We start from the raw sequence: 487,587 nt of genomic DNA on the forward strand, positions 1-487,587 counted from the left end.
ATAAACTCCTGACTGGGGATGCTGCCTTTGTTTTAGAGATGCCCTGCCCAGAGAGGAGGAAGCTAGACAGGCAGTCTGGCTACAGAGGCTTTGCCAAGCTGCAATGTGCTCTGCCCAGTTTGAACTTTCTGGAAGCTTTGTTTATACTGTGAAGGGAAAAACTCATACTCTAGCCTCAGTAATGGCAGATGCCCTTCCCCCCACCAAGCCTGACCATCCCAGTTCAACTTCAAACTGCTGTGCCGGCAGTAAGAATTTCAAGCCAGCGGATCTTAGCTTGCTGGGCTCCTTGGGGGTGGGACCCACTGAGCTAGACCACTTGGCTTCCTGGCTTCAGCCCCCTTTCCAGGGGAGTGAACAGTTCTGTCTTGCTGGTCCTCCAGGCACCACTGGGGGGGAAAAAAAAAAAAAAAACTCCTGCAGCTAGCTCAGTGTCTGCCCAAATGGGTGCCCAGTTTTATGCTTGGATGCCAAGGCCCTGGTGGCATAGGCACCAAAGGGAATCTCCTGGTCTGTGGGCTGTAGAGACCATGGGAAAAGCTTAGCATCTGGGCCGGAGTGCACCGTTCCTCACAGCACAGTTCCTCACAGCTTCCCTGGCTAGGGGAGGGAGTTCCCCAACTCCTTGTGCTTCCCAGGTGAGGTGACACCCAACCCTGCTTTGGCTCACCTCCGTGGCAGCACCCAGTGTATAACCAGTCCCAGTGAAATGAGCGGGTACCTCAGTCAGAAATGCAGAAATCACTCAACCTTCTGCATTGATCTCACTGGGAGCTACAGACTGGAGCTGTTCCTATTTGGCCATCTTGCCCAGAAGTCCCAACAAATTAACTTTTATATTGATAAAGAAATTCAAAGAAACTTGAATACCCAAGATAATATTGAAAACATTGGAAAATTACTCTATTGGAAATGAAAACATTATAAAATTATGAAAATTAAGAGTGTGATCCTGACAAATAGACTAATGGAACAGAACAGAGTCCATAGACATACCTACATACATACAGGAACTTGATTTATGAGAAAAGTGACATTGCAGATTTGAAGAAAAAGACTTGTGCCAAATGTATATCCATATAGGAAAAAGAAAACCTTCGGCTTTACCTCATAACACACTCAAAAACCAATCCAGGTATGTTGTAAATTTAAGTGTGGAAGTTAAAATAATAAGAGTTCTAGAAGATAACATTGGAGAGTTTGCAAGGATGTGTTCAACAGGACCCAAAGAGCATTAGCCATAAAATATAATAAATTGTAGTACATTAAAATTAAAAACCACTATTTATCAAAAGATACCATTAAGAGGGGGAAAAAAGGAAAAACATATAGTGGGATATGATATTTGTAATTAATAAAACTAAGAAAGTATTCAGAATATATAAAGAACAATAAATCCATTAAAAATTAGAGACCCCAATTTTTCAAATGGGCAAAAGATTTGACTTTTCACAAAAGAAGATGTATCCAAATGGTGCTGTGCAATGAAAAGGTGCTAAATCTTATTAGGGATAAGAAAGCAAATTAAAACCATCATACCAAACTGGTTTTACTCAACCACTAGAATTACTAAACAAAAACCAGAAAGACCCCAGCATAATAAGTGACATCACAAAGAGTTGGCAAGAATGTGAAGCGGCAGGAACAGTTAGTGCAAACTGACACAACTATTTGAAAACTTGTTTGGCAGTATGCTGATTGTGTGCAGTGTTATGTATAGCTGCATAACAAATTGTCTGAAAACTTAGGAACTGGATGCAACAAGCATCCATCATCTTAGTTTCTGTGGATCAGATATATATAGCTATCTAGCCAGGCATTTCTGGTTTTTGGTTTCTCAACGTATTGACAGGGCCTACAGTCATCTCAAGGCTCAATCTGGGGAGGATCCACTTCACTCCCGTGGTTATTGGTGCCTTCACAAGATGCACTTTCAAGAGTGTCTCCACAGGGCTTCCTCTGTACATGGCAGCCTGCTTCCCCCAGAATGAACAATCCAAGAGACAGTGAGAGAGACCATCCAAGAGAGAAAGCATAATCTTTTTATAACTTCATCTTGAAAATGGCATCCCATCACCTCTGCCATATTCTGTTTGTTAAAAGTGATTTGTTAAGCCCAGTCTAGCCTCAACTGAGAGGATTACATAATGGTATGAATACCATGAGGCAGTGATCATTGAGGGTCATCTTAGAAACTACGTATCAGAAATGGAATCTACTGAAGCTGAACAAATAGCCCAAAAGCAACTTCACTTCTAGGTATATGCCCAACAGAATGAATATATATGTACACCAAAAATATGGACCAAATGTTTACAGTAGCCTGACTTGTAACGGACAAAAACCTACTAACAACTTGAACATCCATTAGAATGAATAAATAAATCATGATATATTCTTGCAATTACGTACTACACATTTTTCAAAATGAAGGAACTATTGTTATATGCAACAACAAAGATGAATCTCACAAATACAATGTTGAGTGAATTTCAAGTCCTAGCATGTAAGAGTGCATACTGCATATAAAAGAGAAAACTAAACTGTGGTGATAAAAGGTGATTACCTTTGAAGAGAAGGTGGATAGTGACTAGCAGCTGGTATGAGGGGGGCCTTCGGGAGTGCAGGTGAGATTCAATTTCTTAATCTGCGTTGTGTTATATGGGTGAGTTCAATTTGTAAAAGTTTGTACATTTATATTTCATGCACTTTACTGTATATATTTTCTCTCTAATTAAAAAGTATATTAATATATGAAAAAAGGAAGAACATCAAAACGTGACACTTACATAGTAGGACAGATGTAAATTGGGATAAAATTATCAGAAAAACAATTTAAATGGTATAAAAGCTGTAATAGGTAAAATACAATATATCATTAGTAAAACAAACCAAGGAATCAACAAAAAGACAGTTAGGAGGTAGAAATGCTCTTAACAAAGTTCTAAGAGTTAGAAGTGCCACCTCGGTGTTGAGTCCCTTATAATTAAAGGGTGTAGAACCTTTATACTTCCACATTCCCACCACTATCCTGTCCTCCCCTTATGCCTAGGAATCTATTTTCCCTAAGGTATCTAAAACCACAGTGGTGAGAAATTTGCAGAGCAAATTGCCACAGAGCTTCAAGGCAGCAAAAGCAGCGGTTTGGTCATAGCAAATTTTCCAAGTCATCATTATCTCAGTATGTTCACGAACTTGAATTATGCTTGATTTGAGCTTCAGACTGGAAAATGCCTTGAGATCATTTGATCAGAGTTCTAGGAATATGGAAAATTTAAAGATCATTAGATCATAATGGGAAAATTTTTATCTACGAAAATGTTTGCCAAATATTAAAGAAAGGGAATGACAGACAACATGACTGAATAAAGAGGCAAATTGTAAAAATAAGTGTAAGTGGCTAGCCATTCAAAAAACTTATTTTGTTTTATAGTTTGGAAATTAAAAAATGATGTGCACATACTTGAAGTAATATGTAACATTACAAAGAACTTCAAGATTTTGTTTCCTAATATGGGTGTAAGAAGGGTCACAAGAGAAGCTGGAATGTAAAAATGGCCTTTAGTTGAGTAAGAATTTTCTGTCACTTTTGCATTTAAAGCAAACGATGGAAGGGACAAGTAAAATGAATACCTGTATAATTTAATATCAAGATTCAAATATAAAAGGTATGTGCTGATTGACTTTTGACGTTTACAATTTTACAATTTTAACTTTTCAATTTTACTATTTAAAACCAACAGCTTCTGAGCAACTTTTGAAATTATACTACCATTTGAGACTGCAGGAGGAATTTTTTTTTTCAGTCTTCAGAAACAATTCTTCAGTTTAGGGAAAGAAACTGGGGGTAGTCCATTATCTTATGTGTTTTCTTTTGAGATACACCCTGTGTTACATTTATCCTCTCTAAAAAGCTTTGAATGTGAACAATCATAGCGTGAGGCCTTGTCTTGGCAACTCTTACCTGTTTCTTACAAACTCACTTCAGAAGGAGATGGTAGAGAAAGAAGAGACACATGAGAAAAACTGGTTGATTCCTTCAAAACTTAAAGAATAGAAATGCCCATTTCTGAAAGAAACAAAAAAGAATAGATTCATTACAAAATGTTTGTTCTTATGCTTTGTTACATTAAAGTAATTCTTACATAAAACAGACAAATTTAAAGAGACTGTGACTGTGTGTGCACATATAAATATAAACACTTGTAAATTATATAGTTTTAAAATAATTCAACACCAAAAGAAGGGAATACCCTTCTTTCCTCTATTGATTAACACTGTTTCCTTTCTCAAGAATCATTTGACCATATATGAGTGAGTCCATTTGAGACTTTCTATATTTTCTGTTACATGTTCTATTCTTACACCAATACCATACTGTCTTGATTACTGTCACTTTATGTAAGTCTTTACATTATAATGTAAGACTTCCAACCTTGTTTTCCTTGTTCAAAATTGTTTTGGCTCTCCTGGGTCCTTTGGTTTTTATATATGTTTAGTATCACCTTGTTAATTTATACAGAAAAAAAAAATCCAGGGATTTTGGTTGGTATTACTTTGAATCTGTAGATCAATTTGAAGAGAATTGAGATGTAAACAATATTGAGACTTCCAACCCATGAACATAGTACATCTCTCCATTTATTTAGGTCTCCTTTAATATATTTTAGATATTTTTTTAGTATTTAGTAATGAGATCTTACATATGTTAAATTTACTTATAAATATTTCATGTTTTGATGCTATCATAAATGGTATTTTTAGAGATCTCAATTTCTAATTGTTGCCATTTTATAGAACTGTAAATAATTTTTGCATATTAGCCTTGTTTCCTGTGATTTTACTAAATTTAGTTATTCATTCTAGTAACATTTCTAAAGATTCCATAGGATTTTCTACATATATAATCATGTCACCAATGAAGAAAGATAGCTTTCTTTCTTTTCCTAACTGTATGGCTTTCACTCCTCCCTCCCTCCCTCCTTCCCTCCCTCTCTCTTTCTTTCTTTCTTTCTCTCTTTTTTTGTTGCACTAGCTAGGATTCTCAGTACAATGTTGAAGAGAAGTGGTGAAAATGAATAAACTTGCCTTGTTCCAAATCTTAAAAGGAAAGCATTCAGCCTTTCACCATTAAAAATAACCTTACCTCACAGTTAGGAGAAATCCTGTTTTTCATAAGTGCGCTTTATCAGATTAAGGAAGTTCCCTTCTATTGCTTGTTTACTGAGAGTTTTTATGATGAAAAAATGTTTAATTTTGTTAAGTGCTTTTTCTTTATTTAAATGATCTTTTTTGATACAGGATATTCAGGTATTCTTCTTTTCTGAGTCAGTTTTGGTTATTTGAATCATTCAAAGATTTTGTGCCATTTATCTAAGTTAGGATTAGAAAACTCTTGCCTAGGTCAAAGCTTGCCCATTTCAGGCCAAATTAGTCACACTCATTTGTTTACGTATTGTCTGTGTTTCTTTTGTGCTATAATAACAGAGTTGAGTAGCTGCAACAAAAACCATAGAGCCCACGAGCTGAAAATCTTTACTAGATAATAGTTACCTTTATCCATATTTTGGCCTTCTGCAGCTTCAGTTACCCAAGGTCAACTGTGGTCTGCAATATTAAATGGAAAACTCCAGAAGTAAACAATTGATAAGTTTTATATTACACATTTTTCTGAGTAGCACAATAAAATCTCATGCCATCCATTTGTGTGAATCATTCCTTTGACCAGCATATTCATGTTTTGTATTCTGTTGCAGGATTTAAGAGACTAAAGAGACTTTTGAGGTTGCAGAAAGATTTATTTTTAGGTGCACACTGGCCCATGTTGGATTCAAATCCAAAATGGCTGAGCATTTGACATGGGAGGCAGGAGTCCTTTTATTCTCATAAGGGCATGAAAACACAAAGCAGGAAGTGAACTCACAGGAGCAGACACAAAGACAGTTAATCATCTCATGACATGTCTCGTGACGTGTCTTACATCTTGGAAAAACATGTTTGCCCCTTGAGCTTATCTGCACTGTGACCTTGGAGCTGCTGGGCAAGAAAACAGGAATTTACAGAACATACAAAGAATGTGGAGAATAGGTAAGGTTAATAGTTTGCAGAGAGAGGCAGTTAATAATTCTCCTAAACTTGGGCCCCAGTGAGGGGGGCTTCCTTGCAACCAAGACTCTACCTAAAGGTATTACAATCTCTTATGACATTGATTTTATTAATTTTTATTCTCTTCCCTCTTCATTCCTCCCCTCAGTGCATTTTATATAAGTAATACGTATAATAGGACACGACACTACTTATAAGTGACCTTTAATTAGAAAGTATTACTAGTAGCATGTTAGATGCAACCTAGATTAGTAATTTTGATCTTGGTTTGTGTCTTTGCCAACTTGTGATCATGTGCCTATTATGATCCTTTTATTTACTTGTAAAAGAGGGAATGCCTGGGTAGAATGAATATCTAACTGTTCTTGGTTGAGGTGCTATTATACGTCTGGTTGAGGTGCTACTATACGTCTTTAGGTTGAGGTGCTACTATACGTCTTTAGGTTGAGGTGCTACTATACGTCTGGTCTAAGGTGGCTAATAGCGGGTAGATATGCTCCTGGGGTGGTTGTGTTTCAACATATCTAATCAGGTTCGGAACTGGGAGCTTTTTGCTCATCTCAGCTCCTGATGGCCCCTTTGCAACTGTGCCTGTCTTAGGTTGTTCCTCCCTTGAGGAATCTTACCTGTCTTTGGCTAACCAGTCATCAACTGGGGGCCAAACCAGACGACGTGATGACCATGATGTTGAGAAGGGCTAGGTGGCCCTTCCGTAGACCTGATCAGCACGTCGTGGAGAGTTTTGCATTAGCACACCTCTAAGTCATCTTGGTTGGTGGTCCACACCATTTGTCCTTTGCTCCTCCATGTTCATAAGCTTAATAGCTGTAGAACAGTTTAATCCAATTTAACCAGTCATTCTAGTTCTTGATCTAATTTTAAGCTTAAGGAAAGATTTACATAAGCCTAATGAAATCACTGCTCTCGGGTAGTTCATCATAGAGTGCGATTTTTCTTCTTGAGGCACAGGTTAATATTGCAGTCAAGGCCATCATTTGGTGGTAGTATGTTTGGCCACCACTCTTTCTATGGATGACTGTATGCTTCTAAACAGAAGAGGCAGGAGACATGGAAGTACTATGCAAAGACCTAGAATGAGCACAAATCCTCCAATTAAAGTTTTCAACCTGCCAAAGGAGGTTAACCAACCTCTGAAGAGCGGAGACTCCAGAGACCATCCAGATTTCCAAGTTTGAACTGGGACATGAGCTAACTTTCACAGTTAGACAGATCTCCATGATATCTTTTCCATTATTATCAATTTCCAGGTAGCAGTTAGCTAAGTTGAACAGTCCACATACTCCTCCTTCCTGGGCAGGGAGATAGTTTAAAGCTAGCCTATTCTGGTAAATAGCATTTCTAATTTTTGTGGATTGCTGGACCAACAGATCTAGAGCATTTGCTGTTTCATTAGTAATAATTTCAAGTACCGCTTGCAGCCTTATGATGTGGTTAAGCATGCAAATAGGGACACAGTAACTCCATGGCCCATCTTGTGCCCAAGTAGCTGGCCCATAATATTGAATAATTCTTTCAGGGTGCCAATCAGTGTCTTTCCAATCCCCTATTCTTATGTTCCCTCTGATGTTTGCATTCCTTTTGTTTCTTTCTTTGATTTCATCATAAACAGGATATCCTAAAGTTTTCCCTAGTTGCAGTGGGAGTAAAAAGAAGGATGATCTGATTGTCCCCAGTACACAGGCCCCCAACCAATAGGTAGGTAACGGCCGATGGGCTTGTGGCCCACAAATCTAGTAGAGAACAGAGGGTGCTTGCCAGCTGTTGGTAACCACACGTTGGTACCAGGAATGGTTTAAAGAAGGGAAGCAAAAAAATGGGTTGTAGCATGGCAACCTGGTGGTATATTTATCTTGTTTATTTTTCCCTGCCATAGAGTTTTTCCTGCTGTTTCATATACAATATTGCTGTCCTAGACAAATCAATTATCCTACTGGGTTAGTGAAGTTTCTTCCCCAGTGGGCAGTGCAGTGCCTCCCAGTGATAGAAGGTCTTAAGAGCCAAATGCTCAAGCGTTTGAGCAGTGGCTTGGAGGAGGTGAGGGTTAGCGTAAAGTTATCTTCTGGCATTAACTCCTTTGCTTTACATGACCATTGATCTCCCATATTAGTTCCTCCACAAACATAACAGGAGGAGATGCCTGGATTGCTGGCTGTATTTTCAGCCCATTGAGCAAACAGGTTACTGGCTACAGGAGGGGGTTCAGCTATTTCCTGGTTATTATTTTTATAAAGTGATTTGAAAACTCGGAACTGTTGCTGAGGCGGTTGGAACCAAGTTTCTCTTTTGATAATATGTAAATAGACTCATGGGTCCTTTACTTCACTGCTAATTTGTACTCCTAGTGGTGCTTTCAGACCTGTAGCAATCCACATGGGCAGATCTGGCTTTAAGATAGTGAGATTTGGAAGATTGCAGGTGCTTACCTTACAATCTGGATCTACCAGTATATTGGCAAGCATGACTGGCCCCCATAATTGCTGGTTGGTGGAGCAGTCGTGCAGTTCCAGCGAGTTCTTACCAGAGCATTGGTGAAGCAAGCAGGGGATGCACAGCCGTCTTTGTGAAAGCCATTATAGTATTCTGCAGAACTGTTGATTATGGGAAAGATGGAGCTCACTGGTGTTAACTGACAAACATTAAAGTATAAGTATATGACTCCCCAATGGGAGGGAGAGACCTTGGCTTGGTTTAGGAGATACCATTCTTTTGACCCAATACGAACCTCAAACCAGGTCCCAGGTGTGGACTTGGGGTCATAACATATATGAAGTTGGTTATTCCCTGGGTCACAAACTGAATAGGCTGCCTGGTTTTAAGTACAAGTCCCTAGGTGGGTTCTAGTGCATTCATAATATGTCTGGTACAACAGAGTCTTAATGACTGCATTTCCTATCCAAGTAGTATACATGCAGTGTGGACATCCTTCTATGGAATGTTCTTCCTTCTGTACAGATACAGGAATTAGCATCAGCAAAGCAAGATAGCATCCTTATATCCAGCAAGGGCAGGATAAATCTCTTCTTAGACAGAGGAACTGGCAAAAATGGCAGCATAGCGATAGAACAGTTAACAGTACTAAGACATCAATTAACCTCAAAATTTTTATCCACATTTACTGTTGGTGACTCCTCAAGCTTCAGCCCTGCGTAGACTACTCAGCTTCCAGTTGTGTGACTAGAGCAGGGCTGTCGTCTCTGCTGGCAACTTGGTCTTGTGGCAGGAGCAGCGTAGTTGGGTGCTCGGGATCCTGCTTACTGGTCCACCTCTCCTGGGCTGCTGATTTCAAGTAGCTGTGATGGAGCCATGGTTCGATGCTTGCAACCTTAACAGCAGTTGGAGTGGACAAAATTACGGTATGGGGCCCATCCCTAGGAGGCCCTAAAGTGGCTGGGTTCCATTTCTTAACCCAGACTGAATCTCCAGGCTTAAAGGGGAGCATAGGGTCTGTTAGACTTAGGTATTCTTTCCCGCACCCAGTTTTCTACTTCTTGCATAGTCACGCCTAAGACTTGCATTTGCTTCCTTAAGACTAATTCTCCTAACTCTCTTAGGTCTCCTTCGTTTGAGTTATGATTGGGGGTGGCTGGCCAAACAAAATTTTACACGGTGAATATCCAGTCTGTTTTGTGGGAGTATACCTGACTCGGAAGAGGATCGTGGGCAAAACCTGATCCCTCTGTACATGGTCTCTTAACGAAATTTCTTTAACAGCTGCTTGAGTGTTTGATTCATGCGTTCTGCTTTCCCTGAGCTCTGCGGGCGGTAGGCGGTATGCAATTTCCACTTTAATTTTAGCAGCCATGTTTGGTCTTGGGCAATCTCAGCTCCAAATGCTGGGCCATTTCCTGATCCTAGAGTTGAAGGTAACCCAAATCTGGCAATAATGTCTTTCAGTAATATTCTAGTTATGTCTCGTACCTTTTCTGTCCAGGTGGGGAATGCCTCAACCCATCCTGAGTAGGTACAGACAAACACTAGCATATACCAGTAGCCTCCTGCCCAGGGCAGCTCTGTAAAGTCTACAAGTAAATTCTCACAAGGCACAGCTCCCACTTCTTGATTTCCTGGGGGCCAAGTTGGCCTCTGCTGCGGGTTGTTTTGGGCACAAGTTGTGTTGTTCACAAATGGCTCGAGTAACAGCAGTGGGGTGTGGCACATAGAAGTGCTGACCTGGCAAGGTTTCTGGCACTGTCTTTCCCGTGTGTGTTCCTTGGTGGAACTGTTTTACAAACTTGGGGCCCATTATTTTGGGAATAGCTAATCTCCCATCTAAAAATTTCCACCATCCTTCCTTAGTATAGTTTCCAGTTTCTTGAGCAAACCAGGCCTTCTCATTTGGGGAATAATTTGGTGCTTCTGAACACAGTGCCTCTGGGAGGAGGGTCATGGCACAGGCTGCCTTTCTAGCTTCTGTGTGGGATGGTGGGGCAGTCATCGCTGCCTCTTGGCCTCTCTGTCTGCTTTCCTATTCCCTTTAGCTTCTGGTATTCCTGCTTTTTGGTGGCCCTTACAGTACCTAACAGCTGCTTCTCTTGGTGCGCATACTGTATCTCGGAGTTGTAAAATTTCTTCAGGATACTTTATGTTTGTTTCTTGGGGTGTTGAGAGCCCCCTTTATATATAGATCCATGTACATGTATGGCGACAAATGCATATTTGGAATCGGTGTATATGTTGGCTCTTTTGTCTTTAGCCAGTAATAATGCTCTTGTTAAGCCTCCTCGTTCTGCTTTCAGGGCTTATGTCCCCATTGGCAAGCAGTGGGCTTCTACCACTAAGTCTAGGGTTACCGCTGCATAGCCAGCTTGTCGGGGCCCTCCTGATATGAAACTGCTTCCATCAGTGAAGTGTTCTATGTCTGGTTCCTGGAGGGGGCAATCCGTGAGGTCCCTCTGGCTCAAGAATACTTCACCTACTGTTTCTATGCAGTCATGGAGTGGGGCTCCTGGTTCTGTGGTGAGCAGAGTGGCTGGGTTAAGGGTATTCACAGTTTCTAAAATTATGTGAGGGTTTTCACATAAGAGTTCTTGGTATCGAGTAATTCTCGGATTTGACAACCAATGATGTCCTTCTGATCCATCAGAGTTAGGACAGTGTGTGGCACCCACACAATGAAATGTTGCCCTAAAGTTAATTTATCTGCTTCCTATACCAACATGGCTGTGGCAATTAACGCCTTAAGGCAAGGGGGCCATCCTTATGCTACTACATATAATTGTTTGGATAATTAGGCCACCAGGCGGTGCCATGATCCTAGTACCTGGGTTAAGACCCCAAGAGCCATTCCTTTTCATTCGTGAATGTACGGGAAGAAAGACTTGGCTATGTCTGGTAGTCCTAGAGCTGGGGCCTCCATTAGGGCTTTCTTAACCTGTTTAAATGCCTTTTCCTGTTCAGTTCCCCAAAGAAAAGGTTCCTTTCCCTCCCCTTCTGTAGCCTCATATAAGGCTTTGCTCTGAGTGAGAAATTTGGGATCCAGATGCGGCAGAAGCCTGCTGCCCCCAAGAACCCTCTTATGTGAGGCCTGCAGGTCAGGGTTGGAAGGTTGCTAACAGCCTTTTTTCAGGCTGAACCTAGACTTCAGTTCCCTTGGCTTATGGCAAAACCTAGGTATCCCACACGTCTCAGGAAAGCTAGAGCTTTCTTTCTTGATACTTTGTATCCTGCTTCCACAACAGGTGGAGCAAACTGTGTCTCTTGGTGACCATCTTCTAGCTTCAGGGCTGCTGAAAGAGTATCATCAACATACTGCAGTAGGGCACAGTCTGTTGTGGGGGAGAGGAAGCTTTAAGGTCTGTTGCTAATGCCTCTCCAAAGATTGTGGGAGAGTTCTTAAACCCCTGTGGAAGTCTGGTCCAAGTGAACTGAGAACTGCCCCATTGGAAGGGAAATAGTGGTTGGCTTATTGGTGCTAGGAAGAGGCAGAAGAAGGCGTCTTTTAGATCTAGAACAGTAAACCAGGCCACACTTGCTGGAATAAGTGTATAGGGGTTTGGCACTACTGGATGAATAGTGACTGTAGCCCCATTTATGGCTTGCAAGTCCTGCACTGGTCTGTAGTCATATACTCCTGTGATGTGAGGCTTTTCTGCTGGCTTTCACACCAGCTGGAGCAGAGTATCCCAGGGTAATTGGCATGGCACTAAGATACCATGGTTCTGAAGTCGTTTCCATACACCAGTAACAGCTTCCCGAGGCAGGGGTATTGGCTAAGCTGGACAGGGGTGGCACCTGGTTTTCATTCTACTACAATTGGAGCATGGTTTACAGCTAATCCAGGCGGGTTATCCTCAGCCCAGACCTCGGCGATTTCTTTTACTTGTCTAGCCAATATGGTTTCTTCCTCTGAGGACAAGGGGCAGTTTGGTACCTGCAGCATTTTTGTGTGCAGCCTCCACTCTTCAGCCTGTGCCACAGTTAGGGCTAGCACCATTGCTTTTGGCCAAAGGAAGTCTAAAGTTATATTCCTTTCTTGTCTGAAGGAAATTTGCACCTGCAGTTTTTGGAGTAAATCTCTCCCTAGTAATGGGAATGAGCAATGCGGGAGGTGTAAAAACTCATGTTAGACTTCTCATCCTGTGATAACCTACCTCCTTGACTGACAGAAGGATCTTTTTTTCTGACACACCAATAGCTCCAACTACAGTTGCATATGTTTTAGATAATGGTCCAATTGGTTGAGTTACTACTGAATGCTCAGCACCTGTATCTACCATAAAATCTATCTCTAAGCCCCCTACCTCCATTCTGACCATAGGTTCCTGGGGACCTAAAGAAATGGAGTCTGGTCTGTCTCAGTCTTCACAGCCCTCAGCTCCTGCCAGACTGATTAGGTCGGTGTTCTGATCATCTGGGGCATGGTGGCTCACCCCTTGATTCTGTGTCTCTGAGCTTCATAGCTGTTACCCACATCCCTTTCTGGACACTCAGATTACCAATGTCCTTTCTTTTTGCACCATGCACACTAATCCTTTTCTAGCCTTGGCTGAGTCTCAAAATCCTCCCGAGCCAAACCTCTCCCTTGTCCATGACCATGCCTACATCCATGTCCCCTCAGAGTTTCTGGCTCTCTCTTAACTAAGGCAGCTGCTGATAGATCGGCCTTCTCTCTCCTGACTTGCCCTGCTTCCTTCTTAGCCCCTTCCTCTCGGTTAATGATCACTTTGTGGGCCACATGTATGAGTTGAGTGGCATTCATGCCTTCAAAGACTTCCAATTTCTGAAGCCCCCATCTCATGTCACCCTGCACTTGCCAAAAGCTGCATTTGCCATGCACTGATTTTCAGGGGCCTCTGGGTCAAATGGGGTGTAAAGTCGATATGCCTCACAGAGTTTCTCATAAAACTCACTTGGGCTTTCATTAGCCTTCTGGCGAATCTCTGAAATCTTCCCCGTATTCATTGCCTTTTTTCGTCCTGCCTTTATTCCGTTTACAAGTGCCTCTGGATATTCTTATAGGTGTTGTATCCCTTCTGCCCCACTGAGGTTCCATCAGGGGTCTGTCACTGGATATTGGGTCTCTGCATATCATTGGACATCATTCATGCCTGCTGGGGCATTTCCCTCTAGCCGCCAGAGGGCTGCTTGGGTCACCCTCTGCCACTCCTCTGTGTTAAGCAATGTTAACGAAAGTTGCTAGCAGTCTGTCCATATGGGGTTGTGGGTTAAAAAGACTGCATTAAGTCAGTGAAGGCCTGGGGCTTCTTCATGTAAGAGGGAGCGTGTTATTTCCAATTCAGGATGTTGGTGGTGGGGAAATCCTGATAGGCAAAGAGCCTTTCTCCCCTCTGACCTGGCGGCCTTTGGCATCCTGTTAAATTTGTGACCTAGTCTCACAGAGAGGCATCCATAAGGCTTGGGTGTGGCCGGAACAGAGTCAGCTGGGGAAGTCATCCCTTTCCCCCTCCCCCCTTGACTTTACGGGTGTGTATTTCTGTTCTCCACCAAGGGGTGACACTGGAGTCTCACTTCTGTCTGAGCCTGACTCTCTTGCTGCTTGTCCTTCACCTTGCCTTAGGCTACATAGGGATGGATATATTGGTACATAAGGGGGTGGGCATTCTCTTTCCTCCGGAAGGGCCTGTAGAACTGGTTTTTCTTGGTTTTCCTGCTCTTCCTTTTCCACTATCTGGGTGGTAGGCACTGTGGTCTCCCTTGCTGCTCTTAGTTCCGCTCTAGCTACTAGAGTCTCACAATGTATTGCCAGACAGGGCTGTAGCCACTTGGTGCACCTTAGAACCACATTCAACCAAGAGTTAATATATGGAAATTGATCAGGACACCCAGGTTGTCTTCCAATCCTGGTTACTACTTTATGCACATGACCAGTCACCTCACGATCTACTGTCCCTTCAGCGGGCCACCTGACACTGAAAGAAGGCCATTCTAATTTACAAAGGGTCTTAACTTTTGAGGGGTCAGTTTAACACCATAATCTCCCCCAAAACCTTTCTTAAAATTCTTTAACATGCATTCCAAAGGTGTGGGTTTCAGCACCTTTCCTCCCATCTCCTCCCTTGCAACGCACAGTCACCCTCACTTTGACTTCAGACCAGTTAAACCATCCCCCTTACTGAGTAGGAGGGGGTGTTTTGGGTGCCACTTGGCATTGAAGAGGCATTGGCATTCACTAACCCCCCCCTCACACACACACATACAATACCTAGATTGTGGGTGCACTTCCTTAAGCCATATGCCGATCACCTCTGGTCACAGCCAGACCCACACATTGCTCAGAGCGTACAGTCCACACTAAAAGACCTGCAGCTCCCACATGTCACTCCCCATGTTGGCTCCTCCTGAACTGTCTCTTTCATGCACTTTTGAGGGAGTATGTTAACTTCTCTTCCTGGGTCCACAAAGGGCATGGTTTCAAAGGCAAGAACTTCCCAGTGCCATACCTCCACTCACCTCCCCATCCAGAAGACTAGAGTTCTTTGTCTAACTTTCACACGGGAAAGGTAGGCTGCCCAGGTGAGCTTCCTTTGTTTAGAAAAGTCCTCGTAAAGCCCTAGAAGGAGGAGCTCTGTTATGGGCCAGACAGTCTATCCGACATCAGAGTCAAAGATCAGTCACTCCAGCAGAAGTTTGAGGGAACTCCTCTCATGTGACAAGAACTTGAATGGGGCAGGAGCAACTCCCAGATTAAAAGTCCCCTGCCACTTAACTGTGCAGACTCCATCTCTGGATCCCCTCCCACGATAGTGTGGGAGCTCCCTCTCTCTCTCTGCCTAATACATGGCTTTTCTGCAAAGCTCTTTGGGTCCAATACTTACTTGAACAATATCACTGCGCTGCCAGGGTCTCCTATCCATTCTTGGGTGAGTGAGAGCCTAGAAAAAACATATCCAATCAGGCAACAGTGAGCGCCTTTTGGGACGCTCCTGCAGCCTGCTCCCATCCCCCAGTTACACTTTAACACACTCCACTTTCCAGTTCCCACTCCTGCTAGGCTTTCTTTCTAAGTTGGCTTAGCGAGCCACTCCTGCTCCTGGTGCCGATGGGTAGGTGAGTTTCATCTGTATTGGTGAGCCACTCTCGCCTCCCCAGACCTTCTGGATGGGACTAACACCTTACTAAGTAGGCTTAGTGAGCCCCTCTTTCTCCTTGTGCTGATGGGTATGTGATTTTTGTCCAAATCGGCAAACCACTCTTGCCTCCCCAGGCTCCTCTGGGTCAGACTAATGGTCACTCCCCGGGAGTTGATCAGACTGCCCCATCCACCCTCTCGGGATGGGCTTCTCTTTCCCTTTTTCCCTTTCTTGTTCTTTTTGGGCCCTTAATGCCTTACCATGGTTCCTAACACATGTTGGTCCTAGGATCATTCTGCAGCCTCTTCCCAGTTCCATTGTGCTGTCAGGGTGTTGGGGTTTCGGGGTTCAGGGGAGACCTCAGCTCCCCTGAGAGGACGTTTCTCCAAGGCTCTTGGTCTCCTGCTTTCTCAAGAATGAGAGAGGGGACCAGGTGCACTTGCAAAGTAAATATCAGACCCCAAACAGAGTTTTTGCAGAAAGTCAATTTATTTAGGTAGAGAAAGAGGAAAAAAGGAGAAGAAGAGAGAAAACTTCCACGAAGAGTGTGGAAGGGGACTCCAGAGGAGAAATCCAGGAGAGAGAAAGACAGCTTCCATGAAAGAGTTCGTGGAATGGGATTCAAACATGGAATCCAAAGGGGTGTGGAAGAAGGGGACTTTTAACCTGGGAGGAATTCCCTCCTTCTCCAAGCTCCCTGGCCAGTGAAAGGAGTTCCTTAGAACTTCCACTAGAGTGATGGACTTTTGGATTCTTCCCGCAACCGCAAAAATTAAAACAGAGACCGTTAAATCTCCCAGATGGAGAGAAATGAGGGCGGGGGCATGGCGCTGGGAAGTTCTTGACCTTAAAACTACGCCCCCTTGTGGACCTGGAAAGAGAGCACCTTCCCTCAAGGGGAGGGCACCAGGACTCTCGAGATCCAGTCTCCCTCTCGGGCAGAAATCTTCCTGTTGGCATCTAGGGTCTCGGGTCTCCCTCAGCCTGGTGTCCTGGCCCCACAGGCAAAGGAGACAGCCAGCTTGTCTTCTCTGATCCCAGACAAGCTCACAGAAATGTTGCAGGATTTGAGTGACCAAAGAGACTGTTAAGGTTGCGGAAGGATAATTTTTAGGTACACACCGGCTTAGCTCAGATTCGGATCCAAAATGGCTAAGCACCTGACATGGGAGACAGGGGTCCTTTTATTCTCATAAGCACATGAAAACACAAAGCAGGAAGTGGGCTTACAGAAGCAGACACAAAGGCAGTTAATCAACTCATGACATGTCTCGTGACGTGTCTTACGTCTTGGAAAAACATGTTTGCCACTTGAGCTTATCTGCATTGTGACCTTGGAGCTGCTGGGCAAGAAAACAGGAATTTACAGAACATACGAAGAATTGGAGAATAGATAAGGTTAATAGGTTGCAGAGAGAGGAAGTTAATACTTCTTAACTTGGGCCCCAGTGGGGGGACTTTGTTGCAACCAACACTAAAGATATTACAATCATCTCTTATTGATTTTATTAATTTTTATTCTCTTCCCTTTTCATGCTACCTGCCCTTTAGTCACTTAGTGGCCATGTTTGATATCAGATAACAAATATGTAATATGTAGAGTTTGGCACTGTTTGTAATTTCAAGCATCCACTGGGTGTCTTGGAACTTACCCCCGTGGATAAGTGGGGACCACTGTATTGGGTTAGAGATTGGATTAGGACACCTGTAAAGTGTCTGCTGTTAGGCTGAAAAGGAGGGACTACACAGTGGATTTGCGTGGGCTGTATTCTCCCAGTTTAAGTGGAAGGAATCTGCAGAGAGCCTTTTTCAAGTTTTCTTCCTAAACAATGGACAATACCTTCACAAACGGGCTTTTTTCCTCAGTAAGGATAAAGTCACCCAGAGGCATACTGTATTCCCTCTGCCTTGGTGCATTTTATAGCCTGTAATTTGAGTATGGATAGAAGTTGTATATATTACCCTAGTGCTTATCTTATTTTCACGTGCAGTTCCGGTTACTAAGAAAGATGTGTTTGGATCTAAGTGTTGTTTGTATTTTAAGAATTTGCACCAAAGCTTCTAGCTTCTTGACAGGACTACTAATAGGAGACATCCACCACAATAGCACCAGGTGCTGGGTGGGACACCAGAAAAGAAATATCTAAACCCAGATCACTTCTTATAGGAGATAAATTGTTGTATTTCAGGAAGGGGTATTAAATTGAGATGATAGGGAAGTTTCCATGGTGTAGACGAGGGAATAAAAGTGTACTCCTCTAACCAAGTCAGGAGATGATGTTAATTATTCTTGAGAGACTGGTAGGCAAGACACATAAAATTTCCCATGACTTCGTATGACAGTTCTGGTTCGACTTTTTATAGATTATTTTATAATCCCAAGAAAAACACGGTTAGGAGAAATTCTGGTAGTAGACAATCGTTATGATTCTGAGGATCTGTAATTTATTTTTTTATCTGAAGGGCTAAGGGTTTTAGAATTTGTATTCTATAGAATTAAATGAAAATGGAATTTGATCCACAAAATAGTCTACATATTAAAGTTTCCAAATTTTATTTGGATAACCCTTATTTCAAATAAAATTTACTAGAAATCTTGTATAATATTAGCTAACAATTATTTAGAGCTTACCACGTGTCAGACTGTGCACAAAGCATTTGACACTGGCTATCTCATTTCATCTCATACCAATTCTATGATGTAGGTAAGGCTATTATCCCAGTTTTACAGATAGAGAAACTGAAGCAAAAGGATTAATTAACTTGCCAGATCATAGAAATGAGTTGGTTTAGTTGTGGCCTGCAGTTTGGGCTGCTCAACCGTGGAGGCTGGTCTTAAGCCTTGGTGAGAAAACCAGTGATGAAGAAAAAAGTGCATAGGCCAAGAAGTCATTGTGCCTGATTTGATCAGAGAATCTATCAAGCCAGCTCAGGGAATTTAATTTCTCTCCTTCTCCTCTAGAGACAGGGTCTCACTCTGTCACCTAGGCTGGAACACAGTGGTTGGATCATAGCTCACTGCAGCCTTGAACTCCTGGGTTCAAGCAAGCCTCCTGCCCCAGCCTCTTGAGTAGCTGAGTCTATAGGTGAATGCGACCATGCTTGGCTAGTTATTTTCTTTTTGTAGAGACAGTCTTAACTATGTGGCCCAGGCTAATCTCAAACTCTTGACCTCACGTGATCTTCTCACCTTGATCTCCTGAAGTGATGAGATTACCTGTGTGAGTCACCAGGCCAGGCCTCTGAGTCATTTTTAGGAAAAATAAGATGGTTACTATTTGTATCCACGTCTAGAAGTGCCACGATGGCACCTGATTTGATCTACCTAAAAGTATTTTCTGAAGTGCTTGGAGACTAGGTACGACATAGGTATCACTTTCATTGGGAGTCATATATAAACCCACTGACATTTCTATATTCCAAAGCTCAAGTCGCCTCAGTTTTTTCTTTTTAAGAACAAGCTGTACTCTGTGACACCATGTGAGGAACTCTTCATACCACAGTATGTGCCATACATAGGAAATCCTCCAGTTTCATAGTTAGCAATACCCCGTCTATCCTGCCCGGGTACAGAGGTATCAAAGGTGTGGCAGTCGCAGATCCACTGACATGAGTGCTTTTTCCTAAAACCTTGATTGGTGGGTTCCCCCAGTGCCCACAATCTACCACAGTATAGTCCACAGAAGAGGATTACTCCAGGTAAGGGATAGTCAGAATCAATGCCCCTGAAATAGGGAGAACTCATATAGCAGTATAACATTTGTTGGAAGGGTTAATTATCAGATAACACAAGTGTTTCCATGTGACAGACAGGGTTCTGACTGTTGTAGATGTAACAGCAGCTAACAGAATCATCTTGAAGTAGGTGTAATTATTATCCCCATGTCATATATGAAGCATGGAAAATTAAAGAGCTTGCCCAAGTTTAGATTGTAAGTGATGGCTCCAGTCTGGGGCCCAAAATCCATTCCACCCTTGTTTGTAGGTTTTAAAAACTGAATTTGAGATTCTGGTGGAATAATAAGCAAGTAACCATTCATGTCCTCCACCCATGTTTACTGAATATACAAGAATGTCATGCATGTTGCTAAGAACTAGAGAAAATGCTAATTATTAGGGGTCCAAATATGAAAGTCATTTCTGTCCTCGAGGACTTTACAGTGTAATGAAGGGAAACGTAAGTAAATGGATGATTATAAGTACTGCCATATAGGTAAAAGTATGATGACATCCATGGCATATGCCAGATGAATTGAAAGGAACAGAGTCTATACTGGGGTCAACAGAGAAGGCTGAAAGAATGTACCTAACCTGAGCATTAGGGAGAAACAGTTGATAGCATGGTAGGGAATGGAAGGGCATTCCAGGCAGGTAGGTAACATGAGGAAAGAGAGAGTGTGTAGTCGAATGTGCAGGGAAAGTTTGTGCAAAATGGCTAAATCACTGGACTGGGTTCTAGAGTAGGGAGCCGATGGCAATAGATGGAACTGGAGAGGTAGGCAGAATCAGGTCACGGAGGGCCTCACACACAAAATAATAGGTGGCTGGACTTCCTCATGGAGGTAATGGAGAGCCGTGTTCGAGACACATACCTAGTGGGGAAAAGTATTTGGGTTAGATTTTGAAGAAGGATATGGGATGGGGTTCAGGGTGAGCAAATGGAGACTAGGCTAGTAAGTTGAGAGCACTTGGCTTAGAATGATGAGAGGGCAATCTAATGTAGTACAAGGAAGGAAGGGAGGAAGAGAAACCGTTTAGAGCAGGGTTTCTGCACATTTTGGGCGACAAACTTCTTTGTTGTGAAGGGCTGTCCTGTGCACTGCAGGTTGTTTAGTAGCATCCTCAGCCTCCATCCACCAGATGCCAAGAACAGGCCCTCCTCCAGTTGTAATCACCAAAAACGTCTCCTGCTCAGCAAAATTGCCCCCATTTGCGCTCTACTGTTTTAGATACACTGGTATTAAACCAGAATCAATTGGATTTGGATGTATGGAGAAGGTGGAAAATAACAGGGTTACCTTTAGGGTTTCTACAATGACAAAATAGGTGAGAAACAGATGTTGGAAGAAACAGGTTTGATTTCTGAACAGATTAAATTTGAGATACTTGTGGGATATCATAAAAAGAAATCCAAGAGATAGTTGGATGGATGGATCTCTGCTCAGAGTATCCTCAGCTGGAGATACAGATTTGGGGATTATTTGCATATGGATGGAAAAAAACACCATGGGGTGAATGAGCTCATTCAGGTAGACTCATGAAATAAGAAGACGACCAGGCAGGAACTCTGTGGACAACTAAGAGTTAAGGGTGGTAGAGCACTGTTTAAATCACAGTTTAATTCTTGCCAATAAAAGGGAAAAGAGAAATATGTATCACTATGTCATTTTTAATCAGTAATGAAGACCTTGGTATCCTATGACCCAAGTAGAACGTAAGATCTCTAAAAAGTGATGTATGGGGGGAATTGGGAAAATGTGCACAAGATGGTCAGTATTAAATTAAATGCAGTATTTGTTGAATTTATTTTCTCTCTGTGCTTACAGCGCAAAACTAAACAAAACCTTAAAGAGTCTCATAGTTCTCTTGCGGCAAATGGATACCCAGAAATGCAAGGTTACATTGCAAACCTCATCATACATTTATTAGCAGTGTTGTTTCACTCTCTTGCCATCAATGTTCAAAAACAGTACTGTAATTGAAAGCTCAAGGGAAATGCAGGAGCTTTATATAAAGACATATTCTTTAGCCTTTGATAAGGTTCTACAGTGGTAATCCTGGAAAAAGTAAAATGTCATGAAGCAATGGCCAAAAAGAGCTTACAGGATAGAAAGCAAATCCAATAACAAGAAATAGTATCGTTTGTGGCAGGCAGGTCAGTGAAGTAGGATGATAATTTCCTACTGGTGACATGATTTCCACAGAGTCACGAAGCTAATTGCCTACAATGCCAATTATGGTGAGAAGCCTTAGACTAGGGCAGTCGCTACCTGTGAAAAAGAAACTCAATACTGAAAAGACCAGATGCTTTGGGTAAATAAGTGATTATACCTGAATATAACTTAGATACCCTTGTGAGAAACGTTAACTCTTCAGGCCGACAATGTATCACCAAGGTTCCACTCCTAAATAACACTGTGTGTCTTCCAAAGGGCCTTACAACCAAACCAGCACACTTATCCAAAATGCAGCTTCCACACACCACGGCTCTGTGTGTTGAAAGGAAGACAAACTGAATAAAGTTCTTAAGATAATTTCCCCATCTCACTCATTTGTCAGAAGGAGTATCTGCCAGTATTCTCTGCAATACAGGACCTGTGCTTGCCCAATTTCTATAGGGAGCTCTGGACTGCCTTCCCGATTCCAGCCTCTGTCAACCTTTTCTCTCCCTCCCTTTGCCAACATTAGAAAAGAAGTTAACAAATGGATCTAATTACCACAGTGGTTTGAGGCTTCTCAACACTTTTTTCCCTTCCAGCTGTAAAGATGTCCTCAGACTGAGCTTCACATTCAGAACTGCTGTCAAACTCTCACTTTAATGGGCACTTAAATTTAATGTCAAGCTGATGCCTGTGGAAGACCTTGATTAAATTTGCAAAGAGTAGGCTCTAACTGAAACAGAACTTTAGAGTTGTCTCATTTCGCCTTTCAAGCTTAAATCCCAGAAGTTTTCTTTTCTTCTTTGTAAAGAATTACAGAATTTTGCTTGCAAAGACCCTGAGTATCAGTAAGACAGCAAAGTGTAACAAGCAAAACACCCTGCATGCTTTTAGAGAGAAGAAATCCCTTAGCTTATTAAAATTCTATGTGAATTAAAGATCTTTCCCATTGCTTTATTCCATTCTCAGCTCATTCGAAATCTGTAACTATTCACTTTTATGACTCTATAATATTATAAGCAGTCCTAAAAAGTTTACTTAAAACCTTCCTAATGTTCTTTTATGCACATGGCAATTAAGTTTTGTACTGTATGGGCAGAGTGAAAAACATTATGGAGAAATAACATGAAAGAAATATGACAGAATCTCTCCTAACAATGTCATTGCATCAACCAGCTACAAATTCCCAACCTAGTTTCTTTCTTCTGCTGTTTCTTCTTTTGTCTTTGATAATCATACAGCCTCTCTTTCTTGAAGAGATAATAAAAGACTAAAAGTTAAAAGATCTGGAAGACTCATATTCTTTTTCACTGGCTACTGTTTTGAAAAGAGGCTGTTGGCTTTTGATTTTTCTTTTGTGTTCTTTTCTATATCACCCAATTCAAACAGGTCTGCTCTCAAAGAAAACAAATCAAAATTGTCAAGACCTGTGAAGCATGAAAAATAAATTGCTTTTTCCAGCTCCAAAAGCACCAGAAAAGCATTAATTTAGATCTTCTTTATAAATCTCTATCCCCTATCCTCTAATCTATAGACTTCACAGAATGTTTATATATTCTTCTGTATAATACATGACAGGAGATCAAACCTTATTATGAATAAATTGAACCTGTAAAACAACTAATATTTAAACTAGTGTTATTTTGGAGTTGGGCTAGACACATACACAACATTCAAGTGGGACGACACAAATTCCTGGGGCTGCCAGTATAAACAGTCCTCTAAGCTACCTACCCAGGTCCGTTAAGGACCCTGTCCTTTTAGCTGGTGGGAGCACAGGCTTCATAAAAGAAGGAGAACATGAAGCAGTAGAAAAAGCCTTGCTAAACGTTGCCAGATACAAAACATGCTATCATAAAATTTCTCATTGAACTACAGTGGCGAGAGTGCTTCTAATATCTCCCTTTCAATACAACGAAGACCTGTATTTCTATGCTTGGCTTTCTAAAGCTAACTTAATTCTGTGGTTAAAACAGCTCCAGGTAGCATTTGTTCTGTTTTTTTAAGGACTTGTGGTTTTGCAGTCCATGAATAAAGTGGTAGGCAATTATCAGAATCCTGTTGAGAACTACAAATGATGAAGGGAGTAGCAGATGGTTTCAGAAGGCAGAGATTTATAGGGGTAATTTGTAGTAGAATAATACTATTTTCTGAACTAGGTAATAATAATTCACGAAGACAAGTGAAAGTTTAGATAGTATCTCATTTAAATATATGTTGCTAAATATACTGAGAAATTTTTGACTCAGATTAGTCAAAAATTTTAATCCTTTTGTTTAATCCTTTTCATCTTGATGGTTTATCACATGATTGAAAACATGGTGCTTCTAACAGTCTAGTTTTCTGATACAGTGTCCTCTTTTCAATTTAGTTAGTATCTGATTCAAAAGGATAAAATAAGTATCCCTCTTTACAGGAAAAGACAGAAATAAACTAATATTTTTCACATATTCCAAGGTAACAGATGAGGAAGAACTATGCTTCAAACCAGATTTCCTGAGCACCCCAAATCCTCTTTGTGAGTGAGGAGTCCCGGGAGGAAATCATTAGTTAGACAAGGGCATCCATGATGGTGCTGCCCCACAAGGCATACGTGCCAGGGACCATCAACCTCAACTTACCTCCTTGGCAGCGAGAACAGGGCACTGATCTCATATGTCTGTAATCATCCACATTTGTTAAATTCTATTGCTGGCACTGAAAGGAGGCGGTTACTATAAGTATCAGAATATTCATTATTGAAGTTAATTAATTTACTGAATCTATTTGGTAGTTCACAACAACTACAGAAGGTATAAGGTATGGAAGTTGGAGGGTAAAATAAACACTTTAGATGTACAACCTTCTTGCTTGGTAATTGTCTATTCTTCAGGAACCTGCCCCCAGAGTAATGGCAGCAGAAAAGATGTGCCATTATTTTACATAATAAAATATTCCTATTATTCCTTAATAAATATAAGCTACATAAACTCTATTTCTTTTAATTCCCAAGTCACAGTTCACTCAGGAGAGCTTGCTGCCACTCAAAGGTGCCTGATGTACAATAACCACACGTAGGTCAAAAAAAAAGAAAAACGTTTAAAATCTTCATTGGTGATTAGCAGTGTGTTGGATATTCCAAATTACTACTTTAAAAGCTGAGGTAATGTCTAATCTGTTATGACATAATAAGCTCTCCCAATTAAACACAAACACTGTCATGTACACTTTGATATTTATTAACAAAAATGGTCCAGAAAAGGATTGAGTCAAAATTACAAAGTGATAAGACTTAAAATCAAAGTTGTTCTTAACTGTATTACAGCTTCTGGGGGACTTTAACCAGTCCCCAGAGCTATTTTTATCTCCTAGAACAGGACTTAAATGGCACCATTCAAGTGATTGATAGATTTTAATAGAAACTCTTCCTCTTTTCTTTTGTCAAAGCAAAATACAGTGAAGGTCTTTGTTTTTAACTCAAACCTGCTTTCCTAATAAGTGTGTGCGTACATGTAGATGGACTGGAATGCAGTGAAGAGAGAAGTTAAACCAAAAGGTTAAAAAAAAGAAAAAGGCCAGGCACAGTGGCTCACACCTGTATTACCAGCACTTTGGGAGGCTGAGGTGTGAGGATCGCTTGAGCTCACAAGGTTGAGATCTGCCTGGGTAACATAGGGAGCCCTCCATCTCTACAAAATTTTTTTTAATTAGCTGGGTATGGGGTACACACCTGTGTGGTCCCAACTGTTCAGGAGGCTGAGGCAGGAGGACCACTTGAGCCGGGAAGGTTGAGGCTGCAATCAGCTGTGATTGTGTCACTGCACTCCAGCCTGGGTGACAGAGTGAAACCCTTTTTCAATTACAACAAAGGTGAAATCTTACAAACAGGAAATGAAAGATATTGAGGAAAAAGGGTTACTAAATTGCCTAAGAATCATTCATTAAAGTAATCTTCTAGTTCTTTCATATCCATTTCCATAGAGGAATTTAAAGAGGCCAGAGCAGATGATGCATCCTTGGTTTTCTGGATACTTGGTTTGGGTTGAGAAGTTTCTGGTTGGATGGGTTCCTTCTTTATGTCTTTACCACCATTTAGAATACGTTGGCTCTCACAAAAGAACTGATTAGGATGATTCAAAGAAAAGCCGCAATCATCCACCTGTACAAGGAAGGAAATTTATATTGCATTAATACATAGCAAAACTATGAATACATGAGTTTCAAAAACTGTTCTAGTCCTTGTTCAAAACTTAATACCTGAATCATGGATTCTAGCTGTTCACATTCTAACACTTAATCCACTACTTACACCATTTCATTCAAAGAGAGCGTTAACCACTACCCAAACATTAAAGGTTCCTGCGTTTATATTTCTAGCCTGAGCCTCTGTGTTTGGATCCAGTTCCCTATCTAGTTTCAGTCCCATATCCAACACCTACTCAATAACTAAGATGGCTCAAAGGCAGCTCAAACCCAATAGGAAACATGTCCTTGCCCCTCTGCCCATCCTTTGCTCTCAGTGACTGGAATCACCATTCATCCTTGGGGAATACTAGACACCTTTCTCTCACCCCCACCCCCGCCAGCCCCCACCTCCCATCTACATTATGCCCTCAATTCTGGCAATACCCAAACCCTTACCAATTCTGGTTGACAATTACCTCCAAATAAAAAATTAGAAAACTATAAACATGTATTTGAAACACAAACCTATGTGTATGTATGTGTGTGTGTGTATGACATTGTTAGTGAGGCACAGATTAGGGACCTATATGATTCATTATTATATCCCCATTTCCAAGCAAAAGGCCTACCACACTGTAGGCCAATAAATATTTGTGGGGTTTTAAGTGATCGTAAAATCACTTCTGATCATTTTGATACGAGTCCCTGATACCACTTGTGTTTTAGAGCTTACTTGTAAGTCTGGCATATGCAATCTCATTTAGCATGATATAAACTGAAAAAGCAATCTAAGTCAGTGTAATTCTTCATTCTAATCTTGGCCTTTCCTTGGTCTCTTTATAGAAAATCTCTTCTTTTAATTTTCACTGTGACCGAACACAAACATGCCTAGTTCATAATTTATTTTTTATCAAAGACTATCATTAAACTTTAATTTTGAGTATCATTTCAAATTATCACTATAGTCATTTCTCCTTACATGCAGTTTTGCTTTCTACAGTCTCAAATCCCTGCCTTCCTGCCTTCGGCAGTTGGAGTTGACAAAAAAAATATCATTTTGCTTGAGTGAGTGACTGGTTGGATGGGTTTCTTTGATGGTATTTTCATTTATCAACTTTTTGGAGACTGAGAAGTCATTCCCTTTCTTTTGTTCATCTGTCTTGTATTAACTAATCTTTTTACATGTCACCTTTGTACTGTAATGACTTGCACACTGTAGGTATCTAGTAAATATCTGGTGAGGTGAACCCAGAAATAGTGTATACCAGTGATAATTCTGCATATTTAATTAAAGACTTACTATATTAAAGACTGCGTTATAAGCTATTTGCTTTTCAGCATACAGGCATGCATTTGACTAACTCAAATTTCCAGCTCAGTAAGTCATATACTTAAAAACCTCTACCAAGAATGGAGAAGTGATAAGGGTCACAGAGAAAGGCCTATTACACTCTGCGGTAGAGAGAAATTTCAGCTGGGGAGATCAAGGAAGGCTTTGAAAGGGAAGTGCTATTTGAGTTGGGTCTGGAAAGATGGAGAGAGTGAAAAGCTGGGATGATGAGAGGAAGGGCAATATTTGCAGCAGGACCACATGAGCAAGGTAAAGAGGTAATGTCCTGGGAAAGCAAATAATAAATAGTTCACATAGCTTGGTATGAAAGGCACATGCAAAAAAACAATAAGGAATGAGGTTGGAAAGACAGGCGGGGCCAGCATGAGACAGCCTTGAAAACCAGGATAAGTGGTCAAGACCTAATTCTCTATGCAACAGAGAGCCACTAAAAACCCTGAAACAGAGATGCAGTATGATTAAACCTATGTATAATTTTATAGTAGATTAAAATCAATTGGCCAGGGAAAAGGGGGTTGCTGTTATGATCCAGAATGAACCCTACTGGTGGACAGACGAACAGACAGAGACATAAGTCTTTTCTGGTAATACTTATTTAAGCATCCCAGGAATCTCTGATTCTTTTTTGCCAGTTGTTAATACACGTTAGGCTGATAATTTTACAGTAATTCCAGTGTGTAACAGATGGATAGTACACAGACTGATTTTACGAGTTATAGATCATTAAGAATAAATTTTTATTTTTGCTTTTTTTTTTAACTTAGCTGCTTGATTTCAAAATGTTTCCTGAATGTTGTATATTATTAAAAATGGGATCATTTATGAACTTCTTTATTATATTCTATTTTCACCCCATTCATTAAAAACTGGGAAATCCAATATAAATTTTGCATTTTGCAATGTGTTTCATAAAAAGTAAGTTTATTGTCTAATACATTTTAATCAGAAGGCTTTATAGTTTGTAAACAGAAAATTAGAGATTAGAAAGACCTTGGGGAATCCATTAAATTGAATCTCCTCCATGTACAGAGGCCTAAGGAATTTATTCAGTCATGGAATTAATTTTGTCTGAATTAATATTCAGCCTTTTTGACTAGATCATTAGTTGCTCCGAAATCTGTTTTAAGAGATTGTATGCAAAATCAAACTGATAATGATATTCCCACTATAAATTTTATTTCTAGAGATAAACTTGGCTATAAAGATTATAAAAACATAATTGTATTATCTTACGAAAAATAACAAAATCTTATGCTATAATAATATGTTGGGGATTTTCTACACCTTGCTTCAAGTTGTCAGTTTTCAATACATTTATTAGACTTCAATGTGGACAAAATGAAATAGGATAATCTTTTTAAAGTCTGAGTTTCTTCATCTATGAAATGGAGATAATTATAGTGTTAGGTCATAGGGTTGCCATGGGAAAAGCAAAGAAATATGAATGTAAAATAGAATTGTTCGTTCTATGAAACCCAAATTAAATGTTTTTAAAGACTCAAGAAAGGCAAGTCATTTTTTAAAAAAAGAAGTTGAATTCATAGGAGGATAGGGAGAAAGATCCTATTGCTTTGTATATATCGAGTTCCTTTTCTACTTTAAGGAATCCAAGTTGGAAATTGCTGATGCTGTATTATGGGTACAGTTTATGACAGAAAGATAAAATCAAATTCCAAGCACTATACTATACTCAAAATACCTTGCCCTAACAAATAAATGCCATTTAAATGTCTTAATTTTAAGATATCATATTTAAGGTATGTGCATATGTTTAATGAATCCCCATTTTAATTAATATTTTTAATTAACTATTAAAACAGTGCCAAGGGCCATTTGTGCCATGGCTTTGTGATGCTCTTTCTCCTTTTTCTTGATCTGCAATTGTCCTTAACTAATTTTTTTAAGCTCACTGTGATCTATTAAGTTGCTTGATGATAGCAAAATGAGATTATGAAGCTTCCTTTTTATAGAGTTCTGTTTTCTTCTCGGATGGGTTATTTGTGTTCTGAGCGTTTCTTTCACTTAGATTTTTAAAAGAAGTCTACATGGCTGTCATTCAGTTTCCTTTTGTCTTGTTTAGAAAAATAAACTTAGGGGTTTTCTGTGTGTGGGGGAAGGGGAAGAGCATAAACTAAATGGAATTAGATAAAGGAAGAGTTAAAAAGAGGCATCCACATCTAAATCCTCCATTTCCCTTATTTCTGCTCAAGTCAGCAGCTATTTCCTTTACTTCTTGTTTGGAAATACTAAGTGAGCATTTTCATGACTCTGTCTACTACGACTCTTGTGTTTCTTGTCTTGCCCCTTTTCTTTTTTGGTTGCTATCAATTTTGTTTTTCTTTGTGGTTGTTGATTTTTAAAATTATGTTTTGTGCATTATTTTAGGTATTGAGACAGGAAAATTCTGTGAAGCATTTGCATTCTACCACACTAGCTTGGTCCTAGTGTTTCAGATCCAAAGTCCTGTAAAGGATCTGAAACAAGTTCGGGAGTCTAGAGGAAGGTGGGTGGAATGGATACATTATAAATTTTAGATTTCATCTTAAGAGAAATAGGAAACCATTAAAGGTTTTTAAAAAGCAGGTTACTGAAATGATCAGAGTCCTCTATTTTAAAGATCACTCCAGCAGCTGTGTGGAGGAGAAAGAATTGGAATGGGGCATGTGTAGATGCTGGGAAATGAGTCAGGAAGCTATTGCAGCGATCCAAGCGAGATGATGGTGTGGCTTCTAGCCCAACATTCTAACTGATATCCATAATGATGACCCTGAGTTATTATAAAAAGGCTTAATTGTATCGCATATATCCTGTTTAAGATTGCAGGAAACTGTGATAGGTTTTAATAAGATTTCTCTAGAGATTTATATGGTGGGGAAAAATTATGCTCAGCCATTTGGAAAGTAAGTACCCACAGTTTCTCAGTGTCCAAAGGGGTCTACCTCTGAAAACATTATTTTCTATTAAAATTGAGTGGTTAGCCTAATGTTTTCATTTATACGTGGAACAAGCAGAAAGTAAAGAATATACTATTAGCATAAAATTATCTTAAACATTGACCCTAAAAATACAGAGGAAAACAGATTTCAAGCAGGCCAGCTTTTGAAATCTACTAAATGAATCTCTCTCAAACATTTGGTTGGAATCAGCACATTCTGCACACAATGACCTTCACACAAACGTGGGTCTCATATTTCTGCCACTGCAAATGTAGATTTTGAAGGAATGAAAGCAATATTGTTTTACCTATAGGATATTTGGGTTTTAATCAAGAGGTTTTGCAATGACAGCTTATAATGAGGCAGCTGGTATTACCAAAAAAGCCATATGGAACTATCATAGTGCTGCTGCAAATGGTATCAATTAACTGGTTCATTTTCAAAACTTTCATTTAAGTGAGTTTGATCACAGAGGCCTTGGGAAAATAAACACAGAGTTTTATTTGGGGGAGGGGGTAGGATGGCAGAAACCTGACAATTAAAACAGATTCCATTTTTAAATTAAATTAGAAAAAATAGTAAGGAGGATATTCACATCTAAAAATCCATAGTGAGAGAGCTAGTGAATATAAATAGCCTTTTTATTTTGTTGATTTATATATGGTTCAAGTTAGACTATTTCTATATGTGAGGGGATTTAGATATAGAACTTTCCAGTATCTTCATTAATCGAAGACAAGTTTTAAAAATTGGCAACAGCAGCAATACATGTGGGAATAATCAATAGGAGAGATAATACAAAAGCAGATTTGAAAACTAAAAGAAAAAACACACCTTACTTTTTGGTAATTATGCCACAAACTCAATGTTTAAATCTAATTTTCATATTTTATTCTTATAAAAAGGAAAGAGGTTGGATAACAGACCTTATTTGTGAAAGTTCTGAGGCCTCTTAATTAAAAGGGTCCCAAATGACTGAAGAACACATATGAAATTACAACTCCCAAGCTGAGCAAGCAAATTAAGAAATGCAGTCTTCGAGAGAGTGAGTCATACAAACCTGGTGTTGGGAATACCAAACATGGCTTATCTGGAGAGACTCCTATTGTGATAAAAATAATGAGGTTTTTTGTTGCTTACTATTTTCTTGATATTTACTCCTTGAAATTTTGTTTTAAAAAAGTTCTTAAATAACAGTTTCAAAAGTTAGGTGTAGAAGAAAGAGGACAAGAACCCACAACAGACTGGGGTTCTAGCTGTAGATCGTAGATCTTCCATTAAACCAATTACAGCATGTAAGGCAAGTTAGGCATCTGTTTTTGGTATGGTTGGATCAGAAGATCTGTAAAGTCCCTCCATGTTTACCATGCTATGAAGATAAATAGGAAAATGCCAATTACCTCTACTGTCATTATAACAAATTTAGTTCCAAATACCACAGGGTAGCACAGTCATGGTTAGGCGCACAAGCTTTAGGTGAGTTAGACAGCTGGAATTTAAATCTAAGTTCTATTCACTATAAGTAATATGACCCTACACAGGTTGTTTAACAAGTTTTATTCACAGATAGGGATATATACATATAGTATCTTGCTGTAGTGCCAATCAAAAGAGCTAATTAATGCATTCAAAAATTTTAGTGCTGTGCTTGGTACATGTTAAGGCAGGGGTTCCTGACCCCTTTGGCCACGGACTAGTACCAGTCCGAGGCCTGTTAGGAATTGGGCAGCACAGCAGAAGATGGTGCAGTTGGTGAGTGGAGCTTCATCTCTATTTACAACCACTCCCCATCATTTGCATCACTGCCTAAGTTCCACCTCCTGTCAGATCAGCGGGTCTCATATTTCATATTTCTTAGATTGTCATGGGGGTACGAACCCTATTGTGAACCACGCATGCAAGGGATCTAGGTTGTGTGCTTATCATGATAATCATCTCATGCAGCCTCCCACCAGCCCCTGTCTGTCCATGAAAAAATTGTCTTCCCTGAAACTGGTTCATGGTGTCAAAAAGGTTGGGGATCACCGCATTAAGGGTTCTGCAGATATTGGCTGGTATTACTTTTATTATTTTAATTATTATTGCTAATATAATACAGTTTTTTCCTATGGGATATATTTTATCAAGTAAGAAATTTTAAAATTATATAACCATAACAGAAAAACTACTTTGTAACAACTAAACAGAAAACATAAAAATAATTGTAAAACTTGAGCATGGTAGCTGATGATGATTTCAAGAAATGCAGCTTCTTTTTTGAGGAGGGTCATGGATCTGTAATAAGCATATGGACCCCAGAAAAATGCGGATACATACTTAGAGATAAAATGTTTCAAGAAGTACAAAGATCTTCAAAGTCCATTCTTGGATATCTTTCCAAGGTTAGAAATCCAGGCTCAAGATCGGTGGATGCAAACTTAGGGGCCAGAGAGGGCAGAAGTGGACTTGTAGATATGTTTTGTTGGCCTGCAGAGGGCATCACAATTTGTCAATGTGAATGCCTCTAATAGGGCATAACGTCTTCTGAGCACCATAATTCTACCATACTCTGTGATATTAATCTCAGGCAGCTTCACTTACTGGGGTTATTTGCCCCATCTCTGTAGGCCTCTGAGTTTGTGACACTGGCTTTACACACTTCAAAATCTATTCTGTGCCAGACTGGGTCATTCCACACTTACTCCAATAACCAAGCAGGCTTTTTTGCACTAAGGAAACTGCCAAGATAAAAACGAAACACATTTCCCTGACTCCTTTATAGTTAGGGGTCCACAAGCAATCTAGGTTTTGCCATGCAGATAAATATGAGACTTGGGAAGTAGATTACAGTAACATCAGGTGGTGGGCTGGGTGCAGTGGCTCACAGCTGTAATCCTAGCACTATGGGAGGCTGAGAGGGGCGGATCGCAAGGTCAGGAGATCGAGACCATCCTGGTTAACATTGTGAAACCCCATCTCTACTAAAAATACAAAAAATTAGCTGGACATGGTGGCACGTGCCTGTAATCCTAGCTACTCGGGAGACTGAGGCAGGAGAATTGCTTAAACCCAGGAGGCGGAGGTTGCAGTAAGCTGAGATTGCGCCACGGCACTCCAGCCTGGGCGACAGAGCGAGACTCCATCTTTAAATGAATGAATGAATGAATGAATGAATGATCAGATTTTCTGCATGGAAGATGGCAAAAGCCTTTGGTTCTTCTAGGCACCTATGGCAAAGGTTCCAGATCTAGTCTAGAGGTTGGCAAATCAAGGGCCATGGGTCAGGCTGGGTCTACTACCTAATTTTATAAATAAAGTTCTAGTGGATCAACAGTCATGCCTTTTCATTTGCATGTTTCTACAGCTGCTTTTGCACTACAACAGTAGAGTTGAGTAGCTGTGACACAGACCATATGGGCTATGAAGCCTAAAATTTTTACACTCTGCTCTTTACAGAAAAACTTTATTGACCCTTGGTCTCATACCTAGATATGGAGTGGTGGGTGACAGCTGCAGCCAAGATTTTCTCATGATGTAGCTTCTCCTAGTTACAAAATATTCCTGGTTCTCAGCATCCAAGCTTAGTTGTCTGGTCCTTCGATAAATGCTATGTTACCTAACACCATGCAATTTCCCTTTCTGCTGAAAATAGCTAGAGTGGTTTCCATTGCTGCCACTAAAAACCCTGAATGTGACACAGTAACAAAAGACAAAGAATTAGGATATAAAGTCAAAAATATATATATATATATACTTACATTATGTATCATCTCAAAGTATTTCTGACAGGCTACCTGGTAATGTGTCCCCTTTACTAAATCCAAAATCTAAAATGAATGAGGAAAAAGAGAAATAAAAATTAGAAATTAAATTTTTTTCTAAACCACTGTAGCTCACAGTTGTGGGTCTTTTCATAATCTTCATTGCAGACAGGAAATGCAATAAATCATGTAGCATGTTGTAGTTCTGCAGTCTGGACACTGTGATAATTCTGACATTACACAGTAGTGGTTTAGGTCAGCATTAAACCACAGATGACAAGAGATAGTCTGTGATCTTTCTGACCTACCAACTGTGCATTTTAATAACTACCTCAACAACAAGATGAAAACAGATCCTGGTACGATGACTTTGACAGTTATTGTCAGAACATCATATTCCAACATCTCTCCCAAAACTGTAGATATAAATCTAGTAATCTAATGGTTGGTGCATGAAGCAATCAAGTAGACTATTTAGATTTTATTTTCCACATTAATAGTTTATACAGATACAGCAGAAAATACTGCTGTGTGCCCATCAGGAAAATTTCATGTAAACCCTTTTGGACAAGTATCTGTGAAGAGGGAATGCTTTTACCTTCAGTCAAATTTGTCCTTTTTGAAATGAAGTTATTTCTAGTAAAGCTCAGCAGAATATGAGAGTAAATAGTCTATTCTGAACACCTATTAGGAACATCATCCTATCTTTTGTAAATACAATTTGCTTTCCAATTCTGCTTCATGTAATCTCTTCAGAGCGGTGCAAACTCCCATCCTTATCAGCAGAGTGCAGTGTCAGTTGAAATTTGTAAAGTTTCATTGCCTCCCCAAACCCCCCAAATAAATAAAACACATATTTGGCCTATTTATCAAACACAGTAAAATGCTGGAATTAAGAGATAACCTAAAATGAAGGGAAACATAATTCTGGAGAAATGTTAATTTCCATTTCTCTCTCTCTCTCTCTCTCTCTCTCTCTCTCTCTCTCTCTGTGTGTGTGTGTGTGTGTGTGTGTGTGTGTGTGTATGTGTGTGTGTGTGTTTTAAAAGGCTGACCTTCCTGTCACAAAAAGAAAGGAAGATGGGGTCTCAAATTCCTACTATCCTCATTATTGAATATAGCTTTACATCATCTGACAGATACACAAAAAAAATTACAGTTACAGAACAGGCATTATACAATACTGACAAGAATGTGTTTCAAAAATTGTTTTTCTCTGATTGTCTTATAGATTACATTTCTGAATTTTGTATCACCTTTTATTAAATCATATATGAAAGACATGTGTAAATTCCAGCCAACTACAGAGCCCAGGATTCTACCGGTCTGCCTATCTGGCCTGTCTACTTTTCTTTAATTATTGGAGCAAAAATGAAAATTCCATCAATTGAAAATGAGACTTTCTTCATTTTTAAATTTATTCTGAAAGTTTTCCAAGTAATGCTAACACTCTGAGTCCATATTGTCTGATGTTCTTACACATAGATTTTCAAATTGTGATGAGATAAACTTGCCAATAATTATTAGCAAACATCTATAGTACATTAATATCTGAATTAGAATTTTGGAAAAGTGAAGACTTAACATAAATTTAAGCTTTAGATAATGCCATAAATTACCTGAGGTGGAAATGAATTCACAGAAATAAGAAAGCTAAACCATGTAAAAAGTGAATATGATATATGATATACATACATACAAACTAGTATATATATGTTTGGAAAACATGCTATGAAGAAATACTTATAAATCATCATACTAAAAAATGTAGCTGGGTAACCCACATATGTAAAAAACTTATTAAAGTAAATAGACATAAAAGCCACAGAATGTGAGAAAAATAGATGTATTGCAAATTTTAGGTTCAATTTTTAGGTTCCATATAAAAATTAAGTTTAGATTAATCACACTACAGTCTTCCCCTGACCTGACCCCAACACAGAGAGGGCTCTTCCTTAACAAAAATAATTTACTATTATTTTTGTTTTATCTTATTAGGATGAATTTTTATTTGAAATCTGCTTGCAAATCTATAAACAAACCATTCAACCACCATCAGAACAGCTTAAACAATTTTAATCATGTCCCAGCATATTTGAGATAAACGACGGTTTCTGTAAATATGTAAAGGTGTGATGAGAAAAAAAGGCAATAGAGGTTTTGAGGTAAGCAGATATCACTGGTAGATACTTTTATCTTCATTTCAGAAATGAGGAAACATTAAAATTGGAGTATCTGTCTCCTGAGGGTGAGGGCAATTAAATGCAGAAAGAATTTTTAAAATCACATGCAAATTAATAATCTTTCTTTTAAAGGAAGACAACTTACATGCTTTTAAAATTAGGATAGAAAACATGAAACATTACTCAAAAAATCCAAGTAAGGAATATACAGTTTCATTTCAGATTATGATCTATATCACAGAGATACAGGAAAAGAAAAGGTGGGCCAATGAATGAAGTTTGACTTTTTCTCTAAGTAAAATGGGGAGCTACTCCAATATTCGATGTGCAGGACTAAAGTGAACTGACATTTACAGAGGGTTCATTTCTGCCTGCTGTGCTGGGAACAGAATGGAAAGGACAGAGGTAGAAACAGGAAGCTTATTACAGGAATTCAGCGAACAGACGGTAGATCCATGGACCAAGGTAGTGTTATCAGTGGTGATGATAAGTGGTCAGATGTGGAGACAGGAGGATTTCCTACTTAATGGCCATAAAGTATTTCTAAAATCAGATGTTCTGCATGAAAATACTCAAGAGGAACCTGTCCTCCAATGTCTTAAAATAATGCATGACGTACCACTCAACCCTTTGCCCTGCCAGTTGATTTCCTAAATAACTAGTTCTAAAACTCAGGAAAATGCCAATATATTAAAAAAAAACCTTTCATATTAAAAAAAAAGTAAAATACCAAAAATAGTACTTAGTAGCCACTAAACAATATGATTAACAGATTTTTGTGTGTGTAGAAAAAGGAGTGTGATACCTCATGTCTCAGCGTTAGCAACATCTTAGATGCACACTTTGCTGATATCAAAATTTTCCCAAGTGATTCTGATGTTCTAGCATTTGTATATGCCGTGCAACTTGAGACTTTTTCTGCACTTTGTTTTGTTAAATTTTTCCAATATGAACATCACTACTAAGCACCGTATTAAGATATTCTGCAGGTAACTCTATTTTGATGTTGATACTAATACAACTTGCTGATGGTTTGGATGACTCCAAGGGAGGAAATACAAGCTAAAAATCAGGTGAAGAAAGTGAAGAATTAAGAACTAAGGTATGACCAAGAAGATACTAAAAATCACTTTATGATATAGGATCAAAATTACCTGGCAAACACCAAAATCTAAGAACAGATGCCAAAGGTGGACTGCGTGAAACAGAATTTAGGATCAAATTTCCACAAGATTCGTATACACCATGGAATACTATGCAACCTTTAAAAAGAGAAAAACTGTGTCCTTTATGGCAACATGGATGCAACTGAAGGCCATTATTCAAAGCAAATTAATGCAGAAAATAAATCAAATACCACATGTTCTCACTTATAAGTGGGAGCTAAACTTTGGTGATAAACGAACACAAACAAGGCAACAATAAACACTAGGAATTCCAAAAGTCGGGGGAGGGAGGCAAGGGTTGAAAAACTACCTGTCAGGTGCTATGTGCACTTCTTGGGCAATGGGATCATTAGAAGCCCAAGCCCCAGCATCATGCAATATACCCATGTAATAACCCTGCACATGTGTCCCCTGAAGTCTAAAATAAAAAATTTAATAAACTTATTAAGAAAAAACTAAAATACCCCACAAAGTAATGAAGATGTTGTTAGGCAAGAGTACCTTTTGCCTGTATCTGCTTCAGTGGCATAGCTTCTTGAGGGCCCAGACCTCCATCCTCACAAACTTGGTGTGGATCTTAAAAACACAGCTTCCCAAGATGGCAGGCCAGCACTGGCCCGGAGTGAGGGTCAAAAATAGAATAGTTCAGGAGAACAAATACTACATAGAGGTGGAAACCCATCAAGAGAAAGAAATATAATGAAGAGACTAAAGAAAACAACAACAACAGGAGGAAGAATATGGAAAGCCAGAGAAATGGAATAAGTGAAATGGAGTCCATGGCTTTTTTTTCTCTTTTTGAGATGGAGTTTTGCTTTGTTGCCCTGGCTGGAGTGCTGTGGCATGATCTCGGCTCACTGTAACCTCCACCTCCTGGGTTCAAGCAATTCTCCTGCCTCAGCCTCCTGAGTAGCTGAGATTACAGACACGTGCCACCACACCCAGCTAATTTTTGTATTTTTAGTAGAGATGGGGTTTCACAACCATGTTGCCATAAAGGAAATGATTTTGTTCTTTTTTATGGCTACATAGAATTCCATAGTGCATATTATGGAAATTTGACCCTAAATTCTGTTTCACACAGTCCACCTTAGGCATCTGTTCTTGGATTTTGGTGTTTGCCAGGATTGTAATTTTGATCCTGTATCATAAACTGAATTTTAGTGTCTTATTCAAAACTTAATTCTTAATTCTTCATTTCCTTCATTTATGTGGCTTGTAAACATCAAAATGTAACTCACAGCTCACAAAAGACATTCCACTGATATTGACACTAACTCTCCAGTGTTCATGCTCCATTCTGAAAGAACCAGAGCATAAGGTGCTCTTGCATATAGCATTAATACCAAATAACAGTTTTCCAAAGGTCAGAGGAAACGAAATCAAGGGTCCATTCTGATGCTGGGGCCAGAAGTTTCCTAATTCTGTTTTAGAAAAATAGCAAACATTTTTAACAATCATATCAAATAAAGACATTTAAAAACACAGAATTTTTATTTGAAGAAAAAACTCCTATAAAGATCTAAGAATATTATGCAAATGGCAATATGACTTCATTTTTAATGCCAATATTTCCAGATAAAGTACAAAATTTCAAGTGTAACAATCCACTTACTGTTCTAATCCAGTTCATCAGTAATCAAAAGGCTAAGAAAAAGTGAATAGTGGCCGGGCACAGTGGCTCACGCCTGTAATCCCAGCACTTTGGGAGGCCAAGGCAGGCAGATCACAAGGTCAGGAGTTGAAGATCAGCCTGACCAACATAGTGAAATCCTGTCTCTACTAAAAATACAAAAATTAGCCGGGCATGGTGGCACACATCTGTAATCGCAGCTACTCGGGAGGCTGAGGCAGGAAAATCGCTTGAACCCGGGAGGTGGAAGTTACAGAGAGCTGAGATTGCGCCACTGCACTCCAGTCTGGGCAACAGAGCAAGACTCCGTCTCAAAAAAAAAAAAAAGAAAAAAGAAAAAAGAAAAATTGAGTAGTAGTGACAGCAAACTACAATATTTTGGTAATTCGTATTTTTAAACTTCTTTTTGTTTTTGAGACAGCATCTCACTCTCACCCAGGATGGAGGGCAGTGGCACAATCTTGGCTCATCACAACCTCCATCTCCGAGGTCCAAGTGATTCTTCTGCCTCAGCTCTCAAGTAGCTGGGATTTCAGATGTGCACCATGACACCCAGCTAATACTTGTATTTTTAGTAGATATGGGGTTTTGCCATGTTGGCCAGGCTGGTCTCAAACTCCTGGCCTCAAGCAATTCGCCAGCCTCGGCCTCCAAAAGTGCTGGGATTACAGGTGTGAGCTACCATGCCTGGCCTCTCTTTAACTATTCTCTATCAGTTGAATAAAGTGCACCAGTAAGATTATTGAGTTTTTAAAAATAGGCTGGATGTGGTGGCTCACACCTGTAGTCCCAGCACTTTGAGAGGCCAGGGCAGGTGAAAAGCTTAAGTCCAGGAGTTCAAGACCAGCCCAGGCAACATGGCAAAACCCTGTCTCTAATAAAAAATACAAAAAATTAGCCAGGTGTGGTGGCACATGCCTGTAGTCCCAGCTACTTGGGGGGCTGAGATGGGTGGTTTGCTTGAGTCAGGGAGGTCGAGGCTGCAGTGAGCTCTGATCATGCCACTGCACTCCAGCCTGGATAACAGAGTGAGACTGTCCTGACCAAAAAAAAAAAAAAAAAAAGAAGTAATGCAGTTTTTCATCTTCACAAAAAAAGTTCATATTAGTATTTGCTAAGTTTGCAAGAAGTATTAATTATACTTCATCTTCTATTTTGTCCTCAAGGTGAATTACTGATTTGGTTTTTTTCTGTAAGAGAATTCTAATAAAGTGCCTAACCAAAGACATCCTTGCTGTTCAGAAGTAAAAAGCAAATAAAGTTATATTTTTCTGATTTAAGCAGTGATAGATCATAGCCAGCTGATAGAGCATACATAACACAGAACACTGGTGGGAAATGCTATGGGTATGTATACTTACAACACATACATACACAAAAATAGAACTCTCTTTTTATAAACACACAACATTTTATACTTTGAGCTACACTTCCTTCCCTCTTAATACTCTCTAATATTTCCAGCCAGCTGCAAATTCCTCTCTCTCTTTTGCTTCAATGCCTGCCAATGAGGTTCAGATGATTACCTGGCAGCAGAATGCAGCCACCTGCCTATCTTTGGCTTTGGTGAGCAGAGTGCGGTATAGCTAGGTATGCTGCACGCACCAATTAGGTATGTGATCTCATTCAAGGTCATGTTTTGTCTTATTTAAAAGTGATAACAAGCTTGCTTCTTCCTAAAAAGCTGAACCTTTTAAAACTAGACCAGATTGGTATTTTCCACTCCATTTCTAACCTTCCCATATTTCAAAGGTGAAAGAAAATGTGGTGGAGATGCCAAGTCATGCACATTTTTGAACATATGACTTTGCTCCCATTTCTCATAGACTCAGCACCTTTTAACCTGCTGCTGCATTATACCTCTGCTGTGATCTTCACTTACTGGCAGATCAGGGCCAAGTTTCCCTCTCTTGAAGATGTGCTTTCATTTGTTTAAAACTTTTTATGTCAAGAATTTTTCTTACTCTTTATTGTCTATAAACAAAGTTATGAGTCAATTCTATCTCCAAATATCATTAAAATCTACTTTTTTCTCTATTTTCAAGCCTTCATCATTTTCTTTTTTATTGCAAAGCTTCTTGTTTATACCTTCATTCATGATAGCTTCCACACTGCCACCAGAGTACCTCTTCTAAAAGCCAAATCTAATCCTGGCATGGCTGGGCACAAACTCTGCATGATGATTCACAGGCTCCTACCCTGTCCTACCTGGCCACTGGCTCCTCCTCTAGTCTAGCTTCTCCTACAATGTGCTCTTTGGAACTTTAGCTCACAAAATTCTAGCAATGATTGGGGGTTTTCTTGTCTAATACCTTGTTTAACTGTCATTAATCCACAATTACCTACATTTCTTTAATGGTAGAACTTAATAGGGAAACATTTCTCAAACTAATTTCTCCTCAGAATCCATTTTTCGTAGATCTCTCAAGACTAGGGTTCCTCAAAACACACCAAACAACCTTATCTAAATTAATAGGGTTGCCTCTACAAGTCTCATTTTTCTCCCTTATCCTGCCATAGTTATCTCTGACTACACTGACTTGTTTGTCTGTGATACCGTTTGGCTCTATCCCCAACCAAATCTCATCTTGAATTATAGCTCCCATAATTCCCACGTGTCATGGGAGGGATGACCCGCTGGGAGATAACTGAATCATGTGGGAGGTTTCCCCTACACAGTTCTTGTAGTGAATAAGTGTCACAAGATCTGAGGATGGTTTTATAAGAGGAAACCCCTTTCACTTGAATCTCATTCTCTCTCTTGTCTGCTGCCATGTAAGATGTGCCTTTCACCTTCCACCATGATTGTGAGGCCTCCCAAGCCACGTGGAACTGTGAGTCCATTAAACCTTTTTTTCTTTATAATGTACCAAGTCTTGAGTATGTCTTTATCAGCAGCATGAAAACAGACAATACAGTCTGTCTCCCCCAAGGGAATATCAGCTCCATCAAGGCAGAAGTCTCACAAGTTTTAGTCATCATTATATTCCCAATGTCTACAGTCATCACCCAATTATTATTTGTTGATGTTGAATGAATGCTGCTCCTCTGGCCTGATCTGCCTTACATCCCTCCACAGGAGAAAGTCCTACTCAGCTTTCAAACCCAGTTAAAATGATGCTTCCTATATGAGGCATTCCCTTTTGCTCCCTCTTCAACATAAGATCTTTCCCCTCTGATTCTATAACTGGCACTTTGAATCTATTTTTATAAAAGCATGTAGCATACTTTATTATAGTTAATTATGAAAGCACTTATCATACTCTATTGTAGTCAGGTACCAATAAAAGGATTGTTGAGAAGCAATTTAAACTGCTACCCAAAATACTGATTTTCTCAATGCACATTAATACCAACATTTTGGATTAAAGGATTTAAGCTCTTAGGAAACATTAACAACTAAGTAAACTTAGCAAGCAAGGAGGGAAGGAAAGAGAAGGAAGAAGAGAGGAAAGATAATGAGAGGGAAGGGAGGACAAATGAGAAGACACATGTAAAGCCTGCTTAGAGACATGGAGAAATGTATTGTCAAACCTCCGTTCCATGGTTCGGTTACTAATTATTACTGTGCTTTAGTATTTTGTTTTTTGGCCTAATATAAAAGCAAGCCACTTCAGAATCACTGTGCCCTATGATGTTTTTGAAAATAATGAAAGATATTTATACTGATTTAATACACTACTTTAGAAGATTATACTTATTAAAAGATGCATCGTATCTCCTAGATATGCTATTGAAAACAGAAGCTAATATTAAAATCTGTCACTTAAGAATTAAGAAGTAAAAATAATATAAATTCAGAGACAGAAACTTTATCTAACAAGAAATACATTGCAAATTGACAGTAAACACCACCAAGAAGTCTGAAATGACTTAAAGCTACACAGGCTAAAAATCTAAACTACTTATTTTCTGAAATTAACTTAACTTTCTGGGTACCTTAAGTTTGCTTCTTGAAAAGAAGGAGGGATTCCCCTTGGAGTATACTCTATAAAACTGATCAAGAAATAGAACTAAGTTAGAATAGTTGCATGATTATAGGTAGCTAGGTTGGACTTTACAAAAGTATCAGTATCATATGTGACTAAATAAAATTCTTCCACAAGTATCAGTAGTTTTTCATGTAATTAATAAAAATACTTAAAGAAAGATGTATAACTACATAAACAGAGTATTAAATGATAAGGATGCTTTCCATTTGAATGCAATTTTAATGAATATAAGTTTTAATTAATAGGCTTAGTTAACAATGACATATGTTACTTGACTTTCAAAGTGATTTTTCTTTGAACCACCTTGAACATTAAATAATCTTCAAGGGCATTTATCTTCAGTCTATAAGAAAGGAAGGATATAAACAGAAATCAAGTTAGATGTTCAGTGTTTTTTTTTAAAGTCAAAAGTACAATCATGGCCTGCTGACACCAATTCTAATGCTCAACTTCACATCTTTTCCTTAATGCAATTCTGAGTTTACCAAGAACATTACACATCTTCAACTACAACCCTAAGAAAAGCAAAGCTAAGTGCAACAATCAAACTACTGTTCTCATAAACCAGAAGAGATGCTCCTGGAGATGAAATAGATACAAAAGCTGCCCTTAAAAGCAGATACTTTTCATAAAGTAATAGACAGACTGAATACTATCATCCATTGATAAGTCCCCTTACTCAAGAAAATCATAGGAGTTTTTAGGTAGTTCAGATTTATATGAACATTAAGTAAAGAGTCATTGAGATTTATCTGTCATAAAATCTTCTTGACAAAGAGTTACTTTTGAGTCTTTTAAACTGTCCCTTCTGAAAGAAAGATTTCTTCATTAAAAGGCATTTGCCAGTTTTAGATTTAATATGGTCACTAACTTCTTGAGAATTTTTGACTGTGAAAAACAGAGGTTAGCCAACGTCTCAAGAAGTAATAAAAGCATATTTTTTTCATATTTCATGCTTTTAATATCACTATTAAGTTTCTTAGAAGCACCAATTAGATTTGTTTTAAAAAATCATTAGTAGTTATGTTGAGGGAAAATTCTTAAACACATTCCCTTTCTCTATTAAAAAAACTAAAATGAGAAATAGACAGTTTTAAAAACATCAGTACGGAAATACATTTGTAAATAACATATCATTTCCATCAAAACCTTGAAAAATGAATACCCTATTTACACTCCCTTATGGGCTAACATGTAAAACTAAGTATTGGTTGTAATAGGTCTAACACACTTGTACAGCAGAAGCAAACACTAAAATACACTGTAGAAACAGAACCTAATCACTCAAACACTCAACATTCTCAAGTGCTTGATACTTCAAGCAGTTCTCTCCAACAGAAATATGGCATATCTGTAATTTTAGATTTTCTATAGCCACAATTAAAACACTACAAATAAACAATTGCTTTCAGTAATATATTTTATTCAAAGCAATGTATCTAAAATATTGTCATTTTGAAACATAATCAATGTAAAAATATTACTGAGATATTTTGTAATGCTTCTTTTCAATACCATTATAACTCTGTGAAACATGGTGTACATTTTACTACAGCCAGTGGATACTGAAGCTAACTAAAACTGGCTTGGGAGAGTTGATTGTGCCCATTTACAGTCAACTCTATTCCCATCAAACTTTAGTATTACCACATTGTTAGTTTGACAGTAGCTATAGTAGGAATATTTACACCACAGAAATCAGCAAATGACATAAATCATGGCTTTCCCCTGCACCCATAGAGGGTTGGTTTATCAATATACCACTGCTTTTAATACATCTCAATTTAGACCAGCCACATTTCAATTGCTAAACAGTCATAGGTAACAAGTGACTATTACATTGGACAGAGCAGACAGGTCATACATTGGACAGGTCATACAAGAAGAATCAGACTTCTGGGTTAGCAATGTATATTTGAAATGTCCAGTTTAATAGAAAATGTTATAAAGCATGCAAAGAAACAAAGTATGGCCCAATCACAAGAGACATTACACATAATGTCCCAGATAAAGTACAGACATACACTTACTAAAAAAAGACTTTAAACCAACTGGCTTTAATATGTTTAAAAGGAGAAAATAAACTACAAATAAAAGCTAAAGAAAATCAAGAGAATGATATCTTAACAAACAGAAAACAGCAATGAAGAGAATTAAACTATAAAAAGGAACCAGAAAGAATTCTGGAGCTGAAAACTAGGATAACTAAAATGAAAAATTCACTAGAGGGTTTCAACAGCAGTTTCAGCAGGCAGGAAAAAGGATCGGCAAACTTGAAAATAGGTCAATTGAGATTATCCAGTCTGAAGAGCAGAGAGAATGAAGAAAAATTAACAGCACTGATGAGACAAGCAAAACACCTTTTTTTTTTGGTGTCCTTTATGTGTACTGAACATAGGCATAATGGAACACTCAAAAGGAATAGAAAAAGGATCAGAGAGAATACTTGAAGATAAATGGCTGAGAACTTTTCAAACTTGAAAAAATATGAATCTATGCATCCGAGAAGGTTGATAAACTGCAGGAAGAATTAACACAGAGATCCATATGGAAAAATATTATAAACTGTCAAAAGCCAAAAAGAATCTTGAAAGTGGCAAGAGAGAAATGACCCATCAAGTATAAGAGATACTCAACAAGATTAACAATTTCTCAGCAGAAACTATAAAGGCCAGAAAGCAGCGAAATAACCTATCTTGCCGTAAGAATAAAACTGTCGCTAGGCATAGTGGCTCATGCCTGTAATCCCAGAACTTTGAGAGGCCGAGGCGGGTGGATCACTTGAGGGCAGGAGTTTGAGACCAGTCTGGACAACATGGTGAAACACTGTCTCTACTAAAAATACAAAAATTGGCCAGGCATGGTGGCACATGACTGTAATTCTAGCTACTCAGAGGCTGAAGCAGGAGAATCCCTTGAACCCGGGAGGCAGAGGTTGCAGTGAGCCAAGATTTGGCCCCTGGACTCCAGCCTGGGCAACAGAGTAAGACTCCATCTCAAACAAAACAAAAACAAAACTGTCAACTGAGATTCCTATATATGACACAACTATCCTTCAAAAATAAGGAAAAAGAAAGAAATTCCCAGATAAACACATGCTGAAAAAGTCTGTTGTTAGTAGACCTGTCCAACAAGAAATGCTAGAGGAAATCCTTCAGGCAAAAAGGGAAGATGACTACAAAGTAGCTCAAAGCCATTCAAAAAGAACACAAGCTAAGGTAGCTATATAGGTATTAAAAATCTAGTATTATTGTGTTTTTGAGTTGTAACTTTTTAAAATATGATTTAAAAGACAGATGCATAAAACAGTAATTGTAAATTAATGGGCACACAATGTATGAAGATGTAATTCATGACAACATACACGGGAGGGACAGAGCTACATAGAAGTGGGGGGTTGTATATAATAGATGCTAAGTTGATATTAAAAACTATTATACATTTAAAAGGTTAGTTACAGCCCCTGGTTTAACCACTAAGAAAATAATGGGAAAAAATAAATCAAAGAAAATGACAGGAATAAAAATGGTACTATTGTACTATAGTCTGAATGCATCCCTTCCAAAGCTCAGGTGCTGCAAATCTAGTAGTATTAAGAGACTGGACCTTTAAGACTTGATTAGGCCATGAGGGCTTAGTCCTCATTAATGGAATTAGGGCCCTTATAAAGGTAAAAAAAAAAAACAGCAACAGCTTCAGGTGTCATTGGCTAGCCTGTTCTCTTGTCCTTCCACAATGTGAAGACTGAAGAAGAAAGTCTTCACCAGATCAGAGGTGGGGTCTTCAACCTTGGACTTCTCAGCCTCTATAACTGTTAGATATAAATTTCTTTTATTTATAAATTAGCTGGTCTGTGGTATTCTGCTATAGCATCACAAAACAGACTAAGTTAATATATTACCAAAAAATAATTTAATGTAAAACAAGGTACTAATGGAGAACCTGAGGGACAAAAAGACATGACATCATTAAAAGCAATGAGCAAAATGCCTGGCATGGCAGCTCATGCTTGTAATCTCAGCTACTCAGGAGTCTTAGGCAGGAGGATAACTTGAGTGTAGGACTTCAAGGTTACAGTGAGCTATGATCACGCCACTGCACTCCAGCCTAGGTTAAGAATAAGATTCTGCATCCAAAAAATAAAATGAGCAAAATGGCCAAAATGAATCCTTCTTACCAGTAATTATTTTAATGATAAATATGTTAAGCTCCAATCAAAAGAAAAAAATTGAAGAATGTTTAAAAACACATAATCAACTTACAGCTCTAAGAAACTGACTTTGCATCCAAAAACACATAATAGGTTAAAAGTTAAAGGATGCAAAAAGATATTTCATGAAGAGTAACCAAATTAGAGCTGGAAAGTCAATATCAATATCAGGAAAAATACTTTAAGTAAAAAATTGTTATGAGACAATAAAGGACATGTCCTTAATGGTTATAGATGAGTTTTGGTAGTTTATGTGTTTCTACGAATTTACTTACTTTGTCTGTGTTATTTACCTCATTGGTGTATAGTTGTTTATAGTATTATTTTATTACCCTTTTCATTTCTATAATGTTAGTAGTAATGTCCCCACTTTCTTTTATGAATTGAATCTTCTTTATGAGTCTAGATAAAGGTTTTTTAAAAACTGATTCAATTTCTTTACATGCTATGGTTTTATTTGGACTGGTTTTTTTTTTTTATTGTACTTTAGGTTCTGGGGTACATGTGCAGATCATGCAGCGTTGTTGCATAGGTACATACAAGGCAATGTGGTTTGCTGCCTCCATCCCCTCATCATCTATATCTGGCATTTCTCCCCATGTTATCCCTCCCTAACCTCCGCTGTCCCTCCCCTACCCCCACCTACTGATCCCAGTGTATGATGCTCCCTCCCTGTGTCCATGTGTTCTCATTGTTCGACACTTGCCTATGAATGAGAACATGCAGTGTTTGATTTTGTTCTTGTGTCAGTTTGCTGAGAATGATGGTTTCCAGATTCATCCATGTCCCTACGAAGGACACGAACTCATTGTTTTTTATGGCTGTGTAGCATTCCACAGTGATATGTGCCACATTTTCTTTGTCCAGTCTGTCATTAATGGGCATGTGGGTTGGTTTCAGGTCTTTACTATTGTAAATAGTGCCGCGATGAACATACGTGTGCATGTCTTTATAATAGAATGATTTATAATCCTTTGGGTATATATCCAGTAATGGGATTGCTGGGTTAAATGGAATTTCTATATGTAAATCCTTGAGGATCACCACACTGTCTTCCACAATGGTTGAACTAATTTACACTCCCACCAACAATGTAAAAGTGTTCCTATTTTTCCACAACCTCTCCAGCATCTGTTGTCTCCATATTTTTTAATGATCGCCATTCTAACTGGTGTGGGATGGTATTTCAATGTGGTTTTGATTTGCATTTCTCTAATGACCAGTGATGATGAGCATTTTTTCATATGTATGTCAGCCTCACATAAGTCTTCCTTTGAAAAGTGTCTGTTCACATCCTTTGCCCACTTTTGAATGGGTTTGTTTGTTTTTTTCTGGTAAATCTGTTTTAGTTCTTCGTAGATTCTGGATGGGTAGACTGCAAAAATTTTTTCCCCATTCTGTTGGTTGCCTGTTCGCTCTAATGAATGTTTCTTTTGCTGTACAGAAGCTCTTAAGTTTAATTAGATCCGATTTGTCTATTTTGGCTTTTGTTGCCAATGCTTTTGGTGTTTTAGTCATGAAGCCCTTGCCTATGCCGATGTCCTGAATGGTTTTTATGGTGTTAGGACTTATGTTTAGATCTTTAATCTATCTGGAGTAATTGTAGTGTAAGGTGTCAGGAAGGGGTCCAGTTTCTGCTTTCTACACATGGGTAGCCACTTTTCCCAACACCACTTATTAAACAGAAAATCCTTTCCCCATTGCTGGTTTTTGTCAGGTTTGTCAAAGATCAGATGATTGTAGATGTGTGGTGCTGCTTCCAAGGCCTCTGTTCTGTTCCACTGGTCTATATCTCTGTTTTAGTACCAGTACCATGCTGTTTTGGTTACTGTGGACTTATAGTATATTTTGAAGTCAGGCAACGTGATGCCTCCAGCTTTGTTCTTTTTGCTTAGGATTGTTTTGGCTATGCAGGCTCTCTTTTGGTTCCATATGAAGTTTGAAGTGGTTTTTTCCAGTTCAGTGAAGAAGGTCATTGGTAGCTTGATGGGGACAGCGTTGAATCTATAAATTACTTTGGGCAGTATGGCTATTTTCACGATATTGATTCTTCCCAACCATGAGCATGGAATGTTTTTCTATTTGTTTGTGTCCTCTCTTATTTCCTAGAGCAGTGGTGCCTAGTTTTCCTTGAAGAGGTCCTTTACATCCTTTGTTAGTTGTCTTCCTAGGTTTTTTACTCTCTTTGTAGCAATTGTGAATGGGAGTTCCCTTTTGATTTGGCTGTTTGTCTGTTGTTGGTGTATACAAATGCTTGTGATTTCTGTACATTGATTTTGTATCCTAAGACTTTGCTGAAGTTGCTTATCAGTTTCAGGAGATTTTGGGCTGAGACAATGGGGTCTTCTAAATATACAATCATGTCATCTACAAATAGAGACAATTTTACTTCCTCCTTTCCTAACTGAATATCCTTTATTTCTTTTTCTTGCCTGATTGCTCTGGCTAGAACTTCCAATACTATATTGAATAGGAGTGGTGAGAGAGGGCATCCTTGTCTAGTGCCAAATTTCAAAGGGAATGCTTCCAGTTTTTGTCCACTCAGTATGATATTGGCTCTGGCTTTGTCATAAATAGCTTTTATTATTTTGTGATATGTTCCATCAATACCTAGTTTATTGAGGGTTTTTTAGCATAAAGGGCTACTGAATTTTGTTGAAGGCCTTCTCTGCATCTATTGAGACAATTATGTGGTTTTTGTCTTTGGTTCTGGTTCTGTGATGGCATATGTTTATGGACTTGTATATGTTGAACGAGCCTTGCATCCCTGGAATGAAGCCCACTTCGTCGTGATGAATAAGCTTTTTGATTTGCTCTTGCAATTGGTTTGCCCATATTTTATTGAAGATTTTTGCATCGATATTCATCATGGATATTGGCCTGAAGGTTTCTTTTTTTTGTTGAGTCCCTGCCTGGTTTTGGCATCAGGATGATGTTGGTCTCATAAAATGAGTTAGGGAGGATTCCCTCTATTTGTATTGTTTGGAACAGTTTCAGAAGGAATTGTACTAGCTACTCTTTGTACGTCTGGTAGAATTCAGCTGTAAACCCGTCTTGACCTGGACTTTTTTTAGTTAGGCTATTAATTGCTGCTTCAACTTCAGCGCCTATTATTGGTCTATTCAGCGTTTCAACTTCTTCCTGGTTTAGGCTTGGGAGGGTGAAAGTGTCCAGGAATTTTTCCATTTATTCCTGATTTACTGGTTTGTGTGCATAGAGTTGTTTGTAGTAATCTCTGACAGTAGTTTGTATTTCTGTGGAATCAGTGGTGATGTCCCCTTTATCGTTTTTTATTGCATCTATTTGATTCTTCTCTCTTTTCTTTTTTATTAGTCTGGCTAGCCAGCTATCTATTTTGTTGATCTTTTCAAAAAACCAGCTCCTGGATTTGTTGATTTTTTGAAGGGTTTTTTATGTCTCTATCTCCTTCAGTTCTGCTCTGATCTTAGTTATTTCTTGTCTTCTGCTAGCTTTTGAGTTTTTTGGATCTTGCTCCTCTAGCTCTTTAAATTTTGATGATAGGGTGTCGATTTCAGATTTTTCCTCACTTCTCATGTGGGAATTTATTGCTATAAATTTCCCTCTATACACTGCTTTAAATGTGTCCTAGAGATTCTGGTTATGTTGTGTCTTCGTTCTCGATGGTTTTGATGAACATCTTTATTTCCACCTTCCTTTCATTTTTAATCCAGTTGACATTCAGGAGCCAGTTGTTCAGTTTCCATGAAGTTGTGTGGTTCTGAGTTAGTTTCTTAATCCTGAGTTCTAGTTTGATTGCACTGTGGTCTGAGAGACTGTGATGATTTCCATTCTTTTGCATTTGCTGAGGAGTGATTTACTTCCAATTATGTGGTTGACTTTAAAGTATGATGTGGTGCTAAGAAGAATGTATATTCAATGGATTTGGGGTGGAGAGTTCTGTAAATATCTATTAGGTTTGCTTGGTCCAGAGTGTTCGAGTCCTGGATTTCCTTGTTGATTTTCTGTCTTGTTGATCTAATATTGACAGTGGAGTGTTAAAGTCTCCCAATATTATTGTGTGGGAGTCTAAGTCTCTTTATAGGTCATTAAAAACTTGATTTATGTATCTGGGTGCTCCTGTATTAGGTGCATATATATTTAGGATGGTTAGCTCTTCTTGTTGTATTGATCTTTTTACCATTATGTAATGCCCTTGTTTGTCTCTTTTGATCTTTGTTGGTTTGAAGTCCGTTTTATCAGAGACTAGGATTGCCACTCCTGCTTTTTTTTGTTCTCCATTTGCTTGGTAAATCTTCTTCCATCCCTTTGAGTCTGTGTGTGCCTTGCACATAATATGTGTCTCCTGAATACAACACACCCATGGGTTTTGGCTTTTTATGCAATTTACCAGTCTTTGTCTTTAGATTGGGGCATTTAGTCCATTTACATTTTATGTTAATATTGTTATGTGTGAATTTGATCCTGCCATTTTGTTACTGGTTGGTTGTTTAGCCCTTTGATTGGCATAATTTCTTCATTGTGTCATTGGTCTTTACCATTTTGTTCTTTTTTGCAGTGGCTGGTACTGGTTGTTCTTTTCTGTGTTTAGTGCTTCCTTGAGGAGCTCTTGTAGGACAGGTCTGGTAGTGATGAAATCTCTCAGCAATTGCTTGTCTGTAAAGGATTTTATTTCTCCTTCACTTATGAAGCTTAGTTTGCCTGGATATGAAATGCTAGGTGGAAAGTTCTTTTCTTTAAGGATGTTGAATATTGACCCCCACTCTCTTCTGGCTTGTAGGGTTTCTGCTGAGAGATCTCTGGCTGCCCTTTGCATTTTTTTCCTTCATTTCAATCCTGGTGAATCTGATGATTATGTGCCTTGGGGTTGCTCTTCTTAAGGAATATCTTTGTGGGGTTCTCTGTATTTCCTGTATTTGAATGTTGGCCTGCCTTGCTAGGTTGGGGAAGTTCTCCTGGATAATATCCTGAAGAGTGTTTTCCAGCTTGGATTCATTCTCCCCATCATGTTCCAGTAAACTGATCAAGCAGAGGCTGGGTCTTTTCATATAATCCCGTATTTCTTGGAGGCTTTGTTCATTTCTTTTTACTCTTTTTTCTCTTTTCTTGCCTTCTCATTTTATTTCATTTCTAATATCCTTTCTGCTGCTTGATTGATTTGGCTATTGAAACTTGTGTATGCTTCACGAAGTTCTTGTGCTGTATTTTTCAACTCCGTCAAGTCATTTATGTTCGTCTCTAAGCTGGTTATTCTAGTTAGCATTTCAGCTAACCTTTTTTCAAGGTTCTTAATTCCTTTGCATTGGGTTAGAACATGTTCCTTTAGCTCAGAGAAGTTTGTTATTACCCACCTTCTGAAGCCTGCTTCTGTTAATTCATCAAATTCGTTCTCCATCGTGCTTTGTTCTCTCGCTGGTGAGGAGTAGTGGTCTCATGGCGGGGAAGAGGCATTCTGGTTTTTGATGGTTTCATCCTTTTAAACTGTTTTTTTCCCATCTTGTTGGATTTACCTAACTTTGATCTCAGGTAGCTGCTTAGGGAGGTGGCTTTTCCTATGTCTGCCTGCAGAGGCGCTGCTGGGCTGCCACAGATTCAGTGGAGCTGCTGTGTATTTTTCCTGGGTCTTTTATCAGGAAAATTAGGCTGGCTTCTGCAATGGCAGTTGCTCTTCCCCCTCCAAGCTCTATAGTTCCTGGTGTCTCTCTAACTGGTGTTCTGACTGCGAAACTCTGAAGTGAGAGTTTTTTCTGGGGTGCGAGTAGCTCCATCCTGCCACTTTCTGGCTTTCTTGGCATCAGCCAGTGCTTCTGCCTAGATCTGTGCTGACAGCCCCGGCACCAGGCAAAGTTGCTGTTCAGCCCTGTTCAGGCAGGTCACAGAGGCTTTTTAGCCTGGCAAAGATCTCCTATTTGGTGGGTTGTAGAGGGTTTGGGTGAAGCACTGTAATCAAACCCAAGTCCTAGAGTGGGAGATCCCCCAGTCCTCCAGTCAGTTGCACGCACCTCCTGGGTGGGGCAGTGTCCCTTCTTGCCTCAACTTGCCCTATTTGGTTTATATCCACTGTCCAACCAGCCCCACAAAATGAACCTGGTACCTCGTTTGGAATTGTGGAGACCACTCAGCTTCTGCATCTCTCTCACTGGGAGCTGTGTTCCAGAGCTGCCTCTTATTCAGCCATCTTGGGATCCCCCTCAACAACCAATCTTCTTTCTTCTTTTCTAATCTTGTTTGTTTTTCTTGCTTTATTGCACTGCTTTAAATCCTACTTTATAGGATTTCAAATCATTTACATTTGTAATGGATTTTAAAGACCCTGACTATGATCTGCCTGGGTTACTGTTTCATGTCTCCTGTTGTTGGGTAAAATGTTTTTACAGATGTCAATTAGGTAAAGCTAGTTGATAGTATTGTTCAAGGCTTCTATATCCTTACTGACTTTCTGCCTGCTTGTTCTGTTAATTACTAAGAGGAGTGCTGAAGTCTTGTCTCCAAATGTAACTGTGGATTTGTCTAGTTCTCTTTTTAGATCTCTGTTATTAATTCATGCATTTTGAAGCTATGTTCTTGGGGCATAAATATTTATAATTTTTATATCTTTTTTTTTTTTTTTTTTTTTTTGAGACGGAGTTTCGCTCTTGTTACCCAGGCTGGAGCGCAATGGTGCGATCTCGGCTCACCGCAATCTCCGCCTCCTGGGTTCAGGCAATTCTCCTGCCTCAGCCTCCTGAGTAGCTGGGATTACAGGCACGCGCCACCGTGCCCAGCTAATTTTTTGTATTAGTAGAGACGGGGTTTCACCATGTTGACCAGGATGGTCTCGATCTCTTGACCTCGTGATCCACCCGCCTCGGCCTCCCAAAGTGCTGGGATTACAGGCTTGAGCCACCGCGCCCGGCCAATTTTTATATCTTGATGGTAAATTGACTGCTGTGTATTTCTCTTTTCAGGGAGGAGAGGGGAATAAATGCAGGGGTGCCCATTTTCTTTGGCCGTATTCTGTTGTTTAATTGCTGTTTCTTAATCTGGATACCAAGCTCATTAATTTTCAGTGATTTTTATAACACTAGTAAGGTAAATTAAAAAGGAAAGAGAAATGTGATCCTATAAGTATGCTTTTTAAAAAAAGTCAGCAATGCCAACTGAGTCACAATGATCTCTTTTCTGATCACCAACATTTTGATTACTTAAAACATCTATTTCTTGGCCAGGAGTGGTGGCTCACATCTGTAATCCCTTTGAGAGGCCAAGGCAGGCAGATCACCCAAAGTCAGGAGTTCAAGACTCCTGGACTTTGGACAGCATGGTGAAACCCCGTCTCTACAAAAATACAAAAATTAGCCAGGCATGATGGAGCCTGCCTGTGATCCCAGCTACTCAAGAGGCTGAAGCGGGAGACTCGCTTGAACCCAGGAGGCAGAAGCTGCAGTGAGTCAAGTTGCTGCCATTGTACTCCAGCCTGGAAAACAGAGTGATGAGACTCTGTCTTGGAAAAAAAAAAAAAAATCTATTTCCTATATTTGAAGGTATCTTTCTCAAGTAGTTTTCTCTGAGATTAAAAATAACCGCATTGAGTTCTACCTTACGTGCATTTTAATGATGTTTTCCTTAACTCTCATTCAACATTTTAATGTACATTTGGAGTTTTCAAGATCTAATCTGCACTTAGGCCAACCTGCAAAATGCAACCTTAACAAAATGTTTTACATGGAATTTTCATTCATTAACTCTCTGCCCTTTAAAATACAGTCCACCAGCTGCTTCACTCTACTGAGAACCACTCAATGAAGACATCATATAAAAGGAAAATATTATTTACAGCTTGCCCACATGCACTGTACAACTGTGTTCATCTCAGATAAAAGGTTACAATGCAGGTCTAAAGGGTAATGTGAAAATTACTAACCAGCTTCAACTAAGTAAGGAATATACTTATGGATCAAGGGCAAATGGAGAAATACAGTGGAGTCAAAAGCAAAGAGTATATGAACATAGTCATTACTATTAACTATAAACATTAATTTTCTTGAGATGTTACCATATTGACTATTTTTTTAAAAGGTGATTTTTTTATGACTGCTAAAAAAACCTCTCATTTCTTCTAGATGTCCTATCACATTTGTTGGTGGTAGTTTGTAACCTTTTCTATAACTAGAATATCATTCATAACCCGCTTACTCTCCAGCTGATGACCTTACTTTATTTACAAGGAAGAATAAGACCAGTTTATACATTCCGTCAACTTTCCTTTGCTGTATCTTAACTATTTCCTCTGTATCCCACACTGCTGAGGGGTATGACTTTCTCTGTCACCATCCTTTGGTTCAAATATATATCTTCTTTCTGCCAATAAGTTACTTTTTCAATTGTGTCTTTGAGTTCCTATTTGCCTCTCTCTGTAAACCACCATGCAAACTCTAGGATCCACGTCATTTAAACATTTTTAAAGCACCAACTCATTGGATTACTATGAGACAGAAATTTAAGTAAAAATCCAGTCCTCCTTTCAGGAAACTCACAAACTGTTGGGAAACATAAACAGGTAAACAAATAATTACAATCAAGTGTAACAAAGTTAAGAGCAAAGGCATGTACAATACAGTCATGGTATAAATGAAAGAGAGCTTGATTCTGCTTGGTTAGAGAGATATTTCCTTTCTTTTATATCTTCATCAAGCCCACACTATCTGACAGTTCTTTTCTCCTCTTCCTACAGATAGGCTTAGGTCTTTAACCCAGAAATCAATAACCTCCTGATGCTTAAGCTAATACCACTCTAACATCCTCTTTACTGGTACTATTATTTTTTTTTTCTTGAGACAGGGTCTCACTCCACTGCCAGCACTGGAGGGCAGTGGCACGATCACGGCTCACTGCAGCCTCAGCTTCCCAGGCTCAGGTGATTCTCCCCCTCAGCCTCCTGAGTAGCTGGGGCTAGATGTGCACACCACCACACCCTGCTAATTTTTTGTATTTTTTGTAGAGACTGATTTTTGCCATGATGCTCAGGCTGGTCTTGAATGCCTGGGCTCAAGCAATCTGCCTGCCTCAGCCTTCCTAAGTGCTAGCATTACAGGCACAAGCCACTGCACCTGGCCTGGCACATTTTTGAAAAGGTTATTTACTGTCTTTCATTCACTAATTTTTTAAGCAACTATAATCTTGGTTTTGGTTTCCACCATTTTACCTCACTGAAGTCAATGTCAAATAATCCCCTCAGCATATCTAACCACCTTTTCTCAGTTCTCTTCATTAAAATAAAAAAAAATAAATAAATAAAAATAAAAATCTGTGCTACAAGGGACTTTGTGGAACTTATTCTCTTCTCAAAATTTTCTCCTTGACTTTTGTGATACTTCCTTCTCTAAAGTATTTTCTCCCTCTCTCCCCATTTCTGTTCAGTCTTCATTGATCTCACCTCCTGTCAATGCTTGACAAAGAGAAGGATTAGCCAAGATTCCATTTCGAAACACAGCTTTTGACTCCCTACTTTTTCTCTCCCCCAGCAAACTCATGATAATAAGCTCTAAAGTAGAGTGGAGTTGAGAAGGTCTGGCTTCAATTTTTGGTTCTATCAGTCACTGACTTCCTACCTATGCACCATGGCATGTTACATCCTAGGACTCCATAAAAGAGAATGGCTTTCTAATATTCTAACCTATGCTACAATTCTAACTGAAAAGACCATCAGATTTCTAGTCCTAAATTCTCTAATGCCCCAAATCCACATTAATGCCATTTACAGGAAGGCATAATATGTTAACACAGATAGGTTAAAAGCTTGAAATTTTTTTAAAAAGGTGATTCTTTATGATTTCTAAAAAAAAGCCACTAATTATCTCTATCAAATTTGTTAGCAGCAGTTTCTGATCACTAAAATTAAGTCTCCCAAACCAAAACCAACTATACTTTCTTTAAGTTACCTATTAGTATTTATGTATTGGTGCCACTATCCTAAGCTTGATAGTCTTTCATTTGCACATTCTCTCTCCCTAATTCCCAACCTTCGTGCTAGGCCTAATTCAAAGGGCATCTCTTCCATAAAGGGTTCCTTCGCCTCTTCTGCTGGTTATATAGTCTTTCTCTCATCAGAAGACCCAAGACAATCTTGGTTTATGTTCTGTTTTTTTTTTTTTGTTTTTTCCCCAGACACTGGTTTTGTGGGAACAGGATTTATATCTGATTCTTCCTTGCATAACCCATAGCACCTTAACACTGTTTTGCTCAAAGCACTAAAAAAATTCTGTAAGATTTGTTATCTGAACTTTGGACACAGAAGCAGCAGTAAAGTTGTCGAGAGTAGCAATCTTCTTTAAATAAAAATAACTATTTAAAGATGTATGATGATTTAGATGTTCTAACTCTAAAATATATAATGTTCTTCTTAAGCTAAGGAAGCAGAAATTCTTTCCCAGTTCCTTCAAAATTCCAGTCAACTTGTAAGCACACTATAGAAAATAGTCTTTGCTATGTCACAATATTAATTTTTTAAAGGCAGACTTACTAAAAAAAGTACTCTTAAACATTTGGTTTTACAATTTGAGCATTTCTTTCTTATTTCCTTTGTTCATAAGACAAAGTATTTTGACAAACTATTAGGCCTACCATCAGAAGTGTAGATTAAACATAGCAGTAACTGATGCCTATCAGAACATTCAGCCAGTACGTACTACATTATCATCTGCTCAGAAAACAATTTCCCAAAATTAAATATGCTGTCATTAATTTTAAGCTTCATTAATAAGCTTCCATGCATTCCTCAAATATTTTATTTTTAAAGATGTAGTCCTCAATTGAGATAGCAAAACAAATTAAGGTGGGGAAAAAGGTTTCCAGCTTCCTTTATGACTAGGAAAAATTAAAATGCAGTTTAGCAGAAAGAAGAACTAAAATTTCTTAAGAGTCTAAACTAGTAAAGTCAAGGTTTTAGCTTAATTCATCTTGACAATAAGATGTGTCTGGTGTGAGGCCTGACAAGCAGTACACAGCATCATTGCAAGAACATTAAATAAAACTGAGACATCTGTCCGAGGCCTCATTACTGCAGAGGCAAAGAACAGAGTCTAACCTACCTGGCTTATCCCTCCAGGAGAGATCTTGTATGACTGCAACTTTTGCTTCAGCAGCTCCGGATCACTGTGACGGAATGGGCACCCTGACAACAAAAAATAAGCCAGCATACAAACAAGGTTATTTACCCACAACTGAGCACAATACCACATGAGAGACCATCTAAGCTTCCCCCAGTTGTGTAACAGCTTATTAATAAAAAAGCTAATTGCCCATGGGTACATCTGCTTTCCTCTTTTTTATCTAAATGATGACTTAGCTGTATGGTTATCAGGGCACTACAGGCTCAAGAGTTACATAAAACATTGCAGCATTCTCAGGTTAAGACGTCCATTCAACAGGAAAAAGGGAAACAGCTTTAATTAAGTTCCTTGCTAACAAGCTCAAAGAATCACAAAATAGCTGTATAATAGTTTATTTTAAAACTTTATACAATCTTATTATGTTCTAGTCTAAAAAATACATAAAATGTATATGAGAGAAGGAAGATAATGTAAACAAGAAAAACGTGCAAACTCTGAGAAATATAAAAATTTAACATCATTTTCAAATGTAAACTATATGTCTATTTCCTAAAGCATAGAATCTATAAAAATTTTTAAAGAATCATGGATGGAAATGAGATAAACAAATAAAAGGCTACTAGAAATATTCATATAAATAAGAATACAGAAGAATTGAAATCTAAAAATTGTTTTAGGATAAAATCTAGAAAATTTTACATATTTTAATAAGAAACTGCAATGGTAAGTTCAAAATACTTACTTGAAAATTTAATATAGAAAAGTCTTATTTTTTTGAGTCATATAGACAGATCTGTAAGTTAATTAGAAATAATTCTGCATTTTTCACAGATTAGAAAATCTAGAGGAAATGAGTAAGTTCCAGGAAACATACAACCCTCTGAGACTGAACCAGAAAGTGAAAATCTGAGCAGACCAATAATGAGGTCTGAAATTAAATCAGTAACAAAAAGCCTATCAACCAGAAAAAGCCCTGGAACAGGCAGATTCACAGCCAAATTCTACCAGATGTACAAAGAAGAACTGGTACCAACCCTACCAAAACTATTCCAAAAAACTGAGAAGGAGAGACTCCCCATTAACTCAATTTATGAAGCCAGCATCACCCTGATACCAAAATCTGGCAGAGACACAATGAAAAAAGAAAACTTCTGGCCATTATCTCTGATGATTATAGAATCAAAAATCCTCAACAAAATACTAGCAAACTGAATCCAGCAGCACATCAAAAAGCTAATTCACCATTATCAAATAGTCTTTATTTCTGGGATGCGAGTCTGACTCAACACATGCAAATCAATAAAAGTGATTCACCACATCAACAGAATTAAAAACAAAAACCATATTATCATTTCAATAGACAGAAAAAGCTTTCAGTAAAATCCAGTATCCCTTCATGATAAAAACTCTCAGAAAACCAGGTACCAAAGGAATATATCTCAAAATTATAAGAACTAACATCATACTGGATGGGCAAAAGCTCAAATTATTCCCCTTGAGAACTGGAACAAGACAAGGATGCCCACTCTTACCATTCTTTTTCAAACTACTACTAGAAGTCCTAGCCAGAGCAATCAGGCTAAAGAAAGAAAGAAAAGGCCAGCACGGTGGTTCACGCCTGTAATCCCAGCACTTTGGGAGGCCAAGGCAGGCAGATCACCTGAGGTTAGGAGTTTGAGACCAGCCTGGCCAACAGAGTGAAACCCTGTCTCTCCTAAAAATATAAAAAATTAGCCTGGCATGGTGGTGCACAGCTGTAATCTCAGCTACTCAGGAGGCTGAAGCAGGAAAATCACTTGAACCCAGGAGGTGGAGGTTGCAGTGAGCCGAGATCATGCTATTGCACTCCAGCCTGGACAACAAGAACAAAACTTCATCTCAAAAAAGAAATAAAAAATACCCAAATAGGAAAAGAAGTCAAACTATCTTTCTTTGCTGATATGATTCTATACCTAGAACCCCCTAAAGAATCTGTCAAAAAGCTCCTAGAACTAATAAATGACTTCAGCGAAGTTTCAAGATACAATATTAATGTAAAAAAATTAGTAGCATTTCTTTTTTCTTTGTTAGACAGAGTCTTAATCTGTCACCGGTGCAGTGGTGCGATCTCGGCCTCTGCCTCCCGGGTTTTGTAGTTCATGCAATTCTTGTATCTCAGCCTCCTGACTAGCTGGAATTATAGGCACATGCTAGCATGCCTGGCTAATTTTTGTTTTTTAATTTCAGTAGAGATGAGGTTGCACCCTTTTGGCCAGGCTGGTCTTGAATTCCTGACCTCAAGTGATCTCCCCGCATTGGCCTCCCAAATAACTGGTATTACTGGCATGATCTACCATGCCCAGCCTTAAAAATCAGTATCATTTCTATATACCAACAGTGTTCAAGCTGAGAGCCAAATCAAAAACGCAATGCCGTTTACAGTAGCCACACACACACAAAAATATCTGGGAATACATCTAAGCAATGAAGTAAAGATCTCTACAAGGAGAACTACAAATGCTGCTGAAAGAAATCAGAGACAACACAAACAGAAAAACATTCCATGCTCATGGACTGGAAGAATCAATAGCATTAAAATGGCCATACCACCGTTAAGGAATGTACAGAATGCTGATCAAAGAAATCAGAGGCAACACTAACAGAAAAACATTCCAGGTTCATGGATTGGAAGAATCAACATACCATCCTAAGTAATGTACAGATGCAGTGCTATTCCTATCAAACTACCAATGTTATTTTTCACAGAATAAGAAAATAACTATTCTAAAATTCATATGGAACTTAAAAAGAGCCTAAATAACCAAAGCAGTCCTGAGCAAAAGGAACGAAGCCAGAGACATCACTCTGCCTAACTCCAAACTATACTATAAAGCTATCATAACTAAAACAGCATGGTACTGGTACAAAAACAGACACATAAACCAATGAAACAGAATACAGAATCAGAAATAAGACAGCATACCTACAACTATGTGATCTTCAACAAAGTCAATAAAAACACGCAATGGAGAAAGGACGTCCTATTCAATAAATGGTGCTGGAATAACCAGTTAGCACAGAGATGAAAATTCTAAGAAAGAATAAAAAAGAAATGCTAGAGATCAAAAACACTAAAACAGAAATGAAGAATGTCTTCAATGGGTTCATCAGCAGACTGGGCATGACTGGGGAAAATTCTTGGATCTTGTGGATATGACAAATAGAAACTTCTGAAACTAAAAAGAAAAAAGAAAAAAAGACTGGGTTAAAAAAAAAAAAAAACTAGAACACAATACCCAAGAACTGTGGGACAACTATAAAAGGTATAACATATGTGTAACTGAAATACCAAAAGGGAAAAAAAAGAAAGAACAGAAGCACAGATGGGGAAAAAACATTTGCAAAAAAGAAAACTGATAAAGTACTGTTATGCAAAATACACAATGAACTCTTGAAATTCAACATAAGAAAATGACCTGATTTTAAAATGGGCAAAAGACCCTTCACCAAAGAAGATATACAGATGGCAAGTATGCTTATGAGAAGACTTCAACATAATGCCAGTAGGGTATTGTAAATAAAAACATGGATTGGAAGAATCAACATATCATCCTAAGTAATGTACAGATTACAAAGAAATACCCCTACACATCTATTAGAATGGCCAAAATACAAAACATGACAACACCAAATGCTTTAAGAATTTGTAGTGACATGAACTCTCATTTATTGCTGGTGGGAATGAAAAATGGTACAGCCACTTTGTCACTTTATGATCCAGTAATCCTGTTCCGTGGTATTAACCCAAACAAAATGAAAACTTCTATCTACACAGCAACCTCAACACAGGTATTTACAGCACCTTAAACACAACTGCCAAAACTTGGAAGCAACTAAGATGTCCCTCAGAAGGTCAACGAATAAATAATCTGTGGTACATCTAGACAATGGGATATTATTCAGGACAAAAAAGAAATCCATTAACAAGCCACGAAAAGACATAAAGGAAACTTAAATGCATATTAGCAAGTTCAGAAGTCAATCTGAAAAGACTATATGATTCTAACTATATGACATTCCTTAAAAAGGTAGAACTATAGAGACAGTTAAAGGATAAATGGTTGCCAGAGATTAGGGGAAGAAAAGGATGAACAGGTAAAACACAGAATTTTTAGGGCAATGAAACTATTCTTTAGAATACTACAATGGTAGATACCTGTCATTAAAAATATGCCCAAACCCATATAATATACAACACCAAGAATTCACCCTAATGTAAACTATGGGCTTTGGATGATAAGGATGTGTCAATTTAGGTTCATCGATTGTGGTGTGGGATACTGATAGGCAGGTTGTACGTGTGTCAGGGTGTGAAGGTATATGGGAACTCTGAACTTCCCACACGATTGTGCTGTGAACCTAAAACAGCTCTAAAAAATTGTTTATTAATTTTTTATAAAGGAGTAAGTAAATTTTTCCAACAAATAATGAGTTTACTAAGTGCTAAGGATAATATTTCTTGAATGACAGAGTTTAACCTAAATACAAAATAGTAACAGAATGCACTGGGATAAACAAGATACAATTTAACAGAAATAAAGTTTTGCATTTAAACTAATAAAAACCAACTGATTAAGAGACAAATGCTAAAACCTGGACATTTACAGACAAATTCCTGGGAGTTTTACTTGGCCACAAACTTAATCATAGGTTAACTGCCTGGTATGGCTGCTAGGTTAAGAAAAACTTCAGCTTTTCTCAACAGAAGTATCTGGATCTATGGTTTTCAAACTTTAGAAGACAAAAAACTCACCCAGTGTACTTGCAAATAAAGTCTGATTTTATATGACAGAGGGTGGGCCCTGAGAATCTGCATTTCTAAAAAAGCACCTCAAGGGAGGATGAGGCAGGAAAATTGCTTGAACCCAGGAGGCGGAGACTGCAGTGAGCTAAGATCATGCCTTTGCACTCCAACCTGGGAAACAAGAGCAAAATTCCATCTCAAAAAAAAAAAAAAAAAAAAAAATACATAGATAGATAGATATCTGTCTGTCTGTCTGTCTACCTACCTACCTATCTATCTAACTATCTGCCTATCTACCTGTCTAAAACTAGTGCTGGCCACCTCTTCATCTATTAACTAATGAATGTATAGGTATTTTTTACTGCTTTGGACACATGGAATGTCTTTCTAAAAATATTTTTTATGATTATCTTTAACAGCCCGAAATTGTGCAGTCTTTTGAAAAGTGTTTCATTTAGTATTCTAAAACAAAAGAACTTTTGACACATACTATAGTAATCTTTGGTAATCCAGAAAATTTACTGATATGAACTATTAAATCATTCTTGGACATACCAAACAAATGAGATGTTCTGTTTTTCTTTTTAACTAACTCAGGAAAATTGATAGTTATGGCTGATACCATGGCGTGTTAAATTGCCCATTTAATCTTTTTGGTTAATCAGATGATGATGATGATAAGAAAAAAAAAACCCACACTTTTCCTTAGTAGTTAGCCTTTGGAATATTAATCTACTATTCCAAAATTAGAATATTCTAATTTCAAAAAGCTCTGTAAAACTTATATCAACCCTCTAAGACACTTGCAGAACAAACTGCAGAAGAGAGAGACAGAACAGCAGAAAGGAGGAAATTGAGAACTGAAAAGCCTAATCCAGCACAAACTGAAGTGTAGCTGAATGAATTTCTCTGGCCTGACCTAGTTCAGTAATAAGACAAATTGCTGTAAGAGTAATGGAGCTCTAGCTTGACAGTGATGACTGACATAAGCTACAAACTAGGTCCTGACAGTAATGCAAAAAGTCATTACATTGTTTCAGTGTTTCCAAAGGAGCTCTTAGATTTCTGTATTTGGCCAGCATATCCACTGGAAGCACTTACCATGATAATCCCCGTGGCTTGGTGGATTGGATAGGATGATCTTCAAGCAACTGAAAGGTGTATAGTCTGTCCTCCTGCCTTCCTTTCCAAAGCTATGACGGATGTTATAAGAGTAACCTTTATCAAACTGATTGGGAGAAAAAGAAAAAAGAGAAAGTCAGCCAATAATTATACTAGTGAGGTCAGCAACGCAAGCTAGAATCAAAGAGTGCAAAGTGATTATTTTATAGAATAAATTCAGCATTCTTGGGCAGATGTATATTCATGCCATATATATTATTTGGGTCCTTTATGATACAAATAATTTTTTTAAAAAAAGGTACAAAACTTATAGAAAACAAATTTCTCGGGGGAAGACAGCAAATATTACCTGCATGTTTAAAGATACAGAAAATTTTTTCCTGAGAAGAATAACCAATTTGCCCTTCTTAGTTTGATTCCAAAGATCATATTAGAAGAACATCAGGTTAGCCTCTTTTCTGTCCACCTTCCCCTAATTCTCCGTGAATTCCCATATCTACCCATTGTACTTCTGAAATGTCTACTAACACAGTTAATCCTAGGCCAGGTGCAATGGCTCATGCCTGTAATCCCAGCACTTTAGGAGGCTAAGACAAGAGGATCGCTTGAGCCCAGGAGTTCAAGACAAGCCTGGGCAACATAGTGAGACCCCATCTCCACAAAAAAAATTAAAAACTAGCTGGGCATGGTTGCGTGCACCTGTGGTCCGAGCTACTCAGGAGCCTGAGGCAGAATCATTGCTTGAGCCCGAGAGGTTGAGGCTGCAGTGAGCCATGATTGTGCCACTGCACTTCAGCCTGGGCAATATAGTGAGACCCTGTCTCAAAATATAATAACAATCATCATCATCAACATCATCCCTTCCTCTGGATTTCCACTACACAAAGTAATCAACAAATGCTTAAGGAATGAAATGCTACAACTGCGTCCTACCCAGAATCCTTGCCTCCATGTTCATAAAACAAGCTAATGAGACAGAAGGGACTTTGAAATGGGTCAGACAGGAGAACAAAACGAACCAGCATATAATGAATAGTGACCAGGTGCCAGGCATTTTGCTAGGTGCTTTTAAAAATATAATCCCATTTAATAATTTAGATCATCACACATCTTCTATGACGCTAAACTTAAGAAAACTGAAGTTCAAAGAATGAAGCAATGTGATGTGTGACAGTTATTAATAATGGCAGACATGTACAGACAAGTCTGATTCCAAAGCCCATGTTCTGTCCATAATACCACACTTTCTTAGTAATAAGAAAAAATGATATATTTTTAAATAATAGCTTCCAGTTAAATTTTTTTAAGATATAACTTCTCTCTTTCAGACTCCATTATACATGACACTTCCTTTTAAAGTCTGAAATCAGAAGTAATCTCTTCTTCCTACATATTTCAATAGCATTTTACCTATACTCATATCTATACCTCCTTAATAACATATTTGATTTTTTTTTTTGAGACAGAGTTTTGCTCTTGTTACCCAGGCTGGAGTGCAATGGCGCGATCTCGGCTCACTGCAACCTCTGCCTCCCGGGTTCAGGCAATTCTCCTGCCTCAGCCTCCTGAGTAGCTGGGATTACAAGCACGCACCACCATGCCCAGCTAATTTTTCGTATTTTTAGTAGAGACGGGGTTTCACCATGTTGACCAGGATGGTCTCGATCTCTTGACCTCGTGATCCACCCGCCTCGGCCTCCCAAAGTGCTGGGATTACAGGCGTGAGCCACTGCGCCTGGCCACATATTTGATTTTTATGGCACTTAACTATACTTCTTTTATGACAGGTTATCATGCTATTTTCTATTAATCACATATTCACAAAGGTGATTAGTTCTTCCACGACCATAAACTCCTTTAGGTAACATCTGTCTGTTAGATCTTTGCACCCTCTTCAGTACCAGCATGTATGAAGGAAGAAAAAAAATGAACTATGTGAATGTGAAGTACTCCTTGTTCTACTATAGCATTAGGAAGGCTACCATCCCATTATTCTGCTTCCATTAAATGTTTTCCAATGCCTGATGGCTGATGACTTTTTAAATTTATTTTTTAACTTTTTTAGAGACCAAATATTGCTGTGCTGCCCTGAGTGGAGTACAATGCCATGATCATAGCTCACTATAACCTCAAATTACTGAGCTCAAGTGATCTTCCCACCTCAGCCTCCTGAGTGCTGTGGCTACATTAGGTGTGTGCCACCAGGCAGGGACTTGCTATGTTGTCCAGTCTGGTCTCATACTTCTGGCCTCAAGCAATCCTCCCACCTTAACCTCCTAAAGCTCTGGGATTGCAGATGTGAGCCACTATGCTGGGCCCTTGGTTGATGATTTTCTGATTCCACTATTAGGTGACACCCACCTGGCATAACAACCCATACCCCATTGGTCAACCAAAAGCAGACAATGTACCTCTGACAAGGTATCTGGCAAGAGGAAATAATCAATACTGGTGGAATCTTGGACAAAAACCCAACTTTCCTGGGAAAGAGGGAGGGATTAGGGTAGGTGTCCTATGTTAAGCAGTCATTTGGGCAAAAATTATAAATCTAAAACCAAGTTTCTAAAATGAATTTTAGAGTATGGCAAATGACAGATTTAGACAAAAATGTATCTTCTACCCTGACAAAAAATACATGTTTGTTTAAAAGACAAACTTTGCCACTTTTATACTGGAGCACAATCTTAAACTACCACTCAGGGATCTATCAAGGCTTTCACAAACAAAATTATCAGAAGCTGTGAGTGGCTGTGGAGCACATCAAATGTTCCTACAGGATACTTGAAGCAACACTTGTTAAATAGTGAGAAGCCAGATTGCTCAAATAACAAGTCATTTTCAAAGGGCAAATTCTTCAAGGTTCTCAGTCTAATAATTAGAGTAAAATGGCTATAAAGAGCTTATAGTTTTTGCTGCCATGATCCTTTAACTTATAAAATGAATACTCTAGAAAGCTTAGAGAATGATTCTTTGGCAATTTTTCATACATGAAATTACTAAGCATAATACCAAAAAAGTATCATGTAGATAGGAATAAAAATAAAAAGATTATTTTGAATTTATAAATAATTATACATACTGGCAATGAACTGAAACTTTAAAAAAATACAAAAGGCCTGTAATTCCAGCACTTTGGGAGGCCGAGGCGGGTGGATCACGAGGTCAAGAGATCGAGACCATCCTGGTCAACATGGTGAAACCCTGTCTCTACTAATACAAAAAATTAGCTGGGCATGGTGGCACATGCCTGTAATCCCAGCTACCCAGGAGGCTGAGGCAGGAGAATTGCCTGAACCCAGGAGGCGGAGGTTGCGGTGAGCCAAGATCGCGCCATCATTGCACTCCAGTCTGGGTAACGAGAGCGAAACTCCGTCTCAAAAAAAAAAATAAATAAATACAAAAGGTGGGCAGGCCATATTTTGGAAAGCAGGTAAATCCCCGCTCTTTTATGTGACCCCAAGACACTTTGGAGCTGCCCTTGGCTTTCTTTCTCTAGGCTCATACTAAGAGCAACACACAAATAGTAGGCTTTTTGAAGATCCCAGGCTTTGGAGGCAAAGAAACCTAGGAGAGAATTCTCAGCCTGTCCATTTATAAAGGGTGTTATTTCAATCCTAAATTTTGCTAATCCATAGGGACAGTAATATTAATGCATTAAATTACTATGAAGATTAAATTAAAATATTAAGCAGAGTACCTGTCACATCCTTTGTTCTCAATAAACATTAGCTGCTATTGGTGAGGGAAAAAAAGAAAAATATGTTGGTGTCCAAGTTTAAACACTGACTATGCTACTGCAAAAGACTTTTGCAGAACCTTTACCTAAAGGTTTAGGAGGATAAAAGACTCACTGAACTATTCAACTAAATTTCTAGTCACCTTCTTAATAGGTCCTCCTTCTTCCAACTCCTATCCACAACTCTAACTATTCATACAAACTGGCTCAAATGCCACTTCCTCTGTGGAATCTTCCCAAGCACCCAAGGCAGAAGACGTTGCTTTCTCAAAAGAACGCACAGCAGCAGTTTGTACAGTGCTGTACCTTTCTTGTTGCAATAGAATTTATTTTTGTATTTATCACTTCTAAACTAGGAATGCCCTAAGGGCAGGGACTTGGTTGTAGACTCACCCTAGCATGCCCACTTAGTATTGGATAGAACATCTACTCATAGGAGGTGCTCAGTAACCTTCACTTGAATGAAAGAGCAAATAATCAGTAGCTGGCCGCAAGGATGAATGCATAAATGTGCTTCAAGGGATTTTAACTTATCAGGATTAAATAACTTCAAAAACTTGCCAAATCATTCCAACTTTACACTGCTGTTCTGTTTTTGTCCTTGATAGCTTTTATTCTTCGCTATAACAACAACAACAAAGACTGAAAAAGAGTTTAAATGATGCCCTCTAAAGAGTATAGTGGACACATTAAAAAATAATAAAATAAATTTTACTTTCCTTTCAAAAATTGGCTCAGTATAGTGGGACTGGGTTGTCCAATACTTTAAGGGAATGAGAGAGTCAAAATAAGAGATGGGAAAATACTTTGCTATTTTTTGTGTGAGATTTTTAAATTTGAGATTATAATTTAAATATAGCAAAATGCACATAACTTAAGTCTATAGTTTGATTGGTTTGGGCAAGTGACTATACCCATATAACCTATGCCCCTATCAGAATGTAGAACATTTCCATCAACCTATAGAATTACCTCTTGCTTCTTCTCAACATTCTATCTTCCCTTCCCTCCACAACCAGAAGCAATTACTGATCTGATTTTTTCACCACAGATTAGTTTTAGTTATTCTGTAACTTTATATCTATGGAATCATACAGTATAAAGTGTTTTGTGTCTGGCTTCTTTCATGTCCTTTAATGCTTTTGAGATTTATCCATGCCATTACATGTATCAGCAGTTTGTTCCTTTTTATTGCTGAGCTGTGTTCTACTGAATGGATATAACAGACTGCTTATCTAGGTTCTTGCTGATGGATACCTGGATGTGATACTGTGATATAATAAGAAATGTGTATATTTGTTCCCTACCCCTGGTTCCTCGCATAGAGTTCCCAAAACTCTAGTAATTTCCTGAGCAAGAAGGATGCTAGGTGCATCTTTTGTTCTAATATTTGGTCTGTGGCCCCAGTTTCTGACAGAGCTGCTAATCCCTTGGAACTTCCTGGGCATTGATAAGAGTGTCTTTGGTTCTAATGAGGGGACTCTTGGTGGGATCCTGGATGGGGACTGGTCACCAGAAAGACAAGGCCATGATTAGAAGCCTGGAACTTTCAGCTGCACTATCCCATCCTCCAGGAAAAGGAGGGGGCTGGAAAATGAGTTACTAAATGCTCAGCCTACGTGATGAAGCCTCCATAAAAATCCCTAAATTGGCCAGGCGCGGTGGCTCACGCCTGTAATCCTAGCACTTTGGGAGGCTGAGGTGGGTGTGTCACGAGGTCAGGAGTTCAAGACCAGCCTGCCCAAAATGGTGAAACCCTGTCTCTACTAAAAATACAAAAATTAGCCGGGTGTGATGGCAGGCGCCTGTAATCCCAGTTATTTGGAAGGCTGAGGCAGGAGAATCACTTGAACCCAGGAGACGGAGGTTGCAGTGAGCCAAGATGCCGTCATTGAACTCTAGCCTGTGGACAGAGCAAGATTCCATCTCCGAAAAAAAAAAATCCCTAAACTACAGGGTTTGGAGAGCTTCTGGGGTGCTAAACACATGGAGGTGATGGGAGGATGCAACACCCAGAGAGGGCATGGAAGGTCCATGTCACTTCCCACATAACTTACCCAGAGTACTTCTTTGGTTGTTCACCTGTATCCTTTAAAATATCCTTTATAATAAACTGATAAATGTAAGTGTTCCCCAGAGTTCTGTGACATGCTCTTGCACATTCCTAAGCCTGAGAAGGGGGTTGTGGTAACCTCCCACTTGTAGCCAAACTGGTCAGAAGTTGTGGATAATCTGGGAACCTACTGCTGGCAATTGGTATATCAAGTAGGGCACACTCTTGTAAGACTAAGCCCTTAATCCATGAGAGAGCTGCCCTAACTCTGGTTACTGTCAGAAGTAAATTGAACATAGGCTATCCAGCTACTGTCAGAGAACTGGTCAGTGTGGGAAAAATCCACACATCTGGTCACTATATTCTCCGTGTTGAGGAAAAGGAGGGGGCTGGAAAATGAGTTAATAAATGCTCAGCCTATGTGATGTAAAACTCTGTGTTGAGAGTACAGTAGGAGAAAACTGTTTTTTTTCTACCATACACACTGGGCTTTTACAGTTTTTGGCTATTTTCAATAAAGTGGCCATGAACATTCCTTTTTTTTTTGTTTCCTGAGACAGAGTTTCACTCTTGTTGTCCAGGCTGGAGTGCAATGATGCGATCTCGGCTCATTGCAACCTCCACCTCCTCGGTTCAAGTGATTCTCCTGCCTCAGCCTCCCATGTAGCTGGGATTACAGGCACATGCCATCATGCCCAGCTGATTTTTGTATTTTTAGTAGAGATGGGGTTTCACTATATTGGCCAAGCTGGTCTCAAACTCCTGACCTCAGGTGATCCACCCGCCTTGGCCTCTCAATGGGATTATAGCCATCAGCTATGCGCCTGGCTGAACATTCTTACATATAACTTCCATAGGTATATACTTTCATTTCTCTGGGATAGATACATAGAAGTGTAATTCCTGCCAAAAATTCTTCAGAGTACTTGTACTATTTTACATCCGCACCAGCAATCACTGAGAGTTCCACATTCTCCCCAACATTTGGTATTATCAATTTTGTTAATCTTAGCCATGCTAGTGGGTAGGCAACAGTATCTTACTTTGCATTTCCCTGATGACTAATGATGATGAGCACTTTTTCATGTGCTTTTTGACCAGTGATATTCCCTATTTTATGGAATATCTGTTCAAATCTTTTGCCATTTAAAAATTTTGATTGCCTTCTCTTAATCATTCTATAATTGAATAATTCTTTATATATTCTGGACATAAGCCTTTTGTCAAATACAGGTGTAACAAATACTTATATACTTGATGTTATCTTCTGCTGAGCAGGTAGGTGTTTTTATTTTTGATGAAGTCCAATTTATGAACTTTTTAATGGTAGTGCTCTCTGTGTCATAAGGTAAATGGCAAATATATTTTTATGTTGTCCTTTAGAAGCTATAATGCTTTAGCTTTTAAGTTTAGGTCCCAATTCATCTCAAGTTAATTTTTGTCTGTGGTCTAAGGTAGGAATCAAAGTTCCTTTTTATTCTGCACGTGGAGAAACACCTTTCCCAACACCATATGTTGAAGACACTTTCTTTTTCCCATTAAATCACTTTGGCATCCTCATCAAATTTGACCACATATGTGTAGCTCTATTTTTGGACTCTGACTGGATCAGATCCAATTGGATCCCATTGATCTATATGTCTATCCTTTTGCCAATAACCCACTGTCTTGATTACAATAGCTTTAAAGTAACTTTCAAAGATAAGTAAGTCCTAGTTGTGCATTTTCAAGCTTATTTTGGCTATTCTACATCCTTGCATTTACATATAAATTTTAGAATCAGCTTGCCAATTTCTATTAAAAAGAGAATGCTTAAACTTTTAGTTTATGTGGTCACAACTGCTAGCAGTCCATAAGTAATCAACAACCAGGGAAACAGCATTTCAGCTAAAAGAAAACTTTCGAAAAAGAAGAAAAACTTTCAGGTCATCATTAATTTCACTGGTGAAAACAAGAACATTGAAATCTAAACAACTTCTATTTGTTTCTGTAGTCATAAACCATGAACTATAATCAATCTTTTTGTGAAAACTTTTATGTAGGAATTGAATTTAGATACCAGATTTCTGTATGTTCATCACAAAACAGGGAAAGACCATTTTGGTAAGCTATTCTGTTAAAATAATGGAAAGCTAATCTCTCTAAAAGAGAAAAGTCAGAAGTATTAACTTCCCTCTTCTTTCCAAAGTATTTACTGCCTTTGTATACATATGTCTAAAATTTAGATCTTTCCAACCCTACTGGAAACAAGAAAAAAATAAAAATAAATGAAACCTGGATCTTACTTAGCTTTCAAACTATCCATGTATTTATCACACAAATTGTCATCTCTGGTTTTCCGATTTTCAAATTTGAGAAATATTGTACAGAAACTGTACTTACTGGGAGATATTTTTTAGCAAATACTTTCTAGGTCTTCATATCCATGACTCAAAGGAAAATCTCAAAGCATTCGATATAAAAAGAGGTAGGAAGGCCGGGCACAGTGGCTCATGCCTGTAATCCTAGCACTTTGGGATGCCAAAGTGGGTGGATCACCTGAGGTCAGGAGTTCGAGACCAGCCTTGCCAACATGGTGAAACCCTATCTCTTCTAACACAAAAACTAGCTGGGTATGGTGGCACACACCTGTAATCCCAGCTACACGGGAGGCTGAAGCAGGAGAATTGCTTGAACCCGGGAGACAGAGGTTGCAGTGAGCTGAGATGGCCCCATTGCACTACAGCCTGGGTGACAAGCGTGAAATTCTGTCTCAAAAAAAAAAAAAAAAGGAGAAAGAAGTAAAAGGAAAACATACATTTCTGTCTAGGCTCTTCCCACCTACTCTATTCAGTGTGGGGAAAGGACAGAAAGTCAAGACAGGTCTGAAGGTGGGTAAGTGGCAGTTTGCAACCTTCCAAATTAGTCCAGACATCCTGGCTGTGGCATTGGCAATACACCAATACACGTTTCTACCAAAGACAGCCCTTTCAGAGGCATTATGTTAATGATCGATCTCAAGAAAAATTATAAAGCAGGCACATCTTTATCCTGTTCCAACCCTGTTCTCAGAGCCTCTTTCACAACTTTGTCTTCTGTTGTGACAGAAGGGCCCAACCAGGGTCTAGTGACCTTATTACATTTAAAGTATTTATGCCCAAATCTATTCAGACACTATGATGTAAACATCTCTTTGCTGAGATGGACAGTGAATGAATGGTCTTCCTTAAAATAAAGTCTTTCTTACAAGGAAAAAAAATACAAGACTAAATATTACTCCTATTTTCTTTTCTTTTTGAGATAGAGTCTTGCTCTGTCACCCAAGCTGGAGTACAGTGGTGTGATCTTGGTTCACTGCAACCCCACCTCCCAGGTTCAAGTCATTCTCCTGCCTCTGCCTCCCGAGTAGCTGGGATTACAAGCACCCTCCACCACGTCTGGCTAGTTTTTGTATTTTTAGTAGAGACGGGGTTTCACATGTTGCATGTTGGCCAGAAAGGTCTCAAACTCCTGACCTCAGGTGATCCACCTTCCTCAGCATCCCAAAGTGCTTGGATTACAAGGTGCAGGCCACCATCCCTGGTCTGCTACTCCTATTTTCAAAGCAACAAAAACTTCATTATGCAAGGTCGCCTTAAACAATAAAGTGAGAATGGTTAGAAAGTATCCTTTAGAGAGAGATTTATATTCAAAAAGGAACATCATCTTGACCGAAATGAGGCAAAGGAGCCATATATATGTGTGTGTAGAAATCCCCATAAGGATATGGCATTTAAAATTTTTTAATTTTAAAATTTATTTTCTTACACATGCAGGTTTGTTACACAGTTATAGTGCCTGAAGCTATTAGGGCTTTTAGTGATCCCATCACCCAAGTAGTGAACAAAGTACCCAGTAGGTAGTTTTTCAACCCTTCTTCTCCCTCTCTCCCAGCTCTAGGTCCCCAGTGTCTTTTATTCCCATATTTATGTGTACCCAGTGTTTAGCTCCCACTTATAAGTGAGAACATGCAGTATTTGATTTTCTGTTCCTGTGTTAATTCACTTAGGATAATGACCTCCAGCTGCATCCATGCTGCTGTAAATGACATGATTTTGTTCTTTTTATGTCTATGTAGTATTCCTTGATATATATGTGCCACTTTTTCTTGATCTAATCCACTTTTGATGGGTACCTGGGTTGATTTCATGTCTTTGCTATTGTGTAGTGCTGTGATAAACATAAAAGAGCAGGTGTCTTTTTGGTAGAACAATTTATTTTCCTTTGGGTATATACCCAGTAATGAGATTCTTGGGCAGAATGGTAACTCTACTTTAGTTTGAGAAATCTCCAAACTGGGGATTTCCTCAGGGGCTGAACTAATTTGCATTCTCACCAGCAGTGTTTAAGAGGGTTCCCTTTTCTCTACAATCTAGCCATCACCTATTAACTTTTGGCTTTTTAATAAAAGCCAGATACAACATTTCTTAAGGAAGACATTTTAACCTTTTTTAGTGACAGGTGTTTCTTACCTGCAAGAATTTGGAACTCTAATTTACATATTAAAAGAAAGAAAGGGAGAGTCTGCTAAACTACAAAGTGACCTCATTATTACTCACCAGTGCCCAGAATTTAGCATACCAAAATCATTAGAAGCAGGTCCCGTGAAGATTAGTTACAATAAGTACTAAAAGAAACTCAAGCTCAGCATCAGGGTCACACATATAAATGAACCTGCCAGAGGAAAAGGGCATGAAACCATCCTATGGGCTTTTCTTAGCACACATTCTTGCTATAATTTTTTGACCTATTGATTATATTGTCTTGAGTCACTACCTTGAAGTCTTATGTATAATTTTAATAGCCAGAATGATTTTACAGGCATTTAATATACAGTGCCCCCTTTTAAATTCTTATGTAACTAAATTGCTCAATTACTATGTATAAGACTAAAGTTGTAATCAGTCACCTATAGATTCCAAATACTTCCCTTTAACTCTTAACTTAAAACACAGTTTAACTCTTAGAGATCACTGGAACATCACACATATTCTAACCAAACAACACACTGAAGGAGATGTGGAGGCCCCAGGGAGTCCAGGAGGCAGTAAATACTACTGGTTAAACCAAGGGCTTTGAAGTCTGATACTCAAGTTTAAATATTGTCTCTACTACATGCTAGCTGTGTGACCTTCAACAGGTTACTAAACTTCTCTGCAACACTTCTCTTTTATGTAAAAAAGGAGTTATATCTAACACATACGGTTGGCTTGGGGATTAGCTCATTTTCATAAAGTACTTGGTATAGGGTCCTGTACACAGTGATGAAATGCTCTCCTTGACCAAACTTTGGTCAGGCTCTTCTAAATCCTCATCTCAACTAAGCCTTGACCTTTGGACTTGTGTGTTCCTCTTTACATCCCCCAGTTGTAACAGGAATCTTACAAAGTCAGTTTAGTAAGAACTCCCCCGATATTGAGATCACCCTCAATATCTGATCAAATTCCTCACTGCCACCACTGGTATCTTATCACCTGGCCAACCTGCAGCAAGAATCCTGTTAGTTCTGTTTAACCAGAATCCCCTTACTTGTGATGTTTCTTTCCTCTTAATTTTCCATTCACTGACCCCCCAACCCTACCCTGCTCTCTATTTAGAATTAAGAATCCCCACTTGTCCATGATCTCTATATGGAATTAAGCCCAGTTCTATACTGTGATCCCTTCCCCTATTGCAGCTTTTCCTGAATAAAATCTGTTTTTACCATTTTAACCACTATCTCTGATTTTTCTTTAACAGTTTTTGGTCCATAATTCAGATCTGGATCTGAATCACCATTGGACCCCTGGACACAATAACCAATCTCTCAGCACACACTAAGACTTTGCCTTCAGTCTGCTTGCTTTCTGGGTATCTGGTGGTGAGTGACACCAGTATCCAGTGCTCCAGTTAAATGTTCATTGAAGCACAGTGAGGACAGATTTTGATTAAGGTTCAGATTACATTGTCTGAAGCTGGGTCAGAGGCTCAGACTTTTTGGTTTGAAAGGCATCTACTCAGCTAGAAGTCTTTCTTTCTGGGGTTCACTGTGTCAAGTAGACATTCACTCCCTGACTCCTGAGCTTGGCTCTTGGCTGGAAAATTTTTCCTGGAGTTTTGTCTCCTGGGATGAGGACTTTCCCTAGCTGTTTTTCCCAGTGGGGATCCACCCCCCAACTCCTGGGCTGGAATTTTTTCCCTGCTGTTTATGAGGCCTCTCTGTTCTGTGTGTGTAATCCTGCTTCTCCTATGGCAACTTCTCAGTTGAAACCTCACCTTCTCAAACTCCTGCTTTGCCACAGTAATTCTAATACTGTCTGCTTGCTTTCTCACTGGCAAAACCTTACCAAAAACTCTCCTCAACTATGGTGGCCCTTCTGGGGCTGCTGGTATATCCCCAAATTAGTTCATCTAAAAAGAGCCCTAGAGCAAAAAAGAACAAAACTTTTGGATGCACAGTGGTCTGCTTATTTCACTTGGTATTAGGAAGCCAAAACAGCTAAATAATTGAAGTCTCATTCAAACTATTGAGGCTTTTTAACACAGTCTTTAGAAAACTTTTTCTGACTCAGTAAAGTTCCTAGAGCTCTCAACAGCACCTCTAAATTCTCCTCCCAGCTCTCTTTTATAGCCTTCTCTCCCAGAGTCTCTTCCACCACCTGCCCCCTCCTCCACCACTCACTTCCCTGTAACCATAAGGTTCACTGGCCTCCATCTCCTTCAGATGAAGCCCAGGATCAGCCAGTACCTGTTCTCAAATAGAAGAGAGAACATTTAAACCTTGGTCTAGATTGGAATTACATCCTATCACTACATACTTTCCTAACCATAGAAAAGAAACAGAAAGGTTTGTTGAAAAATTTAGAATCATTCTAGGTGTGTACTCTCTGGGATTCCCTGACTTAAATCAACTTATATGCCTGTTAGTTGGCCTTAGAAAGGCCTCCCTTTGCTTTGAAAAAGCGAAATGGACCACTATTTCTGACAATCTTCAAGGGTCTGAGGCTACCCTGATACCCTGAGAGAAGTAAGAAATTACTAGGAGCCATCTGTCAAATCTATCCCATTAAAATTGATTGGTCACATATCTAACACTGAAAATAACAAACTAATGAAACTGTGGCTTTAATTGTCACCATCAATTAAAGACAACATGGAAAGACCATTCGGGGGTGGAACTGACTTTCCAAACAGCCTCTGGTCAAGCTATGCAATCTTTGTAAATGGTTTCAGGCCAGAGCTCCATGACACTTTACAGAAAAATATTAACAAAATGTATACATATCTAGGCTCCAGACATTAGCCCAATAATATGATAATAGTATTTCAAAAACATTGGAAAATACACAATGCAAGCTTATGGCACTGCAGTTAAGACAACTGGAATAACCTGAAAAATTTAACTCACAGCACGATCCACAATGAAGGCTCCCAGTGATTTGAACAATGTGCCGATATCATGAGGAAAAAGACACTGGTCCTGGAAATGCCCCATGCTCAAGAGGAGGGAAAAACCCTAGTTCCCCCTCACCAGAGGATTGTGTATTTTCCTCCAAAGAAGTAAATGTCCCAATGCCCTCAACTACTACTAAACTTGATTGAAGAAAAAAAATGTTACAAGTTAAAGGGCATCCTACCATGTCTCTCATCAATACCAGAGCAACACATTCTATCCTCAATACCTCGTTTCCTGTCCCATTCCCCAGAGTCACCAAACTTTACCAGTGGTGGGTTTTGATGCTTTACCCCGAGCTCATCCTCATATTTCTATGGGACCTCCCTCTAAAGGTCAAGATAATTTTCTACTCAGCCACTACCCCAGTAAACCTGTGTGGAAAGTATCTTCTCATGGATGGAGGTACAAAAATTCCTGCCAGACTCTTTCTACAGGCCCCTGAGTTCCCCTCTTCATGTCTATGTCCCCTAATGGTTTTGTCTGACTTCCCCCAAGCAGACAGTTCCTTTGCCCACTTCAACCTATCTACTTAAAATGAAGATGTAAGCAAACTATTAAAATTCTCTAAGGTATATGGGATACAGAACCCATATAAGATACAAACAGATCCTTCCCTGCCTCTCCCCATGATGCCCCAGTATCATTTAAAACCATAAGGACTAAAGGTTGCTTCCCTGATAATGAAAGGCCTGTTAAACATAAGTCCCCACTTCTTTTTTTTTTTTTTGAGACGGAGTCTTGCTCTGTCGCCAGGCTGGAGTGCAGTGGCACAATCTCAGCTCACTGCAACCTCCGCCTCCTGGGTTCAAGAGATTCTTCCGCCTCAGCCTCCCTAGTAGCTGAGACCACAGGTGCGTGCCACCATGCCCAGCTAATTTTTTTGTATTTTTAGTAGAGATGGGGTTTCACCATGTTGGCCAGGATGGTCTTGATCTCTTGACCTCGTGATCTGCCCGCCTCAGCTTCCCAAAGTGCTAGGATTACAGGCGGGAGCCACGACGCCCGGCCTAAGTCTCCACTTCTAATCTATGCATTACTCCCACTTGGCTATTAAAAAGTCAAGTAGGAAAGGATATCAGTTCTTTTCCAAGATTTATCAATAACATCGTCAAATCAAGATTTCCCTTGGTGCCTAATCCTAACACTATCCTGTCTGTCATCTCTTCCAACAAGTAATATTTCATGGTCATCAATTTGTGTTCTGTCTTTCATAACATTCCCCTTCATAAAGAATCTCACTACTTCTTTGCCTTCACCTGGGAAAATAAACAATACACCTGGACTGTTATGCCCCAATAATTTACTAAGGCCCTACATATTTCTCATGCACCTATTTGATGGACTTAAAATTCCCAGGAGACTCCACTTTAATCCGCTATGTAAATGACCTCCTCCTAAGCACTTTCAGTTATGATAACTCCCTTTAGGACACTGAATACTTTCTTAAGGCAACAGCAAGAAAGGACCACACAGTTTCTAGAGGAAAAGTTTAATTATTCTGTGTGTTCAATATCTGGGTCATGGTATTTCAGCTGCAGGTAAAATTATCTTCACAGGCAGAGCTTCTACTATTCATCATTTTCCTCTTTCTGAAACAAAATAACTGAGAGGCTTATGGATCTTGTGGGCTATTAAAGGAAGTGGATACCTAATTTCTCATAGAGGGGTGATTGCCTCACTCCTCTATGCCATGATTAGGGAGTCATCCCCAGACCCAGTAGTCTGAGACCCTTTATCCAAAGATGCTTTTGAACCTTTAAGGTTCACAGCCTGCACTATGACTTTTCCTCATCTGAGATTAGTCTTCTCTTACATTTTTCTGTCCCTAAATTTAGCAGTGCCTTCTTCTCCCCCAGCTCTGCCTTTTCCTTATCTCTTAGCAAGACTATTTCATCCACAGAAACGTTGTCAAGCCTGGGGTGGACTAGTCACCACTTCCTATAACGCCACAAACTGAGGGTACTGTCCTCCCTTTACTGTGGGCACATCTGGCATTTCCAAGATTCTTGTGAGCAATCAAAATTCCTGTTTTGCTATAACCTTCCCTCTCTTTTCTTCCATTTTAAACCAGATAAATACTCATTATGAGAAAAAACCCTGAATATACTCCAGTTTATCCTTGCAAGGGTCATGTCCACTCCCATCATAATCTTACCATTAGTTCTTTTCTGGGAACAAGCATTTGTCATTACATTTCTCCAGCCATCATTAAATCCAACATAAAGCCTCCAAGCCACTACAGGTTCCCAGGCATCCCTCACGTGAATAGAAATGTCCCCATTTCCCCTCTCGATTTATCTGACCCAAGCCAACTACATACAGTCCACCTCCAATAAATCCTTTGTCAATCATCAAAATGTTTATTCTTTGGTCACCTTCAGCCATCAGATAATTATCTTATGACTCATGACTCCTGGCTAGCTCCCAGTGATTCTTATGTTGTCCGTGGAACTCAAACCTATTAGCTGCTACCAGACAACAAGAATGGATCTTGCTAACTCTCTCATGTTACTAATCTCTTCATCTACTTGATTCCTCACAATTTGTTTCCTTTTTTAAAGTTATCTTTAAAACCATCACCCACTCCTTCCAGTTCACCTCACTCTCAGAGAGCAAAAGAGGCATCCAGAACATCATAGGTTCTGTTGTAGGTGATCTCGGTTACTCAGGTGGTGACTTAGAACAGCTAAAGGAACTGGGCATAAGTTCTATCCATGATCTCAAGACCATTACCAAGTCTCAACAGATGGCTCAGCTAGTCCTTACTGAAAAGGAACTGAATACAAGATGGACTTAGATTCCTGAGAGAAAAGAATAATGCTTTATTTCCTTAAACAAAAGGAGCAACTGACAAGATGCCCTCCTTGACCAAGCTTTAGTCGGAATCCTCTTCTCAACTAGGCCTTGACCTTTGGTTTCAATTTTGCACAGCACAGTTGTAGTAAGAATCTTGTAGTCAGTTTAGAGAGAACCCCCTACCCTCAGTAACTGCTCACTCTCAATATTTCATCACCCTCAGTATCTAACCAGATTCCTCATCCCTGCACTCTCCAATACCCCTGTTGGTATCTCATCACTCAGCCTGTCTTCAGCAAGAATCGTTTTAGGTTGGCTTAACCAGAATCCCCACACTCCTTAAGTTTCTTTCCTCTCCGTAATTTTTCATCCACTAATGCCATCTTGCTCTTTGGTTACAAATCCCCACTGGTCTATGCTGTATTCAGAATCAAGCCCAGTTGTCTACTGAGGTCTCTCTTCCTCTATTGCAATAGTTCCTGAATAAAATCTGTTTTTATCACTTTAGCTGCTGTACTGTCCAGCTCTACTTTTCTTTAAAAAATAGTAAGCATTCAATACTTTAAAGTTACTAACATTATCAAGGTTGTCAGTTTTACTATTAGCTAGGAAAAGCCATCTGAGTAGGTCAGACCTGGTGTGTTGTTTAATATTACTTAAATTACTTATATTTTGCCTCCAGCTTCCTCATTAGAAAAACCTGCATCTAGTTACTCCCTCTAACTCCTCATAGGACCTTAAAAAAATCAGTTAAGCAATTTGAAGTCTGTAACACAACTGGAAAACATTGCTTCTGTTACTCTAATTCAGCAAATTACCTCCTATGGTGTATTAAATATTCCTTCTTCTACTCTGTAAGAGTTAATTCACTTCTCATTGGTGAGAATGTTTCACAGGCTTATGAAGCAGCAAGGTGTTACAGAGATAACACAGATTTTGGTTCTAACTCTGCCACCTACTAGCTAAATTATGTTAGGCAATTATAAGTTACCTCAGTCTCTTTGTAAACTATAAGTATATACTATAATCGTATGCTACAATGATTTGTATAAAATTTGTACAGACTAGTTAGTGCCATTTTTGAAAGGTGAAATTTATAAATAGTGTATATTTTGCAATCAAATATATCTTTGAAGACTCCTAGGAGTGCCCTTGAAAAAGTGTTAAAAATTATAAAATTTCACAGATTACGAAGGCTCCATCCAAAAATGCAGGACATATGTTCTTCATCTCCATGTCTTAATCTCTTCCCCTGAAGCCATGGAGAACATTTTCAGTTCTGGACTCCAGAGGATACAGAGTTTCTTTCCCAAATTTCTCCTGGGGCAAGGTCGAGATACAGTTTTAACATTTTCATTGACCACATTGTTGTCAGAAAATGGAAAAGAAATAGTGAAATGCCAAAAATCCACAGAGTAAATATTAAACAGAATAACCCTATATAAACTGATGTGGCCATTCATTAGGCAGATCATGTTCAGTGAGGTCAGTAGATCAAAAGAAAGGTCGGCTGTGTATCAAAAGCTCTGCCATAATCATCAGAGGAAAATGAAGAGCTATCTGTTCAGGAATACTAGAGGTAGGCTGGGTAGTGGTAGTGGGTTTGTTTCATCTTATTCACTATTCCCAAATAGACTCAGAAAACAAGATTTGAGGGCAATTTGTCACCTGCGGCTGTGTGATTTGCATCATTCTAACTATATTCAGTCAGAAATTTATTAAAGAGTATCATTTCTAAATTTCTAATGGGGAATTTAGTACAAATGCATTACTGTTATTAGAAAAAAAAAACAGGGTAACACAGTGATGTTTCAACAACAGTAGCTTACATTTCTACAGATCTTTAGTGTTTAATAAGATGATTCCAAGATGATTCTTCCTGAACTCTTCACTAACTGTAAGGTGTGCAAATTAGATATTTATATTTTATAAATGAGGAAACTACGGTTTCGAGAAGTCAGGTGTATAGTTATTTCAGTTACTTAATGAGAAAGCTGAAATTAAAATCTTAGTCTTCTACATTCTAGAAAATATTATAAAACTATAAATGGAGAAAAGAAATGAACACATATAACCAACTATCAGTTATGCATCCAACTACAGGCTGCTTCCCCACTTTCATTCAGTTGCTTCAAGGGTCATCTGCAAGTGGCACTGAACCACAGTTAAACAAAATGTTTCTGATTCCAACAATTTCCAATGAAAACCAGAGAAAAGTATCTACTATCTAAAGAAATGGTAACTCTAACAAGTCACTCATATTATTTATCTGGTTTCTAATTTAACAGAACTTTAGAATAATAAAATATGGCCAACTTGAAGTCAAAAATATGAACCAAAAAACACTAAACAGTGTTTCAGTATGCTTTCAAATGGCAAGTTTTCCTCACATTCCAATCCCCTATAATTATCAAGTTGAGGACACGACAAGGAACTTAAGTACAAAATGAGAGAAAAGGATGTATGTAAATGGAAAGGAAATGATGCAGAACATGCCATTGCTTATTAAACTAGCAACTGGATCTGGAGCCTTAGGAAATTTAGTTTTCTTATCAGTTAGAATTAGGATTTAAAAGCTGGACCAGGCTTCAGATCTTACCTGGTGCCGCCATTATTTTATAGTAAAACAAGGAACAGAGGGTCTAACCCTAAGTTGCAGGGTGAGGTAGAAAAAGAACCTTAGGGCGAGGCATGGTGGCTCATGCCTGTGATCCCAGCACTTTGGGAGGCTCAGGCAGGAGAACTGTTTGAGTCCAGAAGTTTGAGACCAGCCTGGGCAACATAGTGAGACAAAAAATTTTAAATATTAGCTAGGCATGTTGCCCCATGCCTGTAGTCCCAGGGAGGCCTTAGACCCTGCATTGCCCAGTTCATGCATCTCTTGTTCATGTCTTTAAACCCTGCGAATAGCACAAAGCCTAGCCAATTGCAGCTGCTCAATAAATGGTTACTTGGCTGAACTGTTCGCAGTCCTTTTTGTACTGTATGTTCATAGGGTCATTCCTACCAGAGGACTAAAAGCTAATCTTATGATTTCTCTGTTCACTTTCAGTGCCAAAAAAGATTTAGCAAGTGACTTCCTGCCTCTAAATATTATAACTTAACATACTATTTAAACAGAGGCCTTCAACAATTCAACCTGGAGGAAATGGTCAGGGTGAGTTCTACAGTAGATAATTTTAATCAGCTATCTGTTCAGACAGGTATGCCCACTAGTAAGGATATATTAATGATAAAATTTGCACCCTTACTTTAGAAAAATCTGCTTTATTCATTGATATGAATGCCACTGACATAACACTTCCAAATATAATTTGCCAAAATTTGAGACAGAAACCACAGACAACCCTTCACTTATAAAGTAAAACATTTACTAATCACATGCTTCCAGCCTGAAAGACTAGATTTAGTAATCCTCAAAAGGTGATGAATTTAGTCTCTATCTCAGTAGTAAAGAGCCAACATAAAACAAGTATCACCATAAAAACACAGGAGCAGGCTGAGTGATGTAGAATTTGCTAGTCCAAGATAGTTGGCTCAGCTTGAATAAATGGTCTTTTCACTCCGTGGAAACAAGAAAACTGAAACATCATCCAAGTCTGCAATCAGAGACCGCACAAAAGTTAGATGATCAGAGCCAATCTAGAGAGAAACTGCCTTTTCTTCACAGAAACAGGAATTATGATTTTTAAAAATGTTTTTAAGAATAAATGCAAATTTATTTCATTTCTGCTGGATTAGTTTCACCCTATTTACTTATTTTCCCAGATTTATTTTCTTCACTCCATTGTTTTTTTTTTAATATATTGTTGTTTTTCTAGAATTCCTTATCTGGCTACTTTAATCCACAGTGAATGTTTTCAAGTGTTGACTACTTTGATAGAATTTTAAAAATCTAATGTGATCATCAAAAAGATGTCTAAAGATATTACAAATGAGGTTCAAGACATGCTATCCCAAAATATGGCACTTTGGCATTTCAGGAAGTAGCAAAGGAAGAAAAATCAGTCTCATGATTGACTCTCCTCCCCTAAAGCAGGTTATAAAACCTAGAAAGAATTCTTTGACCTCCCTCTGAGTAAGAACTTCATTCCAGAGATGCCCCAGAGGAAAGAAATATCCTTATCTTTGAAGACACAGGGATACAGAGAAGAATATGAACAAATAGGCCTTGCAAGGTGGTCCCCAATTTATTAGATTATATCCCTTTTATCTTATAATACTTCCCCATGACCAGTTGTCATCAAACCAAGCATAAAAATAGTTTTTCCTGTTTATTCAGGTTTCCATTTCCTTATGAAGGTTCCCATGTCATGTAAAACCTATATTAAATAAATGTGTATGCATTTTTCTTATTAATCTGTCTTTTGTTATAGGGCCTCGGCCATGAACCTAAATATCTTTTCTCCCCTACACTACTTGTAACCTAGTAAAAATATTATCTGCAATGAGTCTAAGGTTTTTAAACTTTTAATTAATTAATCAATTTTATTTTTTGTAGACAGGTGATGTTGCTACGACGCGCAGGCGGGTCTCAAACTCTTGGCCTTAAGCAATCCTCTGTTCTGGGCCTCTCAAACTATTGAAATTAGAGGCATGAGCCATTACACCCAGCAAAGTCTAGGGTTTTGAAGAGCTACCAAGAAGACTACAAGATATAACTCCTTAATCCTATAAATGTTAAGAAATACTTAGCATTTTTATATAAATATTTAAATATTTTTATATATTGATATATTTCAGAACATTCCTGGGTGTATAAAGGTTTAGAATTGTCTTATATTACTAGACTATACCTTTTATCACTTATAAAACTATAACTTTGTCCATTTTAATACTTTTCTCCTTGTACTGCACTTTGTATAATATTGTCATTTAAAAGGTTCTTTTAAATTCCACTTGCTGTTATCTGCACCCTCCCTCTCCATGCCCACCTTTAGTTTCAATCTTTCTGTGTCAGGACAACTTAAGCAAGCAGTAAATGAGTAATTGGTTACCCACGGCTACCCTCTAGTGGTTACTCATAGCATATTAAAATACATTTTTTTCTATCAATGTCAAAAATGAATCAAACTGTACAAAAAGAGACAAGATCTTTAGCACACTTTTACTTAGTCTGTCAATTATCAAATTAGCTCCAGAATAACTCTTAAACTAAATTGCTAAAGGATTAAATGATTCTCACAAAGTCACAACAATATCTTGAGATATTTCACTTATTAATTAGATTACATGTTCTTTTCTAGTCATCTAAGCATTACTACAAAACAGACAATCAAAAGAACAAAATTACATAAAAATTTTAAAGGTAGCCATAAATAATAGAAGACTATACCATGCATTGAAATGACAAATGTGATGAGCTGAAGTTTCAATTTACTGTGACAAGCCAGGTTGTTCCTGTACAATTTCAAGGACGAAAAAAATATGGATCTATATCCTCCTGTTGTAAGCAAGGGTTTGTTTCTTTTCTAAAGGTCAGGAACCAATAGTTCACACTTGTTGAGACTAAATTCCCTAAGGGCTGCTTCTGAAGGCGATCAAGAGAGAAATGTATCCAAAAAAAAGCTACATCAAGAATTAGAAAAAATGTATGTTAGGTGACAGACGGCTAATTTATTTTTTTAAGCAAATTTACAAGGCCTTTTGGAGATGTGGTTGATTTCAGGACTGAGGAAGGGAAAATACAAGATGAGTCGGAAGCATCTTGTGGTGCCAGAGAGGATGTGCTCAAAAGGAGGATGCAAGTGTGTCAAAAAAGCACAGGAACCAACGTGAAAGAGCTCCTAGTGGCCAAAGCTGGAACATTTTGGACAACAAAATCAACAACAAAGACTGGATTATAATCCATAGAATAAAATATATATCCATGAATGTGCACCAACATAAGTAACTGAAAAACAAATGGAGGGGGGGGGAAAGGACAGCTTTTCCTCACAGAAAAATTCCAGTAATAAACATAGATGGAATGAGGGAAACAGAAAATAACCTTCAGAGCACCTTAGTGATAATACTTGCAGGCAAGATCCATGGAGGGATGCCAAAAATCAGTGGGGGAACAGGACATTTACATAGTCTAAAAGTATGTCCCCCAAGATGTTCTGAGGAGAACATAGTAACTCTACAGCGGAGAAACCCAGCAGATAACACTTTAACCACGTGATCAAGGTTAATATCACCAGTAATAAGTTATCATTATAAATAAGTGTTGGTATCACATGCCCTTAGAGGGATACGATCAGAAGTGAATATCATGCCTGTCCTGCCAAAAATGCATAACCTCAATCTAATCTAATCATGAGAAAACTTCAGACAAACCCAAAGTAACCAGTATCCTTCCAAAGTATCAAGGTCATGAAAAGAGAAGAAACGACTGAGAAATTGTCACAGACTAGAAAAGGTTAAGGAGACATGACAGCTAAATGCAATGTGGAGTCTTGGATTGGATCTCGGAACAGCAGAAGGACATTAGTGAGAATAATGGTAAAATGTGAATAAAGTCTCTAGTTAACAGTATTGTACCAATGTTAATTAGTTGATTCTGACAGGTGAATAATGTTTGTGCAAGATGCTAATATTAGGAGAAGCTTGGTGAAGAGTGTATGTAACTCTTTGTACTATTTTTCTAACTTTTCCATTAGTCTAAACTTTTTTCACAAATAAAAAGTTTCTATCTGGGCATGGTGGCTCATGCCTGTAATCTTAGCACTTTGGGAGGCCAAGGCAGGTGGATCACTTGAGGTCACGAGTTTGAGACCAGCCTGGTCAACATGGTAAAACCCGTCTCTACTAAAAACACAAAAATTAGCTGGGCCTATGCAGTGGTGGGCACCTGTAATTCCAGCTACTTGGAGGCTGAGGCAGGAGAATCACTTGAACCCGGGAGGCAGAGGTTGTAGTGAGCCAAAACCGAGCCACTGCACTCCAGCCTGGGCCACAGAGCAAGACTCTGTCTCAAAAAAAAAAAAAAGTTTATGTACCAGGCAATGACCAAGTACAACACAGATTACCTAATTTGATTCTCCTAACAACTCGGCAAAGGTAGTATGAATATCCCTATTTTACAGCCTAGGAAATTGAGACTTCAAAAGATTAAGTGAAACGTTCAAATGCGCACAGTAAGATGTTGTGTCAGGACTGAAACCTTGTTATGACTTGTTCAGTTCTTTTAACCATGTTACCATGAGGATGCACACAGGCATGTATTCACCCAAGAAACAGAAGTAATCTCTTCTAAAACTAGAGTAAAATTTTAAAGTGGCAGCAATGCTAAAAAACAGCAGAGGCTATATTTAGAATCTAGTGGCAATTTTCAATTTGCTTAAAATATGCAGTTTTGGGGAAACATGCTTTTCCATCAAAAAGGCAAATTTCTGTATATTTAAATAAAGCCATTTAAATTTACTGTGACATCCAGCAAGTCTTATAAAACTATACAAATTACAATATACTGCTATGCTACCCAATATGAAGTATGAAAAAGATGAATTTGTAACAAAGGTCATTTAACTTCAATAGGCATAGTTGTTTTATTACATAATTCAAAGATACCTAATACAGATAAGAGGGGAATTTTCAGATGTCTTAGTGTTTTTTTCCTTGCAACTTGCAACATTAAACCATTTACCTACATAAACACCATATAAATATTTAATACAAAGAAGGTGCATATCAAGCCCTATAGAAATATCTGAGAAATAAAATGTTCATGACGGAAAAGAAATGCTTCCCCCTTTTCCCTTTTAGTAATACGTTACAGGCATCACAGTAATGACAGGTTACTTCACTTTGTGAATTATGATAAAGAATCAGAATTAAGCCTCTAAACAAAGTGGTTCCTTTCTTATAACCAAATGTAACTGAATTAAATTATTGATGGACTGTGTTCTCTGCAGTGCAGGAAGACGGCTCTACCAAGGGAGAGCTATGTAAACTTCATTGTCAGGCTTCAGGTTATCTGTTTACTTCTGAACTTTAATGTGATTTATCATTAAGAAACTGAATTTGTTTTGCCACACTATCCCCCCTTTGAATGAACTATACACTGGAAACATGCTAATAGAAAAAGTAGATAAAACAAATTGCATTTTTCCCCAATTCTACAACCTAAAATTTTTTTTTAAAGCACATAATTTTAAATGTTAGAAGATGATTTAAATATCCTAACAAATCTCTCACATATTTATTTATAGGAATTTAACTTAAAAATTAAAATATCGGCCTGGCTCAGTGGCTCATGCCTATAATCCCAGCACCTTAGGAGACTGTGGTGGGAGGATAACGAGGTCAGGAGATCGAGACAATCCTGGCTAACATCGTGAAACCCCATCTCTATTAAAAACACAAAAAGTCTGTAGCGAGTTAAGCCGACTGGGTTCCTTTCCTCATGGGGGCCCAGTGTGCAATGGCTGCAAACAGCAGCTTCCTTGATAGTGTATGCAGCCTGTTTCTTGTATGGGTTGCTCTAGGGGACCTTGGAGACAGGCCTTCCAGATGTATGTTCATGTGTCTCACCTTGCACTACCCCAATGTAGGCTCCAGACAGGCATGCGAGGTGCCTTTGGAAAGCCCCAGGGCACTGTGGCCAGGGTTCAAATTGGCCAAGTGATCATGTCCATCCGCACCAAGCTGCAGAACAAGGAGCATGTGATTGAGGCCCTGTGCAGGGCCAAGTTCAAGTTCCCTGACCACCAGAAGATCCACATCTCAAAGAAGTGGGACTTCACCAAGTTCAGTGCCGATGAATTTGAAGACATGGTGGCTGAGAAGTGGCTCATCCCAGATGGCTGTGGGGTTAAGTACATCCCCAATCGTGGCCCTCTGGACAAGTGGCGGGCCCTGCACTCATGAGGGTTTCCACTGTGCTGCCCCCTTGTAATATGAACCAATAAATTTACTTCCTGCCCAAAAAGAAAATAAACACACACAAAAAAAATTAGCCGGGCGTGGTGGCACGCACCTGCAGTCCCAGCTACTTGGGAGGCTGAGACAGGAGAATCGCTTGAGATGGGAGACAGAGGTTGCAGTGAGTCAAGATCCTGCCACTGCACTCCAGCCTGGCTGACAGATTGAAACTCCGTCTCAAGAAAAAAAAAAAATTAAAATATCAATGGTATATTATCATAAGCATGGCTAAAAGAACAGTTGGGAAAAATAAACTGAGTGCAGACTAAATCAGACAATTTAGGCTGGGTGTGGTGGCTCACGCCTGTAATCCCAGCATTTGGGAGGCTAAGGCGGGTGAATCACCTGAACTCAGGAGTTTGAGACCAGTCTCGTCAACATGGTGAAACCCTATCTCTACTAAAAATACAAAATTAGCCAAGTGTGGTGTTGTGTGCCTGTAATCCCAGCTATTTGGGAGGCTGAGGCAGGAAAATCGCTTGAACCCAGGAGGCGGAGGTTGCAGTGAGCCTAGATCATGCCACTGTACTCCAGGCTGGGCAACAAGAGCAACACTCCATCTCAAAAAAAAAAAAAAAAAAAATCAGACAATTTAATACACTTTAAAATGTATCAAAAGTTTTGAAGTCTGTAATATCTTAATCAAAAAAATACAGATTGAATTAAAATGAATATTAAAACTACCTATATTTTATATATCAATTCTCACTCCTCAAGAGTAAATTTTCCACCCACTTGGTCATTACCTTATTTCTTTTCACAATATCATTTAAGTATGTAGGAATAGTTAACTTATTTATATTTGGTGATGGCCAGCTGAATAACAGAGTCTCTCCACAGCAAATCTAAAACTCCAGTCTAGGTCTGTTGATTCCCTATCCAGAGCTCATTTACCGAATCATAACACCTCTCAGCTATTTACTATGTGTAGTGAAGGATACAGAATGGCTTGTCGCAATGCATTAGAAAAAGCAAATACAACATAGTTGTGTTCAGCAGTCTAACAGCCTCCGTTTTCATGTCTGGGTACATTTTACAATTCAACAGATAAAAATCACTATTTAGTGTGATAGAAATTACTACCTTATTTATTGACTATTAACTTGACAATGAGAAAGAAATGAAAAGATGGATCTTGGGCTAGGTCATACATTCATGGCCCTTCTAAGCCCTGATTTCAATCTACAAGGCAGGAAGAAAATGTAAGCGTATTGTTTATCTACCAGGAGACTGGTCTGGTCCACGTTATGTTTGAGGAACGTAGAGAGCAGGTAGTTGGGTATACCTGACTCTAGGGGAAAGAGAGCAGTCTGGCTGGAGGCTCTATGAGAATGCAAACTCTGGGAAAACAGGGATTTGGCCTATTTTGTTAAGTTCTATACTTTTAAGCACCCACAGCAATGCCCAGGACATACCAATAGCTCTATAAATATTAGATGGAGCTATGTGATACTGCCATGACATTGTACTATTTTTGATCTACATTAACAGCAACTTCATATGATTCCACCTAATACCTACTGAATAAACGATACACTGTAATTTTTCATTTCACAGTCTCTCCTCTGGGCCTGAGCTAAAAAAAAAATTTTCTGCTTTACTGGAAAAAGTAGAGCAGAGTGGGTAGGGGATCCTGAAGTTGGTCCTTGCTCCTTTTCAGACCCCTAAGGTCTCAATCTCCCTCTTTCCTGGCTAGTACATTACACACACACCAAATATTCATTGTTGGTGGTAATGATGACAGAAATTACCTTTTCCTAATATTTCCTATAAGTAATTATTAGAAAATTAAAATTAGCCACTTGCAAACTAGTTGACTTTAAATAAATTTACAATACTTTTCTCAGTACTGTTACTGGGTACAAGGTTCTGATCGTGAGTTGTCCAGGTCCGTGGCACATTGAACAAAGAAATGAATAGCATGCACGAACAAGCAAATAAAGTGTAGATTTATTGAAGCAGGAGGCAATAAAACTGAAAGTACACTCCACAGAATGGCAGTGGCCCAAGCAAGTGGCTCAAAAGCCCTGGTAGCAAAGTCTTCTGGGGTTTAAGTACCCTCTAGAGGTCTCCCATTGGTTACACCCTATGTAAATGAAGGGCTGGCTCATGCCAATTAGAGGCCAAAGTGAACTGGTCCATGGCCAATCAAAGACTGGCTAGATTGGCACCTTACACAAAAGAAGGTCTTAGAATGGACCAGTCATATGCCGGAGTGCAGGTTTGCCTCATGGCCAATCAGAGGCTTGCAAGAATAGGCACCTTATGCAAATGAAGTCCTAGAATTTAGTTACAAGAAGTTTGCGTGAATTGGCCTTAGGTTCCCTGCCTTAATAGCTCATTCTCCTGCCTCACTACTAGAGTTATCATTTTATTGCTAAACATTCTGAGTAATAGGAAGATTATTTCTCCAATGCCATAGCAGAAGAGTAGATCTCTGCTACATAACTATGCAGAAACACTATGTATGTGTGTAAGGATGTTACTATGCTATTTAATTACATTAAGGGATATTTCTGCCCATATTTGTCTTTCTATGTTATATCACATTTAGAATCTTCCAAAGAAAAATCCAACTGCTTATAATTTTACTTGAATAGATTATCACATGAAACAACTTTTCTCCTGAAACACACACATACATGCATATATAATCCTTAAAACCTTTTATGAATGATCTTTAAATTACCATACTGCTATATAAAATTTCCATAGTAGTTCTCTTTTTTGGTTTATCATGTCACAAACTGAATATAAAATAAGAATTATTTTCTATTCTGTTTTATAAAGAAATGCTGTTCCTGAAGAACTTTAATATATATTAATTCAAACTTAATCATTTAAATGGAATGGCTATGCAAATCTGAGCTCTGACAGGATAACTTTCAGGATCACAACTCCACTAGCCAGCTCACATGTAGATGAATTTTCTTTAAAATTCAAAAGCTACCTCTGATGTCCTATAATAATAAAACAATAATGGGAAACACAACACACGTTTCTCATTATTGTTCTATCATTATAGGACATCAGAGGAATAATAATATTTTGATATGCAGCTTTAAAGAGTAATTTGTTGAATAACAATAATCCCCAAGTCAAGTTGATGTATTAATTTGCTTCTAAATAAATCAAAGTATAGGCCAGGTGCAGTGGCTCATGCCTGTAATCCCAGCAACTTGGGAGGCCAAGGGAGAAGGATCACCTGAGCTCAAGAGTTTGAGGTTAACCTCACATACAGTGATGTTACTCTATGACTGTGCCACTGCATTCTATCCTGAGGGACAGAGTAAAACCCTGTCTCTAACCAAAGTAAATAAATAGGTAACTAAAGAAAAGCACAACATCACTTTTGAAACTTAAGTAGCAGCAGATAATGAGAGCCCTTTCCCAAGCAGCTACAACATTAGGTGATTTGTAAAAAGGCTAGAATTTGTTTTACCTTATACTACCAAACAATTCACATTTCACAAAACGTGCGGCTCTGGCTTGTTTAAACAATGGATGTACCCCCATCACATGATCTGGTCTCTCTTTCTTAGTTATATTCATCCAATCTGGACAGTGAACTGTGATGGCAGGGATACCTCTCTATTCCCTTAAATCTCTCTGCTTTATGCCCACTGTGCTTGATAGTGAGGATCTTCAAAAACTATAAATTAAATTCCACAAGTTTGCACACAAAATTGCATATAAATGTGTAATGTACTATTAAATCTCAATTCCTTAAAGGTTCAGAGGATTATTATCTACTCTTCCCTTCTGTTATGAAAACATCATGTCCCACAAACCTGCAAAATTAAGCTACCCAACCAACAAGCGCAAGCTGTTTAGCTCTTAAATTGAGGTGACACAATGTGCAAAGGAAAGTCACCTTAATTCCACTAAGGGAAAAAAATGCACTAAAACCCATCTCTCTGAGCTGAGCCTTCATTCAATATTGAAACAAGTAATCTCAAATTCCATGGTTTTGGCTGCTGCTCAACACTATTCTATTCAACTGAGGATTGAACAAAGCAAAATAAAAAGGAGCTTTAATCTGCCTTTTCTTCTTTTTTTGCTATACTACATTGACAGCACCTTGTTCATTAATTAAACTTTTTCTTCCCTTATAGAAATAGACTTTAGAGTACTATACTGGACACTGAGGAAGCAGGTAAGAAATAAAAAGCATACATTTAAAAATAAATCTAGGATTTAAAAATTGTAGTTGGAGATACAAAATATTCATAAACAATAAAACAAATACAGAGAAACATTTCAGCAAATACAAAGTAAGATGTTAAGTATTTAACACATACAGGGGTTGACACAGAGGCAGAACTAGGAGTGACTAGGGGTTCCTCTCACAGATTTTACATCAATCAAGACAGCTTCATCTTGATGACTGAAACAGTTCAGGCGTCTTGCACATTTTCTCTCATCCACTAGAGGTAGGGTTATAAATTTAAGTCTTTGGAGACTATGAACCCAGTTAATAATGACTAATTTGCCAAATTTGCTGGAACCCTCAAAAATAATTTTTGGTTTTGTGAGCCTGACTTGTGCTTCTTACATAAGAAGAGAACGCAATCACTGTTGGTTTTTTGTTTGTCTGTTTGTGACAGAGTCTCGCTCTGTCACCCAGGCTGGAAGTACAGTGGCACTGTCTCAGCTCACTGCAACCTACACCTCCTGGATTGAAGCAATTCTCCCACTTCATCCTCCCGAGTAGCTAAGATTACAGGCGTACACCACCACGCCTAGCTAAGTTTTTGTATTTTTAGTAGAGACGGGGTCTTACCATGTTAGCCAGGCTTGTCTGGAAATCCACCCACCTTGGCCTCCCAAAGTGCTGGGATTACAGGTGTGAGCCACTACACCTAGCCTTCACTGTTTTTTTTTTTGTTCTGTATAATAATAGGTATGGTAGGGAGGTCATGAATTAAAAAACATAATTCTTATTCATTACCTTACTGATATGAAGAAACTTTTGCTTTGATAATAATTTAAAGAAGATATGCCATTTCTAATTTGCCATCTTAAAGCTCAAAATAATAATGTAATAAAATTCTAAGTTAATGCAAAATCTTTTGAAAGAAATGACAGGTGCTCTAAAGGGAAATTATTAAAAGGTAAAAATGATGAGAAAATGCTTTTCATGTATTTTCTATTTGGGTTTTAGATACCTCAATATGAGGGAATGAGAGGAACACAAGCATTCTTTACTGTTTTATCATTATGTAAATCAAATAGATTTTCTTTTCCAATAAAACGCTATGTGTAAATTGCCCCTGTGCATATCTTGCTGGCAAAAAAAATTATAGGAATGACACCAATTTCATGTAACTTTAATTTTAAAAAATGTGCCTCAGCTTTACAACCTGAAGATAAAGAAAGTTTACACACTTTCTTGAAGTCTCTCACTAAAAACTGATAACCAGTGGAAACTTATCTTCTCATCAGTCATAGAATAGTGATTGCAAAATTCAAATTAAACAATAATCTTGAATGCAGAGTTCAAAATATGTGATTTACTGTTTGCCAAAGAAAATTTATTTCCTAACCATAATAATAGTTATCACTTATTGAGGGCTTACTCCTTTCTAGGTGCTGTTTTACATATATTATGGCTGCTTTACATCATGGAAAGCCACTTCATATATTTTTATTAGAATCCCCAGAAAAGAATCCATCCTTTCAATGTTCATTTCCTGAATATTTGATAACACAATCAGAAAAATTATCTTAATGTTAGAAAAACAGTACTGTTTACATATATGAAGAGAAAGCCAGCAGCATATAGAGAATTGGGATAGCCAAGATTATTATTGATAATGAATAGGAAAATATAATCAAGTTAACGAATTCTAAAAGGAAATTAAAGACATTTGCTAATTAGGTGATCATAAAACAAATGATAAAATTCATTTCCTGCTCTGTGATACTGACAAGGCATCAAATTAAAAAGACGAAACAAAGGCATTTGGCTTTCATTATAAACCTATATAAAACAGCACAATAAAGAGACCTATACGCAGCTCTTTCACGTCAGTTAACTTAGATTTCTACCACTTTTTTAGACAAGTGTTTCTATTACCTTTCTTAAAGATATCACCATGGCTCAGCAGCTGCCATGATAAGTTAACAAACTAAAAATATGGTTTCTCATGCACATACAATTCATTTCCACATCCACAAAGAAATAATGGGCAAGAATAACTAATAAAGTTAAACCGCAAAGGGTAAGAACTAAAATAAAAACTGAAGGTTGATGAATTCACCTTAGAATTCATAGGCAGAATATAAACCTCAATATGTGTTTTCCTCATTCAGTTATACTTCTACAACTTTATGTTCAAATTCTATTTTCAAAAAAGTCTGAGTAATGAGCATAGATGATGGTATTCAAGGAGAAAAGAAAGATCGTAAGTAAATCTAGACTTAGAATTGCCTTTTTGTAGTTATCAGTGTTTTGGTTTCAAGAAAAATCAGTATTGTTTACTTAATTTTGTAACAATTAATTTTTAACCAATCCCATTACCTAAAAAAAATTAGAAAATTATGCTCTCCACAAATGTCACTTACTGTTAATATCTTTTCCTACTATCAAAAGAGTTCATTTATTGTGCTCGCTATGGCAGCACATATACAATAGGGCTCATTTACTTCCTTTTACATTAACATGCATAAAATAGTATCTGTTTTAACTATCAATAAATTCTTTAAGTAAATTAACAACAGCTACCACGCAAAGAGTGCCTATATGTGCTTAGTAGTATGTCAGCACTTGACAGACATTATCCCTGCTCCTTAAAAGAACCCATAAAAAAACAGAGATTATTATTCCCATATACAAATGAGAGCACAAGACAGGCCTTAGGGAAGGTATCTGGACCAGAATGATAAAATGAACATGTTAAATCTTAACAGACTCAAATAATCATCACTGTACTCCTTCATAACCAGTATAGCTCACCCTAACTTTGGTGCAATAGCAGTCTGAATTTTAGAAAGAACTTCCACTTATAAAAAACTTAACTTAAGTCTTGATCCTCATCAAAAAGCAGTCATTCTTTCTTTCCCTTAGTTGGGGCGAACACAAGAGGCCCAGAGAAGGTAAAAAGCTTTCAGAGCTCCCAAGGAGGGTGCAAGGGCCTGGCCTGTGGCCTTTAGCCTTTAGATTCAATTTTTTCTTTCTAATGCTCAGGCTTCAACCGGCATAGCTGAAAGCACATGCATTTGTAGCAAACTACCTGGTGAGGCACACCCCCTTTAAGTCTTAGATAGCGCTCCAATCTTTACATTTAACCACATGGTTGCTCACCATTTTTATTATTCCCTTAATATCGTCGTATGAATAGAATTTTCTATACAGTTTCCTTTATTTGACAATCAAAACTGTTAAAATAGAAAAGTCATGATTACTGCTTCTACTTTTATTCTGTTCTATCAGAATATTCTGCAACAGTGTTTCATTCTCAAATACAGAAATGCTGGGGCATGTAGTGAACAAGTAATACTGAAAAGCTGTTTCAAAGAATAAATAATAAATAGTGGGGGGTTTCCCCATAAAATATTGACACTAAGAAGCCTGCAAACCTGCAATTCTTCAGATGGCAGCTCCTCCTACCTCAGATTAGGTGATGTAATCTCATGTAAACAATGAGGGGAAAAGACCAATAAAAGAAGGTTTAGCATCTTCACAGTAACAAAACCAAGTTACTCATTGCATTTGGTGACATAATAACAAATGACAATATTGGTCATGGAAAAATGTATTTGCCTACCTGTCCATCTAGAAAATTGAACTGGGCATACCCACTCTGATTTATGTGGTCAAATACAAAGCGTTTTCAAATACTTGGAAAATTTTTAAATAATATAGACCATATATTTATAACGCAACTGTCCTTTTGAAGTATTTTTTTGAGTCATACTCAAAAAGTCAGATACTTTTTGACAGCTCAGGAAATATATAGCAAAAAGCTTTTCATAATGTTGTACAACAAATCAGACGAGAAATGCCTATAAACAAACAGAAACAGTCTAAAACCAAATGCAGACACACACCTTCACTCACATTTTAAGATGTCAACTATGAAAAAATAATGCAAAATTATAGTTATAGGCAGACTTCACTCCAGTACTTCTGGAAAAATACAATTTCCCTTGCTCTTTAAATGATGAAAAATAGCCTGCTAAAAGGATCTTTTAAAATATGTCTATAAAAAATCTCCTCAAACATGACTAAGATGTGATTATAAACACAATTTCAATCAAGTGATACTATCTATAACTCTAGCAAGTAGCTAATGAAAAACAGGGAGAAAAGGCAAAGGGCATTTTGCTTTTTCACGTACTCCACAGTAACGTATTTTATGTCCTAGTGAATATATGGCAGTACATTTGACAGCTTTTCCTTCTGCACTTGGGGAAAAGCTTTAAGACTCCAAAGAAAAGTAGAAATCCTCCCCAACTTATGATGGGGTTATGTCCTGATAAACCCATCGTTAACTTAAAAATATCATACATCAAAAAATGAATTTTAATACACTCAGCCTACAGAAAATCACAGCTTACTTTAAACATGCTCAGAACAATTACATTCGCCTACAGTTGGGCAAACTAATCCCACACAAAGCTTATCTTACAAATGCATTAAATATCTCATGTACTATATTGAACACTGTAGTCAAAGTGAAAAACAGAATGGTTTTATATCATAAAATCAAAAAATGTTAAGTCATCAAGAAATTCAAACATAAAAAAATCTAAAACACATTCACATTTCATACATCTTCTCAACCACTCTCTACAAGTTTATGATTATTACAGTATTTCTTTTTTTTCTAATCCCCATGTTGATTAAAATTACAATATTTGGTTTGGATGGCTGGTAGAAGTAAAGGTATAGCCATGAGATAGTTTTATTTCTGAAAGGCAAAATGGTATTGAGTACTTATTATGTACAAGGCATTGTACTAAGCACTTTCTTTGTGTTAACTTTATTTAGTCCTCATGGCAACCCTTTAAGACAGATACTATTAGGATCTTCTTTTCACAGATGAAGAAACTGGAGCACAGAAAGGTTAAGGAAACTGCCAACAATCTGGTTACAGTTGCTAAGTTGCAGAGCAAGTATTTGAATCCAAGCAATTGTATTTCCAAGCACTTAATTGCTCTGAAAACTGTATCTGCAGTTTGTCAGATGAAATTACCTATTCTTTCCTGAATTTATACAGAAAATAAAACAGAAAAGGGGCTTATCCTACATCATCCTATTTCTCATCCCTTAACTTCTAAAGCTATACATGAAACAACAAAGAACCTGTTACGATGTCAATTCACTGAGTCCTATTGGCACTGCATCAGAAATAATTAGAATTGGTATCAAAAACTTATGTTTGATTCTGAGCTATATAGGGTACAAAGTTTATACGTTTGGGCAATTCATTTAACGTTTTTGGACTCAATACTAAGCTATAGAATGGAATAAAAATATTATCTCCCTTATTAATTGTATTTCTGAGGAAACCAAACCCTTAAGAAAATTTGGAAATGTTCTTTACAGAAGAGTGCCAGCCAATAACTTTAGCAATAAAAATAGTGTAAGTGATTTTGGAAAGATCATTCAAGAGACAAACCATTACATTAAAAGTTGATGAACTTTACAATGGAGGGTTCAAACTACTGCTACCCACTACGCTTCCTATGTGACACAATATGAAAAAGTATCACTTATAAAAGATCCTCACCAAAAAGCTCGTGCCTGAATCTACGTAAGTCTTTAGAGCTAATTTCATTTACAAATAGGATATACTGTAATGAATCAAACGACACCACAAAAAAGCAAACAAATAAATCCAAATGTGAAACATCTTATAGAACTGGCTCATTTCTTCAAGTTAATGGGCTGAAAAATCAAAAACAAAAAAGGATGGCAAGAGGAAAGGAGAGCTAAGTAAGGGATTACTAAAACATGTATGAGACAACAGCCAAATCTAACATGTGACCTCACATAAATCCTAGTTCAAACAAACCAGAAGTAAAAAAAAAAAAAAGAAAGCAAAATTTTTGTTAAGCAATTGGAGAAATCTGAACATGACCTGGATATCTGATGTCACCAAAAATTATTGCTAATTTTGCCAAGTCATAAGACAATAATACTGCAATTATGTTAGGAAGTGTCTATTTTTTTTTTAGAGGTACATACTGCCTATACAGGCATCTGTGATGGTTAATTTTACATGCCAACTTGACTAAATCAGAGTACCCAGATATTTAGCTAAACATTATTTTGGAGTGTGTCTGGGTGTCTCCAGATGAGACTGGCATTCGAATCAGTAGATTCTGTAAAAAAGACTGCTCTCCCCAATGTGGGAGGGCAGCACCCAATTTGTTAACAGCCTGAATAGAACAAAAGGTGAAGGGAGAATTCTCTTGTCTGCCTGACCGCATGAGCTGAGACACTGGTTTTCTCCGACGCTTGGACTTGGACTTACTGGCTCCCACAGTTCTCAGGCCTTTGGACTGAGATTGAACTACACCACTGGCTTTCCTGAGTCTACAGCTTGCCGACAGCAGATTAGAACTTCTCAGCCTTCATAATCATGTGAGCCAATCTCTCATAATAAATCTCTTTATACAGAGAAAGCAGCATATGACTTAGTCAGAAACTTGCTTCCAAAACAGTTAAAACACAAAGAATAAAAAGGGATACATAAATAAATAAATAAAATACAGAAAATACAGGTAACTGTTTAGTATGATGACAGAAATGTGAGAATTTGTGTTTGTATACATTTGGAATTTTTCATAATGTTAAATTTTTTTAAAGTATTTTCTCTCGCTTGTTTCATAAACTATATGATGATCATTAAGAAAAAGTATATAAAAGTAGCTAAAACACATGTCAGGTATTAACGTCAGTTTGAAAAAAGAATAAAGAAAAAAATTTAAGGAATCCACATTCTAAATCAGGAGATGGCCAGTTCACAGGCCAAATCCAGACAGCTGCCTGTTTTTGTGATAGTAACGCAGGTACGTCTATTTGTTGAAATACTGATGGTTGCTTTCATGCTACAACAGCAGAGTAAATGCAATAGAAACCACATGGTTCATGAAGCAAAACTTATTTACAATCTGGCCCTTCAAAGAAAGTTTACTGATTCCTATTATAAATTCCACATTTTTACTATTATTTAAGAGAAAATTTAGCCTCAAAACATTTTCAGATCCTTTCTTTTTAAAATTTACCAAGGATTTTTCCTATCTAGCTTCTCACAAATAAAAACAAAGCTACCTACAAAATAGGGGCTGGTAGCCTTATAAGTTTTGACCTAAAGTGAATAAATCATTTCATAGCTTCAGGGTAGCTACTTTTCTATTAAAAAGCCTATAATAAAAGTAAACAAACCAAAAAAGCGAAAAGGTAAAAGAAGAAAAATTGTAATTTCATATTACTATTATTATTTTACTTCAAGTTCCCTGAGTTTAATAAAATAGCCAAAGGGAAACAATATATTACATGTTTCAATGCATTCCAATCAAAGGATGTTTTTTATTTGGAGAGAGAAAGACAAAGGAACACAGACACACACAAGGCTGGAATTTCCTCCATGTCAATCCAGTGAAAAACACTGTAAACCTATGGGCCATTTTTTTCTAACTATAAACTGTATATTTTGGATTAATAGTTTAAACACATTATTTGGCAACCTTCAACTTAACGTACATAACCTTCAGGTACACCCATGAGCTGATTAGTAATTTAGGGCTTGAGAAAAGCAATGTTTCAGAGGGAAATGGAGACATGAATGAGTTTAATATGTAAGTACACTAGCTAAAGGGCATAATTAAAACTACATCACTCCTTTAAATCTACATAATTATATCCCAAAGACATTCTCATTAGTATCTTTTATTTTGCCACTAAACCAGAAAGGACTTCATGTCTACATGGTTGGGAAATACATATAAAATTTAAAAAGCTAAGGCTGGCTAGATGCGGCAGCGCACACCTATAATCCCAGCACTTTGGGAGGCTGAGGTGGGTGGATCACTTGAGATCAGGAGTTCGAGAAAAGCCTGACCAATACGGTAAAACCATGTCTCTACCAAAAATACAAAAATTAGCAGGCGTGCTGGTATATGCCTGTAGTCCCAGCTACTCGAGAGGCTGAGACAAGAGAAGTGCTTGGAGACAGAAGAATTGCTTGAACCCAGGAGGCGGAGGTTGCAGTGAGCTGAGATCACACCACTAGACTCCAGTCTGGGTAACAAAGCGAGACTCTGTCTCCAAATATATACATACATACATACATACATACATACATACATAGCAAAGGCATATACAAGTCAGATAAAGTGCTCGCAACATTCAATGACTGGACTTCCCTTTTTAAACTAATATATAAAATCTGCCATTAAGTAATATATAAATCTAGTCAACCATCATTGCCACCACAATATCAGTTAGGTGACCTTATGCCCCAAGTTTCAGAGGGGAAAATAACCAGAAAGAATTAACAAACTATTTTTAATTTTAGAAGACAGAATGTGGCTTTTTCTGACAGTAACTCAACTGAAAATCTCTACTAACCAGCACTTCCTTTACTATGCAATGATAATTGATGTTCCTAATGATCAGCCTGAAGCATGTTCCAAATCCTGAAGTCCATTCTAAATGATTAAAAAGATTATGTTCCGTATACTTCCAATAGTGAGTACACTTCATTATATTCTCATTACTTTAAGATTAGCAACATATTTAGGATATGTAAGTCCATCAAGAGGCTGTTCTCAAAATTAGATATTCACAGGGGCTATACTGAAAAGCTCTTAATATTATGGTCACTTTACTATACATAGGGGAGAAAATCACCTCTCTCAAGACATGAGACATGAAACTCTACAGGGTATTAAAAGAGTCTGTCCTAGGACTTGAAGAAATTTTAAATCCCCTTTTTGGGGAAAAAAAAAAAAAAAAGGCCCAAACAGTGGCCATTATACTCTCTGCTTATAATGACACTGATCAAATCTTCTGAGACAGAAGCTGGAGGAGGAATTAGGAAGCTATTGCAATAATTAGGTAAGAGATAGTGATAGTGTGGACCAATACTGTGAAAGTACAAACTGGATGATGATATACTTTCAAGATTGAGCCAAAAAACTTGCCGACAGCATAGGTATGAGAGAAAGGAGTCAAAGCCTATATACATCAAGGTTTTTAACCTCAGCAACTAAAGCTATGGGCCTGCCATTGTCTGAGATGGGAAAGACTACAGAAGGAGTTGATTTGGGGCAGAATGGTAGTCAAAGAGCTTAGTTTTAAGTACTTTAAGCCTGAGATACCTCCTAAGTATTACATTGTATACTGTAATATAGTCTAGAACATAGATCATCTATAGAGGCACTTGGATATCTGGGTCTAGAGCTCAGGGAGAAGACTAGACTGAAAATATGCTATTAGGAGTCATCGGCATATAGATCTATGTGAAGCCACAAAAAAGGATGAGATTACCTAAGGAGTGTAAATATAAAGAACGAAGATGTTTCCTGGAGCGCTAAACTATCTAAGAAGAATATAATACCAGCATTCCTCATGTTACTGTGCCACATTTTACTGTGCTTCATAGAGAGTGCATTTTCTACATATTGAAGGTTTGTGGAACCCTGCGTCACACATGTCTATCCATGCCATTTTTCCAACAGGATGCTCACTTCGTATCTGTGTGTCACATTTTGGTAATTCTCGTAATATTTCAAACTTTTTCATTATATCTCATTATATATATTTTATTATTATATCTGTTTTGGTGATCTGTGATCAGTGATCTTTGATGTTACTAATGAAACTGTTTTGGGGTGTCACAAACCACACCCATGTAAGAGAGCAAACATAGTCGATAAACGTTGTATGGGTTCCGCTGCTCCACCAACTGGCCATAACCTTGTCTCTCCCTCTCTCCTCAGGCCTGTCTATTCCCTGAGACACAAAAATACTGAAATCAGGCCACTTAATAACCCTCAGGCCAATTAATAAGGACTCTAAGTGACCAAGTGAAAAAAAGACTTGCACATCTCTCACTTTAAATAAAAAGCTAGAAATGATTAGGCTAGTGAGGAAGTCATGTGCAAAGCAAAGATGGGCTGAAAGGTAGTCTCTTTGAGTCAGTTAGCTAAGTGAGATAGGCCGAAAGTTAAGCTTCTTGTGCCAAACAGCCAAGCTGTGAATGCAAAGAAAAAGTTATTAAAGGAAATCAAAAGTGATACTCCAGTGAACACATGAATGATAAAAAAGCAATACAGGCTTCCTGCTGATGTGGAGAAAGTTTGAGTGGTCTAGATAGAAGATTAAACCAGCCACAACATTCCCCTAAGCAAAAGTCTAATCCTGAGGAAGGCTCTAACTCTCTTCAGCGAAGGCTGAGAGAGGTGAGGTAACTGTAGAAGTAAAGTTTGAAGCTAGCACAGGTGGGTTCAGGAGGTTTAAGGAAAGAAGCAGTCTCCATGACATAAAAGTACAAGGTGAAGCATCAAGTACTGATGGAGAGGCTGGCGCAAGTCAACCAGGAGAACTAGCTAAGATAACTGATAAAGGTGGCTATACTAAACAACAGATTTCAATTTACATAAAACAGCCTTATATTGGAAGAAGACTTCATCTAAAACTTTCATAGCTAGAAAGGAGAAGTTAATGCCTGGAGTCAAATGACAGGCTAACTTTCTTGTTAGGGGCTAATGTAACTGGTGGCTTTAAGTGGAAGCCAGTTTACCATCCTGAAAATCCTAGGGCCCTTAACAATTATGCTAAATGTACTCTGCCTGTGACCTCTAAATGGAACAAACAAAATGTGGGTAACAGCATATCTGTTTATAGCAGAGTTTACTGAATAATTAAGTCCACTATTGAGATCTAGTGCTCAGAAAAAAAGAATTTCTCACAAAATATTACTGCTTCATGACAGCGTACCTAGACACCTAATGCTTTGATGACATGTATGATCAGATTAATGTTTTCATGCTTGTTAATGCGACATCCATTCTGCTGCCCATAGATCAAGGAATAATATTGACTTTCAAGTCTTATTATTTAAAAAATATATTTCATTAGGATATCATTCCCATAGATGGTGATTCCTCTGATGGATCTAGGCAAAGTAAATGGAAAACCTGGAGAGAATTCACCATTCTAGAGGTCATGAAAAGTATTTGTGACTCATGGGAAGAGATCAGTGTATCAACATTAACAGGAGTTTGGAAGAAGTTAATTTCCAGCCTTCATGGATGACTTTGAGGGGTTCAAGACTTCAGTAAAGGAAGTCACTGCAGATGCGGTAGAAATATCAAGAGAACTAGAATTAGAAGTGGAGCCTAAAGATGTGACGAAGCTGATTCCTGCAACATCATAAAACTTTTTAATGGATAAAGAGTTGCTTCTCATGGATGAGCAAAGAAGGTGGTTTCTTGAGATGGAAGCTATTCCTGGTGAAGATGCTGTGAACACTGCTGAAATGACAACAAAGGATTTTGATTATTACATAAACTTAATTAAACTTAATTTATAAACAGCATCAGGGTTTGAGAGGATAGACTCCAATTTTGAAAGAAATTATGTTATAGGTAAAATGCTATCAAACAGCATTGTATGCCACAGATAAATCTTTTGTGAAAGGAAAAGTCAATCGATGCAGCAAACTTCTTGGTTGTCTTATTTTAAGAAATTGTCAGAGCCACTCCAGCCTTCAGCAACCACCACCCTGATCAGTCAGCAGCCATCAACACCAAGGCAAGGCTCACCAAAGGCTCAGATGATCATTACTATTTTTAGTAATAAAAAATGTATTTTTAAATTAGTTATCTACATTGTTTTTCTAGACATAATACTACTGCACACTTAACAGACTGCGGTATAGTATACAGATAACTTTTATATGCATTGGGAAAGCAAACTGTGTGACTTGCTTTATTTAAGTTTTATTGTGGTGGTCTGGAACAAACCCCACAATATCTTCTAGGTACTGCCTTAGGGAAGTTGAATACCTATATCTATGTTGTCTAGGATCTATCCTGTCAAGCATCCTATGTACGCTTCTAAACCAATTCTTCAATTATTTTAAATCAGCAAGTAAATTTATCTTTGCTGAAAATGAGGAAAGATGGTTATTGTGAAATCAATCAAATGTAACCTTGACCTGAGTAGGTCCTTAAATACAATTTTGAGAAAGGCATAACTAGCTGTAGATAAGAAGTGCAAGGTAAAACCAAAAGGAAGACTGCACAAATTTACTAGGATAGGTAAGCACTGAAGTCAAGGAAGTCAACAGTTCTGCTTGGATGATGACACAGTACTGAAGGGTGACCCAAATGATTTCTGCAATAATAACTTCCACAGATTCAACTTAGACAACTGAAGCATGCTACCAAAAATTCAAATATTCAAAAATGTGTGATAAACATAAAAAGTTTGAGAGGCCTTGATCTTAAATCTTTGTATCACCCCAAAGCCCAAACTTTTTTTTTTTTCTTTAAGAGACAGGGTGTCACTCTGTCTCCCAGGATTGAGTGAAGTGGCATGCTCATAGCTCACTGTAACCTTGAACTCTTGAGCTCAAACCCATCTCAGCCTCCCAAGTAGCTGAGACTACAGGTGTGTGTCACCACACTCAGCTAATTTTTTTATTTTTTGGAGACAGGGAGTCTTGCTATGTTGCCTAGGCTGGTCTTGAGCTCCTAGGCTCAAGTGATCTTCCCACCTCGGCCTCCCAAAGCGCTGAGATTACAGGTGTGAGCCACCATGCTCAGTCCCAAAATGTATCTCTTTAATGACTACCTAAAAGTTAGCATCTTGGCAATGATTAGAAAACTGAACCCTGAAGACGGCTCAGCACTCTCAACCGACTTGCTTTGGATACCTGACATTTTAAAATAAATACAAACACACGTATAAAGGAACCATCCATTTATATTTTCTAACTTTTCTCTATGTATTAAGAAAGATAAAGATCACTAGACAGCAATGAAATCAACCTGTAATTTCTCAGCATCCAGCAGGAATACTTCCACTGAAATTTAATAACATGCTCTCAGCTTTTACAAAGGTTCAATATAAGACTCTCCACTTGAGTAATGGTTCTACGTCTTCAGCCAACCCATGGTTTAAAAGGTCCTTTATTACGTTACCAATAACCTTTATATAAACACTTCACAGATCATAAAATACTCGTGCATCCAAATTCTGTATATCCAAATCCTACCATCCTTCAGGGTTCAATTCAAATATCAATTTCTCCATGAAGCCCTGAGTCTTCTAGGTAGATACAATATCTTACTCTTGAGCTTGTTCTTCTACTATACTTACTACTTTCTATGTCATATTAAATAAGAACTTAGGGGAGGGCATTTTATTGACCATTTGCTATGTATCAGACACTGTGCTAATAAGCGCAATACTACAAGTTATTAACATATGTAATCTTCATATCAATCTCATCATTATCCTTATTTGAAGGATAAGAAAACTGAAGTCCAGAGAGGCGAATTTAATCAAAGTCATATGGCAAATAATTGGCAAATGAGGTCAGGGCTCTGGTTTGATTCCAAAGTCTACATTCTCCCCACCACACCACTGTGCCTTCCAAAATAAGTTGAACTGCCCTCTGAGGAGACTAATGTCTATTTATTTATTAAGTTTTGTGAAATAACTCTAAATATCCAATACTTACTTGAATTTAAACCTAACAAAATGTAGTATATGTCCCGAAAGAGGTTATTACTAATTACAAGGGCAATTCAATAGATATAGTAAAACACAAGTTGTAACAGTCTAGTATAGACTATGTTCCTTGAGGTCAAGAATTGTATCTTTTTTTAAGTTTGGGGTTACATGTGCAGGTTTGTTATATAGGTAAACTAGTGTCATGGAGGTTTACTGTACAGATATTTCATCACCCATGTACTATGCTTAGTACCCAATACTTTTTTCTGCTTCTCTCCTTCCTCCCACCCTCCAACCTCAAGGAGGCTCCAGTGTCTGTTGTTCCCTTCTCTATGCTCATGAGTTCTCATCATTTAGCTCCCACTCATAAATAAGGACATGCAGCATTTGGTTTTCTGTTCCTCCATTAGTTTGCTAAGGATAATGGCCTCCAGCTCCATCCATGTTCCTACAAAAGACATGATGTTGTTCTTTTTATGGCTGAATAGTATTCTATGGTGTATATGTACCACATTTTCTTTACCCAATCTGTCACTGATGGGCACTTAGGGTGATTCTATGTGTTTGCTATTGTGAATATGAACATTCGCGTGCATATATCTTTATGGCAGAATGATTTATATTCCTCTGGGTATATACTCAGTAATAGCATTGCTGGGTCGAATGGTAGTTCTGTTTTTAGCTCTTTAAGGAATTGCCATACTGCTTTCCACAATGGTTGAACTAACTTACACTCCCATCAATAGTGTGTAAGTGTTTCCTTTGCTCCACAACCTCATCAGCATCTATTATTTTTTGACTTTTTGATAATAGCCATGCTGACTGGTATGAGATGGTATCTCACTGTGGTTTTGATTTGCATTTCTCTAATGATCACTGATATTAAGCTTTTTTCCTATGTTTGTTGGACACATGTATGTCTTCTCTGGAAAAGTACCTGCTCATGTCCTTAGCCTACTTTTTAATGGATTTTTTTTTCTTTTAAATTTAAGTTCCTTATAGTTGCTGGATATTAGACCTTTGTCAGATGCACAGGTGGCAAATATTTTCTCCTACTCAGTAGCCTGTCTGTTTACTCTGTTGACAGTTCCTTCTGCTGTGCAGAAGATCTTAAGTTTAATTAGATCCTATTTGCCAGTTTTTGCTGTTTTTGCAATTGCTTCTGGTATCTTTGTCATGAAATCTTTGCCCATTTCTAATGACTAGGATGGTACTGCCTAGGTTGTCTTCCAGGGTTTGTAGTGTTTTGGGCTTTACATTTAAGTCTTTAATACATCTTGAGTTGATTTTTCTGTATGATGTAAGGAAAGGGTCCAGTTTCAATCTTCTGCATATGGCTGACCAGTTATCCCAGCACTATTTGTTGAATAGGTAGTCCTTTCCCCATTGCTTGTTTTTGTCAGCTTTGTTGAAGATCAGATGGTCATAGGTAGGTGGCCTTATTTCTGGGCTTTCTATTCTGTTCCATTGGTCTATGTGTCTGTTTTTGTACCAGTACCATGTTGTTTTGGTTACTGTAGCCCTGTAGTATAGTTTGAAGTCAGACAACATGGTATCTCCAGCTTTGTTCTTTTTGCTTAGGATTGCCTTGGCTACTTGGGCTTTTTTGGTTCCATATGAATTTTAAAATAGTTTTTCTAGTTCCGTGAAGAATGTCATTGGTAGTTGGATAGGAATAGCATTGAATCTATAAATCACTTTGGGCAGAATGGCCATTTTAATAATACTGATTTTTCCTATTTTTGAGTATGAGATGTTTTTCCATTTGTTTGTATCATCTCTGATTTCTTTGAGCAGTATTTTATAATTCTCAATGTAGAGCTCATTCACCTCTCTTGTTAGCTGTATTCCTAGGTATTTTATTCTTATTGTGGCAACCATGAATGGTGGCATTGTGTTCCTGATTACTGACAGTCCTTAAAACACTGGTATACAGACAGTTTAATTAATCTGAAAATGAAAGTTCTTCTTGTCTAATAAAATTATATTTCTTTCCAAAAATGAGGATCATGGGCTTTTTCCATCCCCTTTAGCTAGACTTAGGGCTCAAGTAGAATAATTAAGTTAGCTATGTGTTCAGCAATGTCAATTTCTCTGTTTCTTTCAATATTTTGTTTTTATTTTTCATCTTTCTAAAGGAAAAAGACTTAGGCTTATCTAGTGTTTGTGGCATGGCCTATCCAATGGACAGAAAAATCATGTGAATCCCAGAGCTTCTACCTAGCAGTAAACTCGCTGATCTTCAGGGTGTTTCTTTGCAAAATCCCAGTAATTATACCTATTCTTGTATGGTGATTTTCTAAAGCTTACATAAGAATAGTTATACAAAGTAGGCCAGGCATGGTGGCTCAAGCCTATAATCCCAGCACTTCGGGAGGCTGAGGCAGGTGGATCACTTGAGGTCAGGAGTTCCAGACAAGCATGGCCAACATAGTAAAACTTCGTCTCTACTAAAAATACAAAAATTAACCGGATGTGGTGGTGCACACCTGGAGTTCCAGGTACGCGGGAAGCGGGATCCCAAGATCATGCCACTGCACTCCAGCCTGGGTAACAGAGCGAGACTCTGTAAGTAAGTAAGTAAGTAAGTAAATAAATAAATAATTTACACAAAGTGCCAGACATACTGCAGGATTCAATAAAGGTTCGCATTCCGCACTTTAACAAATTATTTTAAATGGCTCAACCATGCCAAAGAATAGCAAGTTTACTTTAATTCCACCATATTTTCTAAAAGCCACTTAAAATATTAAATATATTTCTAAGAAAAATAACATTATTTTTAGTCCATTTGCCTCTATCAAGAAAATATATCCCCTTTTGATACACATTCTTTCCCTAAAAATAATGCAGAAAATATGCTCTTTTAAAACTTTGGTTTATCTTTGTAAAGAGAAATTAATACAAGGCATTTACTGTGGTACTCAGAGTCTGCTTTCTCTAAGGATAAGCCAATCTATAATCAACAGTCAGAAAAGCAAATGATATGGCTAGACGGTTCCGTGAAAGAACAAAAACATATTCGTTAGCAATTCCACTTTTTAAATGAAAAGTCTGTCTTTACTACAACAGGAAGATTTAAATATGAAGGAAAAAAATCATGAAGTAGCATATCCTGTAATTTTTAAAAGAAAAAACTAACGGCTTAACCTACTTTAGGTCTATTTTCAGCCAACAAATACATATTAAGAAAAGACTAGGTGCAGAGCATTCTTTCCTACGCAAGAGGTGGGTGGGGAGAATGTAACAACTTTAAGATAGAATCCCTGCTATTCAGACACTTAAAATTTAGTTGAGACTGAAAGAGGTGCTGGGGGGAAGTCACTGCTGGCTAGGGTGCTCAGGAAAGGATTAACACAGGGCTGGGCCTTCTGTGATAAACAGAAAGGATTCTATAGCTCTTAAACTAAATCTAGTTCATCCCCAGTGTACTAAAATAAATTCCAACTAGTTGCCCCTTGATTATTCAGAGTTCTCTCCCTTATCAGACAGTGTGATTTCTTCCTTTAAGGTAATAAATTTATACATACTATAGATAGATTAAAATTATCTTTTAAAAAAATCACATAAAGCTTTATGATCTTGAATGTGAAAATCTAACAAAATATACCTTTTAAAACAACATATAAATGTAAACAATATGTGCCAAGTTATCCATAGAAAGGAGTCATCAGTACTGTTTGGAATGAAACCTAATACAGTTGTAAACAGAGATTAAATGGCTTACCACGGCATTATTCAAATTGCATTCTTTATGTAAGAGGCCTCAAGGCACAATCAATAAGTTAATGATTAAAATACATAAAACTGTAGCAGATAATCATCATCATAAAATTGTGTTAAAATAATGTTTAAGTGTTGATTTGTCAGGAAGGACCTATTAATAAAGACAGATTTTTATGGTACTATTCCTAGAAGGCCCATACATGGGATAGGGATGATTTTTGGAAATCATCTTGTCTCTAGTTCTTTACAGTAGGAATCTGGAAACTGTGGAAACATACTACCTGAACTCACATGTGGCCAAGGCAAAGCTTTCCAAGGAATAAGGAAGCAAAAAAGGAGGACAAAAAGTAGCCTTAAGTGCTATGACACCCTTGAAACTCTAAAGATCACACTACAGTGTTTCTGTAGTCTCAATACCACTAAAGACGAGGACACCAAACCTCAAGCCAAGTAATGGAGCATCGATGTTTTCACAGTGAGTTAAGCAAGCATACCACGAGGCAAGAAGGGTAATCAAAATACATGCAACATTGGCAAAAAAAGAGAAACAAGTTCACCTTTAAAGACAGAACAAAACAGGAAATTTCCTAGAAATACAAGAAGACTTCATGATGTCTTCTTGAATTACCCTTGAGATCATTCTCATTGGTGAATATTATATTCAAATATACTAATTAATATGACTATGTCCTGGATTCATGTTTTTCTAAATATAGATTTTCAAGGGGCAATTTTAAGTATTTTTAAAACTAAAGGTAGAAATAAAAGCATTATTGTGATAAAAAAACATATCCAAGAGAATTAATGTATATATGTATAGTTTTCCTTTGTTGCTAAAGAGACATCACATTATAATATAGCCTAAAAATATTAACATAAAAAGCACACCTTGTCTTCAAATTCGTTTAACAGTATTATTATAACTAAATTACAAAGTGACTATATTTAAACAAATAAAATTCCCTTTAATCCACACATTTCCTGTGGAATGTCAAGCTTTTACCATTCTGACTTTATCCTTACATATGGATTTACTAAACAGTATCACTTAACCACTACTTAAGCTAGTGACAGTGGTATTGTTTCACATTTACTCATTCTGGCAAATGTTTTGTTTTCAACTACACTGTCTAAATAAACCTAACAGAATAAAATATAATTTATATACAATTTTTTTTAAATTACAATGGAGACAATCTGAGATGAATGTTCATCACAGTGTTCATTTTGAAAGACTATGGAAAACAAGGGGTTTCTTCATACAAAAAATGTCTGACTAAAAACTGCTGAAGGAAGGGGCAGAAAAGACAGGTGAAGAGAAACTATGTAGAAATACCTGGTTTTTGGAGCCTTATATAAAATTCAGAGGGCAAGGATGGCATACAGGAATGGAACTGAAGAGTTAAGAAAATGCCTCAACCAATGCAAAGGAAAAGGAAACGAAAGGCTGAAATAAAAGGCCTTGAGGTCCAAAGATGTGGAGACAAACTAAAGCATATAGTAGGTAAAAAGATTAATTGTGCCCAAAACCCATACATCTTATTGTAGACATCATTCATTTCCCTCTGGATTATCTTTCCAGTGGGGGATTTAAAAAAATAGGGATTTTGTTGAAATTTAGCAGAAAATCCTTTTCCCCTCTCTAACTTAAAGAACTTGACTAAATCACAGGATCCTTGAGCCTAGGCATGATTAAGACAGTGTTGCTTTACTCAATTCTAGTAGGTAGGATACAGGGATCAAAGACTTGAAAGCAAGAAAGTCTGCCATTATCAGTCCGAGAGGCACAGATAAAGCCTGGCACCTCATTTTAAATGACAGTCCTTCCAAAATGAAGGGTCTGTGCCACCTTCCTCACTGAGAGTGGAGACACAGTGAGCTTAGTGTAGGCTCTGTGTAAGCCCAGGCCACCAAGCCTCGGCTTCTCACCTGACTTGAGCTACGTTTGCCCAAGCCTCACCACTGGGAGTTTGCCTCAGCTTGTGCTGGCATTCCACTGCCTCCTGCTGGCCTTCCCTGCACCCAGTGACTTTTTAGCTAAATCTGGCTACACTGCAGCTCAAACCTCCACAGACCGAAATCATATCGAAAGGTTCTAAGATCCAGTGTCTGTTCATTCTGAGTACACTTGGGTGGTGCCCTTTGTCTTGAGTTTTTTGATTGTAAAATGGAGAACACTCAGACCTGCTATTCATATCCCACTAAGATATGACAACAACAATTGCAAGCCTAGAGCTCTTGTGTAAAACTCAAGTTGTGGCAAAACATCACGTTTTCATTTAAGCCTTTCATGACCGCCCTATTTAAAACCACACCCAGGTACTAAACAGCACTCCCTATCTTCTCCATAAAAAAAAAATTTTTTCATAGCACTAATCACCAACTAATATATCATAAATATATTATAAATATATCATAAATCACCAACTAATATATCATAAATTCACTTACTTTTTTACTGTCTCTTCTCAACCAGAATGTAAGCTCCAGAGTTTTGCTAGTTTTTTCTGTATTGTTTACTGCTGCTATACCTCTAGTAGCTAGAATACTGGCTGGGACAGAGTAGATACTCAATATGTGTTGAATGGATGAACAAAATACATTCTTTAAACAGTCCCCTAGGAAAAGGCAGGTTATGTCTGAGATAGTACAAAAGAAAATGGCAAGCTTATTTGGGATCAAAGTCGAAAAGCAATCTGCTTCTTAGGGTGCCTAATCAGTATCATCCTTACCACTCGAATTTTTTAAATCTGAGTTTTTGTGTCTCCTTCTCTGAACTTATTCTCAATTAAAAGGCTGGCTTCACTAAGCAGATGACATTCTTACCAATTCAAAACAGTAACCATCTAGATTTCCCCTTGAATAAACATCCCTCTAGCCCTTTCCTGATTAGATTTGTGCTTTTCTGACTAAGCTGCATACAACAACATCCGCACTATTAAAGCACAACCATTCTCTGGGTCCCCACAACTATGAAAATTTATATATTCTCTTATCATAAAGAGCAGTGCATACAGGCAGGTACAAAATAACTGTTTGGTTATTTTTTAAATAAAATAAAATCCTACAGAAATAAACAAACTAGAAATATGGTTCAAAGTAATTTTTTTAAGTAAAAACAAAACAATAACAAAGATTTATAGTCAAACAATAGGTAACACACATACAATGGGTTGTGAAAGAAAGCCAAGAATATACTTTGCCTACACTTCAAGTCCCTGAGATTCATAACATTAATAAATCTTCCAAAGAAAAATCCTTCAGTATCAAAAGTCTGACCCATTTTGGAACCTATACATATCCAATTTGTCCAGAGACATGGCCAATTAAAACACACTCTTGGTACCGTAAACTGGCATCTTCTTAAGAAGATACATATTCTATTGTCATTTCCCCCTAAGAGTACCACATATATTAGCAACAAAAATTTGATCCACCTTTTAAAATGTTGAATGTCATTTTATTTTTAAATGTCATTTTAATATATTAGCATAATCCATAAGATATCACTGGCAAAATGACATTTATAAATGAATGACAGAGTTGAAGTCTTCTACTTTTTATCTTATTTCCATAATTTAAGAATTTAAAAGTATTTGGAATACAACATCAAGAGCAATGAAATTTACTAAAGCTAATTTTTGCCAGAATACTGTTAGGAGAGGGAAATAACACCTGTTTTATTCTAATAATAGACTTAACCCAATACATAATTTAATTAAAAATCTGACTAGCTAGCCTCCTGACAATTCATGAAAGCAAGTCCAACCTGTTCAAGTCAATGTTTAAATATTAATTCTTATAATGTAAAATCTAGAATTAGTATTCCACATGCTATGGAAAGCATCAAGAAAAGAAATAAACCCTTAATGTACACATATCTTTATTATACACCAAAATATTTAGAAGAGAGAATATAACACATTTCACTGCAATAAAGCTTTGAAAATACATTTTAGATGACTTGGTAGCTGTTAAGGGTACCTTTAAACTTGCTGCCCAAAAATAATGACAAAGAGTAGACTCTTTTTGCAAGAAACTTTTTTTTTTAAAGATGGAGTTTCACTGTTCTTGCCCAGCCTGGAGTACAATGGCACCATCTTGGCTCACCACAACCTCCGCCTCCTAGGTTCAAGCGATTCTCCTGCCTCAGCCTCCCAAGTAGCTGGGATTATAGGCATGCACCACCACATCTGGCTATTTTTGTATTTTTCGTAGAGACAGTTTCTCCATGTTGGTCAGGCTAGTCTGGAACTCCTGACCTCAGGTGATCCACCCGCCTTGGCCTCCCAAAGTGCTGCGATTACAGGCGTGAGCCACCACGCCTGGAGATAAGAAACTTTTTTTTTATTAAATTCCAATTACTTTCCTAGGATATCACCAACATGAACATTCAAACAAAACAAACTTTTCTTTGAAAGAAAAACCAAAACATAGACAATTAGAAAACTAATATTTGTGTCTAGAAGTTAATAGGTTTACAAATATATTGAAAAAACATGTGAATTATATAGAATAACTCCTTTATCAATATTTTAAAATTATTAAATATTTGTCTAGTACATTATAGATTACATAGTATTTCACATATATACTTTATTCTTTGCAACATTTTAGCAGACATTACTATTGTCCTCAAGAACTGAAAAATCTCTATTGTTAATTGTGTTCTCTTAAGTGTACATAGTTGTCATATCAGTGCCAACCTATACACTAAGTCTAGTCTTACTTCTGAGAGTACTGGGGGAAGTTCAGGGTTTGGAATAAAATAGACCTGGGTCTCACCCAGGTTTGATCATGTACCACCTTTGCTGCCTGGAGAAAATGCATTAAATTCCCAATCGAAGGAAGATAATATTTACTTCATGGTAGTGTTGTGAGATTAAATTAAATAAAAAACATGGGAAGAATTTAAAGCAGCATGCCTGCCTTGCTAACTCGTAAACCTAAATAAACTTTACCTTACGCCCTCTCTGCTTTTGCTCTAAGGCCATAAGACAATGCAACATAATAGTGCTAACTTAACCAATTAAGAATTTATGGCCTAGTACTGTTTTCTCATTAGTAAACTAGACATAAATAATACTTATCTCCTAAGATTGTTTTAAGGATTTCATAAAATTCTGTATGTAGAATATTAATTATAGTGCCTAGCATATGCTAGGAACTCAAACTATCACCATTCTGTAGCTTAGCAATCTTTTTATTATTAGTTAATGCCTTAGCACACTTCTGGAAGGTGTTATTCTTACTCTTCAACTTTCTTTAAGCCCTAAATACACCAAATCATTCTGGTAAGTGATTCCCATGCCTACTTTACTGGAAAGATGAGCAGTGAGTGTGAGCTTCCACAGCTCTTCTTTCTACTTTTAAACACTCCTTTACCAATTTATACTTTTTCATATATCCATCAGGTGTGAGACAAACAGCAACGCTCACTAAACTCCTAATACAATTCTTTCAGTCATTCACAATTTTTTTATAGGAATATATCTTTATTTTTTTTTATTGCATTTTAGGTTTTGGGGTACATGTGAAGAATATGCAAGACTGTTGCATAGGTACACACATGGCAGTGTGATTTGCTGCCTTCCTCCCCATCACCTATATCAGGCATTTCTCCCCATGCTATCTCTCCCCAACTCCCCACCCCCGGCTGTCCCTCCCCTATTTCCCTCCCAACAGACCCCAGTGTGTGATGCTCCCCTCCCTGTGTCCATGTGTTCTCATTGTTCAACACCCACCTATGAGTGAGAACATGCGGTGTTTTTCTGTTCTTGTGTCAGTCTGCTGAGAATGATGGTTTCCAGGTTCATCCATGTCCCTACAAAGGACACAAACTCATCGTTTTTTATGGCTGCATAGTATTCCATGGTGTATATGTACCACGTTTTCCCTGTCCAGTCTATCATCGATGGGCATCTGGGTTGGTTCCAGGTCTTTGCTATTGTAAACAGTGCTGCAATGAACATTCGTGTGCATGTTTCCTTATAGTAGAACGATTTTGAGCATATATAATCTGCCAGTACCATCTCAAGTGCTGGGTGTATGAAGGTAAGAAAGAAACAAATTCTACTCTCAGGGAGCACCATATAGGAAAGGAGATTCACATTATAATAATCACATTATAAATAAATGTTTTAAATTCTCTTTCCATCTCCTCAGGCCTTGTTTCCTCAGCTATTCTTAGCACATCCTCCATTTCCATGAGTTTCAGTGCTCCGGCCACCCCAGCTTGAAAACCTTGCTTGGCACAGTCGTCCTTCTATACCTAGTATGCTCTATTTCTTTCCTTCCTGAATTTTTAAACTTTAGAAACACACATTCTATTCCCATCACCTCCATTTCCTTGTGTGCAAAGACTAGGAAATCTGGTTTCTGCTCTGACCTTTTCTAAAAAACAACTTCTTAAAAACAATATCCATGCCTTTTTCAGTTCCGAAAGCAGCAAGTACCTCTTACTTCCAAAATTCTCCTCTTTCTTAGTGCCTAGAACTAAACTGTTGTTTTCCTCTCTTCTACTTCAATTTTTCTCATAATTCTGTTTTCACTCTCGGTTCCTCCATCTCTGCTCCAAACAGTGGGTATTCCTCAAAGTTGGAAACAAAGAGGAACCAAATCCATGATTCATTTCACCTCCACTCTTATTCCAGACAATTTAGTTCCCTGTCCATTACCTGCGCTAATGGAGCTTTCTAAATAACTTAGGCTGACCACCTGAGTTAAATTTAATTCTTTCTCCATGCTGTCCTATAAACTGTCCCCAAAATGTTTCTTGAATCTACACTTACCCCTTTGTTCTTACCACTATCACAAGACCTAACTTGATTAACTTTATCTCATTTCTAGTCTCTCTGCATTTCAATTCTTCATACTATTTCCATATTAATCTTCTGAAGATATAATTCTCTCCTGGTTTAAAATTCACTAATGGGTCTACTGTGACTGTAAGACAAAGTTCATTTAAAGCAATCATATTCTGGCACTAGTATCTTTCTCCTCTCTACTCATCTCATACTACCTTCCTAAATTCCACACTACAAATAAACCAGAATTGTGTTTTTAAACATTTTTAAATAGCAAAAGCCTCCTTTTAAGTGAAATCTTACACAGAACCCCAAACCATAAAAGTAGATAAAGATACAATTACACTTGCTAAAAGAAGGCCAGAAACCAGACAACTTAATCTCTCCTGTCAATTTCTCTCCCTTTACTGTGAAACCCAAGAGCTCCCAAGAACAACCTCAAATTCATTCCATCATACCACATCCCTTGAACATTTCTTAAGACAAACTATCTCTGCTGAAATTTAGTCCCTATTTCCTTTCTTTGCCCTTAATCTTCTTGTCCATTCTAGGTTATATAAAACCCCTAATAAGCCAGCACAATCTGTATTCTACTTGTGGAAACTTTGCTGATTATATCATACCAATCTAACCACTCTTTCCTTTGAAAACCTAGAGTAAGAATAGCTGGCACTTACTATATATCAGAATCTGTATTAAGCCCTTACTGAATCTTCCCTACATCAATGAAGAACAGATAGACAACAGTTAGAGACATATATACATATGTATATATAATTATTGTCCACATTCTGTAGATGAGGACACATGTCAGGTAACTTGCCTGAAATCACACAACTTGTATATAATGGAATTCAGTCATCTGAAATCTGAACTCAATCATCTGCAAGCCTGTACTCTATCAGTTCTTTCCAATCTTTTTCATGTCACTGAGTACATAAAAAGACATATGTAAAGCACTCTAGGGCAAAATGAAAGAAGCTGCTCACAGTTGAAGGCAATTAGTTTTAATACCCCAGGTCCAGCCTAGCTTCTCCAAGCATTCATGGGATCAATATTGGAGTATTTTGGAAATTCATTAGCAGTACATCAGCTGAAAAAGTGCTATACATATTCATTTCATATTTACTGTTACCTGGTATGTAGCAGGGATGTGTGTGGGTTATTGACAAGGGACAACATGTATGTTCAAATTGCGAAGAGAAGCAGACAGAAGAACAAAACAAGAGCTGAAGAATTTACTAATAAATGCCTATAACTTGAACAAGTCAATAACCAGCTTAGATATTCATAAGGTTGCTATGGTTTGAATATCTGCCCCCTCCAAAACTCACATTAAAGCGTAATCCCCAATGTGGCAATAGTGAGAGGTAGGGCCTTTAAGACGTGACTGGATCATGGAAGCTCTGCCTATTGTGGACTGATCCATTCATGGATGAATGGATCAAAGGGTTAATAGATTAATGGGTTGTCATAGGAGGGAAACTGGTGGCTTTATAAGAAGAGGAAGAAAGACCTGAGATAGTGCACTAGCACACTCAGCCCCTGTGCCATGTGACGCCCTGTGCCACCTTGGCACTCCTCAGAGTCCCCACAAGTAAGGAGGCTCTCATCAGATGCAGCCCCACGACCTGGGACTTCTCAACCATAAGTAGAAGAAATAAATTTCTTTTCTGTATAAATTACACAGTTCCAGATATTCTGTGATAAGCACTAGAAAATGGACTATGACAGGGTAGTATTTAAAACAGTGTGGTTCTGAATCTTTAGTGTTCATCAATTTCATCTGGATGGTTTGTTAAACCACAAACTGTGGGCCCCGACCCCAGAATTTGATTCTGAGAATCCACATTTCTAAGAAATTCCCAAATGATGTTGATGCTGAGATCTACTGGTCTTTGAAATAAAAAAAATCCTAACAATAAATATGGTTCATATACTCACACCCTGCCAGCCAAATATTTAATCCTTCAGTAGTAATTTTTTACAACACAAGTTTGTTGTAAGTCATGATGCAAGCTAGATTCTAGAAGGAAAGATAAGCTTTTTAAACAGTGCTAAATGTTCCTTGACCCAATTATAACAACATATAATAGACCTTAAGCATGCTGTCATCAAGGACAGAAACCACAGCTATATAAAATGTACATTATCAATGTTGTACTTAATATCCAATAAAACCAGCTTAAAGCAATTAAGAACAACACTATAAGCAATCTGATTGACAGGACACATTGCTTTGAACTTATTAGAAGAATTATCCAGTTAAATTCAATACTTAACAAAGCTAGTGGCCAAAGTGACTTAACGTCCAAGTGCCAAGTAAAAGAATATTTTTGTGGTATTCATACTTTAAACAGAGGTTTGTGCGTGCTCTCACTTATAAGTGGGAGCTAAATATTGAGCATGCACAGACATAGAGATACAAGAAACAGACACAAAGGGCTACTAGAGGCAGGAGGGAGGGTGGTTGAAAAACTACCTATTGGGTACTATGCTCACAACCTGGGTGATGAGATATATAACTCAAACCTCACAGCCCAAAATATACTCAGGTAACAAACCTGTACATGCACCCCCTATATCTAAAATAAAAGTTGAAATTTAAAAAATAAAAAATAAATTAAATAAAGGTTTGATTTTATATCTCTTGCACCAAAGGTGATGCTTTTTCTCAGGTAGACAGGCATGTAAATTATAATTACAACTAAGAAAAACATGAAAAAACTTTACTCTGATTAATTAAATACATTTTATTTGCATAAAGCATAGGTAACTTTATTTCAGAAATATGGGAAATTATTTAAAGAATAAGACATCCAAAACTTTAAATACTTCTTGTGAATCATTCACAAATCCAAAAAAATCGATTCAACAACCTAAGTTCAATTTTTAAGTGCCCCCATCCTTCAATGACAAGGATTAACTCAAAGAAATCTATTTTAACATTTTAAATGTATCAAGACTAACATTCAACAATTAAATCTGGCTGCACTGCCTATGCAGTAGCCATTCTTTATTCCTTTACTTTCTTAATAAACTTGCTTTCACTTAAAAAAAAAAAACTAAGAATAAAAACCCTACATTATGAAACCAATATTTTTAGAGTAAGGCATATTGTGAAAAGCAATTGGTTTGCTATAAGATCATGTAACAATGGAATGTTCTCTTGGAAATAACTGATGTTTTAATACTAAAATCTCTATCGTCAAGTATAATATGCATCTAAATAATAAAACAGTATTCAAATATACTGAGAAGGTAAAATACAAAAAGTCTGTAAACAGAGAATTTTAAATCACAACAGTCAAAACCACAACAATCCCAAAAACAACTAATAAAAAAGCCTAAGCGAACAAGTAATAAATGAAATAATTATTAATATAAAATTATTTTATAAAAAGTATTATAAAAATAAAGAAAATGAAGGAAGAGTTAACAATGTTTTACCTACTTTCCCCTCATTCCTTGTTTACTGTGTATTCTTGCTCTTAGTTCTTTCTCTACTAATCCATGTCATTCACTTTCTCCAAATCTTAATTCAAGATTGATCTCCAACATGATGCACCCTAATAACTTTCTTACTACACATCACCTCAACAATACTTTCCTTTTTACCATCATGTTTGGAACTGTTTTCCAATTCCTTTACCTTTCTCAATTAAACTCTTATCAAGTAGATTAAAATCTTACAGCACAAGAGTTGTTGTTTTTTTTTTAAATCAATGTTAGCCTATATAATCAGAAATACATAGTTAGGCCAAATTAATTTGAACCAGGTGGAAACTTTACTCATACTATTTTCCTTTCTTCAGTAAACCTTCAAAACATCCCACATTCATTATATTATTTTAGTAATAATATATTCAAAGTTGTAAAACTACACATATTTGACTAAATTACAGTTACCAATTGACCCTATCCAGGCTGACAGGATCCTGATTGGCAGCTACCTACCCAACAAGACCAGTTCCTACTGGCCTATTAATTCAATCTCTCTTAGGTAATTTGGTAAAAAATCTAAGTCTCCAGACTCCCCTCTTGCCATGATTACACTGGTACCATTCAGTTTCCTAACACCTACAGGATGGCCTACATTTTAAGGTCCTTTAAAATGTTGCCCCTTTAACATGAAATTTCCTTACTTCTCTGTCTGTATATTTGTATTTATCTGGTTTTTCCAAATAAATCTCTTGGAAGATTCTCCATAAATAAGGTCCTGGAAAGTCTCCATAGATAAAGGATGTTTCTTTTATTGCAGTATGTTCAGAATGGTACATGTTCATGATAAATATACAATAAAAATCTGCTGAATGATGTATGCCAAGTAGATGGAATATGTACATATATATGTGTTTGTGTATATACACAAGTATATTTCTCTGTACTTTTTGTAAGAATCATAATATGATACTGTATTAAGTATTAGTATAGCTGTATATTCTACCAATCCATATTTTGATTTAGAAAAATACATGGATGACAACGAATTTGATTCAAAGCATCTGTATTTCTAACAAATTCCTAAATGATACTGATGCTGAGCTCTACTGGTCTTAGAAATAAAAAAGCAACTAAAATGACTTAGTATTCTACAACTTGCTAGAAACAGCCCTATCTAAAAAGAACAAAACAGATAAAGATTATTTTTTCTCATATTGAAAGCCAAACTTTAAAGATTTGGTAGAATTTACCATGTATTCAGCAAAATATAAATAAAATCTATGAACACATATGAAAATTTATTTCTATGTAAATAATAAGGAAATGTCCATGTATTAGTTTATTCAATAAACATTTATTGAGTGCCTGCTATGAGTAAGGCACTGTTCTAGGTGCCTGAACATGCAGCAGTCAACAAGAAAGATGAGATACCTGCTTTTATATAGTCTACATTCTAATTGTAGGATACACTTAATAAATAAATAAATAAATAAGCAATAAATATAAGGTAGTCATAAGCGCCCAAAATTATAAGAACATAATCTGGTAGCAAGTAACCAATATCATTTATTGCTAGTCTGAAAATATTTTTAAATGGAAAGAAAAATAATCCAAACCAACAACTCTGAATAAGCATTTTACAGACAGATGGCTAATTTTTACATATATAGGACTGACTTAACACATATGACAGAGCAGGAATACTGCCATCTTGGACAAGCATCATCGTTTTAAAATTTACCTTGATCAAAAACTGCCTCAATCCAAAGGGCATCAGCCTAATGTCTAAGATCAGCATGACCATAAACCACAAGTAACATCTCTGACCAGAAACACTCTAAACTCCTCCCCAACCAGAGACATGACAGCCCCGAGATAACCTCCTCTCCATTTGGAGAGATAACAGCCCCAAATAACCTCCCATCAGACCAGAGACATTCCAACCCCGCCATAAATTTCTCCCCAATACAGAAACATTCCAAGCTCTCTCACCAGTAAATATTCTTAGTCTGTAAGGGAGAGCACTCCTGACTGAAATTGGCCAGAAGCCCCTCTCTGGTTTGTTCTCCAAAATAAACCTGTCTCTGACTGTTGAGCTGCTTTTCGTGTTTCTTTCCTCCTCCTTTAACTATTACAACATCAAATTCCTAATAAAAAACAACAGTGAGCATCAGAACCTTAAGCTGCTTCCATAGTCACATCATTCCTAGGCAAAAATGTTTGTAACAGAAATTATGTGCATTATAACACAAAAACTGCTTAACCTTAATAAAAGGTATCTCGAGACACAATAGTTTAATATTTATATTCTGGATGACAGTTACAAACACTAACACATACAGGTGTAAATTATTTTAGAAATCAGACAACATATTCCCCTCCAACATTAAGTATAACATTAGTTTTAAAAGCGAAGTGTTCAAAAAATGCCTGCAACAAGCACGAGCGAGTGAAGATGGGAGGAAGAGACAGACACTGATCATGCAGTCAATTCAAGAATAGAGCTACATTAGAAGAAATTAGGGTAAAGAAATATTTGGTTCTAGGCAGTGTATCTAGGTAAGGCAGTTGCGGCAGCAGAGTTAGAGCTCAAAATTGGTGGAGATATTATACCCATCTCTGCTGACTCAAAAGTACTGGTTAAGTACTCAGAATATTTGCTCAGACACACTAGCAATGTATCTCAAATAAGTCACAATGAGGACACAAATATTAAGAGAAAGAAATCAGAAATTACGATCATTTGGGAAACAACAGTACAGAAAAATTCCAGTTGAAATTGACTGTTACCACATCATTTTTCTTACACTGTTAGGAAATAAGCTATCCAGCAGAAGTTGTTATTTCAAATCATTCAAGCCAGGTTCAACACCTAAGTCCTTTAACTAGCACTATAAAAAATGTTTAACATCGTCTATAATCATCCTAAAAAAATCCTATAAGTAGTATTTTAAGACAACTATTTTTATACCTCTTATGAATATTTTTTAATTGTATGTATCACTTAACAAATAGATACAATTGTTCAATTAGAGAATATTGTAATTTAGTATGCCTTAGTTTATTACATGTGATTGAAAAAGAATGTAAAAGACACAGTGCAGGCTGGGCGCAGTGGCTCACACCTGTAATCTCAGAACTTCGGGAAGCCGAGGCGGGTGGATCACGAGGTCAAGAGATCGAGACCATCCAGGCCAATGTGGTGAAACCCCATCTCTACTAAAAAATATACAAAAAATTAGCTGGGCGTGGTGGCGCATGCCTGTAGTTCCAGCTACTTGGGAGGCTGAGGCAGGAGAATTGCTTGAACCCAGGAGGCAGAGGTTGCAGTGAGCTGAGATTGTGCCCCTGCACTCCAGCCTGGTGCCTAGAGACAGAGTGAGACTCTGTCTCAAATAAAAAAAAAAAAAAAGACTCAGTTCAGAAAAACATGAACATTTACAAATACAAACTATGTAACAACAGAACACCAAATAGTCATGGAAAGTCACAAATGTGTCTTCTAATCCTACAGTCAAAACAGTATTTGCTAAAATCAATAGCTAATAAAAATGTAGACTACTATATGTTATCTAGAAAACTAAAAAATTTTCTTTTATAAGAATTTTTGAAAAAAGTTCACATTGCAAAATAAAAATCCATAATAACAAAATTTAAACACACAAGTTTTAAAAAAAGACTAAATATTGATGATAGTGCTCCACAGGCTATTCTAGATGTACATAAAAGAAGGCAGGTCAGTGAACAGGTGTCCAAGACAAAGACCTAGTATTCAGGGTAAGTGTCCAGATAGGATGGTGCAGCTGGTTTTCTCTCTCCTTTTCTTCTTCCTCTCTCAGTTTACAGCACAAACCAAGCAAAATGCTAGCTCAACTCCTCGCTTTTAACTTCAAAACAACCCAGCTTGCCAGCCAGGCTTGGTGGCAGTGGCTCACACTTGTAATCCCAGCACTTTGGGAGGCCGAGGCAGGTGGATCACCTGAGGTCAGGAGTTTGAGAACAGCCTGAGCAACATGGCGCAACCCCGCCTCTACTAAAAAAAAAAAAATACATAAATTAGCTGGGCATGGTGGTGCACGCCTGTAATCCCAGCTACTCAGGAGGCTGAGGCAGGAGAATCCCTGGGAGGCAGAGGTTGCATTGAGCTGAGATCGCGCCACTATACTCCAGCCTGGGTGACAGAGCAAGACTCCATCTCAAAAAAGCAACCCAGCTCTTGACTGGGCCACGAGATGCCCAGACATGTGGTCAAACATTATAGTAGTTGTTTCTGAGGGGTGTTTCTGGATATGATTAACATTTGAATTTGTAGTTAGAGTAAAGCAGATTGCCCTACCTAATGGGGATAATTCTCATCCAATCAGTTGAAAGCCTCAATAGAACAAAAAGCCTGACCTCCTGTGAGTAAGAGGGAATTTCCTTCTGCCTGACTTCCTGAAACTGGGACCTCATTTTTTCCCCTGCCTTTAAACTCAAACTGAAACACTGACTCTTCCTGGGTCTCGAGGCTGTTGGCATTTGAACTGGAACTAAAGCTAACCCTTGAACAACACAGGGATTATAGGCAACAACCTCCATCCCTCACCCCATACAGTTAAAAATAACTTTTTATTCCCCAAACACTTAATTACTGAAAGCCTACTGTTGACCGTAAGCCTTACCAATAACATAAACAGTTGATTAATACACATTTGGAATATTATATATATTGTAACCTCATAATAAAGTAATTAATACATATTTTGAATATTATATATATTGTAACCTCATAATAAAGTAAGCTAGAGAAAAAAATATTAAGAAAGTCATAATAGGCCAGGCACAGTGGCTCATGCCTGTAATCCCAGCACTTTGGGAGGCAGAGGCAGGCAGATCACCTGAGGTCAAGAGTTCAAGACCAGCCTGGCCAAAATGGTGAAACCCCGTCTCAATTAAAAATACAAAAAGAAAAAGAAGGTCATAAGAAAATACATTTATGAGCCAAAGGTGTTATTCAAGGTTTACAATACTGCACTGAACATGATGAAAATATCCAAGAACTGTGAGAGATGACTTTACGGTAATACATAATTTACTGTACAGACAAACTGCTCACGCTGAGATGATTAGCATCACACACCATTTTAAGCAGATACTTGTAACACTTTTAGGCTCACCACAATAGCAACAGGGTGGGGCTATGAGATTACAATAGTAGTACAGAATGTGCTACAGTTAATTTTATGCAGTTTATAATTTAATTCTGCCTCTTTACATTTGTTTACATTTCTCTCTACTGGGAATGGCACCACGTACAATCTGTACATTTGTGTGCATGTGTTTTCATAAATTTTAACTTTTTGCAATAGATTTCTGTATATCTCATGTTAGTAATTAGGACTAGTATATATTTTATGCATTCATATATGCTTAATTTTTTCCTACTTTTTTGATACTTCTAGGCTATGTGGTTCATGTGCAAGGTTTTTCAAATTTTGTTACAGATCTCCAAAAAATTTCCAATATACTTATTGAAAAAAATCCACATATAACTGCACCCATGCAGGTCAAACCTGTGTATTTCAAGGATCAACTATACACCAGTACTATTCTGGTTTTCAGACTTTTGGAATCAGACTAGAACTGCAACATTTGGCTCTCCTGGGTCTCCAACTTGCCAACTGCAGATCTTGAGACTTGTCAACCTCCATAACCCCCATCTCTCCAGCTCTCTTTTGGAGAGAGAGGGGGCGGGGTAAGAGAGAGAGAGTGTGTGTGTATGTGTGTGTGTGTATGTATGTGTAAATGACAGAGAGAGGGAGAGAGACAAATACACACAGTTCTGTTTCTCTGGAGAACCCTAATACATCTACCTACTTAACACATCAAATTCCTAATAAGATTAAAAACTCTTTTTAAATTAATAATACATAATGATGTCAATGGCACAGCAAAATTCTCACTTTGCTTGAAGAGGGTCTAATTTAAAACCTTTCTGAACAGTCATTTCAAAGCATACATTTAAACTTTTAAAACTGTGTGTAGTTTTGTTTTGTTTTGTTTTTGTTTTTTTTTTGAGATGGAGTCTCCCTCTGATGCCTAGGCTGGAGTGCTGTGGCACTACCTCAGCTCACTGAAACCTCCACCTCCCAGGTTCAAAGGATTCTCCTGACTCAGCCTCCCAAGTAGCTGGGATTACAGGCGCCTGCCATGACACCTGGCTAATTTTTATATTTTTAGTTGAGACAGCGTTTCACCATGTTGGCCAGGCTGGTCTCTTAACTCCTGACCTCAGGTGATCCACCCACCTTGACCTTCCAAAGTGCTAGGATTACAGGCATGAACCAACCCACACAACTGGGTGTAGTTTCTTATCAGATAATTTTATTTTCTGGTGAATGTATACACACAAACACACACACACACACACACACAGAGAACATAATCAGAACTATAATCAATGATCTATGTCCTCCAGATACCAGCTATTTGACTCTGTTACACATGCCAGTAACATATATAATAGAGTCAAATTAGACACAACCAAATGTCCAACAATAGGAAAATCATTAAACAAATTACATCACTTTCAAAGGATATAATACTATACAACTAATTAAGATATTTTCAAAGATTGGTCAAAAACATGGAAAAACCACCATAATATAATGACAAATTTTAGAATGGGGAAAATCAGTGGTGTTCAGTTGTCTAGATTAGAGTAAAAGGCTATAATGTTGACAGTAATTATTTCAAACTAGGGGATAACGAGTGAATTTTTCTTTATTTTTCATATTTATAATTAGACTAAATTACCTTTAAAAGAAAGATAATGGAGGTCTAAAAAACATTATCCAGAACTGTTCAAAGAAAATCCTATTAAATGACTTCGTTAAGATTCTATGAATAATTGTCAATGAAGACAGTTTTTAAAACAAATCTATAAAAACTGTAAGGCTTTTTATAACATGTTATTTTAAAAACCTGAGCTTTTCAATACAGCTAGAGACATGAACTGAATTGTGATCTCCTAAAATTCATCTGTTGAAGCCCTAACTCCAAATCCAACTGTAAGTGGAGATAGGGCCTCTCAAGGGATAATTAAGGTTAAACAAGACCATATGAGTGGGGCCCTAATCCAGTAAGACTAGCATATTTATAAGGAAAATGAAGAAACACCAGGGATGCACATGTACAGAGAAAAGGCCATGTGAGCACAAAGTGAGAAGGCAGCCACCTGTAAGCCAAGGAGGCAGGCCTTGGGAGAAACCAAATCTGTCAGTGCTTTGTGATCTTGGACTTCCAGCCACCTGAAGTGTGAGGAAATAAACTTCTGTTTTTTAAACCAAGCAGTCTGTGATATTTTATTATGGCAACCCTTGCAAACTAATGTAAAACATAATAAAGTACCTGGTAAATATTCTTTCTTCTATAATTTACTTTTAGGAGGGAGTAAATCAAGAAATAAACAGTAAAAATGTTCTTCATACCACAGTGTCAAGGCATAGAAGGGGCAAGAAATCATATTTCCAAATAAAATGTTATTAGCTGGCACTATTAAAGAGAAATAAGGAGTAGGATTGGGAACATAAGCACTGTGGATAGGTTTTTTGAAAAGTTGTTCAGGTTTACAGTGATTACTGTCTATCTAAAAACGTTCTATAGGCTGGGTACAATGACTCAGGCTCACATGTGTAATCCCAATGCTTTAGAATGCCAAGGCAGGAGAATGACTTGAGCCCAACAGTTTGAGACCAGCCTGGGCAACATAGTGAGACCCCATCTCTACAAAAAATTTTTAAAAAAAAATTACCCAGGCATAATGGCATGCACCTGTGGCCCTAGTTACTGGGAAGGATGAAGTGGGAGGATCACTTGAGCCCAAATGTCCAGGCTGCAGTGAGCCGGGATTGCACCACTGCAATCCAGCCCAGCCTGAGCCACAGAGGAAGACCATGTCTCAAAAATGAACCCCAATGTTTATAAAAGTTTCTGCATAACATAATAGAAAAGATTTTAAATGTTTTCATTTTATTTGTTCACGGTATCTCCCAGTGCTCAAAACATTATATGTGTGTGTATATATATATGGAAATGTATAGATACATATACATTACTACAAAAATATAACTCTGAAAGCAATTTCAGTCTTATGATTACTACTGGCAGTATACCTACAAAGGAAAACATTCCTTTACCAATCTTTTGCATTAGATTAACATGCAAGTTTCTTTTTATTTAAACTGAATTGTCAACACATTCATCTTTTTAGAATTTTCAACTACATTGCAGGGAGCATATTTAAAAAAAAAAACAGACCTTTTCATTTTCAAACCAAATTAAAATATCAGTTACCACTCTGATTTTTTTCAAATTTACCTTGTCTGGATCCATCTTTCCTTTGATAAATTCTTGCTTCCAGAACTGCAATGCCTGTTCCAAAGTTAAACCAATGCCCTTCAGAAATAGGCCATACTGCATTCGGCCTCCATGACGAAGATGGTGATTTTCCCGCAAGGCTTTATGTAACTGGCGCATGCATGGTGGGAAGGATTTGGTAGAAAGCTACAAGAAAAAAACAGTTTTAAGTTATGTGGAAGACTTATTAGGTCCCCAGTAATATTTGTTATGGTTGCAAACTCAATTTAATTGGAACAAAAAACAAATGCCATAAGAAAGTATCACTTTATTACTGTGGTTACAGATGACTTATCTGTATCAGATGTTCCTTAACTTTTTTTATTGGTTACAAGTTAATGTAATATTTTAGATACTTTGGGTTAAATAATATACTATTAAAATTTTACCTGTTTCTTTTATAAATTTAATTAAACTATTTTTTGAAGTTACCTATAAACGCCCATACAGTTTAAAAGAAATAATGCAAAGAGATAGCAAATACCTAAATTCCCCCCAAAGATAAAATCATGTAAAACTACAGTAGATTATCACAAACAGGATACTGACATTGATAAAATCCACTAGTCTTTTTTTTTTACTTTTTTTTTTTTAATCCACTAGTCTTATTCAGGTTTCCTCGGTTGTACTCATGCACTTATTTCTGTATTAACTTTCATGCAATTTTGTCACATGTAGGATCATACATCCTCCCCCACAGTCAAGATGCAGAACAGTTCTGTCACCACAAGGTTCCCTCATTTTCCTTGTATAACCACCCCCATCTATCCTTTGCACCCTGTTCCCCCTCCCCCAGTTCCGTAATCCTTGGCAACCACTGATCTGTTCTCCATCTCTATAATTTTGTCATTTCAAGAGTATTTAATAGAATTATATAATATGTATTGTTTCGAGATTGTCATTTTTAACTCAGCAGAATTCCCTCAAGATTCATCTAAGTTGTATATAAGCTCATTTCTTTATTACTGAGTAGTTTTCCATGATATGAATGTATCATAATGTATTTAACTATTCACTCATTGAAGAACACTTGGGTTGTTTCCAGTTTGGGCTATTTCAAATGAAGCTATTATGAGCATTCTTGAAGAGGTTTTTATGTGAACGTAAGATTTCATTTCCCTGAGATAAAAGTACAATTGCCAAATAGCAGATGAACTTTGAAGGTAACTCAAATATGAAGTAGAACACAAAAACAAGACACATTGTTCTCATAAGGAAAATTCAAATAAATGTGTTAAAGAAATCAAGTTAAAAGGAACAAAGTGTAGGTCTTTCCCTTAGTGTCAAAAATGAAATATCACTGCCCATTTTACTTTTTCACTTATGGTTTCAATTGCATTTTCTACAACTTCCTTAAATATCCTCCTCCCAAGACTTAAATTCTCACTCCTTCACATATGCCTTAGCAAGTTCACTTCATCTTTAAGAAAGGGCAGGTCTCACTTTGCTTGACTTTGCTGCTCCCTCTAGTGACCATCCAGTTTTTCACTCTTTCACAGTAACAACTTCTGAATTTTTCCAGCCCCAGTCTAGTTCATTCAGACCTATATCCTTCCTTAGTAGAACTAACTAGAAAGTCTTTCAGCTCATTTTCATGTGACCATTTTTATTCCTTCATATTAATATCTGACTTTTTTCCCTAAACATTGTTCCAATCCATACAATCAACATTCAACATCCTTAGTATGAACATGCAAGGTTTTCTCAGTAGCTAACTCCTTTTGTTTTGAGATGGACTCTCAAAATGTATTATAATATATTATTATATTACTCTGTTGCCCAGGCTGGAGTGCAACAGCATCATCTCAGCTCACTGTAACCGCTACCTCTCAGGTTCAAGCAATTCTCCTGCCTCAGCCTCCCAAGTAGCTGGGATTACAGGTGCCTGCAAAAATGCCCAGCTAATTTTTATATTTTTAGTAAAGACAGGGTTTCATCATGTTGGCCAGGCTGGTCTCAAACTCCTGACCTCAGGTGATCCTCCTGCCTCGGCCTCCCAAAGTGCTGGATTACAGCACCTGGCTGATAACTACTTTTCAATTATACAAAACTGAACAAATATTTATTAAGTGTTTTGGAAAATAAGAAGGTAAGACATAATTTTCCCCTTTAATTCAGTTAATGAAAAAGACACAACAATTATCATGTTCACTAGTTTGTAAGTTAACACAGGAAATAAAATGATAAAATGAGGCCTCTAACAAGGGCAAAACATGAGCACCACAGAAGTACTGTGACAGGAAGACTGGGAAAGCCCACTGTATTATTACTACACCAAAATGAGTCCCCGGCTCCAGTCCGCTGGGTTATTCACTATCCCGTGACCATGCAGTCATGCTCTGTAGCTTCTCATCTTTCTCACTCTGCTAGCCGTACCTGGTGCACCCTTCCCATCCACATGCCATCCAGCCAAAGCCAAGTCATCATTCAAGACCCAACTCAATTTCTATTTCTTTTGGCACATTCCTTAATTTTTATTCATTCAATCAATAAATATTTATTGAACACTTACTGTGTGTACAGCCATGGGGAACCAGCAGTGAACAAAGAAGTAAAAAACCCTGTCCTCCACAGGGAGGGTAGCATCACACACTGAGGTCTGTGGCGGGGGACTAGGGGAGGGACAGTGGGGGGCAGGGATAACATGGGGATAATGCCAGATATAGGTGACGGGGATGGAGGCAGCAAATCACATTGCCATATATGTACCTATGCAACTATCCTGCGTGTTCTTCACATGTACCCTAGAACCTAAAGTGCAATTTTATATATATATATATATATATATATATATATATATATATATATATATATATATATATAACCATGTCCTCAAAGAGCTTACATTCTAATTGGAGGAGGTGAACAATGAATACAGACATTAAAAAGATAACATCTGATGCCAAAGCACTGGAAATGACATAGAGGAATGAAATCAAGCGTGATTAGGAGAGAGATACTTCAATTTGGGTGGCCAGGGAAGCTTTTTCGAGGAGATGGCATTTAAACTAAGACATATATTTTAAGTTGGATTCCAGTGAAATGAAGATCCTGAGAAGGAACGAAAGTGGTGTGCTAAAAGATAGCATGAGGTCCATGTGGCCAGAGCAAGTGAGTGAGCCAGAATGGAGCAGAAGACAAAATAGAAATGATGAGCACATATGGCTTCAGAAGCCATAAAATGAGTTTGGATTTTAGTCTATATATGATGAAAACCCACAAGACGTTTCTGACTGGAAGACTGATATGATCCACTGAACAAAGAGAACTCTGGCTGTTAGGTAGTGAAAAGACTACATAAGAGTAAGAACGGAAGCAAGAGGGATACTTAAGAGATGTGGGCAGTAGTCCAAATAATAAAAATTTTAAAAAAGATAGCGTCTGGCTACATACAGATGGAAAAATGATTATGACGAATGAGCAAACAGAAGAATCGTAAGTCCAGGATAGGGGATGAATTATCAACTTGGATTTTGCAGAGGCCAATAACAAGAATACCACCAGTACACAAGACCATTAGCTGGATGTTCAAATTATCAATGAATACAGGTGTCGGGGGAGGGGTGGAGTAGCAACAAAGGAGATATCAGATGATATAATAAGATCACAAGGGCTTCAAACAAGTGAGAGCTATAACAATGGAAGGCAGAGAAATGTGGATCAAGAAAGGTACTCACTGCACACATATGTACGAACTCATGGAGAAAGGTGTCTCTACTTGAAAGGGCCACAGGGGAAATAGCATTGAGAAAGCCAGATTTTTTTAGAAGAAAAATCTAAAACAAAACATTTGGAGAAGAGTTGCAAATATCAAAGGACATGCAAAAGGACATGCAAATTGTTGTTAAGATCAAACAATTTACATACAGAGTTAGGAGGCAGTCCAAAAAAAGACACATCTGTATTACTTACCACAGGGTCTCAGGCACAGACCGATGATAGGATCATCATCATAGCACTTAACATTAAATTGATCATTTATTATTGACTACGTTGTCCCTCTCCCTCATGTAAGGTCCATGAAGGTAGGAATATTTTCTGTTTTCCTCATTTCTGTATCCATAGCACAATGGCTGGTACGTAACTGATAGGCTCAATGTATATTCATTAAATGAATTAATATTTCTATGAACTCCAACGGCATCCAACCAAATTCACATTTGCTTGTGAATGGGGAAACATCTAGCTAGAAGTAGGAACAGAATTAACCTCCAACAACTCGCATTATATAATCACAAATAACGAGTGGAAGTGAGAAGAGGGACTATTAGAAATAAGTGTTTAATAAAAAATTAAAAGATGGGACATCTTTGAGAACAAATTTCAAATCAACAAATAAACTGTGTAAAGTGGGCAACCCTTTTATTATTTCTAGACATATTAACTGCAAGTACTTTTTAATCATTTTTCAAACGGAAGATGACCTATTCATTCTGATCCAAATTCATGGTCTCTCTCTACTAGTCTTATTACAGTTCCTGCTTCCAAGCATTAAAATCCCGGTGTATTTTTAATTTATTTTGAATAATTTGGTAGTTGTCTAACCTAAGATTATTTATGGCTGGCTTATTTTCCCTTTTGTGTATGGAGTGCAGATTCTGTTATGCATTTAAGAGAAATTCTACAAGAATGGCAAAGAATTCTACAAAGAATGGCAAATTCTACAAGAATGACAAATTCTACAAGAATGGCAAAGTTCCATATACTATGGAACCACAAAGTGAAATGATGCTAAAATAAGTCATCTATTAATCTCATAGTCTACACTAGACGATGAATTGTCTTCTCCCCCTGAAATTCATACATCAAGGTCCTGACCTCTAGTAGCTCCAAATGTAACTATATTTAGAGATGGGGCCTTTAAAGAAGTCATTAAGATTAAAGGAAGCTATGGGGATGGGGCCTGGTCCCAGGTACCCAGTGTCCTTACAAGAAGAAGAGACACCACGGATGCATGCAAGCAGTGGGAAAACCACAGGAGAACACAAGGCAGCAGCAATGTGAGAGATAAGAAAGGCCCTGGAAGAAATCAAACCTACTGTTACCTTGATCTTGGATTTTGAGCCTCTACACGGTGAGAAAATAAATTTCCGTTGTCATGACAGGCCTAACAAACTAATACACTTAGTGTTTTCCATGTCTCCTTTATTAAATATATAAAGTATTTAAATGTAAACACAAAGCCCATTTAGCTGTTTTTTAAAATTCCTGTTTGGAATAATTGATTAAATTCTGTTTTTATAAAAGTACAGATAATTTTCTGGTTAAATGATTTTCCTATCATGTTTTTTTTAAATCATATGTATAGTACATGGGATTTTCTTTAAAATTAATCAGCCAGCAGTGAAATAACATTCTCTCCGTCTCCTCACCCAAAAGTCTTCCATTTCAGAAAATCTATGTTCCCTCCATTGACAAAGTTCTAAGTTTAAAAGAATGTGCTACTTACCGAATCAATCTGATCTAAAGAAATCTTCCCAACATTTCCCTGGGTACTGTAATCTTGGCCAGTGTAGGAATGACTTTAAAAAAAAAAAAAAAAAAAAGTTAAGACACAGTCATAAAATACTTTTTATCCCTTCAAAGGAATTTTTTTTTAATTCTGAAAATGATTAAAATAAGAAGAAGAAGGTATTTTACATATAAACCTTAACAGAAACATAGCCAAGTGTTTTAAATGTATTTAATAAAATTACTTTAAATAATTTACCCCAAAATAATATAAAAATACAGTGACAGTCTGAACATCCTGACTCCTGTTCTAGAGCACCACTTCGATTCCTCAGAAGCATAATCCAAGTTGTTTTTAAAGTTCAAACCTCTACAATTTATCCTTTATTACTAGCATGACAATACAGCAAAAAAGCAGCTGGAACTTAAATTAGGAACCATCACTTAAAAGTAGTTGGTGAGCAAGTTACTTAATTATGTACTTTTTGTATGCCAGGTTCCTTACTGTCTAATGCAGGTAATAATGCCTGCTTTGCAGTATTGACAAGAGGTCTGAATTGTAATAATTTTTGTTAAAGAGCCTGACATAATCAGTGTTTATTAAAATAAATAATATCTGAATAGCACTTTACAGTGTGCAAAGAATCTTCTATAGCCTCTAATTAGATCCTCACGACTGCTCTGAGAGAGTGTTTCTATATAACATCTGATGAATGAGAAAATGGAGGCTTGGAGGAGTTAGAAACTTGTTAGGATCAGAAAGCAAGTCAGCAGTGCAGTGGGAACTCAAACCTTTTGATTCCTAATTCCCCGTTTCCTCACTGTACCATATCATCCTCTTCCCTATAATAAATTTCCTACAGGATTATCTTCAAATTAGGAAATATAACTTGGTATACAGTACCTCAAGCCACCCACCTCTGTCATGCTTCACCTCCTTGACACAACAAGACCCATGCCCAACTCTAAGAACATAGACTCAGGTGCATGAGGGTGTGACACAGCAAAAAACAGCCGCTAGGTCAGATAGAGACCCACAATCAAACCAAGGCTTCTACAAATCACAATTAAAGAGAAATCCTGGAGTAAAATGTCATTATGATCATAAAGAATTCCACCTGGGCAGCAGAGTAAGACTCTGTCTCTACAAATAATAAAACTAAAAAAAAATCTGGGCATGGTGGCATGCCTGTAGTCCTAGCTACTCTGAAGGCTGAGGTGAGAGGACTGCTTGAACCAGGGAGATCAAGGCTGCAGTAAGCCATGATCATGCCTGGATACCTGAGCCTGGGCTACAGAGCGAGACTCTGTCAAAAAAAAAAAAAAAAAAAAAAAATCCAGACACTACTTTCTATCTGCTCAGTTACAGATTCTTCCTGCTGAACCACATATATGCTCAAGATGCTCTGTAGACAAGCTGTTGTTTCCATAATCAATTTTACTGATTAAACAATGAGTATGGATTATGAAGCAAAACCACAGTATAGCTGGCTCACACGTGTAATGCCAGCACTTTGGGAGGCTGAGGCAGGCAGATGGCTTGAGCCCAGGAGTTTGAGACTAGCGTAAGCAACATGGCAAAACCTTGTCTCTACAAAAAATATAAAAATTGGCCAGGCATGGTGGTGTGTGCCTATAGTCCCAGCTACTCAGGAGGCTGAAGTAGTAGGATGGCTTGAGCCCAGCAGGTGTAGGATACAGTGAGCTGAGATTGTGCCTCACCATGGGTGACAGAATGAGACCCTGTATGGGGAAAAAAAAAGGTACAGATTTTCCCTCCCTGCAAGTCCTACTTCCACAGGCTACAGGGACCTGAGAATTACTCTGAGAGCAGAATGAGTAGAATGATACTGATGGAGACCAGAAGATGCCACCCCCAAAATATGAAGGATTATTGAGCAAAGGCAATTTAAGAAGAAGCAGATTCAGGAAAGCTCTCTGCGCTCCATATTCCTAAAAGCAAAACAGATTTACAAAGACAAAAGGCATCCTGCCAACCTTCTACCAATGAGAACCAAGGTTAATCAATGAAGGTAACTTCAGATTCTTATTATGTGGAGATGATACCAGAGAAATCTATATGAACAAGCTTTATTAACTGGTCTTTATCTGCTATTTATTTGCCTTCTCACAAGTTGCTGCCACCAGAGACTCAAAGTCCTTTTCCTTTGCCATGTGATCTGTGGTTTGAATATTTGTCCCTTCCAAAACTCATGTTGAAATTTAATCCCCAATGTGGCAGTATTGAGAGGTGGAGCCTTTAAGAAGTGATTGGATCATGAGGACTCTGCCTTCATGAATGGATTAATCCATAACGGATTAATGGATAAAGCATTAATAGATTAATGGGGTGCCATGGGAGGGAAACTTGTGGCTTTACAAAATGAGGTAGAGAGACTTTTTTAAGCTGGCATGTTAACACACTTAGCCCCCTCGCCATGTGATATACCACCTCAAGACTCTTCAGAGTCCCTACCAGCAAGAAAGCTCTCACCAGATGCACCCTCTCGACCTTGGACTTCCCATCCTCCATAACTGTAAGAAATAAATTTCTTTCTTTTATAAATTACCCCATTTCAGATATTCTGTTATAAGCAGAGAAAACTGATACAAAATGTTAATGAACTTTGTTTTTCTCCTATTAATCTGTCTTTTGTTACATGGGTCCATTGCAACCTATAGGAGTTGAAGAAAAAATTCTTCTTCTTCCCCTAAAAGACCATATTCTAAAACACATCTCCTCTTGTATTATTTTCCCTTGCCTTGTATTATCTTTCCCTTGAGTAACACATTTCTGACAATGTGTTATTGGATTCTATGCATTCCATTAACTGCAGCAGCACTATGGCATATAAAACCTATGCAAAGTTAAACTGATAGCTGCCATTTAACTTTCATGTTTTAGACTTTAGTACACAGCATAACCATAGAGTTGTTTCAGTGGAATCTCAGGAATAAAAACATTATTTCATTTTCCAACATGTCTTACAGTAGAGTGAAGAGGCAGCATGGGGAATTGGGAACGGTAGAAGGCTAGGAGTATGAAGACCCATTCTTGGTTTCCGTTTTTTAAATACCACTTCTGCAAACTGGGACAAGTCACTTAACCATTTTGATTTGCACCATCCTTATTTGTAAAACGGCACTAATAATTCCAGCCCTGCCTAATTAACAGAAATACTGGGGAAATCAAATGAAATAATGTATCCAAAGTGGTAATTAAATCAGTAAAGCATACTCCAGTATACAGAGCAATTCAGTCTTGACCAGTTAAGTACAGAAATAACAGGATTGTAAGGGAGACAGCATGATCCTGTAGAGGAGCCATCACCCAGATGGGAAGTACTAGGCCATGCCATTGACCCTTATAAGCCTCAGCCTCTTAGTCTATCAGCTAAAGTGGTGACTACAATGATCTAACAGGATTATACACATCAAATAGACAAATATGAAAGGCCTTTATAAATGGTAAAATGATGTACAAACAGAATTACAGTTATTGAGTAAATGAAGCCAAATAATTACTATGCCACAAGGAAGTTGTTCTCAGCCCAGATTAATGCATACTATATTAAGTACAAAGAGAAGACATAGAAACAAGACATAAACATTTGCCTGAATGACAGTATAAAGTGCTTGTTCTTCTACACCTCCCTAGAATATACAAAAGAGCTAAGTTTCAAGGAAAAAAGTAAAAAGGCAAGAGAATGCTAGCAATGATGAATGCAAAGACTTTATTGGTATAAATGCCTACAGAGAGAATATAAGTAAACTTAAAGTGTGTAGACATGAAACTTCTAAAAATATTTATGACCGGGCCTAGTGGCTCATGCCTCTCTATTCCCAGCACTTTCGGAAGCCAAGGCAGGAGGATTGCTTGAGCCCAGGAGTTAGAGATCAGCCTTTGCAACACAGCAAGACATGATCTCTACAAAAAAAACAAAACAAACAAAAAAAAATTAGCTGGGTGTGGTGGCACACATCTGTAGTCTTAGCTACTCAGGAGGCTGAGGTGGGAGGATTGTTAAGCCTAGGAGTTTGAGGTTGCAGTGATTTCTGATCACATCACTGCACTGCAGCCTGGATGAGGGAGTGAGACCCTGTCTCACAAATAAAAAAATAAACTATAAAAAAAGACATATATATATAATTAATAGAAAGAAGGCCACCAGCCCAGTGTGGGCAAGTATGGAGGCCATAGGGGTGGGGATGAATATGACAGAAATGAGTATGTTAAGTATCAGAATTAGGAATGGCATTTCTCCACTACTCATCTGTACTCAGAAAGGCTTACTTATGTCTGCATTAGAGGAGATGACAATAAACATCACAGTTACTTAACACATATTTGAACTAGTTATGGACAGATATGGCTGGGGGCAGGGAGACTGTTAGATACAACACAAAAAAGGCAGATCATGAGAAGCCTTATATTCCATGCTCTGTGGGCAGTGATAAATGATGAAAAGATCTGAAGCAAGAACTGACATAATCAAGTTTACACTTGAGAAACAAAGCAGTGTGGGGAAATGATTAAAAAGGCGTGGAACCGACTATGGAGAACTAACTGGAAGAAAACTGTAGGCAATGTTATATCCAGGTGAGGGAAGATGAGAACGAGTAAAGTAGTGGTAATGGATAAAGAAAGGAAGGCAATAGATGGGTTCAGGAAATTTTCTGGAAAAGAATGGATACACTTTGATGAAGTAGGTGGAAAAGTCAGAATAACAGATCAGTTTCTAGCCTTAGTGAAACTGAGTGCTTCCAAGACAGGATTTCACTTTCTACATGATAAAAACTAGCCTAAAAAATCAAACTGCAATTCAGGAACAAACTTTCACATTTTTCTTCACTCGTCATCACATGTTTCCAGGTAATTTTTTTTCCTCATAATAATGAAACATTGATAGAAGCTCAAAAATCAAGGTAGAAGAAAAACAAATAATGTTGTCATAAAATAATAAAAACCCTTAAAAACAATTCACACTGGCTCATGAAACTGAGCCTTTGGCTTCTACTTCAAAGTGCCAAGAGAGGGTTCTAAAGGAGAGTCCTAACAGGTAGCCAGGAAAAGAGAAGCACCCTTTTCCCACATTCAGAGCTCAGTGCCAGCGTTCTATCACACTACTGCGAAACAAATGAAGCTGCTACATTAATGAATTGTCAAAATATATTCTTATTTTCATGATTTGAAAAAGATCACTTTTATGAGGGAACATGTCTTATGCTTATTACATTGGGAAAACACAGAAATAGTCATTTTTAACAGTAAAAACAATTTCTAAATGCTTCGACATCTATAAACACATGCAAACCCAGCAGAAAATAGTTTTCTGTCCATTTAAAATAATCACAGCCCTATTTTGAGAAATACTCACTGTCACCAACATGGTTTTTATAATGAGAGATTCAGTAAGCATAAAAGCTTTTCTATTCCTGTTTCATAAAAGAATAAAGATGTAACACGAATAACATTTTTTTCAATATAGAAGACCAAAGAACATTTTAGTAGGTCACAAAATTCAAATTATGTCATTAATGACTATTTTGCCAAATATAAAGAGCAATGTTTGATTAACTAATCAGAGAATCTTTAAAAATCTGAATTTAGTTTCCTTAATTCTCAGCCACTAATTTTTCACAAGTTTAAAAGAAAAAAGACAAGACAAACTATGCATCCATTTTTTTCAACCATAAATATGTGTGATAAAGGATAAGGAATTGCAGTGATTTACTTACATTCCTGATGCATAATTTATTTGCTACAGTATCGGGTGAAAGGCCATTAAGGGTGAAATACCAGTTTTCTCAAGTTATAGAAAAGTAGTGAAAACAATAAAGATGTGGTTCAGTTGAGTATTCAATTACATTTGAAAAATATCTGAAGACACTGGGTTGTAAAAGGATATAGTGCACTTTTGCCAAAATGTAACAATTACCGCACTGTACCAGCAAAATAAACACCTTCACTACCGAAACAGAACCATATAGATGCATAAAACCCAGGACAAACTATTTTTTTTAATATCACTGGATTGTCAGATTCTCCCTCTATAAGACTCTTTTTTTCCACATCCCAGTTGTTGTCCTTATCTGAATGTAACAGATTCTAATCATTAAAACAAGCAAACAAACAAAAAAAACCACACACACACACACTTTCAAGAGTCCCTGTACAACCCCTCTTTCTCTCAGCATACACTTATTAAGCACCTCTGTGACCAAGGAAGGGTCCAAGCAGTGAAGGATCCAAACATAATCCAAGGAGGATAATGTGATGAGTGCCACAACAATGCTCAAAACAATTGTTCCTCAGGCCCGCAGAGAAGAGGTCTCTTCTAAATGAAGGGTGAGAGGAGACGGTATGCAATGTGGAGCATTAAAGATTTTTTGAGCAATAAAATGACACTGAATAGAGAGTGTTACGCTTTAGAAACACAGACTACAGGATTCTAGAACGTTATTAGTATGTTGTTGAAATGACTGACTACGGGTCTAGGTTGAATAGAGAAGCCTGCTGAGTCACAGGGGGAGGTGACCTTGGGGGACAGAAATGGGAGGCTGGGATGAAGGGAAGATGACAGTCAGTAGGCATGAGCAACTGAATGGTAAAGTGGAAGAATTAGAGAGTGTAGTCAGAAAATAATTTAAGGTTGGAGGTTTAGAAGTAGGACGTGAAAATCACAAAAAAGTCAAAGGCCTGGTTGTTTTAATATTTTTATCATTTGTAATTTAACAATTTTGAATATATTAAAACATTCTGGCATTTTGTCCAGGTTCATAAGAGTATGTGATTTAAGTTGATTAAGGTTATTGACGGGGTTTTAAAGTAAGAGTGTGATACAGGCGTGGCATTTTGGAATAATAAAGTCTTCTTATTGGGATCTGAAGGGTTATCACATAACAGATGGATGGGTAGAAAAGACAAACAAAGCCAAAAAAATTTCTAAAAAGTGGTTTACAGATGAAGAGGTTAGATTAGACAAAAACACAAGCAAAGGCAACTGGGCGAGGTGAGGAAGAGAACAGAAATTAGACAGGCAGGAAATTAGGCAGGTCCTGAGATAGGTCTTTAATCAAAGACAGTTAAAACAAAATTTTAAAAAACACTTTAAGTCTTATTTCCTTTGCAATAGTGCTAACTTTCTGTTTTAATGAATATTTGAGGTTTTCTCTGGGTTTCTTAACACCTAAATATACATATAATAGTGCCTTCTAAGAAAACAGAGTTTTGCAATTGTGTATAATAAACTGCTTACACAAAAGTAATCTGTTGTTTCTCCCTATGTTTTTGTTCTGTTTTGAGGTGATGGTCTTAAATTATACAATCTGCTATAAGAGAAGAATTAATGATATGCAAAATATATAAAAGCAGCTTTTAATGGTTGCATTTGTTCAATAAACTTAAATAAAAATTAAAATGCAGTCGCACCTGAGGAACTTCTCCCTCCCACATTATCTTGCTCATTAAACATAAGAGGGCAGCATGGCTAGTTTTCCATTATAGCTTAAAATTGCAGTAAACAGAAAATGATAAAGCTAACAGAATTTCAATAATTTATAGGCTGAAAAGAAAAAGGTAAGACTTTCAAAATATGCAAAACACATATTTATGCAACCAAATTTAAATGATCCCATTTTAAATCCAATTAAATCAATCTAATACTGGAGAATGAAGGGGCTGAGGAGTTACCAAGACAGCAAGGCATAATTAATCACATTCACACTAAACTAGAGTTTCCCCCAAATACTATCTCACAAATATCTAATGTAAAGAACAAAAATACCATGGATATATAAAAGGATAAATCTGAAACAGATACATCTGCACACATCTGACCTGTGAACTGTCGTGAAAGGCAGGCCTACTCCTGGACTTTGTAGAAACAACAGAATTTAAGTCCTGGTTCAATGTACCACAAATATCAATATGAGCACTTACATGCTCAATGGGGAACTATTTTTGAGTGTTGAAACTCAGAGTTGACAAGAAAAAGCAGAAATAACATAAAAGTGGATTTATGGGTCTCATGGCAAGATTAGCTGGTTAAGAAAAAAAATAATAATCTTTTCATGCTGTGGCACTGATTGTTAGCAGAAGATGGATCATCACACCTCAGCACCAAGAGTGGTATTCACCAGCTCCACTACTGTGACATAAATGCCACCAGGCATTACTGACAAAATGGGAGGGCAAAAGTCAGCTTTTCAAGGGTGATTACAACTCCAGTCATTTTTCTCTTTTTCAGACTACTGATGAAAATTTGACGGAATAAACAGGAAGTAGTGGAATAGCTGCAACACTTTAGGAATTGGCTGCAACTCCTCTTCATTTGTATAATTTCTCCAAGTCCAGTTTGCCCATGGCAATCATGGAGACATAAAAGGACCAAATAGAGAAGAGTGATTAAGAAGGTAACTTTCAGTTTGGGAGGCCGAGGCGGGTGGATCACGAGGTCAAGAGATCGAGACCATCCTGGTCAACATGGTGAAACCCCGTCTCTACTAATACAAAAAATTAGCTGGGCACGGTGGCGCGTGCCTGTAATCCCAGCTACTCAGGAGGCTGAGGCAGGAGAATTGCCTGAACCCAGGAGGCGGAGATTGCGGTGAGCCGAGATCGCGCCATTGCGCTCCAGCCTGGGTATCAAGAGCGAAACTCCGTCTCAAAAAAAAAAAAAAAAAAAAAAAAGAAGGTAACTTTCAGAATCCAAGAGACATGTGTTTGCATACAGTCACTGTCTGTGTGATTTTGCAAAGATCTCTTAATTACTTTCATCTTAATCACTGGGATTATAAAACAGCGATTCCAAAAACGGATCATGAAAGTACTGCCCTCAAAAAGTTGTGAGGACAAATAAAATGTCTGTAGTGTTTATCACAGTATTTTTCATTCAAATTGTAATAAACATCATTATCATCGCAGCCTAAATTTATTATTCTTAAACATTTTACATGTTTTCTCTCTGTTCTTGATGTTCATCAATTTCTTCCTATGAATACTAGAAAAAAAAATTTCTTTCCCAACTTTCTTCATATTATCACATAAAATGTTTAACCTCAAAGTATTAACAGGAGAATTTAAATGTCCTTGAATAATCTGATACCTGGAAGATTTTGGGTCTATCATTACAGTCTATATTTACACTTTTAGGAAGTTTCCAAAGTACAAATATTCAAGTTAAACAGTACAGATTTAAATGAAATCCAATTTTATAAAGCTTTACTGTTCAATATAGTATCCATTAGCCACTATTGAACACTTAAAATGTAGCTTAGACTAAATTGAGATGTTCAGTAAGTATAAAGTACACACTGGATTTCAACGACGTAGTACATAAAATGTAAATATTTCATTCATAATTTTTCATATTGATTACATGAAAAATGATATTTTGAGCTGGGTGTGGTGTGGTGGTACGGATCTGTAGTCCCAGCTATTCAGGAAACTAAGGAAGAAAGATTACTTGAGCCCAGGAGTTCAAATAGCGGACCCTGGGCAAAAGAGCAAGACCCATCTCTTCAAAACAAACAAATAACAACAACAAAAGATATTTTGAGTATGAGTTAAGTAAGGTATGTTATTAAAATTACTTCATTTGAGTAATTTAAAATTATATATGTGGCTTACATTTGTTGCTCTCATTATGATTCTACTGGACAGCATTTCTGTGCAATGAGAATACAATGACATAAAACAATCAAATGATTCTCTGGAGGACTACATATACCTGTAGAATAGACAGCTGACTTACCCTGACTTCTATTTGCTACATTAAGATCAAACTCTGCCAGTCATAAGCAAAATACAGGCTATAACTGGGCTGACTAAAGAAAGTGCTTCGAGTCTACTGTAAATGTGCTTGTTTTTACAACATTTTACCTGGGAATCTAGTTTTTATATTTAAGCCATAGTTTGCCATTTATACTTTTAGGGAAGCAATCTTGAATTCTGATTAACTTAGTGGTAACCTGAATTGTTTCTTTGGGGACAAAGAAAGTTGTGACACGTTTCTTTAGGAGGCTTTGGGGCTGCTTGGCCAACCTCAACCTCAATACCTAATTGGAACTGTCCATTCTTCTCTCATTTGTAAGAAGCCTTAATAGACAATGCAAATGTGGCTTACAGCAAAATCTTAAACCACAGTGGAAAGAATCCCTCCCTCATCCTCAGGGAGTATCTCTCTGCCTTCCCTCCCCAACAGCAGATCTTCTGAGGTTCATAAAACAATAACATATAAAACATATTTCCTTTCTTTGTCAAGCATTTCCCAGTATTCTTAAGCCTTAAAAGGTTAATACTATTTACTCCTTTCTATCTGGCAGGCTATAGTTTATCATATTTTAAAAACTGGTATAAAATAAAAAAGCAGTGAAGAAAGCATCACAAATAATCAAAACTGATCTCTGCATCAAGGAAACGTATTTATTTGGACCATTAAAAAGTAAGCTAATACATCTTTCAAAATGAACTGTAATCTCCTACATCATTCTATAAAAGTATACCAAGTTCCAATACAACCTTTTCACATAAAGCCAGGTGTAATCATAGCACAAATGGAAAAACAATTTCAGGAAGAAGAAATAAATGTTTCTGTACATTACCCATATATCTATTTTTTCAATCACAATTTTACCTACTTTGAGTGTTAAAAACAACAAACACTCTATCCACATAAACTAGGCCACTCAGACACTTGCAAAGCACAGTCCCTGCACTTTGAATTTGTTAGGTAGGTAGGAAATCAAGGGAGCCAAAGCTACAATGTATCATTTCCTGCAGTGAAGGATATCACAGGAAAATTCAGTCAACAGCTGTCACCACTGAAATTGAAATGAGTTTGGGTTTTTTTCTCCAGCTAAATCCCTGGTAAATGGTATCCAACTTGTATTACCCCAGTTGATTCTTCCCTGCAGTTATTCCAAATGAGAACACAATCAATAATATTCTGTTTTTAAATTGGTTGAATGTATTTTTCCACAAGCATAAATTTTATTCAACTTTGTTTAAAAAAGAAATCTCCACAGAAAACTACCATCAGACAACATGCAGTATAATGATCTATTTTTCTTTATAACTGGGAGAAACTGTGTAATTCCAAGAGGCTAAAATATCTAAGAAAAATCAGGACCATATGGGTTTCCATATCAGGTAGGAACTATACATGGTACAACTGCTACTTTATTTTATGTTTGCCTCATGTTCCCCATGTGGTCCATATTTTCTATTTATTTCAAGTTATAACCAAAATCCAATGAACTCCAAGACAAGTAAAAGTTGCATCTCATTTTTCTATAAAAATATCTGTACATTTGTCAAAAGACATTGAACTATATACCCTTTAAATGAGTGGATGTTTTGTATATAAATTGTACCTCAGTAAAATTGATTTTAAAAGTAAAATACACACAAACACCCCTATAATATATATTCAAACTACAGCCTTACATAGGTATTTTCACCATGTAACTTTAAGATCCCCCAAAATATATCTATTTTCATGAGTAAAAATTTTATGTTCCTTTACTCCGTATATCCTTAGTGCATATTCTGGTAATATAATGAACCCTAATAGAGGTGGTTTTGGTTTGGGGTTGCTTCTGCGGTAGTCAAATGACTACAGTAAAGAAAGGATTCATAATAGGGTAGACATGAAAAAGTGAGAGGCCGAGGGAATAAAGTTCCAACATTCAGCAAAATTAATAAATGAAAATGATGGACAATGTCTTCCTGTTACCCCATAAGTAATTTACAGAATGTAGAATGCTTCTGAGATGAGCTATTACACATTTAAGGCATTCTAGGATTGTCCCCTCACATTTGTTCCCCAATAACAGCCACAATGTTTTAGGAGTTTTGGTGGGGGGGGGTGCCGGGACAGTTAATGAGGATTATTACTAAAAGTCACAGTCCAATTGTCACATTACATCCTTTCCTTACATACCCCTTTAGTCTCACATAGCCATTGACAAAGCCTCATAACGTTTAAGGGTTTCATTTCAAATATCAAAAGAGCAAGGTATGCATAGTTTTGTTTGGGTTTTGTTTTTAAATACAAGTAGTCAACATCTGAAGAAGTCATTGGTAAGAGAAAAAGAGAAGCACTTTACTGAGATCGCATAGAGGAATAGAAAGTACTCTCCGTCCTCCATGATTAGTTCCTGATTCCATGAAGAAGAGTAGCATGTCCCAAAACAAAAGACAAAAACAGCTGTACATTTCTACAAAGGTAAAAAGCATTTCTTTATCAGAGTTATCCCATGGAAACAACAGAAAATCCATCCGCTTTTTGTCCAAATTACCCTCTCATTCAGTCTCAACATTAGGCAGCTTAGAAAATGGAATTAAAGGTAAAATTTTTAAACCTGAAAGTTTCTATAATTCACTCATCCATTTCTTCATTTATTCATTCGAGTGTTTACTGAGGTCCTATTATGCCATTCATATAACTAATGGGGCAATAATGGTAAACAAGACAGCCAAATTCCTTGCTCTCATGGAACTTATACCCTAGGCAAAAAAATACTGAACAAACAAATAAAATGATCACTCCAACTAGTGATGTTGCTGTGAAGAAAACATAACATAGTCAGATAATATTACAAGGCACTTGTGAGGGTGACTTTACATTGGATGATTAAGAACAGACCTCAATAAGACCTGAGAGGATGCACTGCTATACATATTTTTGTTCGTTTCCACGGCTGTACACATTTGATGACTATTTCTGGTAGATTGTATGTATGTAGTAAGTTAAGAACCAAGGTAGTACTATCAAAAGTGGGCATTTAAAATTCACCTTGTATTATCCTTTCTAGCACTACTTTCTAAACAGTAATTAGAAACAATTGAGAGTGCATTAAACTTTTGGTGAGTCTTGGTAGTCTGCCTTTCCTCAACTCAATTTATTGAATTTTGTTTTGTTTTTACTCTTAGTGAATAAAGGCTAATTGGTTCTGGAATGCCAGGGGGTGTTCTTAGGTTAACTAAACATTTAGACTTACAAGACTACCAGACACTTGTGGTATCATTTTACTTGGAAAGATCCAGGACAGGAATGACAGCTTGCTAGCTGGGCAGCTTCAAGTATTCCTCTTGTATGGAATCCTTACCACAGTCCTACACAGGCGGACAGCTCTTTCAGGTGCAGAGGCAAAATCCCCACTCCCAGGTGTGAGAGCTGCCATGACTTAGGAGCCTCGTGACCCTCAGTAGCCACAATTTCTTGTAACAGCTCCATAGGTACAGCTTTTCCAGCGCTACCTCAGATTTGAAACTCTAAGCCCCACTACTATGATTTTTTTAAGTACGTAATTATTTAAATATATTTCAAATACGATATAAACTACACTATCAAATACAGTAAACATTAATTAAAACCAGTTATTGAAATTGAAATTTCAATTAATTAAAATTAAATAAAATTAAAAATTCAGTTCTTTAGTAGCACTAGCCATGTCTCAAATACTCAATAGCTACAAATGACTACTGGATTAAACAGTACAGGTATAGAACACTTCCATCATCACAGAAAGCTCTATTACATAGCATTCAATAAGTTACTTTTTGCTGTTAATATAGCACAAATAATGCCACAGTGCTTTCTCAGGCCTTTACGAAGGTTATTTCCCCTAACATTATTATTATTTTATACTTTATTAGTACTTTATGACTAATACAGGGTAAAATCACTAATTTTCTTTATTACTTAACTAGAGAGGAATCAGTGTTCTTAAAAAAAACCCAATGAGTGAAGAACACGAAATTTAACAACTACAGATATTAAAACTATTAAAAAAGCATAAGAAATTAGAAATTTTTCTTTCCACAAAGGCTCCCAGTATCCACAATGCAGAAATTCCTGAGAAACTTTGGAGTCAGAGGACTAAGGGAAATCTAAAATGTCTGGCTGAAGATAAGCTACAAGACCACTGTGACAGGCGAAGTTTCACTATTTCCATGATGGTATGTGCTCTCATATAATCATATATCTCCACTACGCCAAGAGTCATGATTTATTATAATTACTTTAGTTAAAATTCTCTTTTTACTGATAACTATTCAGTCCTACAAAGACAGAAATAAAGGTATCCCTAGAACCTAATACCACGTGAGGCAACCAGTAAAAGTTCCTTTAATATGTGTTCAATAAACAATAAATTAAACAAATTCTTAGAACGCTAAAAGGGTGCGAGCACGTGTTACTGAACAGCTCTCACACAAAGTACCTCCATACGTCTCAGCCACTATATATAATCTCATTATGACATCCATTATTTATAGCACTATTTATTTGCCTTGTCCTACATAGGTGGTTGATAAGACAGGATTTTTCTATCTTCTTATATCATTAAAAAGAAAATCAGCAACTTTTTATATTTCTGTAAGAAATAATTTCTTATGCCTTTTTTCACCTTTAAGTAACAAAGTGAATTAACTACAAAACTCCAGGAAACGTCAGTATTCTATATAAATTAAGAGTAGTGACTTAACATGTAAAACTGATGAAAAGTGATACAAAAAGCTCTTTTCACTCCATACTCCCACCTCAAAAGAAAACCTTCACTAGAAGAGGCTGAATCAGTGATCCTCCAAATATGCTCTAATTCCTGGATCCTTTGAATGTATTAGGTTACACGGCAAAGGGGCTCTGCAGATGTAATTAAGGTAAAAGGATCTTAGATGAAAAGATTATCCTGGAGATCCCCGTGGTCTGATTTGATCACATGGGCCCATAAAAGCAGAAAACTTTCTCAGGTTGGAGGCAGTATGACATAGCAGCCTAAGTTAGAGAGATCTGAAGCATGGGAGGGCTCTGAGATGGGACTCACAGGCAAGGACTACAGAGGCCTCCAGGAAATCATGGAAACCATGAGAAGGAATGTGGGGAGCCTCAGGAGGAAAGAACAGGCTTCAACTGACAGCCAGCATAAAAACAGGCTCTCTAACAACTTAAATAACTTGGAAGCAAATTCTTCCCGATAGCCTCCAGTAAGGAACATAAGCCTCGCTGACACCTTGATTTTAGCCTGGCAAGACCCATGTCCGATTTCTAACCTACAGACTATGAGATAATAAATGGGCACTGTTTTAATCCACTAAATGTGTGGTAATTTGTTAAGGCTGGAATAGAAAACTAAACTGGTCACTTTTTATTTTCTTTCTGTAAAAAATGCTAGCGTCATTTCTAAATATCAGGGAAATTTATATATACATGTATTTGTTAAGCATATAGACCTACGACACGTGTGATTTTTAAAATATACTAAAGGAGTGTTTGACAAAATGGCTATAAAGGCTCTAATCTACACATACTCATAAAGTTTAAAATTTGGCTTCCTCAATTCCATCTTTTTCAAGTCACTCATTCAATTGTTAAGAACCCTGCCACTTTCTCACCTGAGTGCAACATGGCACTGTTAGACTAATGAACTTCCCTGTATTTTTTTTTTTTTTTTTTGAGACGGAGTTTCGTTCTTGTTACCCAGGCTGGAGTGCAATGGTATGATCTCGGCTCACCGCAACCTCCGCCTCCTGGGTTCAAGCAATTCTCCCTGCCTCAGTCTCCCAAGTAGCTGGGACTACAGGCATGTGCCACCATGCCCAGCTAATTTTTGTATTTTTAGTAGAGACGAGGTTTCACCATGTTGACCAGGATGGTCTCGATCTCTTGACCTCGTGATCCACCCACCTCGTCCTCCCAAAGTGCTGGGATTACAGGCGTGAGCCACCATGCCCGGCCCCTGTATTTTCAAAGTTATACACCACCTAGGTTACTGCTGTTCTTTGTTCTTATTTCCATCTGATCTGCTGGAAAATATCTATGCTGCAATTCCTTCTGCATAAAGTTATTACAGCATTTCTTCTCCCCAGTTACTTTGTCTGAACACAGAGAAACTGTTCACATTCTACAATTTTCTTCACAGGTTTATTCAACCCCAAAAGCTACACATATCTAATTAAATGGCAATGGTTAAGTAAAAGTAGATAAATCTATTCTTGATTGAATATTATACAGATACTTAAAGTTAGAGTCATGAAAATCAACTTCCTATTTTATTACATAGTTATATCTTTATTAAGTGAAAATTTTAAAAGTTAACCAGTTTAATTATAATTACATTTAAGTATGCATCACATTCACAACACAAGCTTATTGATGGTTGTATTTGGGAGGGAGGTAATTTTATATATTTTGACTATATATTTTACCAAAAACATTAAATTTGTAACATAATCCACATGCAAACACTGCCTCTCATAAGCCTTCCCACCACTCTCTTTACTATCTACTTGATTAATTGCAGCAAGTATTCTGGTGCAGCCTTGGGTGTGTGTGTCGGTGGGAGGAGGGGGAACTGTTTATAAATTTTGGTCCTCTTTCCCCTTAAAAATATAAACATCTTGAGTAAGGGACCACATCTATTAGTTCCTTTGTACCCAATCAGAGTACCAATTATAGTGTCCTTAACACAATAAGCTGATTCTAACCAAATGCTGACTACTCACAAGTATATCTCTAAGAAGACATTAACATTTTCCACAGAGATGTCAAAAAAATTTTAATTCAAAGGTGACAAGGGAAAACAATATATTCTCATTTATTAATATCTTACACAGCACCTGGAAAACCACCTCTGTAATCACTAAACTAAAAGCTTGTGCTGCTGCATGTAGAAAAGGAAATAAATGTTCAAGGTACTGCCAGAGACTGGAAACAGGTGAGGAGAAAGAGCTAACAAACAAGGAAGCATGTGGACCACGCTAATGAGGCTTTCATTTCAGCCCTCAATTGAGGAAGCCCCAATCTACTAAACCATTTTCTGGCATTTATTTTCGTATTTATCACAATAGATACATGAATGCCCACACAATTTTCTGACTTCAAAATGAGAACTAATTCAAAAAGAAAACAATGATAACTGTACCACTGTGGATAGTAGGAAAAGCTTTCTTACAGAGATTACACGTCTGATGAAAAACTTGTGACAGCATATTCTTTAGAAGAGTAAATAGAGATGTGTGCATATTAACCAAATGTACTGCCTTAAAAAAAGGATTTTACAAAAGTAGTCTGTAATAATACCAACTGAAGGAAGATACTTTATTTTACATGATTTTAAAATAAAGATCAGTATAAATATCTGCCTGCAAAATCAATATGCATTAAAAGTTAATCCATATGATGCAGTCCAAGTACTTACTGTAAGTAATACTTGTCTTTCTTAGCTTGTTTTATCTTTATTTGATTTCTAATTCATTCTTGGGCTGAAACATGCTCATAAAATTATGGTGCAACAAATACACATTTTATTTTTTGTTTTTTTTTTTTTGAGACGGAATTTCGCTCTTGTTACCCAGGCTAGAGTGCAATGGCACGATCTCGGCTCACTGCAACCTCCGCCTCCTGGGTTCGGGCAATTCTCCTGCCCCAGCCTCCTGAGTAGCTGGGATTACAGGCACGCGCCACCATGCCCAGCTAATTTTTTGTATTTTTAGTAGAGACGGGGTTTCACCATGTTGACCAGGATGGTCTCGATCTCTTGACCTCGTGATCCACCCACCTAGGCCTCCCAAAGTGCTGGGATTACAGGCGTGAGCCACCGCACCCAGCAACAAATACACATTTTAAAAATGAGTTATTCTTTAATGACAAAACATTAAATAGCAACTTTTTTTTTTTTTTTTGAGACAGGGTCTCATTCTGTTGCCCAGCCTGGAGTGCGGTGGTGCAATCCTGGCTCACTGCAGCCTCCGCCTCCCAGATTCAAGCGATTCTCCTGCCTCAGCCTCCAGAGTAGTTGAGATTACAGGCACATGCCACCACGCCCAGCTAATTTTTGTATTTATAGTAGAGACCAGGTCTCACCATGTCAGCTAAGCTGGTCTCGAACTCCTAGCTGGATTACAGGTGTGAGCCACTGCGTCCAGCCAATAACAACTATTACAGTGACATATAATATGCTGTCCCCCAATGCACTTCTTGTCTTGAAGTAGAGGGATGAAGGAGGAAGATACATACACTGTAGGCATTATTTTCAAGGGGGAAAAAATTCTCAATCACACAGCTAAAAGTTACCACATGTAGAATATGGGCTGCAAGTTTTCCTCTCTAGTTGCCCCTGTTTATACTTCATATTTATAAGTGAGATAATAAATAAAAATAACCATCTTTAACATATACCCTTGCTAGCCTAATACCATTTATAAATACTATCCGATGGTACCATCATTAGGATAGCAAAGATACTTATTTACAATAAACTTTTACATTCAAGGGAACATCTCCCAAGACCTTTATATTCTCCAAACTACAAAACCAGTGAATGATATAATTCACCCTAGAAAATGCAGTGACATATAACCATGAGAATGACAGTAAAGTCACAATGAGATACAGGCTCCTTGGATTACATATCTAATAATGTGCAATTTGGTGAAAGCAGAAATAATGATATATACAAATTCTCTCTGAACTTTACATTCTTATAAATCTAAGTAAGTTTATTTCTTCCAACAGAAAAGTTCCTGGTATCAATTTTGAAAAAATGGTAAAGTCTTATGAAATAATTCATCTAAGTAGAGGGAAGAGCAGTATTTTTCATTAGAAAAACTAGGTTTCCTTGGCCGGGCACAGTGGCTCACATCTGTAATCCCAGCACTTTGGGAGGCTGAGGCAGGCAGAATACCTGAGGTCAGGAGTTTGAGACCAGCCTGGCCAACACAGTGAAACCCATCTCTACTAAAAATAAAAAATTAGCTGGGTGTGGTGGCACACACTGTAGTCCCAGCTACTCGGGAGGATGAGACAGAATAGCTTGAATCCAGGAGGAGGAGGAGGTTGCAGTGAGCGGAGATTGTGCCACTGCACTCCAGCCTGGCAACAGAGCAAGAAGACTTTGTCTCAAAAAGAAAAAAAGAAGAAAAATTAGGTTTTCTTAATGAGAACGTCATAAGGCTTCATCACCAACCTGTAAAATAGGGATTATGATAAATAACCATCTACCACCCACTCTAGGTTGTTCTTAGTATGCACCAAAAAGCTAGGTTGGAAAGTACTTTTAAAACTTCAGTCAGTTTGATTTCCTGGCCCATTCCCTTCTCCCTTTCTGAAACACTGTCCATTCAATTATCCCCTCTTACACCCACAGTACTCATTTCTGCCTTAACCTGTAGATATGCTCGTCTTACCAATCTTAAGGAAAAAGTAAAAAACTTTCTTCAACCATGAAGCTCACAGATGCAGTCCTTTCTCCTTACATATCCTCAGAATTAAGCTCAACCAGGAATAGCCTACTCCCTGTATCTCCACAGCCTCATTTCTTATTCATTCCTCGAATCCTCACAAGACTTGTATCTGTATCCACGCCATTACAATGTTGTGGGTAAGCCTCCAGGGGTGCCCAGATGCCTAATCCAACTGGCACTGGCAGTTCTGATCTGACTTCCCTAGGGCATTTGACAGGGTTACCAACTCTTCTTGAAAATTTTGCCTTAGCACCCGTGATACCACTATCCTTTTTTGTGTTACTGTTTTGTTCTAGACTCCTCTCTGGTATTTTTACTGGTTTCTCATATCCTATCTCCCGCACTGCCCATCACAAGTTATTTAAACACTAATATTCGGTGTGTCCGACTGAGAACACTTCAGCCTTTTCTTGTCTCTCTATACTCTCTTCCTGAGTAATCTTAACCCTTCCCTTTATTTTAACCATGACCTACACAGAGATGATAAGCAAATGTCTCCCTGATGTAAACCTCGCTCTTCAACTGCGGGTCTGTATTCAACTACGTACTAAACACTCCCCACATACATCCCCACAGGTAGTTCAAGCTTAAAATGTCTAAAACTACTGAAATTACCATCTAAGCAATCATATTCATTCCCTAATTGCCTTGTCTTCCTTTGTTAATTCTCCTTCTTCGTTAATGACAACATTATCCCTCAAGTGAGATTCTAGTTCAGTCCATTCAGCCTGAGAAAGCTGACTGATAAAAATAATAAAACAACAAAAAATAAGAATAAATTTCAGTCCAATCTGAGCTTCCACTGAGAGCCACTACTGTGCTAGAATGTACAGAAACCAAAACAATTGGTCATGGCCCGATTACTTAAGAAAATAATTCCACAAGGGAGACAGTTCAATTAATAAAATTATGTACCCCGCATTTAATTCTGAAGGAAAATGTTGCAAATTTTATAACTTGTTCCAGTGCCTATCTCTCAGATCAAACCTAACTCCCTGAAAACAGAGATTGTCTCTTTTTTTAAAAATTCTAAGCACATAATGGGCACCAAGTAACTAATGAGTGAATGGATGATACTAATGAATAAAAACACAGTTGTACTGCCATAAGATACTGAAGCAGGATGTTTTGCTATGCTTGAGAACTGGATTCAACTAAAAAAGTTTGGACACATCACTTCTGCATTCTCAAAATAATATATATGGTTAAGCAATATTCTAGATTATTAGATTGGCAAAGTGTTACCCTAATTCTCTTTGAGTCTCTAAATCCTGTAAAATGATTTGAGAATTTCTCTGTATTGCTACTTCAATTTTTACAGGTATTTGTATTATCTCCCAAATTAGTTTTATTGACAAATTTAATTAAAATGCTACTCGTCATTCCTCTTTCATCATTAGAGGCAATAAACAAAATTGGACCTAATAATGATCTCGGTATCAACCTCATAATGTCCATCCTCCTCTAGATAACGTTTAAATTACACAATTCAGGCAAATCGGTAATTTTTTTCTTGAAAAATATTATTAGAATCTCTCAAACCAAATAATATTAGTTCCTATTTAGAACTAAGCAAAACGAAGATAAAAGAAAAATATTACATTTGGACAAGCAAAAGCAACCATTCAATATTCTTGAAAGGCATATCACAAGGTTACTTTGTAGAACAGGAAGTGTCAAACTACGCACATCAGCTGCCACCCGACATATAGATGTCTCTGACATGGTAATAAAATGAGAAACTGTTTGGTTTAATAATAATAAAAAAGCAACATCAGTGGGTGGATATTACATGTAGCATCTAGTCCTGGTTGCCTAGCAACCAGTTATGAGTGAACTCCACAGAGAATAAAAGCCCTAAACGAATGTACAGTTTGTGCAACTTTCAAGGACTCAAAGAGATGCGTCAGTAGTAAATCTAAATTCTAGCTGGCAATTACCATACTGAGATGGAGGAAGGAGAATCCATCATTATCTCTCAGAATCAACTGCGAGATTAACTAGAAGTGAGATTCAACCCTTTAAGTTTTTGCCTTGGAACCAGTGGTTTTCTAGGAAAGAAAAATTTTGACAGTATGACTTATAAATTATAAAAACTTTACACAGAAAAAAAACAAAATTTCACTAACATATAACTTGCATTAATTCATTCTTTCATTCAACAAAACATATGATAAATACCTATCATGTACCAGATACTGTCTCAGCTGCTGAAAATACAAATATGAACATCACTTTGCAAGCTCTCAAATATACTATAATGCAGAAATCAAACAGTACACAAACAATAACGATATCACAAATTCTGTAATACAGAGGAGGGCATGTGATATTATAAAAATATCTATAAAAGACTCCCAATTCAGACTAGGGAAGGTAACTAATGGTTAAGGAAAACTTATCAGAAGAGGTAACACTTCAGAGGAGTCTTAAAAGACAAGCAAAAGTTGTAATAAAAGCAGGGCATGGGGAGAATATAAACCTATTTGCGTATTAATATACATCTATAATATACTTTAAATACATATTTCTAAAATATATATTTATATTAATACATTTAAAATATTTTTAAATTATATTAAATATATTTGAAATGTTTTAAATTATATATATTATGTATATATAACTTTACATAAATAGAAGTGGCAGAAGGAAAAACATTTGTAAAACCGTAGGTGAGTGAGCAAAAAGCATGTTGTATTAAAGGAACTTCACAGCATTTGGTGAAGTTAGGATCTCCGTGTTAAAACAGCGGTCCAAAGAGACAAACAGGCCAGGCGTCTTCCAGAAGGACCTCTTAATGCCAGGCTAAGAAGTTCGGGCTTCATCCAGAATGAAATTGGAGAGGCAGAGATGGGTCTTAAGCCAACAAATAATATAAACACATAAGGCAATGATGTGAAATATATTAGAAAGGGCAAAGCAAACAGACGAGAGGCTATGATAGCAAGAGAGATACTCAAGAAATAAAATTGCCAGCAGAGTTGAATGCGGAAGGTGAGCATTGAGCAAGAGACTCAAAAATAATTTCTGGAATTCTTAACTAACTAACATAGAGCTCTAGGGAATTTAACAACTATGTATAAATGTTGTTATACATAAAATGTATGCTACTCAGTCCCTGATGAAAGTCTTAACCCCCTCCCTTCTTCTTAACCCAACAAAACAATTATACAAAGGTTAAAAAGTAGCTGTCTGGGAAGAAATAGATATCAGAGAGCAGAAAGAAGAGGCAAGGAAAGGGGAGGGGGAGGAAGAAAAAAAGGAAAAATAAAGAAAACTAAAAGATACCAGAAAGTAAAATCTATCCATACTTCTGAAAGAGATGTTTAAAAAGAATTTTTCAAAACCATAAAGGAAAACACTATTGGTGCTTGACTACATAAAACATTAAAATGTAGGTATGTTGACTAGCACAATTTTAGAATTTTAGAAAATAAGTCTGTAACAAATACAACAAAGAGTTACCATCCCTTAAAGTATCTAAGAGCAAATAAGATCAGGAGATGCTATCAATAAGTGAGCAAATAATACATGTAGTTAATCCCACTTCAAAATAAGAATAATGAATTATTAATAATAAACAAAATGCATAGGATCACGATAATATCTCTTTGTCTAACCTATCATTAACTGTTTTGGCTGCCCTATCTCGTTCAGAGTATAGCTACATGGCAGTCTTATACAAATATGAGCATATAGGTAGAATAAGATTTTGAAAAAGAAATATACATATACACTTAAATCTTTAAAATGGTTCACACCCTTTGGCAAAGTAATTCCAATTCTGAACAAATGATCTAAAACACAGATAGAGGTTAATATTCAGCATTATTTTACAGTCAGAGAAAAAAAAAAAAACTGGAAATGGTCCAAAGCTTTCCAAAGGGAAATAAATATGCTATAGTACAGGCATACAAGAAAATATAATGTAGTCACTAACAATAATGTTTTTAGAAAGATTTTAATACTAGGGGGAACATATTACAATGTTTAAAAAATGGAAAAAATAGTCATATAAACTATAATTTCAATTCTTGGTTAAAAAATAAAGGGCCGGGTACGGTGGTTATGCCTGTAATACCAGCACTTTGGGAGGCCGAGGCAGGTGGATCACCTAAGGTCACGAGTTCAAGACCAGTCTAGCCAATATTGTAAAATCCTGTCTCTACTAAAAATACAAACATTAGCCAGGCAAGGTGATGCATGCCTGAAATCCCAGCTACTCGGGAAGTTGAGGCATGAGAATTGCTTGAATTCGGGAGGCAGAGGTTGCATTGAGCCAATATTGCACCACTGCACTCCAGCCTGGGCAACAAAGCGAGATTCCATCTCAAAAAATAAAAAATTAAAAAAACATAGAAAGGATAAATATTACTTCTGAGTAGTGATAATAGGTTTTTCCTTTTCCTTTCCTGTATTTTCTAAGTTTAAGTTTATTTTTTAAATAATGAGATTATATTATTTTTGTATTTAGTAATGAACTCCATCCATCTCATCTATCTTCAATAAACATATGCCTTAATCTTGTATTTACATAAATATCTCATTCATTTGAGATCTTTCTATGAAGTTAGTCATCTCTACTCATTTAACTTAAACTTATCAAATAGCTCTACACACTGTTGTTGAATTAAAAGAGCTTTCTACAGTGCCCAAAAGTCAAGGGTAACAAGTACATGGTATTAAGAACTTCAATTTGAATAATGGAATAAAAGCAAGAACAAAAACAAGCTTTTAGTAATTGAAATGGCTTACTGGGAGGCTGAGGCGGGTGGATCACGAGGTCAAGAAATCGAGACCATCCTGGTCAACATGGTGAAACCCCGTCTCTACTAAAAATACAAAAAATTAGCTGGGCATGGTGGCGCGCACCTGTAATCCCAGCTACTCAGGAGGCTGAGGGAGGAGAATTGCCTGAACCCAGGAGGCGGAGGTTGCCGTGAGCCGAGATCGCGTCATTGCACTGCAGCCTGGGTAACAATAGCGAAACTCCGTCTCAAAAAAACAAAAAAAAAAGAAAGGGTTTAACCACTTTAATATACTTTATTCACTCTAATGCATATGGATATAATAAGCATAACAAGGCTGTGCCTTTATATTACCTGAGGTGGTTTAGCAGAGGCTGAAGTCTTTCATCAGACTGCACAGCAGGCAAGGACCTGGCTGTTAACTAAAAGTAGGGAAGAAAGTTAGTAAAAACAGCAAAGGCTGAACACTGAACATATTTGGATACTAAATGTAAAATGGGTTGAAGAGCAGATAGGGAGGCAATATTTTAAAATATAAGGAAATATTTCTATTTTTTCAAATCAAGAAATTATATAAAAAGCAGGTACATTATGTGATCAAAGCTGGCTACATGGTTCTAAGGACATAGAGTATGTCACTAAGATTAAAAGTAATGGTAAGCAAAACAGAGAGTGAAAGGGAGTGCCCTGAGTTCATGAAAAAGCATTCATTCATTCATTCACAAGAATATTATCTTTGTAAATAAAAATGGAAAAACTTCTAAATGTAAAAATGTATAACAACCAAACTTATAGCACTAAGGCCTAAGATGATGAAGAAATTGAGAAGAGAAATTCTGATTCATAGCTAAGCCACTTTGTAACTAGTTACATACAGAAGTGTATGTACTTCATTCTGTCAGCCACATGAATATAAGGAACCAAGAATATTTTTTAAGTATGCAGAAGCAACTCCAAAGTATTTAATATTAAAATCTGACCTCTAATTGATCTAGGAAATAAGAAGTCAGAGCCAATACTGTGCACCAACTTGACAGTATATCATGAAAATGTGAATTTCGGATATATTTTATTACAACAGAATTAATTATATACCTATGTATCTCTATTTTTCTTCTCTGTTCTTAAGAGAATGCCCTTTTTTAAAATCTGACACAAGGAAATTAAAGACATTCATTCAATATAATCAGATAGCATGAGGTAAACTTAATAAAACATCAAAACAAAAATAAAAGATAAATCTCTTCAGGATTCAATTATGATCAAAATAATTCTCATATTCTACCAATCAATCATTTAACAATTCACGGCCGGGCGCGGTGGCTCAAGCCTGTAATCCCAGCACTTTGGGAGGCCGAGGCGGGTGGATCACGAGGTCAAGAGATCGAGACCATCCTGGTCAACATGGTGAAACCCCGTCTCTACTAATACAAAAAATTAGCTGGGCACGGTGGCGCGTGTCTGTAATCCCAGCTACTCAGGAGGCTGAGGCAGGAGAATTGCCTGAACCCAGGAGGCGGAGATTGCGGTGAGCCGAGATCGCGCCACTGCGCTCCAGCCTGGGTATCAAGAGCGAAACTCCGTCTCAAAAAAAAAAAAAAAAAAAAAAAAAAAAAAAAAACAATTCACAAAATAGAACTTTAAGACAAGCAACAAACTGAAAGATATCTTTTGGGTTTACATAGTGTATCCTCTCTAATTTTTTTCATACATTAATTAAAATTTCCTAAAAATGGAACACAGACATTTAATTCATCAAATCTAATTTTTATAGTATGCAAATAAAAATAAAACTATCATCTAAAAATATATTTTATTTGTGAAAAATATAAAGTACCATATATGAAGTCATTTTTATTTAATAATTTCTAATAAAAATGGAAAAGCTTTCCCAATTTTGCAAGAGTCAACACATTGACAAGACAAAGTTACTAATTTAAAATAAAATAAAGTGAGACAATTAATCTGCTGCAATTTTAGCACAATCAACAGACTTTCAGTACCCCTGAGAAATACTAGGTCTTATATTTTGTAACATATAAAATGTTATCAAGGTTATCAAATTCTATAAACTAAACACTTTAATACATCCTTTATCTGTTAATGTCAAATCCTGTTACAAAATGCCATTTTCATTGTTCAAGAGATTTCATGTCTCAGAACCAAAGCTGTTATAAAAGATTTAAATGATTTATCTAGACATTTCAAAAATCAATTCTCTGAAAACAGGGCAGAGTGGGCTTTTTAAGTTACTTCTGTCAATCTATATACTATGCTTTCTAATCAAACTATCTTTTCTAAATAGAAGCAAATAAAAAACACCTCAGTAACAGCAAAATATTTCTAGACATTTGTTCAGTCTATATAGAAAAGATTTTCAAATCTACCCCTTCATCTTAATTTCAGCCTTCATTTCCTTTTCCCTAAACTATTAACACATCTCCACTGTTGTTTCTGCTGCCATTCTTGCCCATTCCCTAATTTACACCAAGGTCAGAGTGAAATTTTCAAAATAAAAGTCAACCACATCCCTAATTAAAATCATCTAGTAATTCCCTCAGGCGCTTAGGCGAAAGTTATTTTATCAATCTTTCATCAGACATTTACTTAAAATTTTCCTTTTAGGCTTGCATTACTGAAACAATACGCAAGGAGTGAGTGACTGACTATACAGCTTCTGCCAATTCCACAAAACACAATGAGAGCACATCAGGTAGAAATTTTCCATAGCTCTAGTTTCTGCAACACATATGCTCGATGATTTGAGTTCTCCCATCCTCCCCTTCCTCCCTCCAACCTACTTTCAAGATTGAATCTCTGGCAAGAATGATTCCTAAACCAGGGAGAGGCCAATGCTCTGAGTAAAATTATTTCAAAGGAGATTTTTGAGTTTTGCAAAGGTTTTCTTTTCTACTTTTAAAACAATCAGGATTTACTAAAAGACCATGCATCTCTTCATGTTAAGTTGATATGAAGTAATAAAGCTATTCCAAATCTCTTTAAAATGACAAACTCATCTGCTAACCTTTGCTGACAGAATGCAAACTTCATTTTAGGAACTGTTGGCTCCATCATTTCTTGAGATTTTTCTCTGACCTAATGTACATATACCCGCTGGACTGTGAGTGCTAACTGCATCCCTAGCACTTGCAACACAAGAGATGTTTAGTTTAGTAAGTATTTATTGAATATGTAATAAATTCAACAAATTGCAACTATGCAATTTCATTAATTGATAAAAATCAAAGTATATGTCTGTTTCATAAAGCTTTTCAAATTCCTGCTTTGAGCAAAACTAAATAGAAATCAAAACTAAACTAAGTAACAATTATCAAGCCTTCCAAGAAAGCAATATACTATCACAATAAGATTTTTAGCATTTCCTTTACAACCCGAAAGCTGTATCTACCCAGGTTAAATAGACTTTGGCTTCCAAATATATTTTAATTTTTTTCTTTTTATAGAAAACACAGCAATGTACCTGACACATAAATCACTAAGAATGAAAGAGAAGGAAGATCTCTCACAGTTTGCATCTGTGAAGCCTAAACGAGTTGTCTAAGTTAGGGCAATTTCACGGAAACCATCACAGAAGTTGACATAACTTATAGCTTATTTCTCATTATTGTTGAAAGGTTAGTGGTGAGTTAAGATGTCCTTTCATTATTAAAACTATATTAGCACAATGAATTAAGCAGTACAGTTTCCACTGTTTTTAGACAAATATATCAGATTATGAACTCATATAAATCTCATTTTAAAAATTAGTATCCCTGAGTAAATTTTGCCTTTTGACATATATTTGGTTACAAAAATAATGCATTTTACCAACTAATAATCCTCCATTAAATGCCAATAAATCAGGTGGTTACTCTAGACTTCACTACTATACAATATACACATGTAACAAAACTACACTTGTACCCTCCTAAATCTATAAAAATAAAGAAAAATGCCAATAAATATCAAATACATTCAAAATACAAGAGACAAAAGAGAGTTTGGAGGGGCCTGGTCCAAACTTTGTCATTTTATGCATGAGGAAAGCAGGTTCCTCAGGCCATAAGCAACTAGTTGCCAGCATGGCCAGAAGCCGTCGCCTAATCCCAGAGCGCTTCTGTCTCCTTTGATTCCCTCACCTCTCAAAACAGGACAGCACTCTTCAAGATTCACTTCCCTCACAGATTTTTAGTCTTCAAGATTCCCAAATTTTTTCACAAAAGTTTCTTCACATCATTTGAGATTTGGCTCAAACATCAACTCCTCACAGAGGCCTTCCTTAACCTTGCTTTACCAAGGGTTTAGAATTTTACTTCTCAATATATAATATACCAGGCACTACCAAAGGATTGACCACAACATAGTACACAGTTCCTTCTTTTTTTTTTTAAGACAGACCCTTGCTTTGTCGCCCAGGCTGGAGTGCAGTGGTGTGATCTCGGCTCACTGCAACCTCCAAACCCTGAGTTCAAGTGATTCTCCTGCCTCAGTCTCCCGAGTAGTTGAGATTACAGGTATGCCACCATGCCCAGCTAATTTTTGTATTTTTAGTAGAGACAGGGTTTCACCATGTTGGCCAGGCTAGTCTCGAACTTCTGACCTCAGGTGAACCACCCGCCTCGGCCTCCCAAAGTGCTAGGATTATAGACGTGAGCCACTGGGCCAACCATAGTTCCTTCCTTCTAATCTATGTCTCTCTGATTTTTGGTGGAGGGCATTGGGTCACTACATAATTGGTAGAAATATTGACTGAATACATACTTTCTCAACAAGGGTTTGGTAAAGCAGCAGGTATTCCCTAATCCTTCGTAAAGCAGCAGGGTATTCTGACTATTACTAGGTATCTCATAACACTTATCTCTATCTGAAATTATCTGATTAATTTTCTTATGGTGTCTTTCTCTAATCATAAGAATCTAAGCTCTGCCGGGGCAGGAACCTCTGCTGTCTTGTCATCACTTTCCTCCCACTGCTTAGAACAGCACATGGTATGGCCTGCAGTAAGTATTTACTAAGTTTCGTAGAGTGAAAGTAACAGTTACCCCTCTCAAGTATTTCCAACAGAGGCACAAGTTTTAAAAAGTCTGCCCTAGACACTGATCCTTTTGGTCTTGCATTTCTAATTGTTTTCGTTAGTAAATATGTTCCATCAAGTAGAGGAGCCACACACGTTTCTCTTATTTCCAGCTAAATGGAATATCCAAGTCCTTCTGTTAAAAGGAGGGCTAGTGCACTACCCTGTAATGTAGTTGAAACTGTAACCTCCTGGTTCAAAAGAAACAAGCAGCCCAAAACTAGCAGTCCAAAACTCAAATTATGTCAACTGAAAAATGATGAGGTTTATAAATCTAGAAAGAGAAGCTTTATTTCTCATAAAGGGTTGCAGCCTGCAGGATGGCCATTCTGATAGGCTAGGAGGTGCAGCCTCTGCCCAGAAGCCAGAAACAAGACACTTCGAGGAAGGAGGAAAGGAAACAGGAATTTATGCTGAGCAGGGTAGCCAAATACACATATTCAATAAGCTAGAGGAGGAGTCATGAATATTTACAAAAGGAGAAGCATGCACTCACGCAATGAGTCATGTGTAAAAAAAAATGGCGGCATTAGCATGATCCAAAGGTAGAGCTTTCAGGCATCAGATGTGAAAAGGTAAAACAGAGAATAAGAAAACCCTAAGTGTGCGTCCTTCATAGACTGACCTGAACCACTCTGTGGTTAGTAGTCTGTCAGGAGGGATTGTTGGTTAGTTGTTGTGTGGAAACTGCAAAAGGGAGGGTAAGCATCAGGTGGTTGGTTGATACCAGAGATGGAATGAGTCTTTCCTAAGGGCTTGTTTCTGTTTAGCCTAATGGCAGTTAGTAAGGGATGGAGCATAATGAGGCATGTCCAACCTCCCATTATATCATGGCTGGGAACTCAACTTCCAAGGTTTCTCTAGGGCTCCTTTGGCTGAGGGGCTTAAAATTTTATTTTTATTTCTCAAGATATGCTATAACAGTCACTACCAAAAGATTGACCATGACATTGTTCCTTCCTTCTAATCTATTCCTCTGGTTTTTGGTAAAGAGGGTTGAGTCACCAATTGATGATTAAAAATAAAGCAGAAATATTAACTGAATATATATTTTCCCAACATTATTAAAAATGTCAAACACACAAAGTTCAAAGTCTTCTACAGTGAACACCCATTTAAAAGAACAAAAAAACCTAACCAGCCAAGACTGAGACTGCTTCAAGAATTTATATAAAGTAATTAAGCAACAGACAGTGTAAATATGATGCTATTCAAATAAGACTCAGACCAATGTAAAAAAATAGGCTTTGCTATTTAAATCACAATGCTAAAATAAAAGTGTGTGTTTAAACACCTTTCAAGATACTACTGCTAAATAAATAAACTGCAGCTTCTGGTAGGTTATTTTTAATGAGAGTCCAAAATATTTGTCTCAAAACACCCCACCTAAAAAGGTCATAAAGTTTTAAGAACACTGAAATCCGGTCGGGCATGGTGGCTCATGCCTGTAATCCTAGCACTCTGGGAGACTGAAGTGGGTGGACCACCTAAGCTCAGGAGTTCAAGACCAGCCTGGCCAACATGGTGAAACACCGTCTCTACTAAAAATACAAAAAATTAGCTGGGCATGGTGGTGGGTGCCTATAATCCCAGCTACTCAGGAGGCTGAGGCAGAAGAATCACTTGAACCTGGGAGGTGGAGGTTGCAGTGAGCCGAGATAGCACCACTGCACTCCAGCCTGGGCAACAAGAACAAAATTCTGTCTTAAAAAAAATAATAAAAATAAAAATAAAAAAAAACACTGAAATCCAAATAGTAATTATAAGATTAATCTGCTCAAGGATAGAAAAATCTGGATATAAAGCATGCTTGATTGTTGTATCTTTTCAAGAGTAAAGCATACAGAAAATATTTTTTTTAGACTTCCCACTTAAATTAGATCTCTTTAATATAGCTAAAAGTAACTTTGATCAGAACTGAGAAAGTAATTGTTAGAATTACATTCTGTATGCAAAAACACTTTTTAACAAGTGGAGTAGGAAGTAATTTTGGTTGCACCTAGGAAAAGCAAGAGGAAAGGGGATGAGGGACAGTGGCAGCTTCAGTTTCATCAGAGATATTCTCATCCTTTCCTTAGATTCAAATCAAGAAAATTCTTAAGCAAACAGAACCCTCTAAATTTATGCCAAGGAAGAAATAAAGCTCTGGAGACTGGATCACGTAACATGTTTGCAATTCTGTTTCTTAGATTTTAGCTTAACTCTCTTTTCATTGTGTTGGTTCTATAAGTAACTAGGCGAGACCAGACCTCCCTGCTTCCAATCTCTGACCTTTGTTATAGATTAACCGGCCTCCTTTATTGTCCTTACCTAACTCAGACTAGATAGCACTCAAGATCCCATGACATGTAATGTCCCATAACATGTAATGTTAATTACACTTTTCCAGAAAGAAAAAGACCACCTCAACTAATCAAATCATGTAAGTATGCATTAAGCCTAACATTGAAAGAGGTTGAAATTGTATTAAACTTCCCTGTGTTTTGTCTATATAAGTGATCCCAAGCTTCTACACTTTGGAACACTGCCTTCCATTCTTTGGAGTCCGTTTCCTGTGTGGCTAGTCGAAATTTTGTGCTTGAATAAACCCCCTTTAAACTAGACTCAGACCCTTTTGATTATTTTAGGTTGACAATATGTTAACATTGGTTAATTCCTAGAAGTAAATACATGAATGTTCTACTATTTTGCATACATTTGTGTTTGCAATAGTTCAGGAGAGGAAGAGAGGGAAGACTGACTTATTCTCTAGCAGTGGGAGGAATTGCTTGGAGGAGGGCAAGCTAAAGTAGAGGCAAAGAGATCAAGAGGGTGGCACATGCAGGGATCTAGGGCTCCAAGATAAAGAGCCAAATTATGGCAGAGGCTGTAGCGTCAGAAAGACATGAGCGTAAGAAATATGTAAAGGTATGCTCCACAGAATGAACCAAATTATGGCAGAGGCCGTAGCGACAGAAAGGAAGACATATGCTTAAGAAATATGTACAGGTATGCTCCATTAGAGAAGGGGAAGATAGAGGGGACATGCAGGTAGGTAGATAGTTGTATCAACTGGAAGACATTGGCTACAGAAGAGGAAGGTGGGAAATGAAGGAACATTTTAAGTTTCATTCTAGGCACGCTGAATTTGCAGTGCTTTCAACTAACTAAGATGTAACTAAATATATATGAATGTAGAGACCAGGAGAGATTTGGATTTCGATTTAAGTGTTATCACAAATAAGTAGCAGATAAAGCCATGAACTGGCTAAACCCTCCCATATTATATGCATAAAACAGGGATGTCCAAGTGTCATTGACCAGTAGTAGCTTATTAGAGCACTATGTTGAGGGTTCATTCTGTAGAGAAGAAAAGGTATTATCTTTCTTTGCCATCACTAGGTCCATGACCGAGACTCCTGTAACAAAAGACAGATTAACAAGAGAAAAGCATACAAATTTACGTTTTATGTGATACCAGAGCCTTCAAAAATGAAAACCCAAAGAAACAAGAAAACATGTGTTTTTTATGGACAGTTGTGCAGAAGGATGATTGAAGGACAAAAGGGATACTAATCTAATGGTGACAAACTGGGGGGAACTTAGCAAGGCCTGTTTGTTCGGAATCTCCTCCCTGTCCCTGTGTCTTCAGTGATAAGACAGGTTTAGGAAGGGCACACCTCCAATGAAGGTTTTATAACCTACCTCAGGAGGAGGTCGGCTAGGGTTTATGGCCTGCTTCAGGAGAGAAGGAGCCAGGAGAAGGTGAGAGTGACCTTCTTGTTTCTGTTGTTCCCTCAAATGCCAGGTACCATATGTTGTGGGATAGCATGTCCTAAATCCCATCAATTACAAGTCACATCCCGGAAACAGTACAGACTGAAATGTCTACTCTGGATAAGGAAAGGCAATTCAAGATATCTGTCAGGCATGTGCCATTCTTAGTTGGAACAAGAAATTTTGCTGATAGACTTGAAGTTTTGTAACACTGATTTTACACAATTATAGATCAGTTAGAGAGCATAACCAGTAGCACCTTTAACTCTTGTTGTACACGTAGAATAAATGAATTTCACTTTGTGAAAAAATGTTCCTCTGCCTTCAGCTATGAAGCTGGCTATTGTTGCTCTTAAAACCCCCTAAAGGAGATTCTGCTGTTAGCCAATTGCTATTTTGCAGTAGAACTGTTCAAAGGGATTGATAAGGGCCTGTAGGAAGAATATATTTTTCATGACTTTCTTTTTCAAATGATGAGCTCAAAGGAAGAGAACAAGAATGCACAAGGCGGTAAATACGTAAGCAAATACTGTGGATCGTTCTTAAAGCGTCAATAGACATTTTAAAAGCAAAGGTGGCCCAATCTGTTGAAAATGAAGAACAAGAGGGTGGCTTCATTTTAAAATAATAAATCCCTTCCCTGAACTGCTCACCCAACGTTGGCGAAATTAAAACACATAAAAATGACAGGAAAACAATGCTCACTTGGAAAATATTGCTCAATTTTGTTCTCTGCTGTTTTTACCCTCTACCACTCACTTCAGCTTCCTTACAAAACTCGAGAGGAATGACAATATCAAGAAATCCAAGATAGGTAATCAGTACAAGTTAGGTCCCTTCTTTTCATATAATGTTGTCTATTCAAAGAAGCAGAATAGTACTCTCTTACAGTGATATTAGGGCAGTAGCATTTATTATCTACAAAAGACAAAGAGATAAATATTTTTTATTATGTAAAATGACAAAGAACCAAATTTAGGTTTATTGTAATGGAAAACAAATAGGGAGTATTTTTCAAAATGTCTTTGCATTCTCCTCATTTCATACAAGATTTGAGATGGCTCCTAATGCATTTTATAACTCACAAGACTGTCAACTCAAAATCTAGAATGCCAACACTTTTCTAGTAAATTAAAGATGCATAGGTTATGCTTATATACATATTCTAAGAGATAATTTATAGATCAGAAAAATAATTTTGTTTTAAATCAAAAGACAACAATTTATTCAAACAGACCTCACAGCAACAAAAAGATATAGCTTTAGAGAGAACAGGTTGTTGAACAGAACTATCACTTTTATTACTGGGACCAAGGCAGATGTCAAATAAAATTAACTTTTACAAGCAGCTGCTCCTTTAACTTCGTTGATTTTAACAACAGAAAATCCTGTGTCTTTTTGAACTACATTTTCTTATAATAGCAACAGATCCCAATTACAAACCCCAAACTGTGAGATTCCATATTACATTTCCCCTTGCTCCTGGAACCAAATTTGTTCTCCAGTTTCATGTTCTCCCTTGGCAGGCTGAGATGCTATTCATCACTAATCATAACAGTCTAGTGTTCAGATGCCCACAGCACTTTTTGGTTTCCACAGAGCTCTAACACATATTATTTCAGTTGATCTTAACAACAGAGGTGGTTTCATCAGTACAATGCTTTGATACATGGAAATTTCTCTATCAGCTGGCTGCAAACATGATTTTCAATATGTAAGCTCTAAAAAGCAACCAACGACCTTGTCAAGCAAAACGCATAGATTCCATTTGAGCTCTAAACATGCCCAAGTAGTTTAATTTCCAAAGAATATTAAACAGTGCAGAGTTAACAAGATATTTCCAGTTCAGGGGTCTGGATGATATGAAGAACCAAGGAAGCAAACCTGAGAATAGTGCAAGCAGATATCCCAGTGCTGATTTTTGATCATGAAACCTATGGTGTGAAAAGAAGCTTGTTATTCAAAGGCTAACCTAAGCACCTTACTGATGCTTTACATCATTTAGAAATGTAAAACAATCACTTGAGCAAGGTGAAAAGAGGTATTAAGAGATACGCAGTGATACATGTACATGGATCACTGACTGTTCTCCCTTAGAGTAAAATACCCATAAAATTATTTTGCTCCAGAATATCCTGATAATTTGGGTTCAAAATTCTTAAGCTACTACAGCAAGCAGTTTCACAATTACATTTCTCATAACCCAAACAAAGATCTGGCAAGTAGAATTCAACATATTTTATTTTTTGAATTGGTACCGAAGAGCTTGAACTGTGAACCTTATGATTAGCCTTTTTAGGAACTGCTCTTATGGAATAAGAATGCAGCAATGCAGTTAGCATTCCTCATGTTTTTACTATGTGCAGGAGTTCTACATAAACTCTAATCCTCACAATATCACTAGCAGGGATATTATCTCTGAGGCTCCTCAAGGCCTCTCAAACTGTTCAGCCAAAGGTATCTAGAATATCCAAAGAGGGTGAACAACAGGTGACCTTTATGCCCTAACCATCAACTTTCTTTAATCTCATAGAGTTATCTTAAAAATGTATACAAAATTTTCATCTGGCTCTAGAACGTGTTCTTGCTTTTTCTATAAATATGTTTAATTATTTTACCTAGAGTAATACAGTGCCATTGTTATCCTATGGTTTTATCTATTCCTTAGTCTATTTAGCCCCATACATTCGACCATTTTATTACTTTAGAAAACATAGTACTACATTTTTATTCCTTACAGACCACCTGAGAGAAGTCTTTGGTGGTACAATTGAGGCTGGGAGTTGGCTGAGATGATTCTGAATCTTTTCACTGTGTCATTTCATGTGACTATCACCAATCAGAGAGACAAGGAGGACATTTTCTTCAGCCAAAAATCTTTTCATGCAAAGACTCTAAAAACCATTTAAATTCCTAGATTTTTCATTCATTTAATAAATTTGTGAGGCAGTAACTGAAGTTGTAAAATTCCTTATTATTATATTTTCATTCATCATTTTTGTCTCCTAAATATCTATACCATATTTACCTAAACATATGTTTGCCAATTTCTTATTTAATGGAAGAAAATAAACGCCTATCTGGGTTTTCCAGAACCAAAACTGTTCCTTTACTCTTTATTGTAAGCATGAATCTTGTGAAAAATCTTATTATGTGGAAGTTTCTCATAAAAATTCCTAAATATGCACATAAATTCTACTGTGTACACTGGAGTTGCCAACTGTATCTACAGGCTTCTAGTAAATGTTTAAAAGATGACCCAGACAGAATAGTGGGTTTCATAGTGTATGTTGTTTATCTTCTGTAAGCATGATTCCTTTAACTTCCTACTGAGTCCATTTCCAGACATATAACCTGTCCAATACACTGGCGATCTTACCATTTTCCCTAAATATTACTGAAGAGTGTACCACTTGTTGCAAACATTAAAGGTAATCTATTCTGCACTATACTTAAATACATTATTTATTAAGTAATCTAAAATCAATGTCAAAGGATCCACAATCATATTAATTACCAAAGTGAAGAGACACAGAAAAGACATGTATATGTAAATATACACTATCATTTTCTGCAGGAACTCTTTTTTTTTAATAAAAGTCCCAATTTGGACTTTTATTAAAACAATTGAGAGTGGGCTGGGGGCAGTGGCTCAAGCCTGCAATCCCAGCACTTAGGGAGGCCCAAGCAGGAGGACTGCTTGAGCTCAACAGTTCAAGACCAGCATGGGCAATACAGCAGGACTTCGTCTCCACTAAAAATTTAAAAAAATAATAATAATAATCAGCCAGGTGTGGTGGCATATTCTTATAGTCCCAGTTACTCAAGAGGCTGAGGCAGAAGATTGAGCTCAGGAGATCGAGGCTGCAGTTAGCTTTGACTTTACCACCACTACACTCCAGCCTAGGCGACAAAGCAAGACCCTGTCTCAAAAACCAAAAACAAAACAGCAAGGCAATGGGGAGTGGAGTGTAGGAGGTGAACAAGATTATTACTAAAGCCTCAGTGACAGTAATCTATTGTGTAACAAAAACAGTCTTTGGAAATGCACTTGAAGAACTGAAGGGCAAGTAATCAACAAAAATACATAGAGATTTCCATTTCCCCCACAGCTGAACCTCAAACCACTGATCCAAATGTGTAATTCAAGGATGGTAGCCCCAGATGGCTAACAACATACCTCTAATGTTTATGTTAACAGATGATGCAGAAAGTATTCATTTGCTTAGTACTTCAGCTACTTTTCCTCGTCTCTGTGACTTAATTTTCCCTGCTCTCTTAGAGCACAATGATGCCTTCCTTGATAGAGATCTTGTCTTTGTAGACGTTGAAAATGTTTTTAGTTAAGTATAGAACAGCCCAGTGTGCCTCTACATCTCACTCACAGTTTATTTATCTAACTGAAATAATCAGATATTCCACTATTTTTGGGTTTATTCAGTGTAGTTGAAATTTAAGCTATTTTCTTTATTCATGAACTAGTCCTACAGTTTTTCTTTAAAAATAAATAAGACTATTGCATGATTTTGTTCCTCTACTAAAGGATTTCTATTTTTAAGCCCTTCTAAAAGGAGCTTCTTAAAATATGTGACTAACTTCAATTACACATAAAGAAACATGTTTTGTCTATTAAAACTAGAGCCTTGTGATTAATTATAAAATTTTCCTAATTATATTTATAACAAAACAGAACAAGAAAAGTAAATAATTTCCATTGCTAAAACACAAAAATCAATAGAAACCACTGATTATGAAATGAAAATAGAAAATTTTAATATCTTTACTGTGATAAGCACATTTATGCCAACTGGAATTTTCACCTCAGCCATCTGATCCAACATTACATACGATGCATTTCACAAATGTTTAATTCATCACAAATTTAGACACAAAACTCATTTATTATTATTGAGGAAGTTGGAAGGAAAATGAAATAGACATATTTTGAAATGTTGCAACAAATACATCAGGGTTGTTCCAAATCCTTTTTCCATCTCCTTTTTTTTTTTCTTACAAAATTAGGAATTATCAGAAGTAGCAACCTAGATCACTGATGTCTTCTCATTTCTAAATTCACACAAGTTTCAAATAACACAGAATTCCTTTAACAATGAAGAAGCCCCTGCATTTATTGTATTAACATCAGTAAAAATATAAATCAGTTCCCTGTTAATTTAGGTCATCTAGTAAATCAAAATTACATGCAAAATTCCATTATTTTAAGGAAAGTAGGTATTCTTCTTATTCCTTATTTCTTTTAGGTTATGACCTTTTGCTATCTTTTTCAGATTAGAGACAATAATTAGATTCCATGGTAAATAAAAGATGATGATCTATAAAGTGAAAAAACCCTTACCTGCTTGCATAACTTTTTAAAAAACAATGTAGCTATTATTACAACTGCCTATTGGTCTGACTGCCTGAAATGATGAGCTGCCACTTTTGTGATGGAAGGGTGTAGATTCTAGACCACTGTGACATATCTGTACCTAGCCTATCCTATTCAAAGTACCAAGGCATAAAATCAAGAGTGCAGGTAACATAAGCATGTTTGAGAATACACTTCCTAAGAGTAATCATTTTAATCTATCATATTTATAAAACATTCTTTGATATCAGGACAGCTGGCTGAAACTTTTAAATGACCTTGACATACAGTTGACTGATTACTTTCCAATGACATTATTTCATACTTTCTGGCACAATCATGCTGATAGTGTTTGATGGATAACTAGACAAGCAAAGGACAAGTCTGAGCAATTGCCAATCTTTATACCTGATGTCTTCATATTTTATTACATATCTTAGGAAAAGGGAAAGGGAACAAAAACCCACAGGCAAAACCCATAGGCACTGTTAGTTCCAAAAGGTCTCAATACACACAGGAAGCCCCAAATAGTATTATTTTGAAGTAGCCACAATCTTCAACTAAAAACATACTTTGCTGCAACTAAAGAACCATCAACAGTTATAAAACTAGGAGAAGGGAGAAATTTTCATCTTACATGTTCTAACTAAATTTTGCTTTCTTTAGTAAAATGTTTTGAATGAATGATTACAAGATCCTCTGGACAAAACACAGAGCACCAAATGTAAATCTTGATTTCCTATTCTGCTATTTGTGCCTGATTTATTTTCCCCTCAGTTTATTTTAACACAATGTAAATTAATGCCAGCATGAACTAAAATCTGTCCTACTAAGATGCTTCAACAGTGCTCTCATGTGAACTATCAAAGAGTTCACATAATTTTTAAGTCAACTACCAAAAAACACATGTATGCCAGGTATGGTGGCTCATGCCTGTAATCCCAGCACTTTGGGAGGCCAAGGCGGACAGATCACGAGGTCAGGAGTTCGAAACCAGCCTGACCAACATGGTAAAACCCCGTCTTTACTAAAAACTCAAAAATTAGCCGGGTATGGTGGCACCTGTAATCTCAGCTACTCGGGAGGCTGAGGCAGGAGAATCGCTTGAACCTGGGAGGCAGAGGTTGCAGTGAGCCAAAATCACACCACTGTACTCCAGCCTGGGCAACACAGCAAGACTCCATCTCAAAGAAAAGCAAAAATAAAACCAAAAAACAAACAAACAAAAAACACATGTATTTGTCATAAGTTGCCACTGATTTTTAAAATTACATTAATGTTACCTAAAAGTTCAGTAAATATTTTTGATTAAAGACATATAGTAAACATATGGGCAACAAAAGACTTAAGGAAACTGGACATTTGTAACAGTAAGCTGTAACTTTTCACCAGTATTCTAGCTGTAAGTCAAAGACAGATGGTTTTTTGGCCCCTATGCAAAGCAAGAATGAAGATGCTACTCACTAATATGAGCAAGAACAAATCTGGAAGAAAAACTAAAAGAGATTCAGTTTTGTCCATGTTAAGTCTGAACTGTCTGTTAGACATCCAGGCAAAACTATCCGGACTTAAGAAAATAAATCTGTAGAAATCAATCCATCAATCTCAGAATGTTTTGTAGATTAATGAGCTTTAACAAAATGTCTATCCTTAAAACTAGAGCAAACAAATAATGTATTGCCATATTAATGCTCCTTTTTATTACAAACTATAGTTAACAGATACAAGTTTCACTTGCTACAGAGCTATCCAGTTCTACAAATTCTTAATAAAATGGAAGTCTTAAAGGCAGTTCTTAAGTTGCTCAACAATTCTCAGAATACTGAACAAACATTTGCTTTAAGGATGTACTGACAATACAGTAGCTACTAGCCACATGTGGCTACTCAGTTCCTGAAATATGGCTAGTCCAATTTGAGATAGGTCATAAAATATACACAAAATTTCAAAGACTTAATATAAAGAATGTAAAATATCTCAATAATTTTGTATACTGATTATGTATTTATGAGTTAAATCAAATAAATTAAAATGAACTTCATCTTTTTGTGATTTTTTTTTTTTTTTTTTGAGACAGAGTCTCGTTCTGTCACCCAGCCTGAAGTAAGGTAGTGTGATTTCGGTTCACTGCAACCCCCACCTCCCGGTTTCAAGCAATCCTCCTGCCTCAGCCTCCCAAGTAGCTGGAATTACAGGCACTCATGACCACGCCTGGCTAATTTGTGTATTTTTAGTAGAGACGGGGTTTCACCATGTTGGCCAGGCTGGTCTTGAACTCCTCACCTCAGGTGATCCACCCACCTCGGCCTCCCAAAGTGCTGGGATTACAGGCTTGAGACTGGAAATTTTTCAATTACATTATGTGGTTCACATTATATTTCTATTGGACAGAGGATTTCTGAACCAAAGGTGACTATGACTTCTGTCTGGTACACAGGCAATAATAACATGATATTTAAATGAATTAAAATCTAGGAGCATGAAGAAATGTTGAAGGAATTAGCCATCTTGCTTTAGGCAGACAGTAAGAGAAGGGTCCCCCTAGAGAACCTACCTGCCCCACAAGTGTTTATACCAGATGTTTTGTGCAGATAAGGGAACTTGCATAGGCACCTTGCCTAAACATGCCCACAGTGGAAAATTCCATTCCTTAACACATGTGCAGTAAGGGAAATAAATCAATATGGAGCAGCTCAAACTAAGGGCCCACACGTACAGTGGAAGGACGGGGTGGTGCTGCCAGGAATTGGCATCTTAAACAAATCAGGACCCCAGCCTCATTAGCTTTTAAATAAAAGCCGTGGTATTCAACTGTGAGGGGGCATCCAGTAACCTGCTTTTAGGACCCCTCTCTTTGCTGAGATCTTTCCTTTTGCTTAATAAATTCTACTCCACTCACTCTCTGGTGTCCGTGAGCCTAATTTTTCCTGGTGGTGAGACAAGAACCCAGACCTAGCTGAGCTAAAGGAGCAGAAAGCCTGCAACAATGTGATTAAAAATAATTTATGTCATATGTTATTGTTAGAAAATCATCCATTTCATTGTATCTATGGCTGCAAAAACACATTTCTAAAAAATACTCCAATATGAGATCAAAGAGAACAGCACACATACAGTTCCAAAAGTAAAAAGAGATGTATCATCTTTAATGAAAATGCTAGTAACTTCTCCCAAACAGTTATATAAACTTACAAAATTATGTATCATGACCTGTCACCCTGTATCTTTTTCAATCAGGAAGGTTATATAGAAAATGCATCCCTTATTGCATTGATAAATATTTTATCAAATGCAATATGAATTTACAAATTCATTTTACAAGTTTTGAATTATATATTATATAGATGATTTCCCTCACCTCAAATATGGAGAGTAACTGAGAACCTAGATGCTGAAAAGATAATCTAGTCTGACTTATGCTCCATGTGGATAATCTATTCTATCATTCCAAAATATTAGATTTCTTTGGTTTTGATATTCCTAAATTTCACCGCAGTCTACGAAGATATGGGTTTTTCTTATCTTTCTTTCACGGTATTCTTTTAGCCCTTTCAATTTGAGGTCTTTGTTCTTTCTTAATTCTGAACAATTTACCATCATTTATTTGAACACTTTTCTCTCCTTCAATTTCTTTTCTCCCTTCTGGGAATTCTATTATTTGAATGCTAGCATTATTATCTCTCTCCCTCCATGTTTCTTGGCTTTCTTCAATATTTTCTAACTCTTCTGGGCCAGGTGCAGTGACTCACACCTGTAATCCCAACACTTTGGGAGGCCAAGGTGAAAGGATCATTTGAGCCCATGAGTTTGAGACCAACCTGGGCAACATAGTGAGTCTGGAGAAAAATTAAAAATACGTATTTTCTATCTCTACTTTTCCTTCCGCCTTCAGAGGTCCTCAACATGATATTCAAGTTCAAAATTCACTTTTATCTATATCCATCCTATTTATCTGTTTAGGCTCTTTACTTCAGCTCCTATCCTATATTTGTCATATCTAATATTCCTACTCTATTCTTTTTATGACTTCTTGTTCATTAATACTGCTACTATTGTCCTTTTTCATTGAATACATTTATTATGTTTATTTTAAATTACTGATCCCTCGGTTCGATCATTCTGCTTCATGAGGTGTATACTATTCCATTTATCTTCTCATATTTTCAATAGTGGCTGTACTCTCCACATACTTATTTTGGCTTCTGGGATCACATTCAACACAAGCGATGAGCGACTAGGTCTAGAAACATACATGAAAAAAATGGCCAAAACGCCAGTCCTAGTACTGTCCCTCTTGGTGAATTTGAGAATGATGGAGGGGATGAGCCACTGGCAACAAAAAATCCCTCTTGACCACTCTAGTTTGCTGCTTACCACCAGGAAATTCCTTTAAAATGTAAATCTTTTAAAGGGTAACAACTCTTTTAACGGGATTAGCCTTTAAAGTCGCAGAAAGCAGCACCACTGGAAGATGGCAATCTCAGCAGGGTAAAATCTGCAAGTTCCAGGAGGAGTGAGTGTCCTAGGGCAGCTGGTTGGCTCCTACCTGTTTTCATCAGCTCCTCACCCCCACCAGCCTCTCGTGCTACCCTGACATGCATTACCCAACGGACACCAATTTCTGTGGCAAGGGGCAGGCAATCGTTGTCTCAAAGCAATTGAAGAAAATCACATCAAGCCTCAAACAGAAAAAAAAAAAAACACAACTTCAAAACAATGTTGCTTCTCCTGATGCCTCATGCCACCCTGCACCCTATACGAAACCACATAAACAAACACACCAATTTCCAACAGCCTCAGTCACCCCCAGAATTTTTAATAGTATTTTAGGTATTTCCTCAGATCTCTGCTTTCCTCTTATTTCTGTAGATTCTCCATGGTTAGTTTTGGGAGAAAGAGCCAACAGCCTGTATTAACTCTCCATCTTGACAGAATTCCAAATAACAAAAGAATAGCTCCCTGTGCTACAGTGTTGGAAACTAGTAAAGTATTAGAAAATAGAATTACCTGTAAGGATTAGTTGATGACACCGAGTATAAATAATCTAACACTTTTAAAACACCACATACACTTTTAACAATGCAAACAAATCTCAAATCCAGTTGCCAGACTAATAACTAATAATTAAGAATAATTCTTAAGAGTAAAACTCTGTTACACAACTCCTAAGCATGAGATGTTTCTGAAACAGCTTAAGGACCCTTGGGAAGCCAGCTCCTGTGCAGCCTGTGGCCTCTTGCACAGCCACATAAGGATGTGCCTGGGCCTACAACATTTCCTTATAAAGAGATAAAAAGTTCTCATAAGCTGAGCTGGGCATATCTCTTAGGGACTATCTTTCCCTGTTCTGGGCTGGAGGTTTATTTTATTGTTCTGCTTAAGCATGTGCATCATATGGTACCTAGCCGACCTGACTGCTATACCCGGCAATGAGAGAACAGGGTTGTTCATCTGCAGCCCGAGGGGGCCGGGGCACACCACCTCCTTGCCTCGGCTGCAGGGTGAGACCCGCTGGCCATGGGGACCTACTCAACTGCAGTAAAGTGTTGTTCCATCCACAGCCTGTGTGAGTCATGTATCTCCTCAGGAACCCAGCAATTGTAAGCCCTATGGTAGGCTGACATTCTGGGACTGCTGCTCCTGATGGTAGGTGGTGTTATGCTCCTTATTGTCCTCCACAAAGTGGGACTCCTCCCCCAAAGGTGGTAACAGGCCCCACTTGCTTGGTTAAGTCCAAAAACATTCTCAGAATAATTTCTCAGTAAAATTCCAAGTGATTGTTTAATCTAGATTCTACTTTTAAACTAAACGTAGTTTCTACTACCAAGAAGTAGTAGTGTATAAACTAAAGTTTTCCCGAGGACACTGCTCCTGGTGCACACTACTTTGCAGATTAAAGATGGGGCAAGCGAGATGTTGCTAAGGCAAAAATCCTGGGAAATGTGGTTTGCTGGGATTCCAACCAATACCATCAGAAAACATATTAACTATTGATTCTAGTGGGGTTCTCCTTTTCCAGCCTCTTCCAATATAAAATCAGTATTATGCATGCTCTGATTATAGTCAGAGATCACATACTAGGGATTTTAATATACACAAAATTGAAATGGGAAGTCAGAAATCAGAAGTCAGAAGAACATAGTAACCAATGATGTAAGCCTGAGTTGAAAGTCAGACATGCCTGAGTTCAAATCCTAGCTCTTACTAGCTATATGACCTTTAATTATTTAATTCCTTAGTGCCTCAATTTCCTCATCTGTAAATGAGGGTATTAGCCCCAATTTTACACAGCTACTGTAAACTAAACTTTACTGTATTAACTAAAATTAATAAATGAAGGGAACATATAAACATGCCTTCAACTATATATTCAACAAATATGCATTATATAAAATAATGGCCACTGTGCTAAAAACTAGTGGCTGCTTCTAGTAATAAACACTACTAAAACTACCACCATCACCACTACCATCACCTCTACTATTTCAAATTAATTGACTGAGCTTCACTCAGAATGAATCTGCTTACCCTAGAAACAATTATTTTAAGAGTATATTTATAGAATTCTCAAATTATTTCAATTCTCAATGTGTTCAATTTGCTTCTTTAAAAAAAATCAAATTACTTATTGCCATATGGTTTTTAGCAAAATGTTTCTTCTACAAGTTAAATGTGTTTGCATCTAATTATTTCTAAATATAGTGCTTGTAGTACCATAAAAATAATTTCAGGATCAAAATTTCATTGATCGGGCCAGGGGTAGTAGCTCACACATGTAATCCCAGCACTTGGAGAGGTCGAGGCAGAAGGATCACTTGAGGAGAAGAGTTCCAGACCAACCTGGCCAACATGGTGAGACCCCCACCTCTACTAAAAATACAAAAACTAGCCAGGCACGGTGGCATGCACCTGTAGTCCCAGCTACTCAGGAGGCTGAGGCAGGAGAATAGCTTGAACCTGGGAGGCGGAGGTTGCAATGAGCCAAGATCACCCCACTGCACACCACCCTGGGCAGACACAGAGGTTTCCATCTTCTTGTCCATTTTTAACAATATGAGTATTTCATAGAAGACGGTAAACTTGAAGACATGGATTCAAAATCAAGTGTGTATTCCAATTAAATATAATATTAAACAAGATTATTAGAAGTCATTTTTGTTGTAACTTTCTAGGGGAATTGTTAGAACTTGACTGGTGATCTTTTAAATTGTTTTCCTGATTTAACAATAACCATAAAAATTTAAGGGCTACATACAAGTCACCAAAAATAAACATTAAATGCATTTGCCATTCAGCACACAATTTTCTAAATTGCTTTATTTTCTGAATATTAAAAAAAACCTTATGCTTCACACTAGAAGAACTCAAATGTACATTCTATATAAGGGGGAAAAGGATTAAGGCTTTTATATAAATAACCAACCACAGAAATATTTATTGAGCATCTACTCAGTTTTTATCCATTTTCCCTAGACATCCATCTCACCAAGCCAAGCTGTTAACACAATAATTTCTGTCAATACTAGTTATCTAGCTGTTTTCCAAGATCTCATTTCTGATGCCTAGGTATGTCATTTAATGTGAAGTATGACTGGCTGAGTTACAAAGATAATTTAACTGTTGGGGGAGTTGAACATGCCATATATACTGGATACATCAGGAATGTGTCCACTGTGCTGAGCATCCTCATGAAGTTGAATTCACTCATCTAGAGTCTCTGCTCAGGCAAGGCCTCACTTTCCCAAGGATGAATCAGTGACTAAGAACACAGGCTTCAGATTATCTGCCTTCTGTGGTCTTCCTGCCTCCAGCCCATTCTTCAGGTTATCATGGCAGGGAACTTGCCAAAATACAAATACGTTCCACTATTTCCTTGAATAAATCTCTTAACCCATTCATGCCGGAAGTTGCAAATTGTTTTGTGAAAAATCAGACCTTGGTGATGACCTTGAGCAGTAGGATATAAATAAGCACCACAAGCTTAGCATTCCAATAATGGAACACTAGGCATAAATGGGTTAAATGACTCCTTACTACCTTCCATATACAGTCCGAACTCTCTAGCCTGTCTCCTCTTTCAGCCTCCTCCTGGTCCCATTCCTCACCTGATACTTCCTCCCTTTAAGCTATACTCTTCAGCCATTCTGAACCACAGCTCCTGCAATGGTCCAGCACTTTCACACCTTTACTCTTTGGAATTCCTGTTCTTCTTCCATAAACACTCAATACCCCTCTCTGCCAAACACCTATTTAATTTTTCCATCTCTTAAGAACCTTCCAAGAAACTCCTCCTATTTGCATTACTGAAAAATACTAGCTTCTGGATTATCCAAGACTCATAAATTTTGGTTTGGGTGGGTTTTTTTAAAACTATATATGTTATATGACTAGCATGTTTTCATATTCACCAAAATATTTTTTAAGATAAGTTCCTTCTGGCAAGACATATGGGTAGATATGTGCACGTCCCTGTTGTAACAACCACTGGTAGGACTATGAGACAACTGTTTATGCTGTTGGCATTCCTTTCTTGCTGCTGCTGCTGTTTAAACATTTTAATGAAAGACTGTATTGTGCTCATATCTTGAGGCTTTAATCAAAGCAATAATTTTAGAAATACATCATCTACAATCATCCAAAGTGTCTTATAAAAAAAATCGGCCAGGCACAGTAGCTTACACCTGTAATTCCAGCACTTTGGGAGGCTAAGACGGGTGGATCATAAGTTCAGGAGATTGAGACCATCCTGGCCAACATGGTGATATCCTGTCTCTACTAAAAATACACAAATGAGCTGGGCATGGTGGTGTGTGGCTATAGTCCCAGCTACTCGGGAGGCTGAGAAAAACAGAATCACTTGAACCCGGGAGGTAGAGGTTGTAGTGAGCCGAGACCGCGCCACTGCACTCCAGCCTGGGCAACAGAGCGAGACCCCAACTCAAAAATAAATTTTAAAAAGTAGGAAATAAAAGAAAAGGAGAATAAGTTAGTCTCTGACAGGCGTAGGAGGTGGGGAGGTGGAGAAAGTGAGTATAGATAAAGGGAAGTCTTGTGGTGATGGTTACATGAATCCACAAATATGATCAAATTCCATACTCACATACACAAGCACACACAAGTGCATGTGGAACTGATAAAAACTAAATAGCTCTGTGTACCAATGTTAATTTCCTAGTTTTTTTTTAATTGTACTAAAGCTATGCAAGATGTTTTCACTGGGGGAAACTGGGTGAAGGATACACTGGACTCCTCTATACATGTCTTTTTCAACTTGCTGTGTATGTAAAACTGTTTCAAGATACAGTTTTAAAATAAAAAGGAAGAAGAAAAACTAAATTTAAAAAGTCATAGTTTTCTACTGCTTACTAAATTAAGTGCACATGTACTCAGATTTCAAGCTCCTCACACTGCTTCATACTCTTCACTTCTCCTCACTTCCAAGTCAATCTTTGCCATACTCTAAATACATGTCATGCATTTATGACTCCATCTCTCAGCCCACAAGATTCTCTCTACCTACAGCATTTGCCTAACTACCTCTTTACACTTCATCCCCATCTCTTGAGAAATCCTCCTCATTCCTCAGGTGCATTTCAAATTGCCTTCTTTGCTTCTTTCATCCAGACATTCTCTCTCCCTTCCTCCGTAATGGAAATTACCATATTCTGCCTGATACTATAGTTACTTGTTTTAGCTTCCCTTCAGATCATCTTGCCTACCACCTGGCTGCTGACCTTGCAATATATATTAGTTGGATTTTCAACAGGCAAAGTATTTTACAGATAAACAAACAACCAAAACACACACACACAACACAAACACACTCTTAAAAATGTTGCCAGGTCTTTCTCCACTATTTCCTCAGCCATCTAAGGAAATAATGAGGACAGTGGTGTACTTGAATGTTCTTTAAAGGCCACATATATATAGGACAATATATACAGCTGTGAAAGAGAGAGCGAACCTTTTTCCTCTGTGAGACAGTAATAAGAACATTAAATTACGCTTGAAAATTTATCTTTTAAAAATCTGCAAGGAACAGCTGCAAACTATCCCCTACTCAGACAAAAAATAATTAGTTCTCTCTCGATTCAGTTAAGACCTGAGAAACAAGATGAATCATAAAAAGGCTATGAATAAAAGCAGTGTACCTGTAACTTTTCCTATTCCTGTTATTCTTGAAAGAATTATTTTAAATTTTGATGCTTTTTAAGTAGTCTACAACATATTAACCAACTAATTATGGCCAATCAACCAATTTCAAATGTATTACTATACAAGGAAGACAATCAGTTAATGCTCAGAATTATCAACCAACATGCAAATCAGTTCCTACTATTTATTCTTAATTTATGGGGTTTCTTTCTGTTTTTAGTGACTCAAAATTATATGGAATGACTGTAATAAATCTTTAACCAAGACTATCATTTAATCTAATCTCTTTCATCTTTTTTTTTTTTTTTTTTCTGAGACAGTGTCTCACACTGTCACCCAGGCTGGAGTGCATTGGTGAGATCTCAGCTGACTGCAACCTCCACCTCTTGGGTTCAAGGGATTCTCCTGCCTCAGCCTCCTAAGTAGCTGGGATCACAGGCATGTGCCACCATGCCCAGCTAATTTTGTATTTTTGGTAGAGACAGGGTTTCTCCATGTTGGTCAGGCTGGTCTCAAACTCCCAACCTCAGGTGATCAACCCACCTTGGCCTCCCAAGGTGCTGGGATTACAAGCGTGAGCCACCACACCTGATGATTCTCTTTCATCTTTAAGACAAGAACAGAACCCTGGAAACAATGATAAATACTTCACAGAGGAGGAAACAGGCTTAGAGATGTTAAGGAGCTTGTCTAAGGGAACACAATAAGTTGGCAGGTCAGAACTCAAACCCAGGTTTGTCTAATTCCAAAGTCAATATAAATTCTAGTGCACCTGCCAACCTAAAATCACTTGCAAATTTCCAACTAAGAAAAAGGTACTTTCATACAAAGTCAAGGTCAAATAATTTTAGTAGAGTATGTTAATTTCTAATTAACTCATATGTGTTTGTCTATGTATCAAAAAATATACATGCAGCCAGGCACTATGGCTCTTGCCTGTGGTCTAAGCTAGTCAGGAGGCAGAGGCAGGAGGAAGACTTGAGCCCAGGAGTTTGAGGCTGCAGTGAGCTATGATCATGCTACCATGCCCAAGCACCCCAGTGTAGATCAGAGAACAAGACTCTCTCTTTAAAAAAAAAAAAAAAAAAAAAACTAATAAAATAAAAAGAAATGTACAGGTAAGTGGCAACATACCTCTTTCTTGTTCAACTTGTTACAAAAATTATACAGTATTTCATATTTAAGAAAAGGAATACAGAGTAACATTTTAAAAGGCAGTATAGCAGGTCAAGAACACAGATAATGGGATTAGTCAAATTTAAGTGATCATTAACAAGCTGCTTTGCCTTTCTGTGCCTCAGTTTCTTCATTTGTAAAGTGAGAAATCTCTACACCTCATAGGATTACGAGTGTTCAACATACACATTATCGAGCTTATAGAAAACAATCAACAATAGCTATTACTGTTGTTGGTTTATCATTTATTTTTATTTATATTTTAGTGCAGTGCATGATTGTGCAAGATCACTGAGACAGATGATCCATTATGAGAGGAAATCTGATGCTATAAAAGTTGCAAACAGCTTACAACACAAATTGGGGTCATAATACTTTTTTAAAATACCACTTACAATCACATAGACAAACTTTGCTTTATCGTTCACAGAGGTTATTAGCCAGTTTTAAACAAATATGTCCTTCCTCACTAGGGTCTCCAATACTCCTACTACTATAACCTTCTGTCTACTAGTCTAAAAAAGACTATAGTCTTTAAATAAAATATCAATGTAACTAAAATATCTATTACTAGTAGTGCTGTTAATAGTAGTAGTATGTACCTAGGACATATGTGAATATAAAAAAATTATGTATGGACAAGGCATAAAAATAAATGCTCACTTAAAAATTTTAAACAACAAATGTTATACAAATGGAAAGCATTCTGGTTTCCTTTGAAGAGTGGTAGAAAGGCTGTCTTCTTTGGATTTTAATTTTGCTAAGTAATATTATATGACATTTGATGGTATTAATGCTAAAAATACCTTTATACTATTTTGAAATAAATACATATGCCCCACTGTAACCGTTAAGTAGTATTTGTAAGCAATATCTAACTTATCTTCTACAAAAATTAGGAATTCAATTTCTTTTTTATTCTTTTTTTTTTTGGAGACAGAGTTTCACTCTTGTTGCCCAGGTAGAATGCAGTGGCACAATCTCGGCTCACTGCAACCTCCCACCTTCCAGTTCCAACTGGTTCTCCTGCCTCAGCCTACCAAGTAGCTGGGATTCGCCTGCCACCACGTCTGGCTAATTTTTGTATTTTTAGTATAGATGGGGTTTCACCATGTTGGCCAGGCTGGTCTGGAACTCCTGACCTAGTGGTCCACCTGCCTCAGCCTCCCAAAGTGCTGGGATTACAAGTGTGAGCCACCACACCCAGCCAGGAATTAAATTTCATAAAACTGGGCCAGGCGTAGTAGTAGGTCATGCCTATAATCCCAAAACTTTAGGAGGCTGAGGCAGGAGGACTGCCTGAGCCCAAGAGTTCAAGACCAGCCTGGGCAACATAGGAGATTCTGTTTCTGCAAAGCACAAAATAAAAATCAGCTGAGCATGATGGCAAGCACCTGGGGTCCCAGCTACTCAGGAGGCTACAGTCAGAGAATCAGTTAAGCCTAGGAGGTTGAAGCTGCAGTGAGCTGTCATCATATCACTGTACTCCAGCCTTGGTGACAGAGTAAGGCCCAATAAATAAATCTGTTAAAATCCAACTCATTCACAAAATTCATGAGTAAAACATTTTGTTGGTTTCTTACAGTTTATTATACAGTTTTAAATCACATAATGAGGCTGAGCATGGTGGCTCATGCCTGTAATCCCAGTACTTTGGGAGGCTGAGGTGGGCAGATCACGTGAGGTAAGGAGTTCAAGAGTAGCCTGATCAACATGGTGAAACCCTGTCTCTACTAAAAATACAAAATTAGCTGGGCATGGCCTGTAATCCCAACTACTTAGGAGGCTGAGTCAGGAGAATCGCTTGAACCGGGGAGCTAGAGGTTGCAGTGAGCCAAGATCACATCATTGCACTTGAGCCTGGTCAACAAGCAAAACTCCATTTCAAAAAAAAAAAAAAAAATTCACATAATGAAATTACTTATACTACACAATATTATAACCAATGAGTCAGGGTGGCCTACGGAATTTTTAGCAAAGAGTACTATAAGTATACATCTGAAAATTCATCTTTCGCAGCTGCTTATGCTACAATGCAAATACACTGATGGTTACATTAATGCTTTTTATATGGTATAATATTATATAACATTAACAAACAGAAAAGAATGGCATGATACCTAAAATATCTAACTGAAGCAGATGAATGGTATTTCAAAATATCCTAAAGAGAATTTCTCTTGTGGGACTGTAGTTCACTCAAGTAGTTGCAACTGGTATTTATGCAAAGCTTATCAGGGTCTGCAGAAGCTACCAAGTGTCCCATATATTAAATATGCCATTAACTTAAATTCCAGCTGAATTAAACAGGTTGATATCACTGTGCAATTTTGGTGGCTGAATGTATTTTACCAATTCTAACCATTTCTGGATAACTGGATACTGACACTAAAATTTTTAAATCCATTATGACCCATGACCTTCAAGATTCCAATAAAATTTTTACTATTAGTTTTAAACTCCAATAATTCCAAAAATGACTCTTGTTTAATATTTAAGTTCATGAGGGGGTAGCGGGGTGGGAATAAACTTGTGGAATATAGACTGTATCTAGGAGACCCAAAGCCACATTAGACAGGTAAGGTAATGTTTAAAAAAAAAAAAATCCCAACACTGACCTAGGAGTCAGGAAAACCGGCAGACACAAATTACAAGCAGAAACAATTATCTCTTTCCTCTGAACCTGACTTTGCTCAAGACACAGTTAAGGGCACAGACACAGATTGTTTCATATTTCAACACCCCTAGAGTATCCTAAGTTCTATAAGGAAACATTCCGTGTATTTTATGTTTATATATATCATAAAATCTAGCATAGTGTTTTGCACATATTAGGCACTCAATAAAAATGTGGTATATGTGTAAAAGAATAAATGGTTCCATTTTACCCATAGCTAGCTGTCCAACTTTGAAAAATCCTTGACATGCTCTGGGCCTATTATGTCCTGTATTAGTGAGAGGCAAGGCATTGGTTGTAGCAGTCAAAACAGTGCTGGGAGTTAGAGAAGTGAAATGTACAAGCTAGAAAACAGTCATTATTCTGGTATATGCACACAATGAAATATCATTCAGCAGTAAAAAAAGAATGGAGTACTGACATATACTACAAAATGGATGAACCTCAAAAACATGCTGCCTGAAAGAAACCAGTCACAACAGACCACATATGATTCCATTTATATGAAATGTCCAAAATAGGCAAATCTATGGAGTGGCAAAGGAGATTAGTGTTTGTCTCGGTCTGGGAGGATGGGTAGATGGGTGATGAAAGCTAATAGTTACAGGGTTTCTTCTGGGGGTGATGAAAATGTTTTGAAATTGAAGTGATAGTTGCACAACTCTGAATATGTAAAGCCATTGAATTGTACACTTTAAATGAGTGAACTGTATGGTATGTGAGTTATACCTCGAAGCTGATTACAAAAAGGAAAAAGAGGAAGAGAGGAGGTTAAAAGAAGATAAAGTCACCAATCAAACTGTATTTACATCTGTGAGGAAAAACATATTAATTGCTCTCCATTGGCCCTTCTGGCTCTCCCTTCACCGCCAAGCCTCAAAGCACGCCTGCATTCCTCAGTGCCTAGTCCACTGCATGTAAACAAAGGATGCCCAGAGCAGCCAGTTGCCTAATGCTCAGTTTTGGGAAGAAAGAAACAAAGAACCTGAAGCAAGTCAATGTGATCCCCTGGAAAAAAAAGAGTATGCTAGCAGGAGTTCTATGCTAGTGTCAGCACTGAAGTGCACAGAGGTAGGAGAAAAGGCTGAACAGCATGGGTTAAAAGCTTGGCTCTGGTGTCTGGCAAACCTGGGCTCTTTCACATACTAGCGTCCGCTTTCTTCTCACCTATTTAATAGCGATCATAAACTGGATACACCTCTTTAATCACCTCTTAAAGGCCTCACCTCTTCATAGTCTCACACTGGCAACACCTGGATTTTGGAGAGGCCACATTCAAACAGCAGCAGCAGCAGCATTCTCCCTTCTTAACTTCTTGCAACATCATTTAGGAATACCCGCCACAAGTAGGGTACTATTTCCAAATATATTCAAATTAAAAATGGCATATATACACCTACTTTGTACACATAAAAATGAAAGTTTTTACATGCTTTTAAAGATAGCAAAGTAACAGAAGAAGTAGACAGCAAACACAAAACATTTTTCAAATGGACAACTTGTCTATGCTTAATATGCTTCTTTTCCTTAAAAAATGGATGGATAATATCTACAAATTCTTCAAGCATGTGAAGTCTAAACAAAATGAAGTTTAATGACTAATTTGCACAAGAAAAGATGTAATGAAAAACACTACTATCCTAATTTCAAAATTTTTCTAAGTCAACATGTGATTTTAAATATTCACAGAGAAAAAAAAAAACAGCAGAGCCCCATTGAAAAGCAGGTCTCTGGCAGTTACTCAAGTTTAGCAAAGACACCTGAGACTAGATATTCTTCAGATGGGGCGTGGGGGCGGTGGAAGGTGAAGGTACAAAACTTAAGAGAGTTGCCAGGGAAATATTTGTCCCCCAAATATAGAACGAAAATATCACAGAAGCTCAGGAAAAAATAATGCAACCTTTGTTCGTTTCTTTTGGTTGGTCATCCTAAGTATTCGAGTAAAAAGCCACCATGAAGGACTGAATAGGCTTGTGTTTTCAGCTTTAGCTGCACATTAGAGTCAACAAGAAGCCCTTTAAAAACATCCATGCCTAGTATTTAATTCTGGGGTGGAAACAGAGCACTTAAAAAAAAAAAGTTTTCCAGGTGAATCCAAAGAACAGCTGGGGCTGAGAACACTGAGCTAGCTGGAAAGTATGTATATCAGATACAGTGCAAAGTCTGGCAGGGTGCTCTAAGGATGATAAACATCTGGTACATAAATACTTTTTGATTAATGCTTTGAGTCATGTTGTATGCCACGTCCTCATCACAAGACCAGAATCTCTTCCAGTTATCTCGTCACCCTACAATGTTAAACAGCTTCAGCAAAGCCCATTTAAAGCCAACTGAGAAGCTCTTGCTGTATCAAGTACCTTTGATGAGATTCTAAAAGACAGGATTCACTAGTTAGCATAAGACCTAATGTAAGCAATTCTTCTTCAAAGGGAGAATTTAGGTTTACTGAAGCAGAAAACTAAGAGCCTTTAATAGAAAGCTGTAATTAATGGGTATTATAAATCATAGCAGTCCATCTCTGATTTCAGGTTTGTGGGATGCACCACATGCCACACACAGTAATTCAACAAAAAGTGGCCTCCTGCATATAATTGCCTTTCATGAAGAAAACCAATTTGGTCCAAAGAGGTTGGAAAGGAATGCAGATAATTACACATACTTACAAAATTGCTTCCTGCTCTCCAAAGCAAACTTTTAAAAAAATGTTTTTATTGTAAGCAAAATAATTTTTCTTCAGCTATCCCTTTTTATATTCAATCTAATAGACCAGTAGAGCTAATTTTCACAATGACCTATTATAAGTTTAATTAGTTATTCTGAGGTATGAACATTCCAAGATTTCATGCTGATTAAATTCTTCTATTCTCTGAATGGAATAATATATTACATAAAATTGCCTCATCGCAAAAATACAATCAAGAAAAATTTGAAACAAGTATGGAGCGTAGCTGGCTAGGAATCCATCGAATGATAACTGGAGTGCTCCACACCAGACCTTTACTTACACAGGAAGGACCAATCGTAGGCAGAATTTCACACATAGAAAGGGCCTCCTTAGGGACTCAGTTTGTCCATTTTGACAAAGTGCATACCTACAGTTTCAGGTATATCCTTGAGGTCTCTCTCTCTCTACCCCACATCAAAGTAATCTAAATGGTAGCTGACTTCTGAAAACTCCAATTTAATGCAGGCCCTGTTTCCAGTTTTAAAATATTACCTGGTCAACAACAACACCTCTCCAAAAAACAAATGAACAAACAAAAACCACATATCTCAAAACAAGGGCTCCACAATAAATGTTACCAAAATCTGCTTTATAATACCTTGCATCTTTTAAGTTTAGCTTTTCTTTTTTCTACTATCGTGAATGAAATACGTAAAAGTCAACTTTTCATGTATGTAATAAACTATTATTGTTACACAAAGAAATCTCTTACCAAAGAATATACTTAATTTTTTTCAAAGGAAAACAAGGAGATTTGATGATTCACTTAATTCTGTTTAACTTCATGACTCTTTAGAAAAGTAAAAAAATGCAAATCATTTATTGTTTATCCATTCACCTTCAGGAACCGTGAAGCATTAAACAGCCACTTGATCTGCCCTATATTGCTGTGATTTCACCTTCAACATAAACAGACCATGTAGCTATCAGCAGTGACTACCACCTATGTGGTAGATCCCTTCCCTCCTTACCATCTTTCTAACCTTGCTTTCCTCACCCTCCTCTACTCTCTACCTCCTACTCTCCTTTAACTTCTCTTTTATTACTAATTTTTCTGCCTTTGAGCCCATTCTCCCTCTATCCTTTTATCACCATTTATTTTTCTCTACATTCTCTCTCCTCAACCTCTTCCTTTCCAGCACACTACCTTCTTCATCAACCACCCCTTTTTATTTTTCTTGCCTTATTAACTTTCTCCCCTTGGCTCTCCTGCTGTTTCTGCCTTAGCCATTGCTCTCCTCTGTTTAGTGCCTTGCCCTAGTTTCTCTTCTACAAACCCATACCACAGCTCACGGTCTTTGTACCTTTCCCAACCAGGTGGTCCTTGGAGAAAGGCAAGATCTAAAATTCCAAGGGACTAGAAAAATTAGACTTTGGATGGGGAAAAAAAAGTATCCCTAGTATCTAACATTATAAATCTGTTTCACAAGGCACAAACTAAATTACTGCTATAGTTATAATTTCCCACCATCGCTCTTTCAAAAATGGAGCAGAGATTAATGAGATTTCAATACTGTAATTGGGCCTTAGAATCTACTACTGGGACTCATTCTAATTTCCTTTTAACCGCTGAAGTGTGTATGTAGAAAGGGTCATCAGCAGAGAGGGACAACTAAAGTGCCAAACACTGAGAAGAAAGCATCGTTTTCATGCAAATCTAGAATTCAGGCACTATTTTAACCATGAAAATAAAAACACAAGATGTAGGCTGTAACTAAAGCTAGCTATAACTTGAATCTAGTAAGCTTTAATAGGATAATATGTTTTAATCCTACCAAATTAGAGTATCTACCAATAAAAGGCTACATATAATTATTTAATAAATACTTTCGATATAAAAATCTCAATGTCATTTAAAGATTAAGCAATTTTGGGATTTGGGGTTTCCCAAAGTCATTCTGAAACATGATAGTTCTCTCTACACATTATTCTACCTAAGCAGCAATACTCTAGTCTTAAGCTTTGGGAGAAGGTAAGACTGACTGAAGATTACTCTTTGTCAAAAAAAAAGAGAGAGAGAAATAGAGAGAGAGAGAAAGAAATTCCCCTCGTTTTACTTAAAGCAGCACACTAAACTCAAGTCAACTAATTTGTGGTGGAATTTAAATGAAGAGCCACTGCAGAACATAGCACCAAGGAGAAAAGAAGGTTGCACGACAAGAGGCTACAAGTACAATAGAGTTATCCAGAGTTAGGAAATAAGTGTTTTCAGGTACTTGTAAGATGTGATTGAAGAGATTAAGGGAAAATTTAAATCGTTCTGATAAAATGCCACTAATCTACTTATTACTTATTATTGTTTTAAGAAGCAGAATTCATCCAACACTATTTGTCCAAAGATAATCTATGTTTCTTAAGGCGAACTTAAGTTAAAATGGAAAGCCTGCTTTTACAGGTCAGGGTAACTCAGCCAACTGTATTATTAGCCTCCAAAGTACTAGAAATTGGAGATAAAGCACTAAATGAGTAGTTTTTTAAAACAGCATAGTTTAGAGAGATGAGACTGCAGAAAAGAAGTATGTTCAAATGTAGGCAGCAGAAGTTTACAATTCTGTGTGGCCAAGATCTTTTAAATATTTAGAATATTATACTTGGTTCTTAATAACATTACATGTTTATTAATAAATTAATATAAGCTGAAAACAGAAATTAAAATATAAACGCAAATAATATTGTGTTTTAAAATGTAGTTAGATGTATGAGAAAACTGATGATCCCTTCTGTTAAAATATTAAAAGTATATACTTCTTAACATAACTTCAGATTTACTGCATAAGACCTTGACTCGTTGCTTATTCTGAATCAAGGGCAAAAACTTCTACTATTTTCATATCTTGCATACAAAATAGCTTGTTTCTCTAAAAATCAATATGTCAAATATTTGACTGATCTGTATACTCTGATTAGAGAATTCACATCGTAAGGTCACAGTGTTCTACCTGCTTCTTAAGTTTTCCACATTAACAGTCAATATCAAGGGTTGAATTTTCTGAGATTTAAATGTCACTATCTGTTCTCATTGTAATGGTTACAAAACCATAAATGTGATTCAATAGTGTTTTTATACTGAGGGTAGTAAGAATTTGCCTGCTGTGAAAATACCAATAGTTCACCTTGCATGACATTTTCCCATTTGAAAGTTATCTGCTTTCACAGACTGAAAGCTAATGTGCCAGGAGGCACTGTGCTTCTCAGCAACATAAAGAGAGTTCCAGATGGAAACTAAGGGTCTGGATGGCCCTTCACTTGGGATGAGAAGTGAGTTAAACAGGCTCTTCATGCAGAATATCAATTATCAGCAATATATGTATGCCAAGATAATCACAACAGTGATGATAAGGAAATCAGGAAATCACTGCCTGACACCAGCCACTACATCCTAACGTGAGAAGCTCTCTTCATAACCATTTCACCCTCAGGGACAACAGAACCTCTGTTTCAAGGCTTACAAACAAAAATTACAACAAGTCTGGAGTCAAAGCCTAAGCTCTTCAATGAAATAAATCAACTTGAAAGAAACTAGAGAGCTAATGAGTTGGGCATTTAATAAAAATAACATTAGCCCTGGCCCTGAACATACTGAAGAAATGGTTCTATAAATCCCCTCCTAAAAGGAAACCCATGATTATACTATATGCTACACATAGTTAGTTAACAAGTATGTGCTGTATATATTAGTGTTCTAAGTTGTCAGTGACATACATCAACTAATAAATTTAATTAGACAAAACTAAAAATAGTAAGTACTTAGAGCAGGGGCCTCTAACGCCAGCTAGGAACTCAGCCACCCAGCAGGCGGTGAGCTGGTGGGGGGCAGTGAGGGGGTAAGCATTACCATCTGAGCTCTGCCTCCTGTCAGATCAGCGGCAGCATTAGATTCTCATAGGAACCTGATCCCTAGCCAGACACAGTGGCTCACGCCTGTAATCCCAGCACTTTGGGAGGCCGAGGCAGGCAGATTACAAGGTCAGGCGTTCAAGACCAGCCTGGCTAACAAAGTGAAACCTTGTCGCTACTAAAAAACACAAAAATTAGCAGGTCATGGTAGCTCATGCCTGTATGTAATCCCAGCAACTTGGGAGGCTTAGGCAGAAGAATCAATAGAACCCCAGAGGTGGAGGTTGTGGTGAGTCAAGATCACACCACTGTGCTTCAGCCTAAGTGAGACTCCGTCTCAAAAAAAAAAAAAAAAAAAAGGAATGTGAACCCTACTGTGAACTGTGCATCTGATGGATCTAGGTTGAGTGCTTCTAATGAGAATCTAATGCCTGATGATCTGAGGTGGAACAGTCTTATCCCAAAACCATCCCACCCCACTACATGATCCAAAGAAAAATTGTCTTCCACGAAACCAATACTTGATGCCAAAATGGTTGGGGACCACTGACTTAGAGAATATCCAGAGGGTAAAAGAATAATAATAGAGGTGGCTGGCAAGATGGCCAAATAGGAACAGCTCCAGTCTGCAGCTCCCAGCAAGATCAACACAGAAGATGGGTGATTTCTGCATTTCCAACTGAGGTACCTGGCCCACCTCAATGGGACTGGCACTGCCTCACCCAGGAAGCACAAGGGGGCAGAGAATGCCCTCCCCTAGGCAAGGGAAGCCGTGAGGGACTGTGCCATGAGAAACAGTGCACTCCGACCCAGATACTATGCTTTTCCCATGGTCTTTACAACTCACAGACCAGAAGATTCCTTCAGGTGCCTACAAAATCAGGGCCCTGGGTTTCAAGCACAAAACTGGGTGGCCGTTGGCACAGACACCAAGCTAGCTGCAGGACATTTTTTTTCATACCCCAGTGGTGCCTGGAATGCCAGTGAGACAAAACCATTCACTCCCTCAGAAAGGGGGCTCAAGTCAGGGAGCCAAGTGATCTAGCACAGCAGATCATCCCCTCCTGACGGAGCCCAGCAAGCTAAGATCCACTGGCTTGAAATTCTTGCTGACAGCACAGCAGTCTAAAGTTGACCTGGAACACTCAAGGTTGGTGGGGGGAGGGGCATCCGCCATTGCTGAGACTTGAGTAGGTGATTTTCCCGTGACAGTGTAAACAAAGCCGCCCAGAAGTTCAAACTAGGATGAGACCACCACAGCTCGACAAAACCACTGTAGCGAGACTACCTTTCCAGATTCCTCCACTCTGGGCAGAGCACCTCTGAAATAAAGGAAGCAACCCCAGTCAGAGGCTTATAGACCAAATTCCCAGCTCCCTGGGACAGAGCACCAGGGGGAAGGGCCGGCTGTGAGTGCAGCCTCAGCAGACTTAAATGTTCCTGTCTAGAGGTGCTGAAGAGAGCAGAGGATATCCCAGCAAAGCGCTTCAGCTCTGCTAAGAAACAGACTGCCTCCTCAAGTGGGTCCCTGACCCCCATGCCTCCTGACTGGGAAACACCTCCCAGCAGGGGTTGACAGACACCTCCTACAGGAGAGCTCTGGCTGCCATCTGGCAGGGGCCCCTCAGGGACGAAGCTTCCACAGTAAAGAACAGGCAGCAATCTTTGCTGTTATACAGTCTCTGCTGGTGATACCCAGGAAAACAGGGTCTGGAGTGGATCCCCAGCAAACTCCAGCAGACCTGCAGCAGAGGGGCCTGACTGTTAGAAGGAAAACTAACAAACAGAGAGCAATAGCATCAACATAAAAAGAACATCCACACAAAAACTCCATCCAAAGGTCACCAACATTAGAGACCAAAGGTAGACAAATCCACAAAGATGAGGAAAAACCAGCGTAAAAAGGCTGAAAATTCCAAAAACCAGAATGACTCTTTTCCTCCAAAGGATCACAACTCCTTGAAAGCAAGGGAACAAAACTGGACGGAGAATGAGTTTGATGAATTGACAGAAGTAGGCTTCAGAAGGTAGGTAATAACAAACTCCTCCAAGCTAAAGGAGCATGATCTAACCCAAAGCAAGAAAGCTAAGAACCTTGATAAAAGATTAGAGGAACTGCTAACTAGAATAACCAGTTTCTAGAAGATCCAGAACATAAATAATCTGATGAAGCTAAAAAACACAGCACAAGAACTTCATGAAGCATACATAAGTATCAACAGCAGAATCGATCAAGAAAAAAAAAAAATCAGAGATTAAAGATCAACTTGATGACATAAGGTATGAAGATAATATTAGAGAAAAAAAAATGAAAAAGAATGAACAAAGCCTCCAACAAATCTAGGACAATGTGAAAAGACCAAAACTACATTTGATTGGTGTACCTGAAAGTGACAGGGAGAATGGAACCAAGTTGGAAAACACTCTTCAGGATATTATCGAGGAGAACGTCCCCAACCTAGCAAAACAGGACAACATTCAAATTCAGGAAACACAGAGAACACCATAAAGATGCTACTCAAGAAGAGCAACCCCAAGACACATAATCGTCAGATTTACCAAGGTTGAAATGAAGAAAAAAATGTTAAGGGCAGACAAAGAAAAGGGTCAGGATACCCACAAAGCGAAGACCATCAGACTAACAGTAGATCTCTCAGCAGAAACCCTGCAAGCCAGAAAAGAGTAGGGGTCAATATTCAGCACTTTTAAAATAAAAGAATTTTCAACCCAGAACTTAATATCCAGCCAAACTAAGCTTCATAAGCAAAAAATAAATAAAATCCTTTATGGACAAGCAAATGCTGAGAGATTTTGTCACCACCAGCCCCACCTTACAAGAGCTCCTGAAAGAAGAACTAAAAATGGAAAGAAACAACTGGTACCAGCCACTGCAAAAAACATACCAAATCATAAAGGCCACCGACGCTATGAGGAAACTTCATCAACTAACAGGCAAAATAACCCGCTAGCATCACAATGGCAGGATCAAAGTCACACATAACAATATTAACCTTAAAGGTAAATGGTCTACATGTCCCAATTAAAAGACACACTCTAGCAAATTGGATAAAGTGTCAAGACTCATTGGTGTGCTGTATTCGGGAGACCTATGTCACCTGCAAAGACACAAAAAGGCTCAAAATAAAGAGACTGAGGAAGATTTACCAACTAGATGGAAAGCAAAAAATGTAGGGGTTGCAATCCTAGTCTCTGAAAAAACAGACTATAAACCTACAAAGATCAAAAGAGACAAAGAAGGGCATTACATAATGATAAAGGGATGAATGAAACAAGAAGAACTAACTATCCTAAATATATATGCACCCAATACAGGAGCACCCAGATACATAAAGCAAGGTTTTAGAGACCTACAAATAGACTTAGACTCCCACACAATAATAGTGGGAGACTTTAACACCCCACTGTCAGTATTAGACAGACCAATGAGACAGAAACTTAACAAAGATACACAGGACTTGAACTCAGCTCTGGACCAAGCAAACCTAATAGACATCCACAGAACCCGCCACCCCAAATCTACAGAATATACATTCTTCTCAGCACATTGCACTTATTTTAAAATTGATTACATAATTAGAAGTAAAACACTCCTCAGCAAATGCAAAAGAATGGAAATCATAACATAGAGTCTCTCAGACAACAGTGCAATCAAATTAGAACTCAGGATTAAGAACTCACTTAACACTGCACAACTACATGGACACTGAACAACCTGCTCCTCAATGACTACTGGATAAATAACAAAATTAACGCAGACATAAACAAGTACTGTGAAACTAATGAGAACAAAGACGCAACGTACTAGAATCTCTGAAACACAGCTAACACAGGGTTCATAGGGAAATTTACAGCACTAAATGCCCACAAGAGAAAGCGGGAAAGCTCTAAAATTGACACCCTAACATCACAATTAAAAGAACTAGAGAAGCAAGAGCAAACAAATTCAAAAGTTAGCAGAAGACAAGAAATAACTAAGATCAGAGCAGAACTGAAGGAGACAGAGACACAAAAAAAACCACTTCAAAAAAAAATCAATGAATCCAGAAGCTGGATTTTTGAAAACATTAGCAAAATAGATAGACAGATAGGCAGACTGATTAAAGAAGAAAAGAGAGAAGAATCAAAAAGACACAATAAAAAATGATAAACAGGATATCACCACTGATCCCACAGAAATACAAACTACCATCAGAGAATACTATATACACCTCTACGCAAATAAACTAGAAAATTTAGGAAAAAAAATGGATAAATTCCTCGAAACATATACCCTCCCAAAACCAAACAAGGAAGAAGTGGAAACCCTAAATACACCAATAACAAGTTCTGAAATTCAGGCAGTAATTAATAGCCTACCAACCAAAAAGAGCCCAGGACCAGACAGATTCACAGCCAATTCTAACAGAGTTACAAAGAGGAGCTGGTACCATTCCTTCTGAAACTGTTCCAAACAATAGAAAAAGAGGGACTCCTCCTTAACTCATTTTATGAAGCCAGCATCATCCTGATACCAAGACCTGGCAGAAACACAACAAAAAAAGGAAATTTCAGGCCAGTATCTCTGATGACCATCGATGCGAAAATCCTCAATAAAATACTGGCAAACTGAATCCAGCAGCACATCAAAAAGCTTATCCAACACGATCAAGTTGGCTTCATCCCTGGGATGCAGGGTTCAACATACACAAATCAATAAAGGTAACCATTGCATAAACAGAACCAATGACAAAAACCACATCATTATCTCAATAGATGCAGAAAAGGCCTTTGATAAAATTCAACACCTAGGTTCATCCATGCTCTCAACATCCTACAAACTCCCAATAAACTAGCTATTGATGAAACGTATCTCAAAATAATAAGAGCTACTTATGACAAACCCACTGCCAATATCAAACTGAATGGGCAAAAGGTAGAAGCAGTCCCTTTGAAAACCAGCACAAGAGAAGGATGCCTTCTCTCACCAATCCTATTCAACATAGTATTGGAAGTTCTAGCTAACGCAATCAGGCAACAGAAAGAAAGAAACGGTGTTCAAAAAAGAAGAGAGGAAGTCAAATTGTCTCTGTTTGCAGATGACATGATTGAATATTTTAAAAACCCCATCGAGACATCCCAAAATCTCAAGCTGATAAGCAACTTTAGCAAAGTCTCAGGATACAAAATCAATATGCAAAAATCATGAGCATTCCTATACACCAATAACAGATAAACAGAGAGCTAAATCATGAGTGAACTCCCATTCATAATTGCTACAAAGAAAATTAAATATCTAGTAATATAACTTACAAGGGATGTGAAGAACTCTTCAAGGAGAACTACAAAATACTGCTCAAGAAAATAAAAGACACAAACAAATGGAAAAACATTCCATACTCGTGAATAGGAAGAATCAATATCATGAAAATGGCCATACTGCCCAAAGTAATTTATAGATTCAGTGTTATCCCCATCAAGCTACCAATGGCTTTCTTCACAGAACTAGAAAAAACTACTTTAAATTTCATATGGAACCAAAAAAGAGCTCGTATAGCCAAGACAATTCTAAGCAAAAAGAACAAAGCTGGAGGCATCACACTACTTGACTGCAAACTATACTACAAGTCTACAGTAAGCAAAACAGCATGGTACTGGTACCGAAACAGATATATAGACCAATGGAACAGAACAGAGGCATCGGAGGCAACACCACTCATCTACAACCATCTGATCTTTGACAAACCTGACAAAAACAAGGAATGGGGAAAGGATTCCCTGTTTAATAAGTGGTGTTGGGAAAACTGGCTAGCCATGTGCAGAAAGTAGAAACTGGACCCCTTCCTGACACCTTACACTAAAATTGACTCCAGATGTTTTAAAGACTTAAACATAAGACCTAACACCATAAAAACCCTAGAAGAAAACCTAGGCAAAACCATTCAGGACATAGGCATAGGCAAGGACTTCATGACTAAAACACCAAAAGCATTGGCAACAGAAGCCAAAATAGACAAATGGGATCTATTAAACTCCAGAGCTTCTGTACAGCAAAAGAAACAATCATTAGAGTGAACCGGCAACCACAGAATGGGAAAAAATTTTTGCAATCTACCCATCTGACAAAGGGCTAATATCTAGAATCTACAAAGAACTAAAACAGATTTACAAGAAAAAAAAAGCCCATTCAAAATTGGGCAAAAATATGAACAGATATTTTTCTAAAGAAGACATATATGAGGCCAACAAACATATGAAAAAATGCTCATCATCATTGGTCATTCAAGAAATGCAAATCAAAACCACATTGAGATACCATCTCATGCCAGTTAGAACGGCGATCATTAAAAAATCTGGAGACAACAGATGCTGGCTAGAGAGGACGTGGAGAAATAGGAACACTTTTACACTGTTGGTGGGGGGTGTAAATTAGTTCAACCATTTTAGAAGACAGTGTGGCAATTCCTCAAGGACCTAGAAATAGAAATTCCATTTGACTCAGCAATACCATTACTGGGTATATATCCAAAGGATTATAAAGCATTCTATTATAAAGACACATGCACACGTATGTTCATTGTGGCACTGTTTACAATAGCAAAGACCTGGAACCAATCCAAATGCCCATCGATGATAGACTTGACAAGGAAAATGTGGCAAATATACACCATGGAATACTATGCAGCCATAAAAAACGACGAGTTTGTGTCCTTTGTAGGGACATGGATGAACCTGGAAACCATCATTCTCAGTAAACTGACACGAGAACAGAAAATCAAACACCACGTGTTCTCACTCATAGGCGGATGTAGAACAAAGAGAACACATGGACACAGGGAGTGGAGCATCACACACCGGGGTCTGTTGGAGGGGACTGGGGGAGGGACACCGGCGGGTAGGGAGTTCCGGAGAGATAACATGGGGAGAAATGCCAGATATAGGTGACGGGGATGGAGGCAGCAAATCACATTGCCATGTATGTACCTATGCAACAATCCTGCATGTTCTACACACGTACCCCAGAACCTAAAGTGCAATAAAATACATTTTTTAAAAAATGTGGCACATAAACATCACGGAATACTATAGAGCCATAAAAAAGGATGAGTTCATGTCCTTTTCAGGGACATAAATGACGCCCGAAACCATTATTCTCAGCAAACTAATACAGGAACAGAAAACCGAACACTGCATATTCTCACTCATAAGTGGGTGTTGAACAATGAGAACACCCATGTTGAACAATGAGACACAGGGAGGGGAACATCACACACTGGGGCCTGTCAGGGGATGGGGGGCTGGGAGAGGGATAGCATTAGGACAAATACCTAATTTAGATCACGGGTTGATGGGTGCAGCAAACCACCATGGCATGTGTATATCTATGTAACAAACCTGCACATTCTGCACAGTCTGCACATGTATCCTAGAACTTAAAGTATAATTAAAAAAAATCATTATCAAGAAAAGAATAATGACAGAAAACACCAATGTACATTACAGTAAATATGCCAGACACTGTCCTAAGAGTTTTAATTATCTCATCTAATCCTCAGAAGAAGCCTATGAGGTACATGCTATTAATTTCTCTTCCTTACATTTGAGGGACCTCAGGCACACGGAGGTTAACTAACCACCTCAAGCAGGTTTACAAGGCTGGTAAGTGGCAGAACTGAGACGAAAGCTGGGATATGAACCCAGTCAGTCTAGCACCAGATTGCATGCTTTATACTGCCTTTCAGACATCCAGATCAGGGACAAAGTCCAAAGTCATGCCTTAAGAGAGGTTCTGTGCAGAAACCACAACCCTACCACTAACTCTGGGCCCTGGGTGCTAGCTCTAGATAGGCTGACGGTGCTGTCTGGAAACACAGTATAGCTGCTGCTCTTGCCTAATCTTCAGCAGAAGGGATTCTCTCCCAGGTAACTTCTTTGTGTCACTAGCTTCTGATTCAGAAACTGGGACGAATATGTCATATGCCCATATCCTAGCTACAAGAAAAGCTGAGAAAGCAACTATCTGACATTTTCAGGTTAATACTAGGTAGGCTCTGTCTTTATGGGAGGGAGAAGGGATTTCTACACAGGAATTTCCCAGGAAATTAGATGCCTGGTATCATCTAAAAAGTGACAAGATATCTACCACACTCTTGCAGTAGAGGTAGACCTACGTGATATTACATCGTGTTACAATGATCTGAGTAGCAAATGTTACAGAAAGCTCCTGACTTTTTTCTATAATAATCCCAACTTTTTTCTATAACATAAACCCATAATTGCCAAGGATGTGAATTCTAAGGACCTAGAATTCCCGAGTTAATAGGCCATTTATTAAATTTCTATGAGTCTCAACTTCCTTATCGGAAAAGCAAAAAGATACTAACAGTATCTACTTTAAAGTATACTGTTCAGATTAAATGGAATAACACATGAAGTACTTTGTACAGTTAACTACTCAAAAAGTGGTGGTAATGATTTTAAAAACAATGATGATGTGGGCAGAGATAGGAGAATAGTGCCTGGAACACTGGAAATACATAATAAATATCTGCTGTTACTGTGGTGGTTCTTATCATTATTTTCATAATTTATTCCAAGTCAAGAGGCTTTGGTAGCTTTGGCTCATTTATTCATTCAAAACATATCCGCTAAATTCCTACTATGTTCCAGTCACTAAGTTAGGTACTAGAAATACAAAAGACAGACCAAGTGTGGTGGCTCACACCTGTAATCCCAGCACTTTGGGAGTCCCAGGCAGGTGGATCAAAAGGTTAAGATTTCGAGACCAGCCTGGCCAAAATGGTGAAACACTGTCTCTATTAAAAATACAAAAAGTAGCCAGGTGTGGTGGCAGGCACTGGTAATCCCAGCTACTCAGGAGGCTGAGGCAGGAGAATCACTTGAACCTGGGAGACGGAGGTTGCAGCAAGCTGAGATCACGCCACTGCACTCAAGCCTGGGCAACAGAGTGAGACTCCATCTCAAAAAAAAAGAAGAGATACAAAAGACAGCAAAGCATGTGATCTGCATTCTCGGAGCTTACAGAATATTGGGGAAGGAATGGATTAATCAAGTAATCACATAAACAAATGTGACTTTACATGGCACTGAGAGTGTGCATAATAAGGATAAGTGATCAAGTCAGGCAGATCAGGGGAATGGACCTTTTCAGGGAAGACTCGGAGAGTGAGTAGGAGTTAGCTAACTGAGAGAGGTGACAAAGCAAAGAGCATTCGACTGAGGGAGGCGCAACAGCAAAGAGCATTCTTGGCAAAGAGTAGCAGGAGGAAGCAATCTATACTGCAGGAACTAAAAGAAGGCCAGCGCGACTGCAGAGGAAGAGGCAGGGACTCAGTCATAAAAAGACTTCCAAACCACGTAAGGAATGCTGATTCAATCCCAAGACCAGGCCAGGCCACATTTCTTTAACCAGCCAGCTAACCCCGACCGGGATGACAGCACTACCCCCTGAAGATGGGAACCTCTGTTATAGCTTGCATGGCTTTGAGATATTGCTAATGCCTGTTACTCCCAGTTTCAGTCCCCTGATGTGAAGAAGGCCTGAACAGGTTTGAAATCTCTGAAGATGCTTTAAAAGGCATTTGGTGGCACTTCTCCTGCCCTCCATTCTCCTAAAAAAGGTGTTTTGAATCACAGAACCAAATCAGGATAAATAATTTAAAGAGAGAGACAACCAGGGATATTATCTAGCCAATCTCCTTTACTTTCTTTGTTATGTTTTATTTTGTTACAGAGACAGGGGCTCACTCTGTCACCTGGGCTGGAGTGCAGTAGTATGATCACAGCTCACTGCATCCTTGAACTCCTAACCTCAAGTGATCCTCCCACCTCAACCTTCTTAGTAGCTTGGACTATGGTTGCATGCCACCACAACTGGCTAATTTTTTATTTTTTGTATAGTCAGGGTCTCACCATGTTGCCCAAACTAGTATCAAACTCCTGGCCTCAAGTGATCCTCCTGCCTTGGCCTCCCAAAGCACTAGGATTATTGGCATGAGTCACCATGCCCAGCCTCTCTCTCATTTTCTAGTTGTGGATATCACATGCTAGTACCAGAACTAGAACTCAGTTCTAGATTTCTGAGCCAGTGCTTTTCCCACTACCCCTCTGCCACTCAGAAGATCCCATTTATTTAATCTGCCCGAAAGCCAAAACTCTTAACACCCTGAAACAGCTAGCTCACTTCTCACTGTTGAACACAAGCCTGCTCTGATATCAACAATACTAACATGCAACATAATGAACCAGAAACTAAAGAGTAGCACGTAGCAGGGGATGTCTGACTACATTTGTTTAACAACTGTCAGCTTCTCTACAAAGCAGTTAAATCTTGATTAACTGGAAGCTTCCTTTTTTTTTTATATTTGTTAAAGACTCTGCTTTCAAGAGGAATCAGATAGTAAGTGAAGAACTAACATCAGCGTTTTGTTAAAAATAATACAGGGAATAAAAACTTCTACAGCAACTGGGTGACTCGCACATTAACCACACCATAAAAAGACGACACTGAGGAGACAGCGGCTCCAGGCAAGTGGAGTTCTCTTAAGTAACAAAGAAAATACTCCCTGCAGCATAGAGCCCTTCTGTGGCAGCCTAAGACTAAGGTTACGGCCAGATCACAGAGAACCAAACTGAAAAAACAACCTCCTACATATCCCCTGACCAAATCCAACATCAGGGTTAGGCCAGACATGTGAAAGGATTATTTATAGTTCTGACTACCGGTAACAAAGAGGCTAATTAATCTCATTTATCTAATGTCCATGAAGGTCTTTGGACTTCTGTAAACTAGTACACAATTATAACATTAATTCAAAAGTTTCAGGACAACAGTTTTGCAAATCCAAAACCATATTCAAATGCATAAAACTGAAAATGCTAACAAATAAATGATTTTGAAACTACACAAATTATTTTTTCTCCATTTCCTTGATTTTTGTAGAGACAGCATTTCTAATATATTCATCTTTTTATATCTCCTTAGGTTTTATTTTAATCTTTTACCACACTCTCCTCTGATTATTATTATTTTTTTGCCAAAATGGTTACAAACAATCTATGTTTTTCCAACTTTCTGTACTAGTTTTGACTTATTTGGGCATGGAGAATGAAGTCTCATCTTCAACACCATCATAAAGATAACCAACATGCAGTGGATAGATACACATCAGTCATCTTTTAACCTAGTATCTCATTTAATCCTTTTGCCTGTAAATTACTAACCTTGGGTTGCAGAAAAAGAAATAGTAGTTTGGAGAGCTTACATAACAAAGGAGAAGTTATCTGAATCCACATAATCTGGTCCCAGAGCCAGGGCTTTTAACCACTGCTCTACAGCTGCCTTTCATGTTAGAACAACATTTTTAAATCCATAATGTTTTAATTTCTCAGTGATCGTTTCTTGATTACAATTATTCATATGCTGCTCCAGAACTAGCTAATTCAATTCTGTGAAGAAGACTCTGAGGTATACCAGCATCTGAGGTACAGCAACAATTATATATAAAAACCCTCTCTGCCAGGTGCGGTGCCTCACGCCTGTAATCCCAGCACTTTGGAAGGCCGAGGCAGGTGGATCACCTGAGGTCGGGAGTTCAAGACCAGCCTGACCAACATGGAGAAACTACGTCTCTACTAAAAATACAAAAATTACCAGGCATGGTAGCGCATGCCTGTAATCCCAGCTACTCAGGAGGCTGAGGCAGGAGAATCACTTGAATTTGGGAGGCGGAGGTTGCAGTGAGCCAAGATTGCACCACTGCACTCCAGCCTGAGCAACAAGAGCAAAACTCCATCTCCCCCCCAAAAAAGAAAATAAAACCCTTTCTAAAGTTTCAAGATGAAACAGAAATCCCCTATTATATTCTCTTATTAAAGATACATATTCTCAAAATTAACCAAAGTTCATCATGACTGTCAAAAGACAACAGCCCATCTTGATTTCTAATATTTCTTGTCTTCTAAACTTGCATTGAATTCACTATCGAATTAAGCTGCACACTGTGTGGAGAGCTCTTCTATGCCTTCAGACACTTAAAAAACACTGAAAATGCACTTATGCATCTGCCAGAAGCTTCTGTTGCCAGAACTTGTCAGAACAAGAATGATTTAGTACTAATTGCAGTGCCCTTGACAGTCCTGAACTACAAGGTTTATCCATCTCAGTAAGATGGAGCAGGTAAAGGAACATGAGAGCAGATGTAGGAAGCAGCGCAATCTTCTCTGACAGCCAAACAACAAGACAACCAGTAACAGTACTCATCTTTCTACTATGTCAGCAAAGCCACTTACTTACCAAGGGTTTATGGAATAGGTTTTGCTGGCTGCCCAGATGACTGCCCCTTTCTTCCCCACAAGTTATCTCCCAAACAGTATCTCTGCATGAGCTTTCTCTTTCCTTATCACTCCTCTCCTCTCCACATCGCTTAACTAAACCCTGACTTTTCCTTCTCTTTCATGGATCATATCATCCTTAAATACAGACTTTCATCTGTCTTGAGATGAGATGAGGGACTTCCAGTTTCCTTGATTCTAATCCTCCTGTGACAAGGTACATCTTTCTTATCTGTGTCATTAATCAATAAAGAGCTGACAAGAGAGTCACTCAATATTATGAGCCATTCAGTTAAGCTGGAACACTGCTCAGGTAAAATTTAGAATAAGAAGTCGTCAGGCTTCATAAAATTGATCTTATCCCAATAAAACCTGGTTAAGAGTCCTTCTTCATTGTCACAGGAAAAATCCAAAAGCAAGGAAAACACAGCTTAGAAGTAGTCTTATAAAATTAATGATATTACTTCTGTAGTAAATCAAATCCACACAGATTTTAGAAGTTATAACTAGTAATCAACCTGAAAGTTAAATTTAAAAGCTTTTTTTTTTTTTTGGTAGTAAAATCAAGATGACAGCATAAGCCAGGCCTATCAAAAGACTTAAATCAGTAAACTCTTAAAAGATATTCTTTAAAATAGTGGTAGTTTAAAATCCAGTAGGTATCATATTTAACCTGCTAAAGACAGAACTTAGCAAGCATTACAGAATAATATCTTTTGGATGGTTTTCAGAAGTGCCTTCTGTGGAACTGTAGAGACGATTCAATTCTCCAAGGAGAAGCTTACTGAGACTCGGGCATATTCCTAAATTCCTAGTAAAGCTCTCCAAAGCCCATGAAAAACTATCACTAAATTAACCACTCCATCAAGTTAAACATGTTCCTAACTTTTCTGTTGGTAGCAACTGGCCAACGGTAGAACATTTTTTTCTAATTCAGTCCATTCTCTGATATCTAACAAGCCACTTGTAGTGCTAAGCAAAATATTCTACTCTTCTTTCAAGTTTGAAAAAAAACAGACCCCTGGTCTGCATGGAGACTTCAACAAAAACCATTCACACTGGATTATGTGCTCCTGCCCCCACCATACAACATCAAATGTACTGAAAAAGCATGGAGAACAAGGCTGCCACAACCTTCAAGGCTTCATGACTAGGAGGAGTCTCTGTGCCCTTCACACTCTCTTCTGCTGCAGGAAGTGCCTTTTCACCTAGGGGTGGTTAATTTTATATGTCAGTTTGGCTATATGATAGTGCCTAGTTAGTTGGTCAAATACTTAATCTAGCCAGGTGTGGTGGCTCATGCCTGTAATCCCAGCACTTTAGGAGACCGAGGCAAGCGGATGACCTGAGGTCAGGAGTTAGAGACCAGCCTGGCCAACATGGCGAAACCCCGTCTCTATAAGTATAAAAATTAGCCAAGCATGGTGGCAGGCTCCTGTAATCCCAGCTAATCAGGAGGCTGAGGCAGGAGAATCGCTTGAACCTAGGAGGCAGAGGTTGCAGTGAGCCAGATTGCTCCTCTGCACTCCAGCCTGGGCAACAAGAAGGAAACTCCATATCAAAAAATAAAATAAAATAAAATACTAATCTAGGTGGCACTATGAAGGTGTTTCGTAGAGATGATTCACATTTTACAATCAGTTGACTTTAAGTAAAGGGAAAGTACCCTGGATGATATGGCTGGCTCTCATCTAATCAGCCGAAGGCCTTAAAAGCAAAAACGTGTTTTTGAAGAAGGAATACTGCCTCAATATTATAATATGGAAATCCTGCCCAAGTTTCCTGCATGGAGGCCTTCCCTATGAATTTCAGACTCAAGATTACAACTTCAACTCTTACTTGAGTTTCCAGGCAGCCCTATAGACTTCAGCCCTCCCATCTCATGAGCCAGGTAAGTTATAGTGGGGTCTAGTTAGCTCAGTTTAAAAACCCAGTTTATCACTGTACAGGAACCTATCATTTATGAAAAAGATCAGTTATAAGAGCATCTTAGATTCTCTTCAAAAATAAGTTCTTAAATTTGGGCTAAAAATGTCTACCTAAGAAGATCATTTTATTCAATTTCTAATCTCACAACTGATTCCTTACTTTGAAATTTTTAACAAGTAATCATGCACTTGAATAACTCTATCAACAGGGACAGCAAGGTGGAAAGGAAATGGCATTTATTGAATTCTTCTCATGCGTTGAGTGCTATCCTAATCACTGTAGTCCCAGCTACTCAGCTACTTATATACAAAAGTCATCCAGTTTAATCCTCACATAGTAACTGTGAGATAGGCATTATTAACATCATATTACAGATAAAGAAACCCAGCCTCAGAGAACTTAAACAAGTGATGCAAAACCACACAACTAGCAGACTTAACACTCAGCTCAGGTGGTCTTACTCCAAAACTCATTAAGTCAGCTTTTGCTAGTAATAACAATCCCAAAATCTCAGTGACTTACCACACCAAATAGTTATTTTTTTGTTCATACTAAATGAAAGTTAAGGGCTGAGTAAAGCGCTGCTCATTGCTGCAGGTCTTCACGTGTCTTTTCATTCTGGGATGCAAGCTAAAGGAGCAGTACATATCTGGGATGTGTTGTTCTCCCGGCACGCAGCAGAAATCCAAGAATTTAAGCCAAACCACACAATCTGTGTTTAAAATTTCTGTACAAAGTTGGCATACAACATGTCTACCCATGTTCCATTAGACACAGCAAGTCACATGACCAAGCCTTACCTTGCGGGGAAACATACTCAACCTATTAGAAGTTACGAGATGTCATCTGGCTAAGAGTATTAATACATAATTCCCCCCATACAATTTTTAAAATTGTCTCTTATGAAGACACAGTGTGTATTCTGGGTAGGGTGAAAAAATGAAGTGAATGTACAGTAGTTAGGGGGGCTAACTGTAAAAGTCATTAATGTTTCCATCAAATAACCATAGGTTTTTTGTTTGGTTTTTTTTTTGAGACGGAGTTTCACTCTTGTTGCCCAGGCTGGAGTGCAAAGGTGAGACCTCAGTTCAATGTAATCTCTGCCTCCCCGGTTCAAGCAATTCTCCTTCCTCAGCCTCCAGAGTAGCTGGGATTATAGTTGCCCACTACCACACCTGGCTAATTTTTTGTAATTTTAGTAGAGATGGGGTTTCACCACATTGGCCAGGCTGGTCTCGAACTTCTAACCTCAGGTGATCTGCTCACCTTGGCCTCCCAAAGTGCTGGGATTATAGCTGTGAGCCACCATGCCCAGCCTATATTCACAGTTCTTTTCCAGGGCATATCGAGGAATTATATTTCCTTACCCCACTAATGTCCTCCGTAGCCAGATAACTTGCTTTGATCAATGAAATATAAGCCAAGGTGATACGTAACTTTTGACTGAAAGCTGTATACATGCATGCTGTATTTGTCCTGCAATGCTTCAAATGATGACTACAGTCTGATTCCTGAATGAAGACAATATGGAACAGAGTCCCAAATCAACCCATTATGCACATGTAGCATGAATGAGAAATAATAATTTTAGTCATTTCTATTATTTCAGCATAAGTTAGCTTATTTTGACCAATACGCAAGTCAAACAGATTCTTTCAAGAATATAAACTAAGAAAGGGAAAGAACTGCATAACTGCAAAGTCGAATGAATCTAAGACACTTTATGATAAGCCAAAAACTAAACATGAGTAAGCAGAAGCTATGAGACAGAAAAAGAGAGAGGCAAAGTAAGAAAATGAACAAGGCAGTATGTAGTTAGAAAAAAGCAGACACACATACACCCCGCCCCCCCAAAAAAAACCAGATACATCAAAAGAGCTCATGTGGCCCATGAGTAAGCTGATGACAGTTTTCATACTCTAGTGTTGCCTGCACTGCTACAGCTTTCTGGACCTAATAAGAATCTTTACAACTCCTTTCTTTTCTTTTTATTTTGAGATGCAGTTTCTTGTTGCCCAGGCTGGAGTGCAGTGGTGCAATCTCGGCTAACTGCAACCTCCACCTACTGGGTTCAAGCGATTCTCCTGCCTCAGCCTCCCCAGTAGCTGGGATAATAGGCATGTATAGCCACCATGCCTGGCTAATTCTGTATTTTTAGTAGAGATGGGGTTTCTCCACGTTGGTCAGGCTGGTCTCGAACTCCCGACCTCAGGTGATCTGCCCACCTCGCCCTTGCAAAGTGCTGGGATTACAGGCATAAGTTACCACACCCAGCCCTTCCTTCTCTTAAATGCTAGAATGAGCCTTAAAAATGAAAAACGTGGGACAAAATGAGACCTGTGAAATGTTCTAGGTCAATTCTTTAGAAAAATTCTATGCTTAGTCCAATTACAGCATAAAGATTTACTTCTTAACGTAAAGATTATAATGTTACTATATCAGGCTGGATGTGGTGGCTCATGCCTGCAATTCCAGCACTTTGGGAGACTGAGGTGGGTGGATCACTTGAGGTCAGGAGTTTAAGACCAACCTGGCCAACATGGTGAAATTTCATCTCTACTAAAAATATAAAAACTAGCCAGGCATGGTGGCAGGTGCCTGTAATACCAGCTACTCAGGAAGCTAAGGCAGGAGAATTGCTTGAACCCAGGAGGAGAAGGTTGCAGTGAGCGGAGGTCATGCCACCGCATTTCAGCCTGGGCAACAGACTGAGACTCCGTCTCAAAAAAAAAATACAAATAGGCCAGGCACAGTGGCTCACGCCTGTAATCCCAGCACTTTGGGAGCCCAAGGCGGCCAGATCACCAGGTCAAAAGACAGAGACACTCCTGGCCAACATGGTGAAACCCCGTTTCAACTAAAAATACAAAAATTAGCTGGGCGTGGTGGCACACACCTGTAGTTCCAGCTACTCAGGAGGCTGAGACAGGAGAATCACTTGAACCTAGAAGGCGGAGGTGGTAGTGAGCCGAGATCGTGCCACTGCACTCCAGCCTGGTGACAGAGGAAGATTCCGTCTCAAAAAAAAAAAGAAAAGAAAAAAAAAGTACAAATAAAAAAATATATTTTTCTATATCAAATTGAGTAGAGGTAACATTCATTTATGATCTAAAACATTAAATATACATAAACTCATTAAATAGCTCCTACTAATTAACATCAATATAAATTTCAGGAAAAAATAGAAATAAGGCAAGGATAAGAAAAGATTTCCCAGAATCAAGAGGCTAAAACAAAAGAGGAAGACAATCTTACCTTCCTAAAAAGTTTTCTTATTTGTAAAGCCAAGGAAAGAAATGGATTCTTTTATAAACATATGCAGAGTCTGTAACAACCTGAAGTATAAAGTAGAGTATACTAAAGTATAATATATACAAGCCTTAAGTGTCTACTACAATACTGGACTCAGAACTAGAATTCAATAAATACTTATTTGACTGATTGATCATATAAATCATTAGGGAAGCATGTGCTTTATATATCACTCACTACATACACTCATGCTTCATATCGCAAACAAAAAGCTACCAATGATGGCTAGACATAGTAATTCTAGATCTAAAACCCAAATAGATAGTAATATGTTAACTTAGCTATATGACAGAGTAAACTGAGAAGCTCAAGAGCATACTGAACTTAGTATTTGGTTAAACACATGCCAAGCCTTTTAGCTAGAAACAGGAAGTACTTACTGGAAAGTTACTATGGTTGGCACTATGTTGGTACTATGCTAAGATTCTTCACAGGAAAGAAAGCACACTCAAAAAATTCTTTATAAACTATGGTACAGTAGTGAAGCAATGAATTCTTTAGTAAATTCAATGGTAATTTGGCCAGTAGATATCAAAATACACAAAATTAGTTTCCAACAGGTTTCCAAGTATCAGATACCAAAAAGAACTATTAAGTTGAACTGGTCATTTCAACTTCATTTTTACAAATCTAGAAAGTTGCCAGCTTTATGAATGTTGGGTTATAAAATCTGTATACTTTAATATTACTTATTTTACTATTACTTAAATCTTGTTTTGGTATTTAATTCATCTGGGATGATAGATAGGAAAGTAACAAAATTTATCTTTAGTTGGTTTTTTTAAAGATTGCATAAATTTTCACCTTTAAGTGACAGGCTCTCTAGAATGACAAGTAATGTGACATGGAAAAGTAAATGACACAAAACTGAATTACCTTTGTCATTAATCTTGTTCCTTTGTGTAGTCAATCCAGGTTGAGAGCGACACAGTCTCAATTTTACTATTCAAGCACTAAATGAATCTGTCTCCTCCACAATGGCAGTTCCACCACAAGAGTGATACATATCCTCATTTTAATTAACCTAATAGTCTATTCACCGATCATACTTGGAGGTCTATTTCATTACTCTAAATTAACATTTTCTTTCCATTAAAGTTACAGATAATAAAAAAGACATTGCTTTCATGTGTAGTTTACAACACATTTAATCTATAGTACTCCTTTGCTTAGTGATTACAAGCACTTAAATGCTTGAAAAGCACTTAGAGCTACTAGCGGTGAAATGATTTATTTATTCATACACAGAGAAGGCCATTAATAAGAAGAATAAAAATGCAATATTTCAAGAATAAAAATACCCATTCATTAGCTCAATGAAAACAATTCTAAGAAAGGTGTTGATTGATCTCATTTTAAAAGGTATGATGAGTCTCCTCAAAGTAAATGGGTTTGTATTTACATAAAATAATTGAATAATCCTGACACATCTTGCCATTTATTCTCCTTACAAGGAGAAGATTTAGTTTCTTAAGTTTAGAGTCAGGCATAAGAACAACAATAAAGTAATTATAATTGTTCAAGAAAACTGTTTAAAGACTTTTCCTAGCAAATGTTTGCCAATTTAATGAGAAATTGTTTGATCATAATTCTTTGATTCAAATTCTGCACCTAGGGCTAAAGAGTCGTCTTTTAGATAGAAATTTACATGTATAGCAACTCATTATATTTACTTTCCAAATTAATCCCTGATCAAAATGAAACATAAACCTCAATTTGATTTAAAGATTGTTTTAAAAAAAACTTTTCACACAATTCCAAGGCCATATTCTCACAAGTGTTGCTAGACAAAGTTCTGTAAGCTAAAAATCCTAAGCTCCCCATCTGACTGAACGGATCCCACCTCTTGACTAAGAGGACCCCAGAGAAACCTAAAAAACTGAGTTCTTGGACATGATGAGAAGGGAGGTCAGACACACCTTGTTACATCCCCTTCCTTGGAGGTTTAGGCACAACTAACCAGTACTAGAGATAAAATAGAGATCATAAGACTAACAAAACAGACTGTTCGTGGCAATGAGATACCAAATTACAAACAGGACCTAAGGTCACACCAGACAAGGGTTAAGTCATGCACCCCCATATGTCATGCTGACTGAGTGTAATAGCTAATAGACTTCTTTATCTCAACTCAAACATTCCTTTCTGTCAACTCCAATTTTTTAGACAAAGCTTTACTCTTTAACTGATTACAAATTTTAAAATCTCTGAAGCCACCTATGACCTGTTAAGTCCCTGCTTCCCCTTTTTGGGCCAAACCAATGTATAACTCCCATGTATCGATTTATGAATTTGCTTATTAACTCCTGTCTCCCTAAAATGTACAATCCAACTATAATCTGACTGCCTTCGATGCATTTTCTTAGGACCTCTTGAGATTGTGCTTCCCTGTGCCATGGTCACTCATACTGGCTCCAAATAAACCTTTTTACAGAGTTTAGTTATTCCATTAACAGTGCATTCCTTTGAACTCCCTCCCATGTCAACCCTACTCCGACCCTCAAAAACTACACTGAAGCCTGAAAAACCAATCTACAAACTTTGAAGGAATATTCCATTTTCATTACATGACTATGAAATCCTTGCTGATTTAAAAATTAAGGTATCTCATAAAAAACAACTGCATTTTAATCTATTTTGATTAAAATCACTGGTCAGAGAACGCAAAATCAAACAACGCATGTTCTCACTCATAGGCGGGTGTTGAACAATGAGAACACATGGACACAGGGAGGGAAGCACTACACACTGGGGTCTGTTGGGAGGAAATATGGGAGGGACAGCGGGGGGTGGGGAGTTGGGGAGAGATAGCATGGGGAGAAATGCCACATATAGGTGAAGGGGAGGAAGGCAGCAAATCACACTGCCACGTATGCACCTATGTGACAATCTTGCATGTTCTTCACATGTACCCCAAAACCTAAAATGCAATTTAAAAAAATCACTTGTCAGGAACAGGCCTTAATAACTTTTTTCTGGAAAATTTCCTATATAACATTGTCTTAATAAATAGAGATCGGCACTCAAGAAAGTTCATGCTACACATTTGAAGGAAGTATTTTTATATTCTTTCAAATTCACTTTCAAAAACGGAGTGATGATTTGGTTATTTCATTTCCAGAAGTAAATAAAGCAAATACTCATAAACACTCCAAAATGAATTACCCTCAAATTTACTCTTGGAAGTCTGGGAATAATTTTCTCTCTATTATGATAACACCAAAAACAAAAGGTTATGCATTCCAACTACAGCATTTTCCTTCAACTAGTTATCAAAATATATATACATGGTTTTGTGGCTTTGGTCATTTTAACGGCAAAGTAGAAGGTTTGCTCAATTCTCTAACATTTCTTCAATTTGGAATGAATCATGTGAATCATAATTTCTTTCTATACTTAAAGAACCTATTGCTGACAAGCTTGATTTTAATAGTTTCACAAATACCATATTCTCAATATACAACTTCACTCTGCCTCACTTCTACAGCCTTCTACTACAATATTTTACCCTAGTCAACTTTTATTTCTATGCTCCTAAAAGATTCTGCTTCAATTAAATCAATGTGGTCATATCGCCCACTGTTTATTTCATTCATCACACCTTCCTACCCATTACCCCATGCCCATTCTCTCAGGAATTCCTCCCTTCCTTTTCCTCTCCCACTATCCATATTCAGCCCATCTGCAGGACTAGCTTAATACCCATCTCCTAGTTTTGCACCAGGATCTCATCTCTGAATCTCTAGGAACTTATTGCCACATAGGTGTTACTTTGTTCTTCAACTGTTTCATATGTGTGTCACTTTGGTAATCATCTCCTCAGTTTAGCATCTCATACTAAATCCAGAACCAATATCTCCATAAATCTGCAATCATACATCTAAAAATAGCATGTGTTAGTCTCCAGAGCTTAATAAAGGTAAATAGGTCCAGACTTACAGCAAAACCAAAGCTGCTCTCAATTTTCATGTCTCATATACTTTCAAACATTATAGAATTTGGCAGAAAGATGATTTTAAGCCATTGTCTGGTGGCATAGTCACTAGCCTGGGCCACGGCAGTAGAAGCTCTTCCCTGACCAGCATCTCATGAAAGTGCTGTGAAGTGAGTCTTCAGGTGAGGTGGGCCTCCAAGAGTTGTCAGTGGAAGGCTCTAGGGCCTGGATCTTCTTGTTCCCAAGAGGTACCAAAAGGGTAAATGTACCCAGATGGGGACCAACATCTCCTTCTGGCCCAACGTCTAACTTCCCTTCCAACATGGAACAGTAGGTGCAGCCTGGTGCACAAGCAGATGGTAGACTGGAAGGTACATCAAGATAATGCATGGGTGATGGAGATGACCAGCTAATTTGCAATTCACCTTTAGGGAGGAGTTAGCAGGTTCCATTCCCATATCCTTACACAGGGACCTCCCTTCCTGTGTAGAATTTAAAGTTTAAGGGTTCCTTAAACAAAAGCCTGAACCTAATCTCCACTAATAACTGAATGGATATTTCTGGTGGTTCTCACCCATCCACCTTGTTTTCTGTGTATCTAGGAAAGCGGCCCCCTCATAAATTCTAATGAGAGACTGCATTCTATTTTTTACGTCTCTAGGAACTGACACAATCCACCATTTACTTAACATGTTCTACTGTTTAACTTTCAAACACATTTTCATTAAAGTATTATATATTAAGGTAATAGGTAAAATCTCTATCTGATCTTAGCCTCCATTTTGTCAATCCTGCAGCTTAAATGGTTACCACCTATTTTATACGAGTTACAATTATTACACAAAAGTAGAATAGGTCCAGGCGCAGTGGCTCACGTCTACAATCCCAGCACATTGGGAGACAGAGGCAGGCAGATCACCTGAGGTCAAGAGTTTGAGACCAGCCTGGCCAACACAATAAACCCCCTATCTACTAAAAATACAAAAAAAAATTAGCCAGGTATGGTATTGCACACCTGTAGCCCCAGCTACTTGGGAGGCTGAGGCAGAAGAATCACTTGAACCCGGGAGGCGGAGGTTGCAGTGAGCCAAGAACACACCACTGCACACCAGCCTGGGAGATAGGGTGAGACTCTGTCTCAAAAGAAAAAGGACAAATCAACAGAAAAAAGTAAAATTGACTCTGCAACTGAATATTAAGAATACTGGCAGGCCAGGTGCAGTGGCTCACGCCTGTAATCTCAGCACTTTGGGAGGCTGAGGGGGGCAGATCATAAAGTCAGGAGTTCAAGATCAGCCTGGCCAATATGGTGAAACTCCATCTCTACTAAAAATACAAAAAATTAGCTGGGCGTGGTGGCACACATCTGTAATCCTGGCTACTCTGGAAGCTGAGGCAGGAGAATCACTTGAACCCAGGAGGTAGAGGTTGTGGTGAGCAGAGATCACTCCACTGCACTCCAGCATGGGAGACAAAGCAAGATTCTGTCTCAAGGAAAAAAAAAAAAAAAAAAAGAATACTGGCAAAGAAAGAAGACTAAGATGTACATAAGTCAACATTTTTTAAGTATTAAAAAAATTCTTACAGGCCTTTTTAATGAATAAACATATAATCCTAAATGCTGTAAAAGCATTCTCTATAATCACTATTTCATGAGTTTTACTTTATTTTATAGCACTTCTGCTGTTCTGGACAAAATAAACTTTACCTTCAGCTCTAAGTGAGTCCAAATTGGGCTGAACCAGCATAATCTCATTCCCCTTACAAGAATATTTGAGTCAGGACTAAACATATGCCTTGAGATGGTTTTATCAACACAAAACCAAAACTTCAATTATCCTTCCCTCTAGACCACCTGGTATGTGGATGTGAAGCCTGGAACTGTCACAGCCATTTTGCTACCATAAGGAAAGATACCCAAGCCAAAGCCGACAAAAAGAAAACAGAGCTAACAGAATTGGGGAAAAAAAACGAAGTGGAGGGTGCCAGGCCTAAGCCCACACCATCAGTGAATTCTGCCAGTTATCTGAGTACATTCATTTCCTTTCCTATTTAAGCTATTCTGAGGCAAGTTTTCTACTCCTTGTAACAACAACAAAAAAGTTACTCATCATCCTGAGGCAGAAAAAAGGCTGAAGACAATGGATTTGAGAACAGAAAGGACTCTTCTATGATAAAGGGCCAGAATGCCCAAGTTTTACAAGAGGTCTTTTCTGAAACAATGCTGTCTAGACCTGCAAATTTCTCCCAACCAATCCCCTGGTTCTAAGGAAGTATATACTCCTCAGAGTGAATTACCAAGAAATGGCTTTGTGTGTCTGTGTATTCTGAAGCAGTAACTACAGAACTGGAAAGATCATGGCTGAGCCTCACTCCACCACCAGAAATAAATGCTGAACCAGCCATGACAGCACACACATACACTGCTGTGGTGTTTCAGGCTGCTGGGAGAACAATATTCTTCCCTCTAGTGGACAAAGACTACATTGAGCTGCGGGAAGCACAACCCCTTTAGTAATCAGATTTTCATGTTTCTCTTCTGTATTTTAGGAATGAGTAACCACCTAGAGATTCTCAGCTACTATCAAGAGTGGAATCTTAAAATAAATTCTCGCTTTCCAAAATGGCAGCCTCCAGTCGCGCACAAGTGTTAGATCTGTACCAGGCTATGCTGAGAGAAAGGCTACGCCTACAATTACAGAACATATGCTGTCAGGAGGATAAGAGATGCCTTCAGAGAAAATAAAAATGTAAAGGATCCTGTAGAAATTCAAACCCTGGTGAATAAAGCCAAGAGAGACCTTGGAATAATTCGTCGACAGGTCCATATTGGCCAACTGTATTCAACTGACAAGCTGATTATTGAGAATTGAGACATATCCAGGACCTAGCGAGCCGGGACCAGTCACCAGCAGCAGCCAGGGACCACCTTCAGCATCCACTCTGTGTTTGAGATGGGGGCTCCCAAAGTCAACTTACAATAGTCTCTTGCGCTGCCTGCCCTGTGGGAGCTGATAAACTGAGTCACGTTTGCATTCTGCTGCAGACTTACTGAAAAAGGACAGCTGTCTATCCTTGGTTCAAGTGTTAGAATGAAGAGCTGGAGCTCGTTCAGAATAATGCCGTGTGTTACCACGTCTCCCCTCCACCCCACTCCTATCTTGTAGCTCATGACCCCTGTGTATACACTTGTTTCTTGGTCCTTGACAATAAAAAGAATTGTCTCCCTGAGCATTTCACACCAGAAAAAAATAAAAATAAAAATAAAAATAAAATAAATTCTCATGAAAATATGTCAGCCAGAGCCAAGGGTAATCTATGTGAATTATTAAAGAAGTATGACCTGCCCTTCCCTTTTCATCTTGCCTTCCCTTTTGTCTCCAGTATGCAGGAATCAGCATAGTGGCTGAGGCAGCTAAGGACATAAGGCAGTGAGAAAGGGTAGTGGGTGTATGCAGAGGCCCAGGGCAACAGGGGCAGTGGCAGAGGAACGAAGATGGCCTAGAGATGATGAGTGGCAAAGACAGCAGTGTAACTGGGACGTCTACATACAGCAAATTATTTTTGATTGTGCAAATAAGCAAATATATTGGGGATAATGGGTACTGTGTTACTGCCAAAGGAGATATTTACAAACAACTCCAAGATGCAGGGTTAGAACTGAAGATACCAGTAGGAACCCACGATTTTGTTACATACACATAAACACACACACATCCCTCTCCTAACTCTGTCTCATGACAGGGTCTCAGTTTCTTCAACTATGAAAATGAAGAGATATCCTAGACTCATTCTGAATCCCTTCCACTTCTCGCAATCCATGATTATATGAGAATGTTGTCAAACACAAAGATACCCACCTTTCTGCAATCTGCCTGAACCTACCTAAAATAATAATTCAGAAAGACATGTATCATGACAGTTAGAAATTAGTCAACAGGAAAAAGCAGAATTATCAATTATATCTATCACACAACATAAAGCAGCACGTTATAAATGTTCACTCGCTAGATGTTAGTGCTTAAGAAATTGTCACTTCAGCAAATAATTTTTCTTAATGTTAGAAAGATACAAGAACATTACTCGCTTTTAAAAAAAAAATGAGACTATCACTGACAAAATCTATCACCCCAAATTATTTCATTTCCACTTTATACCAGAAGAGATGAAATTTTAAGTATTTAAAATCCAGAATATATACCATGCAGAGAAGAGCCAGGCAAAGGCAATTAGAATTGTGAAATATTAATTTTAGCTTTTGCTTCTTATAACATTGGTAAATATATCAATCAAAATGTTAACCTTTCTGCTAAAACTAACACATAAAACGCCTTTGTAAAATAAGCATGTATCTATGATCTCTTCTCCTTTTTCACAACTTCGCCACTCCTACAAGTAACAGAAACAAATTTAACATAGACATTATATTACCATAATTTTTACTCTAGTCAATGATTCTTTTAGGAGATATATATTTAAGTAGCTACCTAGCATATGACTAGAGAGGACTTATGTCTAGCCACCAACAAATATACTTTGAGAGAGTGTCTGGATCACGCAAAGTTTTTAAATATATAAAGAATTATGGCCAATGCAAATTGGCCAAATACAGAGCCCAGAAATAAACCCACACATGTACAGCCGTATAAATCAGTTGATTTATACAATGGGAAAAGGATAATCTATTCAACAAATAGTGCTGGGAAAACTGGATTGCCACATGCAGAAGAATGAACTTGGACCTTTATCTCACACCATAATATAAGAATCAACTCAAAATGAATTAAAGACTTAAACAGAAGACTAGAAACTCTAAAACTACTAGAAGAAGACATATGGGAAAAACCACATGACACTGATCTAGGCGATGATTTTTTTTTTAATTTCACCCCAAAAGGTACAGGCAACAAATGCAAAACAGACAAGTGGGATTACATCAAACTAAAAAGCTCCTAAACAGCCAAGTAAACAATTAATGATATGCAGAGACAACTTATGAATTGGGAGAAAATATTTCTAAGTGTTGAGCCTAATAAGAGGTTAACATCCAAAATGCCTAAGGAGCTCAAACAACTCAATAGCAAGAAAGCAAAGCAAAAAAAAAACCCAGTTTAAAAACGGTGGAGGCACCGGAATAGACATTTCTCATGCAAATGGCCAAAAGATCAATTTTTTTAACAGTTCAACTTCACTAATTATCAGGAAAATGAAAATCAAAACCACAATGAGACATCAACTCTCACCTGCCCAGAATGGCTTTTATCAAAAAGATGAAAGATATGTAGTGGCAAGGACATGGAGAAAAGGGAACCCTTGTAAACTGTTGGCAGCAATGTAAATTAATACAGCAAATATGGAAAACATTATGAAGGTCCCTCAAAAACCTAAAAATAGAATTACCGTAAGATCCAGCAATCCTACTTCTGGGTACTCACCCAAAAGATTTGAAATCAGTATGTTAAAGAGATATCTGTACTCCCATGTCCACTGAAGCACTATTCACAATAGCCAAGTTATGGAATCAACCTAAGTATCTTATCAACAGATGAAAGGATAAAGAAAATGTGGTATGTATACACAAAAGAGTACTATTCAGCCTTACAAAAAGAAGGATGTTCTGTCATCTCCAACAACATGGATGGAATTATCAAACATTATGATAAGTGAAAAAAAGTCATCTGTTCTCACATGTGGAATCTAAAATAATCCAACTCAGAAGCAGAAAATAGAAGGTGATTATAGAGGCTGAGGGAGTTGGAGTTATGAGATGATGGTCAAAGGGTACAACATATCAGCTAAGAGAAATGTTTTTTTTTTTTCTTTTTTTGAGTCCTCTTGCACAGCATGATGAATATAGTTAATAACAGAGTATTGCACATTTCAAAAATTGCTAAGAGTAAATTCTAGTGAGGTAACAGACATGTTAACTAGCTTGATTTCATTATTCCACATTGTGTTCATAAATTATAACATAACTTTGTGCCCCATAAATTTTTGTAATTATAAACTGCCAATTTACAATAAAAATTCCATTTAAATTACCATTTAATGGCACCACCAAGTAAAATAACTATGACAATGACAGAACCAAAAAAATACCACCAGGATTAAAATAGGTGACAAAAGGGGGATTGGTGCTACAGCAAGTTTGCCTCCCTGGAGAAAACAAATGCTTCCTGACCATGATTCTCTAGCCCTTTGGGCCCTTACCCATCTGCTGTTTTGCATAATTATTTACATATTTAGCATCTTCATCTCAGTCCCCTTCCTCCTGTAAATTCCTATAGCACATATTCCCATTAATTATTCATTGAATACTCTGTATATCCTTCCCTGTGTCATGAGTTGTGTCTCAAAAATGAACCAATATAGAAAATGACTCAATAAGTCATCTGCTACAATGTTAACTAACTAGATCAAAGTTCTACTAAGAGTTTATTCCACTCAGTTGTGGGACAAACATAGGCCCTAAGACATGAATTTAATCAAGTTAATCTTTTCCACTGGTTTTTGGAGAAGCACCTTGTTACCAACCAGGAGAAAAAGGAAGAAGTTGTTTATTATAGAAATAATATGAAATGTATTTAGTTTTTTACATGAAACATTACCAAAGTAAAAATTTCTTGTTGAATCTATCCTTCTTTTTCCTAATCTGTTTCTCTTCATTTTCTTGTTTCTAGTTTGCAAAGGCAAACATTATGTCCTAATTGTTTTCTTTTTCTGCTTATATCAGAAAATATTCCTAAAACTTAAAAATATGAAAAACTGGGTACATCTTCCTAATATTATATGGGGAGGCAAAAGGCACTCCAAGCAAAAGTACTAAATGCACCACACTGTTTACCCTTGATTAAAGTCCCAGACCAGACTTAGTGAATTACCTGTGAACTTGTAGATTTCCATCTAATTGAGATGCAAATAATTTGTTTGGTAGAATAGATAACTACAAAGATTGATGGCTGAGTTGAGCATTAACCAATTTTCCTTCCAATCCAGAAACACTTATTTGATAAATTGCTTGTGTATGCCTAACTTTTCAAATGTTCTTTGAGGCAGTCATAACATCTTACTGATTTCTTCATTAATTTCCCAACTTAAGTGATTTTGCCTTTTTGAAAATTACCATGTAACACTTGTAAAAGCAGAAACCACTGTACAAAATGGTAGGTGTATTTATGTGACCACTGTTCCTTAACTGCTTAGTTCAAAGAAAAGATATATGAAAACCAAAACCATTTACATACTATCATATGCAATTGCCTCCCTTAGAAAAATCATTTTCAGTATGAAAACGAAAAAACAAAATTAAAAATTTTAATGTACTGGCTCATTTCCTCCCACTGAATTTATTACAATTTCCCTGGTAAGTTTAGAAAAGCTAGGGAGGAAAAAAGGTCTGGGCCATTAAGTCTGGCAGAATGAACAAGTCATGGACAAGAGAGCTACAGCTCTGGAAGCCAGCAAGGGGGTTTTCTTCTTGCTTGGGCTTCTCTTTAAATTATGCTTGACAATAAAAGAATACACAGAGATGTGAAAAACCTACACATATTCATAGGTTGATGAGCAATGCGACCTATCTAGCTACAATCAGCACATCATCACTGACTCATATTAAATGACAAACAATGCATTTGGCTTCAGCAAGCAATAAATAGTAACCTATAATTCAATAGCTTTCACAGTTGCTAAGCCAGAGACATTCATGATGGCTCAATGAGAGGTTCTGATATTGTTCATGCCAAATCAGCATAACTTCTGTTCTGCCATACTTATTTTGCACCAGGGCATTGTTTGAATTTTGCTGCTTAAATGGCAAACATAAAGGTCTTACTTGAAGATTCAGACAGTAAGCTTCATAGAGAACAAAGACTACTGGGAAGCAATTTAATTTGGTCAACAGTTACTGTAAAACTTCGTTAGTCGATGGAATGGTTCACAGTGCTGCCAGTCAAAAGTCAAAGGTATTCCCTCAATGTCAAAAGATTTCATGAACACTGGATTAGTCAGAATACTGGACAGCTTGAAACCCAGAGAAAACTCTTAAGTCATGGGCACAGAGGAATATATGTATACGCTTCGAAGTTAATCAGCTGTCTGCAAACAACTACAATTACTTTCTCAAAAGACGAAATTAAAGAAGAAGATGATCCTAAACCAAGTACTAACTTCTAATCCTTTTTCTTACATTTCTCTCTTGCTATCAACATATAATCAAGACTGTTCATAGGGTTCTTGGTTGAAAATGTGGATGTATGCTTCAGCCCAATAATTTAAGGTTACAGTGAGCTACGATCACACTATAGCACTGCAGCCTAAGCGACAGGGCTAGATTTTGTTTTAAAAAGAAATAAGAAAGAAAAATAAATTAATAAAACAGAAAGAATATGTGGACTTAAAAGGTCCATTGTTGGCAGTTAACACTGGTGTCTTGGGGCGGGGTGGGGGGTGGAAAGGAAAAGAAAAAATGAAAGCTTCTCCTAAAAGTAAAATATAATACAATTTGAACTAAAAAACATAATAAACAGCTTATTTGTCAAAATGTAAATGGTGGTTACTTCTACAAAATGGGATTCTGAATTGTTTTAATTTTCTTATTGGTGCTTTTCTGTATCTTCTGAAATTTCAGAAGATACAGAAAAGCACCAATATTACTCTAGTCAATGGAAAAAAGCAAATAAATATCTATTTATTTATATACATGCAATTTAACAGATTTTTAAATGAGGAGTACTCACTCCAAAGTCTTCCACTTTAAATTAATTCAGGAAATAAGCCTGAATGTTGAATTGATAATCTAGTTATTAGCTTTATGAAAATGCTTCAAAAAATTCTGGATGTCAATTCCAGTGTTTCTGATGCATGAAAATTAGAATTTGGGCTTGTGCTTTAAGCATATTTTACATAATCTGAAATAACATCTTTTACCTAAGTTTAAGATTAAAAAAGAGCCCCTCGACCAGGCGCAGTGGCTCACACCTGTAATCCCAGCACTTTGGGAGGCCGAGGCGGGTGAATCACTTGAGGTCAGGAGTTTGAGACCAGCCTGACCAACATGGCGAAACCCCATCTCTACTAAAATATAAAAAGTAACTGGGCATGGTGGCGGGTGCCCGTAATCCTAGCTACTTGGGAGGCTGAGGTAGGAGAACTGCTTGAACCTGAAAGCAGAGGTTGCAATGAGTTGACATGGTGCCACTGCACTCCAGCTTGGGTGACAGAGCAAGTCTGTGTCTCAAACAAAAAAAAAAAAAAAAAGGACCTCTACTGAAAGCTCATGGCAGTCCAACCCTCTCAATACAGAGCATAGGTAGTAAAATAATTCAAACTACTGGCCAGAATACAGAGAACTCTCAGAAATAGAAAGGTTTGCTACAGTTAGAGTCAATTAAATAAAAAAAGTTAAAATGCATATTTAAGTTTTCCCATACAATACTGTCAATTCCACTAAAAAGACAAAATATCTAAAGTCTTTAACCACAAACCCAAAGCCAAGGTGACCATAACTAAAATGTTTTTAAATAATAAAAGGAGTTTGATCTAAACAACATAATAAATCAAAGTTATGACTGCTAAACTCTCTCAAAAATCCAATAGTGACCAAGTGATTTCTATTCTAAGATGCAACATTTCCTTAAAAAGCTCAAAAATTAGGCCAGGCATGGTGGCTCACGCCTGTAATCCTAGCACTTTGGGAGGCTGAGGTTGGATCATTTGACATCAGGAGTTCGACACCAGCCTGGCCAATATGGCAAAACCCTGACTCTACCAAAATTACAAAAATCAGCTAGGCCTGGTGGTGGGTGTCTGTAGTCCCAGCTACTTGGGAGGCTGAGGCAGAAGAATCACTTGAACCTGGGAGGCGGAGGTTGCAGTAAGCAGAGATCATGCCACTGTACTCCAGCCTGGGCGACAGAGTGAGACTCCGTCTTTTAAAAAAAAAAAAAGTGGGGGGCTAAACACTAGATGCACAGTTCATTAACTTGGGGAATAAACCTACAGAGACAGGGACCACCCTCCCCTTGAGACAGTATGGTTTTCTGCCCAGATTAATGAACACTACCTTTATATAGACTCCATAAAATTCTCCAAGTTTTAGAAACTGATCTTTTTAAACTAAGGCTTTCCAAAAGCATTTAAATGTATTCCATTTCCCTTAATGCTTGAGGTAACATAACTTCTTATGTACAATATTCAGATTTGGGATGATTTCTAAAATACCTTAATTCTAAAGTATAATCACATTCATCAAAGCTGGTCATTTCAGAGGCAATCACCTCTTTATTGAAGTTGTAAGAGCCAGTAAAGTACTTCCTATATGTTATTTTTAGCAACAACTTTCCATCTCTTCATTTCCTTTCATAACAGTCCCTCAGATGAGTATTTGAACCCAGCCACAGATAGTAACAATTCCTTGAAATATGTTTTGTTTTAAAGTAGCAAATTTGTAAAGCTGAATACTGTTGCAGAGTAAACTCATCACAGATACAATATTAAAAAGTGAATTTTACATTCATTAGGTTTTGAAAAAATCTTTAAAAAAATTATATATTTGAGAAGCACATCTAATGGATTTTAAGTTGATTCTTTTTAACAAAAGACTATACATAAAATGTTTCAAAGTTGAAAACTCATTTTTTTAAACCAAAATTTTTAAATGTTGTTGGGAAAAATTTAACTTTCTCTTTCACTGACCAATAATAATAACCATGTAAATGTGGAGTGAGGTTCAGGGAAAGAATGTATTTAAAAATCCTTCCTATCCAGGAAAGGTGGCCCATGTCTGTAATCCCAGCATTTTGGGAACTGAGGTAGGCAGATCACTTGAGCTCAAAACCAGTCTGGGCAACATGGTGAAACCCCATCCCTCCCAAATACACAAATATTAGCCAGGCGTGGTGCCATCTGCTTTTAGTCCCAGCTACTCAAGAGGCTGAGGTGGGAGGAATGCTTGAGCCCAAGAGTTCGAGGGTGCAGTGAGCCAAGATTGCACCATTGCACTCCAGCCTGAACGACAGAGTAAGACCCTATCTAAAAAAAACAAAAAACAGGGCCGGGCGCGGTGGCTCAAGCCTGTAATCCCAGCACTTTGGGAGGCGGAGGCGGGTGGATCACAAGGTCAAGAGATCGAGACCATCCTGGTCAACATGGTGAAACCCCGTCTCTACTAACACAAAAAATTAGCTGGGCATGGTGGCGCGTGCCTGTAATCCCAGCTACTCAGGAGGCTGAGGCAGGAGAATTGCCTGAACCCAGGAGGCGGAGGTTGCGGTGAGCCGAGATCGCGCCATTGCACTCCAGCCTGGGTAACAAGAGCGAAACTCCATCTCAAAAAAAAAAAAAAAAAAACAAAAAACAAAAAACAAACAAAAAAAAAAAACAAAAAACAAAAAACAAAAAAAGAATCCTTCCCAAGGATCTTTGTCAGTTGTTAATGTGCAGATAATTTCTCTTTCAATCACTTTATCTCATAAAATTCTATACTGAAAATGAAATCTAGGTCTTACCCACTCCTCAAAAAACTTTCTGCTCCTCTGTCACTATAATTTTACCTCTGTCACCTCATCTCTGTGCTAACCAAAGTGTTGGAAAGAAAGTTTGAGCAGGAACACAAAGAACCCACCAGGTGAAAACAGAGTAATGGAAGATGATGAATAATGAGTGAAGAAAGGTAGGGAGAAATCAAGATAGTCTCTAAGCAAAATAAAATAGAATGCCTCATGATACGGTTTGGATCTGTGTCCCCACCAAATTTCATGCCAAACTGTAGTCCCTGTTGTCGGAGGTGGGATCTGGTAAGAGGTCACTGGATCATGGGGGTGGATTTCTTATGAATGGTTTACCACAATGCCCTTGGTGCTGTTCTTCAAACAGTGACTGAGTTTTCACAAGAACCGGTTGTTTAAAAGTGTCCAGCTCCTGCCCACATCCTTGTCCCTGCTCCTGCCAAGTAAGACACCTACTCCTGTTTTGCCTTCTACCATCAGTAAAAGTTCCCTGAGGCCTCCCAAGAAATGGATGCCGCCATGGTTCCTGTACAGCCTGCAGCACATGAGCCAATTAAACCTCTTTTCTTTACAAATTACCCAGTCTCAGGTATTTCCTTATAGCAATGCAAGAATGGACTAATACACCAAGTTTTTATATAAGGTATGTAATTATGTTCTATTAACACTGCAGTGACAAGAAAGAATCTTAAAGTAGTAAGCACTTTGTTCCGATTTCAAAACCAAACCACAAAATAATATTTATTAAGTGTATATATACCCATGAGACTCCAAGGGCGTATGCAATTTAATCAAATGAAAGAAAATAGAGAAAATGTCCGTTTGGGGGAAAATAAATTTATTTATCACAACAATAAAAAAGGGTTAAATACTTACATGAAATGCACCAACCAGAAATATATTTCTTTACAAGTCCTTTGCATATCAACATTCCTGCCTAATGTGCAACTGTTAAAGCCTTAAGACCTAGGTAAGCAGCATCCAATCTAAGATAAGTCAGTCTGTATTTCACTCACGAACAATCTCCAGTGTTCTGGACTACCAATGGGAATCCAACTCATTATTGCTTATAGGGTTTGTGACTCTAATATAGTTGAAAATCACATTTTCTGAAAACAAACGATCAAACATTTAAATAGGAATTTCTCTCTGTCTCTTGATTAATGGCCTCTGCAGCTCACGAAGTGTGACAACTGACAAATCACATTATGTTCTGAAAGAGACTTAGCGACTTTATGAGGATTTATAAGATATGGCGTGGTTTGTTCATACCTTTACTCACTCAAATCCTCTTCATCTAAAATCAACCTGTCCCAATGGTCTTTAAAAATTACAACCCAGTCAATACCACTGTTGGCAAACTAAGCAAAATCCCTAAAATCTAATATTAGCCTCCTCATTCTAAAACACAAGAGGAGGGAGTGAATCCAAGGAAGACAGAAATAGGAAAAGAGAAGATGGTAACAGAACAAAAAGAGGAGATGGGAGAAGAAATTATTTACAACTTGCAAGCTAAACACAGAAGTAATTTTATCAATGAAAAGAGGATGGTATAATTTTCCTAGACTTTGAATGTAATTTGCCAAATGCTGACAAGGCAAATCAAGCATCAGCTCTAGAGAATTCCAAATTAAAAATGATCAGTAACTACACTAAAAAAACATAATATACCCCATTGGTGCATTAAAAGAATAAACACCCTTTAAAATGCCCAAACCACCTGTGCCCATTGGAATGCGCTCAGCTCCTTCCCCTATTATCAGTACTTACTCAAAAAAATCTGTTTTTACCACTTTAACAAATGTCTGGTTAAGTTTATCTTTGACAAGAGATGGACTCAATGTGGCTATAAATAAGAAGGTACCCATGAGATGAAGACTGGAGGCAAAGTTCAGGTAGGCAAGTTATACTAGCTCATCAGTTACTAGCAGAAAGAGAACCGAGGCTCAATAAATTCTTCAGTCCTTTCAACAGGATCTTAGGAGCAGAAGCCCGTATTTCAGAATTCCATACTTTTACAATGTTTTTCTTTTAAGTATGTGTTTCTCCTCAGTTTCAAAAGTTCCTTTGGAATGATCAGCCTTTTCTAACAGGTTGGTTCACCGTAAGCACAGTTTTGGCTAGGGGTTAAAAGGAGAAGGAATAATTAAGGTGAAAGAAGAGTCTTGGTGAGAGGACAGCAAAAAGGACAGCACTGGTCACCCAGTTCAGACATCCTGTCCTTCCCTAATGTTCTTCCTCCACAGTCCCTATTAAACCTCACCAAATTCTGTGATGCTGACAGAAATCCATTTTTGGTCAAGTTTTCATCTCCTCCATAGTCCAGCCTCTTAACCAAATGCAACAAAAGAGTCAGAAAATTCAGTGGTTTGCATTTCAGATCATTTTACTTCCTGTACCTGGTTCTGAGATTTCAGTGTGCCTATGAATCACCTAGGGTCCATTCCCAGAGACTTTTTATTCAGAACAATCAGAGCAGAGGGGCCAGGCACGCTGGCTCATGCCTATAATCCCAGCACTTTGGGAGGCTTAGGTGGGTGGATCACTTGAGGCCAGGATTTCAAGAACAGCCTGGGCAACATGACAAGACGCCATCTCTACAACAAAATACAAAAATCAGCCGAGTTTGGTGGCATGTGCCTGTAGTCCCAGCTACTCGGAAGCTGAGGTGGGAGGATCGCTTGAGCCCAGGAGGCAGAGGTTGCAGTGAGCCAAGATTGTGCCACTGCACTCAAGCCTGGGTGACAGAGCAAGACCTTGTCTCAAAAAAAAAAAAAAAAAAAAGAGAGAGAGAGAGCAGAGACCCAGGAATCTGATACTAAAAAATACACCACACTTTCAGAAATCCAAGCTGGTGAAGGAAGATAGTTAAATGGCAGAAGGCAGTCAAGAGAAAGAAAAAATAAATAAATCAAGAGCTAAAAAGAAACATATGCTTCAATTAATTTTTACTCAATAATTAAAACTGATTGTACTATATGGATAACTTCCACATTATTTCAAAAACATAACTTCCTTGATTGGTTTTCAATTGTGATACTTCATGAATGGCATCACTTGTCAATTATTGGCGTTACAGAAAATAACGGGGGCTTTTAAGGGCAAATTCTTGCGATTTTTTTTTTTTAAAGGCTTTATTCAATCACGTGGCTTTCAACAAAAGCTGCCACCTTGTGATTGGAGGAACTTCAATAAAGCCTTATAAAAGCAAAACATACTGATAACATGGTTATCAGCATAACCTTGCAAGGCACTGTTCTAAGTGCTTTACACTTAACGCAACCACCCTATGAAGTAGACCTTGTATGTTTTACAGATCAAAAACCCAGGGAACAAAGAAGTTGCTTGTCCACACAACTATTAAGTAGAGAAAGCAGGATTCAAACACAAGTCTCTCTAGATATGCCACATAATGGTCTCACTTAAGCTTTAGGAAATTTGAATGACTTTTATATCATAAAACAAGTTGTTATAGACTATAAAGCAAATAAAATAAAATAAAATATGTAGAGAAATGGTTCTAAATGTCTGTTTTGAGTGGCCTGAATAATTTAACTGCTAACTTCTCTAAAGACACTAGTTTTTCACCTTTATTCAACCATTATAACTCTGACCATCTTTATTCAACTATTGAAACTTCTGGCAGCTATTTAAAGTTATAATCTAACTGCAGTTAAAGTAAAGTTCATTTAGTAACTTCTGCTTCATACTCAAGGGAACAAATTGCTCCCCTAAGGATTCCAAAAGAGGACAACATATGTGCTCTGCTTCCTTTCAGTAAGAGCAATAGTTTGATTTAAAAAAAAAAAAAAAAAAAAAAAAAGAGTTCTAGTCTTTCAACACTCTTTAAAACAGATCAAAGGTTTATATACATTTTTTTCATGCCATCATTTAGCACTGGGGTTGGCAATGTGGTAGTAAATGTTTTAGCTGTGAAGGCCAGAGGATCTCTGTCACAACTATTTAACTCTGCCACTGAAATGAACAGGCATGACAGTGTTACAATAAAATTTTATTTACAAAATAAGCATCTGGTTATATTTGGCTTGAATGGATTCAGAGTGTCAACTACTGCAGGTACCTGCAAGTACTAATGGCAGAATCTAGAAAAAGCTGTATTACTTGTATTGTCAACTAAAAGTCCTAACTACTTCTAGTAAATGTCCCTGTTTAGATTATGATATGGCATTAGACTAGCTTTGGGGCATTCTGCTATTCAACTGAACTATAGCAAAATTTAGTTTTCAAATCAGAGAAACAAATATTTGACTGCCTGCTATGTAGGTGACAAAGGACTACTCAGTACTTCAATGTTCTACAGGAATTTTTTTAAAAGCTTAACATCCTGTGAGGTATATAAGATCTTAAAAAGAAAAAATCTGGAAAAAAAAAAAGGAAAAAATCTGAAAATGTGATCATGTAAACCTGTGAATTATAGAAATTCTTCTCAAAACTATTTTTAACTGTCATATTCTTAACATTAAAATGGAAAATACAAAAATTTTACCTTAATGCCATTGTAATACTATTTAAGGACTTTTTTAAAGTACAAACATTTCACTTGCTAATTAGCTATAATCAAGGCAAACATATTTCCGTTTTGTTCATTTTCTAAGACGCTATTAAGTGTCCACTCTTTTTAGGTTTTATAGTGCCCATCACAGAACAAGTAGAACAGAACTCTTGCCTCCCAGATTCTCATTCGATGCCTTTTGGTCTTCTGACTTCACAAAAAAATATGAATACAATTCTTAGTATTTCCACATACATATCCTAAGTTTTGAAATTTCCTACTTTGCCGTTTTCAGTAGAATCTAAACAATTCCTTTCATGAAAGCAATTATATAACTTACCCCCCAAAAATAGAAGCTTTTCTCACTTTACTTCCAACTTCATTTAGTCCAATTGTTGGCAAACTTATAATCTTACTTCTTCCTCTCCTTGTCACAAACAAAAAGAAATCTCAAATGCCAATACTTCTTTCATCTCATTTGTACAAAGCCTAAATTGGCAATAACATATTACTTGGCCTAGAATACATCTATATTAAGGAAGAAAATTAACGATTTGAATATCTTACAATACCTTTGTTAAACCCAAATGCTGCAGTGATCTAAGAAGACTGTTTCAGACTCACTCACGGCCTTTCAGCCACAACTACCCATGCAATTCTATTAAGTCCAAAATATATATAGAAATAAAACATACAAACACACACACACACACACACACACACACAGAGCGAGCGAGAGAGAGAGAGAGAGAGAGAGAGAGAGAGAGAGAGAAATCTTATAAGTGAAACAATGTTATGTTCATTAGTGAAGGAAGAAAGATAAGGTAAATACAGTGAAGTTATGAAAACTAGATCAAGGCCACAATACCAGCATACATTTAGCAGCTTTTCTCTGAAAGTATCATTAGGTGCATGACGACTTACAATCCCTAGGTTTGTCTCTCAAAAATGAACTGCTCGAATAAAACAAATCACTTTTTTTTTTTCGAAACAGGGTCTTGCTCTGTTGCCCAGACAGGCACGCAGTGACATTATCATTGCTCACTGAAGCCTCGAATAATGGGCTAAGGCAATCCTCCCACCTCAGCCCCCAGAGTAGCTGAATGCACCTCCAGGCTTGGCTAATGGTTTAATTTTTTGTAGCAGAGATGGAGATCTCAGTTTGTTGCCCCAGCTGGTCTCAAAACCTGGGCTCAAGCAATCCTCTCACTGTGGCCTCCCAAAGTGTTGGGATTACAGGTGTGAACCACCATGCCCAGACTCCTGTTTTTTTTTTTTTTTTGAGACAGAGTTTAGCTCGTTGCCCAGGCTGGAGTGCAGTGGACAATCTCAACTCACCGCAACCTCCACCTCCAGGATTCAAGCGATTCTCCTGCCTCAGGCTCCCGAGTAGCTGGGATTACAGGCATATGCCACCATGCCCAGCTAATTTTGTATTTTTAGTAGAGACTGGGTCTCGCCATCTTGGTCAGGCTGGTCTGGTAACTCCCAACCTCAGGTGATCCACCCACCTTGGCCTCCCAAAGTACTGGGAGCCAAGCGTGAGCTACCACGTCCAGCCCCAAATTTTCTTTAAAAGCATGTCAGGGGCCGGGCGCAGTGGCTCACGCCTGTAATCCCAGCACTTTGGGACGCTGGGGTGGGTGGATCACGAGGTCAAGAGATCGAGACCATCCTGGTCAACATGGTGAAACCCCGTCTCTACTAAAAATACAAAAAATTAGCTGGGCATGGTGGCGCGTGCCTGTAATCCCAGCTACTCAGGAGGCTGAGGCAGGAGAATTGCCTGAACCCAGGAGGCGGAGGTTGCGGTGAGCCGAGATCGCGCCATTGCACTCCAGCCTGGGTAACAAGAGCCAAACTTCGTCTCAAAAAACAAAAAAATAAAAATAAAAAAAAGCATGTCAGGACACTGAAATCTGAAACACAGGCAAGTATCATCTGATATTCAGGAAGCATATTTTACAGAACTGAGGTAGTTCACAATTGTTATCTTAATTGGAGAAAGATGGTTAGGTATGCAAACACCTGAGAAATGGCAATGTTTCTCTGAGTGTGCTTTCCATTGTGCTGAGGTAAGAGAAACTTAAGAATAGTATAAATTTCTGTTTGGACACATTAAAAAACAATAAAACAGATGAGGAGAAATGTTAAACCCAAACAAAAAATAAAAAAGAAAAGAAAAAGGGACACAACAAAGATTGTGTGTGTGTGTGTGTGAATAGATGTTCACTCTTAAACTCTTCCTAAAATTATATAACCTAAAATCCACATAGTGATGAACGCTATATGAAAAATCAATTTGATATAAAAGGATGATAGATCTTCAAAAACATGCAAAAACTTTTGTTTTGATGTTCTGCAATCAGTCCTATTAAAGCTAGGATAAGACTATTTGAAGTAAATGCCTAAAGTCAACAGAGGATACACTCAAAAATTATCCAAAGAATCTACAAAACCTACATCAAGAGATTTATTTACTTGGTTTTTCGCCTCATTTGCTTCTATCAATAGTAGCTTTTCAAGATTTAAAAACTCCTACCCAGGCACAGTGGCTCACGCCTATAATCCCAGCACTTTGGGAGGCCAAGGCAGGCAGACCACCTGAGCCCAGGAGTTCAAGACCAGCCAATATAGTGAAATCTTGTCTCTTTTAAAAATACAAAAATATTTTAAAAGCTGGGCATGGTAGTGGGTGCCTACAGTTCCAGCTACTAAGGAGGCTAAGGCAGGAGAATCGCTTGAACCCAGGAGGTAGAGGTAGCAGTGATCTGAGACTGAGCCACTGCATTCCAGCCTGGGTGACAGAATGAGAGTCTGTGTCAAAAAACTCCTATACAAAGCTAACATTTCATATAAAATTGCTTCATTTTCCATATCTTATTTATAGACTCAGCCTTTAATCCAGTGTCTTCTGGATTCTGGTTTTTTACTAGCTACTTAATGCTATGAGCAAGTATGTAAAAGGGTAGCAATTAGTTCACCTATTCCCTTCATGAATAACATTCATGCATTTTAACAGTCTCTAGTAAAATGTGTATCTCACTCAAGCACTGATTTTTCTTAACACAACAAAAAGCATAACCCCAAGGACAGAACCCAATTACCGAACTGACTTCAAACAGCTACTTGACTGTGACTGAACTAACAATTCACCAGTCCCTAAAGTATCCCACCTCTCTGCTAATGCCAAATGACCTTTATCCCCCATCCCCGATTTCAATTTCCTAGCCTTGACTCTAGGCTGGCAATGTTCTACATCTTAACGAAAATAAGAAATAATTATTTAACTAGTGAGAATACAGGGATGGAAAATAAGCAAATGAAAAGATGTTTAACAGCATTAGCCATTGGGGAATTACAAATTAAAGCCATAATGAGATACCAACATTATTAGATGTGCTTATTAAAATAGCCAGGATTAAGCCACTCAAGTTTACGGCATTTTTGTAATAGCAGCCCAACCAGCAAAAGGCAGCTGGTTTCTCACTACAACCTCACAGCGTCTTCTCTTTTCACAGCCCTCTTGTCTCTGTATCTCGATTGCCCCTTTGGGACAATAAACTGTATTAGGGCCCACCCTAAGGGCCTCAATTTAACTTGATTGTCTCTTTAAAGGCCCCATCTCCAAATGCAGTCACATTCTGAAGTACAGGAGGTTAGGGCTTCAACATATAAATTCTGGGGGGACACAATTCAGTCCATAACAGTGATAAAGACTCTCTCCTTTACCAAACTTGAGTCAGGCTCCTCTGGGTCCTCTTTCTGACTGGGCCTCGACCTTGGGTTCTGTCCTTGGTCCACTTAGTCCAATGTCAGCAAGAATCCTGCTAATAAGTCAGTTTACTGAAAATCCCCCATTCTCAATAATTTATCACCCTGGTCTGTCTTCAGCGAGAATCCTGTTGAGTTGGTCTAGCAAGAGTCCCTTCAGCCTTGATGTTTTCTCTTAGTAATTTTCCATCCACTGACTCCCACTCTGCTCCTTGGCTAAGAATATCCACTGTCCTTTTTATATTCTGAGTTGAGACCAATCTCCCTCTCCTACTGCAAAACCTCAATGGAGCAGTGAATTAAGTCTGGTCTTACTGTCTTTAACAAGAGTTTAAGTAAGTTGTTTCTTTAACAGTATGATTCCATTTATATAACATTTTCAATATGACAAAATTATAGTGATGAAGAACAGATTATGGTTTCCAGGGTTGCAGAGATGGTATAAAGGAGTAGCAGGAGAAAGCTTCTCCTGGATGATGAAAAAGTTCTATATCCTAATTGTGGTGGTGACTAGAGGAATCAATGCATGTGGTAAAGGTTCATAGAATACATACACCCACACAAAGAATGTGTGTTAAAACTGCTGAAATCTGAATAAGGTCTGTAGTTTTGAAGGAGACCCAGACATCTGAGATCAACTTCCCCTTTGACTATCACATTGCATTTCAATAGAAGAAAAGGCTGACCGACTGGTGCCTCCTGTTTCACCTTCCTGTAGGTGGCAGGCATGGTCTTGGGGAAACTCTCTGGAAGGTACTATTTTTACTTAAAACAAGATCAAACCAGAAACCTTTTCACACGTGAGTCCTAAAACTGTAAACCGGAACCCTTTCATATGTGATTCCTGAAACTGTAAACTGAAACCTTTTCACATGTGAATCCTAAAACTATGAACTGAAACCCTTTCATATGTGATTCCTGAAGCTGTAAACCAAAGCCCTTTTCATATGTGATTTCTAAAGCTATAAACCTAAGATTCCTCCATGTGTAATATCTAAAGTATAAGCCTATATAAAGGCAGAACCTTCGTTTGTTAGATGAGCTGAATTTGGACAGATCATTTCCTCAGCTCCCAGCTGTAATAATAAACCCTTTCCTTTCCCATTCGGTGTTCGGGAGCTCTGTTTCTCCCGGCCAATTCTGCTACAGTTTAACACTAATACTATAGATAAGTAAGATATTACTGAGGAAAGCTGAATGGAAGGTACAACTGAAACACTCTACTATTTTTGTAACTTCTTTTCTATTTTTGTAAATGTGAGTCTAAAATCATTTCCAAATAAAATGTTTTTAAAAATCTCTTTATAATTCATAGAATCTCTAGGGAAGTCTAGAGAACCATATTTAGAGGTTACACGAGAAGCACAACGCCCTCCCTTCATAGCCACCCTCTAAAGAAACAAATTACATTATCAGGTTGTCCCCCACCCCAAACACTCATGTCCCACACCACAATACTTGTGAGTATGCTGTCAAAGGTTTGAGAAAACATGAATAGGGAGCCCTACTGAAAAATGTATGTGAATCAGTGTTTTAGGCAAAGATTATCAAAAGTTTTATTACTTCTTTCTTCAAGTATATTTACATGAGGATTTGAATAATTTACCTTGAAATACATAGTCCTGGAACTTAACAGCAATTTCACACTAATACCTGTTTATTAGTTTTAATCTCCCCTGATTTACTTTTGGAAACAATGAAGTAAGATGGTGAAGTAAAAGCAAACAACTTTATAACTTGATACTGATTCATAATCAATTTACTGCTCAGTTGCTTCAAAAATGATTATACTTCAGCAATAAGACAATGATGGGTTTAACACATTTCTTGTATGTATAAACTTAAACAAAAACAATTTTCCAGAGTGAAAATAAACCTTGGGTATTTAAATTAAAATATGTCAATTTTAAATGTTTAAAATTAAGCCTGCTATAATTCTACTTTAATCCTTTTTTTTTAAGTCAGTTTTTAGTCTAGCTTCTCTCCTGTCTAAATGTAGTCATAGGATTTCCAGAGTCCCCTTAGGAAACAATCACCATCGGAGCTTTCCATACAAATTTAAATTAATTTGAAACAGCCTGAAATCTACAGTTAATCCTCCAAGTTTCATGTATAAGATTAAGGTTCAAATTTATAGTATTCTTATTTCAAGGAAAAGCAGCATTACAATACACAAACTATACATAAAGAATTCAAGAATTCTGACTTCTAATCTCATCAACTTTCTGCCATCTCAAAAAGTATTCCTGATAGGTCCTTTAATTCATCATCCTTAACATATTCATATAGTTTAATCTCATTTATAAATAAACAACAATCCTCCCAAAATTATGATTATAATACAAATGACATTGATAAAAATTCACTATGTGATGCTTTTACGAACTGAAGAACTGGGTTGGGCATGGTGGCTCACGTCTGTAATCCCAGCACTTTGGGAAGCTGAGATGGGTGGATTGCTTGAGGTCAGGAGTTCGAGACCAGCCTGGCCAACATGGTGTAACCCATCTCTACTAAAATACAAAAATTAGTTGGGCATGGTGGCATACGCCTGTAACCCCAGCTACTAGGGAGGCTGAGGCAGAAGAATTGCTTGAACCCAGGAGGCGGAGGTTTCAGTGAGCCAAGACCACACCACTGCATTCCAGCCTGGGCGACAGAGTGGGACTAAGTCTCAAAAAAACAAAAAAAGAATTGAATAACACAGTTAAAATACAATTCCAAAAAAGTTTTTTTGTTTGAATTACAATTTGACTAATAGTTTTTAACAAGTCCATTCCCAAAATCTCATCAAATACTTATGAAAGGGCTGGGCGCAGTGGCTCACGCCTGTAATCCCAGCACTTTGGGAGGCCGAGGCGGGTGGATCACGAGGTCAAGAGATCGAGACCATCCTGGTCAACATGGTGAAACCCCGTCTCTACTAAAAATACAAAAAATTAGCTGGGCATGGTGGCGCGTGCCTGTAATCCCAGCTACTCAGGAGGCTGAGGCAGGAGAATTGCCTGAACCCAGGAGGTGGAGGTTGCGGTGAGCCGAGATCGCGCCATTGCACTCCAGCTGGGTAACAAGAGCGAAACTCCGTCTTAAAAAAAAAAAAAAAACTTATGAAATCTGGAAAATAATAAAACCTGTAACACAAAAACTGAGACTGAAAAAATACAGGAAGAATTAAAACAAACTGCTTTATAGTTTTTGTTAATTTCTGCCAGGGTAATACAGAAGTTCATTCCATTTTCTAGATAATTCAGTTCTAAAAAAGAAGAGTTGAAATTTCAGTTGGCAGCCATTTTCAGACAAGCTGAAAAGATAGCTAGACAACATTTTCAATCTAGCTTTCTTTAGATCATAAACACAATGCAGAAATTTCCTGCTTTTTAATGTATCAAAGATAAAATGAAATAGGATTCTATCATAACTTTGGCTTAACAAAGATCTGGCTATTCATTTCCATATACTTCCATATCAAAATTTCTGAAAATTTTACACATTTCTACTTTAACCAAGGATAAATCTCAGGTAGAAGAACAAAATCAAAACGATACTGAAATGCATTTATCTAGTCATCTGTTGAGAAACATTTGTTTTGATTCTAATTTGCAGCTATTATGAATAAAGCTGCTATAAAAATAATCGTGAACCAGTCTTACATAAAGCCCTCAAGAGCAATGCATGAGAATACAACTTGGTCCCCAACACCTAGTTTTTAAATTTTAGCCATTCTAGTGGATGTATTGCTGTATCTCACTGTGGTTTTAACTTGCATTTCCTCAATGACTAGTGATATTGAGTATCCCTTTTCACACACTTAAGGGTATTAGTATATAGGCCTTTCTAAAAAGTCTGTTCAAATCTTTTCCTCACTTTGGATTCTTTCATAATTGAACACTACTCCAAAATAAAATGTAACAAATGATGAAACATACAAAAATCCGGCTTAGCAAAAGAAACCAGACCACTAAAAAGTACATACTGTGTGAGCCTGCTTACATAAAACTCCAAAATAGGCAAAACTAATCTATAATATTCAACATCACTCAGTGGTTGCTTCTGGTAGAAAGTTTGAGAAGAATGATTACAAAGAGCAGAAGATTCTGTTTGGGAAGGTGGGAATGTTCCTTATCTTGTTTGGCATAATACTTACATGATGAGTGTATACTTTTGCAAATACTGGCGACTTGTGTATTTAAAATCTGTAAAGTTTATTATACGTAAAGTGTATCTGAGTAGACAGTACATGAGCTACTTTACATCTTCAATTATCATATTTGAACTATAACATTTATGTGAAAAGAAATGCTGAGTTATTAGCTGTCCATATATACTTAACTTTTGAAATAGAAATTTATAATGTTTCTGAAGTCTATGCTCAGGGTCTCTTCTAGACATAAACAGACTTACAGTTAAAAGATCCTGAAATTCTGAATTTCCATCTATTTATACCATACTTCAACTGATCACTGAGAAAAAAATGAATTAATAAAAAAGTACACTGTATCTGAGAGGTGTGATTACTGCTGTCTCCACCACTCTCTCGCTCAGATCTCTGGCCTCCTGAAAGTACCTTGTAATTCTATTCCTAGAATGATTCTCATCATTACTCAGACTATTAATAATTTCTGGCTTCTGAGGATTATTACTACAGTCTTTAAATAGGCCATTAAAATTATGTTCACCAAATGTTTCCTATGCATGGTGGAGATTTCTAATCTTTCAGTAACATTTCAAATATCAAATGTTGTTATAAATTAGACCATACTATTAATAATTTAAAATAATTCCATTGGCCAAGTGTGGTGGCTCACGCCTGTAATCCCAGCACTTTGGGAGGCCGAGGCAGGCAGATCATAAGGTCAAGAGATCGAGACCATCCTGGCCAACACGGCCAAACTCCGTCTCTACTAAAAATACAAAAATTAGCTGGGCATAGTGGTGCGTGCCTGTAATCCCAGCTACTCGGGATGCTGAGGCAAGAGAATCACTTGAACCCAGGAGGCAGAGGTTGCAGTGAGCTATCATGCCAGTGCACTACAGTCTGGTGACAGAGCAAGACTCCATCTCAAAACAATAATAATAATAATAATAATAATTATATGAAAAATGTTTAGAATCCAAATCAAATAAATCGTAATTCTTTGTTCAAAAAGGAAAGGAAATGAAAATATAATTTAAATACACATTACATAATAAAAACTAGATCGACATAGAACATATTTTAAGTGAGAAAAACTTTAAAAGTCAAAGCTATTCCTAAGTATAATATTCCAGTTATCTACTTAACCAAGATAAAATACACGTGTATATATGCTTATTTATTCATTCATTCATTTGGTATTCCTCTCTCCTACACTTAAGGGAACACTAGAAATGTTCTTTTTGAGTCATTTTATTTGAACAGTATTTATCTGCAAATATATAAAAGCTCTAAAGTGATAGGGCCAGGCACAGTGGCTCATGACTGTAATCCCAGCACTTTGGGAGGCCAAGGCAGGCGGATCATGAGGTCAAGAGACTGATACTATCCTGGCCAACATCATGGAACATTGTCTCTACTAAAAATACAAAAATTAGCTGGGCATGGTGGTGCACCCCTGTAGTCCCAGCTACTCAGGAGGCTCTGAGGCAGGAGAATCGCTTGAACCCAGGAGGCAGAGGTTGCAATGAGCCAAGATCGTGCCACTGCACTCCAGCCTGGTGACAGAGAGAGACTCCGTCTCAAAAAATAATAAAATAATTAATAAACAATAAAATGATAGCTCATATAGTTGTCTCAAATTATGCAAATTATATTAAGACTAATAAAACTTTTTTGTGATGACTGCAGATCAACAAAATATTTCCAGCTTCAGGTGGAATAAATGAAGTCAAAAATGCACATTCCAATCTCTTCCATTTAAATTAACTCAATGTCTTTTTAATGTATTCTTCTAATATAAATAAGATCCTCCTTAAATTACAAAACTGTATTGTTTTTAAGGCATTTCTTCGATTTAATGGTAATCTCCTTAATATAAGAGTTTTCCAAATTTGATAAAGCCTTTTTATGAAGCTGTTGCAAAGGTCTCCATGCTTGATATGCTGTTTACCAATTACTAGACAAGTTTAAATACCTTGATTTTAGCACTTACTCATGATATCTTGTGGAGTCAGGCATTTGCTCATACCTTTTGCATCTGTTCTTATATAATTAACTAAATATTTTTAATCTGGTTGTTTTTCTTTGCCCAGGCTCTCAATTTTGTTTAATCTCTCCCTGGATACAACTTAAAGGAACTGTTCCCTAAATATTCTACTTTGGCTAGAAATTTACTATCTTTATGTTAATAAAGTATGTTGCTTCAAGTACTATAAGATGTGGTTGTGACAAAAAAAAGTTGAACTCATCTTGGTCTCTTAATTAAGCTCCAGACAGCTAACAGTGAATAAAGAGAAAAAGAATCCCTACTTTCTGGGACTGCCTGATGTTTAAATTAAGTACCTGTTTTGTTTTTCTTTTAATTTACTGAAATAAATGTACTTTTTCACAATCCATGCTGGCTAAACTGTGCCCATCCTTACCTTATCTACCCACCACTGGCATCATAGACAAAAATTTCTAGTCAGCCCAAAATTAAAAGCAAGAAATAGGGTACATGCACTCACAGATATGTACCCACTACACCCATGTGCAGGCACCAAAGAAGGAGCTTCAAACCGAGGTAAAAGACGCAACTCCACCTTTAGACCTGGCCCCTTAAAGCTCCTGCACTGACTGGGTGATTCCCTGCTTCATGGGATCAGTTACTGAACTAACACATACCCTTAATCACAGTGAGTACTACTCTAGGGGACATACCCACAAGGCAGCAATGGATCCTTCAGTATTAAATTAGTCAGAGATATTTATTAAGGCAAGATGAAGCTTCCCTTGGCTTTGCACATGCCAAGTTTAGTTGGCTACTTTACCACAAATTCCTAAAAAGGATTTCACAATGACCATGTCTTAAGCCCTGAATCTTTAACATAAACCCTACTATCTAGCAACTACTAACATTTCACTAATTCTGCTGCTCCCAAGCTTCCTGACTTTGCCACAGCCTCATCCATTGCACTCACATCACTCTAACTAGCAAGATCCCCATCCCTCCAATCCATTCAGAGCAATAGGGTCTAATGTGAAGTTTATGTTGTCTTATATTTTGCACTGGGTTCTTCTAGATTTCTTTTGTGTTAACCTTCAACTGCTTGACTCTGATTAATTTTATACCTTGTCAGCCACAGTATACTGACCCCAAATGAAAATTATATACATGCTTATATGAAAAACTATGGAAAATTAAAGGAACTATCTGAAAGCATGCAAACGTCTACAAAAACATGTTCTGGAACTTCTCAGATTAAAGAAAAAAAATCCCATAAGTTGTTAGAAAAACACCAAGGTATAATATTAATGAAGAAATGAAAACAGGCTTTCCAGTAGGCCACGAAGTTAACTCCAAAGTGAAAAAAGGCAAAGGATGCTAGGTTTTTGTTGTGTTATTATCATACCATACTTAGCTTGTGTGTACATATTACAAAAAGCCATTTGTGTTATAAGAAATTACTTTGCATTAATAATGAAAATATAGTACCTGATAAACTCCTTATTAATCATCATTCTGAAACATTCATACTTCAATTGAAGTCTTTTACCTCACTGTTTAAAATTTCAAGTAAATGAGGCATCTCAAAGATTCACCTGCAAAATACTACGTTTTTTTCCATCTCTTCTTAGCTCTTGGTATCTCACATGCTTGCCAATTTATTCTGAAAGGTCACAGTGTAAGCAGAGTTCTGCTGCATGTGGGGGGAAAAAAACCTGTTTAGCATAAAACTCTATCATTTGTATGTTAGCCACACTACACGGGGGCAGTTGGAGAGGGGAAAGAATTCCATCAAAGAAATGTAAACAGTATTGCTGCCACTGAAATTCTGATACATCCGTTTTAATAAAATTAGTCTAAAGAAGTTTTTGGTATAGTAACTTGGTATCTAAGTTCTGTGATATGTAATAATACTCAGGTCTTCATATTTCACAAATTGAAAGTTAATTGCAATTAATTTTAAAGCGCTGCATAAAATAATGACAGAAAAAAATAAATCTTTAAGAAATACTCTCGGCTGGGCATTGTGGCTCATGCCTGTAATCCCAGCACTTTGGGAGTCCAAGGCAGGCGAATCACCCGAAGTCAGGAGTTCAAGACTAGCCTGGCCAACATGGTGAAACCCCATCTATAAAAAAACACAAAAAGTAGCTGAGCATGACAGCAGGTGCCTGTAATCCCAGCTATTCAGAAGGCTGAGGCAAGAGAATCACTTGGTCCCAGGAGGCAGAGGTTGCAGTGAGTTGAGATTGCGCCACTGCACTCCAGCCTGGGCAACTGAGCGAGACTCCATCTCATAAAAACTAAAATAAAAAGAAATACTTCCAAATTTAATGTCTTCTATTTGACTACGAAAATTAATGCAAAAAAAGAGTTCTATAAATTTAAACTATATGATGAAATGTCATAGCTCAAATTATAATGCAAGATATATTTTTAAGACTGGCACAGTAAAGATCCAGTCTTGTAGATAATAAACTTATAAATTAAGACTGGCATCTTTGCATCTTTCATCTTGTTCTAGTATCTAATATCTATTCTAGATGATTAGTTTCAAGCCAGAATTCAAGGAGCATAGACTTTCATTTTCAGCAGATAAATTCTATCAGAATATCAAATGTAAAGAGACCGCTCTCTGAATAGAGAAAATAAAAATGTACAAAGACAATATTTCATAATATAGAAAAATGAAAATCTTGAGTAGCAGAGACTCTAACTACCAGCAGTCAAGCTTCTCAGTTGGCAAAATAAAAGGAGGAAGTGGGAAGGAAAGCTAGAATAAAAGGAAAGACAGAATGCAAATAGCTGTCATTGAATAGTCTGGCAAAAATGTAAAGCAAGGTCAAACTGTTAACAATGATCATTATAATACTTACAAAAGAAAACTTCTCACATTCACAATGAAAACACAGATGTCACAAACATTTAAATTCTCTAGCATGTGCTTACAGCTTACATAATAATGCTTAATGAACACTAAAATTGTAAACCAAAATATTTTCCCAAGTTTTGCATACTAGAGAGCTGCTGCTTCATTAAAACAAAAGAATTTGATATATCAGTGTCATTACTCAAATAGACAAACTTAACAACTAGCCTGATAAAAAGCTGTTAAGGAAAAAGATAGGGGTTGTGTCTCCGGTTTCAAACTTTATTTTGTGATTTGGGCTCCAAATATGTCTAATAAAATTTGACTCAGATTTTATTTAATCTCTTTTGTTCCAGGTATTACATGAGTCCTTTGTTCACCACTGTAAGGTTTTGTTCTATTTTCTATGACTTTCCTGAAAGCCACTAAAATACAATGGTGTCTTTTCAGTCTTCATACTCCTGACTATCTGCTCCTTGGAATGCTCTACCACCTTTGAGCTTCTCTGAGTGCTCTTTCATCTTTCTAGAACATTCCTTTTCAGATTTCTTCACTCTCTCCTTCCACCATCTGCCTTGTAATTGTGAACAGCCTCGCCTCTCTCTCCATTTCATGCTGCTACCTTTAGCACTCTCATCCAATTTCAATGCAATCTTAAATAATTGTCACTGCTATCCCTGGTCTCTTTTCTGAATGCTAGAATTGCATTTCCAATTACATTGCAGACATATCCACAAATGAATATTTCTATGGCATCTCAAACTAAGCATGTCCAAAAGTAAAATCACTGTTCCATACCCTCCAACATCCAAACAGACCTATCATCAACACAGTTATTTTCCTTCTTCCTCCAATTAACCCCAAAATACAACCTGATACCAAGTCCTCATGGATTTTGGATGAATTCTTAGCCATCCTGGCAGGTATCAAAAAGCCTCTGTCTTCATTTAGCTGTCTTATCTTCTAATCAACCCAGAACCAGCTACGATTATTAGTTGAACATGGAAGAAGGTGACTGGCAGAAAAGGAGTTTATTAAAAAGCTACTAGGCAGCTCACAGAATTGCTGGGAAGATAAAAAACTATTCTTAAAGTTAAGCTTCCAGGATCAAACCAGGAACTAATTAGTCCTAAAACAGGACTAAGTATTAACAGAAAATAGCCATAACTGCTGTTTAGCATCCCACAGAGTACTGAAGAAAACCATCCCTGCTGTGAGAAATCAATCTTGCAACCACCAAAAAGACACTGCTGCCATCAAAGGCAGAAAGTCTCTGCTCACTACCACCACCAAACACAAAAGCTCTATGGAGATTCTGTTTCCGCAGTTCCAGATCAAAGTCCTGTGAGAGGTGAGTCCAATCAGTGAAGTATAAGCCATATGCTTATGATCTGGTTACAAAAGAGAATCAGAATTTGAGTACCACCTTCTATATTGTTGGGAGTGACACTTGCAGACATTTTATTCATTTAAAAAAAAAAATTCCAAATATAAGACTGTGGGTTAAATTTGAATGCAACCACACTACATACCACCCCTCCTTCCTGCTCTCATCTCCAATCCTATAATAAATTCATCCAAAATAATACCAGAGTTTGGTAAATATATATTAATGAACTTGCTGGAACTGGACCAAGCCTATAGCTCAGAGCATGTGGCTGGAGCCCAAATTCCCTGCCTGCGCGATGCCAGCCACTGTGCCCCAGGAAACAACATCCTGATCCTAAAACCAATAAATACTCCCTCCCTTTGTCATAGCTGGTTCCTCCTCCACATAGTACAGACCACCAAAAATCACCTCAATGCCATTATAGGCTTTACAAACTGGCAATAACAAGACACTCTTGTCATTGTATCACATACAGCAAACTGAACGCTAATGGATACCAAAACCAACCTAGAATAAGCCTAAGTTCAACATCCCCTTTGCATACTAGGAAATGGATGGCAACTCCCAATAGTCTAACCACCCCACTTAAAGGTGACTTTAAGTGGAAGACAAAGCTCATTTACCATTCTGAATATACTAGGGCTGTTAAGAATTAGGCTAATTCCACTCTGCTTGTGCTCTAGAAATGGAACAATAATGCCTGGATGATAGCACATCTGTTTACAGCATAGTTTACTGAGTATTTTAAGCCCGCTGTTGAGACCCACACCTCAGAACAAGTTTCCTTTCAAAATATTACTGCTTATTGGCAATGCACCTGGTCAGGCAAGAGCTCTCATGGAGGTGTACAAGGAAATTAATGTCTTCATACCTGCTAACACACATCCATTCTGCTGCCTATGGATCAGGAGTATTTTAACTTTCATGTCTTATTATTTAAGAAATACATTTTGTAACACTAGAGCTACTACAAATAGTGATTCTTCTGATGGATCTGAGCAAAGTAAGTGGAAAACTTTCTCAAACACTTCACCAATCTAGATGCCATCAAGAACATTTGTGATTCATGGGAGAGGAAATATCAATATTAACAGCGATTTAGAGTAAGTTGATTCCAACTCTCATGGTTGACTTTGAGGGGTTCAAGACTTCAGTGGAAGAAGTTACCGCAAATGTGGTGGAAATCACAAGAGAACTAGTATTAGAAGTGGAGCCTGAAGATGGGAATAAACTGCTGCAATCTGGTGATAAAACTTTAAAGGCTGAGGAATTGCTTCCCATGAATGAGCAAAGAAAGTGGATTCTTGAGATAGATTCTACTCCTGGTGAAGATGCTATGAACATTGTGGAAAAGACAACAAAGAAGTTAGATTATTATATAAACTTAGTTGATCAAGCAGTGGAATGCTTTGAGAGGACAGACTCTCATTCTTTTGAAAGAATGCAGCACATTCAATGGTTGTCTTATTTTAAGAAACTGCCAAAGACACTGCAACCTTCAGCAATCACCACTCTGATTAGTCAGTGAACATCAACATTGAGGCAAGACCCTCTACCAGCAAAAAGATTACAATTCAATGAAGATTCAAATGATCATTAGCAATTTTTAGCAATAAAGTACTTTAAATTAAGGTATGTAAATTGTTTTTTAAGAGATGCTACTACATTCTTAATAGACCACAGTATAGAGTAAACCTAAGTTTTATATGCACTGGGAAACAAAAGTTTATATGACTTGCCATATTGCAATATTCACTCTATTGGTCTCAAACAGAACCTGTAATACTTTCAATGTATGCCTGTAATTTTTTTAAAATAAATTTTTAAATCTTTTTATTGTGTTGTCTATAAATCATTTTCTTACTTTAACAAGTAGAAAGTAACTGGGTAAATAAGTGAAACATTTATCTTTAAAGATTAATTAGCATTGCTTTTACAGTATTTAACAAATTAGAAATCCCATCCTTCTCTGAACTGGCATAGCCCTTGGATATTGAGTGATTTTTTTTTAATGCTATACAACTTATCTGTTCATTTCTTCATGTCAACTAGAAGAGTATCTAAGTCACTCATATCAAGAATCCCACCTTAAACCACTTTTAGTCTACACTTCATATGTAGAATGTACTTCAGAAACATTTGTTTACATATTCCACAAACCACAAGTTGGTTTTAATTTCCATTTCTTGAATTACTTGTAAAATATTTTCTCGGTCTCTTGAAGACTTTCAGACAAATTACCCAGAATAGTTATGCAATATAAGTGTCAAGGGGAAATAAATATATGGAAAAACAAGTTCCTGAAGTAACAGAAATAAAAGAATAAAGGCATAAAGGCTACAGAATTTATATATCATAAAGAAAGGCAAAGTAATTCTAGCTGTGTCAGAAATACCCAATACATAACAGTCCAGCAGGCTGATAGGCAAAAAACAAGGCAATCAAAGAACTTTGATAATTAAGAAGCAATGTTTCATCAGCTACTACCATCCAGCTATTCAAAATTGGTGCTTCTTTACCAGATTAGTAACAAAAGATTCATATATGGAATTATTTTGTAAGTACATACAACTTCCTATAAATTCATACTGTTTCACCTAAATACTAAAGATTAAAAAGATTCCAGTGAAAACAATACTAACAAGTTTTCACCATAATTACATTAGAAAAATAAATAACTCTCATCACTAAGTCCTTTCTTTACAAATTATTTAAAGGTTTCTATTTTATACTTAACATTTTTCCTTACAAATTGAGAACACCTCTCTCCCATTTTCTCTTTTAAGTTGTTCATTCAATAAACGATTACAGAACCAATATAATATGTGAAACAGTATGGTAAGCCTTAGGGATTAAGATGGATCTATGTTTCTCAACTGTCATAAAAATATTCATGTTCTTTAAAGAGGTATCATTTGTGCATCCTTTGTAGAAGATATGAAAAGTGACCTGCTAACATTCTGTATTCCGATAATATTTGGGCTCTGAACTGAATTTAAAAGATGAAGCTCAGAAGCATCTCAATCCTTGCCACAGCACATCTCAACAGAACTTCCTACACCACAACTTATTCACCACTTAACCAAATGCTTATTTCTCACTTAACTAAATGAAGTATTTTGCCTAATCCACATCAATGTATTCATAGCAAGTACCTCTAGCTTTACATTTAAGAATTTCCTACTGTTCATTTGCCTTCTTGTCTATCACTTAAACTTTAATGTGGGAAGATTTAAAGCATCTGTACTCTTCAAAGCCCTGGTAACAATGCTAAGTGTATAGTAGCTTCTCACTGAATATTGCATAGATGAGACAAATACATAAATCCCAGGATATACATTGAGAGTTCAAATCACATGACCACTATAATGTTTAACAAGTGTATTAATATTTTGGAATATTTGACCACTTTGATGATTTTTAAGTATTAATTCACATAGCCTTCAACAGTAAAAATTTTTACTTAACTAGTACAGCACAATCCTTAAGTCTCATCATGTCAGAATTTGGTACAGCCCCTCTATGTAAATAACTGGCTTCCTTTTTGCCTTTTCTCCCTGGATGTTTATGATCAAATGCGAAGCCCAAGCACAGCACCCATGCTGACACTCAAGAGTTATAAGTTGTTCATTAGTTCTAATTTTCTATTTCTTTTACTATTAAATTGGTGCAAACATAATTGCAGTTTTTGTATTGTTGAAATTAACCATTTGATTTTGGAATACCTATTTTGGTCAATGGATTTTATTTTAAGCTACCTTAGATGTTTTATGGAAACAAATAGATTGTAAATAAACTTACCTACTATGGAAAAGTGATATATCAAGTTTATATTTTAAAATTCACATTTTCTTTTATCCACCGAAACATACTTCTACTCAAATTTATTCCCCTCTATTTTTCCTTCTCCCCCAAGTTTCTGTTAGACAACTGTATTGTCTATCAAATTTACTGTAAAGACCAAATTTTCTGCCTATATCTTCACATAGTTTGAGTTTCACTGCTATTTTCTTTCACTTCTTTCAAATTACTGCTTTTTAATGGATCAATATCATACTTGCAAGTCTGAAGTAGTCTCTTTTGCCATGCTCCAGATACCTATTTTTAGTTAATGGGTAGCTACACTCCAAAAACTTTCATCAATGACAGAAGCCACAAAAAGCAAACTTATAAGTACTGAGGTTCTTTTATTAAGTTATTAAGTGTTAGTATATTTTGAAGAAATGAGAACATAAGACTATGGTTCTTATACTCTGTATGACTCTATCCACTTCCCAGTAAGGTAATGAAATTATTTAATACAAACTAAAATTACTTTCTCTTTCTTCATGGCATACAGATTCTATAGCCTTATGCCTTTGTTTTTCCATTTCTGTTTCTTTTATTACAGGAATTTGTTTTCCCAGATATTTATTTCCTCTTAATATTTCTGTTGCATAACTCTTCTGAGTGACTTGTCTAAAACTTCTCAAAAAATTTTTAAAAATATTTCCCAAGTAATTAAAGAAATGGACATTAAAAGCAATAAGTTACTACTTTTACCTATCATGTCAGCCAAGATATTTAACTGTAAAATCCTGAATAATTGAAGAGTTGAACCGACTCTTCTTATATATCATTCGGAGAAGTACAAACTGAAGTAGTAGTATAGAGAAAAGCCATTCCATAAATGTTCCAAGAGTTTTAAGATATTCAGACTCTATGACCCAATAATTTAATTTATAAGTCTATCTAAAGAAACAAATCATAAATAAAAATAGAGGCTTACATAAGATGTGCTCATCACAGCATTATATGTGTTGTAAAAAATTAGTAACAGGGTAAAAGTCCAATATCAATAATTAGATAAGTAAAATAAATATACCTATATTATAGACGAATATTCTAAATCCATGTGATAGATTACATAGGAAGCACGCTGTTAATAAAAATTAAACTATGAGAAAATGCTTGTATATGTTAAGAAAAGGAGTTCTAAATTTTAAATTCCATATTATTTCAACAATATAATCTACATAATTATTTTATCTTCATGCAGTCTTACACTTCCCAAATTTTCTACAAAAAGGCCTAGTGTTTGTTTTAAAATTAGCATACTTATGTATTTGTTAAAACCACAGAGCTTTTTCCCTATGTTCTCAAAAACTCTTAATATTAAAAATATTTTAACTGTAAAATATTAACCCAGCTTATAACACAAACCTAGTTACGGTCTATTTTAGGCAAAAAAAAAAAAGAGAGAAGAATGTTGGCAATTTATATAACTCCATATGTTAAATGATTAAACCGTATTATTTAGACTATGTTGCTACTTAAATTGCATATTTAAGAAGGAAAATACTTTCCAACTCATCAATGAGTTCAGCATTATCCGATATCAAAATGAAATAGCCCTTATATGAAAGGAAAGCTCTAGATCAACATCCCTCAAAGGCAGTAAAGCAAAAATTCAGCAATGTATAAAAAAAAGATAATACACATTTACATAGTAGGTTTATCCCAGGAATGCAAAATTGATTCGATATTTTTAAAATCAATGGAATCAAGTACACATTAACAGATTAAAAAAAATTTAAACCATACTGTCATCCCAATAGATGAATAAAAGGTCAAAGCATTAGATAAACTTCAACACCCATTCTGTGTTAGGCCATTCTTGCAAAGAAATACCTCAGATTGGTTATTTAGTTTATCTATTTTGTTTTTTGAGACAAGGCCTCACTCTGTCACCCAGGATGGAGTGCAGTGGTGCAATGACAGCTCACTGCAACCTCGATGTCTCTAGGCTCAAGTGATCCTCCCAAGTACCTGGGCCTACTGGCTTGCACCACAACATCCATTAATCATATTTTCCGTAGACACAAGTTTTACCATGTTGCCCAGACTAGTCTCAAACTCCTGGGTTCAAGCCAACCACCCACTTCAGCCTCCCAAAATGCACGGATTACAGGCATAAGCTATTAGGTTTAACCAAGACTGGGTAATTTATAAGAAAAGAGGTTTAACAGGATCACAGTTCCTCAGGCTATACAGGAAGCATAGCAACATCTGCTTCTGGGGAGGCCTCCGGGAGCTTTTACTCATGGAGGAAGGTGAAACAGTAGCAGGTACTTCACACGGTGAGAGCAGGAGCAAGACAGATAGAGTTGGAGGATAGGTGCCACACACTTTTAAAAAACCACATCTCAGGAGAACTCATTATCATGAAGATATCACCAAGCCATGCCCCCATGATCCAAACACCTCCCACCAGGCCCTACTTCCAGCTTTGGGGATTGAATTTCAACATGAGATTTGGACAGGGACAAATATCCAAACTATATCACATTCGTAACAACAACAACAACAACAAAAAAAAAAAAACAGCAAACAAAAGACAGAAAGAAGCTTCCTTAATCTGATAAAAGGATATCTAGGAAAACACTTAATAGTGACAAACTAAATGTATCTACCCTGAAGGTCAGGAACAAGACAAAGATGCACACTCTCATCACTTCTATTAAACATCGTAGTAGAGGTCCTAGCCAGGGTAAATGGCAAGAAAAATAAATAAAAGGTATAGAGTTGGAAAGAAAAAAAATAAAGCTATCTATATTCACAGACTACATAGACACTTATGTAGAAAATACCAAAGAATCTACCAAGAAGCAAGAGGCTACTAAAATTAATAAATAAATTCAGCATAGTTACGATACATAGAAGAGCCAAAACAATTTTTGAAAAAGATCAAAATTGAAACAGACTCTACCCAATTTCAAAACTTATCATAAAGCTACAATAATCAAGACAGAGTGATAACTATTTCAAGGACATTTATATCAATGGAACAGAATAAAGTACAGAAACATATCCATAATCAAACTATTCTTTACCAGGTAAAAAATAGAGAATCCAATGAAAAAGAACAGTCTTTTCTTATTTATTTTATTTTAGACAGAGTTTTACTCTGTTGCCCAGGCTGAAGTGCAGAGGTGCGGTCTCAGCTCACTGCAACCTCCACCTCCCAGGTTTAAGCAATTCTCCTGCCTCAGCCCTCTGAGTAGCTGAGATTACAGGTGCCCGCCGCCAGGCCCAGCTAATTTTTTGTATTTCTAGTAGAGACAGGGTTTCACCACGTTGGCCAGGCTGGTCTCAAACTCCTGACCTCAAGTAATGTGCCTGCCCGGGCCTCCCGAAGTGCTGGGATTACTGGCATGAGCCAATGCACCCGGCTCAGTCTTGTCTACTAATAGTGCTAAAACAACTGGAAACCAGTAAGGAAAAAAAAAAATCAACACATCTAAAACTTAACTAAAAATAGATCATAGAGTTAAACACAAGGGCAATATATTTTATTGTGCCAAACTTAAAACTGTCAAGAAATATTGGCCAGTTTTTTTCGCAGGCTATATGAATGACATGCCTGGTCAATCCAATCCCCTGAGCCCTGTGCAAATCAGACAGCGCCTACTCCAGCCTGTTCACATACCTGGCAGGTTTCCACCACACTGGGGGTCTCTACTCTCAGCTTTGGAGTCCCCTTCCTCTGTCTCTCTAAAGGGGAGCTTCTTCCTTTTTTCTTCTCCTTTCTATCTTGCATATTAAACTCTCCGCTTCTTAAAACCACTCCACATGTATCCGTGTAGTCTTATCTAATTCCGCCTAAGACAAGAGGCCTGTGTTCTTCCACTCATTGGGGCCATATCACAATGACTGGCACATTTATGCTCACCAACACATATCCAAAATGAAAACAAAAAAGGAATATTTGTGCCTGCTTTCAACAAAGAGGGAGAGGAACATCATTAAAGATCCTAAGCATAAAAATTACAGATTCAGGTACACTGGCTTAGAATTCTGTGACCTTAGCTAAGTTACCCAAACTTTCCAAGTTTCCTCCTCTGCAAAATGCATGCAAATAACCATCTCATAATGTTGCCAATAGGACTAAATTGAGAACACATATAATAAATTTAATTGTGTCAAGTATACAGTATGTGCTTATTAAAAAATTAGAAACCTGCCTTCATCACCACTACCACCACCACCATCACCCAGCAAGCCAATTCTTCAACTAAACTCAGTTCAGAGGCTCTTGACCTCAAAAGAATGATTTGATGCCACATGAAATTGAAGGAGAAAATACGCAGTTTCAAATTCTCTCTTTTTCTACCTGCTTTTCACCCCATGTGGGTGTGCCACTGTGTACTGCCTCAGGCCTAACCCACAGTATGCAATTGATAAACATTTGAAGGATAAATAAATCTCTTAGTCAAAGTGTTAAAAAATAACAGTGGAGGCCACTCAGCCTATAAAGTAGCCGTTCTTTATTCCTTTGCTTTCCTAATAAACGCTTGTACTAAAAAAAAAAAAAAAGAAAAGAAAAGAAGAAGAAAAGAAAAACAGTGGAAACATAGAACAATGACGCCATTTAAGTAAAAAAACAAACAAACAAAAAAAACCCTGTAACTTTCAGTATGTCATTTTTGCAGCCATCTATAAGAACAGATTATTTGCTTCTTAGTATTTTGAACAAAATTCATAAGTACTCCAAAGGATTAATGAAAATATACTTGTAAAACTTTAAACTACTTAGAAAAAAAGACTATAAATGCAAATTGTTATTCCCTTTCTTTGAGATTATAGTTGCCCTGCCAAAATCCAAAGCTATATTTGCTTTTTCCTCAAAGATTAAACATTATTTCATTTTCTTTCCATTATTTTAGCCTGTAATAATGTTATAACTGTGGAGCTTTTGATGACACAGTTAAAGAAGGTAACATTCGGGTTACCAATCTTGCTTACCAGTCTTTTGTTTAAAATTTATGAGCAAGTAATCTGTCTTCTATATCTTAACCCAGGTTCAGTTATCTATTTTCTAGATCATTACCCCATCACACCTCAATTTAGAAAACTCGTTGACACTGTTCACCTGGCTGTTTTGCAACTCAACAAATATAATCTTACATACGAACAAAATCATAGTGCCACAAAGGACAACCACAACCAGAGCATAAGTACTTTCCAGAATATTTTTAAAGTCTCGTGACTGTATGTTAGGTTTCCCTTTTTAAATGTAGGCATGAAAAATATAAAATTATAAAAAATAAGATTTTATCCAAAACAACAAGAGTCTCATAAAACATTTCCTTCTACTTGTAGTATCCCTTTAAAATTTTAAGGGAAACCAAGCCTGTTATTCTCAATTCTATCATTCCTTGATTATTTCCAGTATCAACTGGTCTCAGATGATTTTCACGTTTTGTTTTTATTTTTTATTTGAACTTACACATTACTCTCCTAGAACTTGTTGGGTAACATTTTCTTCACCAGTCCAATTTTAGTATATATACTGCCTACTTAAGCTCACAGGGTTCTCTCTGTCACTTGGATAAAGACATAAAGCCTTATTAAGATTTTTATTTCTGAGACACAAGACTCTCAATGCATGTAAATCAGAAGATGGATTCTGTACTCCTTGACAAATTTCTAAATGTAGATGTGCAATTAAATAGACAAGCAGTGAAAATTGAAGGTACAGAATTAGAAACCATGGACAGTACTCATCTGTCTGAAAGGAGCAAGCAGGAAGATAGATGTCAAGGCTCATTATCAGCCAAGGGTATGGACAAGGAAGAAATGAGAGAACTTAAAAATAATTAAGAAGGAAAAAAAAAAGCAGTGGTCTCACTCTCCACTCCCTAATTCCCTAAAAAAGACAAGGTCAAGGGAATGCTCACAGCTAAGAGAGAGCCTTGCAAAACCCAGCTCACACCTGACATCTCCGATGCTCCTCTGCAATCCCAAGACAAGTCCATCACACTCTTTTCTATGCTACCTCTTTAACTGGTACAGACTTCTCTTTTTATTGACCACACATATGATGAGTGTTTCTATGTCTCCCTGGTTACTCTGAACTGATTTTAGTTGAAGAACTGGCTTCCTGGATGATGATGGCGGTGGTAGTGATGATGAAGGCAGGTTTCTAATTTTTTAATAAGTATATACTGTGTACCAGACACAATTAAATTTACTATATGTGTCCTCAACTTAATCCTGTTGGCTGCCTCCACTCACACATACTAGGCAACCTGAAAGCTTAACCATACCTACAGCTTCCATGTTTTTGCCTGGCACATAGTAGATACTCAGGAAAAGTTACTTAAAGGTTATACTACTATGACAAAAATAAATGACAATCAGTTATAAAAGAAAGGCAAACCACACACTTCTTTTTAATATTTATTCTTACTTTGGCACATAATTATTAAACATGACAGGTAAAAATGCAGAGCTGGGTCATTTAATATAGGATGTGGCCAATCCTATCACTATGAGGTTAGTTTAATTAATACAGTATTTTACTTTGGTTTCAATTCCTATGTGGCATGTGTATGTGTTTGCATATGTCTCTCTCTTGTTCTTGCTCTCAATTTCTCTCATTAATAATGAATCAGAAAATTTTGAGGAAACTAAAACTCAAAGGCATATACGTAATCATTACTTTTCATTGTCCAGTCACTGTTAAAAATTACACTCTCAACACTTCATCAATCCTGTAGCATTTATGTATGCCCAGCTCCCCCTGTGCAAAATTTCTAAACTGGAAAACTAACAGGTGATGAATCTTTCTTTGTAGTGACTGAAGAAATTTTTGCTATATAAGAGTAGAAGTGTCAAAGAACTGAATTTACAATTCCCCCCCTCAAAAAAAACTATTTCAGTGTTCAGTTGTTTCCTAGCAACTAAATCTGCTGATACTTTCCCATCACAAATAGGCACATGGATAAAATCTGTGTTTCAGTGCATTCAGATGTCAGTGAAAGCAACATAGCTCAGTGGGGGAAAAAATGTATAAATAATGTATGAATACATTTAAGTGCTTTCTAGCCAATCTAGGCGAACGCTTTTAAAATAGGTAATTATAATTCTTAAGATGATAAATGATCTAGAAAACTGGAGTGTTTGTTATTTAAAAAAAAGTATACGGGGTCTGATCTTTTCCATGAATAAGGAAGAAGGAAAAAAAAAACCCACAAAAGTGATCACAAAAATAGCAACCCAAGGATTACTCTAGAGAGTTCAACCATGAAGAATGAAGCTGCTCCTTGCAAGGTAGCTGGACTTTAAACCTGGTTTATGCTGCATCATAAATTTTGAAGCAAAAAATAAAATTCACATCTTATATACTGCAGAGAAAAACTGTCCAGTGAGTAACAGTTTGAACTACTGCAACCAACTGCAACAGTTCTTCAGGAATATTCTGAGTTCATAAACATTTGCAATTGGAATTTCGGAACTATTCTGCATGTACAGCACTTCACACATATTATCAGGTATACACTTTACTCTTTCCTTTTATAAACAGTACACCAATGTGCAACCCCAAGTTACTTTAGTTTTCTCAACAAATTAGGAGATGTAAACATGCAGCTCTCACAAGGTAATTCATCAGATCCTGAGCACCCACTCCATAAGGCATTATTCTGGGTATCAGGGATCGTTAAGTTGAATATAGCACAATCTGTACCCTGGAACTGCTGAAGTATTTAAAATATGCAATGGAAACACCTGCTTCAGGGTATATCAGAGAAAGTGGGAGAGACAACAAACTATAGTAGAAGAGGCACTGAACTTGAGTTTTGAGAGACATATAAAAAAGACCCAGATCTTTCACTAATGAGAAACATGGGTTCTAGTAGGCCACTCAACCTCTCTGAGGCTAGATTTTCATGGGCAACATGAAGAGACCTGCTTGGTAAGTGTTATAGATGGCCTCTTAGAAAACACTTTGCTAAGCACTACCAAGCATAATAGAACAAACAAGTATATCCATTGGCCTTTGGAAGGTAGTGAGGTCATGAGAGTTTGCTGCTTCTTTCTCTGCTCTCAACCATTTGAGGATACAATGAGAAGACAGCCGTCTGCAAACCAGGAAGCAGGCCCTCACCAGCCGCCAAAATGATGACAAATAAATGGCTGTTGTTGATATTGCCCAGTCTATGGCAATTTGTTACAGCAGCCCAAACTAAGACACAATCTATAAACCTACAGTTTACTGTCTGCTTGCCAAGGAGGAGGGCAGGATAGCACACAAATAATTACTATACAAATTCTAAAATCCTTTCCTGCTCTAAAAATTATTTCTTTTTTTTCTTTTCAGGATAGAATCTAGCTCTGTCACCCAGGCTGGAGTACAGTGGCATGATCTCGGCTCACAGCAACCTCCGCCTCCCAGGTTCAAGCAATTCTCCTGCCTCAGCCTCCAAAGTATTTGGGATTACAGGTGCCTGCCACCACGCCCAGCTAATGTTTATATTTTTAGTAGAGACAGCGTTTGACTGTGTTGGCCAGGCTGGTCTCGAACTCCTGACCTCGTGATCTGTCCGCCTCGGCCTCCCAAGTGCTGGGATTACAGATGTGAGCCACCACACTCGGCCTCTAAAAATTATTTCTATATGCTAACATTTACTGGCAACTAGAAAACAAAGAATACTTGAAATGAGAGAATCATTAAAATACTTGCCAATAATTTCCATAATTATGAAACACAGAACTGCACAAAGCACTATGAAGAGAAATAAAAGGACAATTCAAAACTTCTTAAAATATTCTTCACATAAACTTTCACTTCAAATTCACACCTCCTATATATAGCACTTTGGAATTTTCAAAAAACTTTCAAATACAATACTGACTTGGTTATGAATGAAACCTGTTCTATCAAAAACCTGGAATATCTCACTAAAACTAGAAAATAACTTTTACCCAGTACTATTCTGTGAATTGTGCCAATAGCTTTGTTTTTCTAAAATAATGTATGTATATTATAATGTGTAATTTTTCTGTATATACATTTACATATGGAGAAAAATGCGAAGATGTTCCACATCCCTGTTGCTAAAACACATCTCCAACAATAACACCAGTAGTTTGCAATGATTCTAAACTGGATGTGTGCAAGAGGATCTACTGAGGTGGGGAAATAAATTACTAACATGTATTCCTACTTTCCTCCTTTTTAAAACCCCCATTTTGGCCAGGTGCCATCTGTGGCTCACACCTGTAATCCGAGTACTTTGGGAGGCCAAGGCAGGTGGATCACAAGGTCAGGAGTTCAAGACCAGCGTGGCCAAGACGGTGAAACCCCATCTCTACTAAAAAACAAAAATTAGCCAGGCACAGTTGCAGGCGCCTGTAATCCCAGCTACTCGGGAGACTGAGGCAGGAGAATTGCTTGAACCTGGGCAGCAGAGGTTGCAGTGAGCCAAGTTCATACCACTATACTCCAGCCTAGACGACAGAGTGAGACTCTGTCTTAAAAAATAAAGAAATAAAAAATAAACAAAACCCCCATTTTATACTGCCTATATCTGTACATGGTAGGGGTAATATTTTAACTGAGGGGACACAATCAAAAGTGTGGAAACCACCAGCAAACACACTAAAATTCAAACTCATAAGCTTGGTGATACTCACTCTTACAATTTGATCTTCTGCTATTCTTATTCATAGACATTAAACCATACTAATCATACCACTAACACCATTCCCTAAACATAGGTTATGCTTTCCGGTACCTAACCATTTACAGCTACTACTCTCTGTAAGCTGCACATCTCCACCTAGCCAAATCATTTAAACCCAGTATCAACTCTCTCTTTTCAAACTTCTCTCAACTTAGGTAATACAGATTTCAGGCTACTCCTCTCTTTCACTTTGTCATTGTCACCTTGTCACTTTATGGACATCTTAGCTCCTCCTACTACAAAGAGAGTTACTGAGGACAAAGGTCATGCCTCATCAACTTCCCATTTGCCATACCTAGGCATCATGCAGTAAACTTGACATATGTTAGAGAAATGTGGGGTCTCCAGCCATCTACTACAGGTGCATTTGAGCCAGCAACAGGTCCATACCTCCCTGGGACAGAGCTCCCAGAGGGAGGGGCAGGCTGTCATCTTTGCTGTTTTGCAGTCTTCATTGTTGATACCTCCAGGTACTGAAAAAACCTAAGATGACTAGGGACTGAAGTGGGCCCCAGGATATCACAGCAGCCCCATGGAAAAGTGGCCAGCCTGTTATGTAGGTCCCCATTCCCATATTATCTCATCACTGGGAAGGTCCTCCAGGCCTGGGCCTCCAGCTATCCCCTGACAGATATATCAAATCAGCAGCAGCTCTGCAACTCCCTGGATAGAGCAACCAGGGGAAATTGAAAGGCTCCCTGCCATTGCCTCTGCAGTGAAACTGCCCTTGCTATCCTCAGAGTAATGAAAAAGCAAAGACCTTCAATGCCTTATCCAAACCTCCAACAAGCTGCAGTTGAGCCAATGGGAGGAGACCAGTCCATCTCCCACGGGTTCCACCTACCCCCACCACCCCCCAAGTGCTCATCACCAGACAGGGAACCCCTGGCTTGGGCCCACAGCAAAGGCCCACCCTCCACCCTCATCTGATTGCACTGGGTGACTGCAGACCTGCACCTCTCTGAGGTGGAGCCCCGATGAGACAAGCAAAAGACCCTTGGCACAAACACTACTAAGGTCCCTTCCTCTGCTGTCTCCAAGTTGGGGAAGGAACATAAACAATGAGATCATCCAGAACTGCACTGGCAGCCCAGGAGTGGCAAGCTGCAATCTACAGCCAATACTCAAAGGGGAGAGGATGCCATGCATTAAGAGGGAACACAGTTTCAATTGTGAGGAAACACGAGGAGCCACAAAACCAAGCAAGAGTCTACCAAGTGATTAATATGCCAGAGTGCCACCTACTGCATCATACTCCAAAGCTCCAACACCAAAAATAACTTGCTAATATACCCTCCTCTTAAACCAACAACAAGAAGTTAGCTTCATATCAAGATTCTGCACAAAGGCTTGGCCCTGTGAAAACACAAGAAAATAAGTCTATTGACTTCTCAACAGACTACTGACTACTCAGTCTACACTGCAGTTAAATTAAGAACCAATGCAAGAATTCCAATAACTCAAATGACCAGTGTCGCACGTTCTCCAAACAACCACACCGGCTCCCCAACAAGAGTTCTTAACCAGGCTGAGCTGGCTGAAATGACAGAAATAAAATTCAAAATATAGCCATCAAGAGGTAAATCCAATCCAAGGAAACTAAGAATCACAAAAAAAAAAAAAAAAGATAAAGGAGCAGAATGATGAAATAGCCACTATGAAAAAGAATGTAACACATCTGACAGGGCTGAATAACACACTACAAGAATTTCACAATGCAATCACAAGTATTAGTATCAGAATAAACCAAGCTGAAGAAAGAATCTTAGAACTTGAAGACTGGCTCTCTGAAATAAGTTAGACAAAAATAAAGCAAAAAGAATAAAATGAAATGAACAAAACCTTGAAGAAGTATGGGATCATGTAAAGAGGCCAATTCTACAAATCACTGACATCCCTGAAAGGGAAGGGGAGAAAGCAAACAACTTGGAAAACATATTTCAGAATATCATCCACAAAAACTTTCCTAATCTTGTGAGAGAGGCCAACAATTAACATCAGGAAATATGGAGAACTCCTGCAAGATTCTACACAAGAAGTTCATCCCCAAGACACATAATCATAAGATTTTCAAAGGTTAAAATGAAAGAAAGTATGTTAAAGGCAGCTAGAGAGAAAGGACGTGTCACCATCAGGCTAAAGCAGACCTCTCAGCTGAAACTCTACAAGCCAGAAGAGATTGAGGGTCTATATTCAATATTCATAAAAAAAAAAAAAACTTCAACCAAGAATTTCATATCAAGCCAGACTAAGCTTCCTAAGTGAAGGAGAAAGATGATCCTTTTCAGATAAGAAAATGTTGAGGAAGCTCATTACCACCCGACCTGTCTTACAAGAGATCTTGAAAGGAGCACTAAATATAGAAAGGAAAGACTGCTACCAGCTAATACAAAAAGACACTTAAATACACAGAACAGTGACAATATAAAGCAACCACACAAACAGGTCAGCATAATAACCAGTTAACAACACAATGACAGGATCAAATGTACACATATCAATACAAACATTTAATGTAAATGGTCCACATGTCCCACTTAAAAGGCATGGGTGGCAAGCTGGATAAAAAAGCAAGACCCAATAGTATGCTGTCTTCAAGAGACCTATCTTTTAAGGGGTCTTGTAATGACAACCATAGACTCAAAATAAAGGGACAGAGGAACATCTACCAAGCAAATAGAAATCAGAAAAAAACAGAAGTTGCAATCCTAATTTCAGACAAAACAGAATTCAAACAAACCAAAAGATAAAAAAAGATAAAGAAGGGTATTGCATAATGATAAAGACTTCAATTGAACAAGAGGTCTAACTATCCTAAATATATATGCACTCAACACAGGAGCACCAGATTCATACAGCAAATTCTTAGAGACATACAAAGAGACAAAGATTCCTACAAAACAATACAGTGAGACTTCAACACTCCACCAACAGTATTAGATAAACCATTGAGGCAGAAAATTAACAAAGATATTCAGGACCCAAACTCAACACTGGACCAAATGGATCTGATGGACCTCTACAGGACTCTAAATCCAAAACCAATAAAATATACATTCTTCTCATCACCACACAACAAATGCTCTATAATCGACCACATAATAGGACAGCAAATGCAAAATAACATAAATCATAACAAACATACTCTTGGATCACCATGCAATAATAATAGAAGACTAAGAAAATCACTCAAAACCATGTAATTACATGAAAATTACCATGCTTCTGAATGACTTTTGGGGAAATAATGAAATTAAGGCAGAAATCACAAAGTTCTTTGAAACTAATAAGGACAAAGATACAACATATCCTAATTCCTGGGTTACAGGTAAGGTGGTGTTAAGAGGGAAATTCACTGCACTAAATCCCCACATAAAAAGTTAGAAAGATCTCAAATTAGCAACTTAATATCACAACTGAAAGAATTAGAGAAGCCTGAACAAATCAACCCAAAGCTAGCAGAAGACAAAAAGTCACCAAAATCAGAGCTGAATTGAAGGAAGTCAAGGCATGAAAAACCATTCAAAAGGTCAACAAACCCAGGAGTTGATTTTTTTGAAAATATTAATAAGACAGATAGGTGACGAGCTAGACAAATAAATTAGAAAAGAAGATCCAAATAAACACAATTACAAATGACAAAGGGAATGTTACCAGAGACCCCATAGAAATAAATATAACCATCAAAATCTACTTCAAACATCTCTATGCAAACAAACTAGAAAACCTAAAAGAAATGGATGAATTCTTGGACACATTCACCCTCCCAAGACTGAACCAAGAAGAAATCAATTCCCTGAATAAACCAGTAACAAGCTCCAAAACTGAATCAGTAAAAATAGCTTGCCAACCAAAAAAGCCCAGGACCTGACAGATTCACAGAGAAATTCTGCCAGCTATATAAAGAAGATCTAATACCATTCCTACTGAAACTATTGCAAAAAATTAATGAGGAGGGACTCATCCCGAACTCATTCTATAAGGCCAGTATAATCCTGATACCAAAACCTGGCAGAAACACAACAACAACAAAACTTTCGGCCAATATCCTTGACGAACATAGATGTAAAACTCCTCAACAAAATATCTGCAAGTCAAATCCAGCAGCACCTCAAATAACTAATCCACCACAATCAAGTAGGCTTCATTCCAGGAATGCAAGGTTGGTTCAAATGTGATTCACCACATAAGCAGAACTAAAGACAAAAATCACATAATTATCTCAGTAAATGAAGGCTTTCAATAAAATTCAACACCCCTTCATGTTAAAAACTCTCAATAGACTAGGTATTGAAAAACCACACCTCAAAATAATAAAAGCCATCTATGACAAACCCACAGCCAACATTATACAGAATGGGAAAAAGCTGGAAGCATTCCCCTTGAAAACTGGCACAAAACAAGGATGCCCTCTCTCACCACTCCTATCCAACATAATACTGGAAGTCTGGGCCAGAACAATCAGGTAAGAAAAAGAAATGAAGGGGATCCAGAAATCATCATGGTAGACAAGAGGAAAGACTTGACTGCAGCTCCAGACAGAGTAGCATGCAGAGGCTTGCACTGTCAATTTTAGCTCAAGATCTACTGCAAAAACAAATAAGCAATCCCAAGAGGACCCACAAACCCTCTGATGGAAGCATACTGCTCCTGTAGGACCCAGGAGATACCTCCAAGTACTGTGAGTGCCCCAATTGCAGAAGTGGGAAAGGGAGACTCACTTCTCCAGAACACACAACCCCACTGGAGAAGCTGAAAGACTGTTTCTGGGAGAAGTTTCTGCCTTTACCTGAAGCTGAGTCAATTTGGAGAGCCAAGGAAAATACAGGGGCAGAGGAAGCAGCATAAAGGCCCTGGGAGCTCACTGGATCCCCTAGCAGGCCATTCCTGCCTGGCACCACAGGGATCCAATGGGAGGGCAGCCAGAGGAACAGGGGGCAAAACTCCACAGGGAGAAGGAAAGCTCTAGCTGAACTGTGTAACAATTTGAACAGGGTGAGAAGCCTCTTGGCCAGAACTTGGAGGAGGACACAAATCCAATATGCACAGTCCACAGGCAGAGGAGGAACCAAGCCCTTTTCTTTTGCACCTGGGAAGTGGGTAGCCTGGGGCAGGTTTTCAAGCCTGTCTCACCCTCCATCTGGAAACAGATTTGGGGCTGATGGGGGGCACATGACAGGAGTGAGACCAGCCCTTCCGTTTGTGTGGGAGCTGGGTGAGGCTTGTGACTGTCGGCTTTCCCCCACTTCCCTGACAACGTGCATGATTTGGCAGAGGCAGCCATAATCCTCCTAGGTACACAACTTCAGTGACCTGGGAATCTCACCCCTATTCCCCACAACAGCAACAGCAAGACTCGCCCAGGGAGAGTCTGAGCTCAAACACGCCTAGCCCTGCCCACACCTGATGGTCCTTCCCTACCCACCCTGTAGCAGAAGACAAAGGGCATATAATCTTGGGAGTTCTAAGGCCCCATCCACCACTGGTTCCTCCCCATACTGTCACAGCTGATGCTCTCTGAAAAGCGCCACCTCCTGGCAGGAGGACAGCCAGCTCAAAAATAGAGCATTAAACCACCAAAGCTAAGAACCCTCAGAGTCCACTGCACCCTCCGCCACTTCCACCAGAAGGGGCACTGGTATCCATGGCTGAGAGACCCATAGACAGTTCACATCACAGGACTCTGTGCAGACAAACCCCAGTACCAGCCTGGAGCCATGTAGACTCATTGGGTGGCTAGACTCAGAAGAGAGACAACAATCACTGCAGTTCAGCTCAAAGAAAGACACATCAACAGAAAAAGCGGGAGAGTACTACATCAAGGAAACACCCCATGCAACAAAAGAATCCAAACAACAGCCTTCAGCCCTAAACCTTCCCTCTGACAGAGCCTACCCAAATGCGAAGAAAGCAAAAAACCAACCCTGGTAATATGACAAAACAAGGATCTTCAACACATCAAAAAATAAAAAAATAAAAATAATCACAGTGGTTCACCAGCAATTAATCCAAACCAAGAAGAAATCCGTGATTTACCTGAAAAAGAATTTAGGAGGTTAGTTATTAAGCTAAACAGGGAGGGGCCAGAGAAAGGTGAAGCCCAGTGCAAGAAAATCTAAAAAATGATCCAAGAAATTAAGGTAGAAATATTCAAGGAAACAGACAGCTTAAAGAAAAAAACAATAAAAAATTCAGGAAACTTTGGACACACTTTTAGAAATGTGAAATGCCCTGGAAAGTCTCAGCAACAGAATTGAACAAGTAGAAGAAAGAAACTCAGAGCTTGAAGACAAGGTCTTCGAAATAACCCAATCCAACAAAGACAAAGAAAAAAGAATAAGAAAATATGAAGAACGCCTCCAAGAAGTCTGGGATTATGGTAAATGAGCAAACCTAAGAACAATCGGTGTTCCTGAGGAAGAAGACAATTCTAAAAGCTTGGAAAACATATGTTGGGGAATAATCAAGGAAAACTTCCCTGGCCATGCTAGAGACCTAGACATCCAAATATAAGAAGCACAAAGAACATCCAGGAAATTCATCACAAAAAGATTTTCGCCTAGGAACATTTTCATCAAGTTTTCCAAAGTTAAGATGAAGGAAAGAATCTTAAGAGCTTTGAGACAGAAGCACCAGGTAACCTATAAAGGAAAACCTAACAGATTAACAGCAGATTTCTCAGCAGAAACCCTACAGGCTAGAAGGGATTGGGGCCCTGTCTTCAGCCTCCTCAAATAAAACAATTATCAGCCAAGAATTTTGTATCCAGCAAAACTAAGCATCGAAGATGAAGGAAAGATACAGTATTTTTCAGACAAACAAATGCTGAGAGAATTTGCCATTACCAAGCCACCACTACAAAACTGCTAAAAGAAGCTCTGAATCTGGCAGTAAATCCTGGAACACACCAAAACAGAACCTTTTTAAAGCATAAATCTCACAGGACCTACAAAACAAAATACAATTTCAAAAACAAAACCAAAAAACCAAGGTGCACAAGCAACCAATAGCATAATGAATGGAATGGTACCTCACATATACTAACACTGAATGTAAATGGCCTAAATCCTCCACTCAAAAGATACAAATTGCACAATTCATAAGAATTCACCAATCAACTATCTGCTGCCTTCAAGAGACTCACCTAACACATAAGGACTCACATAAACTTAAAGCAAAGTGGTGGAAAAAGACATTTCATGCAAATGGACACCAAAAGCAATCAAGAGTAGCTATTCTTACATCCGTCAAAACAAACCTTAAGGCAACAGCAGTTAAAAGAGAGAAAGAGGAACATTATATAATGGTAAAAGGCTTTGTCCAACAGGAAAATATCACAATCCTAAACATATATTCACCTAACACTCAAGCTTTACTAATACACCTTAAGAAATGAGATAGACAGGAATACAATCAAAACCATGCAAACACATAAAAATTAAATAACCTGCTCCTGAATGAGCACTGGGTGAAAAACAAAATTAAGATGGGAATTAAAAAATTATTTGAACTGAATGACAATAATGATACAACCTATCAAAACCTCTGGGATACAGCCAACGCAGTGCTAAGAGAAAAGTTCATAGCCCTAAACACTTACATCAAAAAGACTGAAACAGCACAAACTGACATTCTAAAGTCACACCTCAAGAAATTAGAGAAATAAGAACAAATCAAAGCCAAACCCATAAGAAGAAAGGAACTAACCAAGATCGAAGCAGAACTAAATGAAATTGAAACATGAAAAATAATACAAAAGATAAATGAAACAAAAAGCTGATTCTTTCAAAAGATTCATAAAACTGATAGGCCATTAGCAAGATTAACCCAAAAAAGAAGAGAGAAAATACAGATAATCTTACTAAGAAACAAAACAGGAGATATTACAAGTGACACCACGAAATACAAAAGATCATTCAAGGCTACTATGAACACCTTTACATGCATAAACTAGAAAACCTAGAAAAGGTGGATAAATTCATGGAAAGATACAACCTTCCTAGCTTAAATCAGGAAGAATTAGATACCCTGAACAGACCAACAATAACAAGCAGCAAGAATGAAATGGTAATTTATAAATTGCCAACAACAAAAAGTCCAGGACCAGATGGATTCACAGCAGAATTCTACCAGACATTCAAAGAAAAATTGGTATCAATCCTTTTGACACTATTCCAAAAGATAAAGAAGGAACCCTCCCTAATTCATTCTATGAAACCAGCATCACCCTAATACCAAAACCAGGAAAGAACAAAAAAAAAAAAAAAAAAAACTACAGACCGATATCCTTGATGAACACAGATACTAACATCCTTAACAAAATACTAGCTAACCGAATCCAACAACATATCAAAAAGATAATCACCATGATCAAGTGGATTTCATACCACAGATGCAGAGATTGTTTAACATATGCAAGTTAATAAATGTGATATACCACATAAACAGAATTAAAAACAAGAATCACATGATCATCTCGATAGATGCAGAAAAAGCATTCGACAAAATCCAGCATCTCTTTATGATTAAAACTCTCTGCAAAATTGGCATACAAGAAACATACCTTAATGTAACAAAATCCATCTATGACAAACCCATAGCCAACATAATACTGAATGGGGTAAAGTTGAAAGCATCCCCTCTGAGAACTGGAACAAGACAAGAATGCCCACTCTCACCACTCCTCTTCAATATAGTACTGGAAGTCCTAGTCAGAGCAATCAGACAAGAGAAAGAAAGGGCATCCAAATTGGTAAAAGGAAGTCAAACTGCCACTTTCTAACGTAATGATCATTGACCTTGAAAACCCTAAGGACTCCTCCAGAAAGCTCCTAGAACTGATGAAAGAATTGAGCAAAGTTTCTGGATATAAGATTAATGTATAAGAATCAGTAGCTCTGCTATACACCAACAGCAACCAAGTAGAGATTCAAATCAAGAACTCAACCACTTTTATAATACCTGCAAAAAAAAATAAAATACTTAGGAATATACCTAACCAAGGAGTTGAAAGACCTCTACAAGGAAAACTACAAAACACTGTTGAAAGAAATCATAGATGACACAAACAAATGGAAACACATACCATGCTCATGGATGGGTAGAATCAGTATTGTGAAAATGACCATACTGCCAAAAGCAATCTATAAATTCAATGCAATCCCATCAAAATACCACCATCATTCTTCAAAGAATTAGAAAAAACATATCTAAAATTCATATGGAACCAAAAAAGAGCCGACATAGCCAAAGCAAGGCTAAGCAAAAAGAACAAATCTGGAGGCATCACACTACCTGATTTCAAACTATACTATAATACCATAGTCACCAAAACAGCATGGTACTGGTATAAAAACAGGCACATAAACCAATGGAACAGAATAGAGAACCCAGAAATAAACCCAAATACTTAAAGCCAAATGATCTTCGACAAAGCAAACAAAAACACAAGATAAGGAAAGAATACCCTTTTCAACAAATGGTGGTGGGAAATTGGCTAGCCACATGTAGGAGAATGAAACTGGATCCTCATTTCTTACCTCAAGCAAAAATCAACTGAAGATGGATTAGAGACTTAAACCTAAGGCCTAAAACTATAAAAATCCTAGAAAACAACACTGGGAAAACCCTTTAAGACATTGGCTCAGGCAAGGATTTCATGACCAAAAACCCAGAAGCAAATGCAATGAAAACATAAATAGCTGGGGCCTACTTAAACTAAAGAGCTTTTGAACAGCAAAAGGAACAATCAGCAGAGTAAACAGACAACCCACAGAGTGAGAGAAAAATCTTCACAATCTATACATCTGACAAAGAACTAATATCCAAAATCTGCAACAAACTCAAATTAAGAAAAAAAAATCCCATCAAAAAGTGGGCTAAAGATATGAACAATTATCAAAAGAAGATACACAAATGGTCAACAAACATACGGAAAAATGCTCAACGTCAGTAATGATCAGGGAAATGCAAATTAAAACCACATGGTGATACCATCTTACTCATGCAAGGATGGCCATGACCAAAACCAAAAAACAGTAGATGTTGGCATGGATGCAGTGAACAGAGAATACTTCTACACTGCTGGTGGGAATGTAAACTAGTACAGCCACTATGGAAAACAGTGTGGAGATTCCTTAAAGAACTAAAAGTAGAACTGCCATTTGATCCAGCAATCCTACTACTGAGTATCTACCAGAGGAAAGGAAGTCATTATTCGAAAAAGGTATTTCCAATGCATGTTTATTACAGCACAACTCACAATTGCAAAATCATGGAACCAACCCAAATGCCGTCAGTCTATGAGTGGATAAGGAAACTGTAGTGTACATATATAATGGAATACTACACAGCCATAAAAAGGAATGAATGAACAGCATATGCAGTGACCTGGATGAGATTGGAGACTATTATTCTAAGTGAAGTAACTCATGAACGGAAAACCAAACATCGTATGTACTCACTGATATGTGGGCGCTACACTATGAGGATGCAAGCCATAAGAATGATACAATGGATGAGAAATAAAAGACTACAAATATGGTAAAGTATATACTGCTTGGGTGATGGGTACACCAAAACCTCACCAATCAACCACTAAAGAACTTACTGATGTAACCAAATATGACCTGTACCCCAATAACTTATGGAAAACTTAAAAATGATAAAAATAAAAATTAGGATACCTACTTAAAAAAAAATTTTATCTTCCTTCTCCCTCTCTAGGCTGTTAGTAGCCCTTCTAGTCCATGAAAACTTTGACTGTCTCTATCAATTCTATGCTTCTTTTTATTTGAGACCTAATTTTTCACTAGTTATTGGATATATGAAAGAATTTTGATATTTGATGAATTTTTGGCCACCGCAAAACTTTTTAGAATTGGATGATTAATTAACTATAAATATAATGTAAATGCTAAGAATAAGGGAGAATCAAGTTACTATTCAGCTATTACTAATTAAAAAAAAAAAGAAATAAAATGAAGGGCAGGCATCCAAATATGAAGACAGGACATCAAGCTATCCCTGTTTGCAGATGACATAATTTTATATCTAGAAAATTCCAGTCAGAGTCCAAAAGCTCCTTTAGCTGATAAACAATTTCAGCAAAGTTTCAGTATACAAAATCAATGAATGAAAATCACTAGCATTCCTACACAGCATCAACAGCCAAGCTAAGAGCCAAATCAACAAGGCAATCCCATTCACAACTGCCACAAAAAGAATAAAATACTTAGGAATACATCTAACCAGAGAGGTGAAAGATATCTACAATAAGAATTATAAAACACTGCTCAAAGATACACAAGTAAGTGGAAAAACATCCCATGCTCATGGACAGGAAGAATCAGTATCATTAAAATGGCCATACTGCCCAAAGCAATTTATATGATTCAATGCTATTCCTATCAAACTACAAACTACCAAAAACATTCTTTACAGAACTTAAAAAAAAAAAATTTTTTTTTAAGTTCATATTGAACAAGCCTGAATACCCAAGGCAATCCCAAGCAGAAAGAACAAAGCTACAGGCATCACGCTACCAATTTCAAACTATACTACAGGACTATAGTAACCAAAACAGCATGGTATGGGTACAAAATCAAGCATACAGACCAATGGAACAGAATAGAGAGCCCAGCAATAAAGCCACACACCTACAACCATCTGATCTTCAACAAAGCTGACAAAAACAAGCAGTGGGGAAGACTCCCTATTCAATAAATGGTACTGGGATAACTGGCTAGCCATATGCAGAAGATTGAAGCTGGACCCTTCCTTTTACCATATACAAAAATCAACTCAAAATGAATTAAAGACTTAAATGTAAAACCCAAAACTATGAAAACCCTGGAAGACAACTTAGGTAATACCATCCTGGACATAGGAATGGGCAAAAAATTCATGGCAAAGACACCAAAAGCAACCACAACAAAAGCAAAAACTGGCAAATGGGATCTAATTAAACTTAATAGCTTCTGCACAGCAAAAGAAATTATCAACAGAATACACAGACAACCCACAGAATGGGAGAAAATATCTGCAAACTACGCATCTGACAAAGGTCTAATAACCAACATCTATAAGGAACTTAAATATGCAAGAGATAAACAAGCCCATTAAAAAGTAGGCAAAGGACATGAACAGACACTTCTCTAAAGAGGGCATACATGTGGCCAAGAAGCACATGAACTAAGTTCAAATCAATGATCATTAGAGAAATGCAAATCGAAACCACAATAAGATACCATCTCACACCAGTCAGAATGGCTATTACTAAAAAGTCAAAAAATAACAGATACTGATGAAGTTGCAAAGAAAAGGGAACACTTACACACTGTTGGTGGGAGTGTAAATTAGTTCAACAATTGTGGAAAGCAGTACAGCGATTCCTCAAAGAGCTAAAAGCAGAACTATCGTTCAACCCTGCAATCTCATTATTGGGTATATACCCAGAGGAATATAAATCATTCTACCACCAAGACACATGTACATGAATGTTCACTGCAGCACTATTCACAATAGCAAAGACATGGAATCAACCTAAATGACCATCAATGACAGACTAGATAAAGAAAGTGTGGTACACATACATTATGGAATACCATGTAGCCATAAAAAAGAATGAGATCATGTCTTCTGTGGGAACATGGATGTAGCTGGATGCTACTAACTAGCAAACTAACACAGGAACAGAAAACCAAATACTGTATGTTCTCACTTAGTGGGAGCTACATGATGAGAACTCTTGAACACACAGAAGGGAACAAGAGACACCGGGGTTGACCTGAGGGTGGAGGCTGGGAGGAGGGAGAGGAGCAGAAAATGTAACTATGGGTACTGGGTTTAATACCTGGGTGATGAAATAATCCGTACAACAAACCCCCATGACATTAGTTTATTAAAGTAACAAACCTTCACATGTACCCCTAAACCTAAAAGTTAAAAAAAAAAAGTGTGTGGAATAGACAACAAATTGTAAACTGCATCTTAGAAAAAGCTTAACAAGCCAGTAGCTCACAAATAGAACAACAATCAAGTTCAGCTGAGCATCCTCAGTCAACAAACCTGTCAAACTAGAAAGACCATATGTTTTATTTTCTGCCACCCCCCAAAAAAGATTCTTTTTTCTGTTATTAGGTTGGTGCAAAAATATTTGCAGTCTCTGCTATTAAAAGTAAAGACAAAAACCACAATTACTTTTGCACCATCCTAATAGTTTCATGGCTTTCAACTGCAACGTTTTGTTTCCTACAGATCAGTACCAAGAGAGAATAAATGAACTGGTGCCTGACAGTAATGGTGGAGGTGAAGGCAAGTTATCCACTACTTGCATATTGATGGATTAGCTGCAGTACTGACTAGTTCACAGTGATCCACTTTAAAATGGCATTAAATAATCAGGAAGCATATTTAAAAAGACTATTAACCAAAACCTAAGAAATCAGCTAGGTGGACACAAATAATAAAAAAACTCCTATATGATTTCCAAGTAAGTAATCATTCAAGAAAATTAATTTTATTTAATCACAGTTTAAGGAAGCAAATTGAAAACTACTTTTAAAGAGAGGATAAAAGATTTAAGAGGATTCTAAACTCTTTAGAAATAAAAATTACTTGATCAAGTGCCTACAAAGCATATTTTTCTGAACCAGCAAATACTTAGTGAGCCACAGACCCAATTGGTACTTTTTAAATGAGAAAAAGGAAATCCATTTCAAAAAAAGAAAATCCTTGCTTTTCTCTGACTTCAAGTAAGAGCCACTTAACTGCCTGTCAATTATTTTCCTGAGAACTTCTCAAAGTCCTTTTTTCTATATCTAAATAAGGTATGTATAAATATGTTTTCTGGAACATTTTACCAGTACCCTCTAATGATGAGTGTCACAAATAGAAAGTGAAATTAAGGCTAGGCATGGTGACTCATGCCTGTAATCCCAGCACTTTGGGAGGCTTAGGTGGAAGAATCACTTGAGCACAGGAGTTCTAGACCAACCTGGGCAACACAGGGAGACCCCAACTCTACATAAACTTTTTTTTCTTTTTTTGAGATGGAGTCTAGCACTGTTACCCAGGCTGGAGTACAGTGGCATGATCTCGGCTCACTGCAACCTCCGCCTCCTGGGTTCAAGCAATTCTCCTGCCTCAGCCTCCCAAGTAACTGGGATTACAGGTGTCAGCCACCACGCCCAGCTAATTTTTTGTATTTTTGGTACAGACGGGGTTTCGCCATGTTGACCAGGCTGGTCTCAAACTCCTGACCTCGTGACCTGCCCACCTCGCCCTCCCAAAGTGCTAGGATTACAGGCGTAAGCCACCGCGCCCGGCCATAAACGTTTATTGATAAAAACTTAGCCAGGCATGGTGGCACATGCCTGTGGTCCCAGCTAGTCAGGACACTAAGGCAGGAGGATCGCCTGAGGCTGGGACGTCAAGGCCACAGTGAGCTATAATTGCACCACTGCACTCCAGCCTGGGTGACAAGAGTAGAGACCTTGTCTCAAAACAAACAAACAAAGAAGTGAAATTAGTCACACTGTGTGAAGAAAAAGATTTTTGCCTCAAAAAAATCCAGCTGCAATTTAAGGATCTGCCCATTTTCTAACAACAAAGTATGTTCCCTGCTTAACGACATTGAGTGGATGGGTATGGAAACCAAGCTCAACTCTGGGCCCCCTTTCCTTCTCCACTGACATCCTACACGCTTCCTGGAGTCTCACGGCTTCACAGTACTCTCCCCAAAAATTCAGACACTCAAATCCCAGTTGGACCTTGCCACCTCCATTTGCATAACCAATAAGCACCTTCTACTTAACATAGTCAGAACAGAACTCTTGATTTTATTTTACATACTTTTCTCAGAATCTTCCACATCTTCGCAAAGGCATCACCCCCTAAGAAATTATTCAAGCCAAAATTCTAGGCAGTCTAATACAGTGGTCAAGAACATAGACTCTGATGCCAGACTGTACGGATTCAAATCCTGCTTCTGCTCCTCACAACCTGTACAAAGATACTACAAGCCTAAGAAACTGATTATGATACCTGCCTCATAGGGTTACTATACAGACTAAATGCATTAATTCATACAAAGCATTTAGACCAGCACTTGGCAAATTCTAAATTTTCATTAAGCTTAAACTCTCATTATCATTATGCTGATTCTTCTCTTTCTCTCACAACCAATCCACCATGTCAATAATACTTCAAAAACTAACTGAAATCCACTGACTTCTCTCAGTCATATCACCACAGCCAATCCATTTCAAGTCACTCTCTAGATTATTGTGAGAACTTCCAGACCAGTCCTCCTACTTCCATTCTTTCTTTATCCTCCAAAATGTTTTACAAGCAGCAGCCACAGTAATCTATTTAAAACATAAATCAGATCATATCACTCCCTTATTCAAAATTATCCAATGTCTTTCCACTATATTAGGCTAAAAATAATCAAACTCTTTACCCTGGTTTATTCAAACTCCCAGCGAGTCCTACCTCTCGCCACTGCAGTCTCATCTTGTAGCACTCCACTGTAGCTCACTATGCTCTAGCTACTCTGGCCTTTTGACTCTTAAAAAATGCCAAGCTTTTACGCTGTTGGTAGGAGTGTAAATTAGTTCAACCATTGTGGAAGACAGTGTGGCGATTCCTCAAGGACCTAGAAATAGAAATTCCATTTGACCCAGCAATCCCATTACTGGGTATATATCCAAAGGATTATAAATCGTTCTATTATAAGGACACATGCACACGAATGTTCATTGCAGCACTGTTTACAATAGCAAAGACTTGGAACCAACCCAAATGTCCATCGATGAGAGACTGGACAGGGAAAATGTGGCACATATACACCATGGCATACTATGCAGCCATAAAAAAACGATGAATTCATGTCCTTTGTAGGGACATGGATGAACCTGGAAAGCATCATTCTCAGCAAACTGACACAAGAACAGAAAATCAAATACCGGATGTTCTCACTCATAGGCAGGTGTTGAACACACGGACACAGGGAGGGGAGCATCACACACTGGGGTCTGCGTGGGGGAACTAGGGGAGGGACGGCGGGGGGCGGGGAGTTGGGGAGGGATAACATGGGGAGAAATGCCAGATATAGGTGATGGGAAGGAACACAGCAAACCACATTGCCATGTATGTACCTATGCAACAATCTTGCATGTTCTTCACATGTACCCCCAAACCTAAAACACAATAAAATATATTTTTTAAAAAATACCAAGATTCCCCGCTTTGAGGCCTTTTGCATTAATGACTTTTCCTGCCTGGAATGCAGTTTTCTCTATATTTGTTCAGCTGGCTCCTTCATGTCATTTATAATATTGTTATTGCTTAATTCTTTGGTAATTGTCTCTCTCCCACTAAAATATAAGCTTTATAAGAAGAAATTTCATCTAACTTAAGTAGTGTATCTCTAGTACCCAAAACTATGCATGGATGAACAAATAAAAAGTTATTTATAAATAAACCATTAAATAAAAGAACTAACTACAGCTTCTAAAATTACCATATGAAGCAGAAAAATCTATCTTTCCCTCATTTTTCCCTAATTGGTTATCAATCTACTGTATCGTAGTTCCAAATTCACCCCTTGTGCCTGCTCTGTATAGACCTTACTATATTTACCTTTGAATATTTTATCAGTTTGAAGACCTAAATCACCTGGTTATACAACTCCTGACAAATGCACAGTTACCATCAAAAGATCCTGAGAATTACAAGCACAGTTACCATCAAAAGATCCTGAGAATTACAATCAGAAAACATGAGATCAAGTCAGGGCTCCAGCAATTATTAGCAGACATAATCTTGGACAAATTACTTTGTTTTCTCTGAGCTGTATTTTCCTCATCCATATAATGCACAATATAACCCCTATTTCTCTCAGAGACTTGTAGCGGATCAACAGTATGTATAAACAGGACACTGTGAACAAAAGGAAGTTTCTATCATTATTTGCTATCTGTCAGTTCAACCAAATTTCATTGAGCACTAATCCTATGTGTCACATGCTACACCAGATAAAAAAATATGAATTAAAAGAAATCCCTCACTCTCAAAAAACTTACTTTTATTGAGGAGGAGAACATATAATCAGAATAATTTCACTGGAATTTGGTAGTGTACAGAATGCTGTGGGAACACAAAGGAGATAGACTTAGCACAATCTTGGGACTTAGGGGAAGGTTCCAAGAGGAAGTGGAGCCACAGAGTTCCTATCAAAGGAGAAAGTAATGTCAAATTTTTTTCCGTCCTAAAGCATGTTCAAAAGTCAGAGAGTTATATTATAAAAGTCACATGATCACAGGTTAAGAACAAACTTTCAGATATCACCTGGGGTAAATAAAACTCATCAATTTACAACTCCCCGAAGAACCATTTATTTCATCCACTACCAGTCATCAAGACACCTTTCAAAAAATCTACTTTAGGGTACTTTTTCTTATTCTATAAGAGTATTTCCATTTATATAGCTGAAATTTTTCAATTACATACTCCAAGATCAAAACCTTCCTCAACGGAAAGGACAATAATAAAGAGACCATAATAATAGGTTTAGATTTCTCTTTCGCCACCGCCCTAAATGAAGCTCCTTCGCTTCCCTCCTTTCCACAGCTGCAGGACAGGCTCCCAGGCAACAACTCCCACCACTCTTCTACAAAAGAAAACGTGCTCTCTGGACCTCCTCCTCTTAACCAGGATTGGCTCTGAACCACCCAGGAGTAAGTCAAGCACTGCCTGAGAAAGCAAGTCACTATCTGCCTTCTATTACACCCAAGACACCAAGGCCAGAACTCTCCACAACCCACCTGTAATCAAGACAAATCTCTTTCTTTCTTTCTTTTTCTTTCTTTCTCTTTCTCTTCTTCCTTCCCTTCCCCTCCCTCCCTCCCTTCTTTCTTTTTCTCTTTCTCTCCTCTTCTCTCTCTCCTCTCTCTCTCTCTCTCTCTCTCTCTCTCCCCCTCCCTCCCTCCCTCTCTACCTCTCTCTCTCTCTCTCTCTCTCTCTCTCTTTCTGACAGGGTCTCACTCTGTTGCCCAAGTTGGGGTGCAGTGGCATGATCATGGCTCACTGCAGCCTTGATCTCTTGGGCTCGAGTGATCCTCCCACCTCAGCCTCCCAAGTAGCTAGGACTACAGGCGCATGCCACCACATCTGGTTATTTTTTCTTTTTTTTTTTTTTTGGTAGTAGAGATGAATTCTTACTATGTTGCCCAGACTGGTCTCAAACTCCTGAGCTCAAGCAATCCTCCCGCCTCGGCATTCCAAAGGACTGGGGTTACAGGTATGAGCCACCACACCAAGCCACAATAAATCCATTTAAAGTAAATCTAAATCCATTAAAGCTGAACACGAATATACTCAATACCCTACAATTCCATTCTTAAACATATAACCAACAGAAATGTTTGCTAAAATATGTATTATAATGTTCACAACGGCAGTATTTGTGATAACCAAAGGAATAAAAAGGAAAAGCCAAATGCCTATTAACAATAGAATGGATAAATTTTGATAAAGTCAATCAGAATTGGGCTGAATCAAAAGTCATGTAATCTGACGGAATGCAATGAAAAGAACATAGCATAACTTCTATAACAGTACTGCTTAAAATGAATAACTTGAATATAAATAGGCAGAAACATCAGACAAATCCAAACTGAGAGATACAAAATAATTAGCTGATAATCTTCAAAAGTAACAAAATCCATGAAAATTTGAGAGAAACTAAGAATCTGTTGCAAACTGAAGGAGACTAAAGAGACATGACAACTAAGTAACACATGTAAATTAGAACTGCATGTAGGATATGATTGAGACAACTGGTGAAACTTGAATGGGATCTGAGGGTTAGATGGTAGTAACTCATCAACATTAATTTTCTTATTTTGACGTTTAATTGTGTTTATGCAGGAAAATGTTCTGTTTGTAGGAATTACACACTAACAAGTATTGGGGGTAACAAGACATCAGGCTAGGAACTTATTCCCAAATGGTTTAAAGAAAAAGTTACTATTTTCTACTTAATTTCCTGTAAGTCTATGATATTTCAAACTTTTTTAAAGTATTAATTTTTTTAAGTATGTTTGGAGGGGGGAAGATGAGTAGAAAGGAGTGAAGGGAATTCAAAGTTTATAAATACTGTATTTCTTGTCAACGAGGTACAAAGCTTAGGTGCAGTTTGCTGAAAATGAATTTATTACAAACTTAGGAACCAAAGTTTTGTCCTTTCTCTCAGTATAGCTCTCTCATCTAGACCTATAAAGTAGAAAAAAATTATAAAATTCTGCAAAACTCTGCCACATATCCTTTCTACACCGGAATATTAGAATGATACATTAACTCACATATATACATAAATTATCTTGGCTTACCTAAAATAAAAATGTGCAGCAAGTGTAAAATTTTTTTTAAGTTGATTTTAAGGCAAATTTATAAAATAAACAGTCAAAACTTACTAATTTATTTAAACTTTACAATACACAAAATAAAAAGTAGCTTTAAAACCCCGAAAGTAAAAGAATTTCAGATTCATTTTCATAGTTAGATTAGTTAGGCACTGGGCAGCTTGGCTTGAATAGAAATTACAAAGTGAGAAACTTCATACATTTAATACACGTTAAGTGTCTTCTAGGTAGTAGATAATTGTTGTCTGTCTCCCAATTACCATTCTCCCTTCTCCCCATTCCTACCAATCATCTATTTTTGTTTGGAATATTGTGGTTTCAGGAACACACTGACTCTCAGCTCCCATGATCCCCCATCTAAAGGGATGATGTTAGGCTAGGCCATCCCTTAAACCACAATAACTGCTTTAGTGATGGGCATGTGTGATATGGGTTAAATTGTGTCCCAAAAAGAAATCATGTTGAGGTACTAACCCCCAGCACCTCAGAATGTGACCTTATTCAGAAATAGGATTGTTGTAGATGCACTTAGTTACAATGAGGTCACACTGGAGTTGAGAGGTGACTAATATCCTTAGAAAAAAGATATCCCAATATGACATATCCTTAGAAAAAGCAGAAATTTAGGACATGCAGGGAGAATTCCATGTAAAGACTGAAGTTATGTTGCCACAAGTCAAAAAACTACCAGAAGCTACAAAAGAGATGTGGAATAGATCTTTCCCCAGCACCTTCAGATGGAGCATGGCCATGCTGACACCTTCATTTCAAACTTCTGCCCTCCAGAACAATGAGACAATACATTTCTGCTGTTATAAGACACCTAGTTTGTGGTCCTTTGCTATGGCAGCCCTAGGAAATTAATACAGCATATGATTTAAGCCATTTTAAGCACAGTAAATAGTAAGACAAAAATTAAGAACTGAGACAAAGAAACTCTTTTAAATAGTATGCTATACAGATGTAAAGCCTGACCCCACTGCTAACTATTTTTGCAACCATCAGAAAGCCAGACTGAGGATAAGGCATATGCATAAGGGTAAAGACATCTTCAGAGAAAGGGATGAAACACTCGCAAGCTATGTCTGAAGTTCATACTGTATCTAGACTTCTCAATTTTAAGACTTGGCAGATTCCATTTATTGGTTAATGTAGCACAGGCTGGTTTCCTGTTACCTGCAACTTGAAAAGAAAATACTAACTAATGCAGACACTGATCCAGTACCAGGATGCTTTCTGCTACCAGAGAAAGAGAATTCCACTTTTGAGTTCCTAAGTTAGTGCCTTTAAAAATTAAAACTCATTATCCCATGTAATAAAAAGTTTGATGGTTCCAGAATTAGGTTAATTCAGCAACTCAATGACAGCAACGTGGACTCAGATTCTTTCCATCTTTCCCATCTCTATGCAACAAATCGGGTTGTCCTGAAGGTACCTGCCTCATCTCTAGATGACTGCATCTGTTCCAGGCATCTCATTCAGTGACAACAATATCCAGAGGGGGAAAAAAAGACTACTTCATCCCACGTGACTATTTTTATTTTAGCAAGAAAAATTTTTTTCAGAAGCCCCCAAAGAACTTATACTTTTTAGCCACAATTACATTGTTACATGCGTAGATCAACAATTTGGAAAGAAAGAAATGACTATGATCAGCTTAAAAGTAATATTAACATTCCAGAAGTTTTCTGAAATGCATGGTGATATTTTTGGTTGTCATGGAGACTGGGGCCACCACTGGCATTTAACAGATGACAGTTAAGACTGTCCAATATTCTGGAAAATATTTGGTTATTTCACACGAAGAAATGTGGTCTAAAATGTCAACAGACAGAAAATGGGTGAATAAAACTAAGAATAATAAAAGAGCAATGGCCAAACAGCAGACAAATATCAGTGTCCTCCACAGAGGTTCACACCTCTAAGAAAAGTGGTGAAAGACCCTTTTCTTAGCTATAAATAGAATATAATCTAGGGTAGTGATGGACAAGTAAAGAAACAATTTAAAAGCATCAACTTTAATGATGATAAAGAAATAACAGGATTAGGAATGGAGAAGGAATATATTAACAGTTACTAAATATCTGTTAAGCTAGGTATTCTCATAAATTCCTTCATTAAATAAAAACAGTTAACATTTTAGTCTTCCCAAATGCCGACATAGCTAAATTATGCATATTGAGGTAACCCCAGAGAGTCAATAAAAATTTATTTGTATCAGAAAATACTACAGTTTTTAACTCAGAAGGAAAGCTTGGCATATGCTTAGTCTGTAATCAGTATAGCTTAAAAGAGCCATGTCATAAAACTCTGAAGTCCTCTTGTGCATGAAGTATAAAAAAAGTATTAAAAACTAGACTCAGATTAAAAGACAACTGTAAAATATGTGTTTTACATATAAAAGTATGTATAGTTTTAAGATATCAACACTTAAGAGTCACACTTCCAACAAACTACTTAAAAATCACTGATCACGTCATTTACTCAACACAGTTACCTCCAAATTCACCCACTACGGAGCTATTCATTGCAGCAACAGCATATCACTGTGTTAGTACTTAAGCATTTAGATTTTCTTTTATATTGTCTTCTACGAATACCAAATACTAATTAAGAACAGAAATCTAGGAGTTATATCTACCACAGGCCACACTAAATTGTTAAGAGCCACATATGAAGTCTATTTCTAAGGGAAAAAAGACATGATCTTGAAGAAACCCACAGAGGTTACTCACAAAATTAATCACTCACCATTGGTATTAGTAAGATCAAAGAAAAAAATTTAAAAAACCAACTATGGGTAGTAACAAATAAAAACCTAGGAGTTTTGGGATTAATAGTACAACATCATAAGTAATCTGAGTATCATTACGAAAATTAAATTAACTTATTTCCTAGAGAAACATAGAAAAAAACTACCAAGGGTATATAACTGAAAGTGTGAACGTGTCAAACATGGAAATAAAGTGAAATACTTACTGCTAAAGCCTTGGACAGTTTGGCTCTAAATTCATTCAGGATGATTGCCACAATGTCCTTAAGAGGTACGTAAGCAAAGCCATCTTCCAAATAGACTTTCCTTCCTCGAAACAAATCCAGAGCATCAGCAAAAGGGATCTGAATTAAGAGTGAAATAGGGAAAATAAGTCAGCACCTGTCATTAAAAAATCCTCCGAAGTCTTCATATGTATTAAGTATAAACAAAGAAATTCATTAGTCCTAGCAGAGTCAAAAGAATAACAAAATGATTGATTTATCCTCCTTAAAACTCAACAGCATTAGGAAAAAGTGGCAGTACAAAAATATGTTCATTTCAGAGTTGACGCTTTGAAAAATAATAATACTAAAGGGCCAAGTTGGAATGCTTTCTTTTATTTCTTAACCTCTGAATTTACCAAACATAATCCCCAGGATTTCAAACTCTTAAGACTTCTACACATGTTGCATTCACCTCACGATATATCCCACATTTTATCCTGCATCAGATAGAATCCTAATTGGTAAACAACATTGGTAATTACCTAATTGCTAAACAACAGTGCTAAAAATTACTTAATAAGTAATTCCAATTTTTTCATCTGTGTTTCCATTCTCACTCCAGAGAAATATACTGAGAAAGCTAATCACAATTCTAAGAAAGAGAAATAATAAGCATTCAGTTTTGCTATTAAAATAAGTATTTGCCCCAAGAATTTATTTTTAAAAGTACTTAGTTTTTTTAAGCCCTATGAACAACCCTAAAATACTAAGAGATGAGCAAAATATGTTATTAGTAAACTGTAAAAATCATCCTTACTCTCTAATACAGAGTTTTTCTTTTTTAAAAAAACGAGGTTAAAAAATTAGGTGAGAAATGATTCCCAAACTGCCTATTCATCCAAGTTTTAAGGTTGAATTAAATATAAATGCATACAATTTTCTATGTATCCAATGACATCTCACACTATAAACAGATTGTATGTTTTTAAACAACTTTTGATTAATTCATCAATTTCTACAACTTCAAAACAGTCCCTGCCCTCATGGGCACACATACAAAGTCAAACAGCCCTACAGGGCAGTACTGTGTGACACTGTACCAAACAGATGGCTTATACAGGACATATCAGAGGAGCAAGTAAGAGGGCTTATTGCAATAATATATGCAAAAAAAGGGAACAGAAGCTTAAGATATGAATTCTATTCCAAGTTCTGATACTGACTAGACTTATGATTTGGTAAATCTAATGAATCTCTCTAAATCTCAGCAGCCAGATCTGTAAAACTGAGAGAGGGGAGGAAGAGATAGGCTAACTGATCCTTAGGGATTCTTTAGCTACAATATTCCATGCTTCTAGCTTATTAAGGTGGTCACAGTGGAAATAAAAATGTGCAAGTAGAAGCAAAAGATGATGTGAAGGCACACTAACTGGAAATGTGTGCTGTAAGAGAAACAAATATTGATCCCCACACTCTAAGCTTGAAAGGCTGACTGAATGATGGCCCAACAGTCAAAACAAAGAAGGTGGAATGGGGGAATTTTAAACTACTGGCACTCACTCATAGTAATTAGCATGTTCTTTTCAAAGAAAATTGTGGGGTTGCAGTTGTCAAATTGTGAAATGAATATAAGCTTTTGCCTCTTCCCCTTTTGGAAGGGTTTGTGTGAAGTAGCTATCTGCACTGAGTGGGGAGGGGAAACCAAGGTGGCCCAGCACAGGATGGTGCAATCTGAGTAGGTTAAGGAAGGCATTCACATAGGAAAAAAGTAGGCTTACAATGTCAGATCCCAAATAGAATGACAGAGAGACCATGAGGCGAGACAGCATGATGTCAGAGGCCAAGAGCAGCGAAGGGGACTTCCAAACAGTGTTGGGAACAAATGCATGATGAGGGTTTCCTGGCAGGGGACAGCCCAGTGCAGGGTGTAAGAAGCCGAACAATGCAAGGAGGGTATTCCTTTAGGAAAAGAGCCTGCAGTGGGGGGTCAGAGCCCAAGCAGGTTTGGGAATGCATCTGTGGAAGGTGACAGCCCAGCAGAGAACATTGGTAAACCCTTAGTGCAATGAGTACAGTATATGTACAGGAGAAGGAGTAGCTGTGGTGACGAGAAGCTATAAAAATGGATTAATTAAATATATATATATATATTTAAAGCTCAATGTGACGTATTTAACAAAACCTAGGAAGTATTTTACATGTTTACATACCTTATAAATGGACTCCTGCTCCAACTTAACTCCAATGAAATTTGGTGAGGAGGCAATAATCTCCTTTTCTCGAAGAGTCTTCTCTTTATCACTTATCTAAAAAAAACATATTTTAAGCTGTTACAAATATCTGAAGTCCTCATTCAGATTCAATAAAATGATTTCCTGTTTTAATGCACACTGTATACTTATATTAAAAACTGTAAAACCTTGATATCACAAATCAGTTCTACCATTTCTGAATCATTATCATTAGCAAAGACAAAAGAGAGAAAAAAATCTAAATTCAAAATTTTTTCAAATTTTAACTCTGTTAATTTCTGAAGGTATACCTCAAAAGAACAGTAGCAAAGAGAAAATATTTTAATGAGAAAAAGGAAAAAACTCACCATAAAAAATCAGATTAATGTAGAATAAAAATGAGTATTATCCTTATTCGGGTTATGCTAATTTATTAAAATATCCTAATTGAAGTTAGAGCGCTTTAACTATTCCTCAATTTTCTAGCCGCATAAGACAATTCCAAACTTAAAACACTAGTTTTTCTAGGAACAACTATAAATCTATTATCTCAGACTGATTATGGCTTTACAAAAGATTGATAGATCTGACTAGTAAAAGCATTAAACTTCTATACCAAAACATAGTTCTGTAAATGAAGATGAAATATAAGTAACAAACTGAGGGAAATATTTACATCATCTGATGTGTGAGTTAGCCTCAGTAAACTCCTAGTTGGCCATATATAAGTATAAAAACATGAACAGCCAATAGTTATATAAGTAAAAATAATGAATGCTAAATTAAAATAATAATGTGTAGTATTTTCCACCTATCAAAATGGTAAAAGTTAAAAAGAGTTAGAATATGCAGTGTTAGGACAATCTTTGTGTACCAACACTTTGATAATATATATCAAATAGCCTTTAAAAATTCAGGTTGTGGGGCCGGGCATGGTGACTCATACCTGTAATCCCAGCACTTTGGGAGGCCGAGGTAGGTGGATCATGAGGTCAGGAGTTCAAGACCAAACTGGCCAACATGGTGAAACCCCATCTCTACTAAAAAACACAAAAATTAGCTGGGCATAGTGACTCATGCCTGTAATCCCAGCTACTTGGGAGGCTGAGGTAGGAGAACTGCTTGAACCAAGATCCACAAGGCGGAGGTTGCAGTGAGCCAAGATTGTGCCACTGCACTCCAGCCTGGGCTACAGAGCAAGACTCCATCTCAAAAAAAAAAAATGCAGGTCGTAACATTTTATTTCCAGATTGATCACAAATAAATAACAGGACAAGCACACAAATACAAACATTTCATTACAGTGTTATTTACAATAAAGAAAAATACTAAGTGTCCAACATGTATCTAGTTAAATAAACTGCAGTAGAACTTGCTGTTTCGGTAAAGCAGGCTGTATTATTCAGGTCAACCTCTTAGAGAAAACAAAACAAAACACTGATACATTTTTAAAAACATCTTTACAACACAGAAAGTTAATATACAAAGTCAGGCCCACATAAAGTGGGATATCTGACAAGAGATCTTCCTGCTCAAATGATGTAGGATATCATGGAATCTCAAACCTTGAACTTGTTTTAAGGTGGTATCTGATTCAAATGCCCAGGCACCTCACAAAAGCAAACTCAAATCCTCTCTGGAGGAGCCTTCACAGTATGCCTCAAAGTATTTCTACAAATAAATTTTCAAATACAATGTCAAGCACACTATTTTATAACAAGGTGTACGATAAAACTATACTTTATGAACAAAAACAGTAGAGAACTCACAAAGTATACAGATAACTATGCCATTATATGTACAGAAATAAAAGACAAGCAAAATCTGTATGAAGTAGAAACTCTAAAAAGTGATTTTTATTTTTTTTAAGAAAAAGGCTGGGCATGGTGGCTCACATCTGTAATCCCAGCACTTCTGGAGGCCAAGTTGGGAGGATCACTTGAGTCTAGGAGTTTGAGACTAGACTGGGCAACACAGTGAGACCCCATCTCTACAAAAAAAAATTTAAAAATCAGCTGGATGTGGCAGTGCACACTTGTAGTCTCAGCTACTTGGGAGGCTGAGGTGGGAGAACTGTTTGAGCCCAGGAGTTAAAGCCTGCAGTAAGATATGATCACATTACTGCACTCCAGTCTGGGTGGTACAGAGAAGAAGAAGAAAGAAGAAGAAGAAAAAAGAAGAGGAGGAGGAAGGCAGGAAGAGGAAGAAGAGGGAGAGGAAGAAAAAGAGGAGAAAGAAGAGGAAGAGGAGGAGGAGAAGAAAGAGGGAAGAAGGAGGAGGAGGAGGAGGGGGGGGGGAGGAGGGGGAGGAGGAGGAGAAAAAGCTTTCTGATGTGCTGTTTTATACCCCTGAATGCAACCTGGGTTTTCATTAAAAAGGTTCCAAACACACATTTTGTGGAATCTAAGAAATTACATTTCTAGCCCATTGAGCCCTTACAAGAATATACAAATATCCAACCCTAAGACCTAAATTCAAGCAATGTGTGAAAAAGCTTTGTGACATGTTGTTTTATATCACTGAATGAAACCTGTGCTTTATTAAACAGGTTCCAAACACACATTTAGTTGAATATAAGAAATGACATTTCAGAGATGATTAGGCCTACATAAGAAAAAAAAGGGAAAAAGAAAAATAAATTCTAGAAACAGACAAAAAAATTTGGGCACAGAAATTTAAAACTCAATGGAGTCATGAAGAAACCCCTGAAATTCCGGTAACTGAACAATTACTTGAGGATGATCCAGAACCTTATCAGCCTTCATATGGATCTGCTGCCCATTTTCAACTTATCTAGTGAGTCTGAGACCTTAGATCCCAAATTTAAATTAAAATTGTCCTGGACTAGCAACGATCCCAAGTCAACAAAAAAAAAAACAGATGAAAACCCTTCTAGAAAGATATAATCCTGCTAAGCATCAATATAGTCCATAAATAACTTTCCAAACACAATCTCCAGCATACAACGGTAACAAAGAACACCAGGAAATGAAACTCCATGAATAAAAACCATATACATAAGGACAAAAAAGCATCAAGATTGAAAAAGAAGAAAAACTTTCTCTTTGCAGATTATGTGATTTAGTATACTTAGAAAATCCAGAAGAATTCACGATAAATTATTAAAACTATTGGCCTAATTGAGTAAGGTTTCTGGATTCAAATATAGAAAAACTAATTGTATTTCTATATTCCAGCAACAAAATTCAGTAATGGAATTTTTTAAAGCTACCATTTATAATAGAATTAAAACTATCAAGGATGTAGCAATAAGTTTCTAACAAAATATATGCAAAGCCTTTACCAACAAAAATGTAAAATCTTACTGAGAGAAACTGGAGAAAAATTAATTAACATAGATATCCCTAAACATCAACCAGAAAACTTTAACATTGTAAATGTTTTAAATCTCTTGAAATTGACCTATAGATTCAATACAATCCCAAACAAAATCACAACAGCTTTTGTATATGCCTCTGTGTGTGGAAATTTATAAGCTGGTTCTAAAATGCATAAGAACATGCAAAGGGCCAAGAAGAGCCATGACAGAAATAACAGCAACAACAAAAAAGAGTCAATGTAATAGAAAAATGAGCAAAAGACATTAACAGGCACTTTACAAATGAGAAACTTCAAAGAGTCAAAAATATATATTAAAAGATGTTCAACGTCCTTAGTCATCAGGATTTGAAACCATGATGGAAACCTAAATGACATACCATTACATGACAATTAGAATGGTTAAAATATAAAAATGGCCAGGTATGGGAGTTGGCTTCTGTAATCCCAGCTACTTGGGAGGCTGAGGCAGTTGGATTGCTTGAGGCCAGGACTTTGACACTAGCCTGGGCAACTAAGTGAAACCTCCATCTCTCACAGGGTCTTGCTTGTTCACCCAAGCTGGAATAGTATGATCACGACTCACTGTAGCCTCAACCTCCTGAGTAATTGGGACTACAGACACGAACCACCATGCCCTGCTACTTATTTTTAAATTTTTTTAATATTATTTTATTTATTCTTATAGAGATGGGATCTCCCTACGTTGCCCAGGCTGGTCTCAAACTCCTGGGCTCAAGGGATCCTCCCACTTTGGTCCCTCAAAGTATCAGAATTACAGATGTGAGCCACCATGCCTGGCCATTTTTTTAATTTTTTATAGAGACAGGGTCTTACTATGTTACTTAGGCTGGTCTCAACTCCCTGGAATCAAATGATTCTCCCACCTTGGCCTCCCAGTGTGCTAAGATTACAGGCATAAACCATGACATGCCCAACTTAAAAAAAAATTTCTTTTAATTAGCTGGGTGTGATGGTGTGTGCCTATAGTCTCAGCTGAGGCAGGACTAAAGACGCACAGCATCACATCCAGCTAATTTTAAAAAAAGGCTGAGGTGAGAAGATTTTTTGAGCCCAGGAGTTTAAGGTTACAATGAACTATGATCATAACACTACTCTCTAGCCTGGGTGATAGAAGAAGGGTCAGCATCATTCTGATACCGAAACCTGGCAGAGATACAACCAAACAAAAGAAAACATCAGCCCAATATCCTTGATGAACATCCATGCAAAAATCCCCAACAAAATACTTGCAAAACAAATCCAGCAGCACATCAAAAAGCTTATCCACCATGATCAAGTTGGTTTCATCCCCAGAATGCAAGGCTAGTTCAACACACACAAATCAATAAATGTGATTCATCATAAACAGAACTAAAGATAAAAACGACATGATTACCTCAATAGACGCAGAAAAGGCCTTCAGTAAAATTCAACATCCTTTCATGTTAAAAACTCTCAATAAACTGAGTATTAAAGGAACATACCTCAAAATAATAAGAGCCATATATACAAACCCACAGTGAATATCATATGAATGGGCAAAACCTGGAAGCGTTCCCACTGAAAACCAGCACAAGACAAGATTGCCCACTTTCACCACCCCTATTCAACAGTCTTGAAAGTTCCAGCTAAAGCAATCAGGCAAGAGAAAGAAATAAAGGGTATTCAAACAGGAAGAGAGAAACTCAAACTATCTTTGTTTGCAGATGACATGATCCCATATCTAGAAAACCACACTGTCGCAGCCCAAAAGCTTCTTAAGCTGATAAGCAACTTCAGCAAAGTCTCAGGATATTAAATTAACATGCAAAAATCAGTAGCATTCCAGCCAGCTAGGTGGCTTACACCTGTAATCCCAGCACTTTGGGAGGCCAAGATGGGTGGATCACCTGAGGTGAGGAGGTCATGACCAGCCTGGTTAACATGGCAAAACCCTGTCTCTACTAAAAATACCTGTAATCCCAGCTATTCAGTTGGCTGAGGCAAGAGGATAGCTTGAAACAGGGAAGTGGAGGTTGTAGTGAGCCGAGATGACACCACTGCAGTCCAGCCTGGGCAACAGAGTGAGACTCTGTCACAAAAAAAAAAAAAAATTCACTAGCATTCCTAATCACCAACAATAGCCAAGCCAAGAGCCAAATCAAGAAGGCAATCCCATTAACAATTGCCACAAAAAGAATAAAATACCTAGGAACACAGGCTAAAAAAGGAAGTAAAGGAACTCTTCAAGGAGAACTACAAACCACTGCTCAAAGAAATCAGAGATGACACAAACAAATGGAAAAACATTCCATGCTCATGGATAGGAAGAATCAGTATCGTGAAAATGTCCAACCTGTCCAAAACCATTTTTTAGATTCAATGCTAATCCCAGCAAACTACCACTGACATTCTTCACATAATCTTGTTAAAAAACTATTTTAAAACTCATATGGAACCAAAAGAGAGACCAAATAACCAAGGCAACCCTAAGCAAAAAGAACAATGCTGGAAGTATCACACTATCTGATTTCAAACTATACTACAGGGCTACAGTAACCAAAAGAACATGGTACTGGTATAAAAACAGGCACATAGACCAATGCAACGGACTAGAGAAACCAGAAATAAGACCGCATGCCTACAACCATTTGATCATCAACAAAGCTGACAAAAATAAGCAATGGGGAAAGTATTTCCTATTTAATAAATGGTGCCAAGAGAACTGGCTAGCATATGCAGAAAACTGAAACTGGACCCCTTCCTTATTCCATATATAAAAATCAACTGAAGATGGATTAAATACTTAAATGTAAAATCTAAAATTATAAAAACCCTAGAAGAAAATCTAGGCATTATCAGTCAGGACATAGACACAGACAAGATTTCAAGATGAAGACACCAAAAGCAATTGAAACAAAAGCAAAAATTGACACATGGGATCTAATTAAACTAAAGCGCTTCTGCACAGCAAAAGAAAGTATCAACAGGGTAAACAGACAACCTAAAGAATGGGAGAAAATTTTTGCAATCTATACATCTGACAAAGGTCTAATATCCAGCATCTCTAAAAAACTCAAATTTACAAGAAAAAAAAAACATTAAAAAATGGGCAAAGAACATGAACAGACTTTTATCTGAAGAAGACACACATGTGGCCAAGAAACATGAAAAAAAAAACTCAATGTCAGTGATCATTAGAGAAATGAATATCAAAACCACAATGAGATACCATCTCACCCCAGTCAGAATGTCGATTACTAAAAAGTCAAAAAACAACAGATGCTGGAGAGGTTGTGAAGAAAAAGGAATGCTTCTACACTGCTGATGGGAGCGTAAATTAGTTCAACCATTGTGGAAGACAGTGTGGTGATTCCTCAAAGACCTAGAGGCAGAAATACCATTTGACCCAGCAATCCCCTTACTGAGTGTATACCCAAAGGAATATAAATATTTTATAATAAAGATACATGCACACATATGTTCACTGCAGCACTGTTCACAATAGCAAAGACATGGAGTCAACCCAAATGCCCATTAATGATGATAGACTGGATAAAGAAAATGTGATACATATATACCATGGAATACTATGCAGCCATAACAAGGAACGAGATCATGTCCTTTGCAGGGACATGGATGGAGCTGTAGGCCATTATCCTTAGCAAACTAACACAGCAACAGAAAACCAAATACCACATATTCTACATGTTCTCACTTCTAAGTGGGAGCTGAATGATAAGAACACATGGACACATGGGGAGGAACAATACTCACTAGGCCTTTTGGAAGGTGGGAGGTGAGAAGAGGGAGAGCATCAGAGGCTGGGCTTAATACATCATACACCAGTTACTATATGAAAGTTGAAATACAGCAGAGAAGGAAGTTTGGGTGTGTCAATCTAGCAGATTATTCAAAAGTTGATGATGATTGAGATCCATGTGTACTATCTACTGGTTACTATGCTAACCATTTTACTTACACTATCTCACTTAATCCTACTAATAACCCTACATGGTAGATATTATCTTAGTTCTACAGCTAATTAATATGAGTAGAAACCAAACTGGATTTCTAACCAAAGTCTCTCGCACGTTAAGATCCACTAGGCCATGTGGTCTCCAAACAAATAAACGGACACTACTTTGCAGGAAAGTTGAACAAACACGTAACATCAAAAGCAACGGAAGACAAGAAAAGGTCACCAACTGGAAACTTTCACTTCACTTCCTCTTTAGTGAAGAACAAGATAAAGATACAGAAACTAAAAATGTAACACAACTAGATGCCATGAGAAGTTGGTTTTTGTTTTGTTTTGTTTCGTTTTTGTTTTTGTTTTTGAGATGGAGCCTTGCTGTGTTGCCCAGGCTGGAATGCAGTGGAGTGATCTCAGCTCACTGCAACTTTGGCTCACTGCAACCTCTGCCTCCCGGGTTTAAGCGATTCTCCTGCCTCAGCCTCATGAGTAGCTGGGATTACAGGTGCATACCACCACATGCAGCTAATTTTTGTATTTTTTAGTAGAGACGGGATTTCACCATGTTGGCCAGGCTGGTCTCGAACACCTGACCTCATCATCACCCACTTAGCCTCCCAAACTGCTGTAATTACAGGCGTGAGCCACTGCGCCCAGCATCATGAGAAGTTTTATAGGTAAAAATTTTAAAGGGTATCAGAGCACAAATTACGGATAATCAATACTCATTCTAGAGTACTTAAATTGAGATTTAGCAATAGCAAATATTTCCCTAAGAGCTAAAGCCAGATTATTTTGTTTTAGCATTTGCTTTGTTTACATACATCTCTGTTGACAGTAACATCTCTACTTAATTGACTATTTCTCTCTCACTTTGCATTCCATAAGAGAAATCCTCTGAAACTCAATAGGCAAGCAGACACACACAGCAGAGAATATCTGAGAGGAAGTAGCTATTTTAAGTTTTAGAGCCAAGCTATAAACCTCAAGCAGCAATTAATAAAGGAAGAAACTGATAGGGCAGATACAGTGAAAGGAGAAAAAATGTTCACGTCTTCATGATGGTCTTTCATTGCTTTTTAAGTCAGCACCTAATTTAAATACAAAATTATATTTCAAATTTTCCCAGTAAACATTTATCTGAAATTAAATATGATTTTAATATACATATCTATGTTTCCCACCATTAAAAATAATTATAATTGATTACATGTATTGTTTTTTGCCCAAATAAATCTTGCCTAGATCTGGCAAAACTGAAGTTGAAGCCAAATGTGTTAACCTGTCATAAACGTTTTATGATCACTTTTTACACAGCGATAAGGAAATTAGTATCTTTGGACATACAGATGTTTGTCCTAATGTTACTTTAGGTTCTAACTATACAAATCCCATATCAATACCTATGTACCACTAAAACTTCACCAGCATAATATAGTATCTAACCTTTCCCTAAATTCAAGTATTTGTGTTACCAGTACCACAGTTATTTCTAACTTAGTAAGCAATTAACTGTTTACCAAGTAAATGTCAGGAAAGCACACATCAGTTCAACTGTCACACAACAGAATACTTTAGCTACAAGAGACTTTACTTCTCCAAATAGTCTTCTGTCTTAGAAATATACAAGATATAATTTTGGGAAAAAAAAAAAAACTCACAAACTTAAATAAAAATTACAGTTTAATGTAATATTTCTTCTCATTGAAATCTACCCCACTCAAAGCAGAATAAAAGCTATCTAGTCTTGCTCAGATTAGATGTTATAGATAAAATTCTGGGTCAGGCACAGTGGATCACGCTTGTAATTCCAGTACTTTGGGAGGCCGAGGCGGGCAGATCACTTGAGGTTAGGAGTTTGAGCTCAGCAGCCTGGCCAACATGATGAAACCCCGTCTCTACTAAATATACAAAAATTAGCCAGGCGTGGTGGTGCATGCCTATAATCCCAGCTACTCAGGAGGCTGAGGCAGGAGAATCCCTTGAACCTGGGAGGCAGAGGTTGCAGGAAGCTGAGATGGCAACACTGCACTCCAACCTGGGTGACAGAGTGAGACACTAACTCAAAAAAAAAAAAGTTATAGACAAAATTCTAAGGAATTCAATGTGTTTCTAAACTTTTCACCCAAAGTAAGCAAATAAACTCAAAATCATGTTCATTCGATCTAAATTTCACATCACTTCTTGTTTCATGGCCTATGAGCAAATATTCTGGTTTTCTTTGGTGAATTTAAAAATGCATCCATTTGTCAAACACATTCTAAATCTTCATTTATCTATTTAGTTATAACCAAAATGGAAATGGAAAATATACGACAATTCGATTGAAAAATGTAGGATGACTGTCTGAAACTTTACTATCAAATAATTAGTATAAACTACTATTGACTTCATTATTTCAAATTCCTAAAATAATCTTGAGTACTCTCTTTTCTCCTGCTTTCTCCTTAAAAACTAATGGAGAAATTATAAGGATATTTCATTTATTTAGGTTCTCCTAAATGAGATTACCTGCTGCATACCTAAGAAAAACACTCATTCTCTGAAAGAGCAAGACAAGATTAAACGGCTTCCTGCTTCTTCTGACAAAGAATACGAGTAAAAACAGATACAGTGGAACAATTATAAAAGCAGAGTAAACTAGCAGAGAGAATAGTTTTCAAAATCATAGAAAACTATCTACGAATCCTAAACAGGTTTGTTAACCTCTTTACACCTCAGTTTCTTCAGGGATAAAATGAAGGAAATCATACCTATCTCATGTAGCTTTTGTTGGGATTAAATAAAGTACATGAAGTGTCTACAAAAGGCCTAACATACAGCACACCTTTAATACATGGTAAACAGTTGTTATTAGTATCTGTAATTTACATTTTGATTAGTTTCTGTATTTCAGGCATTTTCCCCAAGTAATAAAGTGAAATGTTTACTGCAACTGACACAGTTTCTATAAACTTGTCATTTCATTAAACTAACACGGGACTTGGTCTATAGGGATATTCAAAATAACTGAAAAAGCCAGCTATGTTATCATTGCAGCATCTTACAATCAAGGTGTAGTATGCGTCACAAAGTAAACGTCCCCTAAAAAGAGATGTATAAACAAATGGCTCTACGTGGAACTCACATTTTGAGTGACTTACATTACTATTTTAGAGATGCTCAATCTTCACTCTGATTAATTTTCAATCAATAGAGACTCTGAACATTCTAGCTTTGAAGTTCTGCTCTTGCCACCACTACTCAGAATTCCCCACATCTCAATCCCTATTATTCATATGCACCCACTCAAGAGTCAGTACCTGAATGTTTCAAATGGTAGTACATGATATGATGGTATAATTTTTTTATCAAGTAAAAATCACACTGGGTTTTAACTGTTTTGGTAAAGTTATATTTCCATATTCCAAAATTATGTTATTTTATATGCTGCCTTGCTAATAGAATTAGGGATTTGGGCTATGTGTCTTTTTCTTTTTTATATTCTTCATCAAACCAGGAACGGGGAGAGGCAATTTCACTCTGTCGAAATCCTGAAAACAGATTAAGAAGCTCTGGAGAAGCAAATACTCTACACAGTACATAGAAGGGTAGTGGATGTCTGTATAGACTGTATTACTATTCACCCTGTACAGAATCCCTAAGTGACGTGTGTCATTCCTAAGCAAAAGCTTTATGAGCTTTATGAGCATGTTCTCTCATCCTTTTGCTGCAGCAACTAGTGAAGTTCCAGTATACAGAGCCTACTGGATCTGCCTGAGTCCTACTGGATATGACAAGAGTCAAAATGACCCACAGCAGGGTTGTAACTGGCCCATGAAGACACATAACATGAACAAGGAACAAACCTTTCTATAAGTCACTGAGGTATAGGGATCATTACCAATGCATAACCTAACCTGCAGTACTGATCTCCATCTTTGCAACACACATTGTCATCAATAAAGTGTTTTCAGCACAAACTTTCAATATATGTATATTTATTTACAAATTATATGCATGTATTACTGCACATTCTGTACTTAAAATATGCCATACCCACACCCAAAACGTGGAAGGGATGAGACTAAAAATATATGTTGCATTATTTATTTCCTTCCCACATTCCCAAAAGATAATCTTGGGGATGCCATTTTGGAACCACTAGTCTAATACACTGGCCTCTAAAGTAAACATAAAAATAAAGCTTCCCAGAGATTTAAGCTTCTATAAGCTTCCAATCAACAATACTCAATCACGTTTATAAATAGTTTGCATAAGAGTTTTCTATTTGAATCCACACAGCTCTCTTAGACCCTAGTCATTAAATAAGTATGTACATTATTTGCTAGTAAAGCTTTTTAAAATTACAGATTCCTGGAGCCACCCATACCTACAGATTGAAGCCCTGAGGTGTATTTTTTTTTTAAGTCCATTAGTGGTTCTGGCATACATCACTGGTCTAAACAGCATACACCAGGAATAGAATCTACTTTTCTAAAATAAATGTATTATACACACACACACACACACACACACACAATAAAACAATTAGGAATCATTTCTTTTATTAAAAAATTAAAACTTTGTGAATAAGATTAAATGCTGAAAGCAAATATCATAACTTTTAATGCTGTTATTACCATTTCAAATAAATATAGGTTCTATATTGGTAGCAAATATTGTGATTATAAAGGGTAATTTGTTTTCCAAATGCACTGTGACCTAATCTTCAATCTGGAGTACATGGGGATTAAAGATGGCTGCAAAGTCTGACATATCTTCCATTGAGAGCTAAGATCTATTGGCCCTCCCCTTGAATCTGGCCTGGCCTGTGACTACTTTGACAGACACAAGTAATGCCTTGCCAGGCCCAGGCCTATTTTTTGAGAGGACTGGCAGATTCTGCCTTGTTCTCTTGAAGTCCTAGATCACCAAGTAAGAAGTCTAACTGCCTCATTTGAGGAATCACATGGAAAGGCCAGCAGAGTCGAGCCTTCTCCAAGTCCTCACATAGGCTCACATATGCATAAGCATGTGAGTGATGTCGTCTTGGACACCCTAGACCAGACTAGTTGTCAACTAAAGAATTCCATATATAATACTATGTGGAACATAAGATTGTCCTGTAAGCCCAATCTGAATCCCTAACCGTCAAAAGTGTGAGATATAATAAGATGGGTACTGTTTTAAGTTTTATAATTAAGTTTTGTTTGTAAGTTTTAACATTAGGTTTTGGAATTGTTGTTTTAGGTTTGGAGGTATTTCTGACACAGTGATAAACAACCCAAACATTTATCAACCTGAAATAAAAGTTAGTTTTAAATACTGTTTTCTATCTGCAATCCAATTTTTTTTTTTTTTTTTTTGGAAGCAAGAGTGTCACCCCTCTTGCCCAGGATGGAGTGCAATGGCACAATCTTGGCTTACGCAACCTCCGCCTCCCGGGTTCAAGTGATTCTCCTGCCTCAGACTCCGAGTCGCTGGGATTACAGGTGTCTGCCATCATGCCTGACTAATTTTTTGCATTTTTAGTATAGACGGGGTTTCGCCATATTGGCCGGGCTGGTCTCAAACTCCTGACCTCAGGTGATGCGCCTGCCTCAGCCTGCCAAAGTGCTGGGATTACAGGCATAAGCCACCGTGCCCAGCCAATGTAATCCAATTCTTACAACATACTTTCTTCATTTAAATGTACAAAGGAAAGCCATATAATAGGAAACAAATTTTAGGTGGAAAATCTTTAGCAGAGACAAAAATAGAAAATAAAAAAGGAAATAATTATCATTGTGTGGTGGTATTAATTAACTAAAATTGATAGGATGGTATAGTACTTCACTCACAAATTTTTTTTGTCATTTATAATCATCTAAAACCATTAAAAGTTAGAAAATGAACGATAATTTAATATCCTGACATTCTAATTAGTAGGTTGATGTCTCAGTAATACTGCCAAGCTAATCAATATAAAAATCAATTGTCTGGTTACTTTATTACTGTTTCTATTTTAATAGCATAGGCATATTTGGAATATAGTAAAATTAACACCAACAAGGAAAGATTATTTACTTATACTAAAGCATATTTCTTCTCTTCTCCAAGAAAACAAATCCCTTTAAAAAAAAAAAATAGGTAATTTAATCAAGACCTCTACCTCCTTGCTCTCTCATAATTTATGCTAGCATAAATTAACATAACCTTATTCCCTCCTTTTCCCTCCACCCTAGCCAGCTCGTTCCCCCTTACAGATTATTGCTCTCCACCATTCAATGCCTCGAGTTCATCATACTCTTAATACGGTGACCAACCATCCCAGTTTTCCCAGGAATAAGAGGTTTCTCAGGATGTGGGACATTCAGTACTAAAACTGGAACAGACACAGTTCAAATCCAAATCTTGTCAACATCATAACATCCATCTTCTCGCCACTGTACAAATGGACTGCTACACCCATATGGATGATCTACTCAGCACTCATTTCACACAGTCTCTGGCAGCCTCTGATCCACTCACACTCCACTTCTGCAGCCCACTCCCACGGTCACAGCACAGTTCACAAGCACCTCATCACCTCAACTCTCACACATTTTCCCCAACCACATCTCCATGTCCTTCCTGCTCACTCACTCCATTATCCCCCTACACAAGCTGTTTGTGTCCATCAAGGTTCCTTTTTATCTCAGGCTTTTAAACTCTTTCTAGTTTCAATTTTCTTCCCCTAAAAGACTTTGCCCTCCAATTATATCAACCAATCTGCACTTCCTATAGCGTACCATGTCTTTCACTTCTATGACTTTACACATACTTCCCCTATCTGAAATGTCTTTCCATATCCTCTATTTCTACTGGAAAATTTTTATGCAGCTAACACATTACCTCTGCAAAGTTTCACCAGTTTTCCTAAGGCATAGTTACTCCCACCTCCCTGCTTGTAAATGCCTGTCTGCTTCAAAATACAATTACTATATATATTTTTTTTTTTTTTTTTTTTGAGACGGAGTTTCGCTCTTGATACCCAGGCTGGAGCGCAATGGCGCGATCTCGGCTCACCGCAACCTCCGCCTCCTGGGTTCAGGTAATTCTCCTGCCTCAGCCTCCTGAGTAGCTGGGATTACAGACACGCGCCACCATGCCCAGCTAATTTTTTGTATTAGTAGAGACGGGGTTTCACCATGTTGACCAGGATGGTCTCGATCTCTTGACCTCGTGATCCACCCGCCTCGGCCTCCCAAAGTGCTGGGATTACAGGCTTGAGCCACCGCGCCCGGCCAATTACTATATTTTTTATGTACAATGCTGGAAGCATTTAGATCTCCCTCATTAACATATGAACCTAAGCACAGGTAAATGTGTCATAACAATTATATTCAAAAACAATATAATTGTTTTTGAGATACAGTCTCACTCGATTGCTCAGGCTAGAACAGCTCATTACAGCCCTTACCTCCGAAGCTCAAGCAATTCTCCTGCCTCAGCCTCCCAAGTAACTGGGATTACAGGCACGCTAATGTGCCACCATGCCCCCGCTGATTTTTAATTTTCTGTAGAGAATGGGTCTCACTATGTTACCCAGACTGGTCTCAAACCCCTGAGCTCAAACAATTCTCCCGCCTCGGCCTCCCAAAGTGCTGGGATGACAGGCGTGAGCTACCACGTGCAGCCTATATTCCCAGTTCTTACCAAAATACCTGATGAAATGTTCACTGACTGAAATATACGAACTATGGAAAGTGACAACATTCAAACGGAAGAAATACAGAAAAGCATAGAATAAGAGAAAAATATTCTGTGTAATGAAACCCCAAAAGACTAAAAATTATGAATGAAAAGATGTAATAAAATAAGCTCATCAAAAGATAAAAAACAGATTAATTCCAGAAAGGGCACAAAAATCCATACGCGCAAAATGATGTTCAATTCTGCTAGTAATTAAAGAGAGTTAAGAAGCTGCTAGACCAACAAGCAGTAATAAGGCAGTCCTAGAATTGTCAATGTGACAGAGATGGAGGAAAAATATGCAACTGAAGAAAGATAGAAAGAAATACCAAGAAGTTAAAGATGACAGAATCATGCCTGAGTGAACCTAACAGCAGTGCCTTTAATCTGTTGTTAAAAGATCATCTTTCTTGACACAGTTTCTCTAGATGAGCACAAACGTAGTTAAACAAAGAAATAATGCTTCTCTTTAATTTGATATAATAATTTAAGAAGGTATTTTAACTTAAACTTTAAAAAAAAAAATCTGTATAAACCTTTAGACCATCACCTCTCCAGCCCAGCAATCTCTCTTGACTTGAGGCTCAGAACATGTTAAGGGGCAAGGGGAACAATTTGCAACATCACCAACAGCACAGCAGCAGATGGGCTCTGTGCTATTAGCAGTTTCTGATTTCTTAAGTTACTCAGATCTACATCTCTCTGAAAACAATAAAAATGATGGACAAAAGACTTTAAAATATTACCTTAACGGCATTTTTGCAATGCCGTTAAGCTAATATTTAGTTTAAGAGGGAACTGGCTGGCCAAATTTTGAGACAAACCCACGAGAACTAAAGTCATTTTTGCCCTGAGGACACTAGCAAATGCCATCTACTCATACTTCAGATCTTCAGTCTCAAAGGGCAAGGTAGCAAAAGACAAGGATTAGGGCCTGCCAAGCAGAAGGATCTTGCAGGAGGCCCTCCCTCTATTAAACTGGAGCCCCAAAGGATAACATCCTCAGGGAATGAGTGAAACAGAATTGACCTACCATCCATGTCCCAACAACATAAGAACGAAGGGCAGGAGGACTTGTCACTGAGCAAAGCAGGAAAAGAAACGGTAGGAAAACAGTTTTTGAGAAGTCGTGGCCACTCAAAGTATACATGGTATGGATGAGCCAGAGAGACACAATCTTAAATATGGTTTAAAAAGTGTCCTGGCCTTAATATCTGACATAATGCCCCTGAATAATACTCCCACAAACCTGGCAAAAGCAAACACAGTACCTCTCAGAGGAGAGCACATTTACCCTGAAATTTTCCTGAAAAAAGGCTGTGGGAAGGCAATCACCAGTTAAAGATAACCAGCCACACAAGGAAATAAGGCAACATGGCTGAGAGACAATCACAAACAACAGCAGGAACAGACCACACAGATTTTAACTCTTAGAATTACCAGAGAGATTAAAAAGCAACCTACAACAAATTTGAAAAAGAAAAACAAATATTAAAATATCTGCAAGGAACAGGAATCCATAAAAAGTAACATAGCAGTTGTGAAAAAAAAAACAAGTAAAAGAAATTACAATAGCCAAAATTTAAAATTCAGTGAGAGTAAGACAAAACAGAATAGACAAATAACAAACTGGGAAATAGTTCAGAAGAAATAATCTGTAACTCAGCAGAGAAAGAACAAAAAAGAAGGAAAACACAACTTGAGGATGAAAACTGAATGACTAAGAAGAACTAAAATACAGCTGACTAGCATCCCAGACAGAGAGGAGAAAGAACAGGTAAAGGGAAGTTCAGAAGCAATAATGGCTGGGAATTTTGCAGAATTAGTACAAGACACCAATCTACAAATTCAAGAAGCCTGGTGAAACTCAAGCAGGATAAATAAGAATTCTACTCCTAGACAAATAGAATATTTAAATCAAACAAGAAAAACAGAGTATCAAAGAGCAGGGTGGCTATCTTACCTTCAAAGGAGCTACAATTAGACTAACAGCTGATTTCCCCACAGCAAGAGGAGAAGCCAGAAGACAGCAGTGATATATCTTAATATGCTGAAAAGAAGTACATGCCAACCTAGAATTCTACACCCAGAAAAAATGTCTTCCAATAAAGGAGACAATCTTTTTCCCTTTTTATTTTTTTTTTGGATGAAAATGTATAGCATATAGTAATAAAACATAAAAAAACATATTTCACTTGAAACTAATGCAACATGAAGACAGACATGTATGGAAAGACGACTATTTAATGTTTTCTTGTCTCTTTCATACTTATAAACACATGATTTTTTTATTCCTAATTGCTTACATATATAATTGTGTCATGGTTCTTCAGTAGATGAGTAAACCCAAGGGTGATGGACCATTTATATGTTTTGTTGGGTCTCCCATCTACATACTCTCACCATACTTTGCCCAGTTTGGCTGAGACAGTCAACAGTTCACAACTGAACACCTAAGATCATAATTCACTTTTACCCAAATGTATTTGAAATTTTATTTCAATAATTTAACATTAAATATTAGATTAACAAACTTTCCGATCTTATATTACTAAACCTCACCAACAGTAAATATTTAATGAATGATAAGCAAAACTTCAATGAGTGGTAAGAATGCTTTCACAACTGAAATTTGTGCCCACCACCCCACTTTCCCTATGAGCTAAGTTAAACTGATGAAGTCTTTGAAATTTGCAACTGTTTCTTTAATTCCAACTTATTTATATCAAGCACCCAGTTAACTGGCAGAATGCCCATTTTTTTCACACAGTTTTCTCTTACTGAGCTTCAAATTTTCTTCTTTATGACATCTCCCTTATGTTATCTTCTGCAATAACCTTTTGGTGCACAATTAAAGGCCTCTCAAACTCAATCTTCTTTGAGGCTCCAACTGGCAAATGTTTTCCAAAAAAAAAACAAGGAAGTAATTTCCCTTTTCCATTTTGACAATGTAGCCCAGTAGAAAACTGTTCAACTTAACTTGGTTCTATATTTCTAAACCATGCAGCATCTTGGGTATTTTCAAGATCATTCAAAGAGAGACAGCTGGACTTCGATTCATGAAAGATATAATGATGACTGAACTCTTCCAGGTCAAGCAGCTAACAGTAGCATAATGCAAAAAAAAAAAAAAAAAAAAAAAAAAAAAACATGGCTTTCTTTAGCTGGAGAGGAAAGGGAGAAACTTGCATAAAGTCAACATGAACCACTGAGGCAGCCATGTTTATTCAAACAAATGGAGAATGAAATAAGAGTAAGGAAAAATAAATTCTGAGAAAAAAATTGATTTGTAGCAATTTTCTCTTATGGACCATAGGAAATGAAATCTTTGGCAATTAAGTTTTAATAAGTCAGGTGTTACTAAATTTATATTTCTATCATATATTACAAATTCATATGGATGGTAGAATACCAGCTACTTTTTTTTACCTGGGAGGAAGGGAAGGGAGGTCTTTATTCTAAAGATGCTCAAATATATATATTTGTAACTGAAAATATTAGAAGTCAGCTCTACGGCTTTGACAAAGGTGCCCTGTCTGTTGACCCAATTCAATATTTTTAGTTCCTCAGAAAATTATTCAGACATTTAAAGTTGCAGTTGGCACATGATATTCTTCCCACTGGAGTAACTCTGCTACCTCCTTTCTGCCTTATCTTTTAAGTTGCTGTTCACAGCTGTCACATAAATGATGCCTTCCTACATTAATCCAGCCCATGGCAATGCCACTTTTTTCCCCCATAACTCTTACAGACCATATTAAACATTCTAACACCAGATTATCTGACCTTGTTCTCTGTTTCCCGAAAACAGTCATTTCTTGCTCTCTTCAACTATAAACATGTTAGTGCAAACCTTCCATAACATACAACATAATGCTGGATACACATAAAGCATTTATTAAATATAGGCTATAAAATAATATAAAGGACAACAGTGGTTCCAAGATTTCTATGCAGGATGTGCTTAGGAGTGGGATTTTGCTAGAGGACTTACCTTAAAAGATACATTTGTATAGAAAGCACACCTTTTATCAACCATGCGTCAATTTGTGATGCCTTGATGGGGAAGGGACTGAGATATTAAAGCCCCTTCAAGCCTCTTCTTGACACTGAGGACTTAAAAAATTGTTTCCCAACCACCTCATCCATGTGCCCTGCATCAAGGAGGAGAGAGAGGCTACTCACACATATATCTTACTTCAAGGTCCATGAAGCTTCCTTCCTTTGGTTATACCTCATCCCAAGTTATGGTTCTAACCCTACTTACAGTGCCACAGTTTCCAAGGGCTTCATCTGCACTTAAAACATGGATTCAAATATAGGAAAAGGCCATAATGCCCTCAGGAAGGACAGTATCCTCAGAAGAGACATCCAGTTCATAAGTGCTGTAACACTAGAGTGTGACAGGAAGCAGCACTATCTACACTGCCGAAGGGCCATTCTTCTGTGCCCCATCAATCCACAGCCTTCCTTCTATTCTTCTACATCAAAAATATAAGATAAGAGCTCTTATCAGCCTTGAGGAAACTATAACATTAACACGAACCTCTCGGTGTCAGCTGACATTCTTGTAACAGTCTAAATATTTATTTTATTCACATTGTAATCAAATAGCTTCTCCTTCCACAGCCTGTTCTCCTACACTACCTAAATGTGGTCTTTTTCATTCTATGCCTCCAAAAACTGCAAAAAAAAAAAAAAAAAAAAACAGAGAACACCGAATTCATGCATTTTAGATCCATTCTACTGTTCTCCGTAAAGATCCTGACACTGACCACTTACTCAAAATATGTCACTTGTTCTTATCTATACTTTCCTTTCTACTGTTAGTGCTATCAAAAAAAAGGGCAAAATTATTATTTCTATTTTGTAGAGAGAAATAAAAGCAGCCCTGGGAAACTTAAAAGAGAATTTATCTTGTTCACTTTGTTTCATGCCTCCAGTAAAATCATTACAATCCAAAAGTGATACAGCTTAAGGAATCCAGAAAGCTGAGCAGCAAATTCGAACAGCTGTGTATACGTTTGCATTCACCATGATACTCTCATTGCTTAAGCAAAGAGTCATAATGGCAGCAAATCTGTCTGCCAACACAAAAGGGTATTATTAGGTCACAACTGTCCTGCTTCCCTGGATTTATGAAATTGTATTTTTTTTATTTTATCTATTTTCAGTTTTTCTGTAAGAAATAATTTCCATAGATTTCCATATAAATTAAAATCTCCCCCTTACCTTCCACAATCCAAACTCCATATATCAAGAGCCAATACAAAGCATTAAATGCTGAAAATAAAAGGAGAAAAATCCGCAACCATTTAGAAATGGCACACAAAAATTAAGAAGCCTGCATAATGTAGTGTCTACAGTAACTTATGATTGCTTTTAATCATTTATTTATACCTCTTCCTACTTAAGAAAGTATTTTTAAATCCCCCATAGCACCTACACAGTTCTCTGAACACATTAGGTATTCACCATCAGAGCTGAACTGAATTTAGCAGGCAGAAAGGACTGTCCACAATCTATGCTATTAAATACACTCATTAACTTGGTCTACTTTAAATTTTAGCAAACTCTAAGAGGCTAAAAGCACCACATAAAAACATCAACCGGGCAGCGCCAAGATGGCAGAGAGGAGGCAACACGGGAAGGCAGCTCCCAGCAAATGAGATGCAGAAGGCTACAGGACTTCAGGATTCCAAATGAGGTACCAGGTTCATTTTGGGGGTACTGGGAGGACTCTGAATATAGCCCAGGGAAGAAGCCAAAGCAAGTCAAGAGCTGCCCAGGGAGAATGAACCAGGACAGGGTGGGGCTCGTCCCCACTGGAACTTGCAGCCGGCTTGGAGGGTCGAGGGACTTCACCCACTCTGAGCTCCGATTCAAATCCTGTGCTTACCTCATCCCTCCTGCAACCCATGGTCCACAAGAGCCCCACCAGACTGAGGGGTGCCATGAGCGATGCAAATCTGAGCAACAGCTACTGCCTGGTGCCTTAAGTTATCAGTGGAACCTAGGCAGAAGTTTGGACTAACCCCAGCAGGCCCGAACAACTCATCCCACAGAAAGAGGCAGAGTTGAAAGCAGGGAAACAGGTCATAGGCCTGGCAGGCCTCACCCCCCACAAAACTCAAACTGAAGCTGGGGCACCCGATTGCTTGGCAGCAAATACACCAGTTTCACCCTAACCAGGAAGATACAGTTCAGGGAAGGAGAGAGGCCATTGGGAAGGCGGGGCTAATTTCACTTGCAAACAAACCCCAGGGGAAGACCACCCACCCAGCAATCTGACTGAATCCAAAGCAGCCCAGCAGCGCCTCTATAGGCCAAAAAAGATATAGGTCCAACCGCAACAGAAAGGATGTCCACTCAGATTTCTCCTGAAATCACCGACTTCAAAGATCAAAGAGAGATAAATCCATGAAGATGGGAAAAAACCAGTGCAAAAAGGATGAAACCATCAAAGACCAGAACACCTCTTCCCCTCCCAGGGATCACAACTCCTCACCATCAAGGGAACAAAACAAGACAGAAAAAGAGTTTGACGAATTGACAGAAGCAGGCTGCAGAAGGTGGGTAATAAGAAACTTCTCTGAGTGAAAAGACCATGTTCTAATCCAATGCAAAGAAACTAAGAACCTTGAAAAAAGGTTAGACGAAATACTAACTAGAATAACCAGCTTAGAGAAAAACATAAATGACCCAATGGAGCTGAAAAACACGAGAACTTCGCGAGGCATACACAAGTTTCAACAGCCAAATCAATCAAGCAGAAGAAAGGATATCAGAGACAGAAGATCAAATCAATGAAATAAAACAAGAAGGCAAGATTAGAGAAAAAAGAGTGAAAAGAAACGAACAAAGCCTCCAGGAACTATGGGATTATATGAAAAGACCTAATCTACGCTTGATCAGCGTACCTGAATGTGACAGGGAGAAAGATTCCAAGTTGGAAAACACTCTTCAAGACATTATCCAAGAGAACTTCCCTAAATAACAAGGCAGGCCAACATTCAAATCCAGGAAACACAGAGAACACCACAAAGATATTCCTCAAGGGAGCAACCCCAAGGCACATCGTCAGATTCACCAGGATTGAAATGAAGGAAAAAATCCTAAAGGCAGCCAGAGACAAAGGTCCAGTCACCCACAAACGAAAGACCATCAGACTCACAGTGGATCTCTCAGCAGTAACTCTACAATCTAGAAGCGAGTGGGGGCCAATATTCAACATTCTTAAAGAAAAGAACTTTCAATCCAGAATTGCATATCCGGTCAAACTAAGAACTAAGCTTCATAAGTGAAGGAGAAATAAAATCCTTTACAGACAAGCAATTGCTGAGAGATTTCGTCGCTACAAGACCTGCCTTACAAGAACTCCTGAAGGAAGTACTAAACAGGGAAAGGAACAACCAGTACCAGCCACTGCAAAAACATACCAAATGGTGAAGAACAATGACGCAATGAAGAAACCACTTCAACTAACAGGCAAAACAGCCAGCCAGCAACAAAATGGCAGGATCAAATTCAAAGATAACAATATTAACGTTGAATGCAAATGGCCTAAATGACCCAATCAAAAGACAAAGACTGGCAAACTGGATAAAAAGTCAAGACCCAATGCTGTGCTACATTCAGGAGACTCATCTCACAGGCAAAGACCCACACAGACTCAAAATAAAGGGATGGAAGAAGATCTACCAAGCAAATGAAGAGCCAACAAAAAGCAGGGATAGTAATCCTAGTCTCTGATAAAATGGACTTTAAACCAACAAAGATCAAAAGAGACAAAGAAAGGCATTACATAATGGTAAAAGGATCAATGCAACAAGAAGAGCAAACGATCGTAAATATATATGCACCCAATGCAGGAGCACCCAGATACATAAAGCAATTCTTAACGACCTACAAAGAGACTTAGACTCCCGCACAGTAACAGTGGGAGACTTTAACACTCCACTGACAATATTAGACAGATCAACAACACAGAAAGTCAATAAGGATATCCAGGACTTGAATACAGATCTGGACTAATAGACATTTACAGAACACTCCACCCTGAAACCACAGAATACACATTCTTCTCAGCATCACATCAAACTTACTCTAAAATTAACCACATAATTGGAAGTAAATCACTCCTTAACAAATGCAAAAGAACAGAAATCATAACAAACAGTCTCTCAGAACACAGTGCAATCAAATTAGAACTCAGGATTAAGAAAAGTACTCAAAACTGCACAATCACATGGAAACTGAACAACTTGCTACTGAATAACAAATGGGTAAACAATGAAATGAAGGGAGATATAAATATGTTCTTTGAAACCAACAAGAATGAAGACACAACATACCAGAATCTATGGGACACATTTAAAGCAGTGGCTAGAAGAAAATTTATAGTAATAAATGCCCACATGAGAAACGAGAAAAGATCTAAAATCAACACCCTATTGTCAAAATTGAAAGAGCTAGAGGAGCAAGATTAAAAAAACTCAAAAGCAAGCAGAAGACAGGAAATAACTAAGATCAGAGCAGAACTGAAGGAGACAGAGACACAAAAAACCCTTCAAAAAATCAATAAATCCAGGAGCTGGTTTTTTGAAAAGATCAACAAAATAGACCACTAGCTAGACTAACAAAAAGAAAAGAGAGAAGAATTGAATAGATGCAATAAAAAATGATAAACGGGAGATCACCACCGATTCCTTGGAAATACAAAGTACCATTAGAGATTACTATAAACAGCTCTATGCACATAAACCAATAAATCTAGAAGAAATGGATAAATTCCTGGACACTTGCACATTCCCAAGACTAAGCCAGGAATAAGGTGAAACCCTGAATAGACCAATAACAAGGTCTGAAGTCGAGGCAGCAATTAATAGCCTACCAACCAAAAAAAGTCCAGGTCCAGATGGGGTCACAGTTGAATTCTACCAGACATACAAAGAGGAGCTGGTACCATTCCTGTTCAAACTATTCCAAACACTACAAAAAGAGGGAATCCTCCCTAACTCTTTCTATGAGATCAATATCAGCCTGATACCAAACCCTGGCAGAGACACAACTAAAAAAGAAAACTACAGGCCAATATCCATGATGAACATAGATGCAAAAATCTTCAATAAAATACTGGCAAACCAAATCCAACAGCACATCAAAAAGCTTATCCACCATGATCAAGCAGGCATCATCCCGGGGATGCAAGGCTGGTTCAACATATGCAAATCTATAAACACAATCCACCACATAAACAGAATCAAAGACAAAAACCACATGATTATCTCAATAGATGCAGAGAAGGCCTTTGACAAAATTCAACAGTCCTTTATGCTAAAAACTCTCAATAAAGTAGGTATCGATGGAATGTATCTCAAAATAATAAGAGCTATTTATGACAAACCCACAGCCAATATCATACTAAACAGGCAAAAACTAGAACCATTCCCTTTAAAAACTGGCACTAGGCCGGGCGCGGTGGCTCAAGCCTGTAATCCCAGCACTTTGGGAGGCCGAGGCGGGTGAATCACGAGGTCAAGAGATCGAGACCATCCTGGTCAACATGGTGAAACCCCATCTCTACCAATACAAAAAATTAGCTGGGCATGGTGGCGCGTGCCTGTAATCCCAGCTACTCAGGAGGCTGAGGCAGGAGAATTGCCTGAACCCAGGAGGCGGAGGTTGAGGTGAGCCGAGATCGCGCCATTGCACTCCAGCCTGGGTAACAAGAGCGAAACTCCGTCTCAAAAAAAAAAAAAAAAAAAAAAAAAAGCTGGCACTAGATGAGGATGCCCTCTCTCTCACCACTCCTATTCAATACAGTATTGGAAGTTCTAGCCAGAGTAATTAGGCAAGAAAAAGAAATAAAGGGCATTCAATTAGGAAAAGAAGAAGTCAAATTGTACCTATTTGCAGACAATATGATTGTATATTTAGAAGACCCCATCGACTCAGCCCAAAACCTCCTTAAGCTGATAAGCAATTTCGTCAATGTCTCAGAATACAAAATCAATGTGCAGAAATCACAAGCATTCCTATACACCAACAACAGACAAACAAAGAGCCAAATCATGCGCAAACTCCCATTTACAACTGCTACATAGAGAATAAAATACCTAGGAATACAATTAACAAAGGATGTAAAAGATCTCTTCAAGGAGAACTACAAACCACTGCTCAAGGAAGTAAGAGAGAACACAAACAGATGGAGAAACATTCCATGCTCATGGTTAGGAAGAATCAATATCATGAAAATGGCCATACTGCCCAAAGTAATTTATAGATTCAATGCTATCCCCATCAAGCTACCATTGCCCTTCTTCACAGAACTGGAAAAAAAAAAACCACTTTAAACTTCATATGGAACCAAAAGAGAGCCTGCATAGCCAAGACAATCCTAAGCAAAAAGAACAAAGCAGGAGGTATCATGCTACCTGACTTCAAACTATACTACAAGGCTACAGTAATCAAAACAGCATGGTATTGGTATCCAACAGAGATACAGACCAATGGAACAGAACAGAGGCCTTGGAAACAATGCCACACATCTACAACCATCTGATCTTCAACAAACCTGACAAAAACAAGCAATGGGGAAGGATTTCCTGTTTAATAAATGGTGTTGGGGAAACTGGCTAGCTATATGCAGGAAGCTGAAACTGGACCCCTTCGGTACACCTTACACTAAAATTAACTCCAGATGGATTAAAGATTTAAACATAAGACCTAATACCATAAAAACCCTAGAAGAAAATCTAGGCAACACCATCCAGGACATAGGCACAAGCAAGGACTTCATGACTAAATCACCAAAAGTGATGGCGACAAAAGCCAAAATAGACAAATCAGACCGAATTAAACTTAAGAGCTTCTGCACAGCAAAAGAAACAATCATTAGAGTGAACCATCAACCAACAGAAAAGGAAAAAATTTTTGCAATCTACTCATCTGACAAAGGACTTATATCCAGAATTTACAAAGAACTAAAACAGATTTACAAGAAAAAAAAAAACCCATTCAAAAGTGGGTGAAGGATATGAACAGACACTTTTCAAAAGAAGACATATATGCGGCCAAAAAACATATGAAAAAATGTTCATCATCATTGGTCATTCAAGAAATGCAAATCAAAACCACATTGAGATACCATCTCACGGCGGTTAGAATGGCAATCATTAAAAAATCTGGAGACGGCCGGGCGCGGTGGCTCACGCCTGTAATCCCAGCACTTTGGGAGGCCGAGGCGGGTGGATCACGAGGTCAAGAGATCGAGACCATCCTGGTCAACATGGTGAAACCCCGTCTCTACTAAAAAATTACAAAAAATTAGCTGGGCATGGTGGCGTGTGCCTGTAATCCCAGCTACTCAGGAAGCTGAGGCAGGAGAATTGCCTGAACCCAGGAGGCGGAGGTTGCGGTGAGCTGAGATCGCGCCATTGCACTCCAGCCTGAGTAACAAGAGCGAAACTCCGTCTCCAAAAAAAAAACAAAAAAAAAAAAAAAAAAGAAATCTGGAGACAACACATGCTGGAGAGGATGTGGAGAAAAAGGAACACTTTTACACTGTTGGGAGTGTAAATTAGTTCAACCATTGTGGAAGACAGTGTGGCGATTCCTCAAGGATCTAGAAAAAGAAATTCCATTTGACTCAGCAATCCCATTACTGGGTATATAACCAAAGAATTATAAATTGCTCTGTTATAAAGACACATGCACACATAAGTTAGTTGCAGCGCAAAGACCTGGAACCAACCCAAATGCCCATCAATGATAGACTGAACAAGGAAAATGTGGCACATGTACACCATGGACTACTATGCAGCCATAAAAAATTACGAGTTCGTGTCCTTTCTAGAGACATGGATGAATCTGGAAACCATCATTCTCAACAAACTGACACAAAAACAGAAAACCAAACATTGCATGTTTTCGCTCGTAGGTGGGTGATGAAGAATGAGAATACTTGGGCACAGGGAAGAGAACAACACTCACTGGGCTAGGTGGGGTGGGGGAGTGGAGGGGAGAGATAGCGGCAGCGGGGAGAGGATGGGGAGGGATAACACTGGGAGAAATGCCTGATGTAGGTGACAGGGCAGGGGGGACCAGGGGAATGGAGACAGCAAGCCACCATGGCATGTATGTACCTATGCAACAATCCTGCAGGATGCTGCATGTGCACATGTACACCAGAGCCCAAAATACAATTTAAAAAAAAGAAAGAAGGAAATGGGACCTAAATAGCATCTCTCCAAAGAAGATATATAATGTCCCATAAACTCATGAAAAAATGCTCAAAAAAAAAAACCATCAACCTTATTATATCAGACCTTATACCTTACATTACTTTCCAGTGTCCTAAACATAATAAGCTATCTTTGGAAGAATTTAAAGGATTCTTAGACTCCTGGCAAATCTCTTCTTCAAAATGAAAAAGTCACAAACTTCTCAGCTATTTTTAAGCAGATTCACCAATGAAATTTCTGAAAGGTAAAAAGCATTTATCAACAATTTTCCTCTTTCTATCCCTTCTAAGTAATCTGAGCTCCTCAGAGTTGTCTTCTCCACTTACTTAATTATTGGAATTTCATTTTCCATATTATCAGTTTTTTGTTTTGTTTTGTTCTGTTTGAGACCGAGTCTTGCTCTTGTCTCCCACCCAGGCTGGAGTGCAATGGCACAATCTCGGCTCACTGCAAGCTCTGCCTCCTGGGTTCAAGTCATTCTCCTGCTTCAGCCTGTAATCTCAGAGTAGCTGGAATTACAGGCACCTGCCACCACACTCAGCTAATTTTTGTATTTTTAGTAGAGGCAGGGTTTTGCCAGGTTGGCCAGGCTCGTCTCAAACTCTTGACCTCAGGATCTGCCCGCCTTGGCCTCTCAAAGTGCTGGGATTACAGGTGTGCGCCACCATGCCCAGCCTATTAAATTGTTAATAGTATCTTTCATTACCTTTTATATAGTCTTTCCAAATCATGGTACAGTTGTTTTGAGGTATTTCAGATGCACTGTCTGTTATTTTCAACTCAAACTCAAGAAGCCAGAAGCTCTAGTTAAGCTACCAGGTCTAATTGTCTATCACTGCATAACAAACTATCCCAAAACTTAACAGCTTAAAGTAATAGCCATTGTATTACAGCTCTCAATTTTGATGGTCAGGTATTCAGAAAGGGCGCTGCTGGCAATGTGTCTACTCCATGTGGCACCAAACGAGGTCAACAGAGGTACTGAGCTGGTGAATAGATTAATCTGGAGGTTCTTAGGTGGCTCTACTCTCACGTATGGCACCTTGACGGGGATGCCTAAAAGGCTGGGCTCAACAGAACTGTCAGCATGCCTCTCCAGCATGGCAGTTACTAGTTACTGCCAGGTTTCAGAACAGATTTCTCCATCAAGTCTACTTAGAATTCTTAATGGCATCCTAGAGCTCCTGAAGACTGTGTATCAGAGACAGAAAGTAGAAGCTCCCGGTTACTTAAAGTCTGTACACAGAAACTGGTACTCTGTCACTGCTGCCATACTCTATTTGTCAAAACCCACTCAAGTCAAGAGGTGGGCAGGGGAAAAATGAGGAGTTAGTATTTAATGGGTAATGAGTTTCAGCTGAAGAAGATGAAAACGTTCCGGATATGAATGGGATGGTTGCACAACAATGTGAATACACTTAATGACAAAGAACTGTACACTTAAAAATAGCTTAAAAGGTAAATATTATGTGTATTTAACCATAATTTTGTAAACCCACTGAGATTCAAGGGGTGGTGACATAGATCCCACCTCTCAATGAGAAAATATCAAATAATTTGAGGCCATTTTTAATCCACTATACCAGCTAAGTTGATCTCCTAAAAGGTCAAATATTCATTTGATGTAAGCATATACACTCCTAAATATCTTTATTATTTATATAATACTTATAGCAAAAACAATTTTCACTATACTACCAATAGAGAATATGAAATATTGGCATACTCATTCTTAAAGAACATAACTTATATTCATTCTTAACACTTCAAAAATATGCAATTTTAGCTACACTTACTTCAATTACATTGAATAATTGTTAAACCCACATGAAAGCTTCAAGATGAGATAAAACTGAAAAATCTACTTGCAAATTTCAGACCATCTAGTTTGCAGCTGTGCCAGGTGTTAAAAAGAAACATCCCTCCTGTTCTGATACCCAGCATACCCCAGCAACCTTCTTGAAGGATTCTGAACTTCAGAGATTCACTACATACTGAATCTGGGACATCCCATTAACCTGCAAATTTTTCTGTGTTTTACTGTTCTCCAGCATCTACAGAATCAAGACTTTTATTTTCCCACTCAAAGTCTACTAAGTTTTAATACAAGGTCAATCAGACGTCCGTAAGTACAAAATTAGCCAAAAGTGGTTTGAATCTTGAGTTTGTGGACGCAGTTTGCTAATTACACACTATTGCTTGATCCATCCATTTTATGAAGCTGTTAGCACAAACTAAGAAGAAACTACTGAGTATTTAAACTTTGCAATAAACATTCAAAAGGCCAAACAGTTTCTAGGGGGCTCAGGTAATGTATCTTCTGGGGAACATCTGTAGGTGGCTACTTCACTTATTCACTCCTTCGTTCAACCAACACATACTGAGGACCTCCTATAGGCTAGACTTTGTGTTAGGTAATAAACAAGACATTAAGGGTCCTTTGCTCTCAGGAGACTTAGAGCCCACTACAAGACAGGCGGGTGATTATCCTCAAGTATAAGTGCTCTGACAGAAGATGTACAGAGTGTTTAAGAACACAGAGGAAGCTAGCCGCGGTGGCTCACGCCTGTAATCCCAGCACTTTGGGAGACCAAGGCAGGCAAAACACAAGGTCAGGAGTTTGAGACCAGCCTAGAAAACATGGTAAAGCCCCGTCTCTACTAAAAATACAAAAATTAGCCAGGTGTGGTGGCAGGCACCTGTAATCACAGCTACTCAGGAAGCTGAGGCAGGATAATCACTTGAAACAGGAAGACAGAGGTGGTAGTGAGCCAAGATGGTGCCACTACACTCCAGCCTGGGCAACAAGAGCGAAATTCTGTCTCAAAAAAAAAAAAAAAGAAAGAAAAGAAACACAGAGAATGGGTTTCTAAGCCAAACTTATGGAAATGTCCCAGAAAGAAAATTGTTTAAGCTGATACATGACAGATGAGTCAGAATTAGATGAAATGGAGGGAAGAGTATCCAAGGTCAGGGGAAAAAAACATGTTTTCACAACTAAAGAAGTTCACATGGCTGGTCCATAGAGTTTACAGATTAGTGGTAAGAGATGAGGCTATGGAGGTAAACAGGGATCAGAGCCTGAGGTAACTTGTTAAGAATCTTGAACATTAACATTATAATAGGAAATTGCTAAAGAGTTGGGGAGGGGCTGTAGTATAGACATCTGTAATCATATTTACACTGTTGCTTCAGCAAAGAATGGATTGGATAGGCCAGGCACAGTGGCTCATGCCTGTAATCCAAGTATTTTGGGAGGCCAAGACGGGCAGATCACAAAGTCAGGAGTTTGAGATCAGCCTGTCCATCATGGTGAAATCCTGTCTCTACTAAAAATACCAAAATGAATCGGGCATGGTGGCACAAGCCTGTAGTCCCACTTTCGGGAGGCTGAAGCAGAAGAATCGCTTGAATCCAGGAGGCGGAGGTTGCAGTGAGCCAAGATCGTGCCACTGCACTCTAGCCTGGATGAGCAAGACCCTGTCTCCAAAAAAAAAAAAAGAATTGGTTGGGTAAGTAATCATGGTAGCCCAAGTGAGAATAGTGACCATGAAACTGAAAGGAGATGGACAGATTCTAGAGACATAAGGCATAGAAGTGACAACTACACTATTAATCTTAGCCAGGATAAAATCAACAGCACTCTATTATCCCTTATCCTATCACAAATCTAATCCTCTAAAAGCTAAAAAATAACTAAATTTAAAGGAACCTCACCTTTCACCCTTTGAATTCAAACATAAAACATACTCATCATCAGGCTCTTACAATAGCCGTCAGTTTAGAAACTATTTACACATATCCCTAACCTCCTCACAGTGCACAAAAAGAAGATTTGGACTCAAATCTGTGGTTATTCATTATATCCCTAACCTCCCCACACTGCACAAAAAGATTTGGACTCAAATCCTTGGTTATTCATTATATCCCTAACCTCCTCACACTGGACAAAAAGATTTTGACTCAAATCTATGGTTACTCAAATCTGTGGTTATTCTATAAAACTCTAGTATTTCAAGTTCTATTAGTTTTTTAGCTTTATACTATTGACGTTCTTGTTACTATACATGTATTTGTGGCACATTTAAACAACTCAAGTGGGTACTAGGGATGAAATCCAGTGTTCTCCCTATATATCATCATTTGTAAATCTCATACAAAAGCAGGAATGGTAACAAATAATAATAATAGTTAATATTCGTTGAGTAGTTATTATATGCTAGACACTGTTACAAGTACTTTACAAAATGTACTAACTTATTAAAGCCTCCCAAACTTAGGAGGTAATACTATTACATTCTCTATTTTGCAGATGAGGAAACCAAGTCAGAGAGGAAAAACAACCAGTAAATAGTAGCACTGGTATTCAACCCCAGGTGTTATGGCACCAGAGCCTGTGCTCTTCACCCACAAGCTATATGACCTCTCTGGAGTATCCCCGCTTAGACAGCATGCTCTCATCCTACTACCCCTGATCTTGGTGCAGATCAAGGCAGGATTCATATGTCTATACCTCAGATCCCCTATCCTAACACCCTAGGTCTTGAATGCAAAACCACAAACATTTTCTGTTACTCGGCCATTTATTTCTACTTGGATTAGAAGTAGTGAAGTTTTGGCCAGTCACTGTGGCTCACATGTGCAATCCTAACATCTTGGGAGGCCGAGGCAGACAGATCTCTTGAGCTCAGGAGTTTGAGATCAACCCAGGGAACATAGCAAAAACCATCTCTACCAAAAAAAAAAAAAAAAAAAAAAGGTAAAAAAAATTAGCTAGGCATGGTGGCACATGCCTATAGTCCCAGTTACTGGAGAGGCTGAGGTGGAATGATCACCTGAGACGGGAGGTGGAGGCTGCATTAAGCCATGATTGCACCACTGCATTCCAGCCTGGACAACAGAATGAGACCCTGTCTCAAAAAAAGTAATGCAGTTTCTGCCTTGGTTTCCCTAGTAAGACTCTTAGCCTTAAATCAGCCACAGACATACTTGATCAGTCTATAGTTTTCCATCTTCACTCTGAGAAAAAGACAAGCCAGGGAGAATACAAACGCTGGGTGCCTGGATCCAAATTCTTGCTCAGTTATTAAACTAAGATGTTCCCCCTGCTTCCTGACATTAGCACTGACCCATACCTGTTGTCTGTTTCCTGCCACATCTCTTAGAGGTGGAAGAGGAAGATCTGGTCACCTATAAAGGGATCCTGGCATACCTATCTGTCTGTTAAATATTCCGTTTTTTGTTTGTTTGTTTTTAAGACAGTCTCACTGTCATCCAGGCTGGAGTGCAGTGGCACAATCTCAACTCGCTGCAACTCCTGCCTCTCCAGTTCAAGCAATTCTCCTGCCTCAGCCCCTCCCGAGTAGCTGGGACTACAGGCGCCTGCCACTAAGTCCAGCTAATTTTTGTATTTTTAGTAGAGACAGGATTTCACCATGTTGGTCAGGCTGGTCTCAAAACTCCTGACCTCAAGTGAACTACCCGCCTCAGCCTCCCAAAATGCTGGGATTACAGGCCTGAGCCACCGCGATATGTTCTGACCATTTCTACACATAGTGTGAATGTGCACGCACAAGAGTGCCTCTGCTCCTTTGTGCTGTCTGACTCACAGCAGGAAGGAAAAAGCCAGGACAAAAGTCAAAGACCAAAGGACCAACAAAGGTATGAATAGAAAATCTAATGAGCTCAATAAAAAGTCCAAAGTTCAACTCTTAAACTTTGGGACTACTGAAACTCATAATGACATTGTATACACAGAGTCTCTGGTGCACAGCATTTGTGAATTATCTTGCCCTATGCTACACTGAAAGTATATAGCTAACTGCTGGTATTTGTTATTCCTTAAGTTTATGTCTTAATTTGACAAGTTGATTTTAAGTAATGAAAGCCATCTTTGAAAGGTCCATTTAGAATTGTGCAGATAATCAGCATCTGCCTCTAATCAACCAGTGATGATTAGCAAATTAAATCCTTTAATTAGCATTTTGCATAGTTTAGGCAAATTATGCTTCTTAGGCTTAAGAAGGTGAAACGGTGAATTTATCAGTTAGAATCCCTTTAAACCTTTATTAATTATCTAATTTTACCACATACACAGTAAACATAAAGAAATACAAATTAGGCTCAACTTCATTTGCTGAAACTTAGCACTTCTCAACATTTAGACTAATTCTGTCATTTGGAGGAAATTAACACAATACTCGTAAGACAAGAGAAATACTTAATTTCAGTTTTGTCCTTCAACTTCCTACAGGTCAACTTTACCCAAACTAGATTCAAATAGCATTTTTTAAAAAACGGGGAAAAGAAGGAAGGAAAGCATGGAAGCAGGGAGAGAAGCAGGAAAGGAAGGAAGGGAAAAATGAGTTTCTTCCCCCTTTTGCCATTCGATACTGCTGAAGCTAAGGTTCATTTCACTAAGCATTCAATTATATAGTTTTAAAGAAAAGCACTCATAGAAAGGAAAGTAGCCTGTCAATCTTCTTTGTTAAAGGAAGAAAGAGAAAGAGTACAAAAAAGTAACAAAGCTGCCATTACCACACCAAGCTAGTTACTTTTCTCTATAGGAATTACCTTCTCTCTCACACAGAATGATGGTGGCTTTTTAAAAAAACATTTCTTCTCTTAATCCACCTAAAACACTCCTATTAGCTAACAAAACAAAAGTAAGCAACTTAACAAAAGTCAGGTAACAAAATATAAGAGTTTAAGGGATGGTGGAAGAAGAATATACCATTTCTAACATCTGTTAAACCCGTTTCTGATGAAGACAAGGTCTTGGAGACAGCCCCTCTGTTCTAGCAACTGCTTACAAAAAAAAAAAAAGCAGTGAAATTCAAAAACAGACTTTTCCTAAGACTACAGATAGTAACCTACTAAAAAGTTCAAATAAAAAGTTCAAATAAATCATCTCTTTATCCTGCTATAAATACTACCTAAACCAAAGATCTCCTCCTATGTACGTGTGCATGCGCACACACCTGTCTCAAAAGCATCATGCCAAGGTTATTTTGAACAGGAATAAGAAAATCTAATCCATTTTAAGTGGTATACAACAAACTAAATGAAAGTTGGGAGAGAGAATTTTAAAAGTAAGTTATCCTTTCTCAACACAAACTGCAATCTATTTGTATGCAGATCCTATTACATCTCTGAACAATCTCTATCTAGAGAAACCAAACAATAGCTCTGATGTACACTAATCAACCAAACAGTTCCAAAAGTGTGTCTTTAAGTACTTACTCAAGTGGTGATACTGTAAATATAATTTACAGTGCTTTGTATCTACAGGAACTCAGAAAATATTAGCTAGTTCAATGACCAGAAAAATCCAGACTGCCTTATTTTTTTTTTAAGCATCTCACCATAGGTCTCATTTAGACAAGGAATTAAGAGTCTAAGTTAACGCAACTACAGCTTTCAAGGGATATGATACATATCCAACTGAAAATGCTAATTTCTCGTTACCCTTAAAATAGCAATAGAACTAAAACACAAATTTAAAAAATTAAAATTCTAGCTATATATGTGCTCCGCATTTAGTTTTATTCATTTACTATTTAACAAATCCCTCTAACCACTTACTGTTAAGCAGAAGGAAGAAACATACAAACACCTGAAAATCATGAACTTCAATTCATGACAGTTTTTTTTCCCCTTCTATACTGAATGGACTGGTTTAAGTATTATAGTACAGTGCTTTGGCTCCCCCAAATGACACTTCTAGAGCATAATAATCTTGTCACAGAAAAAAAAAAAAGCGTACCAAATACAACTCGGTTTCTTCTAGCCCATTTTCATTGGAAGAAACCTGTCAAGTACAAGATTCAGCTTTAGTATCAACATCCTTCATTTACCCTACTCTGATCAAAGGAAAACATTATATATTCAACCAAGAGTAAAGCCTGCATCTTAGAGGATATCAAGAAAAGTGAGAACTTTAAATAAAAATACCCAAACGTGAATTACATATTTATCACAGAAAAAAACAGTTCCAAGATTACAACTAACCAAACCTACAGAAACCGAAAAGTCCTAACTTAAGAAATAAAAATATCACTGCTAATAAGACCATTTGTTTAATTTTAAACATTCAATACAACTTCTAGAATTAAAAGTATTAGAATCAGTTCATTTTTATGTACATAACCAAAGTACTTAATAAGATAGCTAACCTTTAATGAGTATTTACTATGTGCCTGCCAAGCCCTATGAAATTTACATAGATGATTCCATTCAATTTCACAACAATTCTATTAAGGAGATACTATAATTTTCCTCATTTTATAGAAGAAAATGAGGCACTGAAAGGTTCAGCACCTTACATAGGGTCATGAGAAATCTACTATAAGATTAATTTTCCCAGATCTTCTCATTCATCCTCTCTCCCTTTGCAAGCTTCATTTTCACAGCTGCAAATACTATTTTCTGTGGTATTGTAATTATATACTTTCAACCACAATCTCCTGAACTCAGCCTAACATTTTGAACTGTCCACTGTCTATCTCCACTGGCCCATAGCACTCACAAGCAATATTTTCACATCAAATGTACTATCCTAACCCAAAAACATACTCCTTTTTTTATATTCACTATCATTACTAACATTACACTACTCTTGCCCTCTATGCCAGATGGCTTGGAGTCATCCTCACTGCACATTCCATTAGCCATCCAGTCTTCAGGCTATTTCCACAATGTCTACCACATCTGCCCACTTCTTTCCATTCTCACAGCTACTGCTATAGTTCAGACCCTCATTCAGTCTTCCATTTGGTCATTCACTATTTACTCAACATATAATTCTCTTTATCATTAACCTGGACACTGGCAATATCCTAAGAAGACTCGGATGTAAGTCTCAACACTCAACAAGTTGAGCATCTCAAACCTGAAAATACAGAATCCAAAGTGCTCCAAAATCTAAAACTTTTTGAGCATCAGCATGACACGCAGATTAAATGCTCACTGGAGCATTTTGGATTTTCAGATGCTCAACCAGTAAGTATGTAAGACAAACTTTCCAAATCTGAAGAAAAAAAAAAATCAAAATCCAAAACACATCTGATCCCAATCATTTTAGATAAGGAAAACTCAACCGGTAATTACTTATGTCTCAACTTGGGTCTCCACTCCCCGCTCCTTTATTTACTCAGCTGTTGAAGTTCTCTCCATCATACTAGATCATAACTTGTCACTCTGATCCTCAAAAACCTTCCACAATTCCCTCCTGCCTTCCTATCTTGCTAGTCTCATCTTCTGCTCTTTCCCATAATGACAAACTTATGTCATAAAAAATGTAAAACCAGAATCAAGATCAATGTGGAAAATACATGAGCACATTTCCTTGAAATAAAAAAAGACAGTATCATTAAAGTAATGTTAAGTAAACGAAGTAGATGGCATCTAGGAAACATCCACAAAAGTAGAGGTTATACTATGGTTAGAAAAAAACAGGTGATGGGCCTTCATGTTCAAGCTGTAAGAAGAAAGAACCACGCAGCACTGAGGAACTGTTGCACTAAGGCTGCTGTTGCTGGAAAACAAAAGGAACCAAAGCTCGTCTATCACCAGCTAATCCTCAGAAAAGAGCTCTAGCAGCCACTGAGCCTTCTCAAAGAAGCAAGGGAGGCCAGGCATGGTGGCTCACGCCAGTACTCTCAGCACTTTGGAAGGCTGAGGTGGACGGATAACAAGATCAGGAGATCAAGACCATCCTGGCTAACATGGTGAAACCCCGTCTATACTAAAGATACAAAAATTAACTAGGTGTGGTGGCACATGCCTATACTCCCAGCTACTCGGGAGGTTGAGGCGCGAGAATTGCTTGAACCCAGAAGGCAGAGGTTGCAGTGAGCCGAGATCGTGCCACTGCACTCCAGCCTGGCGACAGAGTGAGACTCCATCTTTTAAAAAAAAAAAAAAAGCAGCAGCAGCAGCAAGAGAAAGAGATCACCCTGACCCACTTATCTCATCCCAAACCACCCCTATGCTTCCCCTGAGGTTTATTTATCTTCAAAGCCTGAAGATTTCAAGTTAAATTTCAGTGGTCCCTTAATCCAAAGGCAAAGTTCTCTCAGTGATTTATGATACCTGAAATTCCTCTATGGTTTTCTTTACATTAACATCATCAAAATGTAAATAAATAAATTTAATTTTGAAAAATTAGAATTCCTTTTATGATTAGATTCCTCAAGACTGGCTATTTTGGGTCCTAATCATAAATGGATGATTTCCAGGATACTATGACAGTGATCCAAAGACCAGAAACCTCACTATATGAACAGCACAAGCTCGGAAGAAAGGCTCCTTCACTATATGCTCTATGAAGACCACTCCAAGGGAAACAGAAAGAACTGAATATACCACCAAAAAATCTGTAAGCAGTCAGTCTTAATCCTTCCTATCTGACAGTTAGCTTGCCCTATTTCATAGGGATTCTGGGAAGCTCTGCATTCACAAGACATGAAGAGCTCTGTTTTTGAAGGGGACTAAGAACTATTATTACTTTCACTTTGGACTCTTTCCTTCATCTCCTTTGTTAATAAGTTCTTAACGGTACTGAAAGTAAGTTATATTGAAGATTTAGTTTAAGAAGTTTTTTTTTTTTTTTTTTACAAAAATTAGGAAAAGATCCAGATATGACCTTAGTTATGAAAACAGTGTGACTGCAATGATAGCTACTTTAGTATTAGCGAGGTAAAACATATGTTTTTTAAAAAAGAGACGTGTTAAAAAAGCATAGTGGAACTGTAAGCCAAAACTACTTTAAATCTTCCAAAAAGAAAAAATTAAGAAATATGCTACAGTCAGTGCTAATAATACTACAGGGAAGAACTTAACAGAATCATACTTGAGAGTCTGCAAAGCAAAGGAACACACCTTGGGGGAACTAGTGGTTAACAACACGACCAGACCCGATGCATCTTTAAATATTTTAATACTTAAAATATGTTGCAATACTCACATTACTATCCAAAAATAAAATTCAGAGATGATCTACTTACACACAATTTTTTAAAATCAATAGCATTCCATAACTAAAATATTAAAAAATTTAAAACAAAATACTGGCATAATTGATCAGACACAGTGCGTGAGAATACATGATCAAGTAGTTAGACACCACACCCATTAGTAAAAACATCAATAACCCACCTACCAGTGCAGACTGACATAGTATATGCACTGGTCTTTCAAATACCACATCAGTGACGTGCTTTGCCAAAAAAGCAAACTCAGAAACTTTCAGAATGAAACAATTATCTTCCTCAATTTACAGGATAGTTGCAGTACAGAAACAATGAGGGTACAGCAAAAACATAGAGGAAAAAATATTTTGTCTTGATTTATAGAACAGTGTTTAGTTCTAGATTCAGATAATTAGAAACAATTCAGGTTTTTTGGTTTCTGGGGTTTTGTTGTTGTTGTTGTTCACATGAATATAAAAAGTCAAGAAGGATGTGGGAAAATCCATAGTCATACAGAACTATTCAGTGCACTGAAGGTGCACCAGCATCCTCATCTCCTGTCTACTAAACACCAGTTGTACTTGCCAATCACTGTTACAAACACCAAAAACACCACAAGGATGCCCAGAATATCTAGCAGGGATGACGACAGCCCCTATAGTCCAGAATTACTTGGACTGAACCAAGCCATCCTTGTGAAAGGTGCAGTTTGAAACAGTAGGCTTTCCTCCATGACATCTCTCTTGTGAGATAGCAAAAAAACCAACTCAAGTCCATAAATTTTCTTTTCCTGACGTATTAAAATAATGATTCCCACTTCAAATACAAATTCTACTGCCTGATACATTTAATTAAAATTTAAAAAAAAATATATATATATATATATATATATTTTTTTTTTTTTTTTTTTTTTGAGACAAAGTCTCACTCCATCACCAGGTGCCAGGCTGGAGTGCAGTGGCGCAACCTCAGCTCACTGCAACCTCCGCCTCCCAGGTTCAAGCAATTCTCCTGCCTCAGCCTCCCGAGTAGCTGGGACTACAGGCACGCGCCACCATGCCCAGCTATATTTTTTGTATTTTTAGTAGAGACGGGGTTTCACCATGTTGGCCAGGATGGTCTCGACCTCTTGACCTCGTGATCCGCCCACCTCAGCCTCCCAAAGTGCTGGGATTACAGGCATGAGCCACCATGACCGGCCTAAAAATATATTTTTAATCTACTGCCTGGATTTTGATTTACACTGATCTTTGAATATTACATGAGTCAATTGTTGAACATGAACTACAATATACAATGTGATCTGAAACATGTTTTTAAAAAGATAAATAAAAGGTAGCAGAGAAGAAAAACAAAAAGGGCATAGAAAAACCATGGGCTAAAAAAACAAACTCAACAACCTAAGTTGTGTGAATATAATGTTTTCCCTAGAGATGGTACACATATTATATTGAGAAAACTACTAATGGTATATTTAATATATTTGATTTCCATTCCTGCCAACAACTGTCAGCTAAAATGAAACATCTCAGTAAAATTACAGTTAATGCTTTAATTTCCAACATTAATATAAATCTCTAAAGTCACACCTGTGTTTGTATAGCACTTTTGATGGGCCTTGTCACCTTAAATGTCAGCATCTATTCCATTTCATTTCAGTAGTTAAGGTGTGAAGAAATCTACTGATATATTTAGTAACATGCTTTGTGACTTATACATCTCTAAATATATAGAAGTCTGATTTTAAGGAAAGTTATTTAACCTCTTTGAGCTTCAGTTTCCCCATGAAGCTGTTGTGAGGATTAAATTACATAAACCTGGCTGTTCACAGTTACTCACATCTGTAATTCCAGCACTATGGGAGGCCAAGGTGCAAGGACCACTTGAGTCCAGAAGTTCAAGACCTCACTTGAGGCCAGAAGTTCAAGACCAGCCTAGGCAGCACAGTAGGAACTTATTTCTTTAAAAGAAACAAAAAAAAAAAAAAAGAAAAAATTAATTAGCCAGGCATGGTGGCATGCACCTGTAGTCCCAGCTACTGGAATTGAGGTGAGAGGACCCTTGAGCCCAAGAGTTCAAGGCTGCAGTGAGCCGTGATCATACCATTGCACTCCAGCCTAGGCGACAGAGCGAGACCGCCTCTACCAAAGAAAAAGAAGAAGTTAAATGTATACAATCCATGTAAAGCATTTACGAAAGTGCCTGACGCTCAATAAACCCATTACAAATGTTAGCTATTAGTGATAATCTCTCCTCAGCCTCCTTACATCACTAGACAGATCTAAATCTTAGTAAGTCCACCACTTACATAGCAGTCAGTAAACATTCCTTCTTTAGAAAACGAGGACCCCATGCAAGTCTGGAAACAGTCCTCTGGGTTTTCGAATGTTCACATAGAAGCCTTATTCCTTACCAACTAAAGGGAACTGGAATATATTTGGCTATTAAGCTCCAAGATAACATAAGAATTCTCTTGGAATGAAGGGAGCACACTTTGACCAGAGATGAACAGGAAACAAAGCCAGAGAGGAGGCAGCTATCAATAGCTGAAGTATGGCACAAGGTATTTCAAAGTCATGGAGATAAGCAACCAGAAACAGGTAGAGAATAAATGGAGATAAGTCCAGAATAGGGGTATTAACAGTGCTGTTGTCCTTCGTATGCCTTCAGAAGGGTGGGGAGTAGCAGAATCGATATATTCACGGGGACTGGGCCAAACCAAACGAATTTGTTACACAACTACTTCCTTCTACTTTTGTAACTCAGATTAAGCCACTCAAAGACTAAGAATACAAAATGGTTATCTTTACAACTACATTAGCCCTCCAAATCCCTGGTTCTTATTCTCATCCAAAAGACCTAGGATAATGCAGTCTGACCTAGACTCTGAACTAGACCATGACACAAGTCTTCAGCCAAAAAGAATTAAATTTTCAGGGAACTTGGAGGCAAGAGGGAAAGGTTATAATCTTTATGGAATTTTCTTTTTAAAATGTATACATTTAAAAGCTCAGTATATTTTTTTCAGAACACCTTCAAAAAACATCAGTAACACTGTCAAAAGGCTCTAGTAGAACTACAGCAACTCCATCTTGAATAGAAGCTGAATAAAATGAGGCTCAGACTTGATGGGCTACATTCCCAGGAGGTTAGGCATTCTCAGACACAGGATGAGAGGAGTTGGCAAGACTGCTTATGACAAGCCACAGGTCCTAAAGGTCCTGCCGATAAAACAGGATGCATTAAAGAAGTTGGCCAAAACCCACCAAAACAAAGATGGCCATGAAAGTAACCTCTGGTTGTCCTTATTGTTCACTATATGCTAGTTGTAATGCATTAACATGCTGAAGAATACTCCCACCAGCACTGGTACAGTTTATAAATGCCCTGGCGACATCCAAAAATTACCCTATATAGTCTAAAAAGGGGAGGAACCCAGAGTTCTGGGATTTGTCCATCCCTTCCCTGGAAAACTCATGAATAATATACCTCTTGTTTAGCATATGATTGAGAAATAATCATAAAAACAGCCAATCAGCAAGCAGTCTGTGGGTCTACTCTGCCTATACAGTCCCCATTCTTTTGTTTCTTTACTTTCTTAATGAACTTGCTTCCACTTTACTCTATGGACTCACCCCGAATTCTTTCTTGCATGAGATCCAAGAACCCTCTCTTGGTATCTGGATTGGAACCGCTTTCAAGAAACCATACTTCATAATGTAAAATTACAGAGAATATTTAACACTAGAAATGATATTTAGTATAATTAATTTCATTCTTTGAGGATCTAAATATACATGTCTGTGTATATACATACATATATACATAATATATAGGCCAGGCATGGTGGTTCACACCTATAGTCCTAGATCTTTGGGGGGCTGAAGTGGATAGATCTCTTGAAGCCAGGAGTTTGAGACCAGCCCGGCCAAAATGGTGAAACCCCGTCTCTAATAAAAATACAAAAATCAACCGGGCATGGTAGCACATGCCTGCAATTCCAGCTACTAGGGAGGGTGAGGCAGGAGAATCTCTTGAACCCAGGAGGCGGAGGCGGCAGTGAGCCAAGATCATGTCACTGTACTTGAGCCTGGGCGATAGAGTGAAACCCTGTCTCAAAAAAAATAATAATAATTAATAAAATTTAAAAATATATATGTATATCATTATAAAACAATTAGGATATAGCTCTGTTGGGGAGAAACTTTAGCTTATTTAAAGACATACTTTTTTTTTCAAGGGTAAAAGTTGTAGGCATGAAAAGTCATGAACAATGAGAATATAAAGAGTTCTATACTGAAAAGCTGTATGAAAACTTTAAAAAAGAGAAATGACTTTCACAAGTCATTTTGGAAATTTCTGCATATGTTAATTTTAGACTTCAAGGGTAATTAAGCTTGAAGTTTCACATTTAGCCATAGCATCTCTAGGTTTAAACCATATTATCATGAACAGAATCCAATTTTGTAGGTTGATTAGAAAAATCCAAATTCTGTGAACTCTAAAATATTACCACTAAGACCATCTGCCACGGAGTATTTTTTACAATATGCAAAAATGGTTAGGCCACAACTAACCAGAAAACTCAAACTTTTCTCTATTCTCCAAATATAAAATATATCATCAATATTTTACTATAGCTGCCCAATAAATATATATAAAATAATACAAGACTGGCTTCTATAATTATTTGATGCCAAAAACTACTATGAGAACAAAAGTATTATACTTGTAGTGTTTACTTATAAAACAGAAGCCCTGTGTTAATGCCTTCATTTAAATCATTTTGAAAGAAGGTAAAAATCTATACAATTGTAACAGAAATACACAGTTCTCTTTCTAAATCATAAACTTCCCTAGAAACAGAACAAATAACAGTTTACAAAGCAGCATAATCTCTCAAATCTAATTCAATAGAAAAGTTTATTTCATATATAACAAATACCTATTATCTAATATTTAACCTTGAAAAAAAATAAGTACTCAATTTTACTATACTTATCTTAAAGATGTCTAGTGTTCATGAAACAGAAACGAGACAAATATTTTGAATTCAGCCAGTATTTTTTCTAGACATTAAACATTCACTCAACAACAAGAGAGTAGCCTGCTTGGGACTGTCAATCTTGCCTACTTCACAGCCTTGGAACATAAAACAATTTAGTTCCCTATTCAAAAGTTATGTTTGACCCTTGACAAAGACTGCCTCCTTGACCTCACTCCAGCCAAGCACCCGAAACCTCTTCATGATAGGGCCTGCTAATTCAGTTTCAGCTAGAATCATGCTAAGTTTAGAGAAAATCCCCTACCCTTGGTCTGACCATCTGCAATATCTTATGATCCTAGACTGCCTTCAGCAAAATTCCTTAGGTCAGTTTACTACCTCTTAATAATTTTCCATCCACCCTGACCCCTGCTCCAAATGCCCACTTAACCTATCATATTCCAACTTGACCTTATCTCTCTTCCCTACTACAAAACCATATTATAGTAGCCGCCCGCCGCTCAAATAAAGTATTCCTTACTGTCATGCATGGCATATTCATATTTTACATAATAAAAATGGAATAGACCATGATAATGAATACACATTCCAAACAAACTATGACAACCAAAACAATACCAATAAACAATAAAAACAATACAGTAAAGGGCAAAATGATGAAAAAACTATGACTATTTAAGGCCACCTTGCAATATCTCAGAAATAATGACAGAATACCAAAAGTATTTTAAAATTCTATACACCTAAAACTATTAAATCAATGTAAACTCAATGTTGCAATGTTAACTGGAGAAAAGCCTCCAAACGCTCCCAATAAATTCATAACTGACATTTTCAATAACAAATGACAAATTAAACTTGAATTCATCTTCACTGAAAAGTAGTTACCAAGCAAGAATGACATGAAATAATTTCTAAGATAAAAGAAATTAAGGCTTTAAACTAAAAGGGATGAAAAACAAATATTAAATATCAGGCTCAGTCTAAGAAAAGCTACTTTTAAATAAACAAAAGTAATTCAAAGTTTTATGTTTACCTGTTTTCAGTGAGACAGGCAATGACGTAACCAGCTTCACCTGCCCTCACCTAGCAGCCCTCAGGACCCTGAATATAAATGGCAATTGAACACTAAGTCTTTTTAATATGAGGTACAGTTATCATTTGTAACACACAGAATATTCTTTCACATCCTTAAGAAAGCTCGTTTTCACTGTCCCTGCCATTCTGTACTATTCTAATGAAAAGCATCCTGCCTTTAGATCCACTGGTATTGCCAAGCCAATAAAAACTATTTTTTGACTGTCTTAAGGAGGCTTTAAAAAACATCCAAGTAAATTATGAGCTGCTGTCAGATTCTAGACTGCAACAGCACAGAAACCCTGTGTCTGTAAGGCTGACAGCTGCCAAAGCCTAACCTTTCCCTAACTGGCCAACTGAAGAAACATTAATAGAATCTGTTTAATCTTACCCATTCACCTTTAATGTGACCAAAGTTAAGTCAATCACTCAGCAATAAGAAATGCAAAATAGTCCCCATGGACAGTGATATTTACTCACTGAAACTTCTTAGAAATTTCAGATTTAAAATCCAATTTATTTACATATAGGTCAAAGATGAAAAATATCAGTGTTTCCTTTTTGAACACTTCATATTAAGGCTTTCTATTCTATGTTGTAAGGATTCAGAATCTACCACCCAACAGAAACCCAGTACAGACTAAAAAAGGATCAATGCACTGCCCAAGTCAGAAATGGAACACGACATTAATTATCCCTTTTTAGGTACGTATCTCTCCACTGAAGGACACATAATACAACTAAGGTATAACATTGCATCTCCTCCTAAGGTAAAAATCTATTTATTTTACAGAAGTAGATAACATAAAAGCAATTGCAGCATTAAGCAAACTGAAAAGACAGAGAAATGCACACAAACACAACACACAAGCACTTTAAGTCCAGGTTGACTCTAAGACATGTGTGCCAACAATCCAGCTTCTGTGACAAACCAAGATGGCCCCGTGTTTCCTTCCTACTATTTCCTTCCACCTCGACTTAGGCAGCAGCACCTGACTTAGGCAGCAAGTCACACATTAGACACCACCTCATGCAACAAATGCTAATAACTTTTCCCCAAACCTTACTTTGTCATGAGTCTAAAAGGATCACTGATATCTGACTAGGTTTAATAGTTTTCAAATGCAAACTATATATTGCAACCAAAGTGAAGACAGTGTGCATGTTCCAATTGATGAAATGGTAAGAGTTGGGAAAGCCTACAATGAAATGGGAAGATCTTACAGAGACCGGTGAAAGCTAATCAACAGCACCTGATTCAAGTGCCTTAATTACCAATATCAGATGCTATGGGAGAGTCCACGAAAAACAGGGGAAAAAGTCTCTGCCAGGAAAGTGATTGCAGACTATCACAGGAATGGTTACTCTGCCAAGCTCTCTGCAATACTTTGTTACTCTGTCTTCCATGAATCCCCATCAGCCACAAATACTTAATCAAGCTTTACATTCTATCTTTTATATTTCGAAAACATAAGCCATAATGTTTACTATACACTAACCTCCACCCATGTTCTGATAAACACCTTAGGAAGACTACCTCTCCATCCCATTCCCCCATTGAGAATCGCTGAACTAGAAAAACCAAAACAGTCACACAAGAAGCCAAAGTCACTGTTTCCTTTAGAAGTTGTGTAAGACCACCCTGGGATGTATAAATAGGGATATTAATCATCCTTCAGCCAATCTTTCAAGTGCATCCATATTTCTGCATCTTACTTTAATGTGCATTTTATTATAATGCACCTCAAATGATCTGCAGAGTCAAATAGGATATAAATTCAAAAATAAATAAAATATGGCAAACAGACAAGAAGCAACTAGAGTGATTTTAAACACCAATACACTTGTTAAACCTATGCATACATTTCCCATAAATTCCTCTTTCCTAAAACAAAATGACTCAAAACCAGTATTTTTTTTTTAATTGCAGTAAAAACATACCATTCTAATTGACTCCAAACTTCTTCACAATACAGGCATGTGCTGCTTCTGTATCCTCTGCAATATTACTACCTAGCATATATCCCATGCACAGTACTAAGCACTCTATACACACTACCTCATTTAAACCTTACAAATTTGTGAAGTGGAAATCATTATTCTTCTCTTATTTCTTTGTGAGACAGAGTATTGCTCAGTAGCCCTGGTTGGAGTGCAGTGGCATGATCATAGTTTACCGTAGCCTCTAATACCTGGGCTGAAGTAATCATCCCACCTTAGCCTCCCAAGTAGCTGGGATTACAGGTGTGCACCACCATACCCAGCTATTCTTTTTACTTTTTTGTTGGAAATGAAAAACAATATGGAAGTTCCTCAAAAAATTAAAAATAGAATCATCATATGTTCCAGAAAAATCCCATCACTGGGTATGTATCCAAAGGAAATGAAATCAGCATGTCAAAGACATCTGCACACCATGTTTACTGCAGCACTACTCACAATAGCCAAGATATGGAATCAACCTAAGTGTCCATCAATGGATAAATAGATTTTTTAATGTGATATATCTACACAATGAAATAATATTCGTCATGAAAAAGATGAAAATCCTGCCACTTGCAACACCATGAATGAAACAGGAATATTATGTTAAGTAAAAAAAGCCAGGCACAGATAGAAAAATAGGTCATGATCTCACTCCTATGTGGAATCTAAAAAAAACTGATCTCATAGAAATAGGGAGTAAAATAGTGATTACTAGAGGCTGGGGTGGTTAGGGAGGAAAAGGGGCTAGGGAGATGTCAGTCAAAGGATGCATAATCACACTTAGGAGTATTAAGTTCAAGAGATCCATTGTACAACATGATGACTACAGTTAATGACAACAAATTACATTGTTGAAAAATGCTAAGAGAATGGATATTAAGTATTCTCATAACAAAAATGATAACTATGATGATGTAATACATTTGTTAATTAGCTAGATGTAATCATTCCACAATGTATACTTCAAAACATTATATTTTATACAGTAAGTACATAAAATTTTATATGTCAATTTCTTAAATAAATTTTTAAAAAAATTAAACACAGTAGGAAAAATAAATAAATAGAAAATTTGCAAAACAGTTGAAAAAAGTTCTCAGAAAATAAAATGAAAAGACTGAATGTCAGGACAGAAAAGAAAATAAGAGTACCTATCCAGAAGATATAAATTCCAACTAACAAAAGATTATAAAGAGAGAACATAGAAAACGAAAGAAAGAAACTATTAAAGCAAGAATAAAAAGAAATTTCCTAAGTAAAGAACCAAATCTTCAGATTAAAAGGGCCCACTACGGTCCCATCCCAAAAAATGAAAAAAGATGCAGACATTGCCATGAAAGTTCACCATACAAGGCAGTGGGATTGGCAAAGGACACAAAGTTACATGCAAACAATAAGAAGTCAAAATGAAATCAGGCTTCTCAAGAGCAACTCTAGAAGCTATAAGGTAATACAGCAAGGAATATCTCCAAAATGCCAATGAGAAATATTCCCAGTATACAGGTATTTGCCTGTATACCGAGGCAAACTACACTCAAGCTTGACAGTATAATAAATACGTTTTTCATACGATCTAGAAAATAAAAAGTTTACCTCTGTTGATATATTAAGATATAATTTGCATGACCATACTAACACAATGGCAGGGGGCTGGGAACAGAGCATATGGGAACAAAAGTTTGTACACTACTGAAATTAACTTAATGCTAATCCCAACTAGATTATTTTTAAATAAAATTTAATTGTAATTCCAAGGGAAAGTGCTAAGAAAACAACTCAAAAAATATAGCAAAATAAACAGCAAAGAATTAAAATGGTACACTAGAAAATACCAATTTAACACAAAGAAGGCAGTAAGGGAGAAACAGAAACAAAAAACCATAAGACATAGCAAACAAATAGATGGCATATGGAAATCCTAAGTTACCAGTAATTAAACATAAATGGATAAAACAATCCATGCAAAAGGCAGAGACTTCCAAAATGAATAAAAAAGAAAAGAACATGATCCAACTATATGGTATCTACAACAAACACATTTTAAATTCAAACACACGTAAAGGATGAAAATAAAAAGAATAGAAAAAGAAGTATCATGTAAACAACAACCATAAAAGATCTGGAATGGCTATGCTAGAGTAGGGCTGAGGGCCCCACAGGGTCGTGGGGTAAGCCTTATGCTGTGCTGAGGTGCAGGATCCAAGAAATAGAGAGACAGGACACAGAAGTACAAACAAAATGCAGCTGGGCTCGGGGGGCCACGCCACCTATGAGTGGAGTCAGGTGAGGCCCCGAATGTCCAGAAGCATGAGTATTTATTGAGTATAGGTTAGGGGGAAGGGCAGTGAGTGAAATCATCTTTAAGGATAGTGATAGGGTCATGAGCAATAAAACATGGGGCCCGCCCCCATTAGGTCACCTAGGCCAGGAGTTGGACAATGCACAGCAAGGGGCCCATTCCCATGAAGGCAAGGGCCGTGTGCAGTAAGGAGTCCATCCCCATTAGGTCACCGAGGCTTGAAGGTGGGCCGTGCACAGTGAAGAGGGTGCAGTGTGCAATACTTCTATCTATGGGCAAACTACTTCTAAGAAGATTTATAGGAGGATGATTTAAGTCACATAGCAGTGACTGAGCTGTCAAGGTTACCGCCACCTTCTGGCAGCTTCCAATGGGTTCTGTGGGAAGATGCTTTCGAGCAGCACAGTAGCAAAAGCTAATAAAGTTCACAGTCACCAAGGTGGATTGCTGGTCTGAGGGCAGTCTTCCACAAGAACTGGAGCAAGGTCCTACAACTCCTTTATCAGGAGGAGTGGCTCTTGCCCCAAGCCTGCCATACAGCAGGTATCTTTATGATACTGAATGCTGCCACCTGGGCCATGGATTCTTGTCCTGGTATAGCTGTTTTTCCCTTAAATCATGCTCTGCACTGTGTCTGCTTTACATATCCCTCCGATTATAAGCTGCTTATTTCTTAATTCATGCTCTGTACTATGTCCACTCTAGGCATTCCTCCGATTATAAACTAAGATATAATTATAGGTATACATGTAGGGAAATATTCCTTAGGCACTCATACTATCAACTATTATATGATTATATAGAGAGGATTATATAAAGGGATACTTCAAGCCCTAATTCTATAAACTAATATATGATTATGTAAAGGATTATATAAAAGGAAATAGCTGAGTAGTAACGCTATAAAGTGAGATATTCCTCAAGCCCTAACTGTGCCAGTGTTCTGCTTAGCTCTCATTCCTTGGTGCCTATATGGGGGAGGTTACCCATATGCTAATATCAAACAAAACAGACCTTAAAACAACAACAGAAATTTTTACTAGAGAAAGAGAGAAACAATAATGACAAAAGGGTCAACCCAGCAAGAAGATTTAACAATTATAAACATATATGCACCTGACAGCCCCAAAATGGATGAAGCAAAAACTGACAGATAATAAATAATTACAGATAATAAATAATTAAACAATAACAGTTAAAGACTTTAGTACCCCACTCGCAATAATGGATAGGATAAATAGGCAAAAGATGAACCAGGAATCAGAAGCATTGAAAAACACTATAGTCCAGCCAGATCTTACAGTTGTATCTATAAACACTCCAACCAAGAACAGCAGATACACATTCTTCACAAGCACACATGGAACATCCTCCAGAATAAACCATATGCTAGGTCATAAAATGAAACTCAATAAATTTTAAACGACTGCAGTCACATAAAATATATTCTCAAACTAAAATGAAATTAAATTAAAACCAGCAACAGAAGTTTAGGAAATTCAAAAATGGGCAAATTAAACACTTCTAATCAATGCGTCAAAGAAAAAAATAATATTTTAAATATATGAAAAAGAAAATACAGCATACAAATACTCATGGATTGCATCTAAAGCAGTACTCACAGGAAAATTTATAGTTATCTACATTTAAAAAGAAAAAAATCTCAGATCAATACCCTAAACTCCTACCTTAAACTGGAAGTAAAAAAGCAAACCAAACCAAAGCAAGCAGAAGGAAGGAAATAATAGACTGTAGTGGAAACTACTTAAACAGAGTCTAGAGAATAACACAGAAAAATCAATGAAACCAAAAGTTGGTTCTTTGAAAAAATCCAGTAACCCTGACAAACCTCTACCCTGCTGACAAAAAAGAAAAGAGAGAGAAGACTTAAAATCAAAAAGCAAGAGAAGACATCATCACCAACTCTTTCATTTTCTTAAAGAAATAAAAAGAGTAAGAGAAAACTCTGAATAACTACATGAATAATTAGATAACCTACAGTAAGTGAACGAATTCCAAAAAAGACACAAATCACTAAAACTGACTCAAAAAGTAATATAAAAATTTAAATAGATTCATAAGTAAAGAGAATGAATTGGTAATTTTAATGACTCACAAAGAGAAGCCCAGTCCCAGATGAATTCCCTGGTAAATTCTACAAAACGTTTAAAAAAGAATTAACTCCAATCCTTCACCAACTTCTTCAAAAAACAGAAGAGGAGAAAACATTTCCCAACTCATTCTATGAGGCCAATATGATCCTAATACCAAAACCAGATACAGACATCACAAGAAAACTACAGACCAAAATCCCTTACCAATATAGAAGCAAAACTCCTCAGCAAAATACTAGCAAACCAAACCAAGCAGCATATTACAAAGATTACATAACATGATCAAGGGGCATTTATTCCAGGATTGCAAGGTTGGTGTGACATCCAAAAATCAATTAATGTAATACACCACATTAATAAAAGACAGAAATCATATGATCATCTCAACTGGTGCAGGAAAAGCACTGACAAAATACAACATCCTTTCTTAGTGAAAATATTCAACTAGAATTAGAAGAAAATTTCCTCAATCTTATTGATAAAGGGCATCTATAAAAAAAAAAAAAAAACTCACAGCTAATACCATGCAACATAGTGAAAGACTAAATGCTTTCCCCTCAGATCATGATGACTGCTATTGCCACTTCTATTCAACACTGTACTGGATATTCTAGCTGGGCAATTGGGCAAAAATATAGAAACAAAAAGCATCCTGATTAGAAAGTAAGGAGTCAGAATATCTCTGGAGAATAATCTCATAATGAATCCACCATAAAACTGTTAGAATTAGAAAAAAAGTTGGGCAAGGTTGCAGGATACAAGATCAATATACAAAAATCATCTGGATTTTTACGTAGTAGCAATGAACATTCCAAAATGAAACACAGAAAACAACTCCACTTACAATAACATTGAAGAATAAAATATTTACGTATAAATTTAACAAAAAATTACAAGACATTGTTGAAAAAAATTAAAGAAAATCTAAATAAATAGACATCCCATGTTTGGGGATTGGAAGACTTAATATCATTACAAAAAGAATACCTCCCAAACTGAACTACATATTCGTTGTAAGCCCAATGTGAATCCTAGCTAGGTTCTCGGTAGAAATTCACAAGTTGATTCCAAAATTCACTAAAAAATGCAAGGAACCCAGAGTAGCCAAAACAATCTTGAAAAAAGAACAAAGCTGGAGAACTCATACTTCTCAATTTTAAATCTTAACAACAAAGCAACAGTAACTAATAATCAAGACCACATAGTACTGACATAAGGAAAGACAAGATCATTGGAATAAAATTAAGAGTACTGAAATAAATGTTTACATTGACAGTTGTATTAGTCCATTCTCACGCTGCTATAAAGAACTGCCTGAGATTGGGTAATTTGTAAAGGAATGAGGTTTAATCAACTCACAGTTCCGCGTGTCTGGGGAAGCCTCAGGAACATACAGTCATAGTGGATAGCACCTCTTCACAGGGTGACAGGGGAGAGAATGAGAACCAAGCAAAGGAGGAAGCCCCTTATAAAACCATCAGATCTCATGAGAACTTACTCACTATCATGAAAATAGGATGGGGGAGACTGACCCCATGATTCAATTACCTCCCACCAGGTCCCTCCCATGATACATGAGGATTACAGGAACTACAATTCAAGATGAGATTTGGGTGGGGACACAGCCAAACTATATTAACAGTCAACTGACTTGACAAGTGTGCCAAGAAAATTCAATGAGGAAAGAATGGTCATTTTAACAAATGATGCTGGGACCGCTAGTTATCTACATGCAAAAGAATGAAGTTGGACTCCTACTTCACACTATGTATAGAAATTAATTCAAAATGAACCACAGATATAAATGTAAGAGCTAAAACTACAAAATACAGAAAAAATTGTAGGAGTAAATTTTTATGACCTCGCATTGGGCAAAGCTTCTTAGACTCAACAGCAAAAGCACAAGGGACAAGAAAAAACGATAAATTAGACTTCATTTAAAAAAAAAAAAAAACCTTTCTGTTTCAAACAGTATCATCAAGAAAATGAAATGACAACCTTCAGAATGGGAAAAATATTTGCAAATCATATATCTGATAATGAACTTGTATCCAGAATATGTAAAGAACTCAACACTCAACAATAAAAAGACAAATAAATCAACTAAAAATCAGGCAAAGGATCTGCACAGACATCTCTCCACAGATGATATAAAAATGATCAATAAGCACATTAAAAAATGTTTAGCTTCATTAGAAATGCAAATCAAAACCATAATTACATACCACTTCATACCCACTATGATGACTACATTTTTTAAAAAGGTAACGACTTTTGGTGAGGATGTGGAGAAAATGGAACCCTCATCCACTGCTGGTAAGATATATAATGATATAGCCACTTTGGAAAACATTTTGATAGCTCCTCAAAAGTTTAAAAACCGAATCACCCTATGACCTAGCAATTCCACTCCTAGGTATACAGCTGAGAGAAAGGAAAAGATATTCACACAAAAACCTGGACACAAATATTCCCTGTAACATTATTCATAATAGTCAAAATGTGGAAACAATCCAAATGTCCATCAAATGCTGAACAGGCAAAATGTTATTTGGAAATTAAATATTAAGTACTGATACATTCTACAGCATGGATGAAACTCAAAAATATTATGATAAGTAAAAAAAGCCAACCACAAAAGACCACATGTTTTATGACTCCATTTAAATGAAATGTTCAGAATAGACAAATCCAGACACAGAAAGCAGGTTAGTGGCTGCCAAGAGTTGAGAGAGGAAGAATAGGAAGTGATCATAAATGAGTATGAGGTTTCATTTTCAGGGTGATGAAAATGTCCTAAAATTATATAGTGGTGTTGGTTATACAATCTGTAATCACACTAAAAACCAATGAATTATACGTTGTAAAAAAAAGTGCATGTCAAGATTTGTGAATTCTAGCTCCATAAATCTATTATTTAAAAAAAACTACATGTGGCTGGGTGCTATGCCTATAATCCTTTGGGAGGCCGAAGTGGGTGGATCACAAGTTCAGGAGTTTGAGACCAGCCTGGCCAACATGGTGAAACCCCATCTCTACTAAAGATATAAAAAATTAGCCAGGCTGGTGGTGCATGCCTATAATCCCAGCTACTCAGGAGGCTGAGGCAGGAGAATCGCTTGAACCTGGCAGGTGGAGGTTGCAGTGAGCCGAGATCGCACCATTGCACTCCAGCCTGGGTGACAGAGTGAGACTCCATCTCAAAAAACAAACAAACAAACAAACAAAAAAAAACAATGAACAGGGGTCTCCAACTCTCAAGCCACAATACCAGTACTAGTTGATGGTCTGTTAGGAACTGGGCTGCACAGGAGGTGAGCAGCGAGTCAGCATTATCATCTGAGCTCCATTTCCTGTCAGATTAGTAGAGGCATTAGATTCTTATAGGAGTACGAACCCTACTGTGAACCGCATATGTGAGGTATCTAGGATGTGCACTCCTTATGAGAATCTAATGCCTATCTGAGATGGAACAGTTCATCCCAAAACCATCCACAACCCTCCCCAACCCCCCACCTCAGTCCGTGGAAAAACTGTCTTCCATGAAACGAGTCCCTGGTGCCAAAAAGGTTGGAGACAGTTGCTCTAGAATAAATAACAGACCTTCTCAAGGACACTTCTCTCTATGACCTACTAAAAATCAGCAATGTCAACAAAAGCAAAAAATAAACTATTTCTAATATGAAAGGATAAATTAACTATAATTGATAATCGCAATAATGGACTTCGCCAAGGATCAAAGTCAAAAGCAAAGTGGAAGATTCAACGGGTTTGGTTCAGATGGTACCATGCATGACATCTGTATATGCAAAGGTAGATGCGACTTAGAAACCTCGTGAAGTGCCAGGTGCGGTGGTTCACACCTGTAATCCCAGCACTGGGAGGCTGAGGCGGGTGGATCACCTGAGGTGAGGAGTTTGAGACCACCCTGACCAAGATGGTGAACCTCGTATCTACTAAAAATACAAAAATCAGCTGGACTTGATGGTGGGTGCCTGTAATCCCAGCTACTTGGGAGGTTGAGGCAGGAGAATCACTAGAACCCAGGAGGGAGAGGTTGCAATGGCGAGATCACGTCATTGCACTCCAGCCTGGTAGACAGAGTGAGACTCCATCTCAAAAAAGAAAAAAAAAAAAAAAGGAAACCTCATGAAGTAAAGAAACTATAGAAAGTGCCTTCCTAGCATATATTCAACACTAAACATCTATGAAATGTTGGTTCACTTTCCTTTGCAGTTTCTTGTCTCTAACTCATGTACTCCATAGTGTTCCTTGTTACAGTGACTATGTCTTCTACTTGTTAGACAGGACAATGTCTTTCACCTATTGCAACTTCCACTTCTTTATTTTATTTGGCTTCAAGCCACACATTCCAACAAAAAAATAGAGTCTCAGCCAGTCCTACTACCACCTGACTGCTCTAAAACTTCCAGAGCAGAATTTTTCTACATTTTCATCGTGGCATATATCTACCTAAAAGACACAAATTCTAGATTACGCGCAGTGGCTCATGCCTGTAATCCCAGCACTTGGGGAGGCTGTGGTGGGCAGATCACTTGAGGTCAGGAGTTCGAGACCTTCCTGGCCAACATGGTGAAACCCCAACTCTACAAAAAATACAAAAAATTAGCCAGGCATGGTGTTGGGCACCTGTAATCCCAGCTACTTAGGAGGCTGAGGCATGAAAATTGTTTGAACCAGGAGGTGGAGGTTGTGATGAGCTGAGATCGTGCCACTGCACTCTAGTCTGGGCAATAGAGTGAGACTGTGTCAAAAAACAAAAAATCAAAAACTATAAAACAAAAAGTTGATTGTCAGTAAGATCTGTCTGAATAGTTTTAAAAAATAATTTTGCTGATAAATCTGAATGATTTACATATTGTAATCATATAAAAAAGAAGAGATCTTTGGGACTCATTTAACAGGGATAAGTATTGGAAATAGAATTCTTTTTTTTTTTTTTGAGGAGTCTCGCTCTGTCACTCAGGCTGGAGTGCAGTGGTGCGATTTCAGCTCACTGCAACCTCTGCCTCCCGGGTTCAAGCAATTCTCCTACCCTAGCCTCCTGAGTAGCTGGGACTACAGGCGTACACCACCATGCCTGGCTAATTTTTGTATTTTTGGTAGAGACGGAGTTTCACCGTTTTGGCCAGGCTGGTCTTGAACCCCTGAACTCAGGTGATCCACCGCCTTGGCCTCCCAAAGTGCTGGGATTACAGGCATGAGCCACTGCGCGTAATCTAGAATTTGTGTCTTTTAGGTAGATATATGCCACAATGAAAATGTAGAAAAATTCTGCTCTGGAAGTTTTAGAGCAGTCAGGTGGAGGAGTGCCCAGTTTCCCTTGGTCTCAAACTCCTCACCTCAGGTGATCCACCCGCCTCAGCCTCCCAGTGCTGGGATTACAGGTGTGAACCACCGCACTGGCACTTCACCAAGATGGTGAACCTCGTATCTACTAAAAATACAAAAATCAGCTGGACTTGATGGTGGGTGCCTGTAATCCCAGCTACTTGGGAGGTTGAGGCATGAGGCACTGTGCCCCATGTGACAGCTGACTTTTAAATAAAGTATTACCTCCTCTAAATTTCACTACTATAAATAAGTAACCATCACTTATCTTTATTCTTTAATACATTATTAGCTTTAAAATTTTGGCCTACAAAATTTTGGTTAAAGATGAACCTTTATAAAGTAAACCTTCTGGTGCTTTAATAAAGCACATATTTAACAGAACAACTAAATGTGAGACTTTGTTATTAAGTAGCCCCTTTTCTTCTAGTCATAGGGAAGGAAAGATACATTGTTGTACAAAGCTATTAGCTACTGTTTCAGGCATGTACTTAGAGAATGTAAAGAGAATACACCACAAGTTAGTACCAGCACTTAAGACAGAAGGGAAAAATGAATGGTGAGAATAATTAGAAATGAGTACAAAAATTTACTTACAGCCTCAAACTGCAAATGGCTATCCTTTAAGAAATCTTGAATTTTATCCTTGGGTAAAATACCGAATCTAAATCGAAGGAGATCCATTTCTTGTTGAATGAACCAGCGTCTAAGATCTTCACTGAAATGAAGACAGAGAAATTATAGTGCAAACTAAAAATCCAGTGATTATTAAATCTAAGAAATGTTTATAAAACAATATTCAAACATGAGCAAGATGCCAACAAACAGCAGTTAAAAACATGCAGTCCTCTATCATGGTAAGGAGAATATGAACACCACATATCATAATCTTCTAGGGATGTGTTGGGTACCAGGTAGAGGGGATGTTAAAAATTAAAAGGATTAAATACAGAATGCTTTGAACTTAGCTGCATTATTATTAAATAACATAAAATACTTTATGCATTTAATGTAACTACGAAATATACATTTTATATTAGAAAATACAGGCTAGGTGTGGTGGCTCACACCTGTAATCCTAGCACTTCGGGAGGTCAAGGCAGGCACATCGCCTGAGCCCAGGAGTTTGAGACCAGCCTGGGCAACTTAGTAAAACCACATATCTACAAAAAACAAAAAAATGAGCCAGGTATGGTGGCACATGCCTATAATTCCAGCTTCTCAGGAGGCTGAGGTGGGAGGATCACCTGAGCCCAGGGAGGTCGAGGCTGCAGTGAGCCAAGATCACATCACTGTACTCCAGGCTGGGCAATGGTGTGAGAATCTAACTCAAAAAAAAAAAAAAAAAGAGAGAGGAAAAAAAAGAAAATGGGGAAACTGGGCACTCCTTTGGCTTGAGGTGGCTTTATAAATGCCAAACAAAAGACACCAAATTTTTTAAGGCAATTTTGATCAGATTAACATTGCAAAGGAAACTTTGCTTACAGCTTTACAATTTATAATTTCACAAAATTTAATACACACATATATATGACAATATTTAAAAGCAATAAAATGTTCAAGTGTATTACTGCTATATAATAAAATAATTACCCTACTGGATGCAAAATATGATTTCATATTTTTTAGGGGATTTTCACTTTTTTTAGGAGATTGTCAGCAATTAATTTATTATATAAATTTCACAAACTTCATTTGCTTTTTTACAGAAGAAAAACTCTAGAACCAAAAGTGGTAAGTAATTTCTCAATTATCATCTTTGGATAGTAAGCAATTCAAGAGTCTCATTTGACAAGCCTATTAAAAAAAAAAAAAGATAGCCATAACTAAATTATGTGGCCAAAATTAACATGTCGGGGGAAAACAAGTTAAAAAAAAAAAAAAGCGAGTAACTCTTTCTACCTGTGGGTGGCACTATTAACTTAAAAGAAACCAACTACCAAACAAAAATGTCTTGGATTTACAAGGCCCACAGAGCTCAAATTCCAAAAACCTATATCAAATTCAAGTGTGGGTTTAATTTTTTCTTATAAATATTATCATTTTATTGCAGGAAAATGATATCATTTTATATCATCAAAAGTCCTTCTTCCTAATAAAATCCCTTCCGGTTTAAAATCTCAAATGAAGAGTCTCTCTCACAAACTTAAGAAGTGTTTCATCAGGCAAATTTTTGCAAGAATCTTTTTCAATATTTTTAAGTAAATAATATGTTCCAAACAATTTACTGTAACAGTGTTCAACCCATGATCAACTAGTTCCTGATGTTATTCAGGGTTTTCCTATGTTCAGCACAACACATCAACTTACCACATACCAATTTATAACCCAAGACACCAGATTTGACTGTGAGAACATAAACATATACTCACGACTGGCAATAAGCAAGGCGCAAAATAAAATGAGAAATATGATCTCTTCTTCGTGGTTCATATTCATCTTCTAAGCTTTCCTTAAAAATAATGACACATGAATAAAATAAATACATTGGAATGGTAAGAGGTATAAAGAAATACTAAGCCAGTCTAAGCCAATGGTAAATTAAGTTTCAAAAACATTTCTTTTTTTTAGAGAAGGGGACTCACTCTATCACCCAAACTGGAGGGTAATGGTCAATCACAGCTCACTATAACTTCAAACTCCTGGGCTCAAGTGATGCTCCAGACTCAACCTCCCAAGTAGCTGGGACTACAAGCAACACCCACCTCACCCTGCTAATTTTTTATCTTTTGTACAAATGGGGTCTCAATATGTTCCCAAGACTGGTTACAACTCCTGGTCTCAAGCAATCCTCCCACCTTGGTCTCCCAAAGCGCTAGAATTACAGGCATAAGCCACCCCACCCAGTCCCAAAACATTTTTTTTTCTTTTAAGTTCTGGGATACATGTGCAGAAAGTACAGGTTACATAGGTATATACGTGACATAGTGGTTTGCTGCACCTATCAACCCATCATCTAGGTTTTAAGCCCCACATGCATTAGGTATTTGTCCTAATGCTCTCCCTCCTGTTGCCCTCCACCGACTGACAGGCTCTGCTGTGTGGCGTTCCCCTCCCTGTGTCCATGTGTTGTCACTGCCAAAACATTTTTTAATATCCTTTTCAGGGTAATTATCATTTTACTTCAGTTACCAATCAGATGAAACTGAGAAGTAAACTAATCTCAACAAAACTTTTTGGGTTTGGACCCCACTATTTTCTTCCAACCAACCCCTCTCTTTTAATTTTCTTCTTATCCAGCCTATACCCACAGTGTTCTCCACTTCAACAACTTCTTACACCAACCTCAACTTCTTTAATTTCAACCATTTGGTAAAACCTAGATTCTTACTTAATCTACAATGACACTACACAGTCCTATTCCCAAAATGCTAAGAACCTCTGAAGAGAAAAAACACACACAACTATGGGAACTGGGAAAATATAATTTCATGGTCTATAATCTCAACCAGATCCTTACCAATGCCATGGAATACTTAGTCGGGTCCAAAATAATAAGAACAAACATGTCTTGAGCACTTACTAGGTACCACTCAATACCCTTAGCATTTTTTAAGGCATTAACCCATTTAATCCTTAAAAAAAATACCCTATAAGTTAGGAACTACTATAATCCTATTTTAAAGATAAGGAAACTGAGGCACAGGGAAGTTATGTAACTTGTTCAGGGTCACTAAGGTTGTCCAGAATAAGAAGCAATATTGATATTTGACACAAAATCATTTCCTTCCTCACTTCTCAGAAAATCTTCAGTCTTCACCAGTTATCCCAAGACCCCCACTAGAGCACCTTTCCCCTCTCTCTGAACACATGACTTCACATACTTTACAGAAAATAAAGACTACTAGGCAGAATCCTTCAGTACCAAGCTTCTGCATACACATGTTGTGTTGCCTTCCATCCATCTCTACAGAACATCTCCTCTTCCCAGCATGTAAAGCTGTATTTGTCCATTTTCATGCTGCTAATAAAGACATACCCAAGAATTTATAAAGGAAAGAGGTTTAACTGACTCACAGTTCCCCAGGGATGGGGAGGCCTCAGGAAACTTACAAACATGGCAGAAGAGGAAGCAAACATGTCCTTCTTTACATGGTGGCAGTAAGTAGAAGTGCCGAGCAAAACAAGGAAAAGCTCCTTATAAAACCATCAGATCTCATGAGAATTCACTCACTATCACGAGAACAGCAGCACAGGGATAACTGCCTCTATGATTCAATTACCTCCCACGGGGTCCCTCCCACAACACATGGAGATTACGGGAACTACAATTCAAGATGAGATTTGGGTGGGGACACAGCCAAACCATATGAAAAGCTAATTCCTGCACCTAAACCCCCCAACCCATTTGCTTGTGCCTCTTAGGGAGCCTCATTTATCAAATGCTCTCTCAAAGTTTTATCTTCAAGTCCCCTCTTCCTCAAGTATCTCCTGTCATACGTGTACAAATGTGTGCTTGTGTATCTTCTCTTTTCCCTAAAACAACCTCTATATTCTGCCCTGTTTCTCTTCTCTTTTAAGCTACACATTTTAAAACAGTACATCTTCCATATCCACCTCTCCATCTTCCTCCTCCAACCATTGTCATTGTTCTGGTCTCTACCCCTACCTACAAGGGTCCATCCGGCTGCTAAATCCAATGGACACTGTACAATACCTCTTACATAACCTGTCTTAAGCTTCTGAAACTGTTGTGGTTAAAAGCACTACCACAGAAACAAAATACCCAGATTTGAATCTTGGCTCCACCATTTACCATATTACGAGCTTGGGCAAGGTATTCAGCCTATCAATAAATAGGCTGTATCTGTAAAATAAGAATGATAATAATACCTACCTCCTAAGACTGCTATATGAATTACATACATGGGTTAATAGATGTAATGCACTTAGAACAAAGTCTGGTGCATAGTAAACATACTATTAATATAAATATCTGCAGCTGTTATTCCCTATTAGCATTATTTACATCATGATCATTACTGAAACTCCAGCCTTCCTTGGCTTCTATGACACTACTATCCTGGTTCATCTCCTACTTCTCAGAAACCTCCTTTTCAATCTCCTTCCTAAACTCCTCCAATTCCACTTTACCTTCAATATTAGTATTCCTCATGTCTTGTCTTCCACCATCATCTTTTCTCACTCAAATATTATGCTAGAGTGCTCTTACCTACTCCTGATGATTCCAACCGTCTGCTAAATCTATACTCTCACAAGATGTCTTCCTGTATATCCAGACTTGTATATCCAATTGTCCACTAGACATCTCCACAGGCACCTCAAATTCATGTTGAGAACTAAACTCTACATCTTCCAAGACTGATTTCTCCTCCTGCATATCACACATCACTATCCACTACTTTTCCTAATTAGAAACCTGGGTGTCATTTGTCACTCTTCTCTCTCCATTCCCCCTGAAATCAGTCACTAAAACCTTTTGATTTCACCTTCTTAATACCTCTTCAATCGGTCCCCTTCTCTCATTTAATTCAGACTCTCATCATTTCCAGGCTTCTAACTGGTTTCCCTCCTAACAAACATGACCCTGTCAATCTGCTGTTGGCAGTCATCTTCCCAAAATGAAAATCTGATCACATCTGTCAACACGCAGCTCCAGTACTACCTCTTATGGAAAGTGTTCCCAAACCTCCCCAATTTGAGCTGAGTAATTATATGTTTTTGGAGTTCCTGGAGCACACATCTATAAACACAGTCATTATCCTATATTGTATGGGATAGATTTGGCAATATCTGGAAATATGTAGGGGTTGAAGCCGGAGATGCTACTGAGCATCCTACAATGCACAGGACAGTCCCTGCAACAAGGAATTATTAGACCCAAAATGATGTTAGTCCTGAGGTTGAGAAACCCTACCATATTATAATCATCTGACTTCATGTCAACCACCCCTAACAGACTGAAGTACTTTCAGGCAGAGGCCATGATACATTACCCTTTATAAAAGCCCAGTGCTTAATATAAGCCCTTTCCCATGAGTGACACTCTATACATAAATATACAGAAACTGAAGGAATTTTTTTTTTCCTTTTTTACTTACTCTGTAGGAAAACTTGAGCTTTCGAAGCTCATTCTCCAACTTACTCTGGTATTGCTCAGTTCCTTTCACATAGCTTACTCCAAGATTTTCAACTGATTTTAACACTAAAAAAAAGAAAAAAGGTATAAATGCAAGATAATGTCTCTCTTGTTTCTTTGTTTTTTGATTTTTTTGAGACAGAGTCTTGCTCTGTCACCAGGCTGGAGTGCAGTGGCACGATCACTACAACCTCCATCTCCTGGGTTCAAGAGATTTCCCTGCCTCGACCTCCCTAGTAGCTGGGACTACAGGCACATGCCACCATCCCCGGCTAATTTTTTTGTATTTTAGTCCAGATGGGGTTTCACCATGTTAGCCAGGATGGTCTCGATCTCCCAACCTCGTGATCTGCCTGCCTTGGCCTCCCAAAGTGCTGGGATTACAGGCATGAGCCACCGCACCCAGCCTAAGATATTGTTTTAAAACTAAATCCAAGACAAAATCTATGGAGGGCAATTCCACAATTACCTGTTTACAGAACATGATAAGTAATTGCCAGTTTATTTCCTGTAACTACATTATATAAACTACACATGCTTATAAGAGGAAAATGTCCATCTACATGTAAAAAATATCCATGTCCCACAGCATAACCTAATACCAGGGATTCTCAATAAGGGAAGAGGGATGGATGGTGAATAATCATTCCTGTATGGAGCCACTGTTGCTGAGGAACAGAAAAGTATGTCAATATGGAAAAAAAAACTAAGCACTCCTTGTGTGCATCCTTCATATGGAGCTGCCTGTTAGGCAGTCGGCTTCATTTACTCAGCATAGATTCATCAGAAAAAAAAACAGCCCTTCCTTTCCTGATGAAGCCAAGGGCAGGGCACAACAGTGAAGAAGAAGGGACATCCAATCAGCCAAATGAACCATCCTGAACAGATGCTACATATTGTTCAAAGGTTCCTAAAGTACCTTATCAGTCGTTCCTCAGATGAATTATTATCTGGAGGCATTTTTGAAGAATGAAAAACTTCTAATTGTCTCCTGAACATAAACTCATGTCCCACAGGTACCTCCTTATCATGGTATCCAAATTTAATTATCCTTCCCTCATTCCTACTCCTCTTCCTGCCATGCCCATCTCCATCAGCAGACTTTCTATGCATCAGATCATCCAAGCAGGAACTTCAGCCACTCCACACCTGCTCCCTCACTCCTCATATCCAGTCACCAAATCCTATCAATGCCCCTCTCCTCAGCATCCCTTATATCTCTCCCTTCCTATCACTGCCATTGTCATTGCCGTAGTTCAGGCCCTTATCATTTCACCTCACAAGCCAAACTCCAGGAACACTTTTCAATCACTATCTTAATCCCTCTGAAGTATGTGACACTGCTAAGCTTTCTAAAACTCTTTTCTCCCTTGTCTTCATTCCTTCACTCAACACACAGGTACTGAGGAGTGCCTCCTCTCTGTATTAGCATTGCTCACCCTCCTCCTCTAAGAATGATTAACGGTATCTTACCTTTCCTTCTGATTTCCCCACAAGGATATCCTGGAACATAAACTCTGAAGACAATGCTAATGTTTCTGTTTCAGTTCATGTCTAACCCATTCTTTCCTCTAGCAACACATTGAGGATAAGTAGGCCCCTAAGACAATGGCCATATCCTTCTTACACCTCATTATTACATCATTAGCATGGCACAAAATGCCCTCCGTTATCCATACGTCTCCATCCACCCTGAACTCCTGAACTTGTTACTGTTATCTCAAATAATAAATTGTCTTTCATGCTCCAAACCTTTGCAGAGGCCATTATCTCAGCTTGGAAAAACTCTTCACTTCTCTGCTGGAAAATTTCTACTCATTCTTCAAGGTCCAGATCACATTTCAACGTCTCTAAAAAGTCTTACTTAATCAGACTAAGTCAGTCACTCTCACTCCTTTGTTTCAACAGCATTACCATTAACTTCTACTAGAGCAGTTAAAATACTGATTTATGACTATTATCTTGGAGGTCTGTGTCCATGTACTAGAATATAGCTTCCACAAAAAATTATGTTATTCATCTCAAAATCCCTGCCACTTAGAACACGGTGGCACTCGATAATATGCACTGTACAATAAATAATGAATGAGCACCAATCCCTCAAAAAATATTTGTTGAATGGATTGCTGAATGAAGAAAATGAATTACTTTCATTCATTCTCACAAAGGGTAAGTGAGCTTCTCAAGAATACATACATTCTAATTTACATATCACTTACATTTAACTCTATCAATAGCCAAGTTTTCAAATTCTATTAAAGATATGTTTTCAGAAGGCGGCTGCAAGTAAAACTGAAGGCAATGAGGGTAGGAAGCATTTCTCTGGTCACCTGCCAACCACGGCATCCTCCTCAGTTTTCCAGTAAACTCCATCTTGGTCACCTTAGAAGGAAGCACCTGAAAAGCATAAAATGATGGAAAATAAAGTTGAAAAGAAAATAACAAAGAAAAAAACACGAAAAACTAATTCCACGAACACAGGGGGGGAAAAAATGGAGTTGAAAGCATGCACAAAACGTTAACAGTGGCAACTCCTGGATGATGTCCTTCTGTATTTTCCAGATTTTCTACAATACACCTATAACAATTTGTAATGGGGGTGGAAGAGGTGCTAGAGGAGATACAGGTGGTGAGCCTAATTTTCAGCAACATGAAAGTCAGGTGATGCCTGCTCATTATAGGCCTGTGTGTCACTGCTCTCGGATCTTTGGGATCTCAAGAGTTAACATAAAAGTTTTACGTGGTCTGCAATCCTGAACTCACAGGAAAGTGCCGTAGGTTCTGGCTAAATGAGGTTCTTATTTAATGGACTGAGTCCAGTTACTTCCCATGACTTTGAGAAACAGAACAAGTGTCTTTCAGAACTCCTTTTAGGGAGTATCCACAAGTGCCTTATAAAAGTTCCATCCCCAACCCCCCGCCCCACTCCACGGGCAAACCTATCTCCCCTCAACTCCTCCCTGGCACCTAAGTGCCTGCCCAAACCAACCAACCAACCAATATCCAATACTCCCAACCCGCCAAATCTGTCCTGCTCCTGCTGCCTGCAAAGTGATGGATTTCTCCTTTCTCTCGACATGCAAGCCTCAACAATAAGATTGCTCTCTGTCCTAAATTTGCGGGAATTTCCCTTACCTGCAAGAACCCAAACTCGGGAAAACACAAACGCTGACAGCCACTGTTCCCGGGTGGCGGGAGAGTTCATATGAAACCGGAGGCGGAAGTGACTAGAGCAGAAGGCCCGCCCTCCCCCACTTCCCGTTGGCTGATTGTAGGGGGTTGGGCCTTGGGCTCTGCGCATGCTCAGTGGAGCTCGTTTGGGACCACAATGTGTTTCATCCACTTTGCCAGCTTTAAAATTTTTAGATATCAGTGTTTTGGGGATTTTTTTTTTAGATTTACTTCCTGTATGTGGAGTCAGCCGCTTTTAACGGTTGAAACTAGGATGCTGAATGCTAGCGAGGAAAACTCGCATATGCCAAAAACTGAACCAATATAACTTCGTTTGGAGACACCAACAAACACTCCGTAAAATGAGGAAAATATGGCGCTTTAACTTGCAGGGCTGGCACTCATCACTTTCGATCGTGGGAGGAATGACGAAAACAGGCATTAGGATCATTTTTGCACCTAGCTTACGATTAGGGGCTCTTTTTTTTTTCCTCTAATCTTTCACAGACCGATAAAGTCCTATAAGGTTGTATTACCCCCATTTGGCACTTGAGGAAACAGAAGCTACAAGATCATCGTTAGTTTGCCCATCTACGTACAATGCGTATTTTGAATTTCCTATTGGGCGCAAGCCCCTTACTATTAGGTTCCACATTCAGTTCACTCCCCCTCTCCCCGGCAATGCCTCGCACAGAGTAAGCGCTCAGCTGAATTATCTGTGGAATGAACTCGAATGAATGAAAGAATGCACATTCGCAGAAATCATTCTGCAGTCTACAGGAATTAGCAGAGCCCAGCCTCGGAGGGAAGGTAGAGTGGAAGAAGCGGAGCCGCTGGAGACGAAGTGGACCTGCCGCTTACTTTCCAGATGTCGGACTGTAGACTCCCAAGCTGCGGGTCAGAGCCACACCAGTTCTCTGCTGTCTGTAAGATTTTCGAGAACTGGAATTAACTTCACTCGTGGCCTCTGGGAGGCGTGTCTCGCTTACAAATGTGCTGGAATGAGGCTCCGGTATCAGTAGTCCTTTAGAGATCAAATAAACGCTTTGAAATGTTCACGTTTTTAGAAATGAAGAGTGTATTGAAACAATATCAAGCTTCAAAGCACCTACCCAGCCTAGACTAAACTGTGGCTGGCACTGACTTTATACCAGGACCTGTTCTAAGTGGTTTACATATCAATTCATTTTATTCTCATAACTATATAAGGTAGGTTATTTACCCCCACTCCCACCCCCGCGCGACGGATTCTTGTTCTGTCGCCCAGGATGGAGTGCAGTGTCGCGATCTCAGCTCACTGCAACCTCTGCCCCCCGGGTTCAAGCTATTCTCCTGCCTCAGCCTCCCGACTAGCTGGGATTACAGGCGCCAGCCACCACACCTGGCTAATTTTTGTATTTCTAGTAGAGATGGGGTTTCGCCATGTTGGCCAGGCTGGTCTCGAACTCTTGACCTCAAGGGATCCTCCCGCCTGGGCCTCCCAAAGGTTATTTTATTAAGCTTATTTTCTAGATACGGAAACTGATGAACAGAGAAGTTAAATGAAGTCAAAAGGACATATTATGTCACAGCCACGTTCAAACCCAGGGAAACTCTCAAGACCCCACAGTGCTAACCATCTCACTACACCAATTCCAGTAGTGTGGCAGCAGAGCTTCACCTCTTTTCTTCCTCTCTCTATCAAATACATAATTATCATCACCTGCTCCAGAGAAGAAAACTGAAAGCATATAAACTGCCTGAAAAAACCTGCAGCACAGACCATAAGAATATTTAAATGAATATCTGATCTCTGCATACCAGATTTAAATATTATAAATTACAAAAAAAGATATAAAAACTTGACCATAAAAATATTAAATTATGCAACTAAAAAATTCCTAAAAGCATTTTACAGTCATCAAACTAGGCCTTTTCGGCCTACCAAAAGTATTAACATCAAAAAGATTAATGCCATCAGGAAACAAAGAAGTTAATTCATTAGGAAAACATCCTAAGACACAAAGAAAAAAAATGGGAAAAGAAGAGGAACATGTAACTCATTAAAAAATAACTACTGTTAAATATGAAAAATGTTTTTATCACTGGCAGCAAAGAAATTTTCTCCTGCAAAATTGGCAAGGATTTTATAAAGAGACTACTCGGTGTTGCCACCTGTTTTGCTCCTCATTCAAACCCCCGAGGCTCTTTATGATTCCCATATGGTGTAGTGCTTTAAATAATTATAGCCCTCTGCTACTGAAGTTTGTTATCTTTTGGAAGATTAAGATTAAGAAATTCTGTAGTAGAGGGATGTAATTATGTCTATGAACCACTGGACAATTTGATGAAAGCTCTCCTCAGAAAAATGCACCTATAATGGATGTATACTATTTCAAGAGGTTCAAGATCACCATATGTGGCTGATTAAGAATTCCAGCACTACTAGGTTTTAAGCTTTGTTTGGATGAGCCCTTTTTTCATCTCTGTGATCCCTAAAGTGCTTGCTACAATAATCGGCCCAATTAAAAGATGAAGTAAGCCAGGCGCAGTGGCTCACACCTGTAATCCCAGCACTTTGGGAGGCCAAGGTGGGTGAATTGAGGTCAGGAGTTTGAGACCAGCCTGGCCAACATGGTGAAACCCCGTCTCTACTAGAAATGCAAAAATTAGCCAGACGTGGTGGTGGGTGCCTGTAATCCTAGCTACTTGTAAGGCTGAGGCAGGAAAATCGCTTAAACAGGGGAGGTGGAGGTTGCAGTGAGCCGAGATCATGCCACTACCCTCCAGCCTGGCAACAGAGTGAGACACTGTCTCAAATAATATATAAAAAGAAAAAGAAAAGACGAGGCCAGGCGCGGTGGCTCACGCCTGTAATCCCAGCACTTTGAGAGGCCAAGACGGGCAGATCACGAGGTCAGGAGATCGAGACCATCCTGGCTAACATGGTGAAACCCCATCTCTACTAAAAATACAAAAATTAGCCTGGTGTGGTGGTGGGTGCCTATAATCCCAGCTACTTGGGAGGCCGAGGCAGGAGAATCGCTTGAATCCGGGAGGCAGAGGTTGCAGTGAGCCAAGATTGTGCCACTGCACTACAGCCTAAACAGCGAGTCTCTGTCTCAAAAAAAAAAATTAAAATTAAAAAATAAAAATAAATGACAAAGTAGCCAATGTCATTTTATGACCAGCTCAAAGAAAACTGGAAATACATGTTCATGCTTAACATACCAACATCTTACTAGCTACGTCACATAATAGCTGCCTTTTCATCATCATATTAAAAACTGATTTTAAGCCTCGGGGAACAAAATAGCCTGTGTTGGTCAGCTATTCCAGCATTTTTATTGTTTCCTAATGCCTCAGTTTTGGTCACTACCTCACTGTGAAGAGTTTTTTTCTGAATCCAGAGTCAATTGCAATATAAACCTAAATATCACAGTAGCAGTAATCCACAATAATGTTAAACATTTCACTACCCATATTCAGTAAAATCACTGTGAGCTCTTTCATGTATTCACTTCATCTACAAAAATGGATTGACACAATGCTCAGCCCTGGCAACCAACATCCTTGTAAATTACAGACATTGACCTCACAATCATGGGGAGGAAAACATAAATAAACACCTAAGTTTTACTTCCACTGAGCCATAGCATCTCGAAAACTAAGATGATTCATTCATTTCTGTGACCCCAGTGTCTGGCACTCCATGGGCCCTCAACAAATACTTATGACACGGAATTGCTGAATACTGTGAGAGATGTATGAAAAAAATGCTAGGTTCAGCTTCCCATTAAACAGATGGTTTGAATCAAATGTGACTCCAACCTATAAAACTTCAAGTCCTCATCTGAAAACTTTATACACATTCCTTCCAGAATGAGTTGGCTTCCTAGTTTAGCCTGTAATAAAGCACAGAGTACCTTCTCTGACAGAATTTCCATGAATCATCACTGCTAAGTTCAGTGCCTGCCCTGGGCATTACCCAGCTACAGACAGACTGCCCCAGATGGCATTTACCCTGAGGTAACTCCTCCACAGCTCCAGAACTTCTGTCCGAAAAAGTGTCACACAGCTAAGAATTTAGTTGCCATGCTTGGTAAATCTAAGTGAGTGTTCATTCCTCCTCTGTGCAGGGTGTGTCGTCTTAAAAACCAAAGGCATGGTAAGCTGCTTTACCAAGTAAGCATGCTATAAACTAGATCCCGCCAGCTGTGTTTGCCATGAAAAGCAGGGAACAGGAGGTATTTTCAGCAAGATAGCGGGCCCATAAAAGATAATGCAGAGTTAGCCAACCTCTGGCCCTCCACCCTCCCCATTTCACTGCCTACCTCTAGGAGTTAGCTGATAAACAACCTAAAGAAAGCATTTTATTTTTTTCTCCATTTGCTTTAGATTGCTTTTGTTAGTCAAAATCAAGGAGCAGGAGAACTGGAGAGAAAGCACATTTGTAAAGGGTAGTACCGTGAAGAAGCGCTACCCTTCCGTATATCGACATTATTTGATTTGTTCCAGAAATAGTAATAAAATACTTACTAAGTGCCAGGCAGTGTTTCCTATGCTGGGGATACAAGAATGATGAGAGACACAAAAATTCCTGCCCTCATAAACCTTCTAGTGGGAAAGAGAAACAATAAACAAGTTAAAGGCATAAATCATATGTTAGATAAACACTAAGCAGAAAAAAAATAATCAGAAAATGTGGGAAGTAGAAAAGTTCCTTTTTAAAGTTTCCTTTCTTGTTAAAGAATAAATCATAAGTGTGCTAATAACTTTGTTAAGCCATATCCTGTGTAGCTATTAAATATGCCATGCTTACAGGCACGTGGTACATTCTGTGTCCTTGTACTTTAACCAAGGTATCTGTGCTGAACGTGCTCACAGGCATGTCTCTGCTCTCTGTTGCTTTCATCTGTTTAGAAAAAGTTTTAAGTTGTTAGCCAATCGGGTTTTAGTTTAAATTGTAAGGTCTGGCTCCAGCTAATGGATATCAGACATAGCAGTAAGGACAACCCCAAAATGTGTTAGAAATAAATGTGTGTGTTTCCCTTTGTTTATTGTACTCTTGCGGCAAGATGGCTAGTGAGAGTACCCTTCCTACAGTCCAGGAAGTAAAAATTGCATTGCTGAAATATCCTTTGTCTCAGTGCTAATTTTTCTCTGTGGCACCAAGCATCTATTTCCAACAGAAAAGAAGGATGTAAAGTTTTTTTGTGTGTTTGTTTTGTTTTGTTTTGTTTTAAAGATGGGGTTTCACCATGTTGGTCAGGTTGGTCTTGAACTCCCAACGTCAGGTGATCTGCCCGCCTCAGCCTCCCAGAGTGCTGGGATTACAGGCGTGAGCCACCATGCCCGGCCTAGATGTAAAGTTTTTAAAGGAGATATTGAAATTTTAGAAAGGATAGCCAGGAAAGGCTGGCTAAGAATGTGGCCATGAAACAGAGACTAGAAGAAAATTTGGGATTTAGTCATGTGTATCTTTAGGAGAATAGCAGTTCAGGCAGATGGAAGGCTAATCTTAATTCCATAGTATTTAAGACATTATGATATTGGTCCAAGAATAAAGTCATCAATCAACAGAAGAGAACAGAAAACACAAACATGGTCCCACACCTATGAGGAAACTTAGTATATGACAGATCCACTGTACAAATCAATGGAAGAAAAAGTAATGGACAATTCTAAATGATGCAGGGACAATTGGCTATCTAAAGGGAGGAAAAATGTATTCCCTACCTCTTGCTACATAAAAAATCAATTCCAGATGATTTAAGAACTTGTATATGAAAGGCAAAATTTTAAGAATTTGAAACAAATATATAGACGGTCTTTATGGTCTTGATGGTTCAAAGAATTTATTAAACAGGACATTAAGAAAAAGCATAGCCAATTCTGAAGATGGATAATGATGGTTGCACAATAATGTGAATGTAGTTAATGCCACTGAACTGTACACTTACAAATGGCTAAAATGGTAAATTTTGTATTATGTGTATTTTAAACTTTTTTAAAAAAGCTAAAAAGACAAAGATTGATAATTTTAACTACATTAAAATTAAGAACTTAAGGGATTTTGCATGGAGTTTCTGTTCGTTTGTTTTTTTAAGACAGGGTTTCATTCTGTTGCCCAGGCTGGACTGCAGTGATGCAATCATCGCCCACTGCAGCCTCTACCTCCTGGGCTCAAGTGATCTTCCTACCTGCGCCTCCCAAATAGTTAGGACTGCTGGCACATCCCACCAAGACTGGCTGATTTTTTTATTTTTTGTAGAGATGGGGTCTCACTATGTTGCCCAGGCTGGTCTTGAACTTCAGGGCTCAAGCCATCCTCCCGCTTCAGCCTCCCAAAGTGCTGAGATCACAGGCATAAGCCACCACACTAGACTTTTTAAAAAGTACATGAAAGTTTTTAAAGTACATAAAGATACAGTTTTTTAGTGATCCACAAATTGAGAGAAGATAAAATTAACACAGAATCAGTATTAGTATCAAGATATAATCAATAAGAAAAAAATAAAAACAGTAGAAAAGAGAAAGGGAACCTGAACAAGTATTTCATAATGAAGGAAATATAAATGACCAATAAACATATGGAAATATGTTTAATTACATTACTAATTGAAGAAATACAAATTAAAACCACAATGAGATAACATTCTACAGGCGCCAGATGGACAAAAATTTCAAAGTTTGAAAATATTGCATGTTGACTAGGAATTCATTTACTATAGGTAAATGCGTTGATTGACACAACTACTTTGAAAAATGTGGCATCACCTGGTAAATTTGAAAGCATATGATCTTTTGTCCCACTGTCTGATTCTAGTCTAAGTATATTCTCTAGAGAAAGTTTTGAGCATAGACATCAAAAAATATGAAAAAGAACATTCGTGACAATATCAAAACAGTAAAACACTGGAAACCATCCATCATCCATGAATAAATTGAGCCAGGAACAGTGGCTCATATCTGTAATTCCAGTACTATGGGAAGCCAAGGAGGATGGAACACTTGAGCCCAGGAGTTTGAGACCAGCCTGAGCAACATGGCAAAATCCTTTCTCTACAAAAAATACAAAAATATTAGCTGGATGTGGTGGTGCAAGCCTGTAGTCCCAGCTACTCTGGAGGCTGAGGTGGGAGGCCAGGAGGCTGCAGTGAGCCATGATCCTGCAACCACACTCCAGCTGGGAGACAGAGCAAGACCTCCTCCAAAGAAAAGAAGGGAGGGGAGGGAGGGGAAGGAAGGAGAAGGGAGGGGAGGGAAAGAGAGAGAGAGAGAGAAAGAGAGAATAATACATTCTGGTGTATTCATACAATGGAATTTTTAAGTGAAAAATGAATGAACTACTACAACTACAGTGAGCGCATCGACATGGATAACTCACAGAAATATAATGTTAACTAAAAAAGCAAGTCATAGAACAATACCGTGTATGCTGGATATATTCCATTTCCCACCCCATTGCCTAAAACTACTCTAGCCCCTTCCCCTGCTCTCTGTTCCTGACTAAATGGATCATTTAAACAGTTTTCTGTGCTTTCTGCTTCCAGATAGGTTAAGTCAATTGGAAGCCCCAAGAGGAAATAGGAAGAAGAGAAGAAAGTGAGATCAATATATTTATCCCCACAGCTGCCTCCCTGCAAGGCTGCCTGTGTCCCTCAACCTGTCATGCTTCTCTCAAGGTGGTGGACTCTAAAGGACTCCCTCACTTTGGGTCTGATAATTTCTCCTTTTCTACCTTTCAGGCCTAGAGACAGTAACATATTGACTTCTAGTAAGCCCTCCTTAATTACACTATCTATCCTTTGTGGTTCCCTACTCCCATACTTTGGTAAATAATCTCTGCAAAAGCCATTCTTGAATTAGCTTTCTTTTTTTTTTTAATAGAGTCTTGCTCTGTCGCCCAGGCTGGAGTACAGTGGAACAATCTCGGCTCACTGCAAGTTCCGACTCCTGTGTTCAAGCAATTCTCCTGTCTCAACCTCCTGAGCAGCTGGGATTACAGCCACACACCACAATGCCTGGCTAATTTTTGTATTTTTAGTAGAGACAGGGTTTCATCACATTGGTCAGTGTGGTCTTGAACTCTTGACCTCGTGATCCACATGCCTCAGCCTCCCAAAGTGCTGGGATTACAGGCATGAGCCACTGCACCCGGCCAAATTAGCCTATTTTGAGTATGCCATCTGTTCCTTGTTGAACCATGACTGCTACAATTCAGCATTTATATAAAAGTTTTTTTGAAAGCAGAATAATGCATACTGGAATACATACTGCAGGTGGGAAATGATCAAATACAAGATAGTGGTTAACTCTGGGAAGAAGAAAGAGGATACTGGTAGGGACGTTTCTGCCCTCTCTTTTCTCTCCCTGTTAGACCCAAGACAGATATAATATTGTAATAGGGGCTAAGGTTTCAGAGCATGGACTGCTGATGGCTCAGTGGGGAAGTTTCCTGCAGAGCAAATATACTTGTTAGGTCCCCTGACACTCTTGTGTATAGATCTGGGAAGAGAGCAAACGCTGACAATATAGTTCCTCTTCTTTATCTCTCTCCCTTGTCTCTGAAACTCTCTGGTGCCAAGATGCAAAGGTCCTTTTTACTGAGTCAGCACCCACACCTAAATGCTTACCACAACTTGACAATAAATTTTGTCTCTTGCTGTAATGACATAGTCCAGAGTCACCTGAACCTCCCAGACAGAATTCATCCTACATAGAACTTTACAGCATCCCAGATGCATCTGAGAGATGGTAGTGGAGAGCATTTGGATGTACTAGTCTGGCCCTCTCACTTGGGGTAGCGCAGTATGGAGCTGAGTCTGGGCCTGGGATGGAAGGAAGAGACACACAGGATAGGAACCATATGGAGTTTAATCCAATATCTTTGCTTTGAGTTTATCCATATGGTAAGTGAGGTTAGTGGGGGTCTGAATTGACATGACTCTCACCCTGAACACAGTATTCAGCAAAACTGATCACTCCTGGTGCTATTTATAGATATAGAGGACTAAAAAAGAGTGCAGAAAAAAAAAATCTGACCTTGGTTTAGCCATGGGGAAATAATTTTCAATACTGGTATTTATGAGCACCATTTGTCATTCATGGATAATGACTCCATGATCCACAGCTTCAGGCATTTCATTGCTCTGTAACAGATTAACTTTTTGGCAGAACTTATTTTATTCCAGTACTAATTATTCATGCCAGCTTAGAGCATTCGAAGATTATAAGAAATATTTATTTTTAGTAAGAACATAACACAATTTTTTGCCTAACAATTTAGTAGAATATCCCTGATTGTTCTTTCCCTATTTGAATTTAAGCTAGACTAAAATCTATTTGAAGACTCGTCTACCTACAATCATCTTATTTGTGCTTAAAGGAATTGAATTGAAGAAAGGAGCCTAAATTAAGAATATTAAGTAACAAAGAAACTACCTTCAAATACAATTTCATTTTATGCTCTATAATTGATGGCACTTTTCGGTGTTCTGTTCTGAAATGACTTAGTTATTTCGCATGACTCCATCTCGATCCTGGCAACATCAGTTGCTCTCTGTTTGAGCTGAAACAATTCTGAATATTTGAGTTTTTAACATGAGACTGATTACTTGATCATGAGCTCCTTGAGACCAAGCAGACTAACTCACCCATTTCTGCACCCCTGCGTCTACCATAGTCCCTGACACAGACCAGACACGCCAAAGCTGTCAGCTGAACTGAACTTCTTTGTTCTTATCCCTAATTCCAGATGGTCCCCCATACACTTTATGATGTAATCCTTCACAGAAGATGTGTTTTCACTCTAGATTTTGGCTTTCCCATTGAAATTCCTGATTACAATATTTTCTCTCAGTTGGCTGTTCTTTGGAAACTGCAGTAGGTGTAAATATGATCCTGTTATGATGCCAAGATTGAATTCCAACTTGATTAGCTGATAATCACATCCAAAAGTTGGAATTCTCAGTGAGAAAACAATACTAACATTTCAGAAAATGGAAATTAGAGAATAATAATAAATCTACCTTTCTCTGACTAATCAATACTTGAAGATCAATGTTGAGAGCTACCCTGGGTAAAGAGAGGAAAAGGACTTTCCTGATGTGTGTGGAATCACTTTATCTGCATTTTCTTCTCTTGGAGCAACAAAATATAATCTATCACTTAGGGAACAAGTAGTAAAAACTTTCTCTTTCTATAGGGAACATGATTTTTTCCTATGAGGTTAGTTATTTTAGGGTCAGTGCCCCAGGAGCAGTTGCATATGTACTTGGGACTGCAACCTAGACTTCTCACCTACTTCTACTACTTCTCATCTAGGTATCTCCCCTACGGCTTACTTTCCAGGCGTCTCTGCCCCACAAGGCCCCAGGTAACGGTCTCAAATCAAATGCTTCAGTTTCTTTCACAGGGAAGGGGTCCTTTCCCCTCCCCACTCAACATCTCCTCCTCCTCACCTAACCCACACACATAACCAGGCCACACAAGCAACTCTTAGAATCCAGGTCAGTCTTTCCCAGAGTATAGTTATGAAGCGATTATGTTGTTTTGTGCTTTCTCCAGTGCAGTGATAATTGTTTTTCTGGAAACTGATTAATGACCTTCACCGTGGGAGTTTTCTGTTTGCTGTGTAGAGTTAATTCAACTTTTTTATTGTCTAGTAAGTCCAGATTTTTCCAATTATATTTGTTTCCTAATAAGAATAAGAATACAGTATTGGCACTTGTAAAGCACACTACAGTTTTCAAAGCAATTTGATTTATATGATTTAACCCAGGATTTCCCCAACCAATTAATTATCTGGGGTCTCTACTTTATTATAATTTCCTCTTTATTCTTTCCATTTTTTTCCATCCATTTTAATGATAAGTTTCATAAAAAGCATATCCTAGGTCATCTGGAAGACTGTGTTATTTCCAAATAGTACCATATACCAGTCACTGCATGTAACCCCAGTGGGATTGGTGACACATATGATCATCTGAAATGACACAGTTTGGCTTAGAATGTATTGGCAAGCATAACTAGCTAGCTGATTGAAGAACTGCAGGTTCTAAAGTAAAAATGTCAACCATCACCCTGCATCATTATTGCTTTCAATTTGGATTTTCCTCTTAACAATTATAAAGACAAAAATAGGCCGGGTGCAGAGGTTCAGGCCTATAATCCCAGCACTTTGGGAGGCCTAGGTAGGCAGATCACTTGAGGTCAGGAGTTCGAGGCCAGACTGGCCAACGTGGTGAAACCCTGTCTCTACTAAAAATACAAAAAATGCAAAACAAAACAAAACAAAAAACCCACAAAAATACTAGCCCGGCATGGTGGCAGGTGCCTATTATTGCAGTTACTTGGGAGGCTGAGGCAGGAGAATCACTTGAACCCAGGAAGCAGAGCTTGCAGTGAGCTGAGATTGTGCCACTGCACTCCAGCCTGGGCAACTGAGGGAGACTTCGTCTCAAAACAAATGAAAAATAATAAAAAAAAAATTTTTAAGACATAAGTGGGGCTGCCCAGGTTTTCCAGCCAGTGCTTTAATGGTATCACAAGGGAAAGTATTATCTGATTCTGTCTCTGTATGTGCCACATTACAACAGTATGCAAGTAGTATGCATTAAAATAAATATATTATACAACGAAGGATTTTCCAGTCAGATTTTCTCTCTTGCATTTTGGAATGAACAATTAAATTGGCCCACCAATCAATCGTAATGGCAAAGAACAAAATCATTTTTAAAATATAAATAAATAACTATGATGATGACAGTGATTCAGATGATAATCTATTGCACTAAAAAAAAATCATCCCCCCAGTCTCCCTCCCCTCCCCGGGATGCGGGGGGAAGGGGCGGACGAGGGGCGGCGGCGGGGCCCGGGTGTCGGGGGTATAGTCCCCCGCGGGAGCGGGGGGCGCCCGGGCACCCAGGGGGCCGGCGGCAGCGGCGACTCTGGACGCGAGCTGGGCCCTTCCGGTGGATCGCCTCAGCTGCGGCGGCCATCGCGGCAGCCCCCGGGGAGCCCGGCGGCCGCCCAGCTAGCTCCGCCATGGCGCGCGTCCGCGGGCGGGGAGCGGGCGGGCGGAGGTGTCGGCGGGCAGCAGGCGGGGGTCCGTCCCCTACCTCCCCACCGCCCGTCCGCTCTCTGTTCCCCACTCTCCTCGCTATTTTTTAAATTTTTTTAATTAAAAAAAAAATGTAAAAAAATAAGTGACTAAATCTTCCTATTAACCTCAACATATGCTCTTCAATTTCAGCAAAGCATCCTCTAACAAATAAAATTAATATTGTCAATTTTAATTACATTTGGTTTTTATCATTTGGCTTGTATTTAATATGTAAATGTATTTGGCTTTTATGTGTCTATCTTAGCTATAACATATAAAAACATAACAATAACAATGACATAAAAATCATATACATCGCCGGGCTTGGTGGCTCACGCCTGTAATCCCAGCACTTTGGGAAGCTGAGGCGGGCGGATCACCTGAGATCAGGAGTTTGAGACTAGCCTCACCAATATGGTGAAACCCTGTCTTTAAAAAAAAAAAAAAATCATATACATCAATTATGGGTATTCTAATAATCTTTTCTTCCTCTTAAGGGCTTTTATACACTACTTTACATTACTCAAGTTTGAAAATGAGAATTACAAGTCTAATCCTAAAATAGGTTAACAGGAAATCTTTTGATTTATAATGCTATTCATAGAATAAATGCACCTTCAGGAACTTAAAATGGTTTTGACAAATTTAGAAATCTTAGAAAACTATCTTCTTTTAAAAATCCATTATTACTTTCCGCTTCAACAGTCATTTTATTTGAATAATGGACTCTTATGACTGGGTTCTTTCAAGAATGCCCTGGCTTAGGGAGAGATACTAGGCCTTTAGAGTATTTATTCTATGGAAGATAAACAACATTGTTACATAAGGCACTCTTCCAAATAGCTTCAGGTTGTTTAGAACATCCATTAACCCCAATGGAGTTACAAGATATTAAGGCAGAAAAACATGCTGTAGTAGTTATGCCTTTGAGAGGCTGGAGACTAAATATACAAAATGTCTTAGCGATGACGTGTTATATATTTATTTCTTAACCATATGTGGATAACCATGTAATTTTTACATATCTGTTGGACACCTAATTTTAATGTACAATTTAAAACTCAGCAACTACCTTAAAATAAATTAAACCCATGGAAAAGTGCTGGGGGAAACACTGAAAAGTCAAAAATGCCTTCTAATGATTCAAGTGTGTACTTAAGTGCACTTAAGGAGTCAACAGTTAAATAACCTGGAATGAATCTATCTCTCTATCTCTCTATCCATATTCTTGTATATATTTTTTCAAATGTAACTCTGCTCAAAAACTAAATTAATAACAAAATTACTTAGCAGATATTAATATTTAAAACATGTTTCTTTTCCTAAAATATTTCATATTTTCAGCATAAAAGGCCCAGGTGAGGCAGTATTTCATATCTGGGGGCTCAAATTTGGAAGCAAAACAGTTTAAAGTTGAAAGCAAGACGCCTGTGACCCCTAAGGACAAGACTGAAAGTTCTGTCTTGGCTTCTGGCTTCCCAGCCAGTAAGTAGGAATGTCTTCTGAAGTGCCATGGGAAAAGCAAAGAAAAGCAGAACCAGAATTGCATCACATTCAGTCTGAACTCTTCTTGACTTCAGTACTCATAGAATCAATAATCTACAGGTTTATTGTCAAGTATATTTCTCCCATTCTGTTGTTGTTGTTGTAACAGAGTCTTGCCCTGTCGCCCAGGCTGGAGTACAGTAGAGCAATCTTGGTTCACTGTAACCCCAACCTCCTAGGTTCAAGTGATTCTTGTGCCTCTGCCACCAAGTAGCTAAGATTATAGTCATGCGTCATCATGCCTTGCTAATTTGTTTTTTAGTGTGTATTTTTGGTAGAGATGGGGTTTCACCATGTTGGCCAGGCTGGTCTCAAACTCTGGACCTCAAGTGATTCACCTGCTTCTATAGGTAATCCATGAGCCCCACACATTGGTGTGCCAGAATGTAGGGATCCATGAGCCCCATTTTGGTGCCAAAATGTAGGGAGCCAGCCCTACATCATCTGTGGGTACCCTCAAGTTCAGTGATGACAAAGGAATGAGAGAAAGATCAAGAGAAAAAGTGGGACCTGGAAACCATCACTTCATCACTCTAGAAGTGACAGTGAAGGCCCCGAGTTCCGATCATCCACACTATTTATCTATTACAATCACTTTGATCTATAGGATAGGGGTGGAGTGATGGTGGGATGAACCAGGGAGCCGGAAGTGAATCTGTGAGCCAGAACTGGTGTGTCACCCTAAGGATTGATAACAGTGGTGGTTTTAGATAAAAACAAAGAGGGATATGTTGGGGAAAATAGCAAAGGAGAAAGGACTTACAGAGTGCCTACAGAGGTCTGGGTCTCATACTCCAGACCTCAACTGATTCATCTGCCTTAGCATCCCAAAGTGCTAGGATTACAGGCGTGAGCCACTGCACCCCTCTGGAGACTGTGGTTTCTAAAGTCCAAACTAGAACTACGCTAGTAGAGAAAATGGCAACCCAAGTTTAAACTATGATTTATTAAAGAAAAATTAATGTCTAATTTTGAAAAATGTGCTCATTTAAGTCAACTAATAAAGAAGCCAACAGCCTCATTACTCTTACCTATGGGAAGATTGAGCTTAACTAGAAGGCACACAGTAAACCATACTCAAAGGTCTGCAGCCCATCCACTACCCAGTTTTCAGATCTCTCAACATGCACACACACACGCACATACACATGCACACACACACATGCACACACACGAGCTCACACAGGCACATGAGACAGGACAACAATGAACAGCAATGAACTTGCCCACTCAGAGCTGAAGCCCAGGGTGTTATTCTATTCTAGATCTCCTCTCATGCAGAGGAGCTGAAGGTTCTCAAGAGGGGCTAAAGTTCCTGGACTAAGATACCTAAAGCCCCAGGTGCTTGTGAGGACAGAGGGAGTATAGCGTGCAGATGCAATGAACAGAGCTGAAAAGCCAAGTCCAAATGGACGATGCATCTGCAGGCCTTGACTCCTGATGTAGGGAAAGTCCAACAAGGCTTAAACTTCAACACTTGTCCCTCCCATATTGTGAGCTCTCTTTGAAATTACCCTTACCCTTCAGTAAAGAACTTCATAGAAATACATAGAGTGAACACAGTGATGAAAAGTTCGGGGTTTGGATGGGACAGTGTCTGCTCCATTTCTTTCTCCCTAGGTTTTAGCAGAGAAAGAACATCAACCATTCTGTGGATCTGCCAAGTGGTGCCTGTCAAAAGAAAGAGACTCATATGCTAAACCACTACCTCCATTGCCTGCAGAATAAACTAAACCTCTCTGCCCCTGAGAAGCACCTCTTGAGCAAGGTTCTGCTACTTTAAAGACACACCCTTGACTTAGGTAAAATAACTGAACAGTAGATCAGAACACAAACAGAAAAGAGGGGGAAAACAGAGTCTCAGCTTTCTTCTCTATATTCAAATATGAGGATCCTGGCTCATCTGTCTCCTATATCTCCTCCCTTTAATTAACTGCAAAAGAATCCGGTTCATTTTTTCACTGGGCTTAAAATATGTATCTATTCATTCATTCATTCATTCATTCATTCATTCATTCATTTAACAAAAAATTGTTGGATGCCGAACATGGAGTAGACTGGAAAAGAAGGCAAGATAGGGATACAAGGAGCTCAGGAAGTTGTCACTTCGGACATTTTAACCCAGGACAATTCCTAAATGCTGACCCTAGAATCAGATGGCATGGGGTCAGTCTGCTTGAAATGAGAAAAATAAAGACCATGAGTGTAGAAATATAACTCAGTTCAAGGTTGGGAAAGATTGTTTTTTTTCTGATGTCCTTTTTTTGTTAAAATGTCCATTTTTTTATTAATATGAAATGGTATAGTATGGGAATTTTATTTTTTTATTTTATCAAGTTAAAAATTCTATCAGTTAATCAAACTTTTTACTTTCATAAAATCATAAAATTTGAAAACCACTCATCAAAATAATACACATTAAACCCCCAAGTAAACCTTAGCATTTTACAACAGATTATAGTTTATAAAGGGCTTTCATGTGCATTATCTCACTGGACTCTTACCTTCCCCTCAAACACACACACACACACACACACACACACATACAGAGAGAGAGAGAGAAAAAGAGAGAGAGACACACACAGAGAGAGAGCAAGAGATAGAGAGAGAAATTCAGGCACAGAGAGAATCGTCCACAGCAGTAGGGCCAGTAAGTACAAAGGAAAGATGAAAACTCAGGCCTTTAGATTTGAATCCTAGTGCAAGAAATAGTGTGGAGTTACAGTTGGCAGGGCCTCGTGACAGGTGGAATAAGGGAGAATAGGGTAGGGGCGGCAGGAAAAGCAAGGTGGGCAGAGAGGAGAATGCAGAATCAAAATGACTCAGGTTTTGTTTGCTTTAGGATTGGTTTTTTCCTATGACTGCTTCATTCTAAAATGCATTTTCTTTATATTATTTTAAATTATGTAGCAGTACATTCTTTTGGGCTTGAGAGTCACCTTACACAAATGAAAATAAATTCATAAAATGGTAATTTTTATTATTTATAAAGGAAGCAAATGCTTCTCATAATTTGGTGGGAGAGGGGAATGAAGGGGCATCCACTACTTTATATGAGGGTCCAATTTTGTAGCTGTTAAAATTTTGCTCTCCAGTGTGACATGCAACCCCCTTCTTTTCTGCCCTGAGCCTTGCTTCCCAGGGCCGTCCCCCTGAAAGCCCCACCTGTGCCCAGCCTTCCCAAGCTTCCATTCCTCATCTCTTTGTTCTCATCATTCCCTTAGCACAGTCTGCAAATCGATATCTTTTTTAAAACACCAATGTCTAAAGTTGTTGGTGTTTTTCTGTTTGTTTTTTGTTTTTGTTTTTGTTTTGAGACAGACTGCTGCTCTGTCACCACACTGGAGTGCAGTGGCACAATCTCGGCTCACTGCAACCTCCACCGCCCAGTTCAAGCAATTCTCCTGCCTCAGCCTCCCAAGTAGCTGGGATTAAAAGTGTGCACCACCACATCCAGCTACTTTTTGTATTTTTAGTAGAGACGGGATTTCACCACATTGGCAAGGCTCGTCTTGAACTTCTGAGTTTGTGATCCACCCACCTCGGCCTCCCAGAGTGCTAGGACTACAGGCGTGAGCCACCACGCCTGGCAGAATGTCTAAAGTTTTACTATTTTTCACTTCAGAATAATGCCAAGTGTATAAAAAGTGAAAAGTACTTTGGGAGGCCGAGGTGGGTGGATCACAAGGTCAGGAGTTCAAGACCAGCCTGGCCAAGATGGCGAAATACCATCTCTACTAAAACTACAAAAATTAGCCGGGCACAGTAGGAGGCACTTGTAAGCCCAACTACCAGGGAGGCTGAGGCAGGAGAATTGTTTGAAATCGGGCGGCAGAGATTGCAGTGAGCCGAGATCGTGCCACTGCACTCCAGACTGGGCAACAGAGTAAGACTCCGTCTCAAAAAAAAAAAAAAAAAAAAAGTGAGAAATGACATCAAAAATTACCTACCGACCTTCAGCTACCCCCAAAGATGTTGTCCCACTGATGTCTTTTTCTGATCCATGATCCTGCATTGCATTTAGTTGTCATGGTTTCTTAGTCCCCTTTAACTGGGATACTTCTTGAGCCTTGCTTTGCCTTTCATGTCCTGGCTATTTTTGAAGATTAGTAGTCAGTTATTCAGTAGACTGCCTATGATTCCTCATGATTAAATTCAGACTGTGCATTTTTGGCAGAATTGTGTCCTTCCAAGAGAATATGTTGTGTCTTTCTCGGTACACATATTAAGAGACATATGGCACTGGAACATCTCATTACTGGTAATGATAACTTTTGTCATTTGGTTAAGATGCTGTCTGCTAGGTTTCTCCACTGAAGTTGCTGTTTTTCCGTTTATAATTTGTGATGATCTTGAAGGGACATATTCAAGACTATGTAAATATCCTGTTTCTCATCATGTGTTAGCATTATGTTAGTAGCCATTAGTGATTCTTGCTTGAAACAATTATTAATGTGATGTTTGCCAAATGACATTTTTCTATTTCCTTTTTTTTTTTTTTTTTGACAGAGTCTCGCTCTATTACCCAGGCTTGAGTGCAATAGCATGATCTTGATCTTGGCTCATTGCAACCTCCGCCTCCCAGGTTCAAGCAATTTTCTTGCCTCAGCCTCCTGAGTAGCTGGGATTACAGGTACCCGCCACCATGCCCGGCTAATTTTTGTGTTTTTAGTAGAGACAGGATTTTGCCATGTTAGCCAGGTTGGTCTTGAACTCCTGACCTCAAGTGAGCCACCCACCTTGACCTCCCAAAGTGCTGAGATTACAGGTATGAGCCACTGTACTCAATATTTTTCTATTTCCATCATTTCTTCTATGTTTGTGAATTAGAATTCTACAGTTAAAAAAAAGTGTGTTCCCCTCTTCCGCCATTTATTTCTTTATTATTTATTCAATTATTTGTATCAGTGAACTCATAGATACTTATTTTATTCTATGGAGTATGGTCCATTACTATCCTTATATATTACTTTGCTTAAATTATGCCCAATTTTACCACTGGGAGTTCCCTCAGGTGGCTCCTGTATCCTCTCAACATATCCCAATCTGGTTTTGAGCACTTTCTTACTTCTTACCACCACACAATGTTACAGATTCATCTTTTACATTTCTTTCCCCTGCCCTGGTATCAAGCACTTTCCAAAGAGCCCTGGTTCTTTTTAATGAGAGAATGATATTTAGAAATAAGACCTGGTTGCTAGGTGTGCTTGCTGGTACAGTGGTGTTGACTTTAGGCCCTCTCTGCAAACAGAATTTAGGAAACATATGCTAAGTACACACACACACACACACACACACACAACACCACCCCTGCCGCCCCACTATCATCCCCTATCACCACCACCACCACCACCATTACACCACTCTACCACCCTCTCTATATATACATACAATTTATAGTTTAATTTGTAGTTCAAATTGATAGCTCATATATCACCAGATCCACTCTACCCTTCTACCTTTTTTAAAATTTTTTCTTTATTTTATTATTATTATTTTTTAGATGGAGACTTGCTCTGTCGCCAGGCTGGAGTGTAGCAGCACGATCTACGCTCTCTGCAACCTCCGCCTCCCAGGTTCAAACGATTCTCCTGCCTCAGACTCCCAAGTAGCTGGGACTACAGGCATGCGCCACCACACCTGACTAATTTTTGTATTTTTAGTAGACACAGGGTTTCAACATGTTGACCAGGATGGTCTTGATGTTTTGACTTCGTGATCCACCCGCCTCGGCCTCCCAAAGTGCTGGGATTACAGGCATGAACCATCGCGCCTGGACTATTTATTCATTTTTGACTTCTTTCTCCAGCAGTGATCCCTGGCTTTCAGGAATTATTTACAGACCTTCTTTGTCTTTTAAAATCTAAATTCGTTTGCTCAATCCTACAATACATATAAAGTAGATTCAGAATTGCCATTTCATACCCCTGTTAAAAATAAACTTAATAACTAAAGTACAATATTTATATATAATTCTTTGTATACAGTTGTATTTATGTGCATTTCTATTTGTGCACAGCTTTTTGTCTTTTAGACATACAGCATATAGTGAAAATATTATTTTCAAAGTCATTGAGGTTTGTTCTTTTTCTTCTCCACAACATTCAGAGTGGTGGTTACTCGTTTGTAATGTGGTTAGGTTCATTTGTTATTGTTAGTATTCCTTTTCAGGTCCCCCTTCCCCACCCATCCTGTTGGTTTTATTTATTGAATGTATGAAGCATTGATATGGTTATAAAAGTCACAAAATGCTTGTGACTATGGTTAAAAAAGTCACAAAAATGCCATCCCCCACTTCATCCCTTCCATCCTATTCCCATTCCTCCTTTCTTTTCATTCAAACTTAGAGGTTATTTTAATCTGGGTGTTGGGGAGGATGGTTTTTGCTCTTAGATATGCTAGAAAACTAAGGAAAAAGTGGAAGATTTGTGGGAAGAAGATGATACGGTCAATTTTGTAAATAAGGTGCCTGTGTAGCTGTTCATGTGGGGATAAGCATCAGCAATTGGCACTTAAGATTTGGCACTCAGGAGGGATTTAAAACAAGGAGTAAAACAGGCCCTCCTTTACCACCTAAGAAATTTGTATTTTCTATTACCTCCGTACATTTTCTTTTTATTTCTCTAAATCAGTCCGTTGTCAAAAACAAAGCTAAAAATTATGGTTCTAACTCATTAAATCACAACATGCTGTCAAGCAAATATACAAGCGGCCTTTTTTCATACCAAATATTTCCTTTGTCAGGAGACTCTTTCCATAGAATCAATGTAGATTGATTCACTCCAAAATAAACCAGTGGTTTGCTACTAGTTAAACCTCTAAGTACCAGAGCTGATATTTTCAATCGAAACGGGTTTTTTTCTTTTTTAATAAAATTCAATTCGTGCTGTTAAGAGATAATTTTACACCCGTATGTAGAAATATTTGATATGTAGAAGTCATTATTGGCACCAAAAATGGCAGCATTTTCTCACATCAGCTGTGGGGGGAGAAAAACCCTTGAATGGATGACTTTTTGGGTGAAGTTTTTTAAAACAAAAAAAGAGGTTCCTTTTTCTGATTCTAAAAGTAATATATCCTTATTATGAAAAACAAAGTTTGTATCAAATATGTTACAAAATATGGCCGGGCATGGTGTCTCACGCCTGTAACTCCAGCATTTTGGGAGGCTGAGGTCAGGAGTTGGAGACCAGCCTGGCCAACATGGTGAAACTCCATCTCTACTAAAAATACAAAAATTAGCCGGGTGTGGCAGTGCGCCTGTAATCCCAGCTACTTGGGAGGTTGAGACAGCAGAACCGCTTGAAACCTGGGAGGTGGAGGTTGCAGTGAGCCGAGATCATGCCACTGCACTCCAGACTGGGCGACAGAGTGAGGCTGTCCCAAAAAAAAAAAGTTATAAAATGAGTAAAAAAATCTATATTATTCATTTAAAAATAACTGCTATGCACATTTGTGTATTTTTCTCCACGTACTTTTTCAATCAATATACATAAATGCTTAAAGTATATTATTAATATGTGTATGTATATGTTTATATATGTGCTTAAATATATACATACACATGTTATGTATGTATAACACACATTTATTTAAATACACGTATGTACACACATATATACTTATACATATATTCATGTATATTTATTTGTATAAATTTAATAAATGTATATAAATAATTATATATTTATTAAAGATATATACTTATACATATATTTATGTATAAATATATACATACACATGTGATTTTACTATATGAACTTTTTTTGTTTTGGTTTGGTTTGGTTTCAGGTTTATTTTTGTTTTTTTTTTTGAGATGGAGTCTCACTCTATTCCCCAGGCTGGAGTTCAATGGTACAATCTCGGTTTAAGCCAACCTCCTCCTCCTGGGTTCAAGTAATTCTCCTGCTTCTGCCTCCTGAGTAGCTGGGATTACAGGTGTGCACCACCACACCCCCCTAATTTTTTTGTATTTTTAGATAGAGATGAGGTTTCACCATGTTGGCCAGGCTGGTCTCAAACTCCTGGCCTCATGTGATCCACCCTGCTAGGCCTCCCAAAGTGCTGAGATTACAGGCATGAGCCGCCACACCCAGCCTATATAAACCATTTGGAATCTACTTTTGTTCATTTCATGACATATTTGGACTTCCCATCACATCAATTAAATACAATACTACATCATCATAAAAAATTAGCTGGGTTTGGTGATACACGCACATAGTCCCAGCTACTCAGGAGGCTGAGGCAGGAGGATCACTTCAGCCTGGGAGTTCGAGGCTGCAGTGAGCTGTGATTGTGCCACTGCTCCAAATTGGGCAACAGAGTGAGACCCTGTCTCAAAAAAAAAAAAAAGATCTATGTTTAGATTTTCACTGTCACAAACTATGTTGCAATGAATATCTTTTTTTAAAATTTTCTTTAAGTTCTGGCATACATGTGCTGAATGTGCAGGTTTGTTACATAGTATACACATGTGCCATGGTGGTTTGCTGCACCTATCAACTCGTCATCTAGGTTTTAAGCCTCACATGCAGAGGTATTTGTCCTAATGCTCTCCCTCTTCTTGCCCCTCACCCCTGACAGGCCCCAGTGTGTGATATTCCCCTCCTTGTGTCTATGTGCTCTCATTGTTCAACTGCCACTTATGAGTGACAACACGCAATGTTTGGTTTTCTGATCCTGTGTTAGTTTGTTGAGGATGATGGTTTCCAGCTTCATCCTTGTCCCTGTAAAGGACATGAACTCATCATTCTTTTTTAGGGTTGCATAGTATTCCATAGTGTATATGTGCCACATTTCCTTTATCCATTCTGTTATTGATGGGCATTTGGGTTGATTCCAAGTCTTTGCTATTGTAAATGTGCTGCAATAAACATATGTGTGCATGTGTCTTTATAGTAGAATAATTTATAATCCTTTGCATATATACCCAGTAATGGGATTGCTGGGTAAAATGGTATTTCTGGTTCTAGAACCTTGAGGAATCACCACACTGTCTTCCACAATGGCTCTACTAATTTACACTCCCACCAACAGTGTAAAAGCATTCTTATTTCTCTGCATTCTCACCAGCACCTGTTTCCAGACTTTTTAATTAACACCACTCTAACTGGCGTGATGAGCTTTTTTTCATGTTTGTTGGCCACATAAATGACTTCTTTGAGAAGTGTCTGTTCTTATCCTTTGCCCAATTTTGATGGGATTGTTTTTCTCTTGCAAATTTGTTTAAGTTCCTTGTGGATTCTGGATATTAGACCTTTGTCAAATGGATAGAATGCAAAAATTTTTTCCCATTCTGTAGTTTGCCTGTTCACTCTGATAGTTTTTTGGTTTTTGTTCTGTTTTGTTTTGTTTTTTTGCTGAGCAGAAGCTTATTAGTTTAATTAGATTCCATTTGTCAATTTCAGCTTTTCTTGCAATTGCTTTTGATATTTCAGTCATGAAGTCTTTATCCATGCCTATGTCCTGAATGGTATTGCCTAGGTTTTCTTCTAGAGTTTTTATAGTTTTAGGTTTTACATTTAAGTCTTTAATCTATCTTGAGTTAATTTTCATATAAGTTGTAAGGAAGGGGTCCATTTTCTGATTTTTTGCATATGGTTAGCCAGTTTTCCCAGCACTATTTATTTAATAGGGAATCTTTTCCCCTTTGCTTGTTTTTGTCAGGTTTGTCAAAGATCAGATGGCTGTAGATATGTGGTCTTATTTCTGTGGCCTCTGTTCTGTTCTGTTCTGTTAGTCTGTATATCTGTTTTGGTACCAGTACCATGCTGTTTTGGTTACTGTACACTTCTAGTGTATTTTTAAGTCAGGTAGCGTGATGCCTCCAGCTTTGTTCTTTTTGCTTAGGATTGCCTCAGCTATATGGGCTCCTTTTTTGTCCCATATGAAATTTAAAGTAGTTTTTTCTAGTTCTGTGAAGAAAGTCAATGGTATCTTGATGAGGATAGCATTGAATCTATAAATTACTTTGGGAAGTATGGCCATTTTTACGATATTGATTCGTTCTATACATGAGCATGGAATGTTTTTCCGCCTGTTTGTGTTGTCTCTTATTTCCTTGAGCAGTGGTTTGTAGTTCTCCTTGAAGAGGTCCTTCACGTCCCTTGTAAGTTGTATTCCTAGGCATTTTATTCTCTTTGTCGCAATTGTGAATGGGAGTTCACTCACGATTTGGCTCTCTGTTTGTCTATTATTGTTGTATAGGAATGCTTGTGAGTTTTGCACATTAATTTTGTATGCTGAGACTTTTCTAAAGCTGTTTATCAGCTTAAGGAGCTTTTGGGCTGAGATGATGGGGTTTTGTAAATACACAATCATGTCATCTGCATATAGAGACAATTTGACTTCCTCTTCCTATTTCAATACCCTTTATTTCTTTCTCTTGCCTGATTGCTCTGGCCAGAACTGCCAATACTATATTGAATAGGAGTGGTGAGAGAGGGCATCCTTGTCTTGTGCTGGTTTTCAAAGGAATGCTTCCAGCTTTTGCCCATTCAGTATGATACTGGCTATGGTTTTGTCATAAATAGCTCTTATTATTTTGAATATTTCCAGCAATACCTATTTTATTGAGAATTTTTAGCATGAAGGGGTATTGAATTTTATCAAAGGCCTTTTCTGCATCTATTGAGACAATCATGTGGTTTTCGTCATTGGTTCTCTTTACGTGATGGATTACATTTATTGATTTGTGTATGTTGAACCAGCCTTGCATCCCAGGGATGAAGCTGACTTGATAGTAGTGGATAAGCTTTTTGATGTGCTCCTGGATTTGGTTTACCAGTATTTTATTGAGGGTTTTTGCACTGATGTTCATCAGGGATATTGGCCTAAAATTTTCTTTTTTAGTTGTGTCTCTGCCAAGTTTCAGAATCAGGATGATGCTGGCCTCATAAATGTGAGTTAGGGAGGAGTCTCTCTTTTTCTATTGCTTGGAATAGTTTCAGAAGTAATAGTACCAGCTCCTCTTTTTACCTCTGGTAGAATTCAGCTGTGAATCCGTCCGGTCCTGGGCTTTTTTTTTTTTTTTTTTTTTTTTTGGCTGGTAGGCTATTAATTGCTGCCTCAATTTCGGAACTTGTTATTGGTCTATTCAGGGATTTGACTTCTTCCTGGTTTAGTCTTGGGAGTCTTCTACATTTTCTAGTTTATTTGCGTAAAGGTGTTTATAGTATTATCTGATGGTAGTTTGTATTTCCTTTTTTTTTTTTCTTTTTGACACGGAGTCTCGCTCTGTCACGAGCTGGAGTGCAGTGGTGCGATCTCGGCTCACTGCAACCTCCAACTCCCTGGCTCAAGCTATTCTCCTGCCTCAGCCTCCCGAGTAGCCGGGATTACAGGCATGCACCACCACCCGCAGCTGATTTTTAGTAGGGACGGGGTTTCATCCTGTTGGCCAGAATGGTATCAATCTCCTAACCTCATGATCTGCCTGCCTCGGCCTCTCAAAGTGCTGGGATTATAGACATGAACTACTGCACCCGGCCAGTAATTTGTATTTCTGTGGGGTCAGTGGTGATATCCCCTTTATCATAATGTATTATGTCTATTTGATTCTTCTCTCTTTTCTTTATTAGTCTGGCTAGTGGTCTATTTATTTTGTGTTGTTTCTGGTTAAAATTGGTTTGCATATGGAAAACTGAGATTAGGTGAATGAGGGGTGAGTGATAATGGAGACAGAGACATTTTTCAATCTATATATTTTGATATAATTTTAACTTGACAATAAAACTATGTATGTTGAGTATGTATTGAGTAACTATGTATTACTTGAGTAATAAAAACAAATAAAAACTGTTAAGGATCAGAATATAGACTACATCTTCAACTTTTAACAACACAGTTTAACAGTTTGATTAATAGATTTGTTTTGTTTTGTTTTGTTTTGCTCTTTGAGATTGAGTCTCACTTTGTTGCCCAGGCTGGAGTGCCGTGGCACAATCTCAGCTCACTGCAACCTCCACCTCCTGAGTTCATGCAATTCTCCCTTCTCAGCCTCCTGAGTAGCTGGGATTGCAGGCACATGCCACCACACCCAGCTAATTTTTGTATTTTTAGTAGAGACAGGGTTTAACCTTGTTGGTCAGGCTGGTCTTGAACTCCTGACCTCATGATCCACCTGCCTCAGCATCCCAAAGTGCTGGATTACAGACATGAGCCACTGTGCCTGGCCTGATTAATAGCTTTTTGACCTGAATAGCATATAAGCACATCTGCCAAAAGTTAAACTCAAAGACCGAACTTGGCAGTTGTAGTGCAATGTAGCTGGTTTGTCTTACCTGCCATGCAAACATTTAAGTACAATAAATTTTACCCACAGGCTTAAAAATCCCCATTAGCTGAAATAATTTTCCCAAGTAGAACTCTTACTTTTGGACAAAACTCTCTCTTTTTCATGCTCTTCTTTCCCACAGAAAAAGTTTGCTCTATATCCTTTTTACCTTCATGAAACACATTTCTGTGGTTCTGTTTAAGCAGGGATATTTATGGGGAGAGTGACCGTATAATGTGTTGTCCAAATAAGCACACTTTTGAGAGTGAGAAGGATACTATAATAACGATGCTGAGATTAGAAGGGTAAGCTAGAACCATGTCATGCAAAATTAACTAATCAATCACCCTACTTAAAAGGTTTTTCACGTACTGTGATTTAAGGGGTTAGCTTTAAAAAAAAATTAGTATTAAACAATGACTAGGTACTTTAAGAGTCAGAAAGAATGTATGACTTATGATCTGCGTCCCGAAGGAGTTTGTCAAGCACTTGGGAAGACAGGATTAGTGGCAATAAGAGACAATATGGGAAACATCAAGAAGGTCAAACTCAACAAATAATGCCAAATATTGCTTTGTAGATGCCTTACAAATCTTTCACATACTTAATCTATTTTTCTTCATAATGCTCAAGTGAAGTCACATATTTTTATCTCCACTTTAGTGCTGAGGCTGAAAAAAAGTGTTAGCACTTTCCCAAAGCTACTAAATTAATAAAAAAATCTGACACTAAACAAAAAACTCTAACTTAACGTTACGTTAATCTTCAGTATCTGCCACCTATGTATGTGGTATAATTATATGGAAAAGTGCTTCTTTGAAGTCAGGGGGTATTCAATATTTTAAACTGTAACTGGAGTAGGAACAGAGCAGAGAGATAAATTTGGAGGTTGAGACTAGGGAAGTCAAGAACATATGCCGAGTTCAGAAATACAGGTGATATAAGAGGTCAACAAGAAGGCATGTAGTTACATGTCTAGATCCACAAATCACTAGGCCCCAGGGAAGAGAAGAAAGGCCACTCCCAACAGAGGCAAGAATATGGGCAAAGATATGGTTGAATTGTCAATCATTTCATGTGAGTGGCACTCAGAAAGCATGCAAGAGTATATTATAACAGATAAATCAGATACTGAAATCTGTGTAAAACTATATTTGAGGAAAATGTGTTAAGACTATGAAATAAGAATCAAAACTGAGGTGGACTAAAGTAATAGCTGCTTGTTTAAAAAATAAAAAAGCAAAACAATTATCTAGTGATGATGAGAGGAGTTAGAGTGCTAGAAAAAAAGACATTCAGATATTTATGCCTGAGAGGATGCTGGTAAGTGACAGAAATGTGGAGGTGCATTGGGAAAGTCAGCTTATAATTCAGGTAAATGAAGTATATTAGTTTTGTAGGACTGCCATAACAAAGACTGGGTGGTTTAAACAAGAGAAATTTGTTTTCTTATGGTTCTGGAGGCCAGAAGTTCAAAGTCAAAGTGTTTGCAGGTTTGGTTTCTTTTGCAGCCTCCTCGTTAGCTTACAGATGGCTGTATTCTCTCTTGTATCTTCACATGGTCTTCCACCTGTGTGTGTCTGTGTCCTACTATCCTCTTTGTATAAGGACAGTTAACCATATTGAATTAGGTCCCATCCATAGGACCTCATTTTACCTTTACCTTAACTACCTCTTTAAAGACCCTATCTTCAAACATGGTCACATTCTGAGGTACTGGGAGTTAGGAATTCAATATATGAACTTGGTTAGGGGAACAGAGAGACACAATTCAGCTCATAACAGGGAGAGACTGCGAGGGAGGTATTGTTTCAGTATTAGACTTTTGGAATTAGCAATGAAAGTAGGTTATGGGTTGAACCATTTAGGAAGCAGTTTGAGATACCCAACAGATTTTACATAGCAAAAGATATTAGCTGAAGCTATGAGACTCCATGATACCTCCAAAAGAAAAAGCACAGAGAATTAGTAAATTCAAATGAACCAATATTTGTTTAGAGTGAGATAGTAAGGTGCTATGATCAGTACTGTGAAATACATAAGAAGGGAGAAGATATTCTCAAGAAATGTACAATATAATAAGAAATATACACAGACACAACTACACAAATGGCAGAGGAGGAAAAAGGCCTCAAAAGAGCACAGATGAGTGGTAAGAATACTTAGAGAAAGAAGAGGTCAGGCTGGGCGCAGTGGCTCACGCCTATAATCCTAGTACTTTGGGAGGCCGAGACGGGTGGATCACAAGGTCAAGAAATCGAGACCATCCTGGTCAACATGGTGAAACCCTGTCTCTACTAAAAATACAAAAAAATTAGCTGGGCATGGTGGTGCACACCTGTCGTCCCAGCTACTCGGGAGGCTGAGGCAGGAGAATTGCTTGAACCCAGGAGATGGAGGTTGTGGTGAGCCGAGATCACGCCATTGCACTCCAGCCTGGGTAACAAGAGCGAAACTCAGTCTCAAAAAAAAAAAAAATTAAAAAAAAAAAAGAGAAAGAAGAGGTCACATTGGATGGTGAAAAGGGTCAAGCAGAGGGGCTAGAACTGAGCCTTGGGGATAATTTGTTTCTCTCATTAATAGTGACCTTTGCCAGCACATGATATTTTCCTTGGACAATCTGAGAGGACCAAGTGATTCAACCCAGGACTTTAGAATCAAGCATAAATCATTTAGAACTGGCTTTGGGCAATGTCAATAAATGCTGGAGCAGACTTAGGGTTAAAACTGGTCAAAATCATAAACAAATAAAAAACAAACAAAAAAATAATTTAAAAACTGGTCAAAATCACAAAGAAACTCAGTTGTATGTTTTATAAACAAAAGGAGAAATATGTGCAGGTCACTTATCAGTATCTTAGTGAGAATTCATCCGGAAGTGGTACACACAAGCTGCTCCCACGTGCAGACTGCTGTGGAGTCCTGAAAGTCCCATCTGCCCAGGAGCACCTCTCTGTGTAGCATGCTACTTTTGTCCAGGATTCCCACTCCTCCAGGGTAATGCACTCTGACTACAGGAGGCTCTTGTTCAAGTAGTGTTTCAGGCTGGGAATGTCTACAAACTCATAGTACTGTGGGGTCAGTTTTCCAGTTTAGTTAGTGGTCATTTTAAAGTATCAGTGAAAATGTGATAGAGGTAAATATATTTTGGCAGAGTGATGGGAAAGAAAACATGTTGTTAGATGCTATTGAGGATGTGGAGAAAAGGGAACCCCCTACACTACTGGCGGGAATGTAAACTAGTACAGTCACTGTGGAGAACAGTATGGAGTTTCCTCAAAAAACTACAAACTAAAAATAGAACATGATCCAGCAATTCCACTATGGGTATATATCCAAAAGAAAGGAAACAAATGTATCAAAGAGATATCTGCACTCCTATGTTTATTGCAGCACTATTCACAATAGCCAGGGTATGGAATCAACCAAAGTACTCATCAATGGATGGGTCGATAAAAGAAAACTAGTACATATTGAATGTTACTCATGTAACATACTGAATGTTATTCATAGAAAAGAACGAAATCTTGGCATTTGCAGCAACCGCAAAATTTGCATTTGGAACTGGAGGCCATGATGTTAAGTGAAATAAACCAAGCACAGAAAGACAAATATCGCATGTTCTCACTCATATGCAGGAACTAAAAAAGTGGATCTCATGAAAATAGAGAGTATACTGATGGTTAGCAGAGGCCAGGAGGGATGGGGGAAGAAGGAGATAAAGGGGAAAAAAGAATATAAATGTATCTAATAACACTAAAATGTACATGTAAAAATGGTAAAGAGGGTAAATTATACATGGATATTTTACCTCAATATAATACCCAATATAATAAATTATATATGGATAGTTACCTCAACAAAAAAAAAATTTTTTTTTTGTAACAGTCTCACTCTGTCACCAGGCTGGAGTGCAGCAGCACAATCTCAGCTCACTGCAACCTCTGCATCCCAGGTTCAAGCGATTCTTCTGCCTCAGCCTCCCAAGTAGCTAGGACTACAGGTGTGCGCCACCACGCCCAGCTAATTTTTGTATTTTTAGTAGAGACAGGGTTTCACCATGTTGGCCAGGATGGTCTCGGTCTCTTGACATCGTGATCTGCCCACCTCAACCTCCCAAAGTACTGGGATTACAGGCGTGAGCCACTGCACCTGGCCAGAAAGAATTTTTTTTTTTTTTTTTTTAGTAAGAAAGCATATGGTTAACATCCTGGGAAGCTGGGGGAAGGACCTACAGGAACTCTCTGCATCATCTTTATAACTCTTCTGTTAGTCTAAAATTATTTCAAAATTACAAGTTTATTTTTTTAAAACAAAGAATACAAAGTATGGCAATGCCCAGGAAAGAATGTTAATGAAAAAAGCAAATGTAAAGTTGTATAAAGAAAGTGACTGCAAACATATAAAAATATATATACCAAATATACCAAAATTGGCAGTGGTTATCTCTGTGTGGAAAAATTAAAGGTGATTTTTTTTCTTTATGCCTTTCTGTCACCTCCAAATTTTCTCTCATGAGAATTTTTTAATTTTATAGGAGAAAGAATAAAAACAAAAATAAAAACCATTTGAAAATGCTCGCTGCCTTCCCCAAGCTCCCTCAGTGTCCCTACAGACTGTTGAGGAGGCTGTTCAGATTTCTTAGCGTGGTAGGGCAAGGGGCCTCATGATATCTGGCTCTGTCTCCCTCTTCAGCCTCATCTCGTGTCCTCTTCACTTCTCATCGTTAAGAACTACTCACAGGCCCCAAACTTACCCCACGGTGTAGGCTGTCTTCAATCTGGAAATTCCTCCCCCAAATTTTCCCCTTGTTAAGGACTATCCCTGAGGACTCAGCCACAGGGTCAACCAGGAGGACTTCCCTGCCTCCTCTCTACCTCGTGCTACCATAGTACCATACTTTGGCTGCTTTTTGCATTTATCACACCTTGATCTGTCTCACTCACTTATCTGTGATCCCCTTGAGCACAGGGTCTCTGTGTTATGTATTACCCAGGCTTTGGAGCCTGGCACAGTGCTAGCACATAGTAGAACCTCTACCACTTTTTGAATGAGATTAATTTCATTCACTATATTCATTGTTTCTACTGTAGTGCCACCATCACCACCTTCCCCTAATATCCCTAGATGCAAAGAGAAACTTGCCATAGTCTAGTCATATAGCACTCCAAAAAGAGGGTGACTGGAGCCTGCCTAGGCTAGATGGTTCCAGCAGTCATGAGTTCCTGGAAATTCTCCCAAGGACACTGCATTTACTGATCCACACAAGGTTTCTCTGTTCAAAAAGCTGAGAGAAGTTTCCCTAGTAGTAGCTCCTGAAGCTGGTGCCCTACAACGTAAAAGCAGACTACTCCATATGAGAATTCAAAAGGGTGTGAAGCAGAAATTTCCTTTTCCTCCCAGACTTAGGGAATGCAGTTTCCATAAGTTAAAAAAAGAAAAAAGCAGTAAAGTAAGCTGCAAAATTTTCCAGCTCTAATGTGTGGTTTCCCTCATATAAAACTTTCATAAGCTCAAGTCCTTCCTTAAGACAGGACTTGGAAACATGATTTTGGAAGCCAAACTTCTAGTACTATGCCCTCAATGAATTGGGTTTAGGGTTTCACAGACTGTAAATTCACCTCATTGGGTAGGAGAATGAACACCACAAACAGTCACAATCTACTGCCTTTCATGGGTGCTTCAGAGACTGTACCTCTAAATATCTATCACAGTGTCGTAAAATAAGCATAACATAATATTTGAATGAATAGTCTTTTTTTTTCTTATTTGCTTCATTGTTTCAGTATAATTCTCATGTAGGAAAAAACTGTTCCACCGATTTCCAGAGTAATTGTTGATGGGAAAGATCTCCTAGTCTTTATCTCTTTTTCCCCCTTGTCTGTAGCTTTGTTCATAAACATTAGACTCTCTTTTACCTCCCCAACTGCTGGACACACTTTCCCTCCTCCTTCATGGATTCTTTCCTGGCTGAAGGCATTCCCTTATCCACAACTCCTCTCTTCTCTACTGTACTCTTCATGCCTTGGAAAACATGAAGAAGAAAAAAATAAAACCTAGACACATTGTGTCCTGATTGTGTTTTATATTGTGTCTCTCAGAATGTCATGGATATTTCGGTGTTTTTACCAACAAGATATTTCGGGACATAGCTCTTGTCAAAACATTAAAGTTGCAAATTTGATTATAAGAATTGTATTTATAAAATAATTTTCGATAGAATAGTGTGTTATTCAAAATCATAAAATAGAGGCAATGAAATTAATTTCTAATAGCAACCAACTGATGGTAGGAGGACACACGGGAGAAAAGAGGGATGGTTTTGGATAACAGACATCCCAGTGCCCCAGAGCATAAAGCTAACTTTAGGTATATGCTTCAAAGGTAGATTTTTTTTTTTTCTTTCTGAAACAGTCTCTTGCTGTCACCCAGCCTGGCGTGCAGCGGTGCAATCTCAGCTGACTACAATCTCCGCCTCCCGGGTTCAAGTGATTCTCCTGACTCAGCCTCCTGAATAGCTGAGATTACAGTCACCTGCTACCACACCCAACTAATTTTTGTATTTTTAGTAGAGACAGGGTTTCACCATGTTGGTCAGACTGGTCTTGAATTCTTGACTTGAAATAATCTGCCCATTTCGGCTTCCCAAAGTGCTGGGATTACAGGCGTGAACCCCCGCACCCAGCCAAAACACAGAATCTTTATGCTAATGAACTGACACTGATTCTGAATTTCCATCATGGTTCTCTGAAATCAACTCACTTTCCAAGCAAAAGCAGGCTCCAACCCTTCCCACTACCCCATGGCTTCTGCTGTGTTCCCAAGGTACTCTGCTCGCCTCCAACACATTTAACTTTAAATGCCTAACTGCATATAAGGCTTTTCCCACTGAATTGTAAGATCCTTGAAGACAGGAACTCATTCCACATCCCCAGCATCCAGCATCGTTTGACATAAATGAAGTGTTCAATTTGGATGTGTAGAGTAAATAAATCTCTGTCCTTCCCTGAATGCCTAGCTGGGAAGTTCACACAAACAGGCTGGACACAGAAAGAATTTGCCTGCCAGACACCTAAGCTCAAGAGGGCAGATTTTGGGCCGATTTGTTCACTGTTGCGTCCTAGCACAGTGCAGAGCACATATAGTTATACGATGAATGAATGGATGGATCTGCCCCTATTGAAAGGATACCTTCCCATCCCATGTCATCTGATTTTCTAGTAGACACACTCTCTGACCTCCGGTTCAGCCTCTCAGCACTTCCTCTTCTTGTATTGAGTCTCTGTGATGGTGACTTCTTGCCCAAAACCAACACCCACTGGAACTCACAAATATGTTGGTTTCTATTCTTTCTTTCTTTTTTTTTTTTTTAAAGACAGGGTTTCACCATGTTGACCAGGCTGGTCTTGAGCTCCTGACCTCAGGTGATCTGCCTGCCTCGGCCTCCCAAAGTGCTGAGCTTACAGGTGTGAGCCACCACGCCCGGCCTGGTTTCTATTCTTTGTCCTTCTAAGTTGGTCTTCTCCTTCTTCTTCTTCCCTCTTCTCCTCCTCCTCTTCCTCCTCTTCTTTTTTTCTTCTCCCCCATGCTTCTCTGACTTATTTCAGACATGCAAAAAAGTATCTTACATATTATATATCATTATATCTTTTTTTTTTTTGAGACAGGGTTTCACTTGGTCACCCAGGCTGGAGTGCAGTGGCACGACCTTGGCTCACTGCAGCCTTGACCTCCTGGGCTCAAGCCATCCTCCCACCTGAACCCCCCAAGTAGCTGGGACCACATACATGCACCACCATGCCCAGCTAATTTTTTGTATTTTTTGTGGTTTTTTTTAAAGATGGTTTTCATCATGTTGCCCAGACTGGTCTTGAACTTCTGAGCTCAAACAATTCACCTGTTTTGGCCTCCCAAATATATTATTATATTTTAATGATCATTTCTTCATCTACCATTCAGCTTACAAATTAAGATATTACCATTATAATTGAAGCTCTTATGTATGTCTTTCCACCCATGCTTTTCCCTTCCTAAAAGTAGCAACCAGTCTTTTCTTTTTGACTATTATACATGTATATATGTGTATATGGTATTGTTATACAATTTTTAACTTTTGTTGTTGTTTTATTTTATTTTATTTTATTTTATTATTTTTGAGACAGAGTCTAGCTCTGTCACCCAGGCTATAGTGCAGTGGTGTGATCTGGGCTCACTGCAACCTCCGCCTCCCAGGTTCAAGCAATTCTCTGCCTCAGCCTCCCGAGTAGCTGGGATTACAGGGGCCTGCCACTATGCCCAGCTAATTTTTGTATTTTTAGTAGAGACAGGGTTTCCCATCTTGGCCAGGCTGGTCTTGAACTCCTGACCTCATGATCCACCCGCCTCAGCCTCCCAAAGTGCTGGGATTACAGGCATAAGCCACCATGCCCGGCCTATTTTATTTTACTTATTTTATGTTACTTAAGACAAAGTCTTACTCTGTTGCCCAGGCTGGAGTACAGTGGCACAATATCGGCTCACTGTCACCCTCCGCATCCCAGGTTCCTGAGATTCTCATGCCTCAGCCTCCCGAGTAGCTGGGATTACAGACATAAGCCACCATACCCAGCTAATTTTGTATTTTTAGTAGAGACGGGGTTTCACCATGTTGGCCAGGCTGGTCTTCAGCTCCCAACCTCAGCTGATTCATCCACCTTAGCCTCCCAAAGTGCTGGGATTACAGGTGTGAGCCACTGCACCTGGCCCACTTTTTAACTTTGTATTAATTATATAATATTCTAGCATGCTACTGCTACTTGCTTATTTCCTTTCTCTGTTCAGTTCTATATTTTGGAGATTTATCCATGTGGAAACATGGAGCTCCAGTTCCTTCTTCGTCACTGCTATACAATATTTCACTACATAAGATATGACAGCTGATTAATTCATTTTGCTACTAATTGATGTGTAGGCAGTTTTGCATTTTTGCTATTGCAAACACCATTGCTATGGACATTTTTGTTACCCTTTTGGTGAGAGTGAAGGGGTTCTAGTTGGCCCACTGGGAAAAAGTACAATTCTACTTTTTCATGAAGACTCTAACAGAGCTAGCACTCTCCAGCCACCATAGTCCCAAGAATTCAGTGGCTCAAGAGCGTCAGCTGTGTTGGGGTGGCAATGAAAGACGAGAGAAATACATTTAAGTTGCTATGTTTTCAGAAATTCTGCCCAAAGTCTTGACTTAAAGATGGCATGAAATTGTCCTGTTATGTTTCTCCAGCAGCCTGGCAATCCAAGTGTAGGGCTAAAGAAAGCAAATATTTGGATTCATTCAGTATTAACTGTCTAGTAATAACAAAATCATCTTTTTTTTTGTTTGTTTGAAACAGTCTTGCTCTGTTGCCCAGGCTGGAGTGCAGTGGTGCCATCTCGACTCACTGAAACCTCTGCCTCCTGAGTTAAGTGATTCTCGTGCCTCAGCCTCCTGAATAGCTGGGATTACAGGTGTGTGCCACCATGACTCGTTAATTTTTTTTGTATTTTTAGTAGAGACAGGGTCTCACTCCTGGCCTCATGTGATTTGCCCACCTTGGCCTCCCAAAGTGCTGGAATTACAGGCCTGAGCCACGTCACCCAGCCAGAGTCTACTTTTAACTCTCATCTTGCTTTCTTACCTCGAAAATTGATATTTCACCTGCTTGCATTTTTTGCACTGTTTTTGACAGAATTTTTTATTTACATCTTATCCATTCTGAGATGGTGCTGAAAGACATCACATGTATAAATGGGGGGAGGGAATTGCCATATATATATATATACATAGATCACATGTATGTATATGTATATGTATATACGTATATACATATACGTATATGTATATACGTATATACATATACGTATATGTATGTATATACATATACGTATATGTATATACGTATATACATATACGTATATGTATATACGTATATACATATACGTATATGTATATACGTATATACATATACGTATATGTATATACGTATATACATATACGTATATGTATATATGTATATACATATATGTATATGAATATGTATATACATATATGTATATGTATATGTATATATGTATATACATATATGTATATGAAAATCTCTGTAATGCCTGAGAACCTAGTGCATTAGAGTTCTTTTTAAAGATCAATGGAAAAAATATTGAATGTGATCTATTTTTCTCCAAGAATGTTATCCTTGGCTCTGAGGTAGCATTTTTTCTTCACTTTTTATGCATAGACATTTTGATATCATGTGATATTTTAAAAGCCATATTAGTCCTCTCAATATATGAAGTCTTTACATCTTGAGGCTCAAGTTATAGAATATTTTCTGCCTTTTTGGCTCTAACATTTAATTTTCTTATCTCCTACAGCAGTTCACAAAATGTTATACAGTAAAGTAATTGGAGCACCACCTAGTGGGCATTCTGGCTACATTCCTGCTTGAAGAGAACAAAACGTGGTTTTTTTGAGACATGGAGGAATGTGACTAGGAAGACATGTCCCCTCCCTTCTGCTGGAGACTGAAGCAACAACCACTAACTCATAGAACCTTCCAGCCACCCAATACTTTAGGAATGTGCTTGGAGCTCTTCTAAATCCATCTCACTTGAACTGCAAAGCCAGAAACAACAGCCATTCTTCTTTTAAAGCCCACAAAATGCTGAATAGATTAAAAGGATTATGTCTCTGCTCCCATATGCTCAATGCCCATAGCTCAACAACCTTTCTTTTCAAATAGCCCAAGCAACAATGGTTTCATTTTGAATGAATCCATGATCTTGTCTGCAATGTAGTTAAAGGTAACCAGGCCAGGATGGTGGCTCACCCCTGTAATCCCAGCACTTTGGGAGGCTGAGACAGGAGGGTCATTTGAGGCCAGGTGTTCCTAGACCAGCATGTGTCACCATGCCTAGCTAATTTTAAAATTTTTTGTAGAAATGGAGTCTCGCAATGTTGCCCAGGCTGGTCTTTAACTCTGGCCTCAAGTGATCCTCCCACCTCCACCTCCCAAAGTGCTGGGATTGCAAGTGTGAGCCACCACATATGGGTCAACCATTCTTTTTTTTTTTTTTTTTAAGACAGGGTTTCACCATGTTGGTCAGGCTGGTCTTGAACTCTCGACCTCAGGTGATCCACCCGCCTTGACCTCCAAAGTGCTTGGATTACAGGCCTGAGCCACCACGCCCGGCCGTGGTCAACCATTCTTATTTATTTTGCTTTTTATTTTCCTGGCTTCTCTTCAGCACTCTCGACCATTCTTTACAGCAATGCTCTCCAAACTTTTTCATGCAGTAATGCTCATAGAAAGTGATAATATTAGTACAGTACTGACTAAATGGATGAGATTGCTCAAAGCCAACAGGTTTTATGGATTCTCTCAAAGAGATGCCACTGGGACTGAGCTCACTTGCCCATGACAGTAACCTGCCTATCAATGTATCCTTTAATGGTGTTCCACTTTTGCCAGTCTTACTCGCCCACTCCCTGATCATGCCTCCTGGGATCACCTCCCAAGTAAAGTACTTGTACCCAAATTCTTGTCCCTTCACAGTAGATAAGGAATACCAAAAAAAATGGCAAAATGACAACAAAAGTAACAAGCAAGCAAAGTGAACCTTTGTATATCAAGCTTTGCTCTAAAACATGTATCAACCAATTAGGTAAAGCAGTGCATTGATGAATTAATAAAGGTAATTACTTAAATTCTGTGCTTCACTTTGCATGTGGAGGTACTGTTTGCATTTTATTTTTTGCTTAGAATTGACTAAGGTGGTTTTTTCCAGTTCTGTGAAGAAGGTTATTGGTAGCTTGATGGGAATAGCATTGAATCTGTAAATTACTTTGGGCAGTATGGCCATTTTCACAATATTGATTATTCCTAACCATAAGCATGGAATGTTTCTCCATCTGTTTGTGTCCTCTCTTATTTCCTTAAGCAGTGGTTTGTAGTTCTCCTTGAAGAGGTGCTTTACGTTCCTTGTTAGTTGTATTCCTAGGTATTTTATTCTCTTTGTAGCAATTGTGAATGGGAGTTTGCTCTTGATTTGGCTCTCTTTTAGTCTGTTGTTGGTGTATAGGAATGCTTGTGATTTTTGCACATTGATTTTGTATCCTGAGACTTTGCTGAAGTTGCTTATCAGTTTCAGGAGATTTTGGGCTGAGATGATGGGGTCTTCTAGATATACAATCATGTCATCTGCAAATAGAGACAATTTGACTCCCTCCTTTCCTAATTGAATACCCTTTATTTCTTTTTCTTGCCTGATTGCTCTGGCTAGAACTTCCAATACTATATTGAACAGGAGTGGTGCACTGTATGCATTTTAAGAACATTCTCAGACTTATATCAAGACATTTGTCTTTCATACCTAAAGAACTAAGCTATAAAAGCTTTAATGACTTCCAGGATCACATCTTTCACAGTAAAAGTGAAAATAGTTAAAATTCATCTAGCATGCACTATATGCTAGATCCTGTGTGAAGTGTTTTTCACCATTCCACTAATTAACAACTTTATATTATGCTAGATGTTAAGATACTCACTCCACAAATGAGGAAATTGAGCTAAAAGAGATTGGTTCCAATTGGCACCTATCAAAAACTAAAGAGAAAGCTTTGAAATGGCAAGTAGAAAGAAGCTGTGGCAACATAAACTATTTTTACCTTATAAAATGTTATTCTCATAAAGTCTACATAAACACTCAAAGCGAAATAGAAGATCAGGACAGGTAATCAGATAATTCAAATGCAGCAAATTACTCGTTTTCACGACAATTCATAAAGAACATATTTGGCTGGATTATCCACATGGTTAGATGAAATCTGCACTATATATTATGTGTTTTACCTCAGACTTGGTCTTAAATAAATTGTCACTTTGGTCAGTCCTATAAGGAACTGTGGTTGCAAAAAAATTATCAAGTTGATTGTTTGATTAGGCAAAACTGGAAACTCTGATATTTTTAGAGTTAACATTAACATTTCAGTAAAATGAGTTCTTCATTCTTGACTCTGTAGGCTGTCTGGGTTGTTTCTTAGAGACAGAGATGAAATTTGCACCAAAACTCTAAATTCAGAGAAATAATCTTAAGCAAACGGCCAAGTTTTCACATTGAGATGCTTAAACACATGAAGCTGCCCACGTGAAACTGCTGTCGTATTCCATAAAGACTTGGTTTCTGGGTTTTATTTATGTTGACTCACATTGCAGCTTCTTTATATTTAGAGTAAAATGGAAATTCTTCTGTATTCTACTTAAAGTCAAGCAAACTGCAGATTTTCCTTTTGTTTCTGGGTGTCTCATTTGTTCAGGCTCTTTATAAATAGTCCTGAGCTTGGAAATTAGTTAGGTTTGGCTGTTTTTTCATTCTCCTTTTCGTATAGTTTAAAAATCAGATTGTCTGACTTCATTCTGCTTTCATAAGAGAGGGCAAGAAGCTCATTTCCTGTTAATGATGAGGTGACCGTATTTTGACAGTACATTAAAGAATAGTCGGATGAGATACTGGCAGGGGAATGTCAATTGAGGAAAAAGTGTACTCAGATTTGGAAAATGAGTCAGTGTCTAGGAACCAACTGCATTTAACACACAAAATTTGCTCCAAATGAGCAAACTGAAAATCCCTTAACAGAGGCTGCATAATAAATATGTCTAGAGTTGTCAGGCAGGGAATTCTTTATTAAAAATTATGTTTAATTGAAGAGATATCAATTTCTGGACTATCTCTAGGATAAATTAATAGTCTTCTAAACAAAAATACATAAATCAAATCACTAAATGCATTCAGAACTCTCCTCTAGAACTGTCAAAGTCTACATGCCTAAGTGTGTTCTAGTAAGTGGTTGAGTATCTACCGTAAACCAAAGCGTATGGAAAAATAATCCAAACCTTTGGAGGAACAAAACTAAAATGGCACATACCAACATGACAAGCTACCAAGAGATGTACCAGAGAGACTTTATATTGAAGAGCTGACTTGAAAAAGATATTCAAGAAATCAAGATTTCTCCACTTCTTCAGCTGAATAATTAAAGTCATACTATCCCTTCTCCTCCCCAAATAAAAGATAAGAATAGAAGCAAAGAGGCTAACACAGACAACCTGATGGCCTTGAAAATGCTGCATAATGGCCTGAGCATTTGCCCAAATGGTTCATACAAAGGTCAAGTCATGTCTTCACCAGAGATTAAGCTGCTTCCCCACGGACACCCAGGTCAAAAGCAATCAGGACTATTAACAATATAGTTGTTACTAATAATAACTTTTATAAACATTTTACAGCACTGTACAGCTTACAAATTGCTTTCCCATATATTAATCATATGACTGTCATAATAATCCTATCAAGCAGTTAGAACAATGTATTATTATTACTATTACTATTTTACAGAAGACACCACCATCCGATTCTCTAGATAGCCCAGTTTCTCTCCTCCACCCATTACTGAGTCTTAGTCTCCAAACTGTACATCCTTAAAAGTTTTTGACTTTTACAAGCCTAAATCACCCTTACCACATTGGTATTAGAGGGGCTGCAACTGTTTACCAGTTTATTCAACGATAAAATGATGGGGCTGGCTCTGTTATTATACTTTGTGAAATAACGGGTTGAGTATTTAAGGTGATGACGAACACTCCAGGAGCAATGAAAAGCAGAAGAAAAATCAGTGTGATAAATCAGGAGGCCAAAATAAATGTACATCACTCCCTTGATGACAACCAGTTATTAGGCAAGAAAATTATCACAAAAATAAAATTCATGGCTTGGTGTCATTATAAATACACACTAAAGAAGGCCTCAGGTACTGCACCACCCAGCACCGCAGAAACACTAAAATACTTCCATAGCAACTATCACTAAGGACATCATTAAGATGCTGAAAATGTAAAAGAGGAAAAAAGAGCCAATAAATGGGGACAAACAAGATTATTTCCCTGGTAGAATGAAGCCCATTGTTCACTCTCAGAAGACATAAATATTTAACCACCCGAGGCAGGCTATAACCAGCTATTTCAGCAAGCCAAACCCATCTTCCTGATATACAGTGTTTAAAAAAAAAAATCAACCAAGAAGTAGAAAATGCAAGGAACTCACAAGTGCATGCTCTAGTCTAAAGGACTGTTCGTGAGTCAGAAGGGGAGGGTGCAAGCCCTCAGCCTGGTCACTTATTACCTATAAAACCTATTATGGGACAGGTATGTATTGTCAGGGACACAAAAGTGAATCAGAAATAGATTCTGTCCTTGGACTGTTCAGTGTTGTAGGGGGAGATAAAAGATAGATTACTATAAAAGAAGCCAGATGTGATAGATATCAAAAGAGAAATAAGATTGTTGCTATTCAATTTTAGAATCTTATTGCAGGGTGTTGTGGGTGGAATTGCATCCCCCAAGAAGATATGTTGAAATCCCAACTCTCGGTACCCCAGAATGTGACCTTATTTGGAAACAGGGTCTTTGCAGATATAATCAAGTTAAATGAGGTTACTAGAATGGGCCTTAATCCACTATGACTGATGGCCTTATAAGAGAGGAGAATGTCACGTGGAAACAGAGACACACAGGGAGAAGATGACTGTGCAACAACAGAGGCAGAGATTGGAGTGAGATGGCTTTAAGCTAGGGAACACCAAGGATTGCCGAGAGCTGCCAGAAGCTAGGAAGGGGCAAGGAACGACTCTCCCTACAGCCTTCAGAGAGACAATGGCTCTGCCAATGTCTTGATTTCAAACTTCCAGCCTCTAGAACTGTGAGAGAATGAATTTTTGTTACTTTAAGCCAATTCTTGGTATATGATAACCACAGCCCTAAGAAGCAAATACAGAGGCAAAGAGTAAATTTATCCTACTGGGATTAGGGCCAGGTTTCTGGTAAGAGATGACATATAAATTGAACTTTGAAGAACTTATAGCATCTAAATGGTAGGAAATGTGGTTTCCCATTTACGTGATAAAAGCATTCATCATCCATTGAGAATCCACCATGTATCACGTATTGCACTAGGAGTCATTCATACATAAACGGATTGAACTCTGGCTCATATACAGAAGTCATCTAGACCTCACCTCCCTCTTTGACCTTCCCCCTTCTATCCCACAGTGGTTGATATGTATAAAACGTTTAGTTTAGTAAATGGAAGAGGACAATGGGTTTGGGGGTTGGGAGAGCTGTGGAAGGGAGAGGGAAAAAGGATGAAGCAGAGAGCAAAGCAGCTGTTCCCTTTCAGACCTCCTTCTAGAGAGACAGTGGAAGCAGGCTTCAGAACCTCTGTGAGTTGTTTTGTTTTCATATGAAACTAGCTGAGGAAATAGTCAAAGAGACTCTCAGAGGCGCTAGGCAGAAGCCCAGCATATTTGGGGCTGAGCCAGGGAAGGCCATTCTCCTCTCTGCACCACAGAAGCCATATGGAGGCTTCCCAAAGAGCAGACTCTTTGGGAACACTAAGAGGTAACACCCTTGGCATGAGCTATTCTCTCATGATGGACAGTGACGCTGGAAGAGTTTCAGCCTTGGCAAAGCCTCAGCAAGCAGCCCTACAAGCAGAAGCTGGACATGTGGGAGCTGGGACAGAGGCAAAATAACAGGGCAGAAGACTATGGCAATTGCAAAACAAAGACTAGTGAACAAGGGAACTTCTTTGGAAACTTCTAGAAATAACTGGAAATACTTTGAAGGGAGTTCATTTCTTTCAGTCGAGTAGGAAGGGGATTTGTGCCATAAAAATTGGTATGTAAAAAAAGACAACTGGCAGATGAGGCCTGGAACACATGGGTCAGGCACAGATTTCTAATATATCCAACTGAAATTCATCATTATCCCCACTTTCCACTTCACCAGCAAGAAAACAGAAGCTTGGGAGGTTAAATAACTTTCCAGGCAGTAACTCAGTAAGTGATTGAATCAGAAATAAAAGCATGTTTGTCTACCAGTAAGGCCAGTACTCTTTCTACTATACCACACTGCTGATCTGGGCAACAGTGGAGAAAATACGACACTTGCAAGGAACTTGGGAAAGGACACAGTAGGTCAGGGTACTAGCCAGGGTCCTGGCAGAAAACAGAACTCAAGGCAAATTGTTCAAATGAAGGGACTTTAACAAAGATACTCCTGACATAGCTGTGGGCAGGATTAAGGGAATTGGCAAGGGATGTTGAGACACCCAGAGACCAGCAATAGAAGGAAACCACTCCTAGAGAGACCTAGTGAGAGCTGGTGAGACCTGGAGCCAGGAAGACGGGCCACCAGCAGGATCTAGCCTGCCAGAGAGGTGGCCCCAAAGCAGGGAGGGAGTGGGAAAAAATAACCCAACCTTTCCTTTTACCTCCCAGTCTCCTGCTGCCATGCATTGGCTGTGCCCACCTGGAAACCAGCTATCAAGGGAGCCGGGGGCAATAGGTGGCAGGAATCAGAGACTCCTGGAAACATAAGAGGAGGAAGACGTTTCCATGGAGAGAAGACAAGTTGAGGCTATGTGCTAGTCGTGTCCTGTTTTGCTCTTAGATTTATTCCCTGCCCCCATTCTACCCTGTTCTGTATCACAAGAATTACTTTTCTCTGGTTCCTTTGCCCTCTGGTTTGTGGGTCAGTTCAGACATTGGATGGCCCTGAAGAGAGAGCAGAAAGGGAGAAGCTGGGGTATTACTCCCTACTTCTCTCAGCTTCAGGTATTGTCTCTGGCAGCAGCCATGTCTTCTATGGACTCGCTCTTGCTCCAAGAGCTGCTGTGGTTCCAGCGTCTTCCTCCGGGGCCTGACTCGTTTTGTCCTTTAAGCTTTAGGCAGTGATAGCAGCTTCCTGCTCTTGATAATCTCAAGGATGCCTTACTCTCCCACTTTAGGCTTCTTACCTTTGTCATCTCCTGGTATTAAATCTCCTCTTTAAAATATCAAGAATATTTAGAATCCTGACTGATAGAGGAAACTCTCACATTGAAGAGTCTCAATCTTCCCAGAAAAGCATGAGGGAAATGAACATATACATAACTTCCATATCATAAATATGGAAAAACTTCCATTGAATCTGTCACTGCTGTGTGCCTATTCCCTCCTCTCACTGGGGCCCCCAGTCCCTCAACCACCAGTGTTCTGGTCCACTTTTTGGCCTGGCTGGTCCTTCATACCCCTGGAGATCATGAACAGCTATATCAGCAATATTAGAATTCTTGATTTTCCTGCTGACTTGTCCTTCTGCTGTAGCTATTTTATCAATCCCTATTCCTGAGTACAGTAATTATCTATTTCTTTCTTTCTGCTTTTTTTTACTAGACAAAGGAACACTATCTGGCCAAAATGTCTTCTGGATGTTTGTCTGTCCTGTTACTTATCCACTGTATTCATTTCTTTTTTTTTTTTTTTAAGATAGGGTTTCACCATGATGGCCAGGCTGGTCTTGAACTCCTGACCTCAGGTGGTCCACCCACCTCAGCCTCCCAAAGTGCTAGGATTACAGGCGTGAGCCACTGCGCCCAGCCCCATTGTATCCATTTCTAACAACCGTGCCCCAACAGGTTTACTCAGAGTCCCTTGATTCTTTTCAGGTTCATGTAAACTTAAAGTTGATGCAAAGGAAATCTACTAAGGATTGGAGACCAAAAAATAAATGTATGACATTATGCTATAATTTCACATAGATAGAATTATTTTTAAAATGGAATGGGTTCATAAAAATGAAATAAATTGCTGATAGGTAAAACCTGGCATAGAAAAATCAATATGTTATTAAAATGATTATTTGTAAAATAATTCACTGCCATTTTTCACTTTAGAATACCAGACTCTCACCATGCATTTGGAATTTAATTCAATTTACAAAGTTTTCATTTGCCTACAACTCTTTAGGACCTCAAGCCTTTTCCAACTCAAATATATTTCAAGGTCCAGTATCAATGGTTTAGATACAATTTAGAACATGTCAGATAGAGATTTGATGTTTGCTCCACTATACGCTTTTGTTTTTGAAGCTGGGATTCAGTTTAATCTACTTGTTAAATGCAAAGATGTGGTAGATTGCATTATTGGTTCTGATTCTTTCCTATACTGTATCTGTGTCCTTCGCCATTGACTTTGGAGTCCCTCTCATGTTGAAGGTTAGATTTCATGGAGTAATAATTGATTAATGCTGTTGGAAACAGCCCATTTTAAGGGAATGATGGAAGAAAGATAAGACAGAGAGAAGAATTGGACTAATTTAGTTGTAACCTAGGTCTCAGCCAATCCTGTGGGAAGCTCTGGAGCTACGACAGCCCCTCAGAAATGTCTGGAATGGAGGCAAGGGGTCACACCTTATACTCACATCTGACCCGTCATTGGATGTCGGTTGACCATGGGGGCACCCTTCGGCAAAGCAGTGCCCTTCAGCTGAGGACAATTCCTGGTGGACAGTGAGATAGGGAATCCAAGGTGAGTGTGGAAGTGAGAGGATAGGAGTCAGTGAACTTGGTGAGCCATCATCAACAAGCAATATTCCTAGCAGCTGAGAAAGGGACCAGGAAGTACACCTCGGCATCCACTATATCCCACAAAGGTGAAGTATATCTCAGTTGGGCACAGTGGGGCACACTTGTCATCCCAGCAACACAGGATGATCCCTTGAGTCCAGGCGTTTGAGGCCACCCTGGTCAACGGTGAGATCCTTATCTCTTTTAAAAAAATGAGGTATGTCCCTTTGCTCTTTGACATTAGGCTCAGCCTTGTAACTTGCCTTGACCAACAGGATGAGGTAGAAATTAGTGTGCCAGTTCCAAGCCTAGGCCTTAAGAGACTTTGCATATTTCCAGTTTCCTTCTTCTACATGTCCAGGGTAACCTACTGTCCCAGAAGGAAGATGAGAGGTATATAGAGCAGAGCTATAGCCACCTAGCCCAGGCCAGCTTAGATCAGCCAACCCCCCAGATGACCCATAGATACTACTGGTTTTGTGTAATGTGGTTTGTTATGCATTGATGGCAAATCAATACAATAGGTGCTGACTCAAAAATCAGGTCTGTTCCAGTGCTATGAACTTCTGGCTTGTGACGTACTTGAAACCTTGAACGATTTTCCCAACCTTTCTTCTAAACCTCAGATTTACCCTTGATATAGAAATAATCATGTCTGCTTTATACTGTTGCTATAATATATCCATGTGTTTAGCATGGTACATGGCAACTTAGAAGCACTGAATTACTATAAGGTATAGTCATTGTTTTTATATTTTATTTCTAGGCTCAAAAATCCTGTAACTAGAAGATATTGGTGGCAAAGGGAAATAGCAAAGGATAGGTCAGTCTCCATTGCTTTCCAATCCTTGAGGTTGCTCCTGTCCTGCTCTCTGCCCTCCAAGAATCTAGGTTCTGTGAGCAGAGGAGATGATAGAATTGGGTCTAGCAACTCTAGGGTAAATTGGAGTATCAGCCCTCTGAGTTCTAGGACTATTGAGCCAAAGACGGTATCAGATGGAAGAGGGAAAAAAGAACAGGGGATAGATGCCTCTTAGTCTTACACTGGTCTTTTTCTGCGGGTTCTAGGCTCTTGGACTGTCTTAACTTTGCATTAGATGGTGTCCTAACATGTCAAGAATGGCCTGCAGCGGAGGGGTGGGTGGGTTGGGGCTGCGGCGGGGGGGGCCCTCACCGTGCAACCACTTCAAACATTACTGTAGGTGGAGAATTTTCACTCACTGAAATTCTACTGCCAAGTTCTGGCAGTGTGCTTGGCTTTTTTTGCCTTCCTTTTAAAGCTGACAAGGAAAAACAAAGTGCAGAAATAGTGTTAACCAAATAAAGAGACACTATGCTTTTTTATTAACCTCATTTGCGTCAGAAAATTCATTCCCAGATGAGCCATAACTAGATGAGTGTGCGCATATCCCACATCTTACAAGAGAAAGTTTTATGTACGGCCCTCATATTTTATGACCAGTGGGTTCAAGCCATGGTTCTAAAGGGACTTGAGACTGAAAATCTTCGTGTCTCTACCTCCAGAATCTTCACGGTAGCACAGTACTTCCAATTATTAGGTTATTTCATTTTAAACATGGGTGAAACGCACAGTCAAACCACGTGTTTCTTCACTTCCCAAATTCCTAAAACAGCCACTCTTTGTTTTTAATGGTGCTGGGGAAAAAAAAAAGAGAGAGAAGAGAAAAAGGAAAACAGTGCATTCCTGAAACATTACAAAAGACCAGCAGATGAGAATCAAGTGCAGCATACTGGAGAGAATCCTGGGGAAGGACTAAGGCAGGGCTGCTCAAACTTTTGCTCTGAGACAACTTAACAAAAGAGGAGAACAAAGGAATAACCCTTGGGATATCTAGAAATATAAATGAAAATGAAAATAGCTAACATTAGGGAGCATTCACTACGAACCACCCACTGTTCCAACATTTAACATATACTGCTCACGTCTCATGATAACTCTATGAGGCAGGTGATATTATTCCCATTTTACAAATGAGAAACTGAGACACCAAAAGGCTAAGCAACTTGGCCCAGGGCACACAGTTAGAAAAGGGAGGAGCTGGGTTCAGTCTTGCCCCAAAGCCTATGGTTTCAACTGCAGGTTGCCATGAGTAGTTTACCACCAGTTGAAAATTCCATTAAAGTTGTACCTTAAAAATGCCTAAACTAGGGGAGGGTCAGCGGGGCAGGGTGGGGGCTGGGGGGGCGGGGGAGTTGGGGAGGGATAACATGTGGAGAAATGCCAGATATAGGTGATGGGGAGGAAGGCAGCAAACCACATTGCCATGTAATACCTATGCAACAATCCTGCATGTTCTTCACATGCACCCCAAAACCTAAAATGCAATAAAATATATTTAAAAAAAAAAAAAGCATTCCTGGAACTTTGCCTATGCTGATTAAAGCTCTTGCTTAACAGTTTCTTCCCATAAAGAGAAAAAAATGCCTAAAGATATTTTATTCTGTTCCATAATATTTTCTTTTTTCTTTTAAGATGAAAAATAATTCTTTCAAAGATTTTCATCTACATTTTTCAGTGTCTTGCTTCCACTTTCTCTTTAAGTAAATTTTCAAGGAGAACTCTTGCTTCCAGGAGACACACCAGTTGTCTTCTATGCCCAAACTGAGAAGCACTGGCCCAAGGTGGCCAGTTGGCCCAAGAAAAATAAAAATACCGATGTCATATCTGTCAGAATTGATTTGGCCAATTAACCAAACAGATAAAAAATAAGATTAGGTTTTTTTTCTTTTCTCAGCGTCAACGCAACTGAAACTAAAGGGTTATGGCTAAAATGGAACTGAACAAAATAGGTTAATTGAGTAACTTAGCAGTAGGAAGGAGACCAGACTAGCATACCAGTTAGACAGATGAAGCTCACCATGGCTACACTCAAAATAAGCACAAGGCTTGAAAACAAGGCAGAGCATCTGATGAGCAAGATATTTTTAGTTTGGACTAAGATATAAGAACATCTGTGTGTGTGTGTGTGTGTGTGTGTGTGTGTGTGTGTGTGTGTTTTATCATATATCCAGTTATTTTATCAGGTTTAAGATGCCAAAAATGATAACATTCAGACAAATTTCAAAGATTTAAAGTATTTTTAAATTTGATCTTATAATGGAAGAAATACAATAACTACTCCTAATTACAAAATGAAGATAATACATAATAGAGCCCTGCAGGGTGATGGTGGGGGGTAAATGAGGTAGCATATGCCTGACATATGGTAGGGCCTCAGGAAATACAAGTATTATTATTTCTACCACCTTTGGCCAAAAGCAAGTTAATTGCCTTTTTCCCCCAAATAATATTTTATTTCTGCTGTTTTGCTGCACAATTTACATTACAAAAGGGGCAGGCATTTACCTAATCACAACTGTAATAATCAGTATGCTGATAGATAAAGCAAGACAGTATTTATCCTAATGTTAAAACGTGTGGACTGAATGAAGAGACCTCCCAAACAGGCTTTGTGTGAGCAGCGTGGCTGTTTATTCACCCAGGTGTGGGCGGGCTGAGTCCAAAAAGAGAGTCAGTGGAGGGTGGTGGGATAGCAGTTGGTTTTAGAGGTTTGGGGTAGGCAGTGGAAAATTATAAGAGTTACACTTGGCCTGGCACGGTGGCTCACACCTGTAATCTCAGCAGTCTGGGAGGCCAAGGCGGGCGGATCACGAGGTCAAGAGATGGTGACCATCCTGGCTAACATGGAGAAACCCCATCTTTACCAAAAAAATACAAAAATTAGCTGGGCATGGTGGTGCGCACCTGTAGTCCCAGCTACTCAGGAGGCTGAGACAGGAGAATTGCTTGAACCCAGGAGGCAGAGGTTGCAGTGAGCTGAGATTGTGCCACTGCACTCCAGCCTGGCGCCTGGCGACAGAGCAAGACTCTGTCTCAAAAAAAAAAAAGAGTTACAGTTTAGAGCAGTTTTTGCAAGCTGGGAGGGTGTCGTAGGGTCTGGAATCACGAGGTTGACCAAGGTCAGTTACAAAGTCCAATTGCCTTATCAATTGAGGTGGGAATAAGGAACAATGGAGAATGTCTCAAGATAATTAGGTGCCACAGGGGTTGATCATTCTTCCCTTTTGTGGTTTTCCAGTTACTTCAGACTTTTTATTTCCAGGAACTCATCTGGAGTATACACTCAGGTCACAGAGGTTACCATGGCATAGTCCATGGCGCTGTCAGTCGGACTAAAAGGCCTTACATTCCTGTCTTTTTATATTAGTAATATAAAGGAAAAAGAAATGAAGAGTGGAGGGCAGCGGAATATTAGGAAGGCCAGCACAGAGCGGTGATGGGGGGATGTTTCTCAGGGCTTCTTCGAGCAGGATTGGGGGCAGTGCGGAAACCTAAAGACTGCTGGGAGATCTCAGAGCAAGGGGTGATATTGTGGGGTTGTTAGAAGGAGCATTTGTCATATTGACTGATTGGTTATCATTTGTATATGATTTTGTAGGAATTGAGAGATTAATTGGAAAACACAGGGTCCAAATAAGAGAAGGAGAAAGATAGGTATCAGAGGACTAAGGATTGGAAGAAACCATGACTGCCAGTTCGAGAGTGTCCAGCCAGTCCAGCCAGCTCCAGAATAACCATTTACCTGATTAGCAACCTTTTGGGCTCTGTCTTTTAATCTATTGATGGCATCATATACGAGCCTGGACTGGTTTACATGAAAACAACATTCTTTATTTAGGAACAGGCAAAGACCTCCTTTTTCAGCAGTCAGTAAATCAAGACCTCTGCAGTTTGGGAGGACAGCTGCAGCTAGGGAATTTGCTTAAGCTTGAAGAAGGGATAGTGATTGAGTTAATTCTGCAGTGCTAGCAGAGAAATCACTGGAGAGGCTACGGAAGGTGACGACTGACGTGGTAAGGCCTACTGTGCCTGTGCCGAGTGCAGTAGTAATTCCTAACCCTATAAGTAAGGGGATCAGAGGAATGACCCGCTTGTGTTATGTCGGGACCACAAGGGGAACAGGGAGGCTTTCGTCTCCATTGGCAAACTGAATTTTGGGAGTAAGGAAAACTAGGGTAAAAGCGTCTATCCATTTGGAAGGAAGGCAGATGTAAGCAGAACTACAGAGGAAAAAAGTCCTTGGCTTAGACAGAACTGCAAATATAAACCGAAAAGGAGGAAATCGGATGGAAATATAGGGATGCAAGTAAATTGAGAGTAATTCTATTAATCAACTATGGATTCCAGGCAGAGAGGAGGCCTAGAAGCCAAGAAGAGATCAAAAGATGAATTAAATAAAGGAATCGAGGTGACCAAACTGTTTCCAGACCAAACTGAGGGTCAGGCTGCTTATTCTCGCGGTCCAGCAACGAGATGCAGATGAACTGGGAAACAAGAGAGTTTATTTCTGTAACCGGGTACAGGGAGAAGGCCTGGAAAATATCACCAGACCAACTCCAAGTTACAAAGTTTTCCAGAGCTTATGTACCTTCTAAGCGATATGTTTATGTGTTACTGTGCATTCATCTAAAGATATAAGTGATTAACTTCTTCTAATCTATAACTAAGATCTGAATCCTGAAGACCTTCCTCTGGAGCTTCAGTAAATTTACTTAATCCTAATGGGTCCAGGTGCTGGGGTGATTACCCTTATGTTGACTCCTGCTAAATCATAGTGGTTTGGGGAGTTTCTTCAGATTCCCAATAAACTTGTTTGTGGAGGTCTGGGGAGTTTCTTCAGACCTCCAATAAAACTTGCTTAATCCTAAACAAGTCCTGTCAAGAATTCCTTCATTACCTTGTCACACTTCACGATCCAGGAAAGGCCTGGGCAAAACTCTTAGTGGGCTTTTGCTACTTTCCAGCCTTTGTTTAAGGGCACTAGCTCTACCAGCTTTTAATATTTAACTTAGCCACTCAGTCAGCACTGAAACAGTTGTTACAGAGGCCTGTGTTAATGAGACCTGGCTTGCCACAAAACTGTCCTTGTGCTCAGAGTAGGTGATGTTGTGGTGAGGAAGTGTGAGCACTGGAAGGAGTGGAAGTTAGGGTTACAGAGAAGATAGAGTAGCAAAGGGAACAGTGGACTTGTTGCCATAATACAGTCCAAAAGTGTATGTATGTGGTAACTGGGCTGTTAGAGAGTGCATGGTATAGGTTATTGTCAAGGGTTGCAAAGGAAGTTGAGCATTTTCATCAGGGTAAAGAGTACTGATGTAGAACAATGATTCTCAAAGTATGGCTGCCAGGTCAGCAGCATGAAAGTCACCTAGGAACTTGTTAGAAATGGAAATTCTAGGCTCTACCCCAAACCCGCTGAACCAGAAATGAGGACGGAGCTCAGAAATCTGTGTTTTAAGAAGCCTTCCAAATGATGATGTTCACTAAAGTTGGACAGCTGCTGGTTTAGAAGCTGTAGTGCTGACAGCTGAACAACAGCTCACCACCTACCCATCATCATCATCACAGCAACATTGTCACAACAATGTCTTTGGTAACCTGTAAGACTGGGGTTTCAATTAAAGCCAAAAACTAGGAGGAGCATTAAAGTGAAAGGCTGGAGGAACACAGAAATCTATTTACAGCAGCACAGGGGTTTCAGAGGCAGTCCTGAATATTGACTCTTCTCCTACCCTAAGCCTTTGTGTGGGCTCAGTCTTCCTTGATAGAAACTAGAGCCAAGCACAGTGGCTCACACTTGTAATCCCAGCACTCTGGGACACTGAGGCAGGCGGATCTCAAGGTCAGGAGATTGAGACCATCCTGACTAACATGGTGAAACCCCGTCTCCACTAAAAATACAAAAAAACAGCTGGGCATGGTGGCAGGCACTGTAGTCCCAGCTACTTGGGAGGCTGACACAGGAGAATCACTTAAACCCGGGAGGTGGAGGTTGCAGTGAGCTGAGACCACGCCACTGCACTTCAGCCTGGGCAAGAGAGCAAGACTCTGTCTCAAAAAAAAAAAAGAAACTAGAGACAGGAGAATACAGGAGATTGTTGGATTAATAATTATAATATCAATATTTCATAATAACCATGATTACACTATTGATAGCTATTTATAACTATATATACATATATATAATTAGTAACTATTAATCCAGGTTCAATCATAAAAACCACCAAGAGAATGAGTTCCAATGATCTCGGTGCTGAAGGGTGGGAGCAGCCCTCTGCACAACTACAGTACCAAGTGGAACAGATACAGACACATGGACAATGATTTTCCAGTTTATCCTTAGACTTAACTAAAATTAAGCCAGTAGCATATTAACAAGTCCACAGTACCAAAGAAGCATTAAGGTTTATGAATTTAGTATAAACTTTCTGATTTACGGACCATAGTTTATAGTCTTACACTCATGATCTCCTCCTTTGCTCTGATCCAAACCCTTCTGAAACTGCCTCCGAGATCATTCTCTAAATGGAGCTACCATTTAGAGATACCACTGATCACGTTAGCCCTAATTACACAGGTTACTTTGTCCCTAACTACTGTTTTGTTTTTGTTTTTAACTTGCGTGTTGTTTTTCTTAGGAAATTGAGGAGGGGACCCTGAAACTCAAAGAACTGGGAACGGTGCCTACAGAGTTTAATTGCAGTTGAACACTCTACTTTCCCTGGCTCAACTTCAGCTTTGTTCTTGGCTCTCTGCACTCTTGAGTCACAGGAATGTAAGCACTGGGGAACCTCATCCTCTTTATCTTGTCTGTTTCTTTCAATGTTGCCCTTATTCTAATATTCTATTTCTAATAACTACGAAACCCAATACCATTCTTTCTTTCAATAAATAGATCTCCTTTCTGATCTATACAACCCACAGTGAAAAAGGCAACAGGATAGGATGAGGCATCCATAAAGAGAGGTTCCAGGATTGAAAAAGGACACAGCTGCAGTGAGAATGCCAGTTTGGCCAATTTGTTAACATGCATGTCAGTACAGAGTTGAAATTAAGAAGGGAAGAGCAAGTCTGGGTGCAGTGGCTCATGCCTGTAATCCCAGCACTTTGGGAGGCTGAGGCGGGCAGATCACCTGAGGTCAGGAGTTCGAGACCAGCCTGGCCAATATGACAAAACCTCATCTCTACTAAAAATACAAAAGAATAACCAGGCATGGTGGCATATACCTGTAATACCAACTACTTGGGAGGCTGAGGCAGGAGAATTGCTTGGGAGGCTGAGGCAGAAGAATTGCTTGAACCCGGGAGGCAGAGGTTGCAGTAAGCCAAGATCGCAGTACTGCACTCCAGCCTCGGCAACAAAGTGAGACTCTGTCTCAAAATGAAGAAACAGAAAAGGCAAGAGCTTGGAAACTCAACAGACTAAACTTCAAGAATTAGATTCGCTGTGTGATCCTGGAAATAATAATAGTAACTATCTCACAGGCTCGTTGTGAGATTAAATAATTCATCTAAGAGTGGATAGCAGAGTTCCCAGTATACAGTGGGCCTCAATAAATGGTAACTTGGAGTTTGCATTTCTTGTGAGTAAATGACACATTCTGTAGACCAATTAAGGACAATGCTTATCACAGAATCAAGAGATAAATGAAGATTTCCTCCTATAAACATAAACATATTCCTGAGGAAGGAGAGATTATTAAGTTTTGGAATAGGATTAAAGAAGGAATACAGTCAGCATTATGTTGTGATTAATTCAAAGGGCAAATAAGACATGGTCTTCATTCTCAATGGGGCAAGATATGAAGTTGGAAAAGCTGAAAATTAATGCTAGGCTACTATACAAGCAAGGTTAAAGCTTGCTTGATTGGATGAATCAAGGGTGCAGAAATTCAGAACTCGAGAATAATTAAACAGTGTAGTTAATTAAGAATGTCTTCACCAAACAGGTGAATTGGAAGGAAGTTTACAGTTGAATTTTAGATGGAAAGTTGATGAGCTATTATAATAACCTGGATGTTGTCCCTTCTAAGAAAGCGGGAAATTGGCATTCTGCTAAGAAAACAATAAAGCTCACGGGAAAGAAGACTGGATAATTTTCTTCAAATACATGAATATCTAGTATATGAAGCAAAAATGTCTACCTGAATAACACATCTTTTGAAGGGATCTGCCCAACTCATTTCCCCTTCTGTATAAATGGCCCCAACCAACAAAAATGACTACTGCACCCATGTTTGATGTACATACCTCTCCCCAGTCTCAGGAGAACCAAGGAAAATCATCTGATCCAAGCTGGGCATTCAGATTTTGTCTTCTAGAAATTTGAAATTGATTCAACAGAGGAGTCAAAAACCTAGGGGATGACTGACCCACTAAACGGAAGAGACCTGAACCACCAAATGACTGCACAGGCAGAGAATATCCCTGCCAAACTGCATTAGACTGACAGAGTAAGAAATGAACCTTATTGTGGAAAGCCACTGAGATTTGCGAGTTGTTTGTAACTGTGGTTCACCTACTTCAACTAATAAAGTAAGTTAGAATATATGTCACCTCTAAGTATCTCTTCAAACTCTTAGATTTATTGATAAAAGTAAGATTTTTTAAAAAATGTTATCTATAAATTATCTGTGAATAGATCAAGGAAAGAAAGAAAATGGAAGCAGAGAACTCAGTTATAAGTCTGACACAGAAATTTAGCTTCAACATAATAGGAGCCTGAGTTTGGGGGTAGGAAAGGAACAGAAAAGAAGACACAACTGGGAGGAAGATAATAAGAGAGAAATAAATACAATGACAGGTTGAGTATCCCTCATTTGGAAAGCGTGGGACAAGAAGTGTTTCAGATTTATGATTTTTTTCAGATTTTGGAATATTTGCGTTTTATCAGTTGAGTATCACAAATCGAAAAACCCAAAATTTGACATGCTGCAGTGAGCATTTCCTTTGGATGTCATATCAGCGCTGAAAATGTTTTAAATTTGGGAGCATTTAGGATTTGGGGTTTTAAGATTTGGGATGCTCCACGTGTAATTCCATGTGATGAGTGAGAAGGGGAAAGAGTCAAATACTACTTCATCTTCTATCACTCTTTCCTTGTCCACCAAGTTCCAGTTGCTTTAGTATCTTTTTTTTTTTTTTTTTTTTTTTTGAGACGGAGTTTCGCTCTTGTTACCCAGGCTGGAGTGCAATGGCGCGGTCTCGGCTCACCACAACCTCCGCCTCCTGGGTTCAGGCAATTCTCCTGCCTCATGAGTAGCTGGGATTACAGGCACGCGCCACCATGCCCAGATAATTTTTTGTATTTTTAGTAGAGACAGGGTTTCACCATGTTGACCAGGATGGTCTCGATCTCTTGACCTCGTGATCCACCCGCCTCGGCGTCCCAAAGTGCTGGGATTACAGGCGTGAGCCACCGCGCCCGGCTGCTTTAGTATCTTGAACCCACTGAGCCATCTCCCACCTCAGGATATTTACACATGCCCTTCCTTCTGCCTGCAATTATTATACCTCTTCTTTTCATATGGCTAATTCTTGCCTATTCTGAGGTCTCTGCACAAATGTCCCTTTCAGAAAGTTTCCTTCCTTAACTCCTCAAGCTAAATTATGTCATTTTTTTCATACCCCCCGATTTTCTAATTTTTAAAATGTATTATAAATTACTGCTTAATTTGTAATTATATATATATATATGTAGGCATTTGTTTATTTGAAGTCAGTTCATTTCCTTGGACTATAAGTATCATGAGGACGGGCGCGGTGGCTCATGCCTGTAATCCCAGCACTTTGGGAGGCCGAGGCGGGCGGATTACGAGGTCAAGAGATCGAGACCATCCTGGCCAACATGGTGAAACCCCGTCTCTACTAAAAAATACAAAAATTATCTGGGTATAGTGGCGTTTGCCTGTAGTCCCAGCTACTCAGGAGGCTGAGGCAGGAGAATTGCTTGAACTCAGGAGGTGGAGATTCCAGAGAGCCGAGATTGCGCCACTGCACTCCAGTCCGGCACCTGGCAACAGAGCGAGACTCTGTCTCAAAAAAAAAAAAAGGTATCATGAGGATGGTGGTCATGTTTCTTCTATTTTACTTTATACCCAATGCCCAGCACAGTATCTGACACTAGTAAATACCTAACACATATATGCTGAGTAAGCGAATGAATAAACTACTAGATCTCAAATCTGAAGCACTAGAAAAATGACACATATTGTCTGAATCAGTGTTCACATCTTGAAGAAATAGCAATATAGGGCCGGGCGCGGTGGCTCACGCCTGTAATCCCAGCACTTTGGGACGCCGAGGCGGGTGGATCACGAGGTCAAGAGATCGAGACCATCCTGGTCAACATGGGCATGGTGGAGCGTGCCTGTAATCCCAGCTACTCAGGAGGCTGAGGCAGGAGAATTGCCTGAACCCAGGAGGCGGAGGTTGTGGTGAGCCGAGATCGCGCCATTGCACTCCAGCCTGGGTAAAAAGAGCGAAACTCCGTCTCAAAAAAAAAAAGAAAGAAAGAAAGAAATAGCAATATATGTAAAACCAAATAATTAAAGACTTAGGGATGAAAAACCAGTCAAGGAATAGCAATTGTCCAGTGCAGTGTCCAGGCAAAAAGAATAGGTCAATAAACAATTTTTCCATTCCTTCATCTCTTAGGATGTGTGCTCAAAACCACTACGTGAAAAATCAAAGCCACGGTGGAACTTGCACTAACACAGGAAGATGCACATTTACATACTGGTCTTCCCAACAGCAGGAAGGCCAAGAACTTGTTCGAGCAGGGTGTAGTAATGCAAGAGGTGTCAGGCTCACGGTAGAGCAGCACCCTACCTCACAGTCACAATATTCCATTTAAATTCTTCCCTCAGGTCTAGGTTCTTAAATTCAGTATGCCATCTCCAGTGTCCATCCAAACTTATAGCTCCAAGCCTTTGACTAGCACGTTAACCTGGGTACTCTTTTTTTTTTTTTTTTTTTTTTTTTTTTCAGAATTTCTCTTATTACCCAGCTGGAGTGCAATGGCACAATCTTGGCTCACTGCAACCTCCACCTCACAGGTTAAAGCGATTCTCCTGCCTCACCCTCCTGAGTAGCTGGGATTACAAGCATACACCACCATGCCCGGCTAATTTTTGTATTTTTCGTAAAGAAGGGGTTTCACCATGTTGGTCAGGCTGGTCTTGAACTCCTAACCTCAAGTGATCCACCTGCCTTGGACTCCCAAAGTGCTGGGATTACAGACGTGAGCCACCACACCCAGCCTAACCTGGGTATTCTTTATGTCACATTACATAACCTATAACCCATCTTGACAAACCTAGCCCTACTCAGACTGGGCAGTTTTAAGATATTCATACCCTTAATCTAAGCTAGTCTAAGCTTTGAAACAAGTAATCTGACTAGAAAAAGACTTCTTTCTTCCACAACTGACCTAATATTTATAATAAAGAAAAATTGCCCAGCAAATAGGTAGGGGAAAATATGCTCTTTGCAGAAGCAGGGAAGGAAAGGAAAAGCCAGTTTAGATTTTCTCTCTCTACAAAATGTTCACATTATTACATCCAAGCATGTAACATCCTAGATGCAAATGTTTCTGGAGAACAATTATTTTAAAAATTTGTAGTGTTATAGTCTAGCCTTTCAAATTCGCATGTTTTCATAATTGTCCTTTGATCAAGGTTCAAAGCTAACTGAATCTGTTTGCCCAGTATACTAACGTGGTTTCAGAAGTGCAGCAATGAGGTGGCCAGCCGTTCTGCAGAGAACAATGTGCTGAGCAAATAGACATGTGTATTGTTCAATAAATTCTGTTATTTTGAATACATTAAGGATATTAAATGGAAATCACTAACACACTGTAAGGTACATTTCAAACGATGCATTTTATCTTAAATGGCTATTGAGGCAGAATAGGATCAGGAGGCAGACAGCCCAAGGCTGATTCATGCTGACTCGGTATCAGAGGCTACTCCCTTTTCAACTCCTCTTTCTGATGGGCAGTTGAAAAATTAAAGTACCTCTGACTGGTCCCCACCTGACACACAGGCCTACTGTTCATTCTTTTTTTTTTTTTAATAGCGAAAGTAACCAATTCATGCGTTTGCTTGCTTTAAGGTTTCTACTGTTCGTTCTGATTGGCCCCCTCCAACAAACAATCAGACTGCTAGTGGGCCATTACTTCATTTGCATAGAGTGAACCAATGGAAAACCTCTAGAGGGTATTTAAACCCCAGAAAATTGTGTAACCTATGCTCCTGAGCCACTTGCTCAATCCCCCTCCCACCCTTTAGAGCATACTTCCATTTAAAATAAATCTCACCGGCCGGGCACAGTGGCTCACACCTGTAATCCCAGCACTTTGGGAGGCTGAGGCGGTGGATCAGGAGGTCAAGAGATGGAGACCATCCTGGCCAACATAGTGAAACCCCGTCTCTACTAAAAAAATACAAAAATGAAAAAACAAACAAACAAAAAAGACAAAAAAGATTTTTTAAAAATATAAAAATTATCCAGGCGTGGTGGTGACGTGTGCCTGTAGTCCTAGCTACTCAGGAGTCTGAGGCAGGAGAATTGCTTGAACCCGGGAGGCAGAGGTTTCAGTGAGCCGAGATCGCTCCACTGCACTCTAGCCTGGCGCCTGGTGACGGAGTGAGACTCTGTCTCAAAAAAAAAAAAAAAAAATGAAATAAATCTCTGCGTTTGCTGCCTTGCTTTGTTTGTGCGTTTTGTTCAATTATTTGTTCAAAACACCAAGAACCTGGACAACTACCCTCAATTGGCAAAACTTAAATGAAAGTTAAAGAACTATAAGACTGAATCTAATATTGCTCACTAAAGACAATTAAGTAAGTTAATAGGTGTGCTTTATTGCTCTCTATGGATAGGAAAATGAACTTGAAGATCTCTTCGTCATATAAAGAAACTGGCTCAGTTTCAAACTGCTCCTACCATCTGTTTCCAGTGTTAACTTGCTAGGTGCCAGGGTACTATTCTTCCCTGACCAACTCTCTGCCACAATAATTCAAAGTCACATGTAAATACTCTTGGATACATTTGGTCATGCCACATGACTATGTAACATGTAATCCAAGATCTTAGGTACATTCCTTAATTCCCCACCTGGTCTCATTTTGATCATTAGCACCTGATACAATTTTTTTTTGGCTAAATTCAAAATTCCAAAGCAAAGATTGAATTATATGCTATATTAACTAATGTACTATACTCAGTGTCTTGATTTTTCTTTAGTCTCATTACTCTTTCTGGATTTCAGAATGAAAGTCACGCTCACCCACTAGCCAGAGCTACAAATGTATCCAGAATGGCAGAGTTTATTTTTAAAAGCCCAAATAGTAGGATTCCCTTTTGGGGAAATCCTTTGAGTCATACAGAAATTAGTTGCCAAGGTTTCTAGGCCATGCAGAAGGAAGCCTCGAGATTCTTTAAATTACTACTTGAAATTTTTTAGTGTCCAAAATGACCACCTAAGACAGGATTTTGATAATTCCGTGAAACACTTCCTCACACAGGCCAGCCACATAGAGCACATTTTCATCTTGTCTGCAACAGCTATAAATGTGAATTTATACTATTTCAGCAGTTTTTGCTATTTCTCATGGATGCCTTTGACATTTATCTAGTGCTCAAAATACCCCAAAAATAATTTTGCTCTGAATAAGCCTCAATTATAACTCTGTAATTTGTTTCATAATACTTTTTTATCTTCCTTCAAAGCTTATTCATTGATGGATAATTATTAAGCACTTTTCAAATTCCCAAAATTATGTGTGGTATGAAACAGAGCCTTGAAATTTGACAAGCCCTAAAACTCATTACAATCTATCTAGGCCAGAGAAATCATGAATAATCATATACAACTCAGTCAATGTCACCCCTAGATGTGATGGCAATAAAGGAGGGCTAGCCTGAAAGGGATAAACCTAGTTGCCCAGCAATGTAGGAGAGATGATGGATATCCTAGGTGCAGGCAATCAAGAAGCCAAGTCCAGGGAGATCATCTGGGACAGGAAGGAGCTCATGAGTACTCTACGGGCAGATGCAGAAACTGGCAGGTGAGAGAATCAGCAGGCAGCAGAAATGGTTATCTTGATAGACATCTGCTCACCTCTCCTTGCAATGGTGGGCTGCCCCTCCCTGTTCAAGCTGGTTGGTTATCACAGTGTTGTCTCTTCTCTCACCATTCCCCATTCACCTGGGTATAGGCATGGATTTATTTAACAGACTTAGTAAGTCACAATACCTTACACCCTGATTAGTGCACTAGGGCTTTGAATTGTTGCAACACCATCCTGTCTTTCACGCCTGCTCCTCCCCCATCACAGATAGGATTGCGTATTTCCTGCAGATGGGAGAGGAGCTATTGGTAAGAGTTGGGCCAAAAGAAAACTGAGCCAGTTACTTTCTCTTCTCAGCTGAAGCACTTCTCCAGTTGTATTTCACTAACATCCTAGGAAACTTAGACACTAGTGTAGGTAGAATAGTATTATCTCTAGTTTCATAGTCATTCTCTGTTGGCCTCTGGGAGTCTTTCACTTCAAATGTAAATAGTTATACAGGGACAAAGAGAGTTGATCCCTTTGAAATATAGACCAAGGAAATATAATATCTTCTCACCCATAAACGACCTTCAGAACAAGTAAGACAGGTTTCTATAGCATAGTTTGTTAACATTTAAATACATTATGGGAAGGAAGCTTAGAATAGGAGAAAATAAAATAATAATTTATAAGGAACTGAAGTTTTTTACAGTGTGGAGATATAGTATATGTAGATAGATATGTAGATAAATAGATAGCTAGAGATGGATGTGATACAGTAAGAGCAAGCATGAAAATAATACGACTCGGCACAAAATCAGAATTAGATTCGTATGTTTTCTACAACTAGAGTGACAATAATCATCTAGTCTTTCGCAACAATTTGAAAACTGTAACTTTATATTAAAAATTCAATATACTACCATTTATAATCAGGTAATCCCAGTGCACTCTCATTCCCCAAACCCCATCCCCTGCACTACCCCTCCATCACGCCCTCCACTTCCGAACTCTGGCATCTGCAGAACCTTTACATCTGCAGGGATTCCTGATCTGATAATTAAGTTCTCACTGAGCTATTGTATGATCTCTTCCTTTCCAGAGAAGAGGAGGTATTTCTGAGTGAACAGCAATTATACAAGACCAGGAGCTTAGACTATCAAAATCCTATCTTAGGTTGTGCTCTGTCTCTAAGAGATGGAGAAAGAGATTCTAGGCTCAAAACCTACCAAACTGAAACCCGGAAGAGGGAAGACAGCAAGGTCTAAGGGGATGAACGGTGGACAGGAGTTGCAGTTCCCTGAGCTAACTTGGCAATTTGGTTCCCAAACCTCAGGCAAAGGCTGCCTTGTGAGTTTACTGGCATCTCCAGAGATGGCAAATATAACTAACCCATAAAGCATGTAAGAGATAGGCAGGGAGTGCTTCATGGGTGTATGATTAGTTCATTCTTACAAAGTCTTGAACTCTGAAAGACCTACACTATCTTGGGATAACTAATAACTTTATCTTTGATCTTCTGTTTTTAGCTTAATATGATAGGATGATGAAGCATGCTCAAGAGCAGCATGGAAGTCATCGAGCAACCTGGCATCCTGGTGACTGGGCCTGGTAGTATGCCTTGGGGCAGTCCTGGGCACCACAGGCCTCCAAGGTGGGTAGGCCTGCACTCAGCCTAGACTGGTGGGGGCAAATGCAGCAGCAGAAACAGTGGAGAGAGAAGGGCCTCAACGTGGGGCAGTGCTGGGATGTGTGGAGGGAGGGCAGTTCTTCCCCACCGGGAGCCATCCCTGGAGCCTATACCTGAGGCATCTGCACACATATTAACTCACTGACCTGAGCAGTAACAGGAGCTGCCTGTGCTCAGGAAGTAACTTAGCAAATGTGTTTCGTAATTATTACAAAATAAAAACATATAGACAAGGCAACAAAGCATTTCAGGGAGTTTTTAGAATTCCTCAAGAAGTTCAGAACCTTTGGTTTTGAAAACTGCTTCACTGTTGTAGAGCAAATACGGGTGTAAAAACAGAAATTAAATAAATTTTTTTTTTGAGACAGAGTTTCATTCTTGTTGTCCAGGCAAGAGTGCAATGCTGTGATCCTGGCTCACTGTAACCTCCGACTCCTGGGTTCAAGTGATTCTCCTGCCTCAGCTTCCCTGGTAGCTGGGATTACAGGCATACGCCACCACACCCGGCTAATTTTGTATTTTTAGTAGAGACCAAGGTTTCTCCATCAGGCTGGTCTCGAACTCTCAACCTCAGGTGATCCACCTGCCTCAGCTTCTCAAAGTGTTGGGATTACAGGTGTGAGCCACCGCACCCAGCCAACACAATTGTATTCGATGGAAAAGAACACTATTTTCACATAAAGCTTTAACTGAACCAATTATTAATGAGGAAGATAATTTTAAAAATAATTTTCCCTTATGTGAATAAAAGTTCTCTGAAGGCCCAGTGCAGTGGCTCACACCTGTAATCTCAGCACTTTGGGAGGCCGAGGCAGGTGAATCACCTGAGGTCGAGAGTTTGAGAACAGCCTGGCCAACATGGCAAAACCCTGTCTCTATTTTTTAAAAAAAGTAAAATAAAAGTTCTCTGAAAAGGAATTTGAAAGAAAGAGACTTTATTCCAATGATCAGTTTGCAAACTGGGGAGATACAGCCTTTGGTGCCAAATGAAGGTGCATTCCATTGAACGAAGAGAGGGTTCAAGTTCCCACCCAGTTTCTGCTAAATAAAGGTGTCAAACTTGCTTAGTTCTGATTGGTTGGTGCAACCAAGTTCTGATTGGCCAATATGCCTGGTCTCTGATTGGCTGGGGCAAGTGAGTTCTGATTGGTGGTTTTCCAAGCCCAAACTCAGAAGTCTCTGGCTTGATTGCAGAAAGGGAGATCCTTGTGATACCTTTACATCTTTCTGAGAACAGAATATGTGACTGCTTCCTCATCCAGCTATGGCTGCATAGTTCTGTTTTTGAGTATCTCAGTCATGAGGAGTGCATTCTGTTGGCCAGGGATATACTTTAACATTATAATTAAAGATATGGCAATAAAATGCATAATTAGGCCTTTTGAATTATATACAAGTCATGAAGCTACTTTCAGGTTCTCCCACAACCCCAGCAAGTTACAGGAAATACTGGAAGAATCTTTCAAATGCCATGGTATATATACATTTTAACTGAAAATTAAATTCAACTCAGACTTACACAAACAGATTTGTATGAAAAGCTAAATCTTGGCCGGGCGCAGTGGCTCCCACCTGTAATCCCAGCATTTTGGTAGCCCAGGCAGGAGGATCACCTGAGGTCAGGAGTTCAAAACCAGCCTGGCCAACATGGTGAAACCCTGTCTCTACTGAAAATACAAAAATTAGCTGGATGTGGTGGTGAATGCCTATAATCCCAGACACTGGGGAGGCCGAGGTAGGAGAATCACTTGAACCCGAGAGGTGGAGGTTGCAGTAAGCCAAGATCATGCCATTGCACTCCAGCCTGGGTGACAAAGCAAGACTCCATCTCATTTAAAAAAAAAAAAAAAAAAAATTGCCATTTTAAAGTTTCTGTTGTTACTCATGTATAGTGTACTGGTCCTAATATGTTTAACAAGTACTTAAAACATTTTTAAAGGAAAATGTTTATATTTTAGTTTCTGTAATGGCATGTTTCCCATGCTTTTTTAACAAGGGATTCTACACTTCTATTTTGTACCAGGTCCTACCAATTAGGTAGCCAGCTTGGAGGTAGGGCTAAGACCAGGGACTGGCCCTCTAACAATTTAATTGTCCACAGCAGCCCAGAATGTGGGAGTAATTTTGGTTTTTCTCTGGAAAAGGTTAGAACAGAAAATCCTTCAAAGTGTTTCTAAAGTCATCGTAAAAATGACAAACACCCACTCTGCTTATTCATAATTCCATCTTTGGTGACCTTATTAATATCTGTGACTAAATAAAAACCAGAAATTAATATTCAAAATATGAAAGTAATTAATCAAGCCAATTATACTTTGGTTTTCACAGATATTATTATGAAACTCAATTATTTAATTCAACAAAGTAAATAGTGTCACTGTGTCAAAGGTGTGTGAAAAATAAGGTAAAATTTTGAAATAAAAAGGATGCCATATGGTTTAGTATGAATTTGGAGAACCACAGGTGCTTCTACTTAAGCTTTCCTACCTTGCAAGTACCAGTAAGTAAACTAGAAAATAGGACACTCTAAGGGACAATTACTCAGCATCAGTTTTTTTTTTTTTGTTTTTTGTTTTGAGAGTATGGCTCTTTTGCCCAGGCTAGAGTGCTGTGGCCCCATCTCGGCTCACTGCAACTTCCGCCTCCCAGGTTCTTTTCTTGCTACCACAAAATTGAAACTAATTATCTACCATAACATCGAAAAAGGGTCAATAATTTTTTCCCCTTGTATTGGCTCCTAGAAATCTTACTGCTAAATTTAAAGTTTCATTGTAGTAACTATATTGGTTTGATATATTTTCTTTTTTTTTTGGGGGGTTTTTTTTTTGAGACGGCGTTTCGCTCTTCTCGCTCAGGCTGGAGTGCAGTGGCTTACTGCAACCTCCACTTCCCCGGTTCAAGTGATTCCTGTGTCAGCCTCCTGAGTAGCTGAGATTACAGGCCCATGCCACCACATCCAGCTAACTTTTGTATTTTCAGTAGAGACGGGGTTTTACCATGTTGGCCAGGCTGGTCTCAAACTCCTAATCTCAGGTGATTCACCCGCCTCTTCCTCCCAAAGTGCTGAAATTAAAGGTGTGAACCACCACACCTGCTGTTTTGATATATTCTCTGTCCTGATTTTAATGTTTACCATTCTTGTTTTATTGATTTGTATATACTGTTAAATATTAAATATTTTCATCTTTTTTGGAAGATGTAGAGGACATGTGATGTTTCTGTCTGCTCAGTATCCCTCCCCTTGCCCTACATTTTCTTTAACAAAGTGAGCCTCCCCTAGCAGTGCTGTACTGGTAAATGGTCCCCAGCTGACTTTCTGAAAGTAAAGAAAGCCTGGGCTGGGCACAGTGGCTCATCCTGTAATTCCAGCACTTTGGGAGGTTTAGGTGGGCAGATCACTTGAGGTCAGAGGTTTGAGAGCACCTGCCCAACATGGTGAAACACCGTCTCCATTTAAAATACAGGCCAGGTGCAGTGGCTCAGGCCTGTAATCCCAGCAATTTGGGAGGCCAAGGCAGGGGGATCACCTGAGGTCAAGAGTTCGAGACCAGCCTGGCCAACATGGCGAAACCCCATCTCTACTAAAAATGCAAAGATTAGCCAGGTGTGGTGGCACACGCCTGTAATCCCAGGTACTTGTGAGGCCGAAGCAGGAGAATCTCTAGAACTGGGAGACAGAGGTTGCAGTGAGCTGAGATCGCACCACTGCACTTCCAGCCTGTAAGACAGAGCGAGACTCCCCTCAAAAAAAAAATAGAGAAAATCTGATTTGTAGTATTTGTTAATTTCCAAGGTGTAAATATTCCCAATATGACTGATTTCAAACTGACATAAATGAACACAGAGTTAGGAAAAGATGCACACAATCAGCTCTCCTGAGTGCATGGAGCTGGCTCCCGCACAGCACTGTCCCTGCTCCACGTAGCTGTGGAGGGGCTGCCATGACCAGATTCTGCACCCTGTATATGTGGAAGAAAGACACAAGACAGAGTTTTAAAACAAAACTTTATAGGAACTGAATTGTGTAAAGGAAGGAAGAAAGCGCTTACTTCTGAGGTTGGGGATGGGAACCTCCCTGTCTCTCGACACATCAGAATTATGCTGGAATGTGCATTCTACTCTTGCAAGAGTTGTGGAGTGTCAGTGGGGAAGCTGCGACTGCGTGTGGAAGGGTGTAGTTGCTCCAGAACCAACAGGGAAAGGAAGATGAGCGGGCAGTGCTCTGCAGGGGGGAGAGAGTGGACCTTATGATCTTAAGTTAGCAAACTTCAAAAGGCTGTAATGAAAAGAGTGCTGATAACACGCATTTAAAAGCAGTCATGGAGTATTTGTCCAATCAAATCTACAAAAGGGCATTCAATTTTATAGAAAGGAGTAAAATATTAAGATCTATAAAAGGATCACAGTGTTTGTCCAGGAGAGTTAAGCATTTAGGACCTTTTTGTTAAAAGAATTTTAACCTCAGAAGCATGTGACATAAAGCTTTGATGTAGATAGAGAAACTAATTTCTTCATCGCCTCCTGATAGCAGTGGTCGGACAAGGTGAGTTAAAGTAGGCCAAGTAAATTATCTCTGCCACGAATACAAATCCTAAGAGATTTTAAAGAATCTGAAGCCAGACGCGGTGGCTCACGCCTGTAATCCCAGCACTTTGGGAGGCTGAGGCGGGCAGATCACGAGGTCAAGAGTTCGAGACCATCCTGGCCAACATGGGGAAACCCTGTCTCTACTAAAAATACAAAAATTAGCTGGGCGTGATGGTGCATGCCTGTAGTCCCAGCTACTCCAGAGGCTGAGGCAGGAGAATTGCCTGAACCCTGGAGGCAGAGGTTATAGTGAGCCGAGATTGTGCCACTGCACCCCAGCCTGGCACCTGGCGCCTGGCGACAGAGCGAGACTCTGTCTCAAAAAAAAAAAAAGAATCTGAAAAGCAGAATTGAGACAAAGTATCATTTCATATTATTTTTCACAAAAACAAAGAGGAAATGCCATGTTAAACATTGATGGGTTTGCTACATGGACACAGGGAGGGGAACAACGCACACTGGGGCCTGTAAGGTGGGGGGCAGGAGAGAGAGCATCAGGTAAATAGCTAATGCAAGCAGGATTTAATATCTAGGTGATGGGTTGATCTGTGCAGCAAACCACACATTCACCTATGTAACAAACCTGCACATTCTGCACATGCATTCCAGAACATAAAATTAAATAAAATTAAAACAAAACAAAACAGAACTATGGGTTTTCTTTGCAAAGACTCTTTAAAAGAGTCATTTAAGAGCTAGTGAAAAGACAGAGTAAATCTACGATATTGTCTATCTTCCCCTTTAGAAAAGATTATTGTGATGTCATCATCAGATGGGCAGCTACAAACTGATTACTTAAGTTTGGCAGTTTCATGATAAACTATGAGTAATACTCTGAAAATGTTCAATAGCAGAATCAGTAACTTCTTGTTAACAGTAGACAACTGGCCAAAAAATGCTGTTATTACAACCTAAACAATATAGGAATCTTGAAGGGATATTTCTTTCCCATGTGTTAGCACTCTTCCATGTGACTTCCTTAGTGTTGTCTTCATTCATGTATTCTGTACATTTTTTTTTTTTTTTGAGACAGAGTCTCGCTCTGTCGCCAGGCGCCAGGCTGGATTTCAGTGGCACAATCTCGGCTCACTGCAACCTCTGCCTCCCAGGTTCAAGCAATTCTCCTGCCTCAGCCTCCCGAGTAGCTGAGACTACAGGCACGCGCCACCATGCCCAGCTAATTTTTGCATTTTTAGTAGAGACGGGGTTTCACCATGTTGGCCAGGATGGTCTCGAGCTCTTGACCTCGTGATCTGCCCGCCTCGGCCTCCCAAAGTGCTGGGATTACAGGCGTGAGCCACCGCCCAGCCCTTTCTTTTTTTTAATCCTCAGAGTTCTGTCCTGCTTCTAGCCTCTGGAAGATTTTATTTCAAATGTGATTATTATTTCAAATAATCTCAGTAAAAATGCCTCTCTCCTATAAAATCGGATACATAATTTTTGAAGCATTAGCCAACACCAAAACTTTGGAAAACTCTCCTTATCAGCTAAATGTTTACCTAATGGACGGACCATGCATAGTGACAAGAAAGCTAAAAATACAAATATTTTACACTAGTAATTGTATAGATTCATTCTGTTTTCCCTCATTCTCTTACTACAAATGTGGCTTTTATGATGGATATTTCAGTGGTTGTTACTTATATATAAAAAAAAAACAAGGCCAAAAGCTTCATTGCATTCCCAATTTAATGGAAACAAATCCATTTAAACAGGGTGTCATCCACCTTCATGCCATGCTGTTTAAAGATCACTCCTTAGCATCACCCTCCTAGCTAGAAAGACACAGTGTTAATTGAATGCTTTGTGTCATGGAGCAAATAGAATTCGACTTTCCGTTGCAAGATGAAGGGAAAAATGTCACACAAAGTGGCCTCATTCCCTATGTTACTGAAAATTGATCCAATTCATCAGAATGTTTCCCAGACATTCTGCAGATGTTGGCCAGGTCAGCTGTCAGAGCCACGGGAGTACAGATAAGGTGGAACCTCTGATGCACTAGCTTTTGTTGCTAGCTAAGTGACTCTGTTCTGATGGGGCATTGAGCCTGTTCTGTTCCATAATATGGTGGTCATTTCTCTTGTCACCAATATTTGATACTGTCAGTCATTTCCTCCCTCTGAAACTATTTCAGTGGCTTCCAGGAATCTTGAGATGTGAAACCAGCGTTCACCAGGCTCTCCTAGTTTTCCTCCAATCTCAATTTGATGCTTATTTACAGTCCTTTGCTGTTTTCCTCTCTTGTCCACAAGAATTGAACTCCATACTAGACTGCCTTCTTTATCTATACACACTCGTTAGGTGAGCTGGCCCACTCCCATGACTTTATATAGCATCTACACAATCATGAGCCTCAAAAATACTTCCTACCCGCTACCTCTCTCCTGAGCCCCAGACTCACATATCCAGACTCAATATCACATATTCAGTAACTCTTCTTGAATTTCCAATACATGTCTCAACCCCAGGTGCTACACCAGAATGGGTAAAGACAGAACCTTTACTGGTCATGGTGGTAACTTTAATTTGCCTTGTAAATTCCTCAACAGAGATGCTAAGGAGTAGGTCAGAGTGTGGTCTAAGACAGGTTGTATTTGCAAGAAGCTTATTCCATAATTGTTTTTGTGTTTGAAAAACCTTCTCAGGATTTACAAGATTTGAACAGAATATGATACTGGGAGCGGGAGTTTCCAGTAACTTCTTTCTCAGGCTAACACAGATTCCTCTGTGTTCTCAGCACAGCAGGGCTCCAAATGCTGGCTCTCGCGGGGCACTCTGGTGAGTTCTTTGTAGGAGTCTCAGGGGGGCTCCAGCTGCAGGATTCCCAGATGTGTGAGGTCTACCTCCAGCTTAGCATCCCCCACCAGTCATAAACTGTACAGTCCCTGCAGCCCCTGGCTGCTACAGTCCCCTCACCAATAAGCTCCCCTCCAGTGGTGTGGTGGGTTGTACAGGGGACAAGGGATGAGCACAATGGCTGCAGTTCAGCCATCTTCTGCAGTGTCCACTTGACCTGTGGTTCACTCATGCATCCTTGCAACACTAAATGCTTTGAGTGAGGGCTGTGGCCTCTGCTATTCCCTCTCTCCTCCCCCAAACTCATCTCCACTCCCTTTCTTCATTCAAGTAGGCACAGGGTCTCCTCTCCTTGTAGTCCCCTCAGTCTTTCTGAATCATGGCTAGCACTCCCACAATTGGTTTTGGAGAGATGGTAAGCAGCCCCTCCCCTGTCATGGAAGAGGTACCCACGGGATGGAGTGCTCACTGTGGACCTCACTCTCCCTGGGCTGACACCCCTGGCCCCAGTGGCTCTCTTCCTTCTCCCAGCCTTCTGTTCATATGGGCCGGAGCAAAGTGAGGTAACTCGTCATTGCGATGGTGCCTAGTAAGAAGGGGTGCATATATGACACTCTAGTTGTGAAAATTCTCTCTAGGATGTGGGGTACTTAGCATCTTTTGTATTGGGCAATGGGCCTTATGCTTTTTCTGGAGTGACAAGAAAATCACATTCGTCATCCTGTACACAATTATTTCATTGAAGTGCACCAACCAAAAGTTAACCCCACTCTGCTCTGTGGCAAATGTTCGTTTTGGCAAGGGAGTCCAAAGTCATTATATGTGGCTTTTTTTTTTTGAGACGGAGTTTTGCTCTTGTTGCCCAGGCTGGAGTGCAATAGCCTGATCTCTGCTCACTGCAACCTCCATCTCCTGGGTTCAAGCGATTCTCCTGCCTCAGCCTCCCGAGCAGCTGGGATTACAGATGTGTGCCACCGCACCCAGCTAATTTGTATTTTTAGTAGAGATGGGGTTTCACCATATTGGCCAGGCTGGTCTCGAATTCCTGACCTCATGATCCACTACCCTTGGCCTCTCAAAGTGCTGGGATTACAGATGTAAGCCACTGTGCCCAGCCTATCTGTGGCTTTTTAGTGGTAGAATCTTTTTGTTGTTGGTTTTTTCTTGTTTGTTTGTTAGTTTTGTTTTGTTTTTTTCATAACCGTGAGTTCCGTTGGGGTAAGGTGACTTTTCCAAATTGTTTCATTCAATAATTATTTATGGAGAATCTACTCTACTGTAGGCATATTGCCAGACATTGGGATACCATTGTGAGCCAAAAACCACAGGGGCTTCTCCACTCTCCTTAGTTTTTTTAATTAATTAATTAATTATTTATTTATTTTTAAGTCAAGGTCTCACTCTGTCACCCAGTTTGGAGTGCAGTGGTACAATCATAGCTCACAGCAGCCTCCAACTCCTGGGATCATGTGATCCTCAAGCGATCCTCACACCTCAGCCTCCTCAGTAGCTAGGGCTACAGGCATGTGCTACCACACCTGGCTTTTAAAAATTATTATTATATTAATTCGAGACCAGCCTGGCCAACACAATGAAACCCCATTTCTACTAAAAATATATTTAAAAAATAGCCAGGCATGGTGGCGTGCACCTGTAGCCCCAGCTCCTTGGGAGGCTGAGGCAGGAGAATCCCTTGAACCCAAGAGGTGGAGGTTTCAGTGAGCCAAGATCACACCACTGCACTCCAGCCTGTGCAACAGGGTGAGACTCCATCTCAAACAAACAAAGAAACAAACAAAACAGGATTTAACCTCTTCATCTGTTCCAATATTCCAATTAACATGCCCTCTTAATCTTTATCTTAGTGGACCAACACCGTTCCTTCCTCCTCTTTCTTCCCCCTTTCCCATATGTACACAGCCTCCCATACTATACTCAGGCTCTCAATAGCCAAGGACCATCAACACACAAACACCCTCATCCTTCTCCTTTCCCCGTTAAAGCTCCTTTTTCCTGATCCCAGGCAGTTACTGAGGGGAAAGGGTTAGGTGGTGAATGGCCTTCATCATTGGTACCTTTTTTGCCATTTGCATTCAAAGAGGCTATGCAATATTGACATTCAGAATGTGTGAAGATGTGAATGAAGAATTACAGATTGCAGATGAGTGCAGATTGAACAATAGCAACCTTCTAAGAACCACTTATCCTTCATAGGTGGCTGACCTTGGTAGATGGTATCAATAGTTGATATCAAATTGGAAAACATGGGTTTTGAAACAAGTCATATCTCATTGTTTGAGAACATCTGTGAAATTCACAAAAGATATTTAAAACATAATTTCTAGAAAATTATTTTCCATGAAGAATTTTTCCATGTGCTTTACTCCTAAAACACAAAACTGAAGCAAACATCACTGTGAAACTGCCTGTGATTACATCAGATACAAATCCAGATCAGATTACATCATTGCTTAATTATAATGTAAGGAGCCTGGACTTTTCAAGCCTCTGAATAAAGTCCAGATAGAAACATTGGTTTTAAAAAAAAAGAAAGAAAAAGAAAAAAAAGGAGGCACATGATATGTTACTAATCTTCCTCTGAGACTTAAGTAAATACACACCCTGAGATGTCATACAGTAAGAACTTTAAAATTGTTTATACCATATTAGGAAAAATGCTTACCCTATAATTAACTAGCATGTTTTTCCTTCTGATTTGGTAACCATCATATCGGTTTGGAAAACCATGAAGCAATTTAAGTCCATCGTAAGTTACTGTATTTCCACTTTGTAGCCACAAAACATAATTTTTTAGTTTTAAATTATTGTTCTTAAAAATAACCCAATTTAAATCACAATAATTCCCTCACAAAACGTTTTTAGTAGATTAAAAAAATCAAAGCGGGTCACTGTATTCTGTTTTATTTATTTAAAAGCAATTTTTAAACACAACATAGTTTACAATTTACTGGCAGAAAATTTTTAGTGCTTTATTGGAAGCTTTTAATGTGTTTTAACATTTGGGAAGTTTTTAGGTACTTTTATTTAAAGATACTGGAAGAAAAAAGAATTATTTGCTGAGCATTTGGTATATGCCAAGCTGTGTTCCAGATATTGATGTGTGTTCCAGATATTACCTCATACCAAAGTATTGTACCAAACTAACTAAAGAAAAAATTTATTATTGTTAGTATTATTAATAATAGTGAGCCTTTATTGGTCACTTTACGGTTTACACAGAAAATTTCAATGTAACATTGTCTTTGTTTACACATTCACGGTTTAAAAAATTAAATAGTTCCGCATAGTTTATTATTAAAAGAGTAAGTTAGTAATTCCATGCCCCTCCTCGCAATTAGTTTCCAAAGATTTTCAACCTGTTTTTCTGTTTCTTTTGGTATCTACAGCCATTTCTATTCTTGTTAATGCTATTTTTTTTAGTTTTTTTTTCCTGCTTGCCATTCCTTCAGCAGTTTCCTGAAAAAGTGTTCATTTTTACATGTCTATCAACTTCCTATCATGAAGATGAGAATCTGTTTTTTAAAAAAACCGACAAAAACCAGGGTCTCACTCTGTCATCCAGGCCGGAGTGAAATGATGTGATCATAGCTCACTCCAACCTCAAACTCTTGGGCTCAAGCGATCCTCCAGCCTCAGCCTCCTGAGTAACTGAGACCACAGGTGTGTGCCACCACATTCAGCTAATTTTTCTATTTTTAGTAGAGATGGGGTCCTGTTGTGTTGCCCAGGCTGGTCTTCAACTCTTGGGTTGAGAGGATCCTCCTGCCTCAGCCTCCCAAAGCATTGAGATTACAGGTGTGAGCCGCTGTGCCCAGCTTGGTGTTTTCGTTATTTGCTTAGCTTTCTGTCTTATGTTAATTTACCATAAACTCTGCTCTAGAAATGTAAATCTTTTCTCAACATGTTTTTCAAATATATTACGTATTCTATCAATTATCTCTCCTTGGAGACAGTCATTCGGGAGCCTTCTACCTCTTCTACCAATCAGGACTTGTTGCTTTCTCTGTCCCACACAGCTGCTGTCCTGGGACTTCCCTCTGCCTCTCGGCTGTGCTGGTCTCCTGTTTCCTGGGTCCTGCCTATTCCTCTTTCTTTGTGTACGCTCTCATTTTATCTTGTCCAGTAGCTTCCCACTAGGATCAACATCGTCTCCTCCCTGAATGCAAGCTGCTTATGGTCTGCTGGGGAGACAGAAAAGTCTAAGCCTAAAGATTCTTGATCCCCTAGATCCCCCTCCTAATACCCACCATATAACTTATACCTCTTTTTTGGAGTACTTGTAATTATGTTCTTCATGTCTGTCTTCCCTACAGTCTCTGAGCTGTATGAGAGCAAGAATGCTGTCTTTTTTGATTGCCATTTTATGAGTTAGAGTTAGCATGGTGCATAACATTGTAGTTGCTCAAAAATACTAGTTATTTGAAGCAGCCCAAAATTTACACTGCAGATTGAGAAGTAATATAATCATGGCACTAGAAAAGAGGTGAAAGCACTTAAGGGAGGGCTCCCTGTGGATGGTGGCATTTTTAAAAATTCCTTTTTGTTGTTGTTGTTTGAAAAAAGGTCTTGCTCCGTTGCCGAGGCTGAAGTGCTGCAATCTTGGCTCAATGCAGCCTCGACCCTCTCAGGCTCAGGTGATCCTCCCCCAACCTGAGCCTCCTGAGTAGCAGGAACTACAGGCACGCACCACCACACCCTGCTAATTTTTGTATTTTTGGTAGAGATGGGGTTTGGGGTCTTGCCATGTTGCCCAAGCTGGCCTTGAATTCCTGAGCTCAAGTGATCCATCCACCTTGGATGGATCAATTTAGAAAGATCATTCTGGCAGCAGTGTGTAGGATAAATAAGAGGTGGAGGCTAGAGGCCAAAAAAAACCCGAATTGGGAAGCTATTGCACACTTGTCTAGATGAGTAAAGAGAAGATGGACCAGTGAGCTACAGGGAAGGAAGAATGACAGGTCAGATTTGGACATGAATTGTGAGAGTAGTGTCAAGGATGACTCCCAGGTATCTGACTTTAGCCATCAGAATTAGGTGGATTTGCCAAGTCAGTAAAGCAAGGAAAAGAAGTGGATTTTATCGTAGGAGACATATTAAATTCGGGATAGGATATAGTCTCCTATTGTGCTATAACTATTACCACAAACTTAGTGTCTAAGACAACACAAATTCATTACTTTATCATTCTAGAGGTCAGAAGTCTAAAAGCAGCCTCTCTGGGCTAAAATCAAAATGGAATAAGGGCTGCTTCTTCTGGAGGCTCTAGAGGAGAATCCCTGTGCTTGTCTCTTCCAGCTTGTGGAGGCCACCTACATTCCTTGGCTTGTAGCCCCTTTCTCCATCTTCGAAGCCAGCAGCACAGCATCTTCAAATCTCTCTTTCTCCCCAACTCCTCTTTCTGATCTCTGTTTCTGTGTCACATCTACTTCCCTGGCTCTGACCCTCTTGCTTCCTTCCCTCTTATAAAGACTCCTTATGATTACACTGGGCCCACCTGGATAATACAGCACAATCTTCCCATCTCACGATTCTTAATGTAACCACATCTGCAAAGTCCTTTTTGCCATGCAAGGTACATCATAATCACAGGTTTCAAGGATAAGATGTGGACAGCTTTGGGGTGGTAGAAGAGATTGGGGCATTATTTTGCCTATCACAGACACTAAAGTGGCACTATGTTTGGATGAAGCACAATTGTCTTTGAATTTCATTAATCCAGTCCTACAGGTAAACATTTTTTTCACTTTGTTCTTTCTTTCTTTTTCTTTTTTTTGAGATAGAGTTTTGCTCTTGTTGCCCAGGCTGGAGTGCAGTGGCGCGATCTTGGCTCGCTGCAACCTCTGCCTCCCGGGTTCCACCGATTCTCCTGCCTCAGCCTCCCAAATAGCTGAGGTTACAGGCATGCTGGCGCAGGTCTGCCTGATTTTTTTGTACTTTTAGTAGAGATGGGGTTTCACCATGTTGGCCAGGCTGGTCTCAAGCTCCTGACCTCAGGTGATCCACCGACCTGGGCCTCCCAAAGCTCAGGGATTACAAGGGTGAGTCACCATGCCCGGCCTTTCACTTTGTTTTTGTTTGGTTTTTCAGAAGGGTCTTATTCTGTCCCCCAGGCTGGAGTGCAATGGCACTATCACTGATCACTGCAGCTTTGACCTCCAGGGCTTAAGTGATCCTCCCACCTAAGCCTCCTGAGTAGCATGTGTCATCACATTTGGCTATTTTTTAATTTTAGAGATGGGGGTCTCATTACGTTGCCCAGGCTGGTCTCAAACTCCTTGGCTCATACAATCCTCTGGCCTCAGCCTTTCAAAGTGCTGGGATTACAGGCATAAACCACTGTGACTGGCCTTCACTTTATTTTGAATTGATATCTATTTGTTACAGATAAAATTCATTCATTTCTAAAAAAGTAATAAAACATCAGATACAAGTTACTAAAATTATTATTAAAGCCATAAAATTAATAATCCTCAGTTAGTAGCTGTTATCTTCAACTTTTCTAATCTGGAGTTTAATTAATATCTCACACACTGGAGAATACCAACAGTGATGCTGGTGCAATGACAATACTAAATGTGCTCTGTGTACAAAGAGCTAGTATTGAAAACTTGAAAATAATACAACTTTGAGTAGATACCCTTTTGTGTTTAATAAGTTAGGTCTATACAAGAAGAAATATATAACTACCTATCTATTTTTCATTGTTTTTGCTCTTTTACAATTTTTTTTACTGTATTATCATTGAAATTCAGTAAATCCAGACACATAACAGAGACCTTAGACCAGCCCTTACCTCTATTCCTGCCTAATGACTTTTCATCTAAACATTTAAGGCTTAGCTGGGCGAGGTGGCACATACCTGTAATCCCAGCTACTCAGGAGGCTGAGGCAGGAGAATTGCTTCAAGCTGGGAGGCTTGAATCCTGGAGGCGGAGGTTGCAGTGTGCTGAGGTCGCACGACTGCACTCCAACCTGGGCAGCAAGAGATAAACTCCATCGAGCAAAAAAAAGATTTAAGGCTGTGTTTGAAATAAATTTGGTCTATCCTTCAAATTGAGAATTACTTACCACATATGGATGTATGTAGGATTTGGCAGAAAATCATATATATATTTATTTGCACACAAAAGAATTCTGGAAGTATACATAAGAAATTGTTAACAGAGGGCTAGACATGGTGGCTTATATATGTAATTCCAGTACTTTGGGAGGCCAAGGTGGGAGGATCACTTGAGCCCAGGAGTTTGAGACCAGCCTGGGCAATATTGTGAGAGCCGTCTGTACAAGAAATAACAATTTTATTTTTTGAGATGGAGTCTCCTTCTGTCATCCAGGCTGGAGTGCAGTGGCACAATCTCAGCTCACTGCAATCTCCACTTCTTGGGTTCAAGTGATTCTCCTGCCTCAGCCTACTGAGTAGCTGGGATTACAGGTGCGCACTGCCACTCCTGGCTTTTTTTTTTTTTTTTGTATTTTTAATAGAGACGGGGTTTCACCATGTCGGTCAGGCTGGTCTCGAACACCTGACCTTCTGATCTGCCCGCCTCAGCCTCCCAAAGTGCTGGGATTATAGGCATGAGCCACCGTGCCAGGCTATAAAAATAATGATAATTTTAAAAATTAGTTGTGGTACAGTGCTGCACACCCGTGGTCCTAGCTACTAGGGAGGCTGAAGCAGAAGGATGGAATCACTTGAGCCCATGTGTTGGAGGTTACAGTGAGCTATGATGGCACAACTGCACTCCAGCTTGGGCAATGGAGTGAGCCCCTGTTAAGGGAGGAAGGGAGGAAGGAAGGGAGGAAGGAAGGAAGGGAGGGAGGGAGGGAGGGAGGCAGGGAGGGAGGGAGGGAGGGAAGAAAGAAAAGAGAGGAAAGGTGGGAGAGGAAGGAGAGAGGGAGGGAGAAAGGGAGGGGGAAGAGGGAGGAGGGAGGGAGGAAAGAAGGGAAGGAAGAAAAATTGTTAACAGGATATCACCTCTAGGAGTGGAACAGGCATGAGGTAAGTATATATGGAGAGGGTAGACATTTACTGTTCATTTTATGCCATTTTGTGTAGAGGCTGAAGTTTCACCAGTTGCAAGTTGTAACTTTTAGAATTATAAAAGCTAGTTTAATTTTTAGAATAGCACATAGTCTAGATAAAACCCAAAGATTACATATGTTCAGGAACAATGTTTTATGTATCTTTGTATCACTCATAATGCTTGATAAATTATGGCACTCAATATGTGTTGGATGAATAAATGAAAATAAAATTCTTACTTTCAAGAATGGGAAAGAGGTAACATAAAATACATGACATTAGCCCATTTATGGAAACTCATCCCAGAAAACTTCCCTGAGACAAAATTTCAGTAAGGCCAGAACATATCTGAAATTCTTGCTGGAGATATCAATTCAAAACATAAATGCAAAATAGGCTATGACCAAACTCCAACATGTCTGTGGTGTATGATTTCATACAGAGGGATATGATGGCTTGCATGGACACTAGAAAAAGAAGAATTAGAAAATATATCTTTGCTAGTATTTCTCCTGCACTGGCCAGAGAAAGAGTATTCTGATTCCTGATCTGTGGCCAGCTTTTTAGGGAGAAATGCCTCTAAAATGTGGAAGGACAATTCTTTAGTACTCCTCAGTTTGCTGGAAATCTATCCCAAAAGTATCCAATTCCATTTAACTTTGTGCTCACCCAACAACTTTCTGACTTAAAATTTGGTGTCCTAAGTGCACGTGTACACTAAAAAGAAAGCATTCAGGAAAGGACAGGGAGCAGGCAAGAAGGAGGCTTCTGCTGTTTGTAAGAAAGAGAAGGTGTTTTGTGACAAGTTTAAATCTGGTTATCATGCTTGGTATATCCTATTACAGGTTAATAAACTAGCGTTCTGATATATGTATACAAGCCTCTTGAAAACAGTTGGTTTCCCAGTACCTAACCATCCCTTGGTAAAATTTTAGTTTTTAAACTTACAAATTTGAAGAACAGAATCTGGACTCATTAATGTGGCTCTGAAACTCGACAGCTGTAACCATCATTAATGCAACAACGGAACACTTGTTTTGCTTTGCAGAACTTGTTTTGTCTTGAGTTCATTCTGTCTTCCTTAAATAATGTCTCGTGAGAAAAAGAATCTTTGGAAGAAACTCAAGACAGATTATCTTCTTTAATGGAAGAATTTCTGAATCTCTGAAGACATGGTAATGCCAAGGTTTAGCTTTCATATTTGGAAAGAACCAACTAGAACTTAGGATGAAAAGAAGAAAAGCATTTAATGCTTTGCTCAGACCATAAGTTCCATATCCATTTTCCCTAGTATTTGGTATAACTAGGTTCATTGTACTAGTGGTTTTTTTTTTCTTTTTCTGGGATTCTACTTGGAATATACTAATATTTTTAAGCACTCATAGAAAATGGTGTAAGTAAAATTGTTGCACATGGAAATACACATTCATAATTTTGATATATTTTGCCAAATTGCTCTCTAAAAGGGTTGATTCCATTTCCATTCCAACAAAATATTTGTCTTTCCACATCCTTCCTCTTAAAAATATTAACCTGTTCAATTCGTCAATCAGATACAAGCAAAATTGTATCTTTATTGTTTAAGTTGCATTTTCTGGATTGTGACGATATTAAATACACTCGTGTGTCAAGCTATTATCTTTCATTTCAGTATCTGAATATGAGTGATTTTTGCCTATTTGTTGCTTACTGACTTGTAAAAAGAGATCTTTGTATATTAAAGAAATTTAGCCCTTTATCTGTTATATGTTGAGAGTATTTTTTCTCAGTTTGTGATTTGTCTTTTGCATCATTATTTGTAATTCAAGGTGAATTTTTGAGGTAAGTATTTACCAAGTAGAATAAAGTAATCCTTTTCCCCTCCCTACCACAGGAAGAGAAACCTAACATTGTATTTCTAATAAGGTCTGAGCTCATCATATCTTACCCAGGGGAAAAGGAAAAAACTTTTTAAAGTATGGTCTTTCCAAGAGGATTAAGTTGGACTATCCCACGGATGGATGGAACAGACAATGTTTATCAAAGAAGTCTCCAGTGGCCTTTCTGGAAAGCTTCATTGGATATCCCCGGTTTCTAGGCACTAAATAACAATAGTATACCCCAGTTATTAAGATAACCAAAAAATGTACCTACACATTTCAAATGTCCTCACCATTGCTTTAAGAGGTGGATCCTTAGGATTGAAAAAAGTTGAATTGGCCGGGCATGGTGGATCACTCCTGTAATCCAAGCACTTTGGAGGCCAAGGCGGGCGGATCACATGAGGTCGGGAGTTCAAGACCATCCTGACCAACATGGTGAAACCCCCTCTTAAAAAAAAAAAAGTAAAAAGAAAAAAATTGAATTCGTTTCCTAGGGATTGATGGAAGTAGCAGGTTCCAAACACTATAGGTATCTGTGCCTGGCTTTACCAGGGGATACAGTAGAGCCTCTGAAGGTGCTTCAGCTTCTTGGTGGTGGAGACATGAACACCAACCTCCATAACCCCGGGAGTTCAGGTAAAAGATACTTATGACCAAACTGGGCATAAAGGATGTATATTTATTCAAATAGACTCAGTGTACATGGGCAATTCACATCACAGCGATGATCACAACTGAGTACCAGGGGTCTTTGCCTAAGTTTTCCGAACTATGCAAGCCTCTGACAACTCTTGTGCAACTGTGGAAAAGGGAAGGAAATCTTTAAAGACTGATATTGGGTATCTTACAATCCCTGGTAAGTGATGTCTCAGATCTGAATTAATTTGTCTTAGAAAATAAATCAAGATTTCCTGTTCCTGTAACGATGCTAACTGAACTGATAAAAACCCTCCCACCATATATGCACAGGCTTGATAAGCTTAGATAAACAGATACACTAAGGTAAACTGTAACAACAACAAAGAATACAAGAGCCTAAATTGAAACAAAGAAAGGTGATTCCCCAGTAGTCTTGACAGGCCAAGAAAGTGCCCTACCTGAGGGTCAAAACAGAAGGTTGAATGCTCCCAAGGGATTGAAGAGATGTCCTGCTCTAGATGAAAGAGAAGGCTGGAAGTGAGACACTGACATAAAAACAAGGCACTAGAATAGGTACCAATTCAGTGAAAAGGGAGGTAGAAACATTTTGTCAAGGAGAATAGGGAAGCAACAAGCAAGCTTACCATCCCCCAGGATTCTGAATGGGGAAATGTTTCTGGGAGGATTCAAAACCCAAAACCTATACCATGGGTGGGCATGTTTTCTGAATTTATACTACCTATGTGATGTGGGTGTTCCAAGCCAAGAATTTAATATAAAAGCTGTTCCCATATTCTTGAACATTCTGAAGCCCTGGCTTTGACAAAAGCAAATATCAAAGGCAGATATCAAGCCATTGTACAGGGGTTACGCATATAGAAGTTCCACAGAAAACGCAGCCCTTGTGAAGATGACTTCAGATTCCTAAATTAAAAACCACAAAAGGAGGCATGATGAGGGAGAGTCCTCGAGCGCAACAAAAAAGAATTGGAAATAATGGAAGAATAGCAAAGGGACTAAGATAATTAATTATGTTCAAAAGAATTAAAGCAATGCAAAAAAGATTTAAAAGCCTAGTGAATACAATAATTTGACTACAGGAGAAAACAAATTTTAACAAAACAGAGAACGTGTGGAAAATATAAAATGTAGGTCATTGGGATTATAAACTCAATGGATAAATTTAAACTGTAAAATAGAAATAGATGGAGAAGAAATTAGTAAACTGGAAGATTGTCCATTACACATAATAAAGCCAGAAAGATAGTGATATGAAAATTTTAAGAGGGGTTTAGGATCAGCCTCTCTTAATAGAAGTTCCAGAAAAAGAAAATAGAATGGGTTAGAGGCAATATTGAAGATATAGGCCGAGAATTTTCCAGAACTGAAGAAAGACATTATTAAAGTAGCACACTAAATACTGTAGATAAAATAAAAACAATCCATACTTGGACACTGCAGAGCAGTAAAGCTGAAGAAAAACTCTAGCAAGGAGGAAAAAAAGATGTATCACTGGCAATGCCATTAGCATTTCACCACTTGGAGATGAGTCAATTTGCAGACATTTCTATGCATTCCATTCCCATATAACTAGTGACTTTCAAATACTACTAACACTTTTACTAACTTTTTTTTGAGGGCTTACACTCTTCTAAGTGCTTTCACATATGCTAACTCATTAAATTCCCCTAATAACCCCGGGAAGTACTACTATTATCTTCATTTTACAAGTGAGGAAAACTGAGGCACTGAGAGATGTAAATAACTTATCTAAGGTAACACAGCTAGTGAATGGTAGAGCTGGAATTCAAATACAGGGATTCTGGCTCCAAAGCCTGAGTTATAAGAGCCTGATAACATAGGCTGGATGACTGTAAGCCACATGCCAGCTCCTATCTACCTGGGACCCTCCAATACCCCACAAAGTGCCTGTACATCATTATCACACATGTTATCTTTAAATCAATTCCCTGCTCTTTCCAACTACTCCCTGCCCTCAATCCATTTCTTTGGTCCTTCAGGTTGATGGCAACTCAATGTTTAAAATAGGTGTTCATGAGTTGTTTCTATTTATGAGTAAATGAAATCAGAATTCAGTTGCAACAAGGGAACATCCAGTCCTAGGAGGGACTAAATTCATCTCAGAAGCTGCATCTCAAACTGCCTTACACATTTCAAAGGAAAGGACTTTGCGATTTGCAAGTACATCGAGCTATTCAGCCATAGTTGATGCACACGTACGCTCTACAACATTATTTCCATGACCTACGAAGCTTCATGAAAGTAGTGAGTTTATACCACTTAATTACTGAAAAAAAATCATCATTAATACAGAACATTTTTACTTATCACTATCTGAAACTTCTTTCTGGCCTCTAACTCTAGATTTGTAAATCTTGATTCATCAATATTTAAAGTGTTTTATGTATTTGTTGAGTAGAAGTGGTTAAAAAATTAAGAATTAGTACTGGTTGCAAAAAAAAAAATTAAGCAGAAAATCTCAATTACTGATTAATGTTGAAAGGATTATATCTAAGAGGAAAAAATATTCTGTTGTGAGTATCAGGTATTTGATTATTGGCACAAGTAGAACATTTCCTCACTACTTTTTTGTGACTTAATAATTGCAAATCCAGGGAATGGGCAAGTGGATGTGTTTGAATTTATAATTGCCCATTAAAAGAATTAGATTATTGTATCAAACCTACCTGTAGGGTATGTGATCTTTACCTACCTTTTTTTTTTTTTTTTTTTTGAAATGGAGTTTCGCTCTTGTTACCCAGGCTGGAGTGCAATGGCCCGGTCTCGGCTCACCGCAACCTCCGCCTCCTGGGTTCAGGCAATTCTCCTGCCTCAGCCTCCTGAGTAGCTGGGATTACAGGCACGCGCCACCATGCCCAGCTAATTTTTTGTATTTTTAGTAGAGATGGGGTTTCACCATGTTGACCAGGATGGTCTCGATCTCTTGACCTCGTGATCCACCTGCCTCGGCCTCCCAAAGTGCTGAGATTACAGGCGTGAGCCACCGCGCCCAGCCCGTTTATTTATATGTACGAATAAGGTTAATCATACAGTCCCTCCACTTGTTTTATGAGAGCACTGAGAATTATTTATTTATTTATTTTTGAGACAGAGTATCACCCTGTCTTAGCCTCCGTAGTAGCTGAGATTACAGGCCTGCACCACCACACTTGGCTAATTTTTGTATTTTTAGTAGAGACGGGCTTTCACCATGTTGGCCAGGCTGATCTTGAACCCCTGACCTAAGGTGATCCTCCCGCCTTGGCCTCCCAAAGTGCTGGAATTATAGGCATGGGCCACCTTGCCTGGCCTACTGAGAAGAATTTAAATTAAGGAACGGATGACAAAACATTGATTGTGAATAAGCTCTTGAAAATGCACTAACTACCAGATCACTGAAGTGAAGTGAAGTGAACAAATATTGCAACAGAGGTGTGAGGAAGAATATCACACAGATGTTTCCTTATTTACTATGAGTTAAGTTCTCAAAAGTCAGAGAGCTGTCTAGTCCAGACCTTTTCATTAGAAAGGAGATCTCCTGGTATACTAAGAGTATTTCAACAAAGTAAATATATATATATGAAAAAGACTTGGGCAGTTAAAAAAAAAAAAAAAAAAATTATTTTCTAATTATCTTTGTTGGTAAGGCCCTAAATCTAGAAGTGGATATGCTAGTACAGACTAGACTATGAGACGAGAACAATCTAGGACAAAACAAAAAGGAAGCTAGAATGAACAGATTATTCTCCAACTCACATTGTGAGGGGCTATAATTAGTTTCTTAGTGACCAATCTCAGCAAGGCAGTTATTGAAGAAACCTGTGAGTAACTCTTGACATTCCCTCTTTTTCCTATACCTTAGCCAAACCCTATAGGTTCTACTTCCAAGATTAAAAACAAATGCACTTTTCTGTATCATGCCTGTAACCACTTCAGTCTAACCGTCCGTCATCTCTTGCCTGGACCAGCCTTCCATTGCTCCCCCATTTTCCTCTACTCTATGTTTTCCCTGGATAGCAGCCAGGGGAATTTCTAAAAACTGTCCAGTGGATCTCCTAATCCTTGCACTAAAAAAATCCTTCAGTGGCTTCCCAATACACTTGAGATATAATCCAAATTCCTAACATGACCTTCAAAGTCTCCATGACCTGGCCCCTGCCTTCCTCACTACTGGTCTTCACATACTGCTTTCTACCTCTCTCCTGCACACTGGCTCTTTTTCAATTCTTCAAACCCACAGAATTGTTTGTTGCCTCAGGCCATGGTACTTGCTGCTCTCTCTGCTTAAAGTCTTTTTCTGTCTATTCTTTATCTAACTCATTTATCTTTCAGATAACAGCCCAAAATCACTATATGAGAAAGGTCTTCTCTTGGTTCTCCAATATAAATTCAGGCTCCCTCTTCCACGCTTCCATCATACCAGCTATTTACTTTCACATAATGTCTAAGGGTATGTAATTACTTATTTGTGTATATGTGTGCATATGTGTGTATTCGTATACTTTTTTGGTCTCCCTTAACACATTATACGTTCCCAGAGACACAAACCATCTCCCTTTTGTCTATTACTGAATACCCAATGTTCAGCACAGTACTTAGCACAAGAAATATTTTTTGAATGGATAAATGACCTTATAAGGTGAGTAACTCCTTACTAGAGATGAGGATACTAAAACCCAAGCAATCTTTTTTTTTTTTTTTTTTGTGCCAGGCTGGAGTGCAGTGTCGCCATCTTGGCTCACTGAAACCTTCACCTCCTGGGCTCAAGAGATTCTCCTGCCTCCTGAGTAGCTGGGAGTACAGGTGTGCCCCAACATGCCCAGCTAATTTGTAAATTATTAGTAGAGACGGGGTTTCACCATTGTTGGTCAGGCGGGTCTCCAACTCCTGACCTCATGATCTCCTCACCTTGGCCTCCCAAAGTACTGGGATTACAGGCATGAGCCACCGCACCCAGCCCACAAGCAACTTTTAAGAACTGGATCAGTATTCTGATGTCTGGCTAGAAAGTACTAGAAAAAATTTTTTTTTCCAGCATGGTCTGTTTGATTCTGAAGAATATGGTGGTAGATTAATACTGTCTAGACAAATATCACGATTTCTACTAGGTTTTTTCAGATGCCCACATAGGCATTCACATGTATATGCAGACTTACATTCTAAATGGTAAAATTTTCAAAGTTTTCTTTCTTGGAAGAAAATATTTTCTGATTTTTATTTTATGGTTTTTTTCTCCACTCAGCTACAATTCATAACCATTGGACACTATTCAGCTCATTGTTCTTTCACTAAGTCAGACAGTGAAAGAACAAGCAAGGGACCAAATGGACATTTTTTGCTGGGTCAGTGGAGGTGCTAGATTCAAACAATAATTTAATGACTTAATAACTAACTTTTCAGAATGTTTTCCCTAAAATAATTTTGTGAAACTCATTTCTAGTCACCGCAGGTAAAATTTCTTTCAAAACCTTTTATGTTAATTTTGTTGCCATTTCTTTTTTTTTTTTTTTTCTTTTTGAGAAGGAGTTTCGCTCTTGTTACCCAGGTTGGAGTGCAATGGTGCGATCTCGGCTCACCACAACCTCCACCTCCTGGGTTCAAGCAATTCTCCTGCCTCAGCCTCCCGAGTAGCTGGGATTACAAGCACGCGCCACCGTGCCCAGCTAATTTTTTTGTATTTTTAGTAGAGATGGGGTTTCCCCATGTTGACCAGGATGGTCTCGATCTCTTGACCTCGTGATCCACCCGCCTCAGCCTCCCAAAGTGCTGGGATTACAGGTGTGAGCCACCGTGCCCGGCCTGTTGCTATTTCTTCTATAGCACAGCCACATGATTTAAAAGGCCAGGTTTCCATGCAGGCTTTCATTATTTCACTGCCTTCAGTGAGAGCATGAGAATCTGCTGCGTCCTTGAGAGCAGCCTCAAGTCAAATAAAAAGTAGACCTTAATTGCACTAAGCATGTCTGTCAGGGAGGATAAACATTTTTTCTCTACTCTTGTAAGTTCAGTAACAGAGGCCTGCAAATTAAATTGACAAATGACAGATAAACAGGAGAAAAGGTTTATTTAATATGCACATGGTGGGAGGGGGGCTCACAGAAAAGAAGTGAAAACCACGAAAAGCAGTTAGGCCTGAGAGCTTATATATCATTTCTTTTTTAAGGGTGATAAATTGTGGAGAAGTAATAAGACAAAGGACAAGGGGTAGGGCTTGTGAAGGTGGTAAATTGTGAGCAAGTAAACTACATGAGGGAAACTACTGGAAGACAAGGGTTATTTTGCAAGGTTTGCCATAATGACTCAAGACTCTCCTCCTAGAGTGGGATGGGGAGGAGGAATGACTTCACAAAGGGAAATGTATATCCTGCTTTTAGGCAGAAATGGGAAAAACAGAGTGTTTCTTTTGTTCTGCTGTTTCTTTTTTTTTTTTTTTTTTTTTTTTTTTTTTTTTTGAGACGGAGTCTCGCTCTTGTTACCCAGGCTGGAGTGCAATGGCGCGATCTCGGCTCACCGCAACCTCCGCCTCCTGGGTTCAGGCAATTCTCCTGCCTCAGCCTCCTGAGTAGCTGGGATTACAGGCACGCGCCACCATGCCCAGCTAATTTTTTTGTATTAATAGAGACGGGGTTTCACAATGTTGACCAGGATGGTCTCGATCTCTCGACCTCGTGATCCACCCGCCTCGGCCTCCCAAAGTGCTGGGATTACAGGCTTGAGCCACCGCGCCCGGCCTGTTCTGCTGTTTCTTAATTGCCTTCAGCTCAAAACAATCCTTATGCCAAAGTGTCATATTTTGGGGTGGCATATTCTGGATCTCCTTCAATGTCCAACAATCCCAAGGAAATGGAAAAGTGGGGAGGAAAGAAATGATTTTGGGGGAAACCCCTTTTCAGGAACTTCTCAAATTTGGATCCCAGAAGTAATCTCTGAGACCCTCTAGGATTTTCTTTTTTTTTTTCCCCTTATTAAAAAGAAATTTGGTACGATATACACAAAACATAAAATTTACCATTTTAGCCATTTTTAAGTATAAACTTCAAGAGTATCAAGTATATTCACATTGTTGTGCAACCATCACCACCATCTATCTCCAGACTATTTTCATCTTGCAAAGCTAAAACTACATACATAAAACACTAACTCCCCGTTCACCACCTGCCCTTCCTTCCCCACAACCACTCCCCACCCCCCAACAGTCTCTATGAATTTGACTACACTATGTACCTCATATAAGTTTCATCATACAGCATTTATCCTTTCGTGACTGGCTTATTTTACTAGGTGTAATGTCTTCAAGCTTCATTTATACTGTAACATGTGTCAGAATTTCCCTCTATTTTTGAGACAGGATTTGCCCAGGATGGTCTTGAACTCCTGGATTCAAGTGATTCTCCCAACTGAGCCCCCTAAGTAGCTGGGTTTACAGGGATACATCGCCATGGCTGGGTCCCTCAATTTTTAAGGCTGAATAATATTTTATTGCATGTATATACCACATTTTGTTCATCCATTCATCCACTGATGGACACTTGAGTTGCTTCTACCCTTTGGCTATTGTGAATAATGCTGCTATAAACATGGCTGTACAAATGTCTTTTTTGAAACCTTGTTTTCAATTCTTTTGGATATATACTCAGAAGTAGAATTACTTAATCATACAATAATTCTATTTTTAGTATTTTGCTGTACCATTTTACATTCCCACCAGCAGCATACAAAGGTTATAATTTTTCCACATCCTTGCCAACACTCCTATTTATTTTCTGTTCTGCTTTGATTATAATCATCATTCTAATAAGTGTGAAGTGGTATCTCAATCTCTTGGTTTTGATTTGCATTTCCCTCATGATTAGTGATCGTGGGTCTCTTTTCATGTGCTCACTGCCCATTTGTATATCTTCTTTGGAGAAATGTCTATTCAAGTCATTTGCCAACTTTTTAATTTTTTTTTTTTCCTTTTCTCAGAAAGGGCATCAGTACATTACTTAAGTTTAAGAGATACTGCTAACCAAATCCTAGAGATAAATCTGTTAGGTAGTTGATATTTCTTACAAATACTACTTGATATTTCTTACAAAAACTATTGCTATTATAGGTAAAACAATCTCCACTTAATTTTTAAATTTAAAAATTTTAATTTTCAAAATTATTATGTGTGAAGTATAATTCACATACAGCAAAATGTACATAAGAGTACAACTTGAATTTTCACAAATGGACACACATTTATAACTAGTGCCAAAATCAACAGAGAGAACCTTAGTGGTTGCTAACTGGAAGCCCCTCTTCCAGTGGTTATCTCCTTGCAGTCACTATTCCCACCCACTAGGGTAACTATCATGCTAACTTTTAGCAGCTTAGTTCTTCTGTTTTTGTACTTTATAAAAATGGACTTATGTCACGTGTACTTTTGTTGTCTTTTTATGCTAGGAGTTAGGTTTCTGCAGTTGATCCATGTCGTTGTTTGTAATTGCAGATGGTTCTTTGCGTTGCTGTATAGTGTTTCATTACATGAACCCAGTGCAAATTCTTTCATTTATTCTATTGTTGATGGTCTTTTGGCTTATTCTCATTAAGAGATTATTACAATAAATGCAGCTATGAACATTCTGATTCCTGCCCGTCGATGCACCCTAAGTATTCGTTTCTCTTTGCTGTGTATGGATGCGTGGAACTGCGGGGCCATAGGGTAGGCACCTTTTGCAGACAATGCCTGCATTTCAAAGGAGTTGTTCCAGTTTACATTCCAGCAGCAGAGTAGAAGAATGCAGTTACTCTACATCCTGGCCAATATTTGGTATTTTACACCTTTTTTTTCTATTCTATTTTATTTTGAAATATAAAAGCAACTGCAGCAAAGTTGAGATTACTTTTACGGGACCTTTTCGTTTTTGGTTTGCTTCTCTGAATAATTAACCATCTCAGGCTTCTATTTTGTCCAGCCAATTCCTGCAGGCTGGGTGAGTGCGTTTTCGACTTTGCTCGACATATTTTGCTCACTCGGCCACTTAAGATGTCATTTGGTCAAGAAAATAAGGTATGTGTCCAAAGCGGGGCAAACCCTTTGAGGACTCTAGAAGTCTGATTACTCTGTAGGCGAAACTCATACGGACAGTCTTCGGTCGATTTCTCTTTTCTAGAGTTCACGATCTGGGAGATCCTGCTCGCCTGTGGTCGACCCACTGCCTTCCCCGGCTCCCTTGGAGGCGCCTGGAAAACCGAGCAGCAGCCAGCCACCCGCCAGAACAGGGGCGGGGCGGGGCAGCGGGTCCGCGCAGAGCATGCGCAGACGAAGTCCGGCGCATGCTCTGCAGCGCGGCGAGTCCACAGATGAGGGGAGTTGAGACTCCCGCGCCCCACCGCTGTCGGCGGAGCTGCTGCTTAGCCGCTCAGTCTGAGCCCTGCCTACGAATAAAGTTCGTTAAAAAATCGTAATCATTCTTAAGAGAGCGAAAGACGGTGCGAGCCAGTCGCGCGGCACTGCCGGGAGAGCTGGCGCGTCGGGAGGAGGCAGCGGCGGCAGCGGTTGCGCCGCGACCAGGAGGAGCCGGTGGCGCCGGGCGGCGGGTCCGCGGCCGGCGGGGGACGGTGAGTAGCGGCTCGCGCTGCGGTGCAGCGGCGCTGCGCTCACTCTCCCTCTCCAGGGGGCTGGGGATTCGTCCGGCTTCGCTGGAGAAGAGCTCTCTTCTCCCCGGGGTCCTAGGCTGTGCCTTACTCTCCGAGTGGCCAGGGGTATCGGGGGCAGGGGCCTCCAGGCCCGGCTCCCATCCCCTAGTTCGGACCGCCGAGCGCCAGCTCTCCCGACCCTGAGCATGGATCCCAAGTTCCAGCTGGAGAAAGTGGGCGGCCGCGCCAGCCCGGCACCCCCTCCCCGCTCCCAGCGGTCGGTACCTGGAATTGCCCCATGGGCGGGAAAGGGGTGGAGCGGGGGCGGCGCTGCGTCCCCAGTCTGGCCGAGCGTTCGGCTTTTTGCCTGCCCCCAGTCCCGAATGGGGTAGGGGCGACCCAGGCCGGGCGAGAAACCAGCAAGGGCGTGAAGTGCTTAGGTTAGGTTTGACGGCGAAGAGGGTCCTCAGCCCCACCTTGGCATTTAGACGACTCTTCTCCCTGCAGTGGGACCCCTCTTTACTCGCGACCCCACCCTTCCCTAGCTTCTGGCTTAGAGAGTGCAGGAATATGAATGAGCCAAATTGCACTGTTCCATTGACACTGGTTGCTACAGAATTAACTTTACTCGGAGATCCGAGGAGCCATCGGCAGTTGCCAGGAGTAATAACTTCATTATCAGGAGCTAGTGAAGTGGCAGTAGGGCCTGAAAAGGGGTGTTAACTTCTCTAGGTTTTTATATAACTCCTAACATCTAGGTAATTTCATTGACCCTAGGAAGTTTTTCAGTATTTTTACAAATATAACCGTACTTCTTAAAGGCTGTTATGAGAACACCTTTTTATTAGTGAGTTAACTCACCCTTTTCTAATTTATTAAACTGCATTAGCAAAATGTTAAAAGTTTTGGGAAAAGGGTGTTTATATAAAGCATTACTGTCAAGGTTTTTAATTGTACTCAGAATTATGCTTATTTCTAGGAAAGCAATTGTTTTGATCTAGTGGTTTAAGTCTATAGTTTCTGAAAAGCAAAAGTCCGTCTACCTGTTAAAATTTAATTTGGCTTTTTTCTTTAAGGAAATTATTATTTAAAAAATGATATGTTAAAATTTATCTTTTTTTCGGCGTACCAGTTCTGCGAATTTTAGACTCATCTAACCACTATAAAAAGGATGTAGAACAATTCCATCACCCGCCACACAAAAACCAAATGTGATGCCTTTATATCATACTCCTTACCCCTGGCAATTACTTATTTTTTTCTAGAAATAGAATCATAACAGTTGGTAATCTTTTGATATTACCTTTTTTTTTTCACTCAGCATAATGCCTTTAAGATTTCTCCAAGTTGTTTCATGTATGGATAATTACTTTTTTTATTGCTGAGTACTGTTTTATTATGTGGATATGCCGCAGTTTGTTTCTACATCTGCCCACTGAAGGACGTTTAGGTTTTCAGTTTTCTGTGATTGTGAATCGATCTGCTATAAATACCATGTACAGATTTTCATATGAACATATTTTCATTTCTCTAGGGTGCTGCTAGGAGTGGATTGAAGGGTCATATGGTAAATGTATGTTTAATTTCTGAAAGACTGTTAAACTATTTTCTGGAGTGTGTGTCACTTTGCATTCCCACAAGCAACACGTGAGAGTTCTAGTTGCTCCACCTACTCCCAGCCTTTGCACCTACTCCCATTTGGTAGTGTCAGTATTTTTAAATTTAGCCATTTTAATAGGTGTGTAGTGGTATCTCATTGTGGTTTTAATGTGCCTTTAACTAATGGCCAAAGATGTTGAATATTTTTTCATGTGTTCATTTGCCACATGGATTCTTTGGTGAAGTATCTGGCAAGTCTTTTGCCCATATTTAAATTGGGCTGTTGTCTTATGTTGAGTTTTGAGGGTTCTTTATATGTTTTGGATACAAATTATATGTCAGATACTTGTTTTTCAGGTATTTTGTTCCAGTCTGTCTTGTCTTTCCATTCTCTTAACAGGGTGTTTCAGACAGCAGTGTTTTCAATTTTGGTGAAGTCCAGTTTATCAGTTTTTGCTTTTAGGAATCTTCTGGTGTCATGTCTAAGAACTTTGTCCAACCCCTGGTTAGGATTTTCTCCTTCTAAAAAATGTCTTGTAAAAGTTTTCCATTTAGATCTGTGATCCCTTTGAGTTAATTGTGTAAGGTGTGAAGGCTTACTTTTTTGCATATGGATGTCTAGTTGTTCCATCACCATTTGTTGAAAAGACTGTCTTTTCTCCATTGAATTGCTTTTGCACCTTTGTTAAAAATCAATTGGCCTTATTTGTGAGGGTCTATTTTGGGCCTCTTTTGTTCCATTGATTTACTTAGCTTTCCCTTTGCCATTATCACCCTTTGTTAATTTAGCATTATAATGTCTTAAAACTGGGTAGGGTAATTTCCTCCAGTTTTATTCTTTTTCAAAATTACTTTAGCTATTTTGATTCTTTTACTTTTCTGTATAAAGTTTAGAATCAGCTTGTGGATACAGAAAAATTTTGCTGGTGCTTTGATTGGAATGGTATTAAACTCATAGATCAATTTAGGGAGAATTGCTATGTTTACTTGGTTGAGTCTCCCAGTCCATAAACATGATATGTCTTTAGTTTTCAGCATACAGATTGTGTACATGTTTTGTTACATTTATACCTAAGTATTTAACATTTTGGAGCTATTCTAAATCTTGTTTTAAAAAGTATTGGTTTCAAATTGTACATTGTTTGTATATAGAAATACAGTTGAATTTTGTGTGTTGTAAATATGTCTTCTGACTTTGCTAAACTCATTAGTTCAGGGTTTGGTTTTTAAATTTTTGGTAGATTCCTTGGGTTTTTCTACAGAGATAATCATGTCATTTGTAAAAAGAGAAAGTTTTGTTTATTTTTTTCGTAATCTGTGTTTTATTTTTTTTGTTTCTTTGTTTCCTATTTCACTGACTAGAACTTCATGTATCATGAATAGGAGTAGTAAGAATAGATAACCTTACATTGTTCCCAATCTGAAGGGAAAGCAATCTGTCTTCCAGAATTGAGTTTTATGTTACAGATGCCTTTTTTTTTTTTTTTTTTTTTTGAGGTAGAATCTCACTCTGTCACCCAGGCTGGAGTGCAGTGGCACGATCTCAGCTCACTGCAATCTCCGCCTCCCAAGTTCAGGCAATTCTTGTGCCTCAGTCTCCTGAGTAGCTGGGATTACAGGCAAGCAATCCCGCACCCAGTTAATGTTTTGTATTTTTAGTAGAGATGGAGTTTTGCCATGTTGTTCAGGCTGGTCTTGAACTCCTGAACTCAGGCAATCTGCCCGCTGAGACCTCCCAGAGTGCTTCCTTGGCCCCATTCTATTTCTGGTTTGCTCAGAGTTTTCTCACAAATAGATGTTGAATTTCGTCAAATATTTCTTCTACATCAATTGATATTACGTTGTTTTTTTTTCTTGAGTTTATTAATATGGTAGATTATATTGATTGCTTTTTGAGTATTTAACTAGCCTTGCATTCTCAGAATAAAGTCCACTTGGTTGTAGTGTATTATTGTTTTTAAACATTGCTGAATTCAATTTATTAATACTTTGCTGAAGATTTTTACGTCTTTGTTCAGAGAGTTTATTTGTTTAATTTTCTTTTTTGTAGTGTCTTTTTGTGGTTTGGTATCAAGATAATGCTGCCTTCATAAAAAGAGTTGGGAAGTGTTTCCTTGTCTCTTCTGGAGGAGAATGTGTACATTGGTGTTAATTTTTTTAATGTTTGGTAGAATTCTTCAGTGAAACTGCCTGTTACTGTAGATTTCTTTTTGAGTTTTTACATTACAAATTCAGTTTCCTTCATAGTTATAAGAGTATTCAAATCACCTGTATTATATTGGGTGAATTATGGTAGTTTATGCTCTTCAAGAATTTGGTTCATTTTGTCTACATTGTCACATTTATGTGTATAGGGTTGTTACGTTATCCTTTTGAGTCTGCAGAGTCTATTTTGCTATCCCCTGTTTCATTCTCGGTATTGGGTATTTGTATCTTCTCTCTTTTTTTTGTATTAATCTCACTAAAGTTTTGTTAAATTTATTGATCTCCTCAGAAAGCCAGCTTTTTGTTTCATCAATTTTTCTGTTTTCAATTTCACTTATTTCTGTTCTTTTTTAGTATCTTCTTCCTTTTTTACTTGCGTTGGGTTTATTTTGCTCTTCTAGTTCTTGAGGTGAGTGCTTAGATTACCGAGTTGAAACTTTTCTCCTTTTTTAAGGTAAGCATTTAGTGCTCTAAATTTTCGTATTTCAGGCCGGGCACAGTGGCTCATACCTGTAATCCCAGCACTTTGGGAGGCCCAGGTGAGCAGATCACTTGAGGCCAGGAGTTAGAGACCATCCTGGCCAACATGGTGAAATCCTCTGCTAAAAATAGAAAAATTAGCTCGACATGGTGGTGGATGCCTGTAGTCCCAGCTATTCGGGAGGCTGAGGCAGGAGAATTGTTTGAACCTGGGAAGCCAAGGTTGCAGTGAGCCTAGATCGCTCCACTTCCCTCCAGTCTGTGTGACTGAATGAGACTCTGTCTCAAAAATATATTTTCCCATTTCAGCACTACTTTAGCTGTGCTCCACAAACTTTCACATGTATTTTCATTTTCATTTAATTAGTTTTTTTTTTTTAACTTTCTTTATGACTATTTCTTTGACCCTTGGATTGTTTTAAAGTGTGTGCTTTCAGTTTATGTCTGTAGATTTACCTGTTTTATCTTTCTGTTATTGAGTTTTAGTTTGATTCCATTGTGATCAGTGAACACATTCTATATGATTTTCATTATTTTAAGTATGTTTGAGACAGGAGTTCAGTAGATCTGGTTCCACAAGATACAAGTCTTACAGATGCCCACTGACAAAACAGGATGCATTAAAGAAGCTGGCCAAAACCAAGATGGTCATGCAAGTCACCTCTGGTTGTCCTCACTGCTCATTATATGCTAACTATAATACTATATATAATAAACGTAACTGCCGGGCGCGGTGGCTCAAGCCTGTAATCCCAGCACTTTGGGAGGCCGAGGCGGGTGGATCACGAGGTCAAGAGATCGAGACCATCCTGGTCAACATGGTGAAACCCCGTCTCTACTAAAAAATACATAAAATTAGCTGGGCACGGTGGTGCGTGCCTGTAATCCCAGCTACTCAGGAGGCTGAGGCAGGAGAATTGCCTGAACCCAGGAGGCGGAGGTTGCGGTGAGCCGAGATCATGCCATTGCACTCCAGCCTGGGTAATGAACGAAACTCCGTCTCAAAAAAAATAAAATAAAATAAAATAAAAAATAAAATAAAAGTAACTGCCACCAGCAGTTTTATAAATGCCATGGCAAAGTCTGGAAGTTACCTTATATGGTCTGAAAGGGAAAGGAACCCTCAGTTCTGGGAATTCTCCATCCCTTTCCCAGAAAACTCAAGAATAATCCACCCCTTGTGTAGCATATATATAAAAAACCCAAAAACATAAAAATAAGCAATCACCACCCCCTCAGGGCTGCTCTGTTTATGGAGTACACTCTTTTATTCCTTTTACTTTCTTAATAAACTTGCTTTCACTTCACTCTCTCAGCTCACTCTTGAATTCCTTCTGCACAAAGCCAAAAACCCACGTGGCGTCCTGGGCTGAACTCCAGTTTTGGGGTTTGCCCTGTGACATGTTGATGTTTGTTTTATGGCCCAGAATATGTTCTATCTGGGTACTTTAAAGGAAGTATACTGTGCTGTTGTATAGACAGTTCTACAAATATCAATTAAATTCTGATTTTATTGTGTTTTTAGAATTTCATTTTGATTTATCTGTAGTGTTTTTGAGTGTACCTGTTTGTATTACTGTTTTAGTGGTTGTTCTTGGTATTACGTTATATACAGTCATGCATTGGTTAATGTTGGGGATGCACGTTGTGGTTTTGTCATTGTGCGAACATTCTAAAATGTACTTACACTAACTTAGAGGGTATAGCCTACTACACATCTAGGCTGTATGCTATAGCTTATTGCTGCTAAGCCACAAACCTGTATACTGTTACTGCATTGAATACTGTAGGTACTTGTAACACATTGGTAAATATTTGTATATCTAAATATATTTAAACATAGAAAAGGCACAGTAAACATATGTAATTGTAATATTAAGGGACCACTGTTGTACATGCAATCCATCATTGAACAAAATGTTGTTATGTGGCACATGACTGTATATGTGATTTATCACAGTAATTTATCATTGCAGTCAATATTTTACAAATTCAAGTGAAGTGCAGAACCCTTACCTCCCTTTATAGTCCTTTATCCTTCCCCATTTATTATTAATTGTCTTAAATATTCTCCCTACGTATATTGAACACTACCTTGGACAGCTGTATAATTTTTTTTTCAACTATGAAACGTAATTTAGAACACTCAAGAGAAGGGAAGTCTATTGCATTTAAGAATATTTTTGCTCTTACCATGTTCTTTCTTTTGTTCTGATATTCCAAGTTTTTCTTTTAAAAAATTATTTTATTTCTGCTTGAGAACTTCCTTTAGCTGTTCTTTTGCATTGGCCTACTGTCAACTAATGCTTAGTTTTCCCTCATCAGAGATTACCTTGATTTCCTTTTCATTCCTAGAGGATATTTTCGTTGGATATATAATTTTGAGTTGACAGTCCTTTTCTTTCAACACTCAAAAAATGGTGTGCCACTTCATTCTGGCCTCCATGGTTTCTGAGGGAAAATTCACTGCCATTCAAATTACCTTTCCCCTAAAGGTAATGCATTCTTTTTCTCTGGCTGCTTTCAAAATGTTTTGTCTTTAGTTTTCAGAAGTTTGACTTTTATTTGTTTAGGTCTAGATTTTGATTGGTTTATCCTGTTTGGGATTTACTCAGCTTTTGAATCTGTAGCTTTGTCTTTTTCCATATTTGGGAAATTTTCAGTCATTATTTCTTCAAGTTCTTTTTTAGCCCTATCTTCTTTGTCCTCTCCTCCTGGAACTCCAATGACAGAAATATGTGATGTTTGTGGTTTAGTTCCACAAGTCCTGAAGCCTCTGTCCTTTATTTCAGTCTGTTTATTTGGCTTGGCTCAGATTGTTCTATGTTCAAGTTCAGTTAATTCTTTCCTCTGTCCTCTCTATTCTGCTGTTGAACCTGTCATTGAGTTTTTTTAATTATGGTTATTATAATTTTCAGTTCTACTTTCCATTTGGTACTTCTTTGTATCTTCTGTTTCTTTGATGAGACTCTAATTTTTTACATTTGTTCAAGTATATCTATAATTGCTCACTGACTGCTAGTTAACTTTTTATTTTTAAAATCCTTATTAGATAAATCTAATGTCTGCCATCTCATTGCTGGTGTCTATTGATTGTCTTTTGCATTCAAGTTAAGATTTTCCTGGTTCTTGGTGTGCTGAGTGATTTTCAATGAAATTAGGACATTGGGAGTGTTATGTTGTGATTATCTGGTCTCATTTACATTCTCTTTTAGCTTGCTTCCTTTGATGTGCTCCAAAAATGGGAAGGGTGGGGCACTACCTCTTTACTACCAGGTGAGGATAAAACTCCAGGTTTCCTGTTTGTCTTCCCATTGAAATTGAGAGTGGACTGGGCTAGGTGGCTCCTGCCTGTAATCCCAGCACTTTGGGAGGCCAAGGCAGGCAGATCACTTGAGCCCAGGAGTTTGAGATGCCTGGCCAAAATGGCAAAACCCGGTCTCTACAAAAAAAAATGCAAAAATTAGCCAGGCTTGGTGGTGTGCACCTATAGTCCCAGCTGAGGTGGGAGGATTGCTTGTGCCCAGGAAGTTGAGGCTGCAGTGAGCTGTGTTCACAGCACTGCACTGCAGCCAGGAGTGTAGAATGCGACCCTGTCTGGAAAAAAAAACAGAGAGAGAGAGAAAGAAAGAAGAAAAGAAAGAAAGAAACAGAGTGGGAAGAGCTCCTCTTACTACTGGTCACAATGAGTCTCCACTGGGGCCCACTCATACCACCTGGCTGGGAGGAGGAGTGGTACCTTGCGGTTCCCACTGACACTGCACGGAGTCAGCAGATGGCCTTATTACCTGTGAGATAGTAGAAGTCCTGACTTTCTAATAGGCTTCATCTGACACCACCCCAGCAAGAAAGTGGATTACTGAATTGCTGGATAGGGTAGAAATTTTGGCTTCCACATGGTCTCCAGGGATGCCTTGGTGGTGGTTGGGTGGGGTGGGGGATGCTTTCATTTCTTCCCAGTGAGGATGAAAGTCCTCCTCAGTTGGTCTTCTCTGACACACCCCATAGAGGGAGTTGGGGTGCATCAGTATAGCCCTCACAAGGGTATAGGTGTTTTCTACCTTTCCACTTGCTAGGCTGCCCCTTTCCTGGTCTTCTGACTTAAGAGAGTAGGCTTTTATGGTTTTTTTTGTTGGTGGTGGTGGTGGTGATATTTCCTGGTTACCAGCTTCTCTCTTAATCTAGTCTGGGATATATGAGGTAAAAATAACTCAAGGAAAACTCATTACCATGTTGTTCTTTGTGTCCCGTGGTACTTTTCCACTTTTCAGTGTCTAATGTTTGTTTATATGTAATGTCCAAAATGTTTAATTATACTTAGAGGAGGGAATAGGGAAAAATGTCTATCATATCAGAAGCAAAAGTGGCTGAAGTATATATCTTTAAAGGGATAAAATGTAATAAGATTTTTGTTGTTGCCTTTTTTTGAACCTAACAGTCTTCTTGGGTGAAGAATTGTTTAGGTAGAGAACGGAAGTTGCTTTCTAGGAACTGAACCAGTGTGAGATACAGCTAGCTGGGTGAACAAAGGTCAGATCCTGGTCAGAATTTTGTATCTGAGCCTGTGTTCTAAAGACTACATCTTGTGTAGGGTAGTAGGATGGTGATACTTGATGTCCAGATTGTACCCTAGACCAGGGGTCCCCACTTCCCAGGCTATGGACTGGTAACTGTTCTGTGGCCTGTTAGGAACTGGGCTGCATGGCAGGAGGTGAGTGGCTGTGAGCATTACCCCACCTGAGCCTCCACCTCCTGTCAGATCAGTAGCAGCTTAGATTCTCATAGGAGCCCAAACCCTATTGTGAACTGCGCATGTGAGGGATCTAGGTTGCAGCATTCCTTACATCCTTATGAGAACTAATGCCTGATGATTTGAGGTAGAACAGTTTCATCCCCAAACCATCCCTCCACCCAACCTCCTATCCATGGAAGCTGTCTTCCACCAAAACCAGTCCCTGATGCCAAAATGGTTGGGAACCACTGCCCTACATCATCAGATCATATACTCAGAGGATAAGATGCAGGCATCAGGCATCAGGTGTTGGTGTTTTTGTTTTTGTTTTGTTTTTTTTGAGACAGGGTCTTACTCTGTCACCTAAGCTGAAATGCACTGGTGCAGTCATAGCTCACTGCAGCCTTGAACTTCTGGACTCAAACAGTCCTCTCATCTTATCTTCCTGAGTAGCTGGGATTACAGGCTTGTGGCACCATGCCTGGCTAATTTTTTTTTTTTTTTTTGTAGAGACAGGGTCTCACATGGTACCCAGGCCGATCTTGAACTCCTGGCCTCAAGCAGTCCTCCTGCCTCAGCCTCCCAAAGCACTGGGATTACAGGTGTGAGCCACTGCCCCCCAGCCAAGTATTTTTTATAAGTTTTCTAGATGATTCCAAGGTATAGCCAAAATTGAGAATCACTAGCCTAGGGTAATGGCTCTGACATTTATCTGACTGTAAAATTACTTGGGATGTCTGTCCATTTGGGTTTTCCAGGAAGCAAATATCAAGATGGAATTAGAAGTGTAAGAGATTTATTGGGGGAGATTCCTGAGAAGGACAAAGTAAGTGGCATCTTTAAATAATCAGGCCTCAAATCTAATGACCCTGCTCATCGTCTTGATGAAAGCAGATGTAGGTATTTATTGATATATGAATGCCATGCATTGTGCTATTGATGAGGGTTCATTCAAAAATGAATTGTTTTATTGTTGTACCTTTCAAAGAATTTACATTATCTAAAAAGAGTGGGAGGGGCCTCATTTATGAAAACACATCCTTGCAATGCAATGTGATAATTTCTTGATAAGACAGTTTATTTTGTACATTTTTGTGTTATGAAAAAATTATTTCATTTTAAACCACAGATTTGCACAGGAAGATCTGATCACCTGGAATTAGAGTTGGTACAGAAACCAATTCATCTCCAAAAATGTTGGAGGAAGATATGGAAGTTGCCATAAAGATGGTGGTTGTAGGGAATGGAGCAGTTGGAAAATCAAGTATGATTCAGCGATATTGCAAAGGCATTTTTACAAAAGACTACAAGAAAACCATTGGAGTAGATTTTTTGGAGCGACAAATTCAGTATGTACTTGGCTGTTTTATTCCTTTGGCTTTGATTTATGAACTACATCCAAGACTCATTGGAATAATAGTTAATTACAGTCCCTTTCGAGGTGTGGCAACTAGTGGCAGTTCTCGTGACAGTGATGGTGGTTTTCAGTTACTCATTACATATGTAACTTTATCCTTTTTTTTCTTTCATCTCTTCCCTTCTTCTTTCATTTTTTTTTCTTTTTCTACCCCCCTTCCCATGTTTTTTTCTGTCTCATATCTGTTTTATATTTATTGGTGACATCTTGGGCACATCTTAAACACAAATTGATGTTTGACTCCAATGAGATTTCCAACTGCTATTTTCTTTGGAATGAAAGTTATATTATGGGCTTTTTTTTTTTAATTAGAATGTCTCTTCTCTTTGAAACTGGGCAAGACTATATGGAAGTTACAGAATTAATGGTTTGCTTTTACTCTAAAGAAATAAGACAGAACAGATTTGGGAGGACTAAATTTGCCTATGGAAAGGAAATCCTGCCACGCACAGTGGCTCACGCCTGTAATCCCAGCACTTTGGGAAGCTGAGGCGGGTGGATCACCTGAGGTCAGGAGTTTGAGACCAGCTTGGTCAACATGGTAAAACTCCGTCTCTACTAAAAATACAAAAATTAGCTGGGCATGGTGGCTCATGACTGTAATCCCAGCTGCTCGGAAGGCTGAGGCAGGGGAATCGCTTGAACCCAAGAGGTGGAGGTTGCAGTGAACTGAGATCAGGCCATTGCACTCCAGCCTGGGTGACAAGAGTGAATCTCTGTCTCAAAAAGAAAAGGAAATCCTACTTTAGGAAATTCATTTGGATTCTAAAACACATTTAGGGTAATATTTTTTGTCATTAGTCCTGAGAACTTCTAAGGATATTTTAAACCGTAGCAGACAAAATAAAATGTATTACGCAAATAAGAAGCATCACAAACCTGACTTACTGGCCTACCTTTCACTTTAACGATAATTGTGTTTATCATTTTAAAGATTAATTTCTATTTGTATTCTGTTACTCTTTTTAAAATTATTTCCATATTTGCTTCCTCTCTTAGAACATATTTTAAGTCTTGATAATGTTTGCTTTTTGTACTTATTACCTGAAACCAAATAAATATTTTAAGTATATAGTTGATCTTTATTATTTATAGATTCTGCATGTTGAAATTCACCCACTTGGTAATATTTATTTGTAACCCCAGAATCAGTATTTGGAGTGCACTTGTGGTCATTTGTGGACATACACAGAGCAGCAAAAAATTGTTGCCCACCATGCACTTTCCCAGCTGAGGTCATCAAACAAGTCTGCTTTCCTGTTTCAGCCCCTCATACAGTAAACACATGTCCTTTGTGTGTTCTGTTTAATGCCATATTTTTTACATTGTGCTTTTTCTTGGTTATTTGGCTGTTTAAGAAGGCTCCTAAGTGTCATCTGAAGTGCTGTCTAGCATTCCTAAGTACAGGAAGGTTATGATGTGCCTTGTGGAGAAAATGGATACCTTAGATAAGCTTTGTTCAGACATGAGTTACAGTGCTGTTGGTCGTGAATTCAGTGTTAATGAATTAACAATATATATCAATAAGTTGTCTTTAAACAGAAACACACATAAAATAAGGTTACATACTGAGCAGTTGATGAAAATGTAACCAGGGATTCTCAAGAACCTAACCCTGTATTTCCCTTAGGAGCAGTGGTTCAGTATTTACTAATTCAGTGCTCACATTGACATTATAGAACATAACTACTCTGAATAATGAGAATTGACTATATGACAAAATAAAATTAAATTTAAGGGCAACCAGGGAGCCAGGGAAGTAAACTGCTTTTTTTTTTTTTAAGACAGAGTTTTGCTCTGTAGCCCAGGCTGGAGTGCAGTGGCTCAATCCTGGCTCACTGCAACCTCCGCCTTCCAGGTCCCGGTTCCAGCAATTTTCCTGCCTCAGCCTCCTGAGTAGCTGGGATTACAGGCACATGCCACAATGTCCAATTAATTTTTGTATTTTTAGTAGGGACAGGGTTTCACCATGTTGGCCAGGCTGGTGTTGAACTCCTGACCTCATGATCCGCCCACCTTTACCTCCCAAAGTGTTGGGATTACAGGCATGAGCCACCGCGCCTGGTCTTTTGGTTTTTTTTTTTTTGAGACAGAGTCTCCCAGGCTGTAGTACAGTGGTGCTCTGCCTCCTGGCCTCAAGCGATTCTCCCACCTCAGCCTCCTGAGTAGCCGGGACTACAGGCATGTACCACCACACATGGCTAATTTTTGTATTTTTGGTAGAGATGGGGTTTTGCCATATTGGCCAGGCTGGTACTCAACTCCTGGCCTCAAGTAAGTGGCCCACCTTGGCCTCACAAAGTGCTGGGATTACAGGCGTGAGCCACCACGACTGGCAGTAAATTGCTTTTTTGTCTTCTTATTCTCATGTTACACAAAGGCACCAGAACCCTTTAGAATGACCTAGGGAAAGAAGAGCAAGCACTGACCTAAGGGAATTCCCCTTCCCAAAAACGTTAGTCTTAGACCACCACTACCTTTGACTGTGTCACAGAAAAAAACATGGCAGATAAATCCAAATCATATGGGGAGCTATAGCTTTGGGGGAATATTTTTTACTATTTTACTGTTGGTAATGATATCAACCTCTGACAGAGTGTTTCAGGGTGAAACTGACAGTGTACATGTGGTTCCCTGACTTACGATGGTTTGACTTACAATTTTTCAACTTTAGCATGGGTTTATTGAGACATAGCCCCATCATAAGTTGAGCATAAGGATTTATAATAGTTCAGTTTATGTTTTTTGACTTTACAGTGGTTTAATGGGGTGTGAAATGCATTTTTGACTTAAGGATATTTTTGACTACAATATTTTCAGCTTACAGTGGGCTTACCAGGAGTTATAGTGCTTGTAAACCAGTGGGTTTATTGGGACATAACCCATCGTAAGTCAAGGAACATTTGTGGTTTTAATATCTTTGGATTTGAAAACGAAAAATATACACAAAGCTATATTACCAAAAACATTTTCCTTTACATGTGAAATAAATTCATCTCTTGTTTTAGAGTTAATGATGAAGATGTCAGACTAATGTTATGGGACACTGCAGGTCAAGAGGAATTTGACGCAATTACAAAGGCCTACTATCGAGGTAAAACACAGGATTGATTGATTTATTTTGTTTGGGCACATTATTTTGGCTAAATAACTAACTTTGCTTTCTTTGTTTCTTAAGTGTTTCTCTTGAAGAATCGTTAAAATAATTTCAAAGTATTTTTTAAAACCCCAGTTCATTATTCTTCCAAAGATTTTGTATAGTGGCAAATAACACCTGGTACCGTAGACAGTTTGTCTGTGCTTTAGAATTATATGACTCATGTAGGTATTCCCAGACCAAATCAGGAAGAAACTGTTAAATGCCTACTTTGACCCCAAGAAAATGACTGTATAATCAGAGAGTGGAAGCTAACATATGAAAAAGTAAAGCCCCAGCAAATAAGATGGCATATTGTTAGGACACGTGAAATGGCATGGTAAAGCCTTTTCAGTGCTGTGGGAGTTCAGAGAAGTATGAGATACCTGTGAAAGGAAGGAACCATGAGTGAAGAATTTAAGGCTCTAAAATGTGGGCTGAAATTTCTTAAAAGGCTAAATGAAACTCCTGAATGGAACTTAAAAATTTCCTTTAACATTTTCCTATAAACTTGTCCTTTTGGAATTTAAACACCATTTTCAGTGTTCCTGTAACTCAGCTGCCAATAGTGATTGAAGTGACAGAACACAATAACACAATCTTGATGGAATACCATATAGCATTATAGCCTGTTGATGCCAAGTAAATATTAATTGATCATTCATATTGACAAGTATTTAATACTCTGCATTTCACAGATGCTGTGGGAGATACAAAGGCACAGCCGGTATACTGATTATCCCTTCTATGACCTCCCTCTTTTCTGAACTTTTCACTGTGTTGTAATTAAAACTTGTTTCCTAAAGACACAATTTCCCCTGCCGCCTTCTCTAAGCGAGGCTTTTTACCCCTATCCTTGCCTACTCACATTCTATAGGACTTAAAGGATGTTGGGCAGAGGGTATCTTGTTTCTCACTACTGCTTCCAAACCATTCCTCGTCTCTTCTCCTTCAAAAACCTGGGCACCTTGAAAGTCCAGGTCATGAGATTTTTACCCACCACTAATGCCGCTGCTTACCATGGTCCATGGACTTCCTTTATACTCCATCACCTCCTTTCTGATAACAATGGCCTCTGGCTCAGTTTCTTCACCACAATTGTTTGGGTTACTTTTTCAAAATTCAGTCTGTTTCTTATTTCCTTGTTGTTTTCAAGGCCAACAATTGTTTCATTACTCCAAAATCTAAACCTCTATAGTCTCCCACTCACTGACCACTACTGCCTGTGCTTGTGCTTGCTAATTTTAATACCCAGACTCTGTCTTGAAACCATCAAGAGCTTCTCTGTTGATTGACCCTAGCACTTTTTAAATATGACCTTCCACATGGCTTTACTTCTTCCCTTCCTCAACTTTGTTTTTCTAGTCCTGTAAGCATTTGCTTGCAAGGACCTTTAACTCCCTGACCTCAGCTCTCTGCATAATACTTGCTCAGCAAAATGCCCAACCCAATTAAACCCAACTGTCTACCAATCTACATCCAAGCACCTGAACCATATAGAGACTATCAGACAACCATCAAGACTGAACTTTGAAGCTACCAGCACATCTTAATGAGTGCATAGTGCTGCCAGACACTCTCAGTATTCTTTACTCAAGTCTCTGTCATTTTCCAAAAGACCTCTTTTGTGTTTTCTCTTGCCTTAACTTTGGGGATCCCTTCCTCCTCTCTACTCTCTGCTGATTTCTTTGCTTCACTCTTCTTTGAGACAATAGATGAAATCAGTGAAAACCGTTTTATCCTTCTCATTACCAAATCACTTTCTTGGTTAAAACTCTTCAGCATCATATAACAGGACTTTACAACAGTGTTTCTCCTTGTCTGCCTAGCATCATCTGCTGATTCTTCACTTGTACTTCACCCTTGAGAAATCGCCCAATTTTTTCTTTCCTTTTACACTATACCTGGAATGCTTTCTTGTCTTACTTGACCTTCTGCCTTCAAGCTTAACAGCTCAGAAGTCTCTGAAACTTTTTGTGGCTCTCATTCCTGAAAAGTTAATAATTTTTTAAGCTAATTCAGTATTTTTATTGCATTTATCACTCTGTAGTAATTGCATATTTATTTTCCCTAACAAATTATGAGTTACTTTAGCTTCTGGCCTATGGAGTGGTAGGGTTTTTGTCTTTGTCTCCCCAGCCCCATTGCATAGCACCTGTTGGCTCATGTGAATTCAGGTGTCCTTAGGAGACAGTATCATTTTGGTCAATTTTTTTTTTTTTTTCTAAGACGGGGTTTCACCATGTTGGTCAGGCTGGTCTTGAACTCCCGACCTCAGGTGATCCACCCGCCTTGGCCTCCAAAGTGCTTGGATTACAGGCGTGAGCCACCACGCCCGGCCGAATTTTTTTATAAAGTGAAATTTTACTGGTTCATCACACAGTCTCATTTTACTTATCAGATGCTATAACTTTATTCTGTGACCTTAAGTAATGGATGAAATTATTTATGTGTGTGTGTTTGTGTGTGTGTGTGTGTGTGTGTGTGTGTGTGTATGGCTTCTTTGTCTTAACTTGTATTTATATTGATATAACATTTCTTGGAAACATATCTGAAAAGTTTCCTTTAAGATAATTATCTTTTTTACTTCTTAAATATATATATATACACACACATACACACACACACATACCTTTAATACACATTTGCTGAATAAAACTGCAAATCTAGAGAAACAGTCATGGGGGCAACCATAAACACGACAGATCCTACTTTCCTGAGGCTTCCAGTTCAGAGAGCAAATATCTTTAAGTGAAATAATTTATAAATGTATATGTGTGTGTGTGTGTGTGTATAGATAGATAAGTGTATATATACATATGTTTACATTTATAATATATGTGTATATAAACACATACACATATATATTTGTATTTATAAATATATATATACATTATTTCACTTTAAGATATTTGCTCTCTGAACTGGAAGTCTCGGGAAAATGAGATCTGCCTCGTTTATTGTTGCCCAGATGACTGTTTCTCTAGATTTGAAGTTTTATTCAGCAAATGTGTATTAAGTGTCTCTGTTGTTCTAGGGATATAAGTGTCTCTGTTGTTCTAGGGATATAATATAAACCTTGCCCTGGCTTCTTTGTCTTAACTTGTATTTATATTGATATAATAACATTTCTTGGAAATATATCTGAAAAGTTTCCTTTAAGATAATTATCGTTTTTACTTCTTAAATCTCCTTTTGTTTTCTCCTTTTAAATCTACTCTTTGGTATCATAAAAATTAAAATATATTCTATCTTGTACTTAGAATGCTAGTAGTTGAATGCTAAACAGTGCTAAAGAACAGATGATATGGAAGCAGTTATGAGTTATTTTTTCAAAATCTCTTTAAACATCCTGTATTGAAAGATACAGGTTTAATGAAACTGAAATAATATGTATACAATGGAAATTCTTCTGACTTCTTCATGGAAGTCTTCTTTAATATGTCACTTTACCCAACTTGAAAGGGAATCTATGTTTGTGTGTCCTGGATTATCTGAGAAGCAGTACTTGAAAATAGAACAGATATATTGAATAGCAGTATAACAGTGTATGTCTCTTGAAGAAATCTATATATATGAAAGTTCCAAGTGACCGTGTTAATGAATTTTTAGTACAGTTTCATATAAACACATAATTTCTTCTTTTAGACAGGATTTACCACTGATTTTATTGAAGCAGCTTGCTTCTTCACTGTATTTGCAAATTTATACCAGTTACATAAAATATATATACTTGAGAAATAGGGTGAATTCAAGTAACTTTTGAATATATAGCATATTTTTTTCACTTTTGAAAATGTGGGATTTATTATAACAATGGCAACTAAGGTTTAATAATTGTACTAACATATAAATGATCAAAGAAGTTGCCTTTCTAAATTGGCATCAAGGGAATTTAACTTCCATTGCCTGCTCTAAAAAACATTTTGGTTTCTTGCTACCACTACTTACAACTGTATTTACTGTGTACTTTAAGGCTTCCCATCCACAGTAGCTTTGGTTATTTTCTGTGGCTGACAGTTTGGATCCTGAGCACCTGTATCATGGTGTAAGGTGGAGAATTATGTTTTTACTACCCCAAACCCTTCTTAGAATAGATGGTATTGTTTTTTCTCCCAAAGCTCTGTCACTCAAGTAGATGGTATTTTTATCAAATTATGAATTTCATCAGCGTTGACGCTGTTGATTAACAGGTCATAAATGTACAGTTTTATTCTTGAGTAAAGGTTATTTGTATTTTTTAATGGGGTTATTACCCTACCTTCCCCACACACTCAATAAATAAATAAATAAGTAAACATAAAACCTAGGTGGAAACACCAAAAAGAAGTAGGATTACTTGAGATTTTTGTTATTTTCTTTTTATCTGCTGAACTTTGTCCTCTAAATTCTCTGCATGAAATGTCTGTTCATTTTTTTTTTTTTTTTTTTTTTTTTTGTTGAGGAAATAGAGAGGCTGGGCTATTCCTTTCTAAGCTTTTGACAGTTTGATATTGCAGTATTACTTTTTAACCAATAGGGTTATTTTTAGATAATATATTTGACATTATGTATCTATAATTTAAAAGGCAAAACTGGCTAGGCGCAGTGGCCCATGCCTGTAATTCTAGCACTGTGGGAGCCTGAGGCAGGCAGATCACCTGAGGTCCAGAGTTTGAAACCAGTCTGGCCAATATAGTGAAACCATATCTCTACTAAAAATACAAAAGTTAGCTGGGTGTGGTGATGCACACCTGTAATCTCAGTACTGGGGAGGGTGAGGCATGAGAATAGCTTGAACCTCGGAGGCAGAGGTTGCACTGAGCTGAGATCATGCCACTGCACTCTAGCCTGGGCAAAAGAGCAAGACTGTCAAAAAAAAAAAAAAAAAAAGAGCCTATCTTAGTAATTTAACTTGTTTTTAGCCAACTATATTAAAATGGCAAAGAGGGTGAAATACTGAGATAGGTCCTCAGTTTCAGCTTTTTCTAAATGGTAAAAAACAAACATCACAATACAATATGATTTAAGGAAGAAATAGCAATTATACATAACTTTGAAAAACAGTATATTTAACATTCTTTTATGTTTTCCCTTTGGGGAGCCCTTTGGGGTTCCATTAGAATGTATTTGGTTGCTGACAAGAGAAAAGGAATTTCAAACTGGCTTAAACTATATAGATCGGCTGATTTGATAGAAAAGTCTGGACATAGCATCCCTTTTAGTTGTTTGTTCAGCCTATAACCTTAGTGATTCTCCTGGCCATGTCTCCTCCCTGTGTGGGGTATCTCCTCATGTTGATTTCCCTTTGGGTTGCAAGATTGTCACCAGGAGCAATGAAAGCCACACATTTGTTTACATCCTTGGGGAGAAAGGGTTACTTACTTCCCATAGCAGTGGTTCAGATGTCCTGAGCTTTTCTCTGATTAGACCACCCTTGATCTGATTGCAATAATGAAAGGAATGTGATTAATTGACTTGGATCACATAGTGCTCCTCACCACCATAACTCCCACCTCCAGCAGAGGATAGGTTTAGTCTACCTAAACTACATGGCCACTATACAGTGGGGGAAAGGTGTTTTTAGGGAGAGATGCCACTTAGGCAATCAGACAATATCTGCTGCTAGTACAGATTTAGATAGTGATGAAATTAAATCAAAATAAACGTAGGAAGAGAGGGTAAAGGCTAAAAAAAATGAAATAAGACACAAATTTGATGGTAGAAACACTATGCCATGGCTCACTGATTTAAATCCTAGAAATGTATTATTAATGATGCATAAAAATCAACAAAATTTTTAAAAGAAAAATTTTATTATAATTCATTTAAAAGACCTATTATTCCAAAGCCATTGCTCAAAGGTATTATTATGGACTTGGAATGCTGGCTTAATTGTATAGTGAGACATGTTGAAACAAGACTGTCTTGTAAATAGGTTACAACAGAGCACAGATTAGGAAGCCTCCGGGATCCCAGCTGTCTTCTCTAAAACTTTTTAGAACGTCTACTCCAAGCAGTAGGAACCAATGCTTTTAGTTAGTACAGAAAAATACAGACAACATAAAATAGATTTTTGTCACAGTTTTTTACTGCGACTTTGGTTTGTAGGAGAAGAAAAATACCTTTTTTCTTCTACTCTTTTGGTCCTTGATTGGATCTCTAACAAAAGACAGATTAACAAGAGAAAAGCATATGAATTTATTTAATGTAAGTTTTATGTGACAGAGGAGCCTTCATAAAGAAACGAAGCCCCAAAGAAACAGTTAAACCTGAGCATTTTTATACCAGGTTTTTAGGAAGAGTGCAAAGTCATTGAAGAATGTGATAGGACAAAGCTAAGAGCAGTAAACTGGGGGAAACTTAGCAAGATTCATCAGCAGAGGTTCATTCAGATTCCTTTTGGTGTCCCTTTCTCTTCAGAAATGAGGATGCTCCTTTCCTCTGGGTATAGGGAGGTCACTTCTCATCTGAGGGGCTTAATGACCTCCTTCAGGTAAAAGTCAGAAAATCCTTCCTTTCGGGGGCCAACGTGGGCAAATTACTTGAGGTCAAGAGTTCAAGATCAGGCTGGTCAATGTGGTAAAAACCCATCTCTACTAAAAGTATAGAAAAATTAGTTGCAAATGGTGGTGGGTGCCTATAATCCCAACTAACTAGGAGGCAGAGGCTGCAGTGAACCAAGATCATGCCACTGCACTCTAGCCTGGGCAACAAAGCAAGATTCTCTCTCTCAAAAAAAAAAAAAAAAAAAACCACAAATCAAAAAAGAAAATCCTTCCTGAGTTTTATGACCTGCTTCAGAGGAGAAGGGGCTGGGGGGAGATCAAAGTGACCCTCCTCTTCTGCTGTTTTCTCAAATTCCTTTAGCCTAAAATATTCAGTACGTCATTTTAGGGTAGCACGTCCAAAGCCCTATTACTGGTATGTCTTGGATGCGGTTCATCTCTGCCCCTATGAAATGCATGAGCATTCCTCACCCTACCATTGAGGGAAGCACGGTTCCTTCCTGATAATGGCTCTCTGCTTTTTGTCTGTTGGTTTTGATTTTTCACTCTCACTTTCAGTCATTGCCTATTTCTCATGCTTGAATCAAGGCACCACTAATCCAAAATGTCTCCCAGTTGCTGGAAATACATAACAGCTTCCTTAATTGGTCTTGTCGATGTCCGTTCTTTAAGGTTTAAGATGAAGGAGGTGGTGATAGCACCCTCATCCATCCTACCACACCTTTTCGCAGGATAGAGCGTTTGGAGTACAGTACTTCTAAAGAAATTCTTTACAGATCCTCTTTCTTTCCAACCCCCTTCTCATAGTAAAAAAAAAAAATCTTGATGTGCTTGAGGGAGTTCGAGTTGTGTAGCAGGATTACAGCCATTTGCTTTCTAAATTCTGCAAATAATCATCTGTCTCATAAATCTTGGAATCTGGTATTTGTTACATGCTTTATTGGTACCTCAGTCAAAAAAAAATTTTTTTAAAGGGGTTGAGGGGAAGCGATCATCTTTTGAGCTTTTTAAAATAAATATCAGAAACGGCTTTTTGGTCATTAGGATTTTTCCAGACATAGAAGAACCATGAGGAATCACAGTTTGACAAAGGACTTTATCTGTTTGGATGGACTTTATCTGTATGATATTCAGTTACGGGAAATGGAAACGAGCGATTGTCCAACATTTGTCAGAATTACTGTAACCATAAAAGTAATCCATAAAAAGTAATACAGTTGATTTTTTTTTTCCATTTTAGTAATATATTTAGGTTAAATCAGAAAGGGGTTGCAGCATTTGATATAAAGGCTTGGTACCAGGTAAACCATCCTGCTTTGGATATTTGTATATCATTCTTTCTAGAGATTGTAATTTATCTTGGGACTTATTTTTGCAATCTTATTTCAGATTTTTTTATTCCTGCAGTTCTTGTGTTTTGATTTTGTTCTTTATACTGCATAAATCCGTTTTTCTCCTGTGGTTTAATAGTCATACATTCTCTTATTCTTCAGTTGAATTGCCTTTAACTTAAGCCACTTAATGTCTTAGTTTGAGCCTCTCCCTGCCCTTCCACTGTCCCATGTGGGTGGGGGTGGTTTATTTGGGACATGGTCCCAGGAAGTAGAGTGAAAGACTAGGGAGAACGAGGCAAAGAAGGGAGAAAACCAATAAAGGGTTCTAAGTATCACTGTGGGTCACTGGGGCTCAGTTTCCCCGAGGAACCATGAAGAGAGGCCTCAGGAGCACACCAAGGGAGGCTGAGGTGTCAATCCCACCCCCCAGAGGCATCAGTTTCCCCTTGGGGATGCATGAGGAAAGCCCCCAGCAGAACAGCAGACCCCCTGCAGCATAGGCTGGAGGTAGGGCAGGAACACCTGGCACTGGAACTGCCCTCCAAAGCTGCACTGAAGCGACCAAGGGGACAAGGACGGAGGGGAGGAGGGATGTACACACGGCCACAGGCATCTGTTGCAGGGTTTATTTACCTCCCTTGATTATATAAACATCTTCCCTTGTTCACACAAGCATTTTGGCACATTCCTGCATTTCTTTCATCTCTCCCATTCTGTCCCCTGCTAAATAATTTTGGGATTGTTATGGACATACTTTATCTTTTGGTCTTTTATTTTTTAAATAACATTGAGCTTTTCTTAATCATTCTTACTGCACATATCTCTGGCACTGTCTGCCTGTCTGCTTGCTTGTTTTCCATCACATATGCTTCCTCTAAGAGGTTTTTTTGGTTGACTGTCTGAGATCTTGAACACTTGGAAATACCCTATTGGGCCCTCAAATTTAAATGGCAGTTAGCTGGACCTAAAGCTGTAGGCTTAAAGCTAATACATTGAGTTTTATAATAAAGAATAATTTCTTTTTTTTTTTTTTTTTTTTTGAGACACAGTCTCATTCTTTTGCCTATGCTGGAGTGCAGTGGCACAATCACAGCTCACTGCAGCCTCATCCTTGCAGGCTCAAGCAATCCTCCCCGCTCAGTCACCTGAGTAGCTGGGACTACAGGCATGTGCCACCACACCTGGCTGATTTTTGTATATTTTGTAGAGATGGGGTTTCACCATGTTGCCCAGGCTGGTCTCTGAGCTCAAGCGATTCATCTGCCTCGGCCTCCCAAAGTGCTGGAATTACAGGTATGAGCCACCGTGCCCAGCACAGTTTCTTTTTTTTGTTTTGTTTTGTTTTTAAAGATGGGGTTTCTCCATGACGGCCAGGCTGGTCTTGAACTCCTGACCTCAGGTGAGCCACCCGCCTCGGCCTCCCAAAGTGCTAGGATTACAGGCGTGAGCCACCACGCCCGGCCAGTTTCTTAAAATATGATTACATAATGATTTTTTATTTGTAGTTGAGGTAAATATTACAGCTCGAGTAAATACAAGTTTATTTGTCAGTATACTCATGTGATCTCTTCAGTTTTATTTTTTCTTAAATTCTGACAAGGTCTTGGGGTGTCTTTGTCTCTCTCTTTCTATATTTTGCATAATTAATTATTTGGATTAAAACCTATTTTTAGGTCAGGCAGTCATTCACACCTGTAATCTCAGCAACTTTGGGAGGCTGAGACGGACAGATTTCTGGAGCTGAGGAGTTTGAGACCAACTTGGGCAACACTAGGAGACCCCATCTCTACCAAAAAAAAAAAAAATTAGCCATGCACGATGGCATGCTTCTGTAGTCCCAGTTACTCAGGAGGCTGAGGTGGGAGGACTAATTGAGTCCAGGAGGTCGAGGCTGCAGTGAGCCATGATCCTGCCACTGCACTTCAGTTTGGGCAACAGAGTGAGACCTTGTCTCAAAAAAAAAAAACACAACAAAAATGAACCTTCTTTTTTTACAGTAATAGCAAAGTGCTGTTTTATTCTGTGATCTTTTGCTTTCTACAGTATTCCCTCTGGTAATATGTAGATATACAGACTATTTTTGGCTCTAGAGTGTCTTAGATAGCCCAGGCACATCTTGAGTCTTAGTAGAAAACTCTTCTTATACCAGAGGGATCTGTAAGGAAGGAATAGTGGTAAGAAAACATGCCTTGATTTCAAGAAATCCTCTTGACCCCCAGGATGGTATCCTCTTGTTTACATGTCTGTTTTTATCACCATGCTACCTGAATCAATAGCTAATAATTTATAAAACTCCTTCTAAGAGGTTTCTGCTTATTTTTAGTTTTTGATATTATCAGCCTAAAATGACAGTTGATGGTTAAAATACTGTCAATGGATAACAGTATGGGTGGAAATTATACAGTTAAACAGGGTAAAAACTAAGTCCGCCCCCCATTTTATATATATATATATTTATTTATTTATTTATTTTACTCTTGGCATTGGCTCTCAAATTATGTTCCTTAGGATCACTGGTATTCTACCGAAATAAAATAATACAATTTATTTAAAAACTGAATAGAATGAGCAAATTATGATTTCTTCTCATAAATTTCTCTTAAATCCATGCTGAAAGAAATTAAGAAGCAAACTAACAAGAATTTGGCAACACCTCTAATCATTTTTAGTTTATCATTCTCTCTAGCTTTTATAATGGAATTAAATCAGTATTTTATGGTATTCCAAAAAGAATGTGTATGGTTTTGAGGGTACTGTGACAGTTGAACATGTTTGAGATCCATTGTTTTTGGTAAAAACTGGCTCTCTGAGTTAGAAAATACAGTGTATAAGCTGAAAAGTAAAGAAGAGTGGTACAAAGATGAGTTCAACATTTATTTACATAAAAGTTGTTTTGAATGGATAAAAGTTGTCCCCATTCTGCATGAGATTGTTTTATTAATGTAAATAACATTTTTATTTTGTGAACTTACAGGAGCCCAGGCTTGTGTGCTCGTGTTTTCTACCACAGATAGGGAATCTTTTGAAGCAGTTTCCAGTTGGAGAGAGAAAGTAGTAGCTGAAGTTGGAGATATACCAACTGTACTGGTGCAAAACAAGATTGATCTCTTGGATGATTCTTGTATAAAGAAGTAAGATGGCTACTTTTGGGGGAGGAGGGACAGTAATTCTATGAAGTTAAGACATTTTAATTTTTGCCTAGTTTTACAGGATCTAGGAAAATTTCTATTATGTAACATTTTGAAGGTTTTAAATTACTTAAAGATTTTAATTTACTTAAAATTTCTGTGAACTTTTCTATGTGACTGGTTTGAGTTAAAAAATTCATTCTGATTCATAAGTAGAGAAAATTGAAGGAATAAAATTTGAAGGCTCTTTTAGAATTCTAATCTCAAGTCTTTGCACAATAAATCCAATTTTTCATGTTAAGTCAAACTTTAATATAGTAAGAATGTTAAGAAAAGCATTCCTAGATTTTATAATATCCAGAATAAACAGCTATCCTATATTGATGAATTTTAATTAAGGGTTCAGATTCATATTGTTTTGTATAGTTAGAACTCTTAGGCTCAAATTTGTGAACAGAATTTGGCATCCAGATAATTTCTGTTTATAAATATTTACTCATTGCATTATTAATATTTTTGCTAGCTTTGAAAGTCTTTGCTTGGTTTTTACCTTTTTTTTTTTTGGTCTTCTGTTAGTTGTTTGTTGCTGTATAACAAATTAGCTCAAAACTTAGTGTCTTAAAACAACAAACATCTATTATATCACAGTTTCTGTAGGCCAGGAATTTGGGAGTGGCTTAGCTGGTGGTTTTTCATGAAGCTGCAGTCAAGATGTTGACTAGGCCTGTTCTCACAGAAAGGCTTCACTGGAGCTGGACCATCCATTTCTGTGATGGCTTATTCACTCAGCAGGAAGCCTTAGTTCCTTGCCAGATGGGCCTCTCCTTGGGGCCGCTTAAGTATTCTCACAACATGGCGGCTGTTTCTGCCAGAGTGGGTGATCCAAGAAAGAGCAAGACAGAAGCCACAGTGTTTCTTATGACCCAGTCTTAGAAGTCACATACTGTCCCTTGCATTGTACATTATTGGACTCCCAAGACCAACCTTGATTATAGCGTGGGAGGAGAGTACACAAGAGGCTGAAGACCAGAAGCCAGGGGAATAGCAGAGCCTATGGGGCACGGTTACTACAGTCTCTAATGACGTTAATATCAGGAGTCCACAACCAGGAATCCTGATACAACTGAAAATAGGAGTACAATTGGAGATACAGTCATTAATATACTGACTGTGCCTTTAGGCAGCAAAACTGTTTCATGAACAGTAAGAATAAAATAAGAATTCACTGTAAGATTTTCAGAATGTAATTAAATACAGGTGTTCTTAGGCAGAGAGAAAATTAAAGTATAAAGAAAAGTGATATTTTCTTATTTTAGGGCTAGAGATTAATGACTTTATAGAAAAAAATCTTCTGTGTACACACAGAGTATAATAGCTGGTGTTGATTTCTCAAGAGTAGTGAAGACTAAAATCAGTTCAGCACTAAGTGAAAACGTAGCTTTCAACTGGTTTCACTTAACTGGGCATTGATAATCAAGCTCCTTTAAAAAGAAATAACGACCTGTAATCCCAGCACTTTGGGAGGCCGAGGCGGGCGGATCACGAGGTCAAGAGATCGAGACCATCTTGGTCAACATGGTGAAACCCCGTCTCTACTAAAAATACAAAAAATTAGCTGGGCACGGTGGTGCGTGCCTGTAATCCCAGCTACTCAGGAGGCTGAGGCAGGAGAATTGCCTGAACCCAGGAGGCGGAGGTTGCGGTGAGCCGAGATCGCGCCATTGCACTCCAGCCTGGGTAACAAGAGCGAAACTCCGTCTCAAAAAAAAAAAAAAAAAAAAAAAAAAAAAAAAAAAAAAGAAATAACGAAAATTTTCTGAAAGTCTGATCCACCTTCCCTCCCTGCTCTGCCAAACTGTATTCAGTAAATGTAATTAAAAGTGATTTTTTGGCCGGGCGCGGTGGCTCAAGCCTGTAATCCCAGCACTTTGGGAGGCCGAGGCGGGTGGATCACGAGGTCAAGAGATCGAGACCATCCTGGTCAACATGGTGAAACCCCGTCTCTACTAATACAAAAAATTAGCTGGGCACGGTGGCGCGTGCCTGTAATCCTAGCTACTCAGGAGGCTGAGGCAGGAGAATTGCCTGAACCCAGGAGGCGGAGATTGCGGTGAGCCGAGATCGCGCCATTGCGCTCCAGCCTGGGTATCAAGAGCGAAACTCCGTCTCAAAAAAAAAAAAAAAAAAAAAAAAAAAAAAAAAGTGATTTTTTAAAAAAAAGCTATCAGAAGGTACCTTTGTAAAGCATTTTTCTTTAATTGCTATGCAGTGAGGAAGCTGAGGCACTGGCAAAAAGGTTAAAGTTAAGATTCTACAGAACATCAGTGAAAGAAGATCTAAATGTGAATGAAGGTAAATTGCCTTTAAAAGATATATAGTGCAAAAAGAAATTTTATTCCTATGCTTTAAAAATTGTGTTGTTTAAAAATTGTATTTATAACTAGAACAAGATATTTTTATTGGCTAACATTAAGTAGAATTTAAAGCCTTTCTACTTCTTTTTGTTAGTCCTTAATTATTTACTAATGCCCTTGAATACTTTTCATCCTGGTGAGGTTTTCTATTTTTATTATTATCTTTGAAAAATCTAAGCTATATATGTGTCAGAGTATATGCATATATGTTTTTTATTGATAGCTGTTAAAAATAACTCAGTTGTTTTAGACCTCCATGGTAGTCGATATTCCACTAGTTACAATGACTTTAAGTTGTTTAATAGTATTTCCTAATTTAAGAAAGTGAAATTAGAGAAAGATGATCAATTAGTTTTTTCATTCTAGAATTGTTACTTATTAGGTTGCAACTAGATTTTTTCTTGGATCTCTATTTTGGATACTTTTCTTCACCTAAAGAAAGTAGACATCTTTTCAAGACTGTGTCTGTTTAGTGTTGTTCAGTATTAATCATTATTCGGATACTTAAAATAGAAGAACCAATCACTATAAGTATTATTTCACTTATTTACTAATAAAATACCATGTACGTTTGTTAATATTATCACTGTACTTCTCAGATATTGCCCAAATAATTTTTAAAAGTTGACTTTTTAACTAGATTATGTGCTTCTAATTCTAATTTAACTTTAAATTTGTTTAGTAAGTATAAATATTATAAATATTATAGATGATGTGAAATAACATATTTACATGCATAAATAATTGACCTGGTTTTGGGCGTTTTCTTTTTATTCCAGTTTTTAAGTATTTGGCTGAAAAATACCTTCAGAAACTCAAACAACAGATAGCTGAGGATCCAGAACTAACGCATTCAAGTAGTAACAAAATTGGTAAGTACCTAGGAAATTTTAGCCCATGTTTATTTGGTAAATTTGTTTTCCATTCATTATTATTTACTTTTTAAAAAATATATGTGCTCATTTCTTTCAGAAATGTGATTTAAAAGTGATTATTAAACAGACAAGTCAGTGATTATTAAACTGATGAGTATCAGGTCTCTTGTTAAAAGGTATATTGAATTAATGGGTTTTTTTTTTGGCCATTGAATTTTATAAATTCATTTGACAGATTAAACACAGCAGAGATAAAGACATTTTATAAAGATCTGTCCTTTATATATAGGAGCTTATGACACTTGTTCTTCTGAATCTATACTTATATTGGCTCTTACCTTTTTCCTTTCTTACCATCTTGCTTATTACCCATTACTGATTTTGCTTTTTCTCATGTTAAATGCTAGCAAAACTTTAGCATTCCCTGAAGAACAAGTGTGTTATGTTCTCTTTCACAGTAACTGCCTGACCATGTCTCCCGTCTTACTTTGGATTCCAGGAAAATGAGAGCCTTGCTGCCTCTAAAGCTTTTGTATATTCTCTTAAAGAATTCATATCTTTTTTCCATTCCCCTTCACTACATATATATAAACAAACACATTATTTTCTGGACCTGTTTTAACTAGATTTTTTTCTGAGATCTGGCTTTTTTTCCTGACTTGGCCATTTTCATTGCATAATTCCTCGCCATCAGAGACCTCAAATGCCTTGTGAACACAGGACACTTATAATAAGCCTCTACCTGGTGTGGTCTCCTTGACCCCACTCTTGTCTTCTTCATATCTACTGTATAAAGCTGTATCTAATAAGACTCATTGTGGAACAAAGTAAATGCAGAGTCTCTTCATTCAAACATTTAAAGATGGTTTGGCCCTTCCTTTGTATAGCCTTCTGCCCCACCATTACATATATGTATATGCCATTTACTGGTTCTCTCAGAGGTCTTGATCTGCACTGGGTATGCCCCATGCTTGCTTTCTTCTTCACTGTTGGTCATTTTGTTTCTTCTGTTGAGAATGACCTCTTTCCCATCTTCTGTCAAAGAACAATTCATTCCTCGAGGCCTTTCTAGAAAGCTCTCAGTTGTATATCTGCCTGCCTGAAGACAGCCTCTTACTCTTTTTCTGTTTTTTTAAAGAAACAGGGTCTTACTATGTTGCCCAGGCTGGGCTTGAACTCCTGGGCTCAAGTGATCCTCCTGCCTCAGCTTCCCAGTGTTGGGATTACAGGTGTGAGCCACTGCCCAGCCTCCGTCTTCTCCTAAAAGAATAGACATCTAAGTCTAGGGCATTGCCAACTGTCCAGTTCTGCCTTCTTCATGTAGTTTTTCCTTTCTGATGTATCAGATGCAATGTGTCCTTCCTTTGAACCTTCTGTAGGATTTTGTATCTCTTTTATGACTCTTAATATGTAATGTCACATGGCATCACTTGTTTACTGTCCTATTACATTGTAAACTTCTTGTGGGTGAAAATTGGTCTTAGTCACCTTTGTATCCGACAGTATCTCTGGCCCAGAATTTTGTGTGTCATGGATGCTAAATCATTCATAAATTGGAGATTACATTTTGTGAATAGCACGGTTCAAAATGGAAACTATAAAGTTCTTTAGCTACTCATCACTTTTATCTGTGGGCCACTTTATTACTGTTTTACCATAAGTAGGAAAAAACCTATCTTACTAGTATTAACACAGAATCTCATAAATAGCTGGTGTGGTGGCTTGTGCTTATAATCTCAGCTATTTGGGAGACTGAAGTAGGATTGCTTGAGGCCAAGAGTTTGAGACCAGTTTAGACAACATAGCAATAGCCTGTCTCTTAAAAACAAAAGAAAAATTAGCCGGTGGGACATTCTTGTGCCTATAGTCCCAGTTACTCAGGAGGCTGAGGCAGGAGGACTGCTGGAGCCCAGGAATTCAAGGCTACATTGAGCTATGATTGCACCGCTGCACTTCAGCCTGGTGACAGAGCAAGACCCCATCTCTTAAATTAAAAAAAAAAAAAAAAAACGAAAGCCACACAACTCACAAATACTGTTACTGTTAACTAAAAGTTAGGTATTCTTGAGGAAGTGATATGATGTGAAGTTAATAAGTTATTAAAATTACCGTATTTACTGATTCCAAATTTCAAAAATAAATTGTCAAAAGATGCAGAACAGTGTATAGAATATGCCACAACTTAGGTAGAAAAGAGACTATATATGTATTTTAGTCTATATATGCATGAACTATATCTGGAAGGATAAGTAGGAAAAGTGGTAACATATGTACCCTTAGGGGAGGAAAACTGGCAAGGGGTGAAAGTCCCGGTGAAAAAGAGCCTTAATGTGACCTCTTTTCTTGGGGATGGGGGACGGAGTTTCGCTGTATTGCCCAGGCTGGAGTGCAGTGGTGCGATCTTGGCTCCCTGCAACCTCTGCCTCCCTAGTTGAAGCGATTCTCCTGCTTCAGCCTCCCAAGTAGCTGGGATTATAGGCATGTGCTACCACACTTGGCTAATTTTTGTATTTTTAGTAGAGATGGGGTTTCACCATGTTGACCATGATGGTCTGGAACTCCTGACCTCGTGATCTGCCCACCTCAGCCTCCCAAAGTACTGAGATTACAGGTGTGAGCCACCGCACCCAGCCAGGGTGACCTCTTTCATAGCCTTTGAACTTTGTAGAATGCGTATTAGCTATTAAAAATAAAACGAAAACAAAAGCTTTAAAATCATAAATCCGTGCCCATTGACATATGAATGGATAAGCAAAATGTGTTATATACCTAAAATGGAATATTATTTATTTACCCTTAAAAAGGAAGGAAATGCTGCAATGTTCTATGTCAGATGAACCTTGAACTAAGTGAAATAAGTTGGTCACAGAGAAACACTGTATTATTCCATTTATTTAAGGTAAAGTAGTTAAAATCATAGAGACAAAAGATAGAATGGTGGTTGCTAAGGCCTGCAGGGAGGGGGAATGGTGAGTTACTGTTTAATGGGTATCGAGTTTCAGTTTTAAAGATGAAAAGAGTTATGGAGATTGACGGTGGTAATCATTCCACAACATTGCATATGTATTTAATACCACTGAACCATATGCTTAAAAACAGTTAAGATGGTGAATTTTGTTGTATTTTACAATTTTAAAAACTGTAAGTATTTGAAAATACTACTGATTTTACTAACAAGCTGGATGCAACAGGTGACTCTGAGGCATGTCAGTGCCAATCACTGTTTTCCCTCAATTTATACAGGTGTCTTTAATACATCTGGTGGAAGTCACTCGGGTCATAATTCAAGTACCCTCAATGGTGGAGATGTCATCAATCTTAGACCCAACAAACAAAGGACCAAGAAAAACAGAAATCCTTTTAACAGCTGTAGTATACCCTAAAATGTTTTGGGAGGAAAAAAATTGAATTTACATTGTGCAATTCAGTAAGAAACCCATCCAGCTGTTACGGTATGTTACAAGGTTTTCAGCAGACTTTGCACCTAATGGCTCTCTGAAAGTGACAGACTTTTAAATATTGCTCTGCAGTGTTTTTAAGAATGTAGAGTGAGACCTCTGGTGGAAAAATTACTGCCCTGTGGACTCCTTTAATTTTTTTTTTTACATTAGATGAAGCTTCTCCTATTTTTAAAGGAATGCTCTAAGAAATTTCAAAATAGGTTTTGCTAAATTTTAAATGCTGGAAAACATAAATGAAATGCCTAAATATACTGTTACAGATTTTAATACTGTGGATCAGGAAAAATAGCAAGCATTCTTTTCCTCAAATTGGTCATCTGGCTTTTCTACAAAATAGTATTGAATCTGAATACTTTCACAAAAGTAATACTGAAAGATCTAAATCTTGCCAGACTGCATTAGTATTTTGGCATTAGTACCTGTGCAATATCTGTGTCATGTAGACTGTGAGGTGTGCATGCAGATGTCTGGTACTGGCATCAGCTGAAGGTAAGTGCAGTATTTAAGAAAATATACATTCTAATTAATTCACTTTTAAAACCATTTACATATTATGTATATGTTTTTATTTTCAAAACTCTACACATATATTTTGCAAAATGAGCTTGGGTTTAAAAAGTGCTTTGTGCCAAAAAATATCATACCTAATTTTTATAGTGCTTTACTATCAGAATTTTTATTATTATATCTATCTTTTAAAAGCAGTAAGCAGTTTTCCTCTGTGACAGCATAGAAAAAAGAGGAGTCTAGGAATTTTAATGCTAGAGCATCTCCTTGGTGAGCCCTTATTGCAAAATCTGTGGTATAATCACCCATAAGCATAGTGAGCTCCTGCTGTCATTAGATCAGCCAAAGCCCCTTAAGAAGGTACACAGCACATCTGCAGTCATTCAGGAGGTCCTGTGAAGTGTGGTGGTGCATCTAACACCTTTTGCTGCTCACTAACTCAGCTTTGCACTTACAGGATTATACTAACCATTTTTAAAATGCACAAAAATATTATTATTATTAGTCTTAACCCAAATTACAGATTTTACAATGCCCTGCAACTCGAAACCATTCTTTTTATACTTTTACATGGTACTTTAAGATGATCACTTCCAAATTTCTCTAACCTTCAGTTTCTAGAGCACTGTCTGAAGAGCTGTCAGTCCCACATATGAAATCATTTCTTTTATAAAATCATTTCATATGTAATCATGTGTCAAGGCACAAATTTTGTCAGTTGGGACAGTAGCTTTCCAGCTAAGATAATTGCATGCACTGTGTTAAAACTGATTATCATTTATCAATGGCTTTATTTTTAACCTATAAATAACCCCTTTCAATATAACTGGTTTTTACAGCATTTCAAAGTATGTAAAAATAACTTTTCTGTTATTAGAAAATGTGTCATGAAGTCATTTTTCATTATTTGTACTAAAAATGTTTTATGTATTCCTTTTGTGTTTTCTTTTTTAAGTCTTCCATCTGCACCCCCCTCATCCTCCTAATGTTGAGAAAATCAAATTTCCTGGGTGTGTCCTTGTTAAGTGATCAAAAGTAAATGTTCTCTTTGCCATTTTAGATTGAAAAATAATAAAAATATTTAAAAGAGTAAATTTTCGCTTTTCATTATATTGAAATGATCTGCATCATCTATTTCACAGTAATATAAAATGTTTTTTCTGTCACCAGTTGTCACCACTTGCATTGCTGACAGTGGGATAGGTGTTGGGGTCAAAACCCAGTTCCTAACAGTGGACACTGCTAATCATTCATCTTTTCCACTCTCTTCAGATGATAGAGTCTCTTTAATTCTTGCACAAATTACTATTTATTTTGCAGCAAATAGTTTTTTGGTCTTTCTTTATTGGTTGGTAGAAGAATCACTTGTTATATGTGTTCTGGTTATTTTTCATATTAGTTATGTGGATAAAAGTATGTTACCTTTCTATATTAAAGTAATCTGAGGATAGTTGCAGTTACTCTAATATTTGTAATATAATTTTATGTACTTATTTTTTTTAAATAAGAACTGAGAGAGATCTGTTATACATTTGAATTTTTAATTTGCACTGCTGTATTTGAAACCTAACCATATTCATTTAAGATAATTAAGTAGGCCTGAAAGCCATATGTTACTCAATTTAATCAATTTTTAAAGCCTTCACAAATTGATATTTTTTCCAACACCCTTCATTCTCTTAAATAATTTTAACCTTATGAAACCATATGTACTAAAGAAAAACTTTTTCAAGATTCCAGGTTACTGTGCATTTGTGCTGTAATCTACTTTTTTAACATTACGGCTAATTTTTTGCATACAAACGTATCATCACTGTGGAATAACTGCCATATTTCAGAGTTCCTCAGGTTTCCTTTTCCTTTTTCAGTCTCTATCAATTAAATACTATACAGAATAGCCCATATAAAGCAATATAGTTAAATAAAACCAGGTTAAATGATTTCCTTTGTATCTGCCCAAAGTTGATAGCACACATGTACTTTTACTAAGTAAACTAAAACTACCAAAAAGAGGATGAAAACTTTCCTCACTGTGGAGTGGAGTTTTAGGTGGTTGCTTTAGAAGTTGGTAATGTAGTGCTCAGAAAGAACTCTCAGTAACACGTACTCCTTGGACCTGTGACTTTTAGGAAATGGGACCTTTTCTGAAGAGCTTAGAATGGGGAGTTGGCCTTAGGACCTAATGTCCCAACTTAGTGTTGGACCCTTTTAATAGAAGATATTGTTAATTATTAACATCCTTTTCAAAACCTTTGAAATAGTTACTGGTAACCTGGTAAAATGTTCCCATTAATCTGTCATTACTCTGTTTCTCTGAAAACAAAATTAACTGATGAGGCAAAAGCTAGTTCCACGGGGCACCTACCTAATGAACAGGACTTACTCAGTTTTAACTGTTAGTTAAGAATGTCATGTGTATTATAGTCACTCCTTAGGTTTTTAGTTATAAAACACCTAAGTCTGTCATCACACAGATGAATTTATTTGCTAACAAAATATTTAAAGCCACAATAGACTGAAGTATCCAACCATCAAACTCCTGAGTAACTGGATGATTTGGCTATAATAATCTTTATTAGGTAGTGCTTCTTTTCATCTCTCTCTTAAAATGTCTACAGTAGGATGTTAGTAAATGGTCTTTTAAAAATAAAAAATTTGTAATAAAAGGAAAACTCAATTCCTTCTATATTTTTGTTACTAATAAATAATGCTTTTGTAAATTTAAATGGAAAACCACTTGTATGTATTGCTATTTGGTCGCAGTTACGCTCTCGAGCTTAATTTAAAATACAGTACTCAAAAATTTCATGAAGGATGAATTCCAATAATCAAAAAATAAATGCATTTCAAAGCTAAAATTCTGTGTGATATGTATGAGTGTATCAACAGGGTGAAACTAAATACTAAAATATATAATGCAACTTCTTTAAAGATCAGAGCGACCTAAAAATATTTCATATTTCAGATACTCTGCCAATATTTAATACCCTCCTTTTATTGAAAGCAGTGCTAACAAGGAATGGCAGGAGGGCTACCCTAAAATTGTATATTACATTCTGGAAATGGTATAGAATTGAGATAGGGCAAAACATACTCTATGTCCACTTAATCTATATAAATGACAACAGTTTAAATGAGGGTAAAAATGTGACCCAGGAGATTCTTCATCATTTGAAAATAAATTATACTCCCCCCCTTTTTTTTTTTGAGACAGTCTCGCTTTGTCGCTAGGCGCCAGGTGCCAGGCTAGAGTGCAGTGGCGTCATCTTGGCTCACTGCAGCCTCCACCTCCAGGGTTCAAGCAATTCTGCCTCAGCCTCCCAAGTAGCTGGGACTACAGGCGTGCACCACCACACCCAGCTAATTTTTGTATTTTAGTAGAGAAGGGGTTTCACCATGTTGGCCAGGATGGTCTCGATCTCTTGACCTTTTGATCTGCCTGCCACAGCCTCCCAAAGTGCTGGGATTACAGGCATGAACCACCACGGCCGGCCTTACTCCTTTCATTCTTAGAAATAAAAATACACGTTAAGAATCAACACATTGGCCAGGTGTGGTGGCTTACGCCTATAATCCCAGCACTTTGGGAGGCCGAGGTGGGCGAATCACAAGGTCAGGAATTTAAGACCAGCCTGGACAATATGGTGAAACCCTGTCTCTACTAAAAATACAAAAATTATTCAAGCATGGGTGGTGGGCACCTGTAATCCCAGCTACTCGGGAGGCTGAGGCAGGAGAATCACTTGAACACGGGAGGTGGAGGTTGCAGTAAGCCGAGATTGCACCACTGTATTCCGGCCTGGGTGACAAAGTAAGACTCCCTCTCAAAAAAAAAAAAAATCAACACACTGAGATTTCCTGCCCCTTGGATTTGGCTTTAGGTACAGAGTGCTGGAGATACTGCAGACCAGGGACCGCAAGCGGCTTGGAAATGTGGATCATAGCTCTTCAAGTCTGTGATCAGAAATGAATGGCCTCCAATAAAAACTCCATTGCAAAACAATGGGAAAAACAGTGCTAAGAATACCAAGGTCAAGGAGGCAGAGCCAGAATAATTTGTGGTAGAAAACGTCCTGGACTGATGTGGAAGCAATGGGAAGCTGGGAGCAGTAGCATTTCCCAGAGTGGAGGGGATTACAGATGCTGACAATACTTGAGAACTTGAAAACTTGACTATTCATTTAATTTTCAAAAAGCTGGTCAAGAAAAAAATGATGCACACAAAAAATCATTTCAGCCTGATGACAGCAAATCAGTCCACGAATAAACCAAGTGGCTTTGCCATAGATAGAATTAATGTTTCTCATGAAATGGAAAGATTTAAATAAGGCAGAGCTGGAGCTGGCAAAGGAAGTAACATGAATGTCTTCCGATTGTAACTGCTTTTTATAAAGAGACTTAACTTGGCATTTTTGTAGAGAAAATGAAGTTCAATATTGCTTGCATTGAGAGATACATATATAAGATCAATTTGGATCCTGATTTGTTTTTCAGTGTGAATACCTACATTCAAATAAAAACTGATGTGTTCATTTCAAAATAGTATCTGGAGAAGTGGTTGAGGTTTTTGTTTATCAATAGCACTAATTACTTTGAACAAGTAAGTCCTCTAGTTGCCTCACTTTATCACAGATAAAAGAAGAATCAACACACTGGTTAACCTTGTTAACAAACAAAATGCAAACTAAAGTGTTGATGCTCTATGCTGAAAAGATTCTAGTGAAATAGCTATATTTTAATTATTGAAAAAAGTATAAATTGCTATAACCTTTATACAAAAAAATTTTAATATGTGTGAGGCCATTAAAACACATATACTCTTTGACACAATATAATTCACTCCTGGGCCTTTATACATAGAAAATCAAAAACAAAAGAAGGAAAAAGTCCTGTGTACAAAAGTATATTGCAGTAATAGCAACAAGTAGGAAACAACCTACATGTTCATAAAAGGGGAATGGATAAAGATATAACTACATAAAATAGAGCTCACTAAGTTGGCCATTAAACAGACTTTATATCAGTATCTAACTTTTTAAAAAAGGCAAGGTACAACGTAGGAATTTTAGAGAATTGATGCATTTGAGAAAAGATGAAGCAGATACATAATTGTTCACAGTGGTAAGTTATAGGTGATTTTCTCACATTTTATGTCATAGTTTCTCGTATATCAAAAACTACATTCATATTGAGACACGTAAATCTTTATATCCAGAATAATTTGATATAGATGCCTTAACATTGCTAAATGAGACAACTTTGGAAAGATTCTTGTTTTGTGATTCCTTTTATCCCTCTAAGCACAGTGCTTTGTTAACACTCTGTGTGTGCCGCTTAGGGTAAAGAATTTCTAGGCCAGGCACTGTGGCCCATGCCTGTAATCCCAGCACTTTGGGAGGCCAAGGCGTGTGGATCATGAGGTCAGGAGATTGAGACTATCCTGGCCAACGTGGTGAAACCCTGTCTCTACTAGAAATACAAAAAAAATAGCTGGGTGTGGTGGCGCGTGCCTGTAATCCCAACTACTCGGGAGGCTGAGGCACGAGAATAACCTGAACCCAGGAGGTGGAGGCTGCAGTGAGCTGAGATCTGCACTCCATCCTGGTGACAGAGCGAGACTCTGTCTCAAAAAAAAAAAAAAAAAAAAAAAAAAAAAATTCTAGTCAGCTAAATGCCCCAGGTGATTGCATGATTCCATGCTAGACCAAGTACAGGAAAAAGCAGTGATGTTCTTGCCCCTAGCTGAGCACTTGTTTTCCCCAACAAACTGTATTCATCCACAGAATAGTGAAATAAGCTAGATCCTAGTACAAGACAAGAATTCAATCTAAAAACTCTCTAGATAGGTAATTAAAATATTGCTAGTTTTGTTATTCACAAAACTGAAGATACTTGATGGAATATTTTCCTCATCTCAAACAGCTGTCAGTATCAACTAAGTGGTAATACCTAACACAAAGAACTAGTTATCAATTAAAATATATTGTACCATTTTTACACCACTATGTGTAAATGTTCTTCGGTTTGAAGACTAATTGAATCTGCTTTCAGCATTTTGTTGCAGAGTTTTGGAACTAGCTCCTTTAGAAGGCTCTAACAGCTTGATGGCCTTGTCAGAGTTTTCAATGTTTCTAAGCAGAGTCTCTAATCTCCTCTTAATTTTCTTCTGATCTTCAAGAGCACAGCCAATGACTATGGATTGAAACTTCTGATCAACTGGCCCATGTGGCACCTCAGACGAACATGCACTGTAAAGCGACATTAAATGACTCTTGGCATTTCCCAAATCATCCAGAAACTTATTGACCACCTCATCAATAATCCTTGTGGCATGCTTTAGGGATTCTTGCTGCTGGGGGTTTCTAATTGTTTCTACTGAAACTTCAACGGTGAGAGTTCTTCCCATCAAACGGTTTGCAGTCAGATTTAATTCTTCTCTTTCTCCTAAAATACCAATCAATATGAGACATAAGCTTATCCATGTCAAGAACATTAAGGCATTTGGGACTAAATTTATTAAGTACCTCTGCTATGCCATTTTTTTAAAGATAAAAGCTAAAACTATAGCATATAAGATTAACTGGTGAAATGTATTAGATTATTGAAAGAGGTTGAAGAATACCATTTCCTGACAATCTTTATACATGGGATCCCAGAAGACTTCCCAAATTGGCATGTTTGCAGAAGTTTGGGCAGGTATGCATTTGTAACTAGGATGGAGATAAGTCTTAACACCGTGAGGAGTAAGCATATATAGGGTTTGTGCTGGGTAGAGCTCCAGAGGTCAGATGTCCTAGATCTCTCCATAAGGACATGTGCATTGATCAGAATACACTGCCCCAAATTTTGGTTGAGAAAATGCAGCCATGATGGAAGATAAGCTGGCCTCAATACAGGCACTGACTTCATCCTTCTCCAGACAGAAGCAGGACAGGAGTCTAAGTCTTGGCCAGCACAAGGAGGAGCTCTATCAACATTTCATTATTTATATGAAAAAGTCAGCAGTCTCCTGCTTGTTCTGTTTTGTAACTTCCTAACTCATTAATCTTTGGGCAGGATAGCGTAGAGAGACTAGATCATGGCCCACCACAGATGTGCCACAGTTTTGATCTGGATTTAGATTGCTTAGTTATCTCACCAGCCACTTGGCTCACTAATGAGGCCTGTGTGGCACCAAAGGAGCCCAAGTAGGAAGTACAGTGCCAATGAAAGAAAATCACAACTGACCTATTTCAACACAGCCAGTCATGTTCTTCACATGAAAATGACAGCACAGGCCAGGTGCGGTGGCTCACGCCTGTAATCCCAGCACTTTGGGAGGCTGAGGTGGGCAGATCATCTGAGGTCAGGAGTGCCAGACCAGCCTGGCCAACATGGTGAAACCCTGTCTCTACTAAAAATACAAAAATTAGCCGGACATGGTGATGGATGCCTGTAACTCCAACTTCTCGGGAGGCTGAGGCAAGAGAATCGCTTGAACCCGAGAGGCGGAGGTTGCAGTGATCCATGATCACGCCATTGCACTCTAGCCTGGGCAACAAGAATTAAACTACCGACTCAAGAAAAGAAAAAAAATGACAGCACATTTTTACGTTCATGCCTTTTTTGGTCCTACAAGTTTCCTCATTTCCTCTGCATTTTGTCCCTTCTCTTTATTTTATGCCTCAATTCATCTTTTCTTGTCTCTACTTCTCTGCTTCCACTCTCTCACCCTTTTCCTCTGCTTTTCAATGTCTTGCAGTCCAGTTCTTATAAAGAACTGAAGTTATGAGTGTGAACCTGGGATAAAACACATGGCCTTACTGCTTGGGGCCAGCTCTTCTGAGCTTGCAGGCGTTTCCGTCTATCTCCCAGCTATGGGCTTGGGGTAGGGAGCATACTGCAAGAAATCTCTGAGTAAGTGGCTGTTGTAATAAACTGACAGCTGCAGCTGCTCTCTGCGGCTCACATTAAATGCTGTGGCCTAGAGCATACATACTAAAAGTCAAGCAAAAATTGACCCACACTTATCACAAACTTTAAAGCAGTGTAAAAGACGAGCCCCTTCTGTGGAGATGGTTCTCACCGTCACTGATCTGCCTCATGTCCTGGCTATTTTGGATACTGTGGATCATTTCCAGAAGGATTTCTTTCTCTTGCTCAATAGCAGTTGCTGCTTCTCTCAAAGCTTCAACCCTATAGAAGTTGGGAAAACAAAACAATTATTGTATGGAGGCTGTTCTTCCTTTTGATTTTCTTTCTCTCACATTCAGCCCAAACCAAGTTTAAAGATCGCCACACTTTTCAAAAATTCTTCATTCTTGCTTTAAAATTCCTTTTTCTATTTTTATCCATTTGTCTTTCTCCCATTTCCTCCCAGCTCATAAGGCAATCATTCTATTTAGTGTTTGTCTAATAGCACTTGTTTTTTTAATTAGATCTGTATCATTTGTATATTTTGAATTTATATCTCATTCTGTTTTTGCTTTTTCACTTAGCATCCAGGTTCTTATGAGTATTTTTTTTTTGAGACAGAGTTTTGCTTTGACACCCAGCTGGAGCACACTGACACGACCTCACTGCATCCTCCACCCACTGGGTTTAAGTGATTCTTGTGCTTCAGCCTCCAGGCCCGGCTAATTTTTGTATTTTTACTAGAGACAGGATTTCACCATGTTGGCCAGGCTGGTCTCAAACTCCTGGACTCAAGTGATCTGCCCGCTGCAGACTTCCAAAGTGCTGGGATTCAGGTGTGAGCCACCGCACCCAGCCCCCATGTGTACTTCTAATCAGTTGCTTCTAATTGCTGTATAATACTCCAGGTGTATAGCTACCTGATTTTTCCTCTCCACTCTCCCAGAGATGTACAATCAGGTTGTCTACCAGCTTCTCATTACTACAAATAACACTTTCATGAATAAATGTCCCTTTTGGACCTTTGTGAGGATTTCCTTAGGACATATACCAGGACAGCATTGCTAAGACACAGGGTATATGTACTCTGCTTCTGACTTAGTACTATGATTATTCTGCAGAATACCTGTAGTCTTCATCCACTCTCCACAGCAAAGCACAGGAGTCCTCGTATCCTTACCAACACTCCACATTTTCCAACTTACTGCCAGTCTAATAGAAATACACTGATATGTCAGTGTTAACTTGCGTTTTCCTAATAATTTCAGACATCTTTTTGTATCCTTGTTAGCCTGTTCATAGACTTTCCTATTTTGTTTTTCTATTTGTAAACAGGAGTTCCTGTCCCCTTGTTGATTTGTATACTCAAGAGATTCTTATTGGTCACAGATACTGCAACCATCTCTCATCCTCTCATATAGGACCCATGTCTGGGATGTCTTATACTAAAGAGAGACACTTATTTTGAGGTGATCAAATTCTTTTTTTTTTTTTTTTTTTTTTTTGCCTTATGGCTCGCTTTTGAAGTTTTGACCTAAGGTCTTTCCCCACCCCTTGGTCATATTTTCCTTCTATTAACTTTCTAGTTCTACCTTCCTTATATTTATGTCTTTAATCCACCTAGAATCAACCCTTGTATGTAGTTAGGTAAGGATGTTGTTTTATTTTTTTTTTCCAAATAGCCATTTTCCCCAACATTATTTACCAAACAATCCATCTTTCCCCTAGCGAATGTTTACTAAGTTTATCTCTAAAATCTCTATCTCATGCATTAGTATATTTAACTGTTCTTATACCAGTGCCCAGTTGTCTTTTTTTAATAGCACCAGCCTCATACTAACACTTTAATATTTGGTAGAGCAGGCCCCTCAATCTTCTTTAAAGATAACTTAGCTATTTATGGACTTTTACGTCTCCATATAAACTCTAGGCTAAATTTATTGTGTTTCTTAAAAACCAAGAGAAATTAGACATCTTTATAACGTCATTCTGTTAAAGGGCGTGATATATGTCTCTTCATTTATTCAGATCTTCTATAGTGTTCTGATGTATTCTTCATAGTAGTCTTTGTGGATATTGTTGCTATTGTGAATTTATATTTTCTAGTTGATTTTTACTGGTTTGAGAAGTGCTGGTTTTGTAGGTTTATCTTGTCACTGACGACCTTGATTTATATGTATTCATTTTAGTGTTCAGTCTATTGATTCTGTTGGTTCTTCTAGGTTAATGATCGTATCATCTGCAGTAGTTTTTATTTCTTCCTTCCCAATCCTATTACCTTTTTTTTGTTTTTTTAAGAAAAGGTCCTTCAGTACTGTATTAAACAGTGGCAATGATGGAGATATCTTTGTCTTTTCCCAAATTTAAAGGAAAGTCTCTGTGGTTTTTTTGTTAAGTCCTGTTCAAACTATAGAAGCACTACTTTCCCCACTTCCCTCAATTGCACACACATGCACTCACTATACATACACATGAATATACCCAGTCACTGAAAAACTAAGCTGTGGAATCATGGGAGCAAGATAAAAATATACATATTGTATATTTAACCTGTTCTGTACTTCCAGGGCACCTTCTTATTATGAATTACAGTAACTAAGTCACCAACTTTTGCAAAATGAAATAGTGACAGACCTATCCCCAGTATTTGGATGGTCTTAGAAATAAAAGGTCATGAAGATCTAATCCTAATTGCTGTCTTAAGTGTGCACAGAAAGAACAACTTCACCAATGTTTTAGCATGTTCAATTCCATAAAAGGATCCTCCGCTACCCCAAGCACACACATGCCTCTTCCCCTTTGGTTACCCACCTGTTATACCCCAAAATAGTACTGAAAGGCTGTAAAATCACAAGGTATCTTTATTCTTCAAGACATTAAACACATGTCAAACTTTGTGTTTCTAAGAGCCAGTAAAAGCAAAGAACTGGGAAGAATCTCATATGACAAATTTGGCTAGAGAACACAATCAAAATACAATATTCTACAGAGTAATAGTAATGCAAGTATCAGGCCCTATTATAAGACTATTCCCTATTTACTTAAACATTTTACATTAGCAGTCTTTCAGAAAGATAAACTAGGGCCCAGAACGTAGGAAAGAGACTGAGTTGGCAATGAATACTTATGCTAAAAGCACAAATCATGACCTCAATATTTAGACAAATGACATAGGTAAATCATGTGACTGGTAAATGAGAAGATGCTAAAAGAAGAGATTAAGTTTTCAACACTTTTTCGGTTTGTATTCAATTGTAAGATGATAAAGAGAGAACAATGTTATTCTGAAAAGGAAAGTTTCATTTACTAGTTACAGCAGTCAGATCATGTTATTAACAAAAGATAAAAGAGACATTCTAGAAAAAAAATATAAGCCTGTCATATGAAGAAAATATTTTATCATTAAATGAGACCAAATAATTAGATGGAACTTCTAAATTCTGTGTTTTTGAGACCCCCCCCCACCCCCAAAGGCTTTTTTTAAATACATAATAGAAATTATCAGGGCATTATCCCTATGAAAAACAGATTTCATCATTTATAGAACTTCTTATATACATTTTTATGCATATCTTTTTCATTTCATGCAAAGGCAAAATGTCATTCTTCGGAACATAAACATCTCAGGGTTTATTTGGCAGCATGGGTTTTTCATGTCCTAGTCCCTCTTCAGGTAGCCTTCTTTCTCCCTGATCCTTGTCTACTGGGTGATCCTTCTTCAAAACCCAATCCCTTTGGCAGGAATTGTTTCCTTAGCTTCTCCCTTCCTTTCCCATAAGGCAATTCATGCTTCCTTTGGCCCTGTACATTCATTTACTCTATGGACTACCTCATATCTTACATTTTTTCTTTTAAAAAGCTGAATGTAGATCTCTAGTTAGTTTATTTAAGTAACATTTGTACTGTTCATCAGCTACTGCTATCCTTAACTCATATACATGTCTTTTGTCTACATTTTACAATTTTTCCATTAGTTCTAGAAAATTCTTAGACGTTGTATCTTTGAATATTCCCCGACTCCCATTCTATTATTTTCTTCTGGAACTCTGGTTAGAGAAATGTTGGACCATCTCACTTTATCCTTCATGTTTCTTAATATCTCATCTGACAACACTTCTCTTGGCGGAAAGGGGCAGTTCTGTTTTTACTAACAGATCCTGGAAGCAGCTACAACTCCAAATTGGGAAAGAACTTATCCTCACATCAAGGCTGGCCTGGGCTGTGCTCCTGGAAAACTCATGAAATCACAACTAAGTAGGCTTTGACAAAAAGAAATTTTAGTCAGAATACTCAGGAAGACAAAACCGGAGCGCAGGCATCCTCAGATAGCCCCCAGGTCTTGGGCACCCTACGAACCTCGGTATCAAAACAGCAAACTGCTGGGAGCCTTAGGAGGAATACAACAGCAATTTTGCCCAAACTGTGGCTACTGTTAATATGTCCGCTAATAGAGAATGCAGTGAAAACTGCCGGCACCACCACTACTAGCTGTGCAAATGGGTCAGTCGCCTATGAAACAGGATAAGGGAACAGTGCTTGTGACTCAATGAAGTAAAGCAGGTGGAGTTTAACAGTGACTGACAGCACTGATTAAAAACAATTACACACACAAGTTAATATATATAATGTGTCTAGAATTGGCACTGGCATGTATTTATAGTATTGATAGCCATTATATTCTTACCATTATGAATGTGGGCTTATTAATGACGAGAATTTGTGCTTTCATAGAAAGGAAGAAAAATGGCATATGCTCATATTGTGATTTGAAAGAAACCATTTCTAAAACAGTTTTTTTTTTTCCCCAAGATGGAATCTCACTCTGTTGTCCATGCTGGAGTGCAGTGGCGTGATCTCAGCTCACTGTAACCTCCACCTCCTGGGTTCAAGCAATTCTCCTGCCTTAGCCTCCCGAGTAGCGGGGACTACAGGCTCCTGCCACCAAGCCCAGCTAATTTTTGTATTTTTAGTAGAGATGGGGTTTCATCGTGTTGGCCAGGCTGGTCTCAAACTCCTGACCTCAGGTGGTCTAACCACCTCAACCTCCCAAAGTGCTAGGAGTGAGCCATTACGCCCTGCCGTTTACAGGTTCTTAAACTCAGAGTTCTGTCTCTCATTCCATACTCCTGTATCAAAAGAATGTTATAATGATCACTTTTAGGCAATGTAAAATTCTGAAGGTTTTTCCTAATCATCACCAAAATTTATATTACATTTACTGTCAAGACACTTTGGTGTAAAGAAGGGACTAGTGTTTTTAGTGCGAAGAGCCACTCTTCAGTAGTATGTCCTTAGGCAAGCCACTTCCATCCTTATGGACCTCATTTCCCTCATTTCTAGGAGAGAGTATGTGCCTTCCACCTACCTCAAAGGGTTTTTAAAGCTTCAAATAACAATGTATATGAAAAATGTTCTTTTAAATTACAGGTTATTATACAATATTAACTATGATGCCATCTTGTTTTGTGACTCCTGGAACACTGGCACACCCTAACATGAAACTTTAAAGCCAGACAAATGATCCTTATCACCCTGACCCCAGCTCTTTACTACCTGGGTGCAGGTTAAGCCACAGCGAATGGCTGACAGGAAGGTGGAAGGACCTGCGATGTGGTAAGTTGTGGGAAATATGTGAACACTCAATCTCCCAGTCCTGTCATTTTCCCCTCTGCCAGTCTCCAAAACCCACCCCACAAACATCTTCATTACCATTTTGAGCTTTCTAGGAGTTACACAATGCCTAGCACATAGTGCATGTTCAATAGCCACTGAATTAAAGGCCAATTTAAACTGAATTTTTATCTCTTTCAGGAAACTCATATATTCATCCATATATCATTCCTACATTTTGAAATGTGACATACTTAACTTTAAGAAAATTCAGGCATTAAGTATTAGAGCCTGGAAAGCCAGGCTTCCTGGGTTCAGATTTGGAGTTTACTACTCTCTAGTTGTGTGACTTTGGACAAGTCATTTAAGCTGCTAAGCCTCAATTTCTCTATCTGTAGAATGGTGGTAACAGTAACTTCCACAAAGACATGGAGCCTGGCATATAATACGTGTTCATTAAATGAATAAACATTAGCAGGTGTTTTAGAAAAAACTCTCGCACTGTAACAACACAGAAGACTGCTATGAGCAAGTATGTGGGGGATTTTCCCCACCAATAAGCAGTGGACACCAGCTAAATATCCTCCAACTCAGCTCCAACACTATCTACCTGGAGACAGTGTCAGACCCCACAGGTTGAAAGCTCAGTTCCCCAAGACCCTACCCCCACCCCCAAAAGTTGCAAGTCTAGGCCTCCAGAACTTCTGACCCACTCGCTTCAAATTGGGGTTCCCATGTCCCCTCTTTGGGTTTAACTTGCTGGAGCAGCTAACAGAATTCAGGGAAACACTTACTTACATTTACTGGTTTATTATAAAGGGTATTACAAAGGATATGGATGAAAAGATGTATAAGGTGAGGTACAGGGGAAGGGGCACAAAGCTTCCATGCCATCCCTGGGCACACCACCTTCTAGGAGCTTCCACATGTCCAGCTATCTGGAAGCTCTCCAAACCACGTCCTTTTGGGTTCTTATGGAGGCTTGCTTCATTAAATAAGCATGAATGACAACGATGTAGAAATGTGACTGGACAAAAAGGGTATGCTCTCACACTAACAGACCAAATGGGGAAACCTAGCAAAACCTGTCTATTCAGATTCTTCTTGGCCTGTCAGTGCTCAACTCCTTTCTCCACAGCATGGGGCAGACCCTCTCTGGAATGAGGGTCTTTTGACTCACAATCAGACAAGGCAGGTGAGAGAAGGTCAGAGAGAGATTCTTTTCCCTGAGGCCTAAAGCACCCCAACATTATAACATAAGACGGTAACAAGGGTTATGGGAGTTATTAGCCAGAAACTGTCATAGCGTTTTTTATAAATTACAATAATTGTTTAAAAGTACCAGTAAGTAAGATGGTTTGAGCCAATGAGAATGCAAAACTCAGACTCTATTGATTGAGAATTGATCATAAAAACAGAGAAAAGGGAATCACCTTTAGAAGGAAGAAATACAGAAGACAAAATGCAGTCCAAAAAAGAAAAAAGGCTAGTGTTTCGATAAATTCCATTAGAGATAAATAAAAACCTTTAACAGTTAGCAGAACTGCTGTCAAACATTTTAAACATCATGTAGATCAGTTCATACTCCAGGTCACAAAACATTTGGCATAATCCTGTTTTCAGTTTCATAGGGAAGAAATTTCTTATTCAATTGACAGGACCAATGTGGTTAGGGAACGTTAAGTGCACACAGCTACGTACAAACTGTAAGGTTTTATTCTACCCAGTTACACTACTTTATTACTCAACAAACAAACTATTAGAGCAAAATTACATATGAGTTTCCTATTTTCTTTTAAAAATCGACTTTGTACTCATGATTCTCGTTTTAATAGTGTAGTGTTCTGTGCCATTGCCCATGTGGTTTCAAAAGAACCTTAATAGGATCAGTATTAGCATTTTTTCTCTATTTTTGCTTACCTTCAGAAATCCTTCCTTTTCAGCCAGTATTACTTTTTTAAAAAGAAAAAAAGCCTACAAAAGTCTAGAATTACTAAAAAAAATCCTTGAAACGGACAGTTAGCCACATATTAATCAGACTTTTCTCAACTCAAATATTAAGCAAGTTGTAATTTAATCACTGATATGCAGTAATCAGAATTCATTTTACATTAATCAAACATTAGAATATAATAATCTTCAAAACCTGAGGCTTTCTTTTAAAGAAGAGCACTTCAGCGTGCTTTTGTACCTACCACATGTGAGGCATTTCAAGTTGGAGGACAATGACTCAGCTTGAAGGAAGGCAGGGTGGAGTAGCATCCTCCCTATTCCTTTAGGAAAAAATCTTTTCTTTCTAAGGGAGAGCCAGAGTGAAGTGGTTGAGAACATGCCCTTAACATTCTGAAGATATGGAGAAGTGTGAGTTACTTGTTATGTGGCTCCCTAAGGAGAAACATTATCAGCTGAAGGGACTTCAAGTAACTGAGGCCACTAATTTCTGCTTTCGCTCTACTTTTCCTGGGAGTGGAATGGGTCAGGTTTGCTAGTACATAGAAAATCCATGAGGAAGCATTACTTCTCTCTTCCACTTGCCTCATAACCCCAGAACCCGGCGTAGGGCTGGGGTTTCTCTGCTGCCATCCATGAAATTATTGTGAGTGGGAATCTCTCACTCTCTGGCTCTTTTCTCCCAGTAGTAACAGTGCCTCACTTGTTAAGAGATATCGTGGTTATTGAGTATTTTCTCGGCAAACGGACACTTCATGCTTGGTTATACTAATGGAGGGAGATAAAGACACACGTGCAGTGTTTCCTCAACTTTTTGGCTCACATGCCTCTGCTCATGCACAACCTAGAGAAAACGATGGAACCAACTCCTGTGTACAGTTTCAGGGGATTGCAGGTGCCTAACACAATTTTCTTTTAACTACACCTGTTCACAAGTTTCACAGGAACTTGAGACAAACGTTCAACAGGAAGTAGATAAAACTTTTCAATACACCATTAAAGTCCTTCCAAAAATCTATTAGCATTAAATTGTTTCGAAATTCTACGCACGTCTACTCCTTTATTACCTAATAAAATCTTAAGCAAGAAAAGGAGAAAACTATCTTTTCATGCTTTCAGGCCAGTGACTATCACTTAGTCTTCTATGCAGGGAGGTGCCCAATACAGAGAAACGAACAGACCGGCTGAATCCCGCCCGCGAGGTTAGAGGAGACAGGGAAGGCGGCGACGTCTTAACTGCACTAAGCACCCAGTAACCTACCGCCCACCCCTCACCCCTCTTTAATCTGCTCTCAATGGATCGTGGGGTAGGTTTTGTTTTTTCCATTTTTGCTCGGAAGTGCTCTGAAGCAGGGAAACTTAATTTCACTTGGAGGGCCACTGTAAACTGCTGCCTCCCTTAAAAACGCATAACGGGAAAAAAGTAAGTTAAAAACATCTGGAGCCACACAGAAGGTTCTAGAAGTTCTGCAGATCCCGGCTGCCACAGTCCTTAATCGCATGGAATCTCACCATGACTTTTATATCCTCTGATTTTTTTCCCCACTCTCCAACACCCAGGTAAGTCAATCCAAGTGTGACCACCGATAACGCCCTCACAGGTTTAGCTTAAATCGAATGCGTTTTCTCTCAGACTAGGGGAGAAAATCCAAGAAACAAAACTGCACCACGTCCATCCACCACAAATCTCAACAAGCCAACTTCTGAGGCCGCCGCCTCTATGTGCCCGACCCCGGCCCGCCACACACAGCCTCCGTCCGCGAACCGCCCGCGTGGCGAGCAGGACGCCCGAGACCGCCCGCCCGTCAGCCCGCTAGCCCGCCGCTCACCTGAGCTCCAGCTGGTCCAGGCTCTCCAACAGGCGGCTGGAGCGGTCGGCCATGGAGGAGGAGCGGCAGAAGCGCCCCTCGTTGGCTTTAGCGTTAATCTTCGCTTGAGCCATCTAAGCCTCCGACGCGGGGCAGCCGAGAGGTCACCGGCCCCTCCGGCGGCGGCGAATGGAGCGCTCCTCGGGCTGCAGGCGCTGCCGTCACTACGCGGGCGCCCGCCCTCCCTCTGACGCCCGCGGGGGCAACCCCAGAGGACTCGCCAACACCGCTGCTGCCGCGTGGCCAAAGAAGGGCAGGCGCGGCGCCCGCGGGGCTGGGGGATGCGGGGCCTGGGAGCAAGAGGTGCGCGGGCCACGGGGGCTCGGGCCTGGGGAGCGCAAGCCTCTGAGGCGCCAGGAGGGGCGCACGCAGAGACGGAGCGCCTAATGTGGGCTGCCGCTCGTCTCGTCAGCTCCTCAGACCCAAGAACTACCCGAAGCCCGCGCAGACCCACAGACCACCCCCAGCTCCACCCCGCGAGGCCCCGCCTCTCCGTGCAGACTAAAAGTAACCAACTCCCCCCCACGCGAAGGTTCCTATCGGTCGATGGGCTGTGGGTGTATTGCTCAGTGACGGGTTCGTTTAGTTTCTCCCAGCACCCATAATTCAAAGCAAGAACAACGACATTGAGTCCTGTGATAGGGGGAGAAAACGGCCTTCTGTAAAACAGAAGGCAGTAAGTACAGCTTCT

At 38.3% G+C, this 487,587-nt stretch overlaps 3 protein-coding genes, 1 non-coding gene and 1 pseudogene across 7 annotated transcripts; 3 read left to right on the top strand and 2 right to left on the bottom strand.

Annotated features, from left to right (window-relative positions):
• Nucleotides 1–24,737: 24,737 nt before the first annotated feature.
• PRIM2 (DNA primase subunit 2) lies at nucleotides 24,738–486,916 on the bottom strand. Of its 4 annotated transcripts, none has more exons than XM_064360945.1 (14): nucleotides 486,858–486,916; nucleotides 347,322–347,499; nucleotides 345,065–345,168; nucleotides 341,375–341,454; nucleotides 339,600–339,720; nucleotides 282,942–283,037; nucleotides 280,732–280,869; nucleotides 158,706–158,773; nucleotides 134,350–134,422; nucleotides 128,862–129,047; nucleotides 63,864–63,990; nucleotides 57,959–58,041; nucleotides 33,724–33,792; nucleotides 24,738–25,673 (listed from the first exon to the last, which is right to left on the bottom strand). In XM_064360945.1, exons 2-14 carry the CDS (start codon nucleotides 347,473–347,475, stop codon nucleotides 25,449–25,451), a joined length of 1,524 nt encoding a protein of 507 aa, XP_064217015.1. In that variant the 5' UTR covers nucleotides 347,476–347,499; nucleotides 486,858–486,916; the 3' UTR covers nucleotides 24,738–25,448. The 4 variants fall into 4 exon arrangements, with proteins under 4 accessions (XP_064217015.1, XP_012296983.2, XP_012296984.2 ...); XM_012441560.2 differs by lacking the exon at nucleotides 486,858–486,916 and adding an exon at nucleotides 348,238–348,309 and having other exon boundaries at nucleotides 347,322–347,484; XM_012441561.2 differs by lacking the exon at nucleotides 486,858–486,916 and adding an exon at nucleotides 348,238–348,303 and having other exon boundaries at nucleotides 347,433–347,499.
• Nucleotides 88,274–88,408, top strand: LOC135268561 (small nucleolar RNA SNORA70). Its single transcript, XR_010336866.1, has one exon. It is a non-coding gene; the product is annotated as a small nucleolar RNA SNORA70 (small nucleolar RNA).
• Nucleotides 217,269–217,518, top strand: LOC105709605 (LYR motif-containing protein 4-like; annotated as a pseudogene).
• On the top strand, nucleotides 447,927–471,745 carry RAB23 (RAB23, member RAS oncogene family). Its single transcript, XM_012441556.3, has 6 exons — nucleotides 447,927–448,164; nucleotides 451,241–451,326; nucleotides 462,165–462,321; nucleotides 464,588–464,670; nucleotides 465,512–465,604; nucleotides 468,851–471,745. The coding sequence occupies exons 1-6, from the start codon at nucleotides 448,010–448,012 to the stop codon at nucleotides 468,988–468,990; spliced, it is 714 nt and encodes a 237-aa protein (XP_012296979.1). The 5' UTR covers nucleotides 447,927–448,009; the 3' UTR covers nucleotides 468,991–471,745.
• BAG2 (BAG cochaperone 2) lies at nucleotides 473,959–486,989 on the bottom strand. The gene is made up of 3 exons (XM_012441555.2): nucleotides 486,858–486,989; nucleotides 477,641–477,750; nucleotides 473,959–476,019 (listed from the first exon to the last, which is right to left on the bottom strand). Exons 1-3 carry the CDS (start codon nucleotides 486,968–486,970, stop codon nucleotides 475,607–475,609), a joined length of 636 nt encoding a protein of 211 aa, XP_012296978.1. The 5' UTR covers nucleotides 486,971–486,989; the 3' UTR covers nucleotides 473,959–475,606.
• Between the last annotated feature and the right edge of the window lie 598 nt (nucleotides 486,990–487,587).

Source organism: Aotus nancymaae, unplaced genomic scaffold (genome assembly GCF_030222135.1).
Source record: "Aotus nancymaae isolate 86718 unplaced genomic scaffold, 86718_ANA_hifiasm-v0.15.2.pri h1tg000040l, whole genome shotgun sequence".
Lineage (NCBI taxonomy): Eukaryota > Metazoa > Chordata > Mammalia > Primates > Aotidae > Aotus > Aotus nancymaae.

Excerpts from the sequence above, each read along its gene's own strand:
- PRIM2 (XM_064360945.1), bottom strand. The coding sequence starts at position 347,475 with ATGGAGTTTACTGGAAAACTGAGGAGGATGCCGTGGTTGGCAGGTGAC. Across the intron at positions 63,991-128,861 it reads GAAAGATGGATCCAGACAAG|TTTGATAAAGGTTACTCTTA; the intron begins GTAAATTTGAAA and ends TCTCCCAATCAG. Across the intron at positions 25,674-33,723 it reads ACTTTGAGATGATACATAAT|GTGGATGATTGCGGCTTTTC; the intron begins GTAAGTATATAT and ends TTCCTTGTACAG.
- RAB23 (XM_012441556.3), top strand. The coding sequence starts at position 448,010 with ATGTTGGAGGAAGATATGGAAGTTGCCATAAAGATGGTGGTTGTAGGG. Across the intron at positions 462,322-464,587 it reads GATGATTCTTGTATAAAGAA|TGAGGAAGCTGAGGCACTGG; the intron begins GTAAGATGGCTA and ends ATTGCTATGCAG. Across the intron at positions 465,605-468,850 it reads TTCAAGTAGTAACAAAATTG|GTGTCTTTAATACATCTGGT; the intron begins GTAAGTACCTAG and ends CAATTTATACAG.
- BAG2 (XM_012441555.2), bottom strand. The coding sequence starts at position 486,970 with ATGGCTCAAGCGAAGATTAACGCTAAAGCCAACGAGGGGCGCTTCTGC. Across the intron at positions 477,751-486,857 it reads CTGGACCAGCTGGAGCTCAG|GGTTGAAGCTTTGAGAGAAG; the intron begins GTGAGCGGCGGG and ends CAACTTCTATAG. Across the intron at positions 476,020-477,640 it reads CATGAGGCAGATCAGTGACG|GAGAAAGAGAAGAATTAAAT; the intron begins GTGAGAACCATC and ends TTGGTATTTTAG.